The following is a 454,355-nucleotide window of genomic DNA, read 5'->3' on the forward strand; positions in this document are numbered from 1 at the left end:
AGTAATATGGGCAAGAACGGTGTAGCTGTTTTGCGAGGAGCATGCTGGAGTTCCCAGGTCCCAGGTCACTGAATGTTGCAAACAGCAGTTGACACCACTTGAAGCTTGCTTAGCTGGTAATAACGTAAGCTATTTTGAAATTTTCCCTCCCCTAGCAGCAACCTTTTTCAGGTGGCAGAAGGAAGCTATTGCTAAGAAGCGGCATGCTTTGTCGTGCGTATTGCCTAACGTAAGGCGTTTTGTTAGGTAAGTTATATAAACAAGGGAAGCGTAGCTATGATGTAAGAATTTTGCTTTAAAAATGTCAAACAACTCGACAAAGAAGAAAATGTTTCAAAATACTCAATTCTGCTCCTGTTTGTTTCATGAAGCAAATAAGCCAAAAGGTTAGCTTGCTGTGGGTTAATCTCCTCCCTTTTAGCTTTCCTTTTCCCCAGGTCAAACAATCGTACCGGGTGCTCCGAACCCGGAAATGCACATACTTCCTGCTAATCAATTGACACAGCAATTGTATCGTTTGATGTTCGTTTAAATCAATACCATGGGTGCTGCAAATGTAGCAAATGTCAACCCGATACACCGCCCGGCGTAAAGCCTACAGCTTGTTACGCCCTAATCCCTGTGAAGGCTTAATCTGCCTTCCGTGTCAACCTTAAACCGGCACTCGGTGTGCTTTAGTAAGCAGGCAATTGTCTTACAGCCGTCCAGGAGCTTTATTGAAATGCCGCTTACACCGGAGCAGCTTCGGAGCCAATCGGGCAAAAAGGTACACCAAAAAGACACAACAGCCGGAACGCCACAACAGCCGGAACGCCACAACAGCCCTTTGCTTACCTTTTTCGTTCGCGCTAAATGCTTCATTTTGAGCAAATGGAATGCTAATTCCTTGCGCTGTCTGTGCCGCTGAATGTCGCAACGGAATCGGGAAGAAAACAGCTCGTCAAAGCGCGCGCGTTACGCAGTGCCATCGTTAGGCATTGCCTTGTCGAAGGTGATTGAAATTAATGATTATGTTTTGACATTGTTTTTTGGGAGGCTGCCTTTTTTCCCCCTGCTGCCACCATTTCTTTCTGCAACGGTCCAATCTATACGCAATCGTAACCGTTGTGGAAAGCTAGAGTTTTGCCGAGCAAAATGGGTTGGGGGATTAGTTGTGCTCTTTATTTGCTGCCGGCCGATTCGAGCCGGTCGGTCGTTCTGTCGTTGGCGAATGCCGTGCGCGTCTACGGTTAATTGGAAACGCTAAATTAGAAACGCTTGTGCGACCGCGGTCGGGGACGCGCGGGCGGGACGTTCGAGCGGCTGCCGAAAAGCTTTCGATGGTAGGATCAGCCTACGCGAGGCCGAGGCTTAGTGACGCTGTAGCAAGTTGTCAATTTCAATTCATCGCTGTTTGATCGGTTTTTCGATTGCTGAATGTTTTTTTTTTTTCTTTGGATGGAGAACAAACCTGATTTATTCTATTATTTATTGTCATTGAACAAAACTTAACATAATGGTGTTATTTTTTGCTTCCAATTCAATATTTTTTTAGAAAACGCCTAAAAGTATGCAAAATGTGTTTCAAACACGCATAAATGTAGAAAAGAAAATACCTTTAATATATACCCATTGCATACATTTAGGCAAAATAGGCTCCATCACGCAAGTTTCGCTAAATCTACCAGCACTAGGCGAAATTATATTAAACGTCCTGTTTCTGACTTAAAGCTACAAGACATTCATCTTATCAAAATGACGACTATTGCATTAGTAATATGAATGAATTACCCCACCGTGCCTAATCTTCTTGCCACCCATACGTTTTCCTCCATTAACATACACATTATATCCACCTCAAGTGTTGCTGACTGTGCGCAAAACACACACACGTTAAGACACACACGTAAAGATACAATCACACCACAAAAAGGAAACGCTCTCGTTCAAGTGGAAAGGTGTAAACGACAGGATGCATCAGGCGCCGACCGCGTTCTACCGGGAATCCATTATTTCACTCTGACCGCGCGTGCCAAGGTGACAGGTCAAAGAGAGATTGTTGAATGCGGGAAAATTGAATCATTTACCACTGATTGATTGGTGCACATATTTCAGGCATACATTATTGCACCGCAGGAGCACCCGCGGGTAGCCGGATCGTTCAGTAATCTGAATAATTCAAGTGCTCCCGGGTCGAGTGGTGGCTTTGATGTTCTCGCGCTCATTACCAGGCGCTTTATCAAGCCAGCCGTATGGAGTGTTTGTTGTTGATTGTATGCGCGATTGGTCGCTTCCGCAGACTGTCGATGTGAAGATGTACCGTGGCTTATGATTAAACTTTACTGTTTAACTGGCACAACAAAAAATCCTCTCATTGTTACGTTTGCCTGCTTGGTCGTTTAGATGTTCATCCCCCTGGAATACGATACGCAATAAACAAGATTGCTGGCAGCTTAAGGTGAACATGTTTATCGCGTGATTTTCTGCACAAAACATGCAAACTTTCTCCGACGACTTATTATTGGCGCCTTGTTAGCAACTTCGCATACACCCACGCAGCTCCAGCGCTACCTAAGCCTCCAACCGACCTGAACGTAAAGCTAGCAAGACAACCAGCTACACCAGGGCCACGTACCATCACAACCAACCGCTAGGGTAATATGATAAATTTTTCTGCTTCGTTTGCATGCATGACGCACCAGCCGGAGTGCTCTAATGAGTGAAATTATATATTTTCCACATCTCACTTCAGTGCAGCGATAGTGCCCGCAACGGTTAGCATTCTTCCCCGAGCTCCCGTGATTCGCCGCTCAGGTGAAACATTCATCTACGCGCCGTCAGGCGAACTGATGCCGGTGCGCAACGAGCAAACTTTGCACAATTTTCTCGACAACACTTTACACGTGAGTGCGCATCCATTATGCGACTTGCAGGGTGCTGGGCTTGGGCTGGAGCTGGGTAGCAGAAGCCATGGTGATGGTGGGAGGGACTGCTGAAAAGCACTAATGAGGATGTGGTGACAAACGACCGGCAGTTAGTTGCGTGGAAAACTGCACCACCAGCAAGCAATGTAAGAATGTCTTCATCTTCATATCCGGCCCGGTGACATTGTGAGCAATTGTGCAGGGAAAGGGGCAAGCTGCGGGCCCGCACAAGGCAAGCGAAAGTTATGTCACAATCGTTGTTATTGTGCTACGTTACCTGTGGTTTTTCATTAACCTATTCAAGAAACGAAGGAACGTTATTAAGATAGACGAAGACTTATATCCATTGCGTAAAAACATTTTTTGAAACATAATCTTGTTTGGTATTAAGCACACTAGAAAAGAAAAGGTTTTGCTCCGCTCTATTGAACACAATGATCCGATGATTCTAACCATTCCGATGAACTGTTGAGTTCTTGGCAACCTTTTTGTCCTGCATCAATAACCTGTGCCCAACCCAACCCATGAAACTTACGTATTGACACCAGATGTGTTTTTGTTCTAGGAATTTCATTTCAAAACACAACAAAAAAAAACACACATATAGACACACATCAACATTATGGTTCTCATCCATCATAAGACTAGGGAAACAATGTCCTTCTCGGAGGGGGGATAGCATAATTCTTTACGCGCTACGCTTTGGCACAGTCCTTCGGGGAAGACATTTTCAATCAAAAAAGCAAAAACACATATTCGCTGCAAATGTTGCTGCCAAATTACCATAAAATTGAATATCACACAAGTTTATGAATATTTGGCGTAGCAACTGTTAGGTAGCGGACAGGTTGTATAGTTGGGGAAGGTAAAAAACTTAAACATGGATAGGTAAGATGTGCTGTTTACTTTGTGTTTAATACGATCTCTTACGCGCAAAAAAAGCTTCTTTTTGCTTATGCACAAAAAAAGGAAAGATTTAAGCTCCAGAATAAACAACCATGAAATGCTCGCCTGCAAGTATGCAAAATTAAAATTCATTGTCATTTTTTCAGTTTTTAGAAATCAATTCGAAAATGATTGCATTTGCTGAAATTTTTTTAGTCAATTGTTATTACTTAAATTCAACCATTTCTTATATGAAATTGTTTCTTGCAAAGCAACTGCAAGGATGAATGTTTCTCGTAAAACGCCTAAAGCTATGCAACCACAAGATAAAACAGGCTTTTTAATATAGAAGTCATCGACGATATTTCATGGCATATTTCAAATCTAAGAATAACATACTTTGTTAAATGATATAATCCACCCGCGTATTTATCTCTTTTTTAGTATTCTTTATTTGATGAAACTCCCACAATCTATCTCGCATGTCTTTCAGATGAAGCCATTCGCTGCCATACAAAAAAAAATCCCTCTCATCAGTCGCACGATAGTGGCTGCCACCGGTGCCAAATTGCAACCACTAGCGGAACTGCACAGATTACCACCACCAAAGGCACTATCGCCTTGCGGCAACCCGGGCATTCATCGGGATGCAAAATGCGCCCAGTCTTTGCGGACCAACGAGAAGGAGGGAAAAAAGGGTTTAAAAAAACAACAACAACATCAGAGCTATCTCCCAAAAACTACTCACCCACAACATGCAACTCGTTGCGCAATCGGATCAGTTCTGAAAGGGATGTACGGTTAACACTCACACACTGGAAGAAAAAACCCGCCCAATTTGAACCAACAGCAATGTAAACCATAAGCCACGGTACCACTTTGTCCTTTTGAATGTAGTATGAACGCTCCGCTAGGCGCAGCGGGGGCTGACTGGCTGGCTGGCCAACCATTATCACAATCAAGCAACTGCCCTCCGAGCGACGGCGACGACGACGACGACGAACCATCTCTGCGATCTCTGCGCGTGTGTGTGTGTGTTTTATTATCTGTTTGGTGAATTCATGAATTGTGCTGTTCCTTTCTCGGTGGACTTTTGGGCATCGCATCGGCCGATCGGCCGGTGTCGGTTGGTGCATTGCAATGCATTGCGGGTGCATTCAGCCGTTCGAAACAAACTTTGTGCTTGTGGGGTGTGGGGCGAAAATTTAATTATACTTTCGCGCGGCACTGGGTTGATTTCCGGTACCCAGCCCGGCCCGGCCGGTCGGTTGCGTCGGTATGCCAGCACGATCTCAAAAAATACTGAGAGGACAGAAAAAAGCTCCTCAAAAAAAAAGAAACGAGCCTTCCACCGGCAAAACAAGAGTAAAAACCCAATTGGTAACTTTTTTGCCAAAACCAAACTGCTACCGAACTAGCCTCGATATTTGACCGGGTCTCGAGCATTTTTTTTTTTTTTTTTTGCGGGAGGAAATCGGAACCGACTATTTAAATTTTCCACCTTTTCACTGCAGCCACAGACTGCGTTCAGGAAGGGTGACTCGGTTTTTTCCCCTTCTTTACCTTTCCCCCGTTTTGGGTCTAACTCCACTTTTTATGTGCCATTCAGCATATTGAGAGGACGCAAATAAAAAGAGAAGTTAAAAATGGCCTACTCCACTTCATGAGTTTGATGCTTTCGTGCTGCTGAATATAGATTTTGCTGAATAAACATTTCACCGGGCGAGCTTCACGTTTCGATCTGAAAATGGTTGGAAAATGGCTAGTTTGTTCTACGCGGCTTTTGTGTGTGTGTGTGTGTGTGTGTGTGTGTGAGAGTGTGTGTGTTTTTCGGTTTTATTCCTCACTTGCATGATGAGTTCGTTTAGAATTTGGCGAAATTGTACGCTTCGTCACGCAATTTTGCTGGCCAGTCATAGCTCCTCCAATTGCATCGATGCGCACGGGTGTTGCTAGCGATGATGCAGCTGGCGCAAAAGGTGCTGGGGCATTGTTTTACCCGACCGGTTGGTACGATCGAATAAATTGTCTAACTTTTGAAACAGTAATTGGCATGAGTTTGTAACAGATCATCAAAATGTATTGTGGACCAATGCCAATGTTTTCAAATTCAAAACGAAAAGCCTTGCCAAACGCATAACTGTTTGTAATGTTTTTTATTATTATTATTTTTGTTCAATTAAAAGTAACCACACAGACCTTCAACTGTCCATCATGCATACAGTTTTCCCATACACTGTACATCACCACCGGCCTGCCGGATGTGTCGGATCAAAAGCCAACGCTTACTCCCGTCAACCTCCTGTCATTCTGTTGCGCAAGTGTTTGCATCTGTTCCATCCGGTTCCGATACCGAATCGTTGTCAAAATAGTTCCAGCCAGAGGTCAGAGGCTTTTTTCCTCCCTACTCAATATTGACTTGCCGTTCCTCTCGTTAAAAGCTCGTAAACTGTTAATCCATCATTTTCTGACGCCAGCCAGCCAGCCAGGTCACGGTTCGATGAGTTTCACACGCTTCCTCCTCCCCCCCTGAACAGCCGGGAAGGCTCAACACTACATCACCGCGGATGGCGACACGTTTTCGACATCGGGTGCGGTCAGCCACTGTTTTCCGATCGAGTTGATGCATCATTCGGGGTTGGACCTTTTTTTTTTGTCCTGTTGGTTTTTGTATGGCTCATGCCTACTGGACATTCTTTTATTTCCAATCAAATGGCGATCAAACGAAGCAAGCGAAGGAAGCTCGGTGGCTGGGGAGGTTTATGAAAAAAACTATTCATAAACTATTTCGACGGCAATGATTTTCGGTACGATCTGTGTGCGCCAAACGGTAAAAATGAGTTTGGTAGTATCGTTGGCAATTTGTTTTAGGATTTTTTTTGGTTTTGCTCCTGGTCTAGGTCGATAGGAAGCGATACCGCTAGATATCAAGCTCATAAGATGAACGAGTTTCATGCCATACATCAAACCTGACATAAACTGGAAACGATCTATGTTGAATTAAGTGTAATAGAAATAATAAATTAAATAAAAGTATCGAATAAATTTTCATCGTCATTTGAAAGTATTGGAGCACACTATACAATTTTGCAACAGTTTTTACATGTATGTGCTAGTGTTCAATGTTCAAATACATAAAGAAATGAATAAATAAATAAATAAATAACTAAAAAATAAATAAATAAATAAATAAATAAATAAATAAACAAATAAATATGTAAACCAATAGATAAATAAATAATATGCCACAATTAATTAATTCCCCATTCCACAATTAATTAATTTTATTATTTATTTGTCGAGGGTCCTAATGACTCAGAAAAGAACTACGGTAAATGTACCAATAGTGGTGCAATTTGTAGTGGTACCGATGTGTTTTAATGGATTTAAAGTGTCAGGAAGGACATTTTCTGAATATTTTTACACATAGTAATTGAAATATGTTTTATCTTCGCAATCACAACCATTTTTACCATGAAATACATCAGATTTACGAAAAAATACATATTTTTGTGACTGCTTCGTTGTACCTATAATGGTGATATGGTTCCTATAGTCGTATTGTGTTCCTATAGTGGTGGTAAACAAAGATGCATCAAAAACAGTGTATAATATCAATGAAACTTAGTTTCGAGGCTGTTTTCGTATGAATATCAAGGATTGCTGCCATAATATTGGTTTCTAGCGTAATTTGATCGTAAAAAAATGTATAAATTTGATCGATGAAACTATTGACTAAAGTACTGCATCACACCTGTCGTCAACCTACACCCGGAAGAGTGTGCTTGATTTGAAGTCAATTTTTCATTCAGCCATATAAGCGAATTTTGGCCTGTTTTTGGTAAATTACCTACATAAAACTTATTTCTGTTGCTTATTTTGGTGAAAACAGTACGACATGTCAAAAATATCCTCGAAAAAATCTAAAACGACCTGTTTTTATTGATTTTATAACTATAACCGCTTTAGGAACATGCCTGTTTTGTGTACCTACTATGGTAAAAAAACACGTAAAAATGCATAAATATGGTCAAAAGGCAAATAATTTTAGTAAAACAATAACATTTCATAACAGTTATGCTGAAAAACTAGTAATTGCGTGGTTATGTGGTAATTTAGAACGTTAACAGAAAAATGAGTTTCGTTATGAAATCCTAAGGATTTTGGAAAAATGTTGACACATTTCACAAAATAATGGATTTTTCGGTCATTAAGTAACGGAATGGTCCCATTAAACTTTTAAACCCTTAGTAAAAGGCTAAAGAACATTTCACACTAGCGTAAATAATTTAATTACTTGTAATTTGCCGTATGAACCGCATTTTAGTGCAATACCACCACTATTGGTACTACCACCACTATAGGTACATCTACCCTAACCAGCTGTCATTGTCGTAGGAAAGTGTTAGAATGGTACAGTTGAATACAGCAATATAACTGTCCTGAAATTTGGCCTAAATAAAAAAAGGCAATAATTCAATAATTCAAATTGTAAAACAACCGAGAAAACTACCAAAAGGTCTTTACAAATTGCATACTACTGGAGAAACAAGCTAGAGAAAACCACATATCGGTTGTGCGGATTCTAATGAAAGGCATCGAAAGATAAGTGGTTCTATTTATCTGTACACAATAACTTTATTTTTTTCCATGAAATACCTTTCGTTTGATGTAAAAATCATGTTTCTATGTTTAAAATTGTTTGTTTTAACAGGATGTACTAGATGAATAGATTCTAAAGGAACAGGTCTTTAAATTGCAATTCTTCCAGCGTTATAATTATGTGATATTTTGTTTTGACTTAAAGATTACTCTTTCTATAACACATGAGTCAATTAAGCCATATAAATTCATTCTTTACCTTCATTAGAAAATAAACGAATAGAGTTTTAAAACATTTACGTTCACAAATTTTAATGCCCATTTTTATCTGAATAAAATAAACTGCTTTTTTATTATTTAATCCCATTTCTTCTTCATTTTTTTAACCGGGTCTATTTGATCTTTTTTACCCCATTTTTTAAGCATTTTTATTCTTGTCTCTAAGCATTTGACTTATTTGTTACGTTTGCATTATTCGTTTTTTACCTTTTTTTTTTTGTTTCCACCCCTCCAATCACCAACCAAACGAGGTCAATACCAAAGACCAGCGCTCGTTTTCCAAAGGGCAAAAGCGCCACCACTGCACATGCTCGCTTCGAGCATCCCAAATCATGCGTAATTAGATTATAAGTCATGCATAAACTTTCGCCGTGGTGACGACATTTTCCAAAACCCCCGTACGCAACCGAGACGCAACCGAGCACAACCTTTACGATCGGCCCACTCGCTCACCCCTCGCTCGCTATATTTAACACCTCGCCCGGGCGTAAAGTTGGGCATCCCGCGCGCACACTGCAAGAAAGTGCTTCATCCAACACCGAGGAGCAGCGTCCTCTTGCTGCCATCGTTTGCCGCCTTGGTATGCATTTGATAAGGGTTGAAATTGATTGAATTTTGATCAATTTAATCCCCACCGCCGAAGGGGAAAGTTCCAATATTTGTTAAGCAACTTGGTGCCGGTGCGCGCTGGCGAACATTTTCGTGCCCAGAATCGCCCGCGTCCAAGCGCGCGCTTGTTTTTTTTTTTTCATTTTCGTTTTTCCATTTTTTCTTGACTACTTTCTGCTGTCGTCAATTTTCAAGACTTGAGACTTCGTTAAAATGGAACCGATAAAACACGTTAACCAACTGCCGAAGAGTTCTTACTGCATATTTATACATATAAAGCGTGGGGTTTGATGAAAACTTGCAGCAGCGAACTTAAACCCACTCACACATTTTCTATTCAGCCATGCTTCTTTTTCATTAATCGCATTCCATTCCAAAGCACTCAGCGGCAACTGAAAAAAAAAATAGGGGTGGAAACCCATTTGAATTTGTTGCCAAAAATTAAGCAGATTAAAATGCCCTCCAATCGCATTTATTGGACGGGCGTTCAGTTCTAGCTTCTTCAGAAAGTTCACATTTTTCTTTCGGCACAAATCATAGCAACCGGGCAATGGGAAGATTATTTTAGGGACGCCGAATGCTTATGTTACCCTTGCGGGCCGGGCGGATCCCAATCGGAGCGTTTGGTGTGCATTCTTGGAACACAATTTTTCATGTGTACAGTGTAGCTCACTTTCCCGGCGTTCGGCGCCGGTAAATGGATGTTTAAAAAAAAGGCAAACACACAATACGACATCCGATCCTCATTCCATCGCGTTGAAGTTTCCTATAATAATCTCATGCGACAGATAGCACCTTCACATAGCAACGACATCCATGGCATCCATTGAGAATGACAACAGCAAAAAAAAAAGCGGCTAACGCATAAGCATATCGATATGTTTTCGCCACAGCAGCTAATGCCATTGTGCACAAAATATGATACCCAGAAATCGTATCATTCTTTCCACTCTTATCAGGACTTGGTCGAGAGAGAGATAGGGAGCAGGGGGTCCTGCGAAATCTACAAACATCGCACAACAAAACGCAAAGCTAAAGTGTACCGGAGGGACACAAAAGATGGGACAGCTTTCGCTTTCGCTCCCTGCCAACAGTGTTTCCTTTTTGCTAAGGTGACGTGTCTTGTGCGCCCTTCAAAGCTGCTTTCAGCATTGTCAGCGTAAGGTGCGCCCTGCTAATGATGAGGCTGGGCGTGGGGTAGCGTCGGCAGCAGCAGTATGTAAGCAGGTAGTCGCAAATCCATCTCGAAAGGACATCAAGTGTTGCGCCGGTATTGTTTGCCGAAGAGAACAATATTATCTTCGATGGCATTTGAAGGGGTGGGCTTGGGTCGGGGTAGGAGCGGTATTTTATGTTTAAGTGCCGCACTAGTTCGGATTGTATTAGCTGGGGCTTTTAAAATCAATTTTTCTTCGTTCGAGCAGTAGAGAGTGGTTTGTGGAAAATTAATAATATGAGAGAATAGAATAGAATTAATTTCAATCGCAAGAAATACTGTAGAATTATTCGCTTTCTATTTTCTGCTCACTTCAGAATTATTGTCTTGTTTTGAAACAAAAGCAAACATACACACTCTTTCTCTCTCAATCCATTACCTTCTCTCTATCAACTCGGTAAGCGCCCGTTACGCACCGCTATCCATAAACAATGAGACCAGCAACGCAATGGGCCAACACCATTGCGCCACCTCTAAAGCAGCCCACTGTTTATCGTCGCATTTTATCGTGATTTTTAGCGGGTACGGAGTGGAAAAACCCGCCACCGAGTCTTAAGTCTTAACCTTTCGCACAAACAAACTGTGCTATTTTTGTTTGCACTGTTCCCTTAGGGCCCGTGGCTCGGGCCCAGTCCGACTGGGTACCCTTAAACGTACCCCTAAAACTTTCCTTTCACACTTTGGCGCCTTCGCAAATCGGGGACCGGGAGCGGTGGCAGCTGGAAAAAAAGAAGGAAAAAGAAACACAAGCAAAACTTTCCTAAGAGCTTTTTTGGCCGGAAAAGTTGTTTTGGGTTTTATGGCGATTTTTCGAAACGTTTGCAAACTGGCCCGGCGCTTGCAAACATGTCAATTGTGGTCATTTAGATTGAGTAATGCTTGAGTAACGGTGGGCAGGGAAGGGAGAAAGCAAGCGAAATGGTTCACCGAGCTTAAAGAGGAAGCTTTAAAGGAGTAGAGATTTGATGTTAAAAAGGATAGTGTTAGTTCTGTGCCTTGCCAGCAATTAATTAAAATAAAGCAAAAAGCGTTCCTCTTCCATCATAAAAGCGACGGGTTTTTCCACGAAATAGAACTATCTTCAAAAAAACCAAACCAAACTAGAGCTAAATTGACAAAAAGGGAACAGTTTTTGAAAGATGGTTTGCATTGTTTCGTTTCCTGTGCTGTGCTGACCTTCTCCAACACCGCCAACCACATTCGAGCTGGTACAGCTAGCGAATCTTGAGTACCAGTGCAGTTTATGAATTCATGTTGAATTTTCATTTGCTTCATCTTCATCCCTTCAGCAAACAGGGAGAGAGAAGAGAGAAAAACACACACACACACACAAAAGCGTTGTTGTGCAAAGAGCAAAAAGATGTATATTTTGGTTTCGTTCCCTCATACGGAATGTGACATTATTTTGCGTCCAATTTCGAACGGTTCGCCAAACTGCAGTGCGTGGCGAACTGGGTGAAGAAATAATAAATGCTGACGCTGTGATTGTTTGATGCGATGCGGAGGGAAATTGTTGAAGAATGTTTGCACGGGAGAGGAGCAGAGAGAAGGAGTAGGAGCGCGAAGAAAACCGTCACAACCGTCAGCACAATTTCATTTCATTCCAATTACAGCTTTTCTTCATCCGCTGCGACATTGCTTAATATTTTTCAAGCGATCTATCTAGCTGTGATAAATGTCAATATTATATTTTTTTTTGTGCTGGTACATGACATCATGTAAAACCAGTTTTTGACACTGTGCAGTACAAAAGTGATGGCATTGTTATTGACACAAGTGAAAGAAAAGAACAAGCAAAAAAAATCCCCTCCAATTTGTACAAGCTCCTTTCCCCCGTGCTTTGCTAACCAAATGGGATTTTCGTGTGTCAAAAGGCAACGACAGTGCAGTGCCAGTGTGCCCCCGATAAGTCATCGGCTCCCAACAGCGCGATGTTTAACACCACGTCTGCAGGTCGCAAGGCGCAATATTAAACTCATCTCCAGGAATCACGCCCGCCATTGTTAAACTCTCTCTTTCTCTCTCTCTCTCTCTGACACCACATTGTTGCCACATTGTCTGGGGGTGGGTAGCGGAGGTAGCTACATTTAAGCAAAGCGGTCGCTCTAATTGAATCGAATGCTCCAATGCGGAAAAGGATCAACAATCACATTAAGGCACTTTGCTCTGTCAACCTCATAAACTCCCGGTGACTTATGCCAACGGAGCGGGAAACTGGGAAGGCGCAGCGAGAAGGCGAAGAGCAAACAAAGGGCGGCCAACAGTGGAGACCGAACAAACAGAGCGAAGGGAGCGAAGCGCAACAGTGCAAAAAATAAATAAACTTTAGGCACGCACACACATCAACCCGGGGGTACCCGGGGAAAAGCCACAAAAACCACCCGAGCGAGGCAGGCGGCAACCAGGCCGGACAGTCGTTCGTGCAAGGACAGTGCAATCACGGCAGGGACGGTCAAAAGGAGCGCGGCCAACTCCATCAAGGCCTGCTAACCAGGAAAGGGCCAACTGTCTCCTTTACTCTGCTCTCTCTGCTTGCTACTGCTTTCATCGAAAAAAACAGTGCTTTAGCACAATTCTTTGTCAAAACTAACATACATCCTTATCTAGACCCCAACGTCCGGCCATATTTCGTCCTCGGGCCCGCAGGGTGGCCCATTTGCCCTGGCAAGGGCCGTCGCACGGCTGGCACCATTCGTAAACGACCGCCTCGCAATTGGTCACCAAACACCAAATGTCACTTTGAGACTCATCCCAGTTTACCGGGTTTTTGGGTGGATGGGCAGGGAGGGGGTCCACGCGTTATGTCTATCTACCCCCCCCCCCTCCCCTCTCCTTTCCACGGGCCCGGTTCTCTCGTCCGGTTGCCTCCGGTTTTGGGCCGTGCATAAAATGGCAAGGGTGCTTGGAAAAATCCTTTTTATCGACATCCCTCGGCATTGCCTTATCAACGTCAGCAAACGCCGGTCGCAGCCGAGGGCTTTGAGAGTGTGGCTGTGTATGTTTTGCCACTTCCGGAGACGATCTCATCACCGGGACCGGTAAAGAAGTCAACATTCATTCTACCGTGGGGAAAAAAGTGGGAAAGGAAAGGTGGCTGGAAAATGATCTACCTCTTGAGCTGCAGGAAACGGGAGCAATAAAGAAGGTGAGAGGTGGAGCAACAACAACAAAAAAACATGATGGCACACAAAAATGGAAAGAAAACATGAGTGGGAGCACTGGTGCCACATTTGAGGATGGGGAGTTGTTTTTTTTAGCATCTTTTCATCGTTCTCCGACAGGTCGGTTGCGGTGGAGAAGCTGGCTGAAGGATAGTAAATCGTGCGCAGCACATCGATAGAATTTTACGAGAAGCACAAGGTGATTCCCAGCCCCCCAAACTCACTCCCTCTTTGGTTAAGAGGTGCTACCGTGTTTGCATACATCAACATTGGGGGAGGTGGTTTGGATGTTTTTGTTGTTGCCGTTGCCGTTCGTGCGTTGATGGGTGTACTTATTTGCTCTCTATCTCGCTCGCTAGCCAGCACTTTTTTCAGTACACTCATTGCATAATGGTTTATGCTTGTACTCTTAAAAGAGTCTTAAGTGCATATGCTAGAAAGGTAATATTCTATACTTAAAATAAAACACCTTAAAATGTTGTTTTTGAGGGCGTTTTTGTGATTGGTATTTGTCGTTGTCGAACCTTATTGCGAATGTTTTGTATAACCATTGCATAAATGTAGGCGTTTAAGTTGGTGTTTTTATTACAGCTGTTGGTAGAATAAATTCATATTAAAAAAGAAAAACAAATTGCTAGGTGTTAGCTTATTTGAGAAACGATTATGAGTGAAATTAAATGAAAGGTTTGACATAAGTGATAATATCGCCTCGGCCAGATTCCTTTCCTAATATTGCATATCTTCAGGCGCTGAATCTTTGAAAACGGAAATATTACGAGCATAGCAATCTGTTTATCGGTTGCAACGGTAAAGATGATTCTATTAACTGTCGTTCGGGTGAAAGTATTTCAATAAGCAGTTTTAATTTTTTTACCTTCTCCACTTTATAATTTGCAACTAATTTTGGTTTGCAATGGCACCCGGCTACTTCTTTCGAACAGTATATTTGAGGCACGAGTACTCTCGAGCAAATGCCTTGAAAAAGGCTGGCACCCCGATCCGAAATGTTCGCTTCTCTAACCGCGAATTTCTTCTCAAGGCCTTGCCTCTTAACAGGAATCGAACTTCCCAATAATAGTTAAGATAAGATGTTCACTAATACATCAAGAAAGAATTATGAACAATTGCACTGGAATTCTCACCTGAATTTATTTGTATTTTTCAGGTTTTGTCATCGGGAGCCAACATGCTCCTCTAGCAATGGACAGTAATTCTTTTACAATGCTCATAAATCATTCACTATTCCTATTGGTATTTTATAGTTAATTTCTCGTTGAGCGAAAATAATTGTCATGCGTGTTGCCTAAGTTTGGGCGTTATTTTTAGGGTGTGTGCTACCTATCTCAAGGTGCAACAGCTGTAGATGAAGCGTTCCCTAATTGGCCCTAATTTTGGCAATTTAGTTGTATCCCAAAATAATTTTTTTTTCTTCTCCTTCTTCTTCTTCTTCTTCTTCTTCTTCTTCTTCTTCTTCTCCTTCTTCTTCTTCTTCTTCTTCTTCTTCTTGTCGGTCATATCCTGCCTGCCGGTCAAAACCACACATGGGCTTGGCTTTCAGTGACTTATTGATTTACCATAGCGGGATAGTCAGTCCTACGTGTGGGTGCACGTTCCATTCGAGACTTGAACCCATGACAAGCATGTTGTTAAGTCGTACGAGTTGAGTTGAAATCGTGCTAACACCTTATTCAGTGGTAAAATTACAACTCGATCACGATGTTTTAAATCAAATCCTACCACTACATTATAGTAACCAAAACTATGATTTGGGGACAGTATTAACGCACTATAATATGCTCAAACTAACTTAATGCGACTGCTCCTTTAACACATTTCGGTCATATAAAGATTTTGTTTAATATTATTCGTATAATTATTCTTACTTATTCGTTTGGACATGTATTAATTAAGTGCTTCTAAAGCTTTGGAAATGAAAACAACCAGACACTAGATATTTTGAAATACTCAGTATAGATAAATATAATTAACATCAATATTTAACGCAACAATGGTTCAATATTAGATGCATACAAATCTACGGTTAACCGCAATCATAGTTTGCAATAACTGCTCTCCTAAACTTCCCATCAATAATTATCACCCTCATCAAAACAGCACCATAGCAAATGCAAACCCATTCCGAAACAGCCATTAAACCGCACATTCGCTTATGCATAAGAAACTGGCAAACAATTCTTCGCGCTACAAACATCATCAGACAAACCATAAAAATGCTGAGTCGCAGCACAAAAGCAAAAACCTCTGCCCCATTATTATTTTCCTTTCCCACAGCGAACTAACTCCTGCACAGATTGGGTGAGAAGCGGCAGTACAAGTTTGTCCCCCATGTCCCTCTATTCCAAGTTATCATTTCTTACTGCGCAGGGAAAAACAAAACGCCCCATACAGAGGTCCGGTCTGATGGCTGGCTGTTGTGACAAAATGTTAGTTTTCCACCCTTCACTCCCCCCCTGCGTTCCAATAAGCAGTGCCATTCGATCGTGTTTTGATTGTTGTGCCTGAAACGCAGAAAGGGAGAGCTGGGGGCTTGATGTTTACAAGAGAATAAATACACATACAAAAACACGAGCAAAACATAACTGTGAAGCGAAAACCGACTTTCACTAGTAACGATGCAGCTCTTCCCCGTATGAACGTTGGCGGGAAAGTTGTCCCCAACGAACGATCGGGAACAATTTGTCCGTCGTATTGATTTCTTCAATTGGCGAGGTGACGACGGTTGGGGTAGAAGTTGTCGAAATGAAAATATTTTCCACCATCGATTGCTCCTCACTCCCTAGGCAGGCAAACGCAGGCAGTGCAGTGAAGCCCGCAAGCTGACGAAGGGAGGGCTTGGATGGGAGGAAATCAAATGACGATAAAAAAGGAAAAATTATTTGATTACATCCACAGAAATGCTGGCGTTTTTTTGGTGGGTTTTTTAATACATTTTTTCGCCCATTTTGTTCCGCTTTTCTCTCTAGTTCGTGTCGTTTTACGAGTTGTCTTTTTCGCTGGCTGCTGGTGAGGAGGATGGGGCACAGGTCAGAGATGGAGGCAAACATTGCGGAAAAGTTCGTTTCCGGACCGTTTGTGTCCACAAAACGTTCGGGCACGGGCCAAACCTTACGGAAATGATTACGAACGAAGGAATCACCGAGACCACGGAGCGAATTCTACTGCATCTCTACCTCCAACCCCCCCCCCCCCCCCCCCCCCCCTCGTCTCATACGCCATGTAGAACACGAACGGTGACAAGATGGAAAGGGAACCGTTTGGGGATGCTCGAAATATGCAAGCAACACTGCTGGCGAAACCGAAGCGAGCACACACACAAAGATAACATAAACTCCAACACAGAAACACGAATATAAATTCAAATGAAAAGGTTTATTTCACTGAAGCGATTTTATGGGAGTGATAAAATTTTAAAACCATGTTTAATCTTTCACGGCTTTTCACGACCGAGTTGGTACGCGGGAAAGGATTTTTTCCCACACCAAAGCAGCGGCACAAGAAATTCGCACCATTCATTGCGGCGTGGGCTTTTTATTTTTAGTTTTTTTTTTTTTTTTTTTTGCTGCACTTCTTGTTTCTTTCACTACTGTTTTGCCTGTTTTATACACGAAATTCTCAAAAAAAAGAAAGGGGAAAGATGGTCTCGGTGGTAATGCGATGCGTTTAATGCGTTTACGCTTCGCCGGCCAAACCAACCGACCAAGCGTTGGTGAGGCGACAAAAAGAGAGAGAGAGAAAGGGCTCCACAGCAACAACCGTTTGATGGTACGTTTCGTGCACCGCTTTCCCATCCCCGGACAGTTTTATTTGTATTCACAACGAGAACAATTATTTTGACTAGTTTTGCGCTTCACCCGTTAACGGCGGCAAAGAGGATCGTGCGAGCATAAAACATTAATGCCAATGTTAACGCGGTTCATCGGGCGCCCGGTTTTTGGGGTGCGCGCGCGCTGGGCGTAAAAGATTTGTTTTTTCGCGAACAAATTGCTTTCTCGGCGAAGGATGGAGACAGTGCCAAAGGGGGAAAAGGCAACAACAATAACAACAACAAAATATATACCGAAAGCAATTTCTGTTGCGCCAAACTGTTGCGAAATCCTTTTATGATGTGTTATTTATTGATAGTGCGCATTAATGTGCCACCGATCGATGCTGGGTGGTGCGTTTTTATGTCCTTTCTAGCGTTGCAATTATTCATCGCAGGACGGGCTATTTGTTTTGCGTTGTTTTTTTCTAGTCCCACTAGAACGAGGGAAAGTTCATTTTTTGTTTTTTAGTGGTAGCAACACATTTCCTTGTTCCAAGAAATCATCTATCCACAGGGTAAAACATAATAGCCTTAAGCACCGAAACACATTACACATGTTGTAAAATTATTTTCCGTTTTTTTTTAAGTACATGCCCCTTTGATCGTTATTGTTTGCTTCCCTCAAAGCGCATCCAACCAGACGTTCAATTAATTTTGATGTAATGGATTCCGCGTAGAAAGCGACGCACGTTTCCACCAGGCGTTTCCATCGCAACGCACCTACCTTTTAATGACCAACTCCCTATTGATCGTCCCTTTCATTCTACATACATAAAACAGTACATATTTGTGTGTGTGTTTGTGCTCGCGTGAGTGTGTGTATGTTTATTGAAAAGTCACACCAGAAATCGAATCCAGTACAAAGGCAAAAATTGTCACCCGTCACCGTCAACTGCAACTCTGTGTCTGCGAGTCTGTGTATGTGTGTGTGTGTGATGTTCTGTGAAACCAAAATCGCGCGCACTGCGTGTTTGGCTCAAGTGCAGCAAAGTTAAGCAAATAAAACAAAGCTCAAAATCGCCAACATAGATTGAAAAACTTTTCATCAAAAATAATGCGAAACACAGCTAGGGGGTTGGCGTTTGCATGTCGCGGGTGGCAACACTGGGAGCGGACTGGGGGGAAAACATGCGTCAGCAACACCTAGCCACCTAGCCCGTCCCATGGCGAATGGTGGAGGAGCGTTAACAATACAACAAAAAGACCGCGCAAAATCCCGATGCTGTTTGCATTTCACACCCGTGGCCGTGGGCCAGTCGTGCGATCAGTTGTTTATGCACACTTTTACGTCATACAGCTCGATGGGCGCCTGCTTCATATCAATATTCGATTTCTCCATATTTATTCGCACTCTGTTTCCGGGAAGCCGGGGCCGTCTGTTTCGTTCACCCCGCTCTGCACAGTAGTAACCACCCCAAAAAAGGGGGGGTAATGTCATTTATTTTGCATTTCGATGCGATCAATCAGTCCGGACGCGAGGCAGCGCTCAAGCCGTCCCATCAACTGCACATCAGCCGAACGATGGAATGAGCAATTCGTATGAGTTTGTGTTTTTGTTTTTTTGTCTGTAAAAAAAAACAGGGCACTTTTTTATCTCTTTGCCCGCTCACCAAATGCGCACAACAATCAGCTTCAATTAAATTGCAATCGCTGCCCGAGCGCGCTGTTGTTCGCACGTCCAAGCGCTTACTACTTGGTGGTGTAAGGCTGATGGGTGGTAAAGGAGTAATAACACACAAAGCATTAAAAACAAAACAAAAGTGAAAGCAGCCATTGTGTTGGCTTCATCCAGCTTTGGTAAATAAATGCTTGAAATCAATTTTTTACGGCCCGGTCAATCAGCCAGCGGTAAATAATTCAACGTGACGATTAGTGGGCCCGGTGACTCCGATACGAGGAAAATGAACAAGAAACGTTCCAATAATTGAATGGTTTTTTGTTGTTCATTTGAAAATGATCCTTTTTCCAAATAAAAAAATCTCCTTTTGTTGAAACTTGCGGCCAAATATAAAGGCCGGGCTACATTGATCGTACTCCGTGGTGTAATTTTGATTTTCACTAGCGCATCTGGCGGCGGAAGCTTTTTTTGGTCATCGAGGGTATGGTCGTGCTGGATCTCAAAATTAAGTATTATTTTCATCGTATTCCATTGCAAAAATGGATGCAATGCGTGCAGAACATGTGTATCTACCTTTTACAACACTTTTCTTAACCGATTTAAGTCCAAAACATGGAAAAATAACATATTTTCTTAAGCGGCTCCAAATTGTTTGGCAAAATGCTTCGGTCAGCCGCCGCCAGATGCGCTAGTGAAAATCGAAATTACGCTATGAAGTACGATCAATGTAGCCCGGCCTTAATGCGTTTTCATGCGAACCGCACGATGCTTTGCCGATTGCATACTATTAGGCGGAAATCGTGAACATCTCGGCAATGATGATGCAGATTACCCATTGCACTTCCATGCAATTTCTGTTCAATAAGTCCTCTTGCAGAGCATGAAAGCTTCAAAACCGTTGACCCTACTGTTGGCACATGTGCTTTGTTTTTTTCGAAAATAGATTTTATATCTTTTACAGGTACACCCGCAAAAAGAACACTTGTTATATTTGCCCAGTGTTGGGCACTTCTAGTGATAGTAGTACATAAAAAGTAGGTTTTATAACTCACTCTAACGTTTTACCTTCACAACAACAACAAAAAACATATATTTTCCCTTGGTGGCCAAGAAGTAAAACCGAATATAAATGAATGTAAAGGGCCGGTACTTTCGATTTATGATCTCACACGCTCGCATCGCGAACTCTGTCACCCTCTATTGAGGAACCTGATCGAACCCAACCCTGGAACACCGGTGCTTTATTGCCGACCCATCTATCGGGTTTATCATCAAGTTTTACGGCCCCGTTCACCCCATAACAAACCAACTGACCATTCAAACCTGCGCCCGAAGGGGGCATTTTCACGCGCAAGCAACAAAACCGTGTACCCACAGCAGCATCGAGCCAGAAGCGTAGGCCATTGCCGGTTTGTCTATTTCTCCCTAAAATAAATAAATCGATCCAACCCATCCTTCAACATTGCAACCGCACAAATCAAACATCGATGCGCCTCCTTGACAACAACAGCCAGTGGGGTCAGAAGCTTCTAGAACGAGCCATCATCATCAACAGTGCCATCCTGTTGCCGTACCGCTACCAAACGATGCAATACTTGTGCAATATTTTTCCGCTCCCAGCCTCTGCAAGCGAGACGCTAAGCCGATGCAAAACAGGCTACCCTGAGTGAAGGGCGAATAAACTCCCATCGTAATGAGTATTTGTTCAAACGCACAAATTACACAAACGGGGAAACCGGCCAACCAACAACAGAGTGGCTGGGTAGGCGCTTCCCTTGCACTAACAGTTTTAATGTAAATAATATCCCAACCCAAGGTCCACGGATGAGGGGCGAGTTTGCGTTATTGCCTACGGTAGCCAACTGGCCACGGGTTTTGGTTCGGTCTGTTTCTTGGTGAGTTGATGGCACCAGCTAGCCACAGCCACGGGATGTCATCTACCGTCGGATGCCGAGTATGCCGTAGTGGTGCACTTACCCATTCGGTTCCGGTTCCCCGGTCCAATGGCAACGGGTTATTATTAGCCGGTCCAGTGAGTCCACTGCGAGTCTTGTGGAGCAGTTGAAGGATGCTCAAAGTGAAGCTACAAGTTACCGAAGAAGTTGAATAAGAATAAGATGTAAGATTGCCAAAAGTAATACTTTGGTCAATGCAAATGTTCACTTCATACACAAAAATTCAAGTTTAACGCAGTTGCAAATGTCTGCTTCAAGCAGCATCACAACACACTACAAAGCATATTTTCCAAATCCACCATGAAAGACTTTGCATGTAACCCACCAGCTCTGTGTAACACCCATCATTCTGCTCTTCTTCTCGCTATAAGCAAGCTTTCTCTCTCATTTCGAGATTCTTGCAAACAAACACTCCACTCTCTACGCGAATGCCCAGAACGCGCTGCATATTTCCTTGTCCCAAGTGCACCGACTGCACCAAGCACCACAAAACCACCCGCTGGTGGGCGAGTTTTTAGAAGACCTACTTCCGTTCACAGCCCTTCCTGTTCTGTCATTCGGATTGGAACGCTGTTTTCCGTCCCAACTGTCCCAACTTCATCACTATCATTTTCCATTTTAATTGCCTCTCGCTGCGGCTAGTTTTTGTTGCGGGCAAGTGTGTTTTTTGTTTGTTTTATTACTATTTTCCTTCTCACCCCCCCCCCCCCCGCCCCATCTGGTGCTGGTGATGAACAATTACGTAGTGAGCTGCTGATTTTTGACGGATATTTGGTGCAGCGTTTGGGCTGCTTAGAAGGGGGCAATAATGAACCCAGTTTATAAGCAGGAAATAATTACTTGCTCGAAGTTTGCTGCACACGTAATTTGTGGTTCACAGCCAAGCGGTGGCAATTATTGGGCAGCTTGCACTGTGTTTATGAAGCTGTTTTCAATTATTTTGCCACGTTGAACAGGGCGTCAAAAGTAATGGAATTGCAAATCGAGGTATAAAGGGAATGTTTTGTGCTGCTTATTGCATAATTTGGGGCGTTTAGCTGCAGTATTCTCCCGTATATCGTGCTGTGTTGTGTTTGCCGTTGTGTTTGAAAGCGTATGTTTGTTTCACCCATTTCCCATGGTTTTGTTTTTTTTTACCAAACTCGTTTTAATCAACGCGCTTAAAACAGTCACTAAATGCTGGAGTGCATTTAAATCGCTGCGAGAAAATGTGTCAATCGTTCAGGGCAAACCTCGCATGGGCTTCATTACAATCCACACAAAACGTCGCTCAAAATGCTTCTCATAATCTTCACTGCAAATGCGCTTCGAACGGTACTTCGGGGGTATTAAAAGTTTGCTCAACCACCAAATCGAATTAGAGCGCACTTTCCATGTCTGCCTGCATGGAAAATCACTACCAAACATGTGCAATGATTTTACCGGCTGTTCCTCCCCGTACTCCCCGCTACATGACATGATTTAATTTAGATTCATTCCCGGTGCAGAGATTAAACTTGCTCCCTTATCTCTCTCACACACACCCTCACACAGCAAATCAGAACCATTTCCAGCTACAAGCCGGGCCAATTTGAGCCACCCCTTTTCATTTGCACACATCACCCCGCACCAGGCGAACGGCAAAGATCGATTGCAATTGCCAATTCAATTGACAGTCAAAACAAAATAAATTTGCTTGCACTTTTGCAATGCACAAGCACACACACACATTCGTTTGCATCAGTACATGGCTATCAGCATCCATTTCGGCATGGTAGCAAACTTTTTGCCACCCAAGAGCCCAAACACACACACAGGCTCATACACATTCGATCAAAAACTAATTTCTACAGTGTCGGAGATTATGTACGTACAGAGACAATCAAATGACATTATCCGAAATTTATCGCCATTTATTTGCACATGTATGTGTGTGTGTCACCGTAAGGGAGGGCCAACTTTTCCAACACTTGTTTCGGAGTTTTTCGATCGCAATTTTTGTTTTGGGCTTCCTTTTTTTCCTAGTTTGTTGTTCGATTTTTCGATATTAGATTTCGATTGTGGCAAAATGGCAAGCCTATGCCATATGGAAAACCTCCCCTTGTACGGAATGGTGTTTGAACACGAATAAATTGTAATTCACAAACAATCGAATCATGGCGATTGAATTTTAATCGATTGCGAAAAGATACAACCACCTACGGGTACACTTTTCTCGTGGCCAATTTGCAAACCGAAGCTGAGCCGAGCTTCGGTTGAGCTGAGGGGACAAAATGTGGCGAATTAATCATTCATTCGCCCGCCCTGCACTGGCCCGTTGGCGTGAACCATTAGCCCGTACGCCGGAGGTTTCGCTAATTTCCGGAAACTCGTAAATCAGACATCAATCCCGCCGCCCAATTCGCCCCACCGTAGTGCTGCTACGTGACGCGGATACATAATTCATCACCCGGAACCCTGCCCGAAAATAGGCCCAACAACCAACCGTACAAGTGCTTGCTTTCAGAGGGTTTTTTTTATGTTCTTCTGCCCATTTCTATTACCACTCATCAATTAGGTGGACGCATCGTCACTGATTAAATTTCACTTTTTCTTACCGCGGTAGCGCTGTACCGAAGGGAAAAGTAGCAAATTGTTTTTCCTATTTGTTTATCCTGACCGGATTCATTTGCTTTTCCCGTGCGGGTCACCATACCAATCAACCGAGCACACTGAGGGAGAGGAAAGTCAATTCCGACGACAAAGATGTGACACTTGATACGGGGCTGATGCGCTATGCATCCACGTTCCCAACACACATTACCCCCAGCTCCACCCAATAACACAGTGCAGTGGCTGTGATCATTAGCTTTTGCTTCCCGAAACTTTCCTGCTCTCGTACACCGTTCCACGAATCGTAACCGGTGGCCAAAGTGTAACGATGCTCGAAATAATTGCTTCCGACGGTGAACGATAGACTAAATAAAAACTTTCATCAACGTTTGCGGGCTGCCATGCTGCCTTTGGTGGAATGGAAAGTTTGCCGCATTGCCAATTGACATACGCAGTAATCGGTGGCACGATCACAACGAAACGGCGCACACTACTGTGCCCGATACACAGTATGCGAAGAAATTCTTCAGTAATACCACCGCTGCTCGAAGGCATTTGTGTAGGCGCCTGTTCGCCCCAGGGGATGTAATGCTAGGGCGTTCCAAGTTCCGAAGAAATGAAAACAAGTTAGGCGAGAGTAATGAAAGTTTCTCATTTCCGGAAATAATAAGCAAGCAGGGTGAGGCGTATTGCTTCATGGTTTTAATCTGCCATACCACGAAATTGAACTCGTTTTGCGTTAGCGATTGATATATTTCTAGTGCTGAATAGTGCACGATGGTGCATAAATTAGTAATTTGTTTTTGCTTTGCCTCAACAGCTGTTGTCTAATGCGTGGCACATGTATTTTACCGAAATTTTGAAAAAAAAAAGATTCAATATCGTTATTCAACGAGTTTTGCCTAAATTGCATATATTTAGGCGTTTTTTTTTCTAAAATTCTATGTGCACTGATAAAAATTGATATTTTTCGTCATTTGCTAATTTGTAACTTTTTTCTAAATAACACTTTTTGCATGCTTGATTTATTGCTGAAATGGGTTGAAAATTGGTTGAGTATTTAAAGGCATTCAAAAACTATTTGCATACTTTCAGGCGCTAAAAATCAAACAATACGAGCTATGAACAGTCCGCATACGGGAAAGGTAATATTTTTACATGGACGTCAGCCAATGCCCCATTTAGTACTGATTCATTTATTTTACAAAGAAATTTAAGAGCACGCCTTAACCCACGCCCAACCGCAATATATTCATTTCATTCTTTACGCCATTTATTACGCGCATGGTTGAATGCATTATTTCTCACCACTTTTTTTCCGCAGTAAGCGCACGGAAATGGGGTGCTCATCACACTTTGCTGCGGCACCATACGCGCGCGCGCGCTGGAGCGGTTCGGTCGATCAACATTTTTAATTGCATTTTCGTCAAAATGAAGCGAAAAAACGGCGAAACCACTTTAGAGCATTCTCCGTCCTCCAACCCCCCCTGGGTCCTGGGTCGAACGGTGTCTTTTGCCAGTCTCAGCCCACAGCCCAAAACCTAATTGAGCCACGTACACGGCAGCCAGCCAGCCGGATGTCATCAGCTGCGACCTGTGCAGCTTACGGTGAAGCGTGCAGCACACGAAAAGCGAGTTCATCGCGCTTTGGAGCAAATAAAATACGCTCCATGTTGTGTGTGCTTGGAAATCCCATCATCAAAAAACAGGTGGCGGAAGCAACGTGAGTGTAAATATTAAAAATATCTACCAGCAAGAGGGTGCGGCGCGCTGCTCTGGAAGGCTTTCATGTTGGCTTTTGAAATTATCTTTTACCTACCGTGTTTGGGTTTGTGTTGTGTGTGTATTGTTTTTTTTTTGTTTGAACTCTTATTTGTGCCATCATTCAATGCATCTTCACTTCACAGGCGCACTTCACAAAGTAAACGCACCGTTAAGTGGTAGTAAAATTTAAGCACTCCAACACGCGGCATACAAGCATGTACTGACCTTTTTTTCCTGTCTCATGCTCGAAAATAAATATCATGCCAAATTATCCACCAACGGCCTATCGAAAGATTAATAAGGATGCGTCGAACGTGTACGTTTTTTTTGCCTTTTTCGCTGCGCTTCTCGCCTGTCCCCGTGCATCGTTTGGCTCATTCAATTGCATCCATTCAGTGTGTGTGTTTTTTTTCTATAAAATTTCGGCTCCATCCAACGCTGCTTGCAGTGCGCCCACACCATGTCCAAATCCATCCAAACTGCGAAATGGCTGATGTTTTAATTAAAAAATGTCACTCGTTATAGATTAAATTTGTCTCCGCTTTGTCGACGTGCGCCAATCGGGCGCATCAAGCATGGATGCGTTCGGCTCCCTTTTCCATGGACACACACACACACACGCATGCCATTGCAGCGATCGATAATTTCAATTTTGAGCTGCAGCTTCGCAATGCTAGGGTATAGTTTTTCCTCCTCGTTGTTTGTCCATTTTACGGAAAAGAGAGCACAAAAAGCTGAACCTCCAATCCAATCACATAGAATTGGCAACTATGTGCTTGCTATATGGCTTTTTCCACGTTGCCAACATGTCAAAGCACCGCCGTGACATTGGCGAGGCCAATTTGCTATCAAACTAATCGTTGTTGATTGTTTTGACCCCCCCCCCCCCGCCCACTCCTTCGCGACGCACTTCTGCCAAACGGACGGCGCTATAAACAGTTTTGCTATTGATGCAGAAGTTAATTTGTTTCGATTAGTAAAGCTCGGGTTTTTTTTTAATTCTAATATGATATTATCGGGATCAATTTAGATTGATAGTTAATGATGGGAAAAGTTGGTTTGTGATATATTGTTACCTGTTTAAAATTCTTTGTTTGCATCGAAAGTTTCACAAATTGTATTTGAACGTGAGGAAATTAAGGTTTAAAAAACATAATGGTGGATTTCATGTATTTCACAAGTAGTTATAACAATCCTTTTTGCATAAAATAAGAGGTAATATTGTTTATTGAATTATTTGTTAATTTTTATTTCATAAAACTTATAACGTCTAATAAAAAGCTAATATTTTAGTAAACATAATACAATTTGCTTTTTTGTGGTATCAAAAGCCCTTGATTGGGTTTAATTCATATTAACATGTTTTTTTTCCGACATCCTCATTATTTTCCTTGTATTGCACGGTGAATTTCCTGGAATTTGGAGAAAAAAGGTATAACATACGTAAAAAAAAAGTTACATCAAAAGGAAATAATGTTATCCGATTTTTGTAATACAAAATAAAAATAAAAACAAACATGCTTAAAAATGTAATCCAGTTCAAAACAAGTTATGATAAATTGTATACATTTAGGCGCTTACCTACCCACAGCTATGGCAAAAACAAGACGCCCAAAGGTATGCCACCATTCACTACAGCATCTCGCTTTTTAGCCATTTAACGATAACTGAAGCATCTGATCTCCCCGTGCAAAAGGAAACGATTGAAATACCTTAAAGTTACTGTTTTACCTCCGCATTGCCCTTCCTCACTCATACGTCTGTGGAAGAATTTATTCTGCCCTATGGCCCCCACCAACAAGTCTTTCATCATTTCGAGTCACTATCGCTACACCTTCAGTGGCACGCGCCATCATCATTCCGAGTGCGGCCGAGAGGATCGAAGGAAATTGCAAATATCCTTGATTATGTCTCGATTCCACGAACCGGTGGAAAACCCCATTACGTGGTCGGTTACAGCGATCGAGCCCGAACCGTACCGGCGGCGTTCGAGGAACGCCGGTAGACTCCCTCTAGGAGGTGGGGTAGGGAGGGGGAGAAAAGACTTTGCAGCCGAATCGTTTAACTAGTTTCCTTGCAAAATCCTTTAATCATGCTCCGCTGCAGCAGAGGAAAGAGAGGATGGAGAGGGGTTTCCAATCGGTCTGGGCTGGCCCGAGCAGAACGTAGCGTACTCTGTCTCAAGGGTGTGTGTGTGCTCACGACATGATCTTCTTACGTGTCCCGTCTTCTTCCCTCCTCATTGTTTGGCTTTCCATCTCAGGAAGGATTATAGCAAACGTTTCCTCATAGCCCACATACACACACACGCGCGCGCTCACGCGTCCCCGTACACACACAAACACCCAAGTGTTGGGTAACCATTTCGGTTCACGGGTCTGGAAAGGCATGCCCCAAAATCACAACCGGAAACGGATGACTGCGTCTGAGCAAATATTTAGCAAACACCCACACGGAACACAACCATACACACACACACACACACACACACACTCGATGGGATGGTGAGCAATATGATTTATGCTGCGGCGTTGACCGCTTGTATCCTGTTTTGAGTGAATCACGCACGTGTGAAACAGGCAACGTCCCGGGCTCGTTTCATGGAAATTAGTTTCCTTCTTCTCCAGCGAGTTCCTTTGCCCAAACGTCCATCAATCTGTAATATACTGCTGCTGTCCCTCGACCAGCGAGTTGCAGCGTCTTTGTGCACGGTCCAGTCGTGTTTTCCATATCCTTATCCACTCTCACACACACACACACGTACGCGCCAGAAAACCTCAAACCACGATGCCGGTAGCAGCGACCGCAAAAAGCAATAACCTGCACCAACAATCCGCTCCCGAGTGTCGCGAAAGGTGTCGCAAAATTTGCATTTCCTTGCGCTTGAGAGATGTATGGAAGCGCACACCCCTTCCCCCTTTATCCTTGTTGGGTTGAAGCCACACACACATACATATATACACGCAGCTCCCTAATGGCGATCATTATTGACAACCGCAAGCGAACGTGTCAGTTCAACGTTGCTTTACACCCAATTGGTTTCGGGGTGAACGGATTGGAGCGAAACGGGTCACGAGACGGGATGAACCAGTGAGTTGGTGCGTCTGGGTTGGTGCTAGTGAGGTAGAATTAATTGGTAATTGGACGAGAGAATGCAAAAGCATTCCTTAATTTGGCACATGCAATGGGCATACGCTTAATGCACAATTGCCTTAAGCCCTACGAACAAGTTGATCTTGAGCTGACGGCAGGATCAAACAGACAAGTGCAGGAGCACCATTGATGCAGACTTTGAGATTATTTTTACTACAGCATGTGGCATAACAATATACATGTTTTTGCCATGTTAATTGTGTTAATTCTGGAAAGCATTGATGGTTATAATCATTGGATGCTATGCTTAAAATTTCAACATCATTTTTCCCTATTTTTATGCTGTCAAAACCTTTACACAGGTCATTGAATGAAGTACAATAACATTGATTTTTTTTTAATTTGTCGTTTGATTTGTTGCTTGTTTACCATACTTTTCTGTTTCCCAATAAAGAATCCAAAAGTCCTTGAAAAATAACTAAGAAATATGGGAAACTCCATAGATATAAAATGCTTTTTCTATCATCTATCAAGACCGTACTTAAAATGCTTAATTTGAAATGATTCTGATTTAATCTGCCAAGTTTAAGGTGAGCTTAAAAGTAATTTTAATATAAATCACAATAGAGCTTATGCCGTCTAGCTACGCCACGCACTGTAGTTTTTGTTATATTTTTTTAATTACTGCCTAGGTATCAATTTTATGCACACATTCCCATTCAAACCTCCTAGTTTACTCATTCAGAAATCCACTCACACAAACACACATGAACATTTCAATACAGTTTGTCCCCTTTGTGCAATTTGTTTATTATAAACGAGCATCACATTCAATCCAAACATTACAACCCACCCGAGACCAATGTACGACACAGTGTTCGATCCATTTCCATTCAATACTCCTCCTCCTCGAAAGGGAGACAGTTCTCCCCGCACCGGCACGTTACAGACCTGCAAATGTAAATGCAAATCCAAAATGCAATCATCGTTATTTAATGGTAGCGTTCCGGGGTTTTGTTCCTCCCACGGTCAACCCCGGACCCGGTGAGTCGGTGCGCCAGATTGCCAACCCATGCCTAAATAATTGAATTAAAGATTGCTTTCTGATCCGGCCTACCGGTCGCTGGCTGATGCATATGGATTAGAGGGTGAATGATTTGCTGGCGGCTAACACGTACAGCTGCAACGTACAAAGACAGGCAGCCGGTGGCCGGTTGAGTAATTTGATAGAAATAAAATCAATTGTCAGATCGTATGTGGCAGTGTTTGCGTGTGTGTATGTCCTCTTTCCACCAGGGGGGAAATGCATCCACTAACAGCTTTGGCACAATAAGGTAGTACATTTTTCATTTGCAATCAGTCACTAGCACCCTTAACTAGATAAACATATTAAGGGTAGAGGTCTTGTAACGATGCGTTTGTCGAGCGAATTGCATACCTTAGGGGGCGTTTGTTTTTGCTAGACAATCTCAGCCTGATTGCTGAGCGCCTGCAAGTATGCAATACGTTTTGTACTCACCGTTCCTATCCTTTGATAATAAACGTTTATTCTCTTCAACATCACCCCAACCTGCCGCCAGCGCAATTTAAAATTGATACCCATTAATCCATTTGGCTGTGGCTGTGTAGTGGAAAATTAAATTCCAATAAAGCACTGCCGGAGCAACGGATATCCTCCCGGCCGCAACCACATGCTTCCAGGGTGCAATAAAGCCTTCCAGCCTGGTGTGATTCGTCCTTCCGGTCCGTGGCGACGCGCGTAAATGCTCCACACTCAGCACGGCGCATTCGATCGTTTTCGATCGCTACAAACAGTTACACGGCAATTACACTAGCAACAGCATCACCACCACCACCACCGCCCGGTACAACACGATCCTTGGGCGAAATCCCGCCGCACCAGTATTAATTACAGCAGTCGTTGATGACAATTTTACGACTACACCGTTGCGCTGATAGCACGCGGCAGTAATCGCGGTTGTTAGCTCAACCCGGGGCCACCGCGCGGGGGCCCTGCTAATGCCTCGAAACCCGTCCAGTGGAACAGGCAAAAAGGAAGGAGCGCCTATCTGACCGAACCCATCGGATGGACAATAAACCATTAACGTTTTGTCACCGTTGTACTCGCCATAACTGCCCGGCCCGGGTTGCCGTGTCGATGTCATCCCCGCTGCCTTCCGTAATGTAAAAGCTAAATTTTCCGAAAAATTTTATGCAAACCCATAAAACCACAACCTTGTCTTGTCCCCTTTCTTTCTTGACCCGTGCTGCCATTATTTTCGCTTCAAAGTGATCGCGCAGTTTCCCTGAGCAACATCCTTTTTTTTTCGGGGAGAGGTCGGAAGCTTCTTTGCACTTCTGTTTCGCGTCTTGGTGCGCTTTATCAAGCGCGAGTCATTTGGGATCGTTTTATGCGCTTTCCTGTTAACAATAGCCGGAACCTAGGGCTCTCGGTTGGACATCTTTCATCGCAACACGCCCTTTGACAGTGGCAGGCTTGAGCGGGAAGGCGTTGTTTAATTACTCGTCGCACAAAATCGCTCACCACGGGATGCAAACGCTTGGGCAATTAGTGTTTTCATAAGAAAATCATCAAGAGATGACCGATTTGATCGGTATTTGAATGTTTAAAACAATGAAGCGTACATTCAAGACAACCGTGCCATGAAATATGTTTAGCTTCAGTTTACCAGTAAGAGAAATGTGCTCCTCAAAGCTTACCAAAACAACAAGTGGCAGCCCAGCTCGCGGCTATTATCCGCAATAGCCGCAAAGTAATGAAGTGTGCTGCCATATTTCCTGCGGTACATATTCATAAACATTAAGTGAAAATTATCTCGAACGCTTGAAACCATCGGCCTCACCCCCACGGTACCCCGCGCAAAAATGAGCAACGCACTGGCACTTTATCACGATAGATACGGTAGATAGGAAGGAAAATAAAAAGCCAACAGCCCGGGCCAAACCCCAAAGCAACCTCAATTGCCCTCTGTCTACCTCTCGTCCACATTGTACCACCCCTAAGCGAGGCACCCAGGCTCCCTCGAGACGCAGCGTGTGAGAGCCGTGGAGCTGATGATTTCCACGAGAAAAGCATGAAAATAGGGCCTGATTACGTATACAGTTAAATTAAATTTCATAAGCCCGTTAATGCAGTGCACGTTTTAACTGTTGTCGGTGTTTTAGGTGAGATGAGAAGGTGGAAGGCAGGGGCTGCCGACAGCTGCCGCGTCATGACATCGGCCAATTGCTTCCACCGTTGCTTCCCGTGGGATCCCTGCATCCCGGCGGACTATTTACGGGCCCGCTCTTTCAGTGGGCAAAGGCGGAAGAAGGAAAGCCAGCGAGAGGAAGACCCACAGTGGGTCACGTGGAGGGCGGCTTAGACCGGCGGGCAAGATAACAAAGCAAAGACACACACAAAAAATGAAAAGTAATTAAAGCTCGCCACGGTGATAATATAATAAAATTTGCCTGTTTTTCATTCTCTGCTCGCACCCATCATCATCATCATCATCGTCGTCGTCCTCATCCTGCGCCATCGTCGCCTTTGTGCCTCGGCCGTCGCCTTTGTTTGCACGACGGTTTGCCACACCATTATTACCCAGGTCCCGTTAGGATGGCCAGCCGGTACCGCCATTCGTGCCGCCCTGATGTGACAAATTTTGTTTCGACCACTTTTGCTGTTCGCCAGTTTGCCTCCGTCTGCTTTGCCCGAGTGAGCCTGGCCACGGCTACCATACACACGTTGTGGTTTTGGTGCGAAGCTACAGCTGGCGTACGGTGGAAAAAAAACAATGCGCAAACAAACTATGGGATGGTTGGGAAGCGAGAAAAGGCGGTTTGGTTGTGTGCAAACAAAACATGAAAAACAGTCAGCGAGACGTGCGCGAGAAATGGAATCATCCCGGGTGGAAGCTGGGAGTCGCGGGAAAATGTCAGCACTTTCCATAAGCTAATGGGGTTGGGAAGTTGGGTTGGAAGGATGAGTAAAGTGGATGGCGAATGTGGTTCACTGGCTGGCAATTAATTGATTTAGTTTAAATGGTAAAAAATAATTCATTCAAGCTTGGGACGAAAGGGATAAGTACTTGAAAAGGGAATTTCTTAAGAACAAAAATCATAAAATATTCCCATGTAATACTACATCTACCTATGCCAATAATTATATCATGTGAAACATTTTTAAACGCTATTAATAACTAAAACAATTGAAATTCTAGCATTAATAATTGTTCTAATATTGAAAAATTGAAAATTCAACCTGATTATCTGAATGTAATGCATTTGTCAAAAGTTTCCATGAAATCTAACGCTTATTAATGAGCGATGAGCAATCAACTTTCAGACTGATGAGCGCGTGTTGCCTAATAAGTGTAATGCATATTGCATATTAAAAGGCGTTTATTAATAGCTCATCTGTCGGGATGTGAATTACTTCCTAGGAATCAGTTGAACTAGTACATCATAATTATGCACTTTAATTCAAACAAAATACTGTTTAATAATTATGGACTACATTCTGGTGGATTTCAAAATCATGGGGAATTATTTTCGAATTAAAATTACGAGCCACTCTCGTCGCGTGATTTTGTAATGTACGCTTACGAAAAACTATCAGCCGTTAGCAAGCGTTTGAAAGTATACAGCCTTTATTTGCAATATTCTGATTGATTTATATAATAAAAATTTAAAGTATAACTTCATTAAATACATTATTGCATTGGTTCAAAGAAAAAAATGTCTACATTGTAATTTAAACACAATACTGTGACATAAATGGCCTAGCGATCTTTGAAATATTTCAGCAATGCAAATTGCATATTAAGAGGCGTTTATTAATACATCAACTGTCGACGTGTAATACTTAGAAATTGGTTAATCCAGCACACCATGATACAAGCATGATTATAATCAGCGTTAATTAATTTCTGAGAACTATGGAATGCAAAATTATCCGGAATTGTATAATGAGCAACTCCTGCCTCGTGGCTTGGCACCCAATGTTCGCTAATGAGATGCTGTGTACTGGCCACACGCGCCTAAAGGTATGCAATTTTTCCTTGTTGATAACTTTTAAATTCCAAATCCAGTAAACATTTTAAATTCAACACTCGAGTCTATGCATCATAAACTAAGAGTAAAATGTAATGTATGACTTGACAAACAACCAACCATTTTTGCCCCAACAAATTTCACTCTTAAACTCGTTTGCTTATCTTGGTGTAAGAAATAGCTTGTAAAATCAGATCACCACGAGCGAGTGTAAACAGACAGGACAGTTAACCACCCTACATGCAACTGGGACCAAACCTCGGACCCGGTAATGGGTATGTTCCCTTTCAACGAACAAACGCAAACACACAACCTGGCCTGGGCTGGTTTAAACCATGCTATTCTTTCTACTCCCAGAACGGTTGGCTGCCCTAGCAGTTTAACTTGCCACGCTTTACGTCTGTGTGTGTGTGTATGTGTTGAGTGTATGTTAAGCTATACACACAAGCAATCTCGGCCAGCGTGGCCACGGTAACCACCTATTATTAGGTGGTTTTCTGCAGAGGAAATTAGCTGCCGGTATCAACAAACCGATGAATCGTTACCGCGCACCAAAACAGCACACGGGAAACCTTTGGTGGCCCGAAGGTGCCCGACAAACAAACCATTAGGCGCGTCCCGTACCAACCTTAACCACACGGGGCTCGCCGAGCGACGGAGAGGCGAGAAACGGGTTCCGCAGGTTTGGAATACCTGCTCGGGACACACAAACACCCAAGCGGCAGAAGCGAACAGATTCCGATTGCCGATATCGTGTGTCCATCGAGGAAGCATTTGTGCAGTGAAAAATCTACAAAACAACGACCAAATGCAAGCCTGCTATGGTTTTAGTCCGGTGTTCGATTTCATCCAGCCCACGAAAAGCCATCCCTGTTGCATACATTTAGGCGACTAATTGTTTTTGCAGCCCGGTCAAGTGGTAAGCCGCTCAAACCGTGTCACTAGCAGAGGGGCACTACTAATATGTTGAGGTTTTAGTTCAATTAATTCAAAACCGTCCGGGAGCATCCTGGAAAGGGATAGCATGTGCTTTGCATATTGGGCGAGTATTTTGCCAATTTACCGCCAAAGCCTACTCCCGCTAAAGTGAACAATCGGGCTCGGGTAATGTATTGTGATGATAATTCCTACGATAAGTGGCTTGCCGTCCTATTCACACAGCGCAGCACAAAGAGAAATTACATTTCCTGTTCTATGGCTTTGGCAAAATTATTCACCTATTCTATAATGCTTCATGTTTCCACGTACATTCATCGGTGAAGCGGTGCACCAACCGGCCGACCTTTTTTTTTTTTTTGCTCCATCCTATTCATCGTTAGGTTCAGCTAGTGCACCGGGTGATTAAGGCACCCGCTCACGAGATTGGATTGCTTTCTTACGCCTTGCGCACACAAAGGTGTGTTGCTTTGCAACTCTTGCCGCAATCTAAACGATTGTACGCCGTAAGTCAACTGTTGGCTCACTTCTGGCGAAAGACGGCTCCACTTCATCATGCGCTTACCAAGCGCGTAACCTTTATCGGTGCGTCATACAGCAACAACAACAAAAAGCACATACACACAAACACTCGTCAACTGCTTTCACTGTCCGCCGGGCATGTTAGCTGGCATGTATGTAAAGGATATGTCTTTGTGGCACCGCGCACCGTCCCCCCTCCAAGCCGGTACCGAGCTTCAATCATACGCAGGGCGCTTTCGGGGGAGAGGATGAAAAATCTAACCAACCGCATGTGTCACCGTCACCGTCGCGAATGTGTAGCTGAACGAGACAGGTTCAATTCATGAGGCTCGCGTGAAAAGCACTTTTGAGGTCGAGTTGTGCTGGATTTCGCTCGTGTGTATTCAAATTCACCGCCCGCTCGAACCGTTTTCTTCGTGCCACTTGCCGGCGGTGGCGCGGGCTGTGTACACACAGCAACAACACAACAAGCGACAAGTGGTTAAGACGTTTGACGCTCGCTGTGCCCTCCAGGAAAGGGAGGTGGGGACGACCATTCTGCACCTGAAATGTAATTTAATTATATCAACGGTCGGTTGCCACTCGGAGTGAAACGAATTTCTAAGAAGCGAAAGAAATGGATACGAGCAAAGGTGGATACAACAAAGTGGTTTGAAAGCTCGTCGTTGCGCAAGATTGATTAGAGGGAGGTTTGGAATGGAAAATCATTCAAGAGAGAGAAAACAGAACAATATTGTTTCCGACATATGTGTACCGTCGCCCAGGACGAGCTGTACTTAAGGTGTAATATACGCCTAAAGTTATGCAACATGATATTTCATTGCTGTTCTTTCTCACTTTTATAGAACCTTTTAACAAAAGAAACATACCTTTTTGAGTGAAAGTATAGGAATGATTCGCATAGAAACGAAAGAGCTGACGAATTGACTAATGTTCAGCGAAGCTGCTCCATCTTAAAATCATAAAATACTTCTTACTTTTCGTTAGCAATGTCATCGAGTTCGCCAACTTCAGTCGGTTCAGATGCTCCAATAAGAGTCACATTAAATCTTGTACTGCAACCTACATTAAATTTATTTCCCTCTTCAATGCGAAGACCAATTGGAAACACATTAAAGGGTCGTTCTTCTGTTCTACATCCCTCCAATGCAACGCTGAGACTCTACCCAATTCTTACAAAATCACTTCAAAGCGAAAAAAACAAAAGCGATCTAAAGACGATGGGTATTTTTCATTTACTCCTTCTATTTTTCCCTTTTTTTCTTTCTTTCTCTCTCCTTCTACACACTATGAACCCCGCTGAACCTCACAGTTTCGAAAGGTCCGTTGATGTACGCCCCCGGAGGAGGGTAGCAAGCTTTATGCACTTCGGAATGTCGTTCGCGACCATCCTTTCGTCAGGAAAAGGGTGGAAAAGGAAAATCGTAAAAGGATTCCAACTTTTTCGCCAGTGACTATCGGAAATGACGAGGAGTCGCTTCGACAGCGAGTGACAGAGCTGAAAGGGCTGCCAAATCGTAAAAGCAAGATGCTGCTACTGTAACGTGACTGACGAATGTTGTCAAGCTGACGGTTTCGATTGGCCCCGGCCCGTACAAAAGCACATGAAACGTGAAGGGTTTTATTGCCATTGAGACGAACGGTGTAAAACAATTGGGCAAGTTTGTTTTTTGTTTCCGTTTATTTGACGAGACTTTTACACCTTTTAATGTCCTTTTTTTTCTTGCTGTAACATTGTCAAGAAAATGAAATAAACAGTTTCGAAAGAATGTTTCAGCGTGACGCGACAAAATAATGATTAAATGCATTCCCGTTCAAAATGCTCATTTGCGACGAAGCATTGAAGTGCCTGAAGGTATGCAATTTATTTCCGCTGCGATCAAAATAGTTTGAAAAAAAAAAATACCATAACAGTCTCTGATGTAATGGAATTGCATACCTTTAGGCGCAGAGAACTATTCTGGTTGATTTTTATCATTGAAATCCAGTCCAATCCACTTACGCGTAATAAAAATATCATGCCAGTTTGCTTCAAATGTATCGCTGTACAGCAACTTCATGTCATTTTAAATACCTCTCTCCAGCAGATATCTGTTTGCATAGCCTGAATGTCCTTGTTGGTGTGGTTTGAAACCAATCCTTAGCCTCACTAAAACCCCGTCACGAGAAAAACCCACCCAAAACTACCGCCTTACGATCGCAGTAAAAGTTCGATGCATATTTAACGTTCGCACACGGTTCCAGCGGCATGAAACACCCATGAGCTCATTAACATAACCGTTCACCTTTCACTGACCCATCGGGGTTCAAACCCGCCTTGCTGCGAGTTTGAAAGTTTAATATTCTCGACTGTGCAAGTAAAGCGCCGATGCTGTCGGGTTGGCAAACGAGAACGGCTCCCGTCGGAATCGCTGCGGTGTCCCGGTATACTAATGTGATGCGAAAACAGTTCTTACGTTTCTAAGTCGCGCCCCGGGGACGTGGCAAAGCAGCAAGCAAACTAAACAACTTTCCAAAAATCAATATGACCATATCAACATACGACACCGGTGACAGTGTGTGTATGTGTGTGTGTATACCCAGTTTACGACGGCCTATGATTATGTCGGAGACCTCCCAGCGCAATTTCGCATCCTTTCCCAAGATGAAACTTTTGCTTGCTTTGCCATCGCTGGCTGGTTCCGCTTCACTATTAGTGCGCTCGTTGCCGTTCGATATTAAGTATGATTATTATTAAATATTTTTTCTCCCACGCTCGTATTTGTTTCCTTGCGCGCGTGAGCTTGCTGCGCACCGTACGCCCGAAACCCGCCACTGCTCTGTTAGTAATGGAGGTCGGCATCCAAAGCATCCAATCCGAACGACATCAAAGCCCAACTTTTCCGTTAGTTTCTCTCAAAACCAACTTTGCTATGATTGCATCGGACGCTACCGTTCGCTTTTACCGTTTTGGTTCGTACGTGTATGAGTGTGTGTGAGAGAGAGACTTTCCTTTTCCTAGGGTTTTGCCTTTTCTCGACGTGGCAATGACGTAGCCCCTGTTTGGAGAGGGTGAAGGGGTAGGATTGTATGGCCACTCGATTGGAAAAATATGAAATTAATTGCCTGCCAATATGTGCGGATATCTTTACCGGTAGCCGAAGCACGATCCAAAGGGGGCGAGCCAGAGCCAATGGGAAAGGTTCGAGATTACGTTTCCGGTCGATAATGAAACACAAAACTACAGAACAAACTGCTGAACAAGGGATCGTTGCTCGGCAAGAAAGACTTTAGGGGCAATTTATCGTACTTCAATTTGTGGTGAACACGATCCAGCGTTACCTTACAGCTGAGGCGGTACTATTAATGGTCCAATAATTGTTTTTCAATTGCATACCTGCAGGCGTCTGATTGTTTTATGCGTCAAACGCCTAAATGTATGTAAGATGTGGTATTTTCTTACATTTGCGCTCGAATTTTGCCTTCTAAAACCCATTCGTGCTGCACACTTTCTCATCGCCACAGTAAAGAAATGAAATGCAACAGATTTATCCCGTCACGCTGCGCGTGCGTTGCTGACAGCTCATTAAATTAGAGCATGGCAAAATTTAATTTGCTTCAACTTCACAAACGCACGATAATCATCCTACGCCAACGAGCAAAGGCGAGCGCTAAAAACGCAACAGCTCCATCACTCCACACGCCAACGGAAGCAATGCCACAGCCCGCGCTCGCAAAACTTTCGTCCCTCAGGTTGAGCGGCCGTTCTTTTCCTGCCAGTGCCACACCACCCGTTGCTTTTGCCACTATGTTTGCCATACTTGCTCTGCTCCAAAAGTCACCGCTCGGGAAGTATTGGCGACAACGTTGTCGAAGAGCACGCCGCATGAAAAAGGATATGGTTTTGGCGATGCTGTTTCGCCGCAACCGAAAAGGCGGGCACACGATGCACGGTGGGTGGAAAATATAGCAGCCCGAACACACTTTCCCACTTATGCTAGTCCGGATGCTCCGTCTTCATTTACTAGCTGGGCCCGGGCGGTAGGTCGTGCCGCTAGCACAGTGGCTGTCCATAATCAACGCTCAACATCGGCAGCAATAACAACAACAACAGCAGCAGCAAAAAACTAACGCCATCGTCTTACGGTGCACCATCGTCATCATCCGGGAGCCCCCGCGGGCTAAAGAAACTTTACACCAATCATGATCATCTTCAACTTTGCCTCCGTAAGCTGAAAAGAACACGAAACTCTTCTCCACTCCAGCGCCCCTCTGTTTGTGTGTATGTGTGTGTGCGTGCGTAGGCGTGTACGTGTGTATGGGCCGTTTATGCAAAACACCATTGGAAAGCGAGGCCTGCTGTATAAAACACAACATCCCGGCTCTTAAACGCTTCCGCGAAAAGTGAACCGAACGAGCATAAACCCCGTGATCGTGAGCTTCTACTGCGAAGCTTTATCCTTTGCCACCATTCACAACACGGATCGAAAACTTCTCGCTATTGATACTGACGGCTGGATGGCAGCTCGTGCGAAGAAAATGATACAGCACCCACCAGGGAGATTTCGTCGAACCTTCTGCGCGCGGTTTGCTCGCGAAGCATGTTGCCTGGGGCGATAATTTCGACTGAAAACTTGAACGGCATGATAAGTGCAATAGTGCATGGTGCACACTTTCGTGGGAAGCACAAAAAAAAAAGATCGAAGATGAGTGATGGAGATTGATTGCATTAGTGAACCGGTTCCAGGAATGGTTCGCTTTCGATGGCGCTTTTGAAACGATAATTCAGCACGGTGAAAGTTGTGCCTCTTAGTGTAGCCGGTTTTAGAGCCGTCGTTATAAAACCGAGCTCACACTGTAGCCTGTCAGTAAAGTGTGAAACTGTTTGTCATTATTTGGCACACGGCTTTGATGTGTGTGTGTGTGTGTGTGTGTGTGAGTGTTGATGAAGCTTTGCCACAAAAGTTGATCAACTGCTCGTGAGAAAGCGTAATCTTTGGTGGTTAATAAATTTTGAGGTTTTAATAAATGTGTCCCAAGCAGAGTGGTGCTGCATCAAGAGGGAAATTATATCAATGGTATTAGTTCAATGCGTCCATTTATGCCAGAAAAGTGAACCCAAAACAGATAACCTATGAATTTGTATGATAAAAATAAAAGCATAATTCAAGGCTCATGTCGGAGCACAGTATGATTGACGCAATGCTCCTGAAAGTATGCAATATACGATACAAATCTATCGTAGTGTTATTTACAGCCAAGTTCTCTACTTTAAACTTAGTAATTTTTATTAAAAGAAATATCATTTCAAAGGTTATTAAATTTGTTTTCTTCATTTTTAATAAATGAAATATTTCACAAAAGTGTATTTTTCAAAATTAGTTCAATAGGATATCAAAACATGGGTAGCAAAAGAAGTCAACAAACGCTTTTGATATTGTAAAATGTAAAAAATGCTTTCCTGTTTGCTGTAACTCCCTGAGACATTTGCAAACCTAACCAATGCTCATAAAACTTTAACTGCAGCGCACCGCGTACCCTCCTAAATAATTTCCCCTGCATTGAATTATCACCATTGCATCGTTACCTTCGTTGCAGCACAGCACCTCGCTCCATCTTTACTTAACCCTTTTCCAGTGTTTCCCCTTTGAAGCCTTTGAAGCCGTCAGCATCATCCTCGGAGCAGGTTTTAATGACCTCAAGCGAGCCGACCAATACCAGTGTGACCCATCCTTACACCCAGCACACCTTACCGCCGCTACCCTACGGTGAGTTAATGTTGATGAATTAAAACAACGGTATCCCTTAATTTGTTGATGATAATGAGACACACCAAAGGAAGCGTTGCAGGACCGTCAGACTCGGAGCACCGTCGTCTTGGGAGGTATCCGGCGCGCACTGGGTTTTGAACGAGACACCATGAAGAAATAAAGTTTTGTCAACCTCGTCGTTCTACAGAGAGTTACGAGTGCAGTGGCGTGAGCAGTTTACAGCAAAGTATTGTGTTGTTTTTCCCCCTTATTTTCTTGTGCGAGAAATCTCGCTCTCGCACCCGCAGCCATTACTTTCATCTGCGCTGGATGGTGCGCGGCTAATTCACCTCATAAACCTTTTCCCGCGCGACCCGAGCCTGACCGGACCAATGGTGGCGGTGGTGGTGATGGGGGGGGGGGGTCTTACTGCCCATTAGTGGAACCGGTGGAAAGTTTTTGCGCTTAATCTCTTAACAGTATTTTGCTGCTGACGGGGATTCGCAGCTTAGCTGCACGCAAGCTGGCTGTAAATTTGTTCACCATCGCAAAATTGCAAACCAAATTAATCGACCCATTGCCGTTACATTCAACTGGTATGAAATTTCATTACCCCTCATAACCATTCTGCAGCAAGCGCTGTTAACGAGCGTCAAATTCATTAGCCTGATAAAAAGAGCCAAATTTGAAGATTTCACTCGTAGAGAAGTTTTGTTTGGAGGCAGCTTCGCAGCCGCTTTGATTTCCTGCCAAACAAATTAACACAAATCAACACAAGCTCCTCGTCTCGCGAACTGTTTAGTTTAGTTTTCTTTTATCTTTCCTGCCCGTCACTAGCAGCTGCACGGTTGGCTGTAGTTTTCACCAGGATAGTAACAACCCTCAAACCAAGCTGTCAATAGGTTTCGCTTTAATCCTTCGCAAACAGCAGGCCCCTTTGCACCGCTCAAGCCTTATCTGCTCGGCTGTCTATTCATGGTGGGTGCGAGCGCCACCAAAAACTACCTTCCATTCACCTTTATCTAAAATGCCATAAATTTGTTTAAACTTTTCACCGATGCTCCGGCTTTCACGATAATGGCTTATGCTCGGTTCGTCGATTTAGGCTCGATCGTCCAATGCTTTCGTAGGCGGTAGTGGGATGTCGATTAGGGAAGCGAGAAAGCGGTTGGAAATGCTTTCAAGTGTTGCTTTAGGACAGTCAAAAAACCTGTTGCTGTTTGAAAGTCATACAATCCGTTCACCGGCCCTTTGAAAGGGGTCTGGGCGGGAGATTCAAGAACCTTTCCCTCAAGCAAACGATACACGTGTGGGTTTTATCTGGCCTTTGAGCGATAAATTTCGAGCTCGAGCGTAAAAGCCCTTCCCGAGTATCCGAGACAGTGCTATCGAGCACAGGTGACGCAAAGGGTGAGCTCAATAGGCACTGTATTAGGCTGGATTAAATCCTAAATCGCTTAATTATTATGTGTTTTTGATTGCTAATTTCGTCGTTAGCATGAACGAGCAGCAAGCTAAGCGGTGCAATTAATTATCTAGTCCAGTTTTGTGTGTTCTCAACGTGGTAAGCCTTTACCAGCAATGCAATTGGATAAAAAGCAAACAACCAGCATATAATCCAGTGCCAGCAGTGCGATACAAAGCTTCAAAAACAATACACACCCGATTAATGTTACTTAAGAAAATTGCATTTCACTGACAGCTCGACTTCTCCGCACGAGTGCAATCTTCACTCTATTTCGAGTTTTATCGCTAATTCTCACCGCCTTACCGCTTTGCAAGCTTCGGTTTTTGTGCAGCAGATGATAGATTTTCATTAAATGATAACACCCGCACTACAATGCTAAGCCAAACCGAGTGGCAAATCGTACCGATGGTTCCAAAGTACGAACCGCGTCACAGCTCATAAACGGCTGCCGCTGTGCTTGCTATCTCAGATCAATGTTTCGTTGGCAAAACATTATTGTGGCTGGCTGCAGTTGACACGTTGCAGGTGCAATTATCGGCCACAGTGGTGGTGCAAAACTGATCGGCTCTACTGCGAACGATAATTGCCTGCATGGAGACATGATTAAGGTACAATAAACACGGTAATTATTTGGCACAAAAGGCATTTCGAACGTTGTTGGGCAATGTTGGTGGGTGAATTTGCTACAGAAAAGCAATTAGACACACTATTCTAATGCATTTGTTTCGTAAATAAAGCATTGTGAGGCTTGCGAGAAAGGTTTTGCAATGCACTTTGCATAGATGGAGGCAAATTCGTTATACAGCGCCTAAATGTATGTCATTTTGCAAATGATGAAAAGTTTCATTTTGCGTCACAAATAAATAGAAACCAAAATAGCTTTGCTGCTCTTGTGATGCAGATTGCATACATTCAGAGCAATATTTGAAAACGCCTAAATCTATGTATGTTTTACCATTTCATTGTTTTTGTAGCCTATACGTATGACAATCAATTGTTTGAACGGAATTTTAGGAAAATGGCATTACTCTGCTATTAATTTTTACGCTCTCAGCGCCAACCCGAAGATCTTTCTTATTCTAATCGCGTATTCTTACCTTACCGAGGTAGATTTATCTCAACTCTGACTACATAAACCACCCGTGTCCCTTCGCTATTAATGCTTTCCGATTTAACCGCACGCCACACTCACGACCAAAACGACCCTTCAGACAACCCAAACAAACCGATTCCAGCTTTTGCTTTGTGGCCACGAAAGCCATTTGAACCTCTTGGAAGACGTCATAACCCCACCCGACCAGACAGACGCAAACAAAAAGGTAGCGAAGGCGCACTGCACTTTAATCTTGTGTGAAATGTAATAAATTGAGGTACATTACTCGGTACCACCCGTGACTGCGATTGGGGCCCTCATATGGGGCATGTTGTTACGCGGTCTGACGAATGTTTATGCACCCTTTATCCCTAACGGATTGGTTCGCGTGGCCTCCCTTCTAGCTTGAGCCGCAGTCAGGAGGGGGTTTAGTAACTGAAACAAATCTGCTACGTGACCGGTACGTTCAATTTGGGCACGCACAAAGTCGTACTGTTGGCTGCTGGTTGGATATGTGTGTGTGTGTGTGTGCCTGTGTTTGCTACGAAGCAAGAAACAAACAAGCTTGCTCCTGGTGCCCCTTTGAAGTATACATTTAGGCGCATTTTTCTGCTTCCGTTCCGTCACACTCGATCAACAAACGCGTCGCTCGGGACATTATTTACAAAACGCACAATATGATATTTTTTAAAATCGAACCACCCATCCTACTGGTCCATTTTCAATCGGTTAGAAATAAACATTCGGAGGAAAATAGAGTCGGTTGAAGGGAAAATTACGCTGGCAACGATTGAACGCACCGAAACCAATATTTGCTCTCTAACGGCAACGAATAACAATTCCTATCCTTCATCTAAATCCCTGTCCGTCCCTCTCCCAACACACGAAACCACGGGATCACGCGGTGAAAAACTGTTTATGCGAAGTGAGAGTTGAATAAATACGAACACACACACGCACACATACACACAGGACAGAAACAGCAACAAATAAAGCCTCTTCAAATAGTCCGGTGCCATCCGCAAATAAACTGTACTGACCCGAGAAAGAAAAACAACCTTAAGATCGGTCATCGGTTAAACCTGACCACACATCACACACACGAAGGGCATGCATACACAAACGTACGCACACACACACACAGACACCCACATGAGTAACAAATCCTATCGCTGAAGAGGGGAAAAAAGGTACCAGAAAAGCTGCGGGAAACAGGGGGCGAACCCGCTTGCTACCGTGGCGCGGCTTAATCTTCTTATGACAAATGTATCGTGCTGGCGCTTTTCCATTCTGCTCCTTCTGCGAGGGGTTTTTGTTTGGGGAAGAAGCGGTGTGGGATGGCGTCTTCCTTATGCCCTAGCTTAGATCGGACCGTTACAAGCTTTGATCGGGTGCTTGAGGGGGAAGCACAGGGGCTCGGATAAAAGATGCTTCCCGTCGAACGATTTTTCATTCCATTTTACGGGTGAACGGTTTTTGTGTGCGGACCAGCAACTCAGCAAAGCTTGCTTTCTTTCTGGGAATGTGTTTTTCCTATTGTTGCTTGCACACAGTAGCACACCAGATCCAGATAAACATATGCACTGGAATGTTGGTTCCCCTGCCTGCCTGCCTGCCTGGCTGCCTGTTGGGTCGACGATAAGCCTCACCCAGCTTCACATTTTATCATCCGTTTCTGTTTCGAAACCGCCCAGTCGGGAGGATGTATTTTATTTGGCGTTGTTATTCAGCGCTTCCAGCATCGACCTTACCAACCGATAGGTTGGCAGCGAGCACTACCATAACCGATAATTCCTTTTTCTTGGGAAAGCTCAATACCGTATCGCCTCCAGTAGAGCTCTTCCGGGTGTGGGGGGAGATGGACACTTTTAATGGGTCAGTGAGCAAATAATCATCGGTAACGCACACACCCGCACGATTGATGGCAGCAAATGAAATTTCTACTCATTAACGTCAATGCTGCCGCAATAATGGTCACCAGTCGGCACCCCTCGGGGCACACTAACGGCAGCCCGTTAATCAAACAATCTATCGCTCGTGCGCTCACCGATCTGCTCGAATGAAATTGCACGCAAAATGGCACTCCACCGGCGCACCCCATCTGCCGCCCCCAGTGAAACCGAAGTCCGGAAGTCCGGAGGAAGGGAGGGATGACTGTTCGGGGGTGTGTCAGTAAATCAAATATTTACACAACCCGGTCACAATTTGATTACGGTTGCCCCATTTACACGCGTGTACGGTCAAGGCGCGCTCCAGCTCGTCACGGTTCAGTGGCGTGGCGAACGATCGATTAGGAAGGGATGTGGGATCGGAAGGAACTCTTTCCTGATTCACACACACACGCACTTTACGGTGCACCTTCTTCAGACACGCTCGATATGCCGGCCGTTTGCCATGATCCATCGCTGTGACACCCACCAGCGCTGGGATGGAAACTGGCACTGGGTGGTATTGAAGGTGTTTTCTACCAATCGTCGCCACTTGAGCACGTGCACAGTTTCTTTTCCATGGTACTAATGGGGTATAGCTTGCGTGTAGGTGTTGAATGGAGATGATGGAGCAAACTGCACAGCAAACCATTACAGTGATGGATTGTGTTGTGTGCTTGCATGTGCACCACAAGCAGCAAAAAAAAAGGAATTTAGGGAAATATTGTATTAGCTTTCTTGGCAATTGTGTTATGTTGAGGTAATACAGGGGTTTCGAGTAATATACAGACATGTTCAGCGAGTTGTAGTTTTGTTCAGGCATATTATAGACTATTTCAGCCAGACATAGAAATGTTCGGAAGTAGGCGTTGACATGTTCGGTTATACTGTAGTGCTGTCACTTTCATACCCCTTGGACCTCAGCTTGGATCATTCTCATCAGAAGGTAAACAAACGGTTTTCTATAAAATATGTATGTTTCAACTAATTCAAATATGAAACAGCCTACTTCCGAACAATTCTGTATCTCGCTGAAAGAGTCTATTATAGGCCTGAACAAAAATACAACTCGCTGAACATGTCTATATAATCCTCGAAAACCCTGTAATGCGCCTAAAGGTATGCAAACTATCTCACCCCTGACGAGGGAAATTATGTTTTCCGTTTCAATCGTTACTGAAGTGCAGTTTGATTGCTTTGGATTTTCTGTACCATTAAATCTTCATTCCAAAGAGCCTACAATGGTTTATTGCCTACCTTTAGGCGCTGTACTTTGATGATTTCAGTCTTCAGACTTCAATCAAAATTGTATATTTGATAGAAATTGCTTTTAAAATGCAAACATAAAGGTCGGGCTACATTGACCGTACTCGCAAGTGTAATTTCGATTTTCACTAGCGCATCTGGCGGCGGCTGACCGAAGCATTTTGCCAAACAATTTTGGACTGCTCCAGAAAATACGTTATTTTTCCATGTTTTTTCACTTTAACTGGACTGAGAAAGCTTTGTAATTGATACATAAATATGTTGTGTATTCTTCAAGTATTCCAGCCGTTTTCGCATCGAAAAACGGTTAAAAAACTACTTTAATTTGAGATCCGGCACGACCATTCCCCCGACGACCAAAAAAAGCTTCCACCAGCCGCCGCCAGATGCGCTAGTGAAAATCGAAATTACACTTGCGAGAACGGTCAATGTAGCCCGGCCTTCATACAGTCGAATTTGAACGCCGTTTATCCGGTTTATCCGGGACTCGACCTCGCCCGCATACTCGAATAACACGGATAATGAGTTGGATAGAGCTGTTTATAACAATGTTATCTGGTAACCTTTTATTTTTCAAATATCCTCCTCAGCACACAATGTCACCTTTGTATTGAACTGTCATTTCTCAACAGCACGGTTTAACGGATAGTTGGATACAAGGTACCAGGAAAAACGGCGCTGCACTGTACTTCAAACAGAAAAGAAGTAAATGTATGTCCATAAACACATGTGGCAATGAAACTACCGCCTAAAGGTATGCAATCAGATAAACTATTACAAGCTTACTTACTCAATACTCAGGTAGACTTTGTGTCTTTTAAAGCAATGTTAATTTAAAATAAAAATGGTATATCCCTTTCAAATTGAAGATATAAAATGTCTTTAAATGTCAAACTACTCAAAAAAATGCAATCCCCATGCGAACGCCATGCTTTTTTGACAACCCCTGTTGATGATCTCATCACCTTAGGGTCCCAGTAAATGCAGTTTAATCCGTCTGCATCCATCTTCTTACGGCTGGTCTCACAATCCCGGTGGTTTTTTTTTTACTCTCTCCTGCAACCCCCCTTTTTCACATTGAAGTATCACTTCCTTAACGCTCTCAAGTGCCAAAGTTTACGTTACGTGACTTATTCAATCCGATACGGGGAGGCGAAAAAAGAAACCGGCCTACACACCCACACACACACACGTGTCAATGTGCAAAAGGAGGGCCTGTAAAAAAGGGGGAAAAACAGCATTGCAATGGCCCGTTCCACCTGCCCAGCCTAACTGCCCCGTATATTGATGGGGGCGTGCTAAAGTGGATGAAAGCAGATTGTGCTGAATGCATCGAATGTAGTTACACTTGTTCTTTTTTTCCGGGCCTCTTCTTCTAATGATTGCATTTAGCTTCAGCACTTGTGGGCTAGTGGTAGTGGGCCCTCGATGTGCAATGGGATGTAGAAAAAGGATTGAGCCGTCGCTCGTTAAGATGGTTGCAGGTTGGTGAATATGAAATGGCATTTTGTTGAAATGTTCAAACCGATTGAATTTTAGCATCATTCCGCTAACAAACAAACACTGCTGCCCCGACGCAACTGCTGCCGAACGGTGGCATTTCTTCGTCAACAAGCGCACGGAAGCTGGTCGTAAGCGGGAGCTTACCCATCCAAGGCCACAGAGTGGTGTGCATAATCCCTTAATTAAATTTGATTATAATCCTTCGTAATGGTAAAGCTTGCTTCTGATGCACCAGGTGCATCGCTTGGCTGAGAAGCTGCTCCGCTTTGTACCGCTTACCGTGGCGTTGTGCTTGATTTCAAGCCGAAACGGCGCCACCCACCGTTTGTGATTGCGATCGGATGCTCATCCTTGCTGGCTCATCATTTATTCCGGGGAGATAAAGCTACCATTTCACCTTACCAGGGCTTACTTCCTACATTTAATAAGCTTACCGGGTCGTAGTACAACGTGTTTGCGTACTAACAATCAAGACATGGCTTCAGCGAATGAGCTTGAGCGAAGCTTAAGTAATCGTTCGTCTTTCGTGGTGAAGATCTCTTCTCTATCATGCCTTCAAACGCTCACACCTATACCCTACACTTTGCCTTAAAAAAATCCATTGCGCACGACATTTAGTTCCACCTGTTCGCGCGGAAAACATTCACCTTCCAAAACAGCTTCGCAATCATTAACTTTTCCTTCCATTTACCATGTTACAGCTTCAAAAAAAAATACACACACACACACACACACTTAAACTTTGTACTGTGCCACATGTGTAGTAAACTTTTGTCTCGTCCCTGTTTGCAGCCTAACATTGGCACGCGGAAACACATGCGGAAATGTTGTCGTATCTCCTGTTACAGAAAATTTCACCGTAAAAAAGGCGACCTGGTTCATAGCAGATTCACACAAAAAAAAAATTCCAAAACTTTACCCAAACCACCGTTAATGTAGCGGATGACACACCAGCACACCGACCCGGTTAAATATTGAACGAACAAAATTTTGCTGTCAACGCAGCCGTTTCCCATTCCGGTGTGTTTTCTTAATGCCACTTTTAAGGTGGAGGGTTATCTTCGCCGGAGAGTACGTTAGTGCAATATGTTGCTTTTGGGGGATGTGTCGTGTTGAATTGGCAATACGAAAAAAAAAGGATAATTAAATGGGATTGCGTTCGGCGAGAGCGTTGCAAGTTACGGAGTAAAAACACTGTTTTTATATTCTGTTGTAAATAAAACGTCAAGAAAATAGTCTTCCAAAAAAGAGACATTTCTTATCGCACAAAAGAATATCAAAATTCATCATTTGTGGGTTTTCTCTATTTACTGGTCATTGATGCCTTGCCGGCACTTTTCTTTCGAGCAATAAATGATAATGTAACTAGTTAAAAGCGTTATGTTGTAGGAGCTAGTGCATACTTTTAGGCGTTGTATTCTGCTTTGGTGACATAATGTTATTAGTTTGATCGTACCGTTTCTTTTAAATGTACTAAAATGCTATTATTCTCTGAAGTTTATATTAAATACCTATAACTTTTCCAACTGGAACTCTTATCGTTATTATTGTAATTCCTCTATAACTTGCCAATGAGTTGTGCTATGGTGGCAAGTGATAGGGCCGGTCTATGGACCACAACAATTCACAAATAAATGAATCAATAATTGAACTTTTCTCTTGTTAATATCGTACTGTTACACTGCAACATTGTGTTGAAGCACATCACAAACCACTTGTGACAAGCTCTGTCCACACTGTTGTGTAAAATGCAATTTACGTCATGGTATTGATGTGGTAACTGAATGTGTTTGACCATGCCGCTGGCTAGTTACAGCCCACCTTGTATGTGAGGTTTTGTTCCCATTTTTATACATATTTCCACAATACAAACACACACACATACATACATACATGTAAAACTACAAAAAAAGTTTCATAATTGTGTTTGCCGAAGCTGATTGAATGACGGTAACCAATCTATTGACCTATTATTTAGAAATTGTAAAACCAAATTTCCATCTACGAGCACCAAAACCCTTGGCATTACACTCACCCACAACGAGCTTAACTTGCAAGCACGTGTAGCACATTATTATGCCATCGCCGAGCCCGTTTCATCATAAAGTACTTTCCAATCATCTTAAATTGCATCCTTCCGTTCCAGCTGCGGGGTTTGCATCGCCCTTGTCATCACGCTGCATTTATCCGTTTTATTTTGCAATTGTGAGTGAGTGTGTGTGTGTGTGTGTTTTTCCCTGTCTCTTATTGCACCGAGCTGGGCAGAGTGCTTCGGGTTGATATGATTACTTTCCCATGAATGCACAGCGCGTTGTTTTTTTTTTTTTGTTGCTTTATTTTGAGTATTTGAGCTAGAGGAAGCTACTGTCACAATATGATGAGCTTCATGCCAATAGCAGACCAGCACAAACGCGATAACGGAACGGTATCTCTTCCCAGCATTGCTACTGCTCGTCAAACCTCGAACGCGCACTGCCGCAAAAGGGTGGTACGTGTTTCTTTCAAAAATCGCTAAAAACTGTGCAGCAATTCAGCGCGGAATGAACTACAATGACAAGCTGAATAAAAAAGGAAAGAAAGAAGCACTAACAGGCTACCAGACTGGGCAAGGGGAAACAAACTTAAATAAAATAAAACCCCATTTTCCTCCCGCTGGGCACCAGGAAAAACTAGGACACATTTATATGACTGCTGGCGCGTATTTGCTGATGTGGCGTCCACTATTTGCTTGCTTTTTTGTCATACTTCCTCCCTTTCCGTACCTTCCACTGAGAAGCTTTTGTTCGCCAGAGGTTCACCCGAGATAGAGAGAGAGAAAGAGAGCTCGCAACAAAGCGGGCGATGCTTTTTAGTTTTGATCGTGTTCGGTGCACTCGAGTAGCGCGCGTGCACGCGGGCTCCGCCGTTGTTCGGGGGCGCGAGATGCTTCGATGATTCAAAGATTGGTACAATTGTGAAGAAATGATCGGGAAAATTTAATCTATTATTGTGCCCCGATCCAGTTACGGAAGTTCGGTGACGTGACCCGCGGGCACTAGCCACTCCCGACCGTCCGATTTTGTATGCTTTGCGGCCACAAAGCGCTGCAGCAGAAGCAGTAGCAAACGGAAGTAGAGTAGAGAAGAAGCAGCAGAAAAAAAAATGCACGGTTGATTTCATTTCTTTTTATTTTATTTTAGAAACTCGTCGTGAGGGTGTTTAAGTGACCAAATGGGGGAAGAAAAAAATGAGAAAGCGAACATTGCTTGACCAGGCGTGTATTATCACGCTGCGACAAAGGGCAATCATTTGCCAAACCGGATTTTCCCCCCTTTGTTCGGATGGAATTATTATAAGAAGCAGGTCGGGTTAATGGAAGGAAAGGATAAGCTTTAAATTCACCGTGTGGTGCTGTTTGATTCAGCAAGCAAAAGTTTAAGCTGCCGCACAAATTTGGCACGCCTGAAGGTAGGCAATATGATGCTTTATTTTATGCAGTTTTATTTTTTGGCAAATATTCGTTCAAGACTGTTTCAAAAATCATTTTAAAGTGCTAAAGAGCTTTTGTGAAGATGTGAAATGAAATTGAAGCTATCAAAAGGCCATATTAAAAACATTGAATTACATTATGAAATACAATTTGCCTAACTTTATGCAATATGCACTACATTTAATGCTTATTTAGGCGCAACATTTCTTAAAATGTTTTTTTAACTTTTTTTTTCTTTTTTCCTTTTCTGAATTCAAGCGCTTTTCTTGTCATCTTCTTCTCCCGTTTCCTTCCAATCCGCATCCGCACCAACGCCACCAACTGCTCGGCACCGAACACAACCAGCGCAACGGCAAATCCTACCAGCAGCACATAGAACAGTGAGGCCAAATTCTCAAACTTCAACACCTCATCCAGCGTCGGCGTGCGATCCTGCGTGTAGTAGTCATCACTCAGCCACGAGCCAAAGATCCCGGACTCCCACAGACAGGCAGCGAAAAAGCTTAACCTCCCCATGAACGGTGAGTTGCGCGGAAAGCTAAACGCTTCCGGCTGTATCAGCAGTTTCTCGCGCAGCAGGTAAAACTTGGGCGCATCACTCTCGTGCATGGCGTGTGAACTGACCAGCGCCCGTCCGTAACTACACGGTATGGCGTGCGCATAGTCCGGTCGAAAATAGTCCCGCCAGTCGGTGGTGAGTGATGAAAAGTCTGTCCGTAGGACAATGCGCAACCCAGTGATGGTGCGTAACGATTCGTTCAGCCTTTCGTAATCGCCCGGTGTGAGCAGTAGCGGTGGACCACCAAGCGCTAGCTGTGCCAGCGTGTCCAGTTCCGCTTCGTACTGCGTTTGGATCATGTACGTGATGATCTTGGCCGTGTATGCCTCCTTCAGCAGGAACAGCAGCACATCCAGCGTGGACAGTATTGCACGATCGAACGCTTTCAGCCGATAGTCGTCCGACTTGCTGCCGAACAGTAGCGCAAGAATGTAGTTCACGGCAAACAACCGCGGCATGGTGAGATTGCCAATGATCGCGGCCAGAACGATCGCGATCACGGTGTACCAAAGATATTGAGAGAACGGTTGCCACAGCTTTAGGATGAACGTTTGCAGCAGCTTCCGCGGTACCAGCACGCACATGCCATCGAACGTGTTGAGATAGAGCTTTTCCATCGTGGTCGGATTCGTTGGCAACAGTCTGTTGAGCGAGAAGGTTACGCGTCTTGCGGCGAGCTGCTTCCGATCCACCACGTTTAGGTCGGACGTGTTGAAGCGTGCATCGTCGGACTGGTGAAAGAACCAGGTGTGTGTGGCATTCTGGCGTTCGAGTACGGTTTGCAGGAATTTGTAGTCCGGCCCACCGAACACTCTGTCGTAGCGGTAAAGGTAAGGGATGCGCACGTAGTAGAGCGTTTTGTGTGGGTAACGGTGCACATTAGCAAGCTGATTGAACTGGGAAAGCAGCTTCAGAGCTGTCTGAGGATCAACTGCGGTGGATCTTTGTTCAAATAAAATAGGGAAGCTAGTTTTAATTGCCTTTGTACGCGTGTTAAGATGTAACAGCAGCACACGGACGATGCCCAAGCTAAGCAGGGAGCTTGCGAGTTGAGTTGCATTCTCTAGCGTCATCGTATCCTGCCACACGAAGATATGGACCGCTCTCGAGGACCAGTGTGCTACACGTGACAGTTGGAGCATCTGGTGGTAGACTCTTCCCTGTTCGGGCAGTACCAAATGGTGGCACATTAGTATGAGAATTAAATAAAAATCAACAGAAAAGAAGCTTGCCTTCACAACCACCACGATCATTGCACACTTGGTTTCCTCTGTCGAGCGCATACCCAAACAAGCTTCAACTCCACTGCAGTGTCGAACAACTCGAGGGTTCGTCGCTTGCCAGTCGACTGTACTAGGTGATCCAAAGAAGCAAGCCCCACCAGCAGAATAACCTAGATGACCCTTCATAACATCATTGAGAAAGCTGTCCAACGGTGTTTTAGCTTCATTGCGAATAGGTTGCAACCCTCCATCGGATGTGAGAACGATTCGGTGCAAAAACAACACACACAGCACTACGGAAACCTTCATTGTAACTGACCAACGAACCCGGATTGGGTGTGTGTCGAGCTGCAGTCCAAGCTTTTTGCGACAGTTGTGAATATTCTCACGTATTTCCTTGCAATTATTATAAATTGCTGCAGCCTGTGGTGCATTTGCACAGATTACAATATCACGAATGATTGCACATTCAATGATTCTGTTCCCCGATTTTGTCAAATTGCTGCCACATTCGAAATGGAGCACTCCGATTGCATACTGTAAGGCGCATTACTCTGTGGAAGGAATTTTGTGCGCCATAAAGTATGCAACACGGCTGACAGTTTGCACAACGAAGTAATTGCTTTATTTACTGTTGGCTCGAAACAAACTACTTTTGTTTTTTGACCCTCTCCTAACAACGCACCGCTTTACCGTGCGCCAACACCACTGTACGCATCTTCGTTCGACCGAATTTCGGTGACAGTCAGTAATGGAAAACTTTGCTCAACACTTTTATGAACGGAGCAAAGACAACAACGACGACGACAAAAAAACAACTGCCAACACAATAACAAGGAAAAACTATCGCAAAAGTGAAACAATCACACTGGTGCCATCGAAACTTAGCAAGCGCGGCGCGGTGGCAGTGGCAAAAAGAGGGAAGGTCATTATCGTTTGCCGGGGTGGTGAAGATCGAAAGCACGGAAAAGTTGCTTTCCACCACCCATTTCCAAACGTTCATAATTTCCCCGCAGCCTCCACTTTCGCCCCATTTCCTCACTCTCTCTCACTCTCCCTAGTGTCCTGGCGCCGTGCGCTATTTGTGCAAATAAACAGTGTTTGCTGCTGAAGGGAGCACTTTGCTGTGTGTTTGTGTATGTTGTGTGTGTATGGGGCAGAAAGTTTTTGCGGATTTTCGATTTTCGGTAGATTTTGTTCAAACACGATGTTTGATGCTTTTTTCGCCCCACGCTTCTGGCCGGCACATGTGGGAAAAATTTGGCCTCGTTTTCGACCAACCATGGCCTTTTCACACCGCACACACAAGTGTGTGACTGGGTAGTGGTGGTGGTGGTGTGATGGGTGGCAGTAAAGCTATTACACTAAAGAATGAGCCTGTCGGGAAGATGTGATGTCCGGGTGGAGCAAGATGGTAAAATTTAACTTTTGAAAAGAGGAGAATTGTGAAGGGAAGTATTAATGTGAAATGGAAATGAGTCTGTACCAGATACAGATTACAATCATTGCTCAAATAAGAGCTTCTTATTAATTAATTCTTATTACTAATTATAATCTTGCTTTTTATGGACCAGTTTTCAGCATTTAGTGGTACACTTTAAGCTTGTCACAATTGTTCACAAAAAAGGTTAAATGAAATAATGAAAATTATTTTTGATTTAATTTGTAATTCATTGGATGTACCACTGTTCCAAAATGCATAGCAAGCGCACAAACCATTTTGTTCATATTCAATACTATAATTTTTCGACAAATTCCTCAAAGAGCCTTTTCCATTATTTTCGAAGTACAATGCAAAAATCTAGAATAAATTGTATGGTAGTGACCAAACGTCATACTGTGGAATTGGTCTGAACTTGAATGAAATCAGAACCGTATAACAGAACTAGAACAGTATGACAGGATCCTATAATTATCCTTCCAGGACGAGCTCCTGCCATAAAAATAATGCCATAACGAAATATGTTTACGTGCGCAGCCACCTGCAAGGGACACTGTTTCATCTACCAGAAACTTCAGGTTGAAGTGGCGTTAGTGATGTGATTGCTTCGCATTTAGCACATAAAGTTAAAAAAAAACAGTAGAAAGAAACTAGTTTGATTCTGTTCCAAGAAATCATATCTTTTAATAATTAATATATCACTAAATTACTAATTGTGTAGCTTAGTGTAGTAATTTCACACACAACAAATCAAACATAAAATTTAAAATCTTTGCAAGACATACTGTGATCCACAATGAAACAATTGTATTTCTTAGTTTATAAGAAAACGCAAAAAAAGGAATCGTTAAAAATTTACCTTGGTGGAACCACTAGTCACTGAAATGTGTCAGTTATGTTCGTCCAAATAGCCAGCTCGAACTCTATAGCTGATTTGAGGCTGTTTAACAAAAAATCGTTCGGATGTCGTACTTTGTGGCTGATTACCGTATATCTCGGTACTTTGCGGAACTATGGAGTTTTTTAACAAGCACTTGGTACTCTTTGGATCCTTGCAGCTGGTTAGCCTGATGTGTGTGGTTCATGATGGAACTTTAATGAAGGTGTGTCGAACTTAGTGGAGCCTCATAGTTTTTTAATGTATGACATCGGTACGAGGTGACTTTTGTCAAAGTGTCAAAGACTGGTGCCGTCAAACAGCTCATTGCTACAGCACAAGTTAGATAAGTTAAATGAAGAAAGAATATTGAGTGTAGTGATTGTGATTTTTTAGTGAACTATGTGAAATTATGAAAAATTAAAGAGCTTTTAGAGTTTTAAAATAAACATTCACGTAAAAAAACACAAATCGTATTGTTTATTTCATAGATGATGCCTTGGGTGATAATAAAACGCAAAAAAAATAATCCCTGACACCCTGGCATAAAAAGCTGCTTAAGCGCTATTGGAAAATCCCAGCTGGAACTTTGATGCTGTTTATCTACTGCAAAAGGCGAATTCAAGCAGCGATCTTTAACCACCGACAAACCGACGTGACACTTCGAACAAAATGAGCTTCAAAAGTTGTCTCCTTATTTCAAATGAAAATACGTTAAACACTAGCGCCATCTCTATAATGATTCGCTTACTACACAGGCACAGAGAAGAAACTGCTAAACCCCCTTTTTGTTTTTCTTCGCAAATTCCAATGCGTATTGTTTTATGTACTTCTCACATCTTTTGCATTGATTTGAAAACTTATAAAATGATTTTCCTGTGTGTTTTGTCCAATTATTCTCACAAAATCTTGCCTCACACTTCCTTCGCCATTTGTATTTCGAAAAGTTGTTTACATCGAAGCAGCAGTGAACAGAGCTTACTTTGACAGAAGTGTTCGCCTCACTGGTAAATGACAGTACTTTCGTGTGGGACACTTTTGTAACGCCAGTGTCACGTCGGTTTGTCGGTGCTTTAACTTGCTAAAGTTAGCTGCTTAAACAAATTTGGATATGTGGGCGTTATCATTAAAAAATGTAAAAAAAAAATGGTTTTATGGACCGGTGTCATTTCAGGTGCTTTTTTTAATGTAAGAGGAACGGTTCGAAAAGGCTGTATTGCTTACCAGGTGCAATTTATTACAGTAGAGCGTCGATTATCCGGGCAGCTCGGGACCGGACGGTTGCCGGTTAATCGATTTGCACGGATAATGGTTCAAGAAATGTCTAATTCATATAAAAATTATAAAATCCACTATTTTTAATATTAATTTACCTTGAATCAATCGATTAATCGTTAGTAGAATATTATTTTTAACAATAACTATAGGTTTGACAACTGTTCATGAACAAAAATGAATTTCGAAAATACCACTAGACACTACAAAGCTGCACAACAAACTGGTAGCTCAATTGAGTATCGCTGCAAATGTTCGCCGTACGTTTGAACAGCTGTCACATTTATACGCACGGTTAAGCCGCCCGCCGGTTAATCCACCCCCGGATAATCGACGTTCTACTGTAGTTTAAAATTTTTAACTGTAATCCGAAAAAAAACGGTCACTCAGTCATCAATTCAAAAATTGAACGTCATATGCCATTTGCTGCTTGGGCGTTGGCTAACGTCTTATCAAACGTCACGCCAAAAGTGACAGTTCGCGATTCTGCTTGTCATTGGCTGTCAGTCATTCCTGCTACCAGCGCACAACAAAACAAAAGCGTAAACGGATCAGATAGGCAAAACTTTTTTAGCAAGTAATTTCCAGTTTCTTGTGATTTTAGTAGATTAACCTGTGCGAAAAAACATTCATCATGGATTCGGATTGCTCTAACGACTGGAGAAACGCTCACCACAGCACGGGTGTAAGTAGAAAGGCGACTTGTTTCGCGTTGCTCTCCCGGCAGCATAACATAACCTCCGCGCTTCGACATCTATCTCATGATGATGGTGCAAGAATTAAATCAAACATGTTTTACCCTGTTTACCTATTTTTCTTCCAGACCACAATCATGGCGGTGGAGTTTGACGGTGGGGTCGTGATCGGTGCCGATTCGCGTACCAGCACCGGTACGTACGTCGCGAACCGCGTCACGGACAAGCTGACCAAGCTGACGGACAAAATCTACTGCTGCCGTTCCGGGTCGGCCGCAGACACACAGGCGATCGCTGACATCGTTGCCTACTCGCTGAACTACCACGAGTGAGTGCAGGAAGGAGGATTTGTGTGGTCAAAATACGCTTTTAAAAACGTTAAATTATCACGTTACAGGAACCAAACCGGCGAACCGCCGCTGGTCGAGGACGCTGCGAACGAGTTCCGGCAGTACTGCTACAACTACCGCGATACGCTCGTCGCCGGCATCATCGTGGCCGGGTGGGACGCCAAGCACGGCGGCCAGGTGTACTCGGTCCCGGTCGGTGGTATGCAGATCCGGCAGAGCGTCACGATCGGCGGGTCGGGCAGCTCGTACATCTACGGCTTCGTGAAGGAAAACTATCGCGAGGGGATGCCGCGGGACGAGTGCGTAGAGTTTGTGAAGAAATCGATCTTCCACGCGATGTACCATGATGGTAGCTCGGGCGGCGTGTGCCGCATCGGGGTGATCACGAAGGATGGCGTCGAGCGGGAAGTGTTCTTTGCCCCGCGGGATTATGAGAATGTTGGTGCGCGCCGTGCCGGAGCACCGAGCGTTTCCGTGCAGGCTTAAGTCGCCCCGGGAACGTGTGAAACATGGTGAAGAAGCGTAATTTTGTCTGTGGTCTGTGGTTAATTGGAATAAATCTTTCCTTATCAAACAAAACATTCAATATTTTCTTTCTTTTCGTTATTCAATTAATTTAGAAACGTCAAATCAATATAAAAAAACAAGCAATTGTTTATCAACCACCCGTTGTTACCCCCGTCCTGTGTTTCGCTAACACGCTTCGTAGACAAGGATGGCAAACAGCCCAGCAGCACATCCCGATGCAACCTGTCCCATCATCATCGTTCGTGTTGCGCATGCGGCCCTTCTGCCGAACGGTGCCGAAACCCGAACCACAACAGCAGCAACGGAAGCAGCAGCAGCTGGACCAACGGCGAAAACTTCAGTTGTGATGCGGGTTGCATAGGCTGCAGGGATTTATCCGGTCCGTCGGTCCGTCTCGTCCCCGGGAAAGGTAACGCATTGCACGGTGGTGGCGTTTTTTAAAGATGCTGTTGTTGTTGTTAGGTGTACCTTTATTCCTTGTTCTCGGTTGCTTTTAAAAGGTGTGCGTGTGCGTGTGTGTGACTTGACAAGCCTCCAGTGCGGCTAGTTAGCTAGTGGGGTAGGCAAAACAACACACTCATCAAAGCGCACAGTGAGTGACAATTTTCACGGTCACCGCAGCTCAACCACCAACAGCAGCAACAGCATTGCCTCGAGTTCGTCGGCCTACTGAGGGGGGATGCAACCCATTCCCACCCCACGAAACGAGCGCGCGCGTGTGTGTGTATTCCGTACGAAATTTGACCAACATTAAGGAAAAAGCCTGCATCGTGGGAAAATCAAACAGCTTCCCCTGTGTGCGAGAGTGTTTTTTTGTGTCCTTATATATATGTGTGTGTGTGTGGTTGGATGAAATTCCCATGTTTTGGTTGGATGCTGTGTACCAGGCCCCCAACGCTACTCGAGGGTGGACCCGTGCACAAGCTTCGAAGCAAAACAAAAACGCGATCGATGAATGAAACAAATGAAAATGAATGAAACTGCGGCCGAGGCGGCGGCGGTTGTTGTTGGTGTGTGCAAGGGGGGGAGGGAAAAACGCAGAGGATAAAACGTGACCACAAGCGCTTGGGCCGTGTTCGTTGCAGTAATGTGCCGTTTGTGTACGTGTGTGTGTGTGTTTAGGTGGGAAAATGTGCTGCGGAATGTGTGTATGCGTGCGGAAAAACAGCCCGAGCGCGTGTGTGTGTGCACGCTGGCACACGTTTGCAAGGCACGCGTTTAATGAAAGTGTGCAAAATGACCATCTCCACCACGTCACCCAGCGGTAATGGGGTGGAATAGTTAGTTTTCCGTGTTGAAATGAAATGATATATTAAAATATACTTTCAAATGTTTTAAATGTTCCTTCACTCTATTCACTTCACTTCCAGTTAGAACATCAATCTTGAACTTGAACTTGATAGAAAAGCTTCAACTTAATACTAACGCACGCTGACAGCGCAAACAACATCAGATGATGTGCATGTGTGTGTCTCTCTCTCTCTATCTCACCTCTTTTCTATCACCCTCTCTTTCTCTCTCTGCATTGAGGTATGGCATGACCTGCAAATTTGGGTCCCCTGATTTGGTTCCAAACATCAATCCCCCAACGTTAGCAACCGTGCAGCAGCAGCAGCAGCATGCCATGCTTCGTCACTACTACGTGAACTCTACCACAACACTGCACTCCCGTGCACACATACATTAGCATGTACATACACACACACACACACACATGTCCTAGACGGTCATCAGCATGCTCTGCATCATGGGGGACATCCTCGGCCTCGGCCAACCCGAAAAACAACAGCATCAACCGGGGCAGAGATTTCGACGGAGAGGCCACGAGCGGCCAGCATCCCAAAAATCGATATTGAAACCAACTTTTGCCCCATAGAAAACCGTTTTTCCACGAGCGAGGCCCCTTGATTCGGTATGCTGATTTTTTAATGTTTTGCAATTTTTATGCATCCTTCCCCTTCGCTCACACTCCTTTTTCGCAATGGGGAGGGAAGCTTGACCCCGTCGCTGTAGCGACTGTGGTGTGTGTGTGCTTGTTTTGTGAGGCAAGTCACACACACACACACACGCACACCACTCGGAACGAGCCTCCGAACTTTCTACAATCGGAGCCGGTGTGGTCGGAGTTTTCCAATTGGATGGCATCGCGGGCAAAAGCGGGGGAGGCGAAAAGGGCGGGGAGAAAATCAAATATTTTCCCAAACAACACACGGTTGCGGGCTTTTTGTTCGTCGGCGACGTCGTCGTCGTCGGTCCAATGGCTTTGGCTTTTGCTCCGTGAAGCAAGGGAGAGCAGGGAGAGGTAGGCGGGGGGGGGGTCTCTCATTTCCCACTTCCGCTTTCCAGTGCCACCGCCTGCTCGGTGGATAAAACCAACTCTTGAAAAATCACCAATAACCTAGATTTTGGGGAGGCTTTTTGTGTCTGTGTCTGTATGTATTTGGTGGCCATGTCTCATATTTGCACAGCCACTACACACCCAGTACAGAACACACACACACCACGGTGTAGCACCAATGGGACAAATCAGAATTCGGAGTCTGACATTTTTCCTCCCGTGCGCCTGCAATGCTGCAAAATGTTGCACGAACGGTAGAATTATTTAGCGAAATTCGGTTTCAATTAAGCTCAAACGAAGCATTAAAAGCTCTCCCCGGTCCCTTTAAATCACCGAAGAAAAGCAGGTGGCTGGTAGGGAGGGAGCAAAATTAAAACATTTCGCTTTTCGGCCGACTTTCGCCGGCGCAACTCAACCGTACCCATATTTACCAGTCAGTTGGCTCGCTAATCGTTCAGCACAAACACGGACCGAGAACCACTGGCGGGTTGGGTTTGTCCATTCTTTTTCTCTCCCTCTCTCTCTATCACTCCCCGTTTTGTTCGTCTTCTGCGTTCCCTCGGCGACACACTTTCCCGTCGTCCAGTGATGACGATGATTTACCACTGTTTTTTCGTTGCTGCTGCTGTTGCTGCTGCCGATGCTCTCCGATGACTGTATTCATCCTCCGCAGGTTCGGTGTAGGGAAAATCGAGAGAAGAAGAAGAAAAATGCCACACAAGAACAAAGCTAATACCGCATGATGTCTACATGAATGACCATTTCTAACCTCCCCCACTAACCCGCTCTCCTGGATGGGAGTAGTGGGGGTGAGACGCCCAGATTCGCCGGTCGATTGACGATGGAAATGGAAATGGACGGCTGAGTGCATTCGTCCTTCGGCTTTTTTCGGGAGAAGGGCTTGTGGATTGTGGATCGGGCTGGGAGGCACAATGTTTTTCGTGGTAGTGTTAGGACATGGATTTTCCCCCCTGCCAAAGAGCAACGTCGACGATTTATGAATTTGTTTTTCGTCGGGCGGAGGTGGAGATGGACACGAGTTTGGTTCGAACTTCTCGTACACTTCGGGTTTTTCCGTGGTGGGGAAGGTTTGGCAGAAGATGGGTTTTTTGGGGGATTTGTTTTGTGGGATGTGTGCTTTGACTTTGGTGTGTTGGTTACTTATGTTGTTTTGCTACGATTTTTATCAGGTGTATGTGTTTTGGCAATATTTTGGATTGGAGGAAACATATCTGTCGTTTTTCCTCCTATTTTTTTTTGGCTGGTTTTATTGTTGTTAAGGGCTTTTGATATATTTCATATTACAAATGTTTGACAAGTGTCTATAATCTGCTCTCGGACTTGGAAAACATCTCTTTTTCATTCTTTCAATCATTATCTTTAACAAACATGTATTTGTTAAGTTTCTGATCGACAGTTTAGGTTGTCCGGTGTCGTTATCATTACACAAACAACACACCGTTCGAGGCTAGCTTATAGATCTTTTAGGGAACTTTAGAGCTTTAACTCCTCATTCGTTATTGTGTATTGTGCTTATTGTGTATGGGAGTTTGGGAGCAACGCTGGCAGTGTAAGGAATTGTTTTCCTATATCCCCAAACATAAATAATTTAAAATCACTGTTATTGTCTTGCTCATGGACTCATGAAATACACAAGAAAAATGACAAGAGGTGAATTTAAAAATTGTTAAAAATGTTGTATAATTTATTTATACACATTTTATTTGTTTTTTTTTTTTTTTTTGAGACCAGAAACTAGTGCAAAAGCCGTGATTTGTAAATTTTTCCCATATATGTGTACATTGCGCCGAATGAACCTTTTTCTAACTTTTAAAAGGGCATAATTACAAACATTCTTGTTTATTGGCTGAAATAGTAGATTAAAATCATAAGAACAGACATAAATGGTTGATAATTACCAAATACAGATTGAAAATGAATTATTTGGATTATTAAAAGCTCGATCAAAAGGTCAATTATTGTTCATTTGACGATTTATGTGTTAAAGCAGTACAATTTGCTAAAAAAAGGTCAATTTAGAAAACCGCTTTACACCGAATCCTCGTGTAAGAGTTATCGCGTATCTCGGGGAATGGCTTTATTGTCAAAAATGCTGTAAGTTCTCTTTTGTTTGGTGTTTAAAAAATAACATCAGTTTGGTGAAAAAATCGTAAATTCTAATTTTGCATCATATTTTGAGACATTTTGAAATCTAGAACTTATACTGTCCTTGTAAAGACTTTAAATCAGTGCTGCAAAATATGTCGAGTATCACGAGATTTTCATCAACGAAAACAATGAACATATCCGTGGTAGCTTGATGCTCATTGCTGATAGTCAATAAAAGTGCGTCATGACATGCTGAACACGACATTTGAATTCTTGAGTCCAACGCGATACTCTGACTGACAAGCTTAGCTTAATGCCGGCGCAAGCATAATCATGATTTTTTCTGGCTGTGAACAGTTCGTGCCAAATGCCACTGTTTCAGTCATCAACACTCATGACTGAAACGAAGCTCAAATCAGATCTCGTACACAACTGAGATGATCAGTGACGATACTCAAACAGTTGGATAATTATTGCTTGGTGACATTTTGATTAGCACCCAACTCTTGGTCACTTACTTGGTCATGACATTTTTGTAGGCGATAATCACGACATTCTTGGAATATACTTGGCGCGTGGGCTATAGCAACAAAATGAGCATGCTTTCTCCCTCTATCTGTTTTGATTCTATCCGACTGAAAATGTCGCGACCAAGTGACTACACAATGTCACAGTGCACACAATGTCACCAAGCATGTGATGGTCGCACCAACTGTTAGAGGCTCGCCTCTGATCATTACAGTAGAGCTCGTGACGCTGAGATGATTTTGTTTCAGCCGGAATTTGTCATGACTATGTCAGTGACATTTTGCAGAACTGATCACAGTAAAAAAAAGTCATGACATAGTGACTGATCAAGCGATGGTCACAAAAATGTCATGCAGCATGCATTGGTCACACCAATCGTGTTGAGTATCACCTCTGATTATCACAATTGAGTACATGACGCTGATATGGATTTTGTTTCAGTCAGATTTTTTTATGACCTTGACGGTGACATTTTGCAGCACTGCTTTAAATAAAACACCATTTAATAGAATTCTAACAATAAAAGCCGTAAGTAAGTGTAGGTAGGTGTACCCCAATTTTGCCCCATAATCCCACACATGTAAATTTGTAAATGTATTATGAAGTGTAGTATGAGCCGTCAATGAAAACTACAACAGCTGATCGATCGGTTCAAAGAATTGAACGCAAGACTGACACATTTGACAGGACTGCGCGCTAGTCAATGGACTACGGAGCTGACTTACGTTGATCTGGACTAATGGCGCATAAAACAGAGTCCTCCTGATTAAACACACACCTTATTTCTTTAATGGTGAAAATATGTAGAAGCAAAATGACAAAGAAGTCAAATAAATTAGCAACATATGTCACTCAACAAGGGCATCGAAATATTCAAACTTTTACCAAAACCGGTAAAGGACCGTTCTTTCCAAACCATTACATGCAACATGCTGTTTCAACAACTGCTATCGATTGTAGCTGTTAAACTTTTTCCAATCCTTAAAACAACCTACCGACCCCCCACGCCCTACTGCGCAAATTCGAACCCATCAGCCGTCTCACATCCTTCCAGCGTTGTAAATTTTACGTTCGCCCGTAAGCTCCCAAAACCGAACACGCGCTTTTCTACGCAACTGGAGGCGCAAGAAGAAAAAAAACGCGCGTCTGGTCTTCAACTGGCAAAAGATATGCTTCAGCACGTCCGACAGCTCTAGTGTGAAATGAGGGTTGCTATGGCGCAAGAAAAAAGCTACACAACACAAAGCGCAACCGGGAACGGGCAGCCGGTCACACGAACGGGAATGCACGGAATGTGGGCCCCAGTGGGGCGGCACCATTTTTATGCGCCACGGTACCCCCGGTTTCGGTCCATTACTCACGGCCAATGCGTTTGGGGAGGGACATAAAATTTTGGAACATTCTGCTAAAACAAACGCGCTTTGCATGGGCGGAGACAGAGCTGGCGAGGCCGAAAGCAAGCTGTTAACGTGCGCAGTTTTCGACCACGTTTCCACGCCGCTGTGGAAGTGGATGAACCAATGAGGGGGGGGGGGGGGGGGGGAGTTGTGGCGATGGTGGAAAAGTTTTCTAATTTCAATATGATATTGATTGCCCGTTTTCGGGGGATGGATGCAATTTTTCGGAAATTTTGGAAGTGTCGAAAGTTGGGTGGAAAAATGGTGGAAAACTTTCGTCCCCCCTGCAGTCCTCCGAGCCTTGCACTGAGCCCTCCGAGACGGGGGTGACGATCTGGTCGATCTGGGCGTGAATTGTGGGTGCTTTTCTCCATACTGGTTCCGAAATTTTCTTAAGCTGCTAAACACACCAATCATGTTCGAATATTAAAGTGTCACAGCGATGGTTGGAAGCAGAGTAAACAGAGACAAAAAGCGAAGCGGAAAATCGTAACGAAACAGCGCTGGGAGACGCGGCGGACACGCGATTAGCGTAAAATTATTCTTCCACATCGCTTTTCACGATTGTTTACTTTTGATGGCACAAAAACCAGGGATGAAAAGTGAAAACAGGGCTTTTTTATTTCGTTTTTTGTTTATAGCAGAAAGAAAGCAGCGGGGGAAAAACTGATGCTGGTAAAGCCTCCAAAAAACCGACAGGAAACAAAAATAAATGCCATTTTTCACTGTATTCTACGACTGCAAACACCCCACCGGTTTTGCCCACGTTTGGAGGGGGGGTCCTATTTTTATGGTCGCCCCATTGAAGCGGCGGGGAAATGTTTGCGCCCATGAAATGATGGCGTTGATGATACATTTTTCTCCAAAAATAGAAGCTAAATTGTAAAATTTCACGATCGAAACCTTTGAGCCGTCGGGAGGAGGCCGAAGGATCATTAATTTTCCCACCATCGCTTTCATCGCTCGAACAGCAGGCGTGGAAAGCTTGTGTGGGTCGTGTTGGTAGGCAAATTGGGAGCAATAAATAGAATGGCACAATTGCCATCGTTCCCTTTCTTGTCGCAGGTCCTTTGTTGTGTCCCCCCCACAACCGTAGGGTGTATGTGTACGTATGGAGTAGTGGTATTAGAGGCAGTAAACTCGTTACGATCGGACCATTGGTGGCCTTCCACGTTGGTGTCACGCTGTGGTGAATGGATCGACTCCCCCCGGGCGGAGTCAAATTGCTGACTATAAAAAAGTAATCGCTAAGCTTAATCGATGGTCGCCCCGGTTACTCGCCCCGTCCCGAAAGGAGGGAAGGATAACAGAACGGTGGACAAGTGGACGTGACGCTTTCCCAGAGTGCGCCGACTAATCATTGGGGCGAGTAGGCGAAAGGACTGTTGGAGGAATTTCTTGCTGCAAGTTTGATGAAAAGAACAAATAGTTTGTTCCTGTTCCACAGTAAAAAATGGGGTTACCTTACCCGCTGGCAGCATGTGAGGCGATGCAAACAGCCTGATTGGACGGTAATCCGATTAACCCTTAAAGCGCCAACCAGCCTGTTTATGTGGATTGTATTATTGTTACAAACCAAAAAAGTAGAAAGGAATAGAATATAACCCCTTTTTTGCGCTAGACGCTCCAAATGATACTTGAAAGAGAGTCCATCCCAAATCCATCCCATTCCAGCACACTAATCCCATTTGGCTCGTCAATCCTTTCGACAGACTCGGGATTTCACTTTGAAAGTGATTCAACCGTAATGAACGCACACAAACACTTCACAAAAAAATCGCTCAAATCTTGCATTTTCATTCCATTTAATGCTCTCCTAACACTCACACACACACAATCTCGAAAACAACCCTCAAAGCTCTGTGTGTCCATCCCTCTGAAATCAGAACCTAAAAAGAAGCTACCTTAAAGTCCACTTCGCTCAAGCACGAGTTACCCAGGGAGGGGAGGGTTGAAAATCTGGGTTGAATACACTCACGATCCTTACAGCACAACGAGGAATCTCTGTGCACTGAAACGCAACCCGAAACCCTCCCGGGGTACATGTGCGAAAAGGAGTCGATGGTAAGACATCTTAAAATGGAATAATAATTGAATTCTTGGGCAAGGTTTTGCAGCCTTCGAGCAGCAAAAATTTGGACTGGACCCCCGGAGAGGAGGGTTTTTTGTTTGTTTGCTCCTATTCGTTGAATGAACTCCAATGGCTTCGCATAGATTTTTGGGCAGGTTTTTTTCTGTTTTGTGTTGGCAACAATTTCCAAAGGGACAGGGCTAGATTCTTTTGTTTCTCATTTTGAACATGCCTTTCCGTTTTTTTTCATTTTGAACTCTTAAAAAAGGGAACAGAGAGAAAACTTGCATTGCGGACGACTGAATGGGACAGCCATTTTGGCATACATTTGGCCAGGGAAAGGGAGCAAAGCCTTGCCCATCGAAAGATCGCTTTTTTAATAGTGTAGATTATCTAGTGTTCCTTTCCCACTAACAGCGCTGAAACGGCTCACTAAAGGTAGGTTTATTTGTTCGCAGGAAGTGGGTTTTTTTTTTTTTTGGTAAAATAAATTAAAGATTTTCCGTTACCTTTTTACCGGGTACGAATATCGGTGCGAGGGAACCAGCAAAAGCACTGAATGAATTCCCTTAAAAGGCTATACTAATATTACCATCTCTTCGTACCTCTTTGGAACGAACACAATAGTGGCGGTGAAAAAATAACAATGACCATGCCTTTCAAACGCCGCAAACCACTGAAATGATGATGGTCATTTGGTGACCGAAGGAAAATGGGACATCGACCTGTCGTTTAGCAAAGGATAAACAAGCTTGAGCTTTTCATTGCTTCCCTTTTTTGTGTGTGCCTGTGGTTTGTACACTCTGCACTTATCAGAGTTCGTTTATTGTTCGTGCTGTGTATTATCCATTTCAATCAGCTGGCCTGTGCTCATTGAGATCGGTCAGGGTTATCCATTATTGAATAGAAAATTGCATCGACCACGCAAAGTGCATTCGAATGGATTGTAGATTGCGTGTCTTTCATAAAAAGCATTATTGGAGTTCATTTGTCATCGATCGATATCGGGAACATGTGAACATGTGTTTGGGGCAGTTTGTTATGTTGAAAATTTAATCTGAAAGTAGTAACTATTCCAAGTGTAACTTTAAAGTTGATTTTGACGTACATTTCCATCAGTTTGCTTACTTGAACCATTTTGGACGCCTAAATGTATGCAATCCGCACAGCAAAGTGGGCATAATATCTTTTTGGATCATTCTTATTTCATTAAAATACGCTATGCTCGTGCAACCGACTACTGATTAAGTTCTTGTACTTTATATTACGAAACCAATAGCCAAGAAATAATCATCTCAGCAAAATCCCCTTCAAATACACAAACCATCGTCATCACGTTATCTAATCGCACACTACAAGCGCACATCATAAACGAAAACTAAAGCACACACACATTCTCACTCCAACGTTAGCAGCGCCCGATGATGCCGAAGTGCGCACTGCATCAGTTCGGCAAGCTCGAAAAGCTGCCATCTTGAAGGCAAAGCGTTACCGAAAATGGAGTTTTTTAATTAAACCAAATGCTGCTTCTACTGCTGCTGATGTTGCCTTTTCTTCTCGCTGGTTCTTGTGCGTGTGTGCCAAAACTTTAGGCACTCGTCCTGATGCTCGTGCGTTCCCGCTCCTGAGCGGCTCGCTCATTAAGGCCACCAGCGGGGCGGCGCTGTGTTGGCGTGTCTAGAGAATAAATTCATTATTAAATTTCTCAATTGTCACATTCCCACCTTGCTCCTGTTTGTCTGATGTGTTGTTTCTGTCTTGGATGCTTCCATGCCAGCTTAGGAATCGGTTGTTATTGGATGCCATTTCGCAAAGGTGATACAAGACGATATCTTGGCCGAAGCAGAATGAGTGGAATGAGTTGAGCTTAGATCTATTCTGAGCTCAAACGAGAGCAAAAAGCTTCAATTTTAACTGGAAAATCTAATTCCGTCTCACTTTTTGGAGCGCTTTGCGCAAAATTAATCAGTAACTTTGAGCCCCTGTTCCTCCCCTTTGGTAACCACACAAAACCGAACCGAGGAGGCGCATTATGGCTTGTACGGTATTTGCCACGCGGGACTGCCGGGATTTATGTTTCATTTCACCACACATGAGCACACAGTATGCAAACACTGCTGCTTCTTCATCCGTATCGCCCTGTCCAAGGAACCTCTCATTTCGGTAGGAATGTTGCCACTTCCGGTTACGTGGCGTAAAGCGCTGCCTCCTCGCTCCTCACTTTATCCTTTTTAGAAGCAAGAGTTTTGAGCGAACAGTTAAACCTGCCAGGACCTGGTTTATCTCGGGGAAATTAAATATTACCACCGAGCTATACGTTTCACTATCACACACACAGAGAGATCTCACCGAAGAATGCACAGTGTTGGAAGTCGTGTAGTGTTGAAACCCCCACCCCCCGTTGGGGATGGAAAAAAGTTAATCTCCATAAATAAGCAAAAACATTCGGGGCACTTTTTAACGTTCGCTCTGCGCTCTGGAAAGGAAAGGAAAAAGGTATTGCGCGAAGGGTTTTGTTTTGATTGTGGGAGAGATTGTGACTTTTCCGTGCACACATTGGAGGCCTTGGTATTGCCGCCACTGCTCGCACTGGTGCTGGTGATGCAGGAGCTTTGGGGATCGTAATATGAGATGATATTTCCACACAAAAAGTGTATTGCGTGTGTTGTGGGGCGAGAAAGGTTTATGTGCGAGGATGTTTTTTGTTTTGCTTTACAAATACATTTTGGCGTACTGTTTTGCTTAAATTCCGCAAGGATGGTTTATAGCCGGCGAGAATGGAACGTGCGAGTAGAATGTGAGCTTTGTTTTGGATGCTCATAATGGGGAATGGAGCAGAAGATTGTGTTTTTGTGGGGTTTCTGTGACTTTTGAATTACGGAAATGAACCAAACTTGAGTGAGCTTGAAAATGTAATCTAACATTATAGTTAAATGGTACGATAAATGCACTTTAGTATGTCATTTTGACGTATGTATTTCATTGAGAAAGCGGGGTATGTTTAAATTTACCTTTACAATTCATAAAAGAGATGATCAGAAGCATACTTAAATTACTATCCTCTTCCCTAACAATCTAAAATGTAAAGCTAGAAACTTGATCAGATGACCAGATGAATAAGGCAGGAGATCGGACAACTTGAAAAAATTAAAATTATAAAATTATTCTTAAAATATATATTATTCTCTGCTTTCCTTTTTCTAGACAACAAGCTTATTTTTTCACCCTGTTTGTGGAACAACATTCATCATCAATCACTTTATTTGATTTCACCTTTTGCTTTAAAAAATGCATTTAAAAATCGTTTGGTTTTCTTTTTTCTTTTTCCAATTAGTTTAGATAATTAAAAAAAAAACTGTAGATCCTTGTAGTTTTTAGCCTTTCATTACAAAATATGTATGTTTCATAAAAAATAAATCAATTTCATTTTCATGAGCTAAACTGAACGAGCCTGCCACGAATATACATATTTTACATATTTTTACATATACATATACATATTTTTATACATATATATATAATACATATTTTTCAGGCTGAAATAATCTAGGCTAAAAACTTCAGGCTAGTTTTGTAGAAATTGTATTCACTACGTGACTATATACAAGTATTCAGAACCTATCCCTCTACCCTATGTTGCAAATAGTAACGTTGGAAGTCGGACTCTCTCCATCCCCCTCGAAATGTTACGTAATTGATGGATGTCACTACTTACACCTGTTCTCACTTTCCTCTGAATCTTTATCCGGTTGCTATGGATCGCAATCCATGAGAATGGATCGCAATCAACTACGTCTGAATCGTTTGCAACTACGTCTGAATCGTTTTCAGTTACGTTTGGATTGCTCTCAGCTACCTTTGGATTTTACGGTAGCTCGCGCAAATTTCGTTTTAGCGCACCGTTTATTTAGTGACCGCGGGACACATTTGCACCCCAAGGAAAAAACTAAACAATTAATGCATTCAATTATAAAATCTTATCGTATTTTTTATATGAAGCTTACATCACCATTCATACGTTTTTGGTTATTAGACCAAGTTTTCCAAACAAACCAGCACAATCTTCTTCTTTTTAGCGTAACGACCTACGTGGTCATTTAGTCTTGTTCAGGGTTTCGAGGTATAGCCGGATATTCCATCTTTAGAATGGAGGAAATCTGTTCTGATGCGTAGAAGCCGACAAATCTGTCAAATGTTGTTCATAGCTCAAAAATTGGTTTTTAACACATATTCTCAATTGGGTTCAAACATGGAACAATACGAAATTGTTGATTTTCAAATTGTCTGTCATGAGGAGAATCGTGAGGTACGCCGAATGGTCACTAAATAAACTATGCGCCGCAACAAAATTTGCGCGAGCTAACGTAAAATCCAAAGGTAGGTGAAAGCGATCCAAACGTTGCTGAAAACGATCCAAACGTAGTTGCAAACGATTCAGACGTAGTTGATTGCGATCCAATCTCATGGATTGCGATTCATAGCAACCGGATAAAGATTCACCGTCCAAATAGACTTACGCCAGGACTCCACAGAGCATAACGCCAGGACTCCACAGAGCATAACACGGAGCGCAACATAACAACTGACAGCTGCCAAACGCTTCAGAAAACGCTTTATTGCTGGTATCATATTTTGAACATCCTTAGTAGGCCACTCATTGCTCGTAGAAAAATTACCAGCCTACTGCGATGACCGAAAGTTAATGAAACGCTTTACCTCCTTTCCCAAGCGTTTTGGGAAGCGTTTGGCAGCTGTCAGTTGTTATGTTGCGCTCCGTGTTATGCTCTGTGGAGTCCTGGCGTAACACGGAGCGCAACATAACAACTGACAGCTGCCAAACGCTTCCCAAAACGCTTGGGAAAGGAGGTAAAGCGTTTCATTAACTTTCGGTCATCGCAGTAGGCTGGTAGTTTTTCGACGAGTAATGAGCGGCCTACTAAGGATATTCAAAATATGATACCAGCAATAAAGCGTTTTCTAAAGCGTTTGGCAGCTGTCAGTTGTTATGTTGCGCTCCGTGTTATGCTCTGTGGAGTCCTGGCGTAACACGAAGCGCAACATAACAACTGACAGCTGCCAAACGCTTCCCAAAACGCATGGGAAAGGAGGTAAAGCGTTTCATTAACTTTCGGTTATCGCAGTAGGCTGGTAGTTTTTCTACGAGCAAAGAGCGGCCTACTGAGGATGTTCAAAATATGATACCAGCAATAAAGCGTTTTCTGAAGCGTTTGGCAGCTGTCAGTTGTTATGTTGCGCTCCGTGTTATGCTCTGTGGAGTCCTGGCGTTACGCCAGGACTCCACAGAGCATAACACGGAGCGCAACATAACAACTGACAGCTGCCAAACGCTTCCCAAAACGCTTGGGAAAGAAGGTAAAGCGTTTCATTAACTTTCGGTCATCGCAGTAGGCTGGTAATTTTTCTACGAGCAATGAGTGGCCTACTAAGGATGTTCAAAATATGATACCAGCAATAAAGCGTTTTCTGAAGCGTTTAGCAGCTGTCAGTTGTTATGTTGCGCTCCGTGTTATGCTCTGTGGAGTCCTGGCGTTACAGAGACAAAAAGTAGCTCAATTTTGCAAACAGAGCTACTCGTCTCGCGCGACAGTTTTGCTTCATCCGAAATAATCGAATTATCTACTTTGTTTACAAGCCAGATTAATGCCAAACGCAAAAAAATAGATTTGAACACATTTTAACCTATTTTTGTGTGTTTTCAAATAAAAAACAAGTTGGTTGACTGAGTCAAATGAGCTACTTTGATCTACACCGAGTGAAATTTTGAGCTATTTTTCGTCGCGCGCGACGTTGTCGCTCTATGCCTATTTGGACGGTCAGAGGAAAGTGAGAACAGGTGTATTTTTACTGTGGCGCCATCTACAGTGAAACAGTAGCAAATGGAGCAGTAGTAGAGAAATTCTAAGCAATATTTATCATTCACAAATGAATCATTCACTAAGTCGGACTCGTGGTACAGTCGTCAACTCGAACGACTTAACAACATGCCCGTCATGGGTTCAAGCCCCGAATAGACCGTGCCGCCATACGTAGGACTGACTATCCTGCTATGGGAGGAATCAATAAGTCACTGAAAGCCAAGCTTACTTCACTAAGTGAGTACAGGCAGGCCTTGACCGAAAACGGTTGTTGAGCCAAAAGAAGAAGAATGAATGAACACATTGCAAGAACAGATTTAACAACATTGAAATTTAATAAAAACTAAATCCACTTACAGTGTTTGACCTATTTTATAGATCCTGTGAAGCACCCCAGACATCGAGCATTTAAAAATGTTTTCTAAACAAAAAAGACCTTATATTCAATGCTAGATCATCGGGGAAAAAACCTCTCTTTCAACGTTCAATTTGTCTCCATCGATGCAAAACTCTGCACTCGGGGAATGGGTGAAACAACGTTTTAAACCAGAAACCGTTTCACCCAAGAGCTTTCCCCGAGTGCCTGAGTGTTTTTACCTACCTTCTGTTTCATCTGCAGTGCAAAAGTTCTCAACCGAGCATTGTAGTACCTCTTTTTTTTTGTTCGAATTCCCACAGTCATTCCCCATTGCTTTCTAGAGAGCGCAATGACGTTGCCGTGCCGATAGTTGAGTAAGCACCTGGCCCACCCGTACCAAAACTCGTGGGTTTTCATTCTCAAGGACGGAACGATGTTCACCGAACGGGAGCCGGAATGCCACATAGGCTTCATGTGTAATGAGAGCCCTTTTCCCGTTGGACCCAACCAGTAAAGCCTGAGCACCTTTTACACTACATTTTACTTGATGGTTTTTCATCCTACTGCTACTGCTGTTGTTGTTGCTGGTTGGTGTTTTTTTCACCCTCACTCCCATGTGCGGACACGTTGACTCGGCTCAATTGTGACTGTTTCGCTTGTTAGCTCGCCGGAGCGAGCTATGTTCCTATGCTTTCGGGCTCGTTAGTATCAGTTTCCGCATGGGAATATCCGGTACGTTTCATTCTTACCGTTGCTGTTGTTGTTGGTTGAAAATGTTTTCCACCGTTTTTGTTTCAATGGATGAAAAAACGCACACACACACACACAAACGCAGCACCTGAACGATAGGTTGGTCGTTGGTCGTGGGAGCAAAAAAGGGAAGGTTTTTTTTTGCCGTCAGCGCTATTTGTCGAGTGGTTGAGAGAGGATCGCCAATTCTGATGTTTCTACTCTTGATGCTTGGTAAACTGGTATCGATGGTTCCTTGGGGGAAATGGGAATGATATTGTTTCTGGCTTGCAAGAACTGACTGATGTGTAACACCACAGCCCGTTACGCAAGCACATCCGACAGCGGAAACGTTGTGTGCGCTCTCCCAATGACCTTTCGATGTAATTTTGATGGAACGTTTTGAAAGCTTCCCGGGATCGTATAGGTTATGAAATCGTTTTGAGGATGTCGTACGATGTAACTATGTTTCTTTATTCTTATTCGAGTTTGCTTTTCAATGTTTTCAATATTCTTTTTCGTGGACCTTCTTCAAACTAATAGTGCCTTTTAAGGGAAAAAACTCTCTCAGGCATTACATCATAAAAATAGTTTTAAATAGATTTTCCCCCAACTGCAACTATCCCTCTTAACGGAGGCAATTTTCTTCGGCTAACGCCCAACCCCAGAGACAGCCAAGCAATTTTCTCGCCCGGTTATTACACCTATTATGCTCAATGACCCCCTCCGTCATCAATGTTGCCCCGAATAGTAATGAGCGCGCCCCGAACGACACGTAAAAGATAACTAAAGAAAGCCAGCCACGCGAGTAAGCTTTGATCGGAAAGTCTTTGAAGACGCCATAAGGATATCCGAAGATATACCGGGGTAGTGTTGTGCATTCTTATCCCGCTTGCGGTTACGAGGCCGTGTCCCCACCGTCCCAGGGATGGGCACAAAGTACATAAACTCCAAGCAAGAAGGAAAGCAAGCAAACGCGAGAGTCCTAGCCTGGCAAACGGGAGCTGTGGCTCAAATGAATCGGACGTCCTGAAACACAACCGGAAGGATATGAATTTTATACAAGGACATCCCATGGGTGGATGGGGGAGGATGCGAAGAAACTAAGAAAAGCGAGGCAGGGTGTTGTGTTGCTTTGGTTGGCACAAGAAAAATGGCGCTTTCTGCTAAGCCGTTCGCCGTGCCTAGACGTACCAGGGCCAACGCTCTTCGACGCAAACACCAGATAACCCAAGCGAAAAATGGATCAAGGGAATGAGTGTGAGAGAAAGAGAGGGAGAGAGAGAGGGGCTGAGTGCAAAGAGAAGAAGGAAGAGAGTGATCGTTATCTTTATGCTAATATTAAACAGAAGTTGTGGTTACGTCTTGGTGGTTACGTGGTGGTTCTAACGCTGCTCCGAAGTGCACACAGACAGCCAAGCTCGAAACCGGAAGCTTGGGGGCGGCCGAGAAAAGATACACTCCGAAGCCGCCGTCGGGAAGGACAACACGAAACATAAACACAGCTGAGCTTTTATTTAGTTTTCGTTTTGCTGAAACGAAAGGGGCAAATGTGGCAGTTTTTCCCGCTGCTGCGGCCCAAAACTTCTCAAACGTTGGGAGGCGTGGGCTATATACGACACACGCAGAACCTTAGTACTCCGTACCGGAAGGTTGGTTCGTTTTGGAGTGGTGTATTGAGGGAGAGATGAAAGAGCTTAGCAGAACTTTAATGCTACGTTTGCAGAGCTTCATACAACGACCACGGGAGGATGTCGTAAATTTCGCCCTTCACATCCCTTGCTTCTTGGAGTGCGGGAGGAAGGAGCTTTATCCCCGTCGTGAAGGAGCACCTACCTAGCTCGGTGTAACAATCGACTGCCCCGTGCCCCAATCATGGCGGGAAGGGAATAGAAATAAATAGTCAAATCTGGTAGCGAAACAAACGCACCCCTTTTTTCATACACTGCGTGCGTACAAATAGACCTCAGGCTCTCAGGTGGTGCGCGGACTCCGGTGTAACCATAACCCATAGACAAATTGTATTATTCTTTCTCCAAGGCACATGGAACATGTAAAACGGCCCCCGAATTTACCCAACCGACAAAAAAGAGAAACAATTTCGCTGTAACAGCTGCCAAATAAAGACGTTTGATAAATGTGTCACGGGGGGGGGGGGGGGGGGGGGAGGAAGGAAAGTTTCTCCTTACACGTGTGCTTGGGGAAGGATTTCCTTGTGTCTCCCACTCATTCTCAAAACGATTTCAGACCAAAGCGAAATCTTAATAATCTGGCACTGGCACGTTTGGAGCGTTTGGCTGGGACATGATGGCACCAGGCGGACGGGTTGATTGAAGCTGTGAGATGTTTATCTTTTGTTTATTTATTTTTTTATGCGATGTTTTGATGTTTTCTTGCGTCTAGGCTGTTCTAGGTTGGCATTGTGAATAGGTCGTCATGTATCATACCAGGCCCACTGAAGTGCCAGTCCTTTTGCAATAAATGAGGATTATGTGGGGATGAGAATTTCTATATCTGTATCAAAACAATTGCTATAAAGTTGATAAGCATGTTGTTGATGAAAAGGATAAATATACCAATAATGGTGGAAGAACACTAACATATTCTCATACTTTAGGATTTCATAATTAATTGTCGCCTCAAAAGATTACAACAACAAAACTCATGTTTTACTCGGTGATTGTCTTTAAACATAGTGAATTTGTCATTACAAGTACAGAAAGATGGTCCTTGAACAGCTAAAGTTATATCATAAAATAAAAATAAGCTTATTAAATTCATTTGATGCTTGGTTTTAAAATTTTATTTTTACTTTGACAGAAACGTGGTCCAAAACCAGGGAGAAATTCTTCCATTCCAAAAGACTTGATTGAGACTTGACAATGATTTCGTTGTGGGATGAATCATGTAACGATTTAACGTGCTAAGTATTCAACGCACTGTTGATTTAATTGACAGACGTCCATGCTTCATAGTGTCGCTATTAGCATGGGCATGTATCAAATCCCATGTGAACCACTTATAATCCTCTCTTGAAGCACAGCAAATAGAATTTTCAACACAATTCTTAGAGTTTTATTAAAATCTTAAAAATTTGTTAACATGACCATTTACTTTTCTTACTTACTGGAGAAGTAATGACTTATGTGGCTATTAAAAATATAACCTTTAAGGGAATTTTCCAATTGTTGCACACTTAAGGGAACAGAGCCCGCGTAATTTACAGGGTTGTCGAGGAATATATAGACATGTTCAGCGAGTTGTAGATTCGTTCAGGCATATAATAGACTCTTTCAGCGAGATACAGAATTGTTCGGAAGTAGGCGTAGACATGTTCGGTTATACCGTAGAGCTGTCACTTTCGTACCCCTTGGACTGCAGCTTGGATCATTCTGATCAGGAGGTAAACAAACAGTTTTCGAAAAAATAAGCTTTTTTCAACTAATTTATGTATTGAACAGCTTGGGGAATGATTATTAGCTACTTTTAGGACTTTTAAGAATGAAAAATTGAACCCTGCGGCACAGTGTGTAAACAAAATAAATGACAGCTCTACAGAATCATTGAACATGTCTACGCCTACTTCCGAACCTTTTTATATCTCGCTGAAAGAGTCTATTATATGCCTGAACGAATCTACAACTCGATGAACATGTCTATATAATCCTCGAAAACCCTGTATATGTTTTTGAAGGATAAAATCACAATATACATGTTATGCGTGCCTAGTATACATAATTATTGTTTGAAAAACAGTATTTATTTTTTATTTAAGGCATAAAAATAATAAACAATAGCAAGAAATGCTGATTTTTAAATCTAACCTAAAATCCAATTGTTGCACACTTACAAAAACTCCAAATTCTATTATTGCACACTTTGAACCCAATTATTGCACACTTTCCAATACAATGACACCGATGAAAAAAGAGCCCTAAACTGGATGTTTTTCTATCGAATAGTGTTTAGGACAATACGAAACGCTGTTACATTACACGTTTGTCTTTGGTTCAAGCCGGAATTCCGCAAAATAAGTAACGAACTTGCAGCTGCTACCGCACGCTAATCGCACAGGGCGTAAAAAAATTTATTTTGTGAGGCACAATTCTTAGCAATCTAGCTAAGAAATTTATTCGTTTTGATCGAAATGAGACGATTTTTTTTTCATTTGTGTTTAAAACATCGAAAAAGTGTTATTTAAAAAAATCTAAAGTAGTGTATTATGCGGATAAAATGCTCAAGATTAAAAAAATGCTGGTTTTTATCAAAGTTTTGTAAATATGTGGAAAAACAACAATTTATACTTTGTGTGCAATAATTGGATAAAGTGCAACAATCAGCCACAAGCAAGAATTAACCAAACAAGGAAGGTATTATATTGGTTTTCATTTCGAAATCGCCTTGCGTTCTGGGTGGCAATCATTTTATTAAAATTCATTGTCCAAACACTGACTTCCATCTACAGCACAACTAACATCCCACGCATTGCATACTGCAAAAAAACAATCGTTCACACTTCAAAACGGTTTACACCGGGGGCATATTTCAACTGCAAAATCCCGACTGCTGCACGACTGCAAAACGACACGATTTGTCACATTTCACACGGCTGCTGCAGTTAACCGGGTACACGGAAGCGCATGACCATTTAAATTCAATCCATTCATAAACCACTAAGAAACGATTATGGCAAATGACGTAACTGTCAACTGATAAATCTTGCCTGCCCAAAGAGGTGCCCCAACGCCTCACCAGCGCTCGCCAGTTCGCCAACGCAACCGCTCTGCCTGCAGATACTGGTGCGAAAAATGACCGGCACCGTTTCGAATTATCGAAATTAGCTTCTCCCGTACCTTCTGCTCCTGCTGCAAACCGAGCGCTTAATCCGATACATTGCCTGCGGGATGGCGGGACTGGATGGCGGACCGTCCCAATCGGACACAGATACTTTGTGGCAAATGATCACAATTTGCGGCCTAACCGGCATATTTCCCCTCCCGAAGCCGCTGCTTGCGGCTTTGCTGTGGTTTTGCACTCGCTAGAATGTGGCCAGACCACAGCAAGAAGCAGCGAGCCACCGAGGCTTAAATCAATCGCAATGAAATGGGCGGTTTGGTGTTAAAAGTTTGCTGCCGCAGAATCTTGCAGAGCGTAGCGAAAAGAAGCGCCTCCTGAACGATCGTGAGACCACCGCGATGCTGATTGCATAGCCCTCAGGGGTGGAAGGATCGCAATGGGTGGCGTGTTACCGTGCCGCGTGTGGAGTGGCGAGGTGTTGCTGTATTATTTATGTTACGGCACGATCGGCTTGGACAGCTCGCCCTCTGCGTAGGTTAGTGTGTATGGATTAGTTTTTACCGTTCCCGCGTTTTGTCCCCCTCTTCTTCCAGGATCGGTTATGATCAATGGTGTTGCAACCCCCGTTTCTATGCGTGAAGGGAAATAGCTTTAATCGTGTGCGATTTCTTCCCGCTGGTAGCGAAAAGCTCATCTTTTACCTAGCAGAAAGGTGCCGTTTAGATGGTGGTGGCGTAATGCAAACAAGCGCTCAACCTTTTTCCCCTGGCATAACGGTGTCAGTGAACGGTGTGTACAGTTAATCGCTAATCGATTGGGGCGTTTTATGGGATGTGCTTTTTGGTTCACACCTTTGGCAGAGGCATTACCATTATCGGGCAGATTGAAACCGACAGCGATCGATTTTTAATTAATAAATGTTATCGCAAAGATAAACACCGCGGGGAAAGAAACATGGCGACCAATTTGCAACAATGTTTATGTTGAAGGAGCAGTATAAGATGTAGTCACACAAGAAATTGTGTGCGCACGATTGAATGCTGTGCAAGCAAAGTAATAACTATTATTAAAGCAGCTAATGAACAATTCAAACCTTCTAAGGCGATACAAGAACGACTCACCTTTTAGAACGCGTCATGCCAGTATTTCCAGTGTTCTTTAAATTAAATCGTTACCGTTTTACGATTAGACTGGAATTAATGTTTGTCTCGCTAATTGCACCGCAGTACTACCTGATGTAGCACGGGTTTAAGCAGTGATGAGAATAACCGCTCCATTGCTCAGTGGATTCAATCAAAGTGGATGAGCTAGCATGGCGAGTTACACAGTTTATGGAGAGAGTGAAATAATGTTGAAAGTGTTTTGTAACTCACAATTGAATTGAATCTATTCAAGTGAGATATGAATCGGGATACAGAGAAAATCATAACACACAAAAGTGATTCAGTTCAATGTGAAAGTGTTGCTATTCAATCAAGAATTGGATTATATATTGAAATTAGTTTCAAAATAGTTTGTTTAATTCGTGTATCATTAAATTCATTTTGAATGAGTTATTGCTTGGCTTGGCGAGTTGAATGAATTGAGTTAAACCTTCCAAAAGAGTTATTTATCACACAAATGATTTATTTCACCAAGAGTAAGTTGCTTGTCTGCATGAAGCGCTAGATCACTCAGGATAATAGTAATTTAACTCAATTCAATTCACTACTAATCGGCTACTAGTTGGTGCAGACAGCTGAATCTCTTCGCCATGATTTAATTCCAATCCACTCATTTGCTCAATTTGATTCAGTATGCACATCACCAGACTCATTGCACAAAACGGTTTGTTTGGATAACAAACATTACAGTACAGCGTTTTGAATCTGCTCGCACATCCAATATCGATCGTGGTGGTGCCGCACCGGATAATGTTTTGAAGCGTTGACGGTTTATTTGCTGGTTGGGTGCCATAAAAGCGACTCTGCCGCCACCAATTGTTCCATCTCCGCCTGACGCACAAATAAAGCAATACCAAAAAGGAAATAAAATTTAAAAGCCACACAATAATGAGCGTCGCTTGAGAGTCAGTCACAGTCTGTGCAGCAAAAGCGCAGCGCACCGTAGAAGGGGAGAGCAAAAAAAAAACACAGGAGAGTAATTAAAATATTACTCGGTGTGTGGATTGCAATTGAATCGTATGAAAAAGGGAAGATGGACGGTACAAAACGGTTCTTTTAAATGCGACGTTGTTGAGGATAATTTCATAATTTGCAGGACTGTGTGACTGTACCAGGCGCCAAACTGAGCGACTCAATTAGATCGATGAAAGCTTTAAAGCCTGCCGTAACCCGGTTCTTGAAAGTGTCTGGGTCTTGGAAGGTTGCGTGGGACGTTCCATGAGACGGGTTTGGGGCAAAGCGTTAGCGTCATACTGGAAACTGCAAGAAGAAGAAAGAACACAACATGGAATTTAAATAGATAAATAAATAAGATATTTTTGGAAAAATGCCTTATAAATCGCTATTGTTAATGATGATCTTGTTCACTTGGAACACTTCATTGCACCCACTGAATTCAAAGCTGAAATTCTTAAATTCTCCAAAAATAGATCAATCTTCACTTCTGCGCTAGCTCAAAAATACTGTCAAGACATTATTACTCCTCCATTTCCCCCATGATACCGGTGTGCTATTTATGGAATGGTTCAATCACACGACCTGAAAGCTCATTTTGTCAAACTACATAAATTATGAAATCCCATTCCGGCAGTACTCCACCACCACGCTCTCCCGACAAGATCAAACAGCGGCTGGCTCAGGCTCTTTCAAAATTGTAATCATTCTTTTGCCACGAGCAAAACCGAGAACCTTTTGACGCAACAGCACTTCATCACCATTGAAGTTTATACAGGTTCGGTTTTTGCATAGTTCTTTTCATTTTTTCGCACAGACTCTTCACTCAAACACGAAACACGTAGTCTGGACGGTCTCCCGCGTGGAAGCACTTCAAGCAGCCAGTAGTGCCAGCTCTCGAACGTCCAACCGGTCGGAGATAACAACATCCAAAAGGGCTCTATTTCGATGCTAATGAAGATTTACCTATTTTTGACCTTCGGCAGTCCTTTGCGAACCGCTTTGGCGCGAGAAGGTCAACGAACAACCGTCGCTTGAGCAACGGTTAAATTAAATCCACCGACGAGACGGCGGGTGTCAAGATTGAAAAGAAAACAATCATGGGAATGGAAAAACTTGCTCCTGTCCCGTGACGGTGTGGAGCCGAGCACTGAAAGCGTTCAGCGCAGTAGTAATCTGATAGTTTTTCTTTCTATCTTTTTTTTCTTTGGCACCAAACCATTGCCGAGGATTGCAAAATATTATCGAAAGAAAAGTGAAACCAAAAAAAAACAACGACACCGAACCATTCGGAAGGAAGGAACTTAGGAGTCGAGTGACTTGTTCAAAAGTGGCAACGAAAACTATCGCACTGTGAGGAAAAAGCAAGAGGGCTTCATAAAGTTATGAAAATGATATACACAGACCACAGGCAAGGCTTCTTGCCATCGAGGAAGAACTGTAGAACGAGACAAGACACAGTGTCATTTGACGTTTACTGCAGTACAAATATGTGTGTGTGTATGTGTGTTTTACAACGGCACGTATGGGGCTTCGTGTCGCTCCCGGTACGTGGTTTGGAACAATAATTCCAACAGCTCAAAGTTGTTGTAGTAACGAGGAACATACAAAAAAAGGCGAAGGGAAAACAACATTTTCCACTAAACACACACACACATACAAGACAACAAACTCCATCCGAAGAAGAAGTGTTGTCTTTTTTGCTAATATGACGGTGGTGAAAGTGTCGCAGAATGTCCGAGTGAAAATCAATACACTGCGAAATTTTGAAACCTTTGACAGCATCAGTGGGCAACGTGGAAGTGGATTGGCAGAGTGTAGTGTACGTGGTGTAATGGTGACGGTGAAAACCCCGATTTTTTCGACGTAGGGTCGCTTTTCGCTGCAGCTCCATAAAGTTGCGGGACAGAAAGCGTGTGCGGAGTAAATGGTTTTTGGAGCTGTTTCTTGTCAGTGTGCCAGGGCGTGCGAGTTTTAAGCGATAGCGTAGCGTCTTCGTGCCCAGTGTGTTATTTCAGTGCTCTTGAAGTGTTTTCATTAGGAAAAGGACATATTTTTCGAACGTATTTACGATGTTTTTAAAGACATTTTTTAAATCCTTCCATTTAAAGCCAAGTTGGTAGAACTATTTAATTGTGTTACCTTTATCCACACCTTTCTTTACAGTACATCAGGTCTGTACAGTAGCACCAAGCACAAGGGGCAAGCAGTGTTGGAAGTGTTGGTAGTGGCAATGTGTGGCAAAGTATCAGCACGATGAATTCGATCGCACCATAGGCGTGGAAAGGTTAAAATAATTGCTGTGAAAATGTGATATTATTTCCGCAAACGAATCGCCGGTTCGAAGCGAAAGGTGTCAGGTTCGGTTCCAAGTGTGTTTTTGTGTGTCTGTGTGGTTATTCTTCACAATTCAAAATTTTGGTGTGTTTCCTCCCAGTACTCCATCACGATCCAGTGCACGGTCATAACCTCGCAATAGTTTACCATCATCGCTGTGAATGATTTTTGTTGCCGTCATCCAAGCCCCGAGAACTGCAAGCTCTGTGATGCTGTGAAGGGAGCCGACACACGCGCACGCAATTTCCTGAAGTTTGCAAGTGCAAGTCCTCTTTCCGTTCCCTTTTCCACATCAACCGCTGTTCCTTCCGGTCCTTATTTCCTCAAACGAGTAAAAAAAAGGTTGTGAATCAAGTGCAACGAACGCGTGTCTCCCGAAGCACCTCAAAGCTCTCCTGTCTATCCCCCGGTTTGTACATTCCGACACAAATGTTTGCCACCTCCGTGACGCTCGCGATTGCAAACGGACGACCGACGACGGCGACGACCACCATGATGGACCGGACCGAGTATGTGCTGGGCCTGAACAAACATCGCAACCTGGGCCCAACCGGACTGGACAAGACCACGATGGCAGCCCTGGCCACTAGCGGCAAGTTTATGGTAAGTGGCTGAGTATATTAGCGCCTTTTCCCCTTTTCCAATCAATCATTCACAGCTACTCTGTTACAATTTAACTTCGCTGAAATGTGTGTATTACTTTAAAGCTAAATGCTGAAATCTGATACAAACGATCTGCTGTGGACCACTATCACGATTAAAGCACACCATTGACGACTTAAACTGCGCTTAGCACCCAATGTCAGGCGCAATTAATAACGCATTTTCAAACGCATGATCGCTGGTTCCTGCTATCAAAGAGCCTACGGCTTGCACCTTCGGCAATGGTTCGTTTGCAAAACGATCGTGCTGTAAAGTGGAAAACCTGACCATAAATTATTCCCATTTTGTCTCACCAACACGTGAGCAAAGCTTGCGATCGTGGTGCACAACATACAGCGATTAGTTTCCATTCCCACCGGCCACAAGCATGATATCACGATTCTAAACGCGTTTCGTGTCACCTAAACACTCATCGCGTCACACCGATCGCCAAAACACTTTCACCTCAAAACAGGGCCACAAGCTGGGGCCCCTTTTTTTGCTTTACATTGGCGATTGAACCAATTAATAAATTATCTTTCTATGCGGGCATGTAATCTTGTCACATAAATTACAACGACACGAACGGAGGCCGACTTCCCGACATCTTCCCCAGCCCGGCCGCCCGCCATTGAAGGTGTGTTGCGTAGCGCCTGCTGGCTTTTCATGCTGTCGTTGGGAAGGAAAAGGCTGCAGCAGATTGAAGATAAGAGGTTGGTAGTGTTTTGGTGGTCTCTTTTCCTGGTACTTGGTTGGATAATGGTTTTGGCGGGGAGAGTATTGGATAAAGCTCGGCGGAGAAGTTTATCGATTTTCTGTGCTGAAGAGATCTTATTGAAGAATCTTTTTTTTTTACTATTGGGAAGAACGTTTGTTTATATCATATAGCTGGTTTGAATGGTTTGAATGAATAAGTTGGATCAATTGTCCAATGCTTGTCCTTTCAATCAATTATTGGTGTACTGTAATCTGCAGATTCTTCAAAATTATATATTTCGCCTAAATATTACCTACATTTTCTAAGATGTAACTTCATGCTGATGTCAAAAAATGCCATATTTCAACACTTGAATGCTCCACTGTAGCTCGTTACGTTAGTTTCTCTAAGAAAAGTTTCCCCTCAAATCTTCATTTTATATCAAGGTTCACCGTACAGACACTAAGCTGAGCTTCCCAGAAAACATGCTGTAAGATTCTTAAGCATCTCTTTCATGCTGTCCATTTTACGCACGATGTCAACATAAAGAATCCTTCCCTGCCCCAAGATCTTGTTGTGTATTGCTCTGAATATCTATCAAGGTCATCTGAAAATATCCATAAGAAGATATCGTTATTATTACGCTTCTTGGAACAGCTCCGTTAGAAGAACGAAGATGTCTTTTGCAATAAAATACAGAGATATTTTCAAGATCATGATCCTACACACCTGGGCCTTTCCATATCAAGAATTTGTGTCTCCGTAGCGAGTTATGTGTTTAAAGTTAGGGGGCTTGGAATGGTTACAGATTCATAGGAACAACCTACAACCCCGTACCACCTCCTTCCTAAGGTTGAAGAGGTGTAACCCAGCTGCAAACATTTTCCTTTAATAATCTATTAATAACCATAAACAAGCCTTGCATCCGGTGCCCACGCATGGTAACATTCTGTCAAGAAAGGGTCACCAGCAGAGCTCCTTCAAGAAACGCACACAGTGGGAGTGGGGGACCTTTTTCCGTGCGTTCCAGTCTATGGTTTTCCTTCGGCATGTCATGCCAGGCCATTTTGATCCTTTGGCCGAAAATGGCCTACTAAGAAACAGCACACCATGGGTATGGGTGTGGTAGCATACGGCTGAATGTTGAAACCTTTTCTTCCAAATGGGAAGGCGAGCCGTTCCGTTTCTCCTCCAGCTTCCAGCTGGCAACACGTTTCCGATGTGTGAAGATTCGGCAAGCAGTCAATCCAGATAGCTTCCCATCATCCTTTTTCCCCACCCGCTCGGTTGAGATTGTGATAGGTTTCCTATTCGAAGAAAAGAGCAGGAATAGCAGCGAGGAAGAAAAGAGCCAAATAAATAGCTCTCCCAGACGGTACGTCCAATTTTTGCCCAGACTGGTTCGCATGAAATTATCATAAGCTGACTGGTGAACTTCCCGGTCTCTGGCCTCGGTGTACCGTACCCTAGACTACGGTGTACGTGCCAGTCCATACGTATTATCAGATTTGGTTTCTATCGGGGCAAATGGTGAAAGAAACCCTATACCATACGGAACACACACACACACACATACACATAGGGGTGTTTTCATAGGGGCTCGGGGATGGAAAAGCTCCTATCTGGGAAAAGCTCGGCCATATTTTTTGCACTCGCTGGAAATCCTTTGGCGTGATTGCTTGAGCTGAGAGTGACGTGAAGAGCGGGTGATTAGTAGGAGCAGCATAATCCTGTCTCGATGCAGGTTGGTCAGTGTCTCTGTATGTGTGTCTGTGCACAGACAGACAGATATACAACTGTCAGAATAGACAGCAATGCAAGGGAGATGGGAGCGATAATCAGAACATCGGAACTGCTGGAAGGTGTAGTGATTGCATTTGCAGACCATCTGCCTGAAGATTCTGATGAACCATTCATGGCTTGCCTCGTTCGATGGTATTAGCATCACAACAGACAGCAGAGTTTTGGGGGCATTGTTTGAGTTTGAGCTGGAGAAATAAATACTTCAATCTGAACATTCCGAGTCGGTTAAGAACAATAAAGCAAAGTGAAAGTTTCTCCCCCCCCCCCCCCCCCATCTATATCCAGATGTGGGATTGCGATTACTGCGGAAATACACATATATGCGGGTGTTTTGTATTCATATTGTGATAAGAGGAACTGAGGGAACAGGTCCTGTGGAGAAAACTTCTCCACAATAATCGGTGAATGATTTGCCCTTATTTGTGTTGAGTGTCACAATCAGAAATTGATTTATGTTTTTCAATTATTATAAAAGAACGACAGGGAAGATCTTTAGTATTGAAGATGCAATGACTCGTACACTGGATTTTGACAAGTTTTGTTCAACATAAGCCTTTATCTCTACTTCGTCAGTGAAAGGAAAGGAGATTTGATACTTCTCCGTCTGTATAGCATCTCCCGGACATCTACACAATACACCATTTGTTCGCTTTCCTGCACATTACATTAGAACTCATCCTGTACAAAGTTCATTGCGACCAACTTGCTCTTCCATTGGCTCATTTATTTAAGCATTGTTAACATTGTTTTCTCTATCTTATCCCGCAAACTTGTACGGCTTGTAATTAAGAACTTTAAATCGTGCCCCCAACAGACATCCCATTTTTGGAGCGAATTAAGCTGGAATGTTTTCTCTCCATTTCTCTCCCGTTTCAAACTTATCGAAGCAGGAAGTACATATGGGTTTGAGTGCATTCTTATCGAACTGCTTCACTCGGACTCGGAACGAAGGACCAACCATACTTTTCTAAGTGGTATACATTAATTTTCCCCCTAAACACATCTCGCAGCCAAGGCACATTGGACTGCACTAGAGGTAGTGCCAGCTGGTTTGATCATGTTTTTTTATGTCTTCCGATATAATTACCTATCTAAACTCTCACTCCAAACACCCTGCGCGCACTGTACAGGAGAGAGAGACATAGAACAGGGAATTCAGAAAGGCAACCGTAGTAGAATGCTTTCTCCAAAAAGAATGGAATGCTGTGCGATAAGTAAAACGGGTGGGTGGCGGATAAACGGGCGCCCGTGCTCCCGATATGGCCCCGATAAATCAACCCTAATTAATGGAGATACTTAAGCATGATGTCGGCTTTATGATGGAGTGCTGGCGTTCGCTTACTGGGAAGCGAACGCAGAAGCAGAAATAAATCAAATTCATTCAATAAATGGTACGTTTCGCGGTGACGTTTAAATGTGCCCCATGTGCCGGGTGTGAATGTGAAGCAGCGTAGTAGCAAAGCGCGTACTGTAAATTAATTGTCAACAGCATGGCGCATTTCAGTGTTGCTGAAGGTCACTGATTTAAAGTAGCGTTTTCTTCTCATTGATCTGTTAAAGTCACTTCTTTGGAGGAGGTTTTTGCCTCGTTGAATCGCAAACATCCTTCACGCAATGGCAACACTTTTAGGCGTCCCGTCTTTTTGCACATCACCTTAGAAAGCGCCGTGTGTTCAGTGCTAAAGTTGTTGAGTGGTGTCCGTTCCGGTCACTAAATGGACCATCATGCCCACTCTTCCCAAGGGGAAAAAGCGAAGTTAATGGACGTTTTAATTGAAACGACCACACTTAAACAGGATCGCTTAGGCGCACCGCTCGAGCACGGTTTGTATATGGTGGCTTGAGCATGGCAGCGATGCACTCCGGGTGCACAACTGACTCGCCTGAGTGTGAGTGATTAGCAGCTAGCCCGTTGCACGTGAGAATATGATTTATGATGAATCACCACCAGGGTAGCGTTTGGAGGGAATTGCATCACACGATCCGAACGCGTGCAGCGTGACAATTTGTTACCCGTCACGGAGGTGATTCGTTTGCTTTTTTTTTCTTGCAAATTAGTTAAGTGTCAAAAAGTGTGAAGAATGGACACCTCAAAAGAGATGGCTACGCACACACACGCTCTGCTCTGACGGGACATTGCTCAAAGTCAGCAATGCCTGTGTAGCCGGAAAGGTGTAAACATCAGAAAGGGTAACAAAAAAGGAGGCTTGAAAAAAAGTCATTTATTTTAATATGATTTTGTTTGCGGCAGGGTGCGAAGAATAACTGCGGACCAAGTTCACCTCCCCCCCCCCCCCCACCATAAAGTGGTAAGCATTTATCTTTGAATAATTAAAACCTGCCCTCAGCGCGCTGTAATGCTTCTTCCTCTGCTGAAGAAGTAATTATGTTACGGCTGTAACTAGCCCCGGAAGCTGGGTACTGGAAAGGTGTGAATCAGTTTTTTTTTCCTGTAATCAAAATCAGCCGTTTTCATTATTTATTTCACCTTGTTGACCCTTATATATCTTTTTGCCATTTTTGGAGAAAGGGTTTAATGTATTGCAATATTATGAAATCATGGAAAAATTGCTCGATCGTCAAAAACATTACCTATTTTTTTAAAAGAATTTTAATAAAAACTTACTAATGCTTTGCTTGATAAACGAGGAAAGTTTCCTTAATTAAATATTCCACTAACTTATTTACATTCATGTTTAACCTAATGGTATGATCAAGATTCCAGTAACAACCAGTGTGTGTATGCTTGATGAAGGCAAACTTTGCGCAAGATCAACAATTGCACCCGATAATGCAATTCGCTGATTCTGTGCAGCGAAAATTGCATTACGCTGACAGCATTCCTTCCATCAACCGCTGCGATTCTGACTCTTGGCATGGCTTGGAACCAACACTGTGAAATGCAGCCCCTCCCGGTCCGTTCATTTTGCCGTAAACTTTGCCAAAGCACTTGAATTAAATTCAATTGTTCTGTGCTCGAACAGTGACCTCCCGCCGCGCAACGGCTACATTGGAACGGCCTCTTTTAGTCACGCATTTAAGTAACAAACCCAACCAGAAGGGCCATCAGTTTGATTTGCATGCTGACGAGCGAGTGAAGCAGAACGAAACGCTCGTACGTGGCAGTACGCGGCACACCGGCTGCGATGGTGCGTTATTCTTACAGTAAACAAATTACACAATTTCACTCGAAAGGACAAAAGTTCGTTCGAGCTGTCTGCTCTTTGCGCTCGTTACTTTCACCAGGCACGTGAGGTGGGGCGAAATATGGTTCACTAGCGTCGTGCATCCTTCGTGCGCATCACGACGACGACGACCCACAGGACGATTCGGCTGCATCTTTCCCGGGCCGTTGCATCCTGCCACTGCGGTGTGTAATGGTGGAGTAATATATTCTCCGCTCGCTCGGCGCTGGAGTTTATTTATTGTCCTGGCGGGAACGACGATATGGGTCGCCAGGGTTTCCACCGGTGCGGAAAATTTATGTTTCCTTTTTCCATCACTGGTGCAGGTCGGAGCAGAGGTAGGTAAAATAATTTCAAGTAGTTCAAGCATTCCGTTCAGCCGCACGCTTTCTCGAGCGCATGGAGCGAAGGATCAAGTGCTGGCAAGCATTTAAACTATGTTGAGCTGAGTAAAATATTTACCTTTAAAAACAAATGCTCTTGCTTTAAGCATATTTTCTGCATCGAATTTTCAACGCTATCCTGCACATCAATGTTCCTGCTCTCGAATTCCACCACCGACTTTGATCGATGGCTTTTCCACCAAGACATCTTTGTACCGAGCGGTGAAAGCTGCTAATTTGAAAAGATTAACCTGCTCCGCTATCCAATTAATTAAGTAAATTAAATTTTCCCTTCACTCAACAGTGCAAGGGAAAATGTTTACTCCCTAAAGGAATTAATTTACTAGAGCCACTGCAATATTTCCGCGAAAGCAGTACCTGGAACCCCCCTGATCCTCTCAGCCTTCGACGCACTCGAACGGATTGTGCACAGTACTGGGGCAAATAGGGAAAGCGATTTTTCGCCCGGTCTTCGAGCGATCGAGAAAAACACTTTCCACCACTTTTAGAAGGACGCTGATGGAACGCTCCACAGTCCGCAGGTTTGCAGTTCGCGCGATGACGATGTTGACGGTTGGAAATTCATTTGCCAACGATGAATGCCGCGCGCAAACCGGCCGTTAGGTTGGCGATGATAAATTTTTGCCATCCGTTCCGTTCTTGAAGCTGGTCAGCCTGGCGGAAATGGGGAAAGACAAGGGCGAGGGAAATGTGCGTGCCGGCTTTCAACGCACTCAAATAATCGCTCGGCATCGCCGGGCGAACCGGTCCGCGCCGGTGGAGTTGGAAAGTGTACAGTGAAGTGGCGATGATGGATCGTGAGTCCGGTCCATCAACACCCGCCGGATTCTGGTGAAATGGAATCCATTAAATGGTAGTTTTTGAGACAGCTTCCCAACCCTCCCCCTGGGGAAGCCAGTATTGTCGTCAGCTGTGTTGCCGTGCCGGGAGACACAGATGGAACAACAGCACAGCAGTTGGAAAATGCTTGGACGTGAGACTAGAATGTGCCGAGCAAAAAAAGGAAGGCTGCATTTCACGGGATTTAAAGGCGTTTCATCGCTGGCAATAATGTTTTGCAGGCTGCAGAAATTTTACATGATGCGTGAATTATTCTTCTAACATGATCAGAACGTGAAAATGGGATGGACATTTAATTTCTACCATACATTTGTGTATAAACAAGCTGAAATATATATTTAACAAATCATTCCACAATAGATCATTGAATTCATCAATGGATAAACGTAACTGCTTATCTAGTAGAACCTATGAAATCGATTTGATTATAATTTTCTCCTAGTTTTACACAATACAAACACAACAGTTTAATGTTTATTTTCACTCAACCTCTACGTACACCTTAGGTCTTCAGTTTCAGACTAATTATGTCAAATGATGCCTTTAATGAACCAATTTTTGAGTTGTTGTAATAATGTTTTTCCTTTTTTCCGTTCTTTGTTTTGATAGTAAATCAATCTCCTTAGTTAGAATGTTTTATGCAGTACAAAACAATATAATATATTCTATTAAAAACTCTAAATAACTCTTTTTATTGTGAAATTACACGTCAATGAAGTGAAATTCGTTCTGTTTTTTATATAAGGTTGTGAAATGATAAAGAATGAGAAAAATAAGGATAAAGATAAAAAAGATATAGAAAAAACAGGTAACAAGAGAGGAATATATAAAAAGGATAACCATATTGTTATACAAGATAATTATAGAATGACTTTAATAAAGAGCCTACTACCTACTACGAAATACCTACTTAATCGCGAATAGATTAAATTTAACACCTGATTTGTTGATCAACATTAATAAGGCTATCATGTTAAAGGATTGCATGATTTCAGGCGTTTTGTCACGCGTGTAATTGGCAGTGACGTGATGGGCGCAGGTTTCCTATTTATCATTAACCTTCTTTTAATCGTTCTTTTTTTTTGTATAAAACGCGTACTACACCTTGATCCTCGTGATAGATTACACGCGAATGTAATTAGCAAGGCTGATATGTTGGGGCAGATATTATCCGACATGAAGTGTAGGCCGATAAAACAGAGATATTCCATTGTCTTGTGATTGCTGTTCAAGTAGACTCGTTTATCTTGAGAATCACCATCGTGCGGAATCCCTTTTATTCCTTCGCATTCTCGTTCCCTTTTGCCCATTGCGAATAGACTCGAAGCGTGTTGCAGCCGAACAAACGCAACAAATCCATTAAACTATGCGTGTCTGGTGTGGCTATTTTCGTCACAGTCGTGGATTGAGTTGCACGACAACTTAATCGTGCCAGACGATGCCAGACGATCAAGGGATCTTGTTAGAATACGCGATCCTGCCTGGGCCTGATCGCACGCGCGCTGGAGATAGGGTTGAGTGTTTAGTGGAATAATTCGCTTGAAAAATTCTCTCACAATAGCCAACAAAAAAAAAAAACAAAAGAGCGAGAGAAAAACATACCCAAATAGCTTCACACCGTTTCATAAATCATCCACCAGCGCAGGCAGCAGCCACATGTCTTGCAAATTTAGCATTAAAAATTCCCCTGCATCATTACTCACGCTTTGGGGATGGGGTGTTGCGTTCCTTCCACAATCGCCCTGCGCCGGGGCCTGATTTGTCAGACACGCCCGTCCTGCCTTTGCGCAATTGATCACTGTCGCCCGCGCAGTAACGAGACGGGCACGAGACGAGCAGTAACGTGTCGCCCTAGACGCAGTTGATTATGGAGAGCCGTGCATGTCCATTGCGCTGGTCCCGTGTTGAGCTGTGCGCGAAAGGGCCAGTCGTCTGGAACAGCCGTTTGATGGCGGATGGCAGAAGAGCCATTCTAGCAGCATGCTGGAAGAACGGAGGATGCAAAAAGCAAAATAACATCATTGCCAGCGTTCTGAATTGTAGATTTAAGTGCTTTTGAATTAAAAGTAGGCTTCAGATCGGGTCGATAAGTTAAGCGCTTGGACCATCAATGAGCGTACTTGTAGCAGTGACCACGGGCGTGATCTCTATTTATCCTTGTTACGAGTGTCGAACTCAGAACGAACTACGCTCTTGGATTAATGCAACTTCCCAAGCGGCGTCCATTTGCAGTGAGTTGATTCTGATGAACCGCACCCATCCATCCATCCATCCGTTTGCAGTGTGTCTCGCGATGCGACTGAGCCGAAAGATGACGACGGAGATGACCGAGCAAGAAAGTTCCCGCCAAACACCCGCGGGGACGATGGGGTCCACACTGCGCCAGCCGCGAGGGAAGCGATTAATCAACCGACAATTAGTCTGCCTTGGAAGCAGGAATGCCTGTGTTTGCTTACGGTTCGGAATTATTAATTCAATCCAGCCTGCCGCAAAAGTAGCAAACATAAATTATAACAACAATGACAATCAAGGATGTGCACGGTTCGCGAGTACCAAACACATCCCCCCTTGTGGAACATGGGTGCTGTTCAACCCTCGCTCCCTTCTTCCTTTTGAGAAATTCATCGCACGTCAGCGGAATCACTGGACGAAATGAAATAAATATTTATCGTTTCGATTGCTCCTTCCAATCCCATTCCCGCCCTCGCGGTGGACGGGTTCGATCCTTCGGACCAACACGGTGGACAATTGGGGCATGGTACAAGCGTGTAGCACAAGAAGAAGAGCTCTCAATATCCAGCGCGTCCTCAGAGAGAGAGAAAGAGAGTGTGTATGTTAGCTTTCCGGTGTTGTTCCCATAAATCATTGTGGGGGCTATATGTATGGAGGCGGACTGGCTGCAACGTTTCACTCGGACCGGGCCCTGGGTGTAAACATTCCCAGGACGTCGACAAATCAATTTTGTCCTGCAATAAACCGACCGACCGGCGGGATGGGTTCGGTGCTGGATGCTACGGACGCGATGCTAAACCCTCGACACGAATGGTTCCCAAAAGCTGGACCCAGCTGGGATGCAACGCGTGTGCAATATGGTTGCTATTGGGGCAGGTTATGGTCAGGGTGAAGTTCGGTCGGAGATTGAGCAGAATGAAACCGGGATTCTATGAATGGGAGTTACTTTATATAGTCCTTAAATTAATGTAACTACAGAAGTAGACATTTGGACCAGCGCACCCGGAATTCAGGACATATATTGATATTAGTTGGCACAATTATCAAAATATTGAGAGATCTTTTGAATCATGAAAAACCTAATCTGTATTCCAACCCCGAAAATTCAAATGAGCCATTTCTTGTGTTTGTTTATACTCAACATCAGTTCTTGACCTACCAACTACTACAAGATCACTAATGAGTTATCTGAACTGCATTTATTGACCATATTTTGAGTGTTTTATGTCTTTTACTTCACTTTAGAGCTTCACGCTTCAATTCAACTACGAACAATGTTTTAGAGAGTATGTTAATTCAACAATATTAATCCTAACTAATGATCTTGAAAACTTATTTCAAACATACCAATTTTAACATGGAAATTGAATAGCGTTTAAGGGAATTAGAGCCACTGCCGGATCCTATAATGAATGAAACTATAACTGAAAAATGTAACATCTAAGTATAAATCCCCTTCACAGATACGTCCACAAACACTGGTCAGAACATTGCGTGGAACTCGCTTTCGCGACGGTAAAAAATGATGTGCCAGTGCTATTTTATGCTGTCCACATACTGCCTGACCGCCACACACATACACACAGGTGGACTGTATTAAATGACGATAAAAAAGGGCACCGGCTCTCTCCCCAGTGCAGACATCGTAGAGACTGGATAAAGCATTATTATCGCTCCTCTCCGCTGCACAACGGTGTGATTTATGGATCCGTGACACGAAATATTGTCCATTACAGGCTGTAGCTTGAATTTATCGTTATTCTCTCGGCACTAAAAATAGCCTCTCCGTGTCGGTTTAATCGAAAACAAGTAAATATGATTGTGTCGTACAAGAGAAATAGATGCTCCTGCAACTAGCGAGTAAAAATCTGCTCCAAGAACAACATATTGAATTCTCTTGCAAGTGCGTAACCCCCGTCTACCTATAATCCAGAGCAATGGCAACATTGTGCACTACGGGTACTCGGCCAGTTCGACAGGCGTGCAAATACAGATGGATGCGTTCTTCGCACTCACGATTGCAATCAAAAATCAACGTTGCGTTCGTAGCACTTTGCTTCACGATCCTGTAGCTTCACCTTGTCCCGAACCCATCCCTACTACGTTAAGCAATCAGTCAGGAGAGCTGTCCGAATCGCGGGGCAATTTATACATCTGGCGCGCGCGCGCACACACGCCCGTTTCTCCACCAATCTCCAAAGGATGCCCAATGTCCCGGAGCTTGAGCTCCAGATCCAGATCCAGGCGGCATGCATTTGCATAACTTACTGCATGTTTTGTTGCCATGTTCGAGACACGGTACACTTTTTGCCACCATCACCAGTGCCATGTTTTTGTGCGTACGCAGTGTTCCTGACTTCAGTGTGCTTCATAAATAAAAGAGGTTGAAGGAATAGATAGCAGGAAGAAGCAGGCACAGAACAGAACGAAGTATTGGCTTCGCCTGCCACCATTAGCGTCATAATATCACACAGCAAAGGTGCAAAACGAAGAACTTTGGTGGTTGGTGCATTATTGTGGCCGTGCGAAGAATGCGCTTTAAAAAGGGAAAGCGGAAAATAGATCATCAATTGTGGTCGTACCCCCAACAGCGGGACAGCAGTGGATGTTCTGCAACGTGAGGACCTCCCAAGGTATTATTAGAAATTGTTGCACGTGCAAGGGGTGCACAATCGAGGGAAGTTATTGCTATTGGAGTATTGCAGTGAAAAGCTGTTACATCCTTATTACGCTCGCTCACAACGTGAATTCTTGCGAGTTTGCAATTCTATGACGCTTCTGGCTAAGTCTAGCCTAGGTGTCCTTGGGGTCAAAGCGTTATAAAATAAAAACATGTCATGGAATGAGACTTGAAGCATTAAAAAGACATAAAATAAGCACCCAACCATATCTAAATAATAATTTGCGCTGGTGATCATTAAATAAAGATATCTTTTTATGCGTGTGCGTTCCCTGCGCTCAGCTCCAATTGCATTTGCATATCCCATTTACCTTGGCCGCTTATAGCTCACTGCCAAACGCACATCAAATCATATTTGCCCCACCGGTGGCACGAAACATCAATAAAATGCAATCGCTGTCGTTGGCGGTGTTTAGTAACGGTATTGGTGAAATAGTTCCACAACTCTGCCCGCATGGACCTGCTGCGAACGCTCGACCACTGCGTTGTGTCAATTAATGTCCGTTTGGTTGGCGCTTCCTCGTCCCATGTCGCATGGCGAACGGCCACCGGCGACGCTGTTCAGGCAGGCATGATTAACTCGGGACCCATTTCTACTATCAACCTTATACCATTGCTGCATCGATGATTGATTTGCCTCGATGCATCGCTAAATTGATTACGGTTGACATCGCTTCCTGCTTGCCCCGGGGGGACGGGACGGGATCGGTTTGCAATATGTTGCAATCATTGCTTTTGCATCGCCAATTCAGTTGAGCAGAGGCGAAGGAGTCAAAGCGTCTTGAACGCGTTTGCGTGCCATTCCCAATGATCGACTACCGCGCCTTTCGCGCGGAGATTTCGCTAATTGATGTGATGGTCCGATGGTGATGGTTGGCGTCTGCTCGTCAAGAACGCGCGCTCTCTGATGCAATCAAAGCTGCTTACGTAGAGGCAGCTCGCCTCTCGGCATTGCTAAGCAGCTTTCGTGTTTGTACAGAGCGCATTAGTTGACGCATTGGCACAAGGGGAGAGTTCAAAGTATCACACTTTTCTGCCCCGGCCAGATAAAGGACCAACTTCACTTCCCTTGCACGCAAATTGCAAGACCCGTTCGGTTCTGTGAGCGTTTGTCTACTTGAGCGTTGCTGTGCATTTGTGTGTGAAATAGACGAGCCCGGATGCACTGTCAATACTTCTGGGAAATGGAATTCTGTCGCTCGCCAGCCAACCAAGTAGCCAAGAGCTTGAAGACGCAAAGCAGCGTCGAGTGCACACAGGGGATGCACTCTGCAGCATCTAATAGCCGCAAATCCCTTGCAGCCACCGAACGCGTTGACCTAAATACATGAAAATTAACTGCTACAGATAAGCAGAATTTATGGAGTTAGATTTTTTTTCGTTCGTTCAGTGCCTATGCTGCGCCCTGCTGCTGTTGGTGTTCGTGTCAGTGTTGTCTGCGTACCTCCGGTCTTCAGCCGTAGGGTCTTTCCGTACCCTCAAGTGGACTCGAGAGCGTGGTTCGACCCAAAACGCGCACACATATGGCTCTCCGGCGGTGAGGGAGATTTGTTTTCGCTTTCCGCTGTGTGTGTTGCTGCTGTTGCTGCCGTTTAATGGGTTTGCGGGTTTGTCTTTTCTGTTCTGCTGCTGCTTCTTTGGCTTTTGTTGGAATGTAGCAGAGAGCATAGCTAAACGGCATTAGGCGTCTAAACCGAGTTACAAAGCGAACCGTTTCAATGGTGCTCTCGTGCATCGCTTGTGCCCGGTTGTGTCAGAGGTCAATAATTGACCTGATTTGAGGGATGCACTTCTGGTGGTGTGTTTGTGTGCTATTTGATGCATTGCATTGTGGAACGAAATTTGTGTTTGGTTGTTCTCTGTTGGGCAAGGGTGACAATGAATCAATCAATTAAATATTCGCCGGTACAGATTGGTAGAGTGATTTTTGTGGAAGACCCACAAGCATGGATTGTTTGGTTGTTGTGATGAATTTCGGAATACATCTTCAATTTCCAATAGTTTGTTCTCGTGTGCTCAAAATTAGTTAATATATTGTTGGAGAGGCAGTTTAACTAGCTTAAGAGATCTTTTTAACTTCGATTGCTAACAATTTATGATTAAAATGCAATAGGAACTAGATCCAGTACGATTTCCGACTCTTCAATTGCGATTTAAATTATATCTGGAAAAGCTTGTCATGTTGCAGAGATCTTTTTAACTGGAATGCCTGTTCTCAAGAGTTTAAACCACATTAATTTGATGATCTATTACTATACAAGGGGCGGTCCCGTGATACAGTCGTCAACTCGAATGACTCAATAACATGCCCGTCATGGTTTTATGTGTTCAAGCCCAGAATGGACCATCCTCCCGTAGCAAGAATTGCCTATCCTGAATGAATTAAGTCTCGAAAGCCTGTATCGGCATGTCCGCGTAGGATGTTGCGCCAAATAGAAGAAGAAGAAGAACTACGCAAGGACATTGGCACCCTTTTTTTCAACCTATTCAGACCAGCAGGAACATCGACCAAAATCTCATAAATTTAGGAGAAAAAGTGCGTATGTTCGTATTTTTCTATAAAATATAAATTTATTATTGTTATTGCTTCCTTACAGAGCCTTTCATTTGGCACAATAGGTAAAAATATTCTCCATTTCTTTGTAGATCTTTATTAAACCACAGATCGTATAATAATCTCATCCCTTCAGCAAAGCTATGTCATCAAACAAACCAACTTCCCCAAAACAAATCACCACTCACGGTCACACTGCTAATTAATGGTAATGTCTTATCATAAAACACACCACAAATACGGATGATATTATCGCACACAAATCAAAAACCATACCCCAAAACTAACCACCTTGCCAGAGCTAGATGAGAGAGAACGAGAGACCAGCAATATTATTATCATCACTTAACCCTCATCTAATGTTCCATCGTCTGCCGGAATGCTGTCCACAGCTCTAGCCATGAAACCGAGCAGTGTAAAAATCTGCCAACCATCATAAATGTCCTAAAGCGCCGAACCAACGGCCAACGGAGGAAATGGGAATGAATATTTTTCAAGCCAAAAAAACAAAATGACAAAGGACCACCCAGCAACGTCCGCACAGAATACCGTGGAAGCCGTAAAAGTATGAATTATTGCCTTTAAAACGGTTCTAACGCCTTCATTTTCAAATGGTTCGGACCCTTTATGAGGACCCCTCGTCCCGGTATACCGCATTGCCAGACGTTTGCATGTGTTCTCTGTTTTATGGCTCGTGACAGAAGATAGTTGTTTTTGCCGCTTTTTTCTGGGATCGGATATTTGGCAACTTTGGTTACATCCGGCACTGCTGTACAGGTACATTGCAGTAAGAAAACAAACATATTCTTCACAAAAAAAAAAAAATAAAACACAGCATGAAATTGTTGATCAAACTATAGATCCATTGTGCCTTAAATACGCCTCAAGACATTCTCCCTTTATCTTCTTCGTTTTGCAAGGTAAAAAACTGCTTACACTCGGCTCAATTAATTATAAAACACTTGAGATTGAGAAGCCCGACAGCAAATTAATCACTTCTTTTCACTTTCATTCGCGCGCGCTAGCGCGCTCCTTCCCCACAAACCAGCGAAGGGAAGCAGCCGCGGAACAGGAAGCACTGCTGTTGGTCCTTCCCCATCAAACTGAACTTCCTCCAGGCGGTCGCTTTGCTCCAGGTGTGCGTCGTTATCGTTTCTTAGCTCTCGGTTCTTGCATCGCTCGGATCCAAGAAATTCGCTCAACCTGTGCCGTTGCCATCCCTTTGCTTTGCTGCCCCATCGTGCCGATATGACCTTCACACGGGACGGTACACGGTGGGCCCTCTCACCTTGTGACTTAATAAAGATTAATGATTGACTTGATGGCACGGTACCACCAGCTCGGATAACTATGCCCACCGGGATGTGCGATTAATTCAACCTAGATTCAAAGCGCGAGAGCAGCAGCGGAGACGGCAGTAGTGGCCAATACGCATCAATTTAGTCCTCACTTTACAACCACCGCGATGGGGCCCTCACAAGCAACGATGAGCGATGAATTGCTCGCATCGATATCGCATGTCTGCAATCGAGTTTTGCAAATGTTTTGTGAATATTAATGGGCGCATTGTGGTTTTTTGCATAAAAGAATAATGAGTTGTTTTACCGAGACGCACTGTGACGCTGCACGCTGGAAGGGATTGAATGGGAAGGGAAGCAAAATAAATGCTCGATGCTGCTTTGTTTGGTGTACGTTGTGCAGTGTTTTGTAAACATACATACATACTGAGGAGTTGCAACACGAGGAGACGAATGTTTGAATGGAGCAGAAAACATTGAAGTAAAATAAATACAGCTATTTGTTTGCATGGACACTTTTAAGCTTATTTTGATTGGTGTGTTGCATACATTTAGGCTGATATTTTCAAATTGATCTTTGTTAGTGTATAAATGCAATAAAATTAGCAGAAATATACATAAAAACAGCTTTAAACTGCCTTTCAAAATGGGAAATTGATTGCGATCCATTTCTCTACCCCCCCCCCCCACCCCCCTCCCCACGAAGCACAACAGAACCATGAATGAGCCAAAGGTAGTGGCGATAAGTGATTTTACGATGTCAGCAGCAAACGCAAACGAGATGGAAAAGAAAACCCATCTTTACATCCTACCAAACCAGCCCGTCCCCACCCTGGATATTCATTCATGCATATAAAATCGCGACGTCATCGATCGTCGTTCCCACGTCGGACTGCGCTCTGGTACGCGCGTGACCGTTTCCCGCTCCTTGTTTGCCGCAGGAGCGCACGGAAGAAAGAAGCTGACTTGACTTTTCCCTCACTTGACTTGACACAGCCTCCGCCTGCTTCTCCTTCTTCCAGCGCACGGGAACAAATGCTCTGGCCGTACTTTAAAACTGAAAATAATAAATGGATTAATGCTGTAACTGAAACCCACCATTTAACCCAGCACACCACGCGCCCGCGGCGCCATCCGCTGAAGGATCACTTTCCTGTCAAACACTCTCGCTGGCTCTCGCTCTCTCTCCTTCTCTGTCTTTACTTCCATTTAGCAGGCTGAAGTCATTTCCACGGGTACGCGCGTACGAACAACGGCCAACACAGCGCACCGACTTGATTGATGATGTTTGGTCAAGAAGAACGCGCCACAATTCGCGCATTTTGGATCGTGCTCGCAATGGGTCGCCCTCAATGGGGGTAAAGAGAGAGGATGTTGTTTATTTTCTTGCCCCTCATTTCCCCCATTTCCACCCGTCGCCTTTGGGGCGAATTTTGCAAATCCAACATAAAACACACACACAAAACCCGGGGTCCAGTTTTTGGGAGTGTTGATCCGGCTTTCTTTCAATTACGCACAGACATGAGGAGGGGGGGATTGGAGTTTCTGCTTAGAATCTGCCATCTTTCATCACGCTCTTTGCAGTGAACAAAACCTAATCATGCGAGTGTGATGTGTGCATGTGTGTGTGTCATGAAGCTTCGTTCAATACACTGTTTACAGAAGCACAATTTTGGGGCAGAGGAACACGATTCGGAACCAGCCTTTGTCCTCCAAAAGTTAAGGGGTGCGTTTGTGAGGAGACAAAAACAGGAAGCCAAACATACAAGTGGGTAGTAATGGGTTTTCGGCAGGGCGATAATGTCACACCCCTCCCCCCTCCCCTTAGCAAAGTTAGGGAGGCTCGACGGGCTGAGCTATTTTCAGATTTCGCTCTCGTCATCGCGGTAGAGGAATTCAATTTTTTAAAGATTTATTTTCAACGCGTCATTGACGCTGTGTGTGATCTTAATCCAAGCGATCACACTTGCGAGTGACAGCGGGAACGGGTCGCATAAAAATAAAACAAATTCAGTAATGGATCGCATCCTCACATCCCCTTTCATTCATGTACGCCCTCTGCCCTGTTTTCCACCTTCGTCTTTAAATTCAATTTCTCACCTTTCACTGAAAATTCATAGAAAAAAAACACACACACACACAGTCTCAAAGCTAGGGTTGTGCGTAGGAGTTGGAAAAGCGAGGGAAGAAAGATGAAATTACATTTTTGTATGTATGTGTCGCATTTCCGTTCGATTCAAGCGGAATGATGAATGAATGGCTGTGAAGTGAAAATCCCGTTCCTTTTCCTTTTTTCCTGGTTTACCCCGAAAGCCGCCAAAAATGTAAGCGGTGGCAGCTTATGTTACACATTTTTGTTTTTGTCTGTTTGTTTGCATATGACACACCGACCGCCGAAAGGGAAACGATTTTTCACCTGCTGGGTTTTGAATGTTTTTAACCAACAAAACCGACGCGCCTTGTTTTTTTTTTTTTTTTTGCTGTTTCGCTACAAACCGTTTGTAATATGGCTGCTTACGTCTATCAACGCGAACGCGACAGCAAAAGGGGCAATAAATTAGATGAAACAATCACACTAAGCCATAGGAATGTTTAGATAGTATGTAAAGTGCGCTTAAACTAAGCCCGGATTATGGGTGGTTGATGGTTGATTGAGCAGCGCGACGGCATAATGCAGAAGAAAAATTGCTTTGCACCGAACAGCACGGAAAGAAAGGGAAATAGGAAACAGAGGAAATGGCGCGATGAACCAAGCTTTGCTTTAAACATGATAAATAGTTATTGGAGTGATAATTTCAAATAAATACGGTAGTAAATAAGTTTATAGACCGTTTGTTAGGCTTATTGCATTGCATCAGGCGCGTTTAATATAAATTGCATACTTATAGGCGACACAGTTCTTGTATTTGCTACAAACTCCTTAAAGTATGCAATACACAAAACAAAATCAACTCAACAGCAAGCTGTTGATTTTGAACGTATCACACAATCATCAAACCGTGGTTCCTTGCGTTCTCATGCAGAAAGGATTCCTTTCTGCAGCCCACAAATTATGATCCCTCCACCACAACCTCAGGCTCAGGAAATTAAGCAAATTAAGCTTCTTTCCTTGCCGGAAATATGGCAGCCGGCAAACAGATTGTGCCTGCCGACGGTTCAACGATCAATGAAGCAGTCGTAAAACCCGTCCCCAAATCGTTCAATTGTTTCACAACCGCAACCGCCCTCCTGGCGTTGTCGGAAGGGGATTTTTGGCGAAAGGTATCCATCATTTGTCGGGCGTGTTAATTTTTGCCCCTCTCTCTCTCTCCATGGCGGCTCCACGAGGAGGGGGGGAACAAAAAATCCAAATCCTCTTATCGTGGAAAAATCCACCGCAAGAGGAAAATTAATGCTAACGCATAACAATAAAATTTGTCACCAGCATGTGTCGGGCTGTCAGTCAGTCAGTCCGTCAGCCACCAAATCGCTCCACGGTGCGTCGAACACAACGAACGCTAAATGAGCATTTCAAACTCATCATGGAACGCGGAGGGCTGGAAAGACACACACAGTAAGTGGGAAATGGGAAAAGGGAGGGAGTAGAAGGGAATTGAATTTATGCGCCACACTGTCAAGTGGAAGGCAAGTTGCGCTGGCATGGGAGCAAGGGGAGAGTTATGACCGACGCGTGATACCGAATGGGAGATGAATTTTCAATTTTGCTTTGAAGTTTTGGTGGGCTGGGGTAGAGGACGCTTTTCAATGCCACCCAGTGCGTAGTTTTGTGAGGGTGTGATTATTGTTGAAGCAGGGAACAATCATGTAGGGATTATCAAAATTATATTATAATTATGGGAAAATTATGTTCGAAAGAAAATTAACTTTTACTCCAAAAACCTCAGAGCTTCCTTTTTTTGTGGAACTTTTCCACCACAAAATTATGACATTGCTTGCACAGGAACGGCTCAACGTATGCGGGGTGCTAACACATTTTCCAATTTCCAGCCCTGCCGGAACGCGGAAGCAATAAATAAGTAAAATAAATAGCTAATGCAGACGACGACAGGCCTTTCCCGACCAGGCAATGCGTGCGTCGTTTGCGGTATGGATTCGATTTCCTGCTTTCCACACCGTCACCCGTCCCGGTCACAATTTTCTCCGCTGCTGTTGGCACATTATACAGAGCGCGCACGCGTGTCCCTTTCATTGTCGCGCCTTGTTGGCCAAACCGGCACAAACGATCAAAAGCGATCGCTTTCCAGTGGCGGCAAACGGGCGGCAGCTGCCGCCATCAAAATGACACAATTGTAATTAACTACGGTGACAGTGTCGCACGAGAGCACATAAACCGACCTCCCGCTTTAGTCGCCCGGGAATGGTGGAGGCGTTCCCGAGTCACTCCCCTCAGCCCTACACTAACACCCTAGGATGCCTTCATCTAAAAAAAAAAAAAAAAAAACCGGGTGGGATGTAAAAATGGGCGAACAAATTTGTTGCCGACTGACAGGTTTTGGGATACGGAACTTTTGACAGATGCCGCGCGTGTTGACAGTTCACGCAGTGGTGTGTGAGGCTGCACGACTGTTGTACTCGGGGGGAGAGGGAACGGTGATTGTCGTGGAGTTGTGGAGACCCTTTTTGCCCCTCAGTGGGCGTGATCCGTTGTTTTCCAGCAGCCGCAAAGAGAAAAGTGCTCGATGATATGATTTATGGGGCGAATTAACACAATCGACACGATTTCGATTTAAATTGCTGCCACATAGTTGACCAGCTGCCTTCGAGCTGGTAGCAGGACCTTTCGGCACACAACGGGTGCACTGGGAGGGTCTGGTTTGCAAACCACCCTTTTTTTGCAAGCGTCGGTCGATGAGAGATGACCGTTGGCAAATTTGAAATGTTACTCGTCCTTAAATAAAAAAAATGGAAATATGATTCCATCTCACTCAAACTGACGAACAAAAAACACTCTTTTACATAGGCCTATTTTAAAATCTTCCTTCTCGATTTCTTCCCCTTTTTTTTTAATCGACGCTCTTCCGCGCTGCTTCCCCTCTGTGCGTGATGCACCCGGCGGCAAGTGGACACACCAGTCTGTCACTGATTTTGTTTTTTGCCCGCGAGGGCGAACAAACACAGAAAATACGTTAACGGTGATCGTGATCTAGGGCAGAAAATGCTACGGGGAGGAGGGTGGCATTTAAATCACCCAACCCTAGCACGCAGGAACACAGCGACAGAGACCGGTTTCGGTGTCAAGCGTTGGCTGCGGACGGGGGCTGCGGAAAATCGCGAAAAATACGTTACACCATTGTCAAGGCCATGGCGCGTGTCTCGGGTCAACGCGTGTTTGGGTAAGGGACAAGGAAGGGTAAACAAAACAGTGGAAGAGTGCAGCACAGGTGGGTGTTGTTGGGCAGACGATGCGGAATGTTTAACATAAATAAGCTTTAAATTGATTGAGCTTTGTTTTTCTAACCGCACCGTATGTGTAACGTTTGCATCACCAAATTTAGCAGACTGTGCAGCGGCAGCACGTTCTACGATAGTGTGGTTAATTTATTATTATGTCTTGCAAGAAGCCATGTACCTTGCACCTAATCTGCAAATATTCGTGCTTAATCGTGCAAAAAGTGGAACAATATTTTTGTTTTCCAAAAACCTCCACCACCACTACGGGGTGAACCCCAGTTTCTCATCAAGTGGTTCGAAAGAACTTGACGCAAACAACGCGGCACGCCTTGGCTGCGGGTGAGTTCCTTTTTTCTGTGCGAAGGGTTTTGAAACCCGTCCAGACCGCACGCCGTGGCGTGAAGCGAAATGAGACAGACGTGTGCATCTCCAAATAAACAGCCTCGCGATCGTGTAAACAACAAAACGCTCACGGAAGAACTGCTCGACTTCGATTGATGCATTTTCCATGCGCGGGGATTTTCTTTCACATTTTTCAATCATGCCCAGGGCAGGCGTTGCACGCTCTTCGGTGCAACTGTCAAGCAGTTGGGATGGAAATGGCCGGCAAAAATTCCGGGAATGGAATTCCACGTAAAGAAGGGATGCGCGCCCGTGCGGTGGTGCACTTTTCCTCGTGCAATACACCACTCAAGCAAGATGAGTGAACTCTCTCTCTCTCTCTCTTTCCCTTGTCTCTCTCGCTTGGTGTGGCACATGCACCGCTTGGTTGCTAAGGGCAACTGCACACTGTCGATTTCAAATGCAGCAGTTGGTATTAGAAAAAATAAAAAATAAAGTAATGATAAATTTTGAATTTGACTTTTGTTGTTCATTTTTTATGTTTTTTCAAAAAAAATCGGTACATTTTTCTGTTTTTACCTTTTTGTGTTTTTTTCTCATTTTTTCAAGTTTGGATTTATGTTAATTATTTGGACAACAATTTTGAAACAATCAAAAACATTTGAACCTTATTATAAACTGAATAATTTGTATTTGCGCATTGCAAGCAAAAATACAACAAGAAAACGAAAGGTATATTGAGGTTGTAATTCAAATAAACACAAAATAATAATTGAAGCACACACGAATAAAACATCAAGAAGAAATTAAAATGGATTGGGAAGAAAAAAAACAACATGGTAATAGTCAAAAGGAATCGGGAAACTTAAATAAAAAATTATCTAACTGGAAAAATAAAAAGAAAAAAAAAACAACAAGGCCAAATTAGAAATAAATAGCTTGTGAATTAAAAATAACCTATAAGAATTTAGAAATAGAACAATAGAAAAAAAAAACAAAGTAAATGGAGCAACACACGACGAATCTAATCATTAACAAATGTTTCTACAAATTAGATAACGAATAAAGATACCACATGCTTTAATGAATCTAATATCTAGAAAAGAGAATAATCAAACTCTTGTGGACGAAATACTTAATTATTAAGTATTATTCTGTAACAAAAATTAGAAAAAATACCTTTCCTTCCTCTTTTTTTGTCTCTCCCTTTACCAAGTCACTCAACGGGAGATGACAGCCGTTCGGTAAACTTCGGTAAACTCTCTCTCTCTCTCTCGCGCGCGGGCATGCACGTGCGCGGCCCGACCCGATGCGTGCGCGCGTTAGACCGGCCGCACATGCTGCATGCTCTCAGCGGTGTTCGGCGCGTACCACTCAGTTCCCTTGCCAGAGCGCAATCGACCGGTTGTGTTGACGCGCGCGCATACGCCTGTATATCGCTTAGGGTGTGTTTTAGAGATTTTTGCCGGGGTGCGCACCGTACGGACTATTACCGCGCGTAGCCACGCGAGCGGCCAGAGATACACGCGCACATTTAAATAAGTAACGCTCGGTACGTGCACTCGACAGTTGCATTAGATCGAACGGCCGGTAAGGGTGGTTCTTGGAATTGATTGCTAGTACGATTGCGAAATTCGAACCCCGTGCCAAAGAAAATTGGGCGTGTGCTGCGAAAAGGAAAGCGCGCCCGGGGTGTCGGGGATTATGGGAAATATGATCCCTTAACTGCTCCGATGCTCGTCTACAAATGCCGATGTGGCGGTGCGGATGAAAATTAAAACATTCTTTCCGTCCAGCTGGAAACGAGCGTGGCGCCGTAGTGGAATTTCATAACGTGGTGGAAAAGAAACCAGTGAACCGGATGCTGAGCTCAGTGCGATCAGAAATGTTTGAGTGATTTTAGGTGCCGATTTTTGAAGCGAGCGCGATTGTGTGAAAGGGGGGAAAAGTGATCACGACGGAAATACCGCGATCCTTCAACTCCGCCTCATACAGCTCTACACAGTCCGGCCTGCCAACAGGATAAGAGTTTGTTTTTTCGGAGAAGAAATTAACATAGTTTGGCAAAAAGGCAACGTTTTTTAGTGCGTGGCGGTGTGACGGTGTTCTTTTGAATTTGCATTTTTTGCTGTCCCCCGCGTGAGCGAGTGAACGTGTGTGAGTGTTGGTGTTGGTCTGTTTCGCAGCGTTTGATGGCGCGACCGGAGTGAAAAGTCGCATTGTGGCCGGTGCCGAAGTTATAAATGAGTATCAATATTTGGGGTGGTTGTATTTTATTCAAATGGTAGTTTTATGGGCCACCGCCAACGAGGCTCCCGCCCTGGTGCCGAACCGAAACCGAACCGGAGGGTAATTTATTAACGCAGCAGCATATGAGCGATCGTGTGGAATTTGTGACGAAATAGGTAAATGTTTACGTTTCTCATTTAACACGTCTTTATTTCACAATCAATGTCACTACAGAGCAACATTCATATGAAACAAAAATTATTTTAGCAGCATAAGAATAACATTATCCCTTAAAACCTTCCATTAAATTCCAAACACGCAACAGAAAACAACAAACTTCAATCACAGTCGATACCTGTTCGATCGCTTGTTAACATTTTCCTTTTTCGATTTCGCATAAATTGACAACAACACGACGAACTGCGATTTATAGAATAAGAATTGCTACACGAAGAAAAAAAAACATGCAAATGAAAAAGAACATGGATAACAAACGAACAAAAAAACATACACACACAAGCAATCAAATCACCCTGTCGGCTGATGATGAAGTGCGATTTATGCTCTGCCGTATGCTACGCACGCACAGCAGGTTACCGCACGGAATCCGTCCCATATTTGGGGTAAGGGGTGGCAAAAATTGCCTTCAAATTAAGTCACCGCCGTCATCCCATCATTTTCGACCGACCAAACCGTTCTTATGGGGAACTAATTTAGCGAAATCACGAACACGCACACTGGCCGGACAGGCCGGAGACAGCGTGCATGTTGTGGAGCATATGTTGATTACCGCACGAACACTGGATGCAAATGACCCTTGTGCTGGTGGCACGGGAAATTTGTAGAATGAAAAGTGGAACATTGATCTTCCTTTAAGTGGTTCTTTTTGTATTGGAAATGACTGATTTTCTATACATAAATGCACCAGCAAGGACAACCCGACCATCCGATTCAGATAAAGGCGGCTTGGAACCGATTGGAACATAATTGGATTATTTTATTGACGAAAATGAAGCCATTTCGGTCGAAATTTATGCAAACATGCACCAGCTCTCATAAAAACGTTGATGCCAGCCTTCCTGCGGCGGCACTCGGTCGGTCGGCCCAGGTTGCTCGAAAGCCCACGTAATGTGATTTTTATCATGCCAATCTATTACTGTCACCTATCTCACCCACCACCGCACCAAAAGCCGACAATCAAATCAACCTACAAACGAGCGGGGTATATTTTACTGCGCATCTCTAGGAACAACCTGCTCCCTTAGCGTCCCTTTCCTCAGCCAATCGTAGACCGCGCCCATTCATCATTGGGGAGGTTGAATAAAATATGAATGCGATTCAAAATTTACAACCGAACCCGTAACGACATTAGAACATCATCATCATCATCGGCTCGTACATGTACACGGGCCGTGTCGCATCTTCCCCCGCTTGTCCGACACGCACCATCGTTTCTCGATGTGCAGCGGGGAGAGACCCACGCAACAAGAACAGAAACACAACGCACTGGGCACTGCACTGCAGGCTCTGTTGCTGATTAACATATTTCGAACGCATCGGCATTGCGCCATCTTCCAACTTGGTTGGCAGTCCCAGTGGTTGGGAAGCGGGGGGGATGCCAGATCCAAGCGGGGGTTCTTAATTTGACACGATTTCACGGGCCACATAATTCATGGCACCGTGGATGTGCAATCGTGAATGATGAAGAGGGTGATCGTACGTTGATTTAATCACAAACAAACCCACAGACACTTCCATCGACTGCAGCGAATGCAGTATCATGTTTCGTTCGCTATCTCGCTGAAAACAGGGAACGGGGAAAGGCTGCCTTTTACACGGCTTGGGTTTGAATCGAAGGCAAATTGAATCCACCTTGATTGATCAGCCAATGATCGTGTCCTGTTGGACAAATTTGCTCGTGGTATTGATTGAGATGGAAAACGCAAGATAAAGTTGTAAATGCTGCAAAAGAAACTCTATCCAATAGGAAATAGTCCACACACTGCTGGAGGCAGCTGCCTGTTGTACTGCAGGCGCACATAAGCAAAAACCAACCGAAACCAATTACCATGCGCTCCATCGTGATGTTTTGAGCTGGCAGCACGCACGCAGACAAACAATGATTATGATAAAAAGCCCACCCAACAAGACTACTCGTTTTTGTAGCCGTCTCCTCCCTCAACTCATTCACAAACGCCTCTTCTAAATATAGCTGCAAGATCGCAGCAAGATCATTGTACCCGCCCGCCGTTGTGCAGCCAGCTGTGCCAGTTTTGCGATAAATGTTTGCCATTTACCCCAAGTGTGTTAGGGAAAGGCAATACAGCAAACAAAAAAAACCAGAGCAAAACATAATTTACGCTACAAAACGACACTTGCCAGCGAACAGGACACCGCAAAACCACGGGTTAAACACTAGTTGTTTTTTTTTTGCTGTGTTTTGTTTTAGCAAACGATAAGCAAAGACGACCTCCTGTGCTTGTTTGCCCTCCTCCTCTCATTTGTGTGTGTTTAAAGGCAAGTAAAATAATCAAAGCATTGCTAAATCTACCAACTAAGCGCAATACTGATGGAGGTTTTTTCCCCTTTCCTCTTCTTGGCTGGTTCTTTCCCACATTTAATGCACTGGTCATAATTAGATTTCCATTATTTGTACATTATACACGTCCGATCGTCGCTGGCGGGCTAGGCGCTGTACTTTCAGGTCGGCCAGAGAGATCCTTGGCGATTCCGCCAAGATGCACTCTGCCCGCCCGCCTGAAGAGCGAGTTTAACAATGGCGTGCCGAGTTTTCGCATGATCCATTAGCGTGCCGACGCTAATCACAAAACTGGATCACGACTGTGGATCGACGGTGGACATGAGGGAAAGCATAAGCCAACAAGCTGCTCGGAAAACGGGAAATGCTTTGCAGCGAACAAAACTAAATATAATTTAAATGTACAAATGATGTTTATAAAATGCACAGTAAGCACTTTAGCGCTCAACATACAAAAAACTCGTTGGCTACCCCATTGAAAATCGCCCTGTAAACACCAATAATTTATTAACTCCACCCTGCCGCCTTTTCCCTCATCGTGCTGATGACGTCGCGTTAAGGGCTTGCGCGTTGTCACACTTTAGTTGATGTGTTTCCTTCCCCCTTGTTTTTGTTTATGGTTGTATGCTGCTGCTGCTGCTCAAGTTCAACGTTTATGACCTTATAATCAGCTGGTTATCCTACCATACACACACACACACACACAACCCCTGGGATACTCGACGCGAACGCAGCGACCGAAAACCGAGCACTAAAACCAGTCGATCCACTTTTTTTATGCGATCCTGCGATATGCTAGCCCCAATTGCAATGCACAAAGCAAAAGCACCAAAAACGACACATGTGAGTGGGCGCTCACACGCATCGGATTGGACGCTTCCCCCACACCGCAATTTTGGAGGGTGGTTGGCTGGATTTGTGACCCATTTTGATAGTTTCTAGCTTGATAGACTAGTCCGTCCTCGTCGTCGTCGTCACTCAACCATAGCGCCCGATAATGTGTATTACCCGTCCGACTTCTTCTTCTTCTTCTTCTTACACTGGGCTACCAGACCACCCCCGGAGGGTGCGAAGGGAAAGAGCGCGTTTATTGCCACAAATTGGTTTGTTTACAGCGCATCGTCGTAAATCTTGCGCCCGCCACCACTAGAGATTTGCGCCCGCTTTACAGCACGGAATATCGCACTTTAGAGCGCTCGTGCGTGAGTTCGTACGTCCTGCTGATCGTGCGTGCCGATGATTTGTTCGGAACGGAAAATTGATGCACGCTTCCCGCGCACAGTACGCATCGTAAATAATATCATCGGCTTGATTAAGCGTCCATTTTTGGTGGTGGTGGTGGTGGGAAGCGCAGCAGACCCGTTGAAAATGGGAATCGTTATGGAGGGGAGAAGATTCTTGCTTTATAAACTACGCTTGAGCAGTGTAATGTGATCATGTTGCGATCATGCTGAAGGAAGCTGTAAAATATTGCCCTCATGTTACAAATTTATTTCAAACTTGTCACACACTCGCAGGCTGACGACTGCGTACGCCCTTGGCAATGGTTGTGCCACAGCTTTGTCATCTTTTTATGGTGCGCCTTTTTATTTTTTGCGCGCAGTCTCTCTCCGTTTTGCGCAAACACCACGTGGAGAGAGGGTGTTGCAATAAACGTCGACCAAACGTTTTCCCTTCCACACACACGGTTGTCACATTATCACGGCGGGGCAGTATTTAATGCAGCGATGACAGCTGTAGCAGCCACATTATACCCGGAAATGGACCTGGTGGTGCGCTGTCCAGGTGTCAGACTCCAGGCAGTCAAGGACACGGTAGCTAATGGAGCAATCTTAAGGGTGTTCTACGTGTGATTGTATGGCGTGACAATTGCAAATAGCACGAAGCCAGCAAACATGGTTTATGGAGATGTATGCACTTATTTGCATATCACATGTCGAAAGGGCGGGCGGGAACGAATCGCAGCAAGTCTGGGCAGCCTGAGACTGAGGCTTGAGAACGCCGGTAAACTTGCTGATCATGAATGTTAAGTGATCTTTAAGGGGAATGTTTCCCTTTTTTATTACAAATACTAATATAGTGTTGTTTTTCAATCAAAATGTTTTAATTATTTAATGTACCATTAAAAAAAAATAAAAAATAAAAAAAGATTCAAAATATCATTATCAATTGATTTTACTCTGAGCATACATTAAACGCTTGAAACAAACGAAATTAATACTGCAAATCGACTTAAAAATATATTTTTTATAATCATTTCTTATCAATTAAAAAAGGAAGCAAGGAGGCAAAAAGAAACAACTCTGTATTATAATTGAATTTACAAGGTCAATGTTCCCCTTTGCAAAGCTACCGAAAGAACAAACGGTAACCTTTGATCCGTTTGCTCTTTTGCTTAGATTAGCAATTCCGGCTTTGCTTTATCAAACCCCGTTTTGATTTATTCGTCCAAAAAGCATAAACATCTGTGCTAGTGCTGTACTAGCAGATGTTGTGTGCTCTGTATGTTGACATCTAAATCATGTTGAATCTGGAAAGTATATTGCGCTTCTAGAAAGTGAAGCAAAGCTTTGAAAGAGGGAAATGCGCCGCTTGACCTATTAAAAACCTGAAGCGCACTTGCCGATCACGCAACCAACGGTGGAAATCGAATGTCACACATTTGCGTATGCGCCTGACAAGTGTTGCGCCGCTGTCCGTGCCCAAAGTACGAGATGGCGTTTCCCTCCCTTTTGCTCTGTCTTTTCTCCTCCTTCCCCTGAACGATTATGAACTAAACCATTTGATGAGGTACCGAGTAGTGGAGAGAAGCCCAAACAAACAAACAAACACATCCGAAACGCTATCGACGAACATCGATACGACACGAACCCGAACGGGCAGCGGCAGCAAACCAACGGCAAACGTGCGCGATCCGTGCGCCACACATGCATTACCCAGCTATATGCATCTGTGTATCTCGGATCAGCATAAACATATTTATGCTGACAGTCACAGGTTCTTTGGCCGTGCTCGTAACCGAACCGGTAAGGAACGTTGCCTTTTTTGTTTGGCTGTTACTGCAGCTTTCACCGCCAAGGCACACGCTCTCTGAGGCCTCGCCACAGAGAAAAGAGTCAAGAAAAGAACCAAATAAACGTACCCTTGACATCTGACGTTTTCGTGCCGGTCCCCTCGCCCGGGAGGTCGATCGGGACTGTACTACCGTCAGTTGTACCGGCGGCCTCATAATCAACATCACCATCCGCAGGCCGCTGCTGTGTAGGACGCCGCGACATGTACGTGATTCCCGCGATTGGCCCGTGACAGCCCCTGATCCTACCGCCGTTTGATGGTGGCGTTATCAAGCGGGCTTTCGTGTCTTATTTTGTTTTATTAAAAATCAAACTCCAGCCCGATAGGATGATACGCACGGATTTCTTTTCTATTACGCCGACTGGTAAGGCACGCGCAAGTATGATCAACGAACGAACAAGGGCGCCTACCGCAAGCACGGCACTGGTAAAGGTCGATGGAAGGAGGACAAATGTTTTTGTATGTGTGTGTGTGGTCTGTTTGAGAAAGCTTCATCTTGGCGGTATTCTTTCAAACATGTGCAACCCGGCGCGATGTGCAATATTATTTTATGTTAAACTGGGAAATTCCATCGAATGGCACGTGCAGCACATATCTCTCTTGGGTGATATGTGTTTGTCTCTTCTCCTATCTCCATATTGAACCGATGGGGGTAGAAAATACCAATTTTGAAAAGTGTCTTTTGCTTTTTGCTCCCAGAGATGGTTTGGGGTAACCGAGCAGCAAAATATGGCAATGTTCAGTTTAGCTCATTAGCATCAAATCAAAGGGAAACAATTTAACATTCTGCTGGAGGAGGTTCGTCGCCGTACTGTCGTTGACAAGCGATCTCGGGAGAGATCTAATCATACAGTTTTAGTGAAATAATAGTATAATAATAGTTTCCTTTCATGTCGTTTGGTGGGATATCCAACAGCCAACGGTAAACGTGTGGTAAATTATCTTATTGTTCGATAACAGTGGTTAAAAATGAGTGGTTTTTCATGTTTAATAATAAAACACAGCTTTGCAACCTACGTCACTTAACATTAGTATTCTTGGCTCGTTTAGCGTTTACACAGTTTTTAACCTTCTATTGACAATGTACACTATACTGCACATGACATAAAAATACTAAATCTATTCAAAGTCAAACATACTAGAACTATTTTTACCTAGTACGTAGCATATTGGTATTTTTCACATTTGTAAAGCTAAAAAACTAGGAAATAGAATACAAATTTATTGAAAATTGAATTCTATTTAGTTGTTGGCGCTACATTTTGCCCATAAGTCAACCAGGGTTTAGTTACGAGTATCTAATTTTGCCATTAAGGCATCAATTTTTGGATATATGGCCCAAGTTTTTGAAAGGATGCAACAAATATTGCCTTTAACGTATCTATAGTATCTTCAATGAATCTATAAAGTACAGTCAAAGATTTAGTAAAAATATTTGAAAATATTGTGCCTTAGAGACATACTATCAAGAATTACCATTAAGGCAATGATGGTTATTCTGCACAGGCAAAATTTAGCAACAGCGTCTAAATATCCAGCTGCCAAATGCAAAAATACATAAAAAACAAATAAAAAACTTGAACTTGAAACCGTAAAACCCTCAATTTAAGTATTTAGTCAAATAGGTTTGACAGTCATTTACAATATGACATAATACAGCTAATCAAATGAACATGAATAGAACAAATACAAATAATCCAGGAATAGAAAACATGAATGAATATGAGAAAAAAATCGATTTCGATAATTCCGCTTTTGTCTACCCTTGAATCGTGAGCAAAGAATTTTGGTTTAAAACAAGCTTGTGGCACATTTTGCAAATATCACTCTACCACATACCGTTATGGGTATGAATCACACCGCACTATAGACTTCCCAATGCCACCGATAAGGTAATTTACAATCGACTGAATCCACCGACCGACAGGCAAATAGGCTCTGGTCCCTGTCGTCCCAGCCCAAGCCGCGCCACATGCACATGATGCACCGTATGGTTGCTATTCAAAATCAATAGCGCCACCCCAAACTGACACGTTCGCCGCTTTATCTCCTCCTTTACACGATTAGCAGTCCCTTCAGTCCACGTTGCTGCTGCTTGTTCTGTTCTGGCTCGCTACAAGCCAAGCCCACCGTGGTGCACCGATCTGCTTATCGAAACTTATCACGTTCACGAATCAATTCCGGATGTTTAACGGCACTCTCGACAGAATAGAAAGAGGGAGAGAGAAAGAAAGAGAGGCGCTGGGGACTCCCTGTATTGTGCTACCAGAACGTCAAACCGGAGGACCGGAGAACAGAGTACGACCTTTGATTTCGACCTTTTACTTCGGTCCGTCCACTACAATGTGTCCCCGTCTCCACTTGCCTGGTTTAATATCTGTCCCCTTGGGCTGCCCTCTACTTAACCTTTCATGGTGACATGCAAGAGGAGAGGGAGAGGTGATGAAAGATGGAAAATCTATCCCTCTGGCCCGCGTGGCAGCACAGGTATAGCGAAAGGTATCGAAATGAATTCTAAATTCCAAGCGCACACCAGTTGTACACCAGTGCAGCGCAGGTGTATGAGGTAACAGACGAAGAACACATGAGTGTGTGTGTGTGTTTATGAGCCGTGTCCTGAAACCCGGATCGCTACAGACCTAGGCCAGGGACGTGACCAGGCTACTAATTGACGCATTTTCCGGCTGGATTGAAGTTTGGCAGCGTGGCGGAATTGGATTTCTGATTTCAGTAAAGCATTCCAGCGCGAAACCAGCGGCTGAGTGGCTTTGGACAAGCTCTGCTTGCCGTGGACGGTGGCATGGCACGGCCACTGACGGAACCTAGGTCGGGGTCGTGTTTTGTTGTCCTATTTTTGGTTGTTTGCTTGTTTTCTGAGAGGTCATTGGTGTGCGGGAACAGGGAGGAGTTGCTGTATTCTTTACGGATGTTAATCAAGTGTTAGCGATTGGACAAGTTTTAGGCAAAGACCGGGAATAGCTTTGAGAAATGAGTAAAACGACAAGGTGCGCATACTCCAATGAGCATCCACAGATGTTAAGGGCAGTTTTGAAAGTATCCCCCGAATCGATATCTTTATTAATTCACACAGACAAAAAAGCAAAGCTAATATTGAATATCTTGCTTTGTGATTCAAATTTCTGAACTGAAACATCACAGAAGCGATTCATAGGCAAATATTAATGCCATAAACCTGCCGAAAGGTTGAGCGCGGATCGAGTGAACACGACAAATTGTGCCATTATTATATGAATCATCGCCATGTTAACACCTTCTCGTAAACCCACGACTAACGAGCGCTGGTGGTGACAGGTCGGTCGGACCGCAGCTTCCTACTATTCTCTCGAACAGTCCACACGATCTGGTCAATTTGAATGAAAAATTCCAAACCAGAGATGAGCATATGGAGCGTCAACCAATCGGCACGGGGTCTCGTTGGAATAGCGAAAAACAAACAGGTTTTTTTCGGTGCTGGTTTCAGATGGAATCTGCCACAACGGTTCACCATAAACAGGGTGACCGTACGTGTAAGTCCAACACGGACGTCTTCAAGTTTGACTATCTAAACGGCTTCCCAACCTCTCCACCCCGGTTAAGGTATTTTTCGACCGGTTTGTGCGTCTTTTTCACCCAGACTGCTGACAGTGGACTCTGCTCCGGTCTCAGGCATTTGCTAGGTCGCTCAACCAATCAAACCTAACCTTGCCCAACGCTTCACAGTGGAGCAAAGCGCGCCGCGGCTCTAATGTACGCATTAATGCTAAAATCCACTTTACTCCACAGCGAGCGTGCTGGACGGGTGGAGGAAACCCAGAGTCGAATACTAACTATGGTTTAAGAAGATGCTAAAGTTGCAAAGCATTTCAATCAGTTTGAGTTTTTGTGTTACGCTGGAGATGCGACGTTTGGTTCGTAGCGGTTAAGGGAAGCTTAGGCAAATTTTATCACTTGGAACATGGTCGTGTGCAAAATGGGTGCGGAATGAGTAGTTTTTTTGTTTTTTTTTTTCGTGGAAGAAGACGCGGACACTTTGAAGATCATTATGGAATGGTGATCATAGGAGCTCAGTTTTAGTTCATAGAGCATCATCATTTGCTCATAGGCGTCAGTTGATTAATTCCTGGTTAAAAGCAGCTCTTCATTTCAAATGAAGCCAGATGCCCATTCGAAATTCTAATTCAACTATTTTAATTGAGTTACTCGTCCAGATTCCGATCTCTGCTCAACACAGCATCCGAGGTGTTCCGTTTGAAGCCTTTCCAGTAACAACTTAATTTTGGACGAAAAAGACAATCGTAATACAATTAAGCATCAGGCTTATACAACTCACAGTGTAATTCAAGCTTTGCCTCCTCTCTTCCAACATGATCGATGTCAACCTTCTTCTTTATATCCACCACACTAATGGAGGTGAGCGCATACACACCATCGTCTGTATGGCACTATATCGAGATATTTATAATTATTTCAGGTTTCTTTTCGCGTGATTTACAACCCATCTCAAATGGCAACAGTTCGATTCTCCTTTAGGGTGTATGATCATGCCACACACTCATGCCCATGTCCCGCCTGAGGGAAGATTGAACATAAATTAACCGGATAAAAGTAACGTGTGATTGCGCAAGGAGTCGGAATATAAATAAAATCGGGAGAAAAGAATTTCCCCATAGTTCCGAAGTTGATTGAAGTTAGAGAGAAAGTCACTCTGCCCCAAAATAGGAACCGTTTTTTGGTGACCAAAAAGAAAGAGCCAATCCCGCCATCCAGAATGAATTCCACCTGAAACAAACAACCTTCATCGTTCAAACGACCTCTACGATATGGTGTTACTGTTTTTTATTTGTTTCCTGTGGTTTGTGTTTTTTGTTTCTTTTGCATTAAATTGCATCAGCCACGACCGAAAAATTCAATAAACCTGTTTTCTTTCACGACTCCAAATATACAGCGTGCCCCTTAAATTGATAGCCCGCAATGGTGTGTGCAAACCCCAAAAGGGGGCAGTGGGGAGATGTACAAAACACCCCCAATCAGTGCTGAAACCGAAACAGGATTGCCGAAAAACCTGTCCACACAACAGTAACAACACTGACAGGAAAAAAAGGGATAACGAACCATTCTCCTCTTCTGCGGCAACATTCGCTAAATGCAATAGAAAGGAAGGAAGGGAAAGGAGCAAGCGCTCCTGTCTCCAAATTTGCTCTCCACCACCATCTCTTCATGATATATCCGGTAGCCGGCTCGATTAAATCAATCCTTCGAGCTGAAGCCTTCGATTTGCGAAAGCTTAACGCTTGGAACGACGCGTTTCTGGGGCCCAAATTGCGTTAAGAAACGATAAGTTAATCGCGGTTGCCTCTTACTCGTATATATTCATCTCCTACGCTGGATTGAGCGTTGGTTGAGACATGTTGGGAAATTAATCTTCTCAAAGTTGAGGCATTGGATCAATGGTGAGGATGTGAAGCATCTAATAGCACACGACACGAGCCATGACACTGCTCACGGAGTTCGCAACGTCTTCAAAGCCCACAGCTACAAACGCAGGACAGCAGGGCAGGTTGAAAGCTTGCGGAGGGAAATTTTATCTCCCCAAACAACCAACCTCTTGGTCACCTTGGGTCGGTTAAATGAGTGTGTAAATAAAATCTTCCGTAGCACACAGCACACTACCGGTGCTGAGGAGTTTTTGGGGACAAAAACCAAAACCAAAAACAAAAAAACCGCCAAAGTTTGTCCAACAACACCAAACTTTTGCATGCCTCTGATCTGATGGTACGCGACAAAATGGTAAACTCGCTCTCGGTCGACGCGGGAGCATAAATCTTGGGACGGAACGGCTCCACTTACCTCTCTCTCTTTCCTGTGGCCACGTGCACAAGAATCTGCGACCCAAAAGGAAAAGAGAGTCCGGCCACGGTGGTGGCTACAATAAAAACCCTCCAACACACAACACACACACGGAAAAGTGAATGGCGGGACCGAACAGGGGTCCAGAAAATTCGATGAACTTCTTTTGCACACTTGGTCACCTTGAGAGCGGGAGTAGGAGAGCGCGAGCGGAGGGACTTTTCGGGTGCGCAACCGGAGCCACACCAGAGCCATCGTCCGGGTCGTTTTCGGATGCCATCCTTTGCGTCCAGTTGCCGACGACGCGTTCGACGGAGACGGTGTGTGCATGTGTGTAGGTCTTAGAGCTCCTTTACCGGTGCCGTGCCAAAATTTTGTTGTTTCTCGTGCAAAGCAAAGTGTGTGAAGGTTTTCCTATTTTCTAACCAGTTACTGCTACTAGCCTCTGTAGAACAGGGTTAAAGTTGTGGGTTTTCGAAGTGCCCACACACAGGGGTTTTCGCACGAGTGCGTTCCCACGCAATTATTTTGTCGTGGTGCAATAGTGGTGCAGTTCAAGTGCAGTTCAAAACCTTTCGCTCGATTGCGCAACATAAGTCAACAATTGTTATTTCACAAAAAACAGCGGTTGTGTATTGAAAAGTGTTTAAAAGTGTCAGCACGAGCAATGTATCCGCGGGAAAAGCGCCCCAGGCTGAGGCCTCTGTCGATGAGCGCGATCTACACGATCGATACCGGCATGGTGTCCTTCGATCCAGGATACCGCCAGTGGGGATATGAGGTAATAACGTGAGACAGTAATATTATGAAACTTCTTTTTCGGGAAAAATAACTCCCGATCTCCAAATGACTGTCAACCGGAAGACGACCATTCCCAATCGTGTGTTTAATTGTGTTTAATTTGAGTTTAAAGAAAAGCGTCCATTAAAGTACCCGTTCACTTCACCGTTACCTTTTTACACTTCTCGTTCTCGAAAGGAGTAAAAAAAAACACGGTAGCAAACACTCATTACACATTACACAGAAAGGGAAAATAAAACTGAACAAACAGAAAAAAAAGAACCTTCTTCCGTTGATCGTACCCTCCGGCAAAGAAGTGCAGGTGATAACTGGCCATCAAACAGTGCTTCAGCTTCAGAAGTCGGAAGTCAAACATCCCGCCGGTGGGTCGCCGGTCCAGTGTGGCTTTCAACTGTTTCAATATTGATCAATTTAATGCGCACCATTGTTAGAGTCCCGTGTCGTTTGGTACACACGTTTGTCCGTAGGAGACGACATCCACCAGGGCGGACGAGAGATTCGCCTTTCACGTGAAAGCCAAACAGTCAATTAGGCGCAGCATTGTGTTTTCGTATGATGCTGCGTTTCCGATAAAACAGTGCTTTGCTTGCTTCTTAGCAGTGTTTTATTATTATTATTATTATTATTATTATTATTGTTACTAAAAAACCGCGCCAACTGGTTAAGAGGAAGGTGAATACATTTAAATAAATCATTTCGGAATTTCGGTCCACTATCACGCGCGCGATTTTATGATCGCAATCTCCGTATTTGTATATTTTATTCGTTTTTTTTGCTCGATTTGTGGGTGCGATAAAACGCAAAGAAGCATCTTTCGGCTGTCACCCGTTTATATCGTCATTTGCGAAGCTAAAAATTTGTATTGCCCACCCTTTTTTCCCCCACTGCTTTGGAATTCCGCTTTCCCCATCCCATCCTCATTCAAATGCTGTTTCGCCTGCTCATTGAATTCAATGAACTATTTTCATCCTGTCCCGCTGGTCCCGTCGCCCATTGCCGGGACAAATTAAACATTAAAATAAAAAGCATTCCTCCTAATTAACCCTTTCCCTCCACCTCGATTATATGTGTGTATGGTTGTATGTGTGTGAGTGTTTTTTGTTTCTTTCACTCGCACTCAGCAGTTCCGTCCCGCGCGGCACAAGTGAATTGCGCGATTTGCCGTCATTCGCGTTCGTCGCCCGTGCGACACCACGGACCACACTAATTAAGTGCCGACGCGAAACACCAGTCACATAAAATGTAGAAACAGGAACAACGGGGGTAGAGGAATGGAAAGGGGGTTTTGGGTGGCTTATGTTAAGCGCCGCGCTCAAGACAGGTGGTTTACGAGACGACCGCCGGCACCGGTCCGCACCGAACCGCGGTTTGGTCGCGTAACGCTTTTAAAATCGCTTTTCAGCTTCGGTGCGTTTTCTTAAGTGTCTGTATGTGGTTGTCCCGTTGCCCGCCGGTTTGTGGCCGACCTTCGCGCGTATCGTATGTTACCCCCCGGTTCGCAGCAAACGGAATCTTTGATGCGAAATCGATGCCATCGCGACAGAATTGAGTGGTTTTTGGTTGATTTTGTGCACTTTGTTTCCCCCGTTTCGACTAGCATTTTAAAGCATCGTAAAACATCATTGGGCAGCCCGCAAAGGCTTCCTTTTTTGCCGATCCATCCTTCCTTTTCCACCCCCTCTATCAAACGTGTGCGAATTAAAGCGCAACAAGTTAACATCTGACAAGGGGAACTCACACGCAATCTGACACCTTCATGCTTTGCTGCCTGCTGGCCAGTGTTTTAAGGGGTGCCTCTTCCCAACACTGTAATGCGATTTTCGGGTTTTATTTATGTGTGGCTTTGTATGCATGATTAGTGGACGCTAAAGGCGCTGAGACGAAAACGGCACGCAAAAGTGAAGCTATTTTTAAGCCAAAACCCGGGGGCAGCTTAATTTATCGTGTAAACAAAACACTCACAAATTAGACATGCACGAGCTGCTGCTGCCGCATGCCGTGTGTGCTGCTGATGTGGCACGGCAACCGGGGTGTGGTGTTTTTGCGCATAATTTAATTGCATGGCGGGATTTGTAGATTTATTTGCTCCAGCGATTTAGGTTCAGCGCACGTACCCATTAGGTCTGTTTAGTCTTATTGTGGATCGTTTATTAAATACTGCGGTTTTTTGACAGATTGAGCTAACAAAATAGTAAAAACATCATGACGGATGATAGTGTCAAGCGAGACGATAAGTGTTCAATTAGCCCGGACTGCATCCGGGCATGTCATAATACTTGCTCTCCCTGCACAAAAACGCACCGCCTTTCCAGCTTGGTGACCTTTTTGCTATCGAATGCATCATCTCACCGACCGGTGGACATCTCCATTACCTTATCTATGCATCGTCTCGGGATGGTTCGCTTCCCTGCGCCCGACAACGTCAACGTCAGCACTGCTGCCTCACGCAGAACATGCACGATGATACCCCGGGAGAGGAAGTTCAGCACAAAAACTTGCTACTTCTTGCTCCAATCGGGCAGAAAAGGGCAAAAACGAGGAGTTCACACGAAGTTGACTCTCTGAGTGGTAGGAACAGGCGAATAAAAAACACACAAGTACACTCCCAAGACAGAGGGAGCATCCGTCTTCACATACACGCGTCAGCAACTTTATCATTTATCCGCTTTCCGCTTTTGCTTCACCACACCAGCAGAGCTTATCATGTTGCACCACCCTTGAGGGCTTGGAGAATGATTCACTGCCGGCCGCTCCATCTCGCATGATCAGTTCATTGTGCATGTGCAGAAGGCGCCGTCCTGCCCGCCCATGTTGGGACGTGTTGGGCGACAACTTCATTAAATGCAAATATTAATTTCCAACCCCGGTCCCGTTTTCATGCACCACGACGTACGGCTCATTTTCGGTAAGGTGGAGAGTGTGACAAAAAACCAACGTGTACAACTTATGTCAACATATGTTCCTTTTTCGAAGGGAAAATCACTTTCGTCCCCAGGGGTTTTTGTTTCTTTAACTTTCCCAACGCAAGCAAGGAGGTGAGATGCGGGTCTGTAAATTAAATCATTTCTGTACGAGTCGTCCCACATGCGCTAGAATGTGGTCCAAACGCTGTCCTTGGAATGCTTCCCACCACGTACTTAATCCGCTCGGCTGGAAAAGAAACAGCAATAAGAACAGTTCCCTCATTTGGACACGCTCGATTAAGAGCGAAATAAATCAGTTCACTCTCACACGCACTGATGTGTAGTCGTCTTCCCAATGCCCATTAGCTACCCAGCGGGGAAATGCATACTCTAAAATTACCGAATTTCATCATCATCATCACCCCAAAACCCCCTGCGCAATTCGCATTAGTGCGGCGTGTGGCAATGCCTCTCCCTTAACCCGCTTGAGCAACGGCATTGAAAGGAAAAACATAACCTCGATCGATCGTACGCTTAAGCCGATGAAATGCAAATAAATAATGTCACTTTCGGAACATTCGGTCCAGATGGAACCTTTCACGGATGTTGTTGCGTGCGCTCAAACGCAGGATCTTCAATATCTGTAACGCAATCGCGTGCTCTCTCTCAACCTCTCCTCAACCCAAACCCAAAACGCAACGCCGCCCTCCGCAATGACGATGATGAGCTGCCAACTTGAAAGCAGGCCACGAAACGGTTTGTCGTCGTCGTCGTCGTTGCTAGACGGTTTGGCCTCAGCGGGTTCCCAGCTTCTAGCCGAAACCAAGGTTTCGTCGCACATTTGCGTGCGTGCGTGTGTCTTTGCGGCCAAGAGTCTACCCGGGGCCCGGTGTCGGACTATGCGCGGAATGTGTCGAGATCGGCCGAAAGAAGGCTAAGAGCAGCAGGCAGGCCGGCATCGGAAAGGCACACTTACTCACGGCAAGTAAGCGGAATGTCATCTGCACGCTGAACTGTTCAGTAGTTGTCGGTGAGGATTTGGGTTTGGGTTTTGTGTTCCTCATCGCTCTCAACTGTGGCATGCCTGCGAACGGATTCGATAGAGGACAGACGGACAGAGTGAAAGAAATATTGCTATAGACAATCGAGTTTTGTTGCAATACTGTACGGTTTGAGCATATGGATGGGTGTGTTTCGGAGCTAAGCCATTCTTTCCACAAGGAATTGAAGGGATAATCGGCAACAGAATGAAAGAAAAAACTAAGAATGTAAACAAACAAATCAGATGCCATTTTGGCTTTCTTCCTTAATTGCCGCTCATTCTAACATACCATTTGTATTTGTTCTTATTCTTTAATTTCAGGTATGTTCTTCTTCTTCTATTACACACATTCTACAAAAGTACGCACGGACTTACAATCTAGTCAGTCACTCAAACGAAACGAGCCGGACGTTCTCATACGGTAGCGAAGGTAACAAACTAACAACGGAAGGATGCTCTATCTCGGGAATTGGTGGAAAATCCTGATGACCTATCGGGCAGCAAACATAACTGACACTTCCCTCAAACCCACAAATCGTAATGTCTTGCACACTTTTCGCCTCATTAATTGTGCGCTCGCAACCATATTCCGGCATGCAGTTGCCCGTGGTGCCATTCTTCAGCACACAGCTGCTGCCGAAATCGAACTCATCCTCACCACCACGAAACACAAGCTCCAACTTCGGTGGTCGGTACAGTACAAAGCGCGTTATCCAGTCGGTGTACGAGGTAAGGTTTACACTTATCAGGGGATCTACGGATCCGTAGGTGCTAAAATCTGTCGTCACACCGTGGATGAAACGATTAGATTCATCCAACAAACCTGCCCCGCGTACGACGGGGATCGTTCCGGGGACGAGCCGTTGGTCCGTATCCCAGCATGTGTATTGTGAACTGTGAGCAACGGTTTCACCTACCAACTCTCGGAAGCTGTCCAGCATACGACCTTTGCACATTCGGCTTGCCGGAAGTCCAAGAATTCCTGCTGATTTTTGTTGCTTGTAAACAGGCACCTGCGTTCTGTTGAACCGTTTGTCAGCAACCAAGCTTTGAATGCAGTTTGGTATCAGGTTTTCAAGCGGTTCGGCTAACAGCAGCAGTGCAGTGTCACGGTTACGGCTTCCTTTCTTATTTCCGGGATGTTTCAGAGTTTTCACAACCTTTACTCGCCTCTCATTACCCATATCATGGAACGCAACTTCCACCGGAGGTGTGTCACTGTGTTCGACCAAACACCGTATTGAAGTGATTACAGTGTCAGGTTTTATCACCGTTCCTACACATGTTTGTTGTTGGTCATCATGAGCCGACCAGATCAATCTCACCGTACTGGAGCGTATGTTTTGTGAGGAGCAAAGTTTGTTCAGCAGATTCCGCTTGGTTCTTTCTGCGAACTTATCCCAACAAGCTACAGGATCGTGCGTTTGACGATCGGTGCATATTTCAGAGCTTTTCTGGAGCGGCATGCAACTCGGTGCTACATGTTCGGTATCATTTAGGTACTTTTCCAAGCGCACCAATGCTAGGTTGTGGTGTGGTGACAACTCTTGAAACTGTGGATGTACTTGAATTTCCACAATTTTCACTCTTTCTTCCAAAATCTCTACCTCCACTGGATGACCACCGGCAGCGTTTTTGGTACAACTTGCCGACGTTAGCACCGTGTTGTAATCAATCAGCGTTCCACTGCAATACTGCTTGACGTCTTTTGCTCCTTCAGGCCACAGAAACCGGACACGGCTCTTCCTATGCCCCCGCAAGCTACACTCCGGCTCCAACGAGCGAATCAACCGGAACGCCCCATACTTCTCGGTGCAACGAACCGGATCCATGGTTTCGTTTACTACCGATTCGATCCACGGAATGTGGGCGGCTACCTGCTGATAAACGCCCGACGATCCTATCCCGCAGCCCCTTCCGAACGACGTCAGCGCCACTAGGAACGGGTGCTCGGTGCTGTAGCTGCGTAGCGAGACTTGCAGCGGTCCACCCGAATCACCCTGGCAAGTGTCAGCGTTTAGCATGGAGGCACACACTTGATCGTGCCTGATGCCTTCCGGTAGGCCGCGTATGTATTTGAACGATTCGGAGCACTCGGTAGGGTCGGTTGCACTTAGCGCAGTTTTCAGCAGTGTCGGCACCGATCCTCCACCCAAGGTTATTTCACCAAAGCCGGCCGTTTGAAAGAATTGTGCTGGTAGGACTTTGCTGTTTGTCCACAAACATGCCGGACAAACGCCTTCTGTAAGTCTGCAAAAGAGAAGGGTTTGCATTTAATCGAACGAAAAAACCTCATAAAAGCATAAGCTTACCTTACGACACCGTCCAGCTCTACGAGGGCTAGATCAAAGTACTTCCTCGAGAAGCGATGCTCCGGATGACGCACGATACGTAGGATGTCGAACTGCTGCGCGTATGCATCATCTTTCGTCGAGGCGAGATTTACATCTCCCAACCGTACCAACCGGGGCGGGATGTTGTTTGCGTCTGCCGCACAGTGTGCGGCCGTCAGCACGAACCTCAACGTAATGAGTGATCCACCGCACTGCCACCGTACACCAGCACCATCGTCACCACTGTCAGCACCTTCGCCAAGCTCTTTCACCTTCCAGCCAAGCACGGCCATATGGGGGAACTCGGTCACATTCACCTGTGTGCCGCCGAATATTAAACACTGGCTGTCGTACAACTTCGGTGCATGAAACCGTTCCAGACAGTCGCTGAGATCTTTGCGCTGGTAGAAATCGTCCGGCACAGTTTGTGTAAACAGTTCCGCACCACAAACGGCCATCGCTAGGGTGGTGAAGAGAGCAACTCGATGGAGGAGTGCCATCTTGCTGCGGTTCGGTGTGGCCTCGTGCGTGGTATCCCTGTGTCTGAGACAACAGAACGGAATCGTTCCTGCTTTTGTAGTAAGTCGGCAAGTAGCACTCGCCCGATGCAGAGCTATTCCGTTGTTTATTTACTGAGGATAAGGTACCAAAGGTGAATGCTTCCCTTTTTAGGAATTCGGGGAACTCCCCAGCGAACTCCTGCAGGGCAAAAAAGTCCGGGGAAGCACCGATAGAGTTCATGACTCACGGTGGAGTTTTGTACCGTTCTTGCAGGCAGTAGATGGAAGGCTCAAACAGGCCATACAAACAGGTCCGCGCAAATTATAATTAATGCAAGCATGCGTTGCGGTTGAAGTTCTCTTGGGATTGTTTTGATTACACGCTTAATGAAGCGCTTAATACTCGTCATTGTCTATACTGGTAAATACAAATTGATTGATAGAACCTGTTCCAAAGGTTCACAGTCTTACATCACCGCAAAGTATGCTTATTAGTAAAGCTTATTCGCCGATGGAACGTTGTTTATCGTTCAGATAGAATTTATTGCACCAAGAATGTGCTGAAGGTTCTTGTCATACGCTCTAATTCATGTGTTAGTTTCTGTACAAATGACTCCATGGTACCTGTTACCAATCCAAGATTATCTTCAATCGCCTACGATTACAATCTGCGTTGAGAGGAAGCATAAATCAGGCTTCTTTCAGTGGCGCGTGATGGCGCGAGCCAAAATCCAGTTCAAAGCCACTTGTGGCTCCGCATTCTTCTAAGGCAACACGCACCCTTCCCAGTCTATTTGTAGATGATCGAGCCGTTTCGGCTTAATCTTTTGCCGGTTGAGCGAAATCTGTGAGCTACGGTGCTCAGATATAGCCAATGGCCAATGGCTAGCTTCGAGAAGATTTCTAATTTATTGACGGTGGATACAATATTTCGGCAATGGATTGATTCATTCGAGACACCAGACGATAAACCGAACTGCAGACTAGTGTGTGTGTGCCTATTTGAGCCACCCTATGCGTGCTCTGTTTTTTCTTCACTCCACTGCGATCAAAATCGGCCATATAGGGAGGAGAAGATCTTCCCCTACGAAACAGGATCGTACGGCATTAAACACGTTCGCTCGTCGATTGACATCGATTTATGCACTTGCATGCCATCCGAGGTGGTCGAGGGGCTGCATGGGGAATTGCACTCGACAAAGTAGACAAAATAGTTGAAATGTCTACACGCATTGCAGGAATTATCTTGCCTGGCGTCTGGTCCGTCAGTGGAGTTCGTTCAGCAAGGCTTTAGTTTCTATCAGACGTTGGACGAAGTTGAATGACTTATTTATGGAACGGGAGATTGTATTGAACTACATTGAGGCCAGGTTTGATAACTTGGCAGACAGGCGAATGGAGAAAGGAATTTGAAGGAAGATCACGCACACGTGTGAAGGAATGTTTTGTCTCTTGCAATGCGAGAATGTACGATCTATGCCGAGAATGTTTCACTTCTTTAAATTCTTCAAATAGTTACGCTTGTTAGCTTTTGCTACGTATTGACCAAATAAACATCATGGTTAGTTTTGGTTCTGCATTCGGAAAGCAATCAACTCTGAAATGCATTGTCAAATAGAGGATTTTGTAGTTGAATTCATGCATTTTCTCACGCATCTGCTTCCGGTTTTGGGCTAGATTTAGATTGGAAAGCAATTTGTGTGTTGTGGATGTTTACACTCGTAGCTATTCTTTTATATTTCCACTCATTGCATCTGCAAACTGTTCATTCCAAATTGTGTCATTCTAGTTTTAATATAGCATACAAACACTCGGGCAAAAAATACCGAAATTGAATAGTTTTGCTTTACGCAACGAATACAAAAAGAAGCCATCAGATTAAAACCGTTTTTAATCCACCCAAATGCCTCTTTCAAACACTTCCACAATAGGGGCCATGTGGTCGTGTGGCCGTTGAAATTCAATCAAATTTCACCCGAAACATAAGTACCATCCCAAAATCGATCCAGCGCGGGACACACCTTTTATGCCGTGCGCCGTGTCGAGAGAGCCCACCAAGAGCCCGTCAACTGTTGGTCACAATCGCATATGTTGCACCTTTTTTCCGTGGAAAAGCGTTTCAAAACACATTTCTTCAAATTCATTTCCGGGCCGTAAAACTTGCATGGAGCCAGAATGCATGCTGCAGATAGCAACTAAACACATAAAAAAGAAGAGAAATACATCAAATCGGCTCGACACTGGCTCGGGGCGGACTGCGCTTGTGCGCCGCGGCGAATGCGACAGAAATTGTGCGTTTGAGGTCTCATTTAGGGCAACACAGCGAATAGAGTGCGTGTGCGTTTTTTGTCCACAGCTGTAGATGGGAAACTAGGATAGGTAGGTTTGGTAAGTGATACTGGGGAGAAAAGGCTTCCACTAAAACGGCACTCGACCCGGTTTCCCGGTGCACACAGCGGCAACCGAAACCTGCAGCCAGCTGTTGATCACGTACAGAAAGGGAAATAGATGTGATGCAATCTCGCTACAGTGCTGCAACTGCAACATCCCATTGACATGCAGATTTCCCCAGGGGTTCGCTCAGCGCTAATGCTCCTCCAGGGAACGGTGTGTTGCCGGTATTAATGTTACATCGCACATGCGATACCTTTCACCCGGCAAGCAATTGATTTTGGGTTAACTGCTCGCTTGCTGTTTGCTGTACGGCTTACTGCCAGCCGGTAACCGAATCTAAGCTGCTTTCTGTATCCCAAAATCGGTTGACACTAAAATGCTAACCTTCAACGGAAGGGGTACCTAACCTTTTAAGCCGTATGAAACGAATCGAACCCATCATTGCGCGGGGCTAATTATCGAGGAAGATATTAATTGGGATAGGTGTGATTTACTTTACTCCCGGCGAATGGGTCGTTTCGGCTCAATGACACAAAAAAGAAGGGGTAAAAAAAGGGATAGCCTTTGGAAGTACAGCTCGTTGCTTCTTTGTTTTGTTACCCTATTTTTATACGACACAGAGATGATGCTTTTTTGGTTTATGACTAGAACCCGGAAACGTGACGGCCATGTGGTACGAGTAGTTTTCCACCGATTGAAAAACAGAAAAAAAACCCATGTGAAATGTACCCCGAGTGAAACTCACATTAGGGGAAGTGAAAATGAAAAGGGTTATTTTAAAACGTTTTTTCCCTTCAATCAGACACGGAGTTCTTTATGGTGCCGGGATGGTCGTTTGAAACGTGAATAAACTATGTTTATTTTTAAAGCAAACAAAGCAGTGGCGCCGGATCATGCCCAAAGATGTGGAAGGTCATGGACGGGAATGATGCAGTTTAAGGAGCAGTTCAATTTTCCAAAGTTAATCGTAAGACTTGTCTAATAGATGTCAATGCTTGCAAATAAAGCAATCAGTAGTATTATTTCCCTTTAATGTTGGTTGTAAAGGGATATTGAATGATTCTGCCATGACCTGGATCTGCAAACTCTCAGACCCTCAGACAACATTTAATTCTTCGCTCTGTGGCAGACCAGGAATCGGTCTTATTGCAATGATATATCATACCAAAAGAAACTACCAACCCTTTATCCCATACCGATTACCATTATTCATCCAATTGGCACAGGGCCACTCGGCTCAACCTACTCATTATCAGGCAGAGTCAGCAGCCTTAAAACCTCCCAAGAGGAGTGTCCTATTTTTCCTGCCCAACATACAGACACCACTTCCCAAGGATTCCCTCCCTTTAACCAAGCCTCACACACGACCGCGAAGGACAACTCCCTTTTGCGATGATTATATTGATCTTTTGCGTACCGATCATCTTTCGTACCCTGCTGGGCCTTCGCCACGGGAGGGCATCCACTGGGTGCGTGTGGATTAAAGCGATGAGATTATCCGCCTTTCGGGCCGTCGCGTGTAATGTCATTGAAAAACAAAAAGAAACCGGCTCAACGGTACACAGGGAGGATAGGAGCATGCATCGATATCCTTCAACGAGAGACTTGTAGCTTGTAGCGAGAAGTAAATATTGAGGATTAAAATCAGCTCAGCGGATCCCGGTTCCCGAGTGGAAGACAGGATCCTTTCTTCTTCTGTTTTGTTTGCTGGTGTTACCTGAATCTAGATACAGAGGATCGTTTGCCCTGTCGGAAAGTAGATCACTACCTGGGTTTACATGGAGCTGTACCTAACGGTAGCAGTAACGCCAGCTGGCTTAATTTTATCCTCCATGTCGCTATCCTATCGGTTCCAATCGACAGGCTGATTGATTGATGTATTTGCGATGGTGACAAAACAAGGACTCATGTTTATCATGACACAGAGGAGAAAAAAAAACAGCGAGATTAGATTAGAGTGTGACAGGCAGGTACAAGAAACCTACGCCGCTTGTACATCGACAGTCCGGATCGACATAAACAACATCTTCGCATCTCGTGTCGCATCTATGCAGTCCAACCCAGCGTAAGACTAGCTGCTTCCATCCATTCCGTTCGACTTTTTTGGGCAGCTTTCTAGCGTGCGTGGCCGTTTGTCAACATTCAAACGCACACACAGATATCCCTGTGGCTAATCCAAAGCCTGTGACAAAAAAAACGAGCCAGAAACGAGCTGCTCTCCAGCTCGGATAGGCATTCGATAGGGCTAGGTCAATAAATAAATCATTAATCTTAATTGCTTCCCGCGAAAGACAAGCCCAGTCCCTCCCCATCATGGGCGCGAGTAATTAAATCTCCTATGCAGTGGTGGTAAGGAAAAACCTGCCTGCAAAGGAGATGCTCCACGTTGATGCTCCCAATGCGCGACAACTCGTCTAGTAGGCCTAGGCTGCTTCTGCTGGTCAGTTATGATGCGCGATATATGTAACGCATACGCGGGTTTGGCGCCATTGCATCAACAAGTTGGACGACTTCAACCATTTGTGACTGCTGCAGCAGCACGATCGCAACCGCCGTCTCACTTTAGTGGTCATCTAAATGCAATAAAATTTGAATAAATAAATAAACAAAGCGCAAAGCGGGTCGGTCGGATGGATGGCGTGGCGGACGACGTCGTCGTAAGGGAAAAAGGGCCAATGAAAGTAAACAATTTAACAACTTAGAAATGACAAAACGGAACAACAGTGTAAGTGGTTCGTCGAATCGACTGCATACACACATTGCCGAACATGGGTTTGGAGTTAAGAACACTTTTCCTAAGATCCCAAATTTCTCCGAAGAATTAAAATAAATGGTCTGTTTTATCAACCATACTAACTGGGTTTTTTATGAAGTGCTCGTTGATATGTGTTCTTATGTTTGGAAGCCTCGAAGTCTGTATAGGCTGCAACGCGTTGCTCTAATTTGAATATCGTTTCGATTTAAACCACGCTAACTCAAATCACTTCATTCTACCGGTCCACCTGCAGGACAAGCTTTTATCTTCCCAAGCCGAAGTGACTGCATTAGCCCATTAGACGATCAGCTTTATAGGATATGAATGGAATTACTTCCTTCATCAACCCAACTCTTCTTACCTCCTACGCATAATGCACCAAAAGCGAGGAAGTGAAAGTTGCTGCTGTTCGGAAAGGGGAATGCGACAACCTTTCAGTAAATGATGATGCAAGCCGCTTAGCTAGGTAGCTAGTAGTTCCGCCATCATTTTTTGAACGACAATCCAGAATGTCGTATGTCGCGTGTGGTATGTGTCCGACTAACTGTCTCTGCAATGCAATGTCCCAACTAATCGCTGCTTTCCCTTTTTTACCGTTTTTGGGGTGAGTGCAAACAGGTGCCTGGCGATCGAGACAGAATGGAGGATCCGATCGGTTTTAGGATGCAAATGCGCATGCACTTATCACTTATCCGCAATAAAATGCTTGAATGAAACTGCCGCGAAAGTGGCCCTATTTCAAAGATGACCTATATGTGGCTGCAGTGCGTAGGAGATACGGGCGAAGATGACCACTAACTGCCACCCCAGGGGATGCGTTGGATCTACTGGACTTATGCTAATGCAGGCAGCCGCTGCAGGAGAATCGTTTTGGTGAAATAGCAGGGAGCTATGCTGTCGCTAGAAACTGCTTTCGGGATCGTTATGGGACCCATACTGCACTCGCCTACAAGAGCGCTGGTAGGTTTTGGGTTTCCGATTTCGTCTCAACCAATGAAGACCCTGTTTCCAGCGCGTCTGTGCAACAAAAGAGGCGTTCAGGCGTTGTTTTGATGTTCGCTGGAACTGCACACACTTCACATAAACTCACGCCCCGGGTCTTTGTTTTCGAATTGGGACCGCCGGGGACCCATCGCCATCTATTTCAACCCACCCGAAACTACCTCTTTTCCTGGAATAGAAGTCGATGACTTCCCACTGTTTTTTTTTGTTTTTCTTCGTGCGCGGCAAAGCTAAAACTTATTAATGTAAATCATGTAAACATCGGCTGAGGTTTGATGCTGATGCACCCCCACGGATTTTCCCGGGCTTGTGCCCGCGTCGCGACTCGCTTTCGAACAGTCGTTGCGATCGAATCCGTACGATTGCGTGCCGGCCAGCTCGATTTCAAGTGCCTTTGAATGGTTCCGATACCGCGCTGGGTTCGATTTCGTATCATCGCTGCTCGCACGGTGGGAGAGATCCTAAACCGCTCTACCGAAAGATTTGTTTTCTTTCTACTCTTGAGGTTGTATTTTTTTTTCTTTTTTTTTTTTGGGAAACAGAGTAACGAACAGCACCCTAAACGACTCAACGACTGGTCTGGAGCGTTGTAAGAGCAGTGCGATTTACGACAATTACGGTAAAAGCGGTTCCAAAGATTCAGGTTACCGGTCGGATGCCTTGTGCTGCGCTCGAAATGGCCCGCCTGGGAACGATTATGGCACGCGGGAGTAATCGGATAGATATCGCCGGGACCTCCATTAACCCTTGAGTGTGTGTATGTGCAGAGGGGCAGTGAGGGCAATCGGTTGGGTAATGGCAAATGAAACCGACCAGCTGTGATTTGAAAAAGAACGAACCATGGCGTTGTTATGAAATTGTCAACAGGTTAAGTGTATCTTTAAAAGTGGAACCAAAAATTTTGTATAATCATTTTGATTCTCAAACTTCCAGAATCGTTTGTTCTTCAGAAGACAAACAGTCACGTGGGATCTTATTGTGCAATTGCTTTTCTATGAGACATTTCGCTCCATTCAGTTCACATTCTTGCTGCCGATGAAGATAACAGCGTGTCCCACAAAACTGTGCCAAATGACACACACACACACACACACACACACACACACACACACACACACTGGAGATGTTCAATTTGAACCAGATACACCCGAACCCGGATCGTACGCCCATGCACACCCAGTTTCGACGGTGCCCGTTAATAGACGGTTCATAAAAACCAATAAACGATCGCTTCTCCCGGTCTCCAGCGCCAGGCGAAGGACTTTTCCTTTCAATTCAGCGCACTTGGACCGGGCCGCGCACAACACGAAGACATCTGCCCGAGCCATTAAGCACACATACCCCGGGTGCCCACACTCGAATGCGCCATCCTAACCGGACAGCAGGAGCAGCACCAGCAAAAACGACAAGCGGTTTGACAGCTCAAAATTTACTTAGTGAAGTAGATGGGATGGGAGATGGCAAAAAAGTACGATACAGAGAGCACAGTCCCTGCGTACGTAATGAAGCCATTTGAGAGCCGCCCGTTTGCCGCCTGATGGGGGAACGATAGCGATAGAAAATCGATAGCTAATCGATGGAATCTTGCCTTCGCTGGGTAACAAATTGCACACATTGGGCGGCAGCAAAGGAGAGGCAGCATGAACATGCAACGACGGCACACGGTCTAATGTACGATCGTTACTTGCCCGTGTCCGGAAAGCTTATTACTGGCCACAAATCAAATAACTTTCGAAAAGGGTGAATGTTTAAACAAGCTTGTTTGCGCGTTCCACTGTCTAGCGCCTGCAAATCGCAAATAGCAACACATTTTATTGATCAATTTGTTGTTTTTTTTTTATTTATATCTGTTTGCACATTTTACTGTGATTGCTGAATATTACGCCAACTATTTCCGGGAGCGTAAGGAGAAACTCTCCCGTGATGAGGCGTATGGGCGTTGTAATTGAAACGCTTGCTGCCCGTTTGCAAGAAACCCGTGAGTCACTTTGAACTAAGCCCGGCCTGGACAGCTTCGATTGATAACTTCAAAGCGGTTCTATCGATCAAGGGCTTACGGCTAATAATTGCTCACGACAGTAGCTTCAATATTCATATGCGATACGCTAAGCCCTTCTCAAGAGCATGGCTGGTCACTGCAGGGTGCCGTCAAGAGGCATAAATTAACTAACGTTTCAACATCGTTTCGCCGGCCACAGTGGAAAGTCAGCACAAAAATCAAACGCTGTCGAGCGTTAATCATACCACCAAGACACCAAGACACACACACACACACACACACACACACACACACACACACACACACACACACACACACACACACACACACACACACACACACACACACACACATTTCAAGCTGTTTTGCATACTGTCAAGTCAGGCGCTTTTCCAGTGTCACCCGTCGCTTTGAGCCCGTACATCAGCTGCAATCACATCATAAACGTCTACTTTGTCCATCCGGAGTGACAATGCGGCTGGCAAGGTATTAGGCAAAAGCAAGCCCTCCCGCGATGTGGCTCGTGTGTGTTTGTGTATGCATGCACAAGCACATAAGTCAATTGCAGATATGCCGCCACTGATCGTGTCAAAGTCAGCGACACCCGCAATTCAAAGGTACGCGGGCCTCGGGAGATTAATATGGTCGCCCGCCCTGCCATAAATCCGATTATCCGCGACACGATTAGCACACGATTGCGGAACGGCGTAGAGGGAAATGTGGCATTTTCTGCCTCACTTCTAATCAACGGGGAACCAAGGACCGCTGAGTCCAGAGGGGGGTAGAGGGACCAAGTCCGCGGGTTTTCAATCATCGAACGCCCATTCAATTTCTTCACTTCACAGCTCACAGCTTTACGGTTGATTGCTTGCTTTCTGCCAGCTCCGAAAGGATTCGTTTGGACTGTGTGATGGACTGTAAAGTCCGAGTGTGGACCTGCGGGTCAGCCAAAGTGGAGGAAATGGCCTGCCATTTATCTCGCAGTTCGCAGCCAACGCGAGCCAGCCCCGCTCGATGGGAGAGCGTGTGTTCGCGTGTGGGACAAATCAACACACGGTACACTCCGGGCTCTAATGAAGAGGGGGATGCATAACGGGGTAACGAGAAGCATAGTTCGGACGGGTATAAGTCATGCTACGGTACCCGTGGGGGGAGGAAGCAAACTAACGGGTCCGAAACGCCAATGTCCGAATGCATCCCGCAGCAGACTTCCTGCGGCGCGAGCCTAGACCACCGTTCGGACCTCACCAGTCGGGGCCAGGTTTCGGAGCAATCTGTCGTTGCATGTTTTCACTAATCCATCGCCCACTCGAGAAAATGGCGGTTCCAGTTCCCGTTCTTCTCCCCCCTCGGCACTCTGTTTGCTGACCGGTAGGGTGGTCCACACCGGTATATCTTATCGATTCTGCGCCGTGCCAGCCGTGGACCGGGTGTTGATCCATTTGTAAAGTACCACCTCTCAGCCACAGTACCGTTGCATTTCGAGAGAGAGAGACAGAGGGCAGAAAGAAAACACGGCGAGAAGATCTTTCGTGTGTATATGTGATCCAACCAAGATGGGGACATAGAATCTGTGTTGCTGCCGTGGTGTTGGGTGAGAAATTAAATGCACGACCCACACGACCCGCTCGCGCTCGAGAACTCCAGGTAGAGGCAGTGCCGTTGTTTGACAGTTGTTGGAAAACGGTAGACACTGGGTAGGATCACCCTAGCTGAACTTGGGAATTAGATCTGGTCTCCCCCGGGGTACTAGAACGTTTCGCACTGAACAAGCCGATTTGCAGACGATGCCCGGTGGGGACAACAATTCAATTACCAACGCGGGCGTGCGCGTGAACCAATTAGTCTCGGGTCCGATCGGTCCATAAAATCCCGGTGGACCTACCGCTGTGGACATTGTGAACTCCGAACACCTCGGTGACCACATGATGGTCAGTAGTTCCCCATAAACAACCCATTTCTGCAACGAGATTAGCGCCGGAAGTGGGTCGTCTCTGGGGGGGGGGAGTCCCAAGAAAACTGTTATAATTCCTAACATCCCCACGGCTTGCCAATATTTTCTGAAGCGCTCAGTGTCGTAATCTCTTTAGCGTCTCCCTTGCTTGTCCGTTTCCCCTCCCAAACAATGAAATCCACGGGAAAGAGCGACAAGGTGACAAATAATGTCTCGTATTATTAAGCCATTTATCATCGGAGTTGACGGGTTTTGCTGCTGCCCGACTCTTCACGTACAATGATTCGCGCGAAGTACACACTAGTAGTGAGCAAAGGATTTAGCACGGGGGGAAAACAAACGAAGCAAAAACTACTACCACACCGGTGGGTGGGACAGTTTCATCTCATTTTGTGTATCCCTGCCCTTCACGGCCACCTCTCTGCTGCTGTCCGATTCTTTCCCGATTAATGCATAGTCAACCACGTGCCCACGAGAGATGCCGTCTTGAGCCGGTTCTTTTCGCGCTTCTCGCTTCTTCTCGCTCGAGTGGAGCTTAGACAATAAGGAAATAATAGTCATCATCATCATCATTTTCGTCCTCATCGCCATCATCCACTTTGATGGCCACCGAAGCTCAATTGTTCGTTTGGCTTCGGGCCGGAAGCATTTTCCGCCATGCCAGCGAGTCCTGAACGGGGACACTGTCAACAGCTTGACAGGTTCTTCAGGATGTGAAGTGAAATGGTAGTTGTTGTTGAAGTGGTAGTTGAAGCGAAAAAGTGTACAGAATGCAGTCTAGCGAGGGAAGGGGGCTCAATTTCTTCCTTCACACTCACACACTCTTTGCATCGTTTAAAATCGGTAGAAAACAATTACACAGTTGGTGGGAGGCGATTATTCTTTTTTCCTGTGCGTTAATATGGTGGTGGTAGTAAGCGCATTATACACTAATTTCCCTATGATTAGAAAATGAGCTTTAAACGTGCAAAATAATAGCATTAATCGGTTGTATATGTCTACTCATACTTTAATCTGGTTCGAAGGACCATAATTTCATACAAAATCCTACTATACTAATTACAAAACAATCAGGACAGAACATTTAGATCACCAGACTCCTTTGTGCTCCTTTCTGGATTGATATAATTAATGTGATTGCTCCACTTCTCCCAAACCACAACACACACACTACACACGTTACATTTGGCAACGCTTGTTGATTGTATTTCTGTCCATTGTCCTGACATTGGCAGGCATCAGCAGACCCAACGACCGCTCATTGAATTCCAATTTTCTGCTTTGATGGACATTTCTTTCCCTGCCCTGGGAGAACACAGCAGAAAAAAAAGTTTGGCCGACACATAAACAATCCCGAACGAACGTCCAAGGATCCAAAGAAAACCTCGAAACCACACGCGCACATGTGTGTGTGTGTGTGTGTGGGAACCACAAAGGAATAATCCTAGCCTTCGGGGGGCAGATGAAGATGATAACACAAAATCTCCCACAAAGAATAGAGAATGGTGGCTTCTTTCTTCCGCTTCGCTGGCTCCACTTTTTCCACCGTGTGGAAATTCGTCGCTTCCATCACGCCCGCGATATGGCGTGAATTATGAACCGTAATGAAGATAATGATGCAATTTAGGTTCGCTTTCCCTTTGTCTTGCTTTGCCACTGGCGGTCTGACGGACAATGGCCGCCGCTGCTTCAAGCGGGGAATGGAGCGCCCGGTCGTCGCGTTTTATGTAATCGATGCCATCAATCAAAACAGGAAAGTAGAATAGAGAGTGTGTTAGCGGTTTCCTTATTCAAAGGAGAGAGAGAGAGAGAGAAAAAAGCGGAAATTCGGCAACACTTTTCTGCCAAAATGAGTTTGGCCCCCGGTTTGGGAGGTTTCCAATTTTATTGAACAACTCCCGGCAGGCACGGCGTTTGGCACGGTGCAAAACGGAAGAAGCTAATCATCGAGGCATAAAAAATCAATTTGAAGCGACAAACAATTTTGGTTTTTTTCCTTTTTTTTTCTGGCGTGTGAATTCGCAAAAGCGTGAGAGGTCGTTGGCAAGGTCAAGCGCGGGAAAAGTGTCTAATGAAATTTTCCTAAGAAGGGAACAGCACAACCACAACAGCGCAGCCAATTCTGATTGTCCATGACGATGGGGAGAGCGATCATAAAAAGGCGCCCTTCGTCCTTCGCTATGGTGCGTATGTCTTACGAGCGCTCGCCCCATTTCATTCTGTTCGCGTACGCAACAAAGAAAACAATTCCCCTCCCGCTCCTTCTATCATCCTCCTGATGTACAGCAAGCTGCTCCGTGCACAGCCGGAGGGAGCTTCTCTTTGTCCCCAAAGTTGATGTTCGTTCCATTCAGCGAAGAATAGAATTTTTCCTCCAATCAATCACAGCTGATTCCAGGCGACCAACCAAGTCGCGGAGCACATAAACAAAACCACGTCACGTACGCGGCGGTGCTTCTCACACGACCAGGCCACAGCGACACGTGTAGTCAGACACAGACACCGCGACGGTTACACTTGTCTCGGTCATGTCGTTTCGGGCTAGGGCGATGGCTGGGCGCGTGTCTGGTGGGTCTGCTAGCCGCAAACCAACTCCCAACGCCATCGCTCGCAATGTCAATCGCTTCGTGGCCTTCACTGAATGTGGTACACGATGGTCTGTTGGAATGTGTTCTTCGTCAACATTCCCGACATTACACTACCCGTGGCGGCGAGGAGGGGGGATTTGGCTATAATTGATTCATTGATTTTCAATGAGACAAATTATTGACAGCTTGAGATGATGATTCTCTTGCCTGATACATTCACACCGATAAAACAGGCTCTGTGTCTTACTGAGAAGTGTCTCATCTTCTGCCAGCCTTCACATTTGGAGGTATAAATTGCATTGTTTTTGGGGTATAAATTGTGAAGACTTTGTAAGAAATTTGATACCAACACCTGAACAGGTTACCTTCGGCATCTCAAAGGCAAAAAAGTCGTTCCTGAAGCCATAAAAGCCATTCGTCCCAGGCAGGAAAACGAAAGATTCAAAGATACCGACAACGGGAAAGGTGAAGATTTGGATTGCTTTACCGAAAGCCGCTTTAAAATGTGATATGGCAGCTGATCATTAGGATTTCTTTTTGGGAGATTGTGTTTCAATAAACTACTAGAAACAGCGGCAACCAGACACAGGGAGTTCTGAAGCCATTTTTTCTATTCCTTATCAGAGTTATACAATATATCAACGTTTATTGACACGCTAACTGCTCCTTTGGAAAAAAATGGGAAAAATCCAAGCTGAAAAATTTTCTTTTTCAAATATTTCTGATCTTTTACGATAACAGACGTTTTCAAGATGCTTTTACAGGGTTTCTCGGTACGTCTCAACACGATTGCAATTGACCCTGGATGACTAGAAAGAGTACAGGGATGTCAGATAGACAGTTAGACAGATAGACAGTTAGGAAGAAATGGTTACAATAGGTAGCCAAGTACCGAGCAGGTAGTAGTTTATGGACCTTCATGTTGTCTTTGTTTATACCTTGAAGCTGGCAAATGTAACACAGGTTGGACTTCAAAATCAAAGATGAAGATCAATAGATAAAAGAGTTGGCATCTATAGGGAAATTCTGTATCTATTGTCAGTTAATAGAAGTCCTCGTGAAATTATCAAGGATCTAACAGAGAGGTTTCAGGCGACATTCCGAAAATGGAATAAATGCTGTGCACACAAACTATTCGTACAAAATATGGCCATTGAAGAGCAAAGTGCCCTCACCCCTCCAACAATATTACTAAACGGGAATGTTCCTTTCCACATTTTGTCACCGCTTAACCCCACCAGCTTACCTCGTTTTCAACCTCAACCGCCAGCTCAAAGTCAAATGTTAATGCCATTTGCTGAAAGGTTTGATAAACAAACTTTAACCACTAGCGTGTGCTGAGTGCTTTCCCTTTTACCTCAACACCCATGGACACAAACGAGGTTTGGCGTGATTGAAGGAAACTTTTCCCAATCGAAAAAAGTTCCACCAAACTCGAAAATGGACCCCGGTCCGGTAAGTCCGGACCATTGCTTCCGACTGTTCCGACGGAAATCTCAATCCTTTCAAAGCTTCGGTTGAAGTGGTGTGCATAACGAGCGCAAAAAAAAACGTACTCCGCGAGCGCATAAAGCAAGGACTTCACTCGACAACTACGATAACCTAATAAATGTCCGATAAACATCACCCGCTCGATATGGTTACGTTCACGTGCCCCGGATGTTCACGTAACAGTGCCGCAACGGAAGTCCTGGACCGACCACCGTGCGGGCAGGCGTCTACCGATATGTCAAGTTGCGGGGTGAAATGGGCCCAATGGAAATAACATCATACTCGGCCCTGGATTCCTTTCAATACATTTCGACGAAAGGGCAGCAGAGGAAAAAAAAGTTGCACGAAATATAATGTCTTCATTCTCAATGGAAAAAGATCGGGGGGAAAAAGGGAGGTCGAAACCTGGCGCTCCCTTCCACGCTTCGCAGTCGTTTGTGATCGATCGGAAAACTTTTTCCCATCAACTCGGCATCAACTCGACTGGCGGAGCTTCCGCGGCAATGCGTTTTCCGCGTCCTCCGCGGTACACGAGTAAAGTAATGCAGAAGAAGAGAGGAAAAAAGCGCTCGAGCTTCTCGACCACAGCCCATCGAGCCCATGGGGGAAAAAACGGGCACAAAAATTGACAACTGAATCGAGCGGCGTGGAAAAGAAAAGAAAAAAGCAAGGGACACACATACACACAAAAACGCTCCTGATTTGCTGATGGGATGATGGGTTTGTTCGGCAAGTTTTCCGACACATCCGTTTCGCCATCTCCGGCCAACTGTCCATTTCAGTGTAACACGCCCGGAAAGGTCAAGGCAAAAAGGAAAACATGCAAACAGAAAAAAAAAGATGTTGCCAAACAATGGCACATCGAAAGATGCAGAAATCGGCCAGATGAGATGATTAGAAATTCCGGTGCGCCCTCCCACCCCTCCAAAAAAAGGGAGCGAAAACTTACGAAAAACAAAAGACAAAAAAAGACCAGCCATTGTTTGGTGCTGCTGTTGTCGTCAATGTTTTCATTATGATCACGCGCCGATCGCCAACATTAATTAAGACATTGGCATGCTGTATTTGTTCTGCTCTGCTAACAAGAAGCAGCTGTTAACAGGAGGAACGCTCTCCGTTGGGTAAATCATATAGAATCATTCTCTTACAAAAGACACCTTTTGGTTTTGTGCGTCGAAAGCAAGAACAAGCCATCGGGCCTGATGCTATCATATCGCGCTCTTAGTTTTGTTGTGCATATTTTGCGCATATTTTAATGCAAACAAACTGTTGTCGATTTTGTAAATTATACGTTACGGGAAGGCATTTTTTTGGAACATGAAAACAATATTTTTGCTTCATTTTCTCATGGCATTTCGGTCGATAAATAATCAAACATAAAATTGCCCTCAAGGCGCACCCAATCCCTTTACGATGTCGACCAAAAAACGGGTCATCGAAGCGGTCTCATCCAACGCACGAACGGAGTCACACACACACACGCACACACAATCGCAGCATCTTGGCATATCGATGCAAAATATTATTTCATTTTGTTTCGTAAGATTCTTGATTACGCCAGCAAAACATTCCATTGAGCCCTAAAGGCCAGAAGCAGAAAAGCTAACGAAAAAAAAAAGGTTCAAAATTCATGCCAAATACAAATTAAAAATAATAACAGTAGCGTCTGTGGAGGGAGAAGGATGCTTCCGGAACACGATTGGAAGTGTGTGTTAACGTTATCCTCCCGAGGGGCAAGATTATCCCAAGACGGGAACACGAACGAGGCCGAACGGTCGTTGAAGTGGCGAGGATAATGATGGGTTTCGCTGAAGTCCCGATGCCTCCGGAAAGGAAGTTGCATTTCCGATCTCGTGGGATCGGTGCGTACCGAAGGGTGTCGGACTTCTTTTGAGAGGCTATTTGGTTTGCATTCTATCTGCAAGGTTGCTTCCTGTGAACTTGGAAGTTTGCCTCTTCAAGAAAGCCTTTCCTGATCATTTCCTTGCTTTTACAGGGAATTTTACAGTAGATCCTTAAGATCATGCTAAAGCATCTACCGAATGAACCCAACACAATGTGCACAGCTACTCAAATCGATCCCTCCATTAAACCGCCTGCCGACATCAAACAAACAGCCACACAACACAAAGTGGCGGCAAACAGCAGCGGGGAGCAGAATATAATAATTTTCCTTCCCGTTTTTTTTAGCTAATGATGGGACGGCCGTCCCGCGCCAATGTAGGAGGTCTCTTGTCCGTCTGGCGAAAGATCGCTGCAAATGGCTTCATCGCAAATGGTTCTCCATTCGTTCGGCGGCGCACTAATATTGTTGGGGTTCGCTTTGTAATTAGCGGTCCACAGACAACACACAAAAAAAAACGGAAATTAGATTCGGGACGAGCGAAATGGTTGTTTTTGGGCAGAATCGGCTTATGATTGCATTTGCTGTGTGCGTGTGTGGACGGTGGGGATTTGAGCCGATGGGAAACTGTTGAAACGATGATTAACTCATTAGCGGAATGCATCCCCCAAACCGAATGAGTTTGTAATGTATCCTTTTACGGGAGTTCTGGGAAGTGTGCTGGTGCTGCATCAGACAAAAGGATTTTGATACGTTCCAACGGTCGAACAATAGGAAATTTCTACTCAATCTCTCAATGGATGTTTTCATCAATCCTTTTAACCATGAATGCACCAGATTCAATGCACTATTGTGGCTTTTTTCACTTGAAACTACCCTCCAGCCATCGAGTATGGTTGTTCGTTACGGGAAAACAATTCTATCAAAAGTGCATCCGTTTTCAATCTGACATGCTGGAATATTGAAAACAGATCATAGTAATTTGCTCCCTTTTCTTTCCGCTAGCGTTATCATGATTGATAGCTGCAAAATGTAATCAATATGTTTTGCCATTGCGAAAATTGGTGCATTGTTTCTGAAAATGCCCCGAAACCATCTAAAGTGCTCCAGAAACGAAAACCAAAATAATAATAAGCACAAAACACACAACCAACATGTTGCCGATGATAGTGATTTATGTGCTTAAGTAATCGCCTTATTATCGAACGGGAGGAAGAAACAAGAGAAGCAAAAAGAAGCAGCCGCAATGATTGTGACTGATTAAATATGCGTAACCGGACGAACGTTCTTCACGACCGAACACCCTCCAGCTGGGATGATGAGGAAAGAACAAAAGCGATGCAATACAACATTCCAGATGCATCCCGTTTCGCCACCGTTGAGAGAAGAATCTGCGTATAAATTATGAACCGTTTGCACAAACAATACGGAAGCATCTCATCACTCTCTCTCTCTCTCTCTCTCTCTCAGTCCCGCACAGCTACAAACGTACCCTCCCATTTAGAAACGATTATGTTTTGGGCAATTTTATGCTCATGCTGCCACCACTGCTGCTGTTGCTGCTGCTGCTGCTGCGGTGGACATTTATGGTGCGCTGAGAGCTGCATTTTGCTCCAGTTCGGAGTCAGACGGAACCTGTCCTGATTACGATTGCTCCCTTGTGCCATGGTGGGAAGCGAGTCACATACACCCCACTAGTCTGCTTCTATGTGCTTGGTGCATTTTATCTCACAACGCATCGCGCCGGCACCCCGAGAAATACGGGGAGGTCATAAATCAAGGCGAGATTTATGACGCTTAGAAGTCGTTTAGTTTTCACTTGCTTTGACGCCTTCGGGTACGGCACAACCCCTCCGAGTGGTGGTGTTACTTTTCAGCGTTTGCTGTTTCGCTGTCCAAAAGAAGAAGAGGAAGAAGGAGCAGGTCACCATGCTGATGACTGGAAGCAAATATAGGGGCGCCAAAGGAGAAAAGTGGACCTCAGTGGTGCTTTTTTGTGTGTTGTGTCGTGCCCTTCAATTCTTTGTTCCCCGACTGCGCTCGATCGTTGCTTTTGAGGAAGGTTCTCAACCCTCTTGTTCATTTTTTAGAAAGTAAATACTAAAAGTGCCTTCTATAGTTCATCTTTTCTTCAAATTTTCGTCGCTCGTTGCAGTAGTTTTTGCACTCCATTTTCACTCCCAATTCCACTGGCGCGTGTGTGTGTGTGATTGAGTTAAAATAACCGAACGAAAGCAATTACCAACCGAAAGGAAATGGTTATTTTATGGCATTTTTTTCCAGACAGACTTCACACTCACCACACCACGCAGAGACGTGAGTTCAAGGGACAGAATGCGTCGATGCGTTCTCGTTTTTTTGAAAGTTGTTTTAAAATTCCTTCGCGTCGGTTGACACTATTCGTTTAATTTCGTAACGGCTTGTTCCATCTACAATTGAGAAAGTATTGCACGCGTTTTAGTAATTTTGCTCCATCCATGTCACCTGCACAATACTGCCGCAATCACAATTGCTTCAAACAAATACCGCCATGTGGTGAAGCCGTTCAAGCATAATCGTCTTTGCACACGTTCACACATTCGAGAAATTATTTGAGCAGAAAACTATTACGAAACTAGCGGCTCCCCATTATTGTTTTTTTTAATGTCACACGATCGAACACGATCGATTTGCCAGGCGCATAAATTAGCAATATCGAAAAGCGGCAAAGCCCACCCCACAAAGTGCAACAATATTTCAACGCCAAGCATTTCATAATGTCTAAATTATTGTTTCGAACGACGGGGCCACCGATTGAAAAACGATTTCTCATACGCACGCACAGTCGGCCCCCCAAAAAAAGGGCTGCTTTGGTTTGCATCGACAACGAAAAGTTCGATTTATGTTTCGTTCCGACTCACTGTCCATGCCCACTGTCGCCCTATTGGTGCGGCAAAAGCGGATTTTTTCCCTTCCGTTGCGCACAAAACACACCTGCAAAAGAGCTTGTGTTTGGTCATCATTGTTCAATGCTTTATCTATGCAAACGAAACAACCACCACCACGACCAAATTCGACGGAACAAATAAATTACTAATTCCGATTCCGCTCCCGACAGCCTGTGTGTCTTCTCCCCCTTTCGTGAGCGAAGAACTGCTCAAAATTAAAATCACACGAAGGTCACATCGTGCCGACACGCACGCCCTCAGAGACAAAGGGGGGGAGAGTTCGAGTCGCTCCATAAATAAGTCACTCTGATTAAGCAGAAATTCTTCCCCCCGGATGGACATAAAGATTGTGGCCAAACCTGGTTGTGGTGTGTTCCCCCCCGTCCCCCCATCAATAATAGACACCCACCCAGCTTTTTGGTTTTTCGTTGGGGACGGCGCAAGCATCCCTCAATTCTAATTTTACCTCGAAATGTTCATCCCATCATCATAGCCAAATGCGGCTGCAGCGGCTGCACCAAACCGGTACAATATGAATAACTCACCCTCACCCGCACACTGGGGGAACCAGGGGGACACAACTTCGCCACACCGAACCGTCAAAATTATAGCCCCGTACCAACCCGAAACACCCTTCAAAGCAAACGCCGGCATCCAGGGCCCCAAAACATACCGAATCGGGACTGGAAAAGGTGTGCCGTTTAGAGTTCCGAATACACACAGACCACACCATGGACCTTTATTAAAGGGGAAGAGTGAGGAATGGTGAACTGGGGCAACAATCGAAACCGTTCCAGGGATTGAAGGGTGTGTGTGTGTGTATGTTGGGGGACTGTTTTATGCATATCATTTTAATTTCCTTTCGATGCATCGCCGACTCGTGGGGCAACGGGTATGTTTTTCGATCGTGCTGTGGTTGTGTTTGGCGTGTCCGGAATGTTGGGAAGTTGTGTCGAGTTGGGTTTTGATGTGGAGCTCATGCTCATTGAGCACGCTTGCATGTAATCTCTTGTTGGATGTGCTTGCGTCTTTTGTGGAAAGAAACTTGAATGTCTTTATTGCGGGTTGTGATGTTTGAGTTTCTTGTGACCCTTCTTTCAATGTGTTTACGTATCAATTTCGCTCTTGCAACAATCAAATATGACACTGACATTAGCTTGTCTCACATTTCTTAACTCGTGGCATTGACCTCTAGATTGATGGGCGAGACTTATTCCCTAACTGCGAGCGCATAATTCCCAAAAAAACGCATTCCTACTCCAAAATGACTCATCCATGATATTTGGTGCTCAAATTTGACACTAAAAAAGCGGATAATTACATCACTGCTTCCGTTGCGTTCAATAAATTCCTCACTCACAGCGTCCCAACAAGCGACCAAAATGCCCTGACCAAAACACCCTCGATAATGCCACCACCAGATGGACAAAGTCTCACAGAAGAAAGACATCACAATCACTTTGTTATGGTGCATTAGCCGCCACTGCCCGGTTTCGGCCTGTGTCTGCACCCATTTCGCTCGAACGATTTAATTCGTTTCAATTGGTTTGTTTGCCTTTGGTTGGTGGCGAAGGGGACGCATTTTTGTTTTCTTGTTTGTCAATTCAAACGTTTTGGTGTTCAAAGTGGAGATACAGTGAAGATGTCTGAAAATGGAAGTTAGACAAGAACAAGACGTCTAAGCAGTTGTGGTCGTAATTTGATCGATCACATTTCTCCCAATATTGAAGGAAGAAAAGTTCACTATTCTATAAATAATACAGATATTCAATCCAAACCCGACATGCCATTTCTTGACGTTGGAGGACCAGTAATTCACAATTTTATAAAGTTTGGGGAAGACATGCAAAAGGAATATATATTTCAATTTATTCTTAACACTTTAAATGCATTTTTAAATTTCTACATCATAGTTTATTGTATCACTATTGACTGTTTTACCCTCAATTATACCAAGATCCTACGAACTATCTCTTTGATCTCTTTGATTACATTCTGGACTGCTTTTCATTCCACATTGTTTCTGCAGTTACAACTCTATTTGGGTTGCATTTATCCACGTCAAATCTTCATAAAACTATTTTTATTCCCCTGCGAATGCTGCACCATGCACCCAGGGCCTTACAAAACCACCCATTCGTACCGAATTATGACACTCCGCAAGAGGATAATGCGATTATTCGCATCATCCTTCTTACTCATCATCATCATCATCATCATAAAATGCCAACGGAATGAACCCATCTGCCCACGGGAAGGGCAGCGGGTGAGCCATATTTTCCGGCGGTGTCCAATAAAACTATCCCTGGTCGGTTTGGTCCTTTGGATCCAATTTCACACACAGCCATCCGCTGCCCCATCCCGTCCGCGTTGGGGCAAAAAGGAGACACACAATTGATTAAAGAGCGCACTTGTCACACTGGACGCCTTAGGAACGATTTGTTTGCGATCTGCAATCTGCAGCAGAGCGCGCACCGTGTCGCTTGCCTCCTGGCCGCCTGTCACACGCCAGCGACAAAACACTTGACGCTTGAGGACGGAAACCCATTCGAGCATAAATCACACCATGAAAGACATGTTCATGTGTCGGGTGCAGTTTGACAGCCCAGCTCCGTGAGGGAGAGGGAGAGATACCGTGAGCGATGCCAAAGGGTATAGTGTTACATTACGAACATAACAATCCGGAGCACCCGGGAGAACACAAGGCCTGTGGGTGTGGGGAAGGACAATAGGCAACAGGACCACTCAGAACAGCAATGACTCGCAAAAGGTACACCCCGTGCACGATCACATGATACAAGCAATCCAACCGACAGGGAGACACAGAACCATGTTGCTTCGTTGCTAATGTCCGCCGCGGATGTAAATGCTGGAGTTGCTGCCGGCGCGTTGGGTATGACGTCGGTTTCAGTTGCAATCGAAATTTATCACACATACATACACTTTATTGCGATCTGGTGTACGTCCGTCTCTGTTCGCTACTGTTTATCGCCCCCGGTCTCCGGCAATGGCCCGAACAGAACTCGACACGAACACTCCCCATTTCTGGTTAACCACATTCTCCACCCAGACAGACTCGGGTCAGGTCGTAATCCTTCAAAACTCCATTGCCATGTCTCCCCAAAAGACGTGGATGGGAAACGGAGGGAGTGACCTACATTTCGGAAAAAGCATCCCGACATTTGTCACCATTGTTGTAGTGCGCCACCGATTTTGTGTGGTTGGAGTTGGAAATTTTGATAACTTAATACGTAATTTGTCTCCCGAAATTCATCTCGACATCTCCCAGAGAGTGTGGGGTCGCGTGATCTGTGACATCGGGCTTTGACCTTCTTGCTTCCCAGTGACAGTGACGGATGCCGCAAAGTGACAGGTTAGAAAGCGATTTTCCTACTCCATAGCATTTGCGCTTTTGTTGGAATTAATGTCTGGGAAGAGGCAAGCGAATGTAATGCATTCGTATTCGGAGATTGCAATTTCCGGAGGCAACTTTCGGCGGCTAAACACTGGGGCCTGATCTCTCGGGAAAGCTCCGATGTCTGATGCTAAGTGCTTTACAGTGTATCAGCCCATGTTGTATAATCTGCATCTTATTCCTTCCACCTATTTCTATCTGTCTCTATCCGTATGTCTAATGTATTTCCATTTCTCTCTTTGCTCCCAATTGCACCAGATATCGCACCTGCAGCCGCACGATCAACTGCCGCACCTACCGAAGCCGGTCGATCACTATCCGCAGCAGTACGGTCACCATCACCTGAACGAACCGGCGTACGACAGCACGTTCGCCAGTGCCCGCTACGGTCCGAATTTGTTACGCTACGATCCCGGATCGAACCCGTCCTCGCAAACGGGTTACTACGCCGCCGACTACCATCACTACCATCACCACCCGGCGTACCAGCAGCAGCCGGCCCGGGCAGCGCACCGGTCCAGCAGCAGTGCAGTAGGTGCCGACCCGATCACGGCCCGCTCGGTAAGCGAGCGGCTGAACAACTACGACTACCGCAGTGAACGTAACCGGGTCGCCCTGTACGGTGGTTACGGCACGGAGCCGGAACGTTCATCAAGGGCCCCGATCGGTGGTATCCTCAAGAACAACATTACGCCGAGTGGGAACTACCACCACCAGGGCGGTGGCAGCCACAGACCCCAGCAGCAGGCACGGGCACTGATTTACGACGACGCGCGGCAGCATGAGCTGTGCAATAACGTGCGCGACCCGTACCAGCGTACCAGCGTGCCCGGTGAGCCCAAGAACACCAACAGTGTCGTCGACCTGCAGCGCTACAACGTGAACTACAGCCTGAACTTTACGAAAAATCAGTACAACATACTGATCTCCCCGCCGCTCCATCCGGACCTGGGACCGCGGGTGGCCGTCCCACCGTACGAGGAGCAGCAGCCAGCGAGCAACCGGCCGGCGACGACACGCGCAAAGCATCAGCTACCACACTACAATCAGCGGGAGCGTCCACCGTGCCCAGCGTCCAACGGTCAACCGAACAACAAGAAGTCAGGAGACGGAACCGGGAAGAAACCGCAGACCAACACGGTGAACCGTCACGAACCTCGGGCGGGGCACGAACCGGGTGTGATTCTTTCCGAGAAGCAGTTGCTAGCCCAGCAGGAAGAGTTGGCGGGAAAGATGCAGCGGGAAGAGATCATCATCGAGCACAGCCAGCTGATGGGCGGAGAAGGGCCGGGTTCCGCAATCATACACCCCGGCGCCGAACGTCCCGGCCAGCTGCCGTACGATCATCGACGAGGTGCGGGAAGTACTTCCGGCTCGAAGGGACTCGGCGCGTTCAGTGTGCTGACGCAGGGACATCACTTTACACAGGTAGGTGTGCAACTACTATGTACGGAACTGGTTACTTCTCCCCGCATGAGGAAGAAATCAACAGTGACCCAATGACAGACATCTCATAACACGATCTCGAACGATAAATAACGGCCCTAAGGAAGTTGAAGTTGTACGATAATGAGTGGCCACTTGCCGTCTTGCGTGCCGGGCACAGTACTTCTAGACAGCAACGCTCCCCCAGTTCTCCTCCAATAACCAATATCTCTACCGTCATCTCCAATATCTGTGATCCCTCGTCCGCGGAAACGTGTTTTCGATTACCAATCATCATAAAGGTGTCACTTCCTTCCAGAGCAACGAACTTGTCCACTGCTTGTGGAGTTCCGCGCGTAATTGAATTCAAATCACGCGCATTAACTCTACGCCCAAGAGTGTGCGCGGAGTGTGCAAATCTTAGGCACTGCTTTAGCGGTGAGCTGGCTCATAAATTGCACCACAAATTGAAATCGATCGGGTAAGGCTTCTCCCTCTTTCCATCTTCCCCATCAGCAGAGGTGGTCGAAAAAATTGAGGACAATCTTAGATAATGACGACTTTGGAAAGAGGTCCAAGCTGAGTGTTTTTTGCGCGCAAAACTCAACAGGCTCAGTGGGGATTTGAATTTTCTTAACCCGCACGGAACCTGTTCTCCGGTGAATTGAACGTTTTAAATGTTTTCTTTCACATTCCAGCCCCACAGTCATTTAGACACGCTGGAGAAGCAACACAAAAAAGGCTAATGTTCCACCAAACGGTTAGCAGGATAGCAAATCGAACTGATCAGCAAGATGATCAGCCGATGATAATCCACGGTGGTGGTGGTATAAACCTAACTACTGAATCTTTATCATTTTACCACCGAAATCCGTAGCACGGATGCCACACCATTAGCTAATTTATTGCACTCACACACCCGTTTGACGGGGTGTAGGTTCCAACGTATTTTACTAGGCAAAAGATGACCCTAACCCATTCAAACTTTCTGGGAAAAAATGGTTGGATGATCGTAAAGAAGATCATGCGGTGTTTCGCGAACTCGTTGCGAATGGGAATGCTTGCTGTCGGTGGTCTGACCCAAAAGAACCCTCACCGCGGTGTTGACCGTGGTCCATAAAATTCCTACCATATAATATATGCAATCTTAACCGACCTCTACGATCCTCGGACCGGAGCAGGTGTTTGGAGCACTGGCAACCATCGACGCCGTATCAGTGAACATTTGGATACCTGCCGCTTGGTTGGAACTATTTCATCGCCTGCTGCAATAACTCGAACCCGGGGTGACTGTGATGGTGTCTGTACTAGTTTGAATTTCGTCGCCTACAGCACCTGGTTTATGGCGGTGGATTGAGATGTGGAACCTAACTAATGTCGATGTCGAATGTCGAATGCCTCGCTCTTTTTCACTCTCTCTCTATCTCTCCATGAGCTCGCGTAGGATGGTGCGCAGCTACTAGACCAGAACATATTCCAATGCTAAAGGCGCCCACCGCTCCTAAGCACCGGTTATGAAAAGGCTAATTAATATTTAATGGAGGTTCATATCTCGTGCCTCACGTGCGCCGTGGCCAACGACACCACCGCGACGACTTTGTCACTCGAACGTCGCACTGGCTATCTGTGACGGCTGACAGCGCTATACCGGCGGGCTCTATCGGCCGTACGACTCGGAATGCAAGCAGTCTCGCGCGCTGGAAGGAGAAAAAAACGCACACAGGTTGTTTGTCTCGTCTAGTGTGTGTGCTGCAGAGTGCATTGCTTGCTAATTCTTGCATACCGAGAACGAAAAGATCGGACCCAACTATCGTTTAGTTAGACGGTGGAATGTCCCGAGACGATGGCATGAAAGCCAGACTGCTGGGAGGATGCATTCCACTGACTAGATGTTCCGGTCATGTGGCCGGCCTTCACTGGAATGATTCGTAGAAAAAGTCAAGCTCTGCCGACGGCTGCACAAATTCCAACTGCAGTTATTCTTTATGATCAGTTTTATGGGATTATTTTTATAAATTAAGTTATTATTTGTCACCAAGCAAGAGCACTGCTAGCTTAGTGGATGTGGAATAAGCCGATGACTTGATGCTATCATACTCGAACACACAACAGGTTCACAAGCACAAGTTTTATCCCAAAAACCAGTCAACTGCGGACAACTTCATAAAAATAAGCAAACGGTGCTGAAAGATATCTGATCGTTCGCGAGATATGACACTAAATCCAAACTGAATCACTTCAGTACTGTGCCCGGTAGCATATACGGTGAACTATTAAAAGATTCCAAAGGATATTCTCACTTGAGTGGTAATGAAAACGAATGGCCAGGAAGCAAATTCACCTATTGAATGCTCATAAACTTCTCAACTCAATGAAGCAGAACGTTTTCCGCGTACCCCCAGAAGAGTTGGGTTTTATGTCTTCCTGGCGCAGCAGACATTCCCCGGCAGGGTTGTTCGCCAAACCGGTCCACTACGACCACTGCCCACACTACCGCTGAGTTTTATCTATGCAACGATAAAATTAACCAAAACATGTCTACAACGTTCCCACCCTGGACCGGAGCTCGGTCCAAAGCATAGATCAATGTCGTCCTTCTTTATCGGTGACAACGTCTGATCAAAGCTTCGACCGGTCTAGGGTACCCAGCAGCAACAACAGCCCCTTACTCTGCAGGTGTTGAAAACGGCATGTTTCGCACCTTTCTCACACACACACACAAGCTGTGTCGGGAAAACTATGTTTTCCAATTAAAATTAAATTGTGTACTTTTCATAATTGACCGGTAATTTACAGTCGGCTGGTGCTGGCCCGGCTTGTCACATAGGCATTTGCATTTGGCCCACGCACATCCCACCGATTGTGATCGATGATCGATGCAAGTAAGCAGTAATCGCCAGCGACGGCAACAGGTCTAACGGGTTTCTTTCGTTGTTTTTTACCCCTGCAGACAATAAAAATGCATTTCTACGTGTGTGCCTTCAGAACTCTATCGAAATGCCGCAGCGATAATTGGATATAAAGGGGATACTGCAACCGGGTCAATGATGTGCCTTTATTTGGCAGATCATTATCGGTTGGCATTATCGGCTTTTTATTTACACGAAGGTGCATTAAATTTTGCCAGCAGGATGTAAGAATGTGAATGGGGAATGTTTGTTTTTAAGTGTAGTGGATTGATATTTTGTGCTATAAACAGTTTAAAATATTTCTTTTGAATTGGACTTTGAATTGGATTCACACGTGTTACCGACTATTTCGGACAAAATCTGACTCGTAAACTTTGGATCGATTCAAACCCAGTTGGACGTTAAGATTACATTGTTATTGCAATACTACAGCATTTAAATCCGCAGAAAAAGATAAAGATTTAGGTCGGTAACGTCAATTAATCACATAACACATTATAAATTACGAGATCTACTTGGGATCTTGAGGATTTGGAGACAGTCCTTAACGAAACTTAAAATCTTTTCTATAAATTGCAACATCAAAATATCTAAATTTCAAGAACTTAACAGCTCTCCAGAAATTGAAACTTGATTCTTTCTAAGGTTCTATCTGATTCAGACATTGCTAAAAGATTATTTTGATGACAATTATCAAACAAAATCTCAATATCCGACCCAAAGCCTGTTCCATTCTTTCATACTGCTCTTGAAAAGCTTGCCAACCCCTGGCGACCATACCAATCAACCCTTTTCAGCATATCAAACATCCTTCCCTCAATTACGAAACCATTCGAAAATTAGTATTCCACGAACCGTACTGAAATGCTTTGTCACTGTTCAGTCAAATGAATGAGCGCAAAAAAACCTCCATCGACATTCCTATTGATTCTGCCCACACGTCCATGCGCCATGCAGTAATGAGCCGCTGTAGGCCCATTATCGCTCATCCTACGCGTGTATGGTGTAATCACACATAATTGCACTCCACCAGACCCACATCCCGTCCGCTTTCGTAGAGTTAGAGTACTAGTGCATTCTGAACGCGCAACTGCATGCAACAATAGAATTGTTGGCCTCTTTTATTCCTTTTTTTATGCCGGTTGGTGCGTTTGATTACAATTTCTCCATCATTCCGGGCATCGGGGGCGTGTTGGGACATTAATGTCAAATAATGTGCATCCACAACGACGCGTGATTGATCGAGAGTATTATCATCTCCACAAATGACAGACGAGGCGCCAACACAACAAGCGACAGAGAATAATATGAATTTCTCGTCGAAAGAATCATAACCATTGGGCGCCATTGGGATGGATAATTTACATCTCTCAACAGACGACTGGCACAGAAAATGGAACATCCATTGCACAATGCACATCATACTGGCAAACAACCATAATCAAAAGTCACCCAACTGTATCCTCTATGTTGCATTCTTTCCGTCCATTTTCTTCCAGATAATTGCAGCACTCGCCGTATCGCTCGGCCCGCTTGCCGCCGGTCTTGGGAAAGGCTACTCCAGCCCGGCCATTGACAATCTGCAGGAGCTGCAAAATGTGAAGCGCGGCAACTACACCCACTTCTCGGTGAACGATCAGCAGGTCAGCTGGATCGCTAGCCTCTCCCTGCTCGGCGCCCTGTTCGGCGGCATGTTCGGCGGCTTGGCGATGCAGTACGGGCGCAAGCGGGTTCTCACTCTGATGTCTCTCCCATTTTCCATCTCCTGGTTACTGACGATGTTTGCCAAATCGGTCGAAACGATGTTCTTTACCGCGTTCGTCGGTGGATTTTGCTGTGCGATCGTTTCAACCGTGGCGCAGGTGTACGTGAGCGAGATCGCTTCGCCGGACATTCGGGGGTTCCTCAGCGCCATCCAGAAGATTGCCGGCCACTTCGGTATGCTGATTTCGTATCTGCTCGGGGCGTACCTGGACTGGCGCCAGCTGGCCATGCTGATCGCGATGGCACCGATAATGCTCTTCATATCTGTGATCTATATACCGGAAACGCCGAGCTTCCTAGTGTTAAGAGGGTGCGACGAGGAGGCACACCGGTAAGTGCGCACGCGTGCAAGACTGTCCACTAGGGTACTAAGGTACTTATTTCCCTTTTTCCCAGCTCACTGCAATGGTTGCGAGGACCGCACAAAAACGTGGAGCTCGAGCTGGACACGATCCGCTCGAACGTACGGACGACGCGCATGAACCTGCTGAATCGACTCAGCTCTTCAGCGCCAGCGACCGCGAACGGTACGGTGCCGGTAGATGGCGCCAACGGCCTACCACTGGGAGGTGATCGACGTCCCGGACTTCGCCACTACATCGAGATGATCTCGTTTTCGGCGATCGTCGCGAACGTCAAGTCAGTCCTGCGCAACGCGCGTCTAGTCAAACCAATCCTCATCACGTGCGGATTGATGATCTTCCAGCGTTTCACTGGTAGGTCCTAACATCGTGATCTCCCAAAAGAACCTATTTGATCTCATTAACACCTTCTCTTTCGATCCTGCCCCACCAGGTGCCAGTTCGTTCAACTTCTACGCCGTCACCATCTTCCGCAAAACGTTCGCGGGGATGAACCCGCACGGTGCGGCCATTGCAGTAGGCTTTGTGCAGCTGCTAGCCTCGATGCTTTCCGGTTTGCTGATCGATACGGTCGGTCGTATCCCGCTGCTGATCGTCAGCAGTATCTTCATGTCCCTTGCGCTGGCCGGGTTCGGCTCGTGCGTGTACTATGGCGAGACGAGCAAGATGCTTGTGGCCGAAGGAGGCGTCCTATCCGACGTTAGCATGGCGGCAGGCCAGAACGACTGGATACCGCTGCTGTGCGTGCTCGTGTTTACCGTGGCCTTTGCCCTAGGGATATCGCCTATCTCCTGGCTACTGGTTGGAGAGCTCTTCCCGCTCGAGTACCGCGCAGTGGGCAGCTCGATCGCCACCAGTTTCAGCTACTTCTGCGCCTTTCTCAGCGTGAAAACGTTCGTGGACTTTCAGGTAAGCCACAAATTCTTCTTCGACATTCTTAAATTCAATTCCTAACCTCACTGTTATGTCTTCCTTTGCAGAGCTTTCTCGGGCTGCACGGTACGTTCTGGCTGTACGCATGCATATCCTGCGTGGGGCTGTTCTTCGTCATCATGGTCGTGCCGGAAACGAAGGGCCGCGACCTGGAGGAGATGGACCCGCGCTACGTGCGAACGCTGACGATCAATCGATGAGACATGGGTACCCACGTAGAGTATTTAGTATAGTATTTAAGGGACCGTTTCCTTTCCCGTATGCGGCACGGCTTGTTGGAGGTCGCGAGCGCTTCTAAACTCCTGAAGTCTATAAGAGAAGTCCCCTGCGTCATCCTCTTGCTTGGCTTCAAGGTGTTAGTTAAGTAACTGCAGAACTGACCTCCCAGAGCCGCAGATAAGTCACGAAGTGTGAAGTACCGCTCGTTGGACAAGTATTAGACAAACGTCAGAGAGTCCACCAGTGGAGGATCACTGTGGAAAGGAACCCCCATTTTTAGCTCAGCCGCTTAGCCCTCGTCGGACGCGGTCGATTGGTAGAGCATTTAACTAGACTGTGCGTAGAATGTCGTTGTGTTTGTGCTTTCCCTCAACGCGCCCAAACACTCCGCGGTAGTACTCGAATTGGAGAGATGAAGGAGAATTCAACGCAAAATCGAGCAATTGTTCCTAATAGAGTTTCGTCGCTTGTTTGTGTTGGTGGCACTACCACGCTGGTGGGTTCGCTAGCTCGCCAGGTGGTTCTTACGTAGGAGGAGCTAGAAAATCTAAGCAAAAAAACGATTTAAATAGTGAAACTCGTCCAGTTGAAACGAAATGTAGAACAGCAAACAAAAAAAAAACAAAAATTCGGAAGATGAGGTCCTTAGGCTTCAAAAAAAAGAAGGTCAATTGTGGCCACGGTGTTCCCGCGTGCGGCAAGCCCGCGCGTTCTTAGATGGTAGCAAACAGAGAGAGACAATAATTTATAAAGTAGAGCGAAACACAGAGTATAAAATGAACAATTATAGTAAACCGTTTAACAAAATTGAGGACTGTGCCGGCCTGCACAGTCCTACAGACTTATAAATATAGATATATATACAGATCTATTATACATACTTATATACATACAGAATCAAAAACAAAACAAAACCAGACTGGCCAGTCGCAGGCTACGGTCGGCAGGAGAAGTATTTTTAAAAAAGGAAAACCAAGCAAAACGAACGCACCCCAGGAACGGAGGAACAATAATCTATACCGTAGACAGTAACATATAATCGAACCTTGCTTACAAACTAGACAACTTAGCCCCCTCTTATGGAGCAGTGTTGGAATGAAGAAAAATGTGGGGTAAGAGTGCCAGTTCCGTTTCTTTCCCTGCTTCCTTGGGCAACAGAAACATTCGGGGAGGGGTACAGTTTGCATTTGCCTAGCCTAGATCCTATATAACGCATGTTAGTGTACATACCGACCGAGAGAGATATAGAGAGAGAGAGCGTGCGGACTCTTACCTGGTGCGCTAGAGTTAATGCCGGCCAAGCCGGGTGTGCAAGATTTTATAAATCGACATATCTTCCAACAAACGTCAGTGTGACAGTTCACGATAATGGGTGAGCGAGTATTTGCCACCAGCAGACACGACACGAGGCTCGAAAGTGCGATTTGTAATGCAGATTGCATGCATTTAGGCGGTTGTATTGCAACCTCTGCCTAAAGGTATACAATCTGCAGAACAAAATCGACTTATTGGAGCATTATGATAAGTCGCTTATTAGTACAGCGTGGAGACTTAAGTAAAGCTGTCACCCAACTGTCTAGTATGTAATCTGTTTTTGTAAGCGGCAATCGAGTAGGGATGATTAATTTATTTTACGCGTTTCCTTCACCAAGTCAATTCACCACTCTCCTTTTTAGTATCGAATACGTACACTGTTATCACACTCTTACTACTACTCTTACTAACTACTAACTAGCAGATCCCTCACGATCACACCCTATCTACCTGATGTTGACATTAACACACACACACAGACGTACACTCAACCACACGTTGCGTATCAGTTGTAGCGATCAGTACAACTAAAAGTATATCAATTTTCCACTAGTACAAAGCTGGTTATATCAGTAATAGATGAAGTTTAAAATTGTACTGTTTTTTATTGCCCGCCCCAAACTTTCACGTTAAGCGCACTGACGCACTATCAATCTCCCAAGCGTAGACAAGAGAGAAAGAGAGAGAGAAAGATCGACCAAAACGCATTCGCACTCGACTCGAAATTATCTCGAAAAACTGTATCGTACAAAAACAAACACAACACAACAACAACAAAAAGTGAACCTTCCTTCTCTTTTACTCGACTCTCGTGTTAAGCCACATTTTACTAGCCTCGTTGTTTCCAGGTTCTATTGTTGCTTGCCCAAAGTACTACTACCCACTACTACTCTTACAAACTACTCTCTCCCTTTTTGCGCACAGCGTGGTTCAGCGGAGGTGGAGAGAGCAGTTTGATCTTTACACACAAGTTTAACACGCGCACACACTAACACAGAAACCCGTTTTTATATATTGACGGCGACGTAAGCCGGCACGAGAACAGAGCGTACATCGATCCGAAGGAAAGAGGCTCACGACAATGAGCGTACCGGAATGCCATGACAATAAAGTAAAGCAGAGAAACAAATCAAAAACCGAGTGTTCAGTCAACTAGGTACCAAATGGGTATAAAATGCCTAGTGAAATAGAGTTGAAGAAAAAAAAAACAAACAAACGGATGGTATAACTAGCAAACTAAAGTAAAGCTTAGCTACTGATGTATCGCTCGTTTTTTGATGTGAAAAGCAAAAACCTACAAGAGCCTCCCAAATACGAGAAAACATTGCGTTCTCAGTAGTAGGGTTTAGCCAATCGCAATAGCTTTCTTTCGCTATAAGACCCATTTCAAATCCCTACAGCTCGAAACGTCCCATTTTAAACGTATCGGAATGAGCCACAAAATAAGGATAAAAAAGTTTGTAAACCGTTGTAACTGTATTTACAATTCGTGCTAAACGTTTCTAAGCAAACGATATCGAGTACACCAGGACAGTGTCATAGCAATTTTTGATTTAAAAAACAATGGGCTTTGCTTACTTATATAAACACCGCAAAAGCGTTTGCCGCTCAGCCAAATCGGGATATGGGACGAACATTTAAAGAGGCGTTTTACGCTGTTTATACCATTAAACCAACGCAACACAAGCAACAGTGGGCACGTGACTTAGAGAGGGTTTTTTTTTGTTTTTTATTAGATTAAACAGATTTACTCGTACTTACAGCAATTAAGTACCGAAAACGACTGCTTAGGTACAAGTGGTTTTGATGCATGAGACCAACACCTGACCGCTTCTTCATCAATTTCGCTTAGGGTGTACTTTTGTGTGTTGGCATGTGGCAATCGTACTGTGCAAAGAGAGAGAGAGAGAGATAGAGAGAGAGAGAGAGAGAGAGAGAGAGAGAGAGAGAGAGAGGAAAAATACCGCAATAACATTATGTGTACATTGTTTATGTCTTAAGTTGGTTTACAAACTGTAACGCAAATAGTATCGAAATGAATTTCATTTTTTTACAACTAAACATATGATTTGTTTTCTTTATTTTGTTACTCCTATTTACTTTTATTCCCTTATTTGTAGTTATTTTTCTCTTTACTTTACTTGTTATTTTGTTACTTTTACAGCTTAGTGTGCTTTGGTGGTGCTTGCTCAAATAAAGGAAAGAAAGAAAAACCATATTCCTCTAAAAAGAAACAAATTCTCCGCTGCAAAATGGTGAAAAATATGTGCAAAATTCTAAAGCGTTAATATAAAAAAAAACAAACCCCAAAAACCGTGTTATTTCCTAACAATTCGTGACCGATTCTACTACAGTAAAAAGCGTGTTGTAATAGAAACATTTTCTTCTTAGCATAGTACGTCGACAATATGATAGAGCGAATTAGATCAATTTTTTCTACAACGACACAAACCAAATACCAAATTAAAAACAAAAAACGCATTTGCTGTGCGAGTAGGATGTAGTAGGTAAAACGAAATAAAATATAGAAGAAGAAAACAAAAAAAACGTAAGCAACACGCCAACCACATATACAAACATATATGCAAGACAACAACAACAAAAGAACAACAACATTTCGCAACATACAACCACAAAACAACGTCAATAAATGGAAAAGAAAAGGAAGAGGAAAATCATACTGAAACTCCAAGAAAAGTAGCTTTAAATGTGACAATAAAAAATGATAGTTGTTTATTACTTAGTATCGCATGAGTAAAAGAGTAAAACTAAGGCCAACTAGAAAAAGCCTAACCTACCTTGCAACCACACTTACATTCATGATATAAAAGGAAAGAAAATAAAAACAAACCAATCATGAGAAACGTAAAGGAAAAAAAAAACAAAGTTAGCCAAACGAAGAGAGATAAATTATTACTAAAAAATAAAAATCAAACTTATTACCATAGGTAAATTTATGAGCAAAAGTAAAATGAGACAATACAATGCACTAGGCAAACAAGATAAGAGGGAGAAGAGATAAAAGTAGAAAAAAAGACGAAAATAAATCTAGAATCAATTGCTAGCGAGGAAGAAGCAGCACACACTATTTAAAAAAATGCCGATTGGTGTTTTTTTGTTGCGATTTTGCCAACGGTGGTTAAAACGATGTGATCTGTTGTGTCGATGATTGATTCTCTTCATTCAGTCTGAAACAGTCAAATAAGTTTTATGGTTCTTTCCATGTTGTCTGTAACCGCGATCTCGTATACGGTGTGATCGTGCTTCAAACTTTACATTTTGCCAAGCATAGCCAACAATATTCTGCTCTGCACGTCGAATGGTGCCGGTAAGGTAAGGGACACCAGTTTACTGTTATTGTCGATGCTACCGAAACCCCCAGATTAAGCAACGCTTTAAAGCTCTATTTAATTGCTCTTCTAAAGAGACTTCTAAACAAACAGGCAAACCAGAATAGCTAAATATAAAATAAAGAAAACACAGTGTTCAACTAAAAAAGAGAAGAAAAATAACAAACAATTTATCTGCGGCATGAAACCACAAAGAGAGAGAGAGAGAGAGAGAGAGAGAGAGAGAGAGAAAAAGCAAGAGAGATAAATAAAGAAAACAGATTTATCATACACCGAAAAATGCGGAAACAAGAAAGGAAAGCTTATAGCGTTAATAAATATAAAAAAGGTAAATAAAATAAAACAAATTTAACATTTCACTCGAACTCAAATATCAAAAGTAAAGAAACGAAAAGTAAAGAACAAAAGAAGAAAAAACCGCCCCCAAAGCGTGTCTATGGATGAATGAAAACGGAAGATGAACTTTTTTGCTAAAACCGAGTTGAATTGTATGTCCCTTTTATTGATTTTATTAAAAGTTTAATCGAAGAAGAGGTAAAAACAGGAGGAATAAAAAACGAACAAATCGACACTAGAAACAAGTGAGGCTAGACTGTAAACAGTACACCAAAACAAAAAACCGAAAACGAAACAAAATGAAACCAAACAACATAAGTTAGAACACAATTTTGAAGCTAAAAAAACATACAAACAATTGTAAACCTCCTCCCGACAACAGCGTTTCAGTCGACTAATAGATCGTGCTTGAAGAGTGTGTGTAAGCTATATAATGGAAAATGGATATTGTCCTCTGCAACATTCTTCTAAGCTAAACGGTCAACTGGCCACACATGGAAAATGAAACCGTTTTTGCCAGTTTGTCCAATTGCCCCCCAAAAAATAAACAAAAAAAGGAAAAATAGAATGAACACATGTCTAAGTATTGTTTTATTTTGAGCCTCGGGTTTTTGGGGTTTTTTTCCAGCAGAACAGAAAGAAAACGAGATTAACAACATGTGACTGATCACGTGAAGTGTTTGTTGGGTTAATCTTTCGCGCCTGCTTCGATCGCTTTCGTACGTCATAAAACAAACCCAATTTTTCCTTTTGTTGTTTATAGCGACCCCCCTACTTTAATATCCTTTAACTCGCAGGAACCCTTTAAAGTTCCTGGAATAGTCCCCTCTCCCCACACAAACCCAGGTTCTTGCAGAAAGAGTTCACTAGCCTAGAGTGGCATTGGAGACCAGGCGGTGTTACCTCACGCGCCCAAACCATGACCATCGATTGTGTGTATATACTTAGGCGCAAATTGTCACCACTTCTTTGACACATTCGAGCCGACCGCTGAGTGCGACTAATTAGGCGGTTCTGCGTCGCCCCTCCCTACAGGAAACGGCCGCCCACCCAAAAACCTATCCACGTAATAGGATTACTTAACGCTGCCCGCCCAGACATGACGTAAAGTCGCGGCCCGAGCTCGATCAAACAGCACGCTACAGAACGATTCCTTTGCCGCTCCTGGTGCCTCCTGCAATGGCTTGTCTTATATTATTCAACAGTCGTTACAATGCTAACACCTCTTACTCAACAGCGGACATACCTCCAATTAGCTGCCAGCATGGCAACAGGTGGTTCTACAGTAGGGCCACGACGCACTTATAAATTACCCCGGCATTGCACCACCAACCGACAGTTGCAACCGAGAACGCATTCGGAGAACACAACACAGGACAAGCCATACAGTGAACCAATAGCATCAACCTCAGCATGATACAACCAACTCGCGTGCTGCTGCTAGCGAAGGAGAAAACCAAACAGCTGCGCCATTCGCTCGAACCGTCGGAAAAGTTCACTTGCAAGCTGGACCGATTCCTCACCGTCTACCAGGGCTACAACAGGCTGAAGCCGAAGCTGTTCCCCAAGCGTATGAGTGCCATGTTCCCGTCCGATGTGGTGGTAGCGAGCGAGGGTAGACCGCAAGCTGCGTTTCATCCTGCGTTCGGGACGAGTGCTTCGCTCAAACGGCACCAGCAGGATTGGTCGGAGAAGTATCAGCGCTCAAGGCCGGGCGGGGCGGGCGGGTACGCGATTGCTGGCACGGCGAGGGAACGAGACGCGGAGTCGGGCCGGCTGCAGATCGTCGCTGGTACGGTGGACGGTGGCCAGATCGATAAGCGGAAAGTGTACGGCGGTTCGGTCGGCAGGGCAAGGAAACAGCATGGCCGGAGTCCCCGGCGGGTGGTGCTGCGTGCTGCGAACGATTCCGGCGCGGACCAATCGTCCGACATCCTGTGCTCGTCGGTGTTTCTCACCTACCGGGAGGGGCTGTTCTTCAACACCACCAAGCAGCAGCCGGCGGGAACAGCGCGGGAACGCAATTGTACCGATGTGTAGTGAAATCGCCTCAGAAATGTTTCTGTTTGTGTGTTCGTTTTATGTGTTACAATTAGCGTTTAAGTGATTTCCACCCCAAAAAACTTTTGCGTGAACCTTTACTGTACTAGAGCTTAAAGCCACGTGCCTTACAAAAGTGGAGAGTGATGGGTTTTTTTTACATAAACTGTGTTTTTGTGTTCCTCACTTTAAGCAATAAAATGTTTGTTTAAACCTAAAAAAACCATAAAATGTTTACTTACGTAGGCAGAGCTGCTGCTCCTGCCGTATCGCGTTCCGAGATTCTTCCTCCCAGGTTCCGATTAAATTTGCGGTGAAAATCCACATTTGACAGGTTCGAGCGCGCGTTGAGCAATTATTCCCGACCAGCGCCCGACAAGGATAATTAGATTACTCCCATGCACCGCCATCGGTGTAGCACGGAAAAAGGGAAAAACAATCATCTTCTAGCCGCCGCCGTATCTCGGGAAGTCAATGCAAGATTTTCATCCATCGCTACAATAAAAAAAGAGAGAAGTAAGCGAAAAATATTAGCATAATGTTTGCTAGTGAACGTGACTTGCATCGCACCACCACGCCAACAGAAACAGGAACTTACCTCCAAAAGCGAGTATAAAAGCTGCACTACCGCACCATTCGGGACTGCAGAGAGCGTCTGCTTGTCGGTGCGCTGTGAACAAACCCAAGTGAGCAGTGAGTGTGTTACCGCGTTACCATGGCACGGGTAACGCTTGCGCTGGCCGTTTCCCTGGCAGCTTACGCGGCCTACTACTACGTGCACTTTGCCGAAGCGCAACCGATCGGATCGTTGGTACTGGCGGTACCACACTCCCAGCAGCAGCAGCAGCCCGGTTCGTCCACCTCCGACGAGGGCACTATAAATCATCTTCAGCAGCAGCACCAACGGCTCAAGGATACGAACGTTTACCGAGCGAGATCGAAAATGCGGCCGCACGATCGAAAGTACCCTGGCGTAATTGGTGCCTATCAAGCGTACCGCCGGACTGTGCAAGGACCTCAGCTGATGCAGCGTAACCCGGCCACAGGGGACCGGTTTGCCGACGATCCGGGTGTGGACGAGCAGGACCAGATGCGGTTTAGCTTGGAGGGTTTTCTAACCGGCGCCAGGACGCCAACACTGCTGAACGATGACGAGGAGGAGGAGGACGACGAGGATCATGAGCAGGGGGGTGATGGCTTGATGAAACGGTTCGACGATTATGGCCACATGCGGTTCGGCAAGCGGGGCGGCGAGGGCGACCAGTTCGATGACTATGGGCACATGCGGTTTGGCCGATAAGCAGGCGGGATAAAGGGACATTCGAAGGGGCTTTGGAAGTAGGTGGTGGTGTGTGTATTTTTTGTGGGGAAAACACTTGTTTGTACGGTTACTAGCGCAAAAAAAAAAACAAAAAAATGCAATATGGGGTGGTAAATAAAGCAAAACTGCTCTGTCTGTGTGTGTGAAGTATACTCTGAACAATTACTATTTCTCATTAATGCATTTTTATAATTACATTAAAAGGAAAAGAAAAGATTTTTCTAAATATTCACCACCATTCAACTTCACCCGGAAAAGTTCCAGTTCCGGCATGGGTTTTCCGCTTTATTTTTAAATGTTACAAATTTCGATTGAATTACGCACTAGAAAATGAGATGAAATGCTGCTGCAGGAAGGAGATGTGAAACAACAAATTCGAGAGGGATGGTTCGCCGGGAGGGGGGGAAGCCCCACAGCGACCGTGATAATCGTTTCTGATGTATGCAAAACACTGTTTCGAATCCAAATAGGAGTGGGGATTGATAAGCGAATATAAATTACGATAATAATGCACGTGTGAATCTCTCTCTCTCTCCCTCTCTTTTTCTGACCCCACATTAACATGGGGAAATGGGGCTACGCGTTCGACTAGCATTGCGAATTAAATTCTAGCATAATTGTAAATGTAAACGTTTCGTTTCGTAATGTTTGGCGCCGTTTGGATGTCTTCTATGTACAGGTAACACACATTAATTGTGCCACTTTTTTGCTGCGTTTACAATTTCTTGCCGCATTAAACTACACCACGCTGCCGGCTGTCGATTGTCTGCTGTCTTCTCGTCCACTTTAAATCCACTGTCGTAATGCACTCTCCTGCCTACCTCTCTTCTACCGCTTATTGCTTGTTTTGTTATGCAGTTGTGTGCAGCTGTTCGTACCAATATCCTAACAACGACCAATAAAAGTATCCAACTTCAAAACACCTTATACCACGGACTACGTGTCGCACACGTCACGCCCTAACAGTAGCAGTAAGTTCGCTTTGTATCACAAAAAAACAACAAAATATCATCAACCACCGGGCATCCCCCTACTCCTGCTTCGGGTGCGTTTCGGGCTGATCGGTCATCGTGTCCGTTTCGTCGTCGCCGCCGCCCTCATTCTTTGGCCGCGTCCACTTGATCATCGTCTCGGGCGACCGGTACAGGAACAGCAGCTTGGCAAACAGATCCTCCTCCAGCGTAAACTCGGACGATTCGCGCACGAGATAGATGTCGAGACAGAGCTGCAGCACCCGGTCGACGTACGGCAGATCCTCGAACATGATTTTGGAGCTCGCACCGGAAAAGATGCTCGTGCGCAGCATGCGCGAGAACACCAGTATCATCGTCGAGTAGATGCCGATAATGCTGAGGTGAGAGAGAGAGGGTTAATTCAGCTTGTTTTTGAACACATAGCGACCCCCACACTCTAGTGCTTCTTACCCGCCCGCCGCAATCGAGCTGATGGTGCTGGGGAATATCTTGTCGTTGAACATGTAAATCACCAGAAAATTGGTGCAGTCGGCATACGGCAGCCGGGAAAAGTACTTCTCGTACAGCGTGTCCGTACAGTCCTCCATCGCTTGCCACCAGCTCGTGTTGGACGTTTCGTCCATGTACAGCTGCCGCAGCTGCATGTTGCGATAGTTCTCTTCGTCCTCATCGCCTGCAAACAAACGCGAAAAAAGGAGAAAAGTACGCGTGAAAATCCATCACCTGAAAGGCTACTTGCCACCACCGCTTACCGTCAGCCGTTTTGACCAGCTGATGAACGGGCCGAATCGAGCCACTATTTTGGACGCGCAGAAACTTGGGCATAATGTTCATCAGCACCGCCATTTCGTCCGGTTTCGTGCGGCTGAGCGAATTGATGAGCGCCTGCCGGGCCGGCCCGTCGTACAGCTGGTAGGTGCGCTCCTCGGAGATGACGCCCGGGTTTTCCTTCGAGTTGGTCATCCGGCTGATCGTGTACCGGAAGCGGCAGGTTAGCGTCACGTTGTTGATCAGATCGTACAGCAACCGGTTCCGATCGGGCGGGGAAATGTTCCAGATCGACGCGGAGCTTATGCCGAGCTGAACAGCCGCCACGTCGGCCGGTTCGTAGTTTGAGAGGAACGTTTGGGCCGATCGCTCCATGAAGGGCGCCGTAAAGTTGGACCAATTGTTTGGTGTGAGACTGTAAAAACGCAAAAAAAATATCATTAAATAAATACATTCACCATTGAACCATAATCACACACTCTTACCCATAAATGCTATTGTTCTGTGCACTCATCGCGTACACCGGCTCGTACGTCCCGATGCGCAGCTCCACCGACACGTCGTGCGGAATGTTCGGCTGACCGACCGCATTGCTAAACGCAAACAGGGCCAGCGGAAACCAAATGAGAAAGATTATGCCCAACATCATACCACCCCCCATCAGATACTTCACCATTGCGCCCTTCTTCTGGCCGCGCGGTGCCGGCAAATCTTCCTCCAGCTGCCGCATACACTTCAGCTGATACACGTTCGAAAAGATATCCTCCATCTTGAGCCAATCGAACAGCGTCATCGACGTGTCCGTCCAGATCCAGTCCATCAGCGTGCGCAGCTCGAACAGGAACGGCACCGTCATGAACAGTTTGAACCCGGAGAAGTTAGCCATCGTGAAGCCCTTCGTCAGGAAGTTGCCCAAAATGCGGGCCGGATAGCCGCACCGTATCTGGTACGCCGAAAACAGCAGATAGAAACACTTGATCATGTAGTACAGGACGGGCGGCGTGGTCGCATTAAAGTTGCGTTCGGTCGTCGCGGGCAGCACGAAGAACATCCACACGTGCAGCCCGATGATCAGTATGAACTGGAAGATGATTTTCCCTTGAATGTTTTTGCGCAGATACAGTGCCCGGTCGACCACGATCAGGAAGAACTGTATGATCAGCATTAGCAGGAAGGTGACGGGCACGCGGTTTTCCTCAAAGTACGACAGTACACCCCCATCGCCGTCTTGTGTCTGCGCGGAAACGCGAAGCAAATGCGGTCAATCATCTTGCAATACGATTAATTGTTCGATTAACCTACCCCGAAGGACGAAAAGCCGAACAGAATGACGAAGAAGTTGATGAAATCGCACAAAAACATGTACCCGTACACGTCGGTCGTTTTGCGCGACTGTCGATCGAGCAGCTGGACGAAGAACGCCTTCAGGGCGGCCGAGTAGCGCAGGAATGCTTCCTTCGCTATCTGCGGGAAGTATTTCTTGGCTGGTTCCGGGTGTATCGATACGCAGAGCACGTTTGATTCCTCTCCAATCGGTTCCTCGACGATCGTGCCCGCCTTTTCGTTGATCTTCACCATCGACAGTCCAGTCAGCTCTTCCGGTGGACGTATTTCTAATGTTTCACACCTGCGAAGGGGGAAAATACATCCAAAGAAATTGAAAATAATAAAATTGTTAAATAATTAGTTAACTAGAACTTCATTAGCAGTTCAGAACATTTTAACATCAATACCCGAATGGATCTTCAGTGATAAAGAACTGAGCTACACTGAGAGGCATTTTTTCGAGCAACTGCGGTATAAGCATTCGAGCACTTTCGTTTGAAACTAGTTTTCGTATGAAGGAGGTGTGACTTTTGAGAAATATTATCACCGTTTCTCTTCGTGATCTTCGAACTTTAAACGTAAAAGAAAACAAACGTTAAATACAACTGCAAGTGGCCGAAATAAAAGCACGAAAAAGGGAACCTTTTCGATCGTTTCTAACATCCAACAGTGGGCGATATTTTGCTTGTTCGAGTGCTTTTTTTAAGTTTTTCAAATACTCTCGGCGATGTTTTCTTGATCGTAGAAAAATTAATAGAAAACATTTTAAATTTAAAAATCATCTCAAACACACTCAATCTTAATCTTACTTCTTCTCATTTTCCTCTGCCAAAGCCATCAGAGCCTTGGCACGTTCGTCGTTCGGATCGACCTGGTACAGCCCCTCGGACAGGGCCGGCTCTTCCGTTGGGTCCGATTTCCACAGCCCCAGCGACTTTAGAATGAACCGATGGCAGTACAGCATCAGCAGCAGGATCAGATCGTACGTTGCGTAACCATCCTTGCGCTCGATACCGAACAGCCGCGCCACATGGAACGGTTGGTTCGAAGGGATCGGCGTTTGGTTCCACCAGAACATCTCAAACTGCCCGATACACTTCACCAGCACGACCATCTGCGTGTAGGCGATCAGCATCGTCCAGAAGGTTTGTGCCGGCCGGGGGAAGGTCAGCGTGCCCCAGAGCGTTACCAGCAGAGGAAGTGGTAGTGACAGCAGGCTGGCTGAGTTAACCTAAAATGAGAAAATGATGTATTATATTGTGCTCTTCGAAATTTAGCTATTCAAATAAACAAAATCACCTGGTTCAGGAATACTACAAAGTAGCATATGAAGTCGGTGTGCGACATGATCGCGTACCAGGCCGCCTGGAACAGCTCGAACAGCACGGAATGTTTGCGCGATGAGAAGTCCTCTTCGGAGCTCACCTCGTCCAGCGTACGCTTGACGGCTTCGGTTGAGCTGCCGTCGGTTTTGCTGTTGAGTAGGGAACATTTAACATCAGAATGTTGTTCTTTTTAGACGTAAATATCACAATAATAGACAAAATTTCACACTGAAAATGGATATTGATTAAATATTTCTATACTTGGCATGCCATTAATGGTAGTTATTTGTGATTAGAAAATCGTTATTTCCCATCTATAGGTATTTTGCATGCTACTACTACTACTACTACACCGTTAGTCCAATGTTTAATGTCTAAGTCCAGTATTATAGAAATATTTACCATCCTTTCGCACACTCACACACTTAGCGAATACATTGCACAAAGAATTCCGCATGGACAAACAAGGTGCTTCTGTGCATCAAATTGTTTTTTTGGAGGAGCCTTGTGAGAAATGTGTGTAAAACGGACACGGTAAATTGTGTATTATAGTGGATTGTGTATGCGTGAATATCCGGTGACGAGAAAAATAAAGGCAAATCTTATTCGATGCTGTGTCGTAGTGCGTGCACACGTTTGCACATTTGTAGCTCTTTTTGGTTGCTTGTTGTTGCGGAAAGAGAATCAGGGAACTGTACCTGTCCAGTGTATCATTGGAATAGTAGCGGTACGGTATCCCATCCTCGTCCAGACCGCGTTCGGCCGACGGGGCCGAGATGAGTATCTCGGGTAGTAAGCTAGTACTGCGCCTACGGTGTTGGTAATACGATTCGATTCTATCGATGGTGTGTGTTTGTGTGTGGTCAAAGGTTAACATAACCCAAAAACATATGAGATTTTAAAAAACAATTTCATCAAATTATACCACAAAATTTATTATGTTAAATAATACAACAACAAAACCCAAGTAACACAAAAGTGTATAGTATATGAAGGTTAAGCAACTACCACAACAATACTAAGTGCTTGGCGAGGATCAATCTCTTCAGCCCAGTGAGGGCACAAACGGCTGGGTACGATTGATACGAGTCCTCAACTCAGCTAGTGCAATTGAAGAGCACACCACCAACGATACTTACTCTTCCCTGAGTGGATCTTTACGACTGATCATTGCTAGAGCTGCTCCCAATCCACTCACTGTATGCAGTCTGAACGAAACGCAAACATGACAAGGGCAATTTCATTAATGATCTCAGTAAGAGAAAAGGCATAGTAGAGAAACGGTCTATAGACGGTCTAAAGACGATCTAAAGACGATCTAAAGACGATCTTAAGACGATCTAAAGACAACCTAAAGACGATCTTAAGACGATCGAAAGATGACCTAAAGACGATCTAAAGATGATCTAAAGATGATCTAGAGACGATCTAACGACAGTCTAAGGACGGTTTACAGATGATCTAAAGACAGTCTAAGGACGGTCTACAGATGATCTACAGACGATCTAAAGACAGTCTAAGGACGGTCTACAGACGATTTAAGACCCTCTTAAGACAGCCTAAATCCGGTCTTACGACAATCCAAAGACCTCAGCAAAAATGGATACAATCACTAAAAAAGCTTCCAAAAAAGTATGTACAATATGTGCAAGTTTTGATCTGTGGTGAATGTACAAACTATGTTAACGCTTCTACGGTCTGTTCTATCTAGCGCGTAAAGCATTAATCGAACTCTTAAACAGTACAAAATACAAAATCATCTTTGCTTCATCACTGTTCTGTACCGGCTGATAGTGTGTACCCGTCAGGACAGTCACGTGTTGATTCGAGGTTTCTATTTCTTCTCCCTGTAACGTGATCGTACCACGATCACACGCTGAGTGTGCCTCTGAATTGAAGTCAGTTGTGTTGTAGTGCAAAGTACATGTGAAGTGTTTAGTAGTTTAGTATTACCCATCATCCACCGGCTGCCGCTCTGCACCAGTGTACACCTGCAGATCGCGTATCGTGTTAGCTTTCGCGTCGCTTTCCGTCGCCGTGTCGGGCTGCACCTCCGACACCGTGAACGTTACGGCCGGCGATGAAGGCACGGCCGATGCCGGCTGTTCCGCTTCCGCGTAGTCCCGCTCGTAGTCGGTGTTGTCGTTAATGTTACTACTGTGCAATTGTCTACTGAGCGAGGCGAGTGATCCGGTACGGGACGACAGACTATCACCGCCGCCGTCGCTACTAGAACCGCCCGACCGTACCGTGCCGCCGGACGGTGGAGGCGATTCTTCGGGCTTGGGTGAGGTACTACTGCACAAAATTGAACGAAGGTGGGGTTGTTAAATGTGAAATCATAATAGCTAGTACGGGGCAAGGGAGTTGAGGACAAAAACAGAACAGATGCAATGCGGGACATACTACTAGTTTGCTCACTATCTCTAGTAGCTCAAGCCTGTTTCTAAAAGAACATATACACACACAAACAGACGTTAGTTTTGTTACATTGAGGTGGTACCCGTCACCAACCAAGTTATTTACAAACCAACAGAGATCGTCCGCGTTGGTGTGTACTATCTATGCGAGCACTAGTATTGTTTTTTTTTACATTCCTTGTTGTGTTTGGCACAATCGTGCCTTCGCCTTCAACCTACCTGCCCGATCGCGAGATGTAGTGCGTCCACACGCCGTCCTTATCACGCACCCCAACACCAAAACCGGGCGTCTCCTTCAGCACCTGCTTTTCACGGGTCAGCACGCGCATCACGTACCGATAGTTGCGTGACGCACGGTGTAACCTTAGCGTCACCGAGCCGACGACACCCGCCAGGAAGGCCGGTATTAGCGCCAGCCCGGACAGGGAAAATTTGCTCTTCTTCTCCTCGGCGACGTCTGCCTCCTTGCGGCCTTCCACCTCATCCTCCTCGTCGCTTAGCAGGCGGGCCTCCTCGTCCGTTATTGAGTGTTGGGCGTGCAGTTCCTTGCTTGGGCCGGCCGTTTGAGCATCCGGAGCATCCAGAGCAGTAGGCTTGCGTAGCCGAGTACCCTAAAATAAGTAACACGCACACGGCGGGGGCATTAGAAGTTGCACATTTAACCCTGAATTTGGCGCATTTGATGCGAAGCTCACAATACAACATTTTGGGTGGCTGAAATTTTGGCAGAAAAGAAGCATTTGCAACAAAATGGGATATGGTGAGGCGATAGCGACTTGTGCAAACTAAAGTACAGTCTCAGTGCCGTAGTCTACTCATTTCACAGCTTATTCTTATGGACACAAATAAGCTCGCATTAGTCGTGAAGGAAAATAGAAGATCCCGGGAACGCACAGAATGGTAACAGGTCTAGAAGGAAATGTAGAACAAGCCCCAAAATGCACAATGGTAGGAGTAATCAAAACGAGGTAGAGTCGATGATGATGAGCCCAATGAGGATGAAACGACAACGTTTAGAGATGATTGAATATTATACTGATTTGTGAAATTGTCTAACAAAAGAACAAAGGACTAACTGCATAAACGAACAATCGTGCAACGTTAAAAGAATGAAAATAGAAGATTAAAGAATATTAAACTATGTTTGCAAATTAAACAAATTAAATAATAATAAGTATGAAACGAGTAAGCTCAAAAATGAAGCAAAAGAACAGAAGAAAAGTTATAACAATAAATGATTTATCAATGAAATTTATGAAAACAGTAGTAATAAAGAGCTTATGAAGAAGTAAAATAAAAATGATGCAAAACATAATGGGAAAAGTCTACATGAAAACACAACAATTACAAAGCGACTAGAAAAACACAATGAAAACACACATACACACACACACCTATGGATCGATGATACTAGTAGCATTAAACAACAACAGCGCATATGAGTTTCAAACAACGGCGCAAAGAACAAACAGAAACTCGAAACAGAAAATCAAAAAACGCAAAACTCACTGAATGAGCAGTCTGTGGTAGTGTTGGTAGTGGTTGTGGTGGTGGTGGTGGATACTGTGCCTCTATTGGTGGTAAAGGTTCGGAAAGAGCGGACCGTTCCAGTGCAGCCGTTCGGTCGTCTGTGCCGCGATGGTCAGTGTGCGTCGGATGGTCGCGCCTCAGTACGACCGGTGACGAGAGGCGCCGTCGCCGCAGTGCCGGTGGCTGGGCCGGATCCTCCTCCGCCGGCAGATCGCTGGACGCTAGCGTAAGAGGCTGATCGACCGCCGCATTAGTGTCGTCGTCATCATCGTCATCATCGGGTTCGTTAGCATCGCGCTTGCCGTACGCAAGCTCGTACACTTCCTGCTGCCTTTGCTTGCGCAGTTGGGCGGCCAACTGTGGTTGGTATTGACGGCAGGCAAGTACAGCACACGGTGCAGAGGTTTGCAAGTTGCGGTGAATACGAGCCGTGATTAAAGGATGCACACAGCAAGAGGCACGAACCACAGGGGAAGTGTTTTTTTTTTTTTTTTGAATCGTTTTGAACGGACAAACAGGAGCATAGATGCATATCCGCGGTAGATTTCAGTGGTGCATACAGTTGTGCAGAGGTAGGTTCAGGCAATGGTGTAGATAACGTGAAGTGCAACATTGTCATAACGCAAAAATTAGAACAAAAAGAAATCATTTTAGACAGACAGGCCTTTTTTGTTGCAATCGTCAGTGCTAATGAACATAGATAATTAAATTAAACAGGCTGTAATCCGTTGTCCATATCGCATAACAGAGAGATATAACAGACAGGAAATGAACGGCACAAAACATATACATAAAGTGCACAATATTAAACTGTGAGTGGAAAAATAACGACATAACAGATAACGCAACAATATCATCCAAAACTGAATAAAAAAAAAACATCCTTTTCTAAATAAAATCTTTAAATGAAATTTTGGAACCAATTGAAAACACTTCTTCCAAACCTTCCAAGCAAACACTTACCCTTCCGAGCGTTAGTCTTCGCCGCAGCCGTTGATCTTTCTGGGATCTTTCGTCCAACTCATCGTCGTACTCGTGCGGTTCCATCAGATCCAGCTCGAACTCTTGCTCCACATCCTCAAACATGTAATAATCACCGGATCGAATGGCTGAAAGAAGCACAGGGTAGGGAACCGATTAGCGTGGAGTTATATCACAACCGCACAGTGAACAACAATATCCCAAGTAACAGAGAAAGCATTTAGTTTCTAAAACTCATTTTTGTGTATGGAACAAATCAAAGATCCACGCGAATGGTTGTTATTCCCCCTTCGGGATCTTTGGGTTTGGGTGCATTGTACTAAGGCGTTTGAATTTGAAAGAAGTGAATGTTACGCTTTCAACCACTTAGCTTTGTACCTATACCTTTGTAAACCGTAGGAGAGTAGTGTACCATATCAAAGTAAAATTTAATCATTTCGGAATTTGCAAAGTTCAAACAACAGGAAGGTGCTACAAAAGTGTGAACCGTACGAACCAATAAAAACCAATACAGGAATATGCCAATCAGAAAATACAACGTAAACTGTGCAGGTCCTTTGTGATGAAAAAGGATTTTTGGGTTATTTGGGAAGTAGTGTTTGCCAATTGTTCGAAGTGCAAAATGTGACATAAAACAAAACATAAAGGGAGAAGACATCAGAAGGGAAACCTTTGAAGTTCCAAGAATCTTTAAGCCAATTTTCCAGAATTATAAAACCAGGGCTTTTGCAGAATTATACTGAAGTTGAGCATAAGTTATGAGCTCCAAACTGCGTGAAACAAGTACCAATGTGCATCTTTCTCTAGCCAGTTGGGGTTAGTAGTACGATGGCGGCGATGTAGAAGCGGTTAGGAGAAGCATAAGTCCACCGACCGACCATGTGTTGTTAGTGACAGAGTTGTCAGAAAGCGCGACACGCATGTATACCAAGCATTCCCCCGCCTAGTCCACAGTACAAGAACACGAAATTAGGAACATTACGCCAACCAGGTGACAGCCATAACAAAGGGGTACCCACCACACACCCTTCGCAAGTGTTTTAGTCACAAATGACTACAGTACAGATGACTCCCAATCGGTACACTAAACAGTGACGTGTTATATCTCTCTCCCAGTAGTGTGAGTGTAGTATTAGTACGGCATGGACTAAAAGCCACGGCTTGCAATCCCACCAGGCTGGTCCCAGACCTACGCCCACCCCGTATCGACCGTATCGATCGGATCGGAGGCAAAAGTTAACGTAACGTTAAACCAACAAGCAAAATCAGGCGCTTCTGGGAGAGAGTGCGCAACCGAGTGCATTCAGCAGCAGCAACAGCAGCAACTACTACAAAGTTTACTCCAACGCACAACAAAGAAAAAGGGAGGTGGATATACGAATGCTCTCTAACAATGATTGTGGTGGGTTTTGGACAACAAAGAGTAGATGAAGGGAAAAACTAAAACTACAGGCTTGGCGGGTGGTGCATCACGACGATGATACGCCACGCCACGCCCGCATTACCCGTTGGCCTGTGTTCCGATATTTTGCGCTTCAAGCTCGACCTATGGTCGACTGTATCTATAATAAGGGAGAGAGAGAGAGAAAACAAAACCAAGGATTGAAACAGAGGGCATGGAAGAAAGAAAAAAACAGAAGCTTGGAAGAGAGTTTGGACAACATCGAACGGTCACAATGAGTGCAACACTGGGATAACGTGCGTTTAGTGAAGGAAGACGGCCAGACGTTACTACAGTCCTTAGTGTGGCTTTTCCTTAGTAACTTTTTGGATGAGGTAACGCTTTAGTAGTGTGATGCAATGAAACGACGAGCGAAACAGTTCCTGTAATTTACTGTAGTAAACGGACATAAATGAACGGAAAGGAAAGCTATTTACTCTGCCTTGCTGTTATCGTATGTACAAGGTTGTTGTTATTAGAACATTGGAACCGCGAGTTTTTGGGCACCATGCTGCAGTTCCGCTGACGGTTATCACTTGGCATTTTATTATAAACTTATTGACAGCTTATACTAAACGATATCGAGAAAAAGTAAACCACAACACAAGACAGAAACTGAGCTTTATTTGTTACGATATTTACAATTATTGCTGTTTGCTGACTAACTCTCCTTGTTGCACTACACTGCAGCACATTCTTACCTTACCTTCGAGCGTTTAATCTTTCACGATGATGCTGTTATACACTTTAGTGCGCTTTTGTGTGTGTGTTTTTTGGGTGTGCTATTAAATACATACACGGGTGCTGGCTAAGAAAGGACGAAAGCAGCTGCACGTGTGAGTGACATTGGCGCAACATCGTAACACGCAAGCAAACGTTGATTTATTTGCTAGCGCTAAGGTAGGTTGTGGAGAGAGCACAAATTAAAGAAAAGTAATTTTAAAAGAGACGACACAAACGACAAACAGCGACAAAAAATCGAATTGGAAAGAAAACAATGGTAGTGATGGCAAAAGGAATAATTACACTCGTGGTGCGAGACGGGCGACCGCGACCGGGCCGAGCGGATCGAGTCCCGCAGACCGGCCTCGCCGACCGGGCCCCAGTAGCTGCGCGAGCGCGACCGTCGCCGAGAGGTGGGGCCACCGTTCGCGGTCGTCGTGACCTCGTCGTACCGCGTAGTATTGTCCTCGTCCACGAACAGCGACACCAGGAAGCTCGAGCGACGGCGTGCCCCGATTGCGTCGCCGCCAGCGGTCAGCTCGTCCGGCAGGCCGGACCCGGATCCCATGCTTGACAGGCGCCGATGGCGCGGTTGATTCGGCGCGAACGTAGCCGATCGAGGTGAGCGAGGCGAACGCGGTGATTGGGAAGGTTGCTGTTCGGTTGTTGGGTCCTAAAATCGAGTGAAATTCATTAACGTTCGTTCTAACGCTTGTTCTAGCTATCTTATGTGAAATAGTTCTTAATGAAGGGAAAGGACTTTCCCACTACACTAGCAAATCAGTACGATCCGAAGCAAAAGGATTACTTCTGTTGGGATGTTGATGTTGCCACTTGGCACGGCTCGATGTTGCGCCTTCGGACTGACAGTAAGCTCATTGTTCGCTGGCCACGAGACAGCATTCAAGCTCGACTGTCGACGATGCTGACGCGTCTGCAGGGCCGTTTTTGGCGGTGGCATAAGGGTGTTCGCGGTAGTGGTGGCCACGTACGGTGCTGCTACCGAGCTTAAAGGCTCCCTCGGATCCTTTTCAAACGGTGGCGGCGAAAAGACGGGGAACGTATCGTCGGGGCTGCACACACGCGCCATCAAATCGTTCGGTGAGTCGAAGGACATTCGCTGCGGGTCCAGATAAGCATCCAGCGACACTGTCATCAGCGCGGAGCTTGGCGAGGGTATCTACGGTTTTACGAAAAAAGAAGTACGGATAGTTAATCATCTCTTGCTCAGCTCTTATTAGCACTACCAATCGGAACGGGCATGCAGATATCCGATAGCTAGCACTGGGCTTACTCATTATCCAATGTCCTTTTGCAATCTGTTTGCATGCTTCGAGCGCTTAACCACTAAACAAACCTGCGTTTGGTACGAGCCTCGCCCAACCGTCAGTCCACCATTGTCCGACGGCATGTCCGACAGACCCTCGCCCTCGATGAACATAGAGTTGGCTGCCAGCTCGTCCTCTATCGGCGTGTGGTAGCCTGTGTAGGATGACATACTGTGAGTCTGCGGTAGCTGACGCCGTTCGGCATCTTCCGGTAGTGAAAGAGTATAAGCAGCAGCAGCAGCAGCAGCAGTAAAGAATCGTAAGAAAGAAAACCACACCCAGCCCAAACCACAGTGCCTCCATCGGTTAGCGTTTTTTGTCGATAACAATTCGTTCAACTACATAACTCAGTTTTGTATCGCCAAAGTCTACATAGTTGCATTCACACAACAAAAGTGTGCTACTAGAGAGTGATTTTGTGTGTGTGTTCGGAAGCAAACTACGCTACAATACCGGCTGCAGATAGATTGGTGCAATAACACACTACAATGCACAGGATGTTTGTAAAAGGCGCGCTAGAGTCCGTCCGGCAGTTTGTGATCCAAAACCAAACTCAGTGAACCAAACCAACCCATCTTAGGTACGATTAGTAAAGATAAAATAAAATAACTTAAAACATAAATACTTACATCGGTGTGTTTTTGAGTTTGGTTCACTTTAAAATTGACAAAACCTTGTGATCATATTTAAACGTTGCACAAGAATTATTTTCCTTCACAAACGAACGAAACCAGGCAGCGATCTTCAAAATTCAAACTCGCTTTTAAATGATTCCTAGACTGAGCGGAGACTCAGCCGCTTGACAGAACGCGAAACAACAATGCAACAATTCGAATTGCAAATTGTGGGACAAGCCAACACTTCGTTGCCGTACTGGTGGACACGCAAACGAAAAACGAATATAGCTGCTATACGTTTTGGGAAAGATAGGAAGAGGAGTAGTCGTGGCACGTGGCCACCAAACGGTACACACACACGGTTCGGGGTCTGAAAAATGTTACCTATGGCATGCGTAGCCGGGTCCTGCACTGCCTCCAGTATTTTCTGCTGCGTCGCTTTGATGCGATCCATCTTGGCTTTGATCTTCTCCAGTATTTGCCGTTCGCGTTCCGCCTCCTGGGCACTTTCCTTGATACGCAGCTCCTCGATGAGCTCGGCACCCCTAGAAAAGTACAAATGTATTATTAATTGAATGATGGATAGCATTAAACTTATCTTCAATGTACCTCGATGCCAAGTATTTGCTGGCCTTCGATTCGTTGATGATGTGACAGAAGTAATGGCTTGAGAAGAGGCGCCGCTGCAGCAGTAGAAAGGCGAAACACATCCCGTCCCAGAACAGTCCGGCATCGGAAGCAGGTGGTATGTTGCACTGCTCGCCCGGATCTACCGTACCGGGTGGGAGGGGTGGAAGTGCTGAGGACAGACAGTTCATACCGAACAGTTGCATCACCCAGCAGTTGTTGTTAACCAGCTGCTCCAGGAACAGACAGCCGAACAGCTGCAGAAACGCTTTGGCACCGATAACGAACACGTTGTAGCATATGAGAATGTTCCATCTAATGTGAAGAACAGGAAGAGACACTTAATAAACCAATATAGATTGACCGTTAAGCACTACGTACCGCTTCAAGATGTACTCGATCGAATGGAGATAAAAGTCCGTCCCTTGCCAGAGGAAAAAGAACGCCCCGATAAGGTAACCGATCGAAAACAGGTTCACCCGGCTCGATCCGGACAGAAACACTACCGCCAGCGTGAACCAGAAGGACACCAAAAACAGCGTCCGCTTCAGCATATCCAACCAGTTGCGCACCTTCGTGATGAAGTCCGGCGTTGGGTTCTGGAAGTTGCCCTCGTCCAGCTTTTGGAAATCGCCCAGCACCGACTGATTGCTACCGCCGCCAAATCGGCGCGGTGGCTCCCGCTCCAACCGAAACACCACCGTCTGCCGGCACAGAAACATTAGCAGCACAAAGTCCGACACCATCTTGTTGGCGAAGCTGCGGAACTCGTACGAATTTTCCGGCAGCATCGCCCAGATGCGGAAGTGGTCCAGCTGCGGCACGAACCACGGATAGTTGACGCACGCGAACGGTGGCAGCCCCACGAACAGCACGTACTGGATCGGGATGACGGTCACGATGAACCACGTCAGCCATCTCCACAGCCGCTGCAGGCCGTCGCGCGTCATGTGAAACATGACCGCCAGCCAGATGGCGTAGAAAATGGACAGCACGTCCATCCGGTTGCCCACCACCACGATCAGCGCGACGAGCGATATCTCAATGCCGAACTTGTAGTACCCGTAGTTGAACAGGTACTTGATCATGCGCGGTATATCCTTGTCCGCGTCGGCCCGCACGATGTTCGGGAACATTAGCGACGGCGTCTTGGGCGAACGTCCCAGCCGCATGCGGTGTATCGTCTGACGCAGAATGATCACCTGATGCACGGTCACTAGCAGAATGTACACCAGGTACGGGCGCAACAGATCGGACAGCGTTTCACCCGAGCCCGTTTTGCGCATCCCTATCCACTTGGCATTGTTCATGTCCATCAGCGTGGTGTTCGCGTCAATATTGGGACATTCACTCTGGAAGTCGCCCTCCTTGATGTACTTCACCTGATAGATCATGGTGATGATGAGCATTATGGCGGAAAACAGCGACATGATGCGTGTTATGCGGATCTGGTAGATGTACGTGAGCGAATCCTTGCCGGACGTGTGAGCTTTTACTGTGAACACGGAAAGCACCACGTACAGCAGGTGCAGGAAGTTGACCGAGTTGACGCTCAGCGAGAACGCCACGATCAGCACGATCTTTAGCAAGTGGATTTCGAAGAACAGCCACGTTAGCTCCAGCAGATCCAGTGCCATCTTCCAGGCTTTTCGGGCGAACCCGGTAATCTCCTGTCTGGAGAGCTTCCGGAAGCGAAAATCTTCAATCTTCTCGATTTGTTCCTCATCATCGTCATCCTCTTCGAGCGGGAGCTTCTCCCGAGCGGGTTGAGCATCGGCTTTCTGTCCCACGGTCGTGTCGGTAGCTGGAGGAACAGCTTCTCCCGAATCCTTTATCGCTCCATTATCGGCGTTCGTAAACGTACCGTAAGCGGGTCCATCGGTGGCAGGCGCCACGGGTTCTTGCTTGTCTTCCTCGTCCGACTGTTCTGCTTCGGTTTGGCTACAAAACAAACAATAAAAATCATAAGTATGCATTACATTTTTTAACTTCCTACTAACTTCTACTTACACGGATGGGATTTCGCTAATGATCAAAAACCTGTCGTGACAATAGTGCAGCTGAATGACGGTAATGATGACGACTAACGTTGGGTTAACCAAGTGTAGGAATAGTTGACCCGTTTTAAATATTTCCAATCCTATATCTTCTTGCCTGCAAAGATATTTGATATTTGAAGGTATGTTAGAGGATTTGAATGCATCGAAACCCAAAAAAACAATACATACAACTCTTTTGATATGCCTATAGCCGCCCAATACCGCGGAAACTGCTCGAACTGATGCAGATACACCAAGATCAAGATGGCCATCGAGTACAGGATGACGGTAATCCAGAACGTAAACATTACTCTCCGCCACACACTGAATGAAAACTGTTAAAAGATATTAACATCATAAGTAATTACATTCCAACGCTCAAATACTCAATTTCTATCCATACCTGGAAGGAAAGTAAAAAGCACAGGAACAGCACCATGTACACGATCCGGAACACGGTCATCCGGTTGCCAATGATGGCGGACAGGAAGAGTGTCAGGGCGACTACCCAGATCCAAAATTTGATCATGAAGGAGCGGAAAAATTTCGCCATTCGATCGACGATCGCGGACGACTTCTTTTCGAGCGGTCGTTCCGTTGCGGACGGTGGCCCTGTGGCAGCGGTCGTCGCTGCCCCAACCGGTAGCTGCAGCGGAGCCGCCATATTGGCGATCATCGATTCGCGGCGCTCCGTCTGCTTCTCCTGGATCAGCTGGCGCAGCGAGATCCAGAACATCGTGGTAAAGAGTGACTTTACGAGGAGTGGTACGATCGGATACTCGGTGCGTCGTACAAACCCTAGTTGCTCCAGATTGATCCCGGAACCCTGTGAGAAATTGGAAAAGGGAAATGGGAATTTTATAAATAGAGTAGCGAAGATTTCCTAATGTTAAGAGTATCTACCTCTACGACCGTTGGAAGCTCTGCTTCGGTTAGGTTCATCCCGTAAAGAAACTGAGCGATCAGTAGCACTTCCGCGTATATTACCAGGAACGGGCTGGAGTTCAGCATGTTCTTCCGATGGTTCGGTAAGATCCAGATCAGGTTAGCCCACAGCAACAGCACAAACGTTAACCAACTATGGTACATGATACTCCAAACCTGGAAGAAACCAAAGATCAGTCATTATTATTCCAGAAGATCTCATCCTAACCTTCCAGCACTTACCATCATTATGACATTGGTAAAGATGTAACTATTCTTATAAATATAGGAGGCCACATTCCGTATGGCCAGCAGCGCCTGCTCGAAGAAGCTCGAAGGTTCCTCCTCTTCTGAAATGGTTTTATTCGTTTCTTTAGTAGTGTTCGGTGTACCGTGTGATCGGGCGAAGATATTAAACAGTGTGGAGAGGAAGTTCACGCATTCGTAAGATTTGAAGTTTGTACAATTTGCGCATTCGCGCGATGGGTGCGTTGCATCGGTGCGAGTTGGTGCAATTGCAATCGTCGCCAGCGTTTCAGTTTTGTTGTCGTTTGGTTATCCATCACCGAGCACAAATACGGGACCATATTTACACAGACGCACATCATACACATTCATAGGCAGAGAGGCAGACAACAGTGGGGTTTACATAGTAAGGGTTTGGTGTTTGTGTATTTTTGTGGGTGCGGAGGCACGGAAAAAGCATTCGCGAGACGGTTACACATTTCATTGCCAATTAACAGAACAAAAAAAAAAAGAAAGAGACAAAATGAAAGAAAATGGAGGAAAAATGAAGAATAAAAACTTGGTTAAGTATAGTACACGCTGGCAGAATTTCAATGAGCAATCAATCAGTGACTCAAAAGCTTCGATGAGTGCAGGTAATGTGATGATGGCTAGCGATTAAATGGTTGTCTTTATGAGCGCGTAAACGTTTTTACTTTACTCTTTGCTATGATGCTGGTTGATGGTGCATTTCGTAGGTGTTCTTGTGTGTTTTTGCACAGTTTTGTAACACTTACCTAAGCTTTCTAACGCTATTTGATCGGTTTGAGCACAATCTTTGCCATCGTTCGCCGACGCATCTCGAATTCTATGCGTTCCGCGGCGCATCAGCTGCAAATTGAAGAAAAATGAAAAGCGATTAAAAGCTGGGCAAAAGGAAGATGTCAAGTATATTTCATATTTACAACACGCATGATATGTTACAGCGAACATTACGCACACACACATTCGGTTACAACACAGCACAAAAGATAAGAAGAAATTTTAAGCTAAACTCGTAGTAAAAAGATGGTGAGGAAGAAAATTTTGAAAAAGAGAGAAGTTACCACCAATCACTAAAGAAGTGGAGAGCACGTGACCGGAAACGGTTTCGCAGAACTTACATACTTATCGCACTAAAAGGGAGTGGGGTTAGAGAAAGGGCGAGGTGGGGTAAACAACAAATGCATGCAAATCGAATACGTACGGGTGTCCGCTCGTCCGGAATGTCGGTATTTATGGTGCTGTTGCCTCTGCCGTACGTCGTCGACCTACCGTAGGTATAGTATCCCCGAGCACTCGGACCGTTGCTTTGAGACTGGTGGAGGGGTGGTGTGTATATGTTTGCGTGTGTTTATCGTACCGATCACCCACAGCCAGTACCCGTCCGTACCACACACACACACGGTCGCACACAAATTATGTTAGGATGATCATGATGAGATTTGATGAGTGAATGAGCGGATGATAATTGCGCATGATGATGATTTTGGCGAAATTTTGGCCGAAAGTATCAAACAAGTGGCAGTTACAAACAAAGAAAATACAGCCAATGATGTTTTAATTTAAAGAAAAGTTTCCATAAAGAAATAAATAACAGATCCCACGCCAACAACACATCATCGGATCGTCCATACGTTCCAAAATGTTAGGATCGCAACACAGAGCAATGTAAGAGAGAAAAAAGAGGAAAAAGAAAGAACAGAAAACACACTAAATCAAAACACAGCATTTGATTTCAGAAAAGAAAAGGTTAGTAAAAGTAAAAGAAAATTGTTTTTACAGTTAAAAATCCATGTATAATAGTAGATTATTGGAAAAGTAGTAAAAGAATAAGTAACATTGTTAATTTGAATACACTAAAGGAAAAAAGCACTGTTAGAGAAGTTGTCGTTAGCAATAGGAAAACAACACTTTGGCTGTAGCATGATTACGTTACGGTTGTTTTACAAAAATTCGAAATATTAGCATTAATGGAATGGAATGAGCAATGTTTAAGGCCATTATCACTTTTTACGATCTTCTCGGCAAGCATTTGAATCGATGAGCAACACTGTGGATAAAGCATTCCGGTCGCGGCAGATGGCAGTTTTAAAATGCGAGCTTACCTTCGGTGTTTGTTGTGCAGAAGGGAAAAAAGGGGCAAACTAAACTACCAAATCGCAACTGAATCTTCCAAACAAACGCGCTTGCAATTATCTCGAAGCAAACAAGCTAACAAAAACACACAGATAAACTTCAGAAAGGAGGGGGGAGAGAGTTACTGCTTACTTTCACCTTCCGGGCGGCACCGCGCCACCGATCGCTGGTGAGCGTTTTGCGCAGAATGTTCTTGCGCTGCATGCGGAAGGAGATCTGATTTTGCAGCCTAATGCCGTTCTCGAGCTGACTGGACAGATCCAACCGTTTTCTGTCCTTTGTAGTATCGCTCTAATTTAGTTTTAGGAAATACCATTAAACATTACATGCAGCAACAGCAGCAGCAGCGGCAGTAGCAGGAGCAAACGGCAACAGTAAGGAGGTGAGCGATTAGGTTAATAGGTACGAGGAGCAAGTTCGTAGGAAAATTTCATCATCACACAACCATCAGTTAGCAGTATAATGCAACGCAAAGGGTATTGTTGTTTAAAGGAAAGGGTTTTTTTTGTTTGAGCATCCATGAGCAACATTCCAATGTGAGAGGGTCGGGTTGGCAATAATAGAATGAGATTGAGTAGATTTTTGTTTTTAGTATCAATGTTACCATATCCGAGGTAAGTGTTTAGTGTCCACAACCTGTGAAGAAGTCCCGAATGAAAGAAACCTCCCACCACACAATACTCACTCTTGTTCGTAACAGCAACGATGAGGTCATCGTTAGCGTGTAGTAGCAGAGCAGCAGGAAGATCGGATTCAGATACACGTCCGTGTCGAGATCCGAGTTGAAGTGCACGTCCCGGATGTCGGTCCCGTTCGCCAGATTGCAGGACGAGTTCAGGATCGGCTTCAGGGCGAGTACGCGCGCCGCCGTATCGTTAAAGTACAGCACCTCCTGGGGCCAGGGGTTCTGGTAGGCTAGCAGCAGCACGATGTGTATGACTAGCACTACTAGCACGATTTTTAAAACTATTCCAAACGCTCTGTTGAAAAAGGGGGAAAAGCAATAAAGAAACACAAGAACCTGTTAATATGTTCTGTCCTCAAAAGTAAGCAATTCGTTGCACATACCTATCTAGCTTCTTGTAGCATCCCCACCAGGAGGCAGCACCGAGAAACACCACAAAGTACACGCCACTAATCGCGGACGGTTGTATGATGCCGACCACGCACAGCATACACATCGACAGCAGTACGCCCAGCGTGGTGAAGAAGGGCAACCGTTCCGGGCTGATCAGGCTCGTCTGCGGTTCGCTCTCCTCGGTCTCAGCCGCTGGTCCTTCTCCTTCCGCGTCAGCGCCCTGCTCGGTGTCATCTTCGGCCGTGTTCCCGTCGGCACCTCTCCTCCGTCGCCTCCGCCTCGGCACTATCACGCCCGTCAGCTTCCGCAGGACGATATGCACGGTCACTGCACCGACCAGCAGGATAGCTTCCGGCGCCAACCAGTACACCACCATCCAGGCACCGAGCCCATTGAACGACACCAGCCCAATGTGGCGCAGTATAATCTCGCCCAGACTGCACGATTCGACCGAGCTGCCCGGGAAGGAGATCAGTATCAGCTGGAACACGATCACAGCCGCCAGGTCGAGCACGACAAACAGTATTAGTAGCCTCATAAAAAGTCCAGTTGGTCCTGCGCGGGAAAACATGAAAGCCGAAATCACTCAACAGATAACAGGGATGGTGAATGAACGCTGACCACTTACCCTGGATAGTTTTCTTGTTGGCAACAGGCACGTACGGTATTACTAATAGACATATCAAATATGGAATGGCCAGTCCTACCGGTCTCATCAGCACGCCTGCAATGGTAAAACGATACAATAATATTCAATCAGATTTTCGGTCCACTTCTTGACTGTTTGATATATGTTAACTGTCGCGCAATTACTGCCCACTTTATTGATGTTATCGCATAAAATTGTTCCTTTTATCAGCTACCGCCAACGTGCTAATTGCATAATAGCGTGTCCCGTATCGATCAAACATCTAGCTGATAAAACGGACCAGCCGATAACCCTACCCAACCAAATCGAAAGTAAACACTGACAATGGTCAGCATTGAAGCGCCAGAGATAACGACGAGAGGCACAAGCTACTCGGTGGCGGGATTATGATAACATAATTTCTTCGTAATAGGAATTACCATTGGATTCCATTCAATCAGATTTTAATGCCGAAGACTTCAATGCGTTTATTTGAGGCTTAATCCAGGATTTTGTCTGAATTTTTTTATGAATTCGCAGAATGCAGAATCTACACTTTTTGACTACGCTTTAAAAAGATGGCATAAAAAACAAAGTTGTAAGGATCACAAAATTCCTCACGCCTCATGTAATGTTACGCTCTAGAAAAAAGGAAGGTTTAAACTACCCCCCAGTGGCTCAGTTCCCAAAAAAAAACCTCCCCGGGCATTCTCACAGGAACAAAGAAACTCCACGTGCAAAAAGGACACTCCCTTGTGCAACCGGGAAGTAGCCATCTCCATTAACGCCTGCACGCCCGGTTTGAGCTTGCAAAAAAATGTAGACGGCAAACCCAAAAAGAGCACACCCGGAAACCCAGAAGTTGCCGTGTAAAACACATCCACATCAAGCAATCCACAAATCCTAGAGGTACACCCCACAGGGGCACAGAGCACTAACGGGGTATACAAATGACCGACCGACCAGAGCTTGCCGAGGGAGTGTAATAAAATTAGCATACAAGTTGTGCCTCCCCGGGGGAGTTGCTGACATTACGCTACCGTTCCACCGGGCGGGAGGGGCTGCTGCTTCCCTATCGCTTTCGAAAGGTTAGCGAGCAACGGGAGGCATCCTCACTTCTTCTAGCAGCGAAGGGGACTGCGTCCCTAATGGGACGTGATGTACTAACACCGCGCAACGTTGCGACCAAGGGGGCCACCAGGACACAAGTCATCGCAATGTTTGAATGCATGATTTATGTCCTTTTTAAGCAATGGCGTGTAGTACTACCACTGCGCTTTGAAAGTGATACACACACCTTTACTAATCACACAACACGAAATCCCGCAAACGAACGCTACGCGTATCGGTAGCAAAAAGAACGGACGTCCTAATGCGTCCTAAATATCTCGATTATGGGAACACAGTTCCCGCTCCCCTTTGACCTCTTTTACGACCGCCAAGGGACGGCACACTATCAATTAGGGGAAAAGCGCCCGTGCGGTGGAAGGTCAGGCACTGTACTCGCCTTCGGGCTTTTTCTCTATAAACCAAAGCCCCTTGCAAAACAAAGTCAATGAAAATCGTATCTCCTCGCCCACCATGGGCAATCTTGACCTGCTGGCACAGGAAATGGCACAGGAGTTTGTCCCGTTTCGGCAGGACGACACGCGCCAGGAGAAATTGGGTCAGTCGTAGTCATCGTTCTAACCATAAAGACGCATCGCGGCGAAAAGGATCCCATATATCCTCCCAGCAACTAATTGAAACCTCCAGTCTACCGGACACACGCCGGACAGCAGAATCGGAGCACTAATCCGATCACACATGGGGTACACGGTGGTGGTGGTGATTTTGTTTGTCCTTTTTGTACGCCACACCGTGCGGGAAATCCTGGTGATTGACGTCAGCGAGCGATTCATTCACACCCGAGAGAACCCGTAAACACGCACAGCGCAGGAAGGATATTGGTTGGTAAGTAAATAGCTGGCAAGGTAAATAATAAACACCCGACCTAAAGACCCAACCTGCCAATAGGTGAGAATGGGTTCGTCCCCACGTGGCGTGATTCCCTAGTGGCGTTCTTAGCTAATCGATGCCGTTTGATACACCGATTACTATCCACTCTTTCCGGCGAAAGTGTGGGTTGGTCAGAGTGAACAAGTGTCCTGTGACTAGGCAAGAAACAAAAAGTTGATATCATCGTATACGAGACTATTAGGCTAAGGCTAAATTAAAGCTTCGTTGAGGTAGTTTTTGAGGATATAACCTTAAGAAGTTTGACGTCAAAATGGTTACAATAAGACGAAGTTCGTATTGTATTCTACGCAATTCTTAAAATATCCCTTATGGACATACACTTATAAAAAAGTTCTTTGTATTTTGAAACTACTTAGTTACCAATCCTTGAATGCTCCAATGCAGCACATTTTCATCATCCTGAAATCTACCAGAATTGATTTTCCTTCCAATAGGTGTCTTTAAGCCATCGCTGGGAAAAGTCCCGTTGAAACACCTGCCAACACTTCCCACACATCGTGCCAATGACCTAGCTTTGGAGAACCAACCCACCAGCACACAAGTCAGACGTCCAGCCAGCTCAGCACCGGATTTGGAATCACTTCCCCTTCCGGTGTAACGTCATGCCATGGGCAAAAACGATGATAAAGCCCCTTTTCCCACCATCACGACCTCCAACAAACAAGCGCGGAAAGGAAGTTCTTCTATCTGACATTTTAATCATTTTCCTTTCGTTGCATTCATTCGTCACACCCACCTGGTGAAAAAAGTGCCAATCCTTCTTGGTATTCTTATCGTCTTTATCGTCCAAAATCACGGGCGGCTCCGGAATCTTCACAGTTTTCCCTACCCCAAAACAAATAACAAGCGTCCGTGTCTCCCCCGGGGGTGCTTTTGTTGGCCACTTCCTGACCTTTCCGTTTACATTTCCGCGTGTTTTTATGCGTTGATAGGACGCATTTACCTCCCCTTTCCCTTACGCCTTTACCTTTAGTTCTGATTTGTTTGAAGAAGCAACGCCACAAACTAAACTACCACATCAAACCGTGGTATATCCGGATCTGTTTCGCATGCCATCTATTCCCGTTTTGTATTGTGTCAGTCACAACACAGCACAATGCGCGACCAGGACGCTGTTTGGTCGGTAGAAAGTTTTACGACACCCGAACCTGGACAGGCAGTGAGTGTGGGGTACTGCCTTCGTTTGCCGTAAAGGCAGTAAATTAAATTTAATGATAAATGCCTACACAAAAACACCAAAAACCCCACTTCTCCAACTTTTTGTGTTTTCTTTCTGCCACACCTAGAGCTAACCACCGAATAGCACACTTACATGTTGCGAGAATTAGCGGTAGAACCAACCGTTGAACAACAAGGCACAGGAAGTAGTTCGCCATTCTGGACGAGTTGGAAGATTCCGGTTGCGGTATATCCGAGAGGGAAGGTTTGTCGCAAGGTGTTTACCCCTTCTATCAACTGTACGCACTCATTCAGCTGGCTTCTGAAAGTAAGGAGATAGAAATAGAATTAGAAACAGTTTTATTGGAATAAAGCATATGCATTTCCGTATTTTTTTAATATTAAAGGCTTATTAAGTAATTAAAAGCTTAAGGATTAGAAGGATTAGACAAGATATCTCAACAACAAATGATATTCATCGCAACAACAAAGTATATCCTACCCTAACTTCCAAATGGCCAACCAACTACCTCACCATAGGCCTAAGCAACTGTTCAAAGGACGGACAACTTCCTTCAACATCGTCCAGAAGGCAAAGGTCATTGTTCGGAGTGTTCAGGTGAAAGTGAAATCACGCCATCCTGATAGCGCGTCGTGCGCCCGGCTCCACCTTCGGCTTTGAGGTCTAACAACACACGCACACACACACACTAGCCGTTCGTTTCGTGTGCTATTTTTTGCTACTATTTTAATCACTTCACGCAGAAACCCGCTGGCTGTTGTGCGGAGAAGAGCCAGGAAATTCCGTTCCGTTTTCAATTAAAGTATGAATATTCATAACAATTACCGGGCACGATAGATGCCTACCCTGAAAGCTGGCTACACCAGATCCAATTAAATTGCTTGTCACACTATCCTTGCGAAGATAGCAAAAAAGGTGTTGGAAAGTCGTGTGCTCCTGTTGAATATCTTACAAACATGAAGATGAAAAGTGAAAAGCTCCAACTTCGAAGCACATTAATTAGCAATATTGCACGGGCAGATTAAGATTACTGTGACGTATCGTGACGTAAGCTTCAACTGCTAAAACTCCTATTTCCCATGCTTCTCATGGCTATTTCACTAAGCTCACTGGGAGGCTATCAGCTAGAACAGAACGATCTCCCATATCAATGCCACCCAGCACCCCGGCTGGTCGGAACACATCACGCAAACATGACACGTTGTTGGTGGTGATGCTACCTCAATACCTGCTTTGACGGATGACGGATTAACCCTGACAGAGACAGAGGAACACAGACACACTGGACAGGGTTGTCGTCGTTCCATGCACGCGACCGGCATATGGATGATGAACTATCGGCATGCATGCATATCATTAGCGTAATTAGGAGCGAAATGAGAACCACTAGCCCCGACAAGACCACGACGGAAAAGTGCCTCCCTACCAATCGCTAATTTCCGCCCAAGTTTGTACCTGGGGTTTTTTGCTTCTTCTGCTTCCTCAGATCCAATCTCCGAGGTATCTTTTAATGCACAGCTAGGTTAATTAGCTAACCCCTAACCAGCTTTCGCGACGAGTCGTTGCGATCTACCACCCATCTCCATCCGCTAACAGTGGTGGACATTATCGGCTTCACCACCAATGCCAACAGCACACTGTATCTCGTGTTTCGCAAGTGAAGTTATCATGCAAGCTGAAGTTCTACATAACCCCTAAACAGAAACTATACACACGCAACACGATCACTTCTATCCTTTGCGTGTTCTCAGCGTGATTCCATATCGCATCAGGCGAATTAAAAAAGGATTGGTCAGTGTTGCGAGGAGCTGGGGTTGGTCATCCCTGCAAAATTTCCCAAAAATCTCCCAAAAACGCCATTTGCGTGATGATTTCGCCAACACAACCCTGTTTACATTTGTCGCATGGTTGCGAAATTTTGTGTACAAAACGATCATGAACAAGCGCGCCCAAAACCGTTCTATTAGCAAATTGCAAACGATTGCAAAATCGGGGTTTGAAAGAAAAAAATGTGCACAATGTGAACCTCAAATTGATAGCCCAAACAGGCGGTGTGAGATGAGCCGATGGACGATGGAAGAACATGTTCGGTTGTAGTGTTATTATTTACATTATTATTATTTTTATTATTTTTACTATCGGACAGTAAAAACGCCCACCCGCGGGACATTTTCGCTGCATTTTACACATCAGGAAGCAGATGGATTCGGAAATAGAAACGGCAAACAGCACAGCACGGGGTATCACAGCGCTGTGCTGAAGCAATTTGCCGGTCCCAAGAGAGCTAATCTATGACATCATGGTCAAACAACTCATCTTTTAGCGATGTAAAAAAAGGGAAGGAACTATAAAAAATGATGACGATCATGTGTGCGAACCGATCGCTCTAAAATAAGGGGTCGGCAATTTTTTTCCAGAAAATGGTACAATTGAAGAAATTGAAGTCACTTTACTGAGATTTTCCGGAGTTGAAAACTAGCTAATGAGGAAGATCGTTACTGGAACAATAACATATATTTTTATTTTTATTCACAAAGACAAACAACTATTGTAGCTATTTTTAGTGTTTTGCACCACATCAGCATTTTAAATTACATTGGAAAAAGGGAGTTGCATCCGACATTCGATTAACTCAAGCAGAGGAATACCTGTGACCTTGAGAATATTAGACACAAAATGCTCAATCTTCACAATGTTCAGCTACCTCCCATCACACAAAGATTCGTTTGATACGCTCTTATCGTTGGTTTAAATCCTCACAAACTATTCATTCAAATTGTAGCTACTTCATTCCTTCAAATTATGGAAAACTGATCAATCGAACTCATTGTGTGAACTTCAACTGTGAACACAATTTCCTCAGTTTTCAATATTTACAATTTAACATTTACTTTTGAATTTAGGTCAATAGAATTTGGATCGAATGACTCACCTACAGCAGTAATAAACTCGTATGAATTTATAAACAGCATTGTTGAACTTGGCCTCAACTGTGACCTTGTAAGTAATTAAAGGTGTATGTTTTAGATAAGAATTAAGAAACGAGTTATACACGCCGCATTCACATTGAAGGCTTTGCTAACAATCAATAGTAAATAGACAATTATAATCATAATACTGTGTCAATAAGCTTCTTCACCTCATCGAATGTTGTAAATTTGCTAGTTACATCGAATAAAGTACAATAAAGATGTTTTGTTGAATTGTTAACTGATTGTATTATCAGACCAGATCTTGCCCCAAACCCTTACTTAAGAAGAAGACATGTAATTCCAGAGACATTTCATGGAAATATGTTTACAAATGTATCATTAAATTAAATATACAATATTACAAATGTGTTCACTAAACCTTTAAAACCCTCACTCTCTATTCACACCACACCCAGTTTTACCCACTTTTTCCTTTCCCGTTCCAGCACCACGAACCTCCTTACAATGGCTAAAAACGACACACTCGTGCAAATATTACAAACTAAACCCGCGGCCAGTGGTATATACAAAAAAAAAACGCGACCACAGTCAAAGAACACTAGCTAATCAGCTGGATGACATCATCATTGCCGGCGAACACGGGGAGCAGCAGTGGCAGCAACACCGCAAAGCCAGCATAAATCTGCGCCCGTTGAACAACTTGGAACGCGAAAGAAAAAAAAAAACAATTCACGTAACCAATGAAAAATGAATTCCTACGCAGGTTTATGCAAATCGATCGCGTTCTGGACACTCGAGACACACACTCGCACGCACACAGAGCAACATTTATTTCAAATATTTTGGCAATGTGAAGAAAGTCCAACGCTGTGTCTCTGGGCGCTGGGGAATCATAAGAGGATTGGATTTGAATGCCATTTCACAGCTTGGCTGTTACAGTCACGGCTCGAAAGGTTATCGCGCTGACGCGTGGACGGGTTGGTGTACTGGCCACGCCGGACATTGGGGAAGGGCATTGAGTCACAGACTCTGCAAGCAAACGATTCATGAAGAAAGAAACCTTCCTTTTCCCCCACAACTACAGTTCGTCCTAGACTAAGAATCAAAGCATCATGTAATCTTTGTGCCAATGTGTGTTACAATATGCAACTCCAACAGTTCAACCCAAATGGTCCCACATACTCCAGCAAAATCAATACTATCGATTCACTGTACAAAGTAAGAGAGGGCAACACGTTAGAAACGTCCCTGTTTGTCGGGGGAATGGTTTTAAACATGATTTATAAATGCAGTGCAATCGCAGAGACATGACATGATTTCGCGTAGTCGCGCCAGTTGCCGGTCTTTGTCCCGCAGAGCGGTTGGAATGAATTATAAATTCGGAAGCGAAGCGGACAAACGCCGGTTGCTGTTGCTGTCGGACGTGTCATTCTGTTTGACTTTCTTCGCCTTTAAGGTCCCATTTCACTGATAAGCACTGCAGTGCTGCTGTGAGAACTTTGGTACTCGGTGTAGACTGCTGCGAAGCGCCAAGATGCACTTAAGACGTTCGCGCGGGAAGATTAACTGTACCACACAGATTAAGCCGTTCCGATGTCCGGATACTTGGCATAATAAATCATACAACATCTCGTACAAATAACCTCATTCATTGGAGTACTTCAATTACATCGTCCCTCGTGTCAGCAAATGCTTTAACCATTGCGTCGAAGTGTACCGTGAATTGATTATCTTGATATATTCACAACGAACGCGCAAGGGAATAACGTAACCTTCAGACAGGGTAGTTGGTTTGTGTCCTTGCTCCCAAAAACAAAATCTCTTCACTAAAACTAAGAGTGTAAAAACTAATGAAATTGAAACGATTGCACATTCATAGCCTTCTTTCGAACCTTCGTTTCACACCCAATAAAAGTTGGTCTTTCTTTTTTGGCAAACAACCGGCAACTTCTCCGATTATCGATTGAAACACCTTCACCACTTCTTCTGCCGTCCTGCCTGCAGTCGTCTGGTGATTCTAAAACAAGAACAAAAAACTGGATGGAAAGCAAAACAACAAAAAAAAACCCTTAAAATTTCTGACCCACCCTAAGACCTGGAATGAGGCGAAGAAGACAACCTTCACATGGCACAAGGCCCCTCACCATGGCGCTCAGCTCAGGTACATGAATTCGATACCCACTACACCTTAACCAGAGGTAGGTGGGTTAGTTAAAGCAACAAAACCAAAAAAAAAAAACGGAACTCCAATGGAAGACGATGTACTTTTTTTTACTTCCAATGACACACACATTCGCAGAGTTGCATGTATGATGACGATCGTGTTCTGTGTCGCGACAATCCACCAAAGGGCTGCAATGTCATCCGGTTTGTGCATCGCATGGCAATGGGTAGGAGAGGGTGCAATCGTCCCCGTCCTCATCCACGGTTTTTGTATCAGCTGTGCAAGGCTAATGCGCGCAGGGTGGTGATACTCGGTGTCTCGGTCACCGGCAGTGTGCCACACCGCCAGTGAAGAAACCTTAAAACACACATCCATTGAAAGGTACCGCGCCGCCGCCGCCGCACACGACCGTATGGAACACGAAAATGAACATTTAAAGAGAAAATTGCCAGTGGATAAAAGAGCGCAGCAAAAAAATAGGCTGTAAACTCAATACGTCGTTTACACGGTTTTATGATGTAATTAATTTTAATTTGTTTAAGGTTTTATTGCGTACAAGCTTGTGACAACAAGATGCAATTTTATTACCTTTTAGTTTCATTTCGTTATAACGATAAGATTTGTCTATGGTTCATAGTTTGTAATCAATGTAAAGAAAACAACGTTTTCGGTCGTCAGCTTTTCTAACCAAAATGATAAAAAGTTATTTCTTCTCAGAGCATTAAAAATAAACTACAGGTGTCCCCCGAGATACGACTATATTTGGGTCCGAAAAAAAAAAAATCCCCAAAGCAAGGCATAAGTCGAAAAAGTCCTAAGTCGAATATTTGTCAATATACACTTTTAACCGAAGTTGAAGAATCAAAATCAATGATATCGTGTTTATTATTTAAAAATATGTTCGATGAAGTATTAATTTTACTCCAAAAGTCGTTTACGCCATGTACATATTGAAGATCAGGTAATTGGGAAATCTTTGTAAATTATTATGTAACGGTTATCAGCAAAAAGATAATAGAAAAATACATTAATTTCTGCTCAATGACAACTTTTACATGTCAAAATCAAAATCGTTGTATCGGCGAATCGTCGTAACCCGAGGGGGTCGTAACTCGAGGGACGCCTGTATATTTTAAAAGATTGTTACTAGCTTTTCCTTGATTTCGATTTGCAATACAGTTAAATAAACTTGATTGAAATTTGCCATGAATTTGCTACAATCGTGGTGTATATTGTACGTTTTTTGTAATTTGGTAAGCTAACTAAAACAATTACGGTATTTATTAAGGTTAATTATGCAAAAAATAAGGCAGAAGACTGTGAAATGCTATATTCAAATTAGATATTAAATCATCAATATTAACTAAATATTTCGTTGTGGAAAAAAGGAAATAAACGAGTGTTAAACTTAAAACGTAAATAAAAATTAGAAAAAAACATGATATCAATACGAAACTTTTTTTTTACCAAAATGCTCTTGAAAGTGTAAATAAAAGGTAATACACAACGTATCAATAGTCACATAACACATGAAAAATCAGTTAATCAATATGTAGCTAATAAAATAACTGTCCTTAAAAAGGAAATTCTAAAGTCTGCGGTTTGTTTTTTACCAAAAATTTAAAAAAATCTTCATTTTTTGACGCAATTTAATAAGACTTTGACTAGATACCGTCTTTTATTTATATTGTCGTTTATTTCAGATTATTAAATGGTTTAATCTTCCATTTAATGCTATTTAATTCTCTTGTTTTAGTATAATATTTGAATTTCCTTCCCAAGATTAAACGTATCATTTGAATGTAGCATTGCATCGCCTCCTTCAATTAAGCCATCACAGCAATTTTATGAACAAGCAAATTATGATTTCTAAAAACTGTAACTTCCTGTCCAATTCAAAAGGCAATAGCAATGGAAGGAAAATTTCAAAAATGTCAAAAATCACTCATCAAAGAAATTATGACACAGTTCACCATATTACAACACACACACACAAACCCACCTTTCCGTGTTTAAATGACCACCGGTGACATCGGCAAGTGACAGTTAACACCGGTTTCACTTTAGCTCATCACAAGTTACTACCAGCCAGCCCGCTTGCCGTTTGGTTGGGTGTAAATATTATTCCCAATGGGACCGGCGAATGTTGCGCGATGAACCACGTGCCACGCGGGTTGTAGAGTAACCCGGCCGCCTGTGGATGAGGTCAGCTATACTGTTGCTTTACGCGTTTAAAAATAGTTTTACCCCAACGAAACGCACAGGAGACGCCACAGCACAAAAAGCATGTTGCAACATGGCAGCATTCGGCGGGGGATCCCTATCATGCTACTACTTATAATTGGCCACTGGGCGCCCGCCTCTTGTACTGACAGTTCAAAACTGTCTGTTAGTGTTAGATGAGTGAATATCTAACCATGCGAGGGGTGTGTGATGCTTTCGAGAGATTTAGTTGAAGCAATTGAAAATCTATTTATGAATGAATGCATGAGTAGACGAGACTCGTCAGTAGTAGTAGTAGTTTTGTGGAGATGATTTATGAGCAGTAAAAAATGCTTTCATTATGTTCAATTGCACAATTAGCTGCTTTACGATCGTAAAAATACAATACAGCAAAAATAAATCATCTTTACGGAACTTTGTTGGGAATTGGACGTGCTAATCGCTTGCGTGACCAATTGACTAGTAATTCATAAATGAACATTATCCAATTGTTGATCTGCTTCCGAAAATTTTATGATCAAACCTGCTTTATGAATTATGATGCCTTCCTATGTAGAATTATGAAGATATTAATGAGTCATTAATTTCCCTTATCCATCCAAATTTCGATCGAAACCCAACACTTCAAAGAATACCCCCAAACGAAGGCATTAAATCATTCAAAAAAAGACGCTCTTCCACCGAAAGACAACAATCGATCGTAAACACATTAAAAGGTTGATTTTTCGTGCAAATACAAAAACGCATCATCTTTCCTGCGAAATTTATAAACATCGGCCAGATATTTGAAAAGAACTCCCTCGTACCTCAAACGAACTCATCATCAAACCCCGATTGCCGGTCACTGGGCGCGTGTAAATAACGCATTTATAATCCATCCGGATCCTCGGAGAAGCAAATATGGCCCACAGCATGTGTGCAGGTGGTGGTGGTGTCTTCACCCATCTCCCACCACATGAAAAGAAGCTATAAATTTGCGTTCAAACTAATGGTGAAAATATCTGGCGAGGTAAATTCTCGACACAAACTTCACATAAACATAAACGGGTGCGCGCGCTCGCTCGTCTTTTGAGCTTGGTTTGATGGAAATCATTTGCCACCCGCCACCCGGGGACCGTGTGTTTCATCTTTGGCTCTGTTTCGGTGGCGAAAACACAATTATGAAGTAAACCTCATACCTTTACTGTGATGCTCATGTGATGATGATGAACTGGAACGGTGTTGAGGTATGTGTCCCGAAGCTTCAACGCTACTAACTGCTTCCGCTAGCTGATCGATCCATCCGGGAAGCAGCTGGACGACCGACGACTGCACCGGAACTGCGTGCGGTTTGTGTTATGGCGATCGTTTCACCTTCCCACAGACAAAAATTCGCAACTCTTTTCAAACAATTCTATCACGTAATTCTATTCCCGCTGCTTTTTCCACCGCTTTGGTACAAACACAGGCTACACGAAAAATTCTACTTAAAAAACACTTTTACTTTGTTTGGACGATACTGCTCCGGGGTGAAAAAAAAACAACATTTGGCATACTGAGGTTGCTGCTTGGTTGGCATCCAAGGGCTACTACTACGCACACATACTAACTGGCTGGTACACGTTGGAAAAATCTTCCGTTTCTAAGGCAACTATGTTTTCTCTTATTTTTTGATTATTCTTTTCTTTTTTTGTTGTTAAATTTCACTCAAAATCACTCTTGCACGTGCTGCTTACTGCAATAAAATAACAAAAAAACACACACACACACACACACAAACTTCAAAAAATGATCATTGTGCGGAGGAAAAACTGAACCGATAGAAATTTGATTTTTTTTTCACTACAATCACACAACTACAATCTGATATTTTCGGGTCAAATTTTCACTTCCTTCACCACGCTTCACTTATCGCAAGTGGCGCCATAACTGCTGCAATGCACTCACACCCACACCCACTGCTGCACTCACCACTCTTACCCGGATGCTCTTCTTTAAAGAGTTTTTCTTTGCACTTTTTTTTTACTTTTTTGTTACGCGTCTGTATCGCTTTTCCCAACTTTCATCACGTTTGGCGTGCGCGCAATGTTTCCGCCAGCCTTTGTGTGGTGCATCCGTTAAAGAGGGCGGCGGATCGGCTTGTACTGCGTACACTAACAACGCAGCAAACGGAGGAGTAGACGAAGCACTGCTCTGCTGTGGTAAACTGAAACAAGAAGAAACGGAAGGAAAAACAAAAGAGTTATTTTTTTAGAATTAGTACAAGGTCCATAAATTACTACAGGTCGGACCGTCCAGTGTACTGTGACAAATTTTCATTTGACAGCTAGAGAGTCCATAGCTACTTAGCAACTCATACAAATGTCCTTAGCCTAATTCCCTATCTGCCAATCTCCATAGAAATCGCAATCCTAAGCTAAGGACCCACCTGTAGTCTATCTAGGCACCTTGAATTTGTACTAAAAATTGAGCAACCGCATTTGTCGGTTGTTTATGGCAATGTTTTTTTCCCCATAACATTAATTAGAAGTAATTATAAACAGCGATAATGAGGAAACTGATGCGCAATCGACTTAACCACAAGAACTTAATGCTTCAAAATAATCAATAAAAGAACATTATGTTAGATATCCCCCTAAAAAAAGGGCTATTAATGATCGGAACTTCACTCAAAACACAACACATAATATTATCATTAAACGAACTCCATTGTTCCTGTACTGAAAGCTATCTTTGTTTAGTTCACCCGCCAGTACTCAGTAGTCTCTCGGTTGACGTCATCGGGCCCGTAGAACAACGAAAAGCGTTTATGATGCTGAGGGACCAGGGTAGACGAGAACACGATCGTGCCAAGCGAAACGAAACTTACAAAAACGTGCCAGACACTGGTATGCCCCGCCGTCCGATAGAGTGTGTGTTTATCTTTATGGAAAGAACTCCACACGTGAATACATTACGCTTGCACATTATTATGTGATGTGCGCCATTCATATCAAGCAAGACGTTGTGTGTTCAAGCACGCATGAAATATTACAAAGAAATAGGTAACAAATCAGTATCATTGCAGTGGCACCAGAGGCCCACATCACCCTTCAGAAACCGGTACCATAACATTCAATTATGACAGCGAAAGACCCTCTCCTACAGTAGCAATCTCACACGCAAACGATGTTTGTCCAATTGACCTTGCCCTTGTTGCTGTTGGGTTTGTTGTGGACGGGGTTGCGAACCTTCAACTGCTTCAACTAGACCCAAACCCAACTCCGCGGCAAGTTGTCTGGAGAAGCTACCTTGCCAAGCTATCTCTTGCATTCTCCGCCTGGGAGTGATCCAAGTGCAACCGGTTGCCTAGTTTTGGGCAGTTTTTTGATCGCCCCAAAACAAACCCTCAAGGAAGACCTCTTGCGGGAAAGGGTAAGATTTGCGGTCAAGTACGGCCACTTTCGGTGGTGACTGATTTGGGTAGGAGATAGTAAATACCCCTAATCCAAACGCAAGGGGAGGTGTTTCTGAGTCTTGGATTTGCTTTATCATCACTATCATTGATAGGCCTCACAGTTTTTGGTTCCGTGTTTGATAACGTTTGGATGGACTGGCAAAGACAATGTCCAACGTACCTCAAACCCACTAATACTTCTTGGAATTGGAAGCATCTTTCATTTTCTACGATTTTCAAGACGTTTTAAGCTCAAGACCGTTTTATGTTTGCTTCAAGCTACAACTATTCACCTCGGCAAACTTCCCTGAACTTGATACAAAAATTCCAAAGGCGACCCCTTCACTCCAAACAAACATTGCTCGACTAAATGCGGCTTTACACGCCGCTCAAGATGGCATAAATATTTCACTTGCCCTTCTAACGCAACGAGAACGCAGCAGCTAACAACAACAGCGAACAGTTCGACGGGGTGTATTCTAACGGAACGACCTTCACGGTATCAAGGTTTTGATTCACCCACCGATTCCCCCTCCGGAGCTGCGATCTTGATCGTCGGCACGCCGTTGCTTCACTTGGTGTGTATATCTCCCGACACACTTGTAGCGAAACAACCGATAGGAGAAGAATTAGCGTAGTAAAACAATTGCGTCATTTTGACTGTTTAAGTACAATAAGACAACAACCGTTGATAAAACTGTTGGAACCAACGTTCAACGTTCGAAATCTATCTAATCGCACGCACAAATGAATCCTTTTCCGAGAAAGATGAATTTTGATAACAGATTCGCTTAAGGGGGTGCTGTGTGGTTGCCATTTACAAAGCACGCAGTCGATAAGCCAACGCAGTCGTAAAGCAGCTTTATTTCTACTAATAATAATCGCACAATAATATCGCTACGAAAACGGTTTCAACACGGTAGTGCTGGTACACCAGCACACGGGTGCATTTGAGACCGGCGTTTGTTTACTAAATTCGAAACTAATCCAAACAACAACCGTTGTTCTGTGCGCGAAGAAACCGATCCCTTTGCTCTATACGAGGCGATCTTTTGAATATTTCGAAATGAAAGCAAAAAGAGGAGTTAGGGGGGATAAATAATCCCCTTCCACGACCAAATGGTTGCAGCATTAGTAGGCCATTACCCTTTTTTCGAAATTCTTAATCTCTTGCTTGTAATAATTCTATAGTATTTATCGCAGTGTGCTGCGAAGTGTGCTACCCTACCATCACACTTGCGCAAAGCTGCTGTTGTCATTGCTTCTTGGCGGAGTTATTGGCTGTACAATCATTCATGACGATCCTCCGCCAACACTTGAGAATGTGCAGGGCAGCGAGCAGTGTGTCTTGATGATAGCAGAACACTTTCGCTGATGAGTGACATTGGACGAAAGGGTGCGTAGCAGCAGCAAGGTGTGTGCTAGACTATGCAATTGAGGAGAGGGAGTGTTTGTAAAAAAAGTAGGTCACAACAACGGCTCTGGCAGCGATGTGAACTCGGGGAGCGATTCCAAGGGTGTATTTAAAAAAAATAGGTGAATTTATGTATGTACTTAAAATAAGTTTACATTTAAGAGATACTTCTTCGTTATGTACTGCAACGGGAATTGGATAAAGTGTCCTTCCATCTTCAGTAGACTATTTTTCTGCCTTTTTATATAACTCACTAAATATCTTATATTAATTTTTCTTTCAATATTTTGAGTTTCTTTTTAATTTTACTAATTTTTTTATAATTCTTTTAATCGATTGTCTGTCTTGGAATGGATAAAATCCCAGATTGATCGGGTGAGATTGACTGGGAGCTATAAAATAAAACCCCGCCAGATACATGACTCATGGAGGATGGCCCGGTGGTGTAACAGGTATAGGCACCGGACAATGTTCAGTTCGAACTTTGTTCAATTCCCGTTACCTGATGGATGAAAATATTTTCTCTTTAAGTGATCTCTGCCTTTTCCAAGCCTTTTCCAAGGTGGAGTAAAATATGTAAGGCTATCCATCAAGAAGAAGAATATAATGATATATCTGATTATAAAGATAATAACATTGAACAGCTTTATGCTCAATAACACTGCTAGATAATACCAAAAACGGGCATTGTTGCGCAAAAGTGGCCGCATTTTTGTTCTAAATAAAACGTTATCATGTGAGAGGGAATGAGAGACCCATTCCTTTGTTAATTATGCTTTATAATCTTTAATAAACTTACTTTTCTCTTATTAGAAAACTCTGCTTATTGCATTCTCCCACAAACAGGACCCGATTCATTCAAAGATTTTATTCGCTGACGATGGCGCATGTTGTTTAATCGAGTGATTTGATCGAGTGACTCTACCATAGAATCAGTCCAATAGCATTTAATTCTAATCAGATCATCTGTAGGATCTAGGTCTTTCAATCCAAGACATTTGTGGATCTTCTTATTAGCTTGACCGCTTACTATATGATATAGAAAAGACCAGTTCAAAGATTTGTTTAATGCATTATTCAGTGAGATAACGCAAAAAAGGAAAATTATTACATTCCTCTTAATTCCTTTAGGATACGTTTAAAATAACTAAATAATCCTTCAAGATTTAAAAGCAAATTCGAATTAAATTCACTTAATAACACAATTGCTGCAAACGCCATACAAACAGATTAGTCACACTCGCAACACTTTCGTTCTGGTCCAGACATGCACACACAAATCCAATCACAATACTATCAGCCGGTAAAAACCACAGCCACACAAACACAGTGCCTGATGGTGTCACGGCAAAACAATTCTAAAAATGCACCCAACCCGGCAAAATAATCCACTGTGCAAGGGAGGGTGTGTAGATTTGTGCGCGGCAGAAATGCAACATAAAACGATCACGAACGCAGCTGTGTGTGTGTGTGCTTGTGGAGGGTCACCTGTGTGCATTAAACGGACATCTAGCTGGCTGGGCTGTATTGAGTCATACCTACGCGCGCGTGTGAGCGGATTTTATAATCATAAAAAATTGTCACGTCGGATGAAAATAACCTGCCCCAGGAGTCCAGGTTTGGATGAAGCGCTCTACTGCGCCGTACTACTAAGAATGATTCACACGTTCGTTATTCTGTTATTCGAAAGCTACCATTGTTGCATGTTGTAGCTCACGATGAATCCCGCCCCACCGTAACTTACCTGTCAAATTAAAATCGGTCTACTCCGTGGCACTGCTCTACCTACAGTGCTCCACCGTCCACCGTGTTGATCAAACGATCGATCGATGCCATTTACCGTCGAACAGTGCTTCACTACCGCCGGGGACACAATTCCACGTGCCAACATCGGCAAACCGCAACAGCGCTCGCTAACCGACGTGAAAACATCCAAATAAAACAACACAACGGTGCACACTTCGATCCGGTGAAAAACGGCGGCGCGACACCCCAAAACTCAAGGTAACACAGGGCGCGCTACACTACTATCGCTCGCCTACTAAGATGGTAACACGCGCGCACGCACACACACAAACAAACGCTTCTAGTAATACAATCTTGCTCCAGAAGGAGCAGGTCCACACCACCACCCTTGGCCACCAACGAAATCAAAAGGACACTGACATTTGCACGGTCGGCCGCCGGTACTCGGTGGGGCTTCTTCCCTTGCAGAGAGCGGTGCGGAACAAAACAGAAACAATAAATACACACACTTACGCCGTCGTCGTCGTCGTCGTAATCCGGTGCAGAACACTGGTTTTGTTCCACTCACACACGAACACAGACACACTTTTTGCACCGATCAGTTGTGCCAGCCGCTTGCAGCTTTCCTTCACTGAACGGGAGCGGGCGGACGGGTGTCGATCGACGTTCCGCCCCGGCACAGTTGCATCCTCCCCTTTACACAGCGAATGGCGGCGTACGATCGACCACGCCACAAACAGTGCGTACACACGCACACACGCACGCCGGGCACGCACAAGAGCAGATGACGATCACGACCGTACCGGACCGAAGTTGGCAACACACAATGGCCACGGAGATGCCGCGAGTCGTGAACAGCACCCTCCGTTTCGGTTGCGGTGAGAGACGAACGGTTTGGTGAGAGCGAGAGCGTGTCTCGTAGCACTATGGAAGAAAAAGGAGGATTTTTTAAAAAGAAAATTAATTATAAAAATAGTTTACTTATTAGAAATTCGGAAAAATTAAGGACGATTACTTAGCAATTTATATTTCGAGTGGTTTAAAGTGGTTGACCTTTGACCCAAAACGTCTTCGAGCTTTGCACTCTTCCTATCATTGAACTCTGTTGTCTCGGTTGCCATAGCAACGAGCTTTCCAACTTCCGCTTTTCAGCTGCTCATCTTAATTGACTTCACTGTTTAATTGTAGCCTAAAATTGTATTTAAAGAATTAAAATAAATCTGTTTTTGTATCAAAAATTGTCCCACAGTGCTTCAGAGTTCAGCTCTCTCTGGTCCAGTTTCACCGGCAAATATGCTCACCAAATTGACTCGTTGAAACGATTGATTGCCCGACAGACAAAGAGAACGAAATTTTCAGGCGAGGGGTAGGTAGAAACACGCGGTGGGGGCCCGGCCCAAGATCGGATCCAAAGTCCGTTGTTTTGGGCTCGAAATTAAAAATGGCGAATGGAGCGCTACCACGGAGAGAATGCGCTCTCTTGCTTGCCTTTAAAATACACGAGGCGCTCTCGCTGTAAAGAACGCTCGCTCGCGCTGTTTCATCGTATTTTCCTCATACCCCTTCCTTCCCCCCGACAGACAAAGAGAACGAAATTTTCAGGCGAGGGGTAGGTAGAAACACGCGGTTTGGGCCCGGCCCAAGATCGGATCCAAAGTCCGTTGTTTTGGGCTCGAAATTAAAAATGGCGAATGGAGCGCTACCACGGAGAGAATGCGCTCTCTTGCTTGCCTTTAAAATACACGAGGCGCTCTCGCTGTAAAGAACGCTCGCTCGCGCTGTTTCATCGTATTTTCCTCATACCCCTTCCTTCCCGTTTCTTTCGGCTTGCGCAGCGCTGAACTGGTACCCCCTCCCACTTGATTCCAGCGAATTGCGCTGCGCTGGACTGACACCCCCTCCCGCTCGTTTCTTTCGTAGCGCGCTGTGCGCTTCCCTTCATTCGGACTTGGTGCACCCGAATCAAAACAAAAACTTGAACACATCAAACTTGGTTTATATTTTATCACTTTTATTGCAAATAAAGGGGCATTTTCACACATAGCTTCACACAATCTTGCCACAAAATCACACACATTATTTATATAAAAAAAATCGCCGTATTTAAAATAGTCGCCTAACTGCATGGATACCGTTGTTGATGTTCAATACAGCAAACAAATATTAAAATGAAGCAACGCAAATCACACATTTAGGATAAATGATAACAAATAAGCGCAGCTTCATTTCAATGTGCACAACACTTCAACACTTAGCGAAACTTCGATCGCCCGGGACTTAGGCTAACACGCGCGCAGCCTTTCACGGCGAACGCTTGAGCTGAACTGACGATTTCGTGTGGTGGCAAGAAGGGGAGCACACAGAGGAACACTCGCTGCACTAGTGCGAGCGAGACACCGATACCCGCATGCCGCTGCGAGAAAACCAAACTGAGCGCGCAGGCTGAAAGTGAACGCACACATTCACACATGTGTAATTGTGTGAGTGCAAAAACTGTGTAGAAACCAAAACACGCTCGCGCCTCCGCGTAATTCCGCGTATTTCCAACCGTCTCCCCATGCTTCTACATGCCCCTCGCCTGAAAGTCCCACACTTTTTCATTCTCATTGCTAGTAGGGCCGTTTCTTTCGGCTTGCGCAGCGCTGAACTGGTACCCCCCTCCCACTTGATTCCAGCGAATTGCGCTGCGCTGGACTGACACCCCCTCCCGCTCGTTTCTTTCGTAGCGCGCTGTGCGCTTCCCTTCATTCGGACTTGGTGCACCCGAATCAAAACAAAAACTTGAACACATCAAACTTGGTTTATATTTTATCACTTTTATTGCAAATAAAGGGGCATTTTCACACATAGCTTCACACAATCTTGCCACAAAATCACACACATTATTTATATAAAAAAAATCGCCGTATTTAAAATAGTCGCCTAACTGCATGGATACCGTTGTTGATGTTCAATACAGCAAACAAATATTAAAATGAAGCAACGCAAATCACACATTTAGGATAAATGATAACAAATAAGCGCAGCTTCATTTCAATGTGCACAACACTTCAACACTTAGCGAAACTTCGATCGCCCGGGACTTAGGCTAACACGCGCGCAGCCTTTCACGGCGAACGCTTGAGCTGAACTGACGATTTCGTGTGGTGGCAAGAAGGGGAGCACACAGAGGAACACTCGCTGCACTAGTGCGAGCGAGACACCGATACCCGCATGCCGCTGCGAGAAAACCAAACTGAGCGCGCAGGCTGAAAGTGAACGCACACATTCACACATGTGTAATTGTGTGAGTGCAAAAACTGTGTAGAAACCAAAACACGCTCGCGCCTCCGCGTAATTCCGCGTATTTCCAACCGTCTCCCCATGCTTCTACATGCCCCTCGCCTGAAAGTCCCACACTTTTTCATTCTCATTGCTAGTAGGGCCGTTTCTTTCGGCTTGCGCAGCGCTGAACTGGTACCCCCTCCCACTTGATTCCAGCGAATTGCGCTGCGCTGGACTGACACCCCCTCCCGCTCGTTTCTTTCGTAGCGCGCTGTGCGCTTCCCTTCATTCGGACTTGGTGCACCCGAATCAAAACAAAAACTTGAACACATCAAACTTGGTTTATATTTTATCACTTTTATTGCAAATAAAGGGGCATTTTCACACATAGCTTCACACAATCTTGCCACAAAATCACACACATTATTTATATAAAAAAAATCGCCGTATTTAAAATAGTCGCCTAACTGCATGGATACCGTTGTTGATGTTCAATACAGCAAACAAATATTAAAATGAAGCAACGCAAATCACACATTTAGGATAAATGATAACAAATAAGCGCAGCTTCATTTCAATGTGCACAACACTTCAACACTTAGCGAAACTTCGATCGCCCGGGACTTAGGCTAACACGCGCGCAGCCTTTCACGGCGAACGCTTGAGCTGAACTGACGATTTCGTGTGGTGGCAAGAAGGGGAGCACACAGAGGAACACTCGCTGCACTAGTGCGAGCGAGACACCGATACCCGCATGCCGCTGCGAGAAAACCAAACTGAGCGCGCAGGCTGAAAGTGAACGCACACATTCACACATGTGTAATTGTGTGAGTGCAAAAACTGTGTAGAAACCAAAACACGCTCGCGCCTCCGCGTAATTCCGCGTATTTCCAACCGTCTCCCCATGCTTCTACATGCCCCTCGCCTGAAAGTCCCACACTTTTTCATTCTCATTGCTAGTAGGGCCGTTTCTTTCGGCTTGCGCAGCGCTGAACTGGTACCCCCTCCCACTTGATTCCAGCGAATTGCGCTGCGCTGGACTGACACCCCCTCCCGCTCGTTTCTTTCGTAGCGCGCTGTGCGCTTCCCTTCATTCGGACTTGGTGCACCCGAATCAAAACAAAAACTTGAACACATCAAACTTGGTTTATATTTTATCACTTTTATTGCAAATAAAGGGGCATTTTCACACATAGCTTCACACAATCTTGCCACAAAATCACACACATTATTTATATAAAAAAAATCGCCGTATTTAAAATAGTCGCCTAACTGCATGGATACCGTTGTTGATGTTCAATACAGCAAACAAATATTAAAATGAAGCAACGCAAATCACACATTTAGGATAAATGATAACAAATAAGCGCAGCTTCATTTCAATGTGCACAACACTTCAACACTTAGCGAAACTTCGATCGCCCGGGACTTAGGCTAACACGCGCGCAGCCTTTCACGGCGAACGCTTGAGCTGAACTGACGATTTCGTGTGGTGGCAAGAAGGGGAGCACACAGAGGAACACTCGCTGCACTAGTGCGAGCGAGACACCGATACCCGCATGCCGCTGCGAGAAAACCAAACTGAGCGCGCAGGCTGAAAGTGAACGCACACATTCACACATGTGTAATTGTGTGAGTGCAAAAACTGTGTAGAAACCAAAACACGCTCGCGCCTCCGCGTAATTCCGCGTATTTCCAACCGTCTCCCCATGCTTCTACATGCCCCTCGCCTGAAAGTCCCACACTTTTTCATTCTCATTGCTAGTAGGGCCGTTTCTTTCGGCTTGCGCAGCGCTGAACTGGTACCCCCTCCCACTTGATTCCAGCGAATTGCGCTGCGCTGGACTGACACCCCCTCCCGCTCGTTTCTTTCGTAGCGCGCTGTGCGCTTCCCTTCATTCGGACTTGGTGCACCCGAATCAAAACAAAAACTTGAACACATCAAACTTGGTTTATATTTTATCACTTTTATTGCAAATAAAGGGGCATTTTCACACATAGCTTCACACAATCTTGCCACAAAATCACACACATTATTTATATAAAAAAAATCGCCGTATTTAAAATAGTCGCCTAACTGCATGGATACCGTTGTTGATGTTCAATACAGCAAACAAATATTAAAATGAAGCAACGCAAATCACACATTTAGGATAAATGATAACAAATAAGCGCAGCTTCATTTCAATGTGCACAACACTTCAACACTTAGCGAAACTTCGATCGCCCGGGACTTAGGCTAACACGCGCGCAGCCTTTCACGGCGAACGCTTGAGCTGAACTGACGATTTCGTGTGGTGGCAAGAAGGGGAGCACACAGAGGAACACTCGCTGCACTAGTGCGAGCGAGACACCGATACCCGCATGCCGCTGCGAGAAAACCAAACTGAGCGCGCAGGCTGAAAGTGAACGCACACATTCACACATGTGTAATTGTGTGAGTGCAAAAACTGTGTAGAAACCAAAACACGCTCGCGCCTCCGCGTAATTCCGCGTATTTCCAACCGTCTCCCCATGCTTCTACATGCCCCTCGCCTGAAAGTCCCACACTTTTTCATTCTCATTGCTAGTAGGGCCGTTTCTTTCGGCTTGCGCAGCGCTGAACTGGTACCCCCTCCCACTTGATTCCAGCGAATTGCGCTGCGCTGGACTGACACCCCCTCCCGCTCGTTTCTTTCGTAGCGCGCTGTGCGCTTCCCTTCATTCGGACTTGGTGCACCCGAATCAAAACAAAAACTTGAACACATCAAACTTGGTTTATATTTTATCACTTTTATTGCAAATAAAGGGGCATTTTCACACATAGCTTCACACAATCTTGCCACAAAATCACACACATTATTTATATAAAAAAAATCGCCGTATTTAAAATAGTCGCCTAACTGCATGGATACCGTTGTTGATGTTCAATACAGCAAACAAATATTAAAATGAAGCAACGCAAATCACACATTTAGGATAAATGATAACAAATAAGCGCAGCTTCATTTCAATGTGCACAACACTTCAACACTTAGCGAAACTTCGATCGCCCGGGACTTAGGCTAACACGCGCGCAGCCTTTCACGGCGAACGCTTGAGCTGAACTGACGATTTCGTGTGGTGGCAAGAAGGGGAGCACACAGAGGAACACTCGCTGCACTAGTGCGAGCGAGACACCGATACCCGCATGCCGCTGCGAGAAAACCAAACTGAGCGCGCAGGCTGAAAGTGAACGCACACATTCACACATGTGTAATTGTGTGAGTGCAAAAACTGTGTAGAAACCAAAACACGCTCGCGCCTCCGCGTAATTCCGCGTATTTCCAACCGTCTCCCCATGCTTCTACATGCCCCTCGCCTGAAAGTCCCACACTTTTTCATTCTCATTGCTAGTAGGGTGCTCTCCAGCAACCACTCTCCCATCGTCTTCGCGTGTTGCACACTGAGCTTGCTGCATGCTTGAAAGAGGTTGAATTTTATGTTTTACTTTTAAACCTAACGTTTATTTCCACACCTCTAATGTCCTCAGGCCGCATGAATTCATCTAAACTCACCCTCAGAAATTAAAAAAAATGAAATGTGTACTTATGTTACGTTTGCAACACCCAAAAGCAATGCGCAATTTGTTATCATTTCACAGATTTCCAAACACTAACTCCTATCCTAATCCGAGCATAGACCTCGCGGCGTAAACGGGAACGTTCTGGGGAACCATCGCCACATTGTTACCGACCGGTCAAGCCTATTAAACCGCCCTTAATCCTAAACGACTTTTCTAATAAAAACATATCAGTGTTTACCTTCCCACTTAGACAAGCGTCACATTTCCCAGAAATGGATCGCAAAATTATCATTCAGCACTATTTAAGCAAAAGGGGAGACGCTCGCCCACCATTTTAGGCCCTTTTAACTAATCATGTGCGTCAAAAATCTAACACCCACAAAGAGGTCTTATCAAAAAGAGTCTTTACTTTTATGGAACACTAATTACGATAGGATATTATCACGCACGGTCCCGCACACAGTTGCGTGCGTGAGTAAACTATTAGCTACAACAACTTGCGAAACATTTGTGTATATTTTATTTTTGTAGAAAATGCTAATTGTAAAGCACATTGTGAGAATCAAGGAATGCAATGAAAAATAAACCATCAAATGGCACATGCTTCAAGGGGTGCACCCGCCTCACATCATCTCCTCGTGTTGATCCCAATCGTCGAACAACGGAAGCATATCGACGTGTATCAAATCTGCTATCTAAAGTAGAGGGGACAAAATCATTTTAACCAATGCTTCCACATACCAGCCTCCGGCGATTACTCACAATCAAATGGTCCTCATCCTGCCTGATACCGTACGGTTGCAGCACCACGCTCAACTGTTCCAGCCACTGGCGGATGCTTTTCACCTGCGCGTCCGTTGCGCACAGCAGTGCCGCAAAGCTTGCGTGCTCTTCCTGCAGCTCCTGCGGTCGTTTGCCGGCGTGCCGCATTATCACCATGTTCTGGTAAAGGCTAAGCAGCTTCAGCAGCTGGTAGATGGTCTGCAGGCTGGCACACTGCCGCTGAAGCCACGGTGCGTCGAGTGTATCGAGCAATTGAAGCGCCTCATTCACCCCACCCACCCGGTACGTGGCGATCGGTTTGTTGGGGTGTGTTATCGTATCGAACCCGGCAAAAATTAGTGCCAGGGCCGTGTAGTAAAGCTGCGGAGAGTTTGCAAGGGCAAGCTTTTTGATCGCGTGCAGCAAATTAACACCTTCCAGTGGGATGTCTTCCTTTAAGCTTTTAGCCACCGTGTGTATCTGCAAAGATTGATTGATTGATTGATTAAAGCGCAGTCTTAACCATCGCAGGTGTGAGGCTCACCATAAATGTAGAATGACGGAAGCAGGCAAGATCGAGCCCCGCGACAGTCCCGCTCAACTTCCGGACCAGGGAAGACACCTTCGTCGGCACTCCCTTGAGCAGGTGCAATGCGACCGTCGCTCTCACCAGCCACGCATACTGTTCCAACGTTCCAAAGCAGGGTAACTGTTCGATAAGAATCTTCACAATGTCCTCCGTGCTTGTGTTGCTGTCGTGCTCTGTTGATGCCTGCTTGTGAAGCTTCGCCACCGGTGAATCGATCAACTTTTGTACGTTTTCCGGTGCTCCCGGAAGACTGCAAACGATTGCAAACTGCCCGAACCCGATGCCGTCCGGATTGCACCGGATCGAGCGGTCGGGTTTAGCGATTTGCGACGCAAACTCTTGCCACTGTTCTAATTCCGCCATCGGAAATCGCGGGCTTTGGTGGTTTGGCGTCCGCGAAATGAGAGCAAATGACAGTCGGAGTTGTTTGTAAACAAACCGGCTCGCGAGCTCCGATGATGACAGTGCAGGCCAAAAAAGTGCGACAGATGAAACGCACGAGTGAATGTTATGTTTTGATTCGAATCGATCCGCTGATTTATTTAACCGTTGTCTCAATGACCAAATTTACACCTTCATCTCTACGACCTGCATACCCGGGTATCTCATGCATTCTGTATGGCAAATTATTATTTTTCAAACTAAAACTTCAATTACTTATGTTGAATAAAAAATTAAAATTTCAATTTAAAATTTGGACAAAGATACGCGCATTAGTCTTATGTACTTTAGTAAGGAACTGAGATTTTTTTGAATCTCGTTTACTATTTTTTAATTTTTCTTTTAAGTTTGACAACTCGCTTTTTAAATAACTTTTTTTCTGCTGTTCTATGTAAAATACATTGAAAGCACCTTTTTATTTCTCAGGCGATTTTTAATTTATAATTCATGTTTTTATTGTTTTATATTGGTTTGTAGTCAACATTAAAAAATATATATATGCTTGGTAATCACAATTTCATTAATATAGTATAACTCAAAGAATACTAATTTTGCCACACTTTTCTCTGTTGGTCATATGTTTCATGATTGAAAGAGAAAAATTAAAATAAGAGAAATTAAAAAAAAAGCATCTGATTTACATTTGTCATGATTGCGTAAAATTTATTGCTTCATTACATGTCATGCAACAACGAGAGATTACAAAGATAATCCACCCAAGCCCCCGTTTTGGGCGGGCAGGCGGGCACGCGCTCGTAACGGCAATGACTATTACACTGGACCATTGTCTACTAGCTATTTGGCTACGATTAAACGGCATTTTCCGGTCGTTGGTCACTTTTTAAAAAACAACAACAACAACATTCATAAAAGATCATTAGCAAAACTCAACTCAAAGCTAACACTAAAACAAACCTAGCGAGCGATTAAAAAAACAAACAAACAAACAATCCACTGCACGTCCTGCCTTTCCCGCTGTGTTCGACTAGCAGCAGCAGTAGCTTTGGTATACACCGCGTTTGTATATACCCCGTTATTTCCTCCCTCGGGTCCGTCTACTGCACGCGGCAATGATCCTCAACGTCATCGGCAAAGTCCTCCGTGGAGAGGGCGCACCGCTGCAGCACACTGTTGACGGCAGCTCGGGCCAGGTATCCGGTCGTCTGCGAGTAGGAGAGCGAAAACAGTGGCGAAATGTCTTTGCTCGGCGGCAAGCTGTGGTCTTTGCAGTACATCGCGAACGAGTCCTCCAGCAGCAGGTCGAGATCGAGCACCTGCTGGAAGCGCAGCTCCGGATTGCGGCTCAGTATGGTGGCCACAATGCACAGCAGCTCGACCGCGATCTGGCGCCGCTCGGGTTGCGTGATTTGGTGCAGCATCTCCTCGACCTGCAGCGAGAAGGACAGCTCGCTGCGGCTCTTGTTGGTCAGGGTCGGCATGGCGGGCAGATTGTGCCCCTGCACGGTAATGCCGTGCGGTGTGCGCTCCAGCACGTCCCACACGAGGTTGTAGAACGAGCTCGGCACCCGGCACAGGCAACCCTCGAGCTGGCGGCGCTGTACCGTACTGAAGCTGCAATATGCATTCAACGTATGTTATAGTCTGAAAGGATATTTATATTGTAAATCTTTAACACTTACTGATCCTCATTTGCCCACTGGCTCACGGTCAGCACCCGCTGCAGCAGCTGGCGAATTTGAAACGGGGACAAATTTTCAATATCCGCCCCTTCGTCCCCCTTCATCGTGAGGTAGAGCCGCATCGCCTCCAGGACCCAACCGACGCGGATCTTCAGGATGCCCTTGAAAATGTCCGGATTGGTGGCGATCAGCCGCCCGCAGTACAGGACCACCTCCTGCTGCAGCACCGCATGGATCACGTCGTACGGCTGCACGGTCGAGTACATCACGTTCTGGATCTCGGACGGTGTCATCGGCTTGTCAAAGATTGTCTCCCGCTGGCCGATCACACCGACCGTAATCTGCTTCCCGTTGACGAGCAGCGTCGTGATGAACGGTGAAATCGAGTCGACAATGTGGCGCAACAGTGAGCTACAGTAGCGAACGGCTCGCCAGTAGCGCAGCGTACCGGCCCGGTAGTACAGATCGGTTAGTCGCACGTGAACGGATTCGCCCGCCAGCTCGTAGTGAGAGCCTTCGCGGTGCAGAATAATACCGAGCAGCTGGCACTGCAGAAAGATCGATTCCGTGTTGCGCAGCGCCTCGAGTATGTCCGGTGTCGACCGGGTCGCATACTCAGCCGCCGTTATCTTTTTCTCCCGATAGGACTGGGCACGCGGCACATCCGTCAGACTCTGGTAGCCGATGTAGTCGTGGTGGATCTGCGCAAAGGCAGTATCGCCCACGTCCGGCAGGTCCGAGGTGGACATAAAGTCAAGATGCTCAATGCAGGAGCTCGAGATGAGGTTCTGCAGCCGGCCAATTCGCACCTTCATATCGTCACAGTAGCCCTTCTTCAGCATGGCCAGCAGATCGATCATCTCCTTGAACTGGGGATCGCGCATGTGCTCCTCGCGGATCAGTAGGCACACGGTCGGCCGGCCCGATAGCCGCCAGTACTTGCCCACGAACTGCAGCTCCGTCTTGATGTCGTCGATCAGTAGGGCCATGTCGCGGTAGAGGTAGAAATCGGACACTTCAAAAATAAGTGGATAGCAGAGGACGGTCATGCCGCAGATGCGGTACACTTTGCTTGTGCCGAGCGAACCGACCGGGCGGGGTGGTCGCCCGGTCAGCCCGATCTTATCGTTCACGCCCAGCTGCTGGTACACGTTGATGAGCTGCGTCGAGGACCAGATTTGGACGGGTTCAACCTACGGCGAGAGAATGGGTTTGGAGTCATTTCGAACAACTCTTAAAGCGGAGAGCATACTTACTTCATGTGGTGTTTGCGTTTGAATGCCGTACGTGGCCATCATGGCCTGCAGGCGCATCGACTCAGCGATCAGCACTATCTGCACGACCAGATCCGTTGCTGTGCCCTTTTGTTGGTGGACGATTGAGGAAAGATTTCATTAATAAATTAATACAACATTTTAAGAGCAAAGTGTGCCAGAGAGTTTAGAAAGTGAAGCATATTGAGTGCAACAGGAAATTAAACATGTAAAAGTGTTATTGGTTTGCTTTAGTTGAGTAAACAAGAATACAAAATGATATGAACTTTGTCTTGCAAACTTAAATAATTAAAATGAAGCAGTAATTACACAATGCAGAGATATAAGCATAATTCATTTAGTAAGATGCATTGTTCATGCCCTCATTATACGATTTTTTAGTAAAATTGTACAGTTTGATACATTATAGTTACATAAATACACACTTCAACGTAGAAAACACACTCCTTTTTCGTTTTAATACACTATTATCAGCATATTTTGTACATTAAAGACACATTTTCACAATACACTTTAACACAAAAATAATGAAAAAGCAACAGTATCACATTGAACTAGTGTTGGGTTTCATGAATCTTTCGTTGAGATTCATTCATATGAATCTTCAGTGATGAGTGATTCAAATCTCGAGTCGAATTTTCAAAGATTCATGAATCTCAAAAATTCAAAAATCTTCAAAGATTCACGAATTTTCAAATATTCATGAATTTGTAATGATTCATTCGGACGATTTTTCAAAGATTCATGAATTTTCAAAGATTCATGAATGTCTAAATATTCATGAATCTCCAAGGATTCATGAATCTATAACTATAACTATAACTATAAGATTCACAAATCCATTAAAATTCATATATCTTCAGGGATTCATGAATCTTTAGAGGTGTATTATTTCCAAAAATATTGGATTTGCCCAATCCCACCTAAAACTTGCCCGTTGTGGGTTCAAGCCTTGCATGGGCCATCTCCCCGTAGCAAAACAAACTATCCGGCTTCGTGGTACTTTGCATGAAGTCTCGAAAGCCTGTATAGGCTGGCATAACCACGCAGGTTGTTACGCCAAGAAGAAGAATAATAAAAGTCCAAGCTTTATGATTTTTTAGAGATTTATGAATCCCTTGAGATGCATGCATCCTCAGAGATTGATTAATCTTTCGAGATTCATAATTCTTTCGAGATTCATGATTCTTTCGAGGTTCATGAATCTTTCGAGATTCATGATTCTTTACAGGATCATGAATCTTTCGAGAATCATGAATCTTATGAGATTTTTGAATCTCTAAAAATTCATGAATCTTTCCACCCGAGATTCAAATTCATTGAATCATTCCAAAGATTCATTCTGATACATGAATCCGAATAAGATACCCAACACTACATTGAACCATTTATCTTCTTTTGATACACAATTCTTCAACACAATGCGAACAAACATAAAAAAGCCTAACAGATTTTTCTGATCACCCCCAAGATGGCTTTTTGTAAACGTGTATGATCGCAACGAAAGCGAAACTCTGGTGCTAACGACAATGTTTTAATGGTTCAATATTTACTCGCGCTGGTTCGCTGGAGTCCGACATTTGGTCCTGGCGCTCCACAATGTGCGGTGGTGTTACCGGGCGATTCATGGCCAGCGCCTATGTGTAAGCCAATTACCCGGCCATTCCCATACCAAAGGAGCCCCCCAAATAATAATAAATAAAATAGAAACAAAGGTGTCGTGCAAATGTCGTGAATGGAAAGTGCGTGTGACACGCAGCAGTGATGTTGCAGCGCAGTCGTGAAATGGAGCCGACGATCGGACGAATGCATCCAGACCGTCCGAGTGATACGGGCCAGATTAGAGGCGCGATGAGTTGGCGGTGAGGTGGCGCAACGATGAGCAACAAACACGTCCAGTGGCAGCAGCGTCCAAAACGATAGGTGTGAAAAGTAGTAGTAGTAGTACACGATGAGTATTGCACAGTGAACAGTATTAATTGTAGTAATAATAGCAACACACGCAAAAGAGTTTCCGCACGAAAACGGCACGCTTTCGGCTCAAAGTCAGTGACTGTTTTTGTTTTTTTTTAGTCTTATTGTAGTCGCGAGACAAGCAAGCAAACCAGCAAAAAAGGATGCAGCAGCTCGCAAAGAGTTGATTGGGACTCGCGGTACTGTAAGAGCCGTTCACGAACTTCTTTTTCGAGAGGCACTAAACATACGGCCACAAGCAAATACAAAATAATGGAAACAACTCCTGGTGATAATGCGGTTTTTTAGAAAGGCAACGATCAACGGCCTTTCCCATACTTTTTATACTTACACTTCCGATTTTGGTACGCTGTCCGCGCGCGCACGATTACGTGTGGAAAGCGTTTAATATAGTACAAAAAAGAGGAATGGATGGAAGAATAGAGAGAATGGTGACACTCATTAATATCAATGTGTACATCACGGACGTTCAAAATGAACAAAAAAAACTACAAACAAAATGAGCGATAAATTGCATCGAAAAGATCACTAAACTGCAAAGTGCGATTCAAAATCATAACAAAGCGAATGGGGCTTTTTTGTCTATTCTAAAAGAAAGTAATGGTGTGGTACATTTTTATGTGTTAGATAGGTCTAGGTACTAGTTTAGAAACTGCATAAAAAACGTTCAATTAGCAAAGCTACCACTACGGGATGTTTGGTTGAGTAAAGTACGCGAAGTTCGTCTTACTAGAAAGTGCCTCTAAAATGCTTCCCTAAAGTTCAATTAATGACAACAACATGTTCAATTTAGAAACTGAAAAAATATGGAATCTCTATTCTAAAAAGTTAAAAAAAACACATATGTATAACAACAGAAACATCAATCAATTATGGCTCCTAAGAAGCGTTCTCTAAACGGTGATCGGTCTGGGGCTTTAGAGTCGACGCCCAGACGGACAGTTTACTTACAATTCCCGGTTTCGCCTTTACGGTTGGAGTGGTTTGGAGGGGGGTGGGCCAAAAGAGAAAAGGAAAGACAGTAAGACACGGTGTAAAAGATACACGATATTATCACGGCGAAGCCGACACAAGGCACACTAGGTACTAGCAAGCTTCGTCCTTCAACAGAGAAGAAGACGTGCTTTGTTCGCCTGTGTGCGTGTGTGTTTGTGCCTTTACAGCCTCTTCCAATCAGACGTGTGACGAGAGAAGGTGTAGCTTTTTGTACAAATCAGAGTTTGTTCTGGATGTTGCCCTACCCCCCAATGTATGTCCCCCTCTTCCAGGCCTTTTAGTAGCTAGTATGAAGCGATTTTCAAACCAATTCTCACCCGGTTAGATATATTTATAATTTTGATCCATGTTTAGTAGCATACCATGTCTTGGTGTGTATGTAATGTAGCCGAACGAATTGTGTGTCCCCAATTCTGTAATCCCTTTTTGGTGTTTAGTGTTTATAAAACATCTCCCCCAGGCCTTGCCATTTGTCCCGAGAAAAGGTTTTAGTTTGTGTGTGTGTGTGTGTGTGTGTGTGTATGGTTTAAGTTTTCAACCCAGCTGTAAAGCACCTTGCGCGGGCTTGCCCCTTTACTTACCTGAAAGGCTGAGTAGCGACCACCTTTCCGGGGTCGGTTGTACGACGGCAAATATCGCCGGATCGGATCCAGCTCGTTAATGTGTAGCAAACCGGCCGTAAGTAACTGCGCAATGATGAACACCGATTGGCCCCACAGGAAGAGCGACTGGGAGGAGGAGCGCGTGTACATACCGTCCCCGTCCGGTGCGTAACACATCGATACAACTGGATCTAAAAAGAAAAAAAAACACGTTTAATATTTCAAAAATCCCAACATATTGTCTCTTTCTCACTCACCTCCATTGTTGTCCGAGTGCATACACTTCCGCAGCTCCATCTGGTACTCCTCGATCTGCTCGAGATTGTTCTTGAACACCCCGTCAATGATCATGTACGTGTAAAACATGGGCCACTCGCACTCGTACCCCTCAAAGTCCTTAATTTCCCCCTTGTGGTAGTAGCGGCGCGTTTTGTCCTCCAGCCGCGACAGATACCCGTCCCGGCTGAACCGCTTGAAGCCCTTCTTGCCCTTCAGCCGCCGCACCACGTTCAGCTTGCTCATGTCCACCAGCCGCTCCTCGTGCGACGCAAACGCCGGAAAGGAAAGTGTCGGCAGCAGCGACGCATCCACCCCCTTCGAGCTCGACTCCCGCGGCAGCATCGTCTCGAAGATGCTGCGATTGCGGTTGTGCGCATCAATGTCCACGTACACCACGCTCCACGAGGCACCCTTCTCGCCGAACAGATTGCACCCGTTGATCGCTTCCAGCGCCGATTTGGCCATCCCGATCGAGGACGCATGGATCTCGGGCGTCCCGTCATTATACTTCGAGCCCCGCTCCCACATGCCGAAGTCGGGCGTACGGTACGCCCGCTCCACGTAGTACACCAGATTCTGCACGAACGCCACCTCGTCCTGCGTGTAGATGATCTGCAGCCCGGACGTGATCATCTGTACCAGAAAGATCAGATAGATCGACACCACGTCGATCTGCAGATGGTTGTAGTTTTCGTCCGCGTAGATTTCCTCGCCCGTGTCCAGGTGGAACTTGCAGTGCAGCGCGTTGACCGCGCACTGGCGCGATTTAAACTTCTCCACCCGGTGCGCCTGCTTGATCCAGCACTCCAGGATGCCGCGCATACACTTCACCGCCGACTGGCCCAACTCGTAGCTCTTGCCCCGATCGTCATCGATCCGGCGGTAGGCCTGGTAAAGGCTCCAGATCGCTGCGGCGCAGTACACGCTGTCCCGTATGCTGCCCACCTCCCGGTCCGTGCTGAGCACCGGGAACAGGCCCGTGATAGGACTTTGGAACTGCAGCAGCTGTCGTTTCACTGTTCGCGCGGAGCAGCAAAGAGAAAGGAAAAAACCGAAACCGCCACACCAAGTGATCGAATTTCGATCGGTTTCAAGGACGGATCAATTAACGCTCATTTTCACCAGCCGTACGCTCTCTTCACCAACTCACCAATTCCGTAGTAGATGTCGAGCTGCTTCACCGTGTCCTCGTAGTTGGAAATCTTCAGGAACTGGTCCAGATTCATATCGTCTAGGCTGGGTTGCCGGGCGACGGGCGTGACGGAGCTGAAAATAGAGGATTTTTGATACATTTTACACAGAGAACGGAGATTAGCACTGAACTATAGCCCCAGCCAAACCAAAACACTCACGTCGAATGACGCTCCATTGTTGACATCGCGGAAACTGTTCACTGAAAAATAAACTGGCCGCAAAGCCTTCCGGGGAGTACGGATGATTTCCACCGACCACGAAATGGGTTTAGTTTTCCACGGCAGAAGCAAAATATTGCGACCGAGAGCCGATTTGTGCCGTGCCGTCTCGCTGCCTTCTTTTCGCGATTTGCAGCAGCAGCAATGTCAAATGTGACGTTTCAATGTCGAGCGCAATGAGCGCGCGATGTAAACAGAGGTTTGCTGCGCTCAGTGTGGCCAGATTATGTTGGCGCTTTTCGGTAGGAGCAAAGTGGGTACAGGCGGTCCCCGAGATACACGGTTAATGGGGACCGAAAACGGCCGCAAAATACCGCGTATCTCGAATTTCCGCGTAAGTCGAATCTCGTGATTTCCAGCTAAAATATCACTAATTTTCGTGTAATTTTGCAAGTGGGGGGCGGTTTTAGTCACTTTATGAATTATTTGATATGATTCTGGCTGAATATAACTGTTTAAAACCTTTTGAAATAGTTTTTAACATTTGATCAAAATGGAAATTATTTGGTAATTTGAAATTGATGTGTCAAATCAGTACAATTTGCTCAAAGAATTGTCAAATTTAGAAAACCGCGTATCTCCGAATCCGCGTATAAGAGGTACCGTGTATCTCGGGGACCGCCTGTATAGGGACTAGGTGGGCTTATAGGTTTGGCGGGAAGGCCATATTGGACGAACGAATGACAGGAGGGGATTCGATTGTGATACGTAGTTTTTCACCCATACTACGACACATCAACCAAAACAGCCATTGGAATTCACACGCATACATCAACAAATGATCGAATCCCCTCCTGTCATTTCGTTTTCATTTTTCTACAGCGCGGCTGTCAAATTGTTCGGAATAAGCCCACCTGTATAATAAACCCACTTTGGGTAGGAGCATGAACATTTTATCCGTAGGTTTCGGTACGTGTTTCGGTAAGAGTCCGACGATATCTGCTAAGTCCCATGTACAATCGAACATGAAAAATATATGGTATTTGACATGTTCGATTTGGTAACCAACAAATAATGATGATTTCTTGATGTATTATGAAAAAAAATCTGGGATTTTCGGCAGAAAAAATAAAAAAAAAACGTCAGTTTTAGGGTGCTCATCTATGAATCGACAGGCACATACAAAATCGGTAAGAATTGTGATGTACAGGCGGTCCCCGAGATACACGGTACCTCTTATACGCGGATTCGGAGATACGCGGTTTTCTAAATTTGACAATTCTTTGAGCAAATTGTACTGATTTGACACATCAATTTTAAATTGCCAAATAATTTCCGTTTTGATCGAATGTTAAAAACTATTTCAAATGGTTTAAAACTGTTATATTCAGTCAGAATCATATCAACTAATTCATAAAGTAACTATAACCTCCCCCTACTTGCAAAATTTCACGACCATTACTGATATTTTAGCTGGAAACCACGAGATTCGACTTACGCGGAAATTCGAGATACGCGGTATTTTGTGGCCGTTTTCGGTCCCCATTAACCGTGTATCTCGGGGACCGCCTGTACTTTCTGGCGCGCACCCACGACTCCGATCCGAATCCGACACTTGTTAGTCCGATTCCAATTCCGGCAACATGGAAGCACTAGATCCGCCGGAGTCGTCTGAAGTCGTCTGGAGTAGTTCTGAGTCGTCCGTAGTCATTAGAAGTCGTTCGAAGTTTACCGGAATCGAGGTTGGTAGGAGTCAACAGTAGCCGTGTGGTTTAATGTGCTTGTGATCAGACATTTCCTTTCGTTGTGTTTTTTTTTGTCTTTCACTTTGCGCGTACACTTCATATACAGGCCTTTGTTTCGAAGGCCGACCTCATCTGACTGCAGACGAATCCGGAAGACTCCGTCTGCAGCCGATTCAGGATGACTCCAAATGGCTCCAGAAGACTCCGCAAGACACCAGACAACTCCGACTCCGAACGAATCCGGATAATGCAGGGCGGACTTACCTTCCGGAGTCGATTCCTAATTTATCGGAGTAGTATCGGAGTCGACTCCGGTTTTTTGCCAACATTACCCACCACTAGTAGGAATAAACATAAACCAGTATTTCTGGTCACTCTGATTGCTTCGCTGCGCGTGTTTTCGTTCCGTGCTATTTTGGGCTGAAGGGAAGCTGGCAGGCGGGTGTTGTTCCGGTGAGGGAAGCAAAGTAACCGGCACAAACAGTATTTATTCAGCTGTTTTTTCGTATTTATTAGCTGAAATTCGTGATATTATGGCTTTATTCGGTGTGTGCGATCGTGTTTTCCGTCGATGTTTGTTCTTCAATTGAATGATGCTTTGCAATCTCCTGTGCCAACTACGATCATACACGATCAAGAAGCGCGTTGTTGTGATGCTCGGTTGAAAAGCACCCCCGGGGGCGGATTAGCTCATCACGAGAAGGGGCGGTGCGTCATCTCGAAACTGCATAAGAACCTCATCATCCCACCCCCCTCCATCTGCAAACACTTATGCGGAGGTGTTTGATTGTATTGTATAATATTACACCAACGTGGCGGTTATTTCTACCAGCAATCCCTCCTCCACACACTCATACGGTCAATTATCCAGCGTTCTGCTGTGCTCAAGAGAGTGGGGGCCATCGATCGTTCTTGAGAGGTGTTCCGCACGCCAAACGTGAATGTGGTTGGAAGTCGCTTTGGAACACCAGAATGGTACGTGTGCGCGGTGATGTGATGGCATTTAGTGGGACGATCGTGGTGCTGCTGCTACTATTGGTCCAATACATCCCTTCTGCGACATGTGGGAAACCGTACGAGTACATCAACCTACCGAAAGCGCACCTCCCGATGTACTTTAAGCGCTTCCCGGCGTTGGAAAAACAATGCGCGGAAGATGAAACGTGTCCCTATCGGACGGTCATTGCGAGCCAAAGTTACCAGAACCGAAAGGAGGGTTGCTGGGGGTACGAGGAAGGCTGTACGGAGCGGAATCGGTACGCGAACCACAGCTGCCCCGGCAGCCACATAGGATACGTGAAGAGCAAGCAGGCCCAGCTGGACACGTTCTACAGCCAGGCGGATTTCGGTACGTTACAATTAACGCTCATGTGTGTGTTTGTGTGCGGCTTGAAATGAATGTAAAAGAAAATGAAATAATTTATATTTAAAATTAAGAGCGCCTCATGGTGAATCTTAATTGAGATAAGATCGCCAAAAAGAAGGGAAGCGTAAAGTTTAATGGCCATTTTTTTCACCTCATACAATGGCGGGCTTGCGCCATTAAATCATGTTTTACGCCCCATTAAATCAAAACCCCAACCGGCTTGTGCAACTCGTTCCAGGTTTTGTGCGCGATCAGATGCGCGAAACGCGCATCATGTGCGAACCACAGTTCCCGCACGATTCGTCGCTCGAGTGCTCCAAGTACCTTCGCTTCTGCCGTGGCCGTAATCTGATGCTCAACTTCACCGACCTCGTCCGCCGCACCGAACCGCTGCGCTACAAGATGGACGTGCTGGGGCCGGGTCAGATCGGTGGCCACTGTCGGCTGCACGGGGAACGGTTGCGGGACGAGCTGCAGCACATAAGCCCGCTGCAGTCGTGGGGACCGGAGTTGCGGTTTTTCGAGCGCCTCGAACGCCCCCCGATCGAGACGGGCGTGTGCGATGTGGTGATCGAACGGCCTGCCTTCATCATGAAGATTGATGCGGCAATCAATATGTATCATCACTTTTGCGATTTTCTCAACCTGTACGCATCGCTGCACGTGAATCTGTCGCACGCGGGTGGCTTCGATACGGACACGCAGGTGCTGGTGTGGGAATCGTTCACGTACGCTTCACCGTTTGCGGACACGTTTAAGGTGTTTAGCAAGCATCCGATTGCGGACCTGAAAACGTACGCCGGGAAGGTGGTGTGCTTTAAGAATGTGGTGCTGCCGCTCTTGCCTCGCATGATCTTTGGGCTATACTACAACACACCGATCGTGAGTGTTTTGGGAATAATCGGGTAGTTTGATGCTTTTGGAACTAAACCTTCCTTTTCTTTTTTTTATTTCTTCAGATTTATGGCTGTGAAAACAGTGGCCTTTTCCATGCCTTTTCCGAGCACGTGCTGCACCGGCTAAAAGTGCGCATGACGACCCGCCCCGACGAGCGGCTACGCATCACGTTCCTTTCGCGTCAAACGCGCTACCGCAGAGTGCTCAATGAAGACGAGCTGATGGCCAGAATTGCAAAAAATCCCAACTATGGAGTGCAGCGTGTTAGCTACGGTCACGATCTGCCCTTCGTGGAGCAGCTTCGAATCACACGCAACACGGACATCTTTATCGGTATGCACGGAGCGGGATTAACGCATCTGCTCTTCCTTCCCAAGTGGGCCACCCTGTTCGAGCTGTACCACTGCGAGGATCCCAACTGTTACCGCGATCTGGCCCGGTTGCGGGGCGTTCACTATCTCACCTGGGAGCGTGACCATCTCGTGTACCCGGAGGGCGAGGGCAAACATCCCGAGCGGGACGAACGGCACGCCAAGTTCACCAACTACGCGTTCGACGTGGGCGAGTTCGAGCGGCTGGTGACAAAGGCGGCAGCGTACGTGCAGGGACACGCGGAGTTTCAGAAGTTTCTAACCACAAACGCAAACCGGGCGGTGAAGAGTAAGGACGAGCTTTAAACTTAACGATACAAAACATTCCGTGATGGTGTGTGTGTGTGTGTGTTTTACCAGCGTTTACTTATGAGATTGGGGAAGGTGTCTCGAGACGAATGCAACGATACTCTCGCCTTATTTTAATGCTAAAACAAACGAAATCGGGAGGACAGCCAGGCTCCCGAACGGCTTCCTAATATTGTACACCTCGAAGCTGCTTCAGCTCGTTCTATTGACGAAGCGAAACGGTTTTATCGTACTTAAACGCCTTAAGCTTTACACAAATGATGAGATTGGGTTCGATGGAGGTGGATCTGATGGCTTTACGATTAATTATACGCTCACGCAGGCTTAACGACAAAAGGGGAATGTGAACAGTATTTTTTATGTCCAAAAAAAAACGCAGAATGTAATATCAATTTACCAATAACGAATGTGAGATTAAGCTTAACTTTAATACTAGATTGTTTTATTTCTCATTTGTTTTCAAGGCTTTTGATGACGAGATGATGAGTTTGTTTTCTTGCTGTCTCCCTTCCCCCGAATAGTGTTCAATATTATGTCCTAATGTAATTTTTGCTTTAATTTTAGCTTGGTAAACCACCCATCCTTTTTGCTTAATTTACAACGATGGCTTTCGATGACTAGAGATCGATTTTGGGAACGGATCGGAGTGCCTGTTTGCACCTGGAATTCAACGCCTTAGTGCGTTTACCATATCTTAAGCTTTACATTGTTAACGTACAGAAAGCAGACGGCCACACACAGCATAAACATGTAATACCCGATGATCGTGAGGGCGGCTCCATTCCCGAGCAGAAACGTTTGAAACACCAAATTCACCAGCCCCGTAAGCAGATTGGCGATCAGAAAGAAGAACAGCCCATTCGCGTTGATTGCCTGCAGCACGAGCGGAACGTACGGGATGCAGAAATCGTCCGTCTTCATGATCTGGTCGGGCGATTTCGGCTCCTCGAACCGGACGAAGTACACGAACAGCTCGAAAAACATGAACAGCGCGGTGACGCTGGCCCCGATCGCCAGTATCCAGAAGCAGTAGCCCATGTTGGCGAGCCGGCGCGAAATCCCAAACATGTCCTCGCACACGTAGATCATCTTCCAGCAGACCGCTGCCATGATGGCCACCTTGCCCGCCCGTCGGAGGAACTTTTTCGCCACCGTGATCTCCTCCGTCGGCCGCACGACCCAGCCGATGTAGACGGAGGCGAGGAAGAGGGCGAGATAGCCGGGCAGGGACACAATTCCTTCCCGATTGGCGGCGAAGAAGGTAGTTCGCTGGGTGTCCGCACTCAGCACGTACCGGGACACGCCCAGATGGAGCATCATTTCGTGGCAGCAGAGCAGCGTAATGGCGACGAACTTGATCACTTCCGGATCGTGCACCAGATCCATGGTGAGTGTGCCGGCAAACTTGACGCAGGCGAGTGTGATGAAGAAGTTCCAGTGCACCCCGTACTCGGACACGTGCAGCTGATAGTCCAGCTCGTTGGTGAGGAAGAAGCGGCCAAAGCCGAGCAGTAGTAGGGGAGTCGTGCTGATTAGAACCTTCCACACTCGTGCCGTATTTAGTCGTCGCTCCTCTGCAGGTCGCACCTTGTAAACGATCCCATTGCTGAACACGTACAGCCCCACTCCGATATCCATCATCCCGTAGCCGAAGGTTTCCGTTTTGGCAAGCTCGCGAGGGAAGCAATGGAAATCGACCGCCAGTATGCAGACGGCCGTTGTTAGGTTTACGAGCGCTCGCACACACGTCAGAAACTGCGGTGACTTGCCCGGCACCTGCACGAACGGCATCAGGTGCAACCGGTTCCGGATCTGATGGACGGCCGATATCGCCGACAGGACGAACAGGGTGAGCGCGATGTTCAGTGCAAGCCGGTGCAGCACGGTTACCAGCAGCACGAACGGCAGCACAATGAGACAAAATTCCACCAAAAATCGGAGCGGAACGTGCGTAATACTGGCCACCGCAATGAGCTGAACGGTGTGAAACACACTGAACACGGGCGGTGCGATGTGCATGAACACGTTCACAGCCGTCGTCCCGTTGTTGTTTTCCATCTGGCTTTCGTGCAGGGCACGATAGTCGGCTGGATCCATCGTGCTGGGTGCCTTTTTTGTTTGGAATGATGTGAAGTATCCGTGCCGGAAAACGAGAGGAAGGAAAAAAAACCCGAATCGCGTACGCGTAATTTTGCAAACGACGACGCGGATTAAAACGTAAATAAATAACAAACATCTGACAAACGTCAAACCGCTTTCGGATTTGACGTTTGTAGATTGTGGCGCGTTTTTGCTGCATGGGCACCGTTTTTGCTTCGAAAGGTACGGAACACGTGCGCAACGCGTTGCTTATCGTTTTTTTAATTTATTTCTCAACTCATTTATTATGAAATTAATACCATTAGAGTATTCTTCTTAAATTATTTATTTCCTTACACACTACCAGTTCAGCTTAACCTAACAGAATCACGATGATGATAAATGAGCAGTTATCAAGTCGCGCACATTTCGACATCGTTGCGGCCGAAAAAATGCTTCTCCACCCCGCCTACTCAAGGGCTCAACCCTTGACGACGGTTTTGTACACGCCCTTGCTGACCTTCACCAGCTCTTCGCCGCAGTTCTTCTGGTCGGTGCGCGTCAGATACGCACGCGAGATCTTTGCGCTGTCCAGCACGGCGTACGCCTTCTTCATCGTCTCAATGTCCGGATGCCGCTTGCGGGTCAAAATCCATGCTACCTCTGCGAAGGGAAGGGAGGAGTTAATAAGCATACTGGAAGATCTTTTGCTATGTAAAATTCACTCACTAGCATTGATAAATCCGCGCAGATCCGAGCACGCGTAAACGACGGCAAAGGTCTTGTAGTCGGTACCGACCACCCAGTACGGAGCTTCGACGTTAACTAGTACCAAGCAAACGAGGGGGGAGGATCATTTATTTGATTTTAGACTTATTTCAGCTTGCTTTACTTACATGGTGCACTCGGGAATCTGACCGCCAATCTGGCGGACTGAACGATACGTGCAGATCCAACGATACTGTTCTCATTGCCCGTTCTGAAAAGTGATCCCAAGCATGCATTCTTCAGTAATTAGCTCCTTCGGGGTGAAAACCGCACTCGTAATACTTACATGGAATTCTTCTGCGTGTTCAGCACACCGATCGTGCCGTCCGGGTTGAGCGAATAGTCGGCCGTTATACACTTCCCACCCAGCTCGAAGAAGAACGGATACTTTTCCTGCTCGTACCAGCGGCCCAGGTACGCGTACGTGTCGAAGTTCTCCACCACCGGTACTTTGGGGCATTTGCCAAAGCCAGGAACCTGGGCCTCAACACCGAGTAGCAGGAGTACCGCCAGCAGACCGACACCGATCCCCGCCCACCGTGGTATGCTTGAGTGAGGAGACATGGGGATGAAAAAGCAGAACATAATTGCGTTAATGCGTATGGTAACTGTCCTGGCAGAGCTGCTGGAGAGATGGAGATAAAGAGAGGGATGATTCATTTGGCCCTAATTGGGTGTCTAATTGTTGCACGCTGCGATGCATGTAACCTTCGTAATGAGTTGTCACAATGTGAAGAAAGTGCGCCACAGTTTCCCTTACGGTCACAATGATACCGCAGGCGTACGTTGCGTGTTAACACGCGCAAAATGCGCAGCAAAGAGAAAGCATGGCATGGAATGGCTGGGGGGAGGGGTTAATGCATGTCTCGTTGACCTTAATCTAGATGAATGTTTCATGCGTGATCTCGTGCTGGCATGCCCAATTTCATCCCAAAACCACACACAATGCCACACATCAGCCATCTTGATCTTGTGTGGGATGTGTAGATCTTGAAAGGAGAATTTCCCAAACACACGGCGGCATCGGCGGTGGCCGGCGTGCATTGAACTCCACTCCAATGATTGACCAGTTTTTCGTCATCTTCGAAGCGGTTTCGATGTTGGGCGGCATTCGTCACAGGTTTAAGGCGAGTTGAGTAACCTTGTTTTTTGGAAAGGAGGTGTATGAGGATATGTGGGGTAAGATGGAGGTCAAAAAAGAAGGTAAATTAGAGACGATTTACCACGGTGTAAGGCGTGCTGCAACTGCTTTTACGTCTCCAGTCCACACGTGCCCAAATACGGACCACAAGGTCAGATGGTTGGGGCCTAACCTCCCCCACCCTTCTGATTCTGAAAACAAGCCCTTCTGATGATGGATGATTGAACGGATCGGTCCATGGAAAACATGGATTACGCCATAACCTGTTGACGCGTTGCGGTGCGTATGGCTTACACTGGTTAATGGATTTGCCTGATCGAAGTTGTAGGCATAATGCGTACGAAAGCCATTCACACAGAAACCTCGAATGCACTTTTTAGATAGTGAGAAGTGCATCCGACGCACCCTTTTCGTACTACTCCCAAAAATCAGATTTATGGCGCAATCAAGGAACCACGCAAGTCATCGCTGCTGTCTTCACTTCCTCCTGCAGAGTCGCAACGTTCTCTGAGGCGTACATTTTAATTTGAGGGAGCTGCTTATCTGCGTTATTTGCCAAACCTGATGAATGCCGAAGAGAAAGAAGACACACACACACATACGTAAAACTGTGTTACGTTGGGAGCGTCGAACGTGCCGTTTCGGCTTTTTGTGCATCGTGCATGTGAGCGCCTGCGATGATGTTATGAAACGGAAAAGGAGGAAATTTAAAAGCTCTTCTTTGGTGTTGGTGCAGTCTTTCTTCCAAATTTCTTTTCCCATCTCCCGCCGTACGGTGGCACGTGTGGCCTGTGGGGGCATGCCGTCAACGCTGAACGAAAAGCGAACGAAAGCAGAGGTGAAGAATTATGATCCGCTATCGACCGAGGTTTGGATGCTGGGTGGAGCTGGTGGGTTGGCAGTTGGAAGGAGGCGATGATTTTGTAACGGACCAACGGACGTCATCGCTGTGATGGAGATTTTGGTTTTCGGCTGGCTCAAATAGCTTATCAAATAAAACAACGGTTCCACGTGTCTGCAGTATCGTGTTCGACTGTGGAACGCGTTCGGTGCATGCACACAACGGTCGATCGGAACAAATCAAATTTGAATGGGTGGGAGGGTGAGGTTGAGGCTCAAGAGGGGGCGTGTTGTCTTTGGCGTTACTTTGCTTGGCATACCTACTTATGCAATAATTAGGGAGGCCAGTTTTATGTGAATTGATTCGGTTCCTTCGTATTGGTGGGTATTTGGTATAGTGATCGGGAAGGTGATACCATCAGGGGTCAACCACACAGCGTGACGGATTTGGTTTGATGTGCCTTCGTTGTTTAACAAGCCATTTGGGTTTTAAAAAAGTAATGTGATGATCTTTGCAAGAAGTTGGAATTGTAATTATAAAAATAAAAATCGTGTGACTTCTTTTAATTAAATCTAAATCCCTGAAAGTGTCGAATTTGGATCACAAAAGTTGAGAAAGTATCGATACGCTATTATTTTCTTAATAATTCCTCGATCTTCAGCTGATCTCTCCAAACCCTAAGTCTTAATTAGCTAGAAACCAAAATGATTTTTAATGACATAGGAAACATTAAAATGGAACAGTGATCCATTTTACTCTGATGTAATAGCACAAGAAATACTCGAATAACAATCATAAAAGTTCCAAAAGTATTGATTAATTAATGGTCCACAATAATCTGAAGATCTAGACAGGTTTTAAGCCATACTAAAAAGACCCAAGGGAAAGAGATTCATAAAGAGGCCTTTGTGACTTCCATTACTTAAATGAAAATGGAAATTGATGAATTATAATTATAAAAGTAGTAAAAATTTTGATTCGGGTTTATCTTCAAAAAAATGTATCGATCTTCTACTGATCTCTGATCAAACTCTAAGTGATAATCAGTTAGAACACAAATGATCTTCAAGACCCTAGGCCATATTAGGAAATAATAATAATCTACAATAACAAGTGATTATACTCCGAAAACAGCGAGTTAAGTTATTCAAAGTACCAAAAGTATTGATTATGATGATATTCGATCTTCTGATGATCTCAGCCTCATCACAGAGATACCAAACCCATTTTCTATAAATATAATTGACGTGGTTTAGATTTACTCCTAACTGGAACCACTTGAAAACAACGATTTAGCATAAATATGATTATTTTCTGCAAAATCCTCTATCGTGTGAAGCATCAAAAACTCTACACTACGAAAATAACAACTGAAATGAGCATTCATAGCTTAAGATACATAAATAAGTAAAACAGTGTATGCTAAAAATAGTGATAGGAGTAAATTAGTGATTGCTGTTATTCAAAGGTAATAATCTTAATAAGACGAATTAGGTCCAAGTTTATACTTTATATCAACCTCTAATGAAATGCTTAGCTACATAAGGTATGTTTAGGTTAAATCCAGCTTAGTTCATCTGGTACTCTTGTAAGAGCAACTTATCATTCCATTTCTTGGTGTAAGATTTGCAGACTTGTTATGATCTGCCGGCTTTAGCCCTTTTTTCGAATGATGTCCCATGGGACCATGGGACAAAAGATAAGAGCAGAACCATGTTGGACCTTGTAAGAAGCCGTTTCATCTATCCAATAGACCTACAAGATCCATCAATAAACAGAACTAACTGATACGCGTGATAGGACCATCAATGAGTCACAAAGAGCCTGTTTTTCCAAGGGCTTATCAGCCCCAACGATCGCTGTAATCAGTGGCGGGTCAAGCCTCTCCGAGGCCCTAGGCGTAATAGTAGACGGGGCCCTTTTACCAAATCCATTGACAGGATGGGGGGGGGGGGGGGGGGGGGGGTGGTTGTGAAATGGTGTGAAATCATGCACTTTTTCTAAGTTTGCTGCAGTTACATTTTTTACTGAAAGCTATTGAGTAATACATGGTTTTGTTGTTTCACTGAATATTTGTAAAACAAATTACTGAAAATGCATTTATTTATTCTTTCAAAACGACATGTAAGTCAGTTTGAGCCTCAAAAGAAAATATAATGCGATGCCCGCTTGTTCGTGATGAACAAAAATTTGATTTGGGTAAGCGGTTACTTACAGACACCCCGATAAAATTTTAGGTGCATATTCGGCTTGCGGAATTAACGTTTTGGTTGAGAAAAATCTTCACACCACTTTGCTGTTCTTGCTGAAATTTCGTGGTAACCGTAAGTGCATACCAAATCAACAAACTTGTTTCGACAAAATACAGTTCACATCTGTATAAAACTTTATGAAACCCTTCAACAGCTTGCCTTTCTACCATCACTTCCTCCAGTCCACAATTTTGACTGGGGCCCCAAAGGTAAGCCGGGGCACGAGTTCTTAGTTTTTGCGAGATAACATAGACATAAGCCAAATTAAAAAGCGCACACATCGACATCGGAATCGATTCTTGAATGAAACCTCAACAGATAAAAAGAGCGTGCTTGGTGTCAGCCAATTTTTCTTGCTAATTTCTATGGCTACGAACCGTTGTGTTGAGATCGGTTCCGGTGAGCCTTTTAATGTCGTATGTCCTTGTAGTTTGCTCTTGTAACGGATTTTCGCTTTACCCAATTCGTGCGTTGCGTTCAATGCATTTGATCCAACGCTTTGGGTCAACGGTGATGAAATGATATTGTTTTGAGCTGTGGGCATGTATCGCAGCGTTCTGCGCTTCCAACTAAGGTAAAAATATTGCACATGTTAAAAAGGCAAATATTTTCTGCTTCTGATAGTAAAATGCTTCTGATAAATAAAATAAATATGCTTCTGATAGGTCTGGTAGTAATAGTAAATCTGATTGTAAACATAACCCAGGGAGGGAAAATGGGGGTATATTGGGTTGACAACACCAAATGGAAGGGGCCCCTCAATCGACGGGATCATCAACGGGCCCCCAAATGGCCGAGGCAATGGAGATTGTTCTTCGTATTATGGCTGTATATGGCTGTATGTAGATGCAGCTGTAACGGTTTTTGGTCTTTTTGTATTCGCAAAAATTGAAATAGTCGATAAAAACCATATATAAATGAACATGGTCCATAGGTTCCTTGAGTATTTTTATACCCTTCCCCCCCCCCCCCCTTCCTTCTAACTGAAACCTTTCCCATTTCCCCTTCTCTTCGGTCCACAAACTTGATGTGTTCGATTAGGATCAAGAATGAAAATTTTAGTTTTTGCATTAAAAGACACACACAATCCACTATACCAGGCCAGGAATGTGAATACCATTTTTCGTGTGAAACAGCTGTCTGCTTTCGGCACACAATCGCATAGCGGTAGCAGGGGCCCCGTATACAAGTACAGGACGGTTCATCCCAGCCAAGAGCGCACACAATGACATCGATTTAACCATTTCTCGAATGAAACCTCAACCCACTCAAGCACCGTTGACCAAACGACCTTCCTAGGCTTTTTAAAGCGACGCGAGCTTGGTGTCAATTTTTCCTGCTAATTTCTCCGGAGTTGGTGTATTGAAATTTTGTTTAGGGGCCTTTAAATTTTTGTCTGTGTATGATGTGTGCTTGTGGCTGTTGAAACGGGTTTTCTTTGTGGTTAAACGCAGCGTTCTGTTCTATGTTCCGTGCATTGGATTTTAGCAGCAAGTGTCTCCGCGTTTTTTTTTTGGTGAACTCGTGCACCGACCATCCACACCAAGACACCAAATGCACGGGGCCCCTTATTGACGGGGGCCCTTACCGACGGGGCCCTTACCGACGGGGCCCCTTCATCGAAGAGTCCACATAATCGTTGGGGCCCCGTAAACCACCTTTGAGTTTTGGCTTCAATATAGCTGTAACGGTTTTTTATCTTGTCTTCACGTAAAAAGTTGTACGTAATAGTGATAAAACATCATTTTAATATTAACATGGCCCAGATCCTTTTTGGACATATGAATACCACCCCTTCCCGATTTCCCCTATTTGTCAGTTGACCACAAAAGTTGAGTAGGGCCCCGCGTGAAAATTTAAAGTTTTGCGTTAAAAGCAGGCACGCTCCACGATCTCAGGCTTGAGATGTGAATACCATTTTTCGCGTGAAAACAGCTGTCTGTTTTCGGCACTCATCTGCAAAGGGGCAAAGGGGCCCCCAGACAAGCACAGGCACGTTTCATCCAAGCCAAATTGAAAAGCGCACACATCGATATCGATGGAATCGTTTCTCGAATGAAACCTCTACCCACTGGAGCACCGTTGCTTGCTTGATGTTAGTCAATTTTTCCTGCTAATTTTACCGGCTGCGAGCCGGTGTATTGATATTGTGTTTCGGGGCCTTTAAATTTTTGTTTGGGTGTGTTGTATGCTTGTGTTGTGTAACGGGTTTTCGGTGGTAGTTAAGCGCAGCGTTCTGTGCATTTCATTTTAGCAGCAAGTTGCTCTGCGTGGTTTTGGGTTTGGGTGTCTCGTGCCACCCACACCAGCAAAAATTGACGGTTTCTCGCTCTGCCCAATACTTTGCGCCAACGATGATTTGAGCTGTGCGCGCGTGTCGCAGCGTTCTTCGCTTGCGACTTTGGTGCAAGTATCGGCAGATTTCTTAGAACATTAAATGTGCTGCTTTGAGTAGTATGGGGCCCCGGTTTTCTGCAGTTCGGGGCCCTTGACAAAATATAGTGAGCGAAGCGATGGGAAAAATGAATTAATTAAAAATAAGTCTTTTTGAAATAGATGGTAAAAGTCCCATCCAGGGAGGGGGGGAGGGGGGGGGGGGTAGATTCGATACGAAGTCGAACATCCACAAAAACTGGGCCCCCTCGATCGCCGGGGCCCCTGGCGGCCGCCCAGTCCGCCCACCGTTTAACGCGCCACTGGCTGTAATGTGCAAACATCATCTTGATAGCTTTATAAACAAGCACCAAACCTTTGCCTGATATCTCTATCATACCGCCTTTGATGGATATATTTCACCACATCTCAAAACTCACTCCAGCATTTGCACAATGACGCATAACCCCGAACACAAATGTAATTATTTAGACATCACCCACCCAAAAACCTTAACCTTGAGTACCGTGCCAGAGGTGACATACCGAATGGTGGCCATTGTATACGGTTCTGGATGAATCTCTGAACGTTTAGAGCACACAAGAATGCCGGTTTTTCGTTCGTCACTATGGTAAATTGACTGTTTGTTCACTTTCGGCTGCTGCTGCTGCAGACGGGCAATTTGTGTTCGCAGTTGGTTGCGATCGCGTCAATAGCAAACGCAGACGTGTGTTTACAGCCGATCTTCTTCTATCAAGATGCTGGAATAATCTTGCCGAAATTCCGAACTTTGAACTTCAACACAACACAAAATGCACAACCACTATTTTACGTGCGCACTTATTTTTTCCGTTTGTTTGCTTTTTTACACTCGCTTCGTTACTCCCACTCCACAGCTTCACACAAGTTCCAGACTCTCAGATAGGGGCACACGCGTCGATCGACCGTTCGCGTGTACGTCTCGCTTGGGAATGAACGCTGCACGCCTGCTGCTGCCGGAATTTAGCCTCACGTGGCCATATGCGTGGCGCTGACTGGTTCGGTGGAAGGGAACCGGGCGGTGAGCGTCTTTCCCTTTCTCCGAATCGTTGCTCCTGGTTGTTGCAGCAGCAGCAGCAGCAGCAACGAGACGGCAAAGAAAACAAGGAAAAACATTCAATCCGAAGTTCATTTACCGGCCGTACGTTGGCCAAGAGCAAACCGCAGATTGACCACACCACCAGCTCTTGTAAGCGGCTTCCTTTGGTCGGGTTTTCTGATGAGCTATTCTTGCAGGTGTGGCTCTAAATTAGCTATCCATCAAGCAGCAAACACAAAGGTAAAACAAAAAACAAAACACATCACGCTTAAATCCTTACCTTACATTTCGTTTTGGGGCGTTTTGGTTGCGACGCGACTAGAGCAGCTTACGAAAGGTATGGGCCGTCGGGCAAAATACTACTGACCCCGTAAAAAATGAGCCAAAATATAAATGAACAGTAAGACACTGTGTGGCAGTGCAGCATAATTTGGCACCGTCCACTACAAACCCCCCCATCCCCGTGACGCAGGTTGTGGCGCAAGATCAACTCCCCTGTCCCTGTTTTGCGCAGCTTGCGTGTCGCGCATGCTTTTGCTGTAGCATAATTGTTTTAGCCGTACATGTCGCCTGTTTTTTGTTTTGCTTTTGTTTGTGTGCTACTATTCTTCCTTAATGAGGACAGTTTGGTACCGTTTATAAAATGTTTGAACTTGTTCGCCACAGGTAATTAGGGAGCGAAAGAGCGTTGTCGCGGGATGTCGCGTACAGCTGGGCTGCAGCGTTGGAGTTCGTCGCCTACTACTGTGACCTATTTTTATTTTATTTTTTTGCTGGATGTTCTGTACGATCATTTAAAGCTAAAGCTCAAGCAACGAAGCCACCCAACGCGTGTTGCAAAATAGACAGGACAGGAGGAAAGTGTGTTTATTAGTGAGGTTAATGGTTTAACGGTGGTGTTTGTCGGTTCGGTTCGTAAAGTGGAGAATAACATTAAGTGAATTTTCTACGCAGCAAAGTGGTGGACGAGAAAGGTTCAGATTTCACTACGCCCTGACATGGTGTCTTGGTGAACTATTCTCTTCAGGTATCTGCTGTCTCTGTCGAGCTTAGATGATCTGTACGTCCAGGTATAAAAGATAACCCTATTTCTGTCAATTGATTTACGCTCCGCTAATCCGCTCGTAAACCACAAACACCAACTACATTCGATTTTATTCGCTTTTTATTGACTCCGATTCGACTCCATTTCAACGACAACAACATACTGTGCCGCTCTAGGCACTTGAACTCCTTCACCGAATGATTGAACTTCAATAATGTCTCACAGCACTGCGTGATCGTTTTCTCGCTTTTCTTTCCGATGCTGGTGAATCATTGGTGTTGTTGTCTTCGAAATGCACGAAATGCTGCCCCGACTGGTAAACTGGTTTGTTTACACCCGCACCATTCATTCGAAAGCCCCATGAGCGGGTGAGCGAGCGTACAGAAGGTGCGCGAAAGGAAAAGTTCAACGCCAACCGAAGAGACGAACGGCCAACGGAGAAAAGGGTGCGCGGTTTAGTGACCTAGTTTCTCCCGGTGTGTCGTTTGTAGTGGGGAGGAAGCGGTGTCGAAGCAAAAGTCGAAGGTGATCATGAACTTGACTGGCGCTGGATGCAGCTCAGGCTGGAAAAGATGGATGGGACTGCTGCTGCTGCTGTGAAGCATGCAGACAATAAGGGCATGATCAATGGGAATGCAGTTTAGAAATATTGGAGAAAGTGTATCATTTCTGTTTATTAACTAGCTTTATCATGAAGGCAATAAGTTATAAGTTTGTAAATAAATATGTCGAGACAATCGTACATTGCGTCAATCTGCTCTCAATCATCCTCTAGAACGGGATCAACTGGGACGGGAGGTTTAGGCCCTACGGCAAAGATGTCACTCCGTAGTTGCTGAAGATCTTCCTCACTTTGCACGATGACACCTTCATTGCGTGCAGCTTGAGTGCTCGGTTCAGTGGGATCAATGGCCGGTTCCGGTGGTGGCAGTGTCACGCAATCCTCCTGCTGCGTACGAATGAAGAACGTACGGGATATCTTGTACTTGTCCAGCACGCCGTAGGCTCGCTGCAGTACTGGTCCAGCGGGCAGTCGTTCTCGGGCCATCATCCAAGCAGACACTAGCAAAGAATCGGGTTGAGTTTTTTGCAGATCATAGTTTTGTAATATTTATAGTGAACTTACCAGCATGTCCAACAGGTCCAAATGAGCTGCAGGAGTAAAGCACGGCAAAGGAATCGTAATCCGTGTCCAGCACCATCACCGTCGCGTTGTAGTTGTACGGGAAGGAGGTGTACTCGATCTGGTAGCGTCCTTCCTTCGACTTGCCACCTTTGTCCATGACACCGGAGATGATTCGCTCAACGCCATTGCTGAAAAAGAGGGTCACATACCATCATATAACGATTCTCCATTCTACTCCAAGACCTCTCCCAACTACTTACAATCGATTGGTGTACGCATTGCGTACGTAAATCTTTCCATCCGCTCGCTGCTCGTACGTCACCGAAACACACTTGGTGGCGACCTCCGTCACCGTAAAGTACCGCTCGATCTCATACCAAGTGCCCAGGAAGCGCGTACGATTGAAGCGTAGAATCGGCGAGTAATCGGGACACGTGCCAAAGCCAGGAATTTGCGTGTGTACCACCGTCACGAGACAGGCCAACGCTAACACGCCAACCACCCTACAGGCCCATCCAGGTGCACCGTTCATTGCTCCTCTTCGTTCTTCAAACCCGTTCACAGCGATGCGCACAGGACGCTTGTCCGGTATCGAATAACGTTCCCGACCTGCCAGACAGCGGGCTTTTATATTTGTTTTTAGTTCCACGCCGTTCCTCATCATCTTCCTCCAGAACTTCAGTGTTCCACCTTTCACCCAACCCACGGACCGCATGGCGGTACGGTTCAAACGAAGCTCCTCCCAGCTCGCCCAGACGCTCCCAGATCCAGAGGATGGTGTGAGGTGCTTTCTCAGGGGAGTGTAGTGTCTTGTCTTGAACTGTCCCGCACGGTCGATCCCGGCACAATATTCTCAATCGGCGCGACACACCTTTGCGCTTATGGAATTGGGCCAGCAAGCTCATCGGGCTCGTCAGCATTGTCGGGATCGCCCGGGCACCGGTTCAACCGATCGCCCCTGCAAGCCCCGTCGATGTTCGACAACGGCATAAACGCTTCGATTAAGCATGCCCGATAAGCGGGCCCGATCGTTCGTTATGATTGCGAAACTGGATCGCAAAGCGGGGAGAAAACGGAGACGACGGTGTGTGTGTGTGTGTGCGTGTAGGGAAATGATCGACCGGTCTCGGGCGTTTTCATAAATCTTTACCGCCGATTGTGTGATCGATTTTGCCGCAAGGAAATTAATTGTTTCCGGGCGGTGCTATCGATTAGGGACGGGCGGTTTTACAGCAAATGATTCGTGGGAAGGAAGACGGTATGGATTAAAGCTTCTCAAGTCGTTCGTCGTGGTGCGTTGGGAAAAGCTTAATATCCGCTAGAGGGCATCGTGTGGTGATATGAGCTGATTGTAATATAATGTTATTAGTACTTTTAACTTAATAATAAAACTAGCACACATTTAAATTGTTATGTATCACCTCATTATTAAATAACATAAAAGGAATGATCAATTGTTTGCTAAGAAATGTTTATTTTGTAACAATATTTTGCATATTAATTAATTTTATTTCTTAATTTTATTAATTTATTTAAACCAGGTATGTTTGCCGAACCAAACAACCCCTTGCATTATTATTTTTAATAATTGGGAGGGTAATGTCATGGAATAATTATGCCATAATTAAATATGCTTTCTAATAGTGTATGAGAACTTAATTCGAAAAGCTTCAAAAAATGATCATAATTTAACAAAACGTGATTTTTGCATCTTCTAGAGCTTTAACTCTTATTGCTTCATTCGCCATATATTTGCGTTGTTCAGCTTTTATTCAGCCATTACTTCAATGGAGAAGTTCATTCATCATGCGTTGTGTTCACCCGTTTTATCAGTTGGGTATATGTTACAGACAGGGACGTACCTTTGTTTTTGCTGGTATATAATTTATGGGTATTTTCTTTAATAATTCATTTTTTTATATTATTTGTTGTTATTGAATCTGGCGGTGAAAGTGACATAAAAAACTTTAAAATTAGTATTAATTATTGCTGAAGCTAATGGAAAATGATTTACTTTTTTTCAACAAGGTCGTTGTTGGGTCACTATTTTCATAATCATTTTTTTCATAACCAAACAATATATCTGGACAAAATTTCATAATCCTAATTGCCTTAACAACTCAAATAAAGTGCTAGCTAGTTATATTTTGAATAATCAACGAAATTATTAACTTTAAAAACACACGCTTTTCAATGAACTTTAATATTTACATACTTCTAGGCATCTGGCCACCATCGAAGAGTAATCTTTATTGATGTAATCTGTTTCAAAAATAATAAAATTTGATTTAAACCTAAATAAAGTTAACACTAGAATTCAAAACCAAGCTAATGTTACGAGAAATGCGCATTGCATACCTTTAGGCGTATAGTATGGATTTGGCGAAGGGGTTATTAGCAATACCTTTAGCTTACACTAAAGCCTTTTAGTGTATGGAATCATCCAATTGATTTGATTCAATTAAAATTTCGTTTTTTTTCAAACATCAAGGTATATTCATTCAAATCAAGTCTTATTTTACACTTTACGCTCCGTAAAACTTTACCATGTAACTGTCCGACTTCCATAGTGCGTACGAAGCACTCACCGCCTGGAAAAAAGGGATTCTGCGCTCAAGAAGGGCAAACCTATTCCGACACACGTTGCCTTTCCAAACAAAGCTCCAGTCACCCATACAGCTACGTTCATGGAATTTTGTGTGCGTGCGTGTGTCCAGACAGCATGCAATGTAATGTGATCCGTTGTAAGCACCACCAAAGAGACTAGCAAAAGCCCAAAGAGAGAGAGAGAGAACAAGAGAGCGGGAGTATGATTTTCCCCGAAATGTAGAACCACAGAGACCGAGTTGGACACTGCAAGACATTTCCAATCCCTTCCCCTACCTTTTTTTCTGAACGCGCTCGACATGGAAGGCCAACGACCGTGGCTCGTACGGGCGAAGCTTTTCGAAGCCCAACCAACTTCTTCAGTCGCTCCGTGGTACCTGTAAGGGAAGGATCCATCCGTTCCCGATCCGGCTGGGCGGACCATCATCTACTCATCGGCAATTCCCAGATTCTGTTGTCCCGCACTTCCGGGCGGAAAGTGCGGTGTTTGAGGGTGAGCATAACCTACGGTAAGCAGAAGCACGGTACGGCATGTACGGTGGAGTCTGCAGCGACGAAAATGTGACATCGTTTCACAGTACAGTGCGCGTTTGATCGAATTTTTGGAGCGGGCGCGGGAGCAATTACTTTCTACGCCGTAGCGCGTTGGAATGACAGTTTTTCACCCCCCGTTCCCGCCCTTTTCCCCTGTGTCGTGGTGGATATTTGTGCGTGTGATAAAAGGATATTCGTTTCCTGTGGTGTCTACAGTGCCGAAAAATGATACCCTTCGACCTGGAAGAATGAAAACCGCTGGTGGTTTATTTTGGTGCAAGCAACCATAACACGCGAGAAGACGTGTCTGCAGAGGAAAATGAATGTGCTCGGAACTCAATACAACAAGCAAGAAAAAACAAAACACGGCGTCATGTAAACTTTCCGGCGGGATATACATACATCAGCTACCCGTACGGTCGATAGTAAGACGAATCCATACAGCTGCGAATCCAATAACGGATTATCCTTTCTTCACATCGCATAGGGAAGGTGTCACCATTCTCCACCATTCCTGTGTGTTTTTGTTTGTGTTTTTTGTGAGTGTGCTGTGTCGATAGTCTAAGCCCCATTTGGTAAGTTTTTCTTGGATTAAGCGCACCGTCTTGTGGTGCGATTTTGCAAAAGGGGTAACAGTACAAACAGAAGAACTGCCCCCGTTGGCTTCATGTGGGTCAAAACCGTGCAAATCCTTTACTGCAAGGGCGCAAGTTAATGAGGCGATGCATACCGCAGCTTACGCTGGACAGCGGATCAACAGATAAGTGTAATGAGGTGACTTAGTGCCGTCCTATTTTTGGGTTCCTGCCGACACCCGCCGAGGATGGCATGAAAACGCTTCCCCGCGCGATGGACTGGACTTGGATGACTTCATGTGGTTAATACTTATTGGACTGGATTCTGGCTGGGTGATAATTACTATCACCCGTTGCGTATCGAGTAACGATGGGCAGCTGCTGATGGGACTTTATTTATATCCCCCATCAATGACTGACCGAAGGCGCCAGTAGGGTGTCCGTTCGATTAAACATGTGTTTGATTGATCGGTAATGAATTGTGTGTGTGTGTATGGTTGTGAATGAGACTAGAAGCTACAAGGAGAGACAGACGCGATGATGTGTGTTGGGTGTGAAAAGTCTATCGATAATAGATGAGTATTGTCTGGAGTGTTTTTTTTCCTGAAGTCACGCGTTGAGCATGTGTTTTGGTGGAGCTTCATGAACATTTTGTAATGTGTGGTTCAGAGATTGTGTTGAAGGTCACGAAATCAATACTGGTGACAAATATTGAAATTAAATTATTGGTAAAATAAACGATTCCATAATTAGTGTGTTTTGCTTCCATTTGTTCCCTTGTGGTTTACAAAACGCCTAAAAGTATGCAATCAATTTTGTCATTTTTATTACAAGGCTACACATCGCAATGGTCCTTCGAACCGGATTTGGCCCTGTATCTTCAATATCATCAATCCAATAAATAATGATTACCTATTAATTTGTGTCTTTCCAGCAGAATATAAAGCGACAGCTTCAAAATGATGAATTGATCATTTAATCAAACACCCACCACTGCTCCAAGCAGGTCACTACCAGCTCTACTCAGGACAAGCAACGCTTACATCAGCAAACATATCTAACGTGCTCTAAAGGTTAACAGAAGCTTAGAAAAAAAGACTCACCCCCCGAAACCGGCTTCAAAATAGCGGCCACAGTGTCACCGATCAAGATGCGGCTGAAAACCGCACGGAAAAGTTTCCGGCGCCACAAATCAAAGACGGCGCTCGATTTTCCCCAGCCCAGGTAAGGTGGTTAGGTTGGCACACACAGGCACCGGCAGCATCGATCGTTTGCGCTGGACCGTGGGACGGCTACGGACGGTTTGGTGATGATGCTACAGGTTGAACGCGGTGTCGTGGACGAGTGATGTTACCACCCGTACTTGAACTTTTTCGTACCTCGGGTGTGTTTGGTTGGTTGGTTGGTTGGAGGGGGATAGAACCGTATGTTACAAAGGGTGGCAAGATTTGTGCTCTACGATAGTGTGCGATATCGCGATGACCTGTTGAGGGAGAGGGAGAATTGCTTTTTCTAAGCGATAGAACGGAGTGCATAATTTTGAATTGCAATTGTTCTGGCAAGGTGATAGGTTTATTTATCGTCTGGCAACGGCGAAGGGTTCGGGAGGGTCTTTTTTTGCAAAACGGGGTCTGCGAGATTGCAATCAATTTGATGGAAATGCTAATGCAACTAGCGCTAAGTGAAGTGTCGCTTTTAATGGCAACGAAATGATTGAACGAGTCGTAATGGCGTTTAGATAATAATGGGAAGTGTCTTAATGAAGCTTGAAATGCTACTTCTATTAACTTGAAAAAACCTTATAATTGATATTATTCAATCAACAGATAGAACTGCTGCACTTATTTTATTCCATTTCATTACCACCAAAAGCACAGTTCATTTTCATTACCAAACCAATCATTCCCTCAATCATTCGGTGCTCTATTGTGCATGCTGGAAACTAAATGCACATTGCCCCACCATGGGCGGAGAAGAATGGGATTTAAATATAGAACAAACGCCATCCGCATAAGGGCAGCGCCACAATCCATCATCCGTGGGACGGCCGTCCGATGAATGGCGTCCCTTAACGAGGGATCCGTGTGGCAACAATTCATTAACATGCACCATGCATCATCATCATCATCATCATCATCATCAAATTCTTCTTCTTCCATTCCTGTTCAGCACAAATTATTAGTTTGGGACAGCAATGGTACAGTATTTGCCCGGGCCTGAATTGAGATAAATTAACAGGCTTAACAAGACTGACGCAACAGTTTGTCTAGCGCCGCGGTGGAGGGTAGAGAAATTTGTCTACTTATTAACCAAAGCACATTACGGATGCCAATGGTTTGTGTGGTTGCAGCACTTAAAACCCACTCTCGTGTGCTCCTACCCGGTGTGCTGATAAGCCAGAAATCAATAATGCGAGTAAAACAATAAACACCGTGAGCGCTACCGTGCGCTTACACCTGCTGTTGGCAATTGCTATGATGGACTTGCAGCTCCAGGGAGCTCCACTCCACTCTTAGAGGATTATCCTTGCCAACCGGCTAAGTCGACTCGACTCGTCGGCACAGAATCGGCCCCCAAAATCCCTGCACAACCCCCTCTGTAAGCGTACACCAAGTGATTAGCTTGTCCGGTACGCCCCGGTGTGTCGTCCTTTGGTATGTCCAGAAGCAGAAATCCACAACCACTAAACCGGAGTGTTTCTTTTCAAATTGGATTTCTCAATTTACAGAACCAACTAATTTTACCATAAAACCATGGCCCACCGAATGGTGGACCCTTGTCAAAGCTTGGCAGCCGAAATGTTAGCATTACTTTTGTGGGAAGTTTTTCCAATCTTGACGTGTGTTTTGGGTTGAGCGTTTGGTGTGCGCTGAATCTGCAAGGAATGCAAAATGGGAAAATGAAGTTTTTAATGAAGTTATATGTTCTATCGAATGCGTTGAAAAGGGTATTGATTGATTGAATGTGTTGTAGATTGGGTTTTTTGTGGTTTGGTTTATCAGAAACTACTGCCAACACAAGATGTGACCCATATGGTCATGTCTTTTAATATTAAATCTAAATGATTTATGCTCTCAGAATGCTTTAAATCTGTAGAATAATTGTTGAAAAACTCTGATCAAAATAGTAACAACAAAATATCAATACAATAATGAGAAAAGTCGAGTCATTCCCATACTTTTTATTTTGTTTAATTTGTTTTACATTTTACATAATTTTCTAGTCTTTGTTAGCATGCTGGGTAGATTTTTCGAAAGAATGGAATTAAATTTGCTTGTCAGCTAGTCTAAATTTACATTAATATATGTTAATGGCTGATTTTTTATTTTTTATTAAATTTTTTATTAAAACTATTTGTTCCTTTCTAAGTTGATTCGAGCCAATTTGTTTTGTAATATTTTTACTTTGTATTAAATATAAAGGCTTTTATTTTCATACATGATTATTTTTGGAACATGATATGAAAATTAAAATTATAATGTAAATGAATATAGTCACGTACAAATCGTTTTAAATATAAGTTGATATAAATTAAATTCATTTCAATATTCAGTAAGCAAATAAACAAGGAGACAAAAATATATTGAAAATTACATTAAATTCAACTAATACGCTTAGTAATGGGAAATATCTTTACCAAATTTAAATCATTTCAATGACTATCGACGTTCAACGACAACCTTGAACGCTTATCATGAACAATCAGAGCTTTTTGACTGTAAAATGACCCACTACCGAAGAAAATACAAGTATCCAAAATTTAGTTATGAGGCTATTTTATGGAGATTTTAATACATTATCATACCCGTTCTGCACAGGTTTAAGTTAAATTTAAACCCAATAAATTTGAAAAATACAATAATTACGTAAAATATTATTGCCATTGAAACAAATATTTGAAACGTATCTTATTTTTTTTTAATGTGATAAATCGGCTGCACCTACCATAAAGACTGCAGAATCACCCTGCGTGCAGTGCTCTTACTTATTCGGACGGCAAAGCAAAACACAGCGTTCCGTTCCGGTCATTTACATTCGCGGCAAATTTGTCCCTCATTTGCTACAAACGTGTACACACCCTCCCCCAACACCCACACACACACACAGAGATTTACACCAATTTGGCAAGATCTCACGCGCCAAATGTGCACCGGCACCAGACATCGCAAAACCGAAACGCTGTGTGTCCAGCTAAAGAATCGGCGTCATTGGCTGGGGGAGAAGCGCTACATCCTTGAAGGATGGCCCAAGCGATTGCCTTCTCTTACTCGCCACTCCTTTCTCTACGAACCATGCCAAACCGGCCTGGGGATGGTTTACTACTTACTCTAGACACCTAGAATCGCGTACTAAGTAGACGGGCGCGCGCGCGCTTGCGATCGCTTGGTGTCGTATGCGAGGAAGCTGCTGTTTGGCCGTGGTGTTGGTGTGCTTCACTTGTGGCAATGCGCCGTCGCTGTACGTACATTGGCACATACACACAAACACACACACACAGAGTAGAGTCATCCAAACGGCCCCCGAAAGCCATGCAGCACACGTTTTGGCTCAGTTCGGATTGAAGCGCTTGTCACGGCGCACGCGGTTTTTCCTGCTACTGGGAAACGGTCGGGGCATTTTTTGGCGTTTCTGGTGGCGACGAGTTTTCCAGCCCGAAACTCGGGTTACTTTTAGTGTGGTTTGTGTGTGTGTGTTTGGTTTTTGGTGAGTGGGAAGTGACAAACAAACAAATATATAAAAAAGACGGTTGCAAATTAAATTTAAATATATGTTTCGTTGTGCAAAAAGTGACCTTTTCCACCACAAAAACACCCAAAATGACTGTGCTGTTATCACAAAAAGAGAATTCAAAAAAGGGAACGACGTGAAACGTAATTGATGTAATTTTCCCCATCCCACGCATGCACAGGTGTCGGAGCTCCTTATCAGCCGAGCGATAATAAGCAAAACACACACGAAAATCGCACCCACGTATGCAAATATTATGCGTGAAAAGTGCAAAGAAACGGTCCTCGTTTCCTCTCTTTTTGCGTGCTTTTCATCTTTGCACAGTTTGAAGTGCTGAAATTTTCCGACCATTTTTCCGTTTAAGATCTCGTATAGCCCCACACAGGGCAACAGAGAAACCAGAGTTTTTTCTTTTGGTATTGAGTTTATTTTTTTCAAAGTGAAATTTTTGTTATTAATAGCATACCGGTGTGGACGGAACATACCATCATCATTGCTTACGACCACCTTCGTGTGTGCGTGTGGCTGTGAGTGTGTGAACATTTTTTTTAATCTCTCTAATACGATCGTAGTGAACCGATTAGGACCTTTTATAATGTGTGTGATAAATATGAACACAAATTAAATGTGTTTCGTTCAGCAAACAAAAAAATACGGGAAAGCAAACCTTACATTTTATCAGCGTCAATCGTTGGGCCAATCTTAATGCGCGAAAGAAGATACAGGCACGCGAGAGAAGGTCAACCTCCTTTTCGGTGATTGTGGTGCGTCCTTTGAAGCGCGAAGGGTGCGAAGACCACTCTCGTTCTCATTTTCTAGGTTAGGGTCACACACTCTAGGGCAGCACAGTGTGTGTGGTGAGTGTGTGTCGATCAAGGTAGGCCGGGAAGAGCAACCGCCGATGTTTTGACGTGTGAAGTGAGATGTGAGCGGTGTACGATCTTGTAGCACTCTCACACTCACCACCAAAAAGCAGAAAGTGTGTTGGTATTTGCAAATTAAGAGAGAGAAAAAAAATACATGCGGTGAAACCAGAATATTTATTAAAACAAAATGTAAATATTTCTTTCGGCTTAATGGAGATGTTTCTCGGCAAGACAAGTTTGCAATCGAGCGATCTTTCAACGTGGACCAGCTGTTCCACACGCGCAGCCACACGATCAACCGTCTCGATCGAAGTTTAAGAGGTGTCTAACGGAGTTGAGAAACCGGCTTTGAGAGTATAACTAATCACCCCTGCAATCTGTTTGCAGTTTATGGCTGCTTTATTGATATTTTGATGGTTTGGATTGCTTATTAAAAAACAACGAAAAAAGATATGTTCGACCACCACCATTATCGCCGCGAATGATCGGCGTTAAATCGTCCGGCCGTTACTTTATCATTGTCAGCGGACAATTGAAAACCACAATTTCAATGAGACTTTTAACAATTGTGCCAATTGCCTGCACGTCCCGTTCCTTCCTTCCCCCCTATTTTTGATGATCCTGATCCGTTGTTAATTCGCGATTTAATCGGCACATCAGCTATGCGCGTCCCTCACGTACGGAATGGCACTGTCTGCATTCTGCACCTCCCGCGGAGGCCGATGGGTAGTACATTACTCTGTTCCTTTTTTTGCTTGCTGCCCCATCTCAGGCCTCACCCCTTGACAACACTTTATGTGCACCATAAAAATGAAGACATTATGGGTGTACCGAGCGTATGTGGCCGCACAGCGTTATGTGGTCAAGTGTTTCGCAAGATTCGAAGGAAGTGGTGTGTGCTGGAGACGGTTTCGGATTGCGCTGGAGCTGGTAGCTTGTAAGCATGTGGTTAAGAAAGTAGTTTATTGTAGAAAGTATGAACTTGCAGGTTTTTTTAGGCAACTTTATGGAAAGTGTAATACTTCAATGGTATTGTCACAATATTCCAAGGCTTTAAAAACATTGAAAGCTGTCTTCAAATCAAATAGGTTTAATTTGTTTGATGTTTGTGGGTTTGTTTCTTTGAATCCATTTAATTTTGATTGACAGTAACATGAAAAGATATTCCAAAAAAAGTAAAGTAAAAACAAACACTCTGCCTTATCCTTCGGGAGGCAAACAGATTCGTTTGGCGAACGGGAAATCGATTAAAATAAAACAAACAGTACCAGAACGCGCCGTAGCTTTGCACCAACTGACAGCCCTTCAAAGCGCCCTCTTCTGTTTATGCTCCCAATTCGGCAAACGGTTGTTTCCGCTCCGGAAGAACTGCGCAATGTTCCGCAAGTTTGCAATAAATTCCCACCCTCCCTCTATCCTTCTAACAACACTAAACGAACCAAACCAGACAAACCAAGCGCCAACGTCAGCATAACTTGAGACATTGGCTCGTTGGCCAATTTTCGCCAAATCGTGGTTTTATTGCCGATGGCCGTCTTAGTAGTGTGATGTGCTTCGCATAGGCGGGCTTAGCCCGGGCAGAAACATCATCGATTCTGGGCGTCATCAATTTTCCCGCTCCATGATGTTTACCGAGAAAAACCCCTCACAAAGTGAATGGCTCAGGCTTCTAACAGGGCCGCCCCGAAGGACGCCCCCGAGGACGAAACATTCTGATAAGAGAAGATTAAGACATTAAGGCTGTTTGAGTATGGCATATCTTGTTGGGTGAAGTGGTTCCGGTGAAACTCATCCCGACTGGAATTTTGGGGTTTTTGGGGAGGTTTTCCGAACATCTTGTAAAAAGTCTTGTAATCTCAATGAAACAGTTTGTCCTGAAACGTTCGTCTCCAAAACACGTGTGTTTTCAAGTGCGTTATTCGTTCGTGATGAGTGCATAAAAGCCCTTACCCCCCCCCATCCAACCATGAACTATCTGAACAATCTGAACGTCTTCAAACGGCGGCGTAACACCTCGTCCACCGACTCGTCATCGGCCGTCTCGTCGCCGGCCAGCCCGGCAACGATCGATGCTGCCGGCACATCCGCTGGTGCAGCTGGCAATGAAGCCGGCACACCGCGGCGCAAGAAGACGAAGAAGAAGAAGGGCCGTAAGCGTACCATTTCCGTTGTTCCCATCAGCGAGGTAACGGAGGCATCGCTGGAGCTATGGCGTACGCTACCACCGAAGATTCGGCACGACCCGAGCATGGTGTCCTTTCAGCAGGTTGAGCTGGAGCATGCCCGACTGCACGGTAAGTACAAACACACACTGGGAGGGCTTCACTTCACACATACAAAGGCCGTTAGGGGTAACGGATGGTCGATGGAGCTATTATCGAAGCTATTAGGAACCATTACCGACAAGTTCAGTGTAGTGTATTGTGTTGTGTGAGAAGCATTGTGAGTCTAATCGTTTCCACCTTCACTTCATCCTTTAGTAGGATGAACCATTCCTGGGGATTAGTTTCCTTTCCAAGAAGTTTGCTTTCTTTCTCCATTTTGATGTACCATTGGAGAGCTGCATGTTTGTGTGCACTACTTTTTCAAGAGTCACGTCATGTAACATTCCGCCCCAGATGCTCTTTTTGATGGAGAGTTTCTGCTTGTCCCTTGTTTGTTGTCCCACCCAAACCCACCCATTCCAACGACAAAAAGATTCAATTTCAATGAATCTCTTCCAACGAGCATTTCTCTGTACGAAGATGAGACGCGCTTCGGTCCTCTCGTCTAGCATCGGTGAAGTGCCTCTTGTGTTGCATCTTTTGCCCTAGCAAAACTGGCCCGGATGCAACTACGCTCAAGAGCGAAAGACGGATGGCTGACGGTTTGGTAAAAGTGTTTGCAAAGTGTAATGGAAATAGAAATGTAGGACAAGCGTCATTTGTAGCGCGCTCGCTTGGGTGGTTGAGTTTGTCAAGACGCACGGATAGGGCAGCAGTAATCGCATTTACAGCCATACATTGATTGGTATACGTAGATTTATGGAGCTAGTTATGTAATGATGGTACAAAATTGAGGACGAGAGTGACATGGAGGGATCGTAGTTTGAGTCCTGGACTTGTTATACAGAGTTTTGCACTATTTATTCAATCATAGCTAAATTTGTGCATTTGTGGTATTGAGAGTAATGTTAGTGGTCTGAAAAGAGATCTCCAGCAGGAGAATTTCATCCTGCAATAGATTTAAATTATAGAATGCTAGGCCTAAATGATCGTAGAATAATTGGATTTTTCAAATTTCAACCTTTTTGCAGATTTAATAATTTAAAATGCGAATAATCAAAATCATCATTAAATGTTCTACTTTAAATTTCATTTAAAGAAGCAGTATAATCGTAATTTTCAAACTTAGGAAATCTACTAAATAATTAAATAAAAAACTAAACCAAACTACAATAAATTAAATTACTCATTTTTTGTGCGCATTTTGGACTAAATGTGAAACATTCGACTTATGTGGAGAATCGAGGCACACTAATACCTTCCGAACACATTAACAGCGTAATTCGGGAGCATTCTGTACATTATTTACACCAAATCCGCACTGAGTGAGGACATCAGATATTGACCAACTCATAAACATCAATTAACATACAAATTTACCTTATAATTTTATCAAGATCAAGTTCAAGATCAAGTTCCTCTCATGCGACGTATTCCATTTTAAGCTATAGCATGAATACTGTAATAAAACCGTATCTACCGAAAGAATCTACACAAAAGACCTTTGCCATCGTATAGTACACAAAATCCAGCTATTCCCAGTGTGCCCTCACACACACCAAATCCGATTAGAGCGCTCTTAATCGACACCAATTGCGGTCGCACACGGCACGCATTCTAAGCCGCAACGGAGATGATCTTGATGAAAGCGAAAGTACGGGGCAACGGTTTAGGCCGAGCTCATTGCGTTCCACGAACTCCTACTAAAGCCCACTTGACGTCGTGACATTTACTAGCAGTAACAGACACACACATATGCAGAATCGAGGAGCGAAAAGACCACACGATTCCACGATGAACTTTCCAGCTTCGGGCTGGAGGCCTAGAAGAGTTGATTGATCGTCTCCCGGTGGTAGGGCCGGCCGTTGTGCAAACGACGGTCAAACGCGATCGTGTCCGCTTGTGGGTCGTTATTCGATACGGTCCGTACGCGATATGGTTACTGGCTGTGAAAGTGATATCATTAAGCGGAGTTAAACTATTTGTGGTTCGGCTTTTACGTTCTTCCCCCCTGTTTTGGCGAACACGTGGCCTTTGGAGTTGTATGATTTGTACACAACGATGGAAGTATGTTGATTTGTTTCCGTTTCGTTCCGTGTTCAAGGTGACTGCCATGAGGATTCGTTTCCGGAAATTCAAGGACTGGAAGAGGACGACGGCGAAGAGGACGAGGACGACGAGGATGAGGAAGAGGAAGATGAAGAGTATGAGAACGAGTTCATCACCATTAACGTTACCAACGAAGAGGGCCAGGCAAAGGAAATAGGACATGTGAAGGAGAAAAAGTAAGTGCCATTGATGATATCAATTTGATAGCAATCAGTTGCCATTGGAAATTAGCAAATAATGCTTATCATCGTATTTATTCATCCGCAATAATAGAGAGATTCCGAAACCACACGTTCACCACCTGGCTGGGCATTACATCGGCAATATTACTCCGCCGAAGCACGACGATATCAATGATACCGGGCAGACCAATCTAGACGAGGACCATCCGTTCCGGAAGTACTCGAAGATTATCTGCCTGTTCATTACGTGGCTGCTGATAATGTCCTTCATGGTGGTGAAGGACGAAAAGATGGTGGAACCGAAGCATCTATCGATTTCGCCCGGCAAAACGAAGGCTTATATTTTGCCACATCTACCACAGAGCACCCGCATCAAGGTGACGCTCGAGGGCACGTTCTTGAGCGAACCTTACAGCAACATTACTGAGCATTATCTGGAGGTGTACCTTCAGATGCTATCGTCCACGCTGGAAGGGAACTCTTCCGATATTTACTCATCAAGCTCGGCCAAGGTAAGACAATTGTAAAGGTTAAAGTAAACTTCTGATGACATGTGACTATCTTTCTCTCTCTCTCTCTCTCTCTCTCTCTCTCTCTCTCTCTTTCTCTCTCTCTCTCTCTCAGAACATCAGTGAATCCTGGTACATCCCGATCGTACACCCGTACCTGTTCGATAGTGCACCGATCGTGAAGGAGCAGCGTCTGTTCGACATCATCGATAGTAATTACGAGCAGCTGCATCAGACGAACGGTGGCCTGGTGAGGTTGATGATCCGTAGCAACATTCAAGCGAGCATGCCCATCGCCATCCGATACGACCAGTCACCGGTCAATCGGGACGTGGGCGTAATCTACGCCGCGTTTGTGCTGATCTTCCTGTACGTGTTGATCATCTGGGAGATTGTGCACAGGACGTTTGCGGCGGTGATTGCCTCCACACTGGCTATATCGATCCTGGCGGCACTGAACGATCGTCCAACGATGGAGGACATTATTGGGTGGATTGATGTGGAAACGATACTGCTACTGTTCTCGATGATGATTTTGGTGGCGATCCTCGCTGAGACGGGTATCTTCGATTATCTGTCCGTCTACATCTACAAGGTGAGGGAGCTAGAGGACGATTTAATGAAAAAGGAGTTTATAATAATAAATTCTTGATTTCTATGTGTTCAGATAACAAATGGCAAAATATGGAGTCTTATACACTGCCTCTGTCTGTGTACGGTATTGATCTCTTCGTTTTTGGACAACGTAACAACCGTGCTGTTGATGGCTCCCATCACAATAAGGTAGTAATGACTGTAAGGAAGTGATTGGAAATCATTTAAACATTCTCTCTATCTGTCTTGACAGACTTTGTGAGGTGATGGACATGAATCCGGTACCAATTTTGATGGCAATCACAGTGCATGCCAACATCGGTGGCACTACCACACCGGTTGGAGATCCTCCCAACATAATCATCACATCGAATCAGTATATTCTGAAACACGTAAGTCGAACTAAATAATGCCCTCAACTTTCGACACTAACACTACACTCTTATCGCTATTTCCCCAGGGAGTTACCTTCCTTACCTTTACCGCTCACATGCTGGTCGGCGTCATTATCGTCGTCATCACCACCAACATCCATTTGCGCATCATCTACAAAAACATCAACCATCTCCGGATGCACGAGCCGAAAGAGCTGAAGGAGCTGCGTCGCAACATCAAGGTGTGGGAGCGTGCCGCCGGCAAGATCCCGCCCTACTCCAAGGATGCCAACATCGTGCGCGAAACGCTCATGAAGAAGGTGAAGCTGTTGCGCCACCAGTACAAGAAGAAGATGACCAAGGGTACCGTCCCGGAGGATATCTACCGATCGACGCTCGAGGAGCTGCAGCGCGAGCATCCGATCAAGAACCGGCCGCTCCTGATCAAGTCCGGCGTTGTGTGCGTTTTTATCGTGTCGCTGTTCTTCCTCGAGTCAATTCCCGAGCTGCGGCGTCTATCGTCCGGCTGGGCCGCTCTGCTTGGTGTCGTGCTGCTGCTGATCATCTCGGACAAGAACGACATGGACGCGGTGCTCTCGCGCGTCGAGTGGCCAACGCTACTGTTCTTTGCCGCCATGTTTACGCTGATGGAAGCGGTCGAGCGGATGGGACTGATCGATTGGATTGGGCACGCGACGGAAACGATCATCCTGTCCGTGTCGGAGGATCTGCGGCTTGCGGTAGCGATCGTTATCATACTGTGGATCTCGGCCCTGACGTCCGCGTTCGTCGATAGCATCCCGGTAACGGCCATGATGGTGAAGATTGTGGTGGCGCTGTCGGAGAAGGCGTATCTGGGCTTGCCGCTGCAGCCGATGGTTTGGGCGCTTGCGTTTGGACCGTGTCTCGGGGGCAATGGTACGTTGGTCGGTGCGTCCGCAAACGTCATCTGTGCTGGAATTGCTGAACAGCATGGCTATCGGTTCAGCTTTATGGATTATTTCAAGTGAGTAGCAAGCTTGTTGGATGTCTTAAGAAGACGATGCGCTCATTTTTTCCTTTTCTTATCCACAGACTCGGATTCCCGATCATGCTGGTCAGTGTGCTGGTCACTACCGGGTACCTAATAATGGCCCACGTCGTCTTTGCTTGGCACTAGGTCCGGAACGGATCTAGCTACCTCTCTATTTTGGAAAGTAAAAACACCCCCCTCCTCCTGCGATCAGACGATCGATGCAACGAAAAGGATTGCAAATATCCCCGTGTTTCCGTGTTACAGTGTCCAGTTCCGTCTAACTGTCGTGTCTTTAGGTTGGTACCCCTTTGTCTGAAAGAAACAAGTCAACGTCCATGTACAAGAGACATGGTTTACATCAGCATCATCATCAGACATCGGTTACCGTACGTCTGTTTCTTACTTGTGTATTTTTAGTAGCGAAGCGAAAGGAAGAGAAAATATTATGAACGTGATTTAAAATCTAAACCCCACATCCGGATGCGGGAGAAATTTGGCCAATTTATTCAACCCACCGCGTTGGGTTGGTGTATTTTTGAGATGATTAAGCGAGTTTGCTTCAAAATGGGCGAACTTGTTTTTGGGTTTTCCTTTCCGTTTTTGTTGTTGTTGTTGATCTTTGATAAGAAATGTAAACAACAGTTTTAGACGCAAATAAAGACGAAAGAGGCAAGAGAGGATATTTTTAGCCGGCGTTCAAGGAAAGAATGTGCGTAATTTCATTATTGTTTATAATAAATGTATGGTTTTCCTTTGCAAATTGCCATGTGGAAAATGATGGAAATACTATGCGCAACAGTATGTAAATTGTCTTCCCGCATCAGGTGTTACGCGTGCCGGTCAGCAACGGTGTGACGTCAATGAGTATTGGTTGGATTGGTCGGTGGGATTCTCTGGAACGTATCCGATCCGTGCCGGTGATGAGTGATGTTCCGGCACCAAGGGGGACGAGAGGTCATCATCCCCACCTAAACACGCGCTGTTTACGTTGGCAAATGGGTGCAAAATTGAAGCGATGTGTTTATGATTCCATTGGCAACACAAAGCAGCGACTTGGCGTGGTCAGTGCTGAAGGAATTATGGGCCGCTGGTGCTGTTGATGGGTCGTTGCGGTGTAATAATATTGACCTGTTTTTATTACGTTCAGTTTAGGGGGGAGGAAGGTTAGCTTGCGGGCGATCTGATTGATCTTCTTTTCTTGTTATTTTTGGCGCACGGTCACGCTAACCGTAACTGACACTTTGCGCGGTGCTGAGAAGATCACACAGAAGCACCCGATTGTGCACGTAGTGTGCGTTGGAAATGCTCTTGTTTAGTATTCATTCGCTCTGGTGTGAGCGCGCCATCTGTCGGCAGATCAGTCTAACTAGCTTCACACACAATCCAACAACGCTTGGGTGGAAAATGTGCCCATACTCCACGCATTTTCCAGTCACTCACCAACACATCTTGAAACCTTGGAGTGGAGATTCGGTTCGTATTACGAGCTCTTTGTGTGAGCGAACAATTCTCCGAGTTTTCCGAAACATTTTCCCTCCCCAGTACGGAATGCTCGGTTAAAACAGCGTGCCGAAAGTCTGAGCGAGAGCAACTTTTCTTCTGTGGACCTCATTTTACAGTACAGAATGGAGAGAAACTCTCAGAAAACGCAGTTTGTGCTAGGTCCTGTTGGAGTATTCGGTCAACAAGTGCCCCCCGGACGATGGGAAAATCTAATGTTATTCCCTGGAAAGAGAGCGTGAGAGAAAATCGGTGAGAGAAATTGAGAATGCTAAACTATGTCGATGTGTTGGTATCTGCCTCGATTTCCCTTGTATTTTCCCTCCCGGTGGAATGGGTAAGTATGGGTGTGTTCGTTTCGACGTGCACGGCAGGACGTATTTTTCCAGAAACATGCTCCTCAGTTCGGTGCGCGTTCTCTTGGTCCAACGGTGTGGTCCAACGGTGCTCCCGGTCATCCCGGAGTGGAATGGTTTTGATGAACCGTTCTGTTACCATCATCTTGTATCTTGTTGGACTTATCTGGGGAGGCGGGGTACGGTCGTCTTGCTCAGACATCTTCCCAGCACCGTGTGCCATCGGAACCGCTGTGAACGGGACGCGCAACGTGGAACTCCGAAAGGACCACCGACAAAGTAGTAGCAAAACTCTGCGCTGATTGCTGTTTTGTGCAAAAACGTCCTCCGCCCAACGGTTGGTGGTGGTGCCTGGGCCAAACCAAAAGTGACACCAGCGGCTCTTTGTTTGTATGATTTCGTGTGCAAAAGTGTCAATTTGTCGATCTGCCACTCCGTCGTTGCCGTTAGGCCCGCTAGGGTTTCCCGTTTAACTCTCAGTAGGCGTGATTTGATTAGTGGCGAATTGTGTGCGGATGTGTGTGCGTGTGGACGCGTCCGCAAAATACCCCGTTGCAATCAAGTAGACCGTGAAGACCTAGCCGGGAGGTTTTGATTGTGGGGAGCCATCTGTGGAAGAGCAGCAAAAGTGAACAAAAGGGGAGATGTTTTTCGGGCACACCACAAAAGCGGTACTCAACGCCACACTAACGAGAGACAAATTCGTGTAATTTTTCCTCCCTGTTTTGCCAGTGCTAAAATATTCGTATCTCTGTGCTGTGCAACGGGAAGAAGCAGCGAAAGTGTTTTCCAGCTTCGCCCTTTGATGTGCGTGATTGATGGTGTGAGTCGGTGCGACAATGGACGAAATCAAAAAGTGCGAACCGTTGCGAACGTAAAAAGTGCGAAACAAATTGCAAAACTGTCGCCCGGAAAATGTGTAGCCCGGCAATGAACATCCAGAACATTTGCCCAGCCCAGCAACAGCCCAGCGCGTCCGGCCTCAGTGCCGGTGCCGGTGAGGACGACGAAGGGGAAGGCTGTAGCATTTGAAAGGTTTGCTGCGGAAAAGGAAACAGCAAACGCCTTCATCCATCCGAAACTTTCCTGCTCTGAAAAGCTCACCAGTTCGTACACTTTCAGAAGTTATTTACACCCATTTACAAAGAGTTCTCAACGGCGATTTGCCCCCTCCGTTTTATATTGAGAAGTATTCAAGTAAGAAGGGCTATTGTCGCCTTCCTTGTCGAATGAACTTTCGCTCTATCTTCCTACTTTTCATCGATGTTCGTGGCCATGCACACTTGACGGCGTTGTGAAACTGTACACGTGTACCTACTTCTACCGAAACACGGGCAGCTCTTTCGACGAGCAGGCGCTGTTACTCTGCGTAGAGTGCATTGAACGTGTGGCTGCAGTTAAATATTTACCAAACGCTTGTCCTGGGTAAGTAATTCAATATATCACCAGTGCTCCACCGAATTCCTAGACGTGCTAGGCAGACGGAAAATATTTAGGAGGAATTAGGTGGGGCTTTTCCGTGCTTCAAAGGGTTATCAAAAAGCTAACAGAAATTGGGGACAACGGCCTTAACGGGGGATGCTCATAGATAACAATTAATTTGGAAAAAGAAAGGTATACTTGCTACATGCTAAGCCACTTTACTGGAGCAGCTGGACCGATGTCGTCGCGAGGGGAATCAATTATGCCGAATGAAGCGGAAGGCTTTATTTGTAACAACGTTTTATATGACGCTGCTTATGTGAGTGGATAAGAGCATAATAATGAGGGTATTAGATACTGATGGCGAGGGAAAATCGATACCGCTGTTGCTATGAGCGATAAGAGATGGTTTTTTTTGTGTGTGTTTGATTGCAGAAGTTAGAGACTTAAGCCGATTATTGCTCCATAGCAATGTCTGGCAGGTCAAGCGCGGAGTTGATTGTGAAATCATCAATGAAGTTACTTCAAATTGAACATAATGCTACATTCTCGTTGTCAGGCTTTCTAGGAAGTTGATGGTAATGGCAATTGACGCATGTCAGTCTTGATAGAAACTGTATACATCCATTGTAGCGCTTGAACTTGAACTTCAACGTATAGACAACAATGACTTTGAAAATGTCGCATGACACTTCTCTGAAGTCTCTTAAAGCCTCTCTATCCATCGAAAGACTCATTACGCCTACAGATCGTTCCATCGGAGGTCTCAATATCCTTAATGGATCTTTCCTCAGGAATACCGTTTATTTCAGAAGCTCACGTGTTGTTGTCTTCTTCCCTCAGCGGACGCTATTCTGAACCTGCGATCGATAGGAAATTATGAAAAGTTGGGAAATTCTACCCCCTAACAGGTATAATTTCACCGCTCCCGCATGACGCTCGGAACACTATTTATAATCTCATTTCTTCGAATAGCAACTAACACTCCAGCCAAAGGCTCCCTTACCTTACTGGCGGCCGTCTACTGGCTTTCACGCATGAAATACAAAACCTCGTGATGCCGATGCCATACCTTCCCTCTGTCTGTTCGTATCAATAATTGTAAAGCCTCACTCATACGTACCACGCGGCCCGCTGTAAGGTTTCAGCTCTGGGTGGGCACGCCAAGGCACTGTCGGAGTCGGTCGGGAGCTGTGAAAAGCAGAGGACCGACCGGTTGGTAGGCTCCCTCAGCTTTCGTCTGAATGGAAATGGCCGTGAAAAGGTTCCCTTTGCCGGGAGTAGCCGGCAAGGGGAACTTGTGGCCCCATTCAGCAAACGGGTTAAAGGCATTGACGTTCGACGTTTTGACAGCGTCCGCAGTGTTGACGTTATCAGAGCCCCGTTCTAATGCGCCCGTTCGATGGGCCGGTGGAAGTCGTTTGCCGATGGTAGTGATTTGGTGTTTCCCGCTCTCTGTTGCTATTGTTCTTGCCACATAATCATCGTTGGTAAAACATCGATGGCTCATGGAAGAACACACCGGCAGTGGAGAGAGATAGAAGCGGGCGGAATGAAGAGTTTTTCAAGTGCAAATGGATGCTATAAATAAACTTTGCTAGACGTTAACAGGAACTCCGGGTCCGGTTTTTGTGTGTTGACGCCCTGTTCACACGTTTTGCTGGCTGTCGATGGAAAAAACGTAGCCTAGGTTGGAACTTCCATGTGAAGGACTCGATGTATGTTTGGGGAGGGTGGAGGTATGCCAATCGACTGGCAGAACTAGGTTGAAGTAGAGAGTCGAAAGGCCAACACTGAGCAGGCTTCTGTAGACGGGAGCATTGTTGGGCGAATTGGACTATGTTTTTCCAGTTATTGAAATCAATAATGCAATGGAAGTAGGGATAGAGATTCGGAGAATATGCATACACATAAAAGCAAATTGACATTTTGTCAAGAAATTCACAGCTATTGGAAATCAATGGCGGTTCCAAAGTAAAGAATCTGATCTGGTCTATGGTCTATTAAAAATTTATTAAAAAAAAACATCAATTAAGTATACACTCTAAATGTTTCTAAGCTATCTTAACAGGTTGCTTGTGTAACTTCAACATTATTTTTGAATTATAAACAATTCTATTAAGAAATCTTATACTCAACCCATTACACAAGCTCTTCGGTCGCAACATTTGCTACCACAACTCGTGGGAAATTGAAAAACTGTGCGTTTGACTTTCCGAAATAAATAAGCCCTCTTATGCTTCCGGTACTTTCCCACAGCTAATAGAAGGGAAAATGTAAGGCTTGAAAATTGCTATGTATTATGGACGAATGAAGCCTCCGTTCCTCGGTACACTTGGAGAGAGGAAAAGTTGGACGACATCGTTTCAGATTTCTTAAAAGCAACACTTCCTTTCCATTTTTTTTTCGTTGTGACTCAAAGAGGGTTGAGAGAAAGTATCATTTGGGGTGAATTTTGAATGAGATTTCGTTCTTCTTTCTCATGAAGTTGAAAATTCTTTGCAATGTTACAAACACGGGTTACACAAAAAACAAGAAATAATTCTCATACAACTATGCCTCAAACAGTGCGTGACAGTTCCATTGATTGGTAGCAAAGTTAGAAAAAGGAAGTGAGTCCTTTTCATGGACCGTGGGAGATCTAAAAAGCACACCAAATGAACAGTGAAATGGAAAGCTCCAAACACAAACAGTAACAAACAGTCACTTGACACTTACCATCATCATCATCATCATTGTGAAATGAATAATTCAGCAAAGGACCATTGACAACTGCTTGGGGAGCAAACAAATCGTCTGTGATGTGAAATGCGACCATCTTTAGGAAGCGATTTCCCTTCACTTACTTGTGGAGCCTTCCGTTGCGTCTTCCGATGCGTTTGAAATCGGCTTATAGTAATTGGGACGTTGAAGGGATGAGGAATGGCGCTCAATGATTGAAATTCAAAAACATTGATAACAAACTGTGTGAAGATCCATTTAGAAGCGATTGCATCCCGTTTATGATTGATGTGCTCATATTCAGAAGCATAAACACCAAGTGAAAAGTGTTTATATTTTTACAAAGAACACAGTTCACTCCACTGTTGGGCAGAAAGGCACAAGCCCGAGCTATAAAAAGCTAACTTTATCGATTTACTTCAGCACACTTGCACATACAAACACACAGAAGCATGTGTTGTGGGCTATATGCAAGCAGTGTAGTGAAAACATTACTCATAAATAAAAAATCTGCTCTCTTCATCATCCAACCGACACCGTTATTTGCCGTAGGCAGCGAGCATCCCTTCAAAGGAGCCCAACCAACACATGCACACGAGCTGCTTTCCCGATGCTTAGGTGCATTCAATTTCCCACCGGATGCCCAAGCCATCCTGCTCTGCTACTGCATCAGATTGCTACAGACGACAGCTCTTGGTGATATTCTGATGATAGACATGGTACACACATACACATAAACCTTGAGCAATGGAAATGGCGAGGTCTCGCATCAAGGGCGGACCGAATCTTTTCATACACCATCCAGAAATGGTAGACATGGCTCGCTGTTTACGCTCCCAGGCCCTGCGACTTCCAGTTCCCGTCAAATCTTCCAGCTGACTGAATCGGTGTCAGAAGGAATCTGTGTCACTTGTGTGTGCAGGAATACCGGAACTTGTCACCAAGGAGGACATGGATGACCGTGTAGGGGAATTGGCAAGGGGCACTGTTTTGTTCGAGAAAATCGTTACACTTATGCTGACTTACGTTTCGAGTCGGTATGGTTTGCACAATAGAACGCTCTATTGTGAACTATACAAAAAGGGAGGGAGTTAGTTCTGTGCATTGCCATTCTACCCGAAGCCTGACTGGTACAAAGGTGGATGCTTTGTTTGGGGAGTATGGCGCATCATGCACCTTCAGTATCATATCAAATCACCGGTGCTATTTATAGAGTCAAACTGTTTCGATTCATCATCAGTCGGGGAGGAGAAGTAGGTTCAAGAGCATCGAAGGTGTTCCACTCCCTGGCAGAACTTTTTGCCATTCTGAAGAAGGATTGACAAGGATCCAATGTGTGTCTGGTGCAATTGGAAGATGAGAAATCTTGTACGACAACAAAGATGTCCCAGCATTCGTTCGTTCTGGAAGTTCACGTGTGGGCAAAGTTTTTCAAGGCAGGGGTAGAAAAACTTTCTTCTTCATAACCGACCACCGAGGTCTTTGATTATCCTTTGTCATTCGTTTTGCTCATTGACGTAAGCTGACAGAAGTTGCCTCGGAGTTGGTTTTGCTGCTCCTATCCATGTTTCCATTTCCAAAAGTGGTCCTTTCCGTACGCTTTGATATGTTTTTGAAGGATAAAAACCCGTGTTTCTTGTTGCTCTAGCCGCTGTTAACTTTGCCGTTGAGGTTAGTTAGACGTGAACGGAGCAAAACCCTTGGCTTACAATTACTCCCCAAATTCGAAGGTACCGAACCTGAACGTGATTGGATTTTTATAGATTTCTTTTTTAAGAACCTCATTCGAGATTGCAAATGATGTTTATTCAAGGGAATGTGTGTGCGTGTGTGTTTGTGATCCGTAATTATGGTTTGGAACGGTATGGAGGCATTAGCACCGAAACCCATTGCCAAACGAAGTTAGGAATCCATTCGTTCCAAATTTAGCACGTTCGATGGGTGAGGCGAGTTTTTCGGGTGATTGAGTCGAGGGTGGGGAAATGTATTTCTCTCGATTAATAGAATAAATCTACCGCAAGTACCTTCCAGTGTTATGAACGTTATAAACATATTCGGTGCAATATTATCGGCAAGCCGTTTCAGCTGCCGGAAGCATGGAAATCTCCCTCGCTCACTCTCTGTGTTGAGCGTTGGCAGACTGGATTAGACAATAAAGTGAGCGTTGCAAGCGTCTTGGTGCGTCAGTGCCGAGCAATACCAGTACTGGACGCACCAGCTCAGACAGTTCAGCCGTACCGTATCGCCCCTCGGTTTTGCCGTGTCATCGGCGGTGATCTATTTTGATGAGATCCGTGTCTGCCGAAGCTTCAAGCGCTGCGTCGAAATCTGAGCAAAGCAGCTGCGCGTGGTATGTCTAATTTTATTCTACCAGTCGCTGGTTTTACTCCCGTTGGATCTGGTCCAGACTGTTTGTGCGAACCTTCGACGGCAGTCATGATGTTGACCCTCGGTCAAATAGCTACTACCTATCACAAACACAACGATACAGCGAGCGTTTTGCTTAAAGATCCCGGCCTATGGGTAAATAATTTGTAAATTTATGACACAATATGACGCGTGTTGAGTTTCGTGTGGATGTTATTCTCGGTAGCACCTCTAGCGCTGGCTGCTAAGAAGAAGCGAAAGATTAAAATTAGGTTGATTAGTTTGCCGCTAGAATTAAAAGGCATTTGTTGATGTTATTTTTTATTTTATCACTTCATTGTTTTGAAGCAGAGGTTGAAGAACTCCAACAGAGATACGCTATTTAGCTTAGCGGCACGAAACAAAAAACAATTAAACAAAAACAAATCAAAATAAAGAAGTAAAGTAAAAAGTGCAAATTCTCGAAAAGAGTTACTCTGGGAAGTTCCTAACCTTTCAGTGGTTTATACTTTTCTTTGTTATTCCAGACTGTTTCACTAGAATGACTACACAGTTAAAGAAAGTATGCTGTGGCTCTACCACCGGATGCTTTCAGGGTCAGCTGCCCAGCTAGTCGTGGCTTATCGCTTGTCATCCAAGCGCCCGAAAGATGGTTATGTATAATTGGTATACGATTTAGTGCCTCGTTGCGCTCCAGAAAGGCTTGTCTGTTGTAGTATTTTTTGTCCCCTGCTAGACAAACCCTCGCATCAGGAAGATAAGATTCGGTACGCTCAGTTTGGGTTAAGACAAAATTAAAGATTAGTTGAGTCTCATTTTCGGACCACCGCTGGGGGAAACGAACGACGCATTCTAATTCCAACTGTACACGAAAGTGACGAAGATAATAATTAATCGATTGTCCTTTCTTTTTGTCTATTTTTGACTGTTATTTTTTTTTTTTTTTGTTTCAGAAACTGTGTCATCGTCAGGAAGCGACAATCGTCTTCGATCTATCACACACACACTGCAGCTTGTTCGATCTTCTGTTACATGCGAGACGATCGAGACAACCGATGATCGACCGTCGTGCAGCGATCGGGCCGAATCGCTCCAATCTCGGGCAATCGGGACGCTACACCAACACTTTGCTATGAAAATTTCATCCTCCACGTTTTATTGCTAGCTGTTGGAGCTAGTTTTCCGTCGTACGGCGTACCGGTTGGATCGGTAAAGTTTTCCACAAACGTGGCGTGTGTCACGTTCGTGATTTTCGTGTGCTTTGTGTAAAACAAATCGGTAGCCAACTACATTTGTTTTACTACGGTGCTAGTGTTAAGAAAGTGAGACAGAAAGCAACCAGCTTCGTCTGCTTCAATGTGTACAATTCATCGGCAGAAAGTGATACCCGCCATTTTATTATCAGTGCAAGTAAAAAACCTCATGGCAGAAATAGCTCTCTGCAATTTTGAAGAATATTGCAAGACAAGTAACGGTCCAATGTGTGTTTGTGTTAATGTGAAGATCAGTTTGTAGTGTGCACCGTACAGTTACTGTGAGTGACCTTCATTTTGTTCCTAATTAGTGAAAAGAAGAAGAAACAACCGATCCTTTGTGATACTGCTTCAGTTGCGTTCCTTTTTACGCGTTTATAGTACCCCGATCGGGGAGTATTAATATACGCGAGCTCGAGCCTCTGCGTGTGATCGAGTGCAAGAGCAAGAGTGTCGTGCAAGGAAACCTCATATCCCATACATCCCCAAGTGCATTAGTGTTTGTGTGCAAGGGCTTCAAAGGTCAGTGCCCATTTTTTGTGTTTGTGCCACGAAACGTAACACGAAACACATAAACAAAGTATTGTTCCAGCTAGTGGACAAAATGCTCAACGACAGCAGCAGGACGGCAATCGAGCAATGACGGCTGAAAATGTACTGCAAAGTAAGTTTATTCCCTCTATACAGGTGCAGCAGGATGACGGTGGATTAGTGTGGGTTTAGGTTTTTTTGTGTTTTTGTGAAGAAAAGTATTAGTTGAAAAATTAAAATGTTTTTGTTTTTGTTTTTTGGTTTTTGCTAACTCCATCTCTTCGCGTGTCGTTTAAGTGTGAGGTTATGTATCATGAAGTAGTATAAGCCTAGCAATAAATTCATTTAGAGGGTAGAAAGTAGTCTTTTCGAAGCCTATATTTATGTTAATTCAATAATTAATAATAATAATTTAATAATTCATTACATCTCACTACTAGAAGCTATAAGATTGTATACAAAGATTAGCCTTAGTCGTAGTTAACACATAGAAATAACATTTAAATAGTAACTTTGAAATTATTCGCTTTCATCATAAAAAATAATCATAAACAAACACTGCAATCAAAATTATTAAAATAGTTTCTCTTCAACCATTTTCTTTTACAGCAGTACATCCTCATTAGTACCACTACCACCACCACCACCACAACTATCATACCGGGCGCGTAGAAACCGGTAGTTTGCCAACCGCGTTCTGTATGCCAAAATCAGCTCGCATAACCAATTGGCAAGCATAAAACGTATATTTATTGCATCATCCCCATTCGCACACGTTTAGAGCATTAGAGTGCAGGGTAGACAGGCACAAAGAAAATCGAGCGAGAAAACCAAGCGCAACAAATCCCAATCCCCATCTCCCACCGCACCATCATCATTAAGATTTTCCCCACAAAACGTTTCACGCTCTCGCACCGGTGTGCCGACGGCACAAAAGTCCGTTCGTTACCCATCTCACTGTGCGGACCCAAAGCAGTAGCGAACACGTAGAGCCATCATCTGCCATCATCATCTGCCACCGCTTCAACTAGCACAAGACTGCGTCCGAATCTGACCCGAAGTCCCGCAAAATTATCAACCGGGTGTCGTCCAAAACACACACACACAAATATTCCACGATTGCCTTCATACCAAACCAAAGATAAACCCGTTGGACGCGTGTGATCCATATTGGATCTAAGGTCCGGGTGTGTAACCCATTTTTTGGATAAATTATTAGCAATCAGAAGAAGCGGAGAGAGAACGATAAAGAGAGCGAGAAGTAAAGATATACAAATCCCTTCAGGTCTTTCCCTGTTTGTTGGTTGGATTTAGACTTTGAAGGCCTCTCTACCACTCCAAGGGCAGTAAATTAAATCGCCGCAAACACAAACCCTGCTCTCAGGTCTCTAGTACTACTGTCAGGAATAGTACGTCATCCCCTGGCGACTACCCGTTTGCCGCCACTTCCTCACCAGAGCTTCAGCAGACGAGAGGGGCGAGCTATTTTGTAGTGGGAAGTTTGGCCACCCGGCAGAGAGGCAACAAACCGCAGTAGGCAGACACGGTGGCGGACCGACGCAAAAAGAAGGGCCCGGAAATGCCGAAAAATCTGCGACCACCAACGTCGACCAGTGCGTACGGACGCATTGGGCTGGTGCCGGAATCGGACGATTCGCTCCACAGCCAGGAAGTGGAACCGTGAGTTTGCATACACCTTGACCCCATTTATGTACACTGTTTGTGCCCTTTGGTTTTACACGACCCTGACATACACAACATCTCCCATTTAGGGCTTAGTTAGACTGTGTGTGGTTGTTGTGTTGATGTTGTGACTGTGCTCTGTGTCCATGTGTCCTTTCTGTGCTTTTAATAACTGTGATTGTCCCCGTCTGTGTGTGTTTTGCTTTATCTGTACTAAACAAATCAAATTTCTAGACTAACATCTCGATTGATTTCTGTATGTGTTGTAATAACGAGTGTTATAAAAAATCTTTGGGGAAAACATTGTTCAAGTTCGCGGAATTCGTTCGCAATGTGTGCATTCGTCACATTCCATCGCTAATTAATTTGATAATGAACAAACGCCCAAGAACCTCACGCCGCTGTGTGTGCATTCGTTTCATCCCGGAATTTGGCCCGTTAATTGTGCCGATTTCGTCCGCAAATCATTCCATTCCCTGGAATGTCACATAAATTTTCCACCGACACTCATCAAAGAAGCTGACACCGCTGATGGAGACGCATGGTTTTGTGGAGCGTGTGCGCGGATGGGTAAGATCTCGCGTGCTGCTGCTGCCTCGCGCTAATTGATTTTTTATCTCATTCGGTCCACATCCATCACGAAGAAGTACAGCGCGGCCGTGCTCTTTGATCGGCCGTGTCCATCGTAAGACGTTGTGTTATGATGGATCCGTGCTGGGTGCGGGACACACAAACGGTCGGATCCCGTTGACTGCCCGTTGATTGACGGTAAATGATGGTCATTTGGAGTCTGGAACGCGTTTGGATGAACCTGTGGACGGCGGCTGCTACGGTCTGGTCGACGGCAGGTCCCATCATTCCACCCATCATCAGTTGCGCTGGCCACGGGTGAATGATTATGATGATTAATTGATTTTCCTGCTTGTTGACTGCACGAATGCACTCGACGGGGATAGATGGAGGGGGTGTCCATTCCTTTGCCGAAGCAGGTCAAGAGGTCGACCGAATGAGAAGTGGATGTGTAACATTGTGCACGTAAGTTTTGTCCTCATGAGCGCGGTGTTGAAAAGGGCCGAACGATGATGAATTGCCTGCCTATCGAGCTGAAAGATTCTAGGATAAGATTATAGGCAACAAAGTTGGTGGAAGTTAGATGAGATAGAGGCGATTGTTGCTACAAACAAGAGTTTTTTTCAAAATGTCCTTCAAAACAATGGAAGTACGTAGTTCATGGGTGATTTTGCTACCAGTACTCGTGCGTAAATTTGAAAGTGCAATTTGCTATTGCTTATTGCTCAATCTCAACCTTACATCCATGATAGACATAAAACTATCACATGGAAATTTAAATTAGATTTAATAGTCCATTGCATGCGGCATCTATCATCCGAGAGCCTAAAAGCAATTACTTTTAGGCGTACTTTCGAGCATGGTTCAATTATCATAAATTAAGGAACAAAAACAAAACCAATCTAGTGACACCGTGCCATCGTTTGGCCTCAATTTCACAACATCCTGAGACCTCCCGGCGTCCATAACTGCTGCCGTGCCGACTAATTAGAGCATATTAAGCGTCGCCCAAACGCGTCATTAAGCGGACGCCACCCTGTCTCACCCTGTCTCGTTGTAAATTTTACAAACTCAAGCGCGGTCCACCCACTAGCACAAATAGCGCGTAAATTGTGCCCAGATTAGGAAATCGTTCCGCAGACAAAACAACAACCGCGTCGCGTCGGAAATGGAAAGTTCAATGACGATTTAACCTTTCTCCCTTTCGTGTGCGTGCCCGAAGAGTCCCCCAAAAAAACATCGTCAATAGAGCCTTAACGAGTCGCGGGCGTTGTAAATTATTCCGTACGCACGTTGGGAAATTGGATCTTGGATCCTCGTTCCGCCAGCGCTCGATTTAAAAGTCGGGCTAGGTGAGCTAATTGCGTGCACCCACCCTCATCCAATTTGCCGGTTCTCTCGAAAGGTCACCGATCAAACATTAACGAAAACTTTTCATCGTCCTCTGCTCTTCGATGTGGCCGGTCGATTGGCATAGATGCTGATGTCAGCCAAATGTAGGCTGCAAACGCGTACGCCATCATACGCCCCAGCACTATCCTAATGTGGCCGTGGTGGGCTCCAACACAGATTGGAGCAATTGGTCGTACGGGTAGGGAAAGAAAAACAAACAAACGCTTCACGCGATAACTGGAGGTGATTGAACTGGGACGAACAGAGGAGAATGTTTTCCTGTTTTCTGTACCGTTTCCGAAAGGTTACTGACATTGCGGGATGCTCAAACAGCAATGATGTTGTCATTCAGACATCAAGACTCCATGAAAGCAGACTCCTGTCCTTCACATGTCGGGAACGTTGCTACGCAGTGTCGGAGGGTCGAGTAAATGACTTTCGTCTTTGGAGCATACTTGAGATTGAACGTTTTATTTTGCTCCCTGCAGGTGTACAGACATCGGGCTTTTGTCTGAAGTAAGCAAAGTGCCCGCTTTTCCAGGAGAATGAGACACCAAAATCAAAGAGGAAATAAGGTTGACATGGCCAACAAAAAAGCGCCCCGTACGAAAACAATCAACAAGACCCAAAGGACTCGTACTCGCTCTAGCTTGCCGGCAAGCGAAACGGATCCGAAACAAATGTTAAGTCATTCGGAAGAGCCGTTCAATTGAAATAACTTCTCCCCTGAAGTGTGCAGTGAGTCGGAAAAAAACAGATCTAATGATTTTATTATCGATCGGAGCGCAAAAGCGTTCCATTATTTTCGATCGTCTCTGCGTTTGATCGGGCGAACAAAAACAATTACAAAGTTTTCCGCTTGTTTTGTTTTTCTGTTCTTTTTATCATCAGCGACAGCGGCTGGTTAAGCGGACAAACGAGAAGGCATCATTTATCTCCAGTATTTTGCAGTTTTTTTTGTGCAGAGCTTTTTTGTTTTGGCTGATAGCCAAAAGATGAAAGGTTAACTTCTTGGAATTGCTACCCGGTAATGTTCACATTGGACCGCCCTTGGGCATCGCTAGGGTGATTCTTGGGAAATCAATGTCGTGACCTTGACATTCACGCCTCGGAACGCGGGCCACGGATTAACATTTACCAATTTACAGCATCGCGAAGCGGGTGCTAAAAGTGGATGCAGAAGCTGATCATAATTTCACTTCGCTGCTCGTTATGCTTTTCCAGAACGATGAAGATTAAATTGAGCGATATGCAAAAACCTTCGTCTAGGATCTTGTTTGGGGGAAAATGAAAGAACAATTTCTCGAATGTTGGACGGAAAAGTTTAGTTACATTTTAACGAGCTCTATAGGAAAAATGTAGAAGAAAGGTGCTTTGTTGAAATGTTATTTGAATATAAATAAGTTCTTGCAACTATTGTGACAGGGGCATTTGCAGTACTAGGTCGTGATTGTACTGATTGCGATATTAGCGGCTTGATGGTCCGTTTGATAGACCAATCGACTCCTACAAGACCGAACAGAGGATGTATTCCCGTCCAGATCGTCCTGGAATACGGTTAATATTCGATGAAGAACAAGTCAACGTGTGTCTTATAAAGGTCACCGGCATGATCGAGCTTGGGTCCGACTAGCGCCAACGAATGTTATGCTAAAAGAAGCTTCTATTGATTAAAATTCTAATTAACAAGTGTAAAATACTTGCCACTGGCTGGGAAATATTAATTATGCCGTCTAGAACGTTTATTACTCTTTCATCGAAGCAGCTCAAGCAGAAGAAACACTTCATGTGTACCACACTTTCCACATTGATTTGACACACTTTGCAGCTACGCGTCAGAAGTCTCCAAGGTCAGGTATTACACTTTGACTTATACTTTTTTTGTTGCTCTACCTTTGCCTTTGAAAGGGACAACCTTAAAGTGTAATAAATACACCAGCGCAGTATCATTTTTCCTTCCAGCGCGTTGGGAAAACTTATAAAGAAAGCTCAACAAAAAGCGTCCAGGCAAAAGGGCGTAAAGGGAGAGAGAGATTGTTTCTTTTGCCTTCATTGCCGTTTGCGTGCAATATGAAGTTCATGTGGCGTTGTTTAAAAATCCAACCTTATGACCCGGTCCTGGTGACACTTTGTATGATGCAGTTGGGGTTTTTTCTTTCTTACTTTCTCTATGTTTCGTTCCTCACTTGCGCATAGCAGCGGTGCAAGCGCATGCGTTGCTAAGTCACGGCGTACGGCTTTCTCTTTCTTTCCCTGGCACCTAACGGTGACGCGTGTAATCCTTACCCCGTTCACGGACAGGAAGATGCATATTTTCCGCTTCGCTGGGTGTTTGCACTTGCTCTACCTCACACGGTGCCACGCTGCAGTATGCAAGGGTCGATGGGCAAACACGTGTACGCTTGTGAGGTGGCTTTTTTTAAGCGTGTTTGCTAGCCTTTTAGTTTTACGCTTTCACCCACGTGTCACGTGGGAGCTGTGATTGATGGCCGAAGCTCTAAAAAACCATCCCTATAAAGGAAAATATCCTACGGAAATGCAGTAACCTTAAATGTTGTTTTATGCAGATGGAGAAGAAAAAAACAGTGAAAAAAAACCTCTAAATCCTCAGTGGAGAGTATAATCAACAGTGTCAGCAATTTTGAGATGAAGACAACAATTTTTACAATGCAAACCTTCAAAAACGCAACAATGTTCCTCCGCCGGTGCTATCAATTTAGGCCAAGAGCATCGTTTGTGTCAACATGTGCCATTCTATTCCAATCCGGTCCGTTTAGCTTCCTGTTTGCTACAACCAATTCCAAGCTGCAACAATTAATCTCATAGCCTCATCTACAGACAAATCGTGATGCACTTTGACAACGGTTCTAATTGTGCGCAAGTTCACGAGCGTGTGCGTGTGTGTGTTCCGAGACTAATGGCTAGAAGAAGGAAAAAGAGAAGGTAAACCAGCAAAAGGTGTTCGTGGGAAGCCACACCATTTAATGCTACAAATAAGCACAGTGCTTTAGATCCAGTATAGCGATCGCGCGCTCTCGACCGCATGAAGGATGCGGTACGAACGCATCAGCAAAACGGTAGCACAACAAAACAAACAACCGAGACGCACTTGCAACCATTGTCAAATGGCAGCCGCGGCGTTAAAAGTTCTCATGCGATGATCTCAAGATTTGTAAGTGCCAGCAGCAGGTTCAGGGCTCCAACGTCGCTGACTCATAGCCCCCGGGGCCGATCAATAGCGTCCGGAGACATTGAGACGGCAGTAAAAGCTGTGCACAAGCTGTGCAGTCGCGTAGGAAAATGCCACCGTACGTCACAGGAGGGGCGACAGAAGCGAAAAGGCTACTGTTAATGTAGATGCAATCGTCTTAGCCACTTGAACGGGGAGCAGTTTAAAGGTTAGGGTTGCAGATTGGAGGTAACATATTTTACAGTGCAAATGCTCATTAAGTTTAATGAGATGAGAGTTTAATTTGAAATTTATTTAACTGTTATTGAAATGTGTTCACCATAAAATAAGCTACAATTTACAAGTATGCAAGCGTCCACAAACCATACGTTTAAATATTTAACAAAAAAAAAACAATCCAATTTATCTTCGGCTGTTGACCTTTAAGTAAAGGTCCTTTCTTCGGCCCAACACACAAAAAAATACACCTCCAAAATGAAGCCAGCTTTCGACATTTTATGTAAATTACATACCATACCCGTTCGATGCCGCACTGGCGTCCCAGGCTGGGTGAAAATGTATGAGGGTATGAGCACAAAAGCATGTAAGCAAGTATTTATCCTTCGTAAAACCCTCTGACCCTCTCTGTCAAGGGCGTACTAACACTGGTGTGGTATTGAAAATTTCATCCACCAAACGGCTTTTACCGCTTGTTCCATGCTCTCTTTCATCGGAAGGGCGTAATGCTAGTCGCGCTGCAGTATCAATAATGCAGGTGGTTAAATTAGTGTGCGATGCATGTTGTCACGAAAGCGTGGCGTTTCGCGTGGAGGTCATCGTAATTAGTGGTAATCGAACCACTTGGGTTTACGGGGGTAGAAAAATCGGATGGAAAAACAAACCATTTTGAATTGCCTCGAAAGGGAGAGAAAGAGAAAGCAACAGAGCTGACAGTGTGTTAGAATGGTGTATGGCAAGGGGCTTTCGAAATTGTTCTGAATGCCGACTGAATCGTCTGGAATTTGGGATGCCAAACACGCGCTAACGTGCGCGCCGATACGTGACTGCACTTTGATGAGCCTGAGGAACATCTTTTCCACGTTTTCCACGAACGCAACATTAGCGGGGTTTTTTTTTGCGATTCAAACGAAATGTGTTCTGTGTTCGTGGTATTGGCTGAAAATGAGATCCTGGAAAGCCGAGCGAAAGTGAAAAATTGTTTCCGATTACCTTAAGTATGTTGTTTTGGAGAGTGATTGCCCCTTGGTAGCAATTGAAACTTACAAATAGCATTTCGGATACGTTCTTTAACCTTATATGAACTGATAATAATCTTTCTGATGCTTGCAAAGATTCTTCAACAAGCTGTCAATAATCATAGCAATATTAGCAATATTTGCTTCATTATGTTGACTATGTTGAAATGCGATTTTAAGGTTTGGGAAATCCTGTTCTGAACTTGATATCAATTATCACGAATTAATTCTCAGGCGTTTATTAAATCACTACGAGAATTAGGCTCCTTTAACACTGCAATTTGTCTCACAGAAGTTTACAAAACTGTATAAACATTTAATCTCTAACCACTTACGAGCAACAGCGTCGTTGTTTGCACCCCTTAAATGAAGTCTTTTGATTCCGAGAAACTTTGGAGCGCTTTTCCAGTGTAGCAACGCCATCTCACGAAACTCGACGTGGTATACATTTTCCCTCATCCCACACACACAAACTCACTGTTAAATATTTACGAGAAAAGACAACCACATTTCCATCAACTTTTAAGTGGTCGTTACGCACTCCCTCCGGCGGGCTGGGCTGGCAATCAAACGCACATATTCATCAGCATCAGCTACATCCCCCATTTCTGCTTTGCATTAAAGACGTACCCACGTGCCGGCCTCATGATACCGTCGCATGGTCTTGGCGAAGGAAAAGCTTATCCACGGCAGCACTTCATTTGAATAAGCCATTTTGTACAAAGAGCAGCCAATGTGCGAATTTTATACCATTTTTTTTGTGTTCGTTCGTTCTCTCTGTCTCTATGGCGTTGGCGGAGCGGGCACCGTGGCCCATGTTGTGGAGTGGCTTCCGAGAGGCCATTGGTCTTCGGGAAGAAGTTACGACCGGTCGCGACTGGCTGTGGTCGGACTTTTCCCGGAATGATTAATCAAGCCAGCCGAACGAGCTGCTGAAAGCAAACTGTCGACGAAAGGTTCCCTTTCGTTGGTTTCCTTTTTTTCTACTTCGTTGATTTCTCGCCTCCCCTTTCTTTCACCTACAAATACACACAGATACACCAGCACACACAGGATATCGTTGGCGATATGGCGTGGACTTGTAGCGCTCCGAATGCCATTCAATTTAACAGCCATTGCTGTTTGCAAACAATCAACTCGATTGAATTTAATCTCCGTCCTACTCCTTGTTGGCGTTCGAGTGGACTGGCTTCTCATTTTTTCTGTTTTTATTTCTTCAGTCAACAGTTTCTATGTATTTTTTTGCCGCCCTGTTTGCTTATTTGTTTATCGGTGGTGGAACATTTAGTTTTATCCTAAACCTCTCATTATCATCCGCGTGTTTGCTTGAGGGCATGATAAAAATAAACAAACCCCCGGTCAAAAATGGATGACACATTACAGTGATAAGAGGCAGCAAAAATCGATTCGCTCGTCCCATTCCGAATGAAAAAAAAAAAACAAAACCTCTCCAACGCGACTCTGTTTGGGGATGAGTCGTATCCTAATGGTTGCGCCCTAGACGAGACATGCCCAGCAGCGCCGAGACTTGGCTGGCTTGGAAGGGGCTTTTTATCTTCATTTCCTCAATCTTTCCTTTCTCTCACAGCCGCCAAAGCCCATGCTGACAATGACGCTTTTCTTCTACTTCTCTTATTTATTTCCCAACACATACACACACACACACACACACACACACACACACACACACACACACACACACACACACACACACACACACACACACACACACACACACACACACACACACACACACACACACACACACACACACACACACACACACACAACTTTACTAATATTTGTGCGTATCTCCCGCCAGCCATGATGGTTTGGGATTGCTTTACGGTTTTGCTATGATTATTTGTGCTGTTTGTGTAAGCTCATTTTTGTTTGTGCGGCTTTTGGGCAGGAATTTCCGGCGAGAAATGCTTCCACTGATTTTCTACCACAATAAATCCGAGTGAGCGGGATTAGCGGAGAGAGGCTCCTCGCATGCTCCCCGGTAGTATTTTCTCGTTTCGTTGGGTTTCCCATGCTTAAGATGCTACACGTGCCGTGTGTATTAGTACGTACAGGGACGCTTTCTTCGCCTGCTTCTTTGGGGAAAACATTTTGCTACATTCCGCAAACCGCAACAAAAACAAGAGACTGGAATGGTTGGTACGATACACGAAGAGCTTCCATTCATCTTGATATACCTTTTTTGGGAGGAAATATTAAGGTAAAATAAAGGATACAAGCTTATATTTTTTTAATGAATTGTTTTCTCCAAAAAACGCCTAAACATGCCTTAATTTGTGGTAGGGAAAATATTTCACGGTTCATTAGGGCGAGCCACGTGGCAACGGTTTTAGTATGCAGGATGTCCATTTATTCGTAACATCCAACCAGGTACCTTCAAGGTATGGTAAGGCACAGATTTATGCCAAATACCGTGCAAATCCAACACGACATTCAACATCTTCCGAGGCCAACGAGCAGGGACTGGTTGATCGAGAATGGCATAAATCTGTTGCGGATGTCGCAAATTTCCGACACACAAACTGGGCGGTTCCCAGAATGGTGTACAGAATTGTTGGCGTCACCATCGTCGTCGTCGTCGCTGTCACTGTGTCACCGTGGGATTCTATTACGATGCGATGCGTAATGGGTTTTCGGTGGCTAAATTGATGCTAAACTGTAAGCGACGCGAATATTTCACAAATAGTAAGCGAAGCCACGCTATGAGTCGCCCGGACTCTTAAAGGTCGGATGTTCTTGCTCGTGATGCTCTTTCTACTTCTGTACCGGAAGGAAATTCAACAGAAAGAAGCGAACATCCTCTTCCAATCGTGAGAATGATTCAAACCGAGCAGCTAACGGCAGGTGCGAACGACCGGGAACCAATTCATCCAGTCGGTTCTAGACGAACTGTGTCTACAGATACCGATAGTGCTGTTAGCAGCAATCGAACGTGATTGATGCCACACCGTGTGACGTAAGAGGATTTGTCCAAGTGACGAAATCTATTTCAACCAGCCTGGGAGAAGATTAAACTCCGGACAGGGTGAAAGCGGATTCGATTCACTAGAATTCTCATCTTCTTGTCCCCCGGTTTGTGTAATGGCCTTATTTAACCGGTATTGTTTTACATCCTTTGACGCTGATGGGTTAGTGCGGTTCTTTTTGCGGAGATGGCAATCCATTGATTACATCAGGATTTTCGAGAGCCTTTCAACTTGTTGGCTGTAAATGGCTTTATACCATTTCTAGGAACATTCTATCGATGCGAAATTTCAATTACGTGGGAAATTAATGCGTAACCGAGAGAAAAGGATGATCGTTCCGAACTGGTTACGTTAACTAAGCGTTGATTATAATCAAATTGAATGCAATTAAGCATCGTCAATACCTCAATTTGGTCAAAGTTGATACAAAGTTGATTAAAAGGGGGTCCTTTTCTTTTAGTGAATTCTCCGAAAATGAGAAACTATATTGTCTTTACCTCTCGAAAGGCTGTATAGCCCGGCATGGTCGCCTAGGTCGTTACGCCAATAAGATGAAGGAGAAGAAGATATTGGCTATTCCAGAAAGTAAAAACAAAATAATAAGATGTTTTCAAGGTTTTCCTGAGAAAACAGAAGAATTGTTAGAGCAACAGAGCTATTGAATGTTCATAGACTGTAACAAATCAAAAACGACTTTAAAGTCCTGTTCGTCGGGCATTATTTATATAACGTCATGAACTATCAATTCTAAGCAAGTCTAGCATTTCGTTACGCAACTGAAGATCTTAAAAGTTTTTCGATTGCATCCTTGACTCCAAATAATTCCAGTTTCCTTGAATTTCTTGAAACCTGTAAAGTGAATCTTATTTTCTGGAAAATTCAACATTTCGCTCCATGTATAAGTACACCTTTACTCCATGTATATACCTTTACTTTGAAGAAAAGGTGTAATGCTTGCCTTTTAAATAATGTCTCTTCCAATTAAAAATAGCTCAATAGTTCTTTATAATACTTGAATCTAATTATCAAATCAAACACGACTCGAAGGCACGGCTGCAACCTTGTCAATCAAATCTGCATCACCGTATATCGCCAGGTAGAGTTGCATGATGAAGCCAACAAAAAAGACTATTCCATCCGCTTCTATCATCAACCGTCCACCGACGCTCCGTGGAGGCGCGGGAGAAGATTTACGGTCCATCCATCACGCAACAGCACGTTATAGCCCAGGGCCCGGCATGTCAATGGAGTTGACGAATAACCCAGCGCCCCGTTCTCCAGAAACAGACCAGCCCAACCATATGGTTCATATGCACAATAGTGCACACTGTGTGTTTATCAAAATGCTGCCCTATACAACCAACGCGATGCATTCTGGTTGTTCTGCAAACACGTCTGCAGCCAGCCGTCAAACGGAACGCGCCGTCGAACGGAGTGCGTTCCGAAACGCCAGCCGACGTGCGCCATTGTTACCTTGTTTGCGCGTGATCATGTGCCACCAAATCGCCGTTGGGGACTGCAGGTTGGACGGCGTCCGATTGTCCATCAGTACCACCGGTCTTGATCGTCTTGATCGTTCTGCGTACTTGGCCCCGCACCGAACGGGGATGATGATGATGATTCCGGTGGCAAATGAACGGCTTGACGACAACCTCCCCATTTGCCGTACAAGGATTTATTGCACGTTTGTCCTTACGGAGGTGTTTGAAAGCGATCTTAATTATGAATAATAAAAAAAACACCAACCGACACTTCAACACACGCAACTTATTCGCCTACAGTCGTGTTAGTTAGGCGACAGTGTCACCGTGGTGTGATATTTCGATTACAATTCACCACTTGAGTATGTTCGGTAGGATAAGGCGTACCAAGCGAAATCGATAGCTGTTTGTTTTGTTTTGTTTTATTGATTCCTCACTCACTCACTCACTTTGTCCGTCTCATTCTCACACGCTTAACCAAATTCATCTTCGCGTGTTGCGCGACATATTCGCGAATTCCTGCGAAGGTCGGCTCCGTGCGAGCGGAGGGGATCACACGGCACGCGAAAAGACGCGCGTCTTCAGGTGTGCACTTGAAATTCCTTTCACCCTAACCTTCGCCGGAGCGGTTTTGCACGAGCGCCACCAGCACCGGGCATTCGGTAGTGGAGAGGGTTTGATTTGTACGCCACGCGGGAAAAGCGATCGGTCTCCCATTTTTGGTGCCCTTAATGGTGCCCGTCAGTGTCCGCGGAAAGACTTTTAGGGGATGAGTTCAAGGATCCCCTGCAGGGTGAGCATGGTGAGTCCCGCGTTCGATCTTGATCCACATCGACCGCAGGACGCAGTAAGTGAGCAAAAGATGGATGCGTTTTTATTTTTTGTTGGTTTGGTCTTTTGCTGTCGTGACGCGTCACGGCATCTTCTCACGCTCAACCTTCGCCGCCTGTCGAACGTAGAACACATTCTAATAATAATCGCTACGATTTGGGACCAAGCGGGTCCAAGTCCCCGCAGCCGATTTGTCGTTCGGCTATTTTCGGTATTGTTTGGTGTGGCCGTTTTTCCGGCTTTGTCCGATGACGTTTGACCTCATTTCGATGAATGCTGAGGCACAAAAAAAGACAAGCGAAAAATATCGGAAAAATCTTATTACAATAACTTTAATAACCTCTTAAACGGTTATTAACTCAACACTTTAATTTGCAATCAATTAGACTCGGCATCAAGTACGATTTTGTGTTTAGATACATTGCAACACTTTTAACAGCTACCCCCATGCTGTGGCGATCTAATTATGGTCGCAAAACAAACAGAGGATGATAGCTGACAGCTTCATAATTCATACCGCGTTTCGCTCGAAACGTAGGGTTGGGGAAACCGACGCACGATTTGGCAAGGTAGTGTGTGGTTAATTAATTTTTGCTCAACAATCTATCAACCCAATCCAATCGCTTTCCGTCTGATTTGCATAAGTGCGATGATGAATGTGTTGAGTGAGATTCTCATTTTTCAATTTCATATATTCATTTACTATCCCACTTCGAATTTACTCTTGAGGTGGAAAAAAGCGAAAAGTGACGATGATGCGTGATGTATGTTGTTTTTTTGTATTTTGTGTTTCGTTACTAGCCTTGATTGAATCATTTTTTTCTAGTTGACAAAAAGTTAAAATTCATTGTAAGTTTTTATTTGTGACATCGAAAAGGAATTATGAAACATTAAAGCTAAAGTTTTTTTTAAAACTAAAACTAAAATTTTAATTGCGATCAATAAATTAAGCAGAAAATTTAATTTCGCATGATTCAACATCGGGACACAAGAATCCCTTTTGTATTTAGAGTTCATTCAGAGAACTTTAAACAGAGTTGAACGAGAGAAGCTTGCAGGGATTTGAATATTTGACTCACACTTTTTGGAGATTCATAGCCTGCCTGGTGACTTTTGTAATTCTTCTTCCTGACCTATGATGAATGGGTGATTTAACTCCCTGAATCCTGCTGATTCGCCACTAACTCTGTGGTGAATCAACTCACTATACTCTCATAAAGATTTAGTCTTTTGCGATCCATCTCACTATACTTTTCTAACCAAGCACTCTTTTTTTATTCAACACACTCAACTCTCCATGACGATCAAGTCATGGCTCCTAGCGACTCACTATTCTGTGATTTTATTCACTCAACTCTCCATGACGACCAGCGATTCGCAATTTTACGATTTAATGATTCATGCTGACTAACTCTTTCATGACTCTACTCGCTTGAACCTCCATGATAATTCATTTTTTTTTTCATTTTTTTTGTAATTCAATTTCCTCTCAATCAATATGTATTATCAATATGTAATTATAACAGTGGGTCAGTTAGTAAATAACAGCAAATGAGTCTTAAAAACTTTTCGTGCAGAGGTGGTCCAGTATCTTTACTTGCAAAATTAAAACCATTACTATATTCTCGCTCAGAGTGCACAGCACTCAGCAGATCACATGATTTCTTGATGGCTCTTACATGTCAAACTTCACCCGATTCCGTTGCTCTCAAGATGACCCTTGACCTCATCAAACATCACAATCTCTGCTTGTGATGCTACGCTTCCTAAGCTATAATTTTTGGCTTGCAAAGGCAAAGTTTTTGCCTACCGGCAATCCTCCAGCCATATCCCAAATTCTTTTACGTTCCATCAAAATAATAAAAACACCAACCCAACAACCTACTTCTCCTTCGAGAGTACCAAGTGCTTTGATCACTGCGCATCGTGTCATCATCAAATTACACCCCATTCGGCCCCAAAGCCAACGGAGCCAACAATTCGCCACCGCGCACAGCACGATTGTGCCAATTCGCTGCACCACGTGATTGCTTTATCCAGTCTGGGTGAGAAAAGTGTCATCTCCAAAAGTGAGACACCCCTTCTCAATGCAAAGCAGATGGAGCAGAAGAAGAAAAAAAAAACGTCGCCCGAGCATAACAAAAAAACATACACTAATAATAGTAGTTGTGTGTACGATGACGATTCGTACTAAAACCCGGCGGTAACGAAGCACACGCATCGCCAAGATCGACACAACACCAGCACACAACCGGGCATGGCGGCACACGCTAGGGTTCCAATTGGGGATGCCATTTACTCTCCAAACGCATGGGTATGGGTGCACGACCTCCACTTACCGCCGTATCTCCCACGCCACCGCACACCTACCCCGGTGGGAAGATCTTTCCCTCCCCGTAGAAGCAACAAAAAAGGGCAGGGAGGAGAAGACCCGATCGACACAGCGCGGTCGGTCAGTAAGCGTAGTGTGGCTGTACACTCTCATATGCTTCTGCTGCTGCTGTTACTGTCTCATCGCGGCTCGCGGTGCTGCTCGTGCGACTCGGTTCAGTCCAGTTTTGTCACTCGCGCGGCTGGATGCGTGCACGGCTGGTTCTCGGTGGCTTTTGAGCGTTGCGTCGAAGTACGGGGGTGTTGTTGCGTTTTTCCGTGTTGTTTCCGTGCAGCGATGTGCGTGACTGAGTCGTCCTGCGAATCCTTCCCGTGTGCTGTGTGATTTGGAAAGGTGACAACAAGGAAGATATTTAAATTGTGTATTTTGAGTGAAAATTGTACAGGTGCGCGTGTTGACAATATTATTATTTCAAAACGTGGAATTATGTTCGTGTACCTTCGGACCTAAAGAAGGATACCGATCGCACCGGGCAAAGCAAAGTAGAACTTCGCTACCAAGAGCATCTTACAGGCATTGCCCATGCATCTCACTGTCGTGTCTTCGATTGTTCGGTGCGCTATTTTAAGCGTTACGGGAGACTTCGGAAAACTGCATGGTTCGGAAAGAAAACACCACTCGACCGGCTTTGAGTTCGGTTCTCAGTCGATGCTTCAGTATTTGTGTGTGGCCGTGCGTGCGTGCGTGCGTTTTGTTCCGGGTTTGACCAAGCGAATGTGCGCCGCCCTGGGGTGATGCGTTCACTATGGGTATGATGAGGTTTTTCCGCGTGGCAGCGCGTGGGTGATCCACGCATTCGACCTCATCGGTCAGATGATAGTTGCCTGCGTCAGAGCTCCTTCGTGCGGGATGGTACAGTCCATTGATCGTCACTTTACATCGTCGCTCTATTTTGTTCGGTGTGAAAATCGATTGGCATATCTTCAACGCGCCTCCAATTAAACACTCGTCGGAAGGGATAAAAGTGGCCGGGCACGGGCATCAGCAAGCGAGCGTTGATTTTTAAGGGATGAAGTAAATTAGTTGCACTGGGATTGGTGGGGAATGGAGGTGAATTAGCAAGTCGCAGTTCCGCTAATGGTGGTTAGGGATGCAATTTTATGCCGTAAGTGCATTTGCAATTGGCAGTGCTTTAGAGTGCGCACGGTAATGGCGTTGGAATTGCTGGCGAGTGATTGTGAATCTATTGGAGTCGTTGCAATTGCAGGTTTCTTTAATTTGGACATTGTATAAGAGTTACTTACTCATAGATCCTAGATCCATGATTCTTAATACTTTCGCATTGGATTGGTTTGGCACATTGGGTAATTCGATTTGATGGCCGTCAACTTGTGAATGGTTTTTTTACATTGTAAATATTTCAGTGTCATTAAAGAATGTTGCCCATTTAACATATTTTAAATTGAAAATGAGTTGCTAGTGGGTGTGGAGAGTAGAGTGGGTTTAATTACTAAAGAATGAGTCGCTCCGTTAGAATTTGATAGCTCCTTTATTTAATGAATCCCGAGGATATGAGTAAAATCTTCCAATCCAAAAATTAGTCTAACTTTTTGTACATCATAAACTAACCCAAAAGTGCTACTATTATTATCTTTAAATCCTCCAGCAACTTATCAATTCATTCTTTTTTGCAAGATCTAGTTTGGTTAATTTCACTTAACCAAGATTTTTATCAATATACCCTGCAAGCGGTGTGCAACGATAGAAACTCTTTCGCTAGAGAACACATCACTGTGCGATCTGTTTCACCCAATCTACCAGATTGACAGTTCCATTTGCTCTAACCATCGATGGTTGAGATGTGTTTATCAGGCTTGCCATCTGTGTCTGCCACTTAAACCAAAAGCGAAGAGGCAAAAGCGGGTCCTCGGGGCGATTGAAGCAACCAGCCCGAACGACTATGGCCCAAGGCGGTGAAACCCTCAGCCCGATCCGTAACAAATCAATGAACTCAATTTGAGCTAATTAACGTCTCTCTATACATATGTTCCAGTTGTTTGTACCGTAAAATAAATTAAGTTCTAAGGACTGCCCGGGGAGGGACCTGTGTGATCTCTCTCGCCGCGTCACTCACTGCGACGAACCGTTTTGATTGTTTTGAACTCCCAACAGTTGAAATCAGTTCAAAAGCCCGCATACATATCGGAAATTTAGTTCGGGTCAGACGTTGTTTTGTAACACGCTTGCGTGTGTGTGTGTTGTGATCTTAATCGAATGAATTGCTGCGGTACATAAAAGTTTCTGTCGCGTTATAAATTAGTGCTCGCTATATCCTTCGGTTTTACTTTAGGGATCGCTGGAAGGTGCTATTCCTTGCTCGGTGCTGTAATGCGTCGCGCGATGGTGAATTATGAATACGGCCGATAAGTAAATTATCTCTGGCAGGGCAAAACCGAGCTCTCAGGATAATGGGTTAATCCCGCCGTGAAGCGTCACAAATCCACAATTTGTGTGACGGCTGGATTAAAGCCTTATTTGGGCGCACCACGGTGCAACGGCCTTGTACCCGCAAGATTTGTATCCGAAAATGTATATTTTCAATTGCGGAAGGTTGAAGACAATGTATGTTGGTTATATTTTTCGAGCCTCATTAATATGTCATCATCAAAGACACTCGCAAAAACCTTGATCTTAACATTGAAAGGTGACGACTTGCCGTTTGTCCCACACTCTGCCCCCGTTTAGCCCTAGCCAAAATGGAGCCCCGCATGTATAAGACGCTACCGGCGCACTATCAACCTTGCCACATTTCCGATCTATCAAGCGGGAAGATGCTGCTCGTTGCATTTATCCGACACAGGGAAATCCGGCAACAAGCGGCCATCATCCGCGTGCCACCACCACCACGCCACGGTGGTTCCGGTGCACTGCTTTGGCAGACCTTGCGTTGCATACTAATTTCGCACCAGGGTGGAAGCATCATACGGGTGGTTGTTTTTTTCGTAGTGTCTATTGTTCGAGAGCATATGCATACGGGTGTCGATTACACCCGGCTTGAAGTTAATCGTTTTTACACGACTTCGCTTAGTGGGTAAGATCGGAGATACTGCAGACACGCCACGGTGGGACACATTTAACGATCATGTGAACCCTCTCATCGACTGGGCTTTTTAGCCATTGCTTAACGTTGCGTTTGGAGTCCAGAGTTTGCAATTAGTTTTGTGCGGTCCCGTTGTACAAGGGGATTTTGCGTTTTGCACGCGAAACCGGTTCAAGATGCTGCTGTTGGTCTGGAGGAGTAAAAAAACTGCCTTCAATTTTCCTGGAATTATTGGCCTGGAAGGTTCTTGAACAGTTTGGAATGGTTGAAAAAAAGAAACACACTTTGTTAATAACTTCTTGATTGGCTACATAACTCATCTCTCCGTGCTCTTCTTGCTTCAAAAGAATTTCGAAGTCCAAGAAACGGAAAATGCAAAAAAAGACTCCCTGGGGAGAAATGCCTTCAGCAAGGTACAAGATGAAGCATCTTCAAATCGAAGGTGCATCTTTTTAAGGTACTGCCCAGTTGTTTCGCAAACGAAGGTGCAACAAGTAACTGCATATTTCAAACAGTTCAACAATCTTTGCCACATTTTTGCAATATCAATCCACCGCCTCGACGCCACCCTGCCACAGCGGTGACAATCGACGCATTCAAGAACAAATCGTCGTGCTAACGGCTATCGGGTAGTACGACTCTATTACGCTCTGCAAGTGCCATATGAGTTGGTGCCACTTTTAAACGCATGCTAGAGACGCTACGATTGCCCTACAAGCCCGGCGTCCGAAACCTGTTTGAGACGACGAACCTTGTTTAGGAGCAAGCGAAGCACACGAAACACATCACACAATTTGGCATAGGTAAAAGACTTGATTGAATGCCTATGTGTTCGACACGAAATAGAGACTATGTTTGATTTGCTCGAGATGAGTTTTGGAACAGCTACACAGGCAACATAATGTTAACTATCATGGTAATTTGTGCATTTTTCAATCAAATTATAATATGTCTTACATGCGCATATAAGAGAGCATGTTTACAATAAGGCTATTTAGCAATACATTTACACGGTTATTTAGATTTGTGAATAACCAGGTGTTAATGTCAACGGCATTCAATATTAATTTAAACATTGAATATGCAAACGAAAGCCCCACACATTTTATATGTTCCTTGGCAATGTTGTTAGCGAGCGTTCTTGAAAATTTTCCCAACCGCGCTGACACTATTTGCTGCACTTTGATATGCCTATTGAGAGGACAATCAATCAGCAGAAATATTGAGCTACGAGACATATAGTGAGAACAGACCGCTAAAGAGAACCTCAATAGCCCTCTTTTTAACACTCCCATTGGCAGCTACAATAGAGTTCTTAACACATGTTCGCCAAGTGCACAAGTGTCGTCTTGCATTCCTCTTTCAAATGTTGGAAATATTTTGGATGGAATTTTTTAAAGTGTCTTGATAATCATAACATCTACGATCAAATAACAACCCAAACACTCAAGCTACAATCGAGCACCTTTAGCAATTATCATCAATGTTGCACCTTTAGCAATAAGCCACCAAAGATCTTAGTTATTTTAAGTGTCATTACCATCACGAATAGACAGTAGCGCCTATCGCATACCACATTCACATCGGGGTGCCGCTTTCGAAACAAAAACCGATCAATCGTCAGCCTTTAAGGTATTTTACCAACGCACCAAGCGTCGGTTGTAAGCGTTTCGTTTAAACACCTTTCAAATTTGACTAATCTCTTCCTCGGTCGGTCTCGTTCGCTCACGGCCGCGCAGACACGGTACGGTATCCTTCCACTACCAGTCCCTTTTTGGAAGGGGAGAATTGCGACGCGTGATGATGATCGCTGATGATGATCGCGAGAACTTGAAATTGGATTTAGATTGGCTCAAGGAGTGAACCGGCCAGCCGGACCGAGGCTCAGACACAGAACCGAGCGGTAGAACAGCTGGAACTGGAATTCTCGTTCTCGTTCGAAAGTCAAGTACTAGCGTGGCCACATGTGCGGTGTGCTTGGCTCGCGTGTAGAGGAGATCTGCTGCCCACTCTCTCCACCCCTGCCTTCATCTGACAGTTCTGAGTGTATGTACGAGCGGCGTACGATTTGTTTGCGCCGTTCGTCCACCCGTCGACGTACAAAACCCGTTGTGCGCCCGCTGTGCACAGGTTCGGATGCCGAGGGTCTGTCGCTCAGTCGCTTGGATACCGTCGTTGATTACGGGAAGAATTTTGCGTCGCTTGCAGTTTCTTTCCGCAGCAGCGGCCCGCTTACACGGCCTGTTTGGAGTGGTTGCGTATTGCACTCTAGTGAATTGTGGAGTTTTTTTTCTATTCTTCGTTGCACTGCTTCACAAGTCAGTGAACCAAGGCAGTAGGACTTGTTTCGTAGGACACGGGTTGAGTGTAGAACGCATGATTGTTTTTCGTGTCGCGTGTGTGAGAGAGAGCGAGTGCAGTGAAAGGTGTGCGGGATCGAGTGTTGCAGTAGCAAAGGGCGTGCTAGTGATACGGAAAAGAACTGGTGGACTTCATCGTTCGAGATGGTGAAGTTTCTGACATCTGGCTTTTAATGACAAGAACTTCTCTTCCTGGAAATGTTGAAGAAGCTTTTCATCTAGAAGCACCATTTAGCCATCAAGTTTGTTGCTAGAGATCACGATCGTTTTTGCTTCAAAACCATACCCAACTGGTACGCTAAATTGCACCGCAATTTCAGACTTTCGGCTCGTTTTACTATCAAGTAGATCACAACGCACGCAGCAAACCGTTGAACAAAAGTAGCGGCTCCTTAGTATCGCTTGAAGATATTTTTTGTTTTATTTGCTTCATCAAAATACACCGCTGCACTTCCAAACAAGCAAAAGCGTCATACCGATCGTCGACGTCTGCACCGATCCAGCCATCCTTGACAAGCTCGTGAACGGTGCATTGAACACATTGTTACCATTGACTTTCCATTTCACAGTGCATGAAGAAGTGGTTCGGTGTTGAGTTCGGCGTGACGTGCCGTGACATCGGAACCATCGGCGGGTAGAGAATCACCTCCTTCATCGACAAAAATCGGGCAACCCCAAGCCTAGCCTCCGAGCCCGTCCAGCAGAGCATGACGAGGCCCTTTCCGATCGGGTTCGTCTCTTAGTGTACGTGTGCGAGCGCGCGCGCGATAGTGATGGAGTGAATTGGTGGTGTATTTGAATTTTGAAAAAGTGTACCCCGCCTCGTACGCTACGATTCCGGAAACCAAACGGGACGAAGCTTCTGGTTTTTAATCGACCCAGTGGAACAATTGGAAGTAGAAGAGACGAGAAAACACGAAATCCACACGAATCCTAGTAGAGTTGCAACGTGTTCCGACCGGGACGCATCTATACCGACGGTTTCATATACCCAGGCTGTGTTTTCTGATTCTCTTGCCTATCGTCTGTGCCTTCGCTGTACCGCGCCATCCCTACGCCCGGACAATCCCAGAGGCCCAGGGCCAGCTGGTGAAGCTATTTCGGAACCGGAAGATCAGCCACTGCCCGACGTTGGAGATGAAAGTCAAGGCACCGGCCAAGCGGATATTTCGGCGCCGTGTCAGTAAGCAAAGTCTGGACAGTTATCCCAAGCCCAAGTGAGTGTACAACAGAAATAAACAACCTTTTTGCAATCGACCGAACAAATTATTCATCACATCTTTGCACTAATAATATACAGTGAGCCCCTCACGTCAGCAAGTAGTGAACACGACATTAAATTAATGCACGACATGGGAGGGTTTCAGTTGGATGTACTGTGTTGGGGTAGGTTGGAGTTGGAATATCGTTTGTTCTGGAACTAGAGACATGGAATGATTTTTTTATTCTTAAAACATGACATAGAGTTTTTTCTATCTATGTCTAGCTGAAGTGTGTACTGTTGATTATTAATGGTTTGACAGATTAAAAGCTTTTTGATAGAAAGCGTGACTTGACATTAGGCAACATAAATCAAGGAATTCGAAATCAGGAAACATTAAAGTTGTCTTTCAGAAGAACTAATCGCATCTATTTTTAACTTACTCGTTTTACAACGGATGGCGCTACCTTAGCCTACTAATTACATTACAATATTAGCGGTAGATGAAAATTATACAAAATTAATTAAAAACCTTCACACACATCCGTCTACCTACTTCTCATTTCTTCTGTCATAACACAGCACGACTCAATTGAGGTGTCAAGCGTTACGCATCGTTAAGGGTAAACGACATTCTGCTTAACATTCATTCATACATTCCACCCGAAGACAATGTCATTAATCATCACCGTGTGTGCCACTTGATCGGACGAGTGGCTTTCACGCCGCCGCTGGTGTTAATGCTCAGTGTAAACAATCGCGAAATCTTGCCAACCAAAGCCGAAGCGAGTTGCGTTTGAGCCTTGGCCCTTGGTTGTTTTTTTTTTCAAGCCGTTTGCGATGTAACAGCTTCACTCCCGTAGACCCATCCCTTTCTGCGTTTCCTGTCCGCGGCTGTGAAAGACGAGATTACGCTTTGCGTAATCGCAGTTGAAATTGAGTTGTCAAATTAGTCACATTTCTCTCAAACAAATTTGCAAATTATACACACCCGGCAGCATAGGGAAGCAGTTATCCTAGACCTGAATTGGAATGGGTGTATGAGGCCGGCTGGAGAAACAACACCAGCGCGCGCGCACACAGTAGGACACGCGCAGTATCGTCCGCAATTTACGCACGAGCCGTACCAATCCACACCAATCCGTTCTCCCGGGCCCGATCCGTCAGTTCGCTCGCTCGAAGGTGCTGATGGAAATTTATGTGCCCGTCCCATCAAGCAGATTTAGTACAACGCAAAAAACAACGAAACAAAACGGGACAAATTCAATTTACCACCGACAAATACCAAACTCCAGGGTTTGGATCGGGGTCCAAAAGGGCATACCCGAGAAGGGTTAGGCGACTGGTTGGAAGGAGCGAAAGAGAGAACAAGATCGGTAGCACAAGCCTTGCGAATAATTAGACTCGATTGATGGAAATTGAGCACGATGGAGCTCATCCGCAAACGATTTCCATTCACGGGAGCGTCGCCTCGAGTTATATCTGCAAAGTTCATCGGCGAACATCACGGCGGACTGGGTCGTCGTAATGATGCAGGCAGACATTTGCGTCGATGTACCCTTTAGCTTGACGACTAGTAGCTGGAGAAGGAGTAGATCTAGTTCACTATTGAAGCATTTCATAACATCTCCAAGAGTAGAGCCTAAAGTATTGAAGTTTAGTACACTTCTTCAGAACACTATTTTTGTTTGCCAACATTCCACCAAAGTTCCAATGCGCAAATTGATGCTAAATTATGTCCCATAAAATGATTAAAATTTGCCCTCGCAAAGCCCTCGCGTCTACTTCCAGTGCCGTTACGTGTTACCACTGTGCCCTCCCCGGGCAATGCGCCAACGTTTGCGCCACTAATTGTCCCACTGGCAATAAAACTGTCACAATAGACCGACATTAATGCGTCGAATTGTCCAGAAGCTGCGCTACCGCATCCGCTCGCGCCCGCCCGTCACGACCAACGGGTTCTTGATACTTGATGAATTTGTTTCGGTAGACATAAAAATCAATTAAACGCAGCGTGCGCAAAACGATCGCTTCAGTAGTAGACGTCGACACACGATAAGGATCGCTTGCCGTACTCGATCAAACGTAGCGCATGATTGATCGAGCAAAGATCACCCTGCCAGCTCGTCGGCATGGTACGACATACAGTTTGGGCTTGCGAAACCTTTCCATTGCTTGTTCTGTTATTTTTTTCCATTTTTCGAGCAGCACAAAATGACGTTTAGTGGTATTTATTTGATTAGAAAACTATCATTGCCACCCGTATGAGGCTGGGCGGACGATCCGCGAAGGTCGCGACCCACGCTGGGTCCGCTGCAATCGAATAATAGATCACACAACGCGCTTAATCGAGCCCGATCATTGAATTTTGTGACCATTTCAGTCAATAAATGGCGACGACACCGAATGAAGGCGTACCGATTGCAAACTGATCCCGTAACAGGGTCACGCCATTAGTCATCCCGCTTCGGTGTGGAGTAGTGGAGTTAACCCTTAACGGCAGGGGAGAGGTCCCTTTTGTTCCGAGCGAAAGGGTATGAAACATCAATTAAAAATGCGTTAATCTCAATTGGCTGTGGAAGGTTGGGAATGGTTGTGTGGGTTTCTGTGTGTGGCAAGCAGTTGTTCGTGTTCAATTAAATCATGTCGTCACACAAGCAGTGTACTTCCTGGAGAAGAACCCCAGACCAGGAAAATCCTTGAACGTTCTCCTGTTTGCTTATGGATCGCGTCCAGAGAAAAGAAGGTGTAAAGCACGATAAATCTTACGCCGATCAGCGTCATCATTTGCTAGTGTTGCGCTTGTATTACGTGCATGGAGAAATTTGCATTCGCGTACCCATACCCCGCCAGCTAGAACTGGCCAGACCCGGCTTCGGGCCGGTAGGAATGCTTCAGATGATGTAAATGCATCCCACTGCGCATGGTGCATTTTGTAGCACCAGCAGAAACCATGTCATGTTCACCACAGCGTCTCCTATGCTCGGGCCCTTTTGCCGGAGCTGTAACGGGCTCAGAGGAGGAGTTGGAGGACCACAACCCGCTTTCGGCGAGCGGATATTAATTATGCAAGAATAACAATTCTACATTGCCGCTGCCGCCGACACGAAGATGACGATGATCGGTTCGATAGCGAACTGATTTGCATACATTCTTGCCGTTAGACAGCGTTATCCACCCGCATCCCGCACTCCGCCTCAGGTTCTGGAAAGCATTCTGCGCTTTGTCGTACGAGCTTTTCACGGCCAGCCGGTCCGTGCAGCCGCATGTCCGGAAAAATGGCGTCATGTGCGCGTGCGCGCGCACGCTTTACTTTTCGGAACGTGCCTGCGGTTGTGCGATGCAGTGCAGTGGTCAGATAGCTATTAGTCACGCCGTCCAGCGTCCCAGGTTCAGCTGCAGGTGAGAATGTGGGTTGACAGTCGGGGGCAGCTGCTGGATGCATGCATGCGGCTAACACGAGTTTGAAAGTGGATTACTCACGCGGGAATGCTGCACCAAACCCGAGCGCAAAAAGGGAGCAGTTGAGCTATATTTAAAGTGGGTTAACAAGAGCGCAATGATTGCCAATGAGAGGAGATGAGGAGGAGAATGCCGGAGGGGTGGTTGGTTAATGATAATTCTTGCTGCAGTAATTGATAATAAAAAAGCATGTCAAGATGGTGGACGGTTGCGGCGGAACCAGGATGACAAACAGGTGGCTGTATACTGGAGTCTGCCAGTATGTTTTGTAATTTCAGTAAGGCGTCAGTAATTAAGGCTTTTTTTAAATTTTTTATATATTTTACTGAAGTTTCATTTTGCAAAAAATAAGGTTCTTTGTCCCTATTTATCAAATTTTAGTATCATATTTACCTTGAAATCGATTTAATGCCTCGTGTTTGCAATATTTATCCGTGCAATCTTATTCAACTCCAATGTTTTCCCGGAACGATTCAACTACTTTCCACAACCATCATCATCCACTCACCAAAGCGTTTATCATAAAACCCAATTATTTGCTGGGTTAATAAGCGTAGCTTTGCATATCTAACCTCACAGTGCTTAACCGACGTAATTGTATGTGTTTTAATATCGGGTGTAAAACTTGCAACTGGAGGAACAGCGTCCCATGAGCTGCGGACGAGAGCAAGTGAAGTGTGAAGAATGTGCAGGAAATAGCAAATGTATAAAAATACGAAAGAGCAACTTCATCATCAATACACATACACATCCACAAAAACACATGCAAATTTAAGCTGATAATTTATTAGATAGTTTCATTATCGCGTTTGACATCTATTAAAACCAATTACAGACGAACGAACTGCGCCGCGGAAGGTACCCGTGCTGGTAATTAATGACTGCGGCTAGCACTCGCATCTGTCACTCATTCGTCTAGCGAAGGGAGTTTTTTGTTGTTGTTCGTGTATTGTGTGTGTGAAAGTGTCACTAACTGTTTCTAATTAAATATTGTTTCGCATTTGAAGCAAAGAGCAAAGACAACAAAACACAACAGTAGGAGTGTCCGCGTGGTTAATATTTAATTATGAGGTAGAGCCTGGAAGTTGCCGAGATTTGATGGGTGGCTTAAGCTGCTTTTTGTCCATTCTCGGCCGGTATTTTATGCATGCTTTCGATTGAACAGGTGTAACAACTCCTCTAGACGTTGTCAAGCAACCATGTGCTCATAAGGAAGGGATAAGGAAATGATCGCGTTTTGTGAAAGGCAACAATCTAGCATGCGCACGGAGAGGACAGACAAATTGATTCGTTTGATGTGATGTCTGTAGTCAAAGTTGGAATTAGTTTTGAGTCATGTGTGTGTGATTTAAATTGGTTCAGCTATTCAAGGTCATTCTGTCACTAGGTGCACACTGGCTTGAGTTCCCATGTCACTACCAGGATAGGATCACTCAAACATTGTTGTACTTTCTGAAGAATTGCTTTTCCCACACGGTAACAGTATTGCGTACGCATTGAGCAACAACGTCTTCGTGCACAGCACGGCTTGAAATAAGGACACGATAAACACATTCTACAAAGTGCAAACAAACTAACCGAACCTCCCTCGTGATGCATCCTTTTCGGTGTGATAAGGTGCAGGTGTCTTTGGCAGTCGTTTTGGATGTACGCAAAACACAAAAAGTGCACAAACTATAGCAATTTGCGAATGCACGCATCATCACACCACTTGACACATTCCATAGCCAACCAATGCAACGTGTACGGTGGAAGAGGTCCTTTCCGGTTAGCCTAAAAAAAACTGCATACAACATCCGCCATGTGGCAATCACACTAACGAGGTGAAGGTAGAATAAACACACTGGCCTGAAAGGCTCGGATGCTCCTTTTTCCAAACTAACCCGCTTTTCGGTGCGAAGGTTGCTTTGGTACGGAGGTGGTACCCTTTAATCGGTACCATTCTCACCCCATTTTCCTTGGATATTGATCCAACACCGTTCGCAAACACAGTGGAAATGCCGCCTTCACTTGGATTGGAGCCGGCTCGGCCAGGTGCATGTTGGCGCGTCCAGTAGGTGCATGCAGGGTTGCTTTCCGCTCTGCTATTAATTGTGAATGTTTGCGTGTATCATTAAACCGTCTAGGTTGTTTTGTAGGCTGCAATCTAGACTAATGCAAAATGGGGAAACATTCTTTTGCGTGACCGGGTGTTTTCTCATGGGGAAAGGACTCTTCTGCAATGTGTTGTTTTATTTTATTCTGATTTTAGGCTTATCTTCTCGGGAATTTGGACTATCAAACATTAATTCACATGAATTGGGCAAAATATGTACATACTATAGCAGCACAAAACATTCCTCTCATGCTTCTAAATGAAATAAAAAACATCAAAACTTTTGCTTACCTAGAACGCAACAGAAAAGGATGTTCTACGTTAGAATGAACAAAAAAACGCGTTGTTTTGGAAAAACAACAAAAATCACTGGCATAAAAAATGGGACAAACAAAAGCTACTCCATCCAAGGGCAAAGAGCGCCCAGTCTATTTGAAGGCTGTATTGAGGAAAGTTTTTTTTTGCATGAATTGTGCGTACATGCTGATGATCATGAAATAATTTGACAACAATAAAAGGCAGATTTTTTGTGTTGGTCACGAAAACAATCTAAACAGCTGGCGAATGGGGCGTATTACAGTTTTTATTACTTGACAAAAGCTTATTGTTTGCCCACTACGCTACGCACAGCGCACAATTGTGGCGTGCAGAACGCCATACTACAGTGCGTAGCACAATTATAAGAGCACGTGGTTTTAGAGAATATAGCGAAAAGTGAAATTTGCTAAATTACGTTTTTGTACGCATTATTTCACACTGTTTTAACTAATACGTTTATTTTGGTTGCATACTATCAGACACAAAAACATAAAACAAAATTTGACAAAATGTGGAAAAATATATTGAACATTTAAAAAATCCAATTTTTTTCAAACAACTCATCTCTATTAACTTAACATTTCTACTGTTTTATTTATTTCCAAAGACATTGTGTTCGTATAAAAGTGTAATGCACTGTATGGCACTGTAAGAGAGAATACTTTTGAACAATTTTATTATCAACCATAAAACAAAAGTTCGACGTTTGACTTTTGAACAAAACGATTGAATTTCAGTTATCTTTTTTTACGGCTTTTAAACCAATTGTCCTCACATACTTTCATTTTTTGGCTTTACCGAACGAAACCGGACGCCGCGGACTTCCCTGCGTCATAGGGAATTTTTCGCTATTCAACACGGCGCTTCAACTTTCGCTCAGCAAGCGATTGGCAATAAAAAGGAGAGTTCTTCACCTGCGCGCGTCTCGGTGTCGGGGCCATGGAGATGTGTCCGCAAAATAAACAGCACCAAACACCGCAGTAGGTGACGCACGGGTGGAATACCAACCACCACGGTCACTCCCCCAGCTCACCAATTCTCTCGAATGATGCGCTCCCGAAAAAAAAAACCCCGTGGTTGCCAGACTGTTGCCTGGCATGCAAATGGCAAAAAAACCGTCCACTCAACCGGACTGACCCTGATCCGCAGTACGGTGCGTGATAATGATGCGAGGATAAGGCAGGGTGTTGCAGCACCAGAGGGAGAGGAGGGCGCGCAAACGAAGGCTAAGGAAAGGGCAGGGCTGGGTGACAATCACGAGCTACGCATCGTTGATGGCGCCCTCGATAGCCGCTCAATCGGTCCGGCGCAAAACGCGTACCGTTGCCCCGGGCAGATCAATTTACAATGTGTGTTTTATACGCCATATTACTTACTGTCCGTCTGTGTGTGTGGGTGTGTGTGAGTTTTGATTGTTTTTTGTTTGCTTATATTTTGCGTGGATTTTTCATATGTTTTGCTCACAAATCGACACACAATGAATGGCATTGATAGAAACCGTCCTCTCATGCCTCCCCGTTGTTGTGTGGCAGGTTTTGTCTGATTGTGTGTAATATTTCATGCATATATTTTTTTTCTATTTGCCCTCGTCACAACACGTGTCTAGGGTACCGGGTTACGTGTGGAAAATTTAGAGACAAAGTATTTCTAACCTGATGTCGATAGCGCATAATCGAATGAAGTACAACTCTGTCTCGTTTGCCTTGTAAAACCAACGGGAGGCGTATTGCTATCACAACAAAACCACAAACCGCAATATTCGATTACATACGACGATTTAGTTCCTGGTGCTCAATAAGCATGGGCGTCTTGCTTCTCATGTGTGCGATGGCCACGTGTGACCTGAAACACGTGCTCATCTGCTTTTCTGCCGATACACGCGAACGCTTTTTCGCACAAACCTTTGATCAGTGTCCTAGAAGCGTTGTGCCGTTTGTGTGATTGAACACAAGCATGACATTTATTCAAAAATATAACGAATGAATGTACAGCAGAGAGCAATATACGAGCACTCCTTAACGGTGAAATTAAAACAGAAGAGTATATCCTTTTTTTGAATGATATCTCATTAATTAAACCCAATGGAGTTTTGGGCAGATTGAATGTCTTGAAATTATTTCCTGAGCGCTTTTTTTCATTTTTTTTTTTGGTTACAAAGTCCTCTTTTCCCTATTCTATAAACTGTTTGCATTAGTAAGTTCGAATTTCCCTCGCCCGAGACGAGGTTAAAGCTAGGACGCGCTGTGTAAACAGATCGTTCGCGACCAGGCGGCTCCAAAAATAAGGCCCCTACTGCTATCCCTTTCTCTCTCTCTCTCTCTCTCTCTCTCTCTGTCCAGTGACCCAACCTGACCTCCACAATACACACAAACACTCCACACTCGGTTCAAAAACCTAATAAAAGTTCATCACCATTTCCTAATCGCTTTTATGGCTTTGGAAAGGTTTTTATTTTTCCCGCTTCTTCCCTAGCACGCGGTGCTTCTCAATTTTCCGTCAGCACCGTTTTGCCCTTACTAGTGTGTGTGTGTGTGTGTGTCTGTTTACAGGGTGCGGTATCATAATTAATGGCCGCCCGAGCAAAACGCTGTCACTCGCACTGTCTGAAAAACTTCCTTCCTGGCCAGCTGGCCACCGACCGATTCGTGACGTCATTGAGCGGCAATGAATGGGGAAAAGGCGATCATTGCAGCTTCGATAGAGCATCAAATCGAATCAACCTTAGCGTTTGGCACTGTTTTGCTATGTATATGGGTGTGTGTGTGTGTGCTGCTGCTGCTGCTGAGACGCCTGGTCTACCAACTATATTCGTAGGCATCATTTCACTTTCATTTGGCGCCATACCATGGCGAGCGATTTTTTATACGTCGTGTTTTTTCTCCCTCTCTCACACATACACCCGGCCAATTTTCGAACGCCCCCTGCTCAATACATTCGGTCGGTGGATAGATTTCTTTCTTCGGTCCGTTGAGAATTTTCTTCTCGTAGCTTTTTGGGTTTCCTTCTTTTTTGCTCGTTGTTGCTTTGTGTCCCGCAAATGAAGAGTATAAAAATAAACTCACATCTTTCAGCAGCAACAGGCAACCGTACTGTGGGGGGAGAAAAAGGGTTGAATGGTTTATTACATTCATCGTTTCATTTTTTTCTTCTTCTTCTTTCTCCATTTTCTCGTGTTATCGCGGCATTGGCCACCCGCAATGACGCCGTGCTGGTGTGAAGGTCAAGGAAACGGGGTTTCGTGCTAATGGAGAAGAGATAGCGTTCCTGCCAGCTGTGCTGGGAATGTTCATAGCAGCATATAAAACGTTAGTCATGCGATATAGTCCTACGGCAATGTAAACTGCGTAAAATATTTTGTTTACATTTATGAAATAGGAAACACATTTTTTATCGATTTACATAAAATACAGACACATTTTGCTTGCAAAAGTAAATAGCCCAAAACCCCTGCATTTCACGAAACCTCCTGAAAGTATGCAATCTGATGCTTCGTCAGTACATCAACAAGAAGGCAACAATGCTCGGGTTGTTATATTTTGACAAATGAAGTGCATTGTTCTCTTACTTTGTTAAATTATTGAAAAATGGTACGAAATTATTTGTTTTATTGTCAATAATAACACTTATTATATCAATAATTTTTTGTTTGATTATTCAGAATAAAATGGAAGAAAATCATTATACATTCCACCCAGGCCGCAGGTTGAGAACATTGGATTAATATTTAATGTTTATGTACATTCGTTTCATTGAAGAAAAAAACTAGCAAACAATCAAAATTATTTTTGCAAAACAAAAAATGTGATAAGACACTAATAACACTAATACAAACTATGTTAATCCCGTCATTCCACATACGTACTAGGCGTCTCCATTTACATCCAAATTAAATATGAAACATTTCAATACGACCAAATTGTTTGTCAATAATTTCCCCCATAAATGCGCTTCGCTAATCGAACATGCAACAAGCAATTCATTCAAGCTCCATTCGAACCTCTTCACCTAATAAAGATAGATTGATTCGATCCCACCTTGTGTGCGCTAACCTGTATACGATGGTGCCAAATGAAGTGAATGAAAAATCGATTTGTTTCGCACGATATTTTCACGTTGTGTTTATGTTCGTGCTATTCACGGTCGTCTGCCCGGTGCGCTGGAAGTAAAGCGACTCGGCAGCAGGAGCAGCCGTTACATGCCCGCTATTATCGCATCGGACACAGTCACGCGACGATAGTAAAACGGCATTTCGGGCTGGCTTGTTGCAATGTGGACAAAATGAGCTAATCCGAATCGCAACAGCAAGCACACCAATAAAAGAGCCCAATTTTATACGCTTGTTTTTCGTAGACATGCAACAAAACGACCCCTGCGTAATGTTTACGAAATGTGCAACAACAATAATATGGATTTTTGTTTTCATCATAAAAAGGTTTCCTCAAGGGTACTAAGATTTGTCTTTTTATCTACCAAAACTACGAATTGACGTAAAGCGTACAGACAACAACACCAACAAAAAAAAAACAGCAACAGCTCATTAAGAAAACTAGCTTTAAGGATTAAACGAAAGCTGAGCTGCTGGAAGCATTTAAGTCAATGCAGCGTACACAAGCAATTTGGACAATCGAAAGCAAACACACCCATCCAGTGACGTCTGCTGCTTGGTTGCGGTGACGCTCATTCAACCCAACCAAGGGTCCGTAAGGCATGATGCAATGGTGGCGTAATTTGCTTTATCATTCCCTTCCTATCTTAGCGCTAAATCCTTTTTCCCGTTTGTCTGATGCGGAGATATGTAGCGCAAATTATTAAATATCAAACTGCGTCGCTTGTCTTTGTTTTGTACAATGGCTGGAGAGGGGACACTAAATTTAGCAGCCCTTGAAAGCAGTGCCGACACGGTTGCGAACGCATGCAACAGGCGAGGCGAACAACACGCAGTACGCAGCTTTGCAAGAAAACAACCAGGGCCAGGGATTCCTGGCGGGATTTAGAAAGTCCCTCTTCGTCTTATCGGGTGTTTGTAAGGGGACAAGATATCCGCTTCAGCTGGTCCTATGGCGCTTGCACGTGCAACTGTAGGCAAGTGACCGAGCACGGTCGGCCGATGAAAGGATTAGCAGGCGCTTATCAGTCAGCAGACTGCCCGCCCGGGACCGGTTCGCTCGACGGGATTAACTGTTTTCATTGTAGCGTTTTTTTTACCTACAAGATGTGCATGATTTGCAAGATTTTTTTGGTTAATTAGAAGTAAGAAATTACATTAAAATAAAAAAAAAGAAACAGATTTGTTCGCGATGTTTCCAGCATCTTCTATACTTCTTTATTAAGTGTTTTAATACAGTAAATTTCCAATTTACAAGCAAAAACCACATAGCTTCAAGGTCTCCGATGCGTGCAGCTAAAGCCCAGAAAAGCTCTATTCTCCTTCGATAAAGCCCCCGACGAAAGATAATAATCAACGGAGGCAACCGCGCGCTGAACGATGGTGGCCTTCCGCTGGTCCGTCTGGCCAGTTGCCGGCGTGATCTTATCGAAACTGTCCGCTACCTGTCCCGAGGGCCGCGCGCGGTCCGAGTGTGATTGATTGATTTCAATATAATTAATGTTGCTACTAGAAACAAATCCCTATCATAGCTTCGCTCCCCCCGCAACGCAGACGTGTACAGTGACGCAGTGGAAGCGCAATAAGTGGTAATGCATGCAAACTTTGCTCGTGCAAGTGCATGTGTTTGCAGGTGTATTGGTGCTTATTAGGAGAAGTTAGAAGCGAGCGAGTGCATTTTTATTGGGGGAGGCGACCAACCAACCTGTATTATGCCCCCGGTGGAAGTAACGTACATCTTTGCCAATGGTGAATGGAGAAAGAGGTACGTGTGTGTGTGTGTTTCAAAACCTCGCCCGGCTGTTTCACCCTGATTTCAGTGATGAGTGAATTATAAAAAATAATGCTAAATTAGCTGTACTAAAAACGCCCACAAGCTCCACACCAATACCAATGGACGTCGATGTCGAGCGGGGGGCAAATTTTGGCCCAGACCTGCTTCACAGTCGTCCGTTGAGGATGGTCAGTTCATTAGCAAAGAAACCCGTTTGGTTGGTGGGAGGGCACAGATTCGTTTCGAGATGGCTAATCGTATGTGCAATTTTACGAACCACTGCCAACGCAAAGTCGCACTCAATCCAGCCTCGATTGAGGTTTGTTTTGAGCATGCACTTACGCTTTTTTTCATTTCACAGTTCACTTTCAAAGCAAAACCATTCAGTGTGTGAAGTTTATACCCCGAACAGCAGCACGAAACTTATTTATATTTATACAAACGGGATATTTTCCCATGTACGCGGGCTGTCAACAAGTGTTATTTAAATTAAAAAAAATCCACAACACAAGACAACGTCGCCATGCAGCATGCAACTCTTGCTCGCATCGCCCGCTCACACCGTAAAGTGGTGCTTTACGGTCGCCGCGTTGTCAATCCTCATTTAATGCCACTCGATCTGTCTCTCTCTCTCTCTCTCTCGCCATATCTCCTCCATAGCATAACATGCCCTACCCGGCTCAAGTGCAGTGTATTATCCTATTGTTTTTATTGTTTGTCGGTTCGCCTCCGGTCGGTTTGCCGTCCATTCCAGCCCGAGCGAGCGCCCGCTAAATATAGCACAAAATTATGCTTCCAATCAAACGCTCAACTTTTCTCAACGGTTTGAAACGTAAAGGGCGAGCGGCCCCATGGGAGGATTAGCGGTTCGGTAGCGCATTGGGAAGTGCGGATGGAGCAGGGGCATTGCTAGGGGTGTGTTTTCTCACTTTGTGCTGGATTTTGTGTGGATGTGTCAGTAGCAAAGCCTTGAGTCTTGAGTGGTGGATGTTAACGTGGAAGTGGAATAGGGAAAATAGGAAAACAGGAGAAGGACGTTATGAAGTTGCGATGATAAGGATGCGTTTGGGGATTATATCGCTTCTGGAAAAGATTAATATTTTATGGATTTTTGGTATGAAAAGCTTTGGATCAAAACTGGTACTAACGATTCTAGAAAATTTAGTGTATCGATGTTGAAAGTGTTTTCATGAAATTAATTTGAAATGCCAATCAGTCGGTGGATACTAATCAAGTTTCTATTGATTAGTATTCTTGTTCTTCTTCTTTTTGGCACAACAACCGCTGTCGGTCAAGGCCTGTCTGTACCCACTTAGTGAAGTGAGCTTGGCTTTCAGTGACTTATTGTTACCATAGCAGGATAGTCAGTCCTACGTATGGGGGCATGGTCTATTCAGGGCTTGAACCCATGACTGGCATGTTGTAAAGTCGTTCGAGTTTACGACTGTACCACCAGACCGGCAATAGATTAGTATATTGAGTATAAATTTTGAAAAGTTCTCTCCCATGTGTACATTGCCTACAATATTTTCGAGAAATAACAGGTTTTACGATTCCTAATGGAGTGTTTTTAATGGATTTAGACGTTTGGCTTCATAAAAGATGTCAAAACTCCTTACAAAACCACAACTCAAACTTTCTAAACACAACTGATCCCTAAATCAGGTTTTTAGTCATTTATTTGTAATTCATGAACAAATGTGAACAAATCATGATTCACTGTATACTCCAAAAGGTATTTTCATGTATGATTCTTCAGTCTACATATAATTCTTGTAGATCTTTGTATCTAGTACATCTATGATTTCAGGAATGGTTAAAAGCTGTTCATCATGTTGAATAATTATTTGTACACAACTGTTGAAATCTAATCCAATTGCCACTGTCAATTTGGTATGGGGATACGTCTGAGTTAAGGTCGTTTTTCACAGACTTTGGCTTTATACTATTATTTGTAAATTTATTTCTAAAAACCTTAAATAATAGTTGTTCTTCAAAATTGTTTTTTGCCTAAGAAGCTCTCTTAGTAATGTTGCTATCAAAATAATCATGAACTACTCCAGCTCTATGTTCAAAACTTGAAGAACAGCATGGTATTTCGTATTGTAGAAAAAAAAAACACTTTCAAGAGACTATTCTGCGAACACAAACCATTCTTTAGTGGGTACAAAATAAGACACACTTAAACAGAATGTTTAAAATGAGCAAAATGTACTAAACCTTTAAAAACAACTTACCAACTAACTCAAAATGCTTTAATTTAAATCAAAATCTCTAGGGCACAACAAATCGCCGTAACATTCACCTACTTCTAGCACTGAACGTAGACAAACAGACGTTATTTTTGTTTCAAAATTGTCTCCCCTCGCTGCCCATCAGACCACTCAAACCAGTATCGCTCCATTTCGAACTCGAAAAAAATAAATCGCATAACGGCTAACACAAAAATACAACAAATCGGCAGCATGAGCTGTCCATGAGCGGGTGTCGAGCACAAACCACACACACCCTTACCCGGCGTATCGTGCCGGCGCCGCTTTCCAACAAGATCATCCGGCCACTCACGCCGCGCACAAAGTACAGCATTTCTGCAGTCGTTCAGTCGGCAAACGCATCACCGTAACGAACGTAACAGCGAGAAAGAAAGAGATAGAAGGCATGTAGACGATCGTATGAAAAAATATAGATCACTCACACACTGTGCTGGCCGGCCAGGGGACAGCTAATCTGCTACCGGAGCACAGAATTCATGCAACCTGTTGCTGTGGTGCCGGTGGTGCGGGACGCCTGCCCTGGGGTTGGCGGCATTAGTTGATTTAAAGCGATGGGGCACACTCACACACGACTGCTGCCACTATCTGCTGCGCCTATCGGTTGGCCGGCCTATCGTGCCGTCTCACTTGTTCCCACTCGGTCGTGGTGTGCAGTTTTCGCGCACCACTACTACTAAGGCAGTGCGTATGTGTGTTTGCGGTTTTTTTTTTGTTGCTGCTGTGTTAACACTGCTCTCTTCTATCCCAAGCACAACGACGTGAGCGCACCCAGTGTGTTTTAGTCCTTAGCAAACGGTCGGGTAGTGCAGTTGCGTTGTGGTGTCCGTTGCGCACACCGTGATTTTTTGTACGGTAACCGATCGCCATTAAGTGGGATAGGTGCGAAGTAACGCTCGCGTAACGCTTCTCGTTTTCGAACATCAGCGAAACCGCCTACTAAGATTTTTCGAAACTTTCGCACTTCGAGTGGAAACACGGTGTTACTTTTCGCGCTGCTGATAAGGATAATCGTTGTGCGCAAAAAGAGGGAAAACCCACGTGGAAGTTGAGTTTGTGTTTGTGTGTATGTGTGCGTGGAAAATCGAAGCTTGCGCAGACGCACTCCACAACCCTGTACAGTGGGTGCACACACAGATACACAGCAAGAAGAATAAGAGTGGTTTTCGATGTGAATGAAACGTGTGTGTGTGTGTCCCCGTGTGTTTATATTTTCCGTTTGTGCCCGTTGTCCTTCAATGCGTTTGGTGTGAAGCGCCGTGTGAAAAATAATACCTCCATTGAAGTGAAGTGAATGTGTCGCAACAAAAAAATAGAATCGGTTTCAGGTTTTGCAAAATATTTTGCGCTGACCGACATGCCCAACAAAGTGTTTTATTATTATTTTGATATAAGTACAGGGGAACAGTCAAACCGGCAAACAGTCCACAGCCCAGGCAAACTGAACCTCCGCTCAAGCTCAGCAGAAGAACAAAAAAACGTGTAAAAAGACAGTAAATTCGCTAAATGAAAATTGTTCCACTACGTGATGAACAATTGTTAATGTGATTTAAATCGAGCACATCATCACCTTTTGCTTTGCTTTTTTTTACCAACACACACACGTCAAATGAGCTACAAACTTGTGATTATTTGTGACAGATTTTAGTAGTTACTCTTTGTGAGCTGATGCCCAAGCGGGGATTTGGCTCTTGGCCCTCTTGGCAAAACTGAAACAAAATTGGCACCTGTCATCGATTGCAGCAGGAAAAGGGTCGATGGGGAAAGGGTGGCCTAAATTATTGTGCGGCAAAATGCTAGGCAAAGGCAAAATATTAAATAATTTGACTCGCGACTTGTGATGGATCCTACGGCGGGGACACACAGCGGGAGGAGTAAATTTTCCGTGCAACCTGTGACCACGTTGTGATATTTTAGGGTTTTGTTTTTATTTTTATTTTGTTTAACCTCTTCGTTCGCTCGCTCTTTGCTCGATCATGCGAACAATCATGAGGTGAATGATTTCGCCGTCCCCCACTCAACAATGATTTTTCCTTGACCGTGGCGTTGGTGTGCGTTGCGTTTCGAAGGTGAAGGAAAAGCTCAAAGACACGTTATCTGAACGGCTGCTCTTTGCTCTCTAAAACCAATTCATTCTGTGCGCGATGGATGAGTTTCTGGGGTTGTAATCCCACTTTATGTTGGTTGCCTTACTCCCACAGACACATAGACACACGTTCTCTGGTTGAATTTTTGTTCCCAAAAATAAAGACATCGACAACATTGGACCTGTCTTTCAAGTCGGAACCGAACTGTTTGAGCGAACAGTTATCACAAGGGCGCCACTTTTCCTGACTTCTTGTTTATTTTAAAGCGAACAGAAGAATAAGCTGCTCTCTGGGTGAAATACTTTTTGTGTGAGAAATCTCTCTGTAAGGTCGATTGTTATTTTTTCATGCTTTCCTATCTGTGTGTCGCCAATCCGTCAAGAAGACACCAAGATTCGACCGGATCGACCGTTTCGCTATCGGTGACGAGATTCTTCGACCACTGCCCCTCCTGCTTCCTCTTGCGCGCATATTAACACCTCGTGTGAATAATTTTTGGGAACAAACGACCCGCAGATAATTGGACCACGGCTGAGGTCTAGTGGATTCGCTTCCCGTGTCGGCACTGATTAAGATTATCTATCGGGTTTCGTGTGTGTGTGTGTGTGTGTGAACGTGGTGCAATTGGCACTGTTATCGCTCATCCGCCAAAGAAAACCCCAACAAACGCGCGCTATTAATCAATCACGCTTGTTAGAATGATGCCCTTTTTGGAGTGCGCGTTCATTCATACTCGAGCTGATGGATTTATCTTTCCTCTTTTTTGCTCCTGTGGGCAGGATTGTAGAGGATTTTATTTTCTTTTTCTGGTGTTGTTGTGTGTGCTGATTCTCTGCGGATTCTTTTGAGTTGCGACCGTAAATCATTCCATAAATATTTACTGCAGTGATTAGCGGCTCATAAAACCAGAGGGCAGAGATTCTACCTGCCGCATGGGCTATATCTGTTGCTACCTTAGTATGATAAAGCTTTTTTTGTGCCATATTCGCTATCGCCCATCTGTGCGTTGCGATAACGTTGTTTCGATGGAATGGTTGATAAGTCATCGATGTTGGAATTATTAATGGAACTAATTGGAAACCAGCGATATGATATTATTCATTTTGTTTTATCAAATTCTTATTAAAATACAAGACAATTAAACAAATAGCTGTCGCTGTCCCTATAAAGCCATTCACGACTTCAAGTAGTGCAGCATTGAATGGCATGGTCACACGTGTCTTCGAGTAGTTCCCCCTCGGGGGCATCTCCATTGACGCAACACTGTTCTGTTCCATTCACTTACCGCACTATCAATTTTGGCCTCAACAAGTGTGTGACAGAGAAGAGCACTAACCGGTACATTCTAGTGCTGTAAAAGCTACAACAACCCGTTGTTTACCGACCCACACGCCGTCTTATCGCACTTTCGCTGGAAAAGATGCGCGCGCTTTTGCACTCTTCCCATTGTGTCCCACTTGAACCGGATGATTCTTTTCTATTTCTTGCCGCTCTGAATCATCCCGCTCGGCTGGTCAGTGCCGTAAGTGCTCTTGAGGTAGGGAGCCACGCGTAACCTTTAAGACGTAATCCTAACTCGGGCCTCAAAAAAAGGATAACTGTTACCGTCCGTCCCAAATTAACCGGGTAAAGGGCCAAAGCAACGAAAGGTGAAATAAAAATCCCAGTCGTGGAATCCTTTCTCTCTTGTTGCTACAGTGTGTGAATCTCACAATACCCCACGGGTATTTGAGAAGGGTAAAGGATACCAATTGGGGCATCCTCGTTGCTGGAAGAATGATACGATGATGAGGGTTTTTTCTTTTGTGGGAAAGGATTCCACAGGGGAAAAACTCAAAACGGATGTTTATTAGCTAAATCGGTTTATGTGAGCCCTTTTTTGGAAGGTAAAACCATGGGAAGCAAGAGCTCAACATGGTTTTGTGTTTACAGTATTCAAGTGAGATATTATTATAATTTTTATAATAGAAGTAACAGTAATGAAGACCTAAGAAATAGGGAATAATGATTGCTCTTCTCAAAATTGAAAGATGAAAGCTATCAACAGTTAAAAATTAATGCTATCAATGCTTCAAAAACAACCCTCAAAAGTCTGGTTCAATGCGACCTCATAGCCAGATTCTTTTCCTGACGTACGAAACACGTCTATTTGCGGTGAAAATTATGCTTCGCAAACATATACTGCTCAAATATTTGTTCCTACGTGACTCCGTACAGCGACAGCTCACAGTTCCAATTGCTTCGTAACGACAGGCCTGGGCTTTAACTTGTGAAACATACAAAGCTCTCCTGTGTATGATGAAGATGTGTCACCGACAGCAGACTGAAATGGTATGATCAAAAGCACACGTGTGCTTTGATGCGCGCCAGCTTTGATGTACGAATTTGCAAGGGACAGTGAACAGGGGAAACAAATTTAGGAGGAAAAAATAAATAGATCATAGGGCTGTGTGAGGGAGTATGAGAAGCATGCAAGCGAAAAGGGCTGGGAAATTGAAACGTTCTATTTTGTGCTTCAACAAATCAGGAACTTCCAAATCTCAATAAATACCTTAATTTTTTTGCCAATGATAAAGCCCCACTGTCAGTATCTCGCCTTCACCAAATAAAAACTGTTGCACTTTTCTCAAGGACCGATCGATCGTTCCAAAATGCTGCAAGGTTTTGCGGAAAACTTATCAACAGCGATACGTCCGCATTCCTCAGACGCGCATCGTTTTCCGAGCGATCTTTAGACCGGTGCGGTCATTGGACCTCTGTTTGAACGACTTTTCGCATCAGCGACGCTCAGATGTCGGTCACTTGGTCGTGCGCTGTAGTGGGCTTAGTGAGCGACAAACGTCCATTAAACGGTAACCGAAGAAGGAGAAAGAAGGCTGACGAGGTTGTCTAGGCGAAACGCGTGAACGTACTGGTTGAACAGTTTAAATGTTTTCGCAGCAAAAAAAGGGAACCAACAATTTTAATTAAAATTATTAAAGCATAAAACCACGTGCTATAAATTATTTTTTTATTTGATCAACCACAACAGAGCCGCGATTGATTGAACCACCACCACGCGTGTGGCTCATTAATTGTACATTCATCTCACAGGGCTGCTTCGCAGCTCAACCCTTTTTTTGTTATTCATACCACACACGCGACAACACACTCCCACTACGCCCTCCGGTACACACACACGGTCAAAGAATGACCATCCAGCTCGATGAAGGGCGCGAAAAATAAATGTCAAGGCCACCCGATGATGGTGCCAGTTGACTGTTGATCGTACAATCAGACTATTTGACTGCAGTTAGTATTACTTTTTGCTTCTTTTTTCGCTTGCGGATACGCGAATTCAATAAAAAGTGGTCAATAAAGCAGTCGATCGGTCGATCGACCACCCAACAAAGACAGTGGCGCTTGACGTTTGCCCGTGTGCCGCTGTTCAACTTTGGTGGGTGAAAAGCGCCACTACAATTGTTCGGCGGAGATTGAGAGCAATTGAGTAGCGCACGAGTGAAAGAGAAACGATTCGTCTCACTCAGACATTGAAGTGAGAATGGGAAAACGAGGGGCTGATGACAATGAAAAAACGGACCAATTTAACGGAAAACATCTTTTTTTTGCGGACGTGTGTGGTTTTCGTCGATGTGGCTAAGCGTTGCACACAGCAACAGTGTGGTGAATTGTGTCGTTGCTAGAGCAAAGAGAGACAGGGTCAGCTATGTTTGTGTGCAGGGGAGAGAGAGAGTAAGGACATAAATTAGTGGACAAATATCTCACTCAGCGGCACCGGTTTGACAGTACCGACAGTCATTCGAGTAGTGAATTTGTGAAAATTTTAAAAGAGAGATAGAAAAAAAAGACCTTATCGAATGTTCTACATCGCTGCTAGGTTCTGTTTGCTGTCCCTTGGCCGTGTTCGGTTTGCCTGAACAAAAAAAAACCCTCCCCCTATACATAAAGTGCCGCCCAAATGTACCGCTCTTAAGTTACGCCGCATTCTACCGTATTCTCTCGCAGCTCCAAACCGAGTAACGTTCAAGGTCAATTTTCCACTCGGCGGGACCCGTGTGCAGGCCAGGGCAGTACATCATTTTCCCATTAGCGATTGACGCACGCCATCCAACGCGATGGACCCGCAGAGGTGAAGAGAGTGAATCAATCAGCCCCGGAGAGGCATTTGGGCAGCTTACGATAATTCCGATGGAAGGCGTTGATCAACGACGCGAACGATCGCGTTCACCTTCCAGTTGCTACTAACACGCACGGCTGGGGCTGGAGATTTGAACGGGTTGGAGTGGGTTTTCCATCCACGTTATCTGCTTTAAAGATGAATTAAGTGCACGGCTACTAACACCGAGAGATGTCTGAGGGTGTGTGGATGGGTTAATTTTAACATCTCTTTCCCCATTTTCCCTTCTAACAGTGATGATTAGTGGAGACCAGGAAGTGATCCTAACAAGTTGCATGCTTTAGTGAAACATTATGGACAGATTTTACACCAATCTCTAACTGCATGATACACTAATCGATAGAAAGACGTTCTCTTAACATTTGCCCCCACAAGACAAAAACGCTTCATTCCTGCACAAACCCGGCACTATAATCCAACGCACCGCTAACAACAACACTACTACCAGTACACTACTCTACACTGAAACACTCCCACCAACCGAACAGTTGTGGGCATGTCCAAACCGAGGGGCAAAAATGTCGTGTTCAAGATACTTAAGCTCAACGAGGAGGAGGCGGCAGATGAGCTGGACCGGCTGAATCAGCCCCCCCGCCCGTCCGTAACGGTGCAAACGATCCGGCCTAACTATTCTATCATTTCTCTCAGCCAGGTGACGGAGGCATCGCTGGAGATATGGCGCACGCTTCCGGCCGCCATCCGGCAGGATCCGAGCTTGGCCTCCTTCCGGCAGGAGCACGAACGATTACACGGTGAGTAATGTACAGTTTGTGGATTTTATTACCCATGTAGCATCGTATTAGCGGCATAAAAGTTCTTTCCAACAATAAGCGCGTCCACTATGTTCTCCCTTAGTCATATGCTAGTCCGTGACAGTGACTCGAGAGCAGTGGCGCGTGTTATTGTTTTTTCTTTCATTTTTTTCTGTTGAGTTGAAATAAAATTTAAAAATATTCCACTCACCGATTGGTGGAATTTCTTACCAAAGAGCATTCTTGCTTTGCTATTGTGACCACCACTGCTACCGTGGGGCGGTGGGTTTTGTGCTCGTTTCTCGGTATGTCTCTCTGTTTCTAAAGGCTAAAATTAACACATTGAATCGCATCGAATGCATTAGCAGTTAGACTGGGAGGAAAACTCTATTAAATTCAATTTAGAGGGAACGAAACTGTATCAATTTTCAACTTTATAGCTAGTCAAATGGATACATGATCCACTAGAATTTGCAGTGACGCGTTTGAAACGGTCCAAAGACATCTACGTATAATAATTTTGATGAGTAAATCAGGTATTGAGTATTGAATAATATTTTCGTAAAAATACTGAGAAAATAGCTGCAAAACAAGCAAAATTGGAGACTTTAGATGTTTTTTTTCGCGGAGTTTGAGCTGAATGATAACTTATTTTTCTTTTCCCAAGTCTTTAACATTTTACGAAAAAGGCAACTTTTGTTAAATTTTATGTTACATATGTCAAATCAATACATCCTGCTTTGAAGATAATTAAAATTAGGAAAATATTTTGTTTTCAATTGGATTTAGTTTAGTTATATTTATTAACTGACTAGAATTTTGTTTGTTCAGAAGGCTACACGATAAGCAATAGCTTTCCTTATTAGATAAATATCATTTTAAGCCTAATTAAACTGATCCTTCATTTATTCATTTCTAACTAACCGTGAAAATATCAAGGAATGACTAAAAAACAATGAATTTAACAAAAAAAAATGGAGTAGGTCGATTGAGAGTTTCAATTAACTATCGTTTAATGTATAAAACATATGGTTTTAGTAATCAAATACAGTCAAAAATGCTTCATGTTTCGTTGCGTGGTAGTTCGCCAGCCAAGTATCTTCAATAGTATACTTTAAGGGGCAAGACAGCGCCCTCTGGCAGAAAGAAAAGATACTGTTCGAAGAGCTGGAAACAATCCTAAAAATCTTAAAAACATTCGCAAACTTCATGGTGGATTGGATCTTGTGCTCTAGCCATTGATTTCCATTGAATTGTCTACCTTATGTACAAATTCAATTAAAAAATAAATGTTTTGTGCATAAAATGCGTGATATTCATATTAAAAACGGGGACAAAAATATGCTAGTGTGTTAAATCGATGACGAGATTATGATTATTATGCACAAAAACATCGCCATCTCCATTTGTCATCATTTAACCCTGTCCGCCTTAGAGCGTGCATGCAGATTACGCCTGTCCCGCGACATCTGCTTGCAAGAACCCAATACACGAGCCGGTACGAGGCTCGGATATCTCGATAGTTCGGTCACGTTTTTCGCTGATTAGTGTCAATGCTAACCCGGTCGTTATGCATACTAAAACACACATTGTAGCATGACGGTGGCAATTGATAAAACACACAAGCGGCACATCCCTCGCAGCCCTTGGAATTGGAAATTGGGTGCGCATTGAAGCCGCTGCTGTAAGTCCTTACGATGCCCATCCATCGTACCCATACGACCCGTAAGACGGAAAGGAGCAGTACGGCAAGAAACATCGTGTCGTACTTAAATTGAGTGTCGCCATAAATCAACAGCAAAAGGTGATGCTCCGTCCCGTCCCGTTTGCCAGGATGGGTACTGGGATGTACCCATTTGTTTTACGGTTCTTTTTGTGGTGCTTTGCACAGTGATTTGGGTTGGACGGAAATTAATTAGCATAAAAAAATCATGACCACGAGCTGTTTTTGATTTGCAAAGCAATGCTGGACAATTGTGTGCTGGTATCATAAATCAAAGCGCTTATTTGTACAGCAACGGAAGCTCTTTCATCGGTGACACTTTTTGACGTACCGCGACAATGTTCTACCGTCGCTGTCCCTGTTTGTGTTGAACCGTTCCGTCTATTTCCATCGCACTCCAAGCTCCAGAAAGATCTCTTATCAATCCTGTGGATGCATTTTTTCCACCATAAACACTCCCGATGTTGGCTCGAGTTCCGTCAGCTGTTTGACGTCCCACCGAATTGTGCAATCTTTCCTCCTCCGAGGGGGTTCACGCAGCACGTTCGTGCTGAAATGCCTCCGTCCCTGGCACTCTATTACACCGGGCCTGCAGCACCGGGCATGGCCAACGTGTGACAGTGACCCGCATGCAGTCAAAGCGACGGTCCAGCCCTTTCCTCGCTTCACCTACCCCCCATCGAATCGATCCACCGCCAAGCATCACCGATGGAGCCGATTGTTTTCAATTATTCTATGTAAATTTTCAAGCATGAAACATTTCCGCTCATTATCGCATTTACTGCGCTGGCGTTTCAGAGAGAAAGAGCGAGAGAACGAGTGCTGGAAGCGGCATGCTTCTGCTGCCACTTCCTCCCATTTCGTAACACCCCTTTTCGGTGCTTCGCACTATCCTCTGCCCCCCTCACCATTCGTGTGTTGCGGGATGCTGTTGATTGGTCGAACGACGAACACATGCGTACGGTGGACGGCTGTTGGACGATTCGTTGTCGGTTTTGGGGCGCACGTGAATACATATGGTTGTTGGTGTGTTTGATGTTGAATGAGGATGCAGCGGAGGTGCAAACAACAACGCATGATTTCTGCATTTGACTGTTAATGTGATGAATTGTGTAATAAATTCGGAAAAAAGCCAGCGTGTATCTAGCTTACATTGTTCGATTACAAAACAATAATGATGCAAATAATATTTTGTAGTAGCAACAGCATTTGATGGGACTTCAAATAGTGTTTTAATTTGGTTTTAAAATTATACAAAACATTGGTTCAAAATAAATGTTTCATATTGTTTAATATTTAATTTATCAATTTAAAAAAAAGAACTTTTTTCTTAAAATTAATTATAAGGGCTTTACTTTAAACTAAAAGGTTTGCATGACCAAATTTTCCTACAATTTGAATAATCTAAAAAATATAATTTTGATTCCTTAGAGTTAGTTTAGAGCATGAAAAGCTAGCTATCACTCACTTTTTCCTTCCTACATTGTCAATGGAGACGCATGATCATTCTTTACGTAAAAATTGGATATCCAAATTTAACCACTCCTTTTGGCTCTACAAAATTCTCAATCATAAAGGGCCAACTGTTGCGTACGTCACAGCAAACGAAAAAGCCTAATAATGCGTTATTCTTAGCACGCCCCGCTCTAAACTGCGGCCCTTGATCAATTAACGCAAACCGTATCGAGCCGTTGGACATATTTGGCCGACAGCTATTTAATCAACCTATCGATATCGAATCAATGCGCTAAACGAATCCAATTAAAAATCCATATCTCGTTTGCCTTTTCAACGATTTTATGATACAAAAACATACCCTTTCGCAGACAGAAAAGGGTTATTTTATCTAATCGATCGTCAAAGCACGCGTCAACCGCTCGCCATATACATTTGCTTCTGGCCACGGTCATTGTCAATAATCAGTTGGCCTACACAAAAAAAAACGCCGGTTCGAAGGAAGGTCGGTTCTCGGGTTTATTTTTGTACATTCTCACTCCCCCCTTCGTACCTCGTACATCCGACCGTGTGTAATGATAAACCGCGTTTGTCTGAAGCATATTTTTAGCTTGTAGATCGGTTGTTAAAAATTGTTCCATCCAATGAAATGTGTCTAACGGTTACAGCAAAGAAGAAATACTAGACTTGTACAAGATAAATGTCTCGCTTTTATGAAGTCATCACCCCATTGCCCACTGTTACATAGTTTGATAACCACGGTGGCCGGCGCGTGGCTTGTACGTGTCTGGAAACACCGTGGCCGTCGTCTGGCAGTGTGCGCGCCGGCTGAACCTTTGAAATTAACCTTTCTGGCCCGTGCCAATTCCACCACCGTGTGGTGGGTGTTAATTAATGAAAAGTTTTACCATCAAACTGGCCATAAAATATGACTTCCAGGCGAAGGTTTCTGCTGCTGCTGTGTGCACCGTTCCGGCTTGGAAAGAGGCTGTCAATTGGCAATGATTACGCTACTTCTCCTTAGCGCGGCAAGGGCAGTAGGGCGATGATGATGATGATGGTGTCGCATCAGATGATCGTTTTTAAAAGGTTAATTTCAGCAGCGTAAGAAAGGCTGCGTGGAGGGAATTGAAAAAGCTAACAAGCCTTGATCGTGGTTGTTTGTTTTTACTTAGTATATGCAATCATGATTCATGAGGGTTGACTCCATCTGAATAAAGACATCATCAAGCCAAGGAACCGAACATTGGCTCGTGTTGGAGAACAGTATTTACACTGTTTATTTAAAGCACACACAATATTATGATAAATTTATTACCCCATTCTCCAGGTCCCGACGAGGATCCGCTCCCGAACGAGGACGTCTCCGCGGACGATGGCGACGATAGCCACAGCAAGGAGTTCATCACAATCAAGGTCACCAACCCGGACAGCTCGGTCGAAGATGGCAAAACGACGACGGTGGTGGCGGAGCAGAGCGAGAAGAATGGCCAGAACATGACGACCGACGGCGAGGGTGACGATGGTCACGAGACGACGATGGGCGGTCACCACGAGCACGGGAAGCTGTTCGGGTACATTAAGATCGGCACCCTGCTCGTCGTATGGCTGATCTTTACCGGTTTTCTTATGTCGAAGCACGAGAAGGAACTTACGCCGCGGCAGCTATCCGTACCGGAAGGAGCTTACAGGAGTAAGTGGGATTGTAATGCATTCTCGGAGAATGTAAGACATCTAACGGCCTCTTTATTCTTATCTCACTTCTTAGCATACATATTGCCAGAACCATCCCTAGGTCCTCGAATCGGGATCAACTTTAAAGGTGCCTTTCTAAGCGATCAGCATCACAATAACACGAGCACGTACTTGTCAGTGATCCTGCAGCTGCTGTACCTACCTAGCAATAACTCCAACACGAGCTTCTTGTCCGAGTATGATGCCAAGTACACGGAGGTAAGTCAGCTCGCGTCCAAAACCCTTTATCTTCAATTCAGGAGACCTAACTCCTCGGTATCTGTCAACCCCGCAGAACATCACGAAGGTCTGGCTGGTTCCGATACCGAGCTCGCTCGACGCAATCGACCAGATGGACGAGATGACCCGCAAGCACGTGTTCGACATTGGTCCGATCAACCACCAGAAGGTGACGAGCGGAAAGGCCGTCGTACGGATGCGCCTAACCACCAACCTGGAGGCAGACTTCCCGACCAAGTTCACGTACGACCCAACGCCGATGGACACCGAAACGGGCGTGATCTATGCCGCGATCGTACTGCTCGGCCTGTACGTGCTGATCATCTGGGAGATAGTGCACCGCACGTTTGCGGCCATCATCGCGTCAACGCTGGCAATCGGTGTGCTCGCGGCGATGAACGAACGGCCCAGCATGCCGAAGCTGATCTCGTGGATCGACGTCGAGACGCTGCTGCTCCTGTTCGGCATGATGATCCTCGTTGCAATCCTGTCCGAGACCGGTATCTTCGACTATCTGGCGGTGTACGCGTACCAGGTGACGAATGGCAAGGTGTGGCCACTGATTAACTGTCTTTGCGTCTTTACCGCCGTCATGTCTTCGTTCCTGGATAACGTGACGACCGTGCTGTTGATGACACCGGTCACGATACGATTGTGCGAGGTGATGGAGCTGAACCCGGTGCCGGTGTTGATGTCGATGGTGATCTACTCGAACGTGGGCGGTACACTAACTCCCGTCGGTGATCCGCCGAATGTGATCATCGCCTCGAACAGTCACATTGCGAAAAATGTAAGCAGCTTGAAGATTGTTTTACTTCTGGTGCAGCTCCTTCTAACCGCTTGTCTTATTGTAGGGTGTCAACTTTGCTACCTTCACACTGCACATGGCCATACCGATCTTCTTCGTCATGATCACGACCTACTTCCAGCTGCGCATGAAGTTTAAGAACATCAACGATCTGCGCTTCAGTGAACCGCAGGACGTGCAGGAGATCCGGCACGAGATTGCCGTTTGGCAGCGGGCGGCCGCTTCACTGTCGTCCTACTCGAAGGACGAGGATCTGGTGCGCGAAACGCTGCTGAAGAAGGTGAACCGGCTGTCGCGCTCGCTCAAGAAGAAGCTCGTCACCGGTTCGGTACCGGCCGAGAGCTACAAGGCAACGCTGGAAGAGATGAAGCGAAAGGTACGTCGTTGGGATTTGGAATTTCTTGAGACATAGGCTAATGAATTCTTTCCTTCCAGTACCCCATCCGAAGCAAGACACTGCTGGTGAAGTCTGCCATTACGCTTGCGTTTGTCATCACCTTTTTCTTCCTGCATTCGGCACCGGACATTCAGAAGCTGTCCCTGGGCTGGACCGCACTGCTCGGTGCACTTCTGCTGCTCATTCTGGCAGATCGGTAAGTTTTCTTGGGGTCGCAATCCAACTAGAACAACACTCTTACACTTCAAGATCTTTTTGCAATACTTTACAAACAGGGAAGACATTGAGTCGGTAATTTCGCGCGTGGAGTGGTCCACACTGCTCTTCTTTGCCGCCCTGTTTATCCTGATGGAAGCACTTTCCGAGCTGGGGCTGATCGATTGGATCGGCAAGCAGACGGAAAATGTGATCCTCTCCGTGTCGGAAGAATCTCGGCTTGCTGTGGCCATTCTCATCATCCTATGGGTATGTTACTTTGATCTTTAGGATCTTTAGGATCTTCTTTTTCTAATGCGATCATTTTGCTTCTTGTTTTAGGTATCTGCATTCGCATCCGCATTTGTTGACAATATTCCGCTCACCACGATGATGGTGAAGATTGCCATCGGTCTTGCCGAGAACGAGGCGCTAGACCTGCCACTGCAGCCACTGGTATGGGCGCTGGCGTTAGGAGCATGCTTAGGAGGTTTGTAGTGACATGGGAGAATAAGTCAAAGATCTTGGAGCTAATTGTTTTTCTTATCTTTCAGGTAACGGCACCCTGATTGGAGCCTCCGCCAACGTCGTTTGTGCTGGTGTTGCTGAGCAGCACGGCTATAGGTTTACCTTTATAGAATATTTCAAGTAAGTTCAGGTACACCTTCAACTCCAATCAAGTTGTACTAACGTCTTCGTCTTCTTTTACCTTCAGGGTCGGTTTCCCCGTGATGGTCGGTAGCGTGATCGTCTCAACCATCTACCTTATGTTTGCACACGTCGTCTTCACCTGGCACTAGAGAGTTTCGGGCTCGTGTGGGACAACATTCTTGTCTACCTGTGCCTCCGTATCGATATGTGCGTTTTCGCGCCTAAGAAAAACCCCCCAACCCCATCCCAAACCCTTTATTAGCGAGGAATGGGAGCCTAGAAGAAGAAGAAGTAGAACATGAGTTGCCATTAGCAAAAACCTATGCTGCGCAAGAGGGTGTAGCAGACATCGTGAAGAGCGTGTAAATTAATCACACTACTGTAGGCACTACTACTAGAAGCTAGTATCTATCCTTCCCTCTCTAATACAATACCTGAAACAACGACAACTGGCGGTTGATATGACGATCAATTAACTTCACTCCTCACTGGGCGTTTCGCAAACGCAGCTATATATGTATATTGTGATAAGCTTTACCAATAACTTCTTGGATCCGTGTTTCTACTTCTCAACCCGCACTCACACGTACACGTCCCAGTGCGAGCGCCCTCTACATAAGTTCAACGCCATACCATTATACACAGAGAAGTTATTCAGCTATCCAAAACAAAAGCACAACTACTACGGAGCGGAACGGAAGTTAGATGGAAGATTACATAGAGCCCAGAAGAAAACAAAAACTGCGTCTCCCTTTGTGAGGCGTTGTTGATAAGTCAATTTGAAGTTAGAAAAGGAAGTGATGCGTACGGCTAAGTGCATTTTTAGTGCAGTGGGGGGAAAAACGGGCAACAAAAAAAAAAAAAGAACGTTACTTGAACTGAGCAGACGTACGCGATCACTTCCGGTGGGTTGCTATGGGATGCATGAGCGCAAGCTATACAGCAAAGAAGGTTTAAACTATCCCTGGCAAGGATACTTTCTGTGTAAAGTATTTTATTGTGTACTCACAACTACAGGTATTTCTCAACGTGTTAAATGATGTTACTGATGTTATTATGCTGTAAACAATTGTTCACTTTGTCATACAATCGATAGAATCAAGAAAAAAAAACTACCCTTCCCCGGTTATGATACTGCTGAGCTAGAGCGATCGACGAGCCTCAGATGCAGGGTTTTTTCCCGTTTTTTCTTTTGTTTTCCGTTCAGTTTTTTTCTCCGTCTTTATTAGTGTTGTCTCGAAAGACGTACACAGTGGAGTCGCTATCGGTGTACGTGACCAACAAACACAATATTGCAAGGTTTTAATAATGTATATTTTGTTTCATGCTATTGCTTTTGTCCTCAAGTTACGTTTGTTACGATTGTTTTCCTTCGGGTAATAAATTATCATCTTTCGTACTGAGGGACGCACGGACTAAGCTGTGTGTGTGTGTGTCCCCAGTCAGAAACGTTTAAATGAATGCGTGAATAAGTTATTTCAAAACACGAAACCAAACGCCACCCTCGGGTACGTCCTAGATACGTTTTTAGAGCCTCGATTCTAAGAAAGGATCAAAACACCCTTCTATTAAGCGAGTGGGCAGAGAAGAGAACTCATAAAAGACATTCCACAAAACACACACATGGGTATGCAGCCCAATAAAGTAGAGCTGGCTGTAAATGGGGTTTTGCGAGAATGAATGCGACAGGGGAATATGGAAAACCAAAACAAACAAACGGTATGATCATGTAGGATGTAGTGCTGTAGAAATAAACTATGCTCTGTTTTTTGGAATGGAAAAGCCTATAGAAAATGGATCAAAACAGCAAAGGAATGGTTGGAAATGGCAAAAAAAGGATTAAGATTCGTGTACAGCAAGAACTTTCTGCTTCTCGCTGTAGCTGAAAATGTGTGTGTGTAAAGTAAGACACGATCGTTTAATCGAAGAGGAATGGAGCTGAGAAACCCTGCCCCTGTGGGGGGTTTACGCATGTTTTGTGTAGCAAAATTGTAGATAGATGGCAAAACTAAACCCGCTGCTGGATGTTGGAGTGTGAAGGGTAAATGAGAACAGGAGCGTACGTGTGTGTATGTGTGTGTGTGTAAGAAGAGGGAGAATATTGTACAGAATAGCAAAACGAGGATCGAGTGGCTTTTTTTGTATGGATAACACGATCAGCTTAAGGGAAAGGTGAACAAGAAAACTGTGCTTTTAAACCGAAGGTTTGCAGCAGGATGGTAAAAAACCAGCAAATTGTAAATTAGTGAAAAAACACACGATTGATCTTGTGCGAAAAGGATTGATTTTGCTGCAGTAGCAAATGAATGGAATCGAAATGTTAATGTAATGGCACACCAATTGAAGAAAAGAAAAGCAAGTAATGAAGGAACGTAAAACAAAACAAACCTAATTCTAAATGAAACGTGAGTGAAAGCAGTACTCGGGAATGGTCATGGACAAGTGAAAGCACATTTTTCGTTAAGTTTTACCGTAACAGAAAGCATAGAAAGGTTTACAAACAAACGAATGTAGAACAACCTGTAGCGAAGCAGCACACATTAATGGCGGAGCAGCAAGCTGGCAACAGTGGCACAGTGCAAAACGTGACGGAAAGGTGAAAGAGCATCACACGTTTTGGGGTAGAGGTTGATTGCGTGAATTTGTTACTATATTGTAGTTCTACAACTAGAGAGTAGAGCCAATGCCCGCCCCGAGTGCAGTGAACACGCGTGACGGGGAAGTGCAAGCGTGAAACGAAACGCACTGTGTGCTGGATGAAGAGGATGCTGGGGTGTAAAGGTAGAAAGGCAAAAACACAGCCCGACAGCCCAAATATGAACTAGACAAATAATAAAACTATTAAATGAAAACTCTTAGTATTTGACTGTTTCCCCCTAAAACGACTTATCTTACAAAAAGCTGCATTTCCATTACTTTTTAGTCCCGTCTTTGCTTTATTGCTATTATTTGCCTTGTTGTAGTTTCGCTCTATGCCTTGCACATCTAATAAATAAACCCTTCCCCTCGTTGTGTTTTCCATTCCTAGCTGACCCTTTCTTTCAACGTTTCCGTATTTTGTTCTTCTTTGCAACCTAAAATAAGTACATCCCACTCTGGTACGCCGCAACAATCCAGCCAATTCGATCACCGTTAACGTTTACGAAATTTTAACAATACACAGACGCACCTCCGAGCCGCATCCGTAAAGGAAGGTAAATAAATAGTATCAATATCACATCCTAAAACCGCGAGAAAACTATTTACAAACCACCGTGTGTTGTCCACAACTGAACCTCTGTTTTCGAAGGCTTTTTTTAACAAATATAATACACGATCCACTGTGAGCCACTGTGCTCCAGTTAGTCCAACGACACGTCCGACAGCTGGGCCGTAATGCGTTCCTTGTCCCACTTGCTGACCGGTCGATTGGTACGTCGTCTTACATTCCTTCGGCCACTATCGACCGTTCCGCGTGCCCGTTCGCTTGTCGGCACCGGGGTGGCTGATTCCGTTGGCTGAACGGTTGTGCTTGTGCTGGCAGGAACGTCCGGTGTAACAACTATCACTCCCGGTTGCTCGTCTTGCGGGTTGGTTTCCTCCTTTGACGCTTCCCCGGCTCCACTGCTCGTTTGTCCTGATCGGGCTTCGTTGGGCATCGGTTTGAACGACGCAACGGTCGGTTGGTGTAGTGCCTTAAGCTGACTGATCCGTGACTCGAGCACTTCCGCCGGAAGTGTACCGATCGTGTCCTCGTACTCGCGCTGCTTGTTCATCTCGTACAGCTGCTGCAGCTGGTTGTAGGCGCCCTCGTTCATGATCGGTGCCGGTGGCATCAGCGAGTCCCGCAGCTTGTCCTTGTTGAACTGCTGGCGCTGCTTCGTCTGCTTGGACCAGGCCTGCAGCCAGGAGGTGGAACCACCGGGACGGGATGGGTTCTGGAATCGGAAAAAGAGAAAGGTTTTAGTAAGAGTTTTTAAAGGTATTGAGGTTGAATGCATTGCTTCATACCCGAACCGAGTTGGCATACTCGTCATTGTCCACGTAACGTTTGCTGCTGCCTGCTGCTGCTCCTAAAATATAAAATAAAATAAATTACCAAGAAAGTATATCATGAAACACAGATTGTTTTAATTCTGGATATCATTTGTTCCAATTTTTCACTATAGTTTTTGGATAAGAACACGTATCTTCAAGCATTTTGAACTATTTTTCAGTGTTCACTTTTAAGTTGGCGAATGATCGGGTATCTAGCTCATCATAGTCCTTGAAAACAAATCAAAATTTAACTATTCTAGTGAAACGAATTGGTACTAATCTCCCCACAACTAGTAAAGATTTACTTTAATCAAGAGCTACGTAGGACCAAAGTCTTGAAAGTTGTTGACATATTCATATCATCAACAGGGCGTTCAAGGAACGGTTATGTAGCAACAGTATCTTGAAGGCTTGTTTCACATCCTGTTGTATTGTTGTAATTTCATTATCTTAAATAAACTCTCCGTGATCCCCCAAAATTCTTTAAGTTTGGAGATTTTTTCATTAACTTATTATCTCATGAAACTCTCTTTACTTGTACTTCAATATCTCCCTTCTATTTGCTGATAGAAGAGAACGCATATTTAAGAGTTATGGTATTAATTTTCATTTATTTGTTTTGAATTTTAATCTTCTAAAAAGTAAATTAATATCTTCAAAAAAGTAAATCTACACCTCAAAATTGAATAATAATAATCTACCCTCAATTACATATAAAATAAGTAGAACCTTAAGACTATCATCAAGGACTCAATTTATTAAAAGAGTTATAAAGACTAAAACTTTTAAATTTCTGACACAACTCATAACATCATTTAAGTCAGTTTTTCAACCCCTAGTTCACTGGCAGTTACGGACAGTTGCAAACATTTCTGGGTGCTCTAGAATAGTCTTTCATTGTGGATTGTCTTTCATTAAAACCAACACAATGATGCTGACTTTCCTTCAAGTTGGAATTGTTTCTTGAAAGATATTTAACTGTCCTGTTTAAAAATCGCATTACTTCACGAACTTAAAAATCTTGCTCTCCCCTTGCCCCTTTCAATCACTTACCAATTGGTCGCGTATTAAGCTGCGGTCCCAGTTCCAGCTGCACCTGAAAGTCGGCATGCTCACCGAGACGGAAGCCAAAGCCTATCCGAGAGTCAGTTCCTGTTGGCGGGGACGGGAGGAAGAGGAACGAAGAGGTGAGAAAAAATCATTGAAAGATCAAAGCTCCTCAACGGAAGTGAAACCGAACCGGTTAAGAGCCGGTAGAGCCAGACGGATGGGTAATGGGTTGCAAAACCTAGGACGATGTTGATGTTTTATTGTGTTGTTGCGAACCTACGCCAGCTATTGCCTCACAGGCCAGTTTAGTGAGAGCTGTAGACGAGAAACGGTCGGCTATAACTCTTCCAAGGACAGCCTTGAAGCAAGTTCTTGGTTTGGTTCGCTTCGGCAATGAAACCGTGCCCCTTCCAGAGTTTCAGTTCAAGATTAATTAAACTGTTGGAAGGTTCAGTTACAAGTTTAAGTGACTTGTGTTGATGAAGTTACTTCATTTCATGGAGCCACTCCAATCAATCTCTTTCCACTTTCAATTGTTATTTTCATTGGACGTGAAACTGATCCCAGCTTTGTTTGGGATTTGATTACTCCTGCAATTAATATCAATCAACCTCCAATTAATCAGAAGGGATGCCCTCTAGCATATAAAACGAACGAAGAACGCGATACATATCTAACCGCCCAACAGCCGTCCGATCATCTCATGCTGCGCAAGACATTTTATCGGATCAACACGATCAATCACGATCAATCCATCCGGAGACTAGGGAAGGAAGCAGCGTGTGATCTTCAAATGACAAAACTTTCCACCGGCAACTATGGACCTTGGGCAGACGGCATAGGTGAAGTTTGCTTAATTTCGTTTTCACTGCCTTCCGTTTAAAGCTGGGAATGGGAGAAGATGGCACACAGATGTCGTAATAGCCGTAATTGCTGAACGATCGTTTGACTGTAATTGCTTAGTTCCTGCATTTCTTGTTGCAAACGATCACGATGCATGTGGGACTCCCAAGACAAAATCTATAATTTTAGAAAAGCCTCACCATCGGATGGGTTGTATGTTTTCTGTTCAAAGCCCAATTAAATGTTAGGAAGCAATTCATCTCAAATTTGCTACCCCACACCCGATCGGCACCAACCACACCCAAAGCACACCACTAAACTCATGCACCCCATGCTGTAAAAGTACACAGCGACATGCGACACAGCGAGCCGCGGTCCAAGCATGATGTTTATTTGTATGCTTCACCCCCCACGCTCCTTCTTCCAGCATAGGCCCCCGTGAACGATCACCATTCCAATCCGTCCGGATGTCTGGCGGTTCGGCCGCCCCGGACGGATGCAAACAGAAAGGGAAAGTTGTCCCACTCGTCGTCGGACTGACGACGGCTCGTTTGTACTACGCGCCCGTTGTGGCTGGGTGTTTGTGTGTGTGTGTTTGAATGCCATTTATCGTCATTCGGTTTGTGGTCAACAACAACAACAACGACAGACACAACTTCCAATCAAGGTTTTACATTTAATATGAAGAAGAGAGAGAGGAAGAAACAACACATACTATCACACACACACACATACAGAGACTTCAGGCGGTTGCGATTAGCATTTTTGTGCAACCAGGTGCATCCGCTGTTGAAGAAGGGTGAGTGAGTGATCGACTTCTTTTTCTACTGCAGCCAGATGCAGTGGCAGGTGAAGCATGATGTCCAATGATGCTTGAGTGTGTGATTGGCGGTTGAGCGATATTGGATGGAGGGGAGGATTAATAAACGGATGTGATTACACTTTATGTTTAAGAAGCTTGTATGACTTGTATTATTGAAAATAAAAGCTTTACAGGGGTTTCCAGGAGTTCTCATAGTTCCTTTCCTTGACTTCCTTGACTCTTTCATATAGGAAGTGAACTTCACATTACGAAAATTTAACTCTGAAAAATTCCTGTTAGATTTGTTCAACAAGAGTGCTATTCAGTCCAATTCCCATTACATTTCACGTAACTTCTGAATAAGCCTGTAATAGAAAAAGCGGCAACATACATAAAAAAATGTACAAATTGTAAATATCTCATGTTAATTTCTGTTTTACAATATCCTTAAATAAATTTGAAAATCATATTCAGTCAAAAATTGGATCAAATCCATTTGCATTTAATGTTTAATATAAATTTATTATATTGATCAATTAAACCAAGTTGATCGTATTTTTGGCATACCTTCCAACCTTTGTTTTTGATGCTTTTTTGTACTCAGTTCCAGATGCAATGATAGTGGTGAAAGTGTTGTTTACAATTGCGCCTAAGGGGACTGTTCGTCGTGATTATTTGCATGAGTCATTTGTATTTCGCTTTACTGTTCATTGTCTTGAAAGTAAGGAAGCTCAGACGATTTTAGTAATTTAATAAAATCTTATTTTACTTATATTCATTTCCTTACCCATGTAGTTCATCTTTGTACCAATCTTCTTCTTCTTCTTTGGCTCAACAACCGTTGTCTGTCAAGGCCTGCCTGTACCACTAGTGGGCTTTGGCTTTCAGTGACTAATTGATTTCCCCCCATAGCAGGATAGTCAATCCTACGTATGGCGGCACGGTCTATTTGGGGATCGAACCCATGACGGGCATGTTGTTAAGTCGTACGAGTTGACGACTGTACTACGAGACCGGCTCATACCAATAAATCTTTGTACCAATAAATCAATTAATTTCCATAGAATCATGATTGCAGTTTAATAAATCATGCTAAGATTTAGTAAAGAAAGGTCTATTTCAACAGGATATTGTCTAATTTGAACACATCTCTTAGGTTGTAACTTGATCAACACCTAAAACACTTCACAATAACACTGCAGTGAGCAGCTTTTATGTCTATATGGCCACCTCACATCCGGTTTGCTTCCAAACGGATCCATTCACGCCCACTGCACCCTGTGAGTCAGACAATCGAAACTCAACTCTCTTCCGAGAAAGTGTCACTTAAACATGATTCGTAGAGGCGTAGAATCTTACTTCATTTTACTAGAAAAATCCCATAAAACGTCACCCATCTCCTCCCAAAACAGACTGTTTTGTTGACCTGCAATCTGCGCGCCAATCAGCAAAACAACAGTCAAAACAACAAGCCGCACCGTGATGGCTTTGGTTTTCAAAATTACGAAATTAAGCACCTGGCCACCCATGGGAGGAAATAACGGACCGAAAGACCACCGCCCGCCTTCTTCACTATTCGTTATGCCCTCGTACGCATCTCTTCCCATTTCTTTCGTTCGTTCGGTCACCATTAACCCCTTTTTTTTTGCTTGCCGGCACGTTCCCATCTTTCGGCTGCGGCCGTTCCCTGCAGGTCCCTCTCAGATTGATCAAAATTACATAATTTGTGCTTCCCGAAATGCGTCCCGTCGCTCGTACGCTGTCCCTCCTGCCGGACGGAGATTTGCATTCCGGCCCAGAAAAACCGGACCTCCACGTGCTTTGGATGGTGGGATGCTCTCTCTCCCCCGTTGTCTTACCTTTCTTGATCGGTGGAATGTTGGAATAGACCAGGGAAAGTATCGATGGCAGCTCCTCCGGCACGATGAACGCATTTGTGACTGTGTGGAAGAGAGGAGAGAAGAAAAAAAACAGAAGTACAAAGAAAATGAGTAATGACAGTAGAAAAGAGAGACCCGCCCGGACCCGGACGGACGTGGTCAGCGGAATTACACGGGCGGATAAATAAGTGAAGATTTTAATAGTCCAAATGGTGCGGCATACACAAGGGGCAAAGTACTTGATTTTGGGGTACGGGAACAAACACGAACGAAATGAATGAAGATGAACCTGGGGAGCGCGAAAGGAGATGCATTAAAGCTAGGCCTTTTTGATTAAATTATTCAACCGTATCTGTTGCTTTTCGACTTTTTCCCCCGAAATTGTATAAATGTACCCTTTCACGCTGTTTGTGTGTGGTTTGTTTTGCACACATACACACATACACACATACACACAATTTCATGATTATTTTTCTGTAGGTAAATGATGCATAAAGTAACCCAAAATTGTGCAATAATAGTTATCATACTTGGCGGAAAACGAGAAGGTCCAAGATTTCTGACATTTTTGCAGATTTCTTTCTTCGCTTTTGTGATTGCAATCTGGCAATTTGCACGACTTTTTTGCGACTTCACATTCACCTGAAACTTCTCAGCCTGACGGCAGAAAGGCTTAACTATTTGATTTATTGCTTGACAAATGTTGCATTGTTTCAGTGGCTTATGACAGATTGTTTTTTTTGTTTGTTTATATATTCCTCATAGAAGGCATATTTTAGGTTGAGTATTTTTAACTAAATAAGATTAAAAAAAATCACAGTGATTATTAATTTTTCATATTCTTCACACTTTATTACCACAAAGTACGTACAATGTGCCACAAATTAAAACACATGCCTTATAGTCGGGAGAGCCGAAGAACATGTTCGATGGTTTAAAAGATAGTTCGATGGTTTAATAAGAGGCAGCTTAAACTAAATCCGAGAAGGCAAAACTGCTGTAACTCGCGGACCCCCCCACTATCAGTAATGTAAACATAAAAATAAAATGAACTTTAAGAAGAAGTCCGAGAAGAATCATGTAAAAATCGTGTAACAATCGTGCAAAAAGCTTTAAATAAGTTTAAAAAGTAAAATTTTAACATCATTCGGCCCATTTCTCTTTTGAGATCGTAGGCTAAATCATTCAGCCTATCAAAGTGAATATACATGCAGGTAGGCTTATCCCAAGGTGTATATATTTGGAAGAGTCATTTTTATCGCTTCTTTTCTTTAATGAAGATTTTAAGAGTGTTTTGTACATTCGTCATGTAACCTGAAAGCCTGTTTGAGCAAAAGTTTTCACCCGTCCTGTCAAAAAGTGACGTTCAAATTTAGTTATACAAAACATGCTATGGGACCACCTGGTCTACATACACTTTTGATTCTATATTCCACCACCTGATCGCTTTAATGCATATTGGGATAAATGTAAACACCACCTTGTTTTGCCATTGTTTCGAGTAGGTACTCGAATCTAATTCTAGCTTTGAGGCTAACATAATCTAGGCTGAAAATCGCAGGCTAGCTTTCTTCTTCTTCTTCTTCTTGCGAGAGGGGATGTATCCTCCTATGTTGTTCAAACGCTTGTTTGAAACAGCATATTCAGAGGCTTACTCTCTCTGTAAAGACTTCGACTATCTAGAATCATATAGTCGACTTCGACTATCTAGAGTCAGGCTAGCTTTGTGTGTGGTTTTGTATGGAGTGTTGACATGATTTCAGTCTCCAACTGTCAAACTCCATAAAAAAGCTGACTAGAATCGTGAAGGGCCCCATTAACAGTGAGTAAGTCAGTTGAAGCTTTTGAAATATCATATTAAATTTCAAGATTCATATGGCAAGATTGGTTATTAATATTAATCTTTACCCTATTTACCCTTTTTTTTTAAATTTAATGTAATAAATTCAACTCGGAAGAGAAGGGGTTCCATGCGAATTTCATGGCCTTTTAAATAAACAATACAATATATTATTGACTAAAAAAATAGTGCAAACAGGATGTAGATGTATTTATTTTTAATATTTGTCAAAAAGGTTCCACAGACTACTCAAACCAATTTTGATTCAAAGACAACTGCCTGTCTTCAAGCCATAGCATTTCCACTTAGATACTGCATTCATCTCAATTAAAATAAAGACACATTATCATCAACTCCAATGGTCCCAGTGCGCTGTAGAAAGCACCCTAGCCCAACATCGATCAAACGTGTCGAACATGATCATCATCATCTTCATCATCACCATCCTCAGCTGTAGCGCAATTCATCTTCAATGAACACCTTCAAAACTCATCTCATCCTAATAATGACGTTAAGATACCTTTCTTCAAGTGTTTCTTCGCTTTGCTTCGGTACCACCATCGACAAAAAACAGGCTTGTATTGATCGTTTTCAAACGGTGCTGTAATTCACATTCAACAAACTCACTCAATTACCCCCGTACAAGCATTGCGGCTATGGTTATGGAGGGCATAGACAGTCTGCTCATTTATCATGCCACTCCATTCAAATGGTGTTTGAAATCGCTGTTTTTGGAGATGATTCGAGAACCAGCCCTACGCATGATTAATGGCAAAAGGGAAGCTGCAAACATTCTGGACAAATTGTGCAGACAAAACGAAAAACACAGCCCCAACCCAACAACAGCACAATAGTGCCACAGTGCTGGTGGCTTGAGAAATCTTAAATTGAAGTCATTTTTCTTCCTCAACTTCACGGAGCGCGCATTTACGTAACAGTGGGTTCGATCGATCAAGCAAACCAGTTTCGGCCCAACCCTGACGCATTAGTGGCGCGTAAAAGGATCTTTTACTAGTCGGGCCGCCCGCAGCCTGCCCAGTGGCCACCGGACTGCATCCATCAGACAAGGTCTGCCACTGCCAAACGGATGGCGATTGTAAAGACCTTGGCACGACGCGAAGCAGCAAAAACAACGCGCGTCCGAACGCGCTGCATAACGAAGGACTTGAACGGGCGGATAGAGCAGGAACCTGTTCCACATTTCTTGGGTTGTGTGCTGAGTTGTACTACGATTTAAACAAATTCACCACACACACATACACACACATACAAACAGACAATTTGCACGATTGTGGGAGGGATTGATGTGTTCCGCGTGTAAGTGTGTAAGAGTGCGTGATGGTATGTGTGGCAGGGTTAGTTGAATTTTGGAGTACTTCCAAGCGTGCAGCGAGTGCTTAGTTTGTTGCGGCTGGTTTGGGTTGAGTGAACAGTAATAGAGTGGTTTGAAAGTGAAAACTAATCGATCGGTCACGAAACTGATTAAATCAGTTCGATCAAAACCCCGAATGCCACCTGACGTTAGACGGCCAAGGGGTTTAGTTCCGCCATTGTTTTTTTGGGGAGGGATTGTTAAACAAGATTTAAAATGTATTTTCTATTCAATGTGGAAACGTGGATTGAAAAGGGAATAGAAATACGGAAACGTAAATTGAATTTAAAACACTAATAAAATAATTAAGCAATAAAATAACAAAAATATGTCATTTTATTGCAATTAACTACAACACAAAACACAATCATACACGATCATCTGATCGTCTGGTTTTCCCTTTCATGACAGCAGTTGGTGTAATCATAAACCACAAGACCACTACACACAAGATTGATGCAAATGTTGATGCAAACGCACACGATGCACACTTCACTTCTGTTAACCTCTCAGGCTGCAAAGACATTGCTTGGAGACAATGTGGGTCAGCACCACTAACGAATAGCAGCGAACAGCCTGCTAATGGCACACCGTAAAGTGCCTAGTCAATATCCATCCTAAGAGGCCACTTTGGCCACGTTGATGAGCGACAAACAGGTGAAATCGTAGTAAAAACCTCGTTAAACACGTGTTTTAGCCTCGTTGAAGGTGGTAATGCTTGACGCAAAAGCTCATAAAACCAGCATAAGAAGGGCTTGTAATATGCTGTTAATATGTTGATTATTTTCCATTACTTTTAATGTGCAGTTTTTATACGAAAGAGTTGATGCATCAAATATCTCAACCATGCGATCAATTTATTGTATTATTCCCAATAATTGTGTGCTGTTTAAGATGAAATATTTCAAACGAAGCTGCCTGACCTTTCATCACGACCCAAGAAACCTGAATTAAACTCGTTCTCCCTCCCATAATAAATTGAATATTAAAGTATATCTCCGCTTCATAAAATGCCTTTCACAAGTTCTACCAAATTAATTAACGCTTCCCCACCTGCCACCTCCATCCGTGACGCCCTTGTTACGCAATTAAGAGTGATTTTTGTTGTACCCCAACCTTACCCACTTTTTTTTAGTTCAACGCCCCTCGTTCATTCGCCGATCGCACCCTCGGATCAATGCGCAAAGGGGCTACCCGGTCAACGCATGGTGACCTTGCGAAAGCTAAAGCCCCGACATCTTCCACAAGCGAACTGGGCTGCATTTAAGTCTTGTTTTTTTTGTCTCGCTACAAAATGGACGGGAAATTGTTTAAAACAGATTCCACCAACAAAAAAAAAACAATCAAATTGGAGCAAAAAACGACGCCTTCCTAAATGAGGTTACACTTTGTGCACGGCTTGTCTGCCGGACACGAACAGCCGGGCAGCCTCCAGGAGAAGCGAACGACGATGATCGTGATGATGATGAGGTTTGGCTGGTTCGCTGACGTTTACGATTATCGAGTTTTGTGTGCGATCATGCTTAGCTCATACCTTCAGGGGAGGGCCATCGGGAGGGGTTTGGTCAGTGTAAATGGAGGCTTCCACCACGTGCCGAACCTGTGAACGGTGTCAATGTCGTTCGGGGGTTTTGGGATGTGTTATTGAACTGCACAAATTATCTCACGCAAACCGGTGCGTTGTGTTAGCATTCATGATGCGTAGGGAGCATAAAAAACCTCCCCTCCGGTCATAAAACTCGAGGTCGAACTAGAGGTTTTGCCAACTCTACGGTGCAGTTGCTTCCCAAGAAAGTTCCACACAAAAAAGATGGGAGGAGAATTGCAATCATCAATCTGTAGGCATTTTCACACAAAACTGTGGTTGAAAAGCTGCCACTTTTTAGCATAATCCTGCACGCTTCTTTAGACTATACAAGCTTTCAACTGCACACAATCATGCGCTCGTGGGGGAACCACATTAAAGTCACATCATTGAACGATCGTGTCACATTGTATGCAGCTCTTCTCATAGGGTCATCGGCGCTCGGGGGCATCATAAAATGCAGCTTCTTCTCACAACCATAAATCATGCAATCGCGTGCAATCGCTGCTGAAAGTGCCGTCAGCATAAACATGGTGCATTGTACACTGCGGCGTGTAATTATGGAAATTGTGTGGAATTGAAAGTGACGACACAAGATCGCAGTTTATGTTTAAATGAGTTATAAAAGCCCTATTGCAAGCTGCTTCATGTAAATCCCCCTTATGTAATTTTCTAACATTGTAATGGTTCATAAATCTACTCACTTAGTAATGCTTCACTGCCTTTAATTATCCCCTCCTAATAGGGACCAATCAATCAATCAACAAACACTTTAGCCCAAGGGCTTCATTTTCACATTCCCCCAAAAACTGGAAATCTACCCCGGTGATCGGTGGTACAAGAAAAGTCATCTCGTTTATTTCATCAACGGAACAGTCCCACAGGCTTTAAAACACCTATTAAGACACCTCCGATAACTAGCCACCACCAGGGCAAGCGATCCGATCGGGCATTATAATACGCACCTTCGATTGCGTAGCAGACGGCCATCATCGTCAAACCCCAAAACGATTGCCGCTGGCAACTTCACAGCTTCTTCTCCACCGTAAGCAATCGGAGCTAAACCCCAACAACTAAAGAAGCCGCTTCAATACCGCTCCGCGCCCAAAGACGCACCTGCGTGAAAGTGAAAACGTATTAGCGTTGATAAATGTGCCCACTTGTTCGGTGCGCAGTGGGCACCGTCTTCCCCATCAAACGTGCAGCTTGGTGCAGGTGCCTGTGCTGCTATCCATCGGCATAGCGGGTGCTAATCAAATTAAATATTACGATGGACATCGCACGGTGGTGCTGATGGATTTGTTGAAAAGGTTAAAATATTGTCCAATTTAGGGTGGAAGGCGCATGCGTAAAGCAAAGCAGCCGCCCCGGGTACGGTAGCACAAGCTGTCACCTTTTTCCTTGTGTGCTGCACACCATGTGACTGACTAGCATGAGATGGAATGTGAAAGATGACTTCTTAATTGAGGGAGAGAAAAAATAAGCCGTAAATCAAATTTATTTCCTGCGCCAGCCTTATTGGGACGATGCAAATGGAAGTGACTCCCCTTTCATTTAAGTGCAAACAATCGAAGAGTTTGAACGGCCCATAGCGGGATGCTTTTTAGAGGACCAATAAAGGGAAACGGTTTTAGGAACTGTGATACAACTTAATTAAGACGTGATTCATCTCGGATGAAAGTATGCATCTTATTTATCTTTATAGCAAATCCTTTTCAGGGCACCATTTTCTGACGAATTGAAACAAACTGTTCATGCAATAAATAAACAGTCAAAGTTGATCCTGGTCATGGCACTGATATGAAAATGTCATATTACTATTTAAATAAAACAGATGTGAAAAGCTGATTAGAATATGAGCTGTATTGCTACAATTCCATGCAAAATTTATGAAATAATTATGATCATGTCATCAAGAATAGTAAATATTGATTTAATTAAACATTGCTAAATCAACATTGAAATAACTCAATCCATAATTAATGATTTTTTTGTTCTTTTATAGTAAAAAAATCTACAAAAAGCAGTTTTATTAAAAGTTTTATTGCAGTTTTAAGCAGAGTTGCAATTTCTTATAAGTTTTCAACAGAATCCTGGTCACGGCACCACAAACAGAATTTAAGTTGTTTTTAGGCTGTTTTCTGCCTATTTCATGTACAACTTTGGATGAATCCTGGTCACGGCACCAATAAACATAAAAATCAAAATAATTATAATGTATATATTTGTAATACTTGCACTCTCCTATGCAGAGGACATGATCATTCATAGTGAAGATATGGTTTCCTTTCTATTTCATATGCTACTCCATAATAAGCCACAATATTTTTGCATCATTTTCGCTCAAAATCGCACAAACGTCAACAGGTATTGTGCAATTCATCAAGATATCCAAGCAATCAGCATCGATCGCTCTGTTGCTATGTGCGATTTGGCACTAAACCCCTGCTCATCAACGATAACAAACGTCATAACGAGCATGTGCTTGCAGAAAAGCTTCCACGCACCAAAAATCTCCCCTCGCTTTGGCCTCCAGTTTTCACGTTTCACCTGTCTCTTCCGTACCGATTTTAAGCACGCATCGATTGCACAATTCCGGTGCTTTCTTTTGCACCGAGCAATTGCATGAGCGGAAGAAATTATGTGTGTTTGTTTGTTTGTTTGCCTGAATAGGGGTGATGTTTTGTGGAGCATTTTTTTCTCCCGATTGATCGAAAAAACCGATGCACCACCATATCTCGAGGATCGTTTGGCAATTGATACAGTAGAGTAGTCGGTGTTGTCACTCACAACAAAAATGCAAAACTTATTTAGTGATAATAGACAAGCCAAAAGGGGAAAAAGGGCTCAGATACTAGTAACAGCGGCCCGGTACACTCTCCTTTTCTTCCTTTCGATAACACGCTTTTCCGTTCCGCGTTTCCGCACCGAACGACAACGATCGTGCGCGCGCTCGCTCGGATACTCTGCACGCGCACGGCGAAGGGGCGAAGGAAAAACCCGTTTTTTAAAGCACGTTCATTTCCCTTCCTTTCATTTTCATTTGCACACACAAACACACACACGTAATGGCACATTGCTGGTGCGCAATGGGAGTCATAACTGCGCAAACCTGGCTTGACTTGGCTGCGTGATTGAGTCATAGTTGGTAGGTCTGGCACCTCTACTTTTTGTTCGCGGTGACCTTTGCAACAGCGCTGTATGCTGATGAAGAAAAGCCCCATTTCGGATGATTATCTTCTCCTGACCCCGCTGGTACACCCGGGCACACTTACATGAGACGGCATCAAATGCCAGCAGGAACAGCAGCAGCAGCAACTGTCCTGGCCCGGCCGCCAACGGTCGTGGCCTCCGTCTCGCACGCAATCCAATTAGCGCTCGTTTCATCATCTCGCTGCGGCGTATCACGATCTTCCTTTTTGCCGTGCCGCGTTGACACCCCGGGGACGAACGCTGGAGAAACGTTGTTGTGTGTGCGTTGTCGATAAGAAAATGTACGATCGCCAAACACTCTAACACCAATTCGACACAATTGCGCACACCATTTTCCAAAATTCACGCAGCGGCTGCCTTCTTTTTTTGTTGGTGGATGAAAGGAAAAAAAGGAACACTTCACAGTGATAATCAGGAATCAGGGGCAATCACACACACACGCACGTCTAAAGCACTGCACCGAATTTACTTCCCCTCTTGTAAAAATGACTGTTTCACCCCCTCTTTCTCTCTCACACACTCACACACAGTGCTCCAAAATTTAGGGGTGAATTTCTTTCGCTCAAATCAATCACCTCGTTTGGCTGGTGTGTGCAATTGCTTCGATGCGCAATCCGGTGGTCCGATAAGGAGGTGCCGCGTGAAGACCCTCTCGGCGGCTCCAAGGGGGAAAAAGAGCCAGAGAGAGAGAGAGACTGCGAAGAAAAAATAACAAAACTTTCTCACTGCGGAATTTCGATTTCGAGCCGCAATACACTAGCTCACCCCCTACACACACACACAAAAGCACACACACACAGAAAGACGCGGTTTGGGGTCTTCGCGGTTCGTCTTCACGATCAACCCCTACGATCAAGCAGGCGGGGTGAAACGATTTTCTTTATTGCACACGGCGCCGTTACCCAAATAAATACAAATGAACGCCGAAACCGAGCACTTGATCACGCACGCACACACGCTACGCGATCGCGGGTCGGTATGAATCTCTTCAGGTCAAGATGGCAGGGTTGTTTGTGGGGCGGTAGAAATGCACGCAAAAATGACAACACACAGTTTGAGGGATGACAAAAAAAGCACACCGACCGACACACACACACACGAATGGACAATTTTGCAAGTGGTCTCGCAACCAACCGATCTTGTGATGTTGATGAAGGCGCGATGATCGGTGTGGCAACCGACTCTTCGAACTGGGGAAAGAACTGCACGCTGCGGCAAGCGACGAACCGCTCGAGTGGTTGGATGGCGAGTGACTGAAAACTGGTTGGGTTTCGGGCACCCGCGTACGCATTCGGCACCGACCCGGTCGGTGGCTCTCGCACACACTCTCTCGCAACGTGGGGCGAAGACCAGCGCTGGTGTAGTGGATCGGCGGTCTGCGGTTGCGTTTGAAAATCCATCAGCCTGACGACGACGACGACGACGCTGGTAGTGGTTATGATTGGCCGTTTTCTCCCCATGGGTTGATCCTAACACTACAGTAGGTGAATGGGATGCAATGCACGTGATAGCTAAGACTTCGATCAAATTCGATGTGAATTTCATGGCAAAAGTAAGCATTAGAAATAATGTTTGCAAGATGCCTTTCATGATTGAAATCCATGTTTCACTTTTATAAAATTTGACTAATATTTTGGAATCGTTTATAAATTAAAGTAATAAAACGGATTGATTGATTGATCGATTTTTAACTGTAGTTTATAACAACGAATCATAATAAGTTTCAGTAAGCAAATGGACGTGTTGATTTCTTTTTAAAATCACTTTCTACGTTCTTATCTCTTTCATACCTCGATTTTTGTTAAATTTAATCCTATCGTATTCATCGTTTATCGGTATCAAGCACAAACTATTGTGCTTCGTGGTACTAAGTAAGTCCGAAGGCTAGGACCCAGCATGACCGAAGAGATCGTCACGTCAAAAAGAAGAGGAATAAGTTTATCATTTATCAATTGTCAAGTAGCTATACTAATGCAAAAAAAATGCAAAAATGCCGATCTGGTGGTGCAGTAGTCAACTCGTACGACGTAACAACATGCGTCATGGGCTCAAGCCGATACGTAGGACTGACTATTCTCCTCTACGTAATCTATGAGTCACTAATAGTCTAGCCCAATAGTGTTAGAGACAGACTGACAACTTGTTATTGCGCCAAAGAAGCAGAATTATAAGCAGCTATATTAATGCTCGTAGTTAGTGTTGGGTCAAGAGCGAAAGAGGTACCTCAATCGCTCCGCTCTTCTTATTGTGCGTGCTCCCGCACTGCCCACAGGAAAAACAGGTAGCACCGCACGGAGCGCTGCACACAGGAGCGATGAGCTCCCAGGAGCGATTGTGCGATGCGCTCCCAGGAGCAAAATTTCGCACTTTACTGAGCGCTGCACGCAGGAGCGATTGTGCGATGCGCTCCCAGGAGTGAAGTTTCGCACCTCACGGAGCGCTGCACGCAGGAGCTAGAAGATGTGCGCTTGAAAGCTTCGCACAGAAAATGATGGCTTGCATAAATCCAGGCCTTAACTTGCGGAATGTGAGCGGAATGCGCCAATTATTTTTACTCACCTGTTTGAAAGAAAATATTTGCTTATGATTTATGCATTCTAGTGTTGGGTAAAGTAGCACAATGAAGTGTGCGGTGCACATTCGCACTGTGCGCGTTCTCCGCACTGTGCGAGCACTCCGCACTGTGCGCGCACTTCGCACAGTGCGCGCACTTCGCACTTTTCGCACAGTGCGAGCACACTATACACTTGAGAGAGAGAGAGAGAGAGAGAGAGAGAGAGAGAGAGAGAGAGAAAGAGAGAGAGAAAGAGAGAGAGAAAGAGAGAGAGAAAGAGAGAGACAGAGAGAGAGGGTGAGAGAGAGACAGAGAGAGAAAGAGAGAGAGAGACAGAGAGAGACAGAAAGACAGAGAGAAACAGAGAGAGAGAGAGAGAGAGAGAAAGAGAGAGAAAGAGAGAGAGAGAAAGAGAGAGAAGAGCGCATCGCACAATCGCTCCTGCGTGTAGCGCTCATTAAAGTGCGAAATTTCGCTCCTGGGAGCGCATCGCACAATCACTCCTGTGTGCAGCGCTCCGTGAGGTGCGAAAGTTCGCTCCTGGGAGTGCATCGCACAATCGCTCCTGTGTGCAGCGCTCTGTGCGGAGCTACCTCAAGCGCACCGCACACTTTAGAGAGCGAGAGCGGTGCGCTCCGCTCTTGCAAAAGAGCTACTTGACCCAACACTACTCGTAGTAGATACGCTTTGTAGGTTGTAGAGATTACTTGACTTGTGACATAGAATGTTCAAATGACAAGTTCATTTTTTTGCATTAACGATTGGTTGCAATTGCTGATAAATTCAAGCATAGTTATCCTGAGAAATACAATAACAACTCTCGCCATAATGTCTTTATTACCATCATTTTGCAATTCGGTTCATTTTTCAGCCTAAATGGAGACAGAAAACAACTAGAAAATCATTTTCAAGTGATTTTAAACACGTAGAGCTGCTTAATAGCTGCATAACAGCTACAGTTTCACTCTTAAGCAGCGTAAATGACGTGGTTGTTTCGAAACATAACTTTTCTGCGTTTTTTACATTCATTTAACACACTACTACTAAACACTACTAGAAAAGTACAAATTACGTAGATTGTGAGTTAAATTATTAAAAATAAATAAAACCTTCAATTGTTTTCTTTCCTTCCGCCCACCAACAAATAACATCAACGCTCATTCCTACCCCTTGACAGCGAGCACAAACGTCACCGGCGGCATTTGGCGCGTGACAGCTGCCATCGACGTCAATGCGAACAGTGAGCGAAGCCGCTACCCCATTTCGTCCAAATCGCACACTGAGCAGGCTACAGTTCGTGGTCAAAACAGCACCTTGTTTACCATTTCCAACGTGAGAAAAAGTCAAAAACGTTCATTATTTTGTCCAGCACGGACGTCGTCGTTGTCGTCGTCGGGTCGCGTGAAGTTCTAATGTTTTGTTTTCAGTTTTAAACCCTAAACCATACAAACTTGAGTGTTTTCGCAATTGAAAGAAAAAGAAAAACGTGTAAGAAGTACGTAAGTGATTGTGAGGAGGGAATTTAATTTACTTTTCTGTGCAGTTTTTGTTCTTTTCAATGTGTGTGTGCGTGTGCTTGCGTTCGTGTTCTTTTTCGGATTCTTTCCCTCATAGAGAAAGGGGAGGAAAGGTGCTGCCGTAAAAAAACCCTTTTTCGCGGTGCTTGATGCAGGGAGTGAAATGTGAATTGTGTGCTTTGTGGCTTCAAGATGTTCCTTTTCTCAACAAAGTGGTAGAATCTTACCCATCCTCCCGGTCGCTTGGTGCAGCAATGCGTCTTTCGCACCAGAATTATTCAACCAAACAGGCGAATTTTCAACACACAAACACGCGAAGGTGCTTACAGTGTGCAGAAATTCCCAGAAAAGAAAAGCTGGTAGGGAAAGCAGCAGCTTTTCCATTCGCAATCAAACACGGAAACGGAGACGCGCAAGTGTAGAAAAGGCGCACCAGAGAAGGAAGTGGTTAGGAAGGACAGGATGGCAGTGCGTCAGGGGGGGACTGCAGCAGAGTCTTGTTCGGTTGTTCGGGGTTGTTTTGCCCTGATAACATTGTTCTTCCCCAGGGTTTAGGTGTGTGATTGTGTGAAACATTGCCGCCACTATCGAAATAAAAAATAAAGGTGCGTGTTCCCGTGTGCTACTGTGTGCGTGTGTGTGTGCGGTTTAAGCTTGCGAAGAAGAAGCGTCATTGTGCGGTAGGAAAAAAGGGCTGTTAGAAAAAGGAAAAAAACCTCCCAAAAGCTAACAAATACAAATGCGCTCCAAGAAGCCAAGCAACGGAATGTGTGACCGTAGTGTGTGGGTAATTTCAATTCAATTTGTGAGTCGGCTAATGCTTTTCTAAGGTTACTGCGAGCAACATGAAAAGGTGTGTGTTGCTTGTCTGCCAGTGCGTGTGAGAGGAAGTGTGTGTATGTGTGCTACGATTTGAAAGAAAAGGAAGCAAAAAGGATAACAACCGAAACGACGGCGGAGTACCTTTAATTACTGTGTGCGTCCAGGTCAAAGACAAGGGAACGATTCGTCTCGTGTGTTTTCAACGTAGACAACAATGGCAAATGGTCCAACAAAAAGCCTCACAGGTAAGAAGTAGTGAAAAGTGAATTAAACGTACCTTAAGAAGGTTTATTCTTTCATTCTCTATGTTTGTATGTGTGTGTGTGTGTTGAACAACAACCTGCCTGTTTTTGGAGCAATGTATGCTACCAGCCACCGTCGCAGGTTGCTATGATTTGTGTCGAGACCCTTTTGTTGAGGGCGTTTTAAATTTCCCAGCGCTCAAGGGCTGTGGAAATTGAAATTGAGCTGGAATAGAAATTGAATATATGCAAGGCTTTATGCTCCAATTTTTAGAAGTTCTTGTATATTGTATATTTTGACATTTTGTCTGTATTGTGAACGTAAAATGACACTACACACCCTATTAACCCTATTATCTCACTCGCTGAAAAGCACTTCGAATAGTTCAATTCAATTTGAAAATAATTCAAAATAAATAAAGAACATTCTCCTAATAAGCTTCATCTTATCCTGTTAAGATTATGATACCCCGATACCGGTTCCCTGTTCAATTGGCACCCCCAGGCAACCCAGCATCCCAGGCGTTGCCGTTTGAATTTTAACCGTTTTTTGCGTTTTGATATTGTGCGACCCGCTTCACGAACCGTTTGCTGTTTTCGAATACGGAATACGACTTTTCTTAATATGCCTTCAACATCATTCTAGAGCCTGCTTCCTCTTCCACCACATCTGGATGTGCCAGCCGGATGATCACTATCGGGAATGATGTTTGAGAACAGGTTAATGCTGCCCCAGCAGAACCAGTTATTCCAGTTGACCGGTGCCAGAGCCTCCTTCCCGAGACACACACACCTCCCCACCAATGATCTGCGAACGGATGTGAATGTATTATTTAAATGTGGCTTTTAAATGTGTTGTTTAGAGAATGGCCCCCCTTGGTGGCAAACTCCCGGGCAAACAGCTGCAGTAAACTTTTCGAGAAGGTTTATTGGTTTATAAATTGAGAATTTGGTTGAAATCCCAACCGTGGCGGGAGGAAAAGCGTACAAACCGCAATATGACGTTGTTCTTACTTTTAGGGTAGCTGTTGTTATAGCGTGTGATCACGAGAGTGACCGAGAGCGACTGGAAGGCCAGCAAACTAGTAGGCTTTACCTTATCAGCTTCCTACGGACGTCCAGCATAACCACCAGCTCGCGATAATGGTGCGACAAGACGGTTACAGAACCCCCCAACGCTTTGCGAAAGTGAAAACGCATTTTGGTGCTGTATAGGTTTGCCCGCTTCTGTGTGTGTGTATGTTTTCCAGTGGCGTTGTCATGCGTTTTTATGGTCCCCCAGCATTTGATAAGATCACTGGAAAGAAGGGGAGGGGGGGGGGGGGATTTGGTGATTTTGAAGTAGTTGTCCAAAGGCACGACCCGCTGGATAATCTCTCGCCTTTCGCCTTGCTGAAGTAAAATGATAAGAAAAGCTGTCCCGCAGCGTAACAACAATTATTGAAGCCCTCAAATTGCAGAGTTTTTTTTTTTGCTCTCTTCCCTAAAGCACCAAGTTGGATGACATTCAGACGGTGAAAGTGTCTCTCCGTTTGCCGAGAAATTGTCCAAGTGAGATTTTATTGCTGCGCGCGTAAATCTGGAAACGAGTTTTTGATTGGATGTAATTATACAACGTCGTTATCTTTGGCTCGTTGAGATTTAAGACCTTTTTTTGATTAAATGGGTAAAATAATTCTTCGTTGCAACATTTACAAAAAAGCAATTTCTTACTGATCCTTGAAGCACATTGAAACAGAAAGGCAAAACATTGGATATGGAAATACACAAATCTGTCTCACTGGAATCCTTCAACAAGTAACGGAGCTTTACAACAGAAGAGAAAGACTCTTAATGATGATAGTAACATACGGTGCATGTTGCAAAAGCGCCCCTCCGATGCATTGTGCGTGCCAACAGGAAACATGACAGAAGTCATTACTCTTCGGCTGTTGGAACGCGCCGGGCGGAATTTACGCCACAGCCGTATATAGCATGGGGACAACTTTCCACAGAAGGCTACTTGGCTGTGGGGCTGGACCAACGGTTCAAGATCGTTGTATACATTTCTTTGCACATACGCGCACACCCTTTTGCGAGTACGGGCAGATGTCGCTTGGGAGCTCCAAAGTCCACAGAAAGAGTCAGTCTGCCGTCAGTCTCTTGTCTGGATGTTTTGTGACTCTTCTGTGGGATGAGCAAAAGACATTGAAGTTAAGGCGACCCATAATTAAGAAACATTTTATTACTGCACTGTTTCAGTGAATGTGAAGACTTTGATATTGGGATTAAGGGGGATGTCTGTCTGCCTTTGTGGCAAGGACGTGAAAAGGAACGTAGCAAAGGATTTTAAGAGCGAGTGATTGGGGAGTTAGGCATCAATATTTAGGCATTAATGGAAGAGCTTTTTCGCCGATTACGCTCAAAGAGCTTTGATTTAATTGAATAAGGTCTTTTGGCAAGCTCTTGAACCTAATGAATATTTTTGGAGGATGTTCTTGACTTCTTAAAAACCTTCAATTTCCAACATTTTAGGCACCACGGGAAAGATCTTACATTTCTTACCGATTAGAGATGTCTTTGGTGAACCTCTTGCACTAATTACATTCTCTCATTAGCTTCTACAACCGCTCCTGCTTATCCAATAAAACCGTTTTGGTCATTTTCGGGTGGAAATATGATGTTGTGGATTTACCAGAGCGTGCTGTTGGGGGAAAAAACCCCATTTCAGCTCAGGCCCAAGGCTCGGTAGTTAATATTCGGTGCAAATGAAGCTGTCCGCTTATTAGCGCATCAGTGAGTAGAGTAAACAGTTTCGGCTTTTGGCGGTTACGTAACATCCAAAGTGTTTGTGTGTCGGTCCTTAGCAGAGACCGACCCGTGACAAGGTAATGAGATTAGGTGAGCCAAAAATAGACAAAAAATTAGTTTGCCTGATGGTGGTCGGTTAGCTGAGAGCGGTCAGCAGCGGCGGCAACATTTATTAGCTGAGGCCAAACGGTGGTTAATCTGTTTATGTTATTTTATGCTGCTGCAGGGGTGTAGGTGTTGATTAGTTTCACGTTTTTCATGTTTATGGGCATGTTATGTTGTCTGTTTCTGTTCTGGAATAACATCTACTCAATTTGCTACTTTCTTCGCCATGCATGCCACGTTGGAACATGTAGTAGGTAGAATTAATGGAAGAAAGGCGCCCCTACGGGTGTCTTCAAAAACTGTCTTTATCAGTGACAATGCGTCACTAATGAGCAAACCTCCTTCACCCACAGCTGCGCTTGGCTGTCCCTGACTCATCAGTGTCAATGTCGGGTTAGCTGAACTGATAGAAGGTAAGCAAGAATTCGAGGTTTAAACTGCAAACCTTGCGGAAAAGCGTAACTTGAAATAGAAATAAAGTTATCAACCTTTGTCTCCTCTGTCCCCAACATAATACGCATCTCAAATCTTACAGTTGCGTAATAACCTTACACTTCGATTGCATTATAACCGATAGAGAAGGCGCAAGTGCATTTTGCAATCTGAACGTAGCCTTCTCCACGCCAAGCCACGCTCGAAACTGTTCTTCCTCCTTCCTTGGCCGTTTGATTCGTTTGACGGTCGAAATGCAGCAGAGCTTGAAGCGTCGGTTCAGTGAAAGGTCAACGAAATCAACGTCACTTCTTGATACCCGACAGCACACAACTCGCACACTTTTACGGTCTATCGGCCTGATAATGATGCTGCTGCCGCTTGCACCGTAAGAACGGGCGAATGATGATGGGCAGCTAGATAGTGTTAGAAGAGGAAGGTTTCTTTCTCGTTTTAGCTCTTTTCTTCTTACACAGTTGTGGAAGAAAGCCGGCAGAATCTAAGCTGGATTTTTCCATCTTGTGTTGTGTTGTGGTTCCGTTGCGTGCGTAATTGTGTATACAGAGTGTTTGTACATTCTTCTAGTCTGTAAAGTGTGTTGGTGATAAGAGAAGGCACGTTTGAAACATTTAAGTGTTGGCTGTTGTGTTTGGGGTTTTAGCAACGTCAGTTATAGTTGTAACGTCATTATTCACTGTAAAAAAAAAACGTTTTTTAGAAATTTTAAAGTTAACTATTTAGGTATTCTTTTGACTAAATGAATATCTATTTTTCAATGATGTCTTACTCGTGGGTTTTCACTCTTTGAAAAAGCCTTTTCTGCGTATTACAATTGGCTCGAAACTGGGTTCGATCCCGCGACATTTTGTGTGTAAATCCTAGAACTTACCTCGACCCTATGAAACCAATGTGGAAGAGCTAAGTTAAATGCAGTATAAGTGATGTTTCCTTATCTGATACTTACTCATACATACTACTCATTGACGCTTTATAAAGAATTATCTAGCTGGCTCTCTTTTTTATACAGCATTAATAAACTTCCACCACACGACCGTTGCAATAAATATCGCCAAAAGTTAATTTACCTCAGCGACAACATGGTCACAGAAATGGGAACACACGTAACTTTCTACCGGTTCTACCCAATTGCTGGCGAGCCTTGTAACAAATCTCCATTAAATAATTCCATTCTACTTGAGAGTTGGCAGCTTTTGGCACTGATCCAAACCGAACGAACGCGGTATCTTGGTCACACGGGTGGATACTTCGACTTTGAAATTACACGAAGAAAATAAGTTTGGTGGTGGTGAGTTTTTGGTTTTCTTTATGCAGTACATATGGCGTGTACCGCGTTGCCTCTCAAACACACACACACACACCACTGCAGGAACATTCTTATCACCTGAGTCTCAGCTGTTCGTTCTCGTTGTCAGCAGCAAGGGGAGACAGGTTTGTGGAACCGGTATGATATCCCCTGCTAAGGAATATATACATAAATTGTCATTAAAACTTCATTTCGCCATTGATGGCCTCGGGATAGCCATCCGGTGTGACAGACTTTGGCACACGCTATGATGCAGTGGCGTATTTGGTGGATAGTTTAATCGAGCCCACGATGCACGATTGCGGCAAGGTGCGCTTACTGATTGGTTATTGATTGGCTGTATCGGGGAAGGATATAGCGGGAAAGTGATTGCAAGTTATAAGCTGTTCCGACGCCAACGCCGGGAGCGCACGATGGGGGAGGCAAGAGAGAAAATACACGATTATCATTTTTCATCGTTACCCATCTACTACAATCGCATAAATGGATGAGGAAAAAGTTTTATCAGTTGCCTCGTGAAGGGTCGCTGCGCCGTTCCGGTTGTCACCGAGAGCTGCTCCCTCGGGACGCCATGCACATGCACGCTCTGTCTGTCTACTTTTCACCGTAAAAGGGCTAAACTTTTACGCCCATAAACGGCCAGCAACTGGACATCATACAACGGCACAAACGACACTAAAAAGCGGCAAGTAAAACATGTTCAAAATTGTAAACTAAAAAACACTCAACAACACTTTCATTGGTTTGACTGTTTTGTGGTCTCGTGTGTGGTTGCTCCCAATGAGTAAGTTGTTTGTGGGAGTTTTTCTGCTTTTTTTGGACATGTATGGGCGTATTTTTCTTTATGTTTATTACTCTCACAAATGGTCCCCATAAGCGTCATTACGTGTTAAAACAGAGAACAACTTGTGGAGCAGTGTAATGGAGAAGGTACAGATGCCCGGTGCCTCTGTACGAAAGATGATAAGAGCAGGACGGTTGTGGTTGACTCAAGCTGTACGGCTAATTGGTAAACAGCACGTGTGAATTATCGGCAGATAAGTAGAGAGCGTCTATTGAACTACTACGTCTTGATCTGAAAATTGAAATTTGTTGATTGTGTGATACGGCTCTTCAAACACTCGATAAAACCAGTAAACGTAAGATAAGTAAAATAGAATTTCATACTAACTCCAATAAAATTCTTTGCAAACTCAGTGACCGCACAGACTGCCCCAGGGTGAATTAATCATCGTCATAAAGGAAAACCATACCACACCACCGTGTGATGGGTGATGAGTAATCGCGGAATTCTTTCTATACCCTCGCAGGTTATGGACCTCTTTCTCTCTATGGCGGGCTACAACCAGCGAACCGCAAACGGAACTCACACGGAAACTGTTCCTTTATTTCCATGGCTCATTCCACGATGAAGAATAAGCTCTTGTGCTCTTGTTTCGTGCTCTTTGTGCGGAGTTCTTTTTTTCTTTTAAGTGTTCCGTTGTGCTAGAAGTTAAGCTTGTACTCTTAGTAATGGTTAAAACCGACCGCGACTAAAACCATGGCAAACAGAAAGTGGTGTCTAACCAACTTCGCTGCTGCTTTGGCGAGTTTTATTTCTTTATGTTTTTCCAGAAGAGGCTGTCAGTGGTTTGTTATTAAAGATCAATTTAATAGTAATAAGTCGAACATGATTTTCGAGACTAGAACCTAGGGGCTGCGTGTTCTTGAAGCAGTGCATTTGCCGTCTCTGTTACGAGACATGTCCAAGTCAATGTGTTTTAATATTGTCTTTATTCTCCTTCACGTCGCTATCGGTCAATCATACAACAAGTCAGGTCAAGTATTGAAGATAGCAGCCGAGTCCTTTCGCGCGCGCGTGTGTCATATGAGGTAGATAAGAAAGTATTTTGCTCTTCAAAAATATTGAATCTAGCTTCTAGGTCACGACCACCATGCTGTAACAAGAGCCTGCGACCGATACTACACGTCCAATGTTCCACCTAATTATAGCATGCTGGCAGCAAATGTAGAGCGGAACTGGGGAAATGTGAAGGTCATCCTTGCCTGTCCCTTTGCTCCGCGAAGTATATGGATTGAAGTGGGAAAGCTTTTCCTTGTACGCTTTTTTAGGGCTTATGGTGGACCTCTTATTTTTTCTAACAGATTCTGCTTCTATGGTGATGTCCACACACGCCACTACACATTGCTAAGGGGATAACTAAGAGGATTAATTTTTTGTTCTCTTACATCGTAGATAGACTTCGTGTGTGGTAGTTTTTTTTTACATATTCTCAGAAAAAAACCATCACCACTATATCGCACCTTGAAGCTGTTGTGCTAAAGAGTGCAAAAAAGAAACGGAACTCCAGGGGTGTTCGATTAGCCCTACACTGACTGACGTGTGTTATACGGGCTGCATGCTGGTCGTGTCATCTGCCAAGGCAGAAGAAGACCTAATCCAATGTGTTAGTAGGTCAAATGTAGAATGGAGGGGCGAAAGAGTCGGCTTGTTGAGTGTACCGTGATGCTGCCTCCCTATATAGTAGGACCTGGTAGAATCTTTTGCCCGGATTTTAACACTTACCGCAAACACTCACTCCCTGCCTTTTTCCACTGTTCCTAAAGGTTTCACGCTTAACGGTCACGGTGACATGACCCAGTTGAAGACATAGGAAGGGAAAGGAACAAAAAAAAGTGCACAGTTGCACACATTGCAATGAAGGGAAAAGTGCAGATACTAAACCCCGCAAGATGGCTTCGGGTTAGGTTGGACCGGTCGGGGGCTGAAGATTTTCCAACCGGCATTGACCCTCCCAATGGAAGGCTATTTTTCGCTCGTAGGCTTACCGGTCGGTTTGCCTTGTTCCGCAACACCTCAGCCGGTTCGAAGTACTGGAAGTCTTTAATCTTTTTGAAGCTTGAACAATTTTCCCGGTTCTTCCAGCTGTATACTACCACGAGTGTGTGTGTAAAAAAGGCTTATCGTGGGGAGAGTTTGCTTTCTGGGTTGTCTTTCTGAACGGTTCTTTTTTTGTTGTTGCTAAAAATGCTGCTTGGCTTTTCCGTTATGGCAAGCCGGTCTGTACGACACGGTGGAAATTTGTGTGGAGAAAAGTGAGACCCCGTTAGGTGCGAGAAAAATTGCGAGAAACGATATATGGTATGCAGTTATCGTGTTTGGTTTGTTAAGCATTCAATGCTGTTTTTTCGCGTTTCTTCAAATAGACAGCAATTAGTTGATAATGTGTTGATAATTGAGTTAATTGAATTATAAAAGCCCCGTTTAAATACATCTTTTTCTTTAAAGTAATGCTTGCTGACGCCTTATTTCATGACTAATTGTGGTAACATATTGAAGCTGAAATATACGACCATTAAAAACTAAACTGTGTATCCAACTATTTATAATAGACGTCTCCAAATTCTGGGTTCATAAATATCACGTCCTATCACACCCCTCATCTTACACATCACGCTACTATTACATCAAACTTCCATTCCAAAGACACCAAACTTGATTACTTATTTAAGCGGCAAGCTAAGTAACTGATCGTTCCAATAAATTACGATAGCGTTCTATCTCGCTCCCTGGAGAAAAAGGCATACCACACATTGTACGTATCGCTGGGTAGATTGGTAGACACACCTTCCACTAGTCGGTGTCGTCTGGCCCCAGTTGCCCCTTAACTACTTTGGTCCGGAATTAAATGGTTTTTCCCTCGGACTACCTCTTAGCTGGGTCAAATCGATCGAACCATAAGCTCGTCTATGTATCGTGTGTGCCGTTCATCAATATTTATTACATGCTGTCTTCTCATGGCCAGTGGTGACTATCAGTGAGACGCCCCAATACCTAACGTCTAGAAGTTCTTGAGGTTGGAATCACCCACACTCACGAATGCTTTTCAGTAGCGCAGATAAGGCGAGTCGTTTAAATTAGCAGCAAATGTGCATTATTGATGTGGTTTCGAGGGTGGTGAAGACATACCCTTTGAGGATAGGCAAAGGAATGATCATATCAACACGCTGCAGTCAATTATGTGTTGCTGTTTTTGTTGGATCTTGGGCCTAGAAGGAAATAAACATTGACGTATTTATGAAGGAACATATAAATACGTTTGTACTGGTGATGATGAGTGTATGAGTTACATAGAGTTAATGAGTGTATGAGTTAAACTTTAACTCACCCTCTACGAATCATGAAAACTATTGTGAGTGGATTCGGCATGGAAAATGAGCAACCAAAAAGGTTGAAAATTGCATTATATAGCAACTTCTTGATGAGTAATTCTCTGTAAATATGTAACTCATTCACTCATTCTAACTCAGCATGCACATCACTAGTTAGAATACACGCACTCTCTGGTTAACCTGCTGTTATCGATAAAATGCAATTTTGCAACAAAAAAAAAGAAACAGGGTTTTGTATTTACGCAACTGTTTTGTTGCGTTTTCTACCTTGTGGCATCGTTATTGATTGATTGGATGTGAGTTTTTTGTGTGCGTAATGCAATTGATCAGCAATATTTTTGCTGACCTCCATCGCATACAAACCACCATTTCCGCCGATTATCGTTTAATCCAAATCGGTGCTTTACTATCGAACTTCGAAACGCTCATCGTACGACGGTACGGTGTAACGCACCTACACACATGCAAAATCGATTCCCTTAGGGGTTTCTTTTGCCCTGGATCACTGGCAAAACTGCCAACAAAAACAAAACTCTTCTGCTGTATATGACGCGATTGTTTCGAATCGCGAGTTGCGGCGTACCCGCCCGTGTGCTATAGCTTGTGACTGGTGCCGCGTCACGTTGTTGACGTGATTCCGCTGTCGTACGTACGCGCACTGGTCTACCGATAAAAAGCGTAGCAAAAAAAAACCCAAACCAAGGAAAGCACTTTAGAGGGGTTTAGTGGGACAGAGAGGCCTCGGTGCACGTTGTCACTGTATCGATACGACGACCACGACGACGACAATCGATAGAAAAGACGGCGCTGGTCAATATAGCAGCATCTAATGTGGTGCGTGTCTGTCTCTGCTGGTATTTGTTCGTTTCGTTTTTATCGCTGTTCGATGGGAATGAGTTTTGTCCGTGGTACTGCGGACGCGTCTGCGTTTGGAAAGTGCCTCATGCGCGCTCAAACAAAACCGTTCATCCGCTTCACCGATAACGCGATGCGCGCGGTTTGATGTTTTGGTACGTGCAAAAGCGTCAACCTCTCTCTTGTCGAGTGGTCGGGTTGATGACGGCTGCTAGAAGAGGGTGTTGATTCTTACGAACTCCACAGAGCAATATGTATGTTTGATCTTGTAACAGCGGATATTGATTTCGTGGTAGCCAGAATTGGATTGAGATTGGAGTGATTGTATTAAGGCTGTATAATGATTGCTCACTGGTTTGACGCAATCGATGATTCCTGTGAAATGTCATTTTAATGTTTTTTGTTCAATTTGTTTCGTTACAGGTAAATTGAATCATTCCCGTGCGTCAGTGTCCAGTGAGCGTGAAAAACTCGTTAGACTCCCGGAAAATTTCCCCGGAAAAATAATTATAAAAAAAATAATACAAAAATCACTAAAAATTTGCCGATAGAGGGCGCCATGGAAGGGTGAGCGATGATTCGTTTGTTCGAGTTATATTGTCAAGATGATCGAGTGAGAACGGTGTATATATGGGTAACTGTGAGTACGTTTAATGAATCTGAATGAATCTTCGAAGTGATTCAATGACTCTGAATCTTAAAGTTTGAGATTAATTTTGAGAATCTTTATAGTCTTTGGAGGGTTGATTCGGATCACTCAAGATTCATAGTAAGGAATCATTACCGAAGACTATTAAAGCATAGGAGGAGTTAGGGAGCAATAGTTCGTTTACCCAATATGTTCTACTCTTTTCTGAACTGAATCGTGAACCTCTCATTGCAAGACATGCAACATGGCACTGACAGGCATAATTGTAGGCGCTAGCACATTCCACCACCTATTCCAATTTGACATTACTCTACTTGGTTTTTGCTTTCTTCGCTGACAATTGTCACGATGCGTTCTCAACATCGGTCATCAGCGTCTAAAGAACGGGCCCACAGAGCACACCCCCTGTCCCAAATCGGTGACACCTTCTCAGTCTCAGGCTGCGCTCTGGCACCAATCGAACACGACAACCGACTCGAACAAACCCATATAATCATATGGAGGTGCACTGTCAGACACAAACAAACAAACAAGACAAACATGTCAAATCCCATACATTTTTCATGTTCGATGTCGTGTTCGATTGGTGCTAGAGCGCCGGGTCAGTGTTCTCAGTCCGCCCGTTTGATTGGTCCACTGGGAAAGGAGGGTGTAAGAAAAACAGTGAGTGTGCCGTACAATTACCGTCAGCTCACGGCGCGCTCCATTCCCAAGCCTCCTCCCTTCCAATCAAACTTGCCGTGAAACTTGTCAGACACGGCTGATCCAATTGCAACTGCGTCGACAGTTCGCTTGACAAATCACCGTTCTGACCTTCCAGTTTTGTGTAGCGTGTAGAGTGTAGAATGTAAAAAAAAAACAACATGCTCAAGCTATGCTGAAGTTTGATGGCAGTTTTTCATCACCAACCACAGTCTTGGGCGACACGAGACTTGTCTTGTTAGGACGTCGCGCCGCACGAAAGCTTAATGTCCACACTGGATCCGTCCCAAAGCATAGTCTCGCCGGTGTCGTTGGTGCCGGCGTCGGCAAACATGAAAGGGACGCGCTGAAAAAGGGAAAACTTTTGCAAAGCACCAAAGTTTTGTGCACTTGTGTACCTTAATTTGTAATCTCCATGGACACTGTGAAGTGGCCGTCGCGTGTGCCCTACGTCCTAGGTGTAATGTTTGATTGCGTTTCTCGGCATCGCGGTACAAATTGATGAAGCATAATTATGTATCTACAGCCGACCCACAGATTTTTACCACAAATCGTCCGGTACAGTGATTGCAGTGTGAGTCTGTATGTGTGTGTGTGTAGCGTAGGACTCGGTTTTATAGAGCTCTAGGGGCTGAGTGACAGGGCAGGATTAACCTTCCATCAATCAGCTGTTCCTTGGACGGCATTCAATTAGCGGTGGCAGCGCTGGAATTGGAGCAACATCGAGGGAAAATGTGCTTCGGGTGGGCCGAGCAACGATCGAAGGACAGCGGAAGAATGCAAGCATCTGTCGAGGCCCTGTCCTGTCGTCACGCAAATTGCTCACGAGTACATGGTATGGAAGGTATGGATAAATTCTTCGGGACATGTAATCCTGATGTGTGGAGTTGTTGAAAACAAAATTGTTTTTGGGGAATGGTTTGTCCGTTGGAATGATTGAAAAATAGCTGAGCTGGTTCTAAGGTCATCTAGGGGTTTTGTTTTATATTATTGTTGTAGGTATTTAGGACTAAAAGATATCTAGTGTATTATAACTCAATGCTTCTATGTAACATCTGTTTATCAGACGCATTTTATTCTTGCATAGAATCATCTCAACGTTGAAGTGATGATCTTTGATATTCGAAAGATAACTTTGGAGTTTATTTTCTCGTCTCGCATCAACATCAAACTCAAAGTATTATTTTTACTATCCTGTTCCTTATCTGGAAATGTGGTATACAACATATCAACACGAATCATCTCTGGCTGTCCTAACATGTTAAACATGCCTCAGTTTAATCATCGCTCCATTGAATCGCTCACTCATCAATCATACGGCATGTTGAACAAAGCACAAAAATGCTATCCACATTTCATCCAGTTTCGCTGAACTCATGATCAGAATGAGAAATGATTCGGCTTGTCGAAATCATTCCGGCCGTTGTCGGCGAACCTCTTTTTTCGTGTGCTCAGTTGACTCTTTCCTCAGCCGATTCATCTACAACGACACATCGCAGCAGACATACCGCTACCGTGTATTGTGTTCTTGGTGGGGCACGTCATTAGCAAACCTAATGAGTGAAAGTAATGCCATTTGTCATCGGGCATGTTGTACACACACACACACAGTAGCGGAGCACAATCCTCATAAAAGGGTCTATTTGTGTGCTCCAGTGTTTACAACTTGCAATAGACAGAAAGAGAGAGAGAGAGAATGCAGTGTGGTGTTGGTGATGGCGCAGCTGATGTGTTCATTGTTGCCATCTAATGCTATTGTTTATTGTCGTCATGGTGGTGCTGTTGTGCGGTACAGATCCGGTGGCTCACCGTCAATATTGTTTGCCTCGCGGACAATGTGCTTCACTGACACATACACATGTACCCAAACACACGTGGAAACACATTTGATAGTCAACGATCATCGAATCGCGCCCAGCAGCATAGCGATTTCCGTTCCAAGTGGGTGATGATGAGGCGTTAATAGAAGCGCGCGGTGGCTCAGTTACGGTACGTTTGAGGAATTATGCGTCAAACCGGCGGCATGCTCGTGGCTCGTCGAATATCTTCTCCGGTTGGTTGCCAATCGTGGGAAAACTGAGCGTATGATGCGACTTGGCAAAGATGGCGATGCTGTGCTGTGTTCGGTGGTGTTGTTCGGTTCTAACAGCTCCCACGTGGGCAATCGAATAAAAGCCGGTGCTGCTGTAATGCCGGCTTAAGCTTTTAGCCAAACTTTAGCTCGAGTACATTAAAGGGCGAAGTAAGCACCGTGTGGCAAGAGTTTAGGGACTAGAGTAACTGTGAATTTTTTCAAATGTAATGAATCTTTGCCATCCTAAGCTCGGGTTTTGATTCAATCGCTCGAAATTATGTGCGTAGTTGCACCCTTTTTTGAACCATTGAAATTACAAACAGCTTTTGTTGAAGGTTCTTTTTCATGGAACCTTCAGTGCCACCATGGTGGACAGCATCAAGAGCAGCATAAATATGTATTTAAACATCAAAGCAAACCTGCGCGGCATCGAAAAGAATACTTCCGAAACCACAAAATGAACCCAAAATTAACCATTTGTCACTAATGACAGGCCGGAAGGGAAATGCTGCCAGCCACTAGTCACGATGTCCGCTTGTCTTGAGAGTGCAAAAAGCCACGGTTTTTGGGGGGTGTAGCTTTAGAATGGAGTACCTTTACCGTTAAGGTGGTATGTACAGAAGGAAGATCCGTAACCAGCAGTTCTTCGCAGGGAGAACAGATTGCTGGGGCTGACTCAACCCTCAACAGCCGTTTTTCCACGAGCATGGAATTTACATCTTGACACGATTTATTACGCGTCGCACTGCCCTCGCTGTTGCTCCAGTGTAATGAGCCATGTGTGGTGGTGGAGTCTGTGGAGTACACTAGGTGCAAGTGTCTTTATAATTACCCAGCGGTCGGGTCGGGTGATCTCTACAGCAAATGATGCACTCTCGCACTCGGGTGAAATCATTGAATCATTCTTTCGAGCGAAAGAGAGCTTGGAATTGTTGCAACTTTACGATGCAATCCGGACGTAACTTTACATTTAATTTCTCAATATGCATACTAAGCTCGCGAGTGGCTTTTGCGCTAACACTGCTCAGGTGCAGCACAATGTTGAGCTCTCGAGAATGTGTGGTGCATGTAAAACAATGCGTTTTGCCGTATGCTGCTCTGGTGAGAGTAATATCATCTCTTACAATTCAGCTCATCACGAGTGTGTGATCATTACCATAACCCTGTGTGAATGCTCAATGTGGATATATGGATGCCTCGTGCAGCATCATCATTATGCTGCGATACGGTGTAGGCCTCGCTGTGTGCGTGCCTGTCGTTTTATTGCAGCTGTTGAAGGGAAAAGTCAACTCACCTGTCCGCCGTGTTTGTGGCATGCGGTAAAAATTCGTCCATTGTTTATTTGCTGATTTTTTATTGCCTAACGGGAGAATTGTTGCAACAATTGAACTAGTAAATTGCTTAATTATTCGAGACAATATTATTTTGCATAATGGGCGCCATCGTTATGTCGATCCAATTCGCTTCAAAATTGATGTATTTTCTCTTAGCTTTTCTCCATATACTTAAATCTATGTTGTTTTGCAACATGTCGCTGGCAAATATGTCAATAATTTATCTATTTTCGAAATACCCAACTTGTGCCCACCTTTTGACATTTTTGCATTCCCGACCCGATAAACGTGTAACGCGACCATTGTTTCTCGTGTTTGCTGCTCCTTCTCCATCTCTGCATTATACCTTTTGCATTTAAAAATTCTTTTCTGGCATTCGATTTTTTGCTAGCTTGCTTGCTCGCTGTTGGTCGGTTGCTTGCTACCGAACCGACTGAACTAGAGCGCTCAGCCGGCGGTGGTGAACTTGCTCAACCGAGGCGCAGAGAGCAGTTCACAATATCGCTGCTCCTATATACCCCCATCGGGGGTAGGTGACCTTCTTGGCCCGGGCCGCGTGGAGATTGGTTACGTGGCGCACTTTCCGCACCGTTGTCGGTCCGAACAGGCGAACAAATTCTTGAAATATTTCCCATGGTCTCGGGCGTAAAACCTCTCGGGTGGTGGTTCTTGTTCTTTCGGTTTCGGTTTTCGGTGCGGATTTGTGTCGGGGTTTTTTGAGCAAATCACAGAGGCACACAGAGAGATGGAATGGATTTACCTGGTAAATGTGGTTGTTAGCTTTTTGCACCGGTTGCTGCCGCTTCTGATCTGGCTGATTTCTGCGCTCTTCGATTTGCGCGTTGCGCAATGTTGTTTGCAAGCCGGTGGTTAGGGTATCCGAATGGAATTCTGGTGTTTCTTTCGAACCTTGTCCGGATACTTTTTTTATTGGATATCTGTTATGAAAGAATGTGAATCTGTCGGTAGACAGTGGCGTGTTTAAGAAACACAGGACAACAGTATTGAATGTTGATTGGGTTAAGAAGGAAAACATAAAACTATTAATAGGAATTATAAAGCCTTTCTGATTCGCTATCTGCCAGACGTTTGTGACGGCTCAAAAAATGTGGTAATTGGTAGCAATAGCTGGTGGTCGGAACATCTGGGCTATAGCAGGGCTAGACCGGACGTTCCGTTCAACGACAATTATTGCTCATTATAGGCTTCTTTCCGTGCATTACCTTACCTACGTGGTGCATACAGTGATAGAAGTTGCTATAAGCGCACATGTATTTCGAAGATTTTGATGTCTGTTGTCTCAAACGTCAAAATTTTGGCACCAATTATTTGCTAATAAGGTTCCTGAATAAGTCGGACGGAAATTTTCTTGATAATTAGTTTTTTGAAAGTACATCAAAATCGACCAAAGATTTGGTGGAAAATTAAGGTGCACTTATAACAATTTCCTGCACTATATCAGCCTCTAAAAAGGTAGAATAACTCAAAAGTGTCGATATTACAAATGTGGAATTTATACCTTTCTTCAACCTGATTTGTTTGTCCAAGTTGTAACACCTTCACGCAGCAGTTTTGCCTCATCGAAACGAAGCGTCCGAGCGACCGAGTCCCAATTTGACGAACCAGTGACGAAACGCACACCTTCATCAAACGGCAAGCAAAACGCCCCAAGAACGGCCACGGCAGTAACTGCCTGCCCCGGATCGCTGAGGGCTGTGTACCGCGCATATAAATTAAGATAAATTATCTAATTAACCACTCACTGCACGGCGGCGGCGGCTGCTTGCTTGGTGTGCTGGTGTTGGTTTGTGCCGCTGTGTTAATCCGCGGCCGCGAAGATGACGCTACTCTTACTTGCACCGTCGTCTGCATCCGCGTTAAAATTGGCTGCGCAGTGAAACAGGAAGCCAAGAGTCGTTGGAATGGGCATCTGCAGCTCCCCGGAGGAATTTCACACACCCGATTCCGTCTGCCAGCGGTAGTGCACACGATGCACTCGGATGGGGGGATTTTGGTTGGTGCATCGGCGGCGCGCGATGGTGTGATAATGAACGATTACCCGCTGGATTGAGTTTAATTTGTTTCGCGCGACCATTTTCACGCGCGCTGCACCTCTCACCAGACGAAAGTGACGAAAGCGCGAGGCGTCGGATTTACTACAATTGCATGATCTGTAGGTTGCTCTGTGTGTATTGGAAGCATGCAAGGGTACTGCTAATGAGACGCACATACACGTCTCGGGTAACGTCTCCATAGGCTCAGTGCACAGTTTAAATAAGATCTCTTTGCCCGTTCGCGATCTGTGTCTGTTTGGCGCACAGGCTGTGGAGTATTATTCAAGCGCCAAAACGCAACGCGCTTACCGGCAGACAAACCTCACGGAGTGATGCAGTTTCCCCCCTGGCTTTGGTTGATTTGTGGAGGAAATCGGTGTCTATGAGGGCACGTTAATCTCGGTGTTAGTTATGTTGTCTCTCGTAGTTTCGGTGGTAATCCCTGGGCAAACATAACAGAGTGTGTTTCAACACTGGCCTGCTGGGAAACGATGATGTTGTCGACGTTACTGGACGAGGGGCTTTACGTTCTCGCCAATTATTTCAGCGCCAATTTGTGGCTGGAGCAGGTGCGTGTTGGGTAACTACGAGTGCTTCAATAAGAAAAAAAGATGTTTAATTTGTTTGTGATTCTCCATAATGCGAATGTTTTCATGATGAAAAACTTCTGTACAAATCATAAAAATCAAATAAAAAGAAGATAATCCTTATCTTACAGGAGAACAATCTAATAATAAGACGTGATTGTTTCCAACGGTTCAAGAACCGTGACAACAAATTCGAAACAACAGCCATAAAATTAAATACCAGCTCGTTCCCTCTGCTTGATCCGATCGATCTGATTAGATGTTGGCATTTTCGTCGCTGTTTTATGACCTCCCTAAAAACAATCAGACTTTGGCCTATGGTTACACCCGCATGTCGTGAATGTCTAAATATCCCCCAATCCCGCACGGGGCATCCCCAGAAAAACGATTGTGTTTCCAAATGTTTATCCTATTTGGTTCGGTTGGATCACAAATTAAATAAAGATTCCAATCGATGTTTGCGTTCGTGTCCGTATCGCTTCCCAGCGTTACACCCTGTGCCCCATTAAGAACATTCCATCCGATTAGTAGGGAAAATGCCAACCGTACCGTATCGAACCACGTGGAAATTCAAGAGCAATATGCTAGTTTGGATGGGTAAGGAAATTGTGAGACTAAAACGAAACTTGAATCGTTTTACCGGCTTGAGTCGTACTAGACACACTGCCGGGTTTTCTTCGCTCACCCGTTTATCTCGTAGTCCCACAGACGGGAAAGTCCGGAAATAAGAAACTTTTCTCCGACTTCGGTACGCACTGAAGTTTTTTTTCTACTGCCTGGTGGTCTGACTTGGTCGGTTTGCGGACAGTAAGGGGATTGTCTTTGCTCGCGGGCCCATGAAGCAAAGAATGGGTCGTGCCCTGTTTTTTTGTTTTGGTTTCTTTGCTGCATCCCACGTGTTGGCAGCTTCTTCCGCATTGCTCAGCACATTACGAGCTGAGATGTTGCACCGTGCGCACTGCAATCTGTGGAAGTTGATTGCATCCGTTGTCTCCCGGGAAGTGACACGGGAAACCCGGGGGAAAGTTTGATAAGAAGTTAAAATTAAAATAACTGCCCCCGTTTACTTGCTAGTTTGCACAGTCATTCTGGAGGCTTGGCGAAGGAGGCTTAACTTTAACTAGGTTGAAGAAGGTTTTAGATTGGATTTTTATGTCCATAATTAGTTCTATCCTTTAGAAAAAGCAAATTAACTTCATCCATGAATACTTCTGAGTGAAAAATGCTCTCCAACTAAAGATTTGCCTCTTAAAGCTTCAAGATTTTCCCGTTTTCTACTCAATTTTTCCACCGTTTTGCTGTAATTCTATGCCACCACTTAGCGCCTCCCAATTCCCTCACACCCAGCGCAGTCATTCACCCAAAGTGCACGCTCCTACGTGCAATTTATCTTCCCTTGTGTTCCGTTTTGCTACAGGTTTTTGCAAAATATGATCCTACCCAATGGAACGCAATGTGGTCCTCTGGATCACCACCTTCACCAACGCCATTTTGTGGCTCTCTTCGGAGTCGTTAAACGTTCACTGGCCGTTGGATGTCTGTCCGAACTCGAGCTGGGCAATATGGATGGTTCGTCTGCCCGGGGGAGTGTGATCCGACAGCCAATATAAAAAGGCTAGCCAGCATCATCTCCCAATGCCATTATCACTTTGGAGAGCAGTGGTGGGTTTTTTTTTGTATTTTCCCACAAACATTGAGAACGCGGACGATGGTTGCCGGTCGTTTCTCCATATCCTTTTGAATGTTTGATGGTGTAGCAGCAGCAGCAGCATTTGAAGCTCCAATTTATTGTGTCGGGAAAAGCCTGGACCTCGGGACCATATTTCCTACCTCTACTTTTGTAACAAACCAATTAGATATATTGCACAGATCATATCTTGGAATATTTCACCAGGAACAAGTAGCTCTCCTGTGTACGCGGGGCTCTACAAGGAAACAGCAGCCACACTCGTAAACCTTCGAATTTGAAATTTCCGCTCCATTTTATGAGCAATGAAGAGGAGACGAGCTTGTGCACTTCTATTGCAGCTCTCGTCCGGGTTAGAAGGTGCAGTCAGCATTGTGTGGCCTTCTGTGTCCTTCACCGTGCATAGAGCTCAACAAAAAAAACGAACTGTAGTGTTACTTGAAATTGAAATAAATCCTTCCGTAACCGAGTGCACGAAAACCACCCGGGAAGATATTCTGTTGCGCTTTTCCATGTGTGCCGTACCTTCGTTCACTAACCAGATCAGCAACCCAACCGTATGCTAGTCAGCTCAGCGTTAGCACCGAAGAATCACACAATCTGACATCCTGTGAGGGAGAAAACCCGGTGGTTTGTTAGAGGCCTGACGGGGCTCCATAAGTTATTCATTACGCCGTGAGGTTGCTCTTCTCGAAGTCGTCTTCTACTTTGCAGCCTCAAGATCCAGCAACCTGTTGTTGTTGCTGTTGAGCCACCGACCGTCAGAATAGGTGTCTACGTGTGTGTGTGTGTGTGTATGTGATTGTTGCCTTCTTTGTACATCACTGCACCACATGATTGCACCCTTGTTTCCTTCACTAAACTCTGAGCCATGCAAGAGGTGGCAACGAAAAGCGGATGAGAAGTTCAGTTGCGATTTCCTGAGCACTACCACCACCTCGGAACTCGGTGGCGTACACCTCGGCGGATTTTTTTTATACACACCACGTGCTGTATGTTGTACACTGGCCGAGAGTCGTCTGCAGCACCAACGGATGCTCGCCTGCCGACTCGTCGACATGGTCCCGCGGCAAATGATTCTAAATTTATCAACCTGCTGCCGCGCGCATACTTCCACCGCAGCAACTGTTTGCGGGAAGAAGGTGGCAACTCTGTGGTGGCCATCGTTGGGTGGGATGCATTTTATGCTCCACATTTTTTTCGCCTTCCCTTTGTTTCGTTTCACGTGCATCGTCTACGTTGACGTCTAGCACGATTCGTTTTTGTCGGACGTGTTTGCATGCGGTGCGAATCTTGGCCGGCCAAACTTTGCAATACTATGACACTACTCCCCGTGTGATCATATGCTCTTTTCATCTGTATTATTGCACCCGGCTATTGTGGAAATTGGCCTACATAAACACAACTTTATCTCTCGTGCTCTATAGTGTAGATCTTCCGCAGTATCCCGATTTGGGATGGTGGCAGAGATTGCGAAATGAATCGTGTGCCTCTTAGTGGAAATTAAAACATCATCGATACAGACGGCTTTCCTGTGTGGGTGGGTGTCGTCTGTCCGACCACCGAAATACTGTGGAGGTGCTTATGCCCCACACGTGCTGTTGTTTTAGAGATTAGCATGTTTAGATACTGCGAACGACGGAAGAAGCTGTGTGCATCGAGATTGAGGCCACAGCCACACACATGCCCGGTCGTGTCGTTGGTGCATTGCGACGGATCTCTTATCTTTAATGCCTTGCTCTCTCTCTCTCTCTGTCTCGCTGTGTGGTGATTCTGCAGTCCCAGGTCTACTCTACAGGGAAATACAGTGCTGCCGCCTTCCGTTTACCCCCGCTTGGAGAATGATTTTGAATCATCGAAGCTATTTTTGGCGGCCAATTTCCGCCGGCGTTTTTTTATATTATGTGCACTGTGACTGGTGACGGATTTTTGAGTGCAACACAACTCTTTACTGTCTCGCGATCGGTTGGCTCGGCGGTGAAGGACTTCTTGTGCCCTTCTTCTTGTCTTATAATAAACCTCTCGGTGGGAAGGTTTTCTCTTTCAGGTCACGAATGATATAATTTTACGCAACGTTATCACTCGATTCGTGCTCGCTGCAACTACACAAACGGTCGCCCGTGTCAACCTTCGAGACACAGCGGCTCTTTTTGCGATGTGCCATAACTCGAACGGTTTCCGCTCCCTCGGGGTGACCCGATGCGAAGTTGAATAAATATTCAAAGTGACAGAGCGTTCCTTTTTTGTATGATTTTTGGTTTGTTTTTGCTACTTTCTTAGCAACAACGCTTTGGGAACAGTACTCGCCTCTCGAACGCGCGCGCGTCTAGACACTGTGGCGGACGACGGCAGCATGGCAGTTGGTTTTGTTGCAAAAAGGGAAATCCACCAAAAATGGCTTCTTTGCCAAACGATACAGCAGCGGCGGCGGCGGTGTGGGGTGTGTCTTCTATTGCTGCAATAAGACAAACGCTCTGTGCCGGAAGCCATTATGCCTCTTCAACCACATTGGCTCTACTACGATTTGTGTGTTCTGATTCGTGGAGCGAAAAAAAACGAAATCACAATTCTTGAATGAGGTTAGAACCATTGAAAGAAGCACGCTGACCTAAGTGAAGCATAAAAAGCGTTTGAGTTTAGTTTTTGCGGGACGATGATGTTCTGTTGTTGTTGGATATAAAACTGGATCAATGTTTGGGGTAATTTATAAACGAACGCTATTCAAGAAATTCCCAACGCTCCATTTTATGTGTGATGTGATATTGCGATTTATTTCAACTGCTGTAACTAGTTTAATAGACACCATTTTTACAATTATTGTTGTTAAGCACAAAATTGGTATCAAAGTTATTAAAACTGAAAATGTTCTTTCAATAATTAAAAATGAAAAGAACGTTATTGACTTCGAAAGGAAATTAGAGCCGCTGTAAACCAAATAGCGCCTCCTAGAGCTAGACCAATCTTCCCTAACCGTGTAAATACATTCGAGTCGTTTTCTTTGCAAATGTTTTATTTTTCTCCCATCTCTTTCGGTTCCCATTTCTCGCACGGCGATGAAAATCCAATTTCGAACTGTATGTTTTACTTCCATTTGATCGTCGATCGTTGTCCTCTACACCTCTTCGTGATGCGAAAAATGTGCTCACGGTCCGATGGGTATCGGAAGTTGGTGTGCCTTAGATCTTTCCTTTTTCGGTTAACCAAACACGGGGGAGATAAACATTCTCAGCCGGCAACTCTGCGGAGGGCGTGCAATCGGTTCTCGGCGAGCAGAAATGCAGCAGCATATGCTCTGGAGCGCTACAGGAAAACGCTGGAAGACACGTCGCTGGCGCGGTGAATTGCTTTTTCTCGACCGCTCATAACCGCGGTCTTCATTTGATGGGAAGCTCGTACGAATCGAACTCGTTTCGGAATGATGATGGTGGTGGTGGTACTCCTTCATAACCGGGTTGATAGTTTTGCTTCGTCCGCGTCACCACTGCTAGGGCAGTGACCCACTCCCCTGCCAACGCCTTCGAAACATATCGTTTGCCCGGTGATCAAAGACGATGATGATGGAGTTTATGAACCGCATCATTATTATGATTGTTTTATATCAATTCGATGCAGTCGGCGCTTCATCTTGAGGGAGGGCTATGGAGTCACATTTTGGGGCGTTCTTGGCTGCCTATCCGACAGGGCAACGAACGTTGGCAATGTTGGCACATTTTTGGTCGTGAAAAAATAATTGGATACAAGCATAGAATCGAAAAACTATCGCACAAATTTACGAATATTGACTCACGTAGTTCCTTTTTGGAGGAACGAAAGGAATGAAAATAGAAACACAAATTTTCTCTCTCCGGTTGAGACGGGGAAAAAACCGCAAAGAAGCCATTGAACTCGCGACTGTCTTTGCCGGACAGAAACATTAGAAGAGCAGCACTTCAACTTCCCACCAACGAATTGAACTTCACGTGCCGTAACCACACCGTGTTTGTGTCAGCATGTGTGTGTGTGTGTGTTACGTCTGTTAAATGGGTTGTAATTTAATTTAGCTTCAAATGGTCGGTTTCCCGTTTTTCCATTCCGATACATTCGCAAGTAGCAGCAGCAACAACAGGCTCGGGCGTTTCTAATGTGTTGCTAGTTTTTCATTCCCTCTCTTACGAACACGAGTACAAATCGGTGTACGACTACTGTAGAATTGCTTTACAGTTTGGGTTTTTTTTCGTTCTTTTGGCTAGAATTTTCGTTCACAAGTCTTCTCGAGCTCAGCCAAACTCGGTTGGTAGAAGATACTGCGTACACCAATGATTTTAATGTCAACGTACCCCAGTCCCTGGGTCGTTGATGTGTATGTGTTTTTCGGTGGCACAGGAATGCGCTGCTTTAATTCCAAATTCCATCCACCACTGGGTAGCTTAAGACACGTCGCCGCTTGCGAGTTATTGTTTGGTGGGATATCGTAAGGCGGATCTAGATGGTGTGATCAACGCTGTTTAGGAGTGAATGGGAGGGTTTTTGGTAGTGCACGATCACGCGTAAAATCCGTCATGCGTAAAATTAAAATGCAGAAGCTACTTTGGTGGTTGCTGAAGAGTTTGGGAGAAATTTTTCAATTTTTTTTGTCATAAGAAATAATTTTGGAGTTTCAAGAGCAATTGCATTTTTTATGCTTAATTTCACGTTTACCTTAATTTGCTGAGGCATTGCACGTAATGGTTTCAATACATGGTATCGCCAATGTTCACAAATCATTTGCATATTGATACTATGAGGTGTGTACACCTCCCTAAAACACACACTGCTCAAATAAGGGGAACCGTGCCCTAAACGATTTCCTTTAGCAAACAATATTTTATCAAAAAACAGGAGTGGCTTCCGATAGTGCTGCATCAACCAACGGCACCGAGGACCAATTTTCCATTAGTGCACCAAATAACTAAAAAAAACAGCGTTATATCCTTCCTGTACATGCCATCACTCCCTGTCTAAAAGTCGTTCCGATATGATTCGTCCAGTCAAATGCCGAGTCGGCGGTTAGAATCCTCCAGGAAGTTATATTAATCACACCCCCTCGTTCAACACTGCTAACACCCGTGGACGTGTGGGGAGTTTCTACGCCAGTGCACGCGACTACCGGTTCGGGCAATTTGTTAATTAAAAAAACGAGAAAAACCCGCACAACTAAAGCAGTTTACTGACCAGGTAATGCCGGAACTAAATCAGACCCGTGCCGCATCAGGATGGTGTGGTGATAGTTCGAAATAATGTTCTACACGAGGACCGGTATATGGGGCTTCTTCGGTAATGGGGTCGGGTACCTTCATGCCCCGCGAGAAAGAGACAGCACACGTCGGCAATGTCTGAGGCTATTAGTACCCTTAAGCTGATAGCGTTTTGAGAGTTCTATGTTCGTCGTTTCCTTAATTACGTTTGAAACATAAGGTGGTACATAGGGATAGTGTGTGAGGGTAGTTATTGTTTTCTGTGTTCTCCTCTATATGAGTATTAGCTGACAGTTGATGGGTCTTATGTTGGGGCTGTAAATGATGTTTACAATTTTATTGTGAGTAATTGAATTTGGTGGTGTAACGACCTAGAAGAGACATTCAAACGTGTTTACTCTGTGTTGAATCACTCATTCATACTTCGTTAGAAATGTTCCATTGGATACTTGAGCGCTTGATTTGACGCGTCCTAGAGTGTGCTAAACCGGGCACTTGGTATGACGCCATGGAGAAACGTATTTCAAGTGCGTGAACATTGCCAACTTAAATGTGTAACAGGATAGTAACAATTCACCAAAAATAGCCTTTAATAACAGAAGAAAGGGACTGACTGTCTGCTAGTCAAAGCGTCAAAGCGTTTATTTTATTATTTATTTTTAACTTATGCACTTATTCCTCAATGGAGAGATCATCAGTCAGAAGTTAATGTTAAAAAAAAACCACAGTAATTAATAAAGAATAGCAACCGCATAGTTTTGCAGCTTTGATGAAGATATAGTACTGGCAGCTTTCTCATTCCATATCTTACCTTTTATGGTTCATTATCTTTCCGCACCTAATTGATGATTAGTTTCGGTTTGAGACTCATCGGTCAAGAGGGATATGGTATCATCTCCAGGAGAAAATCATAAACCCATCATACCATGTGTGGAAAACGTGTCCAGCAGTTTTTATTTATGACTTGTCAGAGATCTTCCCCCTTCAATTCACCTCATTCGTGTGGCGAATTTCTATCGTTTCAAGCGTTTCAAGCCAGCCTCACACTGACGACACGGACACACGACCGGACAGGCGAATAATTAATTCCGAAAGATATGGCAACGAAACACTCTCGGTGGCTTGGATCCACTTCGTAAATAAAGGTTCCTTGCCTGGTGTTTGGTATCATATTTGCGACCGGCTAGAAAAACGCAACATCTACCACGCTACCGTTCGATAGCCGGTTTTGGCGTTCCCCGAACAACAACGGTAGAGTCATTTGAAATTTAGATTAGAAAACCGATGCAACTCGTCGGACGGTTGTATTGGTTTGATTGAACCACAGTGTGCCACACCAATCCGCGCCAGTGCGCGCTGTTCAACAAGTTCCGTTTCGTAAATTCGCATAAATTTGTTGTCGTTGCTTTTTCTATGCTGCCTAGAACGAGTGGCGGAGGCACGCAGGGGGAATCATGTGACCTAGTAACGGAAGCGTAATTTGGACTGTATGGCCTTTCGACATATTATATGAGGGTTGTGACGGGGGGGAGTATCGAAGTCATGCGGTTGCTAAATGACATTACGCCTTTTGATCGCGTGAGCATGTATCGTACGGGCATTCCATTCTCGCGGTGGCTACCAGCGGAAAGGTTTTCTGTTCATCATTATGATGGTTCACTGTTGATCTGCGGAATTATCTCTGCACGATTTGCCTGGCTGTTGTGAAGTGTTTCAAGGCAAAATGAGGGAAGTCTCGAAAAAAAACATCCTCCAAGCACAATAAGCACATGGATGGAAGGGACGCGTTCGTCGCTTGCGTACGCTTATCTTGTTGATGTTTCTCGTTTCGCTTAACGATATGCTCAACCGACAAAACCGCCAGCGTACGCGTTCTGCCCAAGTATGGACAAATGTCCGTGTTGCACAAGAAAAATAACCACTTGTGAGCAGCACTGCGAGAGCCCTTGAGTGAGCAGCAATTCGTAAACTACGCCGGGTTCGGAATTGAAGGATGTCGTAATCATAACCTCTCCCCCCCGGTTCCGAAGCGCACCACACATCGTCATGTGCCTATGCTAACAGTGAAACCATCGAGCGATTATTAAATAAATAAATAACATACCATGCTCCATTCAACCATCCTTCTGGTGTGTGTTTCTGTGCGACCTTGATCTGGCTTGTTGTGGAGCAAACGTACAAACACATTTTGTTCTCGTTCCTATTCCGACAACCTCGTACGAATGGCTCAAGCATTTTAAACCATTGAGGATAATCCACACGTCCAGGGATAGCAGGTGGCGCCAGTTGGTGCCTATGCACCTTCGCGTTAATGTCTGGCTGTCTAATCAGCACCAAGAAGGACATCCAACAGTCCACAGTCGCTATTGTTCTTGCGTCTTTCAGCAATGCATATGTACGGTTTGTGAGCGCCTGATGCTGGAGACAGGGCGGAGAAGATTTATGCTATAATTTGTGCTACATGCACGCCTTTCCTTTTGCTTTCATATGTGCCTTGCTCCTTTCGTTTTCAACAAAACAATGTTGTACGCGGGCGCCGTCCAATTCGTTATGCGTCTGGTGACACACTTCTGTCGTATGAAGCGGCCCGGTTCGGTATCGTCGTTTTGCGAGAGTCAGTTTGCTTGCCGTTGGTGTTGCACATGAAGGCAGAGGTAATAAATATTATCCGCCCATCGATTTTCCACTCGATCACCTCCTTGGGTTTTGGTTGGGATCCAGGCTCTAGAGAGCTGGAGAGCATGGTTAGACAAAAATCTGCACATCGACAACTTTTGGCTTGTATTATCTCCGGCGATGCAGCGGCGCACAGCTGTATCGAACTTTTATTTTGAGGACCAAAAACTGTTTCATTCTTGCATGCTTTGGGCGACAAATTTTCCTACTCCATAGCACCGAACGTTCGGACTCAATACAAAAGACTATAACCTCCTTTTTTCGGTATGCAAATAACGAGTGTTTCGATTTTTGTGTTTTACCATGCAAAAAAATATATTGCAAGTCATAAATATTAATTCCCGAATGACGTCCCGCAAGACTAGCACGGTCCTCCTCCCTTTTTGGTTTGCAGTTTCCGCTCGGGGTGGTCATGAATATTTTGGTGTGGCGTAGGAAAAAATGTTGCCATAGCAACTCGGAACAATTTTCTCACTTTGTGTCGGGGATCGTGTGATGTCGTAGTGATGGCGGAACCCCCGAGGGCATCACGTTTCCTCCCAGTTCCACGCTTTGTGTGGTTGCTTCTAATGATCGGAGGGAAACACAATCCCGAAACACTAAACCTTTTGCCGATACAATGTTATATAATTTGCACACTGTGCGACGGTGAGCTTTACTCGTAGGAGATTCCTAGGTGGGGAGATGATAACGTCACGAAGACTTGGTTTTTTTCTTTAGTTGAGGAGGTCTAGCGGTGAATAGACGAAGCTAATCTGGTGAAACATTACACTACTGTGAGAATATAAATTTCCAGTCGGATTAGTGTCTCCCAACGCTGCAGATATGAGGTTCCAGCTGCTGAGAAGCATTTTGAAGTTGCCTAGAATGTGATGTAATGCTAGGCAGACATCATGTTGATAAACTTGAAACGGAACCAGTTTTTTGGCTCAACATGTTAACGATAAATACAAACTAAATGATTTGCTAATGTGTCAAACGATCAGTGATATTTCGCTTTCCCTTGAACCTTACACACGGTTAATAGAGAAGAAGATAACTGAAATCCAAAAGCTTCCGGCATCGACGTACAAACGTTTGCCACCGTGTGTTTAGGTACCTCTTAGCGTACAGGAAACGCGTACGGATATCTATTACCACTTTGACCACAGCTGTACCGCTAGTCGTACGCAAATTCGTCGTAACGCCACCAAAAGCGTTCGTGATCTTCCAGAAATAGAAACACACGGAGAGATCTTTCCTTTCACTATTGCGTGCGTGCGTGCAGTGCGTTAAATTGAAATGTATCCCAAAGCCTGGGTGGCTGGATCGATTGAATATCGTTTTGAAGCAAACGGTTCGTTAGCGGGAAGCTGAAGAGATCTGTCTTCTACTGGTGCGTCGTGCGGTTACTTCCTTCATTCTTCACACATCCCTTCGTAACGGCAGCAACTGCAGTCGCATCTTGTCTATAAGAGTTGCATGAAAGAAGGCATCAATTTCACGGTTCCGTAGGTTTTACATACTTTCACTCTCTTGTCCATTTCCGCGTGTGTGTGTCTGTTCCGGAAGCTGAAACGTTTAAGTCTTCTCCCGTATTTGTTCTCAACACTGTTGGGTCTTTCCTGAACCATTTTCTTGGCGACTTTCAGGTAGTTGGCTGGATACCAAGTCTTAGACTTTGACCGATCGATTCGGGTTCGAGTCTCATTGTCGGAAGCTCAGAAGGTGCCCACCTTTAATTACCACTAACTGTCGTGTTGTCAGTCCTTGTGGACAAAATAAATCTCGAACTTAATGATGGGCCGAACAGACTTAATGGTATCTTCGTCTGTGTGGAGTTACCGGCACCTTTTCCACGGAACACCCTGGACGTGTCTGGAGGTTCAGTTTTCCCTTTCGGGCTTTTGTATGCAAATGAATGGCCGTGTCGGGTAGAAAACAAACTTTCTCAAACTTCAAAACCCCATTTGCACAGTGGCACCTAGCTAGATGGGTCCCATCCCCCTGGGGGGGTAGTAGATTACCTCTGATGTCTACAGCTCGTTAAAGCCTGGTACCGATAGCTAGATCGGACCACTTTTGCACCCGTTAAGGTCTGGTCCGGTTTGTTTGGAAGCTTTTCTGAAGTAGCACTTGCTGGGCCGAACTGAACTGTCAGCCGGAACTTCCAAACGCTCGTTGCAATAGACATTAACAAACAATCACCCGGCCGGAGTTGGTACGCTTTTAGAGACTCCCCGGCACGATGTCGGCCGTCCCAAATGGGCTGACAAACGATAATGAAGACGTAAGGATTTTCGGTTCGGGTACCTCTCTTTTGTCGCGATCTCGTGATCGCAAGTGAGTTTTAATGTAACATTGTTGTCCACACGGATGTGCGATCGTTATGTGACCGAAACGGAGGGAAATTTCGGAGTTGTGCGTTGCCATTTTGCACCCTTTCGGTGTGATTACTTCCCTTGTCCAGGGGTGTTACTTAATGGAAACCTATGCATCTTCGCAACGATTTTCAACCATGTTTCGGTTGTCCATCTCGATATTCCACGGTGGTGACGCGCAACCGCGCGGTATCAATCGGATGTATATTTCACGTCCATTTCACTCGCTTAATGTCTTATTTAGCTTGGCGCTTTTCGGACATCTGACCGGTCCATCGGGTCCGTGGGCATTTGGTCGGAAAGGAGGAAGATGCTTTTGTTTTGGCCCATCGATCCATGGCGTTGCTGTAACACGTCCGCGGGACAATCGCGACATGAATCTTCTTTTCTTTTCATTTTTTGAATGGAGGAAGCAAGTGAAAGCGGGCTCGCTTCTTACAGATTTGTTTTATTTTTACTTCCAACTTTTAATAAGACAGCATCCAACACTCGTACGCTTTTGTGCTTCTCCAAACGGCTGGTTACGTTTGCTTCCAATTTTTGACCAGAGCTCTATTAGCTATTTTTCGCTGAGCGGGCAGCAGCACCGTAAAGCTTTTAAAGTATTTCAATTTCCTTCCATCCGTTTACTTCGTTTGCCGTCATATTTTCGCCAAATCTAATCCGACGCGTTAAACCCTAAACAATAATCACGCACCAAGAGCCGAGCTTTCGAGCACTTGGCGGCGAAACCTTGGGAATGGAATGGAGGTATGAAACGTACCCCAGAAGGTCGTTGGATTAAAACTTCCTTTGTGGCAGCATATTGCATTGATGGAGAAGAGAAAATCATAGCGTCTTCATCTCCAAAAAAAAAACAGCATCGAAAAGGAAATGACGTTTTCATCCCCGGGTTGGAAGACCCGTGTTGCGCAACCCGACAGATGACCAAGATAACCAATTGGGGGGTGAATTTATCCAAACCCATATAAGAGAGAAACTTGCAAAACGCGAAATTATGCAAAAATTGAGGAGCGAGTAGGGGCTTTTTCTTTTTTTTTTTTGCTCTCTCGGGAAGGATTTGATTTTTGGGCGGATGATTTTCCATCTGCAATGCGGTAAGCGCTTTTGTAGCATCGAAGTTGTAATGAGCGATGAGACGCTAAAAAGGGAGAAAACAGATCAGGAAATCGCTGTCGCGCGTTTGTGGAGGAGAAACTTTATGAAAAATGGGCCGACCTCTTTGCTGGACGAGGGTTCAAGAAGAGTTTGCCTTTTTTATGTCTGGTTATGACGTATAATTCAAATGTGTAGTTTGTGAAGATATTTTTCTATAAAACATCGAAGATAATTACATTATACATTGGGTATTGTGCTTGTTTCTACAAAGCAGCAGTCAATCATTCAGCCATACCTACTTCTTGGTCTATATGTAGCTCTTGAAACAGGCTATTTGTGCTTAAATACGGAAGCCAGACGTGCAATGTTTGGCGCCACTGATGTTTTTTTTGTTACTATGTTTGAGTATAGCAAAGCCAGGCCAAGTAATTACGACTCTGGCGAGCAGCCGGGTTTGGTAAAGAATTCGTTCCCCTTCCGCACCATGATTGATAGAGCTAATGATGCTGACGTTAACACTTGTTTCATTTAGCGATCCTTCTTGCGAGCATGATGAATGATAGAGGAAGTGTGCAAGTTAGCTTTGGCATTCAAGTTGTAAGCTTTTGGGTGTTGTTTATTCAAGTTTATCTCAGATCTATATCCTATTCTGAGATATAATTACAAATTTGCAAAAATGTAGAGAATTGCATCCATTACAACTAACGCCATCTTCAGACGGGAGATACCCTTCTGAGTCATCCAGCAGTGGACGACGAACGGTGTACGATGCGCTTCGCATTATTCCATCCAATCAACTGATCCATTAAACTCGGAAGTTTCCCGTGATCGATGGCGTGCATTACCATTTATGTGCATCGTTTCTCGCCCATTTGTGCGAAAGATTAATCCGAGTTTATTTGTTGCCGGGTCGGTAGTCCCTAGCTCAAAGAAACGATTCAATTGCTGGGTTGGTGCACCCAACGGGTGTGTACACATAAAGGACAATAAATATTATTGCGTCTTAATGCAATTACCCGTCGGTGGATGTTGATTGATTTGTTTGTCGGCCGGTTGGTTATGGTTGGAGAACGAACTCCAGGCAAGAAGGTATATTCTACCGGAGCGATTTGTTCTAGACACAAGCGATTAGTGTTAGAGTAGCTGGTTCAAGCAGACACGCTGGTTCAGTCTGGTGTGCATTGGTTGGAACATCTTTAAGCTCAAGAGTCCGATAGTGTGTATGAACAGATCTAGATGACAACATTGTATGAGCTCGTTTGGACGTCTTTAAAGTGCTTTAAGAAACCATAAACCTGTAACAATTTAATGGCCACAGTCTTCCTTCCCCAGCGAGACGCTCGCAAGACATAAAGCGACATCAATTAATATCCATTTAAGGCGCAACAGAGCTAATCGCCCCCTGACAGCTGCACTGTTTATTCTTGGTCAAATTGTTTGCCACAAAAGAATGGTTATAAAAACGGAAACGGCAATCGAATGTATTTATTTGTACGAGCAGCATTAACGCTCGCGTACTTGTTCCCGTTTTGTGGCCAAACAAACCGATGCCGTTTACCGTAAGCCTCCAACTGCAACTGGCGTTGTCAGGCTCTCGTCGTTCAGGACCCCGTTCCTTTCCCTTATCGTATGTCCGCTGTCGCTGCATCAACATTTGCACAAACAACGCATGCAGTTGAACTGCACATTCAAACTGGTGTGTTTATGTGTGTTGGGGTGTATTCGTGAACCCAAAAGCAATCGAACATGCGGAGCCCGGGAGGACGGGGACTGGCTTATCGTGCGCGCGCGCGCGCCTGTAAAGAAAACGGGTTTGGGTTGTACTGCGGCGGCACTCGCGTGGCCGCTCTAGGTGTGACCTTGGGGTATCTTTTCGCTCGCAGTTAACGGAATCGACCGCAACCAGCTGGCAGATGGTGTGTGTGTGTGTGTGTGTGGTGTAAGGTGCATGTTCTTACGTGCAAGGTGGTTGGCCCACGGCGCATATACCCTGCCCTTTTCCAAGCGATGATAAAAATAATGACGCACCAACCCGGTTTTGATCGTTCGTCTCTTCCTGACTTGGGGGTTCTGTGAATACGGGAAATGGAACCTGCTGCTGTTGCTGTTATCGCGTCGTAACTGGGCTCTTCCGTAGTTCACCCACCAAGTCACTAACCTTTGATCGAGGAACGGCATTTGGTAGTGTCTCGATGGCGTATTTTATGGTGGTTGTTTGAAAGGGATGTTGCCGTTGTGACGAAATAGAAAAAAAAATCGCTTTTTGGTTCGCATTTTTTATCTGATACTGTTAAGACGAAGAAGTTTACATCGATTCAAGGAAGGATTAATGTGTTCTCTGTAATCTTAAAACATCGCTGCTATCAAGAATTTCTTTGAAGTGTGTGTAACCAGCAAAATTGGGGCAATAAAGCTGCTTGGGTAATAAGGAAGAGATTCCTTTAGATATGTTGCGTTTGCGTAACGCATCAGATTTGAGTCACAGAAACATAAAAAAGGAGTTACCGCTTTATCTACAGCTCCACACACAAAAAAAAAACAAGGAACCCTCTAACGGGTGTGCTAATGCGCTCCACCCCTCCCAAACAAACCATTCATGGGCATCAACCTTAAATCCTCAATGCCATAACTGGGCCCCATTTACGGAATGGTGTTTCATAAATTCTTGTCCAGCTGTCAACGACAAGCATGCGAAGATGTCTGTTTATTTGCACAATTCCTTTCCGGAGCGCTATTGACCATGGAAGGTTTACGAAAAGCATAAGAAAGGAGTAGGGGTTCTCTGTTTTTTATGTGTCTCCCTGCTCAAGACTGCTATCAAATGATGAAGGTTCACCATTTTCTAAGGACCACTCCACCATTTTTGCTGCCCCAAAAGAATACCAACAGCAAACAACCGACGTCAATAGAAAGTCATCTCAAGGTCACGGAAGATGGTCCGAAGACGCCCATACCCCGGTGCAAAAGAAAGCACACAAAGCACAGACATGAGAAGAAAAAAACAATCTTTATCCGATCTCGGTTTATTTCGATAACTTTCTTCGCTTTTTCTTCCTCTCTGCTTTCTTTTGGGTAGGTCAGTACATTCAATGTCGAAAGCTCTCTTGCACTGGGTGAATTCGAAGGTGCCTCAAGGCACCAAAATCCGACCGGCTTGATTGCGTAGCAATCAGATTACATTCCTCTTCAGTGATTTAATCGGACATCGTTTCGTTGGAGATTGAAATTTCAAGCATCGAATCATTCTGATTGACGCCGGAATGTGGAACATTTAACACCACTGTTTTTTTCTATGTGGGATTTGTTCAATTTGGAAATTTGGGTGATGGCTTTGCTGTGACGGTAATTTATTTAACTCGTGTAGATAATCTTGTGAACACGTGTCTCAAACTCGATGTACTCCATAAACTACATCAAAAAAGATTCATCTTCAGATAAGAGCTGTATCTAAGTGTAATCACATCAGGGTAACCTCCCGAGTGTTAATATGTCAGTTCTCCACGTCCTACGTAATCTTCAAGTTCCAGTACCTCCAATGATTGTTTGTGTACGTCGCTTTTTTGCACCGTTTTCGGTAGGACCCACTGCGCGAGTTCGCCTCTTTATTGGCAGTTCATAATTCGCGATTGACCTTTTTTCTTTTACAACTCTTTCGATCGTTCCGGCAAAGTAGGCAGCCGATTGCGAAATCATTCGTGTGGTTTGGTGCGAAATAAAAAAATCACTCTTTTTTTACTTTCGTTCAACGCCCATGAATTGGTCATCCACTAAACAAACACAACCAGACGATCTGGAGGCAAAACGACGCTTAGAAGATAAATTGGCTGCCAAATGTTGATTCTTGCCTGTGGCCTGGCCCCCTTTGCGTTGATGCGTTGGAACGAGAAAATCTTTCGAGATTTGTTTAGGTTCGAAGGACCAAAACCGGTTTACCGAAGATTGAAGCGACGCCGGAAACGATCTCGTGTTTGTTTTTAATGCCACCGCCAATAAGATTTAGGCGGCAGTACACACGCAGCTTTCTCAAGTCTTCGTCCATTCTAGTGGCATCGTCATCTCGTTATGCACCTTCCACCCTCCCCCGTACTTTCATGATCGTGGATGATCGTTTGTGTTATTTCCACTTTTGTCGTTTTGTTTTTGTTTCCGTTTTGCGTGCGTTCACGACGATCATCATCCTGCCCTGTGCCTCCCTCTGATCGATGGGAAATTGATTATAAAAAGCATCCGCAAGCAATATTGCGTTTGGGGTTTTATTCGTGTTTTGTCTGTTGTGTGTGTGTGCCTGCCGCGCACGAAACTTGATCTAATTAAGACGTATCACATCCGGCCGATCGTTAAGTAATGTGTGTTTAACCTTTTACTCCGCTTCCTTTCCGTTTCAGATGTTCCAGAGTGCATTTTCTTTGCGATTGTTGATGGTGGTGTGGTGATGTGGTGGCGGCAACAGTCTTTGCTGCTTAAGATAAATCCATAACCGTAACTGATGTTGAAGATAGTGGAGTGAAATGGTTCAAGTGAAAACCGACAATCAAGAAATGCGATGTTGTGTGTTTGTGTTTATCGAAAGTAATTTATGAGTGCTGCAACGAGTGGTTGATTAAAGTTTGATATTAATTTGTATATTTATTCGTTTTATTTCATTAGGTTTTTATTATTATTACGCATAAAAGTGTCACAGTTTGATTGGTGATCGTGTAACATCGTGTGTGTTAGTGAAAAGCAATAACAACAGGCTAAAAAAAACCGGTGCCCGTTTGCGCAACATGTGCTGACAAAACATCGTGTGTTGTGTGTGAACCGTACTTAAAAGGCAGCCCGCTCGCATGCTCTCTTGCTGCTGCTGCTGCTCTCTTCGCTTCGCTTGCCCGTGTGCCGTCGGCAGAGAGTGTGACCGAAAATGAATGAAGTCGTCATCCGAGCGCCCTCTCTGAAGCGGGGAAAGAACTACGAAGGCTTGAACAACAGGGTAAGTGTCTCGGCTAAGCGTGTTGTATTCGTAACACAACTGTTCGTAGAACAGTTGTTTGTGTCTTGGCTAAGGCTGCGCATACAATGTGCGCAAACAATTTGATGTAATGATTTTCACTGCACTGCAATGTAATACAGTTTAACTATGTTGTAAATTATTTTTAAAATAAGTTTGAAATGTAATTCAATGCTTACGACTGAGCCTTTTAGATATTTTCAGTTTTAAAATGCCATTTACTACAGTTTGTTCTTCTTATTCTTCTTCTTCTTTGGCTCAACAACCGTTGTCGGTCAAGGCCTGCATATACCCCTTGTGGGGTTGGCTTTCAGTGACTAATGGTTTACCTCCAATAGCAGGATAGTCAGGTCCCATACGTATGGCTGCACGGTCCATTTGGGGCTTGAACCCATGACGGACATGTTGTTAAGTCCTGCGAGTAGCCACAAAACCGGCTAAACTACAGTTTATTAGAGATTAAATGTTTTTGTTCAATTTTTCTTCTTGCAAAACATATTCTACCTCCAGAATAAAACCAAATGTGGTCTGCTTTATAGCCTACCCAATAGATAATGTTCTCTATATCTCCTTTGCAGTTATATCCATGTTCTGCTAACAGTTATCATAAATTTGCCCCATAAATCCTTTGCCAAATACATCCCTCCGAACTCCTCTCAACCACCTTGCATCTCCCGATGTTTTAAATTTCCCTGCTTTTGTGTGTGCGCGGTTACGAAACCTTCCCAAACGACCTTGACGATGTACTTCTTCGTTATGTTTCGTTTGGAGCCAAAGGTGCGGGTATCATTTGGAGCGCAGTTTTGCCAGCAGTATTTGCCGGTGAATGAATAACCTGTTTCGAGAACCATCCAATTTGGCAAGGGAATTCGGACCCTGTTACAAAAGAAGAATGAAACCAACGCCCACCAGCATTCCGGGCTTTTTCGCGTTTCCCATGCCGGTGGGCGTCAATTTCTTTCCGATGACAAAGTGCGAAGAAACATTCATAGCAGCATAGGCTGTCCATGTGTGATGCGAAATCGTTATCTGTATGTTTTATAAATGGTTCGATTGTGAGCATGATTTATATGTTTATTTCGCGGGATGGTGAGGATAAAAGTCAAAATCTATGCAAAATGGTCAAAATATATTGAAATCTTGTGTACACAATCATTTAAATAAAGATTTCCGCTTGAAATTTCACTTGCGATAGGTTTCTATAATTGCATATTATAATGAAACCTTGCAAATGGATCGCAATTGCGGATGCTTCAAAGGTTAATCTATAATTTATTTATCAAAATGCTCCTGCAGCAATATAATGTAATAGCAGTCCCCGTATGCGATACGTAGGCTTGTAGGGAGACCTCAAAAACCCCACCCTCAAGCCTCGCTACAGCAAAAAAGGGAAAGTATTCCATCATCCTTCGCGAACGGAACCGATCGATCCCCGTTATTACGTGCTGGTGGTGTCGAATGCCAATATGCTTCCACGGGGTGTCTCTCTTTCGCTCGGTCTTTCCCTCCGTTCCACCCATCCGTTACATCCGGTGAGTGCGGCGGGGTCGGGAGGTGCCCAGCAGCAATCATCAGCTGATCATGAGAGATGATAATGACGGTTGAAAAATAAAAAATAAGGTGCATGTAGCGCGAGTGCTCTCACAAAAATGTTTCGTTCGGTCTAGTGTGTTGGACCAGGACGTCGATCGTTTTGCAATTGTGGAGGGGCTTTTTAGAGCTGCAGACACGCAACCCTAAACGAGGGGGGGAAGAAAGAAGGCATAACCACAAGGGTATTCGAGTATGATTGAACGGTTTTGTGTAGGGCGCTCTTCGGGGACTCACAACCGATCGGCTCTTTCGGAGAACAGCGATCGAGGGCTTTTCCCCACCATAGGGAAAAATGTAAACCCTTTCGTGATGAAAAAAAAATGAACAGACCCCGGTAACAGGCGACCCCTTTTTTGTGTGCCGCCGGAGGGTTTTTTACGTTTCGGTTGAGGAATCCGATAACGCCACGGTCCGATCAAACTGCGATCCATTTGGTACGGCGGCCCCTGCTCGTAGAATTTGGCTTGCTATCAGACAACTAGAGAGAGGGGGAGAACTAGAGAGAGTGAGAAGGATATAGAATTATTATTCTACTTTGCCATCTCGTGCTCGCGTGTGGGATGAATTTAATGATCCGTTTGATGGAAAAAGGTAGACCCGAAGGTGCACACAACCACCAACAGCGCTCTCTGTGCACTATCGAGGAGAGCATCCAACAAGCTCTCCTGCCGTATTGGAAAGATCACCTCTGGCTCTGGGAGACAGTGGTTGGTGTGTGCTGGTTTTCGTTGTTTTCAAGTTGAAGCAGATCACCATCACCCTATCTCGGTTGTGGGCCAAGCCAAGGAGAGAGTGCCCTACCTCAGCTCGTTTTTGCCCTGCCTTTTTACAGAAGATCACATCTCCACGCAGTACTATACTTAGAGCATGCGCTGTGTACTGCACCATGCAAGTGTAGATTCAGAGCGAGAGAAAGAGAGAGCGAGAAAGAAAGTAGATGGTAATGAAGGGAGAGGGAACGGAACAAAATACAAACGAAACAGATCTCTTTTCCGACTACTCTTCCGCCGCAGCACTCTCCGTGGTTGTTACACTCTGTACACCGCCGGCGAGCGTTGTGTGTTTGGTGTTGTGATAGTGTGTGGGGCGGTATTGTTTTGAGCGTAGCTTCGAAAAACGCCGGACACACAAACCGTGTGGTAGTGGTGGGTGTCATTTGGCAAGTTCACTGCGTTAGTGACGGTATTCGGGACGCGTTTTCGGTGTGTGTCTCTAGCGCACACCACACGTGCACAGTTACAGTGAAAGCAAACGTGTTTTTATCGAAAATTTCCATAAATCATACAACGCGTTGCAAATTCTAAAGTGGTTGTAATAAAAAAAGTGTTGAAAAGAGCCTCGTTGTCGGATGCGCAATAGAATTTGCTACTTTCGTCTGTGTGCGTTACGTGTGCTGCGTTGACACCGAACGTCAAAGTTGTTATTGAAACCAACTGCACGATCGCTGTGAGGAGTGTCGTTGCCGCAAATTAGTCTCACTAGCAACTTCAACTTAAACTAACTGTCGGGGGGAGTTAGTATTTGTCTGTTCAAAGTTGGAAATTACCGACCGCCGGCTCGGTCGTGCTCGCTCGCTGATTGATCGAGTGGAAAATGTGGAAAAGCTTTCTCTCGCGACGAGATAAATTCCCCCAATTAGCAGTGGAGATGGTGTGGGGTGGTCGGGGTGTAGAGTTCACGGCACGGTAGAGTGAAAGTGTCAAGTCAAATTTCGTCCGGCTCGTCGGCAAGCATTAAAACTAAGACCAGTTATAAAAAAAGTGTTGTAATTAAAATAAAAATATAACGCCCGCTTTAATCAGTCGCCATTGGTCGTCTCTCTGGCCCGCGTGTCTGTGATCCCAAATCAATGCTTCAACGTCCGATCCTGTGCCACGCGGTGTGTGTATGTTTATAAATAAAGTGTCCGTTCTGAGTGGCCGATCAGGCCGAGTGTAGTTTGAGTGTGCTGTGGTGTGTTGATCACATGTTAAAATCAATTGCTGAGCAAGGGTGGAAATGCCGTCCATTTGCGTCGTCTCACTTTGCTAATCAATTTTTGTGAAAGAGTGGAATGAGAAGCTAACCGAATGGGGGGGGGGGGAACCAAACCCAGCAACACCTGAAATAAAGTGAGCATCACAGGGCATCAACGAACCCCACAACAACAACAACATGAACAGCATGGATTACATCCGCTGTGATCAAGTAAGTGCAACGAGCGAGAACGATCCGCGGCGAACGATGCTGACGACGAGGGGTTGTTGGGTTCGAAGGGGAGGAACAATGGAATAACAACCTTCCACACACTACTAACCTAATCTGTGACGTGTCCCGATGCGCCACCTCGATTGTGGGCAGTGGGTGTAACACAGTTTATAGCAGCATTTGAGGGAAAGAGGATCATGAAATCATGTTATCGGTTAGTATGGAAGGTAAAATTGCTGACCAACAATCGGGGGCTGTAAAACACTTTAGTGGTTTAGTGTTTTATGTAAGTTTGATATTGAACAGTTTGCTTTATCTGTTGCGTATTTTGTTTTTTCACTTTATGGTGAAAAAAGGGGGAACAAAATATTACAATTTTATTTGATGAATGAAGTTTACAACATGACATAATTGATTCATTCATCTAATTTAATTGCCTTCATTTATCCAACAAAACTAGCTTCATCTAGGGTCAACAAAGCATGCACAAAAGGTCACCAAAACCAGCAAAACCATGCCTCACTAATTCTGCTCAGATCGGTCCTCGCTTGTTCGCTCCCAGCCGATTGACGCTAATGATTAACTCATGGAATTAATTAACGCAGTGAGGCAGGTCCCAATGGTAGACAAGAACGAGCTGTACTAATAGATTGTATTTGCTAGGAACAAATCAACCTGACACTGGTGACGAAATGATCACCTTCTGTTTCTTTTCTTCACTACTGTATACGCTGTGTCTCGCAAGTCAGTCCCAACTAGACTGGTGTACTAGATCTGTCTTTTTATCGTGCACAAGCCAATTAAGAAGATGTGTCAGTTGGAAGTTCGAAAAGATGCTGAGACCCGGCGGGAAATAGAAAACTCGATATGCAACTGGTTAATTCAGCTCGATGTTTTGTTTTCGCTTGCTGCTTTTTTGCCTCCCGAAAAGGGTGATTGGCGAAACAAGGTGTAGGTTCGGGGTTACTCATGAGAAAGATGATGTGAACATTAGACTGGGTGGATCACTCAGTAGCTCGCAGAGTGTGTGATCACTCGTTGTACACAGCTCCCCAATGTCAGAGCATTTTCTCACACAAAAATTAGCTTACTTTCCTTATGCTTTTGGCCTGGAAAATGGTATGGAAGTTTTCCCCATTTCCCAAATCCAACTTCTTCTTTTGGAACGTGTCTTTGTTTCGCTGCCCGCGACGATTGTCTCTCTTCATTAGCACCGACGATTGTGAAGACGAAGTCGAGAGAGAAATTGGTGATTTAACAATTCACCGCACGAACAATCCGGGTGAGGCAATAATTTATTTAATTTCCAAAGTCAATTACACACACGGCGGGTTATCGTACGGTAGGTGACCTTGCCCAGGCTTACCTTTCAATGCCACGTTCGCGAAGAAATCATTGGTCCTTGGTGATAATTTTTGGAAGACATTTCGCGGCGCGATGGTAGAATTGTTTGACTCCAGAGAACGAAACGTGCCGATATTATTCCGTTTTTTTCATGCCTTCAACTCCATTTGTACACCTATCAGAGCGAGGTTGTTTGCTGCTATCAAACGCTGTGTTACGATTTCTGGTTGCGTATGTATGATTTTCTTCTTTCCTTCTTTTTATTCGTTGCCTGCTGTAACGAGGCGCCCACCTGATAACTCTACCTGGAGGACGGTAGAACATTATTATGACACACCGAGCGAACCGCGTTTATAGGCCCCGAAATGTCTTGCAAAGAGTCTCCGTCGAAACTCGTTATCATGTCTGTAGGGAAGGTCTTGTGTTGAGGGGCATCAGCAGGGTCGTTGTGTCTCGTACATTTATCACATCATTTTTTCTTGCGTATGTAAGAGATGTGTTTTATGGTGGAAAGGTGTCAATATACACCGACTGCGTCTGAGCAGCTTCTGGCGGCCGTAAATGACGCATCAGCATAAAACTACCGAACTCTGCCGAAAGTATGTGTTAACATAAATACTTTCCGTCACATTTTATGGCAAGTATTAATACTCGGGATGAGTAAAGAAGTTCGTGGATGTGTCAGAAATTAATTTAAACAGATCACATTTTACATTAAGACATCATAAAGAACGCACTGCGTGTGTTGTAAAACTGTCTATAACTTGGAGAGAATCGTTAATCGTGCCCTCGTTTTGCGTTGATATTTTCACACGTTCTCAAGCAGGGCCAACTCGCCTACAGAGGAAAAAAACGACGGCACTTTTCTCTACATCATAATTTCATCACCAACTCAACCTGGCTCTTGGGTTTTCAACACGCGCATGTTCGGAAGGGTACCTGTTCAGGGGTTTTCTCTTGCTCTGTTGCGTAAACGGCTGCGGCTTTTCTGCTACTTCTGTTGTGGCGCATACACATAGGCGTAATGAATATAATTATAGTAAGCTATATAGCAGAAATTATAGTAAGCTATCTTTATAGGAATAGTTGTGATTGGTAGAAGCGTGTTAGTATAGGTTAGAATAGGATAGCTAATACGAAAAGATAAGGATAGAATAGGTAGCATAGGAAATTAGGCATAAGACGGAATTAAGGATACATAGGAAGTAAATGAATTAAGCTAGGATTAGATAGGGAAATTTTAGTATAAATAGCGGGATAGGATTTAGGATAGGCAGATAAAAGTTAGACTTCATAAGGGGAAACTCTGTCCAATTATAGAGAAAATTATAGAGAGTATAAATAAAAGTTACAGTTCCAACAAAACACCCCTTTTTCAATTGTACATTAAAAGTGATATACCACATGGCGACCGTGATCGTGAAATCCAAAGACGACACGAATCTGTGATAAATCCACGCAATACCAAATCGGATGTGCACAGAATACCAACAACAAAACATCCATCGGTATACAAAAAAAAAAATAAGTCTAACGGTAACGTGTGTAATTCCTCGACTACGCAAACCCGAAGCTAGCAAGTGTGCTTGAGAGTACATTGACCGACGTTTGGAGCAACGACCGAGGATCACGTCGAATCAGGACTAGATTCCCAAGCGGTCAGGTGAAATCGAATGCGTGTCAAGAGCGAGAGAAAAAAAAAATAAGAACCGTACGGGAATAGCACACCACGGCAAATAGTGATCGGTAATAGTCGGAGAGAACAGAGGTGTGAGAAAATTAATAGCGTAAAAGCGGGCGTAATGAGAGTGGTGGATTGCTATCATCATCAGCAGTCGAAGGCATGAGAAGAGTGCGACGAAAGTAGTGATCTGTACGGCGAGTGCAGTGTACAGTGTACCACGAGGCCAGTGAACAGTACGAGAAGTGTGCGACAAAAGTAGTGATCTGTACGGCGAGTGCAGTGTACAATATGAGAAGTGTACCACCAGGCCAGTGAACAGTACGAGAAGTGTGCGACGACGGCGGTAGACGGCAGGAGTATACTGTGTGACGACAGCAGTGAACAGTACGAGAAGTGTGCGACGACGGCGGTTGAAGGCAGGAGTATACTGTGTGACGACAGCAGTGAACGGAAAGAGAAGTGTACGACGAGAGAAACGAGCAGTAAGAGAAGTGCATCACATTATCAGCGAGCGGTACGAGAAGTGTGTTGTGACGACGGCAGCGGAAGGTGAGAATTAACGAGAGCAGCGGACGGCGTTTGGCGAGAGCAGTTGACGGCGTATGAAGTGTTCGAGAATATCGGACGGCAAATGCAGCAGCGAAATTCGATAATGACCCCTCCCCCCCGTAAGGTAGGATATGCGTAGTGAAATAGAATTGGGTTACAAAGAATATTTTTGGGTTTAATTATACTAAGGAGCTAAGGATTAAGGGTTAAATTGTAATTGTAATTGCTCAATTAATTTTTTTTCTCGCGCAAAAAAAAAATTATAAAAAAAAATATATATAAAAAATTAAATATATATGCATACATATATAGAAAAAAAAAAAATCACTATTCAATATACCCCTTCACGATTATTTACCTTCGTTGCCTTAAAATAGTCGATATGCTCGTTTAAATGTTACCTAAGATCAAACAATATTTAAAAAGACTACAAGATATTGAAGAAAAATTAAAGCCGGGTGATAAAAAGTTTCGCAGATGTTTGATTGAACACTATGGTGTCACTGCAAACAACACGTTCGAAAAAATAAAAAATTTAGTATTCAAATTAAAGATAGCAGAGGCGCCAGTAGAATTAGAAACAATTACTAAATTTGCAAATATCAGCTACAACAACATTAATTCGTACATAAAGTTTCAATTACAAAATAAAGTCCAATTTAAATTTAAAACACTTGTTAAGATTAGCATTGCATTACGCCGTTGGAAAAGGAAAACCATGGAGGATTTTGATATAAAAACCGCAGCAACATTAGTACAATTATATGACGGAAATGCGGACAGCTTAGAAAATTTTCTGGGTTCAGCAAATTTATTAAGGAAGCTTTTTCCGAAAGACACGAAGCAGATACTAGTAGAGTTCCTCAAAACACGATTAACAGGTAAAGCTCAACTAGGGTTAGCACCAAACATAACTGATTTTGAAACCCTTATACAGGATGTAAAATCACGATGCCAAGAAAAAATAAACCCCGACAAGGTTATAGCAGAATTAAAATCGATATGCCATACAGACACGAAGACCCTATGTGACGAAGTGGAGATACTATGTACAAAATTAAAAGTGATGTATCTCAAACAAAACATACCGGAGCAAGTGGCTAACGACATGGCAGTCAAGCGAGGAATAGAAACACTTATTGACAAGGTCAAACTCACGGAAACAAGGATTATATTACAAGCAGGGCAGTACACCTCTATATCAGATGCAACAGAAAAGGCACTAGAAAGCGAAAGAATGCACAATTCAGCTCAACAAGTGTTCGCATTTAGAAAAAACTTTAGTGCTCCCAATCGCTCCTTTGACAATAGATATTCAAATCAGTACACTCGTAATACGTACAACAGGTCACAAAATAGAGGAAATGTTACTTCAAATTGGCAAACAAATAATCGGCATCAACATAATAATTTTCACAACACCAATAACCGACGATTTTTCAGAAATACCAACAGAAACAATAACAGGATTTACACTACACAAGCCACAGAACAAGAACATTTTTTAGAAGAAAACCCGCAGCATACCGATTACCAATCTTAGCCATAAATCTAAATGCCAATAACCTTATCAAAGTAAGAGTAGAAATGTCAACAGAAGAATACAGTCACCTAATCATAGACACCGGAGCAGATGTTTCTTTGTTTAAAATAAATAAAATCAAGTCCAACCAACACATATCTGCGCAAAACAAAATTAATCTGACAGGTATAACTACTCATACAATAGATACTTTAGCCACTACTTTTACAACAATACATTTCGGAGAGACGTCTGTCAAACACCAATTCCACCTGATACCAAAAGAATTAGATATTGGGGCAGATGGCATTTTGGGCAGAGATTTTTTTGCAAACTATAGATGTGTAATTGATTATGAGCATTGGCTACTCAATTTTACTCACAATGGCATGGCCGTCTGCCAACCCATAGAAGATAAATCCAATGATGGTTTCATATTACCCACGCGAAGTGAAGTGATACGAAAAGTAAAACTGCCAAACATCGACGAAGATTCTATTGTGTTTGCAGAAGAAATAAGGCCAGGATTATTTTGTGGCAATTCAATCATATCGAAGGAAAACCAATACGTAAAATTTATAAACACAACTGAGAAAAACATTTTCATCAACCATAAGTCCTTCAGACCCCAAGTCGATCAAGTGAAAAATTATAATGTTACAAAACCCTCTGGTAACAAGGAAATAACCAGATTTGATAGTATAATAAATAGCATAAATATGAAAAATGTCCCACAATACATAGAAAGTGGCTTAAAGAACCTCCTAGCAAAATATACAGACCTGTTCTGCGTAAATGAAGATAAAATTTCCATTAATAATTTTTACAAACAATCGATACAGCTAAAAGACAACATACCGTGTTTCGTTCCGAATTATAAACAAATTCATTCCCAATCAGATGAAATAAAACAACAAGTCGATAAAATGTTAAAAAATGATATTATCGAGCATTCAGTATCATCCTATAATTCCCCAATATTGTTAGTTCCGAAAAAATCAGAGACAGAGAAAAAATGGAGACTTGTCGTAGATTACCGGCAATTAAATAAAAAAATAATGCCAGATAAATTTCCATTGCCCAGGATCGATGAAATATTAGATCAACTCGGTAGGGCAAAATATTTCACAACACTAGATCTCATGTCAGGTTTCCACCAAATACCTTTGGATAAAGAATCGCGGAAGTATACTGCGTTTTCCACCGCTACAGGCCACTATCAATTCAAAAGGTTACCCTTTGGACTAAACGTGAGCCCAAATAGTTTTCAGCGCATGATTACAATAGCAATGGCTGGGTTAACCCCTGAGAGCGCGTTCGTTTACATCGATGATATAATCATAACAGGTTGCACTACTAAGCACCACCTTGATAATTTAAAGAAAGTTTTTGATAGACTACGGCATTATAATCTTAAATTAAATCCTCAAAAATGTAAATTCTTCCAAACCGAAGTTACTTACCTTGGGCACAAAATTACAGACAAGGGAATATATCCTGACGAATCCAAATTTGAAGCAATTAAAAATTACCCCAAACCAGTTAACTCAGACGAAGTTAGAAGATTTGTTGCTTTTTGCAATTACTACCGTAAATTCATTCGTAACTTTGCGGAAATCGCGAAACCTTTAAACGAATTGTTAAAAAAGGGAAAAATATTCAATTGGTCGTCCGAATGTCAACATGCTTTTGATACCCTTCGCAACAACCTTCTATCACCTATGGTCCTCAAATATCCTGATTTTACAAAAGAATTCATTATCACTACTGATGCGTCGGACACGGCATGTGGGGCCATACTATCGCAAATATGCGAAGGAAATGACCATCCTGTGGCATTTGCTTCTAAAAGCTTTACCAAGGGTGAGAAAAACAAGCCAACCATAGAAAAGGAATTGACAGCTATACATTGGGCTATCAATTATTTCAAACCTTATGTCTATGGTCGAAAATTTAAAATTCGTACCGACCATAGACCCCTAGTTTTTCTGTTCAACATGAAAAATCCGACCTCCAAACTAACACGAATGAGATTGGACCTTGAGGAGTTTGAATTTGAAGTAGAATTCGTAGCCGGTAAAACTAACGTTGGGGCTGACGCACTCTCAAGAATAGTAACAACCTCTGATCGTCTGAAATCATTGCAAGAATGCACTAATGAGGCCAACAACAATCAAGCTTTAGTAGTAAAGACTAGGGCAATGACTAGAGCTAATAGAGAGGAAACAAATCCTGTAACACAAAACGACACAAACGAGAAGATAGACAAACCAGCATTTTGGAACACAGAGAACCCATCAGAGGTTAATAAATTATTAAAAATTCAGTCAAAAATAAATAAAGATTCAATTAAAATAACACTTTTTAACAACAACTACAACAAGGAACTAGAAAGTACAATAATCAGATTAAACCAGAATGGAAGTCAGGCATTCGAGGCTGCTCTTCTAAGATTATGTACTTATGCAAAAAAGCTTATTAGAGACAAATTAGCTATCTCCATGGAAGACGAAATTTTTACTCAATACTCGCCTCAAACCATTAAGGAAATCGTAGATAGAACCATTTTCGGTTGCGAGATTATTGGATTTGTACCACCTAAGTGGATAACAGCAAGAAAAGAAATAGAAGAAATTCTACACAATTATCACATGCTACCTTCGGGAGGACATGTTGGGCAATATCGCCTCTATCTAAAAATAAGAGACAAATATAAATGGAAAAACATGAAAGAAGATATAAAAGGCTTCGTTAAAAACTGCGAAATGTGTAAGATAAACAAAATAACACGACACACAATAGAGAAGCCAGTAGTAACAACGACACCCTTAAGGCCGTTCGAAATAATTTCAATAGATACAGTGGGCCCTCTTCCAAAAACAGCCAAGCACAACAGGTACGCTGTTACTGTACAATGTGACCTCACAAAATATGTAATCTTGATACCAACAGGAAATAAAGAGGCCAACACAATAGCAAGAGCTCTCATAGAGAATGTCATTTTAACATACGGTAAATTTGCAGAAATGCGGTCGGATCAAGGTCTAGAATACAACAACGAAGTGTTGAAAAAAGTAGCAGAAGCACTGGGGATCAAACAGACGTTTGCGACTGCTTATCACCCACAAACAATAGGCGCTTTAGAACGGAACCATAGAACTTTAAACGAATATTTGAGATCATTTACCAACGAGCATGGCGATGATTGGGATAACTGGGTCAAATTCTATGAGTTTACTTACAACACCACAGCACATACAGATACTGGCTATACGCCATTTGAACTATTATTTGGGAGAAAAGCAAATCTCCCACAAGACATGGTGACAGGCAAAATAGAACCTGTGTATAATCACGAACTTTATTACAATGAATTAAAGTACAAACTACAGAAATCAAACGAAGTAGCGCGAAAGAAATTAATTGAGCAAAAAGAAAAAAGACACATCGCTCCAAACTGCAGCATCAACCCGCTAATAATTGAACCAGGAGATGAGGTGTACTTAAAGAACGAAAACAGGAGAAAACTAGATCCTTTATATTTAGGTCCATATATTGTTTCTAAAATACAAAACCCAAATTGTACAATTGTGAGCAAATACAGCAAAAAGGAAAGTACTGTACATAAAAATAGGTTAGTCAAACGATGAAAATCTATGCTATACGATTTTCATTTCTAAAGGGGGGAGGTGTGGCGCATACACATAGGCGTAATGAATATAATTATAGTAAGCTATATAGCAGAAATTATAGTAAGCTATCTTTATAGGAATAGTTGTGATTGGTAGAAGCGTGTTAGTATAGGTTAGAATAGGATAGCTAATACGAAAAGATAAGGATAGAATAGGTAGCATAGGAAATTAGGCATAAGACGGAATTAAGGATACATAGGAAGTAAATGAATTAAGCTAGGATTAGATAGGGAAATTTTAGTATAAATAGCGGGATAGGATTTAGGATAGGCAGATAAAAGTTAGACTTCATAAGGGGAAACTCTGTCCAATTATAGAGAAAATTATAGAGAGTATAAATAAAAGTTACAGTTCCAACAAAACACCCCTTTTTCAATTGTACATTAAAAGTGATATACCACACTGTCACCGCCCTCGGTGTATGTTGCCGTCCAATCCCGTACTGCTTGTAATCTTCCAAAATCAGCCATACAGGAATGTGCCACGATGGGCTGGGAATCAGGTTTAGTGAGTATGTGTTGTAGTGCACATGTGGTGCACACTCATGTTGCATTCCAGTTGCTTTTGGGTGGGTTAGGTTCAGTAGGTTTTGCTCCAGTTTTTCGGAAACTCGATATGGAGCGACGGCGTCTTGTCGCCGTACTTCGTACGGTACTCTCCCGTGTCTGTAACCTTTGTGATGTACGCTAGATGTTTTGCTCTGACCCGAAGACGACCTGCAACCGTCGTAAAACGTGACTGGTTGATGAATGATCTAAGCGCTGTGTCCCAGTTTTGTCGTGTGTTTTGCCGGTGTGTGCTTTGAAGCGTGGAGCGCTTTTCGTTTTGCGTGCACTACCCTTTTTTGGGAGACCCTGAAGGTTACGGTTTGGTGTGGTGAGCGCTCTTTTTGGGAAATGGCAATGATCTTACGGGCCGAGCATATGGTGATTTGCATGAATTCCTTGGTGCTCATGCTTGCGAAACATATGCCTGATGGTTCAATGTGTCCTTGATCATCATGAAGATATTGAAAACCTTTCAAAAATAACGCAAATATGATTGATGAGTACAAACATAATGATTTCCACATGCCTCTGAGAAATCGTATACTATTCTAGAGATGTTCCTGTAGAAATGTCTCCTCAAACGTCCTTCAAATGCATATTGGATTTTAATGATGAAAATAGTCACATGGCAATGGCAAATCAAATCATCAACTTAATCTGAAAGAGTCTTCTTCTCCTTCTATTTGGCGTAACGTCCTACGCGGACATGCTGAAAGAGTCATGAGTCATTAAAACAGTGTCAGAATTGGTCATCGGAACAGATGACATGCAAAACACTCATCAATAGTTAACTCGCTAAAGAGGTACTTGACTTACATATGATTTAATTCACTTTGCGTGAGTTTCTAGCAGACGCGAAGAGTTCAATCACTCATCGATATTTAACTCTCATTAGAGTCATCAAACTCACGAGTGATCTAAGTAACTTTGAATAATCTAATCGGCATGGAGAGTGATCAGTCATCGAGAGTAAACTCGCTTATCGAGATATAACTCTGAAAAAAGTTAAATTTTTAGCTTATAAACTGTAAACCATGTGACTAATGTCTTGATCTAAGTTCGCTAACGATTTAAGTGCCTGGAGTGTTAAGAATTATCATAGATTATCTCCAAAAAGACAAAGTGTGACAGTCTTCTCTTTCAATGCCTGTTTGGGTTAGTTATCTCCGAATTTCCTTATGTAATCCATCAATCTTCACTTCAGTTGTGACGTTTTGTATTTTAGTTGTTATAAATAACATCAAATCTTCATTCTTTACCCTTTCTGAAACATGTGTTGTCTTCTGAAGTCCATGCAACAGATCAACATCAGCCAGAAATAGATATTCATTTCGTTCGGTTCTGAAACAGGAAACGCAACTCTCTACCCGCTGCCCATTACCATATACCGTTTGCCTTTTGTGACAATTAAGACACTTGTCCGCGTGCTGTCACTTAGCCGCCAGCCGCCATCCTTGGTCTGCCATCGCCCAAACACAGTCCTAACACGGTCACCCAAGCTGACAATGAGAATAAACGTATTGGAGCACCAAATGATACACTCTACTACACGCCCTACGGTGGCACTCATTAAACTTCTCTCGCGTAGGCTTTTGCCGCCTTTCTTCTGGGGGCAGGTAGAGCTTTCAACACCCTTCAACAACTTGGCCCACTGATATTAACATATAAACGCTCTTTTAGTACACGTTTAATGTACGACCTTCAAGATGTAGCCGCGACAACTTGCTTCACACCAGCCGTTGCTGCCCTTTTTTCTCTCTATAAAGAAACCCTTTTTGGGAGGAACTTTTCCTATAACTGTCACAACTCGCCGGGTGGACACGTCTTGCCGTCGTATTTTTGGATTGATTTTTTTTTTCAATTTAATTGACGGATGGCGGCTGTCTGTTTTATTACGCGCGTTCACCTTTTCCCTTTTAAAATCTGGTGATATAGAAGAAAAAATAGCCCTCTGTTGCGATGCTTTCTTAATTTACTGCCGGTACTGAAGTCTGATCAGGTCTTGCTTCCATTCATCGTTGCACTCGGAAAGGCGTCGTTTGGTGTGAGCCCGCGTACCGCCATGATTGAAACCCGTGAATGCAAATGAGATCGGTGTCGTTAATTATCTTTGACGTGGCTGCTGCCAGAGAGACAGAGAGAGAGACAGAGAAACCTCCACAGCACCATTCGTGCTGTAATGCACTTTTAAGCCTCTCCCAGAGTTCCGAACGGTAGGACCGCCGAAGAAAGAGCTTTGTTTCGGTAGACAGAACAGTGTGTGCTCTTCACCTTTGCGCACCTTGACCGAAGGTTTCCTTGTGCACTCACGAAAAACTAGCTTGTTTTCTGATTTGTTTTCCTCTTCCTTGTGAGTGGTAGACAAACGAGAGCTGCCATTACCCACTCCCTCAGTCCTGAGATCTTCATCTAGATTGATTAATTGTTAAGCTTCTAGTTCCGTTCCAATTTTACAACCACCTCTTCCAGTTTCTCCGTGACGTGCCGAGAGTGTCAAGGGTAAAGTTCAGCAGTTCGAAAGCACCATACACTTCTCGCAACCCTTTTTGTAGTATTCAAATTCAAATGTTTATTGACTGTGAAGGCTCATCTCTCTGTGGCGTACACTCACACGCGCACGTGGGTGGCGAACAAGTTCCTTGTAAACTGGTTCAGCTTTCATCCCCTCCAAAAGAGCACGCACTATCAATCAAATGCGTTCTTTTGTGTACGTGTGCCCCAGTTGAGCTGCTGTTGCATTTGTGTTTGGATGCACTGTAGGTTGAAAGTGTGAGAGAGCAGGTGAGAAGAGGAAGAGGCATATTATGACCCGGCACCCGCTTTCCATGCTGCGGCACCAGTAAAGTGCACTTGAAATTTGCATTTTGATGATCATCTTTTCGGAAAGAAAGAAGCCTTGTGTGTCTCTCCGCTGCACTTGTTTTGCGTGGGCATGTGTGGGTTTCCGTGACTGGAATGTTAAAGTGTACGCTCACTTGCAGTCTTCTGTCGGAAGATTTCCTTGAGAATTCGATATCGCTTCATCTCGCATCAGTGATCGCCTCCTGGAGCGACCCAGTGGGCTCTGGGTTCGTGTATGAAATACAAATACAGATCGATTCTTTCAATAAAGGTTGATTGAAAAATAAAAATCTGCATAAAAAACGCTACTCAAAGCACCTGTGTGTTTGAAAATTTGATACCAAACATTTACATGAAACATGGGACCGTCGAAACCATACTTTAAAAGCTCTCCAAACCAGTAACACCCGTTTTCATGCGCGCTTTATGTCTCTGTATCGATTAAGCTGCTGGCTCAGGTGGAGCAGTTTGCATTTTTAATCATCTTTTAGTGCTATTTAATTCCGTCTGGCACAACAAATCGAAAACCCGACCAGTCCGGATTTTTCGTCGATGCCTTAATTTGTTTTGGAGTCTATTTTTTCGACATTAGAATAAACAACTCATCCTAAAATTTATTGGTTCTGTTCTTGGTTTCGCTTGTTGTTTTGTTGTGTGGTTGGGCCTTAAGTTACTCCTTAAGGTGGAGCAAACTCATTGTGTAATGCGAGCAACCCGATCTGATCTGATCGATCATCAAAGGTGAGGTAACGACACATTTGATACGAACCAAACGAACCGTGCCATTTGCCGGTGTTTTAGTGGGCTGTATACATTCGCTCCCAAGCGCCTGCGTTATGCTTCATTTACCGATTTGCTGATCAATATCTGTAGCATGTCCCATAAAGTATGCTCACCCGCGAGGCGCCGCCAGAGTGTGTTGGTAAATTTAGCATATCTTGCCTAATTTTCGATAGCATCGATCATCATCATTAACGCAATGAATCGAACGCAGCAAGCAACGCTGAAGAAGTAAGGTGTCGTCTTACATTGATTGTAGACCCTGCGAGACCATTAGGCGCGTGCGAGTTGGTTAAATTTTGTGCAACGATACAAATCTCCCATTTTTTTTAGTTTTTTTTTTTTGTGGAGCTTTTAATTCATTTTCTCACTGGAGCCACGCTTTACATCTTTGATTGTGCTTTGAGCATTTAGCTCCGCCCGCCATCGTTAAGGCAGTTGATTAGCGTTCGTGTGCCAAGCACAGTCACGATTTTTTCGGCCCGATAAAGGTATAATAATGGGCAAAGATAATGATAGTCGCAGGATAAAGAAAAGCACTCTCACTCTCTCTGTCTTTTCGGCGCCTTTATTATGCAAACACGTGTGCACAATACGGTGCATTTGCATTTTGCCTTTTGGCGGAAAGGAGTTTGGGAGGTGGTAGGGTGGTGACGGCTTGATTTTGTGCAGCACTTTCTTTTGTGATGAATCACTTTTTAGCGTCTAATTTTTCGACTGAGCCCGAGCTGTAATTATAATTTCATTGATGAAATTCACTCTCAATCAGAAGGGGAGAAGGTAAACGCTGTTCATGGTTGAGAAAAAGCAATAATCGTTACCCACTCACACAAAAAAAAAACCTAATGCAGTCGTTTCAATTGCATCAATTAATTAAATTCCTCCCGCTGATTGCTGTTTTGGCGCAAAACAAAAAGTTGCAAACCATACTTGAAACTTGCGGCCAAAATCAAACGATTTTTCGAAGAATTGCCGGTTTAATGAAAACGCACACACACAAACACGGACGTCGAATTGCTTAGTTTTGACACGCACACGGCCCTTGCGGGGTACCGCAAATCAGAATCAATAAAAAGTCACGCAGCCGAAGAAGAAGAAGAGGAGAAACGAAAATTGCAAGCCAAAAACGGGCGCTTTCTTGAAGGGTGGAAAGCACGAAAGCAAGCTGTTGCAGATATATTCGCGTGGTGTGTTTTCATATTGCAACAAAGTTGTGCGTGTGTGTGTGTAGTTTTCGCAAAACCTGGTAGCACCGTTGAAATTCTAATCGCAATCGGAAGCTATAATTATTAAATTCCACCGCACACACAGGCAGGAAGGCGCTGTTTTTGGGAGTAAGAAACGTTGTCCGTGTTTGCTTTTATTTGCATTGAGTAAGAAATCGTGGGGCTCTGGGCGTGCGCTATTTGTCTGCAGATTTGCATAATGGCTGTAGCATGACGGGGCGCTGCCACCGAACACGTGTTTTTGTTTCGACTTCCGCAAGGGATCCTTCTTTCCGCTTTTTCTTTGGCTGTGTGTGATGTTCTCTTCGTTAATTGCATTTGAGCTAGGTGCAGCTCTTTTTTTCTTTTACACAACACACACGACACGTTTTTTTCTTTCTTCTCAATGTCTTCCCTCCCAAAAGTGATTAAAAGTCGTCTCTCCAATAGACATTAGCTAATACAGGGTTTTGCAGGAGTTATCAGAGCTATGGGACACTTGATTGACTCTTTCATACATGAAATGAACTTAATGTAATGGGAATTGGACTCTTTAGAACCCTTGTTGGACAAATACAATAGGAATTTCCAAGGAGCCTGTCCTAAAAGGGCAATTTCCATAGCTAGAAGTTCACTTCCAATAAGAAAGAGTCAAGGAAGTGTCCCACTCCTATGAGAACTCCTGGAAAACCCTGCAAGGTGAGGCCCCGAACCAAAAACAAACGGATTCCGTTCCGTTATTATTGTTTGGCTGTGTGTGTGTGTTTGCAAGGAACAAACGACAAACAAACAGCTCTCGGGGACAGATTGTTTGGATCGGACCAGGAGAAATATGAACCTACCAGAACCCCACAGTGCTACGTCCTCGTGTCGATGTTTGTTCTCTTGGTTTGGTTTCGGATAACATTCTGCACAGCGAGCACAGACACGCGTTCTGGCGATGACGAATGTGACATTTGTTGGGCGAAAAAGCTTGGGAGAGATCTCGCTGGCATAATGAGGAGTGGAGGACTATAATTTTGAAACTAAGTGTCAAGCAGACCTGGTATCTGGTATCACATTCTCACAGGTATTTCTTGACATTCCAGTTTCGCTCCTTTGAGCAATAAAAATGAAGGTTGTCACCCAGAATGTTACTGAATGTTTGCCCCCCCCCCCCCCCCCCTTCTTATTGGGGCCAAACATTCATTAAAAATGGTACTAATTTAACATTTTTAATCCCTTTAATAAGCCCCAATTGCTTATAATAGAACCAACAAAAAAGACTCTCCAACATTATCAATCTTCACTCCATAAATTACGTCTTTGTGTAAGACATTTTAAGTAGCTCTCCCTCCACTAAAAAGCACATCGCGAAGAGCGGAGAAATGCTTCGCAACGAACGCTGCGAATTGCTGCGGCAAACGATCACTTCTCGGAGAAAGGTTCTTGAAAATTTGTGTCAGCTTCCACCAGCAATTCCACTTGACGGTAATGGCATTCTTTACCCTCTCCCTGCTTTCTCTTCCAGCTGCCAATTTGCTTCGTTTGCTGTAAGTCTGGGTGCAAGTGTCATTGAAATTTCGCCTTCGCGTTCGCCCCCAAAAACAAGAGCAACAACGCTGCGCTGGAACGAACTTGTGCCTCCTACACACCATTTTTTTAATCTTTTGAGTTCATAAATTGCTGCCATTTTAGTCTTTCGGTGTACTGCACCGGATTTGAGATTGATTCCGGACCAAGAGAGGAAGGAGAGATCAACATCCTTTCGTTTAGTGATGCAATCGTTTGATCACTCCGCATCATAACTCATTTTGGGACAATTTTTGGCCAATTTTCTCACACACTGCCAAACTCAGAGAAATGCTTTCTGTTGTGAGCCGTCCACCAAGTATGGCAATGGCAGGGCAGATCACGAAGAAAACACGGAAACACGACTTATTATAGTGTGTTGTTTGATTTCAGCTCGTTATGTGATCTGGCTCGTTTGGTGGTCCTCGCCACAATTTACTAGCGAATGGTACACCGCTTCATTTATATGTTGACTCATAAAAATGTGCACCCAAGAGCCTCCTTCACTTCCCTTCTATTCCCTCAATCGTCAAGTGCAGGCATATGTTTTTCCTATTTTTTCCCTATTTTCTATAATAATCCTTCAAGTGGTTCGCTCTTGTTATGGTTGTACTGTTTGCAGTCGTGTGCACAGCCAGCGCACAGCTGGATATTTTCATCATTTTCCTCCCAATAACACGGGGCTAATCTTGTCGCCGACATCAACTGCAACCGATCGTGCTCGTGTGTAGTTTGCGGTGTATGATGACGTTGCAAATTACGAAAACGAAACGCTGGGACTTTTCCAAAAAGTGTGAGTGCATTTTGGGTGGTTCTCGTCGTCGTGCCGGCTTGTATTATATAGCTTTAGACATTTCATCTCCCACCACCACCACCACCACCTTCGAAATGGAAAGTGAAATCGATGATTTTATGAGCTACACGTAGTGTGATTTGGTGCAACATGTTCTTTTTGCTGCTAGTCGTCCACCGCACGGGCGCACTCCATTTAAGGCATTTGAACCCTTTACCGATCGCACGGTGGATCGTGATTTATGTTTTCTTCCTATCGGCTGCTTCTCGTGGTGTGTGCTGACGCTAAAGGCGCTGAAATGTGCGGCAGGAATGTGTGGTGCCGCCACCGCCAGGTAAATATGTGTCGCAGGGCATAGCGATCATTGGGCTGTGAGAGCAATAACATAGGGCAGCGTAGTGCTTTTGTGGTTTCGTGGTCCGTATGCGGGTAGACCAAAACTTCCCCAAAGGACAAGGAGAAGTGGTACATCACGAAGTACAAAAAAAGCTCTTGCAAAAGGGAGTGGTCGTTTGCTGTGTTGTGGACTATAAGCAACATGAAAGCTCCTTTCGAGAGCCATGAAAGGAAATGGGAAGCAAAACATGCCTGGTTTTAGTTTTTGTTTTTAAACACATGGGTGTAAAGTTTCTCAAAATTCCAGAAAAACATGAACATGCTTCTAAATCATTAAAAAAAACAGTTTAAAGTGTTTACGATCATGGCTGTAATTACTTTTCTCATTTTGATTTTTTTTACTGAATTTGTGCTCTGTAAAACATCATTTTCAGAATTTTTCAGGTATCCTTACGAAAATAAGATAAAATGAATAAATTCTGCTACTGTATTGTAATTAAACATGACAAATCTGTTAAATTAAGTAAAATGTTTCGGTTCGCTTGCACCGGCTACTCCCCAACAGTCAATTGCAAAACTCCACAGCCAACATTCAAATTTCCCCTATTTGATTGACATATTTCATTGAAAGATTTCAACATTCCACTATCGATTTGCAACATTTCCTTACGTGATTGAACTAGAGGTGTGCCAAATGATCCAGAACCGTACGGTTAATTCAGTTCACGTGAAAAAAAATGAACGAACCGGTTCATAAGAGAAGGACGCTATGGTTCTTTTGAAAAACCAAAATTCAAAAATATCATGAAATTAAGTGCAAACATGCATGATCATTTTGCGCTAATGAACAGAAAAACCTTCCAACATTCACAAATTTAGAGATAAAACAAAAAGTGGTCTATTTTAATATATTTGTGTGATTTGCTTTCCAGGGTTAAATGATAAAGTGTTAATATTGGGTTAAAAAGCAAACGATCAGACAAACGAATTAATCTGTAGTTCTACCGATTTTCGAATAGTGCACTGATTCACAGGCTTTATAGGTATAGCTGTTTGTTTCATTTTGTATGATTGTGTAGAAGTTTTTTTAATAAGATTTTCTTTACATTTTCAATTAGATTTGAGAGAAAATTAGACGGTTGAAATCATTTTAAGGTAAATTGAATGGCCAGTTTTTGGTGATAGAACTGAAACATATCAAGAATTTTTGTAAATGTAATAAATTAATAAATTTTATATTCTATTCTACGATCTACGTTTAGTAACATAGGAATTAAGAATTACTAACACAAAAAGATGACAGCATTTATGTTTTAGCCTGTGCAATTGTTCAAAATTTTCTCTCAATTGTTATACAAATCGAAGCATCTTTTTCATGATTTCTCGCTAATACAACCATTCACAAACATAAACTAATAACACCACAACACTAGCGTAACTCAAAATGACAGAGCTTTGCGCAGTTCGACCGCATTTCGATCGGTTGCAATTGTCTGTTAGCAAATGCCTACTGGAATGCAGCAGTTAACCCCCAAACCTCCCTTTGCTTCCCGTCAACCACCTCCCACATTCGGTTAACATTTGTGATCACCACCCTCCCTGGTTACTCAATGGCCCCAAAACAACCCCTCCTCACTGTACTCCTGTTTCGCTTCTAGGTCAGCCGTGGTTTTGCGAACTTTATGTGACACTTCATAATCTTGCTTGACGCCTCCGTGTGTCTATTCTGTCTGGTTGCTTTCTGTCTGACTAGTGCCATATTGCTTACACACACACTGGAGAGCCTATATTTCCCGACAATCCTCAATAATGTGTCCCGTCTGCGATGTGTTAAAATATAGATACATAAAGGCAATTATTTTAACAACAACCACGGTTCATAATTAAATTGTCTAACCATCTAACCTAACCCCCGCCACATTAGTTTCCCCAGACGCAACGACCTTACCTCCTCTTACCGTTTGACTCCATCGCTGCTCCTTCGCTTTCGTTCCTTTCGCAGCTTCATTGAGCTAATTGAGTAAGCAAATGCACACAGGCAGGCACACAAACACACAAATAACGTTTGTCCACCACCCACGGGATTGTTTCACTGACACCTTTTCTTGCATAAACTGCCGGGATTTTTTTTTTGCTTCTACCAATTAATCGTTGCAGTTCCGGCTCGATGTCAAATCTGGGTGAATGTTTGTGGCTTTGTTGACTGCGGCGCAATTTCAATAGAAATGTCCACTCGATCAATGTCAATCATTTGTCAAACAAAACAAGCCGAGAACAGTTTAATCGGAAAGCGCTGTTTATTTTAAATTTACTTCTAAAACTACAAACCAAGAGTTTTGCTTACGCCCAAGACGTGTAAGCAACGAGCCCTGCCTGTAAAAGCATTTTCTTTTCATAATCGTTACTAACCTTCTCATCCGCTTTAACGGCAACTCCCCCCAGGCGCGGGAAATGAGCTTTTCAGGTGTTAACAAAAATAATCAAATTCAGACCCTCTCTCTCTGTCTCTCCACATCATATCGCGTACGCGCAGCTGTTCAACGTTCTAGCAAATTTGCTTCAATGGCCATGAAAATGGGAGGCTTTTCCCCCTTGCTCGGCATGTCTGTCGGCCGGGCTGTACTAGGCACATGTCGGTATGGTTCCGGTGCGAGCATATCAGTGCGCTTGCCACGTACTTGTACTTGTGTAAGGCAGGAATTCAGTTGTTGTGCATTTACTTCCATTTGTACTGCTTTAATATTTACACGCACCGAAAAAACCCGCTGGAAGCTGGCTGAAAATTCCCACTGAGACTAAAGCCCAGCAGCAGCAGCAGAAACATGAACATGATGAGGCTTTTGAATTTTTGTTTTTCATGCTTCTCTCCACCTCTCTGCTAAGTAAGTTTCATAACGAGCATTTGTGTTTACCGGTTAGAGTTGTGCGGTTAACCAGCGGTGATGAGTAAAAACTACCGCGACCAAACGTGCCCCATCCGGTCTCTCTCTCTTATCGTGTGCCGTTTGATGTGTATATATGTGTATGTTATGTAAATGAGTTCTATTTGCTTAGTTTTTGCTTTGCCTTTACTTACCGTTAATAACAAATGTTCCCAGAAAGAGTACCGGTGTCTGTCTGTTGCTCGCCTGATGGCCAATCTCGTGCGCTCCACCCAGGCGACCATGATGATGTCTTAGTTTGTCAAGCATAAGAGTGATTTAGAGAATTAGGGTGGTGGTGGTGGTGGTCGTTTTGGCCAGCTTCATGGCTGTGAATTTTTAATCATTCGCTGACCGTAAAATAATTAAAAACAAATGAAAGAGTTTCAACGTTACTTTGCGTTGGAGATGGACTAGGAGTGCCACTTTTCTCTGTATAATTTCTACATTAAATTTATCATTAAAAGGTTCTGCTTATTTGTTTAATAAATTGTCCCCAAAATTGGTTTACTCGGTCAGAGTTAATACAAAACAATAGCATCAATTCTTCACCACTCGAAAAAAGGCTATTTTTCTTTACTGCCAGAGAATATACCAGATTTTTGTTTTACAATCATCTGCTTTATGATCGTACCATAACGGTCGGTGTGCATGTAAGCTTCCGGTGTATGACATCCCGTCAACCGTGGTGGGTTTTCCGTTTTTCACCTTCAAGAAGAAGGTAAAAAAATAAAAAAATAAAACTGTGTCGTGGTCATGACTCTTGACTCGCGGCGCTTGGTGAAGCTTATGCGAAGAACTTCGCGAGAGTTCGTTGCCCCTACCAAAAAAAAGGTTCGTTGCTTACTACACACCACCAGCGCACGCGGAGTTTGTTGCTGCTCTCTGGCAAAGACGAATCGAGCCAGTTAAAGTGGAAAACTGCGCACAACACACACTCAGCTAGCCAAAATTTAATTTAAAGCCTGCAAAGTGCGAAAACCGTGCGGTTCGTGCGTGCGTGCAGCTAAGTCTTCGGCTCACCAATGACCTCCTCGCCGTGCGTTGGCATTGGCATTGACGGTGCGGGGCCGGTAGAAGTTTGTAAATTTGCGTAAAATTATATCCACTCGGAGGATATGTCTGTTTTCGAATGATCGAGCAAAACGATCTTGCCCCGGACGCTTTTACGTTGGTGTATGTGAAATTTGGAGCGGCGGAACAAACAAACAAAAAAACAGAAAACGAGCATTCTAATTTTGGTCTGGTGGGACCATTATTGACGTTCAGAGGTTCATTGAAACGGTTCGACAGGCGACTTCCGGGAGTGTTTGTGACAGCTGGAACAACCAAAAGATGGGAAATTTCGTTGATTTTGTTCAGTTGATATTGCAAAAAATTCAATCTGAAGTGCAAAAAAATGCAAGAAAACAATACAATCGTGTGTAATATTTCGTGAAAATCTTCGAACAAGCTTTTTTTAATAAAAAAAACATTCAAAGCGCCTTAATACCTTTTTTTATTACTAAACATTTCAACATTTGTTGCGATTGTTTTACAGTGTTTTCCAGAAGTTCTCAGAGCTGTGGACTTTATTGATTCTTTGCTACGTGAAATGAACTTAATGTAATGGGAATGGGACTCTATAGCACCCTTGTTTGAATCTAATCTAATCAAACCTAATAGGAATTTCCATGGAGCCTGTTCTGAAAGGGTGCCATAGAGTCCAATTTCCAATATATGAAGTTCATTTCCAATAAGAAAGAGTAAAGGAAGTGTCCAACAACTATGACAATCCCTGGAAAAACCCGTAATCCAATCCAATCTGTTAATAGCTTATTACAGGCGTCCCCCGAGTTACGACCCCCTCGAGTTACGACCCCCTCGAGTTACGAAGATTTTGATTTTGACAGTTAAAAGTTGTCATTGACAAGAAATTTATGTATTTTTTTGATTATCTGGGATGATAACCGTTATACATACATTTCCAAAGATTGCACAACTACCGTATCTTGAATATCTATATTGTGTACGGTTTTTAAAATATAATTATTACATTATCGAACATTATTTTAAATAAAATACACGATATCATAAATTCCAACTCTTCAACTTCGGTTATAAACTTTATATTCATAGATATTCGACATACGACTTTTTCGACTTACGCCTTGCTTTGGGACATTTTTTCGGTCCCAAATACAGTCGTATCTCGGGGGACACCTGTACTACCACTACCTTTTTCGTGCAATTTTTTGCATTTTCACATGGTTAGTGTCTTTCTTAGTCGTCGTTAGAAATTGCACTTTCTCGTCCATCATCAAACCAACTGTCGATTGGCATTTTCGTCGATATTTTCAACACATTTTTAATTAGTACATCTCTTTCCACCGACCACCACACACCTGTCTGCGAAGCGTTCGAGCTGAAATGAATGCGCACAGCTTGTCCGGTGAACCACATCGGAAACATAAATATTAAACATTTTCTTTCTTTCTTCTTTTCTCGTTACAGGTAAGCATTCTCATCAGGCACGACACTGCCCGAGTTTAATTGTTGCTGAAAAGCTAAGGCGAAGGCCAAAGAAAAATGATGCATCAAACAACAAAAACAGCAGTCAGCGAAGTGTCAGGTTTGAACGTAAATCGACCGTTAAATTGAATCAATGCTTCCTTTGCAGCTCATCAAACCACAATTATTTCTTATTCTTTGTGTCAGCTGGGGGCACACTTTAGCAGTGAGCAATAGTTTTGCACATTCTCGTTTGTCCATTTACGGTTCGATGAGTCATGGTTTATTCATGTGCAACACTTCATAATAATGTTGATTTAGAATTCAAATCCATTTTTATCTAAACTGTTGATACCAAAAACCGATCGAACAGATTTGTTTCTGTTCCACAGCAAACCGCGAGAAGCTTTCGCAATGTCATTTGAACAAGAAAAGCTTGTTCTTGCCGTGGCATAAAAAAGAGGTGGTGGTGAGTGCGTCTTTGCTGCGTAAAAAACAGCTGGCGCGCAGCAACACCTACAACCACACCGCAGCCTTGTTTGATATTCACCACACAAACGGTCCACGCGTAAACGGCTTTTGCCCGGGCTGCCTGTGTGTCGTGTCAGTTTCCCAAAAGGGGGATGATGATGCGAGGGTTGCTAGCAACGCACACCACCACCACCACCGTTCGCCAAAGCAATGTGATTTGCGGCCACAGTGTCCCAACGCCCCGCGTCAACGTGGGTTTGGTTGTGTGAACACCACCACTACCCTTTTAAAATGCACCCTCCCCCAAAAGAAAACAACAACATTAAGCACACACACAGCCGCAGCACAAAAAAGCACAAACACTTCGAAAGAAAAGGGGGGTGGTGGGTAGGTTGAGCTGAAGTTGTTGTCTATGGGCATCCATTCATAGCCCGCGACGAGACTACCGTTGAAGCAGGGCAGGGTTTGCTGTTGCGCGCTGTAAAAAGAAACAGCACCACTACAACCACCATCACTCACGCACACATAGAAAAAGGTTGAACATGTAGTGGTGCTGGTGGTGGTTTTGTGTGGTTGTTGGATCGCGGGCAGTGTGTTGTGCACGCGTCACCTCACAATTCTACGCCAACCATTAACGGGAGCGGTCGACGACGCAGCAAGTCCGCGAGAGAAAGGGTCCGCGCGTGTGTCCGCGGATCATAATAGTTTTTTTAAGAAGCGAATCAACATAAATTTTGACATACTTTTTTATCAACAATCGAGAAGGAAATAAGGTGGTTTATACTGAATGTGTTTTTAATTAATCATTTAAGTGAGTTAAAAAGTTCTTTTTGCACAAGAATGTTGAATGATTGCGACCAAACCGATTGTGTGAGCTTTGTGCGTTGTGTAATTCTGCATGTGAAATTTGTCTGTGTGTTTTTGTTCTGTGCTATGTTTTGCAATGTGCATCCGGTGGTGACCAATTACATGTTGCACTTCTTCTTCTTCTTCCGCACTGTGCACGTGCGCAACGTGATATTCTGTGTTGTGTGGTTCGTGTTTTTCACTCTTTTACACGGCCGGAGCGGAAGGAAACGAGTGTTGTGCGGATTAAAATAATCCCTTTATCACGCGGCTAGCCCGACACATCCCGGCAAGGTCCAGGGTCGCTTGGACCGTTTACTGAAAGTGCAGTTATAAAACAGTGTTTATTTATAGCAAAAAAGAGAAGAAAGCTTTTATGTTTTTTGTCCGTTTTTTGCATGGTTGAATGTGAGCTAAATGAACAAAACTGTTTTATGTGATAAAAACTCACCAGTTTTAAGGAGAGCAATGTGTGTGTGTGTGTTGTTTGATAGAAATAGAAATAGGAGCAAAACCATCAACCGAAAGCAAATTAGCCCCAGAAGCTTATGCAATTCCGGCTTCCTGTCGCGCAGCTAACAGCCAATTTAAAAGAGAAATTTTCTAGCCCGCTCAAATTTCCTGCCAACTCTAAGTCCGGTCCCTGTGCCGATTGCTTGCCCCAACGTCGTCGATGTGATGACGTCACCGTGATCGAGCCCGCTGCTGGGGGGCAAATGAACACACTTAAAAGTGCGATAGGAAACGATCCCTCTGCTCTGCTGTGACCCACGGACGTGGACTGCGTTTTTGGGAAGGGAAACGAGAACCTGCCAACTTTTACCTTCCCATACACGTTGGCAAAAATCGCAATAATACGTTACGAAAAGCAGCAGCAGCAGATACCTTTTGGTGACAAGGTTGCCTGTGCCACCAATTGATCGGTCGATCATGAGTGTAGGCGCACTCGGTCGTTGGAGTCGGTCGGCCCCATGTGGGGGACACCTAGGGGAACGTGGGTCTGCCTGTCTGGGCTTTGGGCATTCGCTCGCTTACCAAGCCACGCCAAGCCACCAACCCATTGGAACATTTTTCTTATCAAAAACTGCAACGGAGTGAAGGGAAAGCGTTTAGCCCGTGTGCGCTGTCTCCTACGCCGCGTTTGCAATAGATTGCGGTCAGATCACAGAGAGTGGCCACGCTTGGCGGTGAAACAACCGTTCCCTTTCCTGTGTTGCCTTGCTCTGTTGCACCGTCCGGGGTGTGTGTGTGTGTGGGAGGTGCTCTGTACCGCTTTTCACATGCCAAACACAATGCTATCAGCAGGAGGACCAGTGCGCCCGGACACGCGCACCCTTGCATTGGAATGCAGACTCGGGCTCGTGTGAAAAAGAGGCTTCAAGTCCGGCGTGTCTGGAACATTAAGTCGTACGGTGTCAATTATTGGGTTCGTCGCTTGCTGCGGACAAGCGATTGCGCCGTGAAAGCGCCCTTCATGAAGAATGGAATAATAAACAAATTAAGCTGTATCTTAGAAGAGAGCTTTTGCATAATTCCCTTCCGTTTGTTTCAACTTGAAAAGGGTTGATTCACGAACAATCCAAAAAGAAAACAAACGCACGATTGTGTTGTGTGTGTGGTCCGTTCCTTGAATAGAAATTAGCGGCTCTTCTCGCGTGCCACACTGCCACAATTATGTGCAAATAGAAGCGTCCCAAGGTTGGCCTGCGACGGTGTAAAATTAATTAGCATGTTCTAAAACATGATCCCACCCGTACATTCACCGCATCTCTCGCGTCTCGCGGTGTCTCGCCAAAGCTTGTCTGAAAACTGTAACCGCCACCGGTGAAGGTAATCGCTAATTAAATCATAATTCCACTACAAATGGTTATAATTTTCGACACGTAATGTGTGTCGCCCGTGCCAGTCAACGGTGCCTTTTTTGAAAAACAAAACAAAAAAAAATCACATTTTAATTTAATTAACAGCACACACACGACGACGCTTTTTGCTTCTGCGATCGATTGGATCGCTTTTTTTTTTCTCTGCGTGCATCATACACACAGCAGATGTCATTATGGCAATGAGCATACAATTTCTGTCACCTTATGTGTCTGTCCGGGCCGGTTGCCAAATTCGTTTGCCATCATTTGCCGCTTTCGTCGCCATTTACCGCGCTGGCGGGCACATAAATGGGAAAGTCGGCGCGTTCGGCGTGTGTTCTTGTGAAATTTACACCTTTCCAAACAGACACACACACACGCTCATTTACTTGGCGGTCGTCCGGTGGGACTTGATCTCAGGACAGCAATCGATGTTGCTAGACGCAACGGAATGCTGCTGTTCGCGAAACCATCACAAAACGCCATAGTGTACAAACACACACACAAACACACACACGACACAAATTAAGAATGGCTTGCCGGATAGGAGAGTTTCCATTTCGGTGTGATATAAAACAACAATTTGCGCCCACCCAAAAAATGTAACACTTGTAAGCAACGATTTGCCGACTTATGGCGTTTTGCTCGAAACCATTGGAGGATAATTTTCTGCCCCAACTTCTCTCGTAGGCGACATCGGCTCTAATTGGTTGTCGGTGCACACGCGAGCAATTTTAATTTGCGAAGGTTGTCGTGGTCTAGATTTTTGGACACTTGGATGCTCGTCTGTTCGATGCCGATCGCTTGATCTAACCGTTCAGCACTTGCTTAGGAGTTTGATATCTTGGTTCTTGAAGTGTTGGAGAATGTTATTTATTGCAAAGCAACAGTCCCGGGATGCTTCAGTCGTCTGTTTTCAGTGGTTCAGTCTTCAACGTCCTATAAACAGTGTAACAGTGTAAACAGTGAAATTAGCGCAACGTTCATTTGAAGACAAAATATCAAAGTTGGAAATCTCGAAGTGACATTTGGTTTTGTATTGAAAACGATTATTGTCCCAATTTCGGAGCTTTCACAACAGCCGTTGGTGGGAAACCTCAGCTTTTTCTATTCTATTCCACTTCCCCAATTAACGCCGAGAAGGTTTCCAATCATATTTATTTCATTTCAAATCGGTGTAATTCATCAACCGCGGCTGTCTGACCTCTCCCCCGAGCAAACGGGGTAGAATTCGCTTGAAAGGCTGTCAAAAAAAAATTAGACCATCTCAGATCGGGCGTTCGAACAAGAGAAAATGTGGGAACAGAGTTTGAAAAACCCGAATTAATAAATCTTGAAGACAGTTCTATCCTAATCCAATCTATAGGCCTGAGATTACATTACAAACTCTGGGCTGGGAAAGATGATATGTGTTTAGGGAAACGAAAATCCTCCTCCGTTTTTGGTTGGAGCAGTTTAACAGGTGCAACAGACACCGTGGATCGTGCTGCAAAAATTAATTAAACTCCAAATTTGGAATGTCTTTTGTGTTGCTCTGTTGCTATCGCGTGTGCCACCGTTACATTTTTTGCAATTATTCTTCACACCTTTGCAAAGGAAGATCCGCTAAATGGCCTATTGCTTTCCGTTGGCTGTGCCTGGCCGTTCCCCCAAAAGTGCGCGCCCTGCATCTAGCCAATCTTCACCTGCGGTGGGGCTGAGATGGGATGGATCGTTTTGCTACGCACAAACCTAGTGGCCTATTTTTAGACAACGGCAAGCTGGCGAGAAGTTGTGAAAAAGCGCCATGCCAGCGGAGGAAAGTATTTTACACACACTGGCGCAGCAAGTGGGCACTGGGTGCGCTATTTCACCGTGCAACGGGAACCCTTTATCTTTGGGGAAGAGATCTTCTTTTATTTCGCTGTGCTGTGCAACCGGCACCTTCACAGCCCAAGTGGCCGAGAAAATTGAACAATTCTCGCTTTCGTTCGGCATGCTGGTGCTGATGATGATGATTGTACCGTTTTGCGTCGTCTTTGCGCTGTGTGTAGCGCCCAAGTACGCCCAGCGAAAGGCTGTTCACCGAGCCCTTAATAATGTGCGCCGAACGGTCACCCCAACACGGTCCATCACCACCAATGTGTGTGTGTGTGTGTGTGTGTGTTGGTCACGTTCTCATTTCGGTGGGGCTTTCTCTCTCGCGGCTGTGAAAAAAAGGAGGGACTCACGCCGTGGCCGTCGTGATGATCGAGCAATCAACATATTTTTCTAAAACATATTTACCTCCGCCGCACATTGTTTCCGGCGTGTGTATGACCTCTCTTCACGGCGGCCGCAGATCGTTTAGCAGTAGTGCGCTTGCTGCTGCGGCAAGAGTGAAGGTTCGTCACTTATGGCACCCGACGCGCACAAAGTCGTCTTTCGTTTGGCTTGACAACTTGAGCTTTTCTAATGGGAAGCGATTGTGGTGATCACACTTAAGGAAAAGAAAGTCGTTTTGGTTTGTTTTGTTTTGTTTTTTTTTTAATTCGTCAGCCTCTCTTTGACGTCACGGTGGAAAGAAATAGAGATTTCAACGATAAACAAGTGCCACTGTTTGCTTTGTGCGGCCGATAGTGGTCTATTTGTTTTGCTCGTGGCACGTGTTGTATTTTATTCCGCATTCAAAAACCCAAAGCCTAATCCAAAAATCAATGTTTTATAATTACACCAGCTTTTTTTTTTTTGTCAGTTTGAAAATTATTCCGATTGGCGATTGTTTATGACGGCGACGGGCGCCAGTGATTGAATGCATCGGATTGACCCGCTTTCGGCAACAATTGTTTCGGATTTTATGATTGGCTGTGTTTGGTGGTTTCCCATCCGCTGGTTCGTCGCTTGCTCGCGATTGAATTTTTATGCGCGCTTGACGAAACAAACAAAACAGCCAAAAACCGCTACAGTGCAAATGGCCCATACTATATTCATATCCGGCTAAGGGGGGAGTTAAGCTCGAACATGTGTCCCAAGAGTCCTACTGTACGACTCCGGAGCAGCAGAACACGAACTGTAAGATCCGTATCACGTCTCAACCTCAAAGTTCCATTTAATTACGTAGTCTGGCTGCGTAGTGACAGCAATAGAAAACAACTTACACACACACACACACTCTCACAGAGAGATCCCCGAAGGGGTGGGAAGCATGCAAAGTTGTCCCTTTTCGCCAAAGCTACTGCTACCGGGCTTCAGGGAACGTGCCTTCCGTGCCTTAAAAGCACTAGCAGCGATCTCGGGCAGTTAAAATCGTCGGGGTGTGGTGTACGTGTCACTTTCAGGTTCGGTAAACACCATTTCCCCATTCGAACGGTTGTCGAACGGCACGGCGAAGATTTGTGCACATTCACTGGGAGGGAAATCTGTGCAGCGTGTGACACAGCGGAGGGTAAGATTAATGGTGCTCACACAATACCGCGTGCGGTTTGACCGTGAAGGGAAAGCCGCCGGTGCTATCTTGGCTAGCCGGACGGGTTCAATGCTTTCCGTCCCCAATATTCTCTTTTCTGTGTGTGTGAGGAAGCCTGTGGCACTGATGAATGGTGTTGTCCCCTTTTCCTTTGCCATTTCTTTCCGTTTACTTAGCCGAACTGATGACTGTGAACTGATGCTTCGGGATGGTTTGTTGTGATTGGGAATTGTTCGCTAAAAGAAATGTTCATACATTTTCCTAATTGACTGACGATTGTGTGCGCTTTTCTTTCCGCATCATTTGCAAAAACCCACTGACAGCTCTGTATCGAATTAGGTTCAGTTTTTGTTTTAAAATTGTTTGCTAAACTCTCAGCAATTAGAGCTTTTGTAAAAGTTCAAATGTCTGAAGTCTTCTTGGCCATCTGGTATGCTAGTACCTGTCCAAACGGCAGGTGAATTCCAATCTAGCTCAATCATCACCCTAAGTTCCTCCGTAGCGCCGTCCAATTTAACGTGCTACCGGCATCGTTCGGTGTAAAAAAAAACTGCAACTCCCAATAAAGGCAGTGAAACGGATTTCCAGAACATATTTCTTCACCACACGATTTGCCTTCCTACTACAGCCCACCTAAAAAACAGTCGTAGGCGTCAGTAACACTGTCCCCAAGACACATGAAGTGTGGGGCCGTGCGTGAGCACGTTCGGTCGGTTCTATTCTCTCGGTCTAATCTTTATTTAATTGATGTCCCATTTTGGTGTCGCTGGTTGCTTTGGGAGAACGTGCTTTGATTGATCGCCTGAGATATTGCGGTATCAAACGATACTTACTTCCTAAGAGGCAGCCTTCGTATTAAAAGCTAGGCTACCATGCTTTAATTTTGTTGACTCTTTTTTCTCTGTTTAATGCGTATCAAGTTGTTTTCGCAAAGGACTGCTCTTGACACCCTGAATGCGCTTGTTGGTTTTCTATATCTGTGTTGTCACACGCACCATCGGACTCTCAATGTTAATGAGAAGCAGACACTCTCAAAAAAACCGAGAGGGCCAAACACGATGGTGCTGCTGATTAATAGGTGCGAGAGTTTTAAATTCCCATCTTTACGGAGCTCTCCAGACTTCGGGGCCGCACCACTATCGACACCATTTTCAACAGGCGTTGAATTCATCCTACAGTTGCTATCCCACATCTTTGTATCTTACGTAGTACACACACACACCACACGTGGTTGTTGAGACCATGGAATGTTAAGATATAGAGGTGTATCAACGGAGCGAAGAAAAAAACTGTGGCAAAAATGAATAGCTTCTGACCAAAGCAAACTATACCAACCGACGTTTACGAGCTGCTGGAAGCGATAAATTCAACAACCCAGAAGAAGTATCATTTGCGACAAGACCAAGGGTGTAAAGCTATGCGCCCTTGCTGTTGTTGAAGTAGCACCAGCATTTTGACGCATTTTTTTTTGTATGGTGAACCATAGAATGATGATCTAATTTTATTTTTTCGGTTTTACTCGCAACAAACACTCGGTTCATATTTCATCCACCAAAAACTGATTGCCACCTGCGTGTGGGTAAATATTATTGCAAGCAAATAAACCGCTTTGCGGTCTGGTGTGCCTGTTGTTTGAGGCATTCGGTGTAGTAGAACAGGTTACCAATCAAAACGTTGCTTTTGCTTCATTTTTGATTTTAATATCCACCCGAAAAAAAGAAGCATCGCCTGGTCAGTGATTTTTTCTTCAATTTGCATGTCTTTTATAATCCCATCGTAGAAGACGCAACCGGCAAAAGCCCACCTTTGCCAATGAGAAGCCACTCCAAAGATCCCACAACACAAAAACAGGTTCATCGCTTTGCGCTGCATTGATGTCGTTTGATTATTAATCGACAGCGACAAGCAAAGAGAAGAAATAAACGCTGACCTTGATCGTGCTGCGACCTTCGTCGCTTATTCAGTTCATCATTTGTTTGTGGTAGCTGTCCGCAGCACGATCACACGCGATACTCGTGCTTCTGGGTGGGGGTACTTAATCTTGAAAAAATGATTTAATTATTAAAAATGATGCAAAAGGTTTTCGTGCTTTTTGTCGTTGATCCGAGCAAATAAATCGTTCGTGACAGCGACCCTCCTGAATGACTTCTTTTCTAGCGTTGCATAATTGAACAGCTTGTTCTACTGTTATTTGCTCTCTGGTGACCGTCATCATCAGTTCCGAATGGGAAGTTGACGTCATATTCAAAAAAAAAAGCACACACATGTAGGAGGGTGGATGGTTGTGCTTGCTTGCTTAAATTCTTCCGAAAGTTGAATGGTGTATTTTTAACGCATTAAGCAACGCCGTAAACTTTCTGGCAGACGTGGACGCGCACAGGTTTTGGTGAAACAATGTCGTAAGCAGGGAAGAAAGATTCATTGCGAGTGTCGTAAAATTGTTGTCGGTATCGATTAAGCAACAACTGGTTGCCCCTACCCAAAGCGAAACGATGCTATCTCACTCTATCTCTGGTGTGTTACAAACAAAGCCGGGTGGAAGTTTTGTGAACAATTTAAATATGTAAATGATTCCCGCTGCCTTATTCGAACACCCTGTAGACGACGGGATGGCAAGTTGTGTGTGTTTTTGTTCCTTTCAGCTCTTAGATTCCCTTGTCAACAAAAGCGTTCTCCAGGTTGGGCCCGCGTCATTCGGTTTGCCTCTCCAAAAACCAGTGCTGTTTGCCAACTTTTTAGCACCACCAGCAGATCACTTCCACCGCAACTCCAAAATTGTACATTTCATCCACTGGAATGGACGTCACCCAATTTTGTCAACCGTAGTTTGCTTCTAAATTGTTCAAATTTTTCCTCGCACACATACGGTGGTGTGTCCCAGTGGTGGTGGTGGGAAGGCAAACATGAAATCGAAAACAAATAAATAAATAAATAAGAAGCTCATCTCATCTCGCAGAATGTCGCCAAAAATTCGTTTCTCATGACAGAACTGACGACAAAGCAGAGGGCCTTTGGCTAGTAGGAAAGGCAAACGGAAGGAATTGAACAAACACACACACACGCTCGTCTTTCTGACATAATCGTCTTGCTCGCCTGGGAAAGATACTGGACGTGTCCCGTCGGATAGCCGCCGTGTTGTCCTTTCACCTTGCGTTGGATTGGAACTTTTACGCCGGCACGAAAGTTATTCAACCGCAAAAACTCACAAACATTTGGTTGGTGACCGTTGTGCGATGCTTTCTTCTTGCAGAATCGAGACCGAAAACGTGATGACAATGGAAAGTGCAAGTGCAAACTCGTACAGTAGCGTGCAAATGGAGAAATTCGTCAAGCGTGAGAAAATCGATTACCGATACGATCGAGTGTGAAGTTGTTTTTTTTTTTGGTATCAATTGTGAAACAAATGTGTTGCGAAAACGAAATTAAAAGTCAATATTGAATAATATAATCTGCTGCGAAGAGGCAACGAAACGAGTGTTTGAAGTAATCATTTAACAAAAAGTGGTTTCAAAACATAAAAAAGAGAATTCAGCAAAAGTTTTGTAAAACCAAGTGTGAAAACTACGAAAAGTTAAGTAAACGAGCAAAAAACAAGCAAACGAATATCAAAATAAAATAAAAAAGCGTTTGTGTGAAATTGTGCAAATTTGCTGAACGGTGTTTGAATATTCTAAGCGATTACGTTGGTACTCGCTCCTTTGTGTGTCTTTTCTCCGCGTTTGTACACGTCCGTGAATGTGAAATCAAACGCAATGTTTGCGCCAAGAAACTCATCGCCTCCGCTGCAAATCTACAACAGCGACGAGGTGGCCGCCTATCAGGTTAGTATGTGTACACCACGTGTGCACACGCGTGGTGACTGTGGAGGAGCTCTCCTGTTGACATAACAACGTCAAAGTCAACGAAACAACTGTCTAGCTGTCTGCGTGTTTAAAGGTTTTTTTTTTTCTTCTGTTGGATAGAGGACGATTACCGCCCGTCTGAAGGCGGCCCTTGCCTAAGATATATCCCCCAACCAGACACTTTCTCCCAGCAAAGCTGTCGCACCTTCCAATGAGATAGGTTGAAGGTGGCGGTCGTGGTGATGGTGAAACAGGGGCACTCCCCAAGTCCCATTCTTATTTTGGAAGCAATTTTAAACACATTTCTCTGGTGTGGCCATGCTTCTCGCCCAGTCTGGTGAAAGTCTTTTTCCAACGCAACACGCTGTTGCAAACGAAGGGCCCCACCGTCCTCCGTTTCTACTATGTAGCGTTCCTGTGTGATGCTGCAGGGTGCATCGTGTGCCATTGCTTTTCACTCTGTCTCTCTCTATCTCTCTTTCTCTTTCTTGGAGAAAGGAAAATAAGCTCTAACTGCTATCGCGCTAGCCTGCAAGCTAGTCAAAAGTGAGTGGGAATATCTCACCAATTCACCACCAACCCTTTCTGCAACCTTGCCAACTATCCTGAAAAAATGACAAGGTATCGCTCTTGACCGGGCGCATACCGCCGGTCAAATTCGTGACCATAGTTTAGCCACTCCGAACGAGCCTTCGCTGGCCGGCGGCACGGTGTGAGACAGTTTTTCACAGTTTCGGTGTTAAAATTTACGATCTCTCGAATGAGTGAACAAGCCGCGCCGACCACCAAAACCGCACAACCGGAGTGACGACGACGACCACGACGACGACTGTCAATCTTAATTTGGAGGTTTACTTTTTGGTAGTTTTTGGTGTCTTGACCCGCTCTAGGGAGGTAGGGCAAATAGAAAGCGCCAGCATCCTTTCAGGCTGTTCAAACTCCGTCGCAGCGGAATCCGAAAGGATTATTACTGATCTCTTCATCAAGTGATTTTATGCCTTTCTAAGCAAGCTTATTAATTTAAGCCAGCTACCAGCGATGATGATGCACTGTGGGGCATTGCAAATGTTCCATCCACAGCTTAACTAGACCTTCCCAAACCGCTCTTAACAGTGTTAAAAAGCACAGCGCTCGGTTGAGAAACGTTTCAACACACACATGCAATCTCTTCTGCCTGTTTTTGCATCATCCAACAAAGCGGCATCTTAAGCGATTCGCCGCTTAGAGTGATTTTATATGTATTAGCAATTGGCAGCAGCTGCCCCTCCTGGCAGAGCTCGATCATCCCTGCGTCCTTCACGGTGAGCCGGGCGAATTAATTATAAGCGCGAGCCAAGCGAAATTGCTCTAAATTATAGCTTCAGCTCTAGTGTAATTGGCTTTCCCCCCCTACCTGCTGCTTTAAGAACAACCCCAGAAGGTGTGGCGTATGCACAGCAACTCACACTGGCGCGCTTGCCATTTTTGCCACAGTTTAATTCGCTACCTCACTTTTCTTTCGATGCGCGTGATTTACATGTCTAGCGTTGGGCGTTTGGAATTGGAAGCACTTTTAAGGTGGAATTTTAATATCATTTTCTTTTCACTGGCCCCGCTGGCGAAGCTTGTGTGGAATTCGGAGTGGCTTAAAGCGCTTTGTGGAGGCAGCAAATAACACAATTGGCAGGGATGTTGCTATTATTAGCTGGCTAATTAAAAACAAATTGCTTTAATCAGCTCGCGTCAATAATTTATGACAAAAAATGTCTAAATAAGCGGTTTGCTTCATGGTTTCTCGAACCCCCTGTTTCATAAATTCCCCTTTCATAAATCAATAAAAGCAATATTAATTTCGCCTCAAATGAGGCTAACAATCCATTCTCACCACCGTATCAATTTGTATAAATATCACGCAACCGGTTTTTTTTTTAGTAATTATTGAACACATTTTTATGGTTCTCGCTACACGACATGCAAAACCGTGATCGCCTCCTGATCCTTGATCTCGACCCGTTTTTTTTTCTCGCTGTAAAGCTTTTTGCAAAACAACAAACCTCTCAGCCCGACAACACACGGCTACAAACGTTAGCACGATGCTTCCCAACCCTGCTTCAGGTCGCCTTATAAGGGAGCAAACGATACACACCAATCAACAGAGAGCGAGAGGGGGTGGCATTATGTCATCCCAGGCTGGTCTCTATCGGGCAGTCTAATGTGTGTGTTTTTTTTCCTTTTCCGCTCGAATATCTTAAAGTGTGTGACACGGTGAGATGTAAACACAGCGAGAGGCGCACGTTTGGGTGTATCTGAGCCACACCGACCGAAGTTTAGACTATGTCAACAATGTGTGCAACCTGTCACCGCGAGATAACCACGGCAGCAACACCACCGTTGTTACTTAAGCATTCGCTTTCGTTTATAGAATCCCGACTCTAATGGAATATTTACATTCGCGCGCCGTCCCTTCGATACCGACGACTCTGTGAATTTAAATTCCTCGTGCCGCTTACAACTGTCATCAAGCGTTTGTTTAGAGCTCGGGGCCTGACCATCTGGTGACATTTCGGATCATTTAACACGCACCGAAACGATCTACCGAACTGCTTTCGGATGCATCTGCCAGCTAGTGGAGCAAACGTTCAAACGGTGCATCAAATCTCGTCCAGATCGACCCGCTTTGTATGCTAAACTAGATGATAAATTGTCCATAGCAGCAGCTTCCTATAAATGTAAAGATGTCTTGTAAAGCTTGCCTAACGATGACATCGTTTGACGGACCTAAAGTAGGCTTTTTCCCCTCTCGAGAGAACTTGTAAACGATCGTTAGCCTTCCCCTAATGAACTCATTCGAATGTAAATACCCGCCCAGCGTCACGCAGCGCGTCTTCCGTTCCCGGAAAGTGTTTCAAAAATACGACTGCCCGTCATCATTAGCACGGGCGTAGCCGCGAGGACGCCACACCACACCACACGGTCAACGTGGGTTGTGGTGGAATTGGAAGGCTTTTTTTGCGTGCGCCACTATGATCTAGCCGCCATCAAAATCAATAGATGTCATTCATACACACCCAACGGGCACGGACACAAACGCAATCGCATGAGGCCAACGCAGGCACAACAATCGATATGCATCTTCGTGCGGTATCTTTTTTGTTGCTGTTAATGATAACGAGATCTACCATGAAGGTGGTGAGCAAATGTTACACGTCGCTTGGCTAATGCGCAATTGGGGTGTTTTACGGTTTGCAGTAGTAATTTTAAAATTCACAACCAATCGACAAGTTTGGTTGAAAGCTGCATCGAAACGTTGAAGTTTATTATTCCAACGACACGCGGGGGTTTGCCTTCCCAGTGCTAGCTCCCCATACCAACAACTGCTAGGCAAAACCACGTGCATCTAATGTCACATGTGTTGCACCACTAGTGTATAACAGCGCTCGTCACGATACCTCGGAGGAAGGAAAGATCACTCACTACTTCTCAGCGCTATAATTACTGTGTTTATTTCACACGGAGATGATGCTGTCAGATGATAATGATACGATCCATCCTACTACGCCTTTCGCAGGCAAATTGCAGTCGATTGGATGGGACGCTTATGTGCTTATGGCGGCGTAGATTTATGTTATACAGCGTTTGATTTTCCTCGCCCGAACGTTTGACAGGTTCAAGAACGTTCACTAGAGTATTGCGATCGTGAAGCAGGTCGTATCTGATCGTGAAAAATGATGTTACCGGCTGTGCTAGATATCTAGTACTGTTTCTTGCGTAATCTTCAAATCAGCGTGTAAACATGTTCTGTTATTTTATTTCTGTAGCTGATTTGCGTTCGATTTGCAGTTATACTGGCATGCTAGAAATATAAAGCTAATTAGCGCACGGTTTTCTTGTTGATCGAATAGAGTCATTACGTAGCCTGTGGCCTTGCATGCGACAAGATGTGAGATCGAATCTCGACTCTGAAAACAGCATATGGTTTTATTAATCGGATTTAAATGTCAATATCAATCTTGAAAACAATTGCCTTTCCCCATGCACTGAACAAAGACGACGGTTATTTGTAGAAGTTCCTTTCGACACCAACATTGCATTAAATTTGGTCACGTTTGCCTATTTCGCAAGCTAATGACGCGAAACGTGCCTGTTTCGTTTATGTGCGTGTGCGAGCTACTAAAAAACCTATTAAAACTCTATTTCTCAAGCTGATTGATAAAATGAAGTGCGATACGCGAACTCAAGAACAAATTGAGCTCATTTTGTCGAGCCGTTTTCTCGCACAAAACACGATTTTTATTAGCGCACGTAGGCCCCCGGATTGCGCTCGCAATAATCTCTTACATCATGTCATGCTTAAATTTGTCCCCTAGAATGTGTCCGTTTCGTTACAAATGGTGCACGGGAGTGGAACTAAAAACGGAAAGCGTACGCCCGGGCTAGCATCATGTCCATGCCAAGCAAAATCTTCAAAGCTCGTTTCTGCTGTTCTTTGAGCAGTGCAACGACGAGAGCCGGAAGCAGAATGTAAATTAGGCATCCGCTTGGCATGCTCTGTAGGAAAGCACGGCTGACGGCAGCGATGTGAGATTCTTCCGTCGCTTCAAAGTGCATCTCTTCAATCTCCAACAGCCTGAGCAGAGAGCAGCCTTGAAGGCTTCTCTTATCGCCGTGTACCACTCACGTATCACCCCGAAAAGTGTCGCGTAAAAAGGGGGAAAAGTAAAAAGAAGCTAACAGCGACACAGTCTTTGATGGATTTCCTGTGGCGCATGGGAAGTGAACCATTGGGCAAAGGGGGAAGCAACCCATAATCCGCCTTGCAACAACCGGGTGGAAGGAAAGGAAGGGTGTACGGGCTGAATATGGTTCGCTCGAACGGTTCCGCTGGAGCTTCAGTGGGAAGGGGAAAGGATGTAGCTAAAGGAAGAGCGCATAACTATAACGTCGCCATCTCGATGCGCGTTTGGCTGGCCAAGGGTTGTGGCCGAGGAGTGTGACCGTTGCAAGGTGGAAATCGATGGAAAGGAAGGCGGAGTGAGAGAGAGTACCGTAAGCTTATGCAAATCGTCAGAAGCTTGCGCGAAAGCGCTGGAAAAGTCTCACGGGCGGCCAAGAAAGAAAAAATGAACGGTATGTGCTTTGCTAACGGTTGGTTGGTCTGTTATACCTTTGGAGCTGTTCTGTCTCTCTCTCTCACACACATACGGTATTATAAGTCATCCAACGGCTTGCTTACCATTTAGTTAGTATATGAGTGTTACAGAGGTTGCAAGAAGCGAACGACCGAGAATGGTCACAAAAAATGACCAATAAACAAATTATATGGCTACAACTGGCGAGACGGCATTAAGGCCACACACATACACGCTCTCACCTGCTCGGCGTGAAGACGAGGCACCCGATACCGATCGCGTTTGGCAACAGGAAATGCATTCGCCATTAACACACACACACCAACTGCTCGGTATGCTTGATTGCACCAATGAAAACTGCATAACAAGTGTGGCTGCACTTTTAGTGCTTCGCACAAGTAGGAAGGCGCGTATTTTGGGGTGGAATTATAAACACACCAACACAGAGAAAGTGTTAGTAAAAAAGCTTCTTCAGTAATGAAAAGGGATTCAAAAAAGCAATACATTCTTAGTTCTATTTAATGCTTTAATTCAAAGACATGTGTTTTGGTGTGCATTTTAAATGAAGATACCTCTTCCTTCGATCGTCATTTCTGCTGGGGAAATGGGGGTGTTTTCTTTGAAAACTTTATCTTGATTTCTTCCCAATTTCCTGTCGTTGCTTTTATTTATTTACCAAGCAAGCTCGACTATTCGTCTGCCTTTTTTCTATTCCTTTCGCTATCTATCCACCATGGCATCACCGGGAAAACATTCCGAAAGTTCATTCTGGTTCATTCTGGCTCTAGCCATTTTTCGATTCGCGTAACCGTATCGATTTTTCCACTATCTTCCCACGCTTGTTTTTTTTTTTGCCACGCATTTGTTCAGTTTGGAAAGTTGCAATCGGAAAGGCGGAAATATAAATTTAAAAGGCAAAAAACACACACTCCGTGCTGTGTTGCAATAAAACTTCCTGTTCGTTCAAATAAAGTTGCACAAAAAGAGAGAAGTTAAATGCAGCTTTTTGAAACTCTTTGCCTAGTTTGGCAAAGAAAGTGCTCTTGTACTCAGTTTTTCACGCTTTAAGTTCACCGTGCTTTGCCTAGTTGTAGTGTTTGTTTTGCCATGTTTTATTTTAGAATAAAACTCAACGTTTAAAGGGCAAATTCTCGATTTAAAACATTATTCAAAACACTCTACCGAATAAATTTGCTTAATTATTCTTTTTAATTTGAAAAAGTATTGAAAATATTCTCTTAATTTGATATTTCCTCATTTCGCATTCAACACACCTCTCGCTCTTACAAAAACGTGTTAAATACGACATGATTTCCGAAGCACATTTCCGACACACACCGTCTTAATCGATTTGCAAGGTGAGTGTTGTCGGGTGTTGCTACATCGCTGCGAACGTTTTAACGCGCTAAAAAGACAGCTTTCTGACATTTATACCATTTTTTTTTTTGTTCGTCCCTCCTCAATTCCAACGACTCCATTCTGAGAGTCGCCAATGCTGTGCAGAGCACTAGTAATATTGCCTGCCCACCTTTTAAACCAACCACGTCTGTATCGATTATTTGCCTTCGATCGAGCTACCTCCTTCACCACCCCGAGTTTGGCGATGATGATGATGATGGTCAGCGTTTCTGCGACGCCATTTCCACCGAGCGAGATGCGTGTGTGGGGGTCTAAATTGCATCAATATTTAATTTATGTGCGCCTATTTGACCACTGTCCCCGCCGGTACGGCCGGTCGGTCGGTCGGTCAGCCGGTGTCGGTGTACTACAACCGATTCGTCGATAAATATTAAATCGTAAAAACTGAAGGCTTGTTTTGCTTGGAGCTCTCAGCTGCTCGACACTCGCGCTCTGCCCGTGTAGGTTTTGGGGACCGTTCGGACTGACGAGTGTGACGTTTTGGTGGGTCAGTAGTATACGGGCCACTCACGCACGTAGCTGGAACACGGTAAAAGTGTTATTGGAATAGGTTGTTTAAAGCCCAAAGTATCTGATAATGTTTTGTGACATTAGTTTTTCTATTCAATATGCGTTCAAAGTCACTCGCTGTGTCAAATTATTTAAACAGAGCAAAGATACAGAGCATTTTTCCAACATTTTCTTTCGAAAATTTCACCACATACTGGCAAACATGTGTTCCTGCTGTCTTGGCTTAATTAAATTACTGTCCTCACTGAGCGGCCTCCGTGGTGTCCTACACGTTTTCTAATCCTTTTTGCACTTCCTTTCTTGTTACTCCAAAGACATCGGTCTCTTACCCTCGCTCTCCCTCACCCAACGGATCAAAGGTCACGCTGCAGTTAAGTGGGCACGTCTTAGGGTCCATTGCACCCAACCGGTCGGTCGCCCCGGTAATTCGATTTGTGCAAACGGCTACAGCTGATGGTTTTGGTTAAATCGTTACCCATCCCACCGGTCATCGTCCCTAATATGCCGGCAAGACTTCCTGCTTTTTAGCTTTGCAAACTGCAATTGACCACCATTGGGAGCGAAGCAGACAGTTCCTGGCAGGGACAAATTGCCACCCCAACCACCCCAACCAATCCATAATACTATCTCATAACCTCGGAAAATGCACACCACGTTCCCGGAACGACGACTTCCACTTGACAGACAGTAACTCTCATGTGCCGGCACACACGTTTAGGCAAGCCCTCATGCCAGGCTGGTGGTACCGTAGTGAAATGGTTTCACTTTTCAGCCGGAAAAGACGGTTACAATCTTGACCCGGCGCTCCCTCTCATCCCATTCACTCCGGATCACTGCGAACACGGCAACATGAGCGCAACCCAATTATGCAAAACCATTATTTCATTTCGACCACCACCATCGCCTGGTGGTTGGTGCAATTGGACTCGACCTTTACCAATTTCCATGGCAAACGTACGATTTTAGCAAATTTTCCGTTTCTTTCTCCTGTTTTTTTTGTGTCGTCTTTTTCGTCCAATAAAAGAGCGGAAGTGGGAAAACATATCTTTGCAACGCAACAAGCTGTTGTGCCGGCCCCGGTCGTTCCATTATGCTTTCGGGCGGTTTAAGCAGGTCTAATGAAACGGCTCGTTTGAAATTTCGGAATGGAAATGAGGAAGAAAATGACACTGAAGACTCTCAGGGCATGCAAAACCCATTAGCGCTTCTTTTTAGGCGCCCTTTTGCCAGCGCACTTTTGCTTTCCGTTCATGCAACTTCCAACCGTCGATCTGGACACACACATACCGAGACAGAGAGCGAAAGGTGAAAGATGTAAATGGAAAAGATGAAAGCGACTTCCCGAGAGAAAAATGATCACCGTTTGACGGAGGGCAAGTGGTACATCCTTTTAAAGTATCTACTCTGGGTGTTGGAGTTGGAAAAACTTTGTTCCTCTGATTTGTTGAATGACCGCAACAAATGAGTGAAATGAATAGATTTTTATTGAAACGCTTTTGTGCAATTGCGTAGGATGCAAGAAGTTATCAAATAAGCGCTTCACACTGTTCCAGAAAAACATAAATTAGTCATAAAATATCCATCTATCACAATCGAACAAATGACTTCTATTCTACGTTTTTGTCCGTTTGACTCAATAAATTAAGCATCTCATTTAATTTTGTATCACAAGGCGCTCAAGATCACGAGCACAGTCCCCTTGACAGAAGTGCTGCCTACTGTGAATCGAATCGTAGATAATAGATCTTCCTACTACAACACCAAATATGCGATCGTTGTTACGCAATCTTCTCAATTCTGCACCGTTTGATTCTATTCTATTCGACCATGTAAAAATCTCATACGCCACCATCGCAACCCTCACAGCAATCCACAATAAAATCGCTCAAATCCTACGCTCCGAATACCTCAACCTTACGAGGCGCACACAAAGCACTATTCCATGTACGTCATGTAGCAGGAAAACGGCATTCTAACCCTTCCGAAAGGAGCCTCTAATCTCCTGCTGGAAGCACACAATAATGAATGTGATTTTAATTCAACGCGGTATTAATTTAACACGAGCGCTGTTCGTTGCCTTTATCGCGACGACACGAACCCGGCCGCGTTAGCAAACCGTGTGTCCGACACAGATGAAATTAAAAAGGTGACACCACATATATTTCCTACCGAAGCAAATCTCTTCCATGTCCATTTCCTATACGAACCGAAGTATATTCGCGTAGAGGATGGTGGGCGGCGAATCTCGGGTGAAGATCGTTTGCGATGAAGCAATTAATCATGCGCGCAAACTGCTGGGCGATCTTGTACAACGTGTGTAAACGGTTCAATTGCGCTTTGAGGTAGAGCCGTCAGCTTTGATCATGGAGTTAGGATTGTCGCCCGAAAAAAATAAGTGATTTATTTCTTCCCAGCCCATACTCTAAAAGGAAACAGAAGTCTCTTTAGCAGCAATTTGTGTAGGAGTGATCGAAAATCGGAAGTGAGCTGCTTCTTTTGTAGGTACTGCTGTGATTGCTTGGAAATAAACAAAACCCCTCAAACAGGAAGCAAGCCCCAAACGAAGGTCCAATAAACGCACGCAACTGCCTGCAACTGCGTGGTGGTAATGAATTTGGTGAAAACAGCTTTCATTGCTCATCTTCTCATTATCGGGCGGGTGGAATCAGACTTCCTGTACCGAGTTTTTGATTTATATATGTTTTGCTGCCCCGTCGGTTTGCCTTTCCGATCCGCGAGCAATGGAAGGCTAACCAAGCGATGCGCAGCGCAGTTGCGATTGCACCAGCAGTTGCATATTCAAATACGCATGCAAACAGCCCCATGCGTGCACTTCCGGTGAATGGAGCGGAGAGACTTGTTCGGGTGGGAAATTGTATTGCACCGGAGGCATTGGCCATGAAATGAAATTAAACGAGCGCTTAATCAGACCTTCAGGTTTAAGAATGGGAAAATGTTTCCGGGTGTAAATTTACCTTATCGTGGGTTTTTACGATTCCAACTATTTTGCTTGTATGGAGTTTGACATTTGGTCAAACTCCCCAAAAAATGTGGATAAATCAATATCTTTTAAAGTACTCAAATGAAGAACAATTCGATGTTGAGATGTCTGCTTCTTGAAGTAAAGCCTCATTAGTTTAAGATTAAAAGCATCTGTTTCCCATTCAGTATCGCTTAAGAACTGTCACATCAACTGTCAAATATATGCGTCATCTGTGCACGCCAATGGCGAGGATATAGGTCAAGGTTAGCTTCTCGGATTACTTTAATTCTCAAGTGAATTGCAGAAAAAAACACAACACACAGAAACAGCTCAATTTCAACTTTTGGGCAGCTTATCCACTGCCACGGACGCATTAGAGCAAATGAGTTTGATTGCCTTTCCTGATAATCCTCTTACGCTCGCTCAAGTACCTCGCCACAGTGTGTGAGTGTCGAGAGTTTAACTGCAAAAAAACCCTCCCCAACGCTGCTTCATGGGAAATAAATAATCCATCCGCACGACGGAGTTCTCCCTCCCGGCTGGCTCGAATTGGCAATTGAATGTTCAACAACCTCGTAAAACATTAAATTACACGATATGATGTCGGGCGTAAGTAATGAAGTAGCCAAGAAGCCAAGCACTTGCACTCACTGAACAGATCTTCACCCCTCCGTACAGATCGACTGGGTTGGGTAAGGAAATCATAGACTGCAGGTCATAAACTTCGCCTCCCAAGCACCACACACACACAGCGTCCGCTTCACAAAAGGGCCCGGTACGTCAATCCAATAAACATCCAAGCTGGAATTTCAAATCTGTGGGTGGAAAATTCCTCCACGCGAAGGCCTGCTGCTGCTGCTGCTGCTAGGTCGTTGCGGCCTAGACACGCGGCTCGTTCGGAGCTCCTGGAGCTCGGCTAGGTGTCTTGGGTAAAGTGTCGCGAATAATTAATTCACGCTTTATGACACAATCGGAAACGACTTCCATAAGGCCAGCTGGAGGAAGGTTTGGCGTGGTGTGTGCGTGGTAGATGCCTCCCCGGAAATGGGCATAAGAATGAAGATCCTGCTCAGAGTGCAGTTCAACCATTTTGGGGCATGTATAGTATGTATGTGGCACGCGGGACATCAAAAACCGATTCCTCTTTGTTCCGAAGTCGGAATCTGCAACTGCATCCCCCAAGATATGGTCGTCAGTACGCAAGCGAAGGAACTCATACGGTGGCGGCAATGTCGATGTTTAGTTTGTTAGGTAGGCGGCTACTCGCAAGCTTCCCTTTTTCCCCATCCAATTCCAAAGATATTTCCTCTCGGTGAATGTGAAACTATTAGACCGCAAGAGACCCAAAGCGCTCTCGACTTCAACCACACACGTGCCCGAGACGCAAACCGGACCGCTCACATCTTCCGGGCTTGTATCGGATTACGCTGCCGGGCCCTGCGGCCAACATCATCGGACAACTTGGACTCGAAACACTTCGAAGAATGGAGCAGTCGGGGATGCGGCTCATCGAGCGCGCTTCATCTACTGGCCTAGTATTCATGCTGCTTCAAGCGAACCGGACAGCGCCTCCGCCGGCTGGAGAAAACGTGTCGTCCGTCTCGATCGATCGATCGCCGACGGTGATTATGATTTGATGAGGCGGCGGTACCCGACTAACAAGAGCGGGTGGCCATAGTTGGGTTTTCGTTGCGCATTTTACTGTGCCACCACCCGCCGGATGCAACAATTCGCGCATATGCTAGATGACCTACTTATCTCTCTCTCTATTTGAAGTACAACAAACAGCTTTCACAAGAACGTTTCCCGCTCATGATCGCATCATGGTTTGTGTGTGTGTTTTTTTCAGCGAAGATGGATGCATTCGGAGTCATCTCTAATCCGTCGTCTGTAAGCAAAGATGAACAACAAGTAAACATGTTGTGAAAGAAAGGAAAAACAAATTAATGTACCAACTTTTTCGCTTCCCACACACACTGCTGCTGCTGCTGTTCTGCATGAACTGTGCCACAAAAACTGTGCGGTTGATGGTTGATGCGGGCAGGGAAAAACAATTTTCCATTCCGGCTTTTTAACGTCAACAACAATCCGTCTTCCTTTCGGTGTGGATTGCACAGCAGTACATGTGGCCTTGAAATTTACGTGTGGCGACTTGTGTCGGCCGGTAGATGACAGCAAGTGTACAAGGAAAATTACTTGCTGACTGCTCGAGCAATATTATTTCGAGCGTGAACACTTTACGTGTCCCACCGTATGCTGTCATGCAAGACATGTTGGTTTTCGGGGGCCTTTTGGGAGGTTTTTGAACCTGTTATGGAGCATACAAGTAACACATTTTGAAGACATTTTACCCTTTATGTAAAATGTTACAATGTAATAATGTTAGAGCACTGAAGTATAGTGTTTTAAGAGTCAAAAACAAAGAAATTAATCTTAAAAACACAACTTTTTTGTATTTTCCTACTGCTCGCTCTGAAGTCATTTCAAGTTCAAGAAAACGTTAAAGCTTCCATCCCAGCGGACAGCAATGAGCACTCGTGCGTGAAAGTAAATTTTGCCCACCAAGTACCAAGCATGAAAACCACTCCACCGGATGACAAAAAGAGAACTTCCATTTGCCAATTTATGTTTCCTTGCCCCGGGAGAGGCGTTCAGCTTTTTGGGGGAAAGACCGAAATGATACTAATTGTACACTCCATATCCACCCACCAGCAGTGGGGTCAGTTTCAAATGGTAAACTACAGTCGCTTTAAGGTGTATAATAATCATCCCAGCACCACAATAATTTCGTGAGCAAAAACGAAATGTTTTATTGCCTTCCTGCCTGTCTGCAGGTGGTGCTGGTGCTGCTGCTGGGAACAGCAAGGTTCATTTCATGCCCTCCGCTCTACCATTTTACGTTCATTTTGGGGGAAGATGAGAAGGTTTGGAGAAAGATTAGCAATAATTTACTGATGTGCAAAAAAAAAAAGGTAAAACTCAAGAAAGCGTTTGTCGTCTTGCTACTCCTGAAGAACGACGCGGGTCCATTCGCCAAATTAGAGCCGACTGTCAAGCGAACCGTGTCAGCTGTGGACGACGGGAGAAGCAAAACAAACAATGCTGAGTGAAATCATGCAATCTTAAAATGTTTCTCTGTTCTTCCACCTCGAAGAAACTGGATGAGTTTATTGAACCGAATGTTATTTGGTCGGACAGTTTCATTATTAATTGGCAGAATGGTTGGACCAAGCTTACTCGGACCAATTTCCTTTACGTTTTAGATCACCAACTTTCATCACGATTATGTGTAGTTAATACTCTTAAAAATCTACTTAAAACATGATTTTAAACAACGAACCTTACCACTTGCTCTCGAAGTAATTAATTTCAAACCCCCCTTATTGTTCACACTAATTCAAACTTCACACAGCCGCGCTCTCCGGGACTAAAAGTTTGTAATGAGATAAAAGTTTTGCATCGAAAATGCTACATCGATACTCGCCGTGTTATAGACCTCTCGGGCTCATGCTGCACCCCATCAACAGTGTATTTTAATTTAATTTTGTTAGGCACGAAGCAACTTCCTCCGGTTTGCAACTTGTAACTGACGGAAAGTTCACGACGAATCGCAACACCACCATTACACATAGACGGTCCGCCCCGCCATCATCTCAAGCAAAAGTCTGTAAGCGAGATCGTTGCTCGAATTGCTCCAGACCGGGCTAAGCCCGCGCCTTTTCTGACTGTAAGGCGGCCACACTTCCCATGACCTATCGGTGCTGCCGGCCGCGCGCGCCACGGGTGTATGCAACGCGTGACACACGCGTGCCCTGACGTGACGCACCTTTCGGCATTGTAGTGAAATAATGCCTCCCAGCGTTTAACTTCTAACTAAAACTCCACCATCACATGGGGAATGCACCCAAGGGCACCATTTTAAATATGAGTTTTGGGACAAAAGGGTTTCGGGGGGGGAGTCGTCGGGTTGTAAAGAATCGCATTGAACGCTGCATGCACACTGCTCAAATATGCATAAGCTAAGTGGCGCAAAAACGCTGCAGTAGTATGTTCCATCCTGCCTTCTTTTTTTTTCTTTTTTGCAACAATACATTTCCATCACCACTCCTTACGTTTTCTAGGTTTTCCTCCAAATTTAAAGCATTTTTATTGACATTGTAACTTTTGCCTTCCCCGCGAAAGCATAAACCATCAGGCGGAGGTTAAGCTCACCTACCAACGAAGCCCCAATCCTTCCTTTCTATATGGCTTTCTGTGTGAATGTGTCCAGCCAGAAGAAGGTGATTGTACAGCGTGTGGAAGAGTGTGCACAACATGAAATACTTTCTATTGCCTGCTGCTGCTGCTGCTGCACGGAAAACCCTCCCGGGAGGCGCAAAACTCTCGTTCGAACTTTTACCAAAGCTACAACCACGGCGCACACACGGGAAACCCTTTTATGTAGGGCGAGAGCCAGCTCGCCAGAGCCTGTGGCATGAGATTGCGTGTGTGTGTGTGGGGGGGGAAGCAAACGTTTTTTTCAATTTCGCTGTTTTGCTTCCACTTTTTTTCTAATAACACCAGGCCTCAGGCAAGTCATTTCTATAAATCGTGTTTTGTTGAATTGTATGTGTTTTTTAAAGTCATTTTAACCTTTTCCTATTGGTTGCAATACTTTTGGAGGAAAAATTAAAGCACAAATCTAGCTGAACATACATTTGAAATCAATCTCTGCCCAATAATTGTATTCAAATGGTCTTTTCCAGCCTTTACCGCTGCATAATTCCATACATAACCTTACGCAACGCACCGTTTTTCACACAGCATTCTACAGGGTTAGCCTGTCTAGCCAACAATTGAGTTTGTCAAATATTATTTGCCAAATGCAAATTATCTAAGCGACTAGCCCGCATTCGAGCTACAATTGATATTGTTAAAATGTATTTTACGACCTTAAGTTATTCACATATAGTAAGCGGTGTAAGTAACCCTGCATGATGTACTGCAACGACCACACAATGAGACTGCAGCCGCAATTTCCAATCGATTGTATGTGCCGCCAACGAATAAATGGGCAATCATCGACGGTAGCAGTTAATTTTAGGATGTTGCTCTCCCTCCCTTCTCTCTCTTTCTCTGCACACTTCTCCCTCCACGGCACTACCTATTAATGCTCATGTTTGGCAACATATGAAGCTGCAAAGCTTTAGCAAACGCACACAAAAAAAACAATGCATCACTTTGTCATTGACCTCGTGGCAATTAGCAGGAGAGGGAGCTCGACCTTTAAAACTGAAGCGCTCTGTGAAGCAGACAGACAGACAGCAACGCCTCGCTTAAAAAGCCATTTAAGCTTCCTATCGCTGCGTTGACGTAGATAGGGCGATTTGTCGACGTTTGCTTTGGCTGAGACTAATACGCCGTACTACCACCACCTTATCACATCCAAACGGGGCGGAGGGCGCGAGATAACTTATCCATCTGCAGGCCAAGGGTAGAAAAAGGGCAGTTTTTAGATATCGAGCAGCAGCGGCGGGCCTCTGTTTTACAATCGTGACCGTCAAACGCGCCAGCATTCCCGTTTCCGCAATGAATGACAAAAACCCTTCTGCTTTGTGTGCTTCGTTGACTAATGTTTGTTGTTTTCTTTGTCGCTTTTGTCGTTACAGATAAAATTGAAGAAAATCCTAGGCTTAACAGTATGCAGCAGCGCCGGGCTCGATGTATCCTCCACCACCGGCGTCCTTGCGTATCCGGCAGGGTAAGTTAAACGTACAGTAAAGCGTCAATTTTGTTTTGTTGAAATATTCGATTGCTGTTAATATTCTGCATAAAATAGATTTTTCCTATGACAAATTGCATAGCTTTAGGCGAAATTGCATGACGAGAGCTTGCGCAGAACTTTGCCAAACATGGCTGTTTTGCAATCTCTATTATTAAAGAGTCTATTATACTCCTTCATCGCGCCAACACAACGCAGAACGTTCCAAAACCTTCTTTAAAAAACCCCATTTCACCGCCTGTACACAGCGTGAATCGAGCCAATTTCGTCTACGGTTCGATGCAAATCGCCAAACCCGACGGTGAAGCTGGGCCTCCGCATGCTTTGAAAGCCGAGCCGGGCCGGTTTACAAACACCGTAACCTTAATTCGGACGGATCGGCGCATCGGAAAGCGGAACCCCTCAGCTCAGCTACCACCGGCCGAAAAGGCTCCATGCGGCCGGCCAGCACCACGAGCTTCAGCACTAGTGACTAGTTCCGCAACCAGCGTTCAAGATTGAACCGGGCCGGTAAACGGTCCCCCCGGGTTTACACACATATTTTAATGGCGAAAGTGGTTTTCATCGCTGCTGGTAAGCAGTAACAAGAATGGCGCTACCCTTCGCTCGCTCGCCGCGCAGGATTATTATTCGATTAGCGTTCGGACACACGACGACTCTTACATGCGTGAAACAAAACAAAAATCATTAACATCAGCCACACTCGCCGAACAACGGATGAGCTTTATCTACAAATTTGTTTTCAATTTGCTACGGATTAGTCCACCCCCCACTCAAAAACACAACAGCGATTCCGGAACGAACACAGCCAAATTAATGTTGTGTTTGCAAAACGTGCTCCTCGTACCCGCGCGCATGTGTTTTTAGGTTTACTTTCTTCTTTCTTCATCAACTGCCGTAAACATAGGGAGAGTGAAGCATGCGAAGCATATCGAACCAAATTGTTCCTAATTAAGCCACATTATCTACGCAAACCTAACCTCTCGCGACTGGCCACCGCCCACTTCCAAAATTCGAATAGGATCAATTTAAAGTATTACAAGCATTCCACTCAAATCGACACACACGCATACCCTCTTCCACTCACGGAAAATGGGGAGAAACGTATCGAATTGTAATAATTACAAACCACAAACTTTCATCTTTAATGTTGCTTATTTGTAACGAAATTTATTCAAAATAGACCATTTTTTAAAGGGACTTTCTAAGCGGGGTTTTACATAAAAACCTATACTTAGTGTCTATAATCCTCAGGAAAGCCTATGTTGTGTGTAGGCATTTATAATTAAGTAGCAAGCGTTTCGACATAATTGACATATCCGTCAAACAGTGTGATCTAGTCCCAAAGTTAAAAAAAGCTTAATAATTTTGCATCAACAGAGCATTACTATCACGCCCGAATCAATCTACCAATTCGTCTAGCGATAAGTATTCGCTGAAGACGTTCATTCATCGTAACAGATGCTTAAGAGTTGTACATTTAAAACCCACCCTTAAGGAGGTACAATGTGGGTTGATGGAGCTGAGTGTGCCTAGTCGAAAATGTTGAGCATTTTATTTGCTCTTTCCATAATAAATTGAAAACTACATCGTTAACGATCGACAGTCGGTTCGTACGAATGCAGATAGCTGCCTTTCAATAGATCGTGTAGTAGAGGCGGCTTACAATCGTGTTGATCACCATTTTCGTCCATTTTTTTGTCGATGTGCTAATGCTTTTGAGTGACCGTTGATGTACTCTTTCGAAAAAGAAATAAAAGCTAGTCGACTAGTTCAACTCAAAAATTAATAAAAAGACAAATATGCAACCCTGTGCGTAGGCTAAAAGCGTATTTGCATGTGAAGTGACTGTCCCCTGCCCCTGGATAGACCACCAGATAAGAAGTCATTTTTATACAGTTCAGTGTGCGGTGGGCATTGATCGCCTTGGTCGCCAAAAACAAACAATACGCGCTGCCCGGGACAAACAACAACAAGCTCGCTAATGCTTAAACACAATGTTCGATGAGCTGAAGATTAAGCAGGAGATGAGATAGCCGTACATGCGAAAGCGGGGGGAGCTTTTTTCGCCTTTTGGTACGTGATGACAAGCAAACAAACATTTCGAAAATATTGGGAACACACACGATACACGAAATATGAACGGGGTTCGTTTCGTTTGATTTTTGTTGTACCGGAGACAAATTGACCCCCGGAGGCGCAAGTGGTGGTAGTTTGGGTCGTCGATGAAGAAGCTGTACAACTTCCTACGCACGCGCTTGCCTTCTTTGCGTTGCCTTTACACTAGGGCTCAACCTTTTCACGCAACGCTCATTTGGTCGCCCAAATCAAGATGCACATTTAAAGCTTCAAGATACGCATTGCGCCTTCGCTCGGGACGATGATTGACCACGTTGCGCGAACGACTTGTGAAGGTAAACCCTCGACAGCTGATCAAACTGAAAGCTTCGTTTCGTAAGCGAGAGGAGCCCTTAAATGGCAGCCACTGCTTGTGCTAACTAGGCGGGCGGACGGCCGGAACCCACCGCCCGAACCGAAACTTGGTTGTCGTCGTGTGTTTGCTGCGGCACGTACACCGAGAGGGCGAGTGCGGGGCTTATTGTGCATTGTGCTTGATATTAATATCTCGCCAAACACACACACACAAAGGAAAGATCAATAGCACGAGATGTGTTAATGTTGGCCAGCTGTAGGGAAATCTCGTTGAAGAATGCGTGAGCTACAGAGTTGGCCGAAATGGTTCGCTTTTTGAGGCGGAATCGGTAAAGCAAATACAAAGATATGCTAAGGTGAAACCCTTTGCTTACACATTTCATGTCCGTAGAAGTGGTAGTGTTTCGTAACATCGGAGTTAAAGCTACCATGGACGATGAAAATGAGCAAGCGACGAACCTACCAACTTCATTTGCATAGCGCAGTTTCGAATTTTCAATGGAACTCTGGTTCAATCTGTGTTGCAACATACAGCATTACACCAAATGACTCCCCAACTTCTTGATTATTAACTCTCGTCTTCTTTCTATTTTCCCTCCCGTCCCACACAGATGCACGGTGGTGCTGTTCAACTCCAAAAAGCTGTCCCAGAACTTCCTGCTCAACACAACGAAGAAAGCCATCACGGCGGTCGCATACTCCGAGTGTGGCCGGTACCTGGCGACGGGCGAGTGTGGCCACAATCCCTCGATCAAGGTGTGGGAGCTGGACGCGTCCGGCGGCCCCGGTGGCGGTGGTGCGATCGAGAACGGGGCGGCCGGTAGCATCGTGGCCGAGTTCTCGGGCCACAAGTACGCGGTCAGCTGTGTGGCCTTCTCGCCCACGGGCAAGTACCTGGTGTCGGTCGGGTCGCAGCACGACAACATCGTGAACGTGTTCGACTGGAAGGCGAACCTCAAGATCGCCTCGAACAAGGTGACGGCCAAGGTGGTGGCGGTGAGCTTCAGCGAGGACGGCAACTACTTTGTGACGGTGGGCAACCGGCACGTGAAGTACTGGTATCTGGAGGGCAGCCGGAAGTACAAGGAACCGATCCCGCTGATGGGCCGCAGCGCCATCCTGGGGGAGCTGCGCAACAATGACTTTTGTGCGGTGGCGTGCGGCAAGGGCGAGATGGCGGAAAGTACGTACGCGATCACGCGGAACGGCCATCTGGTGGAGTTCAATGCACGGCGCCTGCTCGATAAGTGGGTGATGTGCAGGACGAATGCGGCCAACTGTATGGTGGCCAGTACAAAGTACATACTCGTCGGTTGTGCCGAAGCCATCGTGAGGTAGGTGTTTGTTTGGAAGCCCTTTCAAAAGATGACAGGAACGAATCTTTAACGCTTTAAACCCTCTATATTTCTCTTTTTAGGGTATTTAATGCCGAAACGCTAGAATACATTACCACCCTGCCCCGGACCCACTTTCTCGGCGTGGATGTGGCGCAGGGTGTCCACATCAACCACATGATGGCGGTGCCGCAGAACGCCAAGTACCCGGACACGATCGCGATCGTGTACGACGAGGCCCGGTCGAAGGTGACGTGCGTGTACAACGACCACAGCCTGTACATCTGGGACCTGCGGGACATTCGGCGGGTGGGCAAGAGCCAATCCTTCCTGTACCACTCCGCCTGCATCTGGGGCGTCGAAACAGTGCCATTCAGCTACCAGCAGCAGCTCCGGCAGCACAACGGCGGGGCGGCGAACGGGGCCGGCGACACGCTGCCGTCCGACTGCTTCATGACCTGCTCGTCCGACGACACGATCCGCGTGTGGGACGTGGACAGCTGCGAGACGAACGAGGTGTACCGGAAGAACATCTACAGCAAGGAGCTGCTGAAGGTGCTGTACATCGACGACGAGCTGAACTTCATCAAGGACACGGACAATCCGATCCACAGCACGGAGAAAAACTCCAGCTACGACGGGCGGAACGGGGTCCGGTGCATCAAGATCAGCCCGGACAGCCGGCAGCTGGCGACGGGCGACCGGAGCGGCAACATTCGAATCTACAATCTCAGTAACCTTAAGCTGATCACAACGATCGAGGCGCACGACTCGGAGGTGCTGTGTCTGGAGTACACGAACGAGAAGATCGAGCGGCGGCTGCTGGCCAGTGCTAGCCGGGACCGGCTAATACACATCTTCGACTGCGAGGCGAACTATCGCATCCTGCAGACGCTGGACGACCATTCGAGCAGCATCACGTCGGTGCGGTTCATCGGGGCGGGCAAGCAGTTCCAGATGGTGTCGTGCGGTGCGGACAAATCCATTATCTTCCGGCACTTCCAGAACAACGTGTTTCTTCGTGGGAACAATTGCTCGGGAAAGAACACGCTGTACGACATGGAGGTGGACAGTAACAGCAAGCACATACTGACCGCGTGCCAGGACAGGAACATCCGCGTGTACAGCACACAGAACGCGAAGCACACGAAAACGTTCAAGGGTTCACACTCGGACGAGGGCAGCCTGATTAAGGTGAGCCTCGATCTGAGCGGGATCTACATTGCGACGTCCTGCACGGACAAAACGCTCAGCGTGTACGACTACTACTCGAACGAGTGTATGGCGCGCATGTACGGCCACAGCGAGCTGGTGACGGGGCTAAAGTTCACCAACGACTGCAAGTATCTCATATCGGCCAGTGGCGACGGGTGCGTGTTCATCTGGCAGGTGCCGCACGACATGATCGTGACGATGCAGGCCCGCCTGTCGCAGCAGGCACTGCGGTCGGGCTTGCAGCCGATCCCGCGTACCCTCCAGCCCACCAACCCGTTCACGGATGCCATTCTCAACCACCCGCAGCCAACGCCACCGGCACCGAGCAGCGTGTCCGAGTTTGGCTCTCCGCCGAACAGCGCATTCCTGGTGGACGATGCGCCGGGTACGCCCGGGTACCGGTTTTCCGACGTCGGCCAACTGCCCCAGTGGGCCAAGCGGAAGCCGTCGGAAGATTTGCAATCCAGCTCGCCCGTACTCGGCAGCAGCCCGAGCCAGACGGGGGCGAATTTCGGTGGACTAGCGCCGAAGCCGCGCGGTCGCTGGGGCCAGAAGGGTGTCGGTGGCCAGCTGGAGGATCCGTTCGATTTGCGAAACATCGTGGAGAGCAGCCCGCTCGGCACCACGTTCGTGGGTGGTGACTCGCGGCAGCAACCGACAACGCCACAGCCCAGCGCCACCGCAGCGACCGGCCAGCCGATACATCCACCGGCCACCAACACACCGACGTCCGGGTACAATAGCAGCGGCTCGAAGGATGTGTACAGCAACGCCTACCTCAGCGAGGACAGCTCCATCGACAGTGGGCGCGAGAACCGGCGGCCCGATCTGAGCTCGTTCCTGCACAAGAAGATCACCGAAACGAAGGCGCTGAACAGCCTGAACTCGGAATCGAACACCGAGCACGACGGGGACGTGGAGGACATTTCGGACGGTGAGCGAACGAGCTCGGACCACGGCATGGTGTACTACCCATCGGCGGCGCCATCCACACCGACGTACGTGGCACCCCCTTTTCAGTTGTCACATTTGAATGTGTTTTTAATGAAAGCTTCATTCATCGTTTTACAGGGATTTCAAAATCAACGAAATCGACACGAACGAGCTGCGCAAGTCGATCCGGCGCCAGAAGCTGGAAAAGCAAGGCCTTAGTCTGGCGGCTCAGTTTCAGAGTGCCGCTTCCGGCACCGGTACCGGCACGTCCGACGACGAGGATGAAGGCTCGACGCCCAGTGGCGACAATGCGGATCGATCGCTTGCCTCCACCCTCGGCGGTAGCTCGGAAAGCATTCCGCAACAGACTTCGTCCACCTTTCTGCAGGCCGTCCTCGATGGGCCGGGCAGTTTATCGGACCGGGAGCGCTGTAAGTCTGTGGCTGCGATAGTCAACCGAGGGAAACGTATTGAAAGCTTTTTTTCCTCCTTCATCTCTGCAGCACAAGCGCGCAAAAGCATGAGCGCCAAGCACAACAACGATGCGAAGATTACCACCAGCATATCGAAATCGTTTGCCAACAACAAAAAGGAAGAGCTGATGAAGGTGATCAACGAGGCAAAGGCAAAGCTGGAGAATGTGAGTATTGGAGTGGTGTGTGTGTGGGTCCGCAGAAACTCCCCTCCCGGAATCGAATCCCGAACCCAACCAATCCCGTTTCGAAAAGTGTACTTTAAATGTTTTAGCATTCCGTGTCCTATTTTCCAATTTCCCTCATTTCATCCAATCGACTACGTAGACATGTGTTAAAAATTAATGGCCTTCCTTTTTGATGGGATTGTGTGTGTTATTTTCGCCTTTGTCTGTTTGTCTATGTGTTACGCTGATTTTCATTTATTTTTAATTATCGTTAATGCGTGTTGTTGTGTGTTTCTCCCCGCTGCTGATATGAAACCATCCTTTCCTGCATTCATAAATAACTCCTTTTTGGTTGAAACTATGTATTTTCTAGGGGATAATGTTTCATAATAAGCGTGAGATTAAACCTCCATTAAATTATGCTCAATTCAAGGTGAGAATCCGTGTGTTTCCATGTTTTTTTTTTGGTCCATACTACTGCTGTTGAAGCATTCTACTACTGCTCACTTGCACACAGACACACAATATGCTTGTAGAAGAAGGTGATGTTTTAACCCACTTTGTGTCGGTAACACACAGTGATTGTGCTTGTTCATTGTTGAAATGCATCGCAAATTTTAATAATCTCACTTTCAGTTTAATATCTTCATTCCTCTTAAGTGCGTGACATCCCTTTCTAATGATAGAAATAACGCTTTAATGATCTTTTTTCGCTTTTAATAACAAAAGAGTGGCCATTTCATAAACCTACTTCATAAAAAGTCCTACCAAAGCTAATGATAATGCGACACGCTCGTTTTGAATCCACAAACTCCTGGTAGCATAATGCTGTCCACCCAGGAAAGCTATCAAAATGTCATCAATCAAATCAACCGTCCGACCCCCTCCTCCTACCTTTTTCTTTGTTGCTCTCCACTGTAGCAATGGCAATTTCGATCGGTAATTAATCCATTCCAGTTGCAGTTTGCAACCGATTTCCACCTACACAGCGCCATGCTCGGTTAGTTCCGGCTGTGGTTTTGCTTTTTTCTTCCGTTCTGTGTATTATATCACAGTGTTGCATTGGAACAATACACACCCGATGGGAGAAAGAGCTAAACACTACTGACTGGCCACAGTAGAATAACACAGATCGAATGATTTACGATGCAAAGTCGGCACGGTGTGTTTCTCGTTTGCTTAGCCGAAGGAGAGGACTTTTGTCTTTTGTAGGAGCTTGTTTTCGTTCGCATGTAGAGTCAGTGTGATTCATGCCGTTTTTTGATTTGGTGTGTATGCAATGGGACAAAGAGTAAGAGCGTCATAAATTGTGTTGTTTTGGACGAGTGTGCAAATAAATGGAAACAGATATAACTTATGTCTCCATGCCAATGCCGATGGAGGTTTGAATTTAGTGCAATAACATCTAGCATTTCGTAAGAATAAACTACATTTTGGCTGTGGCTAATCAATATTTTCTTCAAACTTTAAGCTACAATCGCGTGGTTTAACAATTTCCTTAACAAAAATTGATCCAGATTGACCATTCTTCTTAAAACAGCCATTTCCTCCTCTGTAATCCAACCACTAATGCAACTGTCCACTGGATATCTTAACATCTTTCCACTAAATACGCTTCAGCATCGTTGTATGAGTAAACTAATCAACTTTACTATTCCACAAATGCTTCCAGGTCGGCTACCGGTCCGGTCTACGCGCTAGTCATAGCATATCCGACTTGAGTCACTCGATGAACATGTCGGGAGCGAGTCCCAACCGCACGCAACGGATAGGTAAGAGTTTTCGCTTCCCTTTTCGTATCACACCTACACACTGTCACACATCTCCTTCATTCATTGTTTTTCCCCATTTCGTTGGTGTTCTGTTTTATGTGTTTCTTTTTAATGTACTAACATTCCACAACACGAGGCCTAAAGCTAACTCAAAGTAGTGATTTGTTTATTTGTGTGTGCGCGTGTGGCCACAATCACCACGGGCTTGCTCTGCGTGTGTTTCGGGTTCACATTTGTTTCATTCACATTATATTGATTTCTTTTAACACATTTTCCTGGTTGGCAGGAAAGTGAATTGGTTTGTTCGCTTGAACCAGAAAGCTAACTGCACTGGGAGAGAGTGGTAGAAAGCTGTTGATTGTAGGAAGCAAGTAAAGATAGCAAAAAAAAGTAATTAATACAATCACCGCGCTATTGCTGCCGCAGTTTCCTGAAACCATTCTGAAATATTGTCCAAATTATGATATCATTTTGTTTGATTCGATCTTCTGTTCTTTTTGCCATTCTTTGTTCTTATTCCGTCCAACGTGTAACCGGCAAGCCCGTCGACGTCTGGAATGTATTTTTCATCTCGCAAATCGTATTTTCTCTTCCCTATACTTTCCATGCCGCTCATATTCTTCTTCGCTCGTTGCAACCGGTTTGTTTGCGATACGGTAATAAATGGTAAATGGTTGTTTTGTGGTGCGGTTATTTGTTTTGTGCCGAATATTGGTGCCATCCTTTTCTCTATAGAAGTAGATAGTAATCTAGGTCCGAGAGTGTATCACCCCGGTGCTGGTGCCGCGGGCCCTTACGGAGGAGCGCCCGGCATGCATCCGAACTCATCCAATTTCCTTCACAGTGCCGCTCCACGCTCGAAGCTGGCCCAGAATTGTATGCTTATGAATCAGATACAGCAAGAGCTTCCACCGTATCCACGGGACGTTGGCATCTACGAGCCCGGTCCTGCTCAAAGGCCGGACAAGCTAGACCTGGTGGAGCTACCCCCGGTGCCAGCCGACAAGCTCCGAAAGCATCCCGGCATTCTGAAGAACTACAAATCCTGTCCCGTGTCGCCGGTGCACGAAGAGCAGGAATGGTCGAGCCCTTCCAATCACGACGAATCATCGCACAACCAGCAGAAAACGCTCGACCGTACTGGGCGGCAGATGCGCCACTCGATGTACTACGAAGATGCCAAAACGATACTGAGCATGATACACTCCGACACGGAAAAGATGATACGAGAAATTACGAGCAAGTACGGCGATCTGGACGACATACAACCGACGGCAAAGGTAAAAGAGGAAGGAGAAGAAACAGTACCGCCACCACCACCGTCGACAGTGGCCAAATCGGGCTCTAAACCACCCGATACCAAAGCTTCCACCGCTCGCGAACACCACGAACATGGATTCCTATCAGAAGACGAACCTAACTTTAGCTCCGACTCGCTGGAAGATTGCAGTCTCGATCTCGATCTCGAACGGCAAGGCCTCCCGGTGCCAGCGAGAAAGAAGCAAACTTGTGCCAAACATCACCCGGCGAAGCGAACGCCACTCACACTGCCAAAACGATCCGTTTCCGATTACTTTATCTACGATCAAGCACCGCAAGGGCCGAGCGAAATCCCCTACCGCAACGTATCGCTCTCGGACATCCTGGATGACGAGGAAGCGATCCGGCAGGCGGAGAATCGATTCCTCGAAACGCAGCGACACTCGAGCGCTAGCTTCTTCCTCGGTCAGCAGTACCCCACGAGGAAAAGCCAGGAAAGCATCCTCTCGGACGAGTACGGAAGTGGAGGTGTTAGCTTTTGCAACAGCATGGAAAGCATCTTGTCGGACGATTCGGAGTGCAAGAGTGCACCGCTGGAGGTGCTGTTCGGGCGCATCCGCCGCGATCATCACGGTCAGGCGGGACATGGGCATGGCGCCGGGCGTAATGCGTCCGGCAATTTCGAGTACAAGCTGGAAGGACTCGGCTGTGCTACGTCCAAATCGTACGGTTCCAGCCCGAACGCAGGCTGCGGGTTTGATTACTACATGCAGGGTAACTATTTCCATGCGACGACCGCAACTGACAGTAGCTACTTTGGGATGGTACAGGATAGCCTGGAGTACGGGGGACATGAGCGACGCGTCCGGCAAGGTGCACCCGGTATGCCAACGTCCATGAGCTATCCACGGTTTCTGCCCAGTCTGGCGGCTTCGGCCGCCGCTCCACTGTCCTCCGGGCGGGAGGAACTACTTTTCAACGAAACGTTCGAGGAGGGAGAAGATTTCATCCCGTCCCTAACGTCCAAGGCGGCGCAATATGGCGGCGCTACGGTGAAGAGTCTCAGCAAGGACTTTGCCAACCAGCGGAAGCAGATGAACTCCAATCCACTCTACAACTGCAACGATGGAAATGGTGTTGCTGCTGCTGCTGCTGCTGTTGGGGCAGGAAATGGAGATCTCTTCATTCGAAAAACGGTTAACGCGACAAACCAGCACCAAATCACCCGATCCGACATCTTCGGCACCGAATCGTCCGTGTACGTGATGAAGAAGTCGTGCAGTTTTGAGATCGAAATGGGCGGTCGTCGCATAGCGCGGAACTCGAAAAAATTCGAACAAAACCTGCAACGCTTCGAGCAGGAGCGCAAACAATCGAACGAACGCTTCCTTCATCAACAGTTTGGCGGCACGTTGGAGATGGATTACGTGCCGCACAAGCCACCGGTAGCGCATCGTCGTTCCGCCAGCATGAAGGGCCGGGGACGGGTACGGTCCAAGGAAAAATTTAACACCATCATCGGTCAGATGAGCAACTCTCCTGGGCAGTGCGACGAACCTGCAATGATCGGCGGTAAGTTGCGCGACTTTGTCAATCGAGACTTTGTGATGCCAAACAAACCGCCGTCTTCTGAGGTGATGTCCGTGTCCGTCGGTGGGGCACCGCGCCGCTGTGACATTGGGGAGGAAAAGTCTTTCGAGGTGTACGTGGCAGAGAAGGGCGTCAGCGAGGACGACAATATGGACAGTTTGGAGCTGCTTTCGAAGGCAAAAAGTGCCGCTTGCGTGCGGAAAGAAAACTCCACCGATTCGCTCGACGCCCCGGGGACGGTTGAGGGAGTGACGGAGATCGGTGTGGAAGCGCTGGAAGAAGGCATGGATGCGGCGCCTGAAGATGAGGACGTGAATGCCGCTGTCGATGCACTCGCTGCGGAAGAAGCACTTGAACTCCCTAGGAAAAGTCTCACCCAAGGGGCAACGAGCGAGCTGGAAAAGCTGATCGATCGTGGTCTGCTAACGAGCGGCGAGTACAACCGCTTCCTGGACATTGAGAAGAAGATCGACATCGTTAACAAGCTGGTGGAGCTGGAGGAGCGCAAGCTGGAGCAGGAACGGACGGCCAAGGAGCATCGCATGCGCCCCTTCAACTGTGATCCCCGCCAGAAAGGGTACGTGAAGAGTTTGACGGAGAACTTTGACCGGCTGGCGAAGGATGCCCAGGAGGAGCTGGAAAATGAGAAGAGTTGGCATCTGGCGAAGGCTCGCATGAAGCGCAACTTTAGCCTGCCCGATGTGCTGGACTTTGGTGCGGACTGTTGCTGCCGGCATGCTGGGAAGTGCTGCGAGCGGCGCGGCGACGGCGAAGAGGACGATGACGATGAGGCCGATGAGTGTGTGTGCTGCGGGGACGGGTGCAATGCGTACAAGCAGAAGGACGAGGAGGAGCTGTCGGAGAAGGACGAAAACTCGATGGCGGCGGCGGTGGCGGCCGTGGCAGCGGCCGTCGCTGCCATCGGCATGTCGCACAGCGATGAAGGTGTTTATTGATTGTCTTTTCCAGCTCGCTCCAGTTGCAGCCAAAGATGTTGTTGTTTCAATATGTTGGCTCTTTGGTTTTACTGTTTCAAGTTGATAGCGATTCTCGTTTCTTTGTTTGTATGACGTGTCTTTTCTCCTTTCGTTTACCATTGTGCACGAGATTTTGAGTATTTTTTTGTTTCATTTTCATTCCTTTCTTTACGTCCAGAGAAGAATGTTACGCATGATACATTAAAAATACAAATTCTTCTATCTTTTCTTCAATTCTTTCATGTTTGTTCAATACGTCTAATGTGTCAAAAGTTTTTCCATGTTCAGAATGATTTCAAGCTTTTTCTATGTAGTTGTTGACTCTTTATCCTATTCCTTTTGGTTTGTTTTTTCGGTGATGGGTTCTTGTTACGCAATTGTTTTTACTGCTTTTAAGGTGTTTTGGTGTTTTTTTAAAAATATATTATCAGTATTGCCACTCTTTGCTTTAATTATGCCACGCTACTAGTGACTCCACTTGTGTCCTGCCTTGCACCATATCGTTCTTTGCTCCGTCATGTAACGACGTCATACTAGCGATGAAATAGTCCATAACTCCATCACTATCTTAAAAAAGGTGTAGGACGGTTAAAGCTCATCGCGTCTTTTAATCTTTTTCGGGGATACAAACTCCCCCATTAAAATTAATTTTAAAATAAAATCGTAATTCGCAATCTCAATTTGAATGTATTTCTTCGCGACGACTACAATAATGCAACATCATAAACACCTAATTTCGTCCACTGATCCTATTGTAAACAGGTTCTTCACATTCCTGGTAGCCTTTCTCATGTAATTATCATTTTCGATAGCAAATAGTTTCTGTTTCGTATCCTAACCCTAAGCGTTGTAGATATTTATTTCCGTTTTTCGTTGCACCCCATAGCTGTTGAAAGTAACTAAATGATTATTTTAGAGCGAATTTCCTGCGTGCCATTACGCAGCAGGGAAGAAATGCCCCCTCCGCGAAGGCTAATGTTAAATCAATTTGTTTTTCTTTTCTTTTTTCTTTTTCTCTCTTTCTCTCTCCTGTACGTGTTTGGTGTGTGCGACTGTGAAAAATCCAAAAAAACGAACATTTTCCTGATTTAACTCTCCCCGTACTTGTGTATGAAACACAAACCACCAAATCCCCCGTTGTACTGGGAATGCTACACGAAAAAACGTGCCCCAAACACACAATGTACTCCCCAATCAAACAAAATACTCCCCAAAAAATCAAAAACAACTGTTCTGTAGGCGGTAATCCCCGAAGCTTAATCTCTGCGCAAGATAGTGAATCTTCGATTAGACGTGCTTGTTCGCTTAGTGATTTGAGTATGGGAAAAGGTAAAGCATCGTTTTATTTTATTTTTTTATTTTACTTATCCGAAAACATTATACTTCTATCTTGCTCTCTTTTACACTCCTGTTTGTTTGTTTGTTTGAGTTTTTCGACTTTATTTTCAACATTGTTTTTTTTACATTTATTGCACTTTATTACGTTGTTTTTTTCTCGATTTAATTTTCATCTTATACTTCACATTTTTACTTCTACACTACTAGTTCTGTGTGATGTTGGTTAGTTTCATTTCACACTTGTTTTTGTTTGATGATCACTTCATTTTGCATGATGTTTCTGTTAATTATTAAAAAAACAATATATGATTTCAACTCTTAAATGTCTCTTTAAGTTCAATTTGATTCATTTTCAAAAATTTTAAATTATCAATGTCAATTATGAATCGTTTTGTCAATGTCGAAAAGCTATCAATTTTCTCTTTAATATTCAAAATCTCTTTTTCTCAAATAGTTTTCAAAAAATAGAATATTTTGAAAATAATACATTTTTCTTCTTTTTTTTTGTAATTTTCTTTCCCATCTCTGAATGGCATGATTTTCCATCCTCAATGTGCGGTTTTCTTTCCTTCAACTGTGTTTGCCCGTTCGTTCCGTTTGGTTTTGACGTATGAAATGAACATACTAATGTGTAGGCTACAAATCGCCCAATCAATCGACGGCTGGCAGCGGACAGTACAAACCATCGGTAAGCAACCGAAACACCAGCACACCGACACGAAACACACCGAAACGGAGCACGTCGTCGGTCGGCAAGGGCGGTGCCTCGCTGTCCACGGGCATGGGCGTGCGTAGTATTTCGGTTGGAATGCTTAATCAAGCGGTAAGTATTGCAGTTTTGCAATGTATTTTTTGGTATTCAAACTGATTTTAAAACAATTTCTCGCTTAATTTTCACAGAGTGACTCCGAGGCGGAACCGGCAGGCACACGGGGTGGTCTGCTGAAGCCTACGATTTCTTCCCAGAACAAAATTAACGGCACGGGCAACGGTACCGGGCCGGGTAGCGGGGGCAAATACATCAACCCCCGCAGCGCCGCCGGTATTATTAACCGACGCAAAGGCCTGCAAAATGCGTACAGTAGTGGTAAGTGTGAGCAAAACGCTCCTTTCCCTTCCCGGCGTTTACTAATTATTATCTCATTTTTTTTTAGTAAATATCTCTACCGCCGGTCAGGACGAATCCAGCTCGGAAGAGTCGCCCACCAGCACGGTCAGCACCGTGCCTGCGAAACCGGCCGTACCGCCCCGGCCGCGTAGCATCGCCTTCGAGCACAAGCGGATAGCCAACGCTAGTCAGTTGAACGTGAAGAAAACGGTGACCGTCGGCGGTACGACAACCATACCGGCCGATGCCACCACCAACGGTGGCAGCAACAACAATGGCAGCAGCAATAATGGTGCCATGCTGCCCGTAAAGGATGCCGATCTGGACAATGCTGACCGTACGTTTTAAAGCTGTTTGACCATTAACATGAAACAATGGATTGAATGTAGAGAATGTCACTAATTTATTTTCGAATTTCGTTTCACTCGTTTTCAGTTACCAACCAGCTCTGTACGAACATTATCAACCAGCTCGTGCAAACCACCTCGACCGTGATTCAGCTGCACCAGCGGCTCAAATCGAGCGACGAGGCAAGCATCAATGGGCGCAACAATTCGCTCATGCTGAAAGAGCTCGAAAATGCCGTCATAATGACGCAAAACATGCTCACCAAAGTCACCAACCGGTAGGTCCAATGCCATTTGCTACGAAAATCAGCTTTGCTAAAAATGAATTGTGTCTCTCTCTGTGCCCATTTTGCAGCAATCACAACGACGGTATCAACAATAACAGTATGAGCAACAACACCAACAATCAAATCATGTACGAAAAGTGTGTCGACATGCTCAACCAGGTGCAGAAGCACGTGAACAATAACGGTTAGGATGCTGCGTCGAGCCTCGCCAGTGTGCCGTGCGGATGTGTGCGGGGAACGGTGATCGATAACAGTCTAAAACATCAACAACAACATATACCTGTGTTCATATCCTGCTCGCACACACACAAACAAGTGGGAAAGGGTATGCAAAAACAAAAACAAAAAACGGAAACATTCCCCCAGGATAATGCCGTCAATTTTCAAGCCGAACGACGAAATTGTAGAGAGTTTTATGTTTTACTTGAATGGATTGATTGTTCTGTGTAGTGTGTGTTTTCAGCTGTTTTCTGTCTGTGTTTTTCTTTTCCATCGCAAAGCTTGTATGGAACGAAACACGAAAATACGAAATTGGATTACATTTTTTACGTCCGAGATGTTGTGTGTATGTTTGTGTACGTAAGCGAAACGATGAAATTCATTAGTCGATGAAGATATATCAGCGCCATATCTAGAATTGAGTTAAACATTAAGATACGAACCGAAGGAGAAACCCTGCGTAAACCCCTTAAAGACATATGTGAAGAAAAAAACAAGATTTTATGCTGTAAGTAAGACATCTTCTTTCCGTAAACAAAACATATTTACCTATTAATCTATTAATGCACCCATAAGAAACAGTTGCTTAAGTTTAGTCGCTAGCGCAATTCAATAACGTGTGTTTGGAATATGATCGTCCGCGCCAACAGAGCTTTGTTGCCGCAGCGAGTTCTGTTCTGTTCTGTTTTGCGTTGCTCGCGCAAACACACAAAATTAACGTTAAGGATAAGCGATAGTTTTTGTTCTGTTAGCGAAACCTTGTTTATGGCAGGTCTGTTGAGTTTTGAGCATTTGCATTGCATTGTGAGGAGTAGCAAGGAGCAAACAGAGAAATATCCATCTGCATCTACGCCGTCCAAATGAGCTTTTGTTTAGTCGAAAATTGTTAGTTAGTTTGTTTGCTTTTGACCACCAGCTTCACTCGTGGTCGATAGGGAAAAAGCATGTTTTTGTAGTTTCGTTCATAGAGAGAGAGAGAGAGAGCTTCAAGGGAACTCGAACATTCTGCACATTTACCGTAGATCGTTAATCTCCCAATCTGTTCAATAGCATTGTGCACGTTACGTTTAGGTGGTATGTTTTTTTGGTAGTAAAATTAAATGCTAGATTATTGTCCGTTTTTCTTTCCCCCACCCTCTTACAAACACATGCCACAAATACACATACACTCGTTGAAACGGACGCATTTTAAACAAAAATCGGGTACATCGAACTATATCGTCGGTATTCCCGCGTGAGCGTCCTCTTCTTCTTCGCAATTTATACTCTTATTAATCGATAGTGCTTAGACGGCATGAAGAAAGGACGAAAGTGTTCATATGTGTATGTGATTGGGGTTTAACGTATATATATAACGTACATATGCAAACCAAAAGGGATGGGGTGGGGAGAAAAACAGAAAACGCCTCTAATTACTAAGCCACGGCCGCAGAACCGTTTCAGTCAGTACTAATAAACTAAGCCTAACCGCGATATCATGCTAAACACAAAACACACACAGACAACATTAAACAACAACAAAAAACTATTAAATCATATTGATTTACCTTTTCCTTCCCTCATTAACGAAACAAACAAACAAACAAAAACACTAAATCATAATTAACCTACAATACTATGGCGGAGGGTGGAATGGGCGGACGAGTAAGAGTGGGTGTAAACGAGTAAGGAATTTAGCAAGGAATTTAACGTTTAATCAATGTGCTGTGGATGATGTGACTATTCTAAACGTGAAGCCGGAAGGTAGTCAGTTAGGAAGGAAGAAGCGATGGCAAAGTATGTGTGTGAGTGAGGTGTAGAAAACATAAAAACACACATTTCGGTGGCAACCACGCATTAACGCTGTACATAATTGACGCTTTAAAGAAGTTTGGTATTTTGTATTCCCATCGGGCCATCGGTTCTCCCCCATTGGGAAGTGGTTTGAATTCGCTAAATACCATCAGGTTTAGCACACACACATACATGAAGTAGTCGAAGGTGTACGCTATTTAATGGGAAACTGTAGAAGTAACACGAGAAGTACTTATTTTAGCCGGTTTTCGATGAAAAGTTAACTAACTCACGCGAAGCAAACCTAAAACATTGTCTTTCCAGAAAATAAATATGAAGTGAAACCTCAAACCTCAAGATAAACGCATAGTAGCAGTGTGTGTGCGTTTGTGTGTGGTAGCGTACATGATGAGAACATTCGAACGACGAGGTACCTTAAATACACACCGTAACACACAAAAAAACAAAAGTAGCAACTATAAAACACAGCAGAAAGCATCCAGCAATCCACCCGGGAACGGGCAAGTAGATAGTGCGTGTAAGGAAATATTTACAAATGAACGATTTCAACCACACTTGTACTACTACCCCATCTGGGGTGCATTTTGTCACGTTTGTTTTGCAATAATAGCATGCAAATCTTACCACAAAACTGTGCTATCTGTCTATAATGCTCTTTGTGGGTAGGTGACATTACGAAGAAAGAGAAGCACTCTCGAGTCTCACTACACACAATACAATTTGTAAGGCAAAACACACCACCACACCTTAGACGAGGTGGAGGCAAAACTGTTCGTCAAAACAACAACTTTATCCAACTTTCTCTCTTATTAACGTTTAAACGACTTAGTCACTGTCATTGTCATTTTGGTCATGTATTTCAATCTTACCAAAATAATGTCCAACACACACACACTTAAAAGTAATTAAAAGAACGTTTCTTCCAACATCGTGCAACCGCTGGATGTTGTCAGTTTTCATGCCAAACCTTCAGCAGTGTAAACGTGAAAAGTGCCCCCGAAAAGCGCTTAAAAAGTTCATCTCCCGAGCAGTTAGGAGTGTTTTTGACGGTAGTAAAAGCGGTATGAATTAGTCCGTTGTACATTTCGTGCGGAAGCAAAAACGAAAACTCTACCCGCCCGCCCCCATTATTAAGATCTATCGCTATTTGCTACAACACTACATCAAGTATAAGTATATATTAATAATTATAATTATCTCCTTTCGCTAATACCGTCGTTATTACTACTTCACTCACAAACCACGGGGGTGTGTACGCCCTTACCTACCGGCAGGCACACCTTGAGTGCTGTTAATAATACACTCACAAAACTTACACAACACACTTATGAACGCTGGGGGAACAGGTCCCAGGACGACAGGATACATCGTATCGGAAAGCACATACAAGAACTGAACAGAAGTAAGGATTTGTGCAAGAAAAGCAAAGAGAATAGTGAAAACATGGAGACAAAACACCTTGTGCAAGGAATTGTGCTCACTGGCAGGAATTTAAGGCGAGCGAACAGAGGAAGAGGAAGCTTGGTGGCCGTAGTAGCTTGTATAAAACAAAACCCCCCATGTTTAACACACTCGAACTCGAAGGTGAACACTAATTTAACATATTGATCCACAGCCAACATACATGGAGGGAGACAGTGTAGCATACTAAAAAAACCGCCAAACTAATGGTAACAAGCGCCGTGACCGCGCTAGGGCAGCGAAGGAATACGCGGATCGTAAAAGGAAAGAAGTGACAACAAACAGCAAACAGTACGATCGTATATGTGAGAAAACGGAAATGGAAATATATTTAAAAACCCAAGACAATTTAAAATCCAAACTGAACCGCTTATCGCGCGCTTGCGCTCATAATCACAGGACGCTTTTTGGTATATGAACGATTACGAAAGAAAGCATCGAGTAGAGAAGGCTTAATGCTGGTGAAACGACGTTCTCTCATCCTGCTTTGTGAAACCTAATAGCTATGCTGCTTCTACTAACATCTTCAGCGGCCCATCGCGTTGCGTTCTTTGCGTTCGGTGCTACGCGATCGATCGAACGTCCAAACGAGCCACGGATGGGCGGCATGCCGGGTGAGACATCCAGCAGCAGGGTATGTGGAAGAAAAGATCCCCCCCAAAGGACGGGTTGCTTGCGTTTGCAATGGCAAGGAATTTTGGTCCCTTTCGGTCTGGATGGAAAGCTGTGGAAAGAAGCTAAACACAGGTAGGTTTGAGGGATGGTAAATAAACAATTTTAACATAAATTAATGGGAAAGCTTTTTCTACCAAAACTATTAACCCATCATCCGTGCTTTAAACGTTCTTTCTGTGCCCACACTCGAACACACACACACTCTCGTCCAATTCGTGTTACCGATTAGTCGTTAAGCACAACCACAGTGTAAATAAGTGTATAATTTTTGGAGTATTGTTTAAAGCAGTAATTTACCATTTTATTACTTGATCGAGCTCTTCATCCAACCAGCAAGGCAAATAAAATTCAATGGAGTCTATAGACACCCTGTGCATACCGTGAAATGTGTGTGAAATCAATATTAGAAGAGAAAGAATCGCCTAGTGAATAATGTCCGAAAATTCTCAAAATTCTGAATCTTCGAATGATTAATCTCTATGAAGTCCATTTCCTTTAGTGATTGTAAGTATATGAAGGTTAAAACTGTAAAATATCTCCATCGAGTACCACTCACTGTGAAACCTTTTCTTATCATTTTAGCTGAAACCAACACACAGTATCCAACCACACCAAGGCAAATTTACAACCTAGTGAAGTGAGTGCAAATACTACCCATTCAGGAAGAGCTAGTGGTCATCATCATTTATCAAACATTAGCAACAAAGAAAACGTAACACAAAACAGTAAGATGCCATTACCCAGATTACTACAAACCACTTCAACACCCTTTTATCAGCAACCGGTGCACCATATCACATGTTTCTTTCGTCCAAATTAACCCACCCGTCGACCGAACCAGCGCACCCACCCTCCAATGTGCGAAACCCAAACGACGCCCAATGGTGGCACACACGGTGACGCCACGATGAAAAGCGTAAGATAACGCAACAAAACGGCGTTGCGTTCTTCGCCATCGCGATACACATCAGCAGCAGGGAGGCAGAGATGTCCTTTCGCACAATCTATGTCCGTGTGTGTGTACGTGTATTTGCAGCCCGAAAATTGGAAAGTGCAAACATAGACGAATGTAAATCGATTCCATTTTCATCCCGCGAGCGATGCTTCTTCATCGGCCCGCTTTGCGCAACATCAAAGCACGTGGTGCGGGGTTGCGTTACACACAAAAGGCTGCTGCGGGGTGGATGGAAAGCACACACTTATTTGCACTGTCCGAGTGTGTAATGGCGCGGGAATGGATGCTGTACAGCCGCAGGCCGTAGCTATCGATCCATCTGTGCTGCAGTGCACACAGGCCGGATTCGCCGGGTTTGTTTAATTTCGTTAATTGAAATAGTGTCGAAAACGACACCGGCAAGCCCGAGATTTGTGAGGGATGAAGTGCCAGCCAACACAGTTGACACAACAGTTGTTCGAGTGTCCGTAGTGGCATCGTGGCGATGGACACAGGGACGGGACACACACACACACACACGTGGTGAAATGGCTACCACAAAAAGCGGAACGAGAGTTCGCTTCGGAAACTAAACTTACTCTGTGGACTGTGTGCAAACGTGTGTGAGGGACAGAGCAGCGGCTAACCGAAGAACCTTACTCCCTTTTTGTGGGGTGTTGTTTGATCTAGTGCAATTGATTTGCTTTGCAGAAGAAGAAAAAAATAGGAAGGGACAGCAAAAGCAAAAGGGGCAAGCTCGGTTGAAGCTCGTTGATAAGATGCCACATGGAAAAAAACGGAAAACTGAAGTGAAAATGGAAATGGCCGTCGGGTGTCCGAGGCTCACCGGAGAATGGAGAACTCCACCCACACGATCTGATGGTCATCTGGAAGCCGCTCTTGTTAAAAGTGGTGTGCAAAGTAAACCTCTCTATCTGCGCTGGTCCCAGTCTCCTGCCCGGTCGTAGCACGGGTACGCGTTGGTCAAAGTGGCCAACCGGTCCGAAGGTCCGAAAGTAAATGTGTATGTGTGCTCTTCATCCGGGCACTCTCAATAGAATCTTTCGCTCTCTCTCACTCACACACAGAGACCAAGAGCCCAGTTCGCATTAAAATTGTATGCCAGCATTTGAAATGCATGGACCAGACAGAGCAGTGGCCGGCGGGATGGTGGTTGTCCCCGGCATGGAACTGACCCGAGCGACCGAGAAGGTGTCCATCGCCATCAGGATTCGGTGGCCGGTGTTTCTACCATTCAGCTGGCTAACAATCCCTCTCTTCAGGACCTCCCTCTTCGTTGGGCAGAAAAAAAGACATTCAGAAAAACGGAACCCTGGGTCAACCCGGTCAAAAAGGCACACACGTTCGTTGTTCGTGGAATTTTCAGCAAGTGAACACCACAGCCCGGGCTTTTGGTGAACGGGCACACACGACATACACCACCATCACCACCTTCCTGTGCTTGATGGGGAGAGGCAATGGGGAGGAAATCAATTTTCCGTTCGCAAACAGTGCCGTTAAAGACTTCACACTTTTTTTACAGCACACTTGTAGGACAACGATTTTTGAAGGACAGACACCAAGCGACGAACCGTATGCATAGGAACAGTGTATCCTTTCTGTTTCGAGCTATTTTTAGGCGCAATGTTACGGTGAAGCAAGTGAGCACGTGTGTACCCATTTGTACAGTTCCGATGGGATGTTCCGAAAAGTCAATTGGAAAGCTTGTGCAAAGCAAAAAAACAGAACAACATACTTGTGATTGATAAGTAAACGTGAACCACAGTGTACCTTGTCATTCGCGTGTCCCTACAGCGTTCTGTTTCATTTTACAGCTACGAAAGAGAGCGAAAGTGAGCGATAGTCCTGGAAACACCGGCACCGGATGTCGTGCCAGTTTGGTAATTGTTAATGTGACAAACACACACACACACGTCAAGCATTGTTTGATGTACTTTTTGAGCGATGATGAACGGATCAAACTGTTGGCAGATCTTTTTTAACCGGGGTCTTCGGAATGGATTGTATTAATCCACTGTCACCGAGAGTCTACCGGTGACGTACCGTAACAGCTGGTAAAGAGCACTAGAGAACGAGTGAGGGATGACAGTTGTAAGAGTAAGAGTATTTGCATGATACTTGCTGAAATGCAATGTAATTAATAAGGATTAGGATGAATTTGGTTATTAATGTGCAAAACAGGTTTTATTTTTTTACTATTATTATGAAATCAGTCAATCGACAAAGATGTCCTTTTTGAATCCAGAAGGGATCATATTTTTAGAGCTAGATATTTTAAATTAATTTACTTAAATTCAACATTTTAGAGCAAACATAATGATTGATTAATATCGAATTTAAAGAAAGAAAAAATATCAATACATGAAAAAGGATATCAAACAGGAACGGGAAGCAGGAGAGCATATTGGAGATTATTCTGGTAACGAACTTATAATGAAAATTGTTGCCCTTCCCTCTCACTTACTCATCTCTCTTTACTAAAATTCATTTAGGATTAGGCTCTCTCCACTTATCGGCATTATAATTCTCCACTTCTAATTATAATAATTATCCATATTTCTAATTACCAATAGCAATTTCGATTCGGCAACGTCCATCAGAGAGAGAGAGAGAGAGAGAGAGAGAGAGAGAGGGAGAGAGAGAGGAGAGAGAGAGAGAGTATCGAGGAAAATGTGCCAAAATTTGCCAACCCTCCCTATGCGAAGCTAATTACTCGTCCGTTCCCTGACATGCGATAATTTGTCATCATCATCATCATCATCGTCAGGATCATAATTTTCACACACCAACAAGCTCATTTTGCGATAAATGCCAGGGTGACAAACGATTTACTCCTACGCGCCCAATTACACCAACCAATATGCTCGCTTGGTGTGTATGTCCCCCACAACGATTAACCCCTCACCATGCCGGGTGCTAATCGATCCCTGCTAATTTCGCCGTTTATTTATTGCCTGTTGGACAAGGAACGAACGACGGGCAATTGGTCACAGCGCTCTCGAAAAGGGGGTTCATTTCCTAGGGTGGTTGAATGGGTGCGTATGGTATGGATGTGTGGTAGCGCAGGAAATGGAGTAAAAAGGTTGAGTAAAGATTTAAAATTTGATGCATCCACATACCGATTGAAAAGGTTACACAAAAGCTAGTTGGCATAGTGTAAAGCTTACTTGCCAAAGTGCGATTAGTGATAGTAGCAGGAGTAATTATTGTTTGCATTACTTACTAGGAAATAGATACTTTGAGGCTTTATTTGCACTGCGTGATGAATAATTTATTCGACCAATCTCCCGCCCGCTCCAGACCATAACCTCACGGGCCCGCGAGCCCTAAAGTGCGTCCCGAAATCAACCCTTCTCCGTCCTTCTCAAGTGGCCTCGGTGGTGGTACGGTACGCGAAAACGTAGCGCGCGACCGCTAACCGGTTGTTTTGCTGCCCTTTCGACATTATAATGCCCTCACTCGCCGATCGACATTAGTAAAGCAAGCAAGCAAGCAAAAAAACAACAACCAAAATCCCGTTGGGAAAAAGAGGGTTCGTCTCTCTCTTAGCAAAGGCAAGCACGAAAAAACAACGGATTGGGCGAACAAAAAACAAGGGTCCCGGCCGAAAGGGGGAGTCCGAAGAGCAAAATAATCCATCCATCTTTCCCCCTTACCAGTCACCTCACCGAACAAAAAACCAACGGCACCAACCCGGAAAACTAATAAAACTGTAACAATTAATTTGCGTGTGCTCACCACCACCACCACCACGCCGCTTGAAATGTAAACATATTAACTGAACAAGGCACAACAGAAGAAATACTTCTAGCAAGCGGTGAATACAGCGGCTTGTGTTGCCCCGCTTGCTTTGGTTGGTTGTTGCGGTGCAGAAAAAGGGATAGGGGTGTGTGCATGTGCATTTTTGCCAGTTCTAACGGCCCTCTTTCAAGGGCATGCCGGCAAAAGTGTGGTGGTGGAAAATTAGGAGCATGCTAAAATGGGAAGGTGTTTTTCTTCTAATGGTGCATGAAGTGGGCCATTTTTAGAGGGGGTGTAAGAGCGGGGACAGGACAGGAGTTTTGGTTAGATGTTGCATTTGCCTACCCGGTAAGTTCAAACGAGTTGAACAGAAAATTGTTGTACAATTATTGCGAAAATAGTGGAAAATTTAGTTTCTCTTTTCTTCTCTCGCATTTTCAATTTTATAGAGATTTACCTAATTTTGAAATTGCTTGCGAGATGGATCGAAGGAGGCGTTGAAATTCTATTTTTTAAATTGTACGTTAAACCCTTGCTTCATACGATCATCCTCGATTCCGATCGTGCGAACCCTTTAAATATTCATTACATTAGGCGTCATCCATCAATTACGTGACGCAAAAATTGGTTCTGATGATCGGATGCTCAGTACCGTTTGCAATGTTTTTGCATCACCATCATCAGAAGCATATTTATTTACATGAGGAAAGATGACGAGCGGAGTTTGTATCCTTTCGCTACTTATGAGGGATTCTGCGACCAATCGAAACGCTACTAGCGTGGACCAAAATTCAAAGTAACAGAAGATCATCCATACCAGGAGGAAGCTCTATCGATCCATACTTTCACTAGTGTGAGAATATTTGTAGCCTACTCTATGTTATTAGGCGCTTATCAAATGCTCTTATCATACGTGAGGAAAGAAGACGATCGGACTGTATATCCTTTCTCTTACTCCTTCCGCTACCTTTAAGGGAAGCGGCGACCAATCAAAACGTCACTGGCTTGGACAAAACTTAAAAGTATCATAAAGCGTCATCCATCAATTACGTAACGCAAAATTTGAGCGGGAAAAAATGGCAGCTGCTTAAAAAACCTTCCAAACTTGTTGTAAATTGTAAATTTGCAACCCCATACTGGAAAGTTGGAAGCAACCGACGTTGGTATGCAACGTTGGTAAGAACTGGCCCCCTAGCAATGACGGACTATTCGGTGATGTGGTACATAGAAAGTAGCGATATCCGTTTTAGACTAGCATAACCGCGAAGGTTGTTGAGCAAAGAAGAATAATCAATGTTTACACATTACTCATTTGTTCTTCTTCTTTGGCTCAACAACCGTGGTCGGTCAAGGCCTGCCTGAACCACTTGTGGGTTTGGCTTTCAGTGACGCTTGTTGACATCCCCTCCCAGCCCTATAAGCGATACATAATTTATGGATGACGCCTTACACATATCGATTAGCCCTATAACAGCTAATTACTTACTCCATAAAGACCCGTTTTTACAACTCAGCTACAAAAGTAAACACATCTTCACCAGCCAACCGTTCCTACCTCAAAGCTGTTCATTTGTTAACCTTTCGCAAGATAGTTTCATTGCTGATTATCGTTCAACGTTGCTGCAACGTTTGAGAGGGAAAAAATAAAGCACTACAGACCCTTTTACTGCACACGGCTACAAAGCGACGAACCCCTCCGGGGGTTCCAGGCAAGCGTTAACACAACTCTCCGCTCTAAGCCAAACCTCAAACATACAACCAGCTCAAAGCACAGAAAACATGCCTCCGGTGTAGTGTGCATGTAGAACAACGTTGTTCGCGCGCGCCAAAAGAAATGCACGGAAAACTTTAAATCGAACCTCAAACACAACACAACAGAACACAATTTTCCTCCCGGAAATGGGAAGAAGGTGCTAGCAAGGAGTGTCCGATGGACTCACTCGGGCGAGGAAACAATGCGTTCGAGCCGTATTTATGGCATTACAAGCAGGAGAGAGAGAGAAAAACAAACCTTGAGAAAGGTAAACAAGCTCCATTTTTGTCGTAGTTTGCTTACAAAGCACTAACAAATTGGAATGCGCGCGATGGAATCTACATGTCCAATCAAAAGTAAGGTTTTGCTCTTTTGGCGTTTGTCAAACCGGTAGAAGAATTACGGACGGTTTTTGCTCATATTGCAGCTTGCTTTTGTTGTTAGCGTTTGGGAAGATCACATCGCATTCATTGTGAGTCACCATCATTCATCAGCGGGCAATTAACTGGGTGGAAGAAAGATGTGTCTTCAAGATGGGTTTATTTTGCTCAACTGCATGTTTATACTTAGCATGTTTATGCCTAAGCAAATAGAGATTAGGGCTGTTTGTGTATGTAGGTTCAGAGTGTATAAGAACCCCATTAATATGTAACTACAGAGTTTTATGGACGCTTTTCTCAAGGCAAGGCCCTTTAAATTGGCTCAAGAGCTCACACCGGCTCTTGAGCTACCTTTAGAGTCGATACATTTTTGCAGTAGTTTAAAGTATGGGAGTTTTATTCATTTTTAAACCACTCATAAACACTTTGATTCGTAACGATCGTCGTCGTTTTCTATGCCAAATTGCCCTCGCTCTAACGGATTGATTTAACTCCACTAACACCACCAACTTCCAACTCTTCTACCAAAATGCGAAAGCGGTCGATCCTTGGTGCAGTCCGTTGCACGCCATGGGAGGTATTTTTGTCCTGGGAATGGGAAGTTTTGTTCCCATTGCCAAACCCGCCACGCCACCGTGGGGAAACGGGGAGTGGCATTGAACGGTTTATAAACGGGTGGGCAGTCATCAATGACATTTCTGGCTGTGATGCAAATATGCATAAGAGTTGTTGTGGTGGTCTTTATTGTTTTGTCCCGATGTTGTGGCCTAACGTTTGGGCGGGTTCAATATCCGTCTATTGTTTCTTTGGTTGGGCGTTTTTTTCGGACGGATGACATTTTTATCGGGAATCAAACAATCGTCCAACACGGCATGGTGTCGGTGGTTTACAACAACATGATTAATTTTTAACGCGCTCAATTAAACTTGTGTTTGAACGTTTTAACAGGGTTTCTCAAGCATCAAGCTCAACATCAATAGCAAATATTTATATCTCAACAGTATTCATGACCATTTGAATGATCTATCGTTGGTGGCTTGGACTTATTTTTGGTACAAACATTGAACTTAAAAGTGTTAAAAATTGGAAATAGAAGCTTATGAAAGACAGAATTTCAAATTAATTAAATTATTAATGAAAACTCCGGGCTTTGGTTCTGCAAGAAGTATGAAACAAAAAACAAATCTTGAACGAATACCAAAAACTAGCCCATCTTTAAAGTCTTTCCTGCTGTTGTTGGGAACAAAGACTCTAAAAGAAGCTCCAAACTAAGGACAATATCTAAAGATTTGCTCTCTTTGCTAAGTTATCATATAATACAAATGGCTTTTTCTCGATTCGCTAGTTCTTTTTCTTACTTACTGCATGTTAAGGACTTTTTGGCCAGATGAATTAGGACTCCCAATACTCTATCGTTACAGAATCCAAGACTTTGTCGCTTTGTGCCTCAAAGAACCATGCTTCTCAATCAAATAGCATCGATTAAGATCTTAAAATTGATCTATCTATTACCGCCCGATTGCTACGTCTACGATATTCCCGTTTATTCGGACCCTTTCTTTATTGGCAAAACAGATCATCAAAACATTTGGCAGCAATGCTTTCCGAAGCATGAAACGCGTACACACACACACACACACACTCGATCCATTTCACAGCTGCTGATTGTGGCTGAAGCAATGATTTGATTTGAAGATTGTTGTACCTTTTTTTTTTTACTTGCCTCACTGCTCACTAAATACACTTCGCCGAATCGGAATCACACCGAATCATCATCGTCCCGAACACCCCGTCAATAATCCAACCCCGAATGGACGCGAACGGACGCATCCAACGCATTTGTCCAAAGTCGTCGAACCGTCCCACGACGCTGCCTTTAATCGGCTGCTTAAGCCGGAAAAAGGAAGCGATCCCCGGGGGCAAGGTTTTGGGGGAAGCAGAAGAAGCATTAGGAACTGCTACCGAAACTGGGCGCAGTTTTGTTGCCTTTCGTCGGAGAGCACTCAAGCATGCAACAATACATCTTCGAAGCCATCTTTAGAGCACGATATGGTATTGATGGTTCTAGAAGATCCTACAGAGAAGCAGAAAAAAAAATCCGTGATCTCAAGAACTCTGCCGAAAAAAAGAAGGTAGGCCCGATGCTCTTCCCGGCGTGAGCATCCGGGGCCGATGTGAGGGTTGAATTATTTCATTAGACCTCAAAATCAAAACGCTTCAGCCGTCAGGGAGAAGGGTAGGGTCTAGAAGGGCCATCCTAGCATGAGGTCATGGGTGCAATGGGTGCGCGAATGCCATTCCCTGCTGGCTTAATTATAGACGTACGTTGTCGGCTACGCTCAGCCGCTGGGTGAAGAACTCAACTCTCTCTCTGTCGCAACTCTGGGAGGAGCAAACACCGTGGACGTCTTTGCTTTTTGGGGCGTTGATTTGACTTGTGTAAGCGTCGGAATGTGTCTCAGACTCGGACACAAAGCTTGGCAAGGTGAGAACCGACCGGAACATTGACTCCCAACGTCAGGAGTCGAGTATTGCAGGAAGTCCTGCGGGCACTGTGGGGACAGAGTCAGATCACCGCCCATCGGAAAACGGGGCATTCCTTCACATTTCTGGAGGTTGGCCAGAGCGTGGTGCGATGACTTCGCGGGGTGCACCTGTGGGAACTGGGCCCGTTTCCACGGTGGACCTTGTGTCTAAGGAGTTGTTTGTAAGGTTCTCAAGGAGCGGACTACGAGCATGTTTTCGCTTCGCGAATTACTTAGTTTTGCCAATATTTAATTTGCTCTGGAACAATAACGCAAATCGTTGATGTTGGGAAAACAAATTTCTTCTTGTTTGAAATCAGAAATTAAACAATAGGCATACAGAGAGTGCATGCATAAACAGAGCTATTGTTAGTTGGATAGGATTTGGAATAAGGGGAAACGTAAGAATTGGGCATATTGATTGAAACCACTATTGAAATTTGTTGTGAATTTTGGAATTCAATGCTTTAATTTAATTTAATGCTAAAAAAAATTAATTTTTTTTAATGTAGTGAGGCTGGATAAGCAAAACACCTCAGGAATAGGAAAATTTAAAAAATAATGTTAATATATTTTTTATTCATCAATAGGGTAAATGTACCTATAGTGGTGGTAGTACCAATAGTGGTGCTATTGCTCTAAAATGCGGTTCATAGGGCAAATTAAAAGTAATGAAGTTATTTAAGTTAGTGTGAAATGTTATTTAGCCTTTTACAAAGGGTTTAAAAGTTAAATGGGGCCATTCCGTTTCTTAGTGACCGAAAAATCCATTATTTTGAGAAATGTGTCAACATTTTTCCAAAATCCTTAGGATTTCATAACGAAACTCATTTTTCTGTTAACATTCTAAACGACCACATAACCACGCAATTACTAGTTTTTCAACATAACTGTTATGTAAGGTTATTGTTTTACTAAAATTATTTGCCTTTTGACCATATTTATGCATTTTTAAGTGTTTTTTACCATAGTGCCATTATAGGTACACAAAACAGGCATGTTCCTATAGTGGTTATAGTTATAAAATCAATAAAAACAGGTCGTTTTAGATTTTTTTGAGGAAATTTTTGACATATCGTACTGTTTTCACTAAAATAAGCAACAGAAATGAGTTTTATGTAGGTAATTTACCAAAAACAGGCCAAAATTCGCTTATCTAGCTGAATGAAAAATTGACTTCAAATCAAGCACACTCTTCCGGGTGTAGGTTGACAACAGGTGTGATGCAGTACTTTAGTGAATAGTTTCATTAATCAAATTTATACATTTTTTACGATCAAATTACGCAAGAAACCAATATTATGGCAGTAATCCTTGCTGTTCATACGAAAACAGCTTCGAAACTAAGTTTCATTGATATTATACACCGTTTTTTATGCATCTTTGTTTACCACCACTATAGGAACACAATACGACGACTATAGGAACCATACCACCATTATAGGTACAACAAAGCAATCACAAAAATATGTATTTTTTTCGTAAAATTGATGTGTTTCATGATAAAAATGGTTGTGATTGCAAAGATAAACCATATTCCAAAACATATTTGTTAAAATATTCTGAAATTGTCCTTCCTGACACCTTAAATCCATTAAAAACCATCGGTACCTCTACAAATTGCACCACTATTGGTACCTTTACCCTATTGATTAATCTGTTTTTCAACTATTTTTAGATCGTTTTGATTTCTCTTGTTTGCTCTTCTTTTTCTACTTTTTTCTTTTTATTTTTATTCACAAAATGTGAATTTATTACTTGTTTTTGCTATTATTTTTTCAAAAGAAAGGAATATTTGACTGTTTCGTCAGATTGAACGTTTTCTTTCATTATTAGTTTCAGTTTTCTAGATGAAAGTTGCATTAAAAAGGAGTGTAACATCATCTTGGAACATTCAATAGTGTATTGCTTGCATAAATTCTACCATAAAGATTCTACAAACAAAACAAACAGCAATGAAAACATATTTTTAAATCATTCATTTATTAATAAGGTTAATAAGAACATTATCATGTGTTTGTCCTTCTTTAACCTTACTACACAAGAAATTTCAATAATAAGTCTTCAAAATTCATTCCAAAATGCTCTTCCGGCATATGAAACAAACACAATTACCTGCCGAGTAGGGTTTTGGAACTGTTTAACCCATGGCCTACTATCAGCATGGGAGTAAGGTGGAATTTCACATCCAATAGAGCAAAGGAAGGAAGAACAAAAAGCTTTCTTCACGCACACAAAAACACACACACACACACTCACGCAAAGCTAACAAAATCGAGAGTCCCGAATAAACGTGAATAGGAAATTCGGAACTCGCTCCGAAAAACATGGACCGA

The 454,355-nt window shown here is 44.4% G+C and overlaps 16 protein-coding genes across 76 annotated transcripts; 8 read left to right on the top strand and 8 right to left on the bottom strand.

Moving 5' to 3' along the window:
• The first annotated feature begins 57,323 nt into the window (after positions 1–57,323).
• On the top strand, positions 57,324–58,450 carry LOC1280236 (proteasome subunit beta type-6). The gene is made up of 3 exons (XM_320065.5): positions 57,324–57,511; positions 57,650–57,849; positions 57,919–58,450. Exons 1-3 carry the CDS (start codon positions 57,461–57,463, stop codon positions 58,355–58,357), a joined length of 690 nt encoding a protein of 229 aa, XP_320065.4. The 5' UTR covers positions 57,324–57,460; the 3' UTR covers positions 58,358–58,450.
• A 271-nt stretch (positions 58,451–58,721) lies between these two features.
• Positions 58,722–160,517, top strand: LOC1280239 (uncharacterized). Of its 2 annotated transcripts, XM_061659002.1 has the most exons (7): positions 58,722–58,808; positions 82,886–83,659; positions 149,020–150,189; positions 154,595–155,190; positions 155,256–155,575; positions 155,655–156,130; positions 156,202–160,517. In XM_061659002.1, exons 2-7 carry the CDS (start codon positions 83,486–83,488, stop codon positions 156,352–156,354), a joined length of 2,889 nt encoding a protein of 962 aa, XP_061514986.1. In that variant the 5' UTR covers positions 58,722–58,808; positions 82,886–83,485; the 3' UTR covers positions 156,355–160,517. The 2 variants fall into 2 exon arrangements, with proteins under 2 accessions (XP_061514986.1, XP_061514987.1); XM_061659003.1 differs by lacking the exons at positions 58,722–58,808; positions 82,886–83,659 and adding an exon at positions 119,467–119,595.
• LOC1280238 (uncharacterized) lies at positions 123,788–128,628 on the bottom strand. Its single transcript, XM_320067.5, has 2 exons — positions 125,873–128,628; positions 123,788–125,810 (listed from the first exon to the last, which is right to left on the bottom strand). The coding sequence occupies exons 1-2, from the start codon at positions 126,391–126,393 to the stop codon at positions 123,947–123,949; spliced, it is 2,385 nt and encodes a 794-aa protein (XP_320067.5). The 5' UTR covers positions 126,394–128,628; the 3' UTR covers positions 123,788–123,946.
• A 2,171-nt stretch (positions 160,518–162,688) lies between the features above and the next one.
• Positions 162,689–163,971, top strand: LOC133393559 (uncharacterized). The gene has a single exon (XM_061659038.1). The coding sequence runs from the start codon at positions 162,787–162,789 to the stop codon at positions 163,411–163,413; it is 627 nt and encodes a 208-aa protein (XP_061515022.1). The 5' UTR covers positions 162,689–162,786; the 3' UTR covers positions 163,414–163,971.
• A 135-nt stretch (positions 163,972–164,106) lies between these two features.
• On the top strand, positions 164,107–164,886 carry LOC4578092 (uncharacterized). The gene has a single exon (XM_001238247.3). The coding sequence runs from the start codon at positions 164,129–164,131 to the stop codon at positions 164,711–164,713; it is 585 nt and encodes a 194-aa protein (XP_001238248.2). The 5' UTR covers positions 164,107–164,128; the 3' UTR covers positions 164,714–164,886.
• Positions 164,887–164,950: 64 nt separating this feature from the next.
• On the bottom strand, positions 164,951–203,879 carry LOC1280241 (piezo-type mechanosensitive ion channel component). 32 transcript variants are annotated; one of them, XM_061659007.1, is made up of 34 exons: positions 202,959–203,879; positions 198,336–198,570; positions 197,564–198,099; positions 189,198–189,365; positions 185,867–185,962; positions 185,229–185,793; positions 184,846–185,140; positions 184,293–184,451; positions 182,780–182,873; positions 182,001–182,128; positions 181,737–181,934; positions 181,237–181,659; positions 181,023–181,168; positions 180,805–180,948; positions 179,176–180,735; positions 178,777–179,109; positions 178,552–178,712; positions 177,580–177,704; positions 177,031–177,402; positions 176,526–176,895; positions 175,564–175,620; positions 174,041–174,186; positions 173,057–173,434; positions 171,767–172,158; positions 171,081–171,425; positions 170,267–170,335; positions 169,826–169,963; positions 169,102–169,276; positions 168,612–169,033; positions 167,779–168,103; positions 166,962–167,710; positions 166,461–166,891; positions 166,159–166,381; positions 164,951–166,083 (listed from the first exon to the last, which is right to left on the bottom strand). In XM_061659007.1, the coding sequence occupies exons 4-34, from the start codon at positions 189,259–189,261 to the stop codon at positions 165,765–165,767; spliced, it is 9,402 nt and encodes a 3,133-aa protein (XP_061514991.1). In that variant the 5' UTR covers positions 189,262–189,365; positions 197,564–198,099; positions 198,336–198,570; positions 202,959–203,879; the 3' UTR covers positions 164,951–165,764. The 32 variants fall into 32 exon arrangements, with proteins under 32 accessions (XP_061514991.1, XP_061514989.1, XP_061514993.1 ...); XM_061659005.1 differs by lacking the exon at positions 198,336–198,570 and having other exon boundaries at positions 203,474–203,879; XM_061659009.1 differs by having other exon boundaries at positions 189,198–189,362; positions 197,564–198,570.
• A 1,877-nt stretch (positions 203,880–205,756) lies between these two features.
• Positions 205,757–211,533, bottom strand: LOC1280243 (uncharacterized). The gene is made up of 3 exons (XM_061659047.1): positions 211,075–211,533; positions 210,531–211,010; positions 205,757–210,463 (listed from the first exon to the last, which is right to left on the bottom strand). The coding sequence occupies exons 1-3, from the start codon at positions 211,480–211,482 to the stop codon at positions 210,392–210,394; spliced, it is 960 nt and encodes a 319-aa protein (XP_061515031.1). The 5' UTR covers positions 211,483–211,533; the 3' UTR covers positions 205,757–210,391.
• A 663-nt stretch (positions 211,534–212,196) lies between these two features.
• On the bottom strand, positions 212,197–219,923 carry LOC1280244 (probable phosphorylase b kinase regulatory subunit beta). Of its 7 annotated transcripts, XM_061659039.1 has the most exons (10): positions 219,678–219,890; positions 219,476–219,591; positions 218,304–219,341; positions 218,026–218,237; positions 217,400–217,414; positions 216,780–216,797; positions 216,028–216,111; positions 214,457–214,561; positions 213,201–214,393; positions 212,197–213,132 (listed from the first exon to the last, which is right to left on the bottom strand). In XM_061659039.1, exons 1-10 carry the CDS (start codon positions 219,701–219,703, stop codon positions 212,616–212,618), a joined length of 3,324 nt encoding a protein of 1,107 aa, XP_061515023.1. In that variant the 5' UTR covers positions 219,704–219,890; the 3' UTR covers positions 212,197–212,615. The 7 variants fall into 7 exon arrangements, with proteins under 7 accessions (XP_061515023.1, XP_061515026.1, XP_061515028.1 ...); XM_061659042.1 differs by lacking the exon at positions 217,400–217,414 and having other exon boundaries at positions 219,678–219,889; XM_061659044.1 differs by lacking the exon at positions 216,028–216,111 and having other exon boundaries at positions 219,678–219,889.
• Positions 219,924–221,821: 1,898 nt separating this feature from the next.
• On the top strand, positions 221,822–224,795 carry LOC1280245 (EGF domain-specific O-linked N-acetylglucosamine transferase). The gene is made up of 3 exons (XM_320074.5): positions 221,822–222,770; positions 223,027–223,670; positions 223,748–224,795. Exons 1-3 carry the CDS (start codon positions 222,194–222,196, stop codon positions 224,360–224,362), a joined length of 1,836 nt encoding a protein of 611 aa, XP_320074.5. The 5' UTR covers positions 221,822–222,193; the 3' UTR covers positions 224,363–224,795.
• Positions 224,780–226,601, bottom strand: LOC4578083 (phosphatidylinositol-glycan biosynthesis class W protein). The gene has a single exon (XM_001238248.3). It carries the CDS (start codon positions 226,460–226,462, stop codon positions 225,050–225,052), a length of 1,413 nt encoding a protein of 470 aa, XP_001238249.3. The 5' UTR covers positions 226,463–226,601; the 3' UTR covers positions 224,780–225,049.
• Positions 226,602–226,772: 171 nt separating this feature from the next.
• Positions 226,773–234,806, bottom strand: LOC1280247 (apolipoprotein D). The gene is made up of 5 exons (XM_320076.5): positions 234,365–234,806; positions 227,499–227,759; positions 227,341–227,423; positions 227,174–227,269; positions 226,773–227,107 (listed from the first exon to the last, which is right to left on the bottom strand). The coding sequence occupies exons 1-5, from the start codon at positions 234,376–234,378 to the stop codon at positions 226,926–226,928; spliced, it is 636 nt and encodes a 211-aa protein (XP_320076.5). The 5' UTR covers positions 234,379–234,806; the 3' UTR covers positions 226,773–226,925.
• A 1,783-nt stretch (positions 234,807–236,589) lies between these two features.
• Positions 236,590–237,677, bottom strand: LOC1280248 (lopap). The gene is made up of 3 exons (XM_320077.5): positions 237,329–237,677; positions 237,069–237,256; positions 236,590–237,004 (listed from the first exon to the last, which is right to left on the bottom strand). Exons 1-3 carry the CDS (start codon positions 237,598–237,600, stop codon positions 236,703–236,705), a joined length of 762 nt encoding a protein of 253 aa, XP_320077.5. The 5' UTR covers positions 237,601–237,677; the 3' UTR covers positions 236,590–236,702.
• A 2,360-nt stretch (positions 237,678–240,037) lies between these two features.
• Positions 240,038–254,100, top strand: LOC1280249 (P protein). 4 transcript variants are annotated; one of them, XM_061656928.1, is made up of 10 exons: positions 240,038–240,168; positions 241,722–242,008; positions 248,560–248,672; positions 250,747–250,927; positions 251,025–251,445; positions 251,558–252,037; positions 252,110–252,225; positions 252,290–252,428; positions 252,497–253,416; positions 253,485–254,100. In XM_061656928.1, exons 2-10 carry the CDS (start codon positions 241,935–241,937, stop codon positions 253,567–253,569), a joined length of 2,529 nt encoding a protein of 842 aa, XP_061512912.1. In that variant the 5' UTR covers positions 240,038–240,168; positions 241,722–241,934; the 3' UTR covers positions 253,570–254,100. The 4 variants fall into 4 exon arrangements, with proteins under 4 accessions (XP_061512912.1, XP_061512913.1, XP_061512910.1 ...); XM_061656929.1 differs by having other exon boundaries at positions 240,039–240,168; positions 241,719–242,008; XM_061656926.1 differs by lacking the exons at positions 240,038–240,168; positions 241,722–242,008 and adding an exon at positions 245,310–245,488 and having other exon boundaries at positions 248,247–248,672.
• A 1,230-nt stretch (positions 254,101–255,330) lies between these two features.
• LOC1280250 (P protein) lies at positions 255,331–317,035 on the top strand. 9 transcript variants are annotated; one of them, XM_061653175.1, is made up of 13 exons: positions 255,331–256,706; positions 262,745–263,708; positions 264,185–265,255; positions 306,877–306,980; positions 311,489–311,851; positions 311,927–312,111; positions 312,188–312,922; positions 312,987–313,316; positions 313,376–313,533; positions 313,613–313,802; positions 313,875–314,022; positions 314,087–314,180; positions 314,248–317,035. In XM_061653175.1, exons 3-13 carry the CDS (start codon positions 265,155–265,157, stop codon positions 314,330–314,332), a joined length of 2,493 nt encoding a protein of 830 aa, XP_061509159.1. In that variant the 5' UTR covers positions 255,331–256,706; positions 262,745–263,708; positions 264,185–265,154; the 3' UTR covers positions 314,333–317,035. The 9 variants fall into 9 exon arrangements, with proteins under 9 accessions (XP_061509159.1, XP_061509160.1, XP_061509161.1 ...); XM_061653176.1 differs by lacking the exon at positions 255,331–256,706 and adding an exon at positions 261,631–261,947; XM_061653177.1 differs by lacking the exon at positions 255,331–256,706 and adding an exon at positions 262,324–262,558.
• Positions 317,036–317,095: 60 nt separating this feature from the next.
• On the bottom strand, positions 317,096–332,118 carry LOC133392684 (uncharacterized). 5 transcript variants are annotated; one of them, XM_061653188.1, is made up of 6 exons: positions 331,920–332,118; positions 330,848–331,142; positions 322,755–322,835; positions 319,254–319,352; positions 318,174–318,235; positions 317,096–318,100 (listed from the first exon to the last, which is right to left on the bottom strand). In XM_061653188.1, the coding sequence occupies exons 2-6, from the start codon at positions 330,960–330,962 to the stop codon at positions 317,525–317,527; spliced, it is 933 nt and encodes a 310-aa protein (XP_061509172.1). In that variant the 5' UTR covers positions 330,963–331,142; positions 331,920–332,118; the 3' UTR covers positions 317,096–317,524. The 5 variants fall into 5 exon arrangements, with proteins under 5 accessions (XP_061509172.1, XP_061509168.1, XP_061509169.1 ...); XM_061653184.1 differs by having other exon boundaries at positions 330,848–331,145; XM_061653185.1 differs by having other exon boundaries at positions 330,848–331,182.
• A 2,547-nt stretch (positions 332,119–334,665) lies between these two features.
• LOC1280252 (uncharacterized) lies at positions 334,666–442,351 on the top strand. 8 transcript variants are annotated; one of them, XM_061661664.1, is made up of 16 exons: positions 334,666–334,838; positions 370,681–371,002; positions 423,170–423,261; positions 426,327–427,049; positions 427,133–429,262; positions 429,336–429,628; positions 429,701–429,837; positions 430,211–430,270; positions 431,510–431,609; positions 432,345–435,404; positions 436,676–436,765; positions 437,410–437,597; positions 437,675–437,861; positions 437,929–438,219; positions 438,318–438,507; positions 438,585–442,351. In XM_061661664.1, the coding sequence occupies exons 2-16, from the start codon at positions 370,934–370,936 to the stop codon at positions 438,703–438,705; spliced, it is 7,731 nt and encodes a 2,576-aa protein (XP_061517648.1). In that variant the 5' UTR covers positions 334,666–334,838; positions 370,681–370,933; the 3' UTR covers positions 438,706–442,351. The 8 variants fall into 8 exon arrangements, with proteins under 8 accessions (XP_061517648.1, XP_061517645.1, XP_061517649.1 ...); XM_061661661.1 differs by having other exon boundaries at positions 334,666–334,834; XM_061661665.1 differs by having other exon boundaries at positions 334,666–334,827.
• Positions 442,352–454,355: the final 12,004 nt, after the last annotated feature.

The sequence above is a fragment of the Anopheles gambiae genome, chromosome 3, assembly GCF_943734735.2.
Source record: "Anopheles gambiae chromosome 3, idAnoGambNW_F1_1, whole genome shotgun sequence".
NCBI classification, from domain to species: domain Eukaryota; kingdom Metazoa; phylum Arthropoda; class Insecta; order Diptera; family Culicidae; genus Anopheles; species Anopheles gambiae.

Bases quoted from the DNA above. Each gene is read 5' to 3' on its own strand.
- LOC1280244 (XM_061659039.1), bottom strand. From the start codon at position 219,703: ATGTCAACAATGGAGCGTCATTCGAC. The intron at 218,238-218,303 runs GTGAGTGAGAAA...TTTTCTTTTTAG, and splicing joins GCACTCGGACAACAATGGAG to ATCCAGTTGTATCGATGTGT. The intron at 214,394-214,456 runs GTAAGTATGCTC...CTCTCGCCGTAG, and splicing joins AAACGCAAACACCACATGAA to GTTGAACCCGTCCAAATCTG.
- LOC133393559 (XM_061659038.1), top strand. From the start codon at position 162,787: ATGATACAACCAACTCGCGTGCTGCTGCTAGCGAAGGAGAAAACCAAA.
- LOC1280238 (XM_320067.5), bottom strand. From the start codon at position 126,393: ATGGCACTCCTCCATCGAGTTGCTCTCTTCACCACCCTAGCGATGGCC. The intron at 125,811-125,872 runs GTAAGCTTATGC...TCTCTTTTGCAG, and splicing joins GAGCTGGACGGTGTCGTAAG to ACTTACAGAAGGCGTTTGTC.
- LOC1280241 (XM_061659005.1), bottom strand. From the start codon at position 189,261: ATGGCGAACTACTTCCTGTGCCTTGTTGTTCAACGGTTGGTTCTACCG. The intron at 181,935-182,000 runs GTAAGTGCTGGA...GGTTTCTTCCAG, and splicing joins TTACCAATGTCATAATGATG to GTTTGGAGTATCATGTACCA. The intron at 166,892-166,961 runs GTAAGAGTGTGT...GCGTTTTTACAG, and splicing joins CAGAACAATAGCATTTATGG to TCTCACACCAAACAATTGGT.
- LOC4578092 (XM_001238247.3), top strand. From the start codon at position 164,129: ATGGCACGGGTAACGCTTGCGCTGGCCGTTTCCCTGGCAGCTTACGCG.
- LOC1280248 (XM_320077.5), bottom strand. From the start codon at position 237,600: ATGAACGGTGCACCTGGATGGGCCTGTAGGGTGGTTGGCGTGTTAGCG. The intron at 237,257-237,328 runs GTAAGTAGTTGG...CCTCTTTTTCAG, and splicing joins AATGCGTACACCAATCGATT to CAATGGCGTTGAGCGAATCA. The intron at 237,005-237,068 runs GTAAGTTCACTA...ATTCTTTGCTAG, and splicing joins TGGACCTGTTGGACATGCTG to TGTCTGCTTGGATGATGGCC.
- LOC133392684 (XM_061653188.1), bottom strand. From the start codon at position 330,962: ATGATGAAACGAGCGCTAATTGGATTGCGTGCGAGACGGAGGCCACGA. The intron at 322,836-330,847 runs GTAAGTGTGCCC...TCTTCCACACAG, and splicing joins GGCATTTGATGCCGTCTCAT to TCACAAATGCGTTCATCGTG. The intron at 318,236-319,253 runs GTAAGTGATTGA...TTTATATTTTAG, and splicing joins GCTTAATACGCGACCAATTG to GAGCAGCAGCAGGCAGCAGC.
- LOC1280247 (XM_320076.5), bottom strand. The intron at 227,424-227,498 runs GTAAGTATTACG...ATCACTTTTCAG, and splicing joins AACACGCAGAAGAATTCCAT to AACGGGCAATGAGAACAGTA. The intron at 227,108-227,173 runs GTGAGTGAATTT...TTCCCTTCGCAG, and splicing joins GCGCGGATTTATCAATGCTA to AGGTAGCATGGATTTTGACC.
- LOC1280236 (XM_320065.5), top strand. From the start codon at position 57,461: ATGGATTCGGATTGCTCTAACGACTGGAGAAACGCTCACCACAGCACG. The intron at 57,512-57,649 runs GTAAGTAGAAAG...TTTTTCTTCCAG, and splicing joins ACGCTCACCACAGCACGGGT to ACCACAATCATGGCGGTGGA. The intron at 57,850-57,918 runs GTGAGTGCAGGA...ATCACGTTACAG, and splicing joins TACTCGCTGAACTACCACGA to GAACCAAACCGGCGAACCGC.
- LOC1280245 (XM_320074.5), top strand. From the start codon at position 222,194: ATGCGGAGGTGTTTGATTGTATTGTATAATATTACACCAACGTGGCGG. The intron at 222,771-223,026 runs GTACGTTACAAT...AACTCGTTCCAG, and splicing joins CTACAGCCAGGCGGATTTCG to GTTTTGTGCGCGATCAGATG. The intron at 223,671-223,747 runs GTGAGTGTTTTG...TTATTTCTTCAG, and splicing joins TATACTACAACACACCGATC to ATTTATGGCTGTGAAAACAG.
- LOC1280249 (XM_061656926.1), top strand. From the start codon at position 248,345: ATGAACTATCTGAACAATCTGAACGTCTTCAAACGGCGGCGTAACACC. The intron at 248,673-250,746 runs GTAAGTACAAAC...TCCGTGTTCAAG, and splicing joins GGAGCATGCCCGACTGCACG to GTGACTGCCATGAGGATTCG. The intron at 251,446-251,557 runs GTAAGACAATTG...TCTCTCTCTCAG, and splicing joins ACTCATCAAGCTCGGCCAAG to AACATCAGTGAATCCTGGTA.
- LOC1280243 (XM_061659047.1), bottom strand. From the start codon at position 211,482: ATGGCGGAATTAGAACAGTGGCAAGAGTTTGCGTCGCAAATCGCTAAA. The intron at 211,011-211,074 runs GTGAGCCTCACA...CAATCTTTGCAG, and splicing joins TCCGTCATTCTACATTTATG to ATACACACGGTGGCTAAAAG. The intron at 210,464-210,530 runs GTGAGTAATCGC...CCTCTACTTTAG, and splicing joins AGGATGAGGACCATTTGATT to ATAGCAGATTTGATACACGT.
- LOC1280239 (XM_061659002.1), top strand. From the start codon at position 83,486: ATGTTTGCCACCTCCGTGACGCTCGCGATTGCAAACGGACGACCGACG. The intron at 83,660-149,019 runs GTAAGTGGCTGA...CAATTGCACCAG, and splicing joins CCACTAGCGGCAAGTTTATG to ATATCGCACCTGCAGCCGCA. The intron at 150,190-154,594 runs GTAGGTGTGCAA...ATTTTCTTCCAG, and splicing joins AGGGACATCACTTTACACAG to ATAATTGCAGCACTCGCCGT.
- LOC1280250 (XM_061653175.1), top strand. From the start codon at position 265,155: ATGCCGAAAAATCTGCGACCACCAACGTCGACCAGTGCGTACGGACGC. The intron at 265,256-306,876 runs GTGAGTTTGCAT...CATTTCTCTCAG, and splicing joins CACAGCCAGGAAGTGGAACC to CCAGGTGACGGAGGCATCGC. The intron at 313,317-313,375 runs GTACGTCGTTGG...CTTTCCTTCCAG, and splicing joins TGGAAGAGATGAAGCGAAAG to TACCCCATCCGAAGCAAGAC.
- LOC1280252 (XM_061661664.1), top strand. From the start codon at position 370,934: ATGAATGAAGTCGTCATCCGAGCGCCCTCTCTGAAGCGGGGAAAGAAC. The intron at 429,263-429,335 runs GTACGTGGCACC...ATCGTTTTACAG, and splicing joins GCGGCGCCATCCACACCGAC to GGATTTCAAAATCAACGAAA. The intron at 430,271-431,509 runs GTGAGAATCCGT...AAATGCTTCCAG, and splicing joins TAAATTATGCTCAATTCAAG to GTCGGCTACCGGTCCGGTCT.
- LOC4578083 (XM_001238248.3), bottom strand. From the start codon at position 226,462: ATGGATCCAGCCGACTATCGTGCCCTGCACGAAAGCCAGATGGAAAAC.